The sequence below is a fragment of the Homo sapiens genome, chromosome 3, assembly GCF_000001405.40.
Source record: "Homo sapiens chromosome 3, GRCh38.p14 Primary Assembly".
NCBI lineage: Eukaryota > Metazoa > Chordata > Mammalia > Primates > Hominidae > Homo > Homo sapiens.
Window position 1 is genome coordinate 141,828,470 of NC_000003.12, and position 477,857 is coordinate 142,306,326.

Sequence of the window (477,857 nt, forward strand, 5' to 3'; positions counted from 1 at the left end):
ACCAGTGATACCGGATCAGGACCCACCCTAATGACCTACACATTTTGAAGTACTGGCTGTTAGGACTTCAACATATGAATTTTGGGTAACACAATTCAGCCCATGACACCTCCAAGCCAGTTTTGTATCCATTTGCTCATTCATTTCAACATTCCTTTACTCCATATAAATTTGTGCTTTATTTTTTTTTACTTATCTGAACTTATTGTAACATCTTACCAGTTTCCTCATTACAGAGTTAAATAAAATCTTTAACATGTATTCATTTTTATTTCTGTATGACAATCATGATTTTACCATTTTTTTTTCTTTGAGGTTATCCATTAATATAACCCAGAATGTCACAATGAGATAAAAGAACCTGAAGCTTATTTTAGAAATTCTGGTTCCAGAAGCAAAAGTTCTCTGCAAGAGCCCTCTCTCCTTTTGTTCTCTTATGAAACACATATCAGACAGAAGAACCCCTAAACAGAGGGCTGCCTGGGGTGGTGGCAACCCCAGAAGGCAGCTAGCATTTCCTTGGGAGTTTGGTTAAGGGGCATGGGGCCAGCTGACTATTGTGTAATTTTAAACCAGTTCACCCCGCCCTGCCTCTCCCATCTGCATTGCACTGCCAGCTGTCATGTCCATTCCTGCTACCAGGAGAAGCTGTTGGAGAGGGAGGGAGGAGAAAGCCAGGAGCCAAAACAACCAGGGAAAGCTTCAGCGGTTCACCTGCTAGTTGTGCAGAGTGCTGAGCCTCAGGGGCCATCAGTGCAAATGTGCATTCCAGAGGCACACCCAAAGCAGGCACCACTTTAGAGTCCCTGTACTAACAACTCCCCTCCGAGGGTTGCCAGATAAAATGCAGGATATCCAGTCAAGTCTGAATTGCAAATAAGCAAAGAAAAATTGTTTTCTTGTATAAGTATGTCCCAAATATTTCATGAGACATACTTATAGTAAAAAATTATCTGTAGTACATGAGAATAGATAATTGATGAAGAATTGTCTGTGGTCATGATTAGTTAAAATGCCACGAAACTCCTGCACACACACTGAGGGCCCCACATGGGTTATGTGCATCTGAATCTGACACGAATCTGTCAAATCTGTCCTCGGATACAGCTTCTGGATATTTTTTGCAGCAAGTCCATGTGCTTGTTCTCACCTAAAGATTGTTGGCTGGTTGGTGCTGTCAATATCACCACTACTATCAGCAATAATAATAACACAAGAAAAGCTTCCATTTAGTGAGCACATACTATGTGCCAGGCACTGTCACTGGCACTTTTTGTGAATTACTTCCAATATTCACAAAGATCCTGTCAAGTAGGTATAATCATCTGCACATTATAGATGAAGAAAGGAAACCCCAGAAGTTAACTGACCTGCCCAAGGATACAGTAAGTGTTGAGTTAACCCAGCTCTATTTGACAACACTTAGCAAAGAGGTCACTGGTTTCTCAAAGTAGGAACTGCTTCTGTTCCTATTCCCTAAAATGTCTCCTATGGGGCTTAGAAAGAGGTAGTGAGCTAAGCCCATGGAAGAAACAATTTTTGAAAAATATATTTTAATCCCTAAATGGACTGGCAGGGCTGGGATGACAGTGAGGCACCTAGGGCACAATATTTAAGGCAGCACTCCCTCTCAGGGTCGTGCGAGTGCAATGGCAAAATCTGCACAAACCTGACAGTGCAAGCATCCTTAAATTTTGCACCTTAGAATCCTCATTCCACTCACCCTAATTCTGGTGCGAGGTTGTCCAGAATTGGTCCAGAATTGTTGTAGATGATGGAAATGAAGCACAAGACAAACCAAGCCTACTCTGAATATGTCCCCCCACCCCCCCAGGATTATTGGATATTTTACATTTTACCCTATGGCTGGATATCCTTATTAGCCAATTTGGATCTATACTTTTTCTTGATTCTCTTGTTACCTTTTAATTGATGCGAGGACCAAGTGGCACAATGTCCTAGGGGTATTTAGGAACCAAACTTCAGTTTCCCCTCCTTTAGTTTTTAGAAGAATTTCTCCAAGGTTTATGCTTTAGAATCCTTGCTTTTAACTGTAAAATTAGGACTCGTGAACCCCTTATTACCTCTCCCTGAAAGTGGAAAGTTACAGCCAGGCTACAAGACACAACCAGATTGGATCTCGGTGAACGCTGTTTTAACAAATGCCAGTGGAATGAGTGGGAGAAGGCTAATCTGGCGCATGTCATAACCAGTGAGGCAGCAGACAATGGAGAAAGAGCAGCTCAACCAAACAAACATTCAGATGCTCTTGTCTGCACCTTGCTTCCAGGGAGCGGTGTGCCCTCCAGGCTTGGCCTCTGCTTGGTTGTGTTTTAGGGCAAGGCCCATAAAACAGCACAGCAGACACTGTGATGCAGAGCTTTGTCCAGACATGTGGATTTTTCAACATCATTATACCTTTTCATGTCTTCGTCAGCAACATTTACTGTTACAGTTCCATGTTTGATCAATTCTCACTTAGTTCTTTTTTTTTTTTTTCTGGAGATGAGTCTTGCTCTGTCGCCCAGGCTGGTGTGCAGTGGCGTGATCTTGGCTCATGCAACCTCCACCTCCTGGGTTCAAGCAATTTTCCTGCCTAAGCCTCCCAAGTAGCTGGGACTTCAGGTGCCTGCCACCACACCCAGCTCTCAGTCACTCAGTTCTGACACGCAGTTTGTGGACTATCTGGTCACCTTGACTGTCCCCTCCACAGCTCATTTTTGGTGATTTTGTCATTCACTGTGCCCCACTCCATTGTGTGTAGAGATGGAGAAAGGAAGAAAAAGAAATGCATCCATTTGATTTTGGAACAGGAATTTAAGAAGGTCAAAGTCATTAATTGAAATCTGGATACTCTAAGAACTTACATAACATATTCTGCCTACCTTCTCTCGACCTCTTTCTTTTCTTTTTTCTTTCTCTTTCTTTCTTTCTTTTCTTCCTTCCTTCCTTCTTTCTTTCCTTTTCTTTTTTTTCATAACCATAGACTAATTAGCTCAGCTAATGTGCCTTGGACGTTGCAACGAGTTGACCGTTTTCCTTCTGTATAACACTCACATCACACAGGAGCAGATCACCTCCATCAGCCCTTTCACATTCCCTACATGGTAAGTGTCTGGCCAGTAAAAGTTACTATGAGGCCAGCGTGGCTTCACACAGGAAAGAAGGAAGGACAGTGGGAAAGATTGACGAGCAAAATGGAGTTCTGACTCAAAGAGGGGACCGTGACCATGCTGAAGATTGAATTTGGAAGAAATTCCGGAGACAGTGTGTTTCACGAGTTCTTCTCTGTCATGGAAGAGGTGGCTTCTCCTTTGCTTGGCCCCAGTGTGCTGGAGCTGATTGTGCTCACCTCTTCTGGACTCCACATTTGGATTGACACCAGATTGACAGCTTGAAACAGACACAGTGGGTGTATTTGCATCACAAAATAGGCAAATCCTACAGATTGGAATTTGTTTCTTTCTGCAGAGCCAGTTGTTAGCATTTACCAGTACATTACTGACTTGTCCCTGAAATATATTCTGGTTGGTCAGTGTGCCTCTGCCCAGGACTCAGCAGGGTCTCCCCCAAGCTTTGGTTCCATTTGCAGAGAGCCGGTGAGGCTGTATGGGAGAAACCAATAGAGGAGTCGAAAGCCATCCCCCATGGGAGACACTCAGCAGGCAGAAAGGTGAAGAAATGCCCCTCAAAAGCTGGATGCAAGGCTTCCAATATCTAAAAGATGACAGTAAGGTCATGAAAGTCAGGGGCGAGCACCAGAGCTGCAACAAAAGGAAAGGACGCACAGAGAAGAAAACAAGGCTGAGTGGTCTGTAACCTGAGTGCACAAATTCTACGTACTAACCCAAGAGCTTGCATCATTGCCTCACAAAATAGGTTCATTAAAAATGTCATGAAACTGGCTGGGCACAGTGGCTCACACCTGTAATCCCAGCACTTTGGGAGGCTGAGGTGGGTGGATCATTTGAGGTCAGGAGTTCTAGACCAGCCTGGCCAGCATGGTGAAACCTCGCCTCTACTACAAATACAAAAATTAGCCAGGCATGGTGGGGGGCACCTGTAATCTCAGCTACTCGGGAGGCTGAGGCAGTAGAATCACTTGAACACGGGAGGCCGAGATTGCATTGAGCTGAGATCGTGCCATTGCACTCCAGCCTGGGTGACAGAGCAAGACTTTATCTCAAAAAAAAAAAACCAAAAAAAAAGCTATGAAGCTAATGTCAGCATGTGATTTGATGAAAGTCACTTTGAATTATTGGGATCTGCTACCTTCTTTCATATTCACTCTAGCAAATGTGACTCATTTATCTGCAGAGACACAAAACACACAGAGAGTTAAAAGTGTTCCCCGCTGGCTCCCGAGAAAGATGGCCTTCTGATGGGATCCTGTCCTTCAGGCACAAACGTCCTCCCAAGCACCTACCACAAACCTAAGCCACATGGGCCCCAAAGCCACAATCATGAGCTGCTGAATATTACTGAGAAAACACTGGCACTCAGATTGCACTCTGTCCTCCCTCCTGCCCTGTAAGCTGTTCTGTAAGGGTATTTGGAGGGTAAGGTACTAGGATGTGTGGGTGGGCTGAATAATGGCCCCCAAAGATATCCATGTCCTACTCCCTGGAACCTGTGGATATTACATTACATGGCAAACGGGACTTTGCAGATGTGACTAGCTTAAGGGTCTTGAGATGGGGAGATTGTCCTAGATTATCCAAGCAGGTCTAACGTAATCACAACCCTCCTCATAAAAGGGAGGCAGGAGGAATCAGAGTCAGAAGAGGCAGGCAAATGCTCGCTGAAAATGGAGGAGGGGCCACAAGCCAAGGAACAGAGGAAGGCTCTAGAAGTTGAAAATGGCAAGGGAAGGGGGTCTCCCTGTGAAAGTTGCAGATACCAGGATGGAGTGGCTTTTGTCAGACCCAGATAAAATAGGGCTGGGAAGGCCCAAAAAAGACATGATCTCATGTCTGAGATAAGAATTGTTTCCAAGGACTTTCTAAAAACCCTTTCATACCTTTCACCCATCTCCTGCTTTGATAAGGTTTATTACTAGACATTCTTTAGAGCTGCATTTTTTTTTTTTTTTTTTTTTTTGAGACTGGAGAGAGGAGACAGGAGTCTCACTCTGTTGCCCAGGCTGGAGTGCAGTGGCACAATCTTGGCTCACTGCAACCTCCACCTCAGGGGCTCAAGTAATTCTCCCGCCACAGCCTCCTGAGTGGCTGGAACTACAGGCCTGCAGCACCATGCCTGGCTAATTTTTCGTATTTTTAGCAGACACGGGGTTTTGTCATATTGCCCAGGCTGGTCTCGATTTCCTGGCCTCAGGCTATCCACACACCTTGGCCTCCCAAAGTGCTGGGATTACAGGTGTGTGCCACCATGCCCGGCCATGAACTCTGTGTTTCTAAGCAGCTTAGGTAAATCTCTTTTTTCTAGTAAAAGCTCCCCTTTACCATTGCCTCACCGAATACACACTGGTGGTTGCCTAGTGTCTTTTTTTTTTGGTTCACGCCCCCTAGAAGCTCCAGAATAACCAGCCCAGCCAACACCTTGACTTTAGCCCAGGGAATTGATTCTGGATTTCTGGCATCCAGAACTGTAAGACAAATCTGTATGTTTTAAGCCACTAAATTTGTGGCAATTTGTTACAGCAGCCATAGAAAAGTAATACAGTGTTCTTGGCCTTGGAATTTAAGAATTTTCTGAAGCCTTAAAAGTTAGGAAAAACAGGTCAATTATTCCATGAAGGAATAACTATAAATTTCACTAATGAGCAAACCACCTCCCCTACTTTCCAACCATGACCTTCTTCTTGCCCCAGGCCTTCTACTTTTTAGGCCTTTTGGGAAGAGGGACATGAGAGGAAGGAGAAAGGGGTTTATAAGGCAGCCTACCCAACAGCCATCTCTACTTCCTTGCACACAGAGGCCAAATATTGCCCACGGAAGACATGTGCCCTTGCCCCAGGCGGTGAATCATGATTGGTCTGAGCCCAATACCCACTTTGCCAATGATTGGGCTAGGCAGTCATGTGACCTCATCCTGGCCAATGAGAATTAACCAAATGTTTGTGGGGTTGCTTATTGGATGGGTTTTCTTTGCTCAAATAGGAGAGAACCATATGAAGTAAACCCCTATGCCGCCCTTTCTCTCTCTCCCTCTCCTCTCTTCTTTCTCTCCTCTCTCTCTCCTCTTTCTCTCACTCTCTCTTTCTCTTTCCCTCTCTCTCTCTTTCTCTGTCTCTCTCTTTTCTCTCTTCCCTCTGTCCTCTCTCTTTTTTTTTTTTTTTTTTGAGGTAGAGTCTTGCTCTGTCACCTAGGCTGGAGTGGCGGGATCTTGGCTCACTGCAACCTCCAGCTCCCGGGTTCAAGCGATACTCCTGCTCCAGCCTCCCTAGTAGCTGGGATTACAGGCCCCACAACCATGCCCGACTCATTTTTGTATTTTTAGTAGAGACGTGATTTCGCCATGTTGGCCAGGCTGGTCTCGAACTCCTTGACCTCAGGTGATCCGCCTCTGCCTCCCAAAGTGCTGGGATTACTAGGCGTGAGCCACCGCGCCCAGCCCTCTCCTCTCTTTTTAAAAAATGTTTACATTATGTTATAAGAGGACAATGATACCCGACCCTGTAGCAGCCATCTTGAGACCATAGGGTATGAACTCGAGGAGTGGACCCATGAAGAGGCAGGGTGGCAAGGTGGGCCAGCTGGGTCTTGATGATATCATTGAGCCATCAGAGCTGCCAAGAACCCTAATTATTCTCAGACTTCTTAAGATAATAGGCCTCTTTAGGGTTTCCATTTACACTGACAGTCGAGTTTCTGATTACTCGCTGCCAAACTCATTTAAAGAGTTAAAAGAGGGGCCGGGCACAGTGGCTCATGCCTGTAATCCCAGCACTTTGGGAGGCCGAGGCGGGTAGATCATTTGAGATCAGGAGTTCGAGACCAGCCTAGCCAACATAAAGAAACTACATTCCACTAAAAATACAAAAAATTAGCCGGGCGTGGTGGTTCCACGCGTCTGTAATCCCAGCTACTCGGGAGGCTGAGGCAGGAGAATCGCTTGAACCCAGGAGGCGGAAGTTGCTGTGAGCCGAGATCACGCCACTGCACTCCACTGCACTCTAGCCTGGAGGACAGAGTGAGACCCTGTCTCAAAAAAACAAAACAAAAACAAAAAAACAAAATAACAAACAAGAAAGAAAGAAAAAGAAAGAAGAAAGAGAGAAAGAAAGAAAGAAGAAAGAAAGAAAGAGAAAGAAAGAAAAAAAGGAAGAAAGGAAGAAAAGAAAGAAAGAAGAAAGGAAAGAAGGAAAAAGAAAAGCGAGTGTGGGACGCATGTCACTCCCTTTACGGAAGTGGGCTGCTAGGCCTATAACGCGGCCAGAGCCCCCAAAGTGAGAGCCAATGGGGCTGGAGGACTCCCTGCGCAGTGGCAGGGGGCACAGAGGCACTTGCACGTGTGCGCTGCCTGCTCACTACCAACCCCTTCACAAACCCTGGGACCAGTTATCCAAGTAACAAAGTGTTACTCAGGGCTCCAGCACCAAAACCATGAGAAACGCAAACAATTAGCGAGTCATCGTAGGAAAAACGAAAATGTGGTTTTTTGTTTGTTTGTTTGTTTGTTAACTTTCTCACTGTAATTCAGAGTTGAGCATGATTTGGATTTAGATTACATAAATCTATGGTAAGAGGCACCACCATATTTTCAGTGTTCAGAACCTCAAGCAATGGAATCACATAGTGGCTAATGGCACAGGCTCTGGGTCCAGGCTGCCTAGCTTTGAATCCTGGTTCCACCACCTTCTAGTTCTGTGACTTTGGGCAAGTCACTTGATCTTTTTTGGCCCTTTCCCATCTCTAAAATAGGGGTGATGATGCTAACAGGACCTGCCTGTTAGGGTTGTGTGAGGCTTAAATGCCTATATACACATAATGTCTACACAGTGCCTGGCACAGAGTGGATGCTATAGATTTTTAAGTGGTTGCTGTTATTGTTATTATTATTGTTGTTGTTGGAACTTCTATACATCTCAATGTGATCCTGGATCTCTGCCACCTGGCAACAAGGAAGTGACTTGACCCCATAGCCCACCAGACAGAGGCCACTCCAGGGTTTTTGACTGGCAGCAGTGAGACGCCCTTCCTGTGCCATGAGGCTATGAGCTGACATGCCCAGGATTCAGGTTAGAGGCCTGAGAGGAGTGGGCCCAAGGACCTGGGGGACCCTTTGCACCCCAGCATCCCTCTTTACCTCTGCCTCTGCCTGCCTTCCTTTGGGGGATCACAAGAGCCAACTACTTCCCACATGCACTTCTTTTTTTTGAGACAAGAGTCTTGCTCTGTCACCCAGGCTAGAGTGCAGTGGCACAGTCTCAGCTCACTGCAACCTCTGCCTCCCAGGCTCAAGTGATTGTCCTGCCTCAGCCTCCCGAGTAGCTGGAATTACACGCAGTGCCACCACACCCGGCTAATTTTTGTATTTTTAGTAGAAACAGGGTTTCACCATGTTGGTCAGGTTGGTCTTGAACTCCTGGCCTCAAGTGGTCCACCCGCCTCGGTCTCTCAAAGTGCTGGGATTACAGGCATGAGTCATTGCGCCTGGCCAACTTCTTAGAGGTGGATTTCTGTGAGTTGCACCTGTAGCCAGTCTTGACTGGATGTTTGCTTGATGAAGACCTGGCCTAGGTCTGTGCAGAATTGTTCTTACCTCCACCTGATGAGATTAAAAATGCAGTGCTCTGGACCATGATGAATCTTGAACTGATTTCTTCATTATGTGTTTCATAGTTGGAGTGAAATAAATAATTCCTCTTACAGATAGAGTCTTAAATATCTTTAAGTTGTTAGGGTTTTCTTTTTTCTACTAAAAAATAATACAAGATGAGGCAAGATTGGTCATGGGTTAATTGCTGAAATTCAGTAATGGGTACGTGGAAGGGAACTATTACTATTTTTTCTGGTTTTGTTAATGTTTTAATTTTTCCAAAAAAAGTTTAGGGAAACACAAAACATGTTCATTGTATAATATTAGTAAAAACTAAATACAAAAAAGAAAATGCCAATCACCATCTTGAGGTAAGCACTTTTTATATTTGGGTGGATATTTTGGTGGCCTGATTATGTATTTGGTAGATTTGGTGAATTATTTGGAGTGCAATCTCTCTCTCTCCTTCTCTCTCAAATTGGCATAGTTATATATATATCCATGTTTTTTGACCACTCTGGGGTTATATTATGTATTGAGAATCTGCTTTTTTGTTTAACAATATGTTATAAGCATCTTACCATATCAGAAAAAAATCCCTGATTAATCTTTTTTATAACTGCATTCTAGCTGTACCATAATTTATTTAATCAACCCTCTGTTTTGATTATAGTTTTTCCTTATTATAAATAATCCTATAGTGACGTCTTTGTAGCTTTCTTGCAACATCCTTTATTATTATTTATCATTGTCCCAGGGTAAACTCCTAAAAGTGGACTGTTGGGGTACACATTCTTTTGAGTCTTTGATAAATACTGCCAGATTGACCTCCAGAAAGTTGTTCCAGGTTGCACTCGATGAGCTATGGCTTGTGACCTTTTGTTTTCTTTTTTTTTTTTTTTTTGAGACGGAGTCTCGCTGTATTGCCCAGGCTGGAGTGCAGTGGCGTGATCTCGGCTCACTGCAACCTCTGCCTCCCAGGTTCAAGCGATTCTCATACCTCAGCCTCTGGAGTAGCTGAGATTACAGGCGTGCGCCACCATGCCTGGCAAATATTTGTATTTTTAGTAGAAATGGGGTTTCACCATGCTGGCCAAGCTGGTCTTGAAGTCCCAACCTCAGGTGATCCACCTGTCTCGGCCTCCCAAAGTGCTGGGATTACAGGCGTGAGCCACCATGCCAGGCCGGCTTGTGATCTTCTGATAAGATAACAGACTAACTGTAGTGAAAGATTGGTGAACAAGCTACCTCTTTGGCCTGAATGTTGCTGGGTTGCCACGTGTTCAGAACAGATACTGCTTATTTTACTTAGTATTTCCACTGAGAAAATGAAGAGTGGACCCGGCACAGTGGCTCACACCTATAATCCCAGCACTTTGGGAGGCCAAGGTGGGTGGATCACATAAGGCCAGGAGTTCGAGACCAGCCTGGTCAACATGGCAGAACCCCCATCTCTACTAAAAATACAAAAATTAGCCAGGTGTGGTGGTGCGCACCTGTAATCTCAGCTACTCTAGAGGCTGAGGCAGGAGAATTGCTTGAACCCTGGAGGTAGAGGTTGCAGTTAGCCGAGATCACACCACTGCACCCCAGCCTGGGTGACAAGGCAACACTCCATCTCAAAAACAAAGAAAGAAAATAAAAGTATAATCCCAGATTTTCCAGGTCAATTTAGACTTTATCTGAGATAGCTTCCTCATTTTACAGATGAGAAAATTCAGCCCTAAGATCACACAGCTAATTAAAAATGGAAACTTCTGGCTAATTTGTGCTACAGAAGAGCTATTGTGATGTCACAGCCTTAATGACAACTAATAGTCAACATCTGTTGAGTACTTACTCCATGAATTAATCATTTGATCCTGCCCCATGGTGTTTGTACTATTCTATCCCGATTGCACTTTTTTTTTTTTTTTGAGACAGAGTCTCACTCTGTCGCCCAGGCTGGAGTTCAGTGCTGCAATCTCGGCTCACTGCAAGCTCCGCCTCCCGGGTTCATGCCATTCTCCTGCCTCAGCCTCCCGAGTAGCGGGGGACTACAGGCGCCCGCCACCATGCCTGGCTAATTTTTTATATTTTTAGTGGAGATGGGGTTTCACCGTGTTAGCCAGGATGGTCTCGATCCCCTGACCTGGTGATCCACTGGCCTCGGCCTCCCAAAGTGCTGGGATTACAGGCATGAGCCACCGTGCCCAGCCTATCCCCATTGTACTTTTAAGTGAAGGGGTGCTAAAAGGTGAAGTAACTGGCCTAAGGACATAAACTTTCAGGATCCCAGGTGCATTCCAAGCAGACAATTTCTAAAGCCCAGATTTAACCATTAGATTATCAGCACAGATTCTTAACTGAGGAAGAGAAATTTTATCCCTAAGTTCCTTTCAGGCCAGACTGGTCCCCACCCAATTTTACAGGAGCACAAGTGTGACTGGAATCTTGTCCCTGCTATTTTATGCCACCACCCAGCCTCACCCTGTCACTGCTAACCTCTCCATAAGGCATGGATTTTTTAAGTCTAACTTCATGTGTTTTTCTTAAACTCATCTGAATGATGATTAGAAAAAAAAAAAAAAAAAACTATGTGACCAGCCTGGCCAACATGGCGAAATCCAGTCTTTACTAAATATACAAAAATTGGCTGGGCATCATGGCGCATGCCTGCAGTCCCAACTACTCAGGAGGCTGAGGCAGGAGAATTGCTTGAATCCGGGAGGTGGAAGTTGCAGTGAGCCAAGATCACATCACTGTGTTCCCGCCTGGGTGACATAGAGAGACTCTTTCTCAAAAACGAACAAACAAAAAACCACTACTATTGGCCGGGTGTGGTGGCTCACGCTTGTAATCCCAGCACTTTGGGAGGCCAAGGCGGGCGGATCATGAGGTCAGGAGATTGAGACCATTCTGGCTAACACGGTGAAACCCCATCTCTACTAAAAATACAAAAAATTAGCTGGGCGTGGTGGCACACGCCTGTACTCCCAGCTACTTGGGAGGCTGAGGCAGGAGAATCGCTTGAACCCGGGAGGCAGAGGTTGCAGTGGGCCAAGATTGCACCACTGCACTCCAGCCTGGGCGACAGAGCGAGATTCCGTCTCAAAATAAATAAATAAATAAATAAATAAATAAATACCCACTACTATTGTCAGGTGCAGTGGCTCATGCTTGTAATCCCAGCACTTTGGGAGGCCGAGGCAGGCAGATCACTTGAGATCGGGAGTTCGAGACCAGCCTGACCAACATGGAGAAACCCTCTCTCTACTAAAAATATAAACTTAGCCCAGTGTGGTGGCGCATGCCTGTAGTCCAAGCTACTCGGGAGGCTGAGGCAGGAGAATCGCTTGAATCCAGGAGGCGGAAGTTGCAGTGAGCCAAGATCACGCCATTGCACTCCAGCCTGGGCAACAAGAGTGAAACTCCATCTCAAAAAACAAAACAAAACAAAAAAAACCCTGCTACTATTCTTGAAACAGAACCTCAGAACTTTTCAGGGATAGCCCATGGAAGACAATGTTTGCAATGTTCCTCTCCTTCATCTGGTCAAAGTTGGATGCCCAGACTTTTCCCTCTTCAGCAGCACTGGAAATGACAGACACTCATCAATTGTATATTGTGAATGGTTACTAATTGACAGCTTTTCCTGGGGTCTTCCTGTCCCAAGAAAAGAGTCCTGGCTGCACTTGAGCTATTATTGGTTAAAACAATGAAAGTGCTCACAATAACAATGAGGAAAAAGTTACTGAGCCCGGAAAGAATGTAATCTGCAAATAATCCCCAGGTCTTTTTGGAGCAAACCAAAAAAGGCAGATTTTAAAAGCACTTTCCTTCTTCTGTCCTCAAAGGTAGGAAAACATAATGAATCACCATGACTTAGTTGCAGGGCTGGCATTGAAATGGCCATGTCCATAGCCCTCACCGCAAGGAACAGCAGAGGAAGTGGACCCACTTATGATAAAAGAGTCCTTCATTTCAAATCTTTCCCGTTCCCAGGCATAACCTACACTTAGAATTCTGAAAGAGAACATGGTCATTAAAGAACAAGACAGCTATAGGCAGATTTCAATCTTATAATAACATTTTTTTTTTTTTACCAGAAAGGAGCACCCCACCTCATGAATCATCCAACCACTATTCTTTGTTTGGCTTTTTCTCAGCTCGTTTCCTTTGTTCTATCAATCGCCAATTTTTTTTTTCTGCTTGAGGAAAAACCTTGCTTTGAGTTAATCCCCTGTCTCTGATGCCAAAACCCGCCAGCAACACAACCCACATGAGGTAGGGTGTGTCTTCATCATCAGTATTGCAAAGGAGTGGTGGTTAACATGTCCCATGACAGCTGGAGCAGTAAGCTGGGGACAGAGCACCTGGACACCCTTGACCTTCTCCCCAGCATGAGGGGGCAGTCACACAGCTCCCTTGCCATGGGGTAGTCTGCCAATTCACTCATTTCTAGTTGAAGCTGAGAAGGCAATTGAGGAAGGGATGTTAAGATAACAGGGGAGAGGGCCGGGTGCGGTGGCTCACACTTGTAATCCCAGCACTTTGGAAGGCTGAGGCAGGTGGATCACCTGAGGCCAGGAATTCGAGATCAGCCTGGCCAACATGGCGAAACCTCATCTCTACTAAAAATACAAAAAAAAAAGCTGAGCATGATGGCACGTGCCTGTAGTCCCAGCTACTCGGGAGGCTGAGGCAGGAGAATCGCTTAAACCCAGGAGACAGAAGTTGCAGTGAGCCAAGATCACACCACTGCACCCCAGCCTGGGCGGCTGAGAGAGACTCAGTCTCAAAATAATAATAATAATAATAATAGTAAAGATTATAGGGGAGAGATCACCCTAGACAAACCAACTAAATTTTCTTTACCTATTTCTATTTATTCTAGTGGGCTGTTCAGACAGATCTTAATGGTTATTCATTAAACATTATTATTTCTATCACTGTGTGCAATACTAGTCTTCAGCATCCCACATGAAAGGGCATTATGCCTGTTGATTATGGCTTGCTAATTCTTTTGTTAGGTGAGGCCTGCGGCTCTCAGGCTCAGAATCATTCCCAGGTTCTCCTCTTCATTCTTTTCTCTCCGTCTTTGCCATCATCACCATAGCATCATGTCAGTCCCTGCCCATTACTCTCTCCTCAGTGGTTTCATTAAAATTTCTCAATGTTCTTGAACATGGGTCAGCCATTTTTATATTTTCTGAAACTCCGAAAACTTTGAGCAAGGAAAAAAGCATTTGAAACACCTCTCGGAGATACAGGTGACCCTCACAAACATTCTGTCCTCTGCAGTGAATTCTAAGCAGGTGACAAAAGTTTGACTTTAAGGAGTATATAAATTATAAGCTAAATTTCAAAAAGATAAGTAAATCATCTTCTTGTAAATGGTCACTGTCATTGATAAATGTACCAGGCTGAAAAGCAGTAGAGGGAAAAGGAAAGCATGTGAACTCCAGAATCAGACCTGCCTGGGTTCAAATCTCACTTCTTTTACTAGCTATAGGTCCATGGCCAAATTACCTAAGGTCCCTCCATCTGCAAAATGGAAGTGAGCAAGGTAGCCCACCTCACAGGATTGTTGTGATGATTAACAATATTTTTATAATTAATTTAATAGTAAGAAATCAATTAAAGCATCGTATAAAATTGTCTGGCACATGGTAAGCCCACAGGAAGTGTTGGGCTTATTTCCAGAGGATTCTAAGATGCCAGGAGGATGTGAATGGTTTGGCTAAAAAAAGTCAGTTTTGTTCATGGGCTTTTCCCAGAAGATGAGTTCATCCTCACCCCCTTACATTTTTATATTTGGTGCCAACAAATCCTGGACATCTAGAGTTTGTGTTAAAAATTCTATCCTTATTCACAACAAACTTTAATTTTCAAAGTTTAGCCTAACATTATATCTAGGTTATAAAATTATATCTACACTCTAGGTTTCACTGGATGTGCTAAGACTCTTCCAGGTCAGTATTTCCAGGAATTTCCCTTTATTCTCCTGTGCCCCAGGCTTTGGAATGGTCTCTACTGGTCAAAAAGTAAAATCATGATTTCCACTTTTACCCACAGACATATGCCAAGTTTAAGATTTTCGCTGGGTACTGAAACACTCACACATACACGTACACACACACACACACACACACTCTTAAATTTGTATAATACTGGCCAATTCATAGAACACTTTCAAATATACTCTCCTTCAATCCTTGGAATAACACTTTAAAATAAGAAGAGGAGGGACCAGGTGCAGTGGCTCATGCCTGTAATCCCAGAACTTTGGGAAGCCGAGGCAGGTGGATCACTTGAGGTCAGGAGTTCAAGACTAGCCTGGCCAACATATGGTGAAACCCCATCTCTACTAAAAATACAAAAAATATCTGGGCGTGGTGGCGGGCATCTATAATCCCAGCTACTCAGGATTCTGGGGCATGAGAATCACTTGAACTGGGAGGCAGAGGCTGCAATGAGTGGAGATCATGCCACCGCACTCCAGCCTGGGCAACAGAGCAAGCTTATGTCTCAAAAAATAAATAAATAAAATAAAATAAGCAGAGCAGGTATTCTTACCTTAATTCCGTGTATATGGAACCCAACACTGAGACAAATTAAGTGACTTAATCATTCACCCACCGTTCACCAATGATGCTATGAATTTTCACACCTCTGAGGCTGGGCCTGTACTCACTCTTCTGCCTACCATGCCTCTCCTCTTCTTCAGAGGTCAGCTCAAATGTCACATTCTCTGTGAAATGCCTTCCCACTTCAGCCCGTGAACTACTCTTGCTGCATAGACCTCCCACAGTCTAGTCTCCTATTATAACATAGCTAGTCAGGGGTGCCCTGGACTCTAAGAGAGAAACACCCAGGTTTGAATGTCTAGTCCTCCCTTTGCTAACAGATGACCTTAGACAAGTTCCAACTCCATGCAGGCACTGTGCTTTCTTGAGTAAAATGAGGATATTTCTAACATTTATTGAGCATCAAAATATGTCAGGCACTTTACAAATTAGCTCATTTATTCCTCCTCAGAGCCCTAGAAAGAGGTGTTATGCTCAGTTTTATAGATTTCTCAGGCATGGACAAGTTTTGACCTCAGGCTATCTGACTCTAACAGATGGGAACTTCTTTCTAGATTATCCTCTGCCTTTTAAACTGGAATGATTATTTTGTGATCCTGGCCGCCCTGAGTTTAAATGCCCTGAGAGGCTTAAATGAGGTAAGTATGTTCAGCTTTGTGGCTCAGTAGTTGGGTAGATCTCCTTCTTTCTCTGCCCCATCACACAGTCTTATTGATTGTCAGCCACTAGAGTGGCCTATGAAAGCACAGACTCATAGGAGTCCTTGATATGCATCACAGATGTGCACCACAGAGATGCAATATTCAAGTCAACTCATGACTTACCTGGGAAAATGCTGGCCCTTTATCTTTTTAAACACATACAGACACAAGAGTACACAACTACACGCATACTGAAAAATGCACAAAACATAAGGATTCAGCTTAAATAATTGTTGTAAAGTAGAAATACATCTGTGTAACTACCTCTCGGGTCAAGAAATAGCTCATCACCAGCACCCAGAAGCCACCTCACACTCCTTCCCAATCACAGCCTCTATCCTCTCTTCTATCAAGCGTAACCACTACCTTGAATTTTATGGAAATCACAGCTTTACTTTTCTTTATAGTTTACCACCTAATAGGCATCCCTAAACACTTAGCATTATTGAACTTTTATATCGGTGGAGTCATACAACATGTGCTCTTCTGTGTCAGGCTTTTTCACCCAACATTGGGTTTGTGAGAGCCACCCATATTCTGTGTGATGGTAGCTTGGTTTTTTCATTGCTGTATAGTATTCCACTGGACAAATACACCACAATTTATTTATCTGTTCTATTATTGCTAGGTATAGAGATTGTTCTAATCTGGGTTGCTATGAATAGCAGTGTTTTGAAGACCTCTAGTCTACTGAATCTAGTGGTCTTTCTCACTATTCTAGAGGTGCTTTCTAACACTCTACTGTCCAGAAGCAATGCTTCCCCTACACACACACACTACCCCACCCCCACCGCCTTGTCTGCTGTCCAGCTTGGAAATGTTAAAACATTACCGTACAAGCTGGGAACCACAAGCTATTGAAGAAATTGGAGGTCAAAGATTTTCCGAAGACCTCCCTTCCTTTCTGCCTCAGATTTGACTTCTGATAACAATAGCGATAACAAAAACAGCAAAAAGAATACTTAAAAGTGTAATGAGAATTCTTATCCATTTACTCCAGGTCTGGTGCGTGGGAAATGGGGGAGAAGGTGCTGAGCTTACTGATATTGCCGGTAAGGCTGGGCCCAGGCTCTTAAAAGCCTCAAGCAGGGAAAGGGGTCCCACGTCTGCACAGGGGAGGTGACTAGAGAAGTGGCTGGCAGCACCCCCTGCTGTCTGCGCTTCTGCTTCTATGCAGGACCTGATCTATAGCCAGTTTTCAGATAATTTGGAGAGAAGGATGGTGAGGCCTGCAGCAAAGTGGCTTATTCTAACCACAGGCCCCCAAGCTGGCTGGGCTGGCCAGGCCATCAGCTTGCTTCATTGACCTGGCTCAGAGAAAGTGGGGCTGGGTGAGCTGAAGGTAGGGCCTCCTTTCCTGCTTATGCCAAAAGGTGCCTAAGTGAACTTTGCCCCAGTGGAGAGACTGTATCTGACCTAATGGGCTTCTCACTAAACATGCGGGTGTGAGTAGAGTAAGACTTCCCTGCAGGGTCCAAGCCAGCTTATGAGGCTCCCTCCTCAACCCAGGGCTTCCCAGCTCATCTGACACAGAAACCATCCCAGAAACCAGCTGCTACAGTTTATCTTGAACTTCCATTGTTACAATGTGCTGGACTTAAATTTTTTCAAAAATAGGCCGTTGTCAGGAACACAACTGGTACCGTGTTTCAGGAGGGCACTTTGGTAATAAGAATCAGAAGCCTGGAAAATGTCCTTTCCCTTTAACCCAGCAATGCCACTTCTAAGAAGCCATCCTAAGGAAATAATCAGACAATAGACACAAGAATATGCACCACAGTATTGTTTATAATATGGAAAACCTGGAAACAACCCAGACGGCCACAATAAGGAACCAGTTAAATAAATCTCTGTACTTCCTTATAGGAATGTTATTAAAGAATGTTTAATAGGCTGGAATGTTTACTCTACAATTTAAAAAAATTACAAAATGATATTTAATGATATGATTCCAAAGGAGCAAAGAGCCTGAAAGAATACATATCTTCATAGAAATATCTCTACAGATTAATATGTAGTTATAAGATTGGTATATACAATAAGTAATTTTTTTTTTTTTGAGGCAGAGTCTTGCTCTTTCACCAGGCTGGAGTGCAGTGGCACGATCTCAACTCATTGCAAACTCCGCCTCCCAGGTTCAAGCAATTCTAATGCCTCAGCCTCCCGAGTACCTGGGACTATAGGCGCATGCCACCACGCCCGGCTAATTTTTGTGTTTTTAGTAGAGACAGGGTTTCACCATGTTGGCAGGCTGGTCTCGAACTCCTGACCTCAAGTGATCCGCCCACCTCAGCCTCCCAAAGTGCTGGGATTACAGGTGTGAGCCACCGCACTCAGCCTATATATAATATTTTGAAAATTTTATTTATTTTATTATATTTTATTTTATTTTTTGAGATGGAGTCTCAGTCTGTCACCCAGGCTGGAGTGCAGTGATGTGATCTCGGCTCACTGCAACTTCTGCCTCCCAGGTTCAAACGATTCTCCTGCCCTCAGCCTCCTGTGTAGCTGGGACTAAGGCACCCGCCACCATGCCCGGCTAATTTTTGTGGGGTTTTTTGAGACAGAGTTTCGCTCTTGTTGCCCAGGCTGGAGTGCAATGGCGTGATCTCGGCTCACTGCAACCTCTGCCTCCCAGGTTCAAGCAATTCTCCTGCCTCAGCCTCCCGAGTAGCTGGGATTACAGGCATATGCCACCATGCCTGGCTAATTTTGTATTTTTAGTAGAGATGGGGTTTCTCCATGTTGGTCAGGCTGGTCTTGCACTCCCAACCTCAGGTGATCCTCCCGCCTCGGCCTCCCAAAGTGCTGGGATTACAGGCGTGAGCCACCGTGCCCAGCTGTTTTCCTGACTCTTACAGCTGAAGAAAGAGGCTCAAAATGGTTAAATCTGAAACTCTATCACTATTTTCTGGAATGCAAAATGGATCATCAGCATAAAGGGTCGTGTCCTTGACTGACGCCCTAGATCACTTTGTACAGTCAGTTCTCGGTCCCACAGGAGATTAGATTTGGAAGAAATTGTCAAGATGATGGTTTTCAACTCCCTCACAGTCCAAGAGTTCCCTTTGCTCCATGCCCAGATGTGGCCCTGCAGCTGCTTCTTGCACATGCCCAGCGACAGGGTCCCTGCTTCAGTTCATGGAGCTGAAATCTGCCCATGTACAACTTGAATTCCCTCGCCCCAGTTTCTCTTCTGTGTCCAAGTCCTATGGGTGGATCCTGGCAAACCCAGCAGGGTATGTGCCATCACGATGAAGGAAAAAGGAGTTAGGCCAGAGGTTGGATCAAGGATCAGGGTTTAAAAAAAAAAAAAAAAGTATCAGGGTTGAAAACCAGCTTCCAGATCTCAAACAGAAAATGAATCAGGTGGGCCAGGCATGGTGGCTCATGCCTGTAATCCCAGCACTTTGGGAAGCCAAGGCGGATCACGAGGTCAGGAGCTCAAAACCAGCCTGGCCAACATGGTGAAAACTCGTCTGTACCAAAAATACAAAAATTAGCCGAGCATGGTGGTGTGCGCCTGTAGTCCCAGCTACTAGGGAGACTGAGGCAGGAGAATCACTTGAATCCAGGAGGCAGAGGTTGCAGTGAGCCAAGATCGTGCCACTGCACTCCAGACTGGGCGACACAGTGAGACTCCATCTAAAAAAAAAAAAAAGAGCCAAGTGTGGTTGCTCACGCCTGTAATCCCAGCACTTTGGGTGGCTGATGCAGGTGGATCATGCAGTCAGGAGTTCAAGACCAGCCTGGCTAATATGGTGAAACCCTGTCTCTAATAAAAATACAAAAATTAGCTGGGCGTGGTGGCGCACACCTGTAGTCCCAGCTGCTCGGGAGGCTGAGGCAGGAGAATCACTTGAACCTGGGAGGTGGAGGTTGCAGTGACCTGAGATTGTGCCACTGCACTCCAGCCTGGACAACAGAGTGAGACTCTGTCTCAAAAAAAAAAGAAAATGAGTCAGGTGAACTAGAGATTGAAGAAATTACACACACACGCACACACACACACAGCAGTCTACAACTGGCCTGTGCGTTAGGGCAAGGATACTGGTGTTGGACTCCATCCAACATGTAGCCCTGAGTAATATAGTCTAGGTACTTGCTTGAATGGGACATGGGGAAGCCTTCAGGGGTACTGGAAATGCTCTGTATCTTGATCTGGGTGGCAGTAACAGAGGGATTTACATATGCAAAAGTTCACCAAACAACATATTTTAGACTGGTGTTCTGCACTGAATTTACAGTAAATACATATTTTAAAAGTCTAAAACAAAATAAAAATGATTCAAGAAAAAGAGGCACAGTTGCTGGAATGTGTGAGGGGTGAGAGGGGACGGGCTGCAGCGCAGAGGTTGGTTGGGTGGCTGCAGGAGCACATGGAGTGTCTTTTTTTTTTTTTTTTTTTTTTTTTTGAGACAGAGTCTTTCTGTGTCACCCAGGCTGGAGTGCAGTGGTGCAATCTTGGCTCACTGCAACCTCTGCCTCCCGGGTTCAAGCGATTCTCCTGCCTCAGCCTCCCGAGTAGCTGGGATTACAGTCATGTGCCAAAACGCCCGGCTAATTTTTGTATTTTTAGTACAGACAGAGTTTCACCATGTTGGCCAAGCTGGTCTTGAATTCCTGACCTCAAGTGATCCGCCCACCTCGGCCTCCCAAAGTGCTGGGATTACAAACGTGAGCCACCATGCCCGGCCTCGAGTGGCTCTTTTGATTGCTGATATCTTGTTAGAAACAGGCAGCTTAGGCAGAAGCTGATAAGGAGAAGCAGGACGGGGAGGAGGAGGGAAGGGTTGAAGAGGAGGGAAGGGTTGAAGAGAAGAGAAATTGGGAAACGGCATTCTAGAATGGAAATGGAGGAGGATTTCCAGCAGTACTAAAGAAAGGCCTGATGGTGATTCCTTTTCCATCCAGTTAACCTTTCTTGATCAAGGTGCTTTGAATCTTTTCCTTGCTAATTTGACTTGAATTAGCCATGAATTCCTATATAAAAGGAATTCAACATGTTTGCTAGTTAAAGTGAGGCAAGTAGCATGGTTCTGTGTGTCCACATTCAGCTGAGTACAGGTAGAAAAGCTCTGCCGCAGCTGTGGTTTTGCTAGGAGACACAGTCAAATGAGGCAGGGCCAAGGAATTGAGGGTGTACGAAGGAAGTAGAAAGTGGATGTTGAGGGCTGACGGGCAAGGAGGAGGGTGGGGCCGACACATGACTACAATTGCAGTATTAGAAGAAAGGAGCTGAAAATATAGCAGGCCAGGAGAGAAGGAGGATTGAATAGAGGTTATGGAGGAGGCAGAGCTATTGGTAATAACAATGTCTGACCATGGAGGGTGATAGTCAAGGTTGTGTACTGGTTCAAGCTAATTGCTATAACAAACAATCCCTCATTCTTAGTGGCTCAGCACATAAAGGTTTATTTCTTGTTCAAATCGCAACCCAAGGCTTGTTGGTGGGGTTGCTCAGGGTCAGCTCAGTCATTCAGGGTCCTGGGCTCTTTCCATGGTGGCTTGGACTGCATTGTTTAATACGGTAGCCACCAGCTACATGTGGTTACTAAACATTGGAAATGTGACTTGAGCAACTAAGAAACTGAATTTTTCATTTTAAAAATTTAAATTTTGGCCGGGCACGGTGGCTCAAGCCTGTAATCCCGGCACTTTGGGAGGCCGAGGCGGGTGGGTCACGAGGTCAGGAGTTTGAGACCAGCCTGGCCAACATGGTGAAACATCGTCTCTACTAAAAATACAATAAAATGAGCCAGGCATGGTGGCAAACACCTGTAATCCCAGCTACTGAGGAGGCTGAGGCAGGAGAATCGATTGAACCTGGGAGGTGGAGGTTGCAGTGAGCTGAGACCATGCCATTGCACTCAAGCCTGGGCGACAGAGTGAGACTCCATCTCCAAAAAAAAATTTAATTTAATATTTTGAAAGTATGTTTGGAACAATTTGGATATGTGCAACTACTTTATGAAGTTAAATACAGATTGGCTGTTCTGCCTATGGAGTAGCTATTCTTTCGTTTCTCTCAATAAACTTGCTTTCACTTTACTATAAAAAAATTAAATACAGATCAATTTTTTGTTGTGATTTTTTAAAGACATGAGGTCTCGCTCTGTGACCTGGGCTGGAGTACAGTGGCGCAATTACAACTCACTGCAGCTCCAACTCCTGGGCTCAAGTGATCCTCCCATCTCAGCCTCCCGAGTAGTTAGGAGTACAGGCTCACATCACCATCCCCAGCTAATTTTTTAAATTTATTTTTGTGGAGATGGGGGTCTCACTATGTTGCTCAGGCTGGTCTTGAACTCTTGGCCTTAAGTGATCCTCCTTGGCCTGCCAAAGAGTTGATATTACAGGTGTGAGCCACCATGACCAGCCCAGATCAAGTATTTTTGACGTAAACTTAACATTTGAATTGATAGGTGCTGTTAAGTGTAAATTACACACTAGATTTCAAAGACTTAATATGAAAAAAAGATACAAAATACCTCACTTATAATTTTTATATTGATAACATGTTGAAATGATATTTTTAATATGCTGGATTAAATAAAATGTACTATTAAAATTAATTTTACCTGTTTTTTGTTTTTGTTTTTGTTTTTGAGACAGGATCTCATTCTGTTGCCCACCCTGGAGTGCAGTGGTGCGATCTCAGCTCACTGCAGCCTCCGCCTCCCAGGTTCAAGTTTTTCTCCTGTCTGTTTCTGAGTAGCTGGGGTTACAGGCATGCACCACCACGCCCGGCTAATTCTTGTATTTTCAGTAGAGACAGGGTTTTGCCATGGTGGTCAGGCTAGTCTCGAACTCCTGACCTCAAGTGATCTGCCCGCCTCTGCCTCCCAAAGTGCTGGGATTACTGGTGTGAGCCACCGTGCCCAGCCATACCTGTTTCTTTTTGCATTTTTAAATATAGCTACTTGAAAATTTAAAATCACATATGTGACTTGGCTTCCATTTCTACTGGACTGCGCTGTTCCAGGGCCTTATAACACTCCATTGCATCCTCTCCATCTGGCTAGCAAATAATGAGAGAGCAAGCAGAGGACTGCAAATCCCTTTGTCCAGAACTCAGTCATGAAGCCATTGTTACAAAGGAGAAGTGCATATGTAGCCTGCCCGGAAAGGAGAGGAAACAGATTTGGTGAGCAATGAGCTGGCCTCCGGCACAGGTCCAGGGTAGAATGACAACATTGTTGGAGGTGAGGTGGTCAAGGCACTGGCAGGCGGGGCATTTGGAAAGACTGTTTGTGAAGTCACCAAGAATCTGAAGTGACAGGGAATGGAACTCTTCAAGGAATTCAGAGCAGTGACCCGAGTCTACAGTTGATTCAACAAAGCTGAATATTTAGTAAATATTCAGATGACAGCTTCAAAGCTGAAAGCTTTGAAGAAGAGAGGAATGGTGGTCTTGAAGCAGCAGTTGGGAGAAATGAGTATACCTCCTTCACCTCCAGGCCAGTGGTCCAAGATGAGTAGGGGAGAGAAGAAAGGCCCCATTTGAAAGGGTGTCTGGGGAAGAAGTGTCCTTATGGAGAATAGGTTTTAGTGCATGACCTTAACCAAGTTATTTAACCATTCTGTTTGAGGTTTCCTTGGTTTAAAATAGGGATAAGAATAACACTTATCTCATAAGGTTGTTGTATTAAATACTGAAATACAGATGCTCCTCAACTTATGATGGGGTTACGTTCCAATAAACTCATGGTAAGGTGAAAATATCATAAGTCGAAAATGCACTTAATACACCTAACATGCAGAACATTGTAACTTAGCCTAGCCTACCTTAAACGCAATCAACATTCTTACATTACCTGCAGCTGAGCAACACAGTTTATGGTGTGGCTGACAGGGACTGGCCCAGCTTGTCAAAAGAGTATCATACTGCTTTCTACTGAACGTATATCACTTTCATGCCATCTTAAAGGTGAACCATTGTCAGGGACCGTCTCTACCTGCAAAATATTTAGCATGTCGAAATGGCTATGTTAAATAATTTCCTGACATTGTACTAAAAGCACGCTGGTTTCTCCTTTGTTTTTTGTTGTTGTTGTTGTTGTTTGTTGTTGTTGTTTTTTGTTTTGAGACAGAGTCTCACTCTGTCATCCAGGCTGGAGTGCAGTGGTGCAATCTCAGCTCACTGCAACCTCCACCTTCCAGGTTCAAGCAATTCTCCTGCCTCAGCTCCCCAAGTAGCTGAGATTACAGGCACGTACCACCACGCCCGCCTAATTTTTTTGTTTGTTTGTTTAGATGGAGTCTTGCTCTGTTGCCCAGGCTGGAGTGCAGTGGCACTATCTCGGCTCACTGCAAGCTCTGCCTCCCGGGTTCATGCCATTCTCCTGCCTCAGCCTCCCAAGTAGCTGGGACTACAGGTGCCCGCCACCACGCCCGGCTAATTTTTTTTTGTATTTTTAGTAGAGACGGGATTTCACGGTGTTGGCCAGGGTATTCTCCATCTCCTGACCTTGTGACCCGCCCGCCTTGGCCTCCCAAAGTGCTAGGATTACAGGCATGTGCCACCGCACCCGGCCCTAATTTTTTGTATTTTTAGTAGAGACGGGGTTTCACCATGTTGGCCACGCTGGTCTTGAACTCCTGACCTCAAATCATCGACCCACCTCAGCCTCCCAAAGTGCTTGGATTACAGGCGTGAGTCACTGTGCCTGGCTTCTCCTTTGTTTCTGTCTTCTTCCTTCGCGTATTAATTTTCCTTTGTGTGTGCCTTCAATCTGGCGTTGCTCTTGGATAAATGAAGCAATTTATTAGCTTTGCCCTTATTCTAGGACATGATGCACTGGCAAAATTCACTGGGTCCATGTAAATTTATGTTGCCACTCAGAAGAAAGTGGTCAGCTTGGATGTAATGTGAAACTGATGTAATCTTAGATAATAGTTTGAGAAAGAAACACACATTTCTTCCTATAAATAGAATACAAATTTCATTTTCAAAAGGAAAAAGCTTTGTGTGTGAAGAGGGAAGTTCTGGAAGGAGGGTGTGGCTACTTTCCAGATTACAGTTGATACAATTGCACAGACTTTTTCTATTGCCTAATAGAGACTTGTCTATGAATGGCAAAATGAGGAATGATCCATTCTTTTACACCATTTCCAGAACAGTGCCCTGAGAATCAACTGCTTCTGTTAACGCTGTCTGTGGTAAGATGTCTACGCAGAAAACCCTAGGAATAACAATTAAGTTAGTGCTCTGTATTACGGTTTGCTTTCCAGAAGTGACACTCCACAAATCCCTCTCAAACCTCACACCAGAAACTCAAGAGCTCACCAGACCTTCCTCTGAAATATGACTGTGCCAGGGGCCTGATGCTGGGCAAAGGGTCGGGCTGGGGAAGGAGGCAGGTGATTCTTCTGTTCGCCATGGCTGGATAAAACCAGCACACCCCAGCCTCTCAGAAAGCTTCATCCTGTGCATAATTTGTAAAAATTGCTTAGTTACTTGGTCTTAGAGAGGGGAAATCTGATGCCTTGTGATGGAAATTTGGAGTTTCCATCCACGCCTGGCCTGCCGAGGAACTCTGCTGAGCAGTGGCTGCACCTGCCAGGTCTGCCTGTTAACCTCACCGGCGCTGCATGTCCGTATTTAAAAATTGGAACTGAATCTACAGCGCTCAAGGCATTTTCAGAACATGAAACATTTTTGATGTAATCATTTTTTAAAAGTTTCTGCAGGGCACAGTGGCTTGCATCTATAATCCCAGCACTTTGGGAGACTGAGGAGGAGGATCACTTGAGCCCAGGAGTTTGAGACCAGCCTGGGCAACATAGTGAGACGCTGTCTCTATGAAAATAAAAATAAAAAATTGTTTTCAAAGTTTCACTTACATGCTGCCTTTTTTTTTTTTTTTTTTTTTTTTTTTTACGGAGTTTCACTCTTGTTGCCCAGGCTGGAGTGCAATGGCATGATCTCGGCTCACTGCAACCTCCACCTCCCAGGTTCAAGCAATTCTCCTGCCTCAGTAGCTAGGATTATAGGCACCCACCACTACACCCGGCTAATTTTTGTATTTTTAGTAGAGATGTGGTTTCACCATGCTGGCCAGGCTGGTCTCGATCTCTTGACCTCAAATGATCTGCCCGCCTCAGCCTCCCAAAGTGTTGGGATTACAGGCGTGAGCCACTGTGCCTGGTCCACATGGTGCTTTATATCATCTTCACGTAGGTTCTCATCAAACCCCTGTAAAGGATGTTTTCTTGTCCTTGTTTTACAGATGAGGGAGTTGAGTCTTAGAGGATGGTGTCTCTCCTAAGGTCACATAGTCACACATAGTCATAGAAAGGCAGCAGAGGCTGGGTCATAAGGACCCTCTGATGTCACATCCTATGCTCTTGTACAACACCCATCCTCTCTTGTAATTAAAAACTAAACCAAACCAAAATGAAATTAAATACTGCTTCCTCATCTAGCTAATTTTGTCACAGAATCACTGTAACCAGTGATTTGGAGTAAATGGCACCTAGTTTCTCCACTGGGAGGCAGCCATAGCCACCAGTGGCTCCTGTGTTCTTCCAGATATATTCTGTGTGTAAAATTTTAGACGTGCACATCTAACGCAAATGCAAGCAAACTGCCCTGTAGGTGGTTTTTTTTCACTTTAGATTTTCTCAATGATTCTTCTGTATTAGTTATCAATAACTTAGAAGAGGGGAGTGGATTTCTGAGCCTGATCCTTACAACTTAAATTCAAGAGCCTAGCCATCATTCCCTCCGCCTTATACTGAAAACACCTACAGTAGTTCTCTATTACTTACAACATCCCATCTAAATGTTTAGCCAGGAATTCAAAGGCATATATAACCTGGCCATAAAACACCGAAGTTTATATTCCTATAATCCTATATAAAACTCTGTCCTCTCCTGCTAGTGCTCCCTATCCCATGGGCTGGGTACCACCCTCCCAACCCCATCTTCATATAATAAATTACCACCCAGTCCTCAAGGCCTTACTCCAACCCCATCTCTTTCAATGTAACTCCCAAGACCTCTACAGCTAGAAGGGCTTCCTTCCTCTTTAGAGTCTCAGTAGTGCTGATCGCTTGATAGTTAATATTTATTGTCAAATTATCTTTTTTTTTTTTCTTTTTTTTTAGACAAGATCTCACTCTGTCACCCAGGCTGGAGTGCAGTGGCCCAATCTTGGCCCACTGCAACCTCCATCTCCTGGACGCAAGTGATGCTCCCACCTCAGGCTACCAAGTAGCTGGGACCACAGGCACATGCCACCACACCCGGCTAATTTTTGTATTTTTTGTAGAGATGGGGTTTCACCATGTTGGCCAGGCTGGTCTCGAATTTCTTTTCTTTTCTCTCTCTTTTTTTTTTTTTTGAGATGGAGTTTCACTCTTGTTGCTCAGGGTGGAGTGCAATGGCCTGATTTCAGCTCACCACAACCTCCACCTCCCGGGTTCAAGCACTTCTCCTGCCTCAGCTTCCCGAGTAGCTGGGATTACAGGCATGTGCCACCATGCCCAGCTAATTTTTGTATTTTTAGTAGAGACGGGGTTTCTCCATGTTGGTCAGGCTGGTCTCGAACCCCCGACTTCAGGTTATCCACCTGCCTCGGCCTCCCAAAGTGCTGAGATTACAGGCATGAGCCACTGCGCCCAACCCTTTTTTTTTTTTTTTGAGACGGAATCTCATTCTGTTGCCCAGGCCAGGGCACAACAGTGCAATCTCGGCTCACTGTAACCTCTGCCTCCAGGGTTCAAGCGATTCTCCTGCCTCAGCCTTTGGGGTAGCTGGGACTACAGGCACGTGCCACCACGCTCGGCTAATTTTTGTATTTTTAGTAGAGATGGGGTTTCACCATGTTGGCCAGGCTGGTCTCAAACTCCTGACCTCAAGTGATCAGCCTGCCTCAGCCTCCCAAAGTGCTGGGATTACAGGCATAAGCCACCGTGTCCGGCCTGGTCTCGAATTTCTGAGCTCAAAAGATCCACCCGCCTTGGCCTCTTTGGTGCTGGGATTACAGGCATAAGCCATCATTCCTAGCCCTATTGTCCCATCATCTTAACAGTAAATATTTGTTAACTCAATGACTATTCCCAAATGGGTTATTTTTATTTTTTAGAGACAATGTCTCATTGTGTTGCCCAGACTGGTCTCAAACTCCTCTGAGCTGAAGTGATTCTCCTGCCTCAGCCTCCTGAGTAGCTGGAACTACAGGTGTGTGCCACCACAGCCTGGCACCAAATAGATTGTTAATCACTGAAGGTGTGCAACTAGTTCTTTATCTGACCTACACAGTGTGTTGGCTTGAAGGGGCATGAGCTGGTGAAGCAGTTTGGCTGTTTAAGTGAACAATGATGATTTTGGGGTGATTCTTTCTAAGAGCTAACATTGCCTGTGGCCCCCTGTTCTTTGGATTGCTACAAGAAGGGACAAATCAGATTTCTGTTGTACACAGTGATGTACTGTGCCGCTCTCAGGCAGACTGTGGCTGTCATCCTGCCTATCTGTCTTATGTTTTCTCCCCTTTTAATCATTTCTAGGGACTTACTGAGTCCAGTGACTTTGGTTCCTGTGCTTTTGTTTCCCCATGTGAAGAATTCTACTAGGATTAATAATTTCATTGGGGAACGGACACGGTGGCTCACACCTGTAATCCCAGCACTTTGGGAGGCCGAGGTGGGCAGATCACGAGGTCAGGAAGTTGAGACCATCCTGGCCAATCTGGTAAAACCCTTCTACTAAAAATACAAAAATTAGCTGGGCATGGTGGCACGTGCCTGTAATCCCAGCTATTCGGGAGGCTGAGGCGAGAGAATTGCTTGAACCAGGGAGTTGGAGGTTGCAGTGAGCCGAGATCGCGCAACTGCACTCCAGCTAAAAAAGAAAAAAAAAATCATTAGGGATATCGTAAGAAAGACTTTGAACATCAAAAAAGAAAAATGATTGTAGTTGATTGAAACACATCAAATCTCCAAAAATCCAAAGTCTATAACAGTAAGAGAAAGCTTGTGTGTCACCATTTGAAACAACTGTTTACTTTGAAAGTGGATAACGAGGGAGAAGTAGGCATTTATCCTGCCTTTGCAGTAGCAACTCTACTGCAGAAACCAAAATAATCCCAGATGACAGGGGAAAACTCTACATTTATACATTTATAGGTTACATTTACATTTATACCGTTACTTTACACTGAAAGAATCATTTGTAGTACCTAAGGAAATTATCAATTCAGGCAAGGATTATCAGTTGACCTTAAAGCTCTAAGAATGGGAAACTGGTTACTGATGCTGTACCAAAGTTATACCACTTGGGTCACTTTCTGGTCATAGGAGATGAAAAACATAACTATATGATGGAGGCCTGGTCTCTTAAAAAAATCAGTGTAATAAGACAGTTAAATAATAATAATAATAATTAAATAGAATATGAGGTTCTGGGTTAGTTCATGATCTGTACAAACCAGCTATAAAGGACATTTGGAAGCCAAATGAAGAAATTTGAGTATGTATTAAGTATTAGATAATATTAAGAAATTGGGCCGGGCATGGTGGCTCGCGCCTGTAATCCCAGCACTTTGGGAGGCCAAGATGGAGGAATCACAAGGTCAGGAGATTGAGACCATCCTGGCTAACACGGTGAAACCCCATCTCTACTAAAAATACAAAAAATTAGCCGGGCATGGTGGCACAAGCCTGTAGTCCCAGCTACTTGAGAGGCTGAGACAAGAGAATCGCTTGAACCCTGGAGGCAGAGGTTGCAGTGAGCTGAGATCGTGCCACTGCACTCCAGCCTGAGCAACAGAGCAAGACTCCGTCTCAAAAAAAATAAAAAAAGAAATAAATGTTAATTTTGTTAGATGTGAAAATGTTATTTTGGCTATATAGGAAGACATTTAACTCTTTAGAAATGCATACTGGAGAATTTAAGACTGTATCAGGAGATTACAAGAGATTTATTTCTCCCTCGCTCCATCACCATCCCAGGTCAGCTGTCACTCTCCTTGTTATCTGCAGTCTGGTGTGCAGGCTGAAGAAACAGCCCTGTGTGGGACACTGCTGGTCTTCTGGTAGAAAGAAAAGAAAGATGATGGAATCACACTGTGATTCAGATTGTGGGCTGCACTTCCACTTACGTTTTATTGGCTAAAGTAAGTCACATGGTAAAGTCTTGTATCAGTGGGGGTAATTTTCCCACAGGGTTGGGCAGTAGGATTATTTAGAAGTCAGTGACAAGGAGGACAAAGCATCTCAAACACTGAGAAATAACAAAATTGTTTATCAGGAAGAAAATTATAATGTTAAATCCAGATGTTAAAAAGCAAGAAAGATTGAAAATGAGTGAACTTAGCTTTCAACTCTAGAAACTAGAAAATAACAAATAAACCAGAGAAGGTAGAAGGAAGGAATTAATAAAGATAAAACAGATAATATGAAATAGAAAACCCAACACAATAATTTGATGTTTTAACAAGCTCAAAACATAGAAAGCCTTTGGCAAGTATGAACTAGGAAAAAAAACAAAGAAAGAAAGAAAGAAAGAAAAAAGACACTATAACATCAGAGAGGAAAACAGAATGCAGAGATTTCAAATTTTTTAAGTGCTATGTGCAGCTTTATTCCAATGAATTTGAAAATCCAGACCATGGAGAATGGCTTTCTAAAGAAATATAAATTACCAAAATTGACTCAAGGAACAGAAAGCCTGAACTTATCAATAGTAATATAAGAAATAGTCAAAGATCTACCTTCAAAAAAGAAAACAAGTCCACATGGTCCATAAGGCAAGGTTCTACCAAGAGTTCAAGGAGGAGATAAACCCCACATAATGTGAAAGATGGAGAGTTTACCAAGAGCAGACTATCACTTTGCAGCTACAGATGCTGTATAACGAAGGTCTGGTCCATATAAATTACCAAAATTGACTCAATGGGGATGACCACAATTCTGAATTCCTAAGCTTTTGATCTCATGAAAACTAAAACAGGAGCCTTGACCAGAATGGTTGTTACAGCAGGTTCACATATTGAATGTTTGCACTTGTTGTTCATATGACATTGATAATAAGTTTCCTTTTGCTTATGTTACGAGGTGTTAGGTGATAGTACAGTTTATTTGGCCCATCTTTTTTGTGTTCCTGTTGGCTGATGCAATTCAATGTTAACAATTAAGTTATTTTCAGTGAGATTCAGGGCATTCAACAAATTAATAATTCAGGTGTGAATTTTTCTGCTTATTAAAAACTTTAAAAAATTAAGGTAAAGTTAAAATCTATGCCCTAAGTGAAAATATGAACACTCTTATACTTTGTTAGGCGAGTGGACAAGTGATTCTATGCCAAGGACATCTGAGATATATGGGAATGACTCAGGCATAGGAGTTTTGGACTCCAGGTCAGGCGAATCTAGTTACCGGAGGGGACAGAGAACAACCGCCTCACTGAGAAACTGGGAGGGGACTGTAATTACCAGGGACTTAGGAACAGAGCAGGGGTCAGCCAGGAACAGGAAGGTAAGGCAGACACCAGTTACTATAAACCTGGAAACTAAGGCCAAGGCAGTGGCAGGATAGAGTCAAACCAACCCTATCCTAAGCATTGACCCCAGTGTTGAAGGAAATGCTGAGCCTGGAGAGGAGGTGGGGATAGTTAAGAGACAGCCAAATTTCCAAGTCACATTTATTGCACCAGACATATTAACTGCTTCCTCAGAATCTCAATTCCTGCCAGAAAAGACTGACAGACTACTGCTATGAAAAGAAGACCCCTTTATTTCCTGGGTCCCTGGGAAAAAAATGATGAAGACAACAAGCCTTTTGTTTGGTGTGTGCACCCGCCTTCTAACCCTGAAGTTAACCCCAGAAATCAAAACACATTCACTTTAGAACACTGGCACATCTAAGAAGCCCAAAGTGCCTGAAGGGCATCATATAACTAAGCCCCCTTTACAAAGACTTGGCAAGTCAACACTTTGTTCTAACTTCCAAAGTAACAGTTTGAGGATCAGTTCTACATGTAAATCTGGGAACCACAAAAGGAAGTTAATCTCTGCTAGTACCAGCCTGTTGGAGACAGTCCATCCCCAAAGGCCACAGGCAGCAAGTGGCTGTGTCAGCTCAGAAGCCATACTCTTGGGGAATGTCCCACAGAACACAACACGAGGCCAAGATGCAGGCTGAAGCTAGGATTTGAGTTTCTTGGTGGCCAACTTTCATTTGTCATAGAAATAACATCCCACCTTTGTACTGTACTGCCATTTCCTCCCTCAGCACTATGTATAAGACTCCTGTTAAAATGTTTACTGTGATTTTGAGTTGAATCCTGGTGAGAATCAAAGGACATTTTACTTCCTATCATTTTCCAAATTGAGTCCCCAGGCCTGCTATTGTCTTTCTCAAGTTTTCCAACTTGGCCTCCCTTTTTCAGTTCTTCTCTCACTTTCTACCTTTACTTTAGGTGTGCCTGCCCTCAACCCGGGACACTGGAGCTAGCACCAAAGCCTACACGGAGAGGATCAGGACATCCTGTTGAGCACCAGAACATTTCCTTCCTCAAGAAAAGGAAATACAAATGGATTTATTCTCAGGGCTACAGATTTAGGAAAAAAAAAAAAAAAAGCTGTGCTTAACACCAGGCCACTGTACAATCACCAGGACTTTTCTGGATGTGGAGCAACTTCATTTGGTTATTTCAGAATGCTTTGTAAACACGGCAGACACGGACAAAGCGTGGTTGAAGCATTTCAGTTGTACTTGTCTCTCATTTTCTACACGTGTTTTCCCAAAAGCTGCTTTCCCAAAAGGAGCCTGGGGAGAGGCCTTAATCATCTGTTATCTCTCTTGCAGCTTCCTGCTCAGCCAGTGGCAAGATCCAAAATATATATGAGCATTTCCTGTTCTTTCTCATTTTGTATAACCCACATGTTAGAGAGATTGAGTTGTCTGATCTAGCTCCACATAGGACTTAGGTGGCACGTGAAAACCTAAGTCCAACCACTAAATGCTCTAATTACCCCTCATCTTAACCTAGGTAAAGGATGATCTCTTTCAAGACGTAGAATGTGCTTATCTTTCCTTGGACATTCAAAACAAAACAAAACAAGAGTCTGTTTTCAAATGTCAATGTCAAATCACAATATCATTGTATGTCTTGTATCCAGAAAGGATCTTAGTGAATATATAGCCCAAGAGGCTTAAAGTGGGGCTGTGAATAGCTTCGGAGGAGTCTATAGCTCCCTAAATTGTGAATGATAGAAATACATCAGGGAGATGTGCTTGGGTAGGGTGTGTGGGAAGGTGGATGGCTGTTTCTCTTCCTTTCCTAGATACCTGAAAATGTAAGGAACCAGGCTAAAAATATGGAAGTTTTTGGGAAACCTGTTTCCCTAATCTCTCTCATAATTCTGTTTTCAGTCTGAGGACAAGTTCTTGGTGCTTGCTCTTAAAGAAGAGCCTGGAAATGGAGTCGAGACTTTGCACATAGTGAATCCTGAAAAAATGTTTGTTGAATGAGTTAACAAATGCATGAATGACTCTAGGTTGAAATGCTAGTTATTTAAGGCATTTAAATAGAAGGTTGTGGCCAGGCACAGTGGCCCACGCCTATAATCCCAGCACTTTGGAAGGCTGAGGTGGGTGAATCAAGACCAGGAGCTCAAGACCAGCCCAGCCAACATGGTGAAACCCCGTCTGTACTAAAAATACAAAAAATTAGCTGGGCGTGATGGCAGGTGCCTGCAGTCTCAACTATTCGGGAGGCTGAGGCAGGAGAATCGCTTGAACCAGGGAGTCAGAGGTTGCAGTGAGCCGAGATCGTGCCATTGCACTCCAGCCTGGGCAACAGAGCGAGACTCCATCTCAAAAAATTAAAAAAAGTAATAAATAAATATTATAAATAGAAGGTTGTACGATTTATCTTGCCTTCCCTCTTCTTAACACTATTCCAAATTTCTGCATGATGTATTTAAGGGGCACTGACTCCACCCCCAAGGTCAAGATTAGATCCTGTTGGGCTTGACTCAATCAACACATTCCATCTGTCTGGTCTTTGATGATTACTTTAGGATGAACACAGTACCCAAGTCAGGGCAGTGCTCACACCTGTAATCCCAGCACTTTGGAATGCTGATGCAAGATGATCACTTGAGGCCAGGAGTTCGAGACCAGCCTAGGCAATATAGCAAGACCCCATCTCTTCAAAATAAAATAAAAATTAAAAATTAACCAGGTGTGAGGGTATGCACCTGGACTCAAGAGACTGAAGTGGGAGGATCCCTTGAGCCCAGGAGGTTGAAGCTGCAGTGAGCCATGATCACACCACTGCACTCCATCTCGGGTGACACAACAAGACTCTGCCTCAAAAAAAATTTTTTTAAGCTATTGATAATGCTAAGTCTCTCTTTTCTACTGGATTTGAACCTGAAAGCATGTACGCTCTGAAGCTTCTGGAAATTAACCCTGAGGTGATGAAACCAATAAATGGAAAGCAGGAGTTCAGGATTTGTTTATATCATTGGGGCGTTGGATGAAAACTTTCCTGAAGCCAGTAACGTCCAGAGTTTTCAGCAATATTCATCCCTGTAAATTTCCTTTTTTTTTTTTTTTTTTTTTGAGATGGAGTCTCACTCTGTCACCCAGGCTGGAGTACAGTTGGTGTGATCTTGGCTCACTGCAACCTCTGCCTCCCCAGCTCCAGCAATTCTCCTGCCTCAGCCTCCCAAGCAGCTGGGATTACAGGCACCTGCCACCATGACCGGCTAATTTGTGTGTGTGTGTGTGTATTTTTAGTAGAGACAGAGTTTCACCATGTTGACCAGGCTGGTCTCGAACTCCTGACCTCAACTGATCTGCCTGCCTCAGCCTCCCAAAGTCCTGGGATTACAGGCATGAGCCACCATGCCCGGCTGATTCCCTTATTGTATAAGTCAATTTAATTTTGCTTTCTGTTTTCTGCTATGGAAAAAATCATTGACTAATACAAGCTTATGTGATTTGCAGGTAGTTGAAACATAATATGTATTCATGGATATTTCTTAACTCCCAAACCAACATTTAACCAAAAGATAATTTTCCTCATAATATTCCCAGTAAGGTAGAGTTATGTACTTGTATACAATGCATTAGAGATAGTGATTTGTGTAAAAGTAATTAAGCTACAGTCTTAGAGTGAGTCAGTTGCAACACAATAACTAGAATCAAGGAACTTGAATTCCCATGCCCCTGGAGACATTATCAAGTCTCTTAGGAAATATTGTTGTGATATTGCCTAGACATTTAAATTTTCCCTCATGTTCTTCTTAATAAGATTGTGAAAGGTAGTTCCTGTTTCAAAGAACATAGTCACTTCTCTGACACAATTATTTTCCACTAAAAACAAAACGTCAAACTGAAAGGAAAAGGAATTATTTAAATAATGTTAAGTCAGTTATTTCTCTTTTTTTCCCCAAGCCAAACTGTATCCAGCTTTATAAAAGATACTTTCCATAAACAATCATGGTATTTCAGGCAGGACATGGGCAGACAATCGTTACCGGTATACAACTTTCTTGTTTTTTTTTTTTTCTTTTTTTTTGAGACGGAGTCTTGCTCTGTCGCCCAGGCTAGAGTACAGTGGCGCAGTGGCACGATCTCGGCTCACTGCAACCCTCCGCCTCCCAGGTTCAAGTGATTCCCCTGCCTCATCCTCCCGAGTAACTGGGATTACAGGCACCTGCCACCATGCCCAGCTAATTTTTTGTATTTTTAGTAGAGACAGGGTTTCACAATATTAGCCAGGATGGTCTCGATCTCCTGACCTCGTGATCTGCCTACCTCGGCCTTCCAAAGTGCTGGGATTACAGGTGTGAGCCACCGTGGCCAGCCTACAACAACTTTCAAACTCCCTTCTTTAATGGATTACCAAAACCCAGGAAGTCACTATAAAACCCAATGAAGTCTTCATTCGATGCTCTCAATGGGAAGAGTATAGAATGAGGGTTGACATTTCACATTTAGCATGTTGTTTAACAGCTTTTCATGAGTCAATCCTGACTTTCAGGAAGTGAAATGCAAATGGCAGAATTTATCTGAAGATCCACAATCTAGAAACGGAACCACTGCTCTTTTGAGGGGTGCCATCTCACTGGCATCACTGGAAAGTCCAGATTGCCTCATACACTGGTAACCAATAATTGGGGGTCAGGTCCCAACAGATGTCTGGGTTTAAGGGAGTTAAGCCTACGCTGAAAGGTGGAAAGGGAGAAGAGGACACAAAAACGAATTTGTTTTTCTATAACACAAGGCTTTTTTGCCAAGGGGCCATCTGTGTCAAAGTCAGGGAATCCCTCCTCCTGGGAGCCAAGAGGAAGTCTCTCAAAACTAGGAGGGAAAGGTGTTTTCCCCACATCAATCCAGCTTCAGAGACATTCTGTTAGGGACATATGCCCCACCCCCTAAAACAATGAAGTGTTCTGTGTGCTAACAACAAAGCTTTAAGAAAAAAAGCAAAACAAAATTCTGCATTTTTATAAAACTTGATTAAAAAATAGTATTTCAAACTGTACAGTCACCAGAAGTACACAGTTATCAAAAATGCAGACACTTCACTTGGCATCTCCAGGACTTTCAGCTTTCTGTGCCTGGTCTGTTTTGGCAACTCCATTTTCTGCAGGGTTATTCCCCTCCTCGCCAGCATCAGCTTTTCCCTTTTTCCCTTTGGGTACCTTCTCTCCCTTTTTTGCAGGGGCCTTTTTAGGCTTGGGCTCTGGCTTTGGAGGAGCAGGCTTAGCAGACAACCTCACGGATCTTCTCTGTGGTTCGTCCTTCACCTTGGCTTTATCTCTTTTAGTATCCCCTTCAGCCTTTCTCTTGGGCATGGTGGCAGCGCTGGCGGGACGTAGGCGCGGGGCGTGGGATGCAGTGGGGTGCAGGCTTTGGTTGGTCTGGGGGTCTTTCTCGCCTCTTCATACTGCTCCATCAGTTATTTCTTAATAAAATCAGATAACACAATCCTGGCAACTAGGAAATTGAATTTAAATTTTGAATTGCTCCAACTTTCCCCTAAGCATTGTCTAGCAGACACACCAGAAGCCCATGACTTGTTGGAATAGAAAGAATGAGTTCTGATCACTATGTTTGAGACATCTTTGTTCACATAAAGATGGAATGCAAAAAGATAGGTCCTACTTTTCTTTTAGGCTACATTTCCTTATTCATAGAAGGATGCCCTAGACTCCAGGATATGGAAAGTATTTTCTTTACCTCCATTATTCTGGACCAATGAGGGACTTTTAAAATCATAGACTATCTAAAGAATCATGATTGGCCGGGCACTTTGGGAGGCCAAGGCAGATGGATCACTTGAGCTCAGGAGTTCAAGACCAGCCTGGGCAACAAGGCAAGACCCCCATCTCTACAAAAAAAAAAAAAATACAAAAAAATTAGCCAGATCTGGTGGTGCACACCTGTAGTCCCAGCTACTTGGGAGACTGAGGTGGGAGGATCACTGGAGCCTGGGAAGTTGAGGCTGCAGTCTGCTGTGATCATGCCACTGCACTCCAGTCTGAACAATAGCGTGAGACCCTGTCTCAAAAAAAAAAAAAATCATGATTTTTCAGGTTTACAAAAGTATATTTTAGACTTTTTTTTTTTTCAGATGGAGTTTCACTCTGTCACCTAGGCTGGAGTGCAGTGGCGCAATCTTGGCTCACTGCAACCTCTGCCTCCCAGGTTCAAGTGATTCTCCTGCCTCAGCCTCCCCAGTAGCTGGGATTACAGGGGCCCACCACCACACCCAGCTAATTTTTGTATTTTTAGTAGAAATGGAATTTTGCCATGTTGGCCAGTTTGGTCTGGAACTCCTGACTTCAGGTGATCAGCCCACCTTGGCCTCCCAAAGTGCTGGGATTACAGGCATAAGCCACCGAGCCCCGGTAATTTTTTTAAAATACTGGTATTTAACGTATGGAGAGTTTGAAAATTTTGATCAAATTTGATAGTGAGTTTCTGAGTTAAAGAAATGGCACAGTACATGGGCATATTGCATGACAGTGAGGTTAAAAATAGAAAAATAAAAAAAAACAGCACAGAATAACAGAAAGAAAGCCTCACTAGGAGCTGAGCACTCTGGTCTCATTTTATGCATCTCATTGAGTTTCTGTGTAGACTCAGTTTCTCAGCCCCTCTGGGCCTCAGTTTCCTCATCCATGAACAGAGGGGCTTAAACCAACTCATCTGGAGGAACCCTTCCCTGAGGATCTAGGAGTGGGTAAGACATGCTTAACCTACTACCATGTTAAGAATCACAATGTGAGCGAAAAGCTACACATCCTTGGTAGCTTTTCTTCATGCTGACAATCAGAAATAAATTGTTCTTCAATTATGACAATCAGAAATAAATTGTCGAGTTTAGGATGATAAGACTTTTGAAGGATTCTTGAATAGGGAATCAAATGCCTCAAATTTGGCAAGAGCATTTGAGTTTTATCCAAAAAAAAAAAAAAAAGCCTAGGGCTATTTTTTTTTCTTTTTTTGAGACAGAGTCTCACTCTGTCACCCAGGCTGGAGTGCAGTGGCACAATCTCAGCTCACTGCAACCTCTGCCTCCCAGATTCAAGTGATTCTCCTGCCTCAGGCACCCGAGTAGCTGGGATAAGAGGTGCATGCCACCACACTCGGCTAATTTTGTATTTTCAGTAGATACAGGGTTTCACCATGTTGGCCAGGCTGGTCTTGAACTCCCAACCTCAGGTGATCCACCCCCCTCAGCCTCCCAAAGTGCTAGGGTTACAGGTGTGAGCCACTGCGCCTGGCCCTAGGGCTAACTTTTGAGACTCAAATACCTTCAAGATGCTGTAAAACACTGATAAATCTCAAGAGGCAACTTAGGGAAAAACAAAACCAAAAACAAACAATGATGAAGCATAAGACATCATTCTTTGGTGTGCTTTGCCCCTCCAGAAGGAAATTCTTTCTGGCCCATCTTGAGTCAGTGCTCTTCACAAAAGAAGTAAATAGAAAAACTGTAGTATGTATTATTTCAGAATATTACAGGCCCAAGGGGCCTGATAATTTAATAGATACCTTCATTTTAAATTTCACATTTGAGGCCAGGTGCGGTGGCTCACACCTGTAATCCTGGCACTTTAGGAGGCCGAGGCAGGCGGATCACAAGGTCAAGAGATAGAGACCATCCTAGCCAACATGGTGAAACCCCATCTCTACTAAAAATACAAAAATTAGGAGTTCAAGACCAGCCTGGGCAACATAGCAAGAACTCATCACTGAAAAAAAAAAAGTATAAATGAAGTCAAAACCAAAACTGGATGTGGTGGTGTGCGCCTGTAGTCCAAGCTACTTAGGAGGCTGAGGCAGGAGAATCACTTGAACCCAGGAGGCAGAGGTTGCAGTGAGCCGAGATCACACCACTGCTCTCCAGCCTGGCGACAGAGCGAGACTCTACCTCAAAAAAAAAAAAAAAATTCACATTTGAGGGAGTCTGTGCAAGCCTACTCTGGCTCAGGAAGCTGCTTGATAATAATAAATAATAATAATATTTCAAATTTGAGTTAAATTTGCAGATTGTTCTGTAACTGAAATATTAATCAAAAGTAAATCAAAACTCATTGGAGATTGATATCTTAATCCCTTCTATAATTAAAAATAATTTTGTGTTTTTTGACACAGCTCTGTGGGGTTTAAAAATTATATTTTTATTTAGGTGGAAAAATCAATATAAAATACTAAGTATATAGTATATAAGAGTCCATAGCTACTGTGGTTTTGGCTTCATTTATACTTTTTTTTTCAGTGACGAGTTCTCACTATGTTGCCTAGGCTGGTCTTGAACTCCTGAGCTCAAGCAATCCTCCTGTCTCAGCCTCTCAAAGTGTTAGGATTACAGACATGAGCCACCCTGCCTGGCCCCATTTATACTTTTTAATGAGAAGAGCATATATTAAGTTGAATGATATGAAATTGCTATCTTCATAGGTCAAAATTTCATTTGGTTTCACCTAGTAGCTAGTAACTCAGTTTATTTAAATGTTAGTTCTTATCCTGTTACTAAATAACTTTTTTTTTTTTTGCTGGAGTGCAATGGTGCTCACCTCAACCTATGCCTCCCGGGTTCAAGCAATTCTCCTACCTCAGCCTCCCAAGTAGCTGGGATTACGGGTGCCCACCACCATGCCTGGCTAATTTTTTTTTTTAACTGAGTTTTGCTGTGTTTCCCAGGCTGGAGTACAGTGGCATGATCTCCACTCACTGCAAACCTCCACCTTCTGGGTTCAAGTGATTCTCCTGCCTCAGCCTCCTGGGTAGCTGGGATAACAGGTGCCTCCACACCCGGCTGATTTTTGTACTTTTAGTAGAGACAGGGTTTCACCATGTTGGCCAGGCTGGTCTGGAGCTCCTGATCTCAGGTGATTCACCTGCCTCAGCCTCCCAAAGTGCTGGGATTACAGGCGTGAGCCACCACGCCCGGCCTAATTTTTCTGTTTTTAATAGAGACGGAGTTTCACTATGTTGGCCAGGCTGGTCTTGAACTTCTGACCTCAGGTGATCCTCCCGCCTTGGCCTCCCAAAGTGCTGGGATTACAGGCATGAACTTAAATCTTTAAGGAGGAAAAAAAGTATGCAGTTAGGAATTGTGGGGCTCAGAGTTTATAATAGGAGGATCCAGCTTAAGTGCATTTTCCCCAACCACTTAAACTATCAAAGTAATACAACATATACACAATTTTAAAAAATCAAAGTACAAAAGGACTAAGAATGAAAAGTACTCATATCCTGCCTCTATCCCACCAGAAAAATATCCAAGATCTTTCAGTCCTTTCCAGTTTTATTTCATCTGCTCTCTCTTTAGCTCTAAGCAACATGCTTATATACCTATTTTTCTATTAGTCAATTCCAAACACTATTAAGTCTCTGATATGATAAATGAGCTACTTGTGTGTTGCTCCACTTTATCCTCCATTTATATTTTGTTAATGATAGTATTATTTTTTCTGTTGGTGATATTTACAATTTTAAAACTTCTACTTCCAGCTCCACCATCTTATTTATTTGAGACAGAGTCTCACTCTGTCACCCTGGCTGGAGTGTGGTGGGGCCATCTCAGCTCACTGCAGCCTGTGCCTCCCAAGTTCAAGTGATTCTCCTGCCTCAGCCTTCTGAGTAGGTGGGATCACAGATGTGCGCCACCACACAGGGCTAATTTTTGCATTTTTAGTAGAGACGGGATTTCGTCATGTTGGCCAGGCTGGTCTCGAACTCCCGGCCTCAAGTGATCCACCCACCTTGGCCTCCCAAAGTGTTGAAATTACAGGTGTGAGCCACTGCACCTGGCCCACTATCTTTAAATATGATCTCTAAACTCCCTATTATGTATGAAAAAGAAACCAACATTTCCACATCTTCCTTCAACTCTCTCTTCTCTTCTCTTCTCAGGTCTACTCCTGCCTTCTGTCAGCTCCACCACTACTTTTATATTGTCAGAATTTACAACATGGACATTTTGCTCTACGACTGGTCATTCCTAAGTATTTAAAGTCAATAAACTGCAATTATATTGTTTTGATTATGTAAACAGGATTCACTGCAGAACAAAGTGCATCAGTTAGAAAAGGTAAATCTCTATCACTAATCTATGCCACTAGAAAGAGGATGCACCAAACATCAGGGCTGAACGATTACATCTTCAAACACTCAATTAGTGTGCTTTATATTTGGAACATAATTTTCTGCTGTTTTCCATTGCTTTTCATTTTGCTTCTTAACAAAAGAAGCACATGCCTTCATCATAGGACTAAATTTATCCAGGTTCTTAATCCCACACTCCGTAGCATGGACTCCACTTTCTGCTTGCAGGCATTCTTCTCTGTTGGAAACCAGTTGCTCGCTTGCCCTGCCAGACAGCTGTCATTCTAGGCCTGCCCGACATTGCACTCCTGGGTTAGGACTAGTTTTTCTTGGATCCCAAGTTTTTCTCATTCTTGGATTCCTTTGTCTTTTTACTGGCCCACTCTTGATTTTTTTTTTTTTTTTTCAGGAAAACTTTATGAGACATGAGTTTCCTGAGTTCTGACATGTCTGAATATGCGTGGCAGCTTGGCTGGGTATGGTATTCTGAGACTTATTCCTCTAAAGGTGGCACTCCACTGTCCTCTGGCCCTGAGTGTAATGGGAAGACTGGTGCTGTTCAGACGTTTGTTCTATTGTAGTTGGACTGTTGTTTGTTCTCTGGAAGCTTTCAGGATCCTCTATTAGTATTTTCTGTACTGTAAAATCAGAAGGTTATGGTTAAGTATGAGCCTATTTTTATTTCTTATGCCTGGCACCAGCATACATTTTCAGGCTGAAGACTCCTGTTCTTACCTCTAGGCAATTTTCTTCTATTATTTCTCTCATTATATTCTCCCCTGAATTTTCTTGTCTTTCTTCTGAAAACACATAAAGTGTCAATCCAGGAACTATTAGTTGAATAGCATCCTTCCTGGATTAGCCCTATATGTGTTTGTACTTCTAAAAATATTTTCATTTCCTTTTGTCTTTCTGCTTTACGCTTTGGGGGATTCCATTGACTGCTCCATTCAGTCCTTATATTGATTTTTTAATTTTAGCAATTATATTTTTAATTTCCAATAATTTTCTTCATGTCACTGATTGTGCCTAATATATATATGTATGTGTATATATATGAGTGTGTATATAGATCTATACATACACATCTATATGTTGATTACATGTATATAATCAACTTATCTTATGGATAAAGTAGCTTAGATTTTGCTGTGGTCACTATTTAGAATACAAGAAAAATTCTCTTATGTCCCCAGAATTATCTGTTTCCTATGAGGTCAGCTTTTTAAAATATCTCCTTTTAAAAGTGTTAAATTTATACCTTCTTTTTATTTTTGAGACCGAGTCTCACTCTCAGCTCACTGCAACCTCTGCCTCCTGGGTTCAAGTGATTCTTGTGCTTCAGTCTCTCAAGTAGCTGGGATTACAGGCATGCACCACTACGCCCAGCCAAATTTATACCTTCTTTTGGTTGTTTTTCAAATAAAAGAACCACAAAAATGTGTATCAGGAAAATTGGCCATCCTTTGTCCCCAATTTCTTTTTCACATCTTCTCCAATTTTTAAAAGCATTATATTATGAAAAATTCCAAGCATATACAAAGCAAATATAGTATAATGAACCTCATGTACCCATCACCTGTTGACCTAAAAGGAAGAAGCTTAGGCAAAATTAATGTAGAGAGTTTATTTAGGCCAAGGTTGAGAAGTGCAGCCCAGGACACATTTCCAGGTTGTCTTGGCGAGTGCTTCAGGGAACAAAGGAGAGGCTCAAGTTTTTAAAGAAAAAAGGATGAATCAGGAGAAAGGGACAATTGCAAAAGTTGTTCATCAGGAATGCATTGGTTTACAGAAATGAAGTGGCTTCAAGAGATAATGATTTAGTTCAAGGAAGAGTTTCATTCCATGTGTTTAATTTCAATGCCTCTCTGGGCCTGATAATTTAAAGGGGCTAGTCTTCCTCACATAAAAAACTTCTTTTTGGCCAGGCACAGTGGCTCACATCTGTAATTCCATATTTAGGGAGGTCAACTCAAAACTATCGCTTGAAGTGAAGCCAGAAGTTCAAGACCAGCCTGGGCAACATAGTGAGATTCCCATCTCTACAAAAATAAAATAAAAATTAGCCAGATGTAGCCGGGCCCGGTGGCTCACGCCTGTAATCCTAGCACTTTGGGAGGCCAAGGTGGGTGGACCATGAGGTCAGGAGTTCGAAGGAGTTCGAGACCAGCCTGGCCAATAGAGTGAAACCCTGTCTCTACTAAAAATACAAAAATTAGCTGGGCATGGTGGCACGCACTTGTAGTCCCAGCTACTCAGGAGGCTGCAGCAGGAGAATCAATTGACCAATTGAACCTGGGAGGTGGAGGTTGTGGGGAGCCGAGATTGCACCACTGCTCTCCAGCCTGGACAACAAGGCGAGACTCCATCTCAAATAATGATAATAATATTAATAATAATAAGTCAGGTGTGGTGGCATGCCTGTAGTCCTAGCTACTCAGGAGGCTGAGGGAGGAGGATCACTTGAGTACAGGAGGTGGAGGCTACAGTGAGCTATGATTGCACCACTGCACTCCAGCCTGGGAAACAGGGCAAGACCCTGTCTCAAAAAAAAAGTTTCTTCTTTTTTTTCACACACCCAGCTTCAGTAACTCAACATTCTGCCTTTTTTTTGAGACAGAGTCTTGCTCTATCACCCAGGCTGGAGTGCAGTGGCATGATCTAGGCTCACTGCAACCTCCACCTCGTGGTTCAGGCAATTCTCCTGCCTCAAACTCCCGAGTAGCTGGGATTACAGGCGCCCGCCACTGTGCCCAGCTAATTTTTGTATTTTTAGTGGAGACGGGGTTTCATCATGTTGGCCAGGCTGGTCTTGAACTCCTGACCTCGTGATCCGCCCTCCTCGGCCTCCCAAAGTGCTGTAATTACAGGCTTGAGCCACCTCGCCCGGCCTACTGTAGAGGTATTAATGGTATTGGGTGGTGGAGGAGAGGTGGGTATTTGAATCCAGGTGCTGTCATTAGCTAGCTTCTTAACCATGGATGAGTTAATTTCTCTAATTTCAGTAACTGTAATTAGAGAATTAATTACAAACTTAATTACGATTTTGTAAATGTAATTCCCTCATTTACAAAATTAGGGAAACAGTACCTCCCCATTAGGGTATTTGTAAAGACTGAGAAATAAATCACACTACGCAAGTAGTACAGGGCCTGGGACTTACTTAATTATTTATAAGAGATCATTATTATTACTGTGGAATTCCTAAGTATCCTCTACAGGTAGGGCTGTCAGATTTAGCAAATAAAAATACAAGATAGGCTGGGTGCAGTGGCTCATGTCTGTAATCCCAGCACTTTGGGAGGCCGAGGCGGGTGGATCACCTAAGGTCAGGAGTTCGAGACCAGCCTGGACAACATGGTGAAACCTTGTCTCTACTAATAACACAAAAATTAGCCAGGTGAGGTGGCACATGCTTGTAATCCCAGCTACTTGGGAGGCTGAGGCAGGAGAATCGCTTGAACCCAGGAGGCAGGGGTTGCAGTGAGCCGAGATTGCGCCATTGCACTCTAGCCTGGACGACAAGATCAAATTCCGTCTCCAAAAAAACAAAAACAAAAACAAGATTTCTAGTTAAATTTGAATTTCAGACAGACAAGAATAATTTTGGGGGAGTAGCTATGTCCCAGATATTGCATGGAATGTATACCAAAAAAAATCCATCATCCATCTGGACTTAAATTTAGGTAGGCATTCTGTATTTTCTCTAGCGAAGTAACTTCTCCTTCAAAGGAGAAACTTAGAGTAAAATAAACTGACAGAGAATGTAACTGTAATTAAATGTTATCTGCTCATACTTGGTAGACCAGTGGTTCCCAGTACACACAGGATTTTCTCTTCCAGGTAATGCTCAAGTTACCATATATCAGAGAAACAAATAGCTTCCATGTTTTGGAGTAGAATGTAAAAATTTCACCAAACTGAAATCTGTTGGACCTAGTTACTATACTGAACTAGTCATGTGTTTCAAAACTGCTTACTGAATTATATATTTGTATTTAAATCCTTATTTGGAAAACCACAAAGCACTAAATATGAAAGTCATATTAATGACCATTAAACATATACAAACTAACAGGCTGGGCGTGGTGGCTCATGCCTGTAATCCCATCACTTTGGAAGGCTGAGGCGGGCGGATCACCTGAGGTCAGGAGTTCGAGACCAGCCTGGCCAACATGGTGAAACCCCATCTCTACTGAAAAATAAAAAAATTAGCTGGGCGTGGTGGCGTGCGTCTGTAATCCCAGCTACTTGGAAGGGTGAAGCAGGAGAATTGCTTGAACCCGGGAGGCAGAGGTTGCAGTGAGCCAAGATCCGAGCCACTGTACTCCAACCTGGGCGACAAGAGCAAGACTCCATCTCAAAAAAAAAAAAAAAAAAAAAAAAAAAAAAAAATATATATATATATATATATATATATACACACACACATACACAAACTACAAATCCTTGACAGCAGCCAATATCTTTGAAACACTATTTCATAATATTCTTGTTTACCACGTTTTCTTTGTGTGCCAGGTGATTAGTTATCAAAGCACGCTTATTATTAGCGCACACACACATACATGCACACACACAATGTAAATGAAGCGGACAGGTTTTGTTTCATTCTAAATATCTTTCTTTCTTACCTAAATGAAAAAGCCTGTTATCAACTCTACCAGTATTTTAGGTTTCCTCTAACCTGTAGTTATATTTGTAATGAGTTGAAAATAGTTAACTACTTCCATTCTTTTTTTTTTTTTTTTTTTTTTTTTTTTTTTTTTTTGAGACGGAGTCTTGCTCTGTCGCCCAGGCTGGAGTACAGTGGCGGGATCTCGGCTCACTGCAAGCTCCGCTTCCTGGGTTCACCCCATTCTCCTGCCTCAGCCTCCCGAGCAGCCGGGACTACAGGCGCCCGCTACCACGCCCGGCTAATTTTTTTGTATTTTTAGTAGAGACGGGGTTTCACCGCGTTAGCCAGGATGGTCTCGATCCTGACCTCCTGATCCGCCTGCCTCGGCCTCCCAAAGTGCTGGGATTATAGGCGTGAGCCACCGCGCCCGGCAGGTAACATTCTTTAGTTCTTTCAATCTTGCCTATGATTTAAAGAAGTGCATTCCAGTCTGCTTGCATGGTGCTTTGCTATTTCTAATACTCATTTCATGCCAAACTCTCCAACATGCTTCTACAAATCTTTTGGTGTCATTAGCTCAAAACGTAAATGGATTTTGGTTATTTTCAATGTCATAATTATAAATTTAGCTTTTTTAAGCGTGAAAAAAGCACTTTATAGGAATATATTTTACCACTTTTCCATTTGTGGGAGGTATAATTCATTATTTCTTGCTTTGGTAAGAAAAGTGAGGAAAAAGGAAAATTCATCCATTTGCAGGCTGTTTAAACTTCCAGACAGATTATAATTCATCACTCCAAACAATAAGATGGCTATTACATTTCTCCATAATTTTTATTTGCTAATAAAACGGAGGCAGAGCTTTTTTCTAAAAATAAATAAATAAACAACAACAACAACAACCTCCCCCACCCCGCACCTTCTGTGCAAATTCCTATAAAGTCTTTTATCCTGTCGCTGAGTCTGAGGGCACCCCCCCTCCCGTACTCGTCAGCTCCATCTCGCGGAGGAAAACGCTACCGGCACCCTCAGCTCCGCCCAAGGGCCGCGATCTCTACAGGGGAGATGAAAAGCCGGCGACACTACACAGGCGTGGACCCTCCAACGAGTGTTCCTTTCCTGTGGGTTAAGAGTAGGAGCGTCTGGGCAAAAGCTGGGAGCTTTCAGTTGCCAGGACCCTTGGGAAAGCACGTATTTAGATTTCATTGATAAATTCAACTGAATCCCGAGAAAAATTATACTCCATTCACTGGCATATTTAGAACGGAATTCCCATTGACCCGAGGCTCCCGGTTGAACCCTTCAAGGGAGCCAAGCGAGGACGTTCTCAGAACAGCAGTGCACCGTGTACATTGTGGGAGCCCCGCGCGATCCCCCGCAGAGCGTCCTGTAGGAACGTCACAGAGCCCAGAGAGCGTCCTGTAGGAACGTCACAGAGCCCAGAGAGCGTCCTGTAGGAACGTCACAGAGCCCAGAGAGCGTCCTGTAGGAACGTCACAGAGCCCAGAGAACGCCTGGGGACGGTCGGGGAGGCAGTTCGGGGAGGGGACGATTAAGTTCCCTCAGAGAGGAAGCCGCGGGCCGACTGGAGTCGTTTTCGTGCTCTCCGCACCCGCCCGCCGCGGGTAGCATCTTCTCAGCGCCCCGGCGCCCAGGAACGCCCAGGAAACCCAGTCCTCCTCCTAAGCAACCTGCGGCGCGGGGACGCCCGCCTTTTGCTATTATTATAAACGTGCGTGCGACTAAACCTTCGGATTTTTAGACTTTCTTCTCGCTTCCTCTGACCCAGGCTGAGGGAGCCCCCGAGGCTACTGCGGGGCGGGGCCGGGGCGGGGTGGGGCGCCCTCGCCGCCTCAGGCAGCGCCCCGGCCGCTGGCGGGAGGCGGCAGCGGCGCGGGCCGAGCGGCGCGGGGATTGGCTGCGGCGGGCGGAGACGTCAGGCTCCCGCGGCCCAAGCGGCCGCCCGGCGCGGCGCGGCGCAGTCGGCTCGAGTACTCCCCGTAACGAGGAGGTGTTCTCGGCCGTCCCACCCTTCACTGCCGTCTCCGGGCTGCGCCGCCGGAGCCGGGACGCGCCTCCGCAGCCCTCGCCGCCTCCATCCCCGCGGCCGCAGCTCCTCTCGCCGTCCGCGCGCACACCATGACGAAGAACGAGAAGAAGTCCCTCAACCAGAGCCTGGCCGAGTGGAAGCTCTTCATCTACAACCCGACCACCGGAGAATTCCTGGGGCGCACCGCCAAGAGCTGGGGTGAGCGGGCAGCAGCTGGGCGTCCGGGGCCGGCCTCGGTCCCGGGGGCGCCGGGCGCGGTCTGGTGGGAACGGAAAGGCGGGAGGCGGCTCCCAGCGCCGGGGCTCCCGACCGCCCGACCCTAACCCGGGCGGCGGCGGCGCAGTGCGGCCCCATTCATTGCTCCCCGGGCCGGCCGGACTGGCCGCAGCTCGCTCCCGAAGCAGCGGGGCCCGCGGGCAGCCCGGCCGGGCCGCGCTGGTTCCTCCCTCCCTGCTGGGAGCGGGGCGCACGTGCTGCCCGGGCCTCCCGCCCGGCGCGGCGCCGGAAGCCGGGGACCCCTGCCCGAAGCCGGGCCCCGAGAGTGCAGGAGCCGAGCCCCCGGGCCTCCTTTGTACGGAGCGCTCCGGCCCGAGAGGCCCTGGCGGAGGCGCCCGGCCCGCTGAGCGGTTCGGAGAAGCCAGACCCTGCCCCACTCCAGGGGAGAGGAAATTTCCACTCCCGCCGCTATCTTGTGACTCGTCCACGCTGCCACCCCGACCGGTCGGAAGAGTGCGACTGAGTGTTAAGTGTGGGTGTGGGTTGCTTAAACGTGTAGCGGTGAGTTAATCACAGAAGTACATTGTACAAGAAAATGCACTTGAATTTGGACAGTGAAAAGGCCCTTAAAAAGGTTGGTTCCTCCCGGATTCCTTTTTAATTACAGAGGTTTTCTTCCTTACAAATTTGCTTCTTTGGGGAAAGTAAATCCTGTCTGAACAACACAGGTTTTTTTTTTTTTTCCCGTGTCTTCAAAACAGGAGAGTGATGGTTGTATGTTAGCAGATTTTTTCTATGCGTGAGCTCTTTGTTTTAATATATTTAAACCATCTACCGTGTAGAGTAGCTTTAGGATGCCTTTTTTTCCTAAAATTGTATCAATCTCTGAATGCAGGCTAGAGCTTTTTTTTTTTTTTGCCTTTATACTTAAGTAAACTAATTTTACCTTTTTAAATCCTTTTGAAACATTTTGTTAGTGGGTCTTGAAAGACCATTTCTTTCTGAGTGGGAATAAATCTCGAGAGCTTAGAACTATTTGGGCACAACATTTTTAGGATAAGCATGGAGAAATAAGCTGTGACTCAGAAAATAAACTGTTGGTGCAGACTGAAATGGACTCCTTCAGGGTGAAAAGGCGACTTGAAGTCTTATCACAAGCTGAAAGGGGCCTTGGAGGATTTTTAGCCCAACCCCCACTTTAGAGATGAGAAAAATGAGACCCAGAGAGGTTGTGATTTTTGCCTTGTGTAAAATTACATATGCCACAAAGCCAAGAAAAGAACCCAGTTCTCCTTTAATCCTAGTCCAGCGGTTGTATTATTTTACAGATGCCTTGCCTAACTGCATGGTAATCACTCATGATTTTTATTTAAATTGCTGTTTTCTTTTGGGAACCCACTAGTGTGATGAAGAAATAAATCTTGCATCCAGACTTACATGGGAACAAAAGATGAACATTTATAAAGCTTAATTGCTTGTTTCTAGAGTGTACTAACTTTTTGCTGAAGAAATTTTTGAGTGGTGGAGAGAGATTAATTTTGATAGGCTACCTTCCTCCCTTTCTCCCTTCCCCAGTGCTTCCTCATTTCCAGAACGGAGTAACTCCACTTTGTGTTAGAATGACATTTCTTACTGCAGATAGTGCTCTTCAACCTTTGTATTGTATGACCTAGGGTAGAGATTTTATTTTATTGAGTCAATGCATTTAAATAGATAACATGCACAAATAAATAGAGAGCAATGTGTAAGGACTGTAAAACTAGTACAAGTGAAGTTGGGATTCATTTTGGAAGGATTAAGTCAATCTCTTCAAAATCGATAAGTATTACTCTTATCAGTAAATTTTTTGTTTATTGTAATAATAGTAAGTCAGTGAAGAATGGCATATATAGGTGAAAATTAACCATAATCCTGTCCCAATGTAAGGGTATCCCTCTAAGGATATGTGAGGGAGTCGTGAGAGGAGGCCGAAATCCATATTCAGCTTGCCAGGCTGTGTATCCTAGACCATGGTTGGGTCTGCCTAGAGAAGGGGCACCTTGTTCTAATTCTTGCAAAGGCAGGATCAGTTTGGAGAGCTCTGTGCCTCTGGGGATATGTCTGCCAGGAAGGATTCTTTTTTTAATTCTCTTGAAGGGACTGTATGGGCTTGCTGCCAGATGTCATCATACCTCAGAGATACTATTAACATTCTGGTATATATGTTACTGAATTGTGTATAACATTTTTTTTAAAACAAAAGGATCATAAAGTGTTGTTTTATATTCTGAGTATATTGTGGGCATCTTTCCATGTTACTAAAGATTTTTAGACAGGTTTCCCTATATTCACCCTTTTCATGTACATTTTTGCACATTTATTTCCTTGGTATATATTTATACCGATGGGATTTCTAGGCCATTCATATGTACTTTTTACATTTTGAAAACTTGTTTTCATGTGCTTTCCAGGAAGTTTCTAACAATTTATACTCCCAACGGTATGTAGTGGTGTCTCATACCTTCATCAGCACTGAGGCTATTTTTACCTGTGTTATCTCTTTTAAAACCTTACATTTTTGGGGCCGGGCGCGGTGGCTCACACCTGTAATCCCAGCACTTTGGGAGGCTGAGGTGGGTGGATCACTTGAGGGCAGGAGTTCAAGACCAGCCTGGCCAACATGGTGAAACCCTGTCTCTACTAAAAATGAAAAAAAAAAAAATTAGCCGGGTGTGGTGGCACCTGCCTGTAATCACAGCTACTTGGGAGGCTGAGGCAGGAGAATTGCATGAACCCAGGAGGTGGAGGTTGCAGTGAGCTGAGATCGCACCACTGCACTCCAGCCTGGGCGACAAAGCAAGTCTCCATCTCAAAAAAAAAAACCTTACAGTTTTTGGTAACAGCTTTTTTTTTTTTTTTTTTTTTTTTAAGAAAAACAGCCTTTTGTCATTTTGCAAATTTTTTTTCTAGTTGTCTTTTTGACTTTTTTTAATCAAATTTTATGTAGGTGGTGGGAGAAAAAGATTATGTATTTGTTGTAGGGGGTGGAAGGAAAAAAAATCACATCTTTTTTGACCTTGTAAAGTTGCTAGGACTCCTGGTGTGTCTACCCCCAGGATTTTATCATTCATTTAAGATGTTTCCTGGTTTTATTTTTACACATTTAAGTCTTTAGTATGTTTGTCTCATTTTGATCTAAGGTTCCTCTCCAAGTGCATTGGATACATTAAAAAGCACACATATTTAAAAGGTAGTTTTGCTATTTACATTTTGGATAAAGTGAAAATGTTGCAAGTTACATTGCATTGCCTTATTTAAAACAGCTACGTAAAGATTTTGAGTGGCCGCTTTACTGTGTATTTGGCTAATATCTTACAGGTGGTTACAGCAGTTTCAAAATGCTTATATACACATAAGTTACTTCATGTGATTTTCACAGTAACGTAAAGCCAACTAGTTGGGTGATCCAAGTGTACTTAGCACTGGTTTTCAAGCTGAAAAGTAAGTATAAGTCAGCAATAAATAGTTGCCATTTATGAATACACAGGACAAAGAAAATTGAGCACCTAGTGGCTGATGTTTGCAAAATATTAAATAACTTAAGTTCATTGAATACAATTAGAGTCAAATTAATGAAGCTTAGAGATCTAGTGTTATTTAAACTACTAGTAGTGGGCCAAGTGTTGCCATTAACATTTTTTTAATGATGAAATAGAATAGTAAAAATATGTTTATTTTACCTAATAGGTTCATTCTAGCTTTAAAAAAAGTGTTGTTTCATGAAGCTTTTGTGTATTTTGCATATATAGATACCCCAGTGTAAACTGTATTTGTTACTTTGGCTCATAGTCCAAAAACTCTTGAAAGCCACTAATCTAGCCCAGTGCCTTCATTTCATAGGTGGCAAAATTAAACCTATGGGTCATCTGATTTGCCAAAATTCACTCAGGGAGTTAGTGATAAAATCCTTGGGGCTTCAGACTCCAAGGCCAGAGATTTTTTAAAAAACAAACCAGGCGGGACATGGTGGCTCATGCCTGTAATCCCAGCACTTTGGGAGACTGAGGCGGGCGGATCACCTGAAGTCAGAGTTCGAGACCAGCCTGGCCAACATGGCGAAATCCGTCTTTACTTAAAGTACAAAAATTAGCCCGGCATGGTGGCGGGTGCCTGTAATCCCAACTACTCTGGAGGCTGAGGCAGGAGAATTGCTTGAACCCGGGAGGTGGAGGTTACAGTGAGCCAAGATCGCGCCACTGCACTCCAGCCTGAGCGACAAGCTCAGGACTCCACCTCCAAAAAAAAAAAAAAGAAAAGAAAAACCAACTATGCCATGATGTGTTGTCATTTAATAACATCTACTTGTGAGCTTCTTTGGGGTTCATTATCTTTATTAAGGTGGTCTGTCAGTAAATGCTTTGTATTAATATTAACTTAAAACTCAAGTCAGTGATTTCCAAGCCTAGTCAGAATTCTGGACCAAAACTGTTAGCACCTATATTTTGTTTGTGTGCCTTTTCTTTTACTATAGTTCCATGAAGTGCCATTTTCTCAGTCACTTCTGGGTCATGGCTCAGTAATTGTTCTGCTTTGGAGATCAGGCTTCATCCCATCTGGGGCATCTGACAGTAGGGGAGAAGGCAGATGTGTTTGTTTTCCATTGTCTGTCACATAATTTTTGTAAGATGGTGTTCTTTGTCCTGTGGAGTGTGCCATTAACCCATTTATGCTGGAGGTTGCAATTTTTAAAATTTTTGCAATGAGACCTTGGCAAGGACATTGAGCAGTAGGATATAACTCCCACATGCTTAGCGTTCCAGTAATGGAACACAGGCATAAATGGAAGCTTTACAAACTTTACAAAAATGTGCATCACTGGGAAAGTAACAGGACTTGCCTTACCCTGTGTGCAGGCTATAAACGCAGGCCAATGGTACATGTGGTGACAGCAGCAGAAGAGAAGGGCAGGTACTGAGCCATTATCTAGCAGGAGAAAGTACTTCCTGGATTGTCCAGGAAGTAGTCCTGTGGTGGGAGGGAGAGAAAGGGTAAGTGTATGTGTTGTGTTACAATACCATTGTAATTATGGTAGTACGAGTGCTTTAAGATTATTAAAGAGCCTCTCCCCACCCCTGATGTAATTCGATTTCTTTGAAATTGACTTTTGGATTTATATCTATACAATTAAACTAGTTGTATTAAAAGAAGTCTTAAAAGCCCTCCTGTCTATAGTAACAACTTTTCCATGATTTTATCATCATTTGATTAAGGACCAGTCATTTAACACTGATTGTGAAATAGGAGGAAACACCCATTTAACCTTGAAAGATAAATTTAATTATTTTCTAATTTTGCATTCATTCTGTTGGTTTTGAAGAAAAGTCACCTGTAATCTTTAACCACTTAATATAACCACTATTAACATTTTATGTCTTTTTCCTATGTATAAATAAGTTTTTAAAACATACCTAAATACCTGATCTTATCATTTAACATTTAAGGAGAATGGTCTTTATTCCTCTGCCTTTTTCCTAAATGTTGATGTGCTGGAGGTGTCCTTGGGTCTGTCACCTTTATGGTGACCATACATACTTCCTGTTGAATTTATCTAGTCTGGTGGCTTAGTTACTATCTCTGTTGGGACTCCCAAAGCTGCATATCTAATCATACAATTTTGTTTTGTTTTGTTTTTTGAGATAGAGTTTCGCTCTTGTTGCCCAGGCTGGAGTGCAATGGTGCGATATCGGCTCACCGCAACCTCTGCCTCCCGGATTCAAGCGATTCTCCTGCCTCAGCCTCCCAAGTAGCTGGGATTACAGGCATGCGCTACCATGCCTAGCTAATTTTTGTATTTTTAGCTGAGATAGGGTTTTTTTCCATGTTGGTCAGGCTGATCTCAAACTCCTGACCTCAGGTGATCCACATGCCTTGGCCTCCCAAAGTACTGGGATTACAGGCGTGAGCCACCGCGCCCGGCCTCATGAGTTTTTAATGTTCTTATAACCACCTGCCTATCAGAAATCTCCAGTTGGATGTTTCATAGGTTATCTGTTCATATAAATCTGTGTTGTTCTCAAGGGCTCCTTAGCACGACATACAAACTCTTTAAAATCTCAGTGGCTTACTTCTCTCCTGTCATCTCTCTCTACCATTCCACATAGTTATTTCCTACTCCTTCTGGGCTGTTTCCTAGCTTCTGGGCCTCTCATCCCCTTATTCCATGTTGGTCTGGCTGATCAGATGTCAGCTTTGATAGTCTGATACCCAGAAAACATCTTTGAACTCCTCTTTGCATTAAGGCCAGGTGCAGTGGCTCTTGCCTGTAATCCCAGCACTTTGGGAAGCCGAAGTGGGCGGATCACTTGTGGCCAGGAGTTAGAAATCAGCCTGGGCAACATGGTGAAACCCTGTCACTACTAAAAATACAAAAAATTAGCCAGGTGTGGTGGCGTAGTGAATTTTTGCAATCAGACTTTGATAATGACCTGTAGTTGCAACTATTCGGGAGGCTGAGGTGGGAGGATCACCTGAGTCCAGGAGGTCGAGGCTACAATGAGCTGTAATTGTGCCACTGCATTCCAGCCTAGGTGATAGAGTTAGCCTATCTAAAAAAAAGTTAAGACTCAACAAAATAAAATAAAACCTTTTTCTATCATAGCATTTATAACTTTATATATTGTTGTCATTGCCTATTTACTAGACTATAATCTTATTCTTGTCTTATTCCTCTTTGATTCTCTAACCCCTGGCCTGTCCTAGCACTTGCTAGGAATGTAATACAAACTGGTTGAATGAGCAGTACTATGAATGTTTCCATGAAGTTAGTCTTCTGCAGTATTGTTTTTAATGGCTTCACAGTGTTTGACGGTATTGGTGTACCCATAGTATAATTGTCCCCTCAATTTTGGGGCATTTTCCTTTTTCTTTTGTTAGAGTACTGATGGGTTTTCATGGAAGTTCAGTGTTCAAAAGAAGCTTAGTGATTATTCCACTTAACTTTCTTATTGGAGACTCAGCTGGGTTTGTGACATGCCTGGATCACGCATCTGATAATAGTGACAGAACCAGGGCAAAATTTTATTTAGGTTTGCTTCCTGCTTTATTGCTCTTTTCAGCTTCTTATACTGCTTTTATGAGACCCTCATAAAGTCTTTTTTTCTTTTACCTGCTCTCAAATTTAATGGGAGTTTATTTAATAGTGCCCTTCTTCCCTTATGGGGTGCTATTACTAATAATATTTCGGAAAATTTTTTTTAACATAATAACCTCCCACATACCTGTTTAAACTTTGTTACTGAGTCATTTGTGGAGCTAGCTCTTATTTGTGACTTCTTAGGATTTTGCTGGTGCTGTGGGTAAGATATGACTTTGGAAGTGACCTTCCTGCAAGGCATGGGGTACTTTTCTTTTGGTTTTTGCATGTTGGCAGTATCTGGCTCATAAAAAGTGGCCTTTTACATACTCATACTCCTGCTCCCACTCCCTAGCTCTCTAACCATTCCTTTCCTAGTTCCTTCTTGTTTGCTCTTCCTGTCTTCTAAGTGTTTGTGATGGTTAATATTATTGAGTGTCAACTTGATTGGGTTGAAGGATAGAAAGTATTGATCCTGGGTGTGTCTGTGAGGGTGTTGCCAAAGGAGATTAACATTTAAGTCAGTGGGCTGGGAAAGGCAGACCCACTCTTAATTGGGTGGGCACTGTCTAATCAGCTGCCAGCAAATATAAAGCTGGCAGAAAAACGTGAAAAGGAGAGACTGGCCCTAGCCTCCTAGCCTACATCTTTCTCCCGTGCTGGATGCTTCCTACCCTCAAACATTAGACTCCATGTTCTTTGGTTTTGGGACTCAGACTGGCTCTCCTTGTTCCTCAAGGAGATATATACATATTATTAGTTCTGTCCCTCTAGGCCCTGACTAATGCAATGTATGTATCTCAGGTGCTGTCTTTGGCCTTGTTTTCTCTTCTTCTTTCCTGGCAATGTCATATAACAACTGCAAAGATCATTACAGATTTTACTTCTTGGTTGACATCTCTCTCAGGTTCCAGGCCCCTGTTTATTGTCAGTTGCTTTCTGCATATCCCACAAATCTAAGAGTGTGAGGCTTAGATGTCTTAACTAACTTTCATACCAGATAACGTCATCTGGTAAATAGCTCGTTTCCCTTCCTTCCCTGAGGTTCTGTATTGCTCCTATTTTTGCAGTTTTAAAAAACAGCTTCACTATCCTGTCGTCTAGGCTCCAGACTTAGCCAAATTGTGCCGGTGCTATTCAATAACATCGCTTGAACCTCTTGAATCTTTGTGGCCCATATCCCCATTACTAGTACTACAATTATTTTAGGAATTAATTTTCTTTGACTTGTTTACCATTTTCTCTTTATCCCCATCAAGACACACGTTCAGAGGACATCTGAGATGCTCATTTTTCCTAGCTTCATAATCCTAGCCACCCGTACCAAATTTCATTAACACTCCCACCAACCTTGTCCTCATTTTATCAGGATCTGGTAGTGCCTTTTCTTTTTTCTTTTCTTTTCTTTTTTTCTTTTTTTGTTTTTCAGATGGAGTTTCGCTCTTGTTGCCAAGGCTGGAGTGCAATGGCACAATCTTGGCTCACTGCAACCTCCGCCTCCCAGGTTTAAGTGATTCTCCTGTCTTAGCCTCCCGAGTAGCTGGAATTACAGGCACATGTCACCATGCCTGGCAATTTTTGTATTTTTAGTAGAGATGGGATTTCATCATATTGGTCAGGCTGATCTCGAACTCTTGACCTCAGGTGATCTGTCTGCCTCAGCCTCCCAAAGTGCTGGGATTACAGATGTGAGCCACTGTGCCTGACCAGCGCATGCCTTTTCTTATAAACTCTGTGATTTAAAAACTTGAAGCACCAGATGAAGATCTTTGTAATTGTTTCACAGTTGTTCCAGCTTCAAATAGACGATTGGCTTTCCAGCTTTTATCTGCTGCGTTAAAACACACACACACACACACACACACACACACACACACACACACACCCCTGTAGTGTTGTTGACCCTGGGGAAAGTGGGTCTTAACTACTGGTGCATCTCCAGTAAGATCCAAAGAATCAGTGAGAATCATTGTGACTTAAGCAATGTAGCCCACTGCTGTCGGGTTATTTCTAAGGCAGCAGCTTTGATCATATTACCTTCTGTACCCCAAAACTGTGTTTGGGTCCCTACTGCTTCCAGAAAGTTTAGGTAAGTTCCAGAGAGTCTGGCATTCCAGGTTTATTGTATGTGGGCGTGGAGCTGTTTCCAACCCTAAGTAACCCATCGTTTCCCACCTTGCCCACACCCCATTATGCACCCTATGTTGTAGCTACACGGATGTATCTAAGACCCTTAGTCTGGAACCCCTGTCTGTTCCTTCCCCAATCTCTTCGTTCTGTGCACACGAATTCTTCCTTATTTCACAGACCTAGCTTCAGTGCTGGCTCTGCCATAAGCCTTCTCTGATATGCTCAGGTGGAAATAATACCACTTATTTCCTATAACATCTAAAATGTTGTATCTGTATATAAAGGTGTAATTCTATCACCCAGCTCACAATGGCTCTGCTCTACTACATTTCTAATTAATTTTTAAAGTTTCCAGATAGGGCATCATAATAAAAAGTGAACTGGTAGGTTTATATATTTTTACTTGATGCATCTCAGAATACACCAGTATACTGAGAAGATGACCAGATAGGACTCATAGACCTAAATTCTAGTTCCACATCTCTGTTAAAGCTTAGATAACTCAAGATCTCTTAGCCTTGTTTCCTCTATAAAAGAAAAAAGTTCAGCCAGATGTGATGGCTCATGCCTTTTAGCCCAGCACTTTGGGAGGCCAAGATGGGAGGACTACTTTAGGCCAGGAATTCAATACCAGCCTCGATGACATAAGGAGACCCCATCTCTACAAAAAATAATTTTAAAAAATTAGCTGGCTGTGTTAGCACACATCTTTGGTTCCAGCTACTCAGGAGGTTGAGGCTGGACAATCACTTGAGCCTGGGAGGTCAAGGCTGCAGTGAGCCATGATTGTGCCACTGCACTCCAGCCTGGTTGACCGAGTGAGACCATACCTCAAAAAAAAGAAAAAAGACATTGTATGAGATAGTTTCAAATGTAACTTTGAAATTACAAACAAAGCCTACCTATATAAATGCTTTAGAATGGGAGGCAGCAAGATTCAAAGGACCACGTTATTGTTGGCTTTGCTGACCACACGGTGTTTGTTGCAACTACCTAACTCCATTACTGTAGCTTGAAATTGGCCATAGAACTAACGGGCATGGCTAGCATTTTATTTACAAAAATAGCAGCAGCCGTGGTTTGCTTTAGAAGTTAGAGTTGGTGAGTGGTCAGTGTAGTCTGACTCAAGAAATCTGAACTGGTCTTAAATGGGATGTGGACTCTTGGCTTTGTTCTTTTCTTATAACAAAAGTAACACCATTATTTTTACAGTACAGATGTGAATATCAGTAAGTCCAACATCATCCTCAGCTTCTTCCCTGGGTAACCCCCGTTAAGTGTGTAAATGCTTTTTAAAAGGTAATATGTGGCATATCCATAAAGGTCCGGCAGTGTCTTATAAAGGTAAATATATACCCACCCCCTGAGCCAGCAGTTCTACTCTTAGGTGTGTTTATCCAAGAGAAATGAAAACATACGTTCACAAAATGCTCTTGTACAAAAATATTCATAGTAGCCCTATTCATAATAGTTCCAAACTGGGAACAGTTCAGGTTTTTATCAGCTAGGCGATAGATAAACTTGCATGTCTACACAATGGAATACTACTCAATGGTAAAAAGGAATGAACTACAGATGTACAAAATGTGATGAATCTCACAGGTTGACTGCGAACGAAAGCCTTACCAAAGAGAGTACATACTATATGGTTTTATTTATGTGAAATTCTAAAATAAGCAATTCTTACCTATGCTGGAAAAAAAAACCCAGAACGGTGGTTGCCTTTAGGGCAGTGGACAGGGAGAATGACTAGGAAGGGACGTGACGGAACTTTCAGGGTGATGATAAGTGTTCTGTATCTTGAATAGGGCTTTGGATCATAAGTGAATGCATTTGTCAAAACTCATTAAGTGGTATATTGGAGATTTGTGTATTTCACTGAATATGCATTTTTTCTCAATTTTAGTTAATACGCATGCTGAATTGTTCTCTGATGTTTGCAACTTGAATCTTTAAAATGAGATAAATACAGTAAAATGTTAATTGTAGAATCTTGATGGGTTTATGGGTGTTCACTTTTAGGTTTCACTCAACTTTTCTGTGCATGGGTAAACATTCCTAATTGAGTGTTGGAGAATATGAATACATTCGTGTGTTTCTCTCTACCTCCTTCACCAGTCTCAGAGTGTTTCCTACAGATGACTATCAGGTTTCCTGTCAGTCCTTTTTTCAGCACCATTTTTATATATGTATATAAACATGTTTCTGTATATATGTGGAGTATATAGAAATAAGTAGGTTCTTGTCTACCTTTACCTGAGTAATAGGAAACTCATATGTTCTGGAACTTGATTTTTTTTCACTTAATATGTTTTGGCTGTATATATAGGTTTGTGTCATTCCTTTTCATAGCATAATGTATTCGTCTATTTTCACACTGCTATAAAGAACTACCTGAGACTGGGTAATTTATAAAGAAAAGAGGTTTAATTGACTCACATGATATGGCTTGGCTGTGTCCCCACCCAAATCTCATCATGAATTGTAGCTCCCATAATCCCCACATGCCATGGGAGGAACTGAGTGGGTGGTAATTGAATCATGGGGGCAGGTCTTTCTTGTGCTCTTCTTGAGATAGTGAGTAAGTCTCATGAGATCTGGTGGGTTTTATAAATGGGAGTTCCCCTGCGCACGCTGTCTTGCTTGCCGCCATGTAAGATGTGACTTTGCTTCTCATTCACCTTCTGCCATGATTGTGAGGCCTCCCCAGCCATGTGGAACTGAGTCAATTAAACCTCTTTCCTTTATAAATTATCCAGTCTCTGATAAGTCTTTATTAGCAGCATGAGAAGAGACTAATACACTCACAGTTCCACATGGCTGGGGAGGCTTCAGGAAACTTACAATCATGGCAGAAGGCAAAGGGAAAGCAAGGCACTTCTTATTCTTACATGGTGGCAGGAGAGAGAGAGAGCCAAGGGGGAAGTGCCACACACCTTCAAACAACCAGACTCATGAGAACTCATTATCACAAGAACAGCAAGGGAGAAGTCTGCCCCCCATGATTCAGTCACCTCCCACCAGGCCCCTCCCCCAGCATGTGGGGATTACAATTTGAGATGAGATTTGGGTGGAGCACAGTGACAAATCATATCACATAATATTCCATAGTGTGGAGATTATACTATAGAATATATATATTTCTTTCTGATGAATGTTTAAATTGTTTCCAATTTTTATCTTAAAAATTGCTGCAGTGCAACTTTTTATCTAGGATAAACTGAGAAATGGAATTGCCAGTTTATAATATGTATTTATTTTTATGAATATATTGTTCTGAGTGGGCACAATAGCTCATGCCTGTGATCCCAGCACTTTGGGAGGCCGAGGCAGGCGGATCACCTGAGGTCAGGAGTTCAAGACCGCCTGGCCAACATGGTGAAACCCCATCTCTACTAAAAATACAAAATTAGCTGGGCGTGGTGGCAGGTGCCTGTAATCCCAGCTACTTGGGAGGCTGAGGCAAGAGAATCACTTGAACGCAGGAGGCAGAGGTTGCAGTGAGCCAAGACTGCACCACTGCACACCAGCCTGGGCAAAAAGAGCGAGACTCCGTCTCAAAAAAAAAAAAAAAAAAAAAAATATATACACACACACACACACACACACACACACACACACACACACGTATATCTACATATATGTGTGTATATACATATACATATATATATATATACAGTTCTCCAAAAAAGCTGTACCAGTTTATACTCCCACCAGCAGTGGATAAAAGTACCTTTTCTCCTCAAGCACTGGATATTATAACAATATTGTACAATCATACAAAAATATTGTGCAGTTTTTTCCATTTTGATAGGATGCTGGTATCTATCTGGTTGGTTTAATTTGTAATTTCTTCAATATTTTTATATTTGCTCAATTTTAATTTTTAAAAAATGCCTGTAATCTAATTTTTTTTCTTTTTTTTTTTTTTTTTTTTTTGAGACAGAGTGTGGCTCGGTCACCCTGGCTGGAGTGCAGTGGCATGGTCTCGGCTCACTCTGCCTCCTAGGCTCAAGCGATCCTCCTGCCTCGCCTCCTGAGTAGCTGGGACTACCTGTGTATGCCACCACACCTGGCTAATTTTTTGATTTTTGTTTGTTTGTTTTTTTGTGGGGCTTTTTTTTTTTTTTTTTTTTTTTTTTTTTTTTTTTGAGATGGAGTCTTGCTGTGTCACCCAGGATGGACTGCAGTGACATGATTTTGGCTCACTGCAACCTCCACCTCCTGGGTTCAGGTGATTCTCCTGCCTCAGCCTCCCAAGTAGCTGGGATTACAGGTGCCCGCCACTACGCCCGGCTGATTTTTGTATTTTTAGTAGAGATGGGGTTTCACCATGTTGGCCAGGCTGGTCTCGAACTCTTGACCTCAAGTGATCTGCCCGCCTCAGCCTCCCACAGTGCTAGGATTACAGGCGTGAGCCACCACGCCCACCTAATTTTTGTATTTTTAGTAGAGACTGGGTTTTGCCATGTTGCCCAGGCTGGTCTCGAACTCTTGACCTCAAGTGATCTGCCCACCTCTGCCTCCCACAGTGCTGGGATTACAGACGTGAGCCACCACGCCCACCTAATTTTTGTATTTTTAGTAGAGACTGGGTTTTGCCATGTTGCCCAGGCTGGTCTCAAACTCCTGAGCTGAAGCGATCTGCCTGCCTCAGCCTCCCACAGTGCTGGGATCACAGGGGTGAGTCACGGCCCCCAGTCTGTGTTATGTTCTTACTGGTTAAAGGAAATTTTGATACACTTTGAATATTAAGCCTTTGTTATACTTGTAAATATTCTTTATGGACTCATCTTTTTGTTCTCTTGTCTCTTAACTCTTACTTTGGTTTATTTTTTTAATTGTAATGGTTTTAAATGAACATTATCACAGATTTAACAGTCTTCTATGTTCTTTTCTTAATCACTTATCCCTATATGTTGTATAATCCATCATTTCCCCAATGATATGAATTGGCAACTTTGTTAAATGAAAAATTCCATTTTATATGGATTCTTTTTAGGATATTGTTTTGTTGATCTGTATCTTGATTCCTGTGTATCATCACACTATATAGTAGGCTCTGTATTCGTGATTGTAAAGTAAAATACATGTGTAAATTTGTGTCAATACTACCTGTTCAGTTTTAGTATCCAAATAGTGCAAGCCTTATAAAAACCATTAAGGTAACTTACAGAGCATACACAAAGAATAGTTTATGTATAGAAAATAGTCTGTTCTTTCCATTTTGAGAGAACCAACTAAAGCCATTTAGACTTGGTGTCTTTTACTGGGGTAAACCTCTTTTTTGTAAAAATTCATGGTTTGAACATTTTAATTTTCCTAAAAAATTTTATATTTCATCTGTTTTCACATTTACTAATTGAAAACACTTTTGATCAAGTTGATTTATTATTTAAATGTATTGAATGGTTTTGGTGTGGTTTTTCATTACATTTTGTGTCCATTAACTTGTGTTTTCATCTTAAATCTCTCCTACTTTCTTTGTATTTATTTTAGTCTTGAGCTAAAAATCTGGCTTTTTTGTTAGTCGTATATTTTAATGATGTTTTAATGAATGCATCTAGGGCTATGGGTTTTACTTTGAGTTCTGCTCTGATTACATTATTTTGAATTTTTGGATATCTGTGTTTTTTTAATTCAGGGATTGAGATACAACTTTCTAAATTTGTATTGTTAATTTCTAATGTATTTATTTTGAGATGTTAGAGAATGTGGCCTCTTTTTTTTTTTTAATGTTTTTTAGTTTTGAATTGTGTTTTGTTTTTGTAATGTAAGTCATGGTCAGTTTGGGGACAGTGCTCCAAGTTTGTAGAGAGTACATTTCTTGGTGACTACAAAGTTCTACGTATACTAGGTAACTGTTGTGTTTTAAAAATACATATTGCCCTTTTTATTGTCCTTTACTCAATCTGTGGGTTTCTGGAGAGGTATGTTAACATCTCTGGTCATGATTGTGGTGAATTTTATAACTCTGCTTTTGCTTTAATCATTTGAAGCCACTTAGCATCACAGAGGTTCATGGCTATTATGCTGTATCTTCTTTATGTGTTTTTATTTACTTTTATTAAATACACAGTATCTTCACCCTTGCAAATGCTTTTTTACTTGAATTCTAGTTTGCATACAGTAATAATGCCATATCTACATTTCTTTTGTTAGCCAAGACCTATTTTATTTTCCTGTTTATTTCAACCATTGGTGTTTAATTTTAGATTGTCTTCTATAACAGCATTAAGTGGATTTTTTAACTGACTCTGATAATGTCCTTTATTATTACCACTTTTAAATTATTCCTGCCATATTATTGACATTTTAATTACAAATTGTTATTGAATATAGGCTGGGCGCAGTGACACACGCCTGTAATCCCAGCTACTCAGGAGACTGAGGCACAAATATTGCTTGAACTGGGAGGCAGAGGCTGCAGCAAGTGGAGATCGAGCCACTGCATGCAGCCTGGGTGACAGTGAGACTGTCTCAAAAAAAAAAAAAAAAAAAAAAAAACAGTTATCGAATATAGACAAATTTAAAACTTTAGCCTTATGTAAAATACAAACACAGTGACAAAATCATTGGCTGCCTGGGGAAGGGTGTGTAGATTGCAAAGGGGTACAAGGAACGTTTTGGACATGATGGTAATGTTCTATATCTTTAATGGAGCGGTAGCTTCACAGATTATACAACGGTCAAAACTAACTGGAATTGTATACCTGAAATGGAGGAAACTTACTATATGCAACTTATTCCTCAGAATTGATAAGGAAAAGCAATTAAAACATCTTAGATGTTACCAGTAAGTCTTAGCAGATCTCTGCTCACCATTGCCTTATGTAGTTTTCCTCTTGGCCTTAGTTTTTTCTTTTTCTCACCCAGGCTGGAGTGCAGTGGTGCCGTTGGTTCACTGCAGCCTCCACAAGCTTCCACCTCTCAGGTTAAAGCAATTCTCCTGCCTCAGCCTCTCGAGTAGCTGGGATTACAGGCACGCACCACCACACCTGACTAATTTTTTTATTTTTAGTAGAGACGGGGTTTCACCATGTTGGCCAAGCTGGTCTCGAACTCCTGATCTCAAGCTATCCACCCGCCTTGGCCTCCTAAAGTGCTAAGATTACAGACGTGAGCCACCACACCCAGCTCTCTTTATTCTTGATGTTCTAAAATTTTACCTTTTTATTTCTAGGTATAGGATGTTTTCCAGTATTTTTTAACATTTCCAATCTAGACACAAGCTTGTTATTTCTTTGAGAGTTCTTGCCCCACCCTCTTTTCCTGTGGAGTTCCTATTAGATTTGTTTGTATTTCTGGTTCTCTCCCCAATGTCTCAACAATTTTTCATATACTCCTTCTCTGTTAGCCCACTGTCATAGAATACCTGACTTGATCTTTAGCTCACTGAATTTTTCTTCAGCTTGACCAGTTCTCCTGAGGTTAAGTTTTTGTTTGTCTTTAACAGCTTTATTGAGGTATAATTAACATACAATAAACTGCACATATTTGAAGTTTTGGTATACACTCATGTATATGTGTGTGCATATGCTGTATTCATGAAACTGTCACTGTAATCAAGATAATGAACATTTATCACCCCAAACATTCCCTCTTGGCACTTTGTAACCCATCTCTGTTCTTACCTTCCCAGGCTCCAAGCAAAAATCTGCTTTTTGACAGTCTGTATTAAATACAGCCATGCCTTCTGAGAAATGTGCTTAGCTGTGTTCATTGATTTCATTGTTGTGCAGACATTATAAAGTGGACTTACACAAATCTAGATGGCATAGCCCTCTAGACATATAGGCCATATGGTATAGACTGTTGCTCCTAGCTGCAAACTTGTACAACATGTTACTGGATGAATACTGTTAGCAATTGTAACACAATGGTAAGTATTTGTCTGTAAACATATCTCAACATAGAAAAGGTACAGTAAAAATACCATGTAAACATAAAAAATGGTATACCTGTATAGGGCACTGACCTTGAATGGAGCTTGCAGGACTACAGTTGCAGTGAGTGAGTGGTGAGTGAATGTGAAGGCCTAGAACATTACTGTACCCTACTGTAGACTTTATAAACACTGTACACTTAGGCTACACTAAATTTATTAAAATTTTTTTTACTTCAGTAATAACCTTAGCTTACTGTAACTTTTTACAATTTTTTTTTTTAATTGAGATGGGGTCTTGCTATGTTGCCCAGGCTGGTCTCGAACTCCTGGCTTCAAGCAATCTTCCCATCTCAGCCTCCCAAAGCTATGGGATTGCAGGTGTGAGCCTTCATACCCAGCGACTTTATATACTTTTAATAACACTTAGCTTTTAAAGCACAAACACATTGTACAGCTGCATAAAAATATTTTCTTTATATCCTTATTCTATAACATTTTTTCTATTTAAAAGTTTTAACTTTTTAAACTTTTTTGTTAAAAACTAAGACACAAACATGCACATTAGCCTAGACCTACACAGAGTCAGAATCATCAGTATCACCGTCTTCCACCTTCATCTCTTGCCCCACTGGAAGGTCTTCAGGGGCAGCAACACGCATGGGGCTGTCCTCTGTGATGACAATGCCTTCTTCTGGATACCTCCTGAAGGATTGCCTGAGGCTTTTTACAGTTAACTTTGTAAGTAGAAGGAGTACACTATAAAATAACAACAAAAAGTATAGCATAGTAAATATATAAACCCATAGCAGTTTATTATCATTATTAAGTATTATGCATTGTACACAGTTGTTGCATACTAGACTTTTATGTGACTGGTAGGTTTGTTTATACCAGCATTGCTACAGACACGTGAGTAATGCATTGTGTTGCGACATCACTAGGCCATAGGAATTTTTCAGCTTTATTATGATCTTAATGGGACTATTGTTGTGTATGCAGTCTGTCACTGACTGAAATGTTACGTGGTGTATGTCTGTATGTGGAATCATGCTTTATGTTTTTTTTGGGGGGAGGGTCTCATAGGAGATGACAGCTCCTGTGCATGTTATTGTCTCTTTTTTCTTTCTTTTCTTTTTTTTTTTTTTTTTTAAGATGGACTCTTACCCTGTTGCCCGGGCTGGAGTGCAGTGGCGTGATCTCAGCTCGCTGCAACCTCTGCCTCCCGTGTTCAAGCAATTCTCCTGCCTCAGCCTCCCGAGTAGCTAGGATTACAGGTGCCCGCTACCATGCCTGGCTAATTTTTTGTATTTTTAGTAGAGACTGGGTTTCACCACGTTGGCCAGGCTGGTCTCTAACTCCTGACCTCAGGTGATGCACCTGCCTCAGCCTCTCAAAGTACTGGGATTACAAGCGTGAGCCACTGCGTCCCGCCTCTTTTTTCTTTAGCATAATTATTTTGAGATCCATCTGTGTTTCCATGTGTATCCACAGTTCTTATTGCTGAATAGTATTGCATTGTATGGATATAGCCAAATTTATTAATTCAACTGTTGGTGGATATTTGGGTTGTTTGCAGTTTTCAGTGATTATAAATAAAGTGTCTGAACATTCACATTTCCCTACTGTGTGAACATGGGCTTTTATTTTTCTTGGGTAAATATCTAGAAGTAGATTGGCTGGATCTTTTGGTAGGTGTGCATGTTGCTAACTTTTCAAAAAATTGTCAAACTTTTCTTTTTCTTTTTAAAAACAACAACAGCAACAAAAAACATTCCCACCAGCAGGATGTGAGAGTTTCAGTTGCTCCACTTCTGGGTCATTACATGGTACGGTCAGTCTTTAAAATTTCTAGCATTCTGGTGGGTATGTAGTGGAGCTCATTATAGTTTTGATTTCTCTTCCCTGGTGACTAATGATTTGGAACACACTTTTTATGGGCTTATTTTTGCAATCCTTACATCTTGGTGAAGTTTCGGTTCAGATCTTTTGCCTGCTTCAAAAAATGTGTCTTGGACTGGGTGCGGTGGCTCACACTTCTAACCCCAGCACTTTGGGAGGCCAGGGTGGGAGGATCACTTGAGTCCAGGAGTTTGAGAGCAGCCTGGACAACAGAGCAAAATCCCCTTCTCGGCTGGGGATGATGGTTCACGCCTGTAATTCTAGTACTTTGGGAGGCCGAGGCAGGAGGATCACTTGAAGTCAGGAATTCAAGAACAGCCTGGCCAATATGGTGAAACCCCATCTCTAGTAAAATTACAAAAAAAAAAAATTTTCTTAAGAAGACCCCCTTCTGTACAAAAAAAATTTTTTTTAATTAGCTGGGCACGGTGGTATGTGCCTGTAGTCCTAGCTACTGGGGAGGCTGGGGCAGGAGGATTGCTTGAGCCCAGGAGTTTGAGGCTGCAGGGAGCTATGATTGATTGTGCCACTGCACTCCAGCTTGGGCAGCAGAACGAGACCCTGTCTCTAAAATAAAATAAGTAATATGTTTTGTTGTAAAAGTTCTTCATATATTCTAGATAGGAGTGAGTCATTTATTTTATGTTTTGCAAATATTTTTTCCCAGTCTTTGGTTTGCTTTTTCATTTTCATAACTGTCTGGGTTCTTCTTCAGTTTTGATTCTTCTTCAGTTAAGCTTTTCTACTAAGTTTTTTATTTCAATAATCAGAATATGATATCTAATTTTTAAAAATTATCCTTCACCTTCTACTGTTTTAATTATGCTTATTTTTCTTTGTTCTATTTGCTGATACAGCCCAGTGTTTTCAGGCATTGCTGTCTTTGTTGAGTTTGGTACTTTTCTTTATGGATTAGTTTTATTTTGAATGTGTGATAATTATTGGTTTTGTGCTCCTCTTCTGTGTGTTTAGACTTTCCTATTACAACATTCAGGGATGGAGGTAGCCTGTATAGCCAAGAGCAGCCTGGGTGTGGAGGCTGTCTGCTCCTGTAACCTTTCACCAACCCATTCAGAACATGGCCCACTTTTCCAGCCCAAGCTCCCTGTTCCCACTTCAAGCAGATGCTGCTGCTACTGTTGCTAGTTGCTTGGCACCAGGGGCTCATGCATACTGAGAGAAGCAAAGCTGTGCTCACCTGACTGCTCCTGCTGTGGTACTCCATCTCATCACCTAGTCTTTGACCCAGAGCTCCCTCCTCCTCTCCATCTTTGGTGAGCCAACTACCTTATTTCTGGGTGGCCTTCTCTGATGTCCCTTTTCTTCCTCTTCCTGCTAGAGAGGATTCTTTTTGTTTTTTTTCCTAGCATCCAGTATCTATAATTCATTGTTTACATATTTGTCATTTGTAATAACTGAACTCTTGTAGAGAAGCAGCAGATATTATTCACATGTGAATTTCTATCACCCTGAGTAACACAGAATACTTGAATGAGACATTTTTATTTAGAGAATGGGAGTTTTAATAGAAAAGACAATAGAGCTTGAGACTCCCTGGGAGAGCAGGCCAGACATGGAGAGATACTGGTCTATTTCTTTTACTGGTAGGTTAATCTTAGGCAGGTTATTTAATCTTGTTTAATCTTTTATATTACAATAATTTTAATTATATAAAATGTGAGAGTGTGTGTATACATACATATATGTGCATACATTTTATTAAAACAGTACATGTTCATCGGGTTTTTGTTTTTGTTTTTTGTTTTATTTTGAGACAGAGTCTCACTCTGACACCCAGGCTGGAGTGCAATGGCACAATCTTGGCTCACTGCAACCTCTGCCTCCTAGGCTGAAGCGATTCTCCCACCTCAGCCTCCTAAGTAGCTAGGATTACAGGTACATGCTACCATGCCCAGCTAATTTTTGTAATTTTAGTAGAGACTGGTTTTCACCATGTTGGCCAGGCTGGTCTCGAACTCCTGACCTCAGGTGATCTGCCTGCCTCGGCCTCTCAAAGTGCTGGGATTATAGGCATGAGCCACTGTGCCTGGCCAACAAATAGTTTTTTAAACAGTAGTGGGACAACTGGATCTTTCCATGCAGAACAATGTAGGTGGACCCCTACCTCAAACCATATACAAAAATTAACTCAAAATGGATCAAAGACCCAAACTTAAGAGCTAATTTATAAAATTCTTAGAAGTAAACATAGATGCAAGTCTTTATGACCTTGGATTAGTCAGTGTTATTTTAGATATGCCACCAAAAGCACAAGCAACCAAAGAAAAAATAGATAAGTGGTTCTTCATCAAAATTAATAACTTTTTTGCTTAAATAACATTATTAGGAAAGTAAAAGGATAACTTGTGGAATGGGAGAAAATAATTGCACATTATATATTTGGTAAGGGGCTTGTATCTATATATAAATAACTTCTAGAACTTAATAAAAAAGGCAGATAACCAAATCTAAAAATGAGAAAATGATCTGAATAGACAGTTCTCTGTAGAAAATATACAGATAACCAATGAGTTTATGAAAAAATGCCCAGCATCATTAGCCATTAGGGAAAATGCAAATTAAACCCACAAAGAGATACTACATTGTATCCACTAGGATAGCTGTATGAAAACACAGTAAAAGAAGTGTTAATGAGGTTGAGGAGGAATTGGATCCCTGCTGTAGGAGTGTAAAATGGTGAAACTGCTTTGGAAGACAGTCTACCAGTTACTCAAAAGGCTAGAGTTACCATATGACCTAGCAGTTTGACTCCCAGGTATATACCCAAGAGAAATGAAACCATTTATTTATACAAAAACTTGTGCATGAATGTTTATAACATTATTCATAATGGCCAAAAGATATAAACAACTCACATGCACATCATCTGATTAATGAATCAATAAAATATTGTATATCCATATACAGTGGGATATTATTCAGCCATAAAAAGGAATGGAGTACTGATATATGCTGTAGCATAAATGAACCTTGAAAACACCTTACATGGAAGAAGCCAGTGACAAAAGCCATGTATTACATGATTCCATTTCTAGGAAATGTCTAGAAAATAGATCTATAGAGACAAAGTAGACTAGTGATTGCCAGGAACTGGGTGCAGGGAGGGAGAGGAATGGGAATGGGTATGGAGTTTTGGGAGGAGGTGTTGAAAATATTTTAAAATTTATTGTGGTGATGCTTATACAACTCTGAATATAAAATGTAAACTTCACACTTTACATATGTGAATGGTATGCGAATAATATTGTTAAAAATCAGTATTGTTTTTAAAAATTCAAATATACAAAAGATTATAAACTTGCACCTGTTCATATAATGGATTTTTTAGAAATTATACATGTCTCTGCTTTAAAATGTTTTAAACTATAAACAGAATGCTAGTTTATTTACCAAATGGAAATGGTTGCTAGTCATCAGTATTTTCTGAGAGGCCCAATCTTTCTAGCATCTAGGTCCCTGAAGATAGCTAGAAAGTGTGCAGAGGTTGAGAGTAAGATCACAGGGTCTAGTCATGTGTTGAGGGGGCATATTTCCAGGCCCTCATGAAGCCCAGTGACTTTTCCCTGTGTCCAGATTATGTGTGCTGGTGTTGCATAATAAAGAATTTGTTGGCTGGATGCAGTGGCTCACGCCTGTAATCCCAGCACTTTGGAAGGCTGAGGCAGGCAGATCACCTGAGGTCAGGAGTTCGAGACCAGCCTGATGAACATGGAGAAACCCCGTCTCTACTAAAAATACAAAATTAGCCAGGTGTGGTGACACATGCCTGTAATCCCAGCTACTCAGGAGGCTGAGGCAGGAGAATCACTTGAACCCAGGAGGCAGAGGTTGTGGTGAGCTGAGATCACACCATTGCACTCCAGCCTAGGCAACAAGAGAGAAACTCCATCTCCAAAAAAAAGTGTCAGTTGAGTGTGGTGGCACACAACTGTAGTCCCAACTTCTCAGGAAGCTGAGACAGGAGAATCACTTGAGCCGAGGATTTTGAGGATGCAGTGAGCTTTGATTGCACCGCTGTACTCCAGCCTGGGTGACAGAGAAAGACCCTGTCTCAAAAAAAAAATTTTTTTTTTGTTTGATGTTTTTTCCAGGTTCCTGGCACAGAGCTTCTAAAGACCCTGGAATTTGAGTAGTAGGAGTGTCTTTATTATGCTAATGAAGTGACTGGCAGTGGGTCCCTAGATAGCTTCAAGATGGAGCATGGTCCCCCAGAAAGACCAAACCAAGTCCCTACATGGTTGGGACTTTGAGCTAGCCAGACCTCCAAGGAGGGCAGGAAAGAGGGCTGGAGACTGAGCTATATTGTGTGGCCTGTGGTTTAGTCAATCATACCTACATAATGAAACCCCAGTAAAAACTCTGGACACTGAAGTTCAGTGGAGCTGCCAGGTTAGGAAACACATGTGCTGGGAGGGAGATAGCCCTGATTCCTCAAGGAGAGGACACAGAAACTGCCTTGCCTCCCAGACCCCATTCTACATGTATCCTTTATAATAAAACTGAAATCCTAATTTGAGCACTTACTTTCCTGAGCTCTGTGAGTCATTCTAGTGAACAAACTTGAGGGTGCAGTGGAAACCTCCTGTATTAGTTACTAGTTGGTCAGAAGTGTGGGTAGTGGGAGGACCTCTGCAGCAGCATTTCTATGGAGGACTGAGCCCGTAGCATGGGGTAGTTGGTGCCAGAATTGAATTGTACGCCCAGTGTGGTTGAGGCAGAAGAGCTGGACAGGGCCCGTTTCTCCTTCCCCTGGATGACATGGTGGTTCCTAAGTCTTGCCAGGTTTCTTGCCTGTCTGGTTGTTTTCTTGTTTTTGTTTTTTTGAGAAGGGGTCTCTCTCTGTCACCCAGGTCGGAGTGCAGTGGCACAGTCTCGGCTCACTGCAGCCTCTGCCTCCTGGGTTCAAGCAATTCTCCCATCTCAGCCTCTCAAGTAGCTGGAATTACAGGAGTGCACCACCACGCCTGGCTATTTTTTGCATTTTTAGTAGAGACAGGGTTTCATCATATTGGCCAGGCTAGTCTCGAACTCCTGACCTCAGGTGATCTGCCCGCCTTGGCCTCCCAAAGTGCTGGGATTACAGGCGTGAGCCACTGCACCTGGCCCATGTTAGTTTCTTTAGTTGGGTAATAAGGAAATTTCTTGAAAGATTTTAAACTAGCTAGGGAACGTTAGTAATATGATAGGTACTATTTAGGCTGTATTTGCTGTTTTCTGCTTACATCAAGTAGCACTGAGGCGGGCATGGCACATTGAATAGGTTCCATGAACACTATCCATGACTAAGTCAGGACGCCGCCATTTAGAGCCCCATCAGCAAACTACATCTGAGTAACTAATTTAACTGCCATTTTACACCTGGGTAAGAGCAGCAATTTACAACTTCTGTTTTTATTTTCTGTTGTTTTTTCTTTTAGGGGGAAGAGGTGGTTGATAAAGTATATTTATATGTGAGACTGACTAGTTTAAGTTTTTAAAAATTAGATTTGGTTCTTGGCAGAAGGATCTTGTTCAAGTAAGGAAAACTCACTTCACTGCTGGAAATAACTTATTTACTTGTTTCTAATGGCCACTAGTATATGGCATCAGATTTGGGACATAGCTGTTGATTTGTGTATATATTGTATGAATGTAATTCTTTATACTCATTATTTTCATTGTGTAATAGTTCCTTAGAAAGCAGATTTGGATATAGTTTGTTCATATCTGCTATATATTTATTTGCTTTATAACTATTTTGTAAATTTAATTTACATTATTTTCCTAGAAATTTAAAATCAAAATGTTCAAAACAGTATTGTAACAAGAATATTTTAAGATGACTTAAAAACACTGCTAAATAATTAAACTCTTAGCAATTTTGTTTCAGACATCTCCACTTTAATGTCAACTGCATGGGTCAACAAACTACTGTGGCCCCAGTCTGCCTATTTTTATAAGCAAAACCTTATTGGAATACAGCCACACTCATTACATTTAAGTTTCTGTCAGCCCTGGTGTAGAGGATTTTATCCCTTCGTTCCTGCAGACACCTAGATCTCAAAGAATTTCTCTTCTGTATCTTATTAAACTGGCCTGTGGGCTTTCTGTGTGTTTCATTTCCCTCTATAGCAAACTGTTTACTTCTTTGAGATTGGTCTTTTCTTTTTCTGCAACAGGATCGCAGTATGTGGTAGGGAAGTGATGCTGTCTGAAGGTGACATCCTGTTCTCCTCTCTTCTGTCCTCTCCATCCTTATTTTGGCCACCTGGTAATTGGGGGGGAGGGGTAGAATGCTAGTCTAAATTATAAAATGAAATTGCTTTAACTATTTCCCCTTTACTTGAAAAAGGGGGTTGGGGGTGATTCCTGCCTTGCAGTTGAGAAATAAAAGTTATCTAGCTTTCAGCACAATCTGTTTTGGGGTCATGGGATCTTTTGAGAATCAGAAGAAAGTTGTGGAGCCACTCCCTGGGGGGAAAATATATTCAGAAATATATTATTACAGAAATGAATCTTTGATCAGTTTTTAAACCTTGAAATACAAGTGACTTTACCAATGTATTCTAATATACTTGTTGGCAGCCACTTCTGATGTTAGAACTTTGAATATAGACATTTGAGAAAAATAATTGATTTTAAGTGTTCCCAAAGTAAATCACTGGTTCAGGATAGATCTATCTTAGTGTTCCCAAATTGTGAAAGGAAAGAGATTAAGCCCTTAATGTTGAAACGTGTGTCTCCCAAATCTTGCTTTGTGCTTAGCAGTAGAGCTATGAAATTCCATTGATCAGAGGGCTTGTTTCTGACCTTGTCCTTTTTTCACTTTTGCACGAGCCCTGCCATTTGACCAGTGTGTCCTAAACTTTATTCATTGAGTGCTGTCTTCATAAGTTGGCCTTATCTGCACATTTCCTGATATTCTTTCAATGAACTCAGTTTTTAAAATATATATTTTTTTAATTTTTTAAATATGGAACGACTCACAAATTTGCATGTCATCCTTGCACAAGGGCCATGCTAATCTTCTCTGTATCGTTCCACTGTTAGTATATGTGCTGCCAAAGTGAGCACCTAATTTTTTTGTAAAGACAAAGTGTTTCCTGGGCTAGTCCCAACTCCTGGGCTCAGGCGATCCTCCCATCTCAGCCTCTCAAAGTGCTGGCATTACAGGTGGGAGCCATTAACTCACTTTTTAAAACTTAAATTTAAGCAAATAATTACTGTCTGTGAAATATGCGTTTCATGTACTAATTCTTTTATATTCGCCACTTAAAGGATCATGTAAATATTGGGGGTTTTGTTTACCTAAAACCATCTTGTATCTTTTTAGAGGGCATCAAGTTCATTTTGGGAAACATTCCCCTATGTACTGGAATTTTAAAGCTTTGATTTTGAACCAGAGTATGAATGGTGGAAGCTGCTTTAACTTGGAAATACCAGGGAAAAGGAGGGGTCATGGGATGGGTGGGTGCTGTCTGCTGAAATACCCCTTGCTTGGGCAAATTTATGTGTCCTGAATATGAGGATATTTGGCTATGTGCATGGCAAAGCTTGGGATCGTACCCTTGCAAGAACAGTTGGTTTGTTTTTTAACCTGGCCAAACATGCATACACACACACACGCACGTGCACATTTCATAAGTTTTATTTTCTTTTACAGGTTTGATCTTGCTCTTCTACCTAGTTTTTTATGGGTTCCTGGCTGCACTCTTCTCATTCACGATGTGGGTTATGCTTCAGACTCTCAACGATGAGGTTCCAAAATACCGTGACCAGATTCCTAGCCCAGGTAATTATCTTGCAGTTATGACTTTGTTTTTTGTTTTTTGTTTTTTTTTTGAGACAGAGTTTCACTCTTGTTGCCCAGGCTGGAATGCAGTGGCATGATCTTGGGTCACTGCAACCTCTGCCTCCCAGGTTCAAGCGATTCTCCTGCCTCCTCAGCCTGCTAAGTAGCTGGGATTACAGGCATGCGCCACCACGCCCGGCTAATTTTGTATTTTTAGTAGAGACAGGGTTTTTCCATGTTGGTCAGGCTGGTCTCGAACTCCCGACCTCAGGTGATCTGCCCCGCCTTGGCCTCCCAAAGTGCTGGGATTACAGGCGTGAGCCACTGTGCCTGGCAGTGGTTACGGCTTTTAACAAAATTGAGTTATAGTTTATCTTCACCATAAATCTGTTTTATATAGCAGATAGAAGATAGCTAAACCTTGGAGCTGAGTAATGTGAAGGTTTTAATTTTTGTTGTTGTTGTTTAATATTTACATACTGATTTAAAGACCTTCACATTTATATACTGATAAATCTTGAGAGTTTGAGTGGGTTTGTTTTGTTTGTTTCGGTTTCTTTTTTTTTTTGTCAGAAGTAAGCAAATGAATATTGAGAATTCTAGTAAAAGCCACGTTTGAAGAATATAGTTATAGTTATGAGTGACTTATGAGTATCGTAGAGCAGTTTTACTTTGCCTTGAGTAATTAAGGTATATATTTTGGCACTAGCTTCAGTTAGAGCTTTGGACTTATAAAATACATACTTTGTCGTTCTAAATGGTTAGTTATGAAATTGGTAAGTTGTTAAATAATGATACCTCATAGAGAACAAAATGAATATACTCTTCATATGTTTAATTCTTCTTGATTTTCTTCTGGAAAAAAAATTCATTATACAGGAGAATGTATGCAGTAAAAAACTGAAACATCTAAACCACATTTTCTACCTCCTGATTTTATTCTTTTTAAACAGTCTTTTTTTTTTTTTTTTTTTTTTTGAGACAGGGCTTTGCTCCTGTTGCCTAGGCTGGAGTGCAATGGTGTGATCTCGGCTCACTGCAACCTCTGCCTCCCGGGTTCAAGCGATTCTCCTGCCTCAGCCTCCCAAGGAGCTGGGATTACAAGCATGTGTCACCACGCCCAGCTAATTTTTTGTATTTTTAGTAGAGACGGGGTTTCACCACGTTGGCCAGGCTGGTCTCGAACTCCTGACCTCAGGCGATCCACCCGCCTCGGCCTCCCAAAGTGCTGGGATTACAGGGGTGAGCCACCACACCTGGCCTAAACAGTCTTTGAATGCCAGCTCTCCCTTGGTGACTGGACATGACCCTTGTCCTCAGATGCTGATAATTAGAAAAGTAAGAAACAGTAATGTGCAGAACTTCAGTGTGTATAATTCCAAAGACTGTAAACTAACTGCTATAGATGACAGAGAAGGGAAGGTTCTACCTAAAGAAGAAAGTTCAGTCCTAGAGGAGTGGGATTTAGAGGGCAGGAGAGTGGGGAATCGGGCCAGGAAGGTGGGAGTCTAGCAGGTTTCTCTCTAGAGCAGTGGTTTTCAACCACTGAGTCATATGGCAGCGTCTGGAAATATTTTTGGTTGTTACAGCTAGAGAGGTGGTACTGTGAATAGAGGCCAGGGATGTTGCTAAACATCCTACAGTGCATAGGGCAACCCCCACAACAAAGAATTATTCAGCCCAAAATGCCAATAATGCTGAGATGGAAGTGCCCTTATCTAGATCCTTGCTCACTGTATAGACTTCTGAGCTATATCACCAGCCAAACTGAACTAATTGTCTCAACCATTTTTTTTCCTAGAACAATTTTTTTCTAATGATTTCTTTTGTTTACAGCTAATCTTAGTCTAAATGTCTTGAATAACTCTTTTAAAACTCTTAGTGTATTGGAGCAAGTGTCAGAGATTAGTTCCATGCTACTTTTCCTTCATCTCTCATTGTAGCACTGTTTTTTTCTACCTCAGACTAATTCTAAGATTATTCTTTACTTGCTATTTAAGTGATGTGACTTACCATTGAACATAGTCTGATCTATTCAAAAACACTGAACTCTGTTTATAATTGCATGAAATATATAAGCATATGTGTTAAATATTTTTAAGTACACAGTTTTTAAACTGAGTTTCTTAAAATTATTTGTCGATTATTTTAGTACTTAAAGTATCATTAGTTTAAATAAATATACATGCATACACATGTACATATAATACATATATATTACATATGGGACATATTAAACATTTCCTTATTTAATATATCACATGTACATGTAATACATATATAATATGTATTTATGTGTTGTATATTATATACATATAATATGTATTATATGTACATGTGTGATATATTAAATATGGGAATGTTTGAAGGCTAGAGAAAATTTTAGGATTGTTTTAAAGCCTATGTGCAAGGTTGAATTAATCTAGATCTAATGCTTTTTTTTTTTTTTGAGACGAAGTCTCGCTCTGTCGCCCAGGCTGGAGTGCAATGGCACGATCTCGGCTCACTGCAACCTCTGTCTCCCAGGTTCAAGCAGTTCTCCTGCCTCAGTCTCCCAAGTAACTGGGACTACAGGCATGCACCACCACACCCACCTAATTTTTGTATTTTTAGAAGAAATGGGGTTTCACTATATTGGCCAGGCTGGTCTCGACCTCCTGACCTCAAGTGATCCGCCAGCCTCGGCCTCCCAAAGTGCCAGGATTACAGGTGTGAACCACTGCACGCAGCTGATCTAATGCTTTTTAAACAAGGAAAACTTACATTAAAGTTGGAAGCCTGATTGCTTGCCTTATCTTCATTAGTAAGCTTAAGCAACATGGTCTGTATTACATGGGTGTCAACTTCTGATAGGAAATTGTTGGTGGTTATACTCCAAATTCAGTATGTGAAAACCACATTTTAATTACAGAGCAATATCTGCTATTGAAGGAAGAATATTTGCCATAAAGTTTAAAATGCATAGACCTTTTTCATTGAAAAGGAGTTAGCTGTCTTATGAATGTTTCCATACAATTTAAATGACAAAAGTACGTAGGCTTTGATTTGCTCAAATTTTTTTCCTTGTATTAATGGCACATTGACAAAACCTAAAAATGTTATTTGATTTTTTAAAAATGCATATAGAAAGTTCAAAGTAAAATTGCATCTTTTAAAAAGGAAGATTATAATTAACTGTAGATAACCAAATTTAGGGACAGTTTCTAATCGGTAATGTCTGAGATGGTTTTGAAGGTTTGAGTTATTTTTAATTTTAGATGTCTATGCCTTCATAATTAGAATTGGGAAGTTCTTGATAGTTTCAGCATACTGTCAACACAATTTTCCATGTAATTTGCTGAGATCTGCTTTTTAGAGATAAGAGGAAGGAAAAGAAGAGAAGGAAATTTGATAATCTCTCCCTTTTATGTCTTTATAGGACTCATGGTTTTTCCAAAACCAGTGACCGCATTGGAATATACATTCAGTAGGTCTGATCCAACTTCGTATGCAGGGTACATTGAAGACCTTAAGAAGTTTCTAAAACGTGAGTATGTTTTCTTAGAGTAAGGTCAGAGATTTTAGTTATAGAAATTAGTACCAAATTGTGGGCCGGGCACGGTAGCTCACGCCTGTAATCCCAGCACTTTGGGAGGCCGAAGCGGGCAGATCACCTGAGGTTAGGAGCCAGGTCTTGGACCTGGCCAACATGGTGAAACCCCTGGCCAACATGGTGAAACCCCATCTCTACCAAAAATATAAAATTAGCTGGGCGTGGTAGCACGCGCCTGTAATTCCAGCTACTCGGGAGGCTGAGGCAGAATAATCGCTTGAGCCTGGGAGGCAAAGGTTGCAGTGAGCCAAGTTTGCGCCATTGCACTCCAGCCTTGGCAACAAGAGCGAAACTCCGTCTCAAAAAAAAAAAAAGAGTCCCAAGTTGTGATTACATTTAGACACATCATTCTTAGAATGTGTATTACCTTCTATTTCCTTCTGTTAAGCAGACAACTGAGCAAGTGCATTTTATAATTACTTGTGAGACTGTTCTAACTATAGAAAGACACAGGGGCTTACTCATGGGTAGTAGATTTGATTTTTCTGTCTTATAATAAGGACACTAAATTTCTTGAAATGTAACATTTATTCTGCATTAAAACTAAATATTTTAATTAATAGAGCAAATCTATATTTTATGAAATAGTGTCTCTGAGGACTTGGATTTTTTTTTGCCATTTTATTTTATTTCTTTTTTTTTGTAGCTGATATACATTTATGTTGAATTTGAAATAGGTCAGTATAGTTATTGAGAAGGAAGAATCTTTTTTTTTGTGCCAGGCATTCTTTTTTTTTTTTTTTTTTTTTATTATACTTTAAGTTCTAGGGTACGTGTGCACAACGTGCAGGTTTCCAATGTAGTGCTTGCTTGGGGGATGGGAAATTATGTTTATTATTTTAAAGTTATGTCTGTGTCTGATTTTTAATACATCCGTTTTTCAAAGTTACCAGTTTGTAACGCTCTTTGATAGCCATCCTAGCCCAGTTTTTCCTCCTGTTTTGCTTGGCCGAGCCATTTATGTGAATGGTGTTAACAGTCACATGAGTAATCATCGAATGTCCTGGCCTGCTGGTTCATGATCAGCTCATCTCTTCCTCAGCCACAGACACCTGCAACTGCTCCCTAGAACATTACTTTATCTCATCTCCCACCCCGTCTTCCCTTTTATGTAGCTTAATTCCATGGTTGTTATTTCATTTTTACTTTTACTGGTGCTCTAAAATCCCAGACCTCTCAGTCTTCATGTCACACCCTGTGGGAGTACCCCACTCCTGGATAAAGCCATATAATTACTGGATGTAGCTCATCCTTCTGTGCCCCTGCCCCTGAGCAGATACTGAGCAGGACTAATTAGCACTGTGAGTACTTGAGCACCTCCCTCAAATGGACTTGCTTAACTGCCTGGTAATCCTATGGAATTTCTCTGGATAATTCTCTGAAAGGATTATTTCCAACTTTCACTCAAGCCTCTAACCCCTTACCTTTTTCCTTACAACTCACTCTCTTCATATAACCTGATTTCTTGCTTCAAGAGATAATAGAAGAACTCAGATGGGAGCTCCTCCAGTTTCCCCATTACCAGTAAAACAAATCTACAATGGCAGCCATTTTGTCTGTCACATTCTTCCTGCTCTGACTGGGGGCTGCCCTTCCTTTCACCTGAGGCCACCTGTGTCACTCCTGCTTTGGATCTCATCCTCTCTCAGTGTCTCAGAAACATACTGTGTACTCTCTCTTCTTGTGTGTATTTAGCCTTTCTGTCTGTATTGGATCCTTCCTGTCAACTTGAAAAAATCTTCAACTCTCTCCTATCTTAAACCAAAAGCTGCTTCTGATCCCACATTATCTACTAGCTGTCTTCCTAAGTCTCTTTTCCTTGACAGTTAAATATGTACTCATTATTTAAAAAAGACTTTTGTGAAAGTATTATCCGTGGTTTAATAGCTTTAAAAGGTCTGCAATGAAGTGTTCCCTGCCCTCCTCCCTTCCAGCAGAAGTCCTATTAATTTATTGACATATTTTTTGAGGGCCTGCTTTGTGGCAGGCACTCATTTGGGTTCCAGCAATGAACAGAAGAAAAATTCCTGTCTTTCTGGAGCTTAGACTCATGGTGAATTAGAAGATAGTACATCCTGAGGGGGAAAATAAAACAGAAAAAGGAGATAGGGTAAGTTGGGAAGGATTGTGGTTTTTACATGCAGAGTGGTCTGGGAAAGCCTTATGGAAAGGGAACCTTGAGGGAAGAGCTGAAGGAGGTGAAAGAACTAGCCCTGGAAATGTCCAGCACAGGAAGCAGTAGGTGCAAAGGCCCTGAGGCTTATGGTGCTGATGTGTTGAAGATTCATCAAGGAAGTGAGAGGGGCTGAATGGAGTGAGCCAGGGGAGAGCAGTAGGAGACTGAGGTTAGGGAGTTAAAGGAGATCCAGACTGTAGGTCCTTAGAACCCATTGTTAAGTTCTTTGGCTTTTACAGTGACCATGATGAGGGATTTTAAGCAGTGAACAATAACATGATCTAATTCAAATTTTTAAAGGATCCTGCAGGCTTCTCTTTGAAACTAGACTAGAAGGGGGGAATTGGGGAAGCCAGTTAGGCTATTACAATAATCTAGGTAAGTGGAGATGGTGGCTTGGCAAGGGAGAGAGCAATGAAGGTTGTGAAAAATAGTCTGATTCTGGACACATTTCTTTTTTCTTTCTTTCCTTTGTCTATTTGTCTGAGATGGGGTCTCTCTCTGTCACCCAGTGGCACAATCACAGCTCACTGCAGCCTCAGTCTCCTGGGCTCAAGTGATCCTCCTGCCTCAGCCTCTTGAGTAGTTAGGAATACAGGCTCACATCATCACGCCTGGCTAATTTTTTAATTTTTTGTAGAGCTGGGGTCTTGCTATGTTGCCCAGGCTGGTCTTGAACTCTTGGCCTCAAGTGATCCACCTGCCTCCGCCTCCCAAAGTGCTGGGATTACAGGCGTGAGTTACAGTAGCACCTGGCCTTTGGATGTGTTTTTGATAGGGAATTAACTTCATGCTTCTGAACTTTTTCTTACGGTGTTTTTCTTCCATATCTATAAATATTACACTTTTCCTGCTGGTTCTTGACTTTTTACTTTTCTACATTATCACTTTTCTTTATTAATTATTATTTATCACTTTTATACATTTTCTTAGTTCACATGTCTCAGACCTTCCCTCCTTTCTCAACTCAATAATAATTGATTTACTATTTTTAGTTTCATTATTGGTTGCCTTTTTATACTTGGTCTTTATATCTTCTTTTATCATCTATAGATACTCTCTTCTGACTTCCTTATTTGTAAACTATCATTTGAGGTATTTTCTTGAGTCTCTTTTCTGGAAAACTCCTTCCTGGAGCCCTTTCCCTCCTGCTGCACTCTACTGTTTCTACATCAGCCTTTTACTCCCAACTGTCCTTTGGGGAACTTCCTTTTACCACTTTCTTTAGTTGGACCCACTGTTTCTTGGCTCTTGCCCTGCCCCCCCCTTTTTTTTAATTATTTTTATTTTTTCTCTTAATTTACTCCTTAGTTTTGATGGAGTACATTCTCAAGTAATTTTATAAGAAAAGACACCTGAAATGTAAATTTGAACCCTTTTATTTCTGAAAATGGCTTATTTCTGCCTTTATATTTGCTAGTTTATCTCCATATAGAACTCAGTTCTTTGTAATTTGCCTTTTCTCTTCTCTGAAAGTTTTTCATTTTTTTTTTCAATTTTCTTTATCTCTTTTGGATTCTAAAATTTCTATCTGGATTTCTGTCTCTAAAGTATTTTGCTGAGACTTGACTGCAGGTTTTTCAGGATGAAGACTTAAGTTCTTCAGTTCAGGGGAATTATCCTCTGTTACCACTTTGATAATTTCCTCAACTCAATTTTCTGGTTTTTTCTTTCTAGAACTATTCTGTTTGTTGGGTCTTAGACCTCTTGTTTTTCTCTTACTTTGTTTTTACTTAATTAGACTTTCTGGGGGTTTACTTTAATTTTCAACTCCTTTTTGGTTTTTAAAACGTTCGACTGCTGTCAATCCTTATGCCCTCCTTTTTCATGTTTGAAAGATACTATAATATATCTGGTTAAAAAATAATGTCTTCTCTATTTTTTTTCCTGCAGATACTAATTGGACTTAAAAAGTTTTATTTTGTTCCAATTATCTCTTTCCTTTAGGGTCATTCATTCCTCCAGTTATCTTGGTCTTTTTTTTTTTTTTTCTTCATTGAGACAGTCTTACTCTGTTGCCCAGGCTGGAGTACAATGGCTTGTTCTCAGCTCACTGCAACCACCGCCTCCTGGGTTCAAGCGACCCTCATGCCTCAGCCTTCCAAGCAGCTAGGATTACAGGCTTGCGCCACCACACCTGGCTAATTTTTGTATTTTTAGTAGAGACAGGGTTTCACCATGTTGGCCAGGCTGGCCTCAAACTCCTAGCCTCAAGTAATCTGCCCATCTCAGCCTCCCAAAGTGCTGGGATTTCAGGCATGAGCCACTGCGCTCGGCCTTTGGTCTTTCTTATTTTAGGCGTTCTTCAGATGCATAGGGCTCCTTGGTTACTCTGGGGTCAGTGACCTTTCTATGTTCCCATCATGCCTTCTGCATAATCTTACTGGTCATCACACAGTTCCTTACACTTAATAGTATGGAAGTGGAAGTCAGCATAATAAAAAAGCAAGGTCACTGATGAACTGACCTATACCAACAGAGTCTATGCAGTAGAAGCCCTTGGGGAAATTGGTGAAGGGCTTATTTTTTTGCAAAGTGTTGGATGTCATGATGCTGTTTTGTTATAAAGTTTATCTCTACCCCCACAAAATACCTGAATCATTCTTTGCTTTTAAATGAGTACATAGTCCCACAGTAACCTAGTTTCTGGTAAGTATAAGATGAAACCAAACATTTTGACAGTGATTTTTTTCCCCCAAGGTAAAGACTTTACACTTCCTTTTTGAGGCATACTCTTTGAAATTTGGTTCTTATTTATTTATTTATTTATTTATTTGAGATGGAGCCTCACTGTGTCGCCCAGGCTGGAGTGCAGTGGCAACCTCCGCCCTCTGAGTTCAAGCGATTCTCCTGCCTCAGTAGAATCCGAGTAGCTGGGATTACAGGCACCTGCCACCGCACCCAGCTAATTTTTTTGTGTATTTTTAGTAGAGTCGTGGTTTCACCATCTTGGCCAGGCTGGTCTTGAACTCTTCATCTCGTGATCCACCCGCCTCGGCCTCCCAAAGTGCTGGGATTACAGGCATGAGCCACTGCGCCTGGCCTGGTTCTTACTTTCATTGAATTCAATACCTTTTTCTGGTACCAATTGCACCCACACACCAATAGTTCTTCCTGAGGCACTGTTATATCATATGTTAATTATTTATTAGTAAGCATTGTCCACTAGATTAAGTTAATTGAGGGCAGGGGTCACATCAGGCTTGCTCACTTTGTGCCTCTTGGGCTAAACACTGTGCCAAGTACGGAGCAGAATTGTATTGTCTGTTGCATATTTCTCCTCCCTCTTCCCTCCCATTACCAAGTTCTAACCATTTTACTCCTTTATCACTGTAAACTCCATCTCTGCTAAAAACCCCCTTCTATGAGCTAGTCTCTCACCTGGGCGGCTTTAATAGTCTCCTAACTTGTTTTCCGGATCCTTTCTTTTTCCCTTCTGGACTGACTCCACAGAAAAGTCAGAGTTAATTTCCTAAGTATGTTCATACTATCCACTTGCCCTGGTTTAAAACATTTTAGTGGATTGTTAATTGATGTTTGGCAAAACACCCACCCACACCCCTCAAAATTCTTTAACATAGTTTACAAGACTCTATATGGTCTGGCTTCTACCTTCCTTCATTGGAAGTGCTTCTCCTAGCTTCATTAACTCCCACATACCCTTCTGCATTCAGCTCAGTTGCTTTTTTTTTTTTTAGTGTAGGTTGTCATAACACTACATCTTCATACCTCTGCAATTCTGATTTTATACTCACTTAATGACTCTCTTCCCCACAAAACCGTAAGCTCCATGAGGGCAGCAGCAGTGCCTTTTTACATCCTCTCCATTGTATCACCAAGCATGCAGAAGGCATTCAGATAATGCTTTAGCCATGGCTGGTACTGCCACCTAATGGTGACAGAAGAGATGGATCTATAATCCAGTTTGTATGATTATTGAAATGCAGTAACTTTAGAGAACTAGTTAGCTGTTAAAAGGTAAAGGGGCAAACTTAACATTCTTTCCCTAAAGTTATCTGGTAATTTACATTGCTGTTTTTGTCTTTGAAGAACATTTTCCAAAGGTTAATATATTCCTGGTTGTTTTTAGTACCTTTTTTGGCTGATCTAGCACACATATATGTTTCCTTTTTAGCATATACTTTAGAAGAACAGAAGAACCTCACAGTCTGTCCTGATGGAGCACTTTTTGAACAGAAGGGTCCAGTTTATGTTGCATGTCAGTTTCCTATTTCATTACTTCAAGCATGCAGTGGTATGAATGATCCTGATTTTGGCTATTCTCAAGGAAACCCTTGTATTCTTGTGAAAATGAACAGAGTACGTACATATTTTACCTCTGCTGCTGCTTTTTTCTAATATTCTCTTTTAAGGAGGCAACTATTTTTAGATTGTTGTGGTTGGGTTAATGCCTTCCTTATTAAAAGTTATCATTTGGGGGGTAGCTTGCTTTAAAGACTAGCAGTAATGTTTATTGATCACTGGAAGAAAGTTTATATGGCAAAAAAAAGAGGTTCATAGATTAATCATGGAGTAAGGAGTTAAAGTAACTTTTAAACTTTTCTTCTTTGGAAATAGCTACATGCATTCCAGCACACATTAATGCTCCAAGGGGCAAATGTTCTCCTTGTCATAACCAAAGCAGAGACTTGTTAGGGTGCAGTGCTCATCTGTGAATCCTGTGTTGTAAAATAATTTAAAATTCCACAGACTCCATAAAGTTTAAACTTATTAACTTTTTCGAAATAGTAGCAAAGCATAGTTTTATAGTATCAGTATATATATATGTAATTAGATAACAGAAATACAAATAAAATCCCATTCTAACGAGTTCAGTGGGATGTTGCAGTTGTATCCAAAGTAGCAGCATTTTGCTGTTTTACAGAAGGGTGCCTAAATTGTATAGTAATGAGCAAAGGAAGAAGCTAATGTTCTCTGTGTGACAGGAGTAATGAATTAGGGTCATTGTGCAAAGGAAGATGATACGGCTTTTCTTGAGTCATGAAGTGATCCCTAGCCCCCGTGCCTTGCTGCTCTGTAAATGTACTTCAGAGTTGTGTTCTGATGCGCTTACTGTTTTGAGGCCTGCAAGGTCTCCCTTGAAGAGTGAAGTCATTCATGGTCATTTAAAACAGGTGTAGACTTCTCAAAATCATGAGTTTATGAATCACTAAAGTCATCATTGGTGAGCAAATTGCCACCATCCCTAATAAAAGTAAAATTTGGATCTTTTGAAGTTGGCACTGCTAAATAAGAAGCTTCCCTGTAGGGAGAACCAGCTAGGCCCTGAGGTGCCCAGACTGACACCCCTCCAACCTCTGCTTCATCCCTTTGGGAGGCCTTGGACAACTGACAGCTTCCAGATTGTCCCATAGCATTCTAGGTGCTCAGTAAATGATTAGTGGAATGTTTCAACCAGACCTTATTCAGAATTAAGAATTGAAGTTAACAAAGTAAGCTGAAAGTAATGTGAAACTAGATGATCTAGTTTATAAAATGAATTAAGTTTGTTTTAACAGAGATGCCTTTTGTAATCCCAGTCTACTAGAAGTATCCTCACGACATCTAGATTGCTGAACATTTGTTCCCAGTAGAAAGCCAGGAGAGGATCAACCTTCTGGGTTTGTTTTCTTTCTCAAGATGGTCTCCTTGAATGATAATGGCCTGAGACCATGCTTGCTGATGACTCAGGGCATGGCTTTGTCAGGAGGACAGCATCAGACACACAGGAATCATTGATGAGATGAGCTTACGTAGTGTAGCAGGAGGTTTCATACCAGTATAGTTCCCAGTTAGGACGCAACAATACTTGTCTTTTGAGAGGAATATTTAGATTTTACGTGCATTCACGTGGAAACTGTGTATAAATTCAGAATGCCAAAAAATTATCTCACAAAATGTATAAATATGTGAGTTTATTCAGTTCTGTCAGCTACATACACGAAAGGAGTCTTAAAATAGGGCTCTCCCAGTGTGTGCCTTTTGGGGAGCAGATGGGTTGTGAGATACAGTGAGGCTCAGTGGGGCCCTCATGGAAACACGGAGAGTGTGACCTGATATAGTTTTGTGAAGAACAGTTAATTATTATGCTTCTGCAGTTCTTATTATATACATTAAATTATTTGTTCATATAAATATTAATAATTAGATTTAAGGGTTTCTGTCTGTTTCATATTTTAAGGGTAGCAAAGGGTACTTTTGTTTCATTTAATTCTTTGGTAATTTATTTATTTTCTAAATTGCCCCAGTACAGTAATAAGATATCTGATTGCTGAAGTTATTTTATTTAAAAGTTCATTTTAATACCCTCAAATAAGATTAAAGTAAAAGGCAGATGTATACAGACTTGGTGTTAATCTCAAAGTCTTCACCCCTTGTTCCCAGCAACAGAGGGAGGAAGTTCCATTGCATACTTACGTGAAGTTTAAATTTATCACTATTTCTTAACCTTAGATAATTGGATTAAAGCCTGAAGGAGTGCCAAGGATAGATTGTGTTTCAAAGGTTAGTATTCAAAAAGTAACTCCTGTTAAATCTTTGATGTTTCTTAAAATACTTTAAAAGTCTAATGATTTAGTCATCTTTTTTTTCTTCCCTGTCACATTTTAAAGTCCTTTGTAGTGCCTTAGAATAAAATTCCACCAACCGTAGTCTTTCTCTTCCTTAATGATAATTCAGAAAGACATTTTCCATGTGTATTTGATTTTGCACACATTGCCTTTATTTTCACATATACCGTATTTCATCAATTCTAAGATTCACTTTTTTTCTGCCAGCTCAGTAACACTGAAATTGGGATTACCCTTGTAATTGATGGTGTCTTAATACTGTATCATGACATTTTTCTCTTTCTTAATAGTTAGTTGGCGTGCTAGTCATCAGTGCTATCTGAGATTTAATGAAATATGGTGCATTTTCCTTAAGGTAGAAGCATTATTTATCTCCCCTATCCCTACTTACTTTTTTTTCCAGAATACTGTGCAGTTTTCATCTCATAACTTTCTTTTGTTTTCTCTCCATGCTGCAAATGCCACTAAGACAAATAATGTAAAAGATGGGTAAGAGTTCTGAGGAGACATTAAGTTCTAAATTTATCATTGTGCTAAATATTAACATTTCAACTCTGATTGTATGGCAGAAATATTTTACTTAGAATGTTACATTGAAATCACTTTTAAAGTTGTGAAAAAAAATTCTTTTTACTGTTAATGGACTTCTTATTTGGGCAGAAACTTCTTGCTCAGTGGTCTTCAAACTTGATCACTCATCAGAGTCATGTTGCCTTGTTGGGTTCCGTTCCCATAGTTTCTGACTCAGTAGGTCTGAGATAGGGTCCAAAATTTGCATTTTTTTCTTTTTTTTTCTTTTAGACGGAGTCTCACTCTGTCGCCTGGGCTGGAGTGCAGTGGCACGATCTCACTGCAAGCTCCGCCTCCCGGGTTCACGCGGTTCTCCTGCCTCAGCCTCCTGAGTAGCTGGGACTACAGGCGCTCCCGGCTAATTTTTTTTTTTTTTTTTTGGAGAGACAGGGTTTCATCATGTTAGCCAGGATGGTCTTGATCTCCTGACCTCGTGATCTGCCCGCCTCGGCCTCTCAAAGTGCTGGGATTACAGGCATGAGTCACCGCGCCTGGCCCAAAATTTGCATTTCTCACTAAAGTTTCCAGGTGATGCTGATGCTGCTGGTCTGAGGCCCACATTTTGAGAACTCCCGATTTGGAGTGTCCTTATTAATTTTTTAAGAGCATTTATTCACTATTTAGAGTAGCATAAAAAGCCAGGAAGTTTATGGTTTCTCATCTGGGTTGAAATTATATGTGTGTGACCACTGGCAATTCACTTTACCTCCTTGTGCCACAGACAGCTCAATGGGAAACTTGTACAAAAAGCCAGAGTCAGCTGGGTGCAGTGGCTCGCGCCTGTAATCCTGGCACTTTGGGAGGCTGAGGCAGGCAGATCACGAGGTCAAGAGATCGAGACCATCCTGGCCAACATACTGAAACCTCGTCTCTACTAAAATACAGAAAATTAGCTGGGCATGGTGGCACGCACCTGTAGTCCCAGCTATTCAGGAGACGGAGGCAAAGGAACCGCTTGAACCTGGGAGGTGGAGGTTGCAGTGAGCTGAGATCACACTTCTGCACTCCAGCCTGTTGGCAGAGTGAGACTCCATCACACACACACAAAAAGCCAGAATCTCACTTAAAACCAGATACCACATCTAAGCTGAGCTTTTCTTTCTTTATTTTATTTTATTTTTTTTTTTTTGGAGACGGAGTCTCACTCTGTTGCCCAGGCTGGAGTGCAGTGGCATGATCTCGGCTCACTGCAAGCTCCGCCTCCTGGGTTCACACCATTCTCCTGCCTCAGCCTCCCAAGTAACTGGGACTACAGGCGACCGCCACCACGCCCGGCTAATTTTTTGTATTTTTTAGTAGAGACGGGGTTTCACTATGTTAGCCAGGATGGTCTTGATCTCCTGACCTCGTGATCCGCCCGCCTCAGCCTCCCAAAGTGCTGGGATTACAGGCGTGAGCCACCGCGCCCAGCTGAGCTTTTCTTGATAAATTCTTCTAAAAATCTAGTGGGCAGCATATACTGTCAGCTCTCAAGTCAGAACACTATAGCTACAAGATACATTTAGAAAAAATGTTGGGTAACCCTTTGTGATCCTCAGGGCTTGCTCACAAAGCTTTCTGGTAGAAAGTTCTTGGGGCTTGGGTGCTAGGCTTCAGCTGGGTAGAAGTGCTAATTTCATGACAGTGCGCCTGTATACAGGAGCCTGTGAGCAGGCTGCATAGATAAGCTTGGATGGAGTGCTGGGTCTACAAAGCCAATACCACCTGAAGGGAAAACACATTCAAGCCAGAAGCGCAAAAGCTTTAAATTGTGTAAACCTTTGGTCAGTATAAACAATTCCATATACCTCTCCCTTTTTTTTTTTTTGAGACGGAGTCTCTCTCTGTTGCCCAGGCTGGAGTGCAGTGGTGCGATCTCAGCTCACCTTTGCCTCCCGGGTTCAAGCGATTCTCCTGCCTCAGCCTCCCAAGTAGCTGGGACTACAGGCACGTGCTATCACGCCCGGTTAATTTTTTGTATTTTAGTAGAGATGGGGTTTTACCATGTTGGCCAGGATGGTCTCGATTCCCTGACCTCGTGATTCGTCTTCCTCAGCCTCCCAAAGTACTGGGGTAACAGGCGTGAGCCACTGCACTCGGCCCCCTTAAGGTTTTAAATGCATTTTTCTTCTTGTTTATCTATTACGTATCCTTTGCTTCTAGAATAGTTGGGGGAAATGTTAATGAAAAACCCAGATTTAATGATTCGGATTTCAGTTAGCTTTCCCTTTTGCTTTGGAGAGAGGTGTGTGAAGTACATAAAATAATCAAAGCAGGTGGAGTTTTAATTTTGTTTATTTAGTTGTGGATTTTTTGTTTGTTTTTAGAAAAGCACAAAAGTGGAAGAAATGTTTGTAAAATTTGGCATTTATTCCCTAGGCTAGTCACAAGTAGTAAACCAGTTAGAACCCATAAATTTTAGAAGTGTGGCTCTCCAGAACAGATGGAAGCATTTACTACATATCATAATTGCAATTTTCTATTAGATTTGTCTATGTCAAGCGTTCTTTAAATTCTTTAGTTCTTTTATGTAATACATATGTCTTTTATTTTGTCTTGTATTGATTTTGTTCTGCCTTGATTGTTTTTATACAAGTTAGAGTCCTGAAAATACAAACACTTAACATACCCTTGGAGGTGCTTTTTTTTTTTCTCTCTCTCTCCATAGAGACAGGGTGTCACCATGTTGCCAGGCTGGTCTTAAACTCCTGGCCTCAAGCAATCCACCCACCTCCGCCTTTGAAAATGCTGGAATTACAGGTGTGAACCACCGCAGATGGCCAAGGTGGCCTTTTATATTATCAACTTAAAAGATGATCCTGCAAAAGATGTAATTTTCATATTTATGTCATTTTTTTCTCAGTGTTTTATTTTCTTATGAAAATGAATCATACTAAGAAAATCAAAAAATGGGAAGAAACAAAATGCATTAATTTTTAAACTCCATTTTGTTTCAGTGGAACTTAGTGACCATCAGTAGGTTCTTAGAGTTAGTTGCTCATAGTTTACAATATGATGCTATTGCCGGACGCGGTGGCTTTCACCTGTAATTCCAGCACTTTGGGAGGCCAAGGTAGGCGGATCACCAGAGGTCAGGAATTCGAGACCAGCCTGGCTAACATGGTGAAACCCCATCTCTACTAAAAATAAAAAAATGAGCCTGACGTGGTGGCATGTGCCTGTAATCCCAGCTACTCGGGAGGCTTAGGCAAGAGAATCGCTTGTACCCAGGAGGCAGAGGTTGTAGTGAGCCATGATCGCGCCACTCCACTCCATCCTAGGCAACAGAGCAACTCTGTCTCAAAAAGAAAAAAAAATATGCTATTCGTATACTTAGAAAATTATGACATACATGCTTCACCCTGAGTACCTCATTATTATTCAGATACTCATTTTAATATTTTACAATTTCTAAATGTTTATTTTCACAGAAGGTATAAATTAAAAGATTAAGAAAAATCCTGCCAAGATCACGTCTTAGGCACACACAGAGAGCAGTTGAGCGTCTGCCACACCTGATGGTCTTGAGCCGTGATGGCCTTAACTCTGAGCCCCAGTGCCCTGCTCCGTAATTGATGCTGTCCACTAAGGCTTGTTAGGCCTAAAGGAGGGAAGTGTAAGCTAAGTGTGGTATCTGGTAGGAAACCCACTCTGGGTTGGGTGTGGTGGATCACTTGAGGTAAGGAGTTTGAGACCAGCCTGGCCAACATGACAAAACTCCGTCTCTACTAAAGATACAAAAATCAGCCCTGCATGGTGGCGCACACTTGTAATCCCAGCTATTCAGGAGGCTGAGACAGGAGAATCGCTTGAACCCGGGAGGAGGAGGCTGCAGTGAGCCAAGATCAGGCCATTGCACTCTGGCTTAGGCAACAGAGTGAGACTCTGTCTCAAAAAAAAGAAAAAAGAAAAAAGAAACATACTCCAAGATACTCAGTAAACTGTTTCTCAAAAAAAATCCTTTTTTTCATTTTGCGGAAATGTGTTCTGTGAAGGTCATATATTAAGGTAAAATAGGTTCAACAAAAGCAATTAATGCAGAAAAGCACTGATATCAGAGTGACTAGTTTTTCTCTAATATAAAATGTTATCTTTGATTTTAAGCTTATTTTTTAAGTTAAAGAGTACAAATGTAGGGTGGAGTTTGAGTAGTGATTGAAAATGGCTTTTGCGATTTCTCCTAGCGTTGTTACTTCCTACCCTTTCCACATATTCATCATCTGGATCATTAGAGCTTGTCTGGTGGGTGGGGCGCATCATCACTCTGTCCTTTGTGCTGTCTGGCCGGTGCCTTTCATCTGTCTCTCACCCCACCCCACAGCCATATGCTGCTTCATAATGAAATGAAATGAGCAGAATCTAGAACTCCTTAGAGTGGATTCTTAGTTTTGCTTTATGCTGTTTCATGCATGCTTTCAACCCTGTCTCAAAAAAATTTTTTTATATATATATAAAATTCAAGTATTTAATAATGTTTTATTTTAACTAGTGTTCCGTAAGCCCAGCACTGATTTTAATCATTGTGGTCTGTTTGCTACTTCTCAGTCTGTGTTAAAGTTACACTCATTAGAATTAGGCCCATTTAGAAAGTGTTACATGTGAATTTTCATAAATTGCTTATTTATCATGAATAATACTAGAAATAACTAATAGCATGAATTAATTGGATTACAGGTGATGCTTGATTTGTATGTTGATAAACATGGAATTCTAGTAGACAAGTAATACTTAATGATTTATATATGCTCATAAATTTATTCCTGATACAGTATTTAAATTTGTCGAGGAGAGTTTTGCTTGTAGTACCTTAAATTTTCCTTCATGCTTCCCCTCTGGTTGCAGTTCTGGTTATTAATCACATGAAACTCACACCTGCTGTCTCCCAGGCCTGAGTGCTGCATTCTAGGTTGGCACCTTGTGGTGGCTGTTGCTTTCCAGTCTGGAAGCACAGCATTTTATTCATTTCAGGAAAACATCGGTCCTAAACCTGCTGGTGCATTCCTGCTGTTAGTAGGTAGAAAGGCTGGCATTTGGTATTTGGAGGGCAGATAAGATTTTACAGGAGTACATGAGTTAAAGAAGGGACTCTCATGAAAGAGAGTATAGAGTGTATCTGGAAGTGTAAGTATCAGGATAGTTCATGTGGAAGGGGTTAGTTAGATAATATTTGCAATCAAGATGAGCAAGCTTCTTCTCAGAAATACACTTGTAATGATAATATAGTTGGAGCAGCATTGTAGTTTCTGCAAACTGTTCATGATTGATATTCCTTTAATTATAAACATAGTTTTTACAAATTCTTTTTGTGACCTAAAGAGGATTTCTTTTGTTTTCAACTTCAGAATGAAGATATACCAAATGTAGCAGTTTATCCTCATAATGGAATGATAGACTTAAAATATTTCCCATATTATGGGAAAAAACTGCATGTAAGTATTGAGAAGTTCTTATGTGGTGATTACTCTTTTGGGAAGCTGGAGCATGTGTTGACGTACCACTTGTCTGGGGTAGGTAGACGCCAGCCCTGTTTAATTTGTGCGTCATCTATTCAGGTTTTGTTTTATTTTAATGGTGATGGTAAATGGAGTTCCCACATTTACAATTCAGAACACAGAACCCAAGCAGATACGTTAAAGTTAGATGATTATTTCTAAAATATCATTTTCTTTTTCATTATAGAGGTAGTAGTAGGTGCTTATGTAGAGAAAGTAGAAAAGTACTTAAAAAGAAAATCAAGGCCGGGTGCGGTGGCTTACTCCTGTAATCACAGCACTTTGAGAGGCCAAGGCGGGCGCATTACCTGAGGTCAGGAGTTTGAGACCAGCCTGGCCAACTTGGCGAAACCCCCTCTCTACTAAAAATACAAAAATTAGCTGGGCGTGGTGACATGTGCCTGTAGTCCCAGCTACTCGGGAGGCTGAGGCAGGAGAATCGCTTGAACCCAGGAGGTGGAGGTTGCAGTGAGCCAAGATTGTACCACCACACTCCAGGTTGGGTGACAGAATGGGATTCTGTTTCCCCCACCAAAAAAATAAATGAAAAGAAAATCAAGGCCAGGCGCAGTGGCTCACCTGTAATCCCAGCACTTTGGGAGGCCGAGTCGGGCAGATCACGAGGTCAGGAGATCAAGACCATCCTGGCTAACACGGTGAAACCCCGTCTCTACTAAAAATTACAAAAAATTAGCTGGGCGTGGTGGCAGGCACCTGTAGTCCCAGCTGCTCGAGAGGGTGAGGCAGGAGACTGGCATGAACCTGGGAGTCGGAGGTTACAGTGAGCCGAGATTGTGCCACTGCACTCCAGCCTGGGCAACAGAGCGAGACTCTGTCTCAAAAAAGAAAAAAAATCAAAAGCTCATTGCGGCCGGGTGTGGTGGCTCACGCCTGCAATCGCAGCATTTTGGGAGGCCGAGGCGGGCAGATCACCTGAGGTCAGGAGTTCTAGACCAGCCTGACTAGCATAGTGAAACCCCGTCTCTGCTGAAAATACAAAAATTAGCCGGGCATAGTGGTGGGTGCATGTAATCCCAGCTACTCGGGAGACTGAGGCAGGAGAATCGCTTCAACCTGGGAGGCAGAGATTGCAGTGAGCCAAGACTGCACCATTGCACTCCAGCCTGGGCAACAAAGCAAGACTCTATCTCAAAAAAAAAAAAAATAGGTTAGTGGACTAATGAGTTATCATAGGAGTGGGACTAGCGGCTTTATAAGAAGAGGAAGAGAGACCTGAGCTAGCAGGTTAGCATGCTCAGCCCCCTGGCCACGTGATGCCTTGCACCACCTCAGGACTCTGTTGAAAGTACCCAGCAGCAAAGAAGGTTCTCACCAGATGCAGCTCCTTGATCTTGGCCTTCTCAGCCTCCATTAACTGTAAGAAATAAATTCCTTTCTTTATAAATTACCCAGTTTCAAGTATTGTGTTATAAGCAACAGAAAACAAAGACAGTAGTACAGTTAACAAAGGAAGTTAACATATAGTGCTCTTATGAATCTGTAGACTTTGTTGAAAATCCATCAATTGTTCCAGTAATACTCTTTATAGTGAAAGACAAGTGTTTTCCTGATCCCAGATGTCACACTGTTAACACGTTTAGCAACCTATAATCAGGAATATTTCCTCAGTCTGTTTCATGGCTTTGTACTCTTCAAAAATAAGTACGGGCCTTTTATGGCTTATTTTATGTTCATTAGTTGGAGTTTGGTGGTTTTTCATGATTAAATATAGGTTGTGCATTTTGGCATGAGTGCCTCAAAAGAAATGTTGAGTTCTCAGAGTGTCAGGAGGGACATGGTATCATTTCATTCCGTTAATGGTGATACTGCCTTGATTCCTTGGTTAAGGTGGTATGAGCGAGGTTTCTACAATATACTTTTTTTCCTCTGTCATCAATAAGTATCATGTGGGGAGAAAATTAAAAAGCTCGTTACTGCCTGGCACGGTGGCTCACGCCTGTAATCCCAGCACTTTGGGAGGCTGAGACAGGCGGATCACCTGAGGTGGAGAGTTCGAGACCAGCCTGACCAACATGGTGAAACGCTGTCTCTACTAAAAATACAAAAATTAGCTGACCGTGGTGGCACACTCCTGTAATCCCAGCTACCCAGGAGGCTGAGGCAGGAGAATCACTTGAACCAGGAAGGCAGAGGTTGCAGTGAGCCGAGATTGCACCATTGCACTCCAGCCTGGCAACAGAATGCAATGTCTCAAAAAAAAAAAAAAAAAGGCCAGGTGCAGTGGCTCACGCCTGTAATCCCAGCACTTTGGGAGGCCGAGGTAGGTGGATCATCTGGGGTCAGGAGTTCGAGACCAGCCTGGCCAACTTCAGTAGCAATGGCAAAGCCCTGTCTCTACTAAAAATAAAAAAATTAGCTGGGTATGGTGGTGGGCACCCGTGACTCCAGCTACATGGGAGGCTGAGGCAGGGGAATCGCTTGAACCTGGGAGGTGGAGGTTGCAATGAGCTGAGATGGTGCCACTGCATTCCAACCTGGGCAACATACTCCATTTCAAAAAAGAATATTAAAAAATAATGATAAGGGTCGGGTGTGGCGGCTCATGCCTATATATTCCCAAGCACTTTGGGAGGCCAAGGTGGACAGATCACGAGGTCAGGAGATCGAGACTATCCTGGCCAACATGGTGAAACCCCGTCTATTAAAAATACAAAAGTTAGCTGGGCGTGGTAGCGGGTGCCTGTAATCCCACCTACTTGGGAGGTTGAGGCAGGAGAATCACTTGAACCCGGGAGTCAGAGGTTGCAGTGAGCCGGGATCGTGCCACTGCACTCCAGCCTGGGCAACAGAGCAAGACTCTGCCTCACAAAAAAATTAATAATAATAATGATAATAGGCCGGGTGTGGTGGCTCACACCTGTAATCCTAGCATTCTGGGAGGACAAGGCAAGAGGATCACTTGAGCTCAGGGGCATGAGCTGTCACACCCAGTCAACATTTTTATCAGTAATTACAGGTATGGACTTACAGCTCCAAAAAATTAAAAAGAATGCAGAGAACAGAAAATAATAGAGCTAAATTTTTTTTTTAATTTACAAGCCACGTATGGTGGCTCACACCTGTAATCCCAGCACTTTGGGAGGGTGAGGTGGAAGGGCCATTTGAAGCGAGGAGTTTGAGATTAGCCTGGGCAGGGAGACCCTGTCTCTACAAAAAAATTTAAAAATTAGTGGGCTGTGGCGGCATGTGCCTATAGTCCCAGCTACTTAGGAAACTGAGGTGGGAGGATTGGTTGAGGCTTCAATGAGCCATAATTGCACCACTGCACTGCAGCCTGGGCAACAGTCTCAAAAAGAAAATTTACAGAATAAGCCAATTCCTGGTAGAGAGAAGTATTAAGTTTCCATAGAGTTTGAATTAATATATTTTCCTTTTATTGCCAGGTTGGGTATCTACAGCCATTGGTTGCTGTTCAGGTCAGCTTTGCTCCTAACAACACTGGGAAAGAAGTAACAGTTGAGTGCAAGATTGATGGATCAGCCAACCTAAAAAGTCAGGATGATCGTGACAAGTTTTTGGGACGAGTTATGTTCAAAATCACAGCACGTGCATAGTATGAGTAGGATATCTCCACAGAGTAAATGTTGTGTTGTCTGTCTTCATTTTGTAACAGCTGGACCTTCCATTCTAGAATTATGAGACCACCTTGGAGAAAGGTGTGTGGTACATGACATTGGGTTACATCATAACGTGCTTCCAGATCATAGTGTTCAGTGTCCTCTGAAGTAACTGCCTGTTGCCTCTGCTGCCCTTTGAACCAGTGTACAGTCGCCAGATAGGGACCGGTGAACACCTGATTCCAAACATGTAGGATGGGGGTCTTGTCCTCTTTTTATGTGGTTTAATTGCCAAGTGTCTAAAGCTTAATATGCCGTGCTATGTAAATATTTTATGGATATAACAACTGTCATATTTTGATGTCAACAGAGTTTTAGGGATAAAATGGTACCCGGCCAACATCAAGTGACTTTATAGCTGCAAGAAATGTGGTATGTGGAGAAGTTCTGTATGTGAGGAAGGAAAAAAAGAAAATAAAAGTGTGTTTGAAAAATATTATCTTGGGTTCTTTGTAAAATTTATTTTTTACATGCTGAATTAGCCTCGATCTTTTTGATTAAGAGCACAAACTTTTTTTTGTAAAACATGTAAAAAAAAAAACTGGGATTAATTTTTAGTGTTGGAACTGCCTCTTATTTTAGGCTGTAGATAAAATAGCATTTTTAGGTTAGCCAGTGTGACTATGCACCTAATTTTTTATGAGATTAAATTCATAAGACTTAATTTGTACAATAGTTTGTGAAATATCTTGTTACTGCTTTTATTTAGCAGACTGTGGACTGTAATAAAGTATATAAATTGTGAAATATAAAAACTTGGAACTTATTCAAAGCTTCAAAGCAAACAACAGTTTTGTGTAAGCATTCTTTCCCCTCCAGTATTAGGTGTATTCTTGGTAGGATTATTTGTGATAATTTGGGCTACTTGGCTGAGAAAGTTGTGCTTCCCATATGATCTGTGTTGCTTCTTGTTTTTTCTTAAGGCTGTTGTTTATTGTTACTTTTCTCCTTTTTTAAAAAAAAAAAAAGGCAGCCGGGCGCAGTGGCTCACGCCTGTAGTCCCAGCACTTTGGGAGGCCGAGGCGGGCGGATCACAAGGTCAAGAGATCGAGACCATCCTGGCCAACATGGTGGAATCCCGTCTCTACTAAAAATATAAAAATTAGCTGGGCGTAGTGGTGCGTGCCTGTAGTCCCAGTTACTCGGGAGGCTGAGGCAGAAGAATCGCTTGAACCCAAGAGGCGGAGGTTGCAGTGAGTCGAGATCACACCACTGCACTCCAGCCTGGTGACAGAGCGAGACTCTGTCTGCAAAAAAAAAAAAAAACGGCAAAGCAGATATTCTTGAGGTTTTCTTTGTGGTGGTGCAAGCCAGAAGGGGTGGGACCCAACCCAGCTGGCTCAAGAATGGCCGTTTGGAGTAAACGTGAGGGCTCTGGGTGGCCTTGCCTGGCCAGATGGGCCTTGGTGGCCTGGCGGCAGCCTCTGCCCTTTAGTAGTGGGCACTCAGCCCCACGTCAGAGCTCTGCTTGTTCCTCTGTCACTAAAATCATAGTGATAAGAGATTTTCACTGAAGGAAATTATTGGAGTAATTACAGCAAACCTTTTCTGGGTTTTGATTTTCTTCTTTATGCTATCTCTTAAGAGTGTAAAACAAGGATAAAAGAATGCTACGATGTGAGAGAGGTGACATGACTTTAGTTGGGCCAGTGTGACCTCATCCTCAACAGCTGTAAACTTTGGTGCCTGTGAAATTCATATTAAGTATTCTATTAAATTGTATTTTTGAGTCTTTTGAAGTAAATATGGATGGAATTTCTGTTTTAACGAGCTTAGATAAAAGACTCATTCTCAATACACAAGAAGAATTGAGATGGCATCCAACATAGGGTGGGTGTTGGAGACAAATAAAAATGGCACACACATGTAAGTCACTAAAGCATCTTGTATGCCTCCCTGGTTCAGAAGTTTGGACGTGGATCAGCACCTGACTGCCCAGTGATCTTAGCTGATCTCCCCAACTTCTCCTGGCTCTGCTTGCTTCATCTATCGAAATTAAGGCAGTTTAACAACAATTTAGCAGACCTGCTATATACCGGACTGGATCAGCCAGACTTTGAGGATACAGAGATGAAAAGACATGGTTTCTCAAAGATCTTAAACTAGGAGGGAACAGGCTCTGAGACACAGCACGTGGCATGATGATGGTGATGGCGCTGACATGCAAGAGGCCATGAGGTGGGGTAAGACTAGATTATTCCAAAGGTCCCACCCTTCCCTAAAGTTTATTTTTGTGAAAGATCTCAAGAGATAGGTGGTGCTTGATGGAGGAGGAAGAGTGGCTGGGAGTTGGGCCTGTATGGGCCAGGTAAGGACTGGACTCGGAACGAAGGATGCCTGGACACAGCTGGAGTCCGCCTTTCTGCTGCTGACTTCAGGTTTTCCTCAGCATTTCAGGATGTGCTTACAGATCACCTGGGTATCTCATTAAAATGCAGATTCCAGTTCACTAGGAGGGACTCTATAGATGTAGCAACTCCAAGGTAATACCTACCACTGCTCATTCACAGACCACAGTTTGGAAGGGACCAAAGACAACCAGCTTTGCATCCTTGGCCATTGAGCCTAGCACCAATTTGATTTAATAGATGGAGAAGATTGAGCCATCATTTGACTTTAGCTGATATTTGGAAGTGTGTGCACTCCTGCTAGCTGGCCACCTGTCTGGGTAAGAGAACCCTGAGAATACCCAAGGGCTATGCCATTGGCCCTTGGGAGAACTGGAGTGGTGTTGCTTCTGGTCTTGCTGCCCTGCAGGTTACATTCCCAGGTTGAGCTGAGGGAGTGTGGGGTGAAATGAGATGTGTCCCCATGTTTTTCCCCATTAGCGTTTATGTTCCTTTTTTCTGGGTGGCTGAGAACAGCTGGGGGTGGTGTGGAAAGATAGAGTTTCCTGAGGAATGATGCGCGTCCTCAGATGAGAGCTCTCGGGCAGGAGGGAACTGGGATGTCCTGAGCGGCCGTATGGCAGTGTGGACGGTGGGCGATGGCTAGAGGGGACGAAACAGCCAGAGCTGGGGAGGAGGAACCCAGTGGGGTGTGGCTGGCGGAGATGGCCAAAACTTCAGCTGGAGCACTTCAGAGCACCCTTCAGAGGCGATTCATCCCGAACTGGACCTGTTGCTGATGAAGTCAATGTGGTAGGCAGAATTGCAGCCCCCATGACCTTCACGTTCTGGGGCCATGCCCATGGTTATGCTCTATCACGTGGCAAGAGGGGCTTTGCAGATGAAATTAAGGTAACTGGTGGGTTGACCTTAAAATGGGGAGATTATCCTGGATTATCCGACGGCCCAGTGTGATCATAGGAGCTGTAAGCAGAAGTGAGACCTGAAGCCTCTGGGTTTGGACACATGCTTGCTGTTTTCAATGTGGCTGTGTGGGAAGCCAAAGGAAGTGCATTCTGCCAATGGCCAGTGAGCTTGGAAGCCAGATCTTCCCCAGAGCCTTAAGAGCCCAGCCCTGAGGCCCTGCATAGAGGACCCAGCTGGGCTACATTGTGCCCACACCGCTGACCTACAGAAATGGGAGGTTATGAATATTGTTTTAAGCCACCAATTTCGTGATAATTTGTTATGGAGGCAGATAGAATGCTGATATGGTCATCTTCTCAGTGATGATTACTACTCCAACCCAGTGCTTCTCAAACTGCTCCATCAAGGGCTCCTGTTTAAAATGCAGATTCTGATTGGGCAGTGTCCAGGGTGGGGCCCAAGATTCTGCTTCCTAACAGGCTTTCAGGTGCTGCTGTTGCTTCAAGGGCTACATCAGAGCACGAGGCCCTTGTGTGTATGATTGTGGTTGGTGTAATGCCTGGAATTCAGAGCCCGCGTAAGGAGGGAGGAAGAGGGATCTGAGAGAAGAAAGGCCTAGGATAGAATTTGTTCAGCTATGAAATAACACAGAGGCTGCGGAGAGGTGCCCTGTGTTGGGCCCCTGGCTTTCAGACACTAAGCTTTGTCAGTGTGGTCTCAGAGCCCGGGTTGGATGGGACATTTTCATTTCCTTTGCTATTTTCTGTGGCCCCGTGGGAGGACAGGGGCCTGCAACCATGAGTCCGGCTTCCTGAGGATGGCATGGTTTGGGCCTATTAATGGGATCCTTGTCAGCAGTCTCTTGCTCCTAACTGCATAGGGTGAGGTTCTGGGACCACTGGCTTGGAGATGAAGGGAACTCACCTCATCTGTGCAAAGTTGCTGTCATGTCATTTAGTGAGATACTTCATTTAAAAAATTAATTTAGGGCTGGGTGTGGTAGGGCACACCTATAGTCCCAGCTACTTGGGAGGCTGAAGCAGGAGGATTGCTTGAACTCCTGGGAGATCACAGTGAGACCCCATGTCTTTAAAGAAATATTGAGGCCGGGTGCAGTGGCTCACACCTATAATCCCAACACTTTGAAAGGCCAAGGCGAGTGGATCACTTGAGGTCAGGAGTTCAAGACCAGCCTGGCCAACATGGCAAAATCTCATCTCTATTGAAAATACAAAAAACAAACAAAAAAACTAGCCTGGCGTGGGGGCGTGCATCTGTGGTCCCAGCTACTCGGGAGGCTGAGGCAGGAGAATTGCTTGAACCCTGGAGGCGGAAGTTGCAGTGAGCCGAGATCACACCACTGCACTCCAGCCTGGACGACAGAATGAGACTGCCTCAAAACAAAAAACAAATATATATATATATATATATTCTACCAAAATTCACTTTAAAATGTGTATTGAGGCTGGGCGCTGTGGCTCATGCCTGTAATCCCAGCACTTTGGGAGGCCAAGGTGGGCGGATCACCTGAGGTCAAGGAGTTCAAGACCAGCCTGACCAACATGATGAAACCCCATCTCTACTAAAAATACAAAAAAGTTATCTGGGCGTGGTGGCAGGCACCTGTAGTCCCAGCTACTTGGGAGGCTGAGACAGGAGAATCACTTGAACCTAGGAGGCGGAGGTTGCAGTGAGTGGAGATCACGCCCTTGCACTCCAGCCTGGGCGACACAGTGAGACTCCTTTTAAAAAAAAAAAATGTGTATTGAGCACCACTGTGTGCTAGGCACTGTGCAAGGAGCCTGGGTTACACTGGGGATCAAAACATAATCCCTGCCTTCATGGAACTTACAGATTAGCAACTACCACGAGGCCCAGGCTGCTTCTGCCTGGTACTGTGGGTGGTGGCTGTCCTCTTGGTTCCTAAGGGATAGAGTCAGTTTGGCATGCTTCAGTCTCCAGCTGGGCCAGGCCGGCCCTCAGCCAGCACTCTGCACTCTCCACACCATGAAGCCTCTTAGAAGACATGCAGGAGCTGTGTTTCCATGACTTTATATCCAGAGCCATCCAGTGGGAGGGCAAGCCCCTTACCTACACACACAGTCTTCAGGGCACTTTACTCTTTAAAAATACCCAAAGGCCCAGGCGCGGTGGCTCATGCCTGTAATCCTAGCACTTTGGGAGGCTGAGGCAGGTGGGTCACAAGGTCAGGAGTTTGAAACCAGCCTGGCCAACATGGTAAAACCCCGTCTCTACTAAAAATACAAAAATAAGCTGGGTCACAAGGTCAGGAGTTTGAAACCAGCCTGGCCAACATGGTAAAACCCCGTCTCTACTAAAAATACAAAAATTAGCTGGGTGTGGTGGCAGGCGCCTGTAATCTCACCTACTTGGGAGGCTGAGGCAGGAGAATCATTTGAACCTGGGGAGGCAGAGATTGCAGTGAGCCAAGATTGCACTACTGCACTCCAGCCTGGGCGACAGGGTGAGACTCCATCTCAAAAAAAATAAATAAAAATGAAAATACCCAGGGCCAGGCGCGGTGGCTCACACCTGTAATCCCAGCACTTTGGGAGGCCCAGGTGGGCAGATCAGGAGGTCAGGAGATCAAGACCATCCTGGCTAACAAGGTGAAACCCCATTTCTACTAAAAATACAAAAAATTAGCCGGGCGTGGTTGCGGGCGCCTGTAGTCCCAGCTACTCGGGAGTCTGAGGCAGGAGAATGGTGTGAACCCGGGAAGTGAGCCGAGATCGCACCACTGTACTCCACCCTGGGCAACAGTGAGACTCCATCTCAAAAGAAAAGAAAATTTAAAAAAAAGAATATTGTGATGTGTATAAGTGTGTTGCGAGAAACAAAGATATGGCCAGGTGGGATGGCTCACACCTATAATCCCAGCACTTTGGGAGGCCGAGACGGGTGGATCACCTGAGGTCAGAAGTTTGAGACCAGCCTGGCCAAAATGGCGAAACCCTGTCTCTATTAAAAATACAAAAATGAGCTGGGCATGGTGGCACATGCCTGTAATCCCAGTTACTCGGAAGGCTGAGACAGGAGAATCACTTGAACCTAGGAAGTGGAGGTTACAGTGAGCCGAGATCGTGCCACTGCACTCCAGCCTGGGCAGGCGTGGTGGCTCATACCTGTAATCCTAACACTTTTGGAGGCCGAGGAGGGAGCATCACTTGAGGCCAAGAGTTTGAGACCAGCCTGGGCAACATAGTGAGCCCACATCTCTACAAGAAATTTTACAAATTAGCTATTAGCTGGGCATGGTGGTGCACACCTGCAGTTCCAGCTACTCAAGAGGCTGAGGCAGGGGGATCCCTTGAGCCCAGGAGGTCAAAGCTGTGGTGAGCTATGATTGTGCCACTGTACTCCAGCCTGGGCAACAGAGGGAGACCCTGTCTCTGAATGAATGAATGAATGAATAAATAAATAAATAAATAAATAAATAAATAAATTTGGGGGAACCCATGTTTTGCGCTGTGTCCAGCCACAGAGCCCTCATTAGCCCAGACACATCCGCTGAGCTCCTACCAGCACCTTCATCAGGAGCCCCAGCCAGCTTGGAGACTTCCTCAGGGCTTGTGACACTTCCCTGGGGAGAAGAGAAACGCATCTTGCTCAAAGATGAGTTAATTCACTCACAGGCTAACAGTCAAAAAGAGTTTTATCCCCAAAGAAGTAGCAATAAAATAAGCCAATCCAAGGGGGGAAAGAAACGGACTCTTGGGGAGAGGGAGGAGTATAGAACCTTAACAGCTCCAGCCCATGGATTCTAGAGACCGAATTCTTCAAATTTCATCCCAAAAGAGGTGCACCGCTGGCCTATGAATACACCTGTGGGTGCAGAGAATAAGAGGGAAATACTCTGTGCACCGTACAGGAGGCCTTTTTTTTTTTTTTTTTCGACGGAGTCTTGCTCTGTCGCCCAGGCTAGGGTACAGCGATCTCAGCTCACTGCAACCTCCACCTCCTGGGTTCAAGCGATTCTCCTGCCTCAGCCTCCCGAGTAACTGGGATTACAGGTGTCCGCCACCGAACCCAGCTAATTTTTGTATTTTTAGTAGATATGGGGTTTCACCATCTTGGCCAGACTGGTCTTGAACTCCTGATCTCGTGATCCACACGCCTCGGCCTCTCAAAAGTGCTAGGATTACGGGGTGAACCGCCGCGCCTGGCCTCCACTTACCTTTTAAACCAGGGCTCTTGGCCGGGTGCAGTGGCTCACGTCTGTGATCCCAGCCACTTTGGGAGGCTGAGGCGGGCGGATCACGAGGTCAGGAGATCGAGACCATCCTGGCTAACACAGTGAAACCCTGTCTCTACTAAAAGTACAAAAAATTAGCCAGGCATGGTGTTGGGCGCCTGTAGTCCCAGCTACTCAGGAGGCTGAGGCAGGAGAATCACTTGAACCCAGGAGGTGGAGGTTGCAGTGAGCTGCAGTTGCTGCGCCACTGCACTCCAGCCAGGGTGACAGAGCAAGATCAGTTTCAACAACAACAACAAAGTAAAAGAAAACACCAGGGCTCTCAAACGCTGCTATTGAACACAAGAATGGGGATGGGGGAAATGCTTGTCAGCCCCTCAGGACCCATTACCTGAGGGATGACCTGAAACCTAGTGTGGGGCCCTCTGGCATATGAGGGCTTTCTTCGCCCTGGACATACTGGCTGGCAGGGAAAGCCCTTGGGCTGGAACTCCAAAGTTGAGGTACCTGCTCTGTGCGACTGATTCGATCTCTGTGTGACCTTGGGACAGTCCCCCTCTCTACTGCACGAGCTTCAGGGAAGACATTACAGACACATTCACACAGAAAGCGGCTGGAACCATTAAGCACTTCTGGATCTAGTTCTTAGTCATCTGTTTTTTACTATATATTCCAGATTTCTGGGACCAAAGAGGTTAAAAACTCATTCCCTGCCATGCCCAGTGGCTTCTCTGGGCAAGTGTTCTCTTAAAAGCTGCCCACACTCTATGGAAAAATCCAGTGGCTGCTGGTTAGAACGCGCTTGTTAATGGCAGCAGGCAGCCAGCTGGCTGGTGCCTGCCCGGGTGGGGTGGCAGAGGAAGCAGCTGTTTTGGTCTTTGAACCACAGCTTGGGACTTATGGAAGATACGTAGCTCGCATATCTCTATGGTCTTTTTCTGGCTTATAGAAAACAGTTCACCTTGCTGGTGGGGAGAGAAAGGGTGCAGCGTGCGGGGACCTGGGCTGGTGGGAAAAGCAGTCGGGTTATTGTTCGTGTGCTACAAAGGATGAGGAATTCAGTCCCCAGGATCCACGGGAGGAGCTGGCTGAGACCCTGGGGCCCGGCCTTCTTCCCAAGAGTCCATTTTCCCCTTGGATTAACTTACTTTATTGTTTCTACCGTCCCATGACTTCTGAGGTAAGGCAAGACCACACTTTGCGACTTTGAACTCTTCATCTTGTTCTCTCTTGACAGAGGCTCGTAAGAGGCCAATTTTTCAAACTTGCCTGGGTCATCTGCACTAAAAGTATGAGCACTGTTCGGTTATTTGAAATTAACCAAAAGGTCAATATACTTTGAAAAAGTTTGTTCTTCACTCATTCACTCATTCACTCATTCATTCATTCAACACTGACAACTTACATATCAGGTGCAAGGCCCTGAATTTTACACAGATGAAAGTCCATAAGAAACAAGATCCTGATCATGTTATTTTCCAGAGAATTTTTATTTTATCTTTTTGAGATGGAGTTTTGCTCTTGTTGCCCAGGCTGGAGTGCACTCTGCAACCTCCCCATCCCGGGTTCAAGCAATTCTCCTGCTTTAGTAGCTGGGATTACAGGTGCCGCCACCACGCCCGGTTTTTTTTTTGTTTGTTTGTTTTTTTTTTTTTTTTTTTTTTGGTATTTTCAGTAGAGACAGGGTTTTACCATGTTGGCCAGGCTAGTCTCAATCTCCTGACTTCAGGTGATCTGCCTACCTCGGCCTCCCAAAGTGCTGGATTACAGGCATGGGCCACCGCACCTGGCTGAATTTCTTTATTTTTTAAAGTTGGACAACACCTCCTTCTATACCATGGAATGAGTGTTCCGTGTTTTCAGATAATTTCTCATCTCAGAGATTTTTCACTTGTTTCTGTCACACTGAAAGTTAAGCTGGAGGAGAATTCCTGAGGCGGGTGGATGGCGGCTTATTATGCCTGCAGCTGCAAGCAGTGATGACCTTTTCTCCCTCCTCTTCCAATCAAGAGTTCTGGCCATAAAGGCTAGAGCCATTCACAAAACCCAATACATAAGGTATGGGGGGAGGTACACACATACACACACACACACACACACACACACACACAGCCTCATAGGAGGGAGCAAGACAGGGTGTGCCAAGTACACCCCTACTTTCACCTACTGACGGTGTTGTCTCGCTTCATTTAAACATTTATGTAACTAGGTGCGGTGGTTCATACCTGTAATCCCTATCATTGGGAGGCTAAGGCAGACCAATCACTTGAGCCCAGGAGTTGCCTGAGCAACATGGCAAAACCCCGTCTATACCAAAAATACAAGACAATTAGTCAGGTGTGGTGGCGCATGTCTGTGGTCCCAGATACTTGGGAAGCTAAGGCAGGAGGGTCACTTGAGCTCAAGGAGGTGGAGGTTGCAGTGAGCTGAGATCGCACCACTGAACTCCAGCCTGGGCCACAGAGCAAGACTCTGTCTCAACAACAACAACAACAACAACAAAACACACAAAAAACAAACAAAAAACACAACAAAAAATAATAATTCTTGAAACAAAAGATAAAATTAAGGCCAGGTGCCATGGCTCATGCCTGTAATCCCAGCACTTTGGGAGGCCGAGGCAGGCAGATCATGAGGTCAGGAGTTTGAGACCAGCCTGACCAACATGGTGAAACCCCCTCTCTACTAAAAATACAAAAATTAGCCGGGCGTGGTGGCGCGTGCCTGTAATCCCAGCTACTCAGGAGGCTGAGGCGGGATAATCACTTGAACCCGGGAGGCGGAGGTTGTAGTGAGCCAAGATCGCACCACTGCACTCCAGCCTGGGTGACGGAGTGAGACTTCATCTCAAAACCTAACAAAAAACAGCAACAACAACAACAAATTAGGCCAGGCAAGGTGACTCATGTCTGTAATCCCAGCACTTTGGGAGGTCGAGCTGGGTGGATCACGAGGTCAGGAGTTCAAGACCAGCTTGGCCAAGATGGCGAAACCCCGTCTCTACTAAAAATACAAAAATTAGCCGATGCATGGTGGCAGGCGCCTGTGACCCCAGCTACTTGGGAGGCTGAGGCAGAGAATTGCTTGAACCCGGGAGGTGGAGGTTGCAGTGAGCCGAGATCGCGCCACTGCACTCCAGCCTGGGTGACGGAGTGAGACTCTGTCTTAAAAAAAAAAATTAAAGAAAATCTGTGGTTAACAGACTGTCAACTGCAGAGTGTGTTCTAACACTGTTTATTAAACATGACAAAGTCCTATAGAAAAATTAGAATTTTGCTATGCTATGGGATTATGCATGGGAAGTACTTTATAGGATCTGGAATATATGATTTATATCATATGTAAAGAGATGTCAATTAAAATTGCTCAAATGACAGCTCATCTAAGTTCAGATGAGGAGACTTGCTTGTCAGTCCATTGGTTGATACCCACTAGTACTTTCTTTCTTTATTTTATTTTATTATTATTTTTTCTTGAGATGGAGTCTCGCTCTGTCACCCAGGCTGGGGTGCAGTGGCGTGATCTCGGCTCACTGCAAGCTCCGCCTCCCAGGTTCAGGCCATTCTCCTGCCTTAGCCTCCCTAGTAGCTGGGACTACAGGCACCTGCAACCACACCCGGCTAATTTTTTGTATTTTTAGTAGAGATGGGGTTTCACCGTGTGAGCCAGGATGGTCTCGATCTCCTGACCTCGTGATCCGCCCACCTCGGCCTCCCAAAGTGCTGGGATTACAGGCATGAGCCACCGCGCCCGGCCTCTTTCTTTTCTTTTGTTTTTTTTGTTTGTTTGTTTTGCTCTTGTAGCCCAGGTGGGAGTGCAATGGCGTGATCTTGGCTCACTGCAACCTCCACCTCCCAGGTTCAAGGGATTCTCCTGCCTCAGCCTCCCGAGTAGCTGGGATTACAGGCTCGTGCCACCACGCCCAGCTAATTTTGTATTTTTAGTAGAGATGGGGGTTTTACCATGTTGGTCAGGCTGGTCTCGAATTACTGACCTCAGGTGATCCACCCGCCTCGGCCTCCCAAAGTGCTGGGATAAGATGTGAGCCACTGTGCCCGGCTCACTGCAACCTCCGACTCCCTGGTTCAAGCGATTCTCCTGCCTCAGCCTCCTGAGTAGCTGGGATTACAGGCACATGTCACCACGCCCAGCTAATTTTTGTATTTTTTGTAGAGACGAGGTTTCACCACGTTGGCCAGGATAGTCTCGATCTCCTGACCTTGTGATCCACCTGCCTCGGCCTCCCAAAGCGTTGGGATGACAGGCGTGAGCCACCGCGCCCGGTGTGCCCGTTTTACCAACTGCTGCAGCTGCTGCTGGTTTTCTCATCCCCTCGGCTGAACCACCAGCCCCTCCCTCAGCACCTGGAAGGAGAAATCTGGCGTCTTGCTGGCGGGCTACTGCCCTGCAGCACCTCCATGGCTCCCTGGCTGATAACATAGGGGTGTTGTAAACTTACATTTCTGTGGTTTTCTGCTCATGTTGTTTCTCCCCAGACTTTTCTCCCATCTGCTTCTGTGTTATCTTTTGTTACGATGACAGGGAGTGGTCCCTGCCTGCCCTGGCAGGCACCTGCCTCCCTGGCCAAGCCCCAGCCCAGGAAGTTGCTCATGCTGGGCCCTCCAGGTTCTGAGAAAACTTTCAGGGATTGGGGTAGGGAAGAAAATAGGTGAAAACCCTCTCTCCTCTGCAAGCTTATTTCTTTGGCCTGGCCTGTCTTTAACCTGCACAGTTTATGTGTAGACAAGTCTCCCGGTGCGGGCCCAGCAGGCAGGTGACAGCCGCCCTTGCGGGAGTCATCCTTAACCAAGCAGTTTCAGAAATGTTTCTTGAGAAACTGTTTCCGGAAGTCCCGGAGCCTGTGTTGCCCATTGACAAGCCTTGTCGGTCTCAGAAGACAGACTCCGGGGGTCTACATCCAGAGACCCGGCTGAGGACTGAAGCCCGGGGTTTCCAAGCGGCTGCCTTCTCCGTCCTGCAGCAGGGTGCGAGTCAACCGCCCTGGCTAAGGGAGCAAGGAACCCCCGCCATGCTGTGTCCCCTCCCCCCATTCCCCGAATGCCCGTCTGTTCAAAGAGGGTGAGAGGAGGGGGGAATACCAACTGCTCCGAGGAAAATGCAGTTCATCATATGCATCTTTGCACGCTTTTTTTTTTTTTTTTTTTTGAGACGGAGTTTCACTGTTGTTGCCCAGGCTGGAGTGCAAGGGCGGGATCTCAGCTCACTGCAATCTCTGCCTCCTGGGTTCAAGCGGTTCTCCTGCCTCAGCCTCCCGAGTAGCTGGGATTACAGGTGCCCGCCACCACGCCCTGCTAATTTTTGTATTTTTAGTAGAGATGGGGTTCATCACATTGGTCAGGCGGGTCTCAAACTCCCGACCTCAGGTGATCTGCCCCCGTCGGCATCCCGAAGTGCTGGGATTACAGGCCTGAGCCACTGCACCCGGCCTGCACAACCTTTAATCCGACTTTCAGGAGGTCTCTAGTTTTTGTTCTTAAAAATCATTTCCAAAAGCATTTATTGAAATAAAAGTATGTCATTCTTGTGTCCTTCCACTCCTTTTTTTTCTTTTTTTCTTTTTTTTTTTTTTTTTGAGATGGAGTCTCCCTCTTTTGCCCATGTGGGAGTGCAGTGGCACGAAATCGGCTCATTGCAGCCTCCACCTCCCAGGTTCAAGCTATTCTCTTGCCTCAGCCTCCCAAGTAGCTGGGATTACAGGTGCATCCCAGCCCCTTCTTCCACTCTTAGTCATGACTTATAAACTGAATTTTGGTAATACTTGAGGAAAGTGTTATTTAGCTGATCGTAAGATGGGCCAGAGTCTTTCATGCAGAAGAGCCACCACTGTTCTATTGTCAAAATGGCCTTGTCGCTACTCCAGTGACCTGTCACAAAAAGCAGACATGGCCAGGCACGGTGGCTCACTCCTGTAATCCCAGTACTTTGGGAGGCCGAGGTGGGCAGATCACTTGAGGTCAGGAGCTCGAGACCAGCCTGACTACCATGGCAAAAGAGTCTCTACTAAAAATACAAAAATTAGCCAGGTGTGTTGGCACATGCCTGTAGTCCTAGCTACTTGGGAGGCTGAGGCAGGAGAATTGCTTGAACCTGGGAGGCGGAGGCTGCAGTGAGCCAGGCACGGTGGCTTATGCCTGTAATCCCAGCACTTTGGGAGGCCGAGGAAGGCGGATCACGAGGTCAAGAGATCGAGACCATCCAGGCCAACATGGTGGAACCCCGTCTGTACTAAAAATACAAAAATTAGCTGGGTGTGGTGGTGCATGCCTGTAGTCTCAGCTACTCAGGAGGCTGAGGCAGGAGAATCTCTTGAACCTGGGAGGCGGGGGTTGCAGTGAGCTGGGATCTTGCCACTGCACTCCAGCCTGGCGACAGAGCCAGACTCCGTCTCAAAAAAAAAAAAAAAAAAAAAAAAAAAGCAGACAAAACCTAGATGTTTTAAAATTTTTAAAATAAATCCTGTAGATGTTTTAAAGTTTTAAAAATACATCATGCCCATAATTCCAGCACTCTGGGAGGCTGAAGCGGGAGGATCTCTGGAGGCCAGCATGGGCAACATAGTGAGACCCTGTCTCTACACAAAATAAAAAAACAAGCCAGGTGTGGTGGTGCACACCACGGCTACTGTGGAGACTGAGGTGGGAGGACCACTTGAGCCCAGGAATTCGAAGTTACAGTGAGCTGTGATGGTGTCACTGCATTCCAGCCTGTGACAGAGCAAGACCTTGTCTCTGCAAGGAAAAAAATCATCCTGTAAAATTACTTTTTGTTGTACTCAGACTGAGGAAAACCTTTGCTGGAGGTTTGAAAGCAAATCTATGATGTATTAGCAGAACCAGAAAGTCCTTCCTGTGGAGATGGGACCTTTTCGGTATTGTCATTTTTGGATTTTAGTGCACAAACTTCTCATGATTGAGTTTCGGCTTTTGAGAGCCATGACCAAGTGGTAGGTAGGGCATGAAAGAAGAAAACAAATCTCCTGACCTTAGCATAATGTGTCACAGTACTTTAGGCCCCTTAGCCAAGGCGGGAGATAAGAAGGCAATAAGGAAATGGTTGGATGAATCACTGTGCCCCAGTGGCAAAAATGTCCTGAAGCAATTTGGATGAAAGTGAGAAAGTGGATATGACAAATGCTGCTCTACACTAACCGGATTGGTTGTGCCCCCACCACCCACACCCTCCCCAACTACAGGACTTCCTTCACCACTGTGCATTTTCCACTGAGATGCTCTCCTGAAAGCAAGTTTCAGCAAGAGGCTGGAAAGGCCTCTCAGAGAGAAGGCTGAGCTGGCAGTGATCAGGGAGCCCCCGGGCATTTGGCAGCCGTCCACAGTAAGACCGGCAGATGGAGCCTTCATCTGGCAAGAAACTGGGGAAGCTGGCGGTGTCGTCAGGTGCAAGCTTCAGTGAGAAGTGCCAGCACTCTGAGAAGATGCACAGAAATACAGAAGCAGCTCCCGTAGGAGAAGGAATGGAGGCCGCACGCGGTAGCTCACGCCTGTAATCCCAGCACTTTGAGAGGCTGAGGTGGGTGGATTACTTAAGGTCAGGAGTTTGAGACCAGCCTGACCAACATGGTGAAAACCCGTCTCTACTAAAAATACAAAATATTATCCAGGCGTGGTGGTATGTGACTGTAGTCCGAGCTACTCGAGAGGCTGAGGCAAGAGAATCACTTGAACTCAGGAGGTGGAGGTTGCAGTGAGCCAAGATGGTGCCATTGCACCTCCTGCCTGGGCAATAGAGCAAGACTCTGTCTCAAAAAAAAAGGAATGGAGAAAACATAGCCATAGCTCTGGGAGTAGGAACAGAAGCAAGCAAGCTGACTGCCAGTCGGGTTCTTTCTTCTGGAAAAGGCTCTGGGTTGAAGCTGTCTTCTCTCTGAGGCTCAAGAAGCTGGGCATGGAATTAACTCCGTCAACCAAAAATACAGTTCTAAGTCCCACCCCCCAACCATCTGAATGGACTTTCTCCTTGGCCAGGGCGCTCTTAAAATGTAACCTCAGAGACCGGTTCCGGCCAGGAACGGGAAGTGCCTCATTATACCCGCTGGCATTAACATCAACACAGACCTTACTGATAAGAATCATTTACCATCTATTCTCTGAAGCCTGCGACCTTTTCTCTCCATAATCCCTTATCTTAACCCAGACATTTCCTTTCTATTGATTCCAGGTTTTTAGATAAACTCAACCAATTGTCAACAAGAAAATTTGTAAATCTACCTATAAGCCGGAAGCGCCCCCCACCTTCGAGTTGTCCCACCTTTCTGGACCGAACCAACGTATTTTTTAAACATACTTGATTGAAGTCTCATGTCTCCCTAAAATGTATAAAACCAAGCTGCACCCTGACCACCTTGCACACATGTTCTTGGACCTCCTGAGGGCTGTGTCAGGGGCCATGGTCACTCATATTTGGCTCGGAATAAATCTCTTTAAATATTTTTGAAAATAGTTTGTCTCTTCGTAGACAATTCTGTGGGCTTGCAGGTATCGCCCCTGGTCAGCGGTGTATTCAGTCGCTGTGCCATCCCCCATGTGGCTACAAGAACAAAAGCACCTTCTTAAGCCCAAGAGATACAGTGGTTACTCCCATGAGTCCTTGGACACCTTCACCAAACGGCACTAGTAAGTGGCTCCTCTAGGCCGGGAGGAACGGAGAAGGCACAATACCAGCTTGGCTCACTACTCCAGGAGACCCCTGGGGTAAGGGGCTTGAGCACAGGCTCACCACTTCCCCACCACCGCCACCCTTATTTGGTCTGTGAAACTCCAGGGGGAGTCTTTATGGGAAGATGCATTCCTTCCAATATGTCATCGAGTGCTTACTTAGCCATCTCCTTTTCAAGACCTGGGTCTACTTGCTGGCCCCTGAACTGCTCCACACCCTTCTGTGCCTTCTGATTGTCCACGTGCTCAACTTGTTGGAACATAGGAGATAAGCTATCTAGGGTTCCGGCCTCTCCCTGAGACAGGTAGAGACTGCGTGATCAGGTGCTGAGGGGCTGCTATGTTCCGGAGGTCAGGTGACATTCCACCTGAGGCCTGGGGACATGGCATTCTATATTGACTGCTGTCGCTGTTCTCGCTGATGCTGGTTTGGTGTAAGAGATGATAAGAAAGCATCTTCCCTACGAATTGCAGGGAAGCAATTCTGGGCCTAGCCTCCCAAAGTGCTAAGATTACAGGGGTAAGCCACGGCACCTGGCCACCCTTCTTCTTTTTTTTTTTTTTCAGACAGAGTCTTGCTCTGTCACCCAGGCTGGAGTGCAGTGGCACTATCTCGGCTAGCTGCAAGCTCCGCCTCCTGGGTTCATGCCATTCTCCTGCCTCAGCCTCCCGAGTAGCTGGGACCACAGGAGCCCGCCACCATGCCCGGCTAATTTTTTTTTTTTTTTTTTGAGACGGAGTCTCGCTCTGTCACCCAGGCTGGAGTGCAGTGGGGCAATCTCCACCTCCCAGGTTCACACCATTCTCCTGCCTCAGCCTCCCAAGTAGCTGGGACTACAGGCGCCCGTCACCACACCTGGCTAATTTTTTTGTATTTTTAGTAGAGACGGGGTTTCACCGTGTTAGCCAGGATGGTCTTGATCTCCTGACCTCGTGATCCGCCCGCCTCGGCCTCCCAAAGTGCTGGGATTACAGGCGTGAGCCACTGCGCCTGGCCTATTTTTTGTATTTTTAGTGGAAACAGGGTTTCACCATGTTAGCCAGGATGGTCTCGATCTCCTGACCTTGTGATCCGCCCACCTCGGCCTCCCAGTGTTGGGATTACAGGTGTGAGCCACCGCGCCCGGCCCTGGCCACCCTTCTGAGGGCAATTCATGAAGAGGAACTCAGATGTTGAAAGAGGGTCTCAGTCCTTACTCTCTGGCAGAGCCCCAGAGTACCCACTACCCTCACCCGAACAGCCCACCATTATTTTATTGTTCATTTTTCTTTTTTTTTGAGATGGAGTTTCGCTCTTGTTGCCCAGGCTGGAGTGCGATGGCGCGATCTTGGCTCACTGTAGCCTCTGCCTCCTGAGTTCAAGCAATTCTCCTGCCTCAGCCTCCCGAGTAGCTGGGATTACAGGCGACCGCCACCACACCTGGCTAATTTTTTGTATTTTTAGTAGAGACTGGGTTTCACCATGTTGGCCAAGCTGGGCTCGAACTCCGGGCCTCAAGTGATCCGACCACCTCAGCCTCCCAAAGTGCTGGGATTATAGGTATGAGCCATTGCACCCGGCCTATTGTTCTTTTTTATTTTAATCCCAGCAGTTTGGGAGGCTGAGGTGGGAGGATCACTTGATGCTAGGAGTTGGAGACCATCCTGGTCAACATGGTGAAACACCATCTCTATTAAAAATACAAAAATAGGCCGGGCGCGGTGCTGCACGCTTGTAATCCCAGCACTTTGGGAGGCCGAGGCGGGTGGATCACGAGGTCAGGAGATCGAGACCACGGTGAAACCCCGTCTCTACTAAAAATAAAAAAAAATTAGCCGGGCGTGGTGGCGGGCGCCTGTAGTCCCAGCTACTCGGAGAGGCTGAGGCAGGAGAATGGCGTGAACCCGGGAGGCGGAGCTTGCAGTGAGCCGAGACTGCGCCACTGCACTCCAGCCTGGGTGACAGAGCGAGACTCCGTCTCAAAAAAAAAAAAAAAAAATACAAAAATAAGCCGGGTGTGGTGGCACGTGCCTGTAATCCCAGGTACTCCAGAGGCTGAGGCAGGAGAATCCCTTGAATCTGGGAGGTGGGGGTTGCAGTGAGCCAAGATTGCACCACTGCACTCTAGCCTGGGCAACAGAGACTCCATCTCACAAACAAAAACAAAAAAAAGGCTTTTTTTTTTTTTTTTGAGATGGAGTCTCACTCTGTTGCCCAGGCTGGACTGCAGTGGTGTGATCTCAGCTCACTGCAACTTCCGCCTCCCAGGTTCAAGCGATTCTCCTGCGCCAAGTTGCTGGGATTACAGGCGCATGCCACCACACCCAGCTCATTTTTGTAGTTTTAGTGGTGACGGGATCTCACCATGTTGGCCAGGCTAGTCTTGAACTCCTGACCTCAAATGATACGACCACCTTGGCCTCCCAAAGTGCTGGGGTTATAGGCGTGAGCCACTGCGCATGGCCTAACACCTCCTTTTTTAACTAAAAATATCCTGACCCACTAGTAATGAGACTAACATTATTTTAAAGTGTTTATTTTTTTCTATAATACATTTCATTCAAATCATAAAAGTCTGATACATTTTTTTCTCAAGAACAACTTACACTCATTTGAGATGCTTTTTCTTTCCTTTAATCTTATAGGATGGACAAAGATACACTTTAATGGACAAAAAACACCAGAGTTCATTACAAATACAGCTTCCCAGGCCCCACCTCCAGCACTTCTGACTGAGCGTCTGGGACGCATCCTAGGATCGCAAAACTGTAAAATTCCCCCAGTCAACTCCACGGCAGGCAGGCCTGGAACCACCCTTAGTGGAACACTGCTTAGGACTTGTCTGTTATCTACCAGAAGCAATTTCAGAAAATCAGGAGTAATTACGTATACAGAAATAGCTCTTCTATAAAATTTCCATATAAAAATAATGGCATTTATTTACAAAGTCTGAGATACTACAAAATAATATATCATATTAGGTTGTGTACTTCAATCTAATAAAGGAAAGTCTACATTGGGCAAGTCAGATGTGGTGGTTGCATTTTCCTCTTATCTCTCTTGTTTAAATTGCTTAAAGCATGTGGCACCACGATGTATCCTTCATGCAGAAAAAAGGAGAACTATATTTTCTGGAAATAAAACCCAATAGCACATAGTCAGAGTAAAGCATTTTCAGATGAAAAGGTGAACAACCTAGTGGTTTGGGCTCATGGCCCTTTACCCACCTTTTTTTTTTGAGATGGAATTTCGCTCTTGTTGCCCAGGCTGGAGTGCAAATGGCACGATCTCAGCTCATTGCAACTTTTGCCTCCTGGGTTCAAGAGATTCTCCTGCCTCAGCCTCCCGAGTAGCTGGGATTACAGGCATGCGCCACCACACCCGGCTAATTTTATATTTTTAGTAGAGACAGGGTTTCTCCATGTTGGTCAGGCTGGTTTCGAACTCCCGACCTCAGGTGATCCGCCCGCCTCGGCCTCCCAAAGTGCTGGGATCACAGGCGTGAGCCACTGTGCCTGGCATACCCACCTCTTTTGTCCAAAACTCAAGAGTGATGGTGGTGAACCAAGTGCGTGAAGGAACTCAGTACTGAAACGTGATCCCCGGAGTGCAGCCACCTGGGCAGCCAGTGCATATGGTTAGTGGGTGGTTCCATTTTTCAGGACACTGAGAGGTTGAACCTGCCATGGAACTACTGGGAAAACTAGAACTGCAACAAGCCCAGAGGAGCTATTCAGGAGAAAAGTAGCCCCATTGTCAGTGACGTTTTAGTATGAAAATCCTGGCCCCAGTGTGAACAAGCACAATCGCCAGGCCATGTGACATGAAGCTCGGCCATGGTGAAGTATGGTAAGTGACAAATGGCATGCATTGAAGCACGACAAGGGATGAGTTTTTAAATCCAAACGTGATCTGGGGAATTTTCCGTTATGATTCGACAGACATGGGCAGCACCAGCTGGTGTGGTGTGGAAGGACCAGTTGGTCACTGAACTTCTTGGGCCCCTGCCAATGGCCAGCATGGGGAGCCCTTGTCTGTGGAGGTCTCAGCCCGGGGTTTTCTGACTTGAGAGAGGCCTAAACCTGACACCACAGCCTCATGCTGGGGCTCGGGAAAGGAGTCCCACTTCTACCCCTCAGCTGTTTGGCACTTGGTGACACAGGACTGATGCTAATCCAAAACCCATCTGGGAGGACTGTGGTGACAGCGTGGCCCTCACGGAGGGAAGAAGCTCTGGGTTTTGGTGCAGGCTCTGCCACAGACAGGCTGAGGGATGGGAGGCAAGTCAAGCTCTTGCTTGTTTCCCATCTCTAAATGAGCAGGGTGGGAGCGATGTTATCCCCGATCCTGAGACCTGCGGCGAAGGGGCGAGGCCTGACCCTGAGCATCAGCTACGTTGGCCTCCAATGCAGCTATAAGCAGTGAAGACCAAAGTCTAACCTGCTGAAACAGCAAGGGGCAAGACAGCATTGACTTCAACAGGCCTTTTTTGTAAAGCAAAAGGTAAGATGACAAGATCCGGTCTTGTCTGAGAACAGCTGCACAGAATACACATTATAAATGAGCACTTTCTCCTATCTCAGCACCCTGGTGAATGGGTGTCAGAGAAGTTTCTGGACCTGTCAGGGACTCCCAGGGCTTAGCCAGAGGGTCAAAGTGTTGTGCCCACTCACTTTTTCTTCTTTAGCATACTGTGGAGTGAGACATGTGGGAAAATCGGATCCCAGAGATTACCTAAGCATCACTTCTCAGAGACGTTTTGGTTAAGGGACTACTTCCTGAGAAACGTTATAATTTATGTGGGTATTGAGCTTGAATTTTTTTTAATCATAAAATCTTAGGCTGGGCGTGGTGGCTCAAGCCTGTAATCCCAGCACTTTGGGAGGCCGAGGCAGGCAGATCACATGGTTAGAAGTTCAAGACCAGTGTGGTCAACATGGTGAAACCCTGTCTCTACTAAAAATACAAAAATTAGCCAGGCGTGGTGGCACATGTCTGTAATCCCAACTACTTGGGAGGCTGAGGCAGAAGAATCGCTTGAACCCGGGAGGCAGAGGTTGCAGTGGCTGAGATCATGCCACTGCACTCCAGCCTGGGCAACAGAGCAAGACTCCATCTCGAGGGGAAAAAAAATATTATGCAAACATCAGGTTTTTCTCTTCTTAGTAACCATGTTTGGCTTGAGTGGAAATTTAATCAAACACTGTTATCAACTGGGAATTTGAGGGCAGGGAGGCACATTGCTGAGGGTCATTCAAATGGCATGGTGCAGGCTCCTGATACATAGTGTGGGTCTTTGGGAAATGCATATTAGTTTTCATCAGTGCTTGGGGACCATTGCTTTGGGTGCATGAATATGGGAACCCATTTGGGAAAACGGTTCTTAGAAGTCCAGTCATCAGCTTCACCAAAGCCAGCCCATATGCAGAATACAGATGATCTCTTTGATGTAGCCAACAACTTAGAAACACGTAAAATAGTTCTCAATTTCTAATCATTTTTCTTTCTTTCTTTTTTCTTTTTTTGAGACAGAGTCCTGCTCTGTCACCTGGGCTGGAGTGCAGTGGCGGGATCTTGGCTCACTGCAACCTCCGCCTCCTGGGTTCAAGTGATTCTCCTGCCTCAGCCTCCCGAGTAGCTGGGACTACAGGCATGTGCCACCACGCCCGGCTAATTTTTGTATTTTCTAATGATTTTTCTACTGCATAGATTCAGTTGGAAAGTAGTGAATCTTTGTGACAATCTTCTCTTGGTTTACAGAAATTGCTGGTAGCTAACTTTGCTTTGAAGTCTTAAAAGTTCCCAAACAGACTCCAAAATGAAGGCTTGAAACTGGAACAGTGGGGCCTCTGGAACTTAGGAGAGATTCCAAGTGCATGTTATGGGACAGAGTGGCTTGTTAAGAAAGTATAGAGACATCTGTCTTTCCACCATCTGACTCAGTAAAACTGTCTCTTTCCCAGAGGGGCCTTTCCCAGCCACCCCCAGCCAAAGTAGCCTTTCCCAAACGGTCCCGCTACGCTGCTGCTTTCTCCACAGCACTCATCAATCAATCTGCACGTGTTCCATCTGTGATCAAGTTTCCCCAATAGGAGGAGAACCCAACATCGGCAGGGCTCTCGCTGCTCCGCCCCAATGCCTGCTCACAGTAGGTACTCAAATGCTTACTGAATGAAGGATGAAATCTTAAGATTCACTGTCCAACCCCCACCCCTTACTTACCACTAAGGCAGCACAGTTTTAAGGTCTATTTCAGACTTGTTGGGCAGGGACAGCCCATTTTGTTAGGGGAGGGAGCTTGATAGATATTAAAGGGCCCTTGAAAGGAAATAATTTTTAAAAAGCTAAATAGAGCCGGGTGCGGTGGCTCACACCTGTAATCCCAGCACTTCGGGAGGCTGAGGTGGGCAGATCACCTGAGGTCAGGAGTTCGACACCAGCCTGGGCAACACGGTGAAACCCTGACTCTACTAAAAATACAAAAAATTAGTCGGGTGTGGCGGCATGCGCCTATAATCCCAGCTACTTGGGAGGCTGAGGCAGGAGAATCGCTTGAACCCGGGAGGCAGAGGTTGCAGTGAGCCGGGATTGCGCCACTACACTCCAGCCTGGCGACAGAGCAAGACTCCGTCTCAAAAAAAAAAAAAAGCTAAATAGGCTCCCCACCGTGCCCCCCTCTCTCAGTGTGGTTATGGCAGGAATAGCTGAGGTAGTTCTCATTCTCTGCTAATCCACACTCCCTCCAACATACACACTGTGTGCTGGAGGGAGCCTAAGTCACATTTATACTTGGAGCAACTCTGCTGTCTCTATGACCCAAGTAGCCAAAAAGAGTTGTGGTTTAGCAAACAGTCAAGTTATAGATGTCTTGCAGGGCTAAACTGAACCACTCCTCTGTGAAATATTTCCATTTGAGGCCGGGTGCGGTGGCTCACGCCTGTAATCCCAGCACTTTGGGAGGCCGAGAGGGGTGGATCATAAGGTCAGGAGATCGAGACCATCCTGGCTAACACGGTGAAACCCCGTCTCTACTAAAAATACAAAAAAAATTAGCCAGGCATGGTCCCAGCTGAGGCAGGAGAATGGCGTGAACCCGGGAGGCGGAGCTTGCAGTGAGCCGAGATCACCACTGCACTCCAGCCTGGGCAACAGAGCGAGACTCAGTCTCAAAAAAAAAAAAAAAAAAAAAAAAAATTTCCATTTGAATTCTGATAGGAGCTACCTTGTTTTCAAGGACTGACTCTGGCATTATTTTTCAAATATGGCAGAGTACTGTTAACAACTGTAAAATTTGCTAATGGAAGGAGTTATCCTCTTTATCCTGCTAAAATGGTAGAAACCACATAGCTTTTTCTTCCCAGCACTTCTTTAAAGAATTAAATTGAAGGACGCCAAACTTGTGGCCATTGTCTGTAGTTTCTCGGGCGGTGGGTGTCGCTGAGGGGTGGAGGACCGCCATGTTGGTCGCTCCTTTCCCGCCCTCCTCCAAGGCCCACCTTGATCATAAGGCACAAGGTATACAAACACCACAACTGCTCTCACCACAGGAAATAAGCACGTGGAGGACACAGACTGACAGCGGGGAAGAGGAAGGCAGCCTAGTAGGCACCTGGGGCCCGTAAGCGCTGCTGTGTGCCTAGGCAGCACCGCCCTACCCACTGAGGGCCAGGCACGCAGGTCCTAGTGCCACTGTGCGTGTGCTAAGTAGAGCCAGCACTTCCTCCATGAATGACGCCACACGCCTGAAAGGGGGACAGCCACACCCTCAAGGGGAAAAGGCCTCTTGAACTCCCCACAATCAGTGTGTGCCAGCAGCCCTGGGAGGAGTGATCTGTGTGTGGCAAGTAACCCAGCGTGCCACTATAACAAAGAAGCCTGGGCATTGTGACCACAACTTCCATTTTTTTTTTTTTTTTTTTTGAGACAGGGTCTTGCTCTGTCACCCAGGCTGGAGTGCAGTGGTGTGATCTTGGCTCTACAACCTCCGCCTCCTGCGCTCAAGCAATCCTCCCACCTCAGCCTCTTGAGTAGCCAGGACTACAGGCATGCCCCACCACACCCAGCTAATTTTTGTATTTTTGTAGAGACAGGGTTTTGTCATGTTGCCCAGGCTGGTCTTGAACTCCTGAGCTCAAGCAATGTGCCCGCCTCGGCCTCCCAAAGTGCTACGATTACAGGCGAGAGGCACTGCACCCAGCCCATGGTTTCCTAACACTGCCTCACTTTGATCTTGTGTGAAATTGTGACTCAGTGCTGAGCTTTAGACCCAGATAAATGTTGAGGGGGAATACAGAAGAGAATTGACCTTTCTGAACAGCTCAACCTAGTTTCTAAAGGCAAGATTTTACTCCAGCGACATGTACTGGTGACCATGATGTCACTCTGTGAGCTGGCCTCACCAGTAACCCAAACACAACGCTGAGGAAGGAGACCATTTCCCACCAACAGCACACACCTATGGCTGGGGTGGCCAATGATGGGGCACCAATAAGGATAAGAGTCTTTGGCGGCTTTCTTTTTTTGAGCCCATATTTTATCAATTTAAAGCATGAGAGCAGCAGAGATGGAGAGTAGAGAAAAAAACAGGTTTCCCAAGAACTCTGGCAAGAATGTTGCTACTTGGTGAAGGAATGGTTATCATTAGTGCACCTGTCTTAAATCCTGAAATGCATCTTGGGACCTGCAGTTCAATATTTTGAAGACTACAAAGGTAGCAGTGGCTGTTGGCCTCTCCAGGTCCCTGCTGGGTCCCAGAGATGAGAAAGGGTGGAGTTAGTAAAAGAGGAGGCTGCCCCTTAAAGGACAGTTTGGTTTGGAGGGAAATCCCAATCCGTGCAGCTGAAAGATTCCCTGCAGGCCCCTGGGGACCTGCTGTCACCTCCCCAGTGTTCCTGACTGGTCTGAGAGGTGTGCTCCAGAACCCACGATAAGACCGAGTTCTCTAGAAACTGCCTCTATCTCTGAGTCTGTACTATGGCTTATTTCTGACAGAATGAAACTTTTGTATCAAAGGAGCTTCAGCTAAAGTTGAATGTTTTTCTTTCTCAGTTTTTATGGCCTTATTAAACATGTTTAGCTAGCCAAAGCTTCCTCCTCCTCACCATGCTCAGTGTTAGCATGGTGGTGAGGCTATAAAGAGGCACCACAGGAAGGAGCCTGCACTTCCCCCATGGGATTTAAAAAAGAACCAATTTGGGCCATGCTTGGTGCATCTAGCATAATCTTGGGACAAATCCACATGATTCAGGTCAAAGTTTTGGAGTTAATTCTCCCATTATTATTTGCTCCTTTCCAAAGCCTTAATGTGAAATTCAGTCAGGGTCTGGCCATGGTGGCAGGTGTCCCTACACTCTTTCATTCAGAGAAGGAGCAGCTGTGAATACACCACTGCAGTATTTCTAATGACATCTTGAGCCATAAACAACATAACTGCACTACCATATATCCAGGCAGTAGGAGTGTTCAACGTTTTCTAGTGTTTCTGTGAAACACTAAATATTGGATTAGTTTGAAATGCAATTGACCCCAGGAGTAGGCTCAATAAGGTCATTCTGATTAATGAAAATGTGAAAAAAGGTGACATGTACAAGGAAACACTGCTGTTCATATTCTTGAAATAGACTTTTCTTTAAGACAAAAGTAATGACATTTGGTTCATTTTCACAAATTGCACACTGGGTGAGATCATACAATTACTGCAGGGAACTGTAGGCAAGCAATTTGGTCATAGGAATTTGTTTCTTTGTCTTGTTTTAAATGAAAAAGCTATATGAAATGCATAGCTTTGATTAACCTAAAGATACAGTTTCCTTCTTTGTAAAACTCCAGATTTAGGATGCTGGCAAAGGCAGTGCTGGCAAAGTATTTAATGCACATGGAAATGCTATTCTATTTTGGCTTCCAGAAGTAGCCCTAGTAAATTCTATGCACCAATGCATTGGCTAATAATAATTTCAGTTTTACTATAAATTATCTAAATGTCACTTAAGTACTTAAGAAGTAGCGCTCGCTCCTTTCTAGAAGCTGTCTAAGGCAGCTGATGCGTAAAGCACCTCATCTAGACCTCCAACTAGTTCAGCAGTTCAATCTGTGCCCCTCAGCCACAGGACTGCCCTCAGTATCCCTCACTACACAGCTCCCCTCTCCTGGGGACTTTTCATGTTCATTTCTGCCTTGTCAAAGGCAGTCCAGGCAAGGAAGAGAAACGTCAGAAACACGATCGTCAAGGACTGCTCCGTGTAGCAATCTCAATTCTAAGAATAATTACATGGGTGTGAGGAACACAAAAATCCCACCTCACAGAAGATAAATGAGTTGCACTCACACTGCCAACTCTTCAGGGATTATCCCCACTATCTCCTCAGAAAGCATGCTTTCTTTGTTATATCATCTACTGCTCTGTTGGCCAGACTTTCATTCACACTATGTTAACTTTCATCTCAATCATCTCAGCCTTCATGTGATTTGCTTATTGTGTTTCTCTAGTTTTCACTGAACACACAGTGCAAACAAAGGCAAAGACTGAAGCAATCATTTCAAAAACAAGAGCTCACACTACAAACACACATGAGCATCACATATTGAAACGTAGGCTTTCTCTTGTCTTTATTCTGGGGAGGAGGAATCCTCCTCATCATCTTCCTCATCTTCATCATTGAACGAACAGGGGGTCTCGCCTCGGGACTCGGAGCAGTGAGAGGCCGCACTGCTGGACTGGTGACTGTTTGGGGCCAGGAACTGCCCAGTTGCTAAGGCCACTTCTGCATCCAAGCATAACCCTTGGTTTACACTAGCAAACAATTAAAAACACACAGGCTCATTAATGTGGTATAAACAGTTTTGTAAAACATAGGAATAAAAACAGGAAGGAGGTGCCATTGGTGAGATCTGCCACAAACCTGCTCAGCAGGACCTGTGCTGGCAGTAACATGACCCCGGCTCACCCCTACACAGACAGTCAGGGCTCTGGGGTTTGCCTTTCTAACCCTGAAAAAAATACGTACCTTGACTGGGGTAAGGTGGCACCAGTGGTCAGGTCTAAATTTGAAACTGATTGGGTAGAGTTCAGAAGTAGTCCCTGATTTAACCAAGAAGGTCCTGTGGAGATATCTAAAGGAAAAAATGAGAACAAAAAATGTCGGTCCTGCAAGTTCTGTGGCTGCTGTTGTTACAGTCTGAGGAAAGCACAGAAAAGCAAGAGCTAAGCTTATTCTTCATGACAGCTAGACAATTCTCTTGCTGTGACAAGAACCCAGGTTTCTTCATCTTCTTGGAAGAAAAAAAAATTTCTAGAACATAAGAGCAGGAAAAAAAAAATACGGGAAGGCAGCTTACGGAGAGAAGGTATTCAAATGAAAACACTCAAAGGCACTTTCTTACTCTTTTTCTTAGATAAGCCCTCCAGAGCACAGCCCATGGGATACATCCCAGTGTACCACCCTCAATGCCTTCTGCCCTCAGCACAAAAGACCTGGACTGTGGTGTTGAGAGCCAAAGCCAGAAGTGGGAAAAGAGAAAATCAAATCAGAAATACATGAGGTAAGAAGGCCACCCTGCTTAGAGGGCAGACAGACATGTTTTGGCCAAAACCCCCGCCGCAATGTCTTTTCAGGTGCCTGCTGCTGGTGAACTCAATGCTGCTACTCATCAAATATCTATTCTTTTTCCTGACAAGATTTTTCCTGGTGTCTGTTGCTTTCTAATTCAAACTAGCTCTTATTTTATTTTTTTTATTATTATTATACTTTAAGTTTTAGGGTACATGTGCACAATGTGCAGGTTAGTTACATATGTATACATGTGCCATGCTGGTGTGCTGCACCGATTAACTCGTCATTTAGCATTAGGTATATCTCCTAATGCTATCCCTCCCCCCTCCCCCCACCCCACAACTAGCTCTTATTTTAAAAAGGTCACATGCAGTCATGTTTTTAATGAGGCAGACACAGACGTTACTGTTTTAGTCTACAGAAAATAGTTTGGGCTGAGCACGGTGGCTCACGCCTATAATCCCAGCATTTTGGGAGGCCAAGGAGGGCGGATCACCTGAAGTTGGGAGTTCTGTCCAACATGGAGAAACCCCATCTCTATTAAAAATACAAAATTAGCTGGGCGTTGTGGTGCATGCCTGTAATCCTAGCTACTCGGGAGGCTGAGGCAGGAGAATCACTTGAACCCGGGAGGCGGAGGTTGCAGTGAGCTGAGATTGCACCACTGCACTCCAGCCTGGGCAACAAGAGCGAAACTCCATCTCAAAAAATAAAAGAAAAAAAGAAAAGAAAATATTTTGGATATCTCCTTGCCATCTTCTTTTCTATACATATACCACATTTATCCTATGACAACACTGATCAATTCTTATTGTAATTTTACTGGTTTAATACTTTTTATCTTCCCATCTACAGTGTTAGCTCAAAGAAGGCAGTAACTGGAACATGTAAGATCTAAATGTGGCGGGGCGCGGTGGCTCATGCCTGTAATCCCAGCACTTTGGGAGGCCAAGGCGGGCAGATTGAGCTCAGGAGTTCGAGACCAGCCTGGCAAATATAGCAAAGCCCCATCTCTATTAAAAATACAAAAATTAGCCAGGCATGGTGATACATGCCTGTAATCCCAGCTACTAGAGAGACTGAGGCAGGAGAATCACTTGAACCCAGGAGGCGGAGGTTGCAGTGAGCTGAGATCGTGCCACTGCACTCCAGCCTGAGTGACTGTCTCAAAAAAAACAAAAAAAAACAAAAAAACAAAAAAGTTACTGAATGAATGAGTATAGTCTCTGTCAGCTGCCACTTTACAAAATAAGTGGTAGATACATTAAAAGTAATTCCTAAAAAGAAATTCTATAAGCCCAAACACATACTCAGAAAATGTAATCTGCCAAAATGAGCTATGATTTAATTGAATCAAAATCTTTTTGCAATTACTATACAAAAAAATGAAACTATATGATTTAGATTGGAAACTCTGGTATCCAAACAAGAGGCCATTCCCACGTAGGAAAAAAGTAAACTAAATGACTATGCTAATTTTAGAACCGTCTTATGAACCTTTTTCTTTGAGACAGCTGGGAAAAAAAAGAGACTTCAAGTCTAAGAAGAATAGCAGACTTTAAATACATTAAATAACGACAAGTCTGTACAAGAAAATAAAATTAAAGCCAGAATCTTGTGCTGAATATTAATTAGTATATAGAACTATAGAAACCTTCTGTCAGAACACAGCTATTTACTTGTTTGTGAGCATAACACATTACATTCTCTTTTTACAATGAATTGGAAAAGCCTACATTTCTTTCCTATTATCACAGGATCCACACAATGGTTCTCACACTCCCACCCAGGCCATTCTGCCCCTTTACACACGAGAGGCACATGTTTCTTCCTTTGAACTAACCAGAAAGTCTGTATCCCAGTCTGCAAATGAGGTCACGAAGAGATCAAAACCACAGAGCCTGCCTAATCGCCCTGAGCCTTTTCACTGGGAGTAAGCTAAAATAAAGTTCTGGTGATTTATTGAGTAAGCCCTTTATTCAGATTCTGCTGGCCTTCCAATGACACAGCAGGACCCAGGCTGGAGAGCGTGGAGAGAGGAAAGCTGGGTGGGGAGACGGAACAGGTGGGCTGAGGGGCAAGGAGAGGCGGGGGGCCCTTGCAGGGGATGAATGGTGCCAACCGAAGAACTAAAACAGAAACCAAATCTCAGCCAACAAACTCTTCTGTTGTGAGCAAAGGACCAAATCATAGAATAAAACAAAATTAAAGCTACCTTTTTGCTTACATTGGATTTAATGTATCTTAGACCTAGTATTAAAATGCCTTTAAAAAGCGATGTGAAATTCTAGATGGTTATACTTACAAATAAAATAAACAAAAGAAAGCAAAGGCAAAAACACTGCTTATATATTCATTTCTTTTTTTAAAAGACAGAGTCTCGCTCTGTTGCCCAGGCTGGAGTGCAGTGGTGCAATCTCCGTTCACTGCAACCTCTGCCTCCCAGGTTCAAGTGATTTTCCTGCCCCAGCCTCTCAAATAACTGGAATTACAGGCATGTGTCACCATGCCTGGCTAATTTTTGTATTTTTAGTAGAGATGGGGTTTTGCCATGTTGGTCAGCCTGGTCTTGAACTCCTAACCTCAAGTGATATGCCTGCCTCAGCCTCCCAAAGTGCTGGGATCACAGGCGTAAGCCACCGCACCCAACCTATATAGTCAAATTGTATCTACAAAATATGTAATATTTTCAGGAATTAGGAAAATCAGGAAGATTTCTAAATTAGTGAAAAAAATCTTAATTATAGGACATGTAAAACATAGTGCTTCTGTTTTCAAGTATACTCAGTATAACTTTACAACTCTATAAAAAGACAAGTAACTCTACTTAAAAATGAGCAAAGGATGGACTGTGGGAGGCCGAAGCGGGTGGATCACCTGAGGTCAGGAGTTCGAGACCAGCCTGGCCAACGTGGTGAAACCCTGTCTCTACTAAAAATACAAAAATTAGCTGGGCGTGGTGGTGGGCGCCTGTAATTCCAGCTACTTGGGAGGCTGAGACAGGAGAATCGCCTGAACCCGGGAGGTGGAGCTTGCAGTGAGCTGAGACTGCACCATTGCACTCCAGCCTGGGTAACAGAGAGAGACTCCATCTCAAAAAAAAAGTCAATGTGAATAGACATATTTCTGAGGAAGACATACAAATAGTCAATAAACACATGAAAAGATGCTCAACATCAGAAGTCATTATGGAAATGCAAATCAAAATCACAGTGGGAGCCAAGGCAGGTGGATCGCTTGAGCTCAGAACTTTGAGACTAGCCTGGACAACATGGCAAAACCCCATCTCTACCAAACATATCAAAAAAAAAAAAAAGATTTAACCGGGCATGGTGGCACACATCTGTGGTCCCAGCTACTCAGGAGGCTGAGGTGGGTGGATCGTTTGAGCCCATGAGTTCGAGGCTGCAGTGAGCAGAGATTGCGCCACTGCACTCCAGCCTGGAGAGCAAGACTCTCTCCCCTCCACCACCACCCTGCCCCACCCCCCCCACAAAAATCACAGCGAGATATCACTTCACTTCTGTGAGGATGGCTATAATTCAAAAGATGTATAGTGACAAGTGTAGAAAAGGATATGGAGGGCAGGCACGGTGGCTCACATGTATAATCCCAACACTTTGGGAGGCTGAGGCAGGTGAATTCAGGCCAAGAGTTCCAGATCAGCCTGGCCAACATGGTGAAATCCTGTCTCTACTAAAAATACCAAAACTAACCGGGCATAGCGGCAAGGTGCCTGTAATCCCAGCTACTCAGGAGGCTGAGGCAGGAGAATCACTTGAACCTGGGAGGTGGAGGTTGCAGTGAGCCAAATTACGTCACCGCACTCCAGCTTGGGCGACAGAGTGAGACTCCGTCTCTAAATAAGTAAGTAAGGATGTGGAGAAATTGGAACACTTATCCACTGGTTGGACTGTAAATGGTACAGGAGCTTTGGAAAACAGTTTGGTATTTCCTTAAAATGTTAAACACAGAGTTACCATATGACCCAGCAATTTCACTCGTAGGTATATGTTTTTAGAGATAAAAACATATGTTTACACATAAACTTTTATAAGAATGTTAACAGCAGCATCATTCGAGATAGCCAAAAAGTGGAAACAGTCCAAATATCTACCAACTGATGAATGGATAAACAAAATGTGGTCCATCCATACAATGGAATAGTATTTGGCAATAAAGAGGAATGAAATACTGATGGTGCTACAACATGAACGAACCTTGAAACACTACACTAAGTGAAAGAAGCTATCCACAAAATGCCCCATGCTGTAGGGTTCCATTCACATAAAGCGTCTTTCTAGAATAGGCAAATCCATAGTGACACAAAGTAGATTAGTGGTTGCCAGGGGCTGAGGGAGAATGGGGGAATAGAGACTGTTAATGGGTTTGGGTTTCTTTTTGGGTTTTTAAATTAAAATATTCTGGAATCAGATAGTGGTGATGATTAGCAACCTTGTGAATATACCAAAACATCACTGAACTGACATTTTTAAATGGTGTATTTTATGGCATGTGAATTCAATCTCAATTTAGAAAAGCTACAATGGTATCATTTCAGACCCACCTGATTAGGAAAATAGAACACTTCTACTCTGCTGGGGAACGTGTAATTTGGTAAAATCAAATTGAAAATTTTTGGTATCATCTAGTAAAGCTGAAGATGTACCCAACTCTGACCTAACAAGTTCAATCTGTACGTTTGCATGTGGTCACTGGGATACATGTATAGGAATGTTCAAAGCAGCACTGTATTTTAACATCAAGCAATCGGAAACAAACAGTTTATTTTCAGTAAAATAAACAGATAAGCTGTGATGTATTCATATAATGGAATTTTACACAGGAGTAAGAATGTATGAATTATATCTATATTAAATCACATGGATGACTCTAAAGAACATAATATCGAGTGAAAAAAAATCAAATCACCAAAGAGTATATTACTATGACTTCACTTATATAGAGGCCAGAAGTAGGCAAAACTAAATAATACATTATTTCCAGTTTACCATTTTGGTTTATCTCTAAAGAAATGCAAGTGAATGACAATGAAATGTAAGAGAATGGTTATATTTGAGGGGTGGGAAAGGGCACAGAGCCTGGGGCAGGGGCATGCAGTGGACTGGAACAGTAATGTGCTTTCCTCAGCTGGGTGCTGGATTCATGGGGGTCTACTGTACTGTGACCCTTCAGAGTCTACAGACGTAAACAACCTTTGTATCTACTCAGTATTTAATAAGAACAATTTAAGACTGGGGAAAGAGGAAGAAGGAACAGTAAATATGGTCAACTTGAGAAGTTTTACTGTAAAGAGGAGCAGCGTACACAAATGTGAATCCAGGTTTACCCCGTTCTGCCCTTTTTTCCCCTGACATTTAAACTTTCAGTCCACTCCTCCTCTCTGAATTCAATTAATCAAATGTTTTTATGTATGGGCAGATAATAGATATACTAAATTTTCCATTAGAGGGAAGTAGGATGTACCTACTTTTTTTTTTTTTTTTTTTTTTTTGAGACAGAGTTTCACTCTTCTTGCCCAGGCTAGAGTGCAATGGCGATCTCAGCTCATTGCAACCTCCACCTCCCAGGTTCAAGTGATTCTCCTGCCTCAGCCTCCTGAGTAGCTGGGATTACAGATATGTGCCATCACGCCCGGCTAATTTTTTGTATTTTTTTAGTAGAGACAGGGTTTCACCATGTTGGCCAGGCTGGTCTCGAACTCCCGACCTCAGGTGATCCACCCGTCTTGGCTTCCCAAAGTGCTGGGATTACAGGTGTGAGCTGCAGCGCCCGGCCAGGATGTACCTACTTTCTTTTGTAAATTGCCCAAAGTTTCCCTTGAAGTATCCACAGGGCACTAAGAGAAGATTTTTTAAAACTCCCTCATTGAGCTTTTACTAGCTTACTCTAACTAGGCTCTAAGCTAGGTACTGGGAATTACAAGATCTCTCTGAAGAGCCAAATTCAGTGCTGAGTGAGCCAATTTAGATGTAATAGTATATAATGTGTGGTGTATAGATGTAAGTTCATAATGTTATGAAACAAACTATTTAATCTAATTTTTGAAAAAATGGTCCTAAAGTGTTAAAGGTTTCAGTTTGTCGACACAAGCACAGATGTTCTAAAATTTTGCAATTTTCTATAAGAAAGGTTTTAACAAGTTTGGATTCAACATTTAATCAGGGACAACACATGAAAGCATCAGTTAACATACCTGTGATATAACCTTCTAAAGCCTTTGGCACCAGGGATTTCGCAAGTTTCAGATCCTCCAGAGAGCATTTGCCTGACTCCAGGCCAAACGACATTCCCATCCGCTTTAGTACTTCTATGTCATCATGGATCTCAAAGGTGTTGTCAAAATTGAAAAGATACTCAAACCTGCATCAGGAAACAAAGTAAAGGGTTTTTGGTGGTGCTGGAGAGGTCTGAATAGTTTTGTATTCTATAGTTTAAGTAACAGAATGGGGGCCTAAATCCAGCTATAGTGCTAGAAATTGCTACCATTTAGAGAGCCATGAGTCATTCTGCTCTGTCAGGGGAATGACATCTCAAATAAAACACTTTCCCAATTAAAACAACATTCCTCTGACAGATGATAGAAACCCACAAACTTTAGCCCTAACTCTGTTACAAACAGAGGATAGAAATTTTATTCTAAATCCAGTACTTCTCAAAGTTGCCTACAGCTTTGCCACAAAAGAAAAGCCTTTCTACTTTAATATTACGATATCCCTATTCCGAGTTGGCCTGTTAGCTTTGAGGAAAAAAACATTTTGAATGCTTACTTCATTTTCATGAGTCAAATGTTAGCTACAGCCTACTTCAGATAAGCAATAAATAGAAGACTTTCAACAAGTGAAAACAACCCCAAATCCTGTCCTGAGAGGCTAAGGAGTAAAATGTTTTAAGAAAAAATGTCACATGTAATACAAGCACGTTTCCAAATATGTTTGGAAAGTACCCAAATTGGATTCCCAGCTTCCCAGCAGCCCAACACACGTTAATCAAGAGGCAAAAGAAGGAAGACACAGTCCTTCCGACTCCTAGGCTAGGCCTGGAGCACCTTCATCATGGGCCTCAGCCCTGCAGGGACAGGGTTTGGGGACAATGGTAGGTTTCACCTGGTCATGAAATTCTATTAAAATCATGTGAGGGTAAAACTTTATACCCTATCTAAGATAATTTGAATAACAGATTATCTTAGAAGCAAAAATTATAATTTGAAGCAAAATACCAATTTAAGTAATCTAAAGTATATGAATTTGATTAAAGTACAATAACAACTTAAAAAAAAAAATCTGAAGTGGGTGCCTGCCACAGGGATGATTTCAGGCATCTGTTAAAAGCAGATCGTTTTGTAAATGTAATCCTCATTGTGGAAAGCCTCTTGGCTAATTATGGGGAAAGACTGCATCACCAAAGTAACTGAAAGGGTTTTTGGACCTACGTCGGATAACAAGCTTGTACAAGCTACTCAGAGCCTCCTTCCCTCCACTCAAAGGAAGGCCAAGGAAAGGGCATGAGTCAGGGACCACCCAAGAGATGGAAGCCTCACCAGATTCCAGCCTGGGGGAACAGTGTCCACAATACCCTAGGCCAATGATTCCCAGATTTTCCCATCATTCTTTTTAGACTTAAGAGACTAACCTAAGATAGTTTTATAATTCTCCATACAAAACAAGAGACTAATTTGAGAGAGTAACTAGAATGCTAAGTTTTGTGTTTTTTATCTGAAAAGATGCTAACCATTTTCCAGAATTCTCAGTTTTTTGTTGTTTTTTTTTTTTTTTTTTTTTTTTGAGACAGAGTCTTGCTCTGTCGCCCAGGCTGGAGTGCAGTGGCACGATCTCGGCTCAATGCAAACTTCACCTCCTGGGTTCAAGTGATTCTCCTGCCTCAGCCTCCTGAGTAGCTGGGAGTACAGGCGCGTGCCACCATGCCTGGCTAATTTTTGTATTTTTAGTAGAAATGGGGGTTTTACCATGTTGGTCAGGTTGGTCTCGAACTCCTGACCTTATGATCCACCCACCTTGGCCTCCCAAAGTGCTGGGATTACAGGTGTGAGCCACCGTGCCCGGCCTGAATTCTCAGTTTTCTGAGACTATGTTAATGGTCCTCTTTGACATATATTTATAAAGAATTTGCAAGTGTGTGGAAAATAATTCAGATATCTACCACTTACTGACCACTGGGCTGGGTTGTATATTAATTTACCCATAACTTTTTGAAACTGGCAAGGTAAATACTATAATTCTTATTTTTGTGGAGAAAGGAACATGATCTCAGAGAGGTTAAGAAACTTAGAAGATTAAAAAATGGATCAGCTTTAGTTGGCCAAGGAAGTGTGCACCTGCAGTCCTGGCTACTAGGAAGGCTGAGGCAGGGGGACCGCTTGAGCCCAGGAGTTTGAGGCTGCAGTGAGCTATAATCGTGCCTGTAAATAGCCACTGCACTCCAACCTGGGCAACAGTGAGAACAGTGAGAATCCACTCTTTTTTTGGGGGGGACGGAGTTTTGCTCTTGCTGCCCAGGCTGGAGTGCAATGGTACAATCTTGGGTCACTGCAACCTCTGCCTCCTGGGTTCAAGTGATTCTCCTGCCTCAGCCTCCCGAGTAGCTGGGATTACAGGTGTGCATCATCACGCTAATTTTTGTATTTTTAGTAGCCACAGGGTTTCACCATGTTGGTCAGGCTGGTCTCAAACTCTTGACCACAGGTGATCTGCCTGCCTTGGCCTCCCAAAGTGCTGGGATTACAGGCATGAGCCAACACGCCCGGCCAAGAATCCACTCTTAAAAAAAAATTTATTGGTTCTGGTTTACTTCATAACCTCTACTATTTCTTTTTGTGTCTATAGTCTCAATTATCAAATAGTTTTGAAATTCCTGCTGTTTTTTTCTTTTTTCTTTTTTCGAGACAGAGTCTTGCTCTGTCGTCCAGGCTGGAGTGTAGTGGCACAATCTCGGTTCACTGCAACCCCTGCCTCCCAGGTTCAAGCGTTTCTCCTGCCTTGGCCTCCCTAGTAGCTGGGACTACAGGCGTGCGCCACCAAGCCTGGCTAATTTTTGTATTTTTAGTAGAGACAGGGTTTCACTATGTTGGCCAGGCTGGTCTCGAACTCCTGATCTCAGGTGATCCACTAGCCTCCGGCCTCCCAGAGTGCTGGGATTACAGGTGTGAACCACCACGCCTGGCTAACTCTTCTTTTGTGTGTGTGCCTTCTTAGTGGAGTGGCCCGGAATCTCTGGACACAACAGAGACCGGCAGGGGGCGCAAGAGCGCCAGGAAGAAGAGTGGGAAAACAAGTAGCAGTGAAGCCCAAGGGCAATGTCAGGGCCCTAGGAGACAGGAAGTTCTGGTATCCCTGGGACAGTTCTGGGGTATGCCTGTGGTACTGACGCAATTATTATAGAGTCTTCTTTTGCATTAATAAATCCCTATTTGAACAATAAACTATAGGCTGACCTTTTGTAACAGCAGCTAACATTTAAAAAACACTTACCTCAAGTCATTATAGACATTAACTCATTTAATCCTCACAAGGCTGGGAAGTCATAGGGGACCCAGTATCATTCCTATTTGTTCTTGAGAAAACAGAGCTTTGCAGCAGCGAAGTGGGGGAGCCATAAGCGGTACATGGATCCGTCTCACTCTGCACCCTATATATACTCTTAACTCTTTTATGGTACTGGTCACAGCCTGAAGACCACTGAGAGAAACTTTTTCATGAATGGTAAAATACATCACAAATTAATTCTATATTTTGAAAAGTGCTACTTCTTATTTGCCATAATGAATATTATCATTGATCTTAGTTAAAATGTAAAAACACAATTTAAAGGAAGCAAAGAATGTGCCAGGCATTTTCATGTCTATTCATACATTCATTAATAAACAGAAGCATGCATAACTATGATATAGCAAAACAAAGAAATAATTGGTTTAATGCCACATGTTGACCTAAAATATTTCCGTAATAAACTATGACGGTGAATCACCAATGAATCTACCTTGTCCCAGACCCACAGTGCTGGGCTAACTTATCACAGTTACTTGCTCAGAGTTACCACATACATGCAGCACGTCATAGGTTGGGCCCAGACACTGCCACACACATATAATACAGACAGCACAGTGCCTGGCACAAGACAGGGGACCACAGAGGGTGAGGGTTGGAGCGCACACTAGTGGAAGATTGCACCCATGGTTCAGGAGGTGTTTCATGTGCCCCAAGGAAGCCAGCCTTTGAGGGGTGCAACTAATAAAGTGCATCCTTCTTGAGTTTGCAAATGATATGAAAATGTTAACAGAAGGCCAGCCCTGCACCCATCCCTAGTTCTCCACTCACTTGTCACTGGAGATGCTGCAATCTATGACTGTTTTTCTGCTTGTATTGATGATTATGAATGGCAGCTGAATGGTAGAGTTCAGAGCCGGCGGGCCCTGGTTTTGCTGCTCATTTTGTCGATTTCTCTGTACCAGGTTTTTGAAAGCGATTTGCTGTAATGATCAATAAAAACAATATGGTCAATTGTGCATAAGTGAGTTGGAATTTAAAAGAATTAAGATAATACCTTTAAATATAGTTTAAAATTAGAGTTTAAAGAGACATCCCGCCTGCACTAATGAATTAATTTAAAAAATTAAACATTTAAGAAAGAATGATCCAACTCAATAAATACATTTTTCCATCATCCATAGAAACAGGACCTCACAATCTGGGAAAGAACCAGTAGGCACCTGGAACTCTTCAGCAAATGACACAGCAAGGGTGATACCATTTATCTAACATAGACTCCTGACAGTTTGGGGTCAAATATGCCCCCAAACTTTAGGATGTGTAGCCCAGGGATATGCAAACATTTTAAAGGCACAAAATTGTTTCTTCAAATAAAATCTCGAGGGAGGCTGGGCACAGTGGCTCACGCCTGTAATCCCAACACTTTGGGAGGCCAAAGCAGGTTGATTGCTTGAGTCCAGGAGTTTAAGGCCAACCTGGGCAACATGGCAAAACCCTATCTCTACAAAAAATACAAAAACTAGCTGGGCATGGTGGTATGTGCCTATAGTCCCAGCTACCCAGGAGGCTGAGGTGGGAGGATTGTTTGAATCCAGGAGGCAGAATTTGCTGTGAGCAGAGATCATACCACTCCATTCCAGCCTGGGTGACAGAATGAGACCCTGTCTCAAAACAAAACAAAAAAAAACTCATGTAAAACAGATGGAAGTGGTGCTGTTGAGGCTGGCTGCAGTGAGGCCAGGTCCTAAGCTCTGCCATCTCTGCCCTCAAGCACAGCCACATGGTTTCTAAGGCACCTCCACAGAACTTCTCAGCAGCCTCTGGGCACAGTTTGGAATCCAGCCCCAGCCTTCCCCAACCAGACATTTCCAGATGAGGTAACTGAGGCTCAGCACTAATTATAAGATACATCAAGGCCTAAATTTTTTTACTGGATCTTGCCGCTACTTTTAGTTATAACCATTACTCAAAAGCCAAAGAAAGTGATCTCCCTTTTAGACGGAGGCTGCAGTAAGCCGAGATTGCACCACTGCACTCCAGCCTGGGCAACAAGAGCAAAACTCTGTCTGAGAAAAACCAACCAACAAACAAACAAGTGATCTCCCTTTTTTTAATAAGGTAAATGTACGATAGAATTTCACAGCTAGAAAGACTGTATGCAGTTCAAGTTTTTCATCTGCTCAAGAAACAGATAACGTTTTAAAAGTTCCTCAAGTCAGAGCCATTCATTCCCCTTCATTAGCTTGTTATAATCTTGTCACCCAGTAGTGATAAATTTATTTTTTACATTTTAGCAATCTTATGATCAGTATTGTTTATTTCAGGTTCTGGACCTTAACTAAAGTTTCAGTAAGATTACTATTATTGGCCAGGCATGGTAGCTCACACCTGTAATCTCAGCACTTTGGGAGGCCGAAGTGGGAAGTTCTCTTGAGCCTAGGAGTTGGAGGATGCAGTGAGCTATGACTGTGCCACTACATTCCAACCTGGGCAACAGAGCCCTTTCTCAAGAAGAAAAAGAAAAGAAAAAAAGGAAAGAAAAGAAGGGAAGAGAAGGGAGGGGAAGGGGAAGGGGGAGGGGAAGGGGAAGGGGAAGGGGAAGGAAAGGGGAAGGAAAGGAAAGGAAAGGAAAGGAAAGGAAAAAAGAAAAGAAAAGAAAAGATTACTATTATCTTAAAATGGCTGAGTGCTATCTCCCCAAAAGGGGAAGATTTACTCTTTGAAAAGCACAAAAAATAATGAACACCAATTTATTGTAGACCTAAGTGTGTCCAAAAATCACTATCAATAACTAGCACTATCAATATCATTACCAAACATTATTGAGGTTACATTTCATTATTTTCTGTTGCTAAAAAACGAATTCATTGCTTAATTCCTTTAATAATGAGGAAAAATTATGATTAAACTGTGGAACTGAGAAAAAGAATTACATGCTTAAATACTCCTGCATAGCTTCTCTTCCCTTTTACTAGAATACACATCTCAAGAGCTGTTCCTACACTTTGCCTAACTTGGTGTCTGTCCCTAGTGCCACAAGAGGACCCTGGTATATGGGGGAATATAAGCAGTGATAACTAATGGCCCTTATGTATTTGTGATTCACTATTTAATGCTGTGTACATTTAATAGTATCAATGGTTTTTCAAGTGAAGAGAGCAGTAAAAACATAATGTTTTTATTATTATTATTTATTATTATTTTTTTGAGACGGAGTCTCACTCTGTTGCCCAGGCTGGAGTACAGTGGCACGATCTCAGCTCACTGCAACCTCCGCCTCCCAGGTTCAAATGATTTTCCTGCTTCAGCCTCCCGAGTAGCCGGGACTACAGGCACCCGCCACCATGCCTGGCTAATTTTTGCATTTTTAGTAGAGGCGGGGTTTTACCATATTGGCCAGGCTGGTCTCGAACTCCTGACCTTGTGATCTGCCCACCTCGGCCTCCCAAAGTGCTGGGATTACAGACATGAGCCACTGCACCTGGTCATAATAATGTTTTTTTTAACACTGTCACAAATTTCATATACCATATAATGTTATTTTGGATAGTAAAAGGAAAAATAATTCACTTATTTTGAACTGACTTATTTGTTGCCCTTTGATTGATTTCCTTTGGCCTTTTGTTCTTTTTCAAACTCATTAACATCTATTCCAGAGGCTGAACAGCTTTAAGTGTGTTCATTCATTTTCCTATGCGTTTATTATGGAAAAGGTTTAAGGGCTGGAAAGGGCAATTATAGAGATAAAAGTAGGATATTGGGATTATCTACAGGTTTGCTTTACTCACTCCATTCTTCTACATTACCAAAAATAAAAGAGAGGTGGTAGCAAGGAGGTAATAGTTACCTGTGTCATGTGACATGAGTGAGTTGTGACATGAGCTTATAAAAAAAAATCAAGTGAGCTTAGCCACAGCAAATGGATTACTTATTAAAAAAAAAAAAAAAAAAAAGACAGAGTCTTGCTCTGTTGCCCAGGCTGGAGTGCAGTGGTGCAATCTCGGCTCACTGCAACCTCCGCCTCCCGGGTTCAAGTGAATCTCTTGCCTCAGCCTCCTGAGTACCTGAGATTTCAGGTGTGCACCACCATGCCTGGCTAATTTTTTTATTTTTAGTAGAGACGGGGTTTCACCATGTTTGTCAGGCTGGTCTCAAACTCCTGACCTCGTGATCTGCCCACCTCGGCCTCCCCAAGTGCTGGGATGACAGGAGTAAGCCACTGTGCCTGGCTGCTTAATTTACTTTCTATGACAACTTAATTTATTTGATGAAAGGAAAAAAACTGAAATGCTAGGAGGAAATAAGTTTTTTGTTTTTTTTTTTTTTGAGACAGAGTTTCGCTCTTGTTGCCCAGGCTAGGGTGCAGTGGGGCGATCTCAGCTCACTGCAACCTCTGCCTCCCAGGTTCAAGAGATTATCCTGCCTTAGCCTCCCAAGTAGCTGAGATTACAGGCATGCGCCACCATGCCTGGCTAATTTTTTGTATTTTTAGTAGAGACGGGGTTTCTCCATGTTGGTCAGGCTGGTCTCGAACTCCTGAACTCAGGTGATCTGCCCGTCTCCGCCTCCCAAAGTGCTGGGATTACATGCGTGAGCCACCACATCCGGCCTTTGGAAATAAGTTTTAAGTTTACCAGAAGACCACAAGTTGATTTCAGTTATACTTTGGGTTTCACTTTAATGTTTAGAGAGACCTGTTTCTATGAATGTTGACAGCCATGTTGCCCCTGGGTGGAACTCTTCTACAAATATTTGGTTTGAGAGACAGTAGAGGAAAAGAAGTTCAAGACTTTAAAAAATAAAAAAACAATGTTCATGGTACAGAGGTAAGCAGGGAAAAAATATGGTTTCATTCTTTGCATCAGGCATCTAGAGACAGGAAAGTCCTACACACATGAGGGTGATCTTGCCCAGCACCATTCTTTCTGATAGGCAGATGACTGTTGGCATGCTGATAAACAGGTTTTTAAAAATAACGTGCCAAAAAAATTAAGCTCCAAAATGTTCCATGGTTTTGAAGAAATTCCAGGAGGGCCCCAGCACAGGGTTTGGGGCATGAGCTCTTAGGGGATACTGCAGATAACTGTGCAGGGACAGGGACAACAGAGAGGCTGCCGGGGGGAAGAAGATGGCAGCACAGGAGTTCAAGGAGGAGTGTTTGGTAGAATTCTACAGGCAGGAGCATAGGAATAAACTGTCAGTTTCAGCTTTTTTTTTTTTTAAAGCTGCACAATATTCTCTTCAAACAAAACATTATTATTTATATATTATATATTATATATAATTATATATAATATATAACAATATATATAATATATAATATATATAACTATATATAACATATAATATATATAATATATAACTATATATAACATATATCTCATATATAACATATATCTCATATATATAACATATATATCATATATATAACATATATATCTCATATATAGATATATATAACATATATATCTCATATATAGATATATATATAACATATATATATCTCATATATAGATATATATAACATATATATCTCATATATATAGATATATATAACATATATATATCTCATATATATAGATATATATAACATATATATCTCATATATAGATATATATAACATATATATCTCATATATAGATATATATAACACATATATATCTCATATATAGATATATATAACACATATATATCTCATATATAGATATATATAACACATATATATCTCATATATAGATATATATAACACATATATATCTCATATATAGATATATATAACATATATATCTCATATATAGATATATATAACACATATATATCTCATATATAGATATATATAACACATATATATCTCATATATATAGATATATATAACATATATATCTCATATATATAGATATATATAACACATATATATCTCATATATATAGATATATATAACACATATATATCTCATATATATAGATATATATAACACATATATATCTCATATATATAGATATATATAACATATATCTCATATATATAGATATATATATAACATATATCTCATATATAGATATATATATAACATATATATCTCATATATATGAGATATATATATATAACATATATATATATCTCATATATATGAGATATATATATAACATATATATCCCATATATATGAGATATATATATAACATATATATATATCTCATATATATGAGATATATATATATAACATATATATATATCTCATATATATGAGATATATATATATATAACATATATATATCTCATATATATGAGATATATATATATATAACCGGCCTAAATTTTGGTATTTCTATAAATCTTACTGAAACAGACCCAGTGTGGTGGCTCATGCCTGTAACCCCAGCACTTTGGGAGGCTGAGGCGGGTGGATCACAAAGTCAGGAGTTCAAGACCAGCCTGGCCAAGATGGTGAAACCCCGTCTCTACTAAAAATACGAAAAAACTAGCCAGGCATGGTGGCGGGTACTTGTAATCCCAGCTACTTGGGAGGCTGAGGCAGAGAATGGCTTGAACCCGGGAGGCAGAGGTTACAGTGAGCCAAGATCGCACCACTGCACTCCAGCCTGGCGAAAGAGTGAGACTCAGTCTCAAAAAACAACAACAACAAAAATCTTACTGAACTATTTCATGCCATTCTGTCATTTACTGATAAAATTAAGTATTACAGGCAGATTTGATTACTGTACTTGAAGCACCTAAAATTTAACTAGCTTCACTAGTGGATATTCCAAATTCGGGCTAAAATAAACAAACACAAAAAGACCCCTGACAGTTTATGTTTAGAGAGGCCTGAGTGTCAACAGTGAACTGCTGCCTGGCGTAAGTCACACACAGGGCAGGGAAGCTACTGTGGAGCTGAGATGATGGCAACAGATGGGACCATCTTAAGGCAGAGCACGTGGATGGCAACAAGCTAGGAGGTGAGAGAGGCTGCCCTGGCGTGGGCTCACCACACACCACTCAGAGGCACCACAATTAGAAAACACACTGACTCCAAAAGGCAGCAAGTGGAGAAACAGGGAAGGTAATGAAAACATCTCGGTATCTTTACCTGTAGGAGAAGTTCTTGCAGCTGGGCCCGCTTCTGCTTTATCCGTTCTATCCGCCTCTGCTTCTCTATCTTTAAAACATTGGTTACAAAATAATATGAACATAGGTAGACTATAAAATATCGTTCACTTTCCAGGTCCCTATTCTGAGATAACAATTTTCCCTAGAGAAACTGAACCCATTTTAACAATATGAATAAAGACAAATCATATCTTTGTAGGGGGCAGGGGCTGGAGTGAACAAGTAGACACAACATCAGATCTGTGGCAACTGTCATTAAAAATGAAATCATACACTTAATGAATACTTGTTAGCAGTACTTGTTGCAATTATTATTCAAGTTCTAATCAAAGTAATAGTACCACTTAGTTTATACTCACTCTATCTGCCAACACAAAAGTAAGCATTTTACACACATTATCTTAATTCACCTTCACAAAAACCTTATGAGTTAAGTCCTGTTGTTATCCACTTTGCATCGAAGGGAACGGAGGCATAGAGGGCTTAAGTAACTACCCAAGGTCACGCAGCTAGTGAATGGCAAGAGCCAAGATTTGAACCTAAATCCTCTGGTTACAGGGACTCTATTATTAATTACTTTGTTATATTACTCCTCTAAGAATAAGGCAAGATCTTATTTACAATTCCAGCTTAGCTGACTCTCCAATGAGGACAGCTGATAATACAGATATCTCACACATCATGGTAGGCTGGGTGTGGTGGCTCACGCCTGTAATCCCAACACTTTGGGAGGCCGAGGGGGGAGAATCACTTGAGATCAGGAGTTTGAGACCAGTCTGGCCAACATGGCGAAACCCTATCTCTACAAAAAATACAAAAGCCAGGTGTGGTGGCGCGCATCTGTAGTCCCAGCTAATTGGGAGGCTGAGACACGAGAATTGCTTGAACTTGGGAGGCAGAGATTGCAGTGAGCCAAGATCATGCCACTGCACTCCAGCCTGGACAACAAAGCAAGACCCTGTCTCAAAAAGAAAAAAAAAAAAAGAAACATGCTTATTGGACAAATTTTCCAGCTTCAAACTACTGCTTTTTTTCTCAATCTGATAACTACTCAGAGAAAACAGACATTAGGGTCTGAACTTCCTTGCAGTTGAGTTCCTCACTGTCTCCTTGGGCAAAAGCCAATGACATTTATTAAGAAAAGTTATGGCCAGGCGCGGTGGCTCAGCCTGTAATCCCAGCACTTTGGGAGGCCGAGGTGGGCGGATCACAAGGTCAGGAGTTCGAGACCAGCCTGGCCAAGAGACCAGCCTGGCCAATAAGGTGAAACCTCGTCTCTACTAAAAAAAAAAAAAAAAAAAAAAAAATTAGCCAGGCGTGTTGGCAGGCGCCTGTAATCCCAGCTACTCGGGAGGCTGAGGCAGGAGAATTGCTCGAACCCGGGAGGCGGAGGTTGCAGTGAGCCGAAGATTGCGCCACTGAACTCCAGCCTGGGTGACAGAGCAAGTCTCCAACTCAACAAAAAAAAAAAGAAAATTTATAGGAGCCCATTGGTTTGGACTGAGCTCCTGCACTAAGCTCAACAGACCAAACAAAAATGGAGTCACTCATGCTGAAATGCCACCAGGCCAAAACTGAGTTGTTTATCTGACCTAGGAAATCAGGAGAGAAAGAGAATAGCAAACTACCCAAACAGGCCAGTTGCAGCTGGCATAAGAGAGTCTTCTCTATTTTACCCTTACAAGGAAAGTGACATTGATATGTCCAGTCTGCTTTTTGTTCTGTTTCTGCCTCTATCCGCCTTTGCTGCTTCTCTATCTTTAAAACACTGAAGAATGTTCAACCTCTTCTGCTCAGCTTATAGGAATACTCATTCTACTTACTAGTGAGGTGTTGCCAGATTCTAGAATCACAAATAAAAGGCAATTAAGATCTTTAAACTAAATTTGTTACAATTTTGTCTTTCAATCATCAAATAAGACATTTTTCTTGTCTGCTCCAGCAGATTATCTCTTACTTGCTCCACATCCAGTCTAGTCTATACTAGCAGTTTCCATTCATGGTTCCTCTATCCACCACGTTTTACTTTTAAATTACTTAAGATTCACTGTAAAATCTGTGTGGCGTTCTGCATTTGAAAAGATGTTGTAGGAGCATCCCTTTATCAGAAGCTCTGACAAGCCAGGCCCCTTACCTGTCCCTCATCCAACCAGGTCAAGCTGCACTGATTGTACCTCTAAAACACCTCTCCAATCTCATGGCCGCTGCCGTAACTCAGACCATCTCTAATCCGCCTCCCCCATTCCATTTCCTTCCCTACCTGTTAATTTTATTTCCAACCCACTGGCAGAGTGATCCTTTAAAAAACATCCTATCAACCCTTCTCTTTGTAATTTATCAACTGCTTCCCTTTGTTTACAGGATCAGGTCTCCACTGCTTAACACTTAGATATCTATCCTCCTTTCTCCATGCCTGTTCCCTAGCCACACCCAGCTCCAGGCAAGCTTTCTCATGCCTGTCTCAGCCCATGTGGCACCTCTGCCTTGAAGGCCCTCCCCACCCTTATCCACTTGGCAGACTACTCCCACCTCATGCCTGAGCTCTGGGATTATCTCCTTGGTAAAGCCCTCCCTCAGCCCTCTTTGCAGAGAATCTGTACATTTCTTTCTTAGGAGTAATCACATTTTCGGTAACTCTTTTACATTTCTCTTCTCCCCGGTGAGAATGACAGTACCTTGGGGTCAGAGATTTGCCTTGTATAACCTGTGATTAAGCACAAGGTAGATGTGAATAGGGTTTTTTTGCTTAATGAGTCTTTGGTATCAGCTCAATATTACTGGTCATGAAAATGATGCTCAAATTCCACTCTATGAGAAGGAAGAAAAACAAGAAAAGGAGGATATTTCCACTGTAGCATATGAAAAATATTATATAGCTTCTGATGAATATCTGGTTTCTCTCTCCATCCATAAGTATAATAATACCAAATAACTGAATTGCTGGGGAGAAAAGACTGAGAAAAACAGGAAACCAATCTTAATTATCTCCCAAAGCTATGTGTATATATATATATATATATATATATATATATTTTTTTTTTTTAAAGATGGAGTCTTGCTCTTGTCGCCTAGGCTGGAGTGCAATGGCACCATCTCGGTTCACTGTAACCTCTGCCTCCCAGGTTCAAGCGATTCTCCTGCCTCAGCTTTCCAAGTAGCTGGGATTACAGGCGTCTGCCACTGGCTAATTTTTGTATTTTTAGTAGAGACGGGGTTTTACCATTTTGACACCCACCTCGGCCTCCCAAAGTGCTGGGATTACAGGCGTGAGCCACCGCCCCTGGCCCAGAAGCCATATTTAACCTCAGTTTACTCCATTTATGGCCATGATAGTAAAATTATGTCAAGTCAATTTAGAAACAGTATGTCAGGGAACATGCTCATTTAGGAAGAGTTTTCTATAATGCTTAAAGTTAACAGAACTTAAAATGCTTCTGCATACATCATTCCAAAATTCTATCCATTCTGGTAAAGACACAAATGAAACACTATTCATTCTGTTGCTACTATTTCAAAGTAAAAGTCTGACTTCCACAGCTATATTCAGAATATTGTGTAACCAATAAAGGAAATAAACAGCCGGCTTGATCCTTTTTTTTTTTTTTTTTTGGATACATACAGCAAGCATCTCATCAAATAAGATACCATTTCACCAAAAGTTTATTAGTAGAGTGCTCAGAATTAACTTAGGATGAAATAAAAATCTTCTCTAAGAAACAGTAAAATCAAATTGTTATTCAACTTTTATATCCCTCAGTTTCATCATTTGCAAATTAAACTGCAGACTATACCTATAAGGCGCCTTCCAATTCTAAAATTCTACAGTCTGTTAAAAAATGACATGGTATACATGAAAAATTGGAAATATTTTATATTAGAATTACATTTTTAAATTAAAATGCCTGTGATGTAAAATAATGCAAACAGCTATTCATAAACAGATTTTCTCACTTACCTCCAGATTCTGACATTCCTGAGCAGAATTGGTAGGCAGGCCAATCCACTTGATTTCTTTTTTTTCCTTTGAAATTATGTTCATTGCCATTAGCACATTTAAAGCATCATAAACTCTTCGCCTAATGTTCTTCTGATCATAAGCCTGCTAAAAAATATTTTCACTGAGTGATAAATCTTAAGGGTTAAGATACAGTCACATGATATGAATATATCAAATTAATATTACAACTTCAAAGTGCTGGAAGGATTCTATTTTTTTATTTAGCCAACTGACAAAAACATCCAAAAGAATTCTATATTCCGAGAAAATATCCTTCAAAATTAAAGATGAAATAAAAATACTTTCAAACAATATAAAACAAAATAATCTTAAAAATAAAGATCATGTTACCTGCAGATCTACACTGAAATATACTAAAGGGATTTCTTCAGGTAGAAGAAATATCATCTAAGATGGGAGCTTAGGTATGTAGGATAGAATGAAGACCAACCCAAAAAAGTAAATATGTGGGTAAATCTCAATTTTCACTGTATAAAACAATAATAATGCCTTATGGAGTCTAGAATACAGAACTTAATATACATGACAACAAATAGTATACATATTAACAGAAAAAGGTATTGGAGGTAAAGTGTTCTAAGCCCTTGCATTATCTGGGAGGATTTTAGACTTAAAAAAATCAAGGACATTTATTCAAGTTCTGGGTAAAACTGTGCTTCTCAAAATGTGTTCCTTGACCACTGCTGATCTGCAAACTGTCTCCAATCTACAATGGGACTAGGAACTTGTACCAAAATATAATCCTCTATATGACAAGGGACACTGTTCAGTTCAGCTGACCATTTTTCTTCTTCTTCTTTTTTTTTTTTTTTTTTTTTTTTGAGACAGTGTCTCGCTCTCTCGCCCACACTGGAGTGCAGTGGCGCAATCTCAGCTCACTGCAACCTCCACCTCCCGGGTTCAAGCGATTCTTCTGCCTCAGCCTCCCAAGTAGCTGGCACTATAGATGCACATCACCACGCCCAGCTAATTTTTCTATTTTTAGTAGAGACGGGGTTTCACCATATTGGCCAGGCTGATCTTGAACTCCTGACCTCATGATCTGCCTGCCTCGACCTCCCAAAGTGCTAGGATTACAGGTGTGAGCCACCATGCCCGGCCTTTTTCTTCTATTTTTTGATAGTAAGACTTAATCAAGGAAACCATGTTGGTTTACATTGTGGAACAAGGTCCTCAGGAAATGCAACGATAATAAAGGATGGTGGAGAACACTGAATCCACCTAAATATAAAACTAGATCTAAATAAGTGGGGGATTTAAGTTATAGAACTGAATGTAAATACTAGAAATCTTGACAATGGGCCAGGAGTGGTGGCTCATGCCTGTAATCCCACCACTTTGAGAGGCCAAGGTGGGCGGATCACCTGAGGTCAGGAGTTCAAGACCAGCCTGGCCAACATGGCAAAACCCCATCTCTACTAAAAAATACAAAACTTAACTGGGCGTGGTGGCGCATGACTGTAATGCCAGCTACTCAGGAGGATGAGGCAGGAAAATCGCTTGAATCCGGGAGATGGAGGTTGCAGTGAGCCAAGATTGAGCCACTGCACTCCAGTCTGGGTGACAGAGCTAGACTCTGTCTCAAAAAAAAAAAAAAAAAGAAATCTTGACCCTGTAGAAACAATGATACTGTAACAACAAGTACTGGGAGGAGGCAATGTGATAGGTATGCCAATTTCCTCTTTTTGATATTGGAAGGGATATGGATGTTGTTCAAAGCAGATTAAATAATAATAAAGGGTTCAGCACAATCTATTTATTTAAAGTAATAAAAACAACTATTTTTCCGAGACAGAGTCTTGCTCTGTTGCCCAGGCTGGAGTGCAGTGGTGAGATCTCAGCTCACTGCAACCTCCACCTTCTGGGTTCCAGTGATTCTCCAGCCTCAGCCTCCCGAGTAGTTGGGATTACAGGCGCCCACCACCACACCCAGCTAATTTTTGTATTTTTAGTACAGACAGGGTTTCATCATGTTGGCCAGGCTGGTCTCCAACTCCTGACAGTGTGATCCGTCCACCTCGGCCTCCCAAAGTGCTGGGATTATAGGCGTGAGCCACTGCACCCGGCCTATAGTAGTAGTATTATTCTTTTTAACAAATATACTAATATATCTAATCTGAGTCCCATGGTAGAAGAGAAAAATGGAAGACAGAAAAAAACATATGTTTTTCTTCATAACCAATAGATACTGTCTACAGGTGGTAACTCAAGGAACTTAAGTTATAAAGGTAACCAACTGAAGAACTGAGACTACAAGCATTCTAAATTATCAGAAAAATAACAAAGCAGTGAATAAAGAGAAAAAAACTCAACCTTTGTTTATATCCTGGGAAGGTGGTGGTGATAGGGTATTAGTAAAAATGTATTTTAGATATTGAAAAGTGCTAAGAAGAAATGCTTCATTGTGGTGACAGGTGAGTGAAGATCACAAGGCAGGGAGAGAGAAGCCATATGAATACCTAGCAAAGACTGCTCTAGGCAAAGCAGTGTAATGGCCTGATCAGGGACAAAACATGTAGCTGGAGCATAGTGACATGTGGCTGGAGGGTAGTAAATGAGACAGTGCATAGCAGAAGACGAGATTAGTGAGGTAATGGTGGGCAAGCTCACAAAGGGGCTTGCAGATCATTGTGAGAACCATGGCTTTCACTCAGAAACAGAATGCTATAGACTTTTTTTTTCAAGTGCCTAGAGAACATGAAAAGAAAAAGAAAATCACATATAATGGCTCCCAAGGAAAATCTCAATGTAATCCAAAAAAAAAAGGGAAATAGTTCAAATCATATTCTCTGGACAAATTAAGTAATAAAAGTAAAACTTTAAAGCAACAAACAAAACTTGGAACTATAAGAACTCTTTCTAAGGCAATCCTTAGGTCAAAGAACAAATTAAAACCAAAATTAAAGAACATCTAAAGAATAATATATCAGAATCAATAGGATAGGGCTAAATCAGTGCTCTAGAGAAACAGTCATAGCCATATATATATATATATATTTTTTTTTTTTTTTTTTTTTTCCCCCCAAAGAGACGAAGTCTTGCTTTGCCGCCCAGGCTGGAATGCAGTGGCATGATTGAATTCCTGGGCTCAAGCAATCCTCCTCAGCCTCTGGAGTAGCTGGGACTACAGGTTTGTGCCACTGCACCTCGCTAATTTAAAAAAAAAAACTTTTTGTAGAGGTCAGGCATGGTGGCTCATGCCTGTAATCCCAGCACTTTGGGAGGCTGAGGCTGGAGGATCACTTGAGTCAAGGAGTTCAAAATCAGCCTGGGCAACATAGTGAGACCTCATATCAAAAAAAAAAAAAAAAGATAAAGAAATAAATTTTTTTTCTGTAGAGGCAGAGCCTTGCCATTTTTGGTCCCAGCTACTCAGGATGCTGAGGCACAAGCATCACTTGAACCTGGGAAGTAGAGGTTTCATTGAGCCGAAACTGCACCACTGTATTCCATTTATTTGAGACTCTGCCAGACAACTGAATTTTTTATAAACATATTTATGTATTCCTTTTCCAATTAAAAATAAAATTTTCTTGTTGACTTAGACATTGAAGAAACAATAAGATTCAGAAACAATAAAAAATTATTGGATAGGCGACCAATTTTTTTTTTCTTTTTGAGACGGAGTCTCACTCTGTCGCCCAGGCTGGAGTACAGTGGTGCGATCTTGGCTTACTGCAACCTCCGCCTCCCAGGTTCAAGCAATTCTCCTGCCTCAGCCTCCTGAGTAGCTGGGATTACAGGCACATGCCACCATGCCTGGCTAATTTTTTGTATTTTTAGTAGAGACAGGGTTTCACAGTGTTAGCCAGGATGGTCTCGATCTCCTGACCTCATGATCCACCCACCTCAGACTCCCAAAGTGCTGGGATTACAGGCGTGAGCCACCGCGCCTGGCCAAATATTTTTTAAATGTTAAAAAAAAACAAAAAAAAACAAAAAAAACAACTAAGGCTGGGTACAGTGGCTCACGCCTGTAATCCCAGCACTTTGGAAGGCCAAGGCAGGTGGATCACCTGAGGTCAGGAGTTTGAGACCAGCCTGGCCAACATGGTGAAACACTGTCTCTACTAAAAATACAAAAATTGGCTGGGAATGGTGGTGTGCGCCTGTAATCCCAGCTACGCGGGAGGCTGAGTCACAAGAATAGCTTGAACCTGGGAGGCAGAGGTTGCAGTGAGCCGAGATCGCGCCACTGAACTCCAGCCTGGGCGACAGAGTGAGGTTCCGCCTAAAAAACAAAAAAAAAGGAATTCCCTCCAAAATAAAACTCAACAACAACAAAAAATCCCCCAAAATAAAGGATAAAACCCTCAAGTATAGTCGTGATTCCTCAAATCTATAACAAAGATAACACAAAGAAGTAGCATCATCCATCAAAATCAATGTCAGGTTCATGATTTACATACCGAATCAGCAGCCAAATGGTTATTTGAATTGGTGAACTCTGACACCAGCTCATCAGCGACTTCATTGTACGATGTTGTACCTTTTCGTTGAACTTTCTCACACACTTTCATTGAAAAGTGTCTCAAGCCTTTCCCATTTTTATCTCCTTTTTTGCTTCGTTTACTAGAAGGGAAAAAAGTTTTTTTTACTCCATTATACATATTAGAGACTTTCTTTACAAATCTCTGTAAGATAATGCAAGAAGACAGTAATTTAAGTTTTACTTCAAGTGTCAAAAATTTAAATTGAATAGAGATGAGAAAATGTTTATTTAAACTTACTTTTTGCCTTAAAGGTCTAATAAAGTATAAAGTTAGAGTGTTTTTCTATGCACAGCATTTATTTATTCAACAAATATTTATTGACCAGTTACTATTCTATGCCGGATACTGTTATTGACACTGAGAATAAGTCAGTGAAAAAACACAAAAACTCTGCCCTTGTACAGCTAACAGACTTATCTTTTCCTACTCTATGTAGATTATAGTTTTTTACTGAAATTAAAACTATAGTCATTTGCCACATAAGGACATTTCAGTCAATGATGGGCCGCATATACAACAGTAGTCCAATAAGATTACAATGGAGCTGAAAAATTCTCATTGCCTAGTGATGTAACCATCGTAATGGTTAATGTGAGTAATAATGCATTACTCACATGTTTGTGGTGATGCTGGCAAACAAACCTACTGCTCTGCCAGTCCTATAAAAGTCTAGCACATGCAATTATGGACAGTACATAATACTTGATAATGATAATAAATGACTATGTTACTGGTTTCTGTATTTACTAAACTATACTTTTCATCATTACTTTAGAGCGTACTTCTTCAAATTATAAATTAAAGTTAACTGTAAAAAGCCTCAGGCAATCCTTCAGGAGGTATCCAGAAGAACGCATTGTTATCACAGGAAATGACAGCTCCATGTGTGTTACTGCCCCTGAAGACCTTCCAGTAGGACAAAATGTGGAGGTGGAGGACAGTGATATTGATGATCTTGACCCCCCTGTAGGCCTAGGATAGTGTGTCTCAGTTTCCTTTTTTGGAGAGAGAGTTTCGCTCTATCCCCTAGGCTGGAGTGCAGTGGTGTGATCTCAGCTCACTGCAACCTCCGCCTCCCAGGTTCAAGCGATTCTCCTGCCTCAGCCTCCCGAGTAGCTGGGATTACAGGTGTGCACCACCACACCTGGCTAATTTTTGTACTTTTAGTAGAGACGGGGTTTCATCATGTTGGCCAGGCTGTTCCAGAACTCCTGACCTCAGGTGATCTGCCTGCCTCGGCCTCCCAAAGTGCTGGGATTACAGGCGTGAGCCACTGCGCCTGGCCCTCTGTCTCAGTTTTCTGTTTTTGGGTTTTTTTTTTTGGATTCAGGGTCTCACTCTGTTGCCCGGGCTAGAGTGCAGTGGTGCCGTCATGGCTCACTGCAGCCTAAACCTCCTGTGCTCAAGTGATCCTTCCACCTCAGCCTTCCAAGTAGTTAGAATTACAGGTGCATGTCACCATGCCTCGCTAATTTCTTTTTTGTAGAGACAGGGTCTCATTATGTTGCCCAGGCTGCTCTTGAACTCCTGACCTCAAGTGATCCCTCCCATCTCAGCTTCCCAAAGTGTTGGGTTATAAGTGTGAGCCACCCTGCCCAGCCACGTCTCAGTGTTCAACAAAAAAGTTTCAAAAGTAAAAAAAAAAAAAAAAAATTAGAAATTAAAAAACAAACAGAAAAAAGCTTATGGAATAAGGATATAAAGAAAATATTTTTGTACAGCTGTACAATGTGTAATGATTAATCAGGGTAATTGGGGTATCCGTCATCTCAAGCCTTTATTGTTTCTTTGTATTAGGAACATTCCAATTCCATTCCTCTAGTTACTTAAAATATACAATCAATTGTTGTTAACTACAGCAACCTATTGTACTACCAAATACTAGATATTATTCATTGTATCTAAGTGTATTTTTGGACCCATTAATATGTTTGTGTTTTTTTTGTTTGTTTGTTTTGAGAAAGAGTCTCACTCTATCCCCTAGGCTGGAGTGCAGTGGTATGATCTCAGCTCACTGAGAAACCCGGGTTCAAGTGATTCTCCTGCTTCAGCCTCCCGAGTAGCTGGCATTACAGGCGCCTACCCCCATGACTGGCTAATTTTTGTAGTTTTAGTAGAGATGGGGTTTCACCATGTTGGTCAGGCTGGTCTCGAACTCCTGACCTCAAGTGATCCATCCGCCTTGGCCTCCCAAAGTGCTGGGATTACAGATGTGAACCACTGCTCCTGGCCAATATTGTTTGTGTTTTAAGTCAAGTGTTACTACACGAGTAAAACAGTTTGAGAACATTAAAAAGTTTATAAAGTAAAAAATTTATAGTAAGCTAAGGTTAACTTATTATTGAAGAAGAAAAAAATCTTTTTAAAATAAATTACTGTAGCCTAAGTATACAGTGATTATAAAGTCTAAAGTAGTGTGCAGTAAATTCCTAGGCCTTCACATTCACTCACCACTCACTGACTCACCCAGAGCAACTTCCAGTCCTGCAAGCTCCATTCATGAAAAGTGCACTATAAAGGTGTATCATTAAAAAAAATCTTTTACAAGGTATTTTTACTCTACTTTTTTCTATGTTTAGGTATGTTTAAATACACAAATACTTATCACTGTGTTACAATGACCTATAGTATTCAAACCAGTAACATGCTGTGCAGGTTTATAGCCTCGGGGCAATAGGCTATACCAAGTACCTAAGTGTGTAGCAGGCTATACCACCCTGGGTTTGGGTAAGTACATTGATGATGTTCACACAACGATGAAATCGCCTAATGAAGCCTTTCTCAGAACATAGCCCCTCATTAAGTGATGTGGGACTGTGAATATATTTACTGATAAATAATTTACATGTTCTATGTTATGTACATAGAAAGAGATACTAAACATGCAGTTTTAAAAGGAATATGAGAAAAGGATATCTACTCTCCTTTCCCTACATTCCCAAAGAGTTGTGTATGCATCCCTTGTGATAGTATAGGACAGCATACTTATCTTACCTCACAGACTACTTATTTGAAATAATGTGAAATCACTAAAATATATTGAATGGTATTAAGTAGTGGAGTAGAATGGTGACATTTTCAGTTAGGCAGACATTCTCACTGCAAAGCAGATTTTGGAATCAGAATTAGTAACAGTAGAAGTGAAATTTATGAGGCAAAAGCAGAGACACAAAGACCAACTGAGAGGGTATTGCAATAGTCCAGGTAAGAGAATATGAATCCCCAAACTGGAGCTGTGGTAGGGCAGGAGATAAAAAGATGGATTTACAAAATTTTAAAAGACAAAAAATCAATAAAATTGTCTGAAGTGGAGGGTAAGGAAGAGAGGAATAGTAGAATGACCTCTAGAAAGAAGGGTCATTTACTGAGATCGAAGAGATGAATTAAATTTATGAGTTGCATTTTAAACCTCCTAATCAGCACTGTCCAATACCCCTAGGCATAACTCACATGTGGCTATTGAATACTTGAAATGTGGGAAGTGTGAATTGAGATATGTCGTAAGTTTAACACACTGGATTTTAAATACTTAATATAAGGAATGAATGTAAAATACCTCACTAGTGATTTTTATATTTAATTACACACTGAAATACAATATTTTGGATATATTGGACTAAATTAAAAATATTAAAATTAACTTCAGATATTTATTTTCTTTTAAAATTTCTATTGGGCAGAAATAATGTTGTGTATGGGATTATATAGCCAGGAAAAGAACTGGTTAATGGCTTAAAGTAAATAAATTTCTCAACTTAGTGGTTATATGCTTTTTTCTTCTTCTTTTTTTTTAAAAGACTACTCAAGTAGTCTTTACCCCCTACTCAAGTAGGGGGTAAAGTGTAGAACAAGGAGTTTGATCTGTGTTCAACTGATTGTGAACCATCAATTGAGATAACTCACTACCTTCAGGCCAGCCAGTTACATACTTTTGAAAAGCCAAGAGTGAAGCAGGGTTGTTTTTCATCCAATTCTTGGTCTTTTTGTTAAAGGCAGCAATAAGATAGGGTGGTTTCGGGCAATCACTTAGCTAATTGGCTCTCTATAGTCATACCTGGATAATATTTGTAGTCATACCTGGATAATATTTAAAGGAAGAAACTAAACATAGTCCTTAAGTAGGAACAACTACAATTTTAACAACTATTATAAAACAGTGATGGCTATACTCTTGAAATGTAGATACAAGCCTACATGTAAGAGTTTTATAAAATCAGTTCAGTGCATAAATTGATAATAAACTTGAAGAAAACTTGGTTAAATATCAACATTAGTAAACTATCAGATACATATTTTGAGCAGTTTACTCGATTTAACTCTGATCCACAGTCCTTCATCTGAAAAATGCAGAATACACATCTCACAAGTTGTGAGGATGAAATGCATATAACATATGGTACACTACAAGTGATCTTATCCCCTTCATGAGCTGCTAGAATTTTCATAAGCAATATAAAACCAAAGGGCACTATTCAACAATGGCTGGATCAAGAAATTAAGCTTATTATTTGGAAGGTTAATAGAATATCATGCCAAAACTCAATTAACATCAACATTAAAATTCAACAAAGGAGGTTAAAAGAGTCAACACCTGCCATACACAGATGAGAGATTTGGTCCTGCAACCAATCCAGTAAGCCACTTTGAAAGTTAAGCAAAAAATGTCTCTAGTTAAAGAACACTAAAAGGCAAAAGGCTATATAAAGAATTACAACAAAAAACGAAACAACTCAATTCAAAAATGGGCAAAGGGCCAGGTGCAGTGGCTCGTGCCTGTAATCCCAGCACTTTGGGAGGCCAAGGCAAGTGGATCACTTGAGGTCAGGAGTTAGAGACCAGCCTGGCCAACATGGTGAAACTCCATCTCCACAAAAAAATACAAAAATTAGCTGGACGTGGTGGTACACATCTGTAATCCTAGCTACTTGGGAGGCTGAGGCATGAGAATCACTTGAACCTGGGAGGCAAAGGTTGCAGTTCACGCCATCACACGCCAGCCTGGGAGTGAGAATGTCTCAAGAAAAAAAAAAAAAAAGGGCAAAAGACTTAATAGTCATTTATCCAAAGAAGATATACAAATAGCCAAAAAGTACATGAAAAGATGCTCAACGTCACTCATCATTAGAGAAATATAAATCAAAACCATAATGAGATGCCACTACATACCCATTAGAATGGCTATTAAAAAAACAAAAACTGAAAACGAGAAAGTGTTGGAGAGGATGTAGAGAAACTGCACCCATTATGCACTGCTGGTGGAAATATAAAATGATACAGCCACTGTGGAAAACAATATGGCAATTTCTCAAAAAAAGTAAACATAGAATTACCATATGATCCAGTAATTTCACTTTTGGGTATACACCCAGATGAATCTGAAAGCAGGAACAACAGATATTTGTACACCCATGCTCATAGCACCATTATTCACAATAGGTAAAATGTGGAAGCAACCCAACTGCCCACCAATGAATGGATAAACAGATAAAATGTGGTATATACATATAATGAAATACATTCATCCTTAAAAAGGAATAAAATTCTGATACATACTACACTACAGATGAACTGTGAAGACATAAGTGACATAAGCCAGACATAAAAAGATAAATATTGGGTTGGGTGTGGTGGCTCACACCTGTAATCCCAGCACTTTGGGAGGCCGAGGTAGGCGGATCATGAGGTCAAGAGATCAAGACCATCCTGGCCAACGTGGTGAAACCCCGTTTACTAAAAATACAAAAATTAGCTGGTGTGGTGGCGCGTGCCTGTAGTCTCAGCTACTTGGGAGGCTGAGGCAGAAGAACTGCTTGAACCCAGGAGGCAGAGGTTTTAGTGAGCCGAGATCACGCCACCGTACACGCCTGGCGACAGAGCGAAACTCCGTCTCAAAAAAAAAATAAAAAGATATTGTATGATTCCACTTATATGAAATCAAATTATAGTCAAAATCATAGAAAGTAGAACAGAGGGATTGTGGGGGAGTGGTAAATGTAGTGTTGTTGCTTCATGGGGACAGAGTTTCAATATGGGATGATGAAAAAGTTCTCAAGATGGATAGTGGTGATAGTTGCCCAACAATTTATTATTTCTCCATGGTTCTTTTGGTTTTGAACTGACTTATGTTTTGTTGTCTTTGATGCTTAAGTTTTGATGATTTCATGGCTTTATTAGCCAGTGTATTTCTGCAAATAAGATGCTGTAGTTTATGTATTATGTATTTCATCATCAATTATGGCTACAAAACCAAATTCAATATGAGAGGGGGTCATGTTTCTGAGCAAAACTAATACAAACTCTATTGTATTCATTTTACTGTTCTTCTTCTTTTTTTTTACATTGCTCCTTGTGGAGCAGGACTACCCCATAGGCAACGTGCCCAGAGTAGCCTGTTCTTCATTCTTTAAGTTACTTCCATTGTCACATCTGGTTAACTACTACTGCTGCCACCTTCAGAATAGGTATGCCTTTTCTTGAAAAAAATAGTTCAGGATGCTTATCTCACCATTAGAAAATGAGGATTAAAATAAAAGTTTACTTTTCTAATTTAGCTGATAATTTTAAATAATAAACCCAGGCTTGTTTGAAAAATTAAAATAACTGTAAAAATGTTATAAAAATAAATGTCAAAAATCCCTATTTTGGCCAAGCACAGTGGCTCAAGTCTATAATCCTAGCACTTTAGGAGGCCGAGGCAGGCAGATCGCCTGAGCCCAGCATTTCAAGACCAGGCTGGGCAACATAGTGAGACCTCATCTCTACAAAAAATGTAAAAATTAGTCAGGTGTGGTGATATATGCCAGCTACTCAGGAGGCTGAGGCAGGAGGATTGCTTGTGCCTAGGAGGTCAAGGCTGTAGTGAGCCATGACTGCGCCACTGCACTCCAGCCTGGGAGACAGAGCAAGACGCTGTCTCAAAAAAAAAAAAAAAAAAAAAAAACACCTATTTTTTCTTCATAGATTTTCTATATGCTTCTGGGTTACATTTGACAAATTAACCTTAATAAAAATTAACTCAAAGCAAAGACCTAAATGTAAGAGCTAAACCTATCAAACTCTTAGAAGAAAACGTAGGTGTTAAGTCTTTGTGACCTTGGATTAGGCAAAGATGTTTTAGATATATGACACAAAAGCATAAGTAACACAAGAAAAAAATAAGTTAATTAAACATCAAAATTAAAAACATTTGTGCCTCAAAAGACACCATTAAGAATGAAAGGTCAATTCACAGATTGGAGAAAAACTCTGCAAATCATGTATTTAATAAGGGATTTCCATCTAGAATATACAAGGAATGCAAATCAAAATGCTTTGAGTTAATTTTTATTAATGAGGTACCATTTCACAAGAAGTGTTAGCAAAAACGTGGAGAAACTGGAATACTCATACATTGTTTATGGGAATGTAAAACGGTACAGCCACTTTGGAAAACAGTCTAGCCATACTCAAAAGGGCTAAACAAAGAGTAACTGTATGACCCAGCAATTCCACTCCTTAGTCTGAGCTTAGTCTATAAAAGATGGCTAGGAATACACCACAGGAGCCCACAACATGAGGAAGAAAGCTTTCCTTTTCTTCTTATGTAGTCCTGTCCCATCGTCTAGTGACTTACAGCCTACAAGTTGAGAGTTACCTGGCTACAGTGTTTAACTTCTTCCTGAGTTTTTAAATGCAAATTTTCATTGACGTACATAACACATAAAGAAAAGTACGCAAACCAACTGTGTTAAGTGTCTCCTTCTAGTTACAGTTCCACCCAAACCCAACACCTCAAGAATATCTGTTACCATGACTTCTATTATAGTTTTCCCTATTTTGAACTTTAAATTAAAATCATATAGTATGTACCCTTTTGTATCTGACAACACTATTTGAGAGATTCATTCACACTTTTCATGTGACTGTATTTCATTCATTTCATTGTATGAATACATTGCAATTCATTCATCCATTCTGCAGATGGGCATTTGGTTTGTTTCTAGTTGAAGGCTAATAGTGTTTCTATAAACTTTCTTGTACATGTTTTTGGTGAATGTGTGCACAAATTTCTGTTGAGCATACACAAGGAACAGAATTGATGAGTTACGGGTATGTGTACATTCAACTTCAGCAGACACTGCTAACTCCCAAAATGACTGTACCAGTTTTTCCTGCCACCAGCAGTGTATGAGCATTCTAGATGCTTCATATCCTTGCCAAACTTAGCACTGTCTATCCTTTTCATTGTAGCCATTCTGATGGATGTAAAGTGGTATTGCACTGTGGTTTTCATTTGCATTTTTCTAATGATTAATGCTGATAAGCACTTTTTCATGTTTACTGGCCCGTTTGTATTTTTTGCTAGAATAAAAAAATTCTGTTCATTTTTATATGCCCTTATATCCAGCAACCTTGCTAAATTCATTTTTCTCATAAATTGTCTGTAGATTCTTTTGTTTTTTCTTGGTATACAATCACATCATCTGCAAATAGTGCCATTTTATTTCTTCATTTACAATTCTTTTATTAAGGCTTTCCATTTTGTTTCTTGGCTTACTGCACTAGCAAGAATTTCCACTACAATACTGAATAGAGGTGGTGATTAACTAGGGATTCTCCTTGTTTCTTATGCCAAGTTGAAAGCTTTTTATTCACTACTAAATGTAATGTTTGCTGTCAGATTTGTGTGTGTGTGTGTGTGTGTGTGTGTGTGTGTTTTAGCCAGAGTCTCACTCTGTCACCCAGGCTGCAGTACAGTGGTGTGATCTCTGCTCACTGCAGCCTCTGCCTCCAGGTTCAGGCAATTCTCCTGCCTCAGCCTCCTGAGTAGCTGGGACTACAGGTGCATCCTGCCACGCCCAGCTAATGTTTTGTATTTTTAGTAGAGACTGGGTTTCACCATGTTGCCCAGGCTGGTGTCGAACTCCTGAGCTCAGGCGATCCACCCAACTTAGCCTCCCAAAGTGTTGGGATTACAGGCATGAGCCACTGCGCCTGGCGTGTGTGTGTGTGTGTGTGTGTATGCGTGCGTGCATGTGTGTGTGTTTTAAAGACATTCTTCTCGGCCGGGTGCGGTGGTTCATGCCTGTAATCCCAGCACTTTGGGAGGCCGAGGTGGGTGGATCACTTGAGGTCAGGAGTTCAAGACCAGCCTGGCCAACATGGTGAAATCCAGTCTCTACTAAAAATAGAAAAAAAAAAAAAAAATTAGCCGGGCATGATGGCAGGTGCCTGTAATCCCAGCTACTCCGAAGGCTGAGGCAGGAGAATCGCTTAAACTCAGGAGGCAGTGGTTGCAGTGGGCTGAGATTGTGCCACTGCACTCCAGCCTGGACGACAGAGCAAGACCCTGCCTCAAAAAAAAAAGAAAAGAAAAAGAAAATGACATTCTTCTCATTCTGTCACCCAGGCTGGAGTGCAGGGGCCTGATCTTGGCTCATTGCAGCCTTGACCTCCTATACTCAGCGATCCTCCTGCCTCAGCTTCCCAAATAGCTGGGACTACAGGAGTATACCACCATGCCTGGCTAAGTTTTGTATTTTTTCTAGAGATGGTGTTTTGCCATGTTGCTCAGGCTAGTCTCGAATTCTTGGGCGCAAGAGAATCGCCTGGGTTGGCCTCCCAAAGTGCTGGGATGCCAGGCGTGAGCCACCGTGCCTGGCCTGCTGTTGGTTTTTGCCAATTGTCTTTAACATACTAAGTTCCCTTCTATTACTAGTTTGCCACTTACCATAATGAGTAGAGTTTAATCAAGTCATGTGCTTTTTTCTGTACCAACTGATCATAACATTTTTCTCCTTTATTTTGTACAAAATCCTAGATTCTCAGCCTCCTGCCCACAAACAGCAAACTACCCCATATCTAAAAGCTACTGTGGAAGTCCCTCAACTTTCTGAGGTTCTTCCTGATCTAGTTTTAGCCCCTCTAGTTCTCCTGCCTCAGTAGATTTCTGGTATCTTCAAATAACACAATCCCAGCTATTCTCTGCAGCAACACTAGACTGCTGCCAAGTTATTTCATTAAAATAAAAATTCTGTTTTCATGTTTTAATATCTTGAAGAACTGTTTTTAGCAATCTTTTCTTTTCTTTTTTTTTTTTTTTTTTGAGATGGAGTCTCACTCTGTCGTCAGGCTGGAGTGCAGTGGTGCAATCTCAGCTCACTGCAACCTCTGCCTCCCAGGTTCAAGCGATTCTCCTGCCTCAGCCTCCCGAGTAGTTACAGGCACGCGCCACCATGCCCAGCTATATTTTGTATTCTTAGTAGAGACAGGGTTTCACCATGTGGGCCAGGATGGTCTCGAACTGATCCGCCTGCCTCAGCCTCCCAAAGTGCTGGGATTACAGGCCTGAGCCAACACGCCCGGCTGGCAATCATGTTTTAAACTTCATAGAATGTTTTTCTTCTTTGCTTCTTTTCCATAGGATCTTCTTTTTCTTTCATGAATATTATCTCTTCTCAGGAACCTTCAGACCTCTCAAAGGGTGATAATTACAACTTTATTTTATTGTTCTTTTTTATCTTACATCCTCTTGGGTCATAACTTTTGTTTATTCATCTTGTTCCTTTTCTTTCATCATAGTTTTCCAAAAATGTCCTGTTCTTTCATGTTCACGAATGTTGGATTCAAGTTTTCAATATATAGAGTTTACATGAGCTTCTTGTATGCACGCTTGTTTTCCTAAGAAGGTTCCCCCACTTGTGGAGGGCTAACCACAACTTCTCTGGATGTGAGTGGGCCATGCTGGCAACAAGCTTAACTTCAGGTTGTATTTGCTGCTAAGCAGACAAGCAGGCAGCCAGTCTGGTCTCTCTCTCTTCCCACAAATACAAATGCCAGTATGAGGAAAACCTGTTCTGGGGCATACTAAAATTCTTAAACCAGCTGAAGCAGGCAGTTGTTTCCCTGGGATCAGTTCTCCAAGTTTCAGCCCTAGGGGAGAAATGTTTTTGGGGCAACTGCTCTGTGTATGGAGGTGGGATAAGAGGTACAAGGGGATTTGAAGGGTTGGGATGGTTCAGCTGGCCCAGCTGCTAAAAGTCTTTATTCAATCGCCCTCCTTACTTCCTCCAACAATTCATTCTTGCTTTCTACGCAGGTCAACTTTAAGCCTGGAGCCTCTCTGTGACAATGTAGGGTACAATGGCTACCATTTCTGATGCTGACTTCTTCCACGCAATATGCGATGTAGATTTCTCTACTTTCACTTTTCATTATAATAACACTAGCTTTCATTTTCTAGTTGGAAAATCTATACCCCTATCATTTTTTACAGCACTTTTACAGATTTACTTTAATAATAATAATAATAATTATTATTATTATTATTGAGACAGAGTCTCCCTCGGTCACCGGGGCTGGAGTGCAGTGGCACGAACTTGGCTCACTGCAACCTCTGCCTCCTGGGTTCAAGCAATTCTTGCGCCTCAGCCTCCCGAATAGCTGGGATTACAGGCATGTGCCACCACGCTTGACTAATTTTTGTATTTTCAGTAGAGACAGGGTTTCACCAGGTTGGCCAGGCTGGTCTTGAACTCCTGACCTCAAGTGATATGGCCACCCTGGCCTCCCAAAGTACTGGGATTACAGGCGTGAGCCACCATGCCCAGCCCCTTTAATTATTTTTTATACTAAAATTTCAATAAGATCTTAGCAGTGAGCATGAGGGAGGTAGGGAGTAAACATGAGACGGAGTCCCGCTGTGTTGACCAGGCTGGAGTCTCACCCTGTTGCCCAAAATGGAGTGCAGTGGTGTGATCTTGGCTCACTGCAGCCTCTGCCTCCCGGGTTCAAGCGATTCTCTTGCCTCAGCCTCCTGAGTAGCTGGGATTACAGGCACCCACCACCATGCCCAACTAATTTTTGTATTTTTAGTAGAGACAAGTTTCACCATAAAAAACCTCAGCCTCTCAAAGTGCTGAGATTACAGGTGTGAGCCACCGTGCCCAGTCTGTGGTTTTATTTTCTTATTTAGGTTTTAGCTTCTTAATTTAGTTCCTTTGATAAAGAATGCTTCCTCCTGGTTTCTTTGTTTGGTTTATGAACTTATAGAGTGTTTACATCCTGTGGCCAAATTTTGACGTTATTTGGAAAGAGAGGGTCTTGGTGTTTGAAAGAGCTCAGGTTCTAAAAAAATGTATAAACCTTATATATTTAAGATTTAAATAGAGAGCTTCCAATTTAAGATGGACTGGGCTGGGCACGGTGGCTCATGCCTGTAATCCCAATTCTTTGGGAGGCTGAGGCGGGCAGATTGCAAGGTCAGGAGATCAAAACCATCCTGGGCTAACACGGTGAAACCCCGTCTCTACTGAAAATACAAAAAATTAGCCGGGCATGGTGGCACACGCCTGTAATCCCAGCTACTTGGGAGGCTGAAGCAGGAGAATCACTTGAGCCCAGGAAGCGTAAGTTGCAGCGAGCCGAGATCACACCACTGCACTCCAGCCTGGGCAACAGGGTGAGACTCCATCTCAAAAAACAAACAAACAAACAAACCCCACTAATATACTATGGTTTGAAAAGCATGTTACATTTTATTGATTATTTCCTTTGAAGTTTCAAAAGAATTACACCCAAATAATAAAAAAGTATTTTTCTTTCTTTCCAGGCACGTAACTAGAATCTACAAACCATCTTTTGACATTTTCCCAATAAATTTTTTTATGGTTTACAAAAGTAATATACAACTTAAATGTATAGTATTGTATCTCAAGTATAAATTGCAATAAATGTATTTCATTTTAATAAGGAGTTATATAAAATATATAGTAAAAGTTTCACTTCTTGTTAAAAAGAGAGTCAACCAGAACATTTAAATCAACAAAATATTTCAGTCTTGTTTATAAAATTAACCCTTGACCTAATTAGCAAAAAAGTAAAAAATAAAAAAAAGGCCAGGTGTGGTGGCTCATGCCTATAATCTCAGCACTTTGGGAGGCCAAGGTGGGTGGATCACTTGAGGTGAGGAGTTAAAGACCAGCCTGGCCACATGGTGAAACCCCATCTCTACTACAAATACAAAAATTAGCGGGCACACGCCTGTAGTCCCAGCTACTTGGGAGGCTGAGGCAGGAGAATCACTTGAGCCTGGGAGGCAGAGGATGCAGTGAGCCAAGATTGCGCTACTGCACTCCAGCCTGGGCAACAGAGTGACACCCTGTCTTAAAAACAAAAGAGGCTGGGCGTGGTGGATCATGCCTGTAATCCCAGCAATTTGGGAGGCCAAGGCAGGAGGATCACTTGAGGTCAGCAGTTTGAGACTAGCCTGGCCAACATGGTGAAACCCTGTTTCTACACAAAGACAAAAACCTGCTGGGCATGGTGGTGCATGTCTGTAATCCCAGCTACTCTGGAGGCTAAGACAGGAGAATCGCTTGAACCCAGAAGGTGGAGGTTGCAGTGAGCTGAGATCAAGCCATTGCACTCCAGCTTGGGAGACAGAGGAAGACTCCATCTCAAAAAAAAAAAAAAAGAAAGAAAAGAAAGAAAGAAAGAAGGAAGGAAGGAAGGAAAGAAAGAAAGAAGAAAAAAAAAGCATAAAGAAAAAAATGAAACACCACTGTGCTAAATCTTATTTAGAACAAGGAATAAAGAAAAATACATGTAGCAATCTTCGTGGTTTGACAGACGGGTGGTGGGGATACATTACAGAAAAGTTATATTCAAAACTTTTTAAAAAATGATAAAAAAAAAATGCTAGGAAAAAAAGCCACTGAACCAAATGTAGAAAGAGAAAGTTGAACCAATGGCTACACTATAAATTTAACCTAACACTTTTATGTGTTCTCACTTATAGATCTTTAGAATTCTTACTTACAAAGGAGAATAAAGAGAATCTTGGTTTTTGTACTGTTTGCAGTGCAGAGGTGCCACCAATCATAACTGACAAATAGTTCCATTTTAAGGCCTTAAACATTGCTAAATACCTCTGCAAGAACTTGTTCTGTTGCCCTTTCGAAGGATAAACACCAGTAAAGACCAGTTTGAGTTGGAAAGAGGACTTTCTGTTAGAGAGTAAAGAACATTTCATTTCTATGATACAGCAGCTCCTCAGAAGTGATTGTATCTGTTGAAAACGATTAGCACCAAGAAGCAAACAACAAAAGCCACCAAGGAACTGAAACAGCACTAGTGTCAGGGCAAGAAAACACACATCCTTTATACATATTCCCATGGTTCTCACTCAGAACCTAGTCACTTTCATTTTAGACTGAATTCTAACATATTTGGCCATCTAATTTCTCAGGGCACAGCAAATCAGAGATAGCAAATTAGAAAATGTAGGAGTTTCTGACATGGCAGGCATTTATTTTTTACTTAACAGACTACAAGTGATTCTGATGCACAGCCAGAATGGAGAAGCCACTGTCCTAATATTCTAAGATAACATGAACTTTCCTTATGCCCAACATATTGCTTAAGAAAGAAGCAAGTTTGTTATGATTTATAAATGTTTTAAGAAAAACTTAGCCGGGTGTGGTGGCTCATGCCTGTAATCCCAGCACTTTGGGAGGCTGAGGCAGGAGAATTGCTTGAACCCGGGAGGCAGAGGTTGCAGTGAGCCAAGATAACGCCACTGCACTCCAGCCTGGGTGACAGAGCAAGACTTCATCTCAAAAAAAAGAAAAAAGAAAAAATTGTTAAACTTTGGGCATGTTAGGGTAATGTGGAGTATTCACTTTGATAGAACTCTTCATTTACCAGATGGAAAGAGAGGAGAGACTAAAGGACATACTACCAATAGTCAATCTGCTCACAGGGTAATTTCTACTGAAACCATACAGATACTATGAGTGAACTGGGGCACTCAATGCAGAATGAAATAATGGCAAGAACTGAAAGAAGTTAAAGTTACATGAAGAAAAACATCGCATTAAACCAGAGCAGTGGCAATGCCAACAGCCTCTCTATATAGCCAAATCTTCCAAACAAAATAGTTAGACTTATACTCACCTTTCTGAAAAATCAGAGTCTATAAATTTTCTAGCCCGTTTTCTATCACTAAAAAGGAAAAAAGATAGCATAAAAACAATACATACTTAAATACAATTTAATTTCATTAATACTTTATTATAACTTGTCTAAAATTATACACTGAATATATTCAAAGACTAAAACTAGCAAATACAAAAGATAGGTACATAAAATAAATCTTAATTTTATCATGTGAACAAGGTATCACAACTTAATAATCATAAGTTGAAAAGAGCTCAATGACTAGCTAGAGAGGAAAACACTGCAGACTTGCAAACAAGATAGAGAAAAATTTTCTTCACTCTGCGAAATACTGACTATAAAAACACCAGACAATCCTGCCACCTCCAATATAAAGCACAAATGGGGCTGAAAACATCCAGACCCTGGTCATTTCCAAAGTGGGCCAGCACTGCTGGCACAGGCTTGGCTTTCACGTTATAATCTTTCAAGGCTATAGAGAAATCCAGGGTAACCTTTGATCTACATAAGAATGTTCATAAGGATTGAATAACACCCATAGGATTCCAGGTAATTCTGTCATTTCAGCTCATTTGATAATGGAAAAGTATGCATATACAAAACTCTTCTGTCTTTAATGTATTTGTGTTTGTACATGTGTGTAGGCATGTATTTATGTATATTAATATGTATGCATATTAAAGCACTTTGCCAGGATTATTAATTCACTTAATATCCTTGAAGCAAGGAGATTCTTACTTAACTAAGACTTACCATCTGCTTGCTCAAACTCACATATGACAGAATCACCAATGCAGTATTCCACCATGTAAATAACTTCTAAAGTAACAAAACGTCTAAGGTAACAAAATGAGGTTTTGAGTAATTTATCTTACTTATTTTTCTTTTATGGAAGTATGAGGTACTAAAATGATAAAGAGTGGAGAAAGGTATAAGTATTTTACATGCAAAGATGAAACATATAGAAGTTTGTACTAAAAGTGACAAATTAGTAACAGAAGGGATATTGATTCAATTGTTCAGCGTTTAAAAAGAAGAGGAAATTTAATAAAAAATTTATCTGGCCTCTTTTCCTACCCTTTTCTGGTCTTTATGGAAGTAATTCATAGGGGAAATTCTGAGTATAGCCAACACTTAATATTTAACTCCTTTTCTGTGTGAGTTAAAAATATATAAAAATATAGTTTTTATATCTCCAAAGCAGTTAAATATTATAATAATAAAAGTAGTCCTATTCCAGAGTTTAAAAAGTCACAGGGTTTAGTTATGAGTTATTGCACTGTTTTTTTCTGTTTAAAAATAGTTATTCCAGAGATTATTTATATCTAAGATATAAAGTGAAATAAAATAGGTGATTTTAAAGGAAAAACATTTGTTTTTAAGAACTAAACTAAAACAAGAACAGAAGACAAGATAGTAAGAAAAAAATGTCTAAACTTTTTTTAAGGTTTTAAAAATAGTAACTTGCAACACTCTTACCCAGGGACCCAGCCAGTAGCTTCTGCTATGTGTGTCTGAGTAACCATTGCTGGTGCAGGGGTATATGGACTCCCAATCAGAACACTTCCTGAACTGGTTAGTCTCTGTGGTGTGCTTATAATCTGTAAAGTTAGGAACAAAGAATATAATATTCTTAATTATTAAGAAAAGCCTACAGGCAGAAAATAACATTGATTGCTAACCTACATATGAGGAAACCTTGCTGCCTAAAAGGCACTTAATGTCAGTCATCTAAAAATATAAGCAATGCCTTTGATTTACTTATATCCTAGGATCTTAAAGCACAAGTATCCTGAATACTGACATGAGGTCACAATGCAGGTTTCAGCAAATAAATGGCAATTTGGAAGGATTAAGTAGAGAACTGATAATGCTTTAAAAATCAGAAAAATGAAAAGCTTTCTTTGAAACTGAGGAAATGAATTGCAGTACAGCTTGATTTACTAGAACCAGGGCAACAGCAAATCACACTTCCACAGTCCATCATACAGTATACACAAAGATACTATCCAGCTTGGATTATTATATAGATGCAATTTTATCCTTTTTTAAAAGAGTATTGGACCAGGAGCGGTGGCTCGTGCCTGTAAACCCAGCATTTGGGAGGCCGAGGTGGGAGGATCACCTGAGGTCACGAGTTCAAGACCAGCCTGGCCAACATGGTGAAAACCTATCTCTATTAAAAATATAAAATTAGCCAGGTATGGTGCTGTGCGCCTGTAATCCCAGCTACATGGGAGGCTGAGGCAGGAGAATCGCTTGAACCTGGAAGGTGGAAGTTGCAGTGAGTTGAGATCACGCCACTGCACTCCAGCCTGGGCAAAAAGAGCAAAACTCCATTTCAAAAAAAAAAAAAAAAAAAAAAAAGAGTATTCATGTTATTAAATACTCTTTGAAGATAGTTTAAAGACCATAAAACATTCTACCATGTGGATTTATTATTCTCTATTAGATATATATGCATTTTTAATTATTCACTATTATAAAGAATGCTGTGATAAACATTTTTGTACAAAGACCTTGCCCTTAATTTCTATTTCCTAAGGCTAGACTCCAGAAAGGGGATTAATGGAACCCCTAAAGACTTTTTTAGAAAGGTACCTTATATGTGTTACCAGGTCTTAAAATTTTCACTGGTTACAAAACAAAACATGTTTTTCCCAAAGACATTTATAATAATTAATACAAAAAAACTAGCAGCCTAGTAATAGCTTTAGAAGTATTTTCATGTAAAAAAAGGGGAAGAGGCATGCTCCGGTGAATGGGGATATTAATGAAACATGATTGGCCCCTATGTGGATAATTGTTGAAGCAACTGCTGGGTATATAGTTCTATTTTTGTAAAGTTTTGAAAGTGTTCATGATAGTAAGTTTTAAGTCCCAACTGAGAATGAAAAATATCTACAGGGACTACAAGTAATTGTTAATAAGTCCTCAAACAAGAGAAATAGTTCTATTTCTACTGCCTTATGCAAGACAAAATGCTAATTAATTTTTATCTCCCTGACCAAATGAAACATGTTTCTGCAGCCAGGGTGAATCATTAAGTTCATTGCTAACTTGCTCCATACATAACTGAAGGGAAGGATTAATAAGCATTTCAAGCTCTTTATTTGCATTTGAAGGAAAGAGTCAAACAATAACCTCTGAAGCATAAAAATAGTTCAGACCTAGTTATTAAAGTCTAGTCAACATTTATTCATTTACCAAGTATTTAAGACCTTAGTTAGAGTCTGTTTATGTTTGACTATGTTAGCTTGGGGCTAGGAAGATGTTAGCACCTAGAAATGTTTATGAAATAGTTTCAATCCGTTCATTCCATAGTTTAAAAAAATAAAAACAAAAGTTAATAATACTGACAGATGTCTGGAGAGTTCTGATTATGTACAATACACCAAGGGTATTAAATAAGGCACTCAGAAGTTTGCCTCATGAGAAAACATAAAAACAGACAATGTGTCTGTACCTCTCATCAAATTCTGCCTTGCATTCCAAGTATGCTTGCACTTCCCACTCCACACATCTGGTCCCACATCCCCACTTTCAGTGCATCCCCCATTTCAGTGCAGGATCTTTAGGGGTGGCGAGTACCTTGCTAAACTATGTCCTTTGCAGGGTTTAACACAGTGGTAGGGGATGCTCATAGGAAAGGTACAATAAATATTTACTAACTGGGATAAAATACTCAATTTTTAAAATAATAGGGGAAAAAGTAACTTCATTTATTGATATGCTAAAAGGTTTATATAAAATCCACTAAAAAAATACAGCATAGTTTCCACCAATCACTACATCACATTCTCTATCATGCTGACCTTGGATGGACAACTTATAAAGAAAAATGTGAGTTATTTGATTAGCCTCTGGTCAACCCTATTCCTTGAACAGCAGTGTCTACAAAGCTATTCTAAGCATTCCAATTTACCCTTGAAACAGATTGTATTACTACTGCAGTATTTCTATATGGTATTAGCAGCCTACATGCTTGGTTTTGCTGATTTACAGGACTTTGTAGAAAAAAAAAAGGAGCTGGGCATGGTGGCTCATGCCTGTAATCCTAGCACTTTGAGAGGCAAAGGCAGGCGGATCATTTGAGGCCAGGAGTTCAAGATCAGCCTGGCCAATATGGTGAAACCCTAACTCTCCTAAAAATACAAAAATTAGCTGGGCGTGGGGGTGGGCACCTATAATCTCAGCTACCTGGAAGGCTGAGGCAGGACAATCACTTGAACCCAGGAGGCAGAGGTTACAGTAAGCAGAGATCATGCCACTGCACTCCAGCCTGGGCGACAGAGTGAGACTCCATCTCAAAAAAAAAAAAAAAAAAAAAGAGAAAGAAAGGAAAAAAAGAGAGAAGGAAGGGAAAGAGGACATAGAGAAAAACTGGCTATCTTTATGAAAATGACTTTGAAAGTGAATTCTAGTTTACATTTTCTTTTTTTCCCTCCCTCATTGTCAGATTGTTAGCTGCGGCTGATCGGAGAGTGATTAGCAACACTCTGCTCCTTTCTCTTAGCACAGGGCCTGGTACATAGCAATTCCTTAATAAACATTTCCTACATGAACAAATTAGAGAGATGACGCACCTGAATAGGAAAGATAAGGCCTAAGAGTATGTGAGATACAGTAAGTTCCTAAACTAGGATAATGAGAGTGAAACGTAAGAAATAAAACAGAAGGAAAGTCGGTAAGACTTGAACAGCCACAGAATATAAGAAAATTGGTTTATAGGGTGATGAGCCGGTCATGCTTTCTAACCCTGAACCTTAATTTTGAAATCCCAGGCCAGGCACAGTGGCTCACTCCTATAATCCCCGCACTTTGGGAGCCTAAGGCAGGTGAGGTAGGCTCCCATTTGAGGTAGGGAGTTCGAGACCAGCCTGGCCAACATGGTGAAACCCCATATCTACCAAAAATACAAAAAAAATCAGCTGGGTGTTGTGGTGCACGCCGGTAATCCCAGCTACTCAGGAGGCTGAGGCAGAAGAATCACTTGAACCTGGGAAGCGGAGGCTGCAGTGAGCTGAGATCGTGCCACTACACTCTCCAGCCTAGGTGACAGAGCGAGACTCTGTCAAAAAAGAAAAAAAATTTGAAGTACTGAAGTTGGAGGTAAAAATATACTTTTAATATTCACTTGATATGCTAAGGAAAATGGAGTTTTAAATTTCAGAGTCCTCCTACCAAAAATCCAGACATCCTTAACTTAAATGTTATCATGTGGTTTCTCTGACAATAGAATTAGTTACTCTGGGAAAATCACATAGCAATTGAACATTACTCTGAACATTTTCCTGCCCTCAATCAACATATTTTATGTGCTACTGCCATCTACAGTTAAAAAAAGCCAAGACAGCATATGTATTCTAAAGGGAAAAAAAATTACAAAATTATAAAGTGGTATATTAAGAGATTTCACTATTTGATGGAATTTTGGTTTTCACTATAAGAAGCATGCAGTTTTTACTCTTCTAAAATAAGACAGCCATTAGATTATCTTATACAGTTGACCCTTGAACAACATGGGCTTGAACTGGGCAGGTCCACTTATACATGGATTTTCTTCCACTTCTGCCACCCTTGAGACAGCCAGACCAACTCCTCCCTCTTTCTCCTCCGCAGCCTGCTCAACGTGAAGACGTCGAGGATGAAGACTTTTATGATAATCCACTTCCATTTAATGAATTATAAATGTATTTTCCTAATGATTTTCTTTGTAATATTTTTCCCTAGGTTACTTTATTGTAAGAATACAGTATACAATACATATTAACATATGAAATAACATTAATATAACATAAAATGTGTTATTTGATTATTTATGTTATAGTAAGGCTTCTAGTCAATAATAAGGTATTAATAGTTACATTTTGGGGGAGTCAAAAGCTACCCATGGATTTGTGACTGCACAGGGGCTGTGCCCTTATCCCTTGCATTGGTCAAAGGTCAACTGTATAAATAATCTTAAGATCTATAACATATAACCATAAGACAGCCTGTAAGAAAAGGGCAAGTATCTCAAACTAAAATAGGTACTGCTAAACTAGTTTCCATAACCACACAAAACTTTTCATGGGGCCTTTTGAAATTTCTATCTACCATTAAGATTTGGCTTCCAAAAGACATGTAAAGTTCAAAGGGCAAGCACAAAAAGAAGGCTAAGAAGCAAATGGGTGAGTTTGTAATGCAAGAATTCCTTTTTTTTTTTTTTTTGAGACGGAGTCTGGCTCTGTTGCCTAGGCTGGAGTGCAGTGGCGTGATCTCAGCTCACTGCAAGCTCCGCCTCCCGGGTTCATGCCATTCTCCTGCCTCAGCCTCCTGAGTAGCTGGGACTACAGGCGCCTGCCACCACGCCCGGCTAATTTTTTGTACTTTTAGTAGAGACGGGGTTTCACCTTGTTAGCCAGGATGGTCTCGATCTCCTGACCTCGTGATCTGCCTGCCTGAGCCTCCCAAAGTGCTGGGATTACAGGCGTGAGCCACCACGCCCAGCCTAATCCAAGAATTCTTTAACTAAACAAAAACTTTTTTAAAAATCATGGATGAGGGAGTTAGAGGAGAAGCGATAAATGGCTGTAACTGGGTGTCTTAGTCCATTCAGGCTACCATAACAAACCACCTTAGACTGGGTAATTAATTAATTTTCTTTAAAGTCTTCTGCAAGGAGTACAAAACTGGGTAATTTACAAACCACAGAAATTTATTGCTCACTGTTCTGGAGGTTGCTGAGAGGTCCAAAATGAAAGTGCCGGCAGATTCAGTGCCTGGTGAGGGTTTATTCTCTGCTTCAAAGATGATGCCTTCTGGTTGCATCCTAATAGCAGAAAGGGTCCAGGGTGCTCCCTTCAACCTCTTTTATAAGGGCACTAATTCCACTCATAAGGGTGAAGCCCTCATGACTTCATCACTTCCCAAAAGGCCCCGCCTCTTAATACCACCACAGTAGGGATTAGGTTTCAACATGAATTTTTGGAGGAACCCATTCAAACCACAGCATCCAGTTCCTGGCCCTCTAAAATTCATGTCTATTTCACAGGCAAAATACATTCATTTCATTCCAATAGTCTCACAAGTCTTAACTCCTTCCCAAAATCAGATATGGGTAAGACTCAAAGGTGCAATTCATCCTGAGGCAAATTCCCCTCCAGCTGTGAGTCTGTGAAATCCAACCTGTTTCCAAAATGCAATGATGGGACAGGCACAGAACATGCATTCCCATTCCAAAAGGGAGAAAATAGAAAAGAAGAAAGGGATAATAGGTCCCAACCAATACAAAACCCAACAGGGCAAACATTAACTTTTAAGGCTTCAGAATAATCTTCGACTTGATATCCTGCCTTCTGGACACACTGGAGCAGGAGTTGGGCCCCCAGGGTACCAGGGGCCCCCACCCCCATGACTTTATTGGGGGCAGCCCATGCTGCAGTTCTCCTGGGTTAGAGTTTGAGTCTTCTGCATGTGGCTCTCCCAGGCTGGAGTTGCATGCTGGAAGCTCTACTAGACTAGGGCCTCAGGGAGCAACCCCGCGCACCTCAGCTCCACCAAGCTTTGCCCTGGTGAGGGTTCCCAATGGTGGCCTCACCTCTGTAGCAATTCTCTGCCAGGATCTGCTAAGGCTCTCCAGGGCATCTTTTGAAATCTAGGTGGAAGTTATCATACCCCGCAGCTTGTACACTCTGCACCCACTGGAGATGGCATCACTCAGACACTGCCAAGGTTCACCACCTGTGCCCTCTAGAGGAGCAGCCACTATACTTGGGCCTACTGGAGCCACACCTGGAATGGCTAAGGAGCACTGTGCCAAAATTCGGGGAGCAGACTTGACACAGTGCCAGGAAGGGATTGCCAGGGTTTCATTAGCGCCTGAAGCCCCTCTTTTGATAGTTCTGTCCCCCATGCCTTGGCACTCTGGGCCTGTGATGGGAGGAGCAGCACCGGTAATCACTGAAATGCTATGGGTTTATTCTTCCATTGTTTTGATGAACAACACCAAGCTTCCACCCATGCACGCTAATCTCCTTATCAAAAGGTGACTAGGCCACTCTTTTGGTGTTCTCTCCAAAACATGCTTTTTTATTCTTTACATGGCCAAGCTGAGAATTTCCCAAATCTTCACTTCTGATGATAAATTATATCTTTAATTCATTTCTCTCTTCTCACATTTTACTATAAACAGCCAAGAGAAGCCATGTTGATCCCTAAACACTTTGCTTAGAGATTTCTTTGACCAAATATCCAATTTCACGGCTCCTAAGTTCCTCCTTCCACAAAACATTAAAACAGGAAAACAATTCAGTGAAGTCCCTTGCCACTTTTTTGGTTGTTGTTTAGTTCTTTTATTTTTTTGAGATAGAGTCTTACTCTGTCAGGGTCACTACAGCCTTGGACTCTTGGGCCCAAGTGATCCTCTCTCCTTAGTCTCCTGAGTGGCTAGGTGCCACCATGCCTGGTTTTTTTTTTTTTTTTTTGTCTGAGACAAAGTCTCGCTCTGTTGCCCAGGCTGGAGTGCAGTGGTGCAATCTCTGCTCACTGCAACCTCAGCCTCCCAGATTCGAGTGATCTTCCTGCCTCAGCCTCCCAAGTAGCTGGGATTACAGGCACCCGCCACCATGTCCGGCTAATTTTTGTATTTTTAGTAGAGACAGGGTTTCACCATGTGGGCCAGGCTGTTCTCGAACTCCTGACCTCAAGTGATCTGCCAGCCTTGGCCTCCCAAAGTGCTGGGATTACAGGTATAAGCCACTGCACCCGGCCTAGCTAATTTTTTATTTTTAGTGTTTTTTTTTTTTTTTTTTTTTGATAAAGATGAGGTCTCACTATGTTGCTCAGGCTGGTCTTGAACTCCTGGGCTCAGGAAATCCTTCTGCCTTGGCCTCACAAAATGTTGGGATTACAGGAATGAGCCACTGGGCCCAGCCTTTTGCTACTCTGTAACAAGGATGGCTTTTCCTCCAGTTTCCAATAACATGTCCCTCACTCCTATCTGATACCTCATTATAATGGCCTTTACCATCCATATTTGTGCCAACATTCTGTTCATGACCACGGAGGTAATCTCTAAGAAAAGTGAGGCTTTCTCTATAGCTCTCCTTTTCTGATTCCTCACCAGAATCACCCTTAATGGTCCATTCATCTCAAGAGGCTTTTTCCAGCCTGTTCCTCTGAACTCTTCCAGCCTCTGCCCATTATCCAGTTCCAAAGCCACTTCTACAGTTTTAGGTGTTTGTTATGGCCACACCCCAGTTCTTGGCACTAATTTTTGTCTTAGTCTGCTATAACAAAATACCTTAGCATAGGTAATTTATAAATGATAGAAATGTATTTCTTATAGTTCTGGTGGCTGGGAAGTCCAGGATCAAGACACCAGCAAATTCAGAAGGCTCACTCTCTGCTTCATAGATGGTACCTTCTTGTAGTGTCTTCACTACATGAAGTGGGGCAGAAGGGGGCAAAGAGCTCCCTTCAACTTTTTTTTTTTTTTAGATGGAGTCTTGCTCTGTCACCCAGGCTGGAGTACAGTGCCGCGATCTCTGCTCACTACAACTTCTTCCTCCCGGGTTCAAGCAATTCTCCTGCCTCAGCCTCCCGAGTATCTGGGACTACATGTGTGTCACCATGCTTGGCTAATTTTTTGTATTTTAGTAGACATGGGGTTTCACTGTGTTAGCCAGGATGGTCTCGATCTCCTGACCTCGTGATCCACCCACCTTGGCCTCCCAAAGTGCTGGGATTACAGACATGAGCCACCACACCCGGCAATTTTTGTATTTTTAGTAGAGATGGGTTTCACCATGTTGACCAGGATGGTCTCAGTCTCTTGATCTCATGACCCGCCCACCATGGCCTCCCAAAGTGCTGGGATTACAGGCGTGAGACACCACACCCAGCCTCAACTTCTTTTATAAGGTCACTAATCCCCTCAATGAGAATGAAGCCCTCATAGCTTAATCACTTCCCCAAAGGCTCTATCCCTTAATAGCACCACAATAGGGATTAAGCTTCAACATGAATTTTGGAGGGACACATTCAAGAGACAGCAATGGAATCTTACAACAATTAGGAAACCAAAAACAAAATTCTGATTCCTGCCCAAGAACTCAGAACTGAAAAAAGGACCTCAGAAGTAGGGGGACAAATTAAGTACTTGGGATGGCCCAGTTGAAGGTAGAGTTCCAAATCGCCTCTCCTTCTTGTGACCTTTGTTTTGCTGATCCTGAGATTTACAGTAACTGAGTTAGTAGCACACATCACTACTTATTATTAACAGAACTGGACTGTGTAAGGGCCAAAATGCACATTAGTTCAAACTGACAATGGGAGAAAAATTATACATGCTTCCAAAGGAGAAATTCAAATTGGGGTATAGCAGCATTAAACAAAAAATAATAGAAAATAATCTCTCAAAACAGAAGAGTACTGTAAGGGCAAGACTCATAAAAATTTGAGTATGTTTAATTTTGGTGCTTATATAATCACATTTCAAAATGCAGATTTTTAAGTCAGGTGCTTTATCTCATTTGCACCTATAGTAGTGGCTGAGGAGGGGCAAATGCTTAGCAAATGTCTGAAAATATAACCTGAGCTACCTTGAAATGAGGGCTCTTATTTGAGCTTAAATCTCTATGAGGTTTGGAGCTAGACTACATTCTTCACATAGTTACAGTAAATTGTGTTGTATCTTTAGCTTGATTTCTGCAGATGATAAACAGTCCTCAACTAACCAAGGAAAATATCATGTCTAGAATGTGTCCTGAAGTCTTAGAGACTTTCTGAAACCATTAGGTATGTTAAAAGATATCTTTGTCTAAATAACTTTGCATTTAACATAGTCCACAGTGCTGTTGTACATTATGGGTAAAATTTATCCTTATTGCTCTATAGATGAAAAGATGAAAACACCGGCAATGAAGAGTTATTGCTTAAATGTTTGAGTACTTTTACTAATGGTGGGTGAGGCCATTTAGACATAGTTTCAGAGTAGTGGAATGCAACCTTGCTTATAAATAAGTCTTCTGAAAGTGCTACACACTTCATGCTCTAGCATAATTAATGAATGTCTTTAGAGAAACAGTTGTTTTCCATTTTTCATTCATTATTTCTACTGCTACAGATTAAAATAAATTGGTATATTGTTTTTTCCCCAAAAGTCCTTAATGAAAGGAGTTTTAAATTAATAACTCCAGATGTAAATTAACTGTTGGGTCACAGATTCCATTTATGTGAGAATACATAGTTTAGAGTAGTAAAGGTTATTTTATAAGAAAAAGAAAAAAGCAGGAAGACATAAAGCATAACACATTTCAAATCAATTTAAACAATACAAGAGAAACCTCACATAAAGAGGAAAAGACTTAATACTACACATCCAGAATCCACAGATTCAAATATGTGAAAATTAAATATCAAAGAGCACACAATGTTTCTCAAGCTCAAAACTTGACCAGATACATTCAGATAAAAACAGAACGTTTTTTAAAAGTGACTCAGATAACTGAAATTAACTATAATTTTTTCTTTTTCTTTTTGAGACAGGGTCTTGCTTTATCACCCAGGCAGGAGTGCAGTGGTGCAAACACGGCTCACTGTGGCCTTGACCTCTTGGGCTCAAGCAATCCTCCCGCCTCAGTCCTCCAAGTAGCTGGGACTTCAGGCATGCGCCACAGTGCCCAGCTGTTTTTTGTAGAGACAGGGTTTCACCATGTTGCCCAGGCTGGTCTTGAACTCCTGGGCTCAAGTGATCCACCTGCCTCGGCCTCCCAAAGTGTTGGGATTACAGGAGTGAGCCACCTACCGCGCCTGGTTTAACTGGAATATCTGATCAAATATATTTAATGCAATTATTCTTTAAATTAGTCTTGGCTAAACAAAGTTTCAATTCTAAGATTTGATAATTTTCTTACCATTTGGGGTCCAACATTCACATTTATTGGTCCTAAGGTTTTTGGTAAAATCTTTGTAGGTGAGTTGGTATTGGAAACTGGAAATGCAACAAATGAAATGTTGCCTGAAATGATATCAAAACATTAAGTTAGTATTCTGCCATACCAAGGCCATTTTCTAGCTATATACACACCCATGGTCCTAATTCATTATGTTGAGGTAATTTATAATTATCTTAGGAAGCATATTATGAACAAAATACACCTTACTGAAAAGTCATACTAATGACTGCTTTGTTGTAAGGAATACAATTAATTTTGCTGCATAACTAATCTTATTTATATTTTACTGAAACTCTATAAAATAAATAGTTCCAATTATCTGACAATTAACTACGAAACTTTCAGTTAGTCTTTTAGAAGAAAAAATTTTTAGAGAATATGTAACGCAAATCACAGTTTATATCAGAATTGAGAAAGAGATCTTTAATAGACATAACAGAACAAATAATATACTTGATGATGAAACATAACATGAAAAGTAAAATAACTATTCAGATTTCTTTATAGTATAAAACACTGAGACTAAAAGCTAACATATTTTCAAACTGTCAAATTGGTAATGCTTTAGGGTTTTATAACTAGAGAAAAAACATGGTGCTAACTAGTTATTAATACTAGAAACAGTGGGATCTGTACCGTGTTTTCAAGTGATTTCAGTATTTTAAATTTCAAATTAACATAGCAAACTGCTACCAAGAAAATTCCCCCCAAAAGGAAAAGCCAACCTATTATTTTCTGAACTATAACATCAACTACTTAATTCCCCCAACAAACTTCAGCTTATCAATGTTTCTCTCAGAAGTTAACAGTGTAACAAAATATATCAAAGGAGATCATCCATGAAGTATGTGAAAGAAGGCCAACACTAAAACCCTGGGGACAAGCAACATTTAAGGGTAGGACAACAAAGACATTTCCTTCTTAGTTGCCTTCCTCAGATGACCCCCATCTTCCAAAACTTGACCACACTCTTTAATTCCCTTACTATTTTTTTTTTTTTTTTGAGATGGGGGTCTCGCTCTGACACCCAGGCTAGAGGACAGTGATGCAATCACAGGTCACTACAGGCTCAAACTCCAGGGCTTAAGTGATCCTCCCACCTCAGCCTCCAAAGTGGCTGACACCACAGGCATGCATCACCACACCTGGCTAACTTTTTTATTTTGTAGAGATGGGGTCTTGCCATGTTGCCCAGCCTGGTCTCAAACTCCTGGGCTTCAAGCAGTTCTCCCCCTTAGCCTCCCAAAGTGCTGGGATTAAAGGCTTGAGCCACGGCACCCAGCCTAAATGACTTCTTTTTCTTTTTCTTTTTTTTTGAGAGTCTTGCTCTGTCACCCAGGCTGGAGTTCAGTGGCACAATCTTGGCTCACTGCAACCTCCGCTTCCCAGGTTCAAGTGGTTCTCTCGTCTCAGCCTCCTGGGTAGCTGGAACTCCAGGCACCTGCCATCATGCCTGGCTAATTTTTGTGTTTTAGTAAAGATGGGGTTTCACCATGTTGGCCAGGCTGATCTGGAACTCCTGACCTTGGGTAATCGCCTGCCTCAGCCTCCCAAAGTTCTGGATTACAGGCGTGAGCCACCACGCCTGGCCCTAAATGACTTCTTTCATCTCTGCTCTGCACTTTCTGCCTCTTCAGGGATCTCACCCATCAATTATCTACTCTGTCTCCGGAATTTTCAACTATTCCATTGGCCCTTTCCCTTCAGTTTTTCTGCCCATTTGGCATTATAGAGTTAATTTTCCCCCTAATTCCACATATAAAAATCAAATTCTATTTCTTGTACCCACTCAGCAAGTCCTAGTACCCAAATCTGCTTCTCCTTCCTGTTCTCACTCGATATATGACTGAGCCCTCTTATACGATCATCGAATCCACCCAGTGATCTAATCTAGAAATGATCTTCAGATCTTCACTCCATCTCCTCCTCATTCAACTGACCACCATATTTGTTATTTCCTTATTCTAGTTCCTTTATGCTAGTGGTCCCCAACCGTTTTAGCACCAGGAACTGGTTTCGTGGAAGACAGTTTTTCCACAGACAGGGGTGAAGGGAGGTATGGTTTTGCAATGATTCCAGAATATTACATTTATTGTGCACTTTATTTCTATTATTATTACACTGTAGTATATAATGAATTAGTTATACAAATCATCACAATGTGGAATCAGTGGGAGCCTTGGGCTTGTTTTCCTGCTACTAGAGAGTCCCATCTGGGAGTGATGGGAGATAGTGACAGTTCATCAGGCATTAGATTCTCATAAGGAGTGTGCAACCTAGATCCCTCACATGCACAGTTCACAATAGGGTTTGTGCTCCTATGATAATCTAATGCCGCTGCTGATCTGACAGGAGGCGGAGCTCAGGCAGTGATGCGAGTGATGGGGAGTGGCTGCAAATACAGATGAAGCTTTGCTCACTCACTGGCTTGCCTGCCTGCCACTCACCTCCTGCTGTGTGGCCCAGCTCCTAACAGGCCACGGACTGGTACCTGGTGGCCAGTTGGGGACCCCTGCTTTATGCTGCTGGCACTCGTTTAATTTGCAACTTCATATCTGGTTTGAATACAGTTACCCTCTAACTCAGTGATTCACAATACTGGCTGTCCGGTGGAATCACCTGGGGAACAATGAACAATACCAATTCCTAGGTTCCAATCCTAGAGCTGCTGATATAATTGATCTGGGGTGAACCTGGGCATCGGGCCATTAAATGTTCTCCAGACAGTTCCAATGTGCAGCCAGGGCTGAGCACCACGGCTCTTACTAGATATCCTACCTCTAACAGCTTTCCTAGCCACTCCATGCATCTATAACAAACCAGTCTTTCAACTGGCAAAACTGTTCTGAACACTCCCCTAATAATGGTTTTTAAGGACTCCACAACACTTCCTAAATGCCTCTCAGACTCCTCAACATGGCACAAAAGCTCGCAGTGGAGATCCCACCCCTGCCTCCTTTCACAGTTTCATCTTCAGCTGCTCCCTCCACATGTACCCCACAATCCAACCAGATTAAATACTTTACATTTCCAGAGAGGCCCCAATTCAACCACCTGGCTTTGTTATACACCTTTCCTTCTGCTGAGAAGGCCCTTCTCTACTGAGCCAACTCCTACCTACTAGCACTTCAAAATGGATGGATTCCACACCATTTTCTGAGCAATTATTATGTCCCCAGAGTGTTTCAGAGGTTTCCTACATATACATACATATACGTATGTACATATATACATACGCATATAAAGTGTATATATATATACACACACATATATATGCACACATACACACTGTTGTCCTAAGCATCAATGAGGAAAAAAGTATACACATATATATACATTTTATGTGTGTGTATGTATGTGTGTATATTTTTTCCTCATCGATGCTTAGGACAGACAACAGTGTGAAATAGATTATTAGTGACCCTATTTTGTACATTAAGAAATTGAGATTGAGATTAAATACAAGGTCCCATAGTAGTGAAGCCGACAGCTCCACCTCCAAAGCCTCTGCTCTATGCATCTCCTTCTTGTTAAAAGCTGTCCCATCCCCTGTGGTCTAAATTCTGGATATTCCTCTTCTGGCTTCTCATAAAACCTGTTATTACTGACTTGCAATTCTATTATAAATGGGCTACGTCTCTCAGCTTTGTATCCCAGCATCTAGTTTAGTCCTTGGCACAAAACAGGTGCACAAATGATAAAAACTGTTTGATCAGCAAAGATTGAAAGTATTACCTTTCCTAATCTGGATGCCAAACTTCCTGCAATACAGTTTAATTACAACCCTTATTATTTTTCCAACCAAGATCATAACTCATCCTGAGTTTGAAATCAATTTAAACAGCAGGTCCTTTGTTTATTTTGCTTTTAACATGACTGAACTGGTATTATCAAATAAAGTTTCCCTACCTTGTAATTGTGCAACTGATTTTCTTAAAACAAAATGTGGCCGGGCACGGTGGCTCATGCCTGTAATCCCAGCATTTTGGGAAGCCAAGCAGGGCAGATCACCTGAGGTCAGGAGTTCGAAACCAGCCTGGCCAACATGGCGAAACCCTGTCTCTACTAAAAATACAAAAATTAGCCGGGCATGGTGGTACACACCTGTAATCCCAGCTACTTGGGAGGCTGAGGCATGAGAATCTTGAACCGAGGAGGTGGAGGTTGCAGACAGCCAAGATAGCGCCACTGCACTCCAGCCTGGGCAACAACAGAGCAAGACTCTGTCTCAAAAAAAAAAAAAAAGAAAGAAAAAGAAAAAGAAATTGACAAAACAAAAATTACAGTCCAGAAATAATTTCACCTATACATGAAAATTTTGTACATGATAAAGGTAGTATTTCAAACCAATAATGTTGAGACAAGAGACTATCCATTTGGATAAAAGAAATTTTAGATTTCAATTTTTCACACTGAACAAAAATAAATTTCAGAAAAATCAAATATTGAAACATAAAAATTAAAACTTTATAGAAGTATTAGAAGAAAAAATATAATAATATTTTTATAATCCTGGAATGAGAAAGGCCCTCCTCACCATGTTACAGAATTCAGATATCTTAAGTGAAAAGACTGATGGATCTGACTACTTTAAAAATCAAAACTTTCTCTATAGCAAGACTTAATATACTTAGAAGACAAATGTCAGGCTGGTAAACAAATGTGCAAGGCACAGGTCATTTGATTACCATTCTTAAAAATTTTTGTTTATTTAACCTACTCTTATAAATCAATAAGAAAAAGGCAATACTCCCATATAAAAATAAATCCGGTATATGAAGAAATACAGATGCCAGTCATCACATGAAAAGACGCTTGATTTTAATAATTAAAAAACTAACTTTTGGGCCGGGCGCAGTGGCTCACACCTGTAATCCCAGCACTTTGGGAGGCCAAGGTGGGTGGATCACGAGGTCAAGAGTTCGACACCAGCTTGGCCAACATGGTGAAATTCCGTCTCTACTAAAAATACAAAAATCAGCTGGGCATGGTGGCGTGTGCCTGTAATCCCAGCTACTTGGGGGGCTGAGGCAGGAGAATCGCTTGAACCCGGGAGGCAGAGGTTGCAGTGAGCCAAGATCGCGCTAATGAACTCCAGCCTGGGTGACAGAGCAAGACTCTGTCTCAAAAAAAAAAAAAAAAAAAAACCTACCATCAGAGTGAACAGGCAACCTACAAAATGGGAGAAAATTTTCGCAACCTACTCGTCTGACAAAGGGCTAATATCCAGAATCTACAATGAACTCAAACAAATTTACAAGAAAAAAACAAACAACCCCATCAAAAAGTGGGTGAAGGACATGAACAGACACTTCTCAAAAGAAGACATTTATGCAGCCAAAAAACACATGAAAAAATGCTCATCATCACTGGCCATCAGAGAAATGCAAATCAAAACCACTATGAGATACCATCTCACACCAGTTAGAATGGCAATCATTAAAAAGTCAGGAAACAACAGGTGCTGGAGAGGATGTGGAGAAATAGGAACACTTTTACACTGTTGGTGGGACTGTAAACTGGTTCAACCATTGTGGAAGTCAGTGTGGCGATTCCTCAGGGATCTAGAACTAGAAATACCATTTGACCCAGCCATCCCATTACTGGGTATATACCCAAAGGACTATAAATCATGCTGCTATAAAGACACATGCACACGTATGTTTATTGCGGCATTATTCACAATAGCAAAGACTTGGAACCAACCCAAATGTCCAACAATGATAGACTGGATTAAGAAAATGTGGCACATATACACCATGGAATACTATGCAGCCATAAAAAATGATGAGTTCATGTCCTTTGTAGGGACATGGATGAAATTGGAAATCATCATTCTCAGTAAACTATCGCAAGAACAAAAAACCAAACACCGCATATTCTCACTCATAGGTGGGAATTGAATATTGAGATCACATGGACACAGGAAGGGGAATATCATACTCTGGGGACTGTGGTGGGGTGGGGGGAGGGGGGAGGGATAGCATTGGGAGATATACCTAATGCTAGATGACGAGTTAGTGGGTGCAGCGCACCAGCATGGCACATGTATACATATGTAACTAACCTGCACAAGGTGCACATGTACCCTAAAACTTAAAGTATAATAAAAAAAAAAAGAAAAAAAAAAAAGAAGTGAGGAAAACAAGGAAAAAAAAAAAACAACAAACTTTTTTAAAAAGGAAACCTTTTTGCATACTAGACTGATAAAAAATTAACAAGTCTGATAATGCACTGAGTTGGTAAGGATGTGGCAAAACAGGCACATTTTAAAAGTACTGACTTGGCACCTACTATTCTATGTCAAGAACTAAGGCTAAGCATTAGGATATTCAGTGAACAAGTAACACTGTTCCCTGCACTCAAGGGACTAACATACTTTGTTAGTGAAGGGAATACTGTAGAGCCTTTCTGGAGGTTCTGACAATGTGTTGATTTTAATTAGAGAGGAATAAACTGACCCTTGTTAGAATACAAAATTCTACATAAATGCTTTAAAAATAATTCTACACTTTTTTTTCTTTCTTTCTTTCTTTTTTTTTTTTTTTGAGACAGAGTCTCGCTCTGTCACCCAGGCTGGAGTGCAGTGGTGTGAGCTTGGCTCACTGCAAGCTCTGCCTCCCGGGTTCATGCCATTCTCCTGCCTCAGCCTCCCAAGTAGCTGGGACTACAGGTGCCCACCACCACACCCGGCTAATTTTTTGTATTTTTAGTAGAGACGGGGTTTCACTGTGTTAGCCAGGACGGTCTCGATCTCCTGACTTCATGACCTGCCTGCCTCGGCCTCCCAAAGTGCTGGGATCATAGGCGTGAGCCACCATGCTCGGCCTATAATTCTACACATTTTAAAGCTTTTTTCCATTTCAACAAATACCCTCTGTTGCCTAAGTGGCAAGCTAATGTCTGGCTTCTGTGACATCATGATTGACAATGGGCATACCCTCTGACTAGCAATTCCTCTGGTGGAAATATACTCTAATAAACTAGGCAGATAAGAACAATTCTACATGTCCTGGGATTGGAGCATTGTGGAGAAAAGCAAAGACCTACAAACAATTTAAGTGTTTAAACATCTTTTGGTACATGTGTATGATGGAATATTATATAGTCCCTAAAAATACAAGCACGTATTGCCATGGAAAAATGTCCTATTATAAGAGAACACGATTACATTTACCTGAAAAACTACATATACATATATTTTTCATATATTTTTATATATTCATAAAAAGTCTGCCAAGAGAAACTACAAATTTAATAGTGGTTAGCACTGATGAGTAGCATGGAGGAAGCATTTGTTTTATACATTTTATTATTTAAAAAAACATTTTATGAAGATGCATGCACTTGTTTTATAATTTTAAAAGCTACTGTTGCCAGGCGCGGTGGCTCACGCTTGTAATCCCAGCACTTTGGGAGGCCGAGGCAGGAGGATCACGAGGCCAGGAGTTTGAGACCAGCCTGATCAACATGGTGAAACCCCGTCTCTACTAAAAATACAAAAATTAGCCAGGTATGGTGGCACGCATTTGTAATCCCAGCTACTTAGGAGGCTGAGGCAGGAGAATCACTTGAACCCGGGAGGCGGAGGTTGCCATGAGCTAAGATCGCACCACTTGCACTCCAGCCTGGGTGACAGAGCGAGACTCCATCTTAAAAATAAATAAATAAATAAAAATAAAAGTTACTGTCATTCTGAAAAAGAGAGAGAGAATGAATCAGCCATAGCTACTAAAACAAGTTGAAGATCTAGAAATGATTCTTATAAGTAGTAAAAATGAAATTTGCTTTAAAAGTAGTTAAAAGGATTCCACTAGAATTCCAATAGTTGTAATACCCAGAAATAAAAGCCACATGTTTAGACAAAACTTACTTCCATCAAATCAGCTATGTTTTTGACTCAAAAGGACACCTTTAAATAGATTATAAAGATTCAGTCAACCAAAATTCCAGCCAGGCTGAGAGAAGTAAAGTCTAAACAGTTTTTCCTAAGTGCATGGCCTAAATTCATAGCTCCTTGGCAATAGGAGCTCGACACTGTCCAGAAACTGATTCCTGGGACTCAGTGTATTAAAAACAACGATTTTTAATGTTGCCTGGATTTTGGTTCTGGCAATTCCCTCAATTAACTAAATGAGATCAATCACCTAGAGAAGTGGCTAAGAAACAGAACTAAAAACTTATGCCAGATCTTGGCACAGGCACAAGATTTTGGCTCAAATATTATTTCAATTTATTGAGTAACTGAAATATTTTTGTCTTCCACTAGAATTGTCTAGACACCACATATTTTTTTTTCCACTATAATTCTTTAGGGGGTTCCAGTTACAATTAATCACCTTCAATATGTCCAACTAAAATGAAAAAAAATATCCAGTTACATAATTGTGGTTTGTCTATATGATGCTAATATAACTTTTTTTTCATGGCACAGACTTTCTGAAAAAAATTTTTTTTTGCTTGAATTAGCTTTAGGAAAAACCTTCTTCACCCAAGCCTACATCACATCCTCCTACAAGAACCAAACTGGTAACTTACTATAAGAAATAATACATATTTTTTGTGGGTTTATAAATCTCTTAAATTAGAAGCAATGGTATATCCCATATATACAGGGTCCAACTTCCCAGAACAAGCTAACCTATTGCCCAAAATAAAAGTGTTTGGTTTGTTTGTTTTGAGACAGGATCTTGCTCTGTCATTCAGCCTGGAGAGCAGTGGCACTATCACAGCTCACTGCAGCCTCAAACTCCTGGCTCAAGTTATCCTCCTGCCTCAGCTCTCCAGTAAGCTGGAACAATTGGTGTGCACCACCATGCCCAGGTATTTTTTTTTATTTTTATTTTTTGTAGGGAGGGGGTCTCAGTATATTGCCCGGGCTGGTCTCAAACTCTTGAGCTCAAGCGATCCTCCCACCTCGCCAAAGCACTGGGATTCCAGGCATGAGCCACCACACCCAGCATAAATAAGTTAAAATGACCTAGACTGTGGTGGTGTATGTGTTTGCTGAAGTCCCAGAACACTAGGCTAAAAGGGGTGATTCTACTGTATGTAAACTATACCTTAATAAAATGATGGAAAAATGTAACTTGGGCGAGTTCATATTAATTAGTAAGATGCTAACTATAGATTACACCATCTTCTTGCTTTTCTTCTTCTGTCACCTCAACTGGCCCTTAAAAAAAAATACAGGTAGTTCATCTTCTTGTCTAAAAAACATCCCTTCAACTACTGTCCCTTTTAAGTCAGTCTCCTGCATCATCACAATCTTTCCCTCTCTGTCAGATCATTCTCATCAGCACATAAACATGCATAATTTCTTCCATCTCAAAAACAAAAAACCAACTTTTCTTGACCATCCACGGTCCTCCAGTTACCAACTAATTTGTTGCCCTCTACAGCAAAACTACTCACAAAATCTGCCAGCATTTGCTGTTTCCACTTCCTCCACATCTCAGTTTCTTTTGAACCCTCTCTTCCCAATTTTCCCCCACAATTCCACTGAAATTCTTGGCCTTCAATTTACTTTAACCTTCCATCTACTCTTGACACTTTTTAAAATCACACCTTCTTTAGAAACACTAACTCCACTTGATATCCAAGCCACCATTTTCTCCTGGTTCTCCTCCCAACCTACTGGCCATTCCTTCTCAGCCTTAGTTGTTGGCTCCTTCTCTCTAAACATTTGGGAGCCCCTTAGCTTGGTCCTCCAATCTCTTGTCTGTGAGCCCTTCCTCATGAGATGATCCCATCTAAGTCTCCTGGCTTTAAATACACTGATGACTCTCGTGTATATTTCTCCAGATTACATCTATTCCTTGAACTTTGGATTCACATATCCACTATCTTCTCATATCTCCATTTTGATGTCTTACACGTATCTCAAACTTAACATATCCAAAATCTAACTCTGGACTGCCCCCACCCCATCCAGAAATCTCCTTCTTCATCTCAGTAAATGAAAACTCTATTCTTCAACTGCTCAGACTGAAAAGATTACTGTTGAGACCTCACTTTCTCTGATATCCCACATTCAATCCATTCATAAGTCCCGCAAGCTGGATCTTTAAAATACAGCTTGAATACAACCACTTCTCACCTACTCCTCTGCTAACACTCTGGTCCCGGCCAACATCTTGGCTTCAATTACTGCAATAGGTTCCTGACGCAGCTCCATGCTGCTGCCCACCCTACCCCACAACTCTATTTCCATGCTCTCTAATACAGCACTCACTAGACACAGGTGGCTACTGAGCACTTGAAATGTGGTTAGACCTAGATTTTAAATTAATTTAATTTTAATTAACATATTTTAAAACTAAAGTAAATGAAGTATTTTCCCATTAAACACAACTTTATCATTTTGGTAGGGCTATATTTCACTTCAATTGCTGAAAATGTAGCATCTAAACTGAGATGTGCTCTAGGTATAAAATATGCATCAGATTTTGAAAACTTAGCACAAAAAAACTATAAAATATCTGACTAATAATGTTTATATTGATTACATGTTGGATGATGTTTTCAACTTCTTTATTTTTTCCTTAGAGATGGAGTCTTGCTCTGTCACCCAGGCTGGAGTATAGTGGTGCGATCTCAGCTCATTGCAACCTCCATCTCCTGGGTTCGAGCAATTCTCCTGCCTCAGCCTCCCGAGTAGCTGGAATTACAGGGGCCTGCCACCACACCTAGCTAATTTTTGTAGAGATGGGGTTTCACTATGTTGGCCAGGCTGGTCTCAAACTCCTGATCTCGTGATCCACCCACTTGGCCTCCCAAAGTGCTGGGATTACAGGCGTGAACCACCACGCCCAGCAACATTTTTTTTTTTTTTTTAAGACAGTCTCACTCTGTCACCCAGGCTAGAGTGCAGTGGTGCGATCTCAGCTCACTGCAACCTCCACCTCCTGGGTTCAAGCAATTCTCCTGCCTCAGCCTCCCGAGTAGCTGGGACTACAGGTGCCCACCAGCACACCTGGCTAATTTTTTTGTATTTTTAGTAGAGATGGGGTTTTGCCATGTTGGCCAGGCTGGTCTTGAACTCCTGACCTCAAGCGATCCATGTGCCTTGGCATCCCTAAGTGCTGGGATTACAGGCATGAGCCACCACACCTGGCCAGATGGTAAGTTTTAGTAAATGTTTGTATAATGTTTTAATAAATGTTTGGGTTCAATAAAATCCATCATTAAAATAAATTTCACCTGTCCCTTCATAGTATTAAAATATTGCTACTAGAAAATTTGCAATTACATAAGTGGATTACATTATACTAGGAAACCCAACTGATTTATCCTCCACACAGCAGTCAGAGTGATCCCACTACATGGAGGAGTCCTCTTCAAAACTCTCCAACTGGCATCACATCTCAGTTAGCTTGAGTCCTTAATGAGGGTTTACAAAGCCCTATATCATCTGCAGTCCTCTTTCTGACCTTGTCACCTGTCAATCTCTCCCTACTTCATTCCTCTGCATTCACACTGACCTCTTTGCTGTTCTTCAACCCATGCCAACCAAATTTCTACTTCATGGCCTTTGTCCTTCAAGTCTCCTCTGCCTGTAATCCTCCCCCAGATATCCTACGTCTTATTCCCGTTTCCTTCAAGTCTGCTAAGTTGACACGGCAGCAGAGATATCTACCACCCTATATCAGCACTTCCTAATTTACTATACTTTATTTTTCCACCATAGTACTTATCTCTATATGACACATTACATATTTATATTTACTTATATAATTACTATCTGTCTTGTCACTCTCAGAATGTTAAGTTCTACAACAATAGGGGCTTTGTCATCTCATTCATTGCTCCAGCTAGGTGTCTCCAACACTAGCATACAGCAGAGCTTAATATTTGTTGGATGAATAAATTGGTAAGTACATGAATGTCTACATGGAAGTATATATACAAATTCATAAAACTAGAGTGTACAGTGAAAACTGAGTCTCCTGCCATCCCGAATCACCACCAAAATATTCCCTTCCTTAGTGACAGCTGTGGTGCCAGTTTGTAGATAAGCTTCCAAAAATATCCTCAGCATATGCAAACACATATGCAAAAATATTCTTTTTTTTTTTTTTTTTTTTTTGAGATGGAGTCTCGCTCTGTCGCCTAGGCTGGAGTGCAGTGGCATGATCTTGGCTCACTGCAACCTGTGCCTGCCGGGTTCATGCGATTCTCCTGTCTCAGCCTCCTGAGTAGCTTGGATTACAGGCACATGCCACCATGCCTGGCTAATTTTTGTATTTGTAGTAGAGACGGGGTTTCACCATGTTGGTCAGGCTGGTTTCGAACGCCTGACCTCGTGATCCACCCGCCTCAGCCTCCCAAAGTGCTGGGATTACAGGCGTGAGCCACCGCGCCCAGCCAAAGATATCCTTCTATCAGTCTGAGCGTTGCTTTTATATCCATCTCAGATGCCTTTCCATATCTGTAGATGTAGTGTTGCCTCAATATTTTATTTATTTATTTATTTATGAGATGGAGTCCTGCTCTTGTCGTCCAGGCTGGAGTGCAGTGGCACGATCTTGGTTTACTGCAACCTCCGCCTCCTGGGTTCAGGCGATTCTCCTGCCTCAGCCTCCTGAAGAGCTGGGATTACAGGCACCCATCACCACGCTTGGCTAATTTTTATACTTTCAGTAGAGACAGGGGTCTCGTCATGCTGGCCAGGCTGGTCTCAAACTCCTGACCTCAGGTGATCTGCCCACCTTGGCCTCCCAAAGTGCTAGGATTACAGGCGTCAGCCACCGTACCAGGCCTCAATGTTTATTTTATTAGCTACATAGTATTCCCTTTTATGGCTCCAGCAGTCTATTTATTGAGCTCCTGAGTAATGGAAAAGTTTTAGTATTACATATACTACTGCAATGACTATACATATTTCTTTACCCACATTACTTGTATCAACTGTGTATTTCTCCCTTTAGAAATGCATGAAAGTCTCCATTTACATATATCCTCATTAATCTACTGTTTTTTATTTTTTTATTTTTTTAGAGACGGGGTTTCCTTCTGTCACCCAGGCTGGACTGCAGTGGAACAATCACAGCTTACTGCAGCCTCAAACTCCAGGGTTCAAGTCATCCTTCCCACTCAGCCTCCTCAGTACGCCACCACATCCAGCTAATTTTTAAATTTTTTGTAGAGACAGGGTCTCACCATGTTGCCCAGGCTATTCTTGAACTCCTGGGCTCAAGCAATCCTCCCACCTCGGCCTCCCAAAGTGGGACTATAGGTGTGAGCCACTGCACCCAGGCAATGTGTTTTTAAATTTTATTTTCTTTGACAACTTTTACATTTAAAATTAAGTATAGTAACTCATTTTGGTCTTATTTTGGTTTTAATATATTGTTATGAGTATGGCTGAACACTGAGCATCTTTTGTTTAAAAGTTATGTAAATGTTCCTTCCTGAAAATTATGTCCACCTATTGGTTTTTGGTGAGTTTTTTTTTTTTTTTTTGGTAGAACGTCTTTAAATATTGAAGAAATACGTTTATTCTATTATACTTGCTGCAAATATTTCCCCCAATTGAACAGTGTTTGCTTTTATATATTATTCTTCGCACATTTTTTTTTTTTTTTTTTTTGTTTTGGTGAGACGGAGATTTACTCTTGTTGCCCAGGCTGGACTGCAATGGCACGATCTCGGCTCACCGCATCCTCCGCCTCCCAGGTTCAATGGATTCTCCTGCCTCAGCCTCCTGAGTAGCTGGGATTACAGGCATGTGTCACCATGCCCAACTAATTTTGTATTTTTAGTAGAGACGGGGTTTCACCGTGTTGCCCAGGCTGATCTTGAACTCCTGACCTCAGGTAACCCGCCCGCCTCAGCCTCCCAAAGTGCTGGGATTACAGGCGTGAGCCACTGCGCCCGGCCTATTTGCACATTTTTAAGAATGTAGTCAATTTTGTAACTTTTTAATGACTTTTGTGTCAAACTTAAAAAGGCCTGTGTGTGTTTAAATATAAAAATGAAGGAAGTGAGACTAATTGCCAGGGTTTTCCTAAATTTACCTTTGCTCCCTGGAAGTGTACTTTATACATGCACTTTAAACATGCTGCATTTTACTTATCGTATAGGTTTTATATTTCCAGTTGGATATGCTGTTCTTATAAATTAATTATCAGCAGTTAGAATGTATACTAAGATTATATTAAACACCCCCCCCAACATCTTCTTATACAATTTTAAAGCCTTCATTTTAAATTATAAATCCTTGACCCACCTGGAAGTTATCTGATATAAGAAGTGACAGATCCAAGGTTTTCCCCCTGAGTTAGCCACTTTTAATGAATAATCCACTCCATGCTGATATGAAATGCAACCTTGAGTTTACTTATTTGGGTCAATTTATTGATTTTCTATTCTGCTCCACTGATCTGCCTCTTCATATGTCAGTTCCCCATGGTTTTGTTTCATTCATGATTAACAGTTCCACAAAAGAATAAGCTGAGTCAGAAAAAGAAAGTAGTGTCAGAGCATTTCCTTCCTTCCTGTACTACCTTTTAACTATCTGTTAATAACTACTGTAAAAGACTATCAATTAGCTTCAAATACAGTACTGAAGAGGTCAAGTCACAGGTCAATTCTAGAAGGGGCAATTTGTTTTGCAAAGAGAAATGATTTCACAACCTTAAGACTGTATTTCTAATTTTAGCCAGCCATCTAGAAAGCAATATATGCCACTGAAAACAAAGTAGACTAGGGAGAAAGGATATGGATGACTCAGGGGATATCTATCACCTGTATTTCAAAAATAACTCTTGGGCCAGGGACGGTGGCTCACGTCTGTAATCCCAGCACTTTGGGAGGCCAAGGTGGGTGGATAAGGAGGTCAGGAGTTCAAGACTAGCCTGACCAACATGGTGAAACCCTGCCTCTACTAAAAATATAAAAAATTAGCCAGGAGTGGTGGTGTGTGCCTATAATCCCAGCTGCTTGGGTGGCTGAGGCAGGAGAATTGCTTGCACTCGGGAAGTGGAGGTTGCGGTGAGCCGAGATGGTGCCATTGCACTCCAGCCTGGGCAACAGAGCAAGACTCCGTCTCGGGGGGGAAAAGAAAGAAAGAAGAAAGTAACTCAGGCTCTGTAGGTCAACAGCATCACCTATGTAAATGAAATAAAAACAAACTTTGCAGTTACTCTGACTTCCTTCATTTTTATGTTTAAATATACTCATATACCTTTTTCTTTAAAAAAAAAAAAAAAGTTTTCAGGCTAGGTGTGATGACTCATGCCTACAGTTCCAGCACTTTGGGAGGCTGAGGCAGGAGGATTGCTTGAGTCCAGGAATTCAAGACCAGCCTGGGCAACATAGTAAGGCCTCATCTCTACAAAAAAATAATAAAATTACCCAGGTGTAGTGACACACACTTATGGTCCCAGCTATATGGGAGGCTGAGGCAAGAGGATCTCCTGAACCCAGGAAGTCGAAGCTGCAGTGAGCTGTGTTCATGCCACTGCACTCCCATCTGGGTGACAAAGCAACACCCTGTCTCAAAAAAAAAAAAATAGTTTTCACTTTATTTACTAACTAGTATTACCTACCTGCACATGCACATTACACCACTGTTATGTTTTATTTTGATGCATTTGTACTGAACCATGTTCGCCAAAAGTCACTAAGATTAAATACAAAGTTAATCACTATTACAAAACTTTTTAACTGAATGACCTCAACATCACTATAATTGGGATGGGTGACAAAGAGAAGATAAAAAAGTTCATAATATCTCCAAAGTATAATGGTTAAAGTGACCTCTGGAACCTTCCTCTTTCTATTTGGTTCTAAATGGAGATCAGGCATCCCATTGTGCAAAGATAAGGACAGAAAATCTGACACGCACATTCCTACATATCACATACACGGAAGGAAAAGCCTGAATGTTTCTGCAGCTGCCAGAACATAGAGAACTTTCAGGATTCACCCAAATGGATCACCTAACCAGAATCTTTCCAAAGGATCCTTGAAATGACCATAATATTAAGTGTATTTATAGCTCTATGGTCATATTTCTAAATGAATAAATCTTATATGTCAGTCTTTCCTACATACTTTCCCTAGAAGATCAAACCTGTTCTCTTGGCTTTGTTGAACATTTTCACTTAGGGGACACTTTCTAAAAACGATTAGCTAGCTCCCTCCTTTTCTTGTATCTAGAACCATGAATGCCCTAAATTCTTAAATTTGAAAGGAGAAAAACATTTTTTCTTCTCCATCTTACCACATTGCAAGATTTAAACAGTATCTCCTCATTGCTTAAGCAAACTCCTCAATTCAAGCTCTGGTATCTGGAATATTATAATTGGTTTCATTTAGTTCATCAAACCTAAAAGATCTTAGAAATCACTAAGGTCACTTGCAGGGCCCTTCTCCTTCAATAATTTTTTAAGTGTTCACCCAAAAACATTTGTCTCATCTGTAGGTTTGATACTGCTGGTTTTTCATTGGCTTCTTTATCTTTAGTTAAAATATGTCCTTTTGAAATCTTTTTTCTGTTAGCATATTCAGTCAAGGAAACTTTTTAATTGTTCAATTTCTCATTTTTCTTCCACCTGCTCAACTAAAATTTCCTAGTTTTGAAATGTATCTTCTGATTAATAATTGAGGAAGTTTACTGTATGTCCTCAAACAACTTGATCCTCCCAATCCTTCCCGGCAGTTCTTCCCAAATATGAGTGATCACAAGATTCACTACAAAGGGAAGAGAGGTGTCTCTTATTCAAAACACACACTCCTGAGCTCCACTGGACACCTAAAGATTCAAAAATTAGGTGGAGAATTTGTATTTTTAAGTGCCTCAGATGATTCTTATGGTCTGGTAAGACTCTTTGTTCAAATTAAGGAAATAACGAAATGCAAGTGGACTCTAGTACACTGAACTTATTTCTATTCTCATTTTAAAAGAGTCTGAGTGACCCTTATTTCTTCTGTTTCTTGTTCTTAAGTGTTATATTTTTTCACTGTTTAGCCCATTTTCAATCACCACTGTTAGCACCATCACAACAGTCAATACACCCACCAGATGGCACACAGACACTGTTTACAGGCCTAGTAAAAGAGAAAGCACAGAAAGCAGCACATTTTATCTCATACCAACAGCCACTGAATGGCTAGAGTTGATCAAGACAGCTGAGTGCAACCACAAGGATCAGAATTTATGAGTACTCAAATACCCAAGAGTACTTCACTGGAAATTACTCTCATGAAGAAGCTCACAGTCCGAGAGGGTAGCCAGACAGGGGTAACAGATAAATCCTTTTAAATTTACAGTTAAGTGAGATATTTTTCTAATATTTATAAGAGGTGACCATGACTGCAGACAGACTTTGAATTAAAAAGCTGGGTTCCTGGGCCGGGCACAGGTGGCTCACGCCTGAATCCCAGCACTTTGGGAGGCCAAGGCGGGTGGATTACGAAGTCAGGAGTTTGAGACTAGCCTGGCCAACGTGGTGAAACCCCATCTCTAGTAAAAATACAAAAATTAGCCGGGCGCAGTGGCATGCGCCCGTAGTCCCAGCTACTCAGGAGGCTGAGGCAGGAGAATTGCTTGAACCCGGGAGGCGGAGGTTGCAGTAAGCCAAGATCGTGTCACTGCACTCCAGCCTGGCAACGCAGTGAGACTCCCTCCGTCTCAAAAAAAAAAAAAAAAAAAAAGAAAAAGAAAAGAAAAAGAAAAAAAGTTGGGTTTTTAAAATAAGTTTTTTTATTTATTTGAGATAGAGTCTTGTTGTGTCACCTAGGCTGGAGTGCAGTGGCGTGATCTCAGCTCACCGTAACCTCCGCCTCCCGCGTTCAAGTGAATCTCCTGTCTCAGCCTCCTGAGTAGCTGGGATTATGGGCGTGTGCCACCACATCTGGCTTTTTTTTTTTCTTGTATTTTTAGTAGAGACAGGGTTTCGCCATGTTGTCCAGGCTGGTCTCGAACTCCTGACCTCAAGTGATCCACCTGCCCCGGCCTCCCAATGTGCTGGGATTACAGGCGTGAACCACCACGCCTGGCTGGGGGGTACTTAAAATAAACGTAAAACTTTAGGATACAAATTCAAAGGGACCAAGGACCACCCATGAATTAAGAGTTCCAAAGCAGTTCTTCTCCTTAGCAAATAAAAGAGGGGATCGTTGTTTTATAATACCATGCACTAAGTAGCTCACTCAAAACTGCAGTAAGTTATTGATATTATAATCTCAACAATATATTCTACTTGAGGGCTATTACTGAAGCTACATTTAAATCACATTGTGAAATGCAAGAAATCTTAAAGTTAGACATCAATGTCAACAAAATCTCTTTGTATTAAAAATTTATCCATTAAAGATTTTTAAATTTTTTTTGAGACAGGGTCTTGCTCTGTTGCCTAGGCCGGAGTGCAGTGGCATGATCTCCACTCACTGCAGCCCTGACCTGGGCTCAAGGGATCCTCCCACCTCATTCTCCCGAGTAGCTGGGACCACAGGTGCGTGCCACCATGCCCAGTTAATTTTTGTATTTTTTGTAGAGACAGGATTTTGCCATGTGCCCAGGCTGGTCTTGAACTCCTGAGTTAAAGTGATCTGCCTACCTCTCCAGGTGCTGGGATTACAGGCATGTGCCACCATGCCCAGCCCATTAAAAGATTTTTGAGAACTTTTATAAATAAGTTCTACTGTGTCTACCTGGCACACAGTAAGTGCTCACTTAGTGGTCTGTTCATTTTTCTGTCAGAGAAATTGCCAAGAGTTGCCAAATTTTCACTACAAGTGAGCAAAGTGCCAAAACCAAAGTCCCCGGTTGATAGTCTCCAGCTTTAGAGTTACCATGTAAAAATTCATTTGAAAATTGGTTTCTTGAAACTTGGTAGAAAGAAACAACATAATTACATGACAGGTTCCTGGATCAGTTCACAAAACATAGTTAATTCATAATATACTCAAAGCACCATACTCATACTGGTCTACCTGCTCCTCAACAATGTAAAAGGTTTTCTCTTCAGAGAAATATAGGCATCAGGCACATCTCCCCTCTTACTCCACTCCAGAGATGAGAAATTTCAAGGTGGCTGTTATTTCTAGTTGCATATGTATATATAAGGCAGAAAAAAAAGGCTAAATCATTGACCTCTCTGGGTATTCTGAATCGGGTTACAATAAATAGGTAAGGCTCAGGTTCCTCTAAGACCTCAGTTTTGTGATAAAGAGTTCATACATAAAGCAAGAACTTCAGGTACTCCTGAAGTCTTCTTTCAGTATACATTTTAAATATTTAATTTAAGACCGGGTGCAATGGCTCATGCCTGTAATCCCAGCACTTTGGGAGGTCGAGGCCAGAGGATCACCTGAGGTCAGGAGTTCGAGACCAGCCTGGCCAACATGGTGAAATCCCGTTTCTACTAAAAATACAAAAATTAGCCGGGTTTGGTGGCGGGCGCCTGTAATCTCAGCTACTCGGGAGGCTGAGGCAGGAGAATTGCTTGAACCCGGGAAGCACAGGTTACAGTGAGCTGAGATTGTGCCACTGCACTCCAGCCCAGGCGACAACAGCGAGACTCTGTCTCAAAGAAAAAAAAAAAAAGATTTAATTTAATATTTAAATTGATTATGACTGGAAGTATTTACTAGAAATTAAAGACAATTAAGGAATTACCTCTAAATGGCAGATGAATTAGGAAAGTTTTTGTTTGTTTTTTCCTTCAGACACTCCCAACCAATTTCCAGGTAACAAACTTGAATGGTTTGGTTTCTCATAGAGTATAAATCAACAATATAATATAGAAAATTATACTCTCTATGTTCTATACTCCATATATGCTAAAACTAATGTGCTCTTCTCAACCATAATTTGACCACACATTCAATAATTCCAAGATAATTTACACATACAGAGGCAGTGGGAATTCATCTTAAAATAATTCAACTGATTTTGGTCTTCATTTCTCAATTTGAAGGGCTAGGAGTCCAAACTATGTCCTTGTTGCTGTTGCTGATACTGTTTTCCTTGTTAAGTAACTTATTGTCATGTCTACATTTATAATTGTAAGTGATACACATTTTTTATAATCACAATCTATGATGCTGTCACAGTTATGTATTACATGTGGAGTGACCAACTTTTTTTTAAGCCTGTCTATTCCATCAAAATTTCTGTTCTTTGATCAGAATTGTAAAAAAAGTTCTTTAGGCAAATCTATAGTTTGTAAATCCATTTTAAAGTCCATGTAAATTGTTTTACTTATTTTAGAGAGAAAAAACCTCAACCATTACATGTTGCTATTCCTTAAGATAAGCAAAATGTACATAGATAAGTTTTAGAATCTGAATCTTAATTGAAATAATGATTCAATAAACTTCAAAGGCCAGGCGTGTGGGCGCATGCCTGTAATCCCAGCTACTTGGGGGGCTGAGGAAGGAGAATCGCTTGAACCCAGGAGGCAGAGGTTGCAGTGAGCCGAGATCACACCATTGCACTCCAGCCTGGGCAACAAGAGCGAAACTCCATCTCAAAAAACAAACAAACTTCAAAATCTCTAAATTTGGTCATCATTATTTGAAGAAAAGAAAATCTTCTGGCCGGCGCAGTGGCTCACGCCCATAATCCCAGCACTCTGGGAGGCCGAGGTAGGCGGATCTCAAGGTCGGGAGATCGAGACCATCAGGCCGAGGTGGGCAGATCACGAGGTCAGGAGATTGAGACCATCCTGGCTAACATGATGAAACCCCATCTCTACTAAAAATACAAAAAATTAGCTGAGCGTGGTGGTGGACGCCTGTAGTCCCAGCTACTGGGGAGGCTGAGGCAGGTGAATGGTGTGAACCTGGGACGCAGAGCTTGCAGCGAGATTCCGTCTCAAAAAAACAAAAAAACAACAAAAAAAAACAACAAAAAAATAACTTCAGGTAAGCCCACAGATCTTAGCTAACAGCAAGAGGAATTTTTAATAATCTGCTTGAATGTTGATATCTTTTCCAGCCTTCTCTCTCCTTAGGCCAATTATTTAGAAAACTGTATAATAATTAATCCATATGCAAATTTTAAACTATAGCTCAAAAACTTTATTGGCTACTGTAAATTACTACGAATTTTCCAGTGTAGGGTATGGCAAATATTGAATAAGTGCCTCATATGTGAAAGAGCTGGTGCTCAGCACTGATTTTTCAAGAGCAAACTTAAGAAATGAATAAAGTTGTAATGTGTATACACGCACATTATACAACAGCATAGGACTTCTTTGTGTTACTTGTAAAAGGAAAGGTTTTCACTTTCCTCATTATGAATTCCAAAAATTCAAAAACTGTTTTTCAAAATTTTGACTGCTTTCATTACACGCATAATGCTTCCACACTCTTCATTCCTACTCTTTTCAGCAGATAAACATTCTCCTCTTTCCATTAGCAACCAATCCAAGCTTATTATCTTTCTTTTTAGAGGCAAACTGCAACATATCATTTCAATTAAACCCAAAATATTACTCCCATATTTCTTATGCAAAGGTCTTAGGAATAAGCCTCAGCTTCTCACAGAAGATGAAATCATCTATCAACATATGTAACTGATGTTTCTCATTTTATTTTCATTTTGAGATTTTGTACCTACTGTCTAGTGATAAACTTTTGCAACTGTTTCCTCTATATTTTAGATGGCTTAGGCTTTAAAAAAATGGTCTATATGATTTAATTATCAATTTTTTCCTTAAGTGAAGTTCAACAGAATTAATTTTCTCACATTTTCATTAATTATACAGGCTACAGGCAATATTTAAAGTTTTTTTTTAAATATTGGGTATGTTACTCATTTTGTTACTCTATGACTTTCAATTCCTGAATATAAAATAATAAATTTTAAATGACTAAATTTTATTTATTCACTGATTAAATCAGATTTATGACCTCCTCTCTCCATTCCAGCTACTCTGAGTTTTGAATGAAACAACCTCAATTGTAACAGAAGAAACATCTGTTGCTTTTTTTCTTCACCAGGGCTTTCCTAACTGAAAGAAGAAAGACTCTCTGCCTGACCTCCTCTCCCTCTCCCTCTCCCTCTCCCACTCCCGCTCCCCACCCACACTAAGTTCCTTAAAACTTTTTTAAGTAAATGTATTATTTAAAATTTCACTGTATCTATTAAAAACATCATAGTTTAGAAACATTCACTTCCTTATTGAACTTCAAAGAATGACTAAATGCTATTATATATCAAAAAATAAGACGTGTCTAATAGAATATACGTTGTAACTAAAATGCAAACTTCAAGGGTATAATTGAAATGATCAATTCAATCAAGTTGTCATATATTCCGGGGTCATTAAGAATTGTTTAGGGGTAAGATTTTCTTCACAGTATCCAGATTCATATAGCATCTTGTATGCTATATTTTCTTTGCCAGTCCAAGGCTAACATAATGGCAGTCACTACCCCAAGAGGCAGACACCAAATGGTGCCACCCACACTCTCACACTGTGCCTCATAATAAACCATAAAGCAGTGGAATGCACCGGCCCCTTTATGAGCAAACAATGCCTAAGCTTCATTAGAATACAGCTGACATTTTCAAAGCACAAATACTTTTAAGAAAAATGTACTAGGGAAAAAAAGGAATGAAACAGCTATAAAAGCTGAAATATTTTTCAAGTGTCAGGTTGATTTCCAAGGATCCTTGGGAAGTATATTTTGCTGTTGGCAATTTAAAAGTTTTCGTAAGTGGAAAAAATGTTTAGTTAAGGGCAAAGCTTATTTTATTAACTACTGGGGAAAAAAATGAAAGTAAAAACTATCCTTTGAATTGCTTTCACAAGTAATAACCATGAAGTACCTTTAAAATTACTGATTTCCTCAACTGCTGCTTTAGTTCCTGAATTAAGAAAACTGAGCTCCAGAATTATTTTCACATTTTAATTAATTTATATAAGTAACTGAGTAATAAACTAATTCTTCCCCTCCCCCCCCACCCCAACCCCCATACATAACCCTGTAGTTTTTCTGTCTGCAACAAGCAAGGACGTCTTGAAATCAGCGTGCTCCTGGCTATTTATCAATTTAATATTGCTGCTGCTTAAAGAATATAAAATAAGAGCTGTAAAAACTCACCCAGCAGTGAGAAACAAACTGATCTCTCTTACCTGGTCTAAGGAAGCATGCCTCTCACTGCAGTACCAACAACATTCTACAGTCTTTGTTACCATTCAGTGGAAACTTGAGACTGTGTCAGACGTAAGCAATCGAGCTCAGAAAAGCTCAATTTAAAATACTTCTCAGTAAAACTAAAAAGATGCTCAAGAAAACTGTTTAGTTAACTGGCTTTCAAAAGACATATGAATACTGTTTACAACAAAGACATCTCAAAAGAAATTGAAAAGTGCAGGTCTTAGATGAAGGGGCTTTTCTATGTAGAACCTTGTTTTCTTATTAAATTAAAAGGATATTTTTATTTTAAAAAATGCTTAAAGTACACACTTGATCTTAGCCAAAAGGCCGAGAAGCAATAAAAATGCTTAAAGTAAAAAGGGTGAAATAACTACAAGTTAACATTTTTCTAAATATCACTTGCCTTTTAACTAACTTAAAAAATAAGATTAAACTTACTCGTGAAACCTGCATAATTTGAATTATACATATCAGAGTATCTGCTGGCTCCAAAGCAGTCACAAAGCAGGAGACTTAATGCATCTTGAAAGCAGAGCAAAAGCACCACGAGTTTCAGGGGGAAAAGAGGAGGAGAAACTCTTGAAAAACTGGTCGGGGCTTTTTGAACCTGTAATAACTGTCCAGCTCTTGTGGGAGGAAAAAAATGTCCCAGTCCTGCCCCGAGATAGGAGGCTATGCTTCAATGCCAAAATGAATGACAGGCCCATTTCTGATATCAACAAAGAGCAGCTTAGTTGTGCTTTTTTTTTTTTTCCACTTTCCCACACAGAAGTTCTAAAATTTCCAGGTTAGTCCCTTTATAGCTAGGGTTAAGTACCTTTCTCCATTTTCTCAAGAGGGAACTCAATTATGTTGTCCTGGTTTTTTTTTAAATGACTAATTAAATATACATACCTAATCATCTTACTTAGTTTTCCTAGGCAGGAAGCTGAACAAAAGATGACCTCTTAGGTTCCTTTCCAAATCTATTCTTTTCAATATCAGATAACCATATGACTGTCAATATTAATAAGCTTTTCCAGCATCCTGATGTATGGCACAAGTAGAAACAAAAAGCAAGGTAACATTAAAAACAAAGCAACTGAGATAAAATTTTCAACTAGCAAGATGTAAAGATAATTTACCAAGGTATGTGTTTGATTACAGAAATTCAAAACAAACACTCCAATCAACAACATATATTTGCTGAATACTTATTATGAGCCGAGCACTATTTTGGGCCCTGGAGATACAGTAGTGAATGCAACAGACAAAAGCCAAACAAAAAATCTCTGTCTTTCGTGAGCTTAGTTTATTTCAGTTCACTCTAAGTACAACTCTCCTAGATGACTAAGGTACTTTTCCTTCGTTGACTAGTTATCACCTATTCTGAAATATTCCCCTTGGAAAGTATGTCTTGACAACAGCTCCAGGAGACGCTGTAAAGTATTTGGTGCTCCGTTCAGTGTTGTATCACCAGTGTCTAAAACAGTGTCTGTTAGACACTCAAATACATATTGAATCAAATAGATCAGAGAGCTTCTTCTTACTCAAAATTTTCCTTTGCCAACACATATTATACTTACATGCATACAGAGATATGACAACAATAATACAATACAGGGTGTAAATTAAACTGGGTTGTAAACACGTGTTAGTATAAACAAAACTGAAAATACAACCTATATGGCCCTCTATCTTTCCAGATTCTACAATAAAATCTGTTTTCACTACTGGATGTGAGGTCAGTATAATATCTGAGTAAATAAATCACATAAAATTCTATAAAGTAAGTTTTTGTGGACAGTCAGATTTCAGAGGAGTTTTGAAAGAAAAAAGAAACTTGGAAATTACACAGAATCTGATCAGTTTGGTATATTAAAATCTTACATGTTTATATTCATTTACATTCCCACATTTGGAAACAATTTTAAACTCCCCATCCTGCTTTGCACCATTCTTGATCATCTTACCAGATGACGCTTCTTACAGAGAAAATAAGTGTACACCTTTAACCTGTCAGATCAGCTAGAAGTGCTCACCTGTGTCACCCAAGGCCAGAATATTCAGGGGCTAGATATGGTCACACCTACTCTGTTATAGTCTTAAAACAAAAGGAAATTAAACATCCAAGTACTCAAGTATATTCCCGTGTTCTCTTTTTTTTTTTTTTTTTTTGAGACGGAGTCTCGCTCTGTCGCCCAGGCTGGAGTGCAGTGGCGCGATCTCGGCTCACTGCAAGCTCCGCCTCCCGGGTTCACGCCATTCTCCTGCCTCAGCCTCCCAAGTAGCTGGGACTACAGGCGCCCGCCACTACGCCCGGCTAATTTTTTGTATTTTTAGTAGAGACAGGGTTTCACCGTTTTAGCCGGGATGGTCTCGATCTCCTGACCTCGTGATCCGCCCGCCTCGGCCTCCCAAAGTGCTGGGATTACAGGCGTGAGCCACCGCGCCCGGCGTATTCCCGTGTTCTCTAAATAGGAGAGCACCCCCCCGGCCCTCCAATTGTCCAGAGCTAGACAACAATTACAAGTTAAAATATAAACTATTTAGTGTATGTTTTAACAATAAACCTAACAGCAACCCAAGGTCAGAAAGATGTGATAACTGAGGTCAAGTGACAAATAAAATAAGGTGGGGCCAAAGTAGGATTCTACTGTTCTTGCAGAATGAATTTTCCTTTTCCCATTCCTTCCTTCAATAAATACTGAGCACCTATTATGTATCAGGCACTGAGCTGGGCAACAAATTGACCTGTTACCTACTGTCTACTCCACAGATCTGACCTTCAGCCAATCTATTCCTTCAAGTTTCCTTCTCCATGCTTGCCTTCCTTTCCAGAGCCTTTTCTCTGGTCTCAAATTCTTTACTCATACTACACCCCTTCAATCTGCTCTGATGTCTTTCTTGGCACGTAGCATAATCACTACCTTTTATGTTCTTCTGCAAGTGTATGACACAGTGTGGGGAAAGTAATAAGACTTCCCACTCAGATGATAAAAATGCAGATTATATAGGTTGTGTCAAACAATTTCTCCTTAATCTTATGTAGAAAATCCATTTAAACATCATTAATTACAACTACTGATTATCTGGAAAACACCAAAGGTAGCTGGACATTCTCCTAGGTTTATAAACTGATTTATTTGGACTGGAGTTTGTGACATTTATTGGCAATCTGCCCAAATATTAAGCCCATTTAACAGACACATTTATGATTCTATAGGCAGAAATAACACTATAATAGTGTAATGATGGCAGGCATTGGCCAAATAAAAACTATCTATCAGATCTATATAATGAAGCAGTAGAAATTAGTTACATTGTACCTGTACTTACATTTTCAAGTAAAATATTGAATCTTCCTGACAAGCACTACACCTAAAGCAAAAACTTTCTGCTATCACTTGCATGGTTAGGTGCCAATTTCTTAAAAACATTGCATAGTAAATATTTCATATTTCCTGTTTGCCTGCTGCTCTTCCTCTTTCCACTTTTTTTCTTTCTCTCTCTCTCTCTTTTTTTTTTAAGAGAGAGAGGGTTTTGTTCTTTCATGCAGGCTGGAGTTGATGTGCAGTGGTGTGATCACAGCTCACTGTAGCCTCAATCTCCTGGGCTCAGGTGATCCCTCCCACTTCAGCCTCCCAAGCAGCCAGGACCACAGGTGTGCACCACCATGCCTGGCTAATTTTTGTATTTTTTATAGAGACAGGGTTTTGCTATGTTGCCCAGGCTGAACTCCTAGGCTCAAGTGATCCTCCTGCCTCCCTCCAAAGTGCTGGGATTACGAGTGTGAGCTACTACGCTTAGCTCGACTCTTTCAATATGCACATTTTTCTGAGTTCTGTGCTCAATGCTCTTTTCTTCAAGATCTACACTCCCACTCTAGAGGATGTGACCTATATTCTATAGCTTTATCACCTCTACAAAGATGACTACAGAAATTTATACTTCTAGCCCTGGCTTTTTCTGTTCTGCTGTAAACTCTTCTTTAGATGCCTATTGGACATCTCTGTTTATATATCCCATAATCTCAACTCAGTATTGAACTTCCTGTCTACCTTCCCAAACCCACTCATCCTCCTAGGTTCCTCATCCTTGTTAAAGGCATTAATATCAAGAACAGAAAGTGATTTTCTTCTTGCCTCATCCTCACCACCCAAATGCCCACATTGTTTCCATTTTTTTTCTAACATATATCATTCTCCCAGTTTAAAAACAAAACAAAATGAGAAATATAACTTCTGATGTCTAGAGCTATACCATCCAAAATGGTAGCCTTAGCCATATGTGGCCATTTAAATTTAAGGTGATTAAAATTAAATAAAATCAGCCAGGCGCAGTGGCTTATGCTTGTAATTCCAGCACTTTGAGAGGCTGTGGCGGGTGGATCACCTGAGGTCAGGAGTTCAAGACTGGCCTGGCCAACATGGTGAAACCCCTCTCTACTAAAAACACAAAAATTAGCTGGGCATGGTGGCAGGCCCCTGTAATCCCAGCTACTTGGGAGCCTGAGGCAGGAGAATCACTTGAACCCAGGAGGCAGAGGTTGCAGTGAGCCGAGATTACACCACTGCACTCCAGCCTGGGCGACTGAGTGAGACTCTGTCTTATAAAAATAGATAAATACATAAAATTAAATTTAAAATTTGATTTCTCAGTCATGCTAGCCACATGTCAAGTGCTCTATGGAGCTGCATGTGGCTAACAGCTACTGTATTGAACACTGTAGATATAGAACATTTCCATCACTGAAGAAAGTTCTATTAAACATCTCTGATCTAGAAATCAATGGCAAACCACTTAAATTAGTAATCCAAATTTTTTTCAACATAGACCCAGCTCCAATCTACCTGTGTTAACGTTATCTTCTACCAAAACCCCTATGCATGCTTTATCACAACTTAGTGGGGCCCACAGAATTAAGTTTAAGGCTTCACAAAGATAAGGGAGGCCTACACGAGCTACGTGGCGAGGGATCTATAGGAGGGAAAGAAAGCAAAGATTCTAGAGAGGACAGAAATAGTTCACTAAAGCCCCCACAAGTTAGGGAGGGACAAAATTTTGGAGATAATACCTTTAGCCTTAGAGAAGAAATATGGTACAGTGGAGACAGCATGAGCATTAGAGTCAGAATACTTCATCCAAATTCAAGTATTTGTTTAGTTATAAGGGACAGAAATCGAACTCAAACTAGTTTAACATGAAAGGAATTAGTTGGCTCAGCTGGCACACAGAATCCCAAAGGGTGAGATAACTGAACCAGGAGGGTCCACTTTGCAAAAGGGTCTTTTGTAGGCAACAAGGGCTTTAGCTTTCAAACTTACTTCCCTCTTCAGAAACTTTAATATTTCTCTTCCCACTGAGTTCATCTTAACATTTCAAATGCAGAGATTGTTCCCTTCTAACTGCTAACCAAACTAAAAACATCATACTTCCCATCTCTCTTTAATCACTAAAATTTTTTAGTGTGGTATCTATAGCCACTATCTCAGCTTTTGCACCAACTTTTTTTTTTTTTTTTTTTTTTGAGACGGAGTTTTGCTCCTGTTGCCCAGGCTGGAGTGCAATGGCGTGATCTCGGCTCACCTCAACCTCCGCCTCCCAGGTTCAAGCAATTCTCCCGCCTCAGCCTCCAGAGTAGCTGGGATTACAGGCATGCGCCACCACGCCTGGCTAATTTTTTTTGTATTTTTAGTAGAGACAGCGTTTCTCCATGTTGGTCAGGCTGGTCTAAAACTCCTGGCCTCAGGTGATCCGCCCACCTCGGCCTCCCAAAGTGCTGGGATTACAGGTGTTAGCCACCATGCCTGGCCTGCACCAACTATTAATTAATTATTAAATCTTCAAAAATGCACCAAGTACCTCTGACACAACCACAGTTAGGCACTAGAGAGAGAAAAATAAACAAGACATTGTCCTTATCCTCAAAAAATAAAACAAAACAAAAAAACAAAAACCCAATTTGGCTTCTATCCAACTGCTCAAATGAACTGCATTGTCTAAAGCAGACAATGAGCTCTGCCTTGATAAATCTAATAATGTGTGCTTATGCTCCATAGCCTTGCTGTATCTGGCCTTGCTGATCTTACAAATCCCATCTTCTTAATACTATTACAACAATCTTCTCTTGGCTTTTTTTTTTTTTTTTGAGACGGAGTCTTGCTCTGTCACCCAGGCTGGAGTGCAGTGGCGCAATCTCGGCTCACTGAAAGCTCTGCCTCCCAGGTTCTCACGGCCTCAGCCTCCCAAGTAGCTGGGACTACAGGCACCCGCCACCACACCCAGCTAATTTTTGTATATTTAGTAGTGACAGGGTTTCACCGTGTTAACCAAGATGGTCCCGATCTCCTGACCTCGTGATCCGCCTGCCTTGGCCTCCCAAAGTGCTGGGATTACAGGTGTGAGCCACCACACCCAGCCTTCTCTTGGCTTTTATAAAGACTATTCCTTCTCTGTTTCCACCCCAAAACTTGTGGAGTGGTTCCTTTATTTTTTTCTTATTACTTGTATTCTAAATGGCTCAACCACAGCCATCTCTTTTGCTGTACTGTTGTTTCAGAAGGTGACTGATTACATAATTTATTATCTAAACTGAATTACCATTAGGAGTGAAAGGGGCACACCATAAATAATTAGGAGCTGTTTGGGAAAAGTGGAACATATGGATTCCTGCTTAAAAACTTTCAGTAGTTCCTGCCTCCAAATCTTTAAGCATGCCATACAAAAACCTACTTTGAACTAATTGCATTTATGGATTAAATTTCTATCTTTTTATGGCTGTCTCAAGGTCTGTCTTCACTCAGCACTCAGAGTACACTGAGACAATAGTATGTCTAATCAAGAGTCTCATTTGACTGTCTCCCCCATCTAACAGCAACCTCATTACATCTCCTTGGTCAAAAGTGCCCATAAACCACTCATAAGCCTCATTGAGAGAGATGAGAAAACGTAGGCTTACTAATATCAAATAACTTGCATAAATGCTAGCAAGTGGTAAAACTGAGATTCTAACTGATATGGTTTCGCTGTGTCCCCACTCATATCTCATCTTGAATTCCCATGTGTTGTGGGAGGGACCTGGTGGTAGGTAATTGAATCATGGGGGCAGGTCTTTCTGGTGCTGTTCTTGTAATGGTAAGACTCATGAGATCTGCTGGTTACTATAAGTGGGAGTTTTCCTGCACAAGCGCTCCTCTCTTTGCCTGCTGCCATACACATAAGACATGACTTGCTCCTTCTTGCCTTCCAGCATGATTGTGAGGCTTCCCCAGCCACATGGAACTGTAAGTCCAATTAAACCTCTTTCTTTTGTAAATTGCCATGTCTCAGGTATGCATTTATCAGCAGTGTGAAAATGGACTAAATACTAATCAAGTTCTTGACTTCTCAAAGTCCACATACTTGGTGACTATCAGTATTAATTACAGATATGAATTCAATGAGTAGATTTTAATCAAAAAGCTAACTAAAGCCTAATACTGTTCTCCATGTCATATACTAGTCCATTTGTGCCAAGTAAACTATTCTGGATGGGAAAAAAAATAAAGAAGATCACTTCAGTCCTCTATATGAGAACTTTTGATGGTTCCTCATTAAATAGATAATACAAGGTCCTTAATGGATAACTGTTTTAGGATAACTGTTTTTCTAGGCTCATCTCCCACAATTCCAGGTGCATGACTTATTTACCATTCCCTGAATGGTCCATGACTTTACTGCTAAGGTCAGAATTTTCTTTACCTGGTAAATTAATGCTTATCCTCCAAAACCCATAGAAAATGTCACCTCCTTAGTTAAGATATTCACAACTATCTGAATAAACCTGGTCCTATTTTGAGTTCCCACAGTATTGATGATGTGCATTTATTACAACATTTATCACAACCCTTTGTAATTTGCATGTCTGTCACTTCCCACAGTCTGCGAGTTCCTCCACAGCCGGTTTTTGGCTCTCCAGCCCTCCTATTCCATCTCTGTACCCTCCTCATCTAGAAGACCACATAGTAGACAGCATGCACTCAATAAATATCTATTAATAAACAAATTAATAAATGACAAGGGACCTTCACTTGATCAAATACCTTCAGTAGCTTCCCATCTGTTAAAAGAACTGCCCTGAATACAAAAGATATTCCAACTACCTTGGCCTTCTTTCCAGGCTCTTAATGATTAGACCTAGATGAAATTTTCTAACTAGTAACATTCCATTTATAATTACCAGCAAGTAGCTCCATTAGTCACCCACAATTCTCTGTCATGTTTTCCCAAACATGCTAAAGATATTCCTGCTGTCCTGTCTTAAAAAACTCATGGGGCAGTCTTGTTCAAAATGTCTTTCCCCCTCTTCTTTGTCTCTTCAAATTCTACACACTCCTCAGCGTCCAATGGTAGTCTGAACTCGTTATAAGACTCTCTATGACCTCGAGTGTAACCTAAACTTCTTCCTCTACATTCCTACATAAAATATATTAAATATCAAACCAATATAGCTAAAATAAATATGTGTTATAAGAATAACTTTGGTATGACAACTTTCAACTAAGTAACATGATAAATTCTTAATAAGCTGTCATCAAAACTGCAAAATTTAGTTTGTTCATTCAATCTACACATATTTGCTGACTGTTTACATGTGCCAGACATTAGGAGAGGACCTAAAAATATACTTGTGAAGATATAATTCCTAGCCTCAGGAAGTTACAGTCTACTGGAGGACACATTATAAACAAGCAAATAAATACAAAAACATCATCAACTGTGTTAACTGCAATGAAAAAAACTAGTGGGCATTAGAGAGATGGTAAAGGGTATTAGTAATACATTGTATGCTCTTTTATTATAGATAAGGTGGTCCAAGAAGACCTCTCTGAGTATTATTTAAGCTGCAACCTAGAAGGTGAAGAGGTCTCAGCCATGGTAAAAGCAGGGAGAAGATAATTTCAGGCAGAAAAACAGAACTGTGCAAAGGCTCACATAATACCCATAATTAAAGTAAAGCAAATAAATTGAAACTGAGGAAGACAAATACACATAAGGAAATGGTTTTGTGGGGGGAAAAGTAATTTACTAGTTGTGGTTATTTACACAAAGTAAGAGAGGGAATCCAGTCCTTACTTTCTTATCTGGGACTACAGTAAAAAACATGGGGAAAGAAACATAATCATGGATGCCATTCTGAGCAGAAGACTAAGAAGCAAGAAGATTATCAGACATCAATAAATATTCTTTAAATACTCTCATGAATGCATAATATTCCACTATACAGTTGTGTCATATTTTATTTCCCTTTTAAGTGGATATTTACAGTCTTCATACTTTGCAGTTATACATTATCATGTAATAAACATGTCTCCACCCACATCTCTGATTCTTTTCTAATGACAAATCCCCCAGAAGCCTTTCTACTGAGTGAAAGAATATAAATTATTTTAAGGGGTTTGACATTTATTACCAATTTGCTTCCCAAGAGTGCTTGTGCTGATCCCCTACAGAAGTAGATATAAAGAAGAAGTAGAAGGGCCAGGCGCAGTGGCACACGCCTGTAATCCCAGCACTCTGGGAGGCCGAAGCAGGTGGATCATGAGGTCAGGAGATTGAGACCATCCTGGCTAACACAGTGAAACCCTGTCTCTACTAAAAATACAAAAGATTAGTCGGGAGTAGTGGCGGAAGCCTGTAGTCCCAGCTACTCAGGAGGCTGAGGCAAGAGAATGGCGTGAACCCGGGAGGCAGAGCTTGCAGTGAGGTGAGCTCATACCACTGTACTCCAGCCTGGGCGACAGAGCGAGACTCCATCTCAAAAAAAAAAAAAAAAAAAAAAAAGAGAATAAGTAGAAATACTGTAGATGAGAAGAATTAAATAGATGTAGAATAAGAAGTGGATATAAAATAAAGATACCAATTTCTCATACCTTTGCCAACAAAGGTAATAATTTTAAGAAAATCTTTGCTAATTGATAGAGGAAAAAGATTTCGTTTTTAAATAGCTTTTTATATAATGTCCAAAATACTGCACATGCTCATGTCAGAAAAAACTGCAAAATATAGAAAAGCACACAGGAGGAAACAAAAATCATCTAGAATTCAATCATCCAAAAATTACAATTAATGTTTTGTGTACACATATCGAGTCTTTCTATGATACATATTTTTTTTTACAAAAAAGGGGATCACACCATACATGTTAGTTTAACTTTTTGAACTTAACAAATTGTTTAACTTTTAATATCTACAGAATATCACCATACAAGAATATCACAATATACTGTTAATTATCATGCTACTTTCAATTTTTCATTATTATTAACAATGCCGTGATAGGCACCCTTTGACTAAATCTTCCCACAGATCTTCCTTTACTTTATTAAGATAAATCAACGGCACAGACATGGCTAAGTCAAATAATTTGTACAATTTTAAGCCTTTTGATATGATACTGCGCAAATTATCCTCCAGAGAGGCTGTATTATTCTGAGTTCCCATATTCTCTACAACCTTGCCAAATGCTAGTATTAACAAAAACAATCCTTTGCTAATGTCACTGGCAAAAATCAGTTTTTGTCATTTACATTTGAGTTTAATTACTAGTGAAGTTGAATTCATACTCATATTTTTATTAGCCATTTGCATTTCTTCTCCTGTGAATTACCCATTCTGCTGCCCTATTTTTTCTTACAGTGCCAATATTTATTTTTTTATTTGTATTGCATTTAGTCATCATGTTTCCTTAGTCTCCTCTGGTATGTGACAGTTTCTTGGCTATTGGCTATGTTTTGTTCCTGATGACCTTGACAGTTTTTTGGGTTGTTGTTGTTGTTTTGAGACAGGGTCTTGCTCTGTCACCCAGGCTGGAGTGTGGTGCCACTATCATGGCTCACTGCAGCCTCGACCTCCTGGGTTCAAGTAAACCTCCCACCTCTCACATACCCTATTGCTGCTGGGGGAGAGGTAGAAGCAAACATCTTGTTTCTGGGAGAGCAGGAGAGAATCCTCATTGGCCCAGGATTCTGATGCCAAGCAGAGGTTTGCTACTGCTCAGGAAAGGGCAGATTAAGTACCACCCCTGGGGTTCAAATGAACAGGGACTGCCTAAAGCTAAGGCTGAACCAGGACAATAGAAAACCACCTATGACACCACCATAAGCCTAGCACTGAGTAACAAGCAGCATCAGTCAACCACTAGTGAAGGGGCAAGGATATGAATAGAGACTCCCCCTCTGTGATGGAGGCATGATGGGACTGAGGAAAGCCAACAGTGGAACAGAAACACTGAAGAAAAACCATCTGGTACCCCAGGCTCCAGGTACCAGGTAACAGCAGCCCAAGTACACTGAACATAATGATACCAACATCAAAATCCAAATCCACCTCAACTCCAGACTAGGTTGACTCAATGTCACAGGCAATTGGCCTGATGGGAGAGGCGTGCCTATATCCAGACACAAAATACCATCTACCTCAGTCTCTACTGTTCTTGTATACATGATGTTTGCCATTAAACTAAAAATTATAAGACATACACAAAATAAAACACACACACACACACACACACACAGGCATGCACATTACCAAGAGATAAAGCTATCAACAGAACGAGACTCATTTATGACCTAGATGTTGGAAATATCAGGGGCTTTAAAATAACTGTTCTTTCACTTTTCTCATCATTAAACTGGAAGAAAATCTTTTCCCTTTTTAATCACTTCAAAAGATAACTAATATTCTATGGTAGGCGCAGTGGCTTCTGCCTGTAATCCCAGTACTTTGGGAAGCTTAGGCAGAACTGCCTGAGGCCAGGAGTTTGAGACCACCCTGAGTAACGTAGCAAAACACTATCTCTACAAATTTTTTTTTTTTTTTGAGACGGAGTCTCGCTCTTGTTATCCAGGCTGGAGTGCAATAGCACAATCTCAGCTCACCGCAACCTCTGCCTCCTGGGTTCAAGCGATTCTTCTGCCTCAGCTTCCCGAGTAGCTGGGATTACAGGCAGGCATTGCCACCATGCCCGGCTAATTTTGTATTTTTAGTAGAGACAGGGTTTCTCCATGTTGGTCAGGCTGGTCTTGAACTCCCGACCTCAGGTGATCTGCCCACCGTGGCCTCCCAAAATGTTGGGATTACAGGTGTGAGCCATCACGCCCAGCTAAAACTTTTTTTAATAAAAAATAAATTAGCTGGGTGTGCTAGCTCACACTTGTACTCTCAGCTACTTAGGAGGCTAAGGGAGGAAAATCACTTGAGCCCAGGAGTTTGAGGCTACAGTGAACCATGATCATAACACTACACTGCAGCCTGGATGACAGAGCAAGACCTTTTAAAAAAAAAAGATAATCAAGACTCTAAAGCAACCACTAAAAATGTATTGTGGGGTTTATAACTGTATTTGATAATTTCCTGGACTCTGTCCTATGTGCCTTTTCTTTTGACAAATTTTAATCTGTCTCCTTCAGCTGTAATAAACTGTAACTGTGAGTATAACAGCTTACAATGAGTTCTGTCAATTCTCCTAGTGAATTATCAATCCTAAAGGAAGTTCTGGAAACCCCTGAACTTGCAACTGATGTCATAAGTGAGGGCTGACTTGTGCATGGCTTCAAAACTTTGCAATTGACTAACCACAAAGTCCTTTAACAGAAATGTATCTTGAAAGTATTTTCTTCCAGTCCATGACTTGTCTTTTCATTCTCTTAACAGTATCTTTCTCAGAGTAGAAGTGATATGGTTTAGCTGTGGCCCCACCAAAATCTCATCTTGAACTGTAATTCCCTTAATCCCCATGTGTCATGGGAAGGACCAGGTGGGAGGTAATTGAATCATGAGGGCGGGTTTTTCCCATGCTGTTCTCATGATAGTGAATAAGTCTTACAAGATCTGATGGTTTTATAAAGGGCAGTTCCTCTGCACACGCTCTCTTGCCTGCCATCATGTAAGACGTGACTTTGTTCCTCCTTTGCCTTCTGCCATGATTGTGAGGCCTCCCCAGCCATGTGGAACTGTGAGTCCATTAAACCTCTTCTCTTTATAAATTACCAAATCTCAGGTATTTCTTCATAGCAGTATGAAAATGGACTAATACAAGAAGTTTTAATTTTAACAAACACCAACATCAGTTTTCTCTTTCATGAATCATGCTTTTGGCGTTGTATCTAAAAATCATTGCCAAACCCAAGGTTACACAGATTTTCTTCTAGAAGTTTTATAGTTTTATATTTTACATTAGGTCTATGATCCCTTTTGAGTTAATTTTTTGTGAAAGGTATAAGGTCTATGCCTAGGTTCATTTTTTTGCATACGGACTTTGATTGTTCTAGCATCATTTGTTGAAAAAACCCATTCTTCCATTAAACTGTCTTTGCTCCTTTTTCAGAGATCAGGTGACTATATTTGGGTGAGTCCATTTCTGCACTCTTTATTCTGTTCTACTGATATATGTGTCCATTCTTTTGCCAATAACACATTATCTTGATTACTGCAGCTTTATAGTAGGCCTCAAAAATCAGGTAATGTGAGTCTTAGATATGGTTTTTGACAATTCCTGAGTCTATCTTTTAAACTTATATGTTAACATATTCATTTTTATTCTAATTACTAATAAGGTGGTCTTATATTTGTCACTCTATTATGTTCACTGCTCTTCAACACTATCGCTTATTGTCTTTTGCTAATAACAGTGCAGACATTTTCTTTTTCCTAATAACACTGTAAATAGTGTTTCTTTTTTTTTTTGAGATGAAGTCTCGCTCTGTCACCAGGCTGGAGTGTTGTGGCATGATCTTGGCTCACTGCAACCTCCATCTCTTGGGTTCAAGTGATTCTCCTGCCTCAGCCTCCTGAGAAGCTGGGACTGTAGACATGTGCCACCACGCCCGGCTAATTTTTGTACTTTTGTACTTTTAGTAGAGACGGGGTTTCACCATGTTGGCCAGGATGGTCTCGATCTCTTGACCTCGAGATCCGCCTGCCTCAGCCTCCCAAAGTGCTGGGATTACAGGTGTGAGCCACTGTGCCTGGCCAGTGTTTCTTTTTCTTTCTTTTCTTTTCTTTTCTTTTTTTTTTTTTTTTTTTTACCATTTATTAGTGCAGCAGAAAATCTGTGATGAATTTTATATATAGCTTTTTGTAGCAGTCTCTTTTCTACCTCTTGCCTGGACGCTTTTTTTTTTTTTTTTTTTTGAGACGGAGTTTCGCTTTTTTGCCCAGGCTGGAGTGCAATGGCTTGATCTCGGCTCACCACAACCTCTGCCTCCCGGGTTCAAGCAATTCTCCTGCCGCAGCCTCCCAAGTGGCTCGGATTACAAGCATGGGCCACCATGCCCGACTAATTTTTTTGTATTTTTAGTAGAGACGGTTTTTCTCCTTGTTGGTAAGTCTGGTCTCGAACTCCCGACCTCAGGTGATCTGCCCGCCTCGGCCTCCCAAAGTGCTGGGATTACAGGCGTGAGCCACCGTGCCCGGCGATGCTTATTTTATTATTTTTTTTGAGACGGAGTCTCGCTCTGTCGCCCAGGCTGGAGTGCAGTGGCACGATCTCGGCTCACTGCAAGCTCCGCCTCCCGGGTTCACGCCATTCTCCTGCCTCAGCCTCCCAAGTAGCTGGGACTACAGGCTCCTGCCACCACGCCCGGCTAATTTTTTTGTATTTTTAGTAGAGACGGGGTTTCACTGTGTTAGCCAGGATGGTCTCGATCTCCTAACCTCGTGATCCACCCACCTCGGCCTCCCAAAGTGCTGGGATTACAGGCGTGAGCCACCGCGCCCGGCCGCTTATTTTTACTCTTATTTATTTATTTATTTTTGGAGACTGAGTCTCACTCTATCACCCAGGCTGGAGTGCAGTGGTGCGATCTTGGCTCACTGCAACCTCCACCTCCTGGGTTCAAGCGATTCTCCTGCCTCAGCCTCCCAAGTAGCTGGGATTACAGGCGCATGCCACCACACTCGGCTAATTTATTTTTACAAGCAGATAAAGGTTTCTTTTATTTTAATGGCTGATCTATGTAATCACGGAGGCCAGTATGTACAGACAAAGGGGGAGCTTTTATTTCTTGGTCTCTTCCTCCTTAGACAAAGTCTTGATGATCTCCTCCTTCTTGGCCTGCAGGCGTTCTTCACCGTGCTTGCGTGCTTCCTTGGTCTTAGACCTGGGGGCCTCAGCCTGGTCAGCCAGGAGCTTCTTGCGGGCCTTGTCTGCCTTCAGCTTGTGGATGTGCTCCATGAGAATCCGCTTGTTTTTGAACACATTTCCCTTCACCTTCAGGTACAGGCTGTGATACATATGGCGATCAATCTTCTTAGATTCACAGTATCTTCTAAGCAGCCGGCGCAGAATCCACATGACCTTCTCTGGCATTCGCGCATTGGCTGTACCCTTCCGCTTACCTATGCCACTGTGCCTGCCTTCCGGCGGGCCAAGGTCTTTTTCCGGCATCAAGCCCAGGAATGGACTGTCAACAGGCTTGCTGATGATCAGCTCATCTTTGATCAGCTTCCGCATCTGCTGACGGGAGTTGGCATTGGCAATTTCACTGGTCTCATTCGGGTCCAACCAGACCTTCTTCTTGCCACAGCAGAGGACAGAAGAGGCGAGCCTCTTCTGAAGCCTGAGCATACTCATGGCTGCGGCGGCGGCAGCAGCAAAAGGGTTTTTTTTTTTTTTTTTTTTTTTTTTGAGCCGGAGTCTCGCTCTGTCGCCAGGCTGGAGTGCAGTGGCGCGATCTTGGCTCACTGCAACCTCTGCCTCCCCCGGATTCAAGTGAATCTCCTGCCTCAGCCTCCCAAGTAGCTGGGACTACAGGCGTGCACCACCACGCCCAGATAATTTCTGTATTTTTACTAGAGATGGGGTTTCATCATGTTGGCCAGGATGGTCTCGATCTGTTGACCTCATGATCTGCCCATCTCGGCTTCCCAAAGTGCTGGGATTACAGGTGTGAGCTGCCACACCCGGCCTAATTTTTGTATTTTTTAGTAGAGACAGAGTTTCACCACGTTGGCCAGGCTGGTCTCGAACTCTTGACCTCAAATGATCTGCCCACCTCGGCTTCCCAAAGTGCTGGGATTACAGGCGTGAGCCACCGTGCCCGGCCCTAAATAATTTCTTTTAAAATTCCAACACAGAAGAGTACAAAGGATGATCCAAGATCCTGTGAAATCATCCTTATTTCTTCTCTCTCTAGGTCCCTGAAGTCAAAGTGTATTTGGGATCAAATCTGAGACCTCCTTCTTATTAGTTATACAATCTTAGGGAAGTAATTTAACCTCTTTACCTCCGTGTTCTTGGGAATAACCATTTACTTAGATTTAATTAGCTAATTCATGAAGGCTTTAATATAGAATCTGGTACTCAATATATATTTAGTTATTATTATTATAATTGCTGACATCTCAGTTGGTTTCCTTCTATGGCAATCTGCTATCTTCTACATATTTTTCAGATTCATTAAACAAACCCCATGAGAATAAAGAAAATACCATCTAATATTGTTTCCTTTCTCAACTTTTTCAAAGTATAATTTTTTTCTGTTTCTTAAATATCAGATGTCCTTCTTTTATTTTGCAGAATCTCTTTCCTTTTTTTTTTTTTTTTGAGACGGAGTTTCACTCTTGTTGCCCAGGCTGGAGTGCAGTGGCACGATCACGATCTCGGCCCATTGCAACCTCTGCCTCCCGGGTTCAAGTGATTCTCCTGCCTCAGCCTCCCCAGTAGCTGGGACTACAGGTGCCCACCACAACACCGGGCTAATTTTTGTATTTTTAGTAGAGACAGGATTTCGCCATGTTGGCCAAGCTGGTCTCGAATTCCTGACCTCAGGTGATCCGCCCACCTTGGCCTCCCAAAGTGCTGCGATTACAGGTGTGAGCCACCACACCTGGTCGTGTTTTGAAGAATTTCTTAATAAATCCCACGATGCCTTTAAAAATTTCTGTCAATTATTTGAAAGTTGAGAAATCTATCCAGGTTTGGTGTTTTCTAAGAAAAAAGTTAAGTAAATTCTAGGTGGTCTCTGTCCACCTAGGTATTATTTGACTTTTTTTTTTTTTTTTTTTAGACCAAGTCTCGCTTTGTCACCCAGGCTGGAGTGCAGTGGCAGTATCTCAGCTCACTGCAACCTCCGCCTCCCGGGTTCAAAGGATTCTTCTGCCTCAGCCTCCCAAGTAGCTGGGACTACAGGCAAATGCCACCATGCCTGGCTAATTTTTGTACTTTTTTTTTTTTTTAGTAGGGATGGGATTTCACCATGTTGGCTAGGCTGGTCTCAAAATCCTGACCTCAAGTGATCCGCCCACCTTGGTCTCCCAAAGTGGTGGGATTACAGGCGTGAGCCACTGTGCCTGGCCTGACTTTAAACTTTATCCACACAAGCCAGACCTAGTATTGAGCAGTCACATAATACTATGGCTCTCACCTATTTGGAGGATTAAAGATCCCTTTGAGGATCAAATTAAAATTATATACTATCTAGAGCACACAATTTTGCTCATCAATTCAGTTTGTCATGACTTAAAGTCAATTTGTGGATCTAATGTAGGGATCCCCTGATTTACTATGGCGCTGATAAACTAAGGAAGATCTTCTGACCCTGTTGTCTTGTTCCATGTGCACGTGATTGGCAATCTAATCCTACATACTTTGAAACAGAATATAGTTCTCCCCTAGTCAAAAACAGGACCTAACCAAGAGTTGTTTAACCTGGTGACTGGTTTATTAAACTGTTCTCTTTACTCTTGTAAATATCTGAAATTTTCCATAATAAAAAGCTTAATCTGTGTGTCTGTCTAAAGTAGGGCCTGAGAAAAGGCATACTACTCCCATGGATTTTCTTCTCTTTGCCCCTTCTCACCACTACCTTCATCACATCTGAAAACGTACCCCCAACAAATCCACTTCTGCCACTGCCTTTACAGAGCTGTGGTCACTAAGGGAAGTACAGAGGTAATGATAAGAGAGATGGGAGGGAGAAAAAGAGCCCTGGATGTTGCAGATAGCAGTTGCAACACGGCGTTGGTGTTGGTGGGAAGCTGCCAAGTTTCTGGTTGGTAAAGATCCTACTTCCTTAAATTTGTAGGTATGAAGTAGAGAAGGGTAGAAATCTACCTTTTTCCTGCCTGTCCCCGCTATTTTGTCTCAGGGATCAATCTTCATTTCTACTCATCGAAATTCCTCCTGTTGCCTGGCACATTTTAATCTGTATTGCCAATCTCTATTTGTAGCTTTGCTTTTTTGTGTATATTCCCAAATTTGACCGAAGCATAAGACAGAAAATTAAGTTGGGTCCCACCAGCTAGCTATCATCTAAATTCAGGCTTCCCCATTGATTTTTTGAGCCCAAAAGGTCCTAAAATAATCTAGCACACATTCAACCTGGGAAAAGCAGATAAGTGGAAGCAATAGCTTCTCATGTGCTCTTGCCCCCCTTCAGCCTTCAGCCACACTACAATCTTACATAAACAGAAATATGCCTATTGATACTATTGAGCATATTAAATACAGTATAGTAAAAAAGAAAGTGGCATTTTCTCTCAAGGATCTCTAATCCAGATTAACAACGTTGAAAGACTTCCAATAGATGTGAAGTTTAAACTGAAGCACTGTAGCAACTGAGAAAAGAAAAGAACTTTTATCTGAGGAATGCAAGTCCTTTTAAATATCAGGCCCAGATAGATATTAAAATGAGATTACAATCATGCCTACTCCCCTCCTTTGAGCTATGTATTCATCTGTTTAAACTGCTTACTATTGCCATAAGTAGCCATAAATTAGCTTAATAATCCACATCAGGTGTGAATTATAATAACACTATAATCCATACCTTATAGGTTAACAACGTATAGTCAATCACTAATCAATTCTCACTGGTTCTGTAAACCAGTGAGAATTCCTAGCAAACAACTTTGTACAGTCCACCCCCTGTCCCCCTATTTTGCCTTTCAAACTCCACTTGTAACTGCTGCTAACAGGAGTGTATATTCAGGGAAACTTGAATCTATGTTCCCAGGTTGTAATCCTCAAGTTTGGCCCAAATAAACTCTCCACTTATATTAGTTTTGCCTCCATTTCTTCATTTTAGGTTGACATATCCAATTAGAAACACTCAAGTTAATTCACAATAATGTGTGCTTGATAAAACTTGCAAATTAGTGAACTAATATGCTTTTTTTTTTTTTTTTTTGAGATGGAGTTTCGCTCTTGTTGCCCAGGCTCCAGTGCAGTCAGTGGCGCGATCTTGGTTCACTGCAACCTCCGCCTCCCGGGTTCAAGTGATTCTCCTGCCTCAGCCTGCCAAGTAGCTGGGATTAAAGGCTCCTGTCACCACACCCAGCTAATTTTTGTATTTTTAGTAGAGACGCGGTCTCACCACGTTGGCCAGGCTGATCTTGAGTTCCTGACCTCAGGTGATCCACACACCTCGGCCTCCCAAAGTGTTGGGATTACAGGTGTGAGCTACCACTCCTGGCCCTAATATGCTAATTATTAGACACTTTCAAACTGAAAAATAAGCACACAGAGAATATCAAAACCAATTAGCATAAAGAGGTGCTCTGAGATTAGCTGGGTGTGGTGGCTCACACCTGTAATCCTAGCACCTTGGGAGGATGAGGTGGGCTCATTTCTTGAGCCCAGGAGTTCAAGACCAGCCTGGGCAACATGGTGAAACCTCGTCTCCACTAAAAATACAAAAATTAGCTGGGCATGGTGGCATGTACCTATCATCTCAGCTACTCAGAAGGCTGAGGTAGGAGAATTGCTGGAGCCTGGGAGACAGATTGCAGTGAGCCGAATTTATACCGCTATACTCCAGTCTGGATGACAGAGAGAGACCCTGTCTTAAGGGAAAAAAAAAAAAAATCAAAAGAAGAGAAAAAAGATTAGTAGAGGTATAGTTTTCTAAATTCCTCCTAGTTTTGTCAGTAATATTTCAGATTAATAAAATATTTCTAAAGAAAGATATAAATGCAGAGCCGTTTTCAACCTCTGATTTGAAAGACCTGATTTTTTATTTTATAGGGTCTCGCTCTTTTGCCCAGGCTGGAGTACGGTGGTACAATCACAGCTCACTACAACCTTGACTTCCCAGGCTCAAGCAACCCTCCCACCTCAGCCTGCCCAGTAGCTAGGATTACAGGAGTATGCCACCATGCCTGGCTAATTTTTAATTTTTTTGTAGAGACAATGTGTTACTATGTTGCTCAGGCTGGTCTCAAACTCCTGGGCTCATGTGATCCTCTTGCCTCAGCCTCCCAAAGTGGTGGGATTACAGGCATGAGCCACTGTGCCCAGCCCGAAAGACGTAATTTGAACTGCCTCTATCACTTGGGAAATTAACTGCTCTGAGTCTCCGTTTTATCCACCTCTAAAATGGGCATCATAATAGCATCTATCTTGAAGAAGGTTCTGAGGATTATATGAAATAACGAATATGAAGGGCTTCTTGTAGTTCCTGGCATATAGCACTCAAAACACAGCAGATTTCTTATAAAAAGTGTTCATCCTCTGAAAATAGTGAGAGAAAGTAAGATGGCAACTAAGGTTAAAAGGTACTTCAGAAAAGGAATACAAACAAAGAAAATAACAAAACAAAACCATTTTAAGTAAACTACGGCCCAATATCCCTCATGAACACTCACAAAAATTCTAAATGAAATTTTAGCTAACTGAATTCTAGAATATATAAAAAGGATAACATATGCCTGAGTTTATCCCATGAATGGCAGAAGGTTGATTTAACATTGGAAAATCAATCAATATAATTCCCCATATCATCAGAATAAAAAAGAAGAACTACACTATCATCTTCAATAGATGCAGGTAAGGCATTTAACAAAATTCAACAATTATTCATGACAAAAACTCTCAGCAGACAAGGAATAGATGGGAACTTACTCAAAATGCTAAAAAGCAACTATAGAAAACCCATAGCTAAAAATCATACTTATGGTAAAAAAATTGAATGCTTTTCCCCTAAAATCAGGAACAAGACAATGATGTATACCTTTACTATTCTGACAATGAACTAGAGGGCTTAGCCAGTGTAATAAAGGAAATGAAAGGTATAAAATAAGAAAGGAATACGTAAAATTTGTTTGTACATAAACAAAATATTGGTCTATATGGAAAATCCTATAGAATCTATATAAATGGACTAGGAGTGAGTTTGGCAAGGTCACAGGCAACAAGGTCAATATACAAAAGCCAACTGTATTTCTATCTTCTGCCAACAAAACAAAATCAGATATTAAAAATTTTAAACATATTATTTACAATAGCATAAAATATTAAATATTTAGGGATAAATCTAACAAAATTGTACAAGAGTTATACAATGGAAACTGCAATAGATTGCTGAAACTATAGAAGACAAATTAATGGAGAGAAAAAACATGTTTATAAATCAGAAGATTCAGGCTGGGTGTGGTGGCTCACACCTGTAATCCCAGCACTTTGGAAGGCTGAGGCGGGCAGATCACAGGCCGAGGTCAGGAGTTCGAGCCTGGCCAACATGGTAAAACCCCATCTCTACTAAAAATACAAAAATTAGCTGGGCGTGGTGGCAAGCGTCTGTAATCCCAGCTACTCGGGAGGCTGAGGCAGAATCGCTTGAACCCAGGAGGCGGAGCTTGCAGTGAGCCAAGATCCAGCCACTGCACTCCAGCCTGGGTGACAGAGCAAGACTTCATCTCAAAAAAAAAAAAATAATAAAAAAAAAAGATCCTTTATGATAATGGTTCTTGTTTTCATCTTTACTCTTATCCCAGACACCTATCCTTCTGCGACACTGAATTGCTTTTAGTTCCCTGTTTTCTCTTCTAGCCTTTCTATATGCTCCCAGTGGCGGGACACGGTGGCTCACGCCTGTAATCCCAGCACTTTAGGAGGCCGAGGCAGGCGGATCACAAGGTCAGGAGATCGAGACCATCCTGGCTAACACGGTGAAACCCTGTCTCTACTAAAAACACAAAAAAATTAGCCGGGTGTGGTGGCACGTGCCTGTAGTCCCAGCTACTCGGGAGGCTGAGGCAGGGGAATGGTATGAACCTGGGAGGCAGAGCTTGCAGTGAGTCACGATCACGCCACTGCACTCCAGCCTGGGTGACAGACAGAGCGAGACTCTGTCTCAAAAAAATAAAAATAAAATAAATATATACTCCCAGCTACTTGGGAGGTTGAGGCAGGAGAACTGCTTGAATCTGAGAGGCAGAGGTTGCAATGAGCTGAAATCACTCCACTGCACTCCAGCCTGGGTGACAGAGTGAGACTCCATCTCAAAAAATCAATCAATCAATCAGGAGATTAAAAATTGTTAATATGTCAATTCTTCCCAAATTTATCTATAGATCAATGTAATCCTAATCAAATCTCAGCAGATATTTTTTGTAGAAATGTATAAGGTTGATTCTAAAATTTATATAAAATGCAAAGGACCTAGTATAGCTCAAACAACTTTGTAAAATAACAAAATCGAAAGATTACACTATCTGGTTTTAAGGCTTAGTATGCAGCTACAGCAGAGTTTCTCAACCTTGGCACTACTGACATTTTGGACCAGCTAATTTTTTGTTCTGGAAGACTCTCCTGCGCATTGCAGAATCTTTAGCACCATCCCTGGCCTCTACCTCTACCCAGGGGCAACCTTCCTGCCTACCCCCCAAGTTGTGACAATCAAAAATGTCTCCAGGCCTGGCGCGGTGGCTCAGGCCTGTAATCCAGCACTTTGGGAGGCCAAGATGGGTGGATTACTTGAGATCAGGTGTTTGAGACCAGCCTGGCCAATGTGGTGAAACCTCATCTCTACTAAAATTACAAAAATTGGCTGGGCGTGGTGGTGTGCACCTGTAATCCCAGCTACTCGGGAGGCTGAAGCGGGAGAATTGCTTGAGCCTGGGAGGCGGAGGTTGCACCACTGCACTTCAGCCTGGGAGACAGAGAGAGATTCCATCTCAAAAAAAAAAAAACCGTCTCCAGATATTGCCAAATGTCCCCTAGGGGCAAAATTGTCCTTCATTGAGAACCACTGAGCTACCAAGAGAGTACAGTATTGGCATGAAGATAAGACACGTACATCAATGGAACAGAACAGAATCTAGAAACAGATCCTCAATTACATAGTCAATTGATATTTGACAAAGGTACAAAGCAATTCTATGGGAAATGATAATCTTTTTTGACTGGTTGTTGCTGGAATGATTGGATATTCATATGATACAAAAATAAACCTTTCCTCTCATTCCATATATAAAAATTAACTCAAAATTTATCATAAGGCTGGACTTAGTGACTCATGTTTGTAATCCCAGCACTTTGGGAAGCTGAAGCGGGAGGATTGCTTGAGCCCAAGAGTTCGAGACCAGCCTAGCCAACATAGGGAGACCTCATCTCTACAAAAAATTTAAAAATTAGCTGGGTGTGGTTGCACATGTCTGTAGTCCCAGCTACCCGGGAGGCTGAGGTGGGAGGATAGCTTGAGCCCAGGAGGTCAAGGCTTCAGTGAGCTGTGACTGCACTACTGCACTCCGGCCAAGCAAGACTGTCTTGGAAAAACACAAAAAACAAAACTTACCATAGACTTAAATTTAAGAGCTAAAATTAGAAAACTTCTAGGAAAGTTCTAGGAAAATAAAGGAATATAGCAACGTAAAAACTTATAGGAAAATGTACGAGAAAACCTTAGTATTGGCCGTGCGCGGTGGCTCACGCCTATAATCCCAGCACTTTGGGAGGCCAAGGCGGGCAGATCACAAGGTCAGGAGATCATGACCATCCTGGCTAACACGGTGAAACCCTGCCTCTACTAAAAAAAAAAAATACAAAAAAATTAGCCGGGCGTGGTGGTGGGCGCCTGTAGTCCCAGCTACTCAGGAGGCTGAGGCAGGAGAATGGCGTGAACCCAGGAGACGGAGCTTGCAGTGAGTGGAGATCGAGCGGAGATCAGCCTGGGCGACTGAGCGAGACTCTGTCTCAAAGAAAAAAAAAAAGAAAACCTTAGTATTATTGGCTTAGGCAAAAATTTCTTTTCTTTCCTCTTTTTTTTCTGAGATGGGGTTTCACTATGTTGCTGAGGCTGGTCTCTAACTCCTGGGCTCAAGGGATTCTCCCACTTCCGCCTCCCAAAGTAGCTGGAACTACTAGGCTGGGTAGTCTCCCTCCCAAGGGTAGTCCACCCCTCCCAAGGGTAGTTCCGCCTCCCAAGTAGCTGGAACTACCCTGCCTGGCTTAGATTTCCCTTTTCTTTTTTTTCTTTTTTTTTGAGATGGAGTCTTGCTCTGTCGCCCAGGCTGGAGTGCAGTGGCATGAACTCAGCTCACTGCAAGCTTTGCCTCCTGGGTTCACGCCATTCTCCTGCCTCAGCCTCCCTAGTAGCTGGGACTACAGGCACCTGCCACTACGCCCGGCTATTTTTTGTATTTTTAGTAGAGATGGGGTTTCACCGTGTTAGCCAGGATGGTCTCGATCTCCTGGCCTCGTGATCCACTTGCCTCAGCCTCCCAAAGTGCTGGGATTACAGGCGTGAGCCACCGCGCCCAGCCCAGATTTCTTAAATAGGATACAAAGAACCACAAACTATCTTTTTTAATTGAAAAACTGCACATTAAGTGATATAGTTTAGATGTTTGTCCGCTCCAAATCTCATGCTGAAATGTAATCCTCAATGTTGGAGGTGGGGCCTGATGGGGGTGTTTGGGTCATGGGGGAGGATCCCTCATGAATGGCTTGGTGTCATCCCTATGGTAATGAGTAGTTCACATGAGATCTGGTTGTTTAAAACAGTATGGCACCTCCCTCCATCTCTCTTGCTCCCTCTCTTGCCACGTGACTTGCTGACTCTCCTTTGCCTTCTGCTATGACTGTAGACTTCCCAAGGCCCTCACCGGAAGTAGATGCTGGCACCATGCTTCCTGTACAGCCTGCAGAACCATGAGCCAAAATAAACTTCTTTTCTTTATAAATTATCCTGCCTCATGAGTCCTTTATAGCAACATAAACAGACTGATGTATCAAGATATAAAACATGTCTGCTCTTCAAAATCTCTTAACTTTAAAAAGTTAAGACTGAGAAAGTAGAACCTCATGAGCTTTCTAATCTGGATTTTAAGCAGGAGATATTGGAAAAGCCTTTAAAAAGTTAAGAGAAGAAAAAGACACATGACAGCCTGGGAGAAAATGTTTGCAAAATACACATGTGATAAAGGACTTGTAACATGAATAAGACAATAACAAGACAAACAACTCAATAAAAAATCTGCAAAAGATTTAAACACTTATGTAACCAAAGAAAATATGCTGATGGCAAATAAGCACATGAAAAGATTCGTAATATCATTAGTCATTAGGGAAATACAAATTAAAACCACACTGAGCACCAAACTCACTTGAATCACTAAAATAGAAAACAAAAAAAACTGACCATACCAAGTGCTGGCAAGGACACAGGGCACTAGAACTCTCATACACATTGCTGATGGGAATGCCAACTTGTACAAACACTTTGGGAAACATGTTTGGTAATTGCTTATAAAGTTAAATATACACTTACCATATGACCCAGCAATTCCACTTCTAGGTATTTACCTTAGAGAGATGAAAACTTATGTCAACACATAAGCTTGTATTTGAATGTTCACAGCAGTTTTATTAATAATGCTCCACAAGTGAAACAACAAAAATGTTCATCAACCCATGACTGGATATACAAATGGTGGTATATCATATAATAGAATACTATTCAGTAATAGAAAAGAACTACTGATTCACACAACATGAATGAATCTTGAAAACATTATGCTAAGTACAAGAATCCAGACACAAAATGAGATTAATAAAATATCAAAAAATATTCTATATGGCTAAAAATAATTATGACTTTAGTAGCTGGTTTTGCCTATATGAATCATTGACACTATGTTTTGTTATTTATGTATCAGTTCTCCTTAAATCAACTATAAACCCTCTGCTATAGGGGTTACCGTGTATCTCAGGTGGCACTTCATAATATTAACACCTCGTGTTTGTATATCAATGCACAGGTTTCATAATTCTCATCCACTGAAACAACTGGCATGTAGTATGCATATTGCAATGAAGTCAACATACCTAGGTTCAAATCCCAGCTGATTTGTGATTTGTCAACATACCTAGGTTCAAATCCCAGTCAACATACCTAGGTTCAAATCCCAGTGTGTGGTCTGCAGTAAGTCATTTTACCTTTATGAGATTCACTTTTCTTATTCATGAAACTAAAAAGCATGGATCAAGTGGGGAAAGACAGTGTTAGGGACATAAGAGATGGTACAATCAACAATTCTAATGCATGTAAGACTATTAAGGACAGAAACCTCCAGAGACGTGAAGGGCCAAAAGTTATACTTGAACCTGATTTTCAGAAGAGCCAAAGACTGAGAAAGAAGAACCTCATGAGCTTTCTGATCCAGATTTTAAGCAGATATTGGATATTGGAAAAGTCATCACAGAGATAACTAGTTTGTGGCAGACAACAATCATAAAAACATCCACTTTTGATCCTGCAATGCAGTCAGTCTCCTCCTATCACTGGGAATGGGATTCAACAAGCATTGAATTGTTCATCTACATATAAGAGAAATGAGCTATTTTAGATTATCATAAAACAGGTTAATTTTATTCTTCTGGTGTGTTGTGGCCATAGTAATCCATCTCAGTAAGAGATAAAACATAGGTTCAGATATTTGGTATATGTACTTGGATGAGAATCTACAATTGGTGGAATTATAAATGCCTATCAATCCAAAGACAGAATCACTCACGGGACATATGGTAGCCCCAGGAAGCTTCATTAGGGATTTGCTGTGTACCTACCATGTGCCAAAAACAGGCACTCTGCTAGGCAAGGTCACTTGTTTTATCATTTAATCCTCACAATAGCCCTTATGAAAGTGCATGATCACTCCCATTTTAGAGATAAGAAAATCGACATTTTGAAACATGACAAATTTGCCCAAGAAGTCACCTTTAGTATGTGACAAGGCTAACATTTAAACTCAGACCTATTTGATTCCATGTCCTTAAAACCTATTATCATTACATAAAGCCCAGCTTCCAATTATTGAAGCTAGTACAATCCTAGAAAATAGTAGGCTTTATCATTTTTTTTCCTGCTTCCAAGAGGAAACAGATATTATCTCCAGCTACCAGAGGGGAACCTGAAGCTTATATATAAAGTGATAACACAAGTTCTTGAATCTTGGAATTACTAGCCCTTTTGCTGCATTAGCATTCTACTGAGATTCATGATGACAATCAAGAAAAGGTGGAGGAGAAAAGTGCATGCAATTATAAGACCAAGTGTTTTCATTCTTGGAAAGCCCACATGCATTTATTAAGTACCTTTTTTTTTTTTTTTTTTTTTTTTTTTTTTGAGACAGAGTCTCGCTCTGTCGCCCAGGCTGGAGTGCAGTGGCATGATCTCGGCTCACTGCAACCTTCGCCTCCCAGGTTCAAGCGATTCTCCTGCCTCAGCCTTCTGAGTAGCTGGGATTACAGGTACGCGCCACCACATCCGGCTAATTTTTGTATTTTTAGTAGAGATGGGGTTTCACCATGTTGGTCAGGCTGGTCTCGAACTCCTAACCTCATGATCTGCCCACCTCGGCCTCCCAAAGTGCTGGGATTACAGGCATGAGCCACCATGCCTGGCTACTGAGTACCTATTATAGGTCAAGCACAGTGCTTGGCACTGGGGATATAACAGTGAATTAAAAAAAAAAAAAAAAAGACAGTTTATTCCCATGGAGAAGTTTCACCCTAGTGGGAAGATACTGGCAACTAAATAGACAATTAAAATATAGTGCGGTAAATATAGAAGCGGGATAGCACAGGGTATCACAGGTGCACAGAGAAGACAAACTAAACCCAGAAAGGCTGTCAGATAAAATATAAGATACCTAGTTAAATTTGAATTTTAGATGAACAATGAATAATTTTTTAGTAGAAGTATGTTCCAAATATTGTCCTCTACTTGCTATATCTGGCAACCCTTGGTGGGAGTGATGTTTAGAAAAAGCATCTCAGAATAAATGATACCTAAGACAAAAACCAAACTACTCTTACTTGTCCCCAACAAATCTGGACCCTGAAAAAGTATGTTATTTGCTGCCCTGTGGAGACAACCATGTGACAAGGATCTGAAGTCAACAGCAGTCAGCAAGGAACTGTAAGCTCTTGCCAATATCCATGTATGAATATGTGAGCCATCCTGGAAGGACATCTTCCAGCCCTAGTCCAGCCTGCAGATGACTACAGCCCTGGCCAATTGCTTGACTACAACCTCATGAGGGACCCTGAGGCAGAAATACCTACGTAAGCCACTCCCAGATTGCTGATCCTCAGAAACCATGTGAGATGAATGTTTGTTTTAAGCTGTTAAATTTTAGAGTAATTATTATGCAGTAATAGGAAGTAATGCCCTGCTGATTAGAGGAGAACTGTGTTTCTTATGAACAGGCCTACACTCATTCATTCACTGGCCATGTGGAGTCACCATCAGTGTGACCTCAGCAAGAATGAGGTGGTGGATCCAGAGGGACCACAGCTGGGACTGTCAGTCATTTGTGCCTCCCACCAGCAGGAGGTCTGAATGGCACACTTCCATGGCCACCATAAGATTACAAAAAGTGTATTAGCTATAGCATGTCCTTTCTGAAACAAAACAGTAAGAACCTTTTTAAAGACGAAATTTAAAAAAATACTTAAGTACAGCTTAATCACTTGAGAGAGTTGTGTGAAAATGAAAATACAAGCAAAATAATAAAGAAAATTAGCAGAGCTAAGACAACTCTAAAATCTTGGATTAGCTCTGGTTCTTAGCTCGATTTCATGTGTGCTAAGAATGATACTGCTCTGCCAACCAAGAAAATAATTTGTTCCTGGGTGGGTTGTTTTGTATCTCTTACTCAGAAAGGAATTTTTGAAATCTAAGGATAATGTGCAACTGGGAAGCTATGAACTGTGGTTAATCAACTAATCCAGAATTTCTACAAGTAGTCTGGTGAAACAATCTGAGTGCTATGAATTCCATAAATTATTTTATTCCAAAAGATAAGTTTAAGTAAAAGTGACTGCATTTCAAACTATATTAGGAGAAAAGAAAAACGTTAGAGAAAGACTTTATTTCCCTAATAATACAGAATGAGTTGAGAGGGAATGGTAATACCTATAGAATTATGTATGGCTACAGGGAGACGCTAGAAGTTTTCCTCTTTGACCACGGTGCCCGGATTCAGTTCCTTGGCTTTATAAAGTTCTCCATCCATACCATCACAGAGTTTCTGCTATTATGACATACTTTTCCCCAGGCCAGTTCAATACCAATCAAGCTTGGTATGTGTTTGTGTTAGAATCCTTTAAGGTCTATGGTCCAGATATACCAGATGTCACTTTTCTCCTTATGGCCTATAAAATAGTCACAATTATCTTACAAGATTCCACACTCAAATTTCACAGAAACGGAGATAAGGATATTGCCTTAAAGTGCTTACATCTCCACTGATTTATACAGCCTGATTTAACCCTTGTTTATTTATAAATTAGTATTTTATTCTATTTTTTAAATGTCCAAGTCATTTAAAAATTACCTTGATAACTAACCCTCGATATTAAAAGAGAGAAGCCAGTGATCATACACATAAAATCTACACCATCTTTGAATTTAAGTACCTAATAATGAACTGTTTTTACTCACAACACTTCTGACACCAAATGTTTGGGTTTTTTTTTTTTTTTTTAAATCACACCAACCAATTCTCCAATTCTTCAGACACCAATTAGGTGTCTAACAATTCAATACAATTTTGATAGTAACTACCTGGAGTTAGCCCAGACCTCACAGACTAAGAGGTCAGTCCCATAAGACTGCCTGCCACAGCTGCTAGCCACAGATGACATGCCCAGGCTACTCCCATTTCTGCCTACAGACTACAAATTTGAGGGTTCCCATGACCCCGCCTCAGATTTAATAATTTGCTAGAATGACACAGAACTCAGTATAGCACTTTACTTACTATTACTGGTTTGTTTAAAAGGCTACTACAACTCAGGAAGGCAACAGCCAAATCGAAGAGAAACGTAAGACAGGGCAATGGGGCAGGGGTAGGGGGTGGGTGCACAGAGCTTCCATGCCACCTCCAAGCACGCCACCCTCCCAGTACCTCACTGTGTCCACCAACCCAGAAGCTCTCCAAACTGTCATTTATGGGGTTTTATAGAGGTTTCCTTATGTAAGCATGATTGATTAAATCATGGCCATTGGTAATCATCTAAATCTCCAGGCCCTCTCTCCCTGCTGGAAGTCAGAGGTGGGGTTGAAAGTTTCAATCCTTGGTCTTTCTGGCACCAGCCCCCATCCTAAAGCTATCTAGGGGACCCCAGTCAACAATCTTCTCATTAGAGTACAAAAGACACTCATTACTTTGGAGATTCAAAGGGCTTTAGGAACTGTGTGCCAGAACTGGAGGCAATGAACAAAATTTATTTTTTATTATACACATTGATATTACAGAATAAAGCAACAGTTACTCAGCTATTTTTCTATGGTAATCAGTAGCAGTCATAGATATGCTTTGATCAATTCTATATAAATTGATACATGTATCAAACAAAGCCCTGAAGCTTCAGGCCTAAGCCTCATGCATTTGCTTGTGGCCATTCTACCACATATGGTTAAGATTTTCCAATGACTGTATCAATGTTTCCTAACAAGTGGGTTGTTTCATAGTGAGGTCTAAAGATCTGGAATAAAAAAAAATCAAGAAAAGCTTCACAAACTGGCCAGTAAAATAATCAATGACCAATGGTCAAAATAATATACGACCAATTTCTAAAGGATTAGCTGTCTTTTCTAATACCACACTATTACATTTTATAATTCAGAGTAGAAGAGAGTTGTGAAAAAAAAGCATTCAACAGAACTTTTTAACATCATCTAGGATAACAGATGCTATTGAGACATAGTGTCACCGTTCTCTCCAGCTTTCTTTCTTTTTTTTTGAGACAGAGTCTTGCTCTGTCACCCAGGGTGGAGTGCAATGGTGTAATCTCGGCTCACTGCAATCTCTGCCTCCCAGGTTCCAGCGATTCTCCTGCCTCAGCCTCCTGAGTAGCTGGGACTACCAGCGTCGGCCACCATGCCCAGCTAATTTTTTTGTCTTTTTAGTAGAGACGGGGTTTTGCCATGTTGGCCAGGCTGGTCTCAAACTCCTGATCTCAGGTGATCTGACTGCCTCGGCCTCCCAAAGTGCTGGGATTACAGGCTTGAGCAACTGTGTCCAGCCCCTCTCCAGCTTTCTTTCCTTCTATTTGGAACTTCTTTTATTTACCTCCTCTTAAAACACGTTTTTTCTAGTTCTCTTTGTTCATAAGTAATCCAATATATATTATAGAATTTATCTCATGGATACATCTTAAATAATATAAAGATAACATTAACTTTGCTTTTTATTTTAATGGGTACTTGAATAATTAGATTCTCCCAAAATAAGTACCACATAAAAAATCACTAAAATGTATACTTATTTTCCAGTCATTTTACAATTTTACTGTTCTCCTTTCTGACTGTCTATATGAGGTTATCTTGAGAGAAAGTTCCACTTTGAAAATTTTACTAACAGAAACTTTCCTGAACTCCTTGCCTCAAGTGATCCTTCCACTTCAGCCTCCCAAAGCATTAGGATTATAGGCGTGAGCCACTGTGCCCAGCATAACAGTAACTTTCTCATATCCATCTTAAGTACTCTTTTTAAAATTAAAGATCCAAAACTGGTGGGTAGGGGACAACAAATGGAAGCTCCCAACAAAACCTAAAAAGAGAAAAACCCAACAGTAGAATTTTTTCATTGTCTTATCCACTCAACAAATATACAGTGAGCTCCTGTGAGACAGGCACTATGCTAGGTACAAGTCCCATGTTGTCTCAATAGCCTGCCATTACAATATGATCTTAAAATGCCAATGAGGTTAGCAGCATTCTGTATTTATTTATTTAAATTATACTTAAATATATAAAAATGTGTGTGTGGAGGGGGGCAGTTTTTGGGTTGTTCTGTGCCTTCTACCTTGTTCTAAAAACTCAAGACAATAGCAAGAATGGAATAAATTCTGAGAACTACACATGGAGGGTTAGGAGTAAGGTATCAGTGGATAAAACAGAAAGAAAACCAAGATGTTAAGAATATTTCAAAGATTTTAAAGCTCTAAAAGTAACACAAACATCTGGGTAGTGCTTTACAAATATTATCTTACTTGAGTCTAGCAGTGTTCCTGATGACAACAGCCGACAGAGACTGGTTATCAACTTACTTATTTGTCTTTGGCAAAAAATTTCAACTCCGTCTACTGAACGATTTTTCATATGAGAACGTCTTTAATTTTTATAGCTGAAGCCAACAGGAAAATAACATTCAATCATAAAAGTATAATTCAACTCAAACTAAATCTCATTAGGTACCATATTACAGGACACTAACACTTGAGACTTTAAAAATTAAATGTATGCTATTTTTAAGTTTCATACATAACCTTGGATCAAGTTATAATATCCTTTGATATATTTTGTAAAATACTTCTTATAATTAAGTTCCTTGAAATAAAGTTAAAATATATCTGATACTGAGCTGCAAACTACAACAACGTTTTAGCATAATTTACAACCAAAAATATAGGAAAGGCTCTCAATTCATTAATCATCCAGGAAATACAAATTAAAGCTACCATATATTACCACTGCACACTTACCACACTAAGTATAAGAAAACAGATGAAAAATACTGTGATGGTTAACTTTTGTGTCAACTTGACTGAGCTAAAGGATGCCCAGATAGCTGATAAAACATTGTTTCTGGGTGGTCTATGAGATGTTTCTGGAAGAGACTAGCATTTGAATCAGTAGAGTGAATAAAGAAAATCACCCTCTCCAATGGAGAGGGGCATCATCCAACCTGTTGAGGGCCCAAAGAGAACAAAAAGGCAACAGAAGGGAGAATCTGCTTCTGTTTGAGCTGGACATTCATCTTTTCCTGCCTGTGAAATTGGCACACTGGTTCTGAGGCCTCTGGCCTAGAATTGGGACTTGTACCATCAGCCCCTCTAGTTCTCAGCCCTTCAGACTTGAGCTGGGACTTGTGCCACTGGCTCCCGTGATTCTCAGCCTTCAGACTCAGACTGAATGACATCACCAGCTTTCCTGGTTCTCCAGGTTGCAGACAGCAGGTCACAGGATTTCTTGACCTACATAACTGTATGAGCCAATCCCTATAATCAATCAATTTCTCTCTCTCTCTCTCTACACACACACACACACACACACACACACACACACACACACACACACACACACACAGAGCTGATATTTGAATAACAGGTTCAAACTGTACAGGTACACTTATACACAGATTTTCTTCTGCCTCTGCCACCCGAGACGGCAAAATCCACCCCTCCTCTTCCTACTCCTTCTCAGCCTACTCTTCATTAACATGACAAGGATGAAGACCTTTATGACAAACCACTTACACTTAATGAATGGTACACATATTTTCTCTCCCTTAAGATCTTCTTAATAACATTTTCCTTTCTCTGGCTTACTTTATTGTAAGAATACAGTACACAATCTATAACATACAAAATATGGGTTACTTAACTGTTCATGTTATCGGTAAGGCTTTTGGCCAACAGTGAGCTATCAGTAGTTAAAATTATACACAGATTTTTGACTGCACAGGGAGGTCAGTGCCCCAACCACTGCGTTGTTCAAGGGTCAGCTGTATATATACACATATATATATATTATATAATATATATGTGTGTGTGTGTGTGTGTGTGTGTGTATATATATAGTCATAAAAAACCAATAGGAGAGACAGCGGTTCTGATTCTTTGGAGAACCCTGACTAATGCACATTAGGTATTGGCAAGGATGTGGAGCAACAGAAATCCTCATCTGTTGCCAGTGGGAGTGTGAACTGGTATAACCACTTTGAGAAAAATCATCTGGGAGTATCGACTAAAACTGAACCCCAACCAAACAGTTCCAATCCTAGGTGTATGCCCTGTAGAAATACGTACATGTGTTCACCAAAGGACATGGACTAAAATATTTATGACATAACTAATCATAATATTCCCAAACTTAAAATTACCTACCCAAATGCCCAATAACATTAAAGTGAATAATGGTTTATTCACACAATGGAGTATTACATAGCAATGAGAAAGGATGAACTATGATTACTAAGCTTGATCTCACAACATCTTCTTAAGCAAGAGAAGCCAGTCACAAAAGAATAAATACTGTATGATTACATTTATATAAAGTACAAAAACAGGAGAAAATAATCTGTGCTTTTAGAAGTCATGATAGCAGTTATCCTTGAAATAGAGCACAAGGCATGCTTCTAGGGTGCTGGTTATATTCTGCTTCTAGATATGAGTGCTGGCTTATAAAACGTCACTGAGCTGTACACTAATATATGTGTGTAAATAAAACTTGAAATAATATGTAAATATAAAACATGAATATTTTAATTATAAAAGTAATATCCAGTCATGGATATGTTACAAATACAGAAGAGAATATATAGTAACAGTCAATCATAATCTCACATTCTAAAGATACTTTGTAAAAAGTAATTTGTTATATTTCCTCATTTTTCTCTATAAATAAATCTCACATAGTTAAGAACCTAAAATACAATTTCACTTAAATCTGAGCTCTTAAATTTTATTAAAATATGCTTACATAAAATAATTCTTGTATATCAAGCATTTTTAACTTTAAAATGCTTCTCTTCATAAGCAAAACTTAATGGCTACAAAATTAGCTATCATATACATACATACACAGTTTATTTAGTAATTGCAAAACTACAGACTTCAGTGTAGGAGCTACTTTTCTGCTCTTTATAATAAACATCTATGATAAACATCTCTGTCTGTGTCTACATTAATCAATTGTTGAAAGTTATTTCCTTAGGATAGCTACCTAGAGGTGGAATTGCCAGAAATAATGTTTGCACATTAAAATTGGTAAAGGGTAAAATATTACCTAGCATAAAAACAGAGGGTTGAAAAAGCAACAAAATGAATAACTTTATTTCTTTCTTTACTAGTCTTTTATTTTAGACAGTGCTCCTTAGTTGGTGAAGCCTCTCAATAAAGCAAAAGATCCACTGTCGAAAAGTCTAAGACATGTAAAGCTTGATGACATCGTAGTATTAGACACATAGCAGGTACTTAAAAAAAAAAATTTCTGAATTGAATGAAAACCTTAGGCAGGAAAATCAGGCTGATCCTACTTGTTGCTCATTCTCCACTTTCATATACCCTACCATATACCAGTAGTTTTTTGGTTTTTAGTTTTTTTCTTGTTTTGAGACAGAGTCTTACTCTGTCGCCCAGGCTGGAGTGCAGTGGTGCAATCTTGGGTCACTGCAACCTTTGCCTCCTGGGTTCAAATGATTCTTGTGCCTCAGCTATCCAAGTAGCTGGGACTACAGGCCTGTGCCACCACATCCAGGTAATTTTTGTGTTTTTATAGACATGGGTTTTACCATGTTGGCCAGGCTGGTCTCGAACTCCTGGGCTCAAGCGATCTGTCCACCTCGGCCTCCCAAATGCTGAGATGACCGTGCCTGGCCAACAGTAGTGCTTAAAGTATGGTCCAGTGCTAGTAAACATCAGCTTCTCCTGAGAACTTGTTAGCGATACCAATTTTCAGGTCCCACCCCAGACCTACTGTATCAGAACTCTGGAGGTGATGCCTGGTAATCTTTATAACATGCCCTCTAGGTGACTCTCATGCTTGATAAAATTCGAGAACTACTGACTTAAAGTATTCCCAACCTCCAAGCATACTAAGAAAATATCACCTTTATTAATCAGGGAGTAGAAAAAAGATGAATCACTTTTTCAAATTATTACTCAAGTGCCTACTTTGTTCATTTGGGAGACTGAGGACCTTATTGATAAATAATGTTTTCATCTTCTCTAATTCCTTTAGATTTGCGATTTACATGTCTGCAGTGTCAGTCATGCTGCTTTTCATATGTAAATGGGTCCCAAATGGACTCACTAAAGGATGTAAAGAATACACAAGTGTCACTGGATGTTATCCAATGTAAAACAACGTCACTGAAAAAAGGGATAATAAGAGTTTCCAATACGCAATCAAAGAAACAGAGCAAAGTTGTATAATTCTACCTAATCACAACAATATATGTTGCAAAAGTAGTTAACAGGAAGATAAAAGATGTGGTAACCTTAGTCTCTTTAAAAACACTTTAATATTTTCCTTTATTTTTTGTTTTAAATCAGGAACTCCTCTGATTTTCATTTTTAAAAGGTAGTTCTTATTGAATTGTAGTATCTAATTATTTAATATGGTAACAAACCACTATTAATTTAAATAAAATGTATCTGAAGATAAACAGGAAAAATACAAACAAGAAAAAGGATCAGATGGTAAAGGTTTTTCAGGTAAAGCAACTCGCTGGGATGAACTGGTCAATAAATAAAATTATTTGCAGAATGGAATTCTGTTTTCAGATCATTAAGATTTTTTTTTTTTTGAGACAGGGTCTCACTCTTTCACCCAGGCTAGAGTGCAATGGTGTGATCTCAGCTCACTGCAACCTCTGCCTCCCAGGCTCAAGCAATCATCCCAGTTCAGCCACACAAGGAGCAAGGAGCTGGGACTGCACAGGCACAGGCCACCATGCCTGGTTAATTTTTGTACTTTTTGTAGAAATGGGGTTTTGTGTTGCCCAGGCTGGTCTCAAAGTCCTGAGCTCCAGTGATCTACCCTCCTCGGCCTCCCAAAGTGCTGGAATTACAGGCGTGTAATTTTAGTTATCCTAAACCAAAAAAAGAGGAAAGCTAGAACCATTCACTCTGTGTGTGTGTGTGTGTGGGTGTGTGTGTGTGTGTGTTTGAGACAGAGTCTCACGCTGTCGCCTAGGCTGGAGCAGGGTGGCGCAATCTCGGCTCACTGCAACCTCTGCCTCCCAGGTTCAAGTGATGCTCCCACCTCAGCCTCCTGAGTAGCTGGGACTATAGGTGCACACCCCCATACCTGGCTAATTTTTGTATTTTTTAGTAAAGAGGAGGTTTCGCCATGTTGGCCAGGCTGGTCTCAAACTCCTGACCTCAAGTGATCTGCCTGCCTCGGCCTCTCAAAGCGCTGGGATTTGGACACCTGCCAAAGAATTTTTATTGAAATAGCAACCAAATATTGCTTATACCTATTACTCAAAATAATACAAAATAAAACAGGCTTACTAGATATTTTGGGGCTTAAATTTGTGAAGTAAAATCCAAAAAAGTAATGCAGGTAAAAGTTAGCAGCTTAAGTAAACATGAAACTCTAAAACATATAAGCTACTGAATTTTTAAGATTTTAAACACTGAAGTAATTTCTAATACCAATTCTCTACTCTTTTCCCTTTCCAACTCCCTTTAAACTTTATCTTACTCTCATCAAGAAAAGCACAGTTCTCACATTTGCATCTCACCAGAAATGCATTATTATGGTCCCTACAGGGAGCCATTCCAGCAACTCTCTCAGTAGAACTCTGAATTCCTTTTGCTCCTAATGCTTTGCCCACAATATGCTTCTTTTATTCCTGTTTCCAGGCTGTGAAGATTTGTTCAAAAATGTTATAAAACCTGAAACAATTGGTGCCACTATAAATGTATGTATAGATGCTATGAAGGTAAGTATGATGCGGTTACATCCTGATAAACCCATTGTAAGATGAAAATATTGTAAGTTGGAAATTCATTTAATGCACCTAACCTATCAAACATTATAGGTTAGCTCAGCCTACCTTAAGGTGCTCAGAATACTTACATTAGCCTACAATTAGGCAAAGTCATCTACCACAAAGCCTATTTTATAATAAAGTGTTGAATAACTCATGTAATTTATTGAATACTGTACTGAAAGTGAAAAACAGAACAGTGGTATGGGTACTCGAAAGTATGGTTTCTACTGAATGTGTGTCACTTTCGCACCATCATAAAGTCAAAAATTTTTAAGTCAAACCATCGTTAAGTTGGGGATCATCTATCTTCTGGGGACTCTAACTTCAGCTGGTTCCTTGCTGTGACCCAGGGGACCCCAGACTCATCTCTAAGACTATAAAGGACTAAAAATAATACAAAACAGGATCTAATCACCAATACTCTCCAAATGGAGAATTTGTGTACTTCTCTCATAACTGAGGTTTATCCAGGAAATCCAAGGCTGATTTGACATATAAAAATCAATCAATGTAATAATATACCATATTAACAGTACTCCACCATGTAATCATTGCAACAGGGGCAGAAAAAACATTTAACAAAATCCAAAAACCATTCATGTATAAAATTCCCAGAAAACCAAGAACAGAAGGAAAACTTACTCAACCTGATAAAGGGCAGCTATAAAAAAAATCTACAGCTAAAATAATACCTAAAAATAAAAGACTTAACACTTTCCTCCTAATATGGGGAACAAGGCAAGGATTTCTGCTGCCACCATTTTTATCAAACCTTGTGCTGAAAGTCCTAACCAGTGAAATTAGAAAGCAATTATATATCTATATGTTAGCAAAGAAGAACTAGAAACTGAAAATTAAAATACCTCTTACAATCAAAAACTCTCCTGCAACTGATAAGCAATGACAGCAAGGTTACAGAATATGAAGTTTAACATACAATTAATTGCCTTCTTATATGCCAGCAATAAACAATTAATATTTGAAATTAAAAACACAAGACCATTTACATTAGCACCAAAAATGAAATACTTAGGTATAAATCCAATAAATATATATATATATATAAGATCTCTGGGGGAAAACCATAAAACTCTGATAAAAGAAATCAAAGAAGACCTAATTAATGTAGAGCTATTCCATGCTCATGAATAGGAAGAATCAATATTATTAAGATTTCAGTTATTCTCAACTTGATGTACAGATTCATTGCAATCTCAATAAAAATCCTGCAAGTTACTTTGTAGTTATCAAAAAACTGATTCTAAAATTTATATGACAAGGTAAAAGACTCAGAAGAGCCAACACAATAGTAAAGAAAAGCTGGAGGACTAACATTATCCAACTTTAAGACTGACTGTAGGTCGGGCATGGTAGCTCATGCCTGTAATCTCAGCACTGACTCAGACCAAGGCAGGAAGATAGCTTGAGCCTAGGAGTTCAAGACCAGCCTAGGCAACAAAGTGAGACCCTGTCTCTACAAACAAATTTAAAAATTAGCTGGCCATGGTGGCACGTGCCTATAGTTCCAGGTACTTGGGAAGCTGAGGTGAGGAGATTACCTGAGCCCAGGAGGTCAAGGCAGCAGCAAGCTGTAATTGTGCCACTGCACTCCATCTTGAGTGACAGAGTAAGACTCTAGCTTAAAAAAAAAAAAAAAAAAGACTGTAACTATAAAGCCACAATAATCAAGATAGTGTGGCACTGGCAAAAGAACGGCAAAATAGATCAACAAAACAGGACAGACAGCCCTGAAACAGAACAATAAAAATATGGTCAACTAATCTCTCACAAATGGGCAAAGGCAATTTAATGGAGAAAAGAGAGTCTTTTCAATAAATGAGGCCAAATGAACTGGATATCTACATGTAAAGAAATGAATCTAGACACAGATTCTTTATACCTGTCATAAAAATCCAAAATGGATTCTAGACTTAAAACATAAAATACAAAACTATAAAACTCCTAGAAGACAATAAAAAAGAAAATCTATGTGACCTTGGTTTTGGCAATTACATTTTAGATACAACAGCAAAAGCATGATCCATGAAAGAAAAATTCATGTTGAACTTCATTAAAATTAAAAATTTCTCCTCTGTGAAAGACACTGTTTTTCCACTACCAGATAACCAATGTCAACAGTTTCTGTGTATCCTTACAAGAAACATTATATGTTTTCAAGTTTGTATGTTGTGTCATTATTTCTCACTTTTTTTTTTTTTTAGAAAGGGTCTCACTCTGTCACCCTGGCTGGCTGGAGTGCAGTGGCACAATCTCAGCTCATTGCAACCCTTGCCTCCTGGGCTCAAGCAATCCTCCCACCTCAGCCTCCTGAGTAGCTGGGACTACAGGTACACACCACCACCCCCAGCTAATTTTTCGTAGAGACAGGGTTTCACCATGTTGCCCAGGCTGGTCTCAAATTCCTGGACTCAATGGATCTGCCCGCCTCAGCCTACAAAAGTGCTAGGATTATCAGTGTGAGCCACCACGCCAGGCCTGTTCCTCACTTCTTTAAACTAATAGTTATATACCCAGATCACTGTTTTGCACTTTTCTTTCCTTTTTCTTGTTTGAGACAGAGTCTTGCTCTGTCACCCAGGCTAAAGTGCAGTGGCGCAATGTCGGCTCAATGCAACCTCCGTCTCCTTGGTTCAACTGATTCTCCTGCCTCAGTCTCCTGAGTAGCTGGGATTACAGGCGCACACCACCATGCCTGGCTAATTTTTGTATTTTTAGTAGAGACGAGGTTTCATCATGTTGGCCAGGCTGGTCTCGAACTCCTGACCTCGTGATCCACCCGACTTGACCTCCGAAAGTGCTGGGATTACAGGAGTGAGACACCGCGCGCGGTTTCTTTTGTTAATTCAATGTGTCTTCTAGATCATTCTATATTTGTACATAGCCTTTCTCATTCCCAATTTTACATCTGCATAGCATTCCATTATATGTACTGAACACAATTTATTTAACTACATCCTAGTGATGGATTTACATTGTTTCCAATACTTTACTATTACATATTATACTGTAAAGATTAACTTTTATTTCCTAAATTTGTGAGCTTAGCAATAAAATAAATTCCTAGAATTGAGACTGCTAAGTCATAAGATATGTTAATGTTAAATTAATAAATATTGCAAATTCCCTCTCATAAAGGCTGTACTAATTTATGTTCCCACCAGTAGTATAGGAAAGCATGTTACCTTACACCCTTGACAAGAGTGTTTTTGTCAAACATTTTTCCTTTCCTTTTTTTTTTTTTGAGACGGAGTTTCGCTCTTGTTGCCCAGGCTGGAAGTGCAATGGTGCTATCTCAACTCACTGCAACCTCTGCCTCCCAGGTTCAAGTGATTCTCCTGCCTCAGCCTCCTGAGTAGCTGGGATTACAGGCATCCACCACCATGCCTGGCTAATTTTTTGTATTTTTAGTAGAGACGGGGTTTCACCATGTTGGCCAGGCTTGTCTTGAACTCCTTACCTCAGGTGATCCGCCCACCTCAGCCTCTCAAAGTTCTGGGATTACAGGCTTGAGCCACCACGCCTGGCCTTTTTTCTTTTTTTTGAGATGGAGTCTTGCTCTGTTGCCCAGGCTGCAGTGCAGTGGCGTGATCTCGGCTCACTGCAACCTCCGTTTCCCAAATTTAAGCTATTCTCCTGCCTCAGCCTCCTGAGTAGCTGGGACTACAGGCATGTGCCACCACGCCCAGCTAATTTTTTGTATTTTTAGTAGAGACAGGGTTTCGCCATGTTGGCCAGGCTGGTCTCAAACTCCTGGCCTCAAGTAATCTGCCCATCTCGGCCTCCCAAAGTGCTGGGATTATAGGCGTGAGCCACCGCACCTGGCCCAAACTTCTTTTTTTCAATCCTGCACAAACTTCTTAATACTCACCAATCTTATAGAGTGAAATACGATACATCAGTGTTTTTATTTTTTTGAGACAGGGTCACCCAGGCTGGAGTACAAGTACAATGGCACGAACACAGCTGGCTCACTGCAGCCTAAACCCCTGGGCTCAAGCAATCCTCCTGCCTCAGCCTCCCAAACAGCTGGGACTACAGATGCATGCCACCAAGCCTGGCTAATTTTATTTTTATCTTTTGTAGAGGCAATGCCTCCCTGTGCTGCCCAAGCTGGTCTTGAACTTTGGGCTCAAACAGTTCTCCAGCCTTGGCTTCATTAAGTGCTGGGACTACAGGCATGAGCCACTATGCCCAGCCCTCAGTGTAATTTTAAAGTACATATGCCTTATGAATGAGGTTGAGTACCGTTACATATGTGTAAGAACTGTTAATATTTCCATTTCTGTGAACTTTCTTTTCATAAGTTTTGTCCATTTTTTGAAAATTGGACTGTTGTTTTGATTATTTATCATTATATAATATTCCTCTTTGTCCCTTTAATGCCTTGAGGTTTGAAGTATGTTTTATTTTATTTAGTATCAATATTATATTCTTGCTCCTGGTACATCATTGGCCATTTCCATTATTTTTAATCTTCTTTCCATTTAGGAGTTTTAAATATTTTTATTTGAGAGGCTTACAGGCCAGTGGAAATAAGACCTAAGCTTAGATGCAAGGGATGAACAGGAATTAGCTAGGTGATATGTATAAATATAGCAGGAGTGGCATGAAAGATGGTGTCAAGGAAGCATAAAATTCCAGACCCAGAGAGGAGCATATAGAAAGGCTAAATAAGACAGAGAAAAGAGAACAGGGAACTAAAAGCAGTTCAGTGTGGCAGAAGGATAGGTGTCTGGGATAAGAGTACAGATGAAAACAAGAACCATTATCTTAAAGGAGTTTTTTTTTTTTTGAGATGGAGTCTTGCTCTGTCACCCAGGCTGAAGTGCAGTGGCTGAATCTTGGCTTACTGCAAGCTCTGCCTCCTGGGTTCAAGCGATTCTCCTGCCTCAGCCCCCCTAGTAGCTGGGATTACAGGCGCACACCACCGCACCGGGCTGATTATTTATATTTTTAGTAGAGATGGGGTTTCACCATGTTGGCCAGGCTGGTCTCGAACTCCTGACCTCAACTGATCCAACTGCATTGGTCTCTCAAAGTGCAAGGAATACACGCGTGAGCCACCGCACCCGGCCATAAAGGATCATTTAAATTGTAGTTTGGACTTTATCTTGAGGGCAATAAGGAACTATTAAAATGTTTTACAACATGAAAAGATTTGTGCAGATCTGTGTTTGAGAAAAAGTATGCAGCTACAGTACAGAGAATGAAACAGAAAATCAGCTGCAGTAATCCAGGAAATGGTTTATAGTAGTCTGACCTATTACAGCAGCAGTGAAGGCAGAGAAAATGGGTGAGGAAGGCTCAGAGAGTTAGGTGGAATCAAAAAGCCTTGTAAGTGATTTGACTGGGAGTAGACAGAAAGAGAAAGGAATTAAAGATGACACCTCTGTTTCTGGCTGGGATAAAGGGCAGGTGAAGGGGGACAGCAGATTTTGGGAGGGTAAAATAATTACTTTAATTCTGGACAGACTGAGTCTGAGGTGCATTAAAGTTATTCAAATGAAGGTACCCAATAGGCTGTCGGATATACAAAATCTTAAGACAAGTATTTGGGCCACAGGTATAGATTTCGGAATCATACATATACATAACAGATGACAACTAAAGCTATAAGAATAGGTGAAATCACCTGGGGAGAATACACAAGGTGAGAAGAAAACCTAAGACCATGGAACACTATAGCATTTAGAAGACAAAGGAAATCTAATAGAGTAGACTGTCAGGGAACAGCCAAAAAGGAAGGTGAAAATATTATAAACAAGAGAAAAAAGCAAGCACAGAATGAATGCTTACTATGTGCTACGCATAACTTACTATGTGCAGTTGCTCATTTAATCTTTACACATTCTATGAGCAACCTACTATTATAATATGTATCATTACAGATGTGGACACTGTAGTTTAGAAAGATCAACTTGCTCAAGATCACACATTTGGCTGGGTGTAAGAAATGGAACCAAGATTACATTTTAGTCCTCCAGAGCTCTTGTTCTTAACTACTACACTATACTACCTTCTATGAAAGACTAAGAAAATGTAGTATCACAGACACAAAGGATAAAACAGTGATTCAAAAAGAAAGGCACCACTCCAGTAGCAATGAGCTCATTTAGCACTGAGATACTGGTTTCTAATAACATTCTCCAAGACAAGGAATCCATACTCTGGAAAAATGACTGATCTGAGGACCGGGCAGGAAATACACAAGATGAGTCTGGGGGATCTTGCAGTGCCAACAAGTAAGGAAGTATCAAAAACAAACACAATGACTAGGATGTGTCCAAGGGACACGGAAACCAACTGAAAGAGCTTCCAATGGCCATATCTGGAAATGTGAGCAAGAAAATAAAAGTAGTATTGGATTATAACCCAGAGTATAAACTAAATATCCATGAGTCCATACTAATCTAAATAAATGATTGAATCAATAGAGGAGAAGGGACAAATCTAGAGCACCAAAGAGTTCTAATTGGTGTAAATGTTAATTTAACTTATGTAGAAACTCCCCTCAAGGAGGGAGAGCATAACTCCCTGCTCCTCAAGTGTGCAATCCACACAATGACTTCCTTCCAAAGCCTATGATGCAGAAAAGGAGAGGGGTAAAGACTAACTTTACTGTGGAGAAACCTGACAAAAGCGACATCGGCCAGCTGATCAAGGTTCACATCAACAGTGATAAGTCATGTTGATAGTATGTGCCTTAATATGCTGTGATGAAAATGTCACCCAGGCTGGAGTGCAGTGGCAAAATCACAGCTCCTGTGGCCTCAAACTCCTGGGCTCAAGTGATCCTCCCGCCTCAGCCTCCTGAGTAGCTAGGAGTACAGGTATGTGCCACCATGCCCAGTTAATTTTTAAAAATGTTTTTGTAGAGGCAGGGTCTCACCATATTGCCCAATCTGAGTTTTGTACGCTACTGATAGTAGGAGAAACTGAGTGAAGGGTATAAAGTAACTCTGTACTATCTTCAAAATTTTTCTGTAAGCCTAAAGCTGTTCTAAAATGAAAAGGTTATTAAGAAAAACAAAAGAAAGATATCAACTGTGTTAAATGCTTAAAAACAAACAAACAACCCCCCCCCCCCCGCAAAAAAAAAAAATAAAAAAGACAAAGACTAAGGGCAGTTTCATATAATTAATGGAAACAAAAGCCAGATTATATTGGACAGAGGAGTGAATGAGAGGTGACAATGGCACTGAAAGCGTATGCCCTCTTCCAAAAAGTCTGATTATAAGAGGAAGAACAAATCACAGCTGGAAGTAGACGTCAAGTTGAAGAAAGTGTTTTTGCTTTTGTCTTGTTAAATCAAGGTATAATTCACTTGCAAACAATTCACTTTTGAAAGTAGGTTTTAGTATATTTACAAAATCATAAAACCATCACCTCTATTTAATTCCAGAACATTATCATCACTGCAAATGAAATGGTGAATTAAAGACTAGATAAATGTTCCATTTGAATGGAGCATTAAGATCAATAAAACCAAAGCAATCTAGAGATTCAATGCAATCTCCATCAAAATGTTAAGTGTCTTTTTTCAGAGAAATAGAAAAGCTGATCCCCAAACTCACATGGAATTCCAAGAGCCCTAAATAGCAAAACAATCATGACGAAGAATAAAGTTGGAAAACTCACACTTCCCAATTTTGAAACTTACCAAAACTACAGTAATAAAAACATTATGATACAGACATATGGACAGACACAGGCTGATGGAATAAAATCAAGAAATCAGAAATAGGCCAGGTGCAGTGGCTCACGCCTGTAATCCCAGCACTTTGGGAGGCCGAGGGCGGGTGGATCACCTGAGGTCAGGAGTTCGAGACCAGACTGGCCAACATGGTAAAACCCTGTCTCTACTGAAAATACAAAAACTAGCCAGGCATGGTGGCACACACCTGTAAACCCATCTACTCAGGAGGCTGAGGCAGGAGAATCACTTGAACCCAGGAAGTGGAGGTTGAAGTGAGTTGAGATTATACCACTGCACTCCAGCCTGGGCAACAGAGTGAGATTCTATCTCAAAAAAAAAGAACTCAGAAATATGCTGGGTGCAGTGGCTCACACCTGCAATCCCAACACTTTGGGAGACCAAGGCGGGAGAATTGCTTGAGGCTGGAAGTGCGAGACCAACCTGGGCAATAGAGCAAGACCCCATCTCTAAATATATAAATTAAAAAAACAGGCCAGGTATGGTGGCTCACACCTGTAATCCCAGCACCTTGGGAGGCCGAGGCAGGTGGATCACCTGAGGCCAGGAGATTGAGACCAGCCTGAACAACATGGTGAAACCTGGACTCTACTAAAAATACAAAAATTAGCCAGGCATGGTGGCGGGTGCCTGCAATCCCGGCTACTCGGGAGGCTGAGGCATGAGAATCACTTGAACCCGGGAGGCAGAGGTTGCAGTGAGCCGAGATTGTGCTACTGCATTCCAGCGTGGGCGACAGAGTGAGACTTTGTCTCAAAAAAATAAAATAAAATAACAATTAATGAATGAATGAATTTAAAAAGTCAAAAATAAAGTATCACAAATACAATCCACTGATTTTCGACAAGGGTGCCAAGACCATTTAATGAGGAAAGGACAGTCTTTTCAACTAATGCTACTAGAAAAACTAGATATCCACATGCAAAATAATGTTGGATTCTCACGTTACACCATTAAAAAAATCAACTCATAATGGACCAAAGGCCTAAACTTAAGAGCTAAAACTATAAAACTCTTAGAAGGATCTTCATGACATCAGATTTGGCAATGATTTCATGAATATGACAGATACGAAAAGCACAGGCAACAAAAGAGAAAATGAATTAACTGTAATCCATCAAAATTAAGGACTTCTGTGTATCAAAGTATACTATAAAGAAGTGATAACACAACCTATTGAATGGAAGAAAATATCTGCAAATGATATATCTGAAAAGAGGTTAATATCCAGAATATATAAAGAACTCCTCAAACTCAACAACAAAAAAACAAAACAACCTAATTTCTCCCCTTTTGAGCCATCATGTTTGCCTCAATCTCTGCCATCAAATTCTTCCAGCCAATAAGATTTTGTTTTTTCTGCGAAAGTTTAGTATCCTGCGTAGAGCACACTAGTGCCTGTCCTCTGACTGAAACTAAAAACTAAAAAATGGTAAACTCACCTGGCTAAACAAGTACAACTCTGTTAGTCCCTCTCTACTGCTTTGAGATACTTTTAAAAAAATATATTGTATCCAGGCCACACATGGTGTCTCATGACTGTAATCCCAATACTTTGGGAGGCCAAGGCAGGAGGATCTCTTGAGACCAGGAGTTCAAGACAAGCCTGGGCAATGTGGCAAAGCCCTGTCTCTACAGAAAAAAAAAAAAAAAAAAAAAAAAATAGCCAGTGTGGTGGTGCATATCTGTAGTCCCAGCTAGTCAGGAGGCTGAAATGAAAGGATTGCTTGAGCCCAGGAGGTCAAGGTTGCAATGAGATGTGATCATGTCACTGCACTCCAGCCTGGGCAACAGAGCCAGAACCTGCCTCAAAAAAAAAAAAAAAAAAGGCTTTCCCGGCATGGTGGCTCACGCCTGTAGTCCCAGCACTTCAGGAGGCTGAGGCGGGCGGATCACCTGAGGTCAGGAGTTTGAGACCAGCCTGGCCAACATGGTGAAACCCTGTCTTTACTAAAATACCAAAAATTAGCTGGGCATGGTGGTGCATACCTGTAATCCCAGCTACTTGGGAGGCTGAGGCAAGAGAATCACTTGAACCCAGGAGGCAGAGGTTGCAGTGAGCTGAGATCACACCACTGCACTCCATCCTGGGCAACAGAGTGAGACTCCGTCTCAAAAAAAAAAAAAAAAGAAAAAAGAAAAAAGTTTTATCCAGAATTTCTAGTTGTTATTTGCAATAGGTTTGGTCCAATAGAAGCTAAATACCCATACCAGAAGCAGAACCAGAAAGTAATTCAGAAAGATATTTGCTGTGGTACCATTTATCAGAAATAAGATAGAGACAATCTAAGTGTTGGACAATGGGGGAATGGATAGGTAAATTGTAATATATCCACTTAATGGAACAGCATATGACTATTAAAATATTTTGATGCAGCTATAAATAAAATGGAAGAAATGTTTCAAGTTTAAGGCAAGATGAAAAAAAATGAAACATAGAAATAATGTGATAGTGGTTTCAATCTTTAATCTTAGATTTATTGCAAACGATCTTCCCTATATATATAGATGAGGTTGTGACTAGTAAAACACAAATTAATTTTTAAGTGTTAATGAAGTAATATTAGCTTAACAATATGTTCCTCAATCAACATTCTAAGATTATGACTTAACATGTAGTTCTGTGTGCAGTTTCTTCAGTTGTCACAAAATGTTTCTCAAACTTGAAAATATTAGCTGGGGAATGAAGCAAGATGGCCAAATAGAAGCCTCTACCCATGGTCCCTCCATTTACAGGAACACCAAATTTAACAACTATCTACACAAAAAAGTACGTTCATAAGAACCAAACATCAGGAGCGATCATAATACCTGGTTTTAACTTCATATTGCTGAAAGAGGCACCAAAGAGGGTAGGAAAGAGAGTCTTGAACTACCAACTCCACCCCTTCCCTATCCCCTGGCAGCAGCCATGTGGCAGAAAGAGAGAATCTATGCACCTGGGGGAGGGAGAGCTCAGTGACTGTGGGACTCTGTATTGGAACTCAGTGCTGTCAACACTGGGCAGAACTCAGCTGATACCCACAGAGGGAACATATAGAACAGCTCTAGACAGAAGGAATCGTCCATCCCAGTGGTCAGAACTTGAGTTCTGGCAATCTCTGCCACCACAGGCAGAGCTCTGGGGTCCTAAACAAACTTAAAAGGCAGTCTAGGCCAAAAAGACTACAACTCTTCAGCAAGTCCTAGTGCTGTGCTGGGCTCAGAGCCAGTGGACATCGGGGGCACACAACCTAGTGAGACATCAACAGGGGTGGCTAAGGGAGTGCTTGCGCCACCCCATCCCAACATCAGGCTGCACAGCTCCAACCTGAAAAAGACACTCCTTCTTTCTGCTTGAGGAGTGGAGAAGGAAGTTAAGAGGACTTTGTATTGCAATTAGGATACCAGCTCAGCCACAGTAGAATAGGGCACCTGGCAGAATCATGAGCCCATTCTAAGCCCTAGCTCCCAGAAGACACTTCTAGACACACCATGGTCCAGAAGGGAACCTACTGCCTTGAAGGGAAGGACCCAGTCCTGGCAGGATTCCTCACCTGCTGACTAAAGAGCTCTTGGGCCCTGAATAATCAGTAGCAGTAGACAGGCAATACACTTCATGGGCCTTGGGTGAGACTCTGAGACATGCTGGCTTCACGTATGACCCAGAACATTCCAAGCTGGGTCATATGAGAAACTCCTTCTGTTTGAGAAAAGCAGAGGGAGAAATAAAGGAGACTTTGTCTCACAGTTTAGGTACCAGCTGAGCCACCAGCTGAGGTAGAGCACCAAGTGGGCTCTTGGGGTCCCTGATTCCAAGCCTGGGCTCTTCAACAGCATTTCTGGACCTACTCTGGATGAGAGAGGAGCCCATCAACCTTAAGGGTGAGTCCCAGGCCTGGCAGCATTCACCACAAGCTGACTGAAGAGCCCTTGAGCCTTAAGTAAACCCTGGAAGTGGCCTCTCAGTACTCTCTATGGACCTGTGGTGGTGGCTGGGGGAAAGACTCCTCTGCCTGTGGAAAGGGGAGAGAAGAGTGAGAAGGACTTTGTCTTGTGGTCTGGGTGCCAGCTCAACCATAGCAGAATACAGACCCAGGTAGATTTCTAAGGTTTCCGACTCTAGGCCCTGCCTCCCAGATGGCGTCTCTCAACCCGCATGGGGCCCAGGAGAACTCGCTGCCCTGAAGGGAAGAACACAAACCCAGCTGGCTTCATCACCTGCTGATTGTAAAGCCCCAGGGCCTTGAGCAAGACCCAGTATTGTGCTGGCTTCAGGTCTGAACCAGTGCAGTCCCAGTGGTGGTGGCCACAGGGATACTTATGTAACCCCTCCCCTATCTCCAGGCAGCTCAGCACAGACAGAGACACTCTGTTTGGGAAAAAGAAAGGAAAGATAATCAGAGTTTCTGCCTGGTAAACCAGAAAACTCTCCCAGTTCTTATCCAAGACTACCAAGGTGGCACCTCTACAAGTCTGCAAGAACCACAGCATTACTGGGTTTAAGGTACCCCCTAATGCAGATACAGCTGCCATGACTAAAAACTTGAATCACAACACCCAAGTCCCTTAGAATACCTAGAAAGCCTTCCCAAGAAGCACAGGTACAAACAAGCCCAGACACCAAAGACTACAATAAATATATAACTCGTCAATGTTCAGACATCGATGAACATCCACAAGCACCAAGACCATCCAGGAAAACAATACCTCAACAAATGAACTAAGTAAGACACCAGTAACCAATCCCAGAGGAAAAGAGGTATGTGACCTTTCAGACAGAGAATTCAAAATTGCTGTTTTGAAGTAACTCAAAGAAATTCAAGATAACACGGAGAAGGAATTCAGAATTCTATCAGATAAATTTAACAGAAAGATTGAAATAACTAAAAAGGATCAAACAGAAATTCTAGAGTTGAAAAATGCAACTGACACGATGAAAAATGTATGAGTCTTCTAACGGCAGAATTGATCAAGCAGAAGAAAGAATCAGTGAGCTTGAAGACAGGCTATTTGAAAATACACAGTCCCAGCCTGGCCAACCTGGTGAAGCCCCATCTCTACTAAAAATACAAAAATTAGCTGGGTGTGCTGGCGGGCACCTGTAATCCCAGCTACTCAGAAGGCTGAGGCAGTAGAATGGCTTGAACCCGGGAGGCAGAGGTTTCAGTGAGCTGAGATTGCGCCATTGCACTCCAGCCTAGGTGACAGGGCGAGACTCCATCTCAAAAACAAAAAACAAAAAACACACAATCAGAGGAGACAAAAGAAAAAAGAATAAAAAAGAATGAAGCACACCTACAAGATCTAGAAAATAGCCTCCAAAAAAGCAAATCTAAAAGTTGTTGGCCTTAATAACTTAAGGTGGAGGCAGAGAAACACATAAGGTAAAAAGTTTATTCAAAGAGATAATACCAGCAAAATTCCCAAACCTAGAGAGAGATATCAACATTCAAGTACAAGAAGTTTATAGAACACCAAGCTGACTTAACCCAAAGACTACCTCAAGGGATTTAATAATCAAACTCCTGAAGGTCAAAGATAAAGAAAGAATCCAAAAAGCCCCAAGAGAAAAGAAACAAATAACATGCAATGAAGCTCCAAAGCACCCGGCAGCAGACTTTTCAGTGGAAACTTTACAGTCCAGGAAGAGAGTGGCGTGACATATTTAAAGTGCTGAAGGAAAAAACCTTTTGCCCCAGAATAGTATATCCAGCAAAAATATCCTTCAAACATGAAGGAGAAATAAAGACTTTCCCAGACAACAAAAGCAAAGAGATTTCATCAACACCAGACCTGTTCTACAAGAAATTCTAAAGAAATTCCTTCAATCTAAAAGAAAAGGATGTTAATGAGCAATAAGAAATCATCTGAAGGTACAAAACTCACTTATTTTTAATTTTTTTGACATGGAGTCTTGCTCTGTCACCCAGGCTGGAGTGCAGTGGCACGATCTCGGCTCACTGCAACCTCCGCCTCCCAGGTTCAAGTGATTCTCATGCCTCAACCTCCCAAGTAGCTGGGATTACAGATGCACGCTACCATGCCTGGCTAATTCTTGTATTTTTAGTAGAGATGGGGTTTTTGCCATGTTGGCCAGGCTGGTCGCGAACTCTTGAACTCAAGTGATCTGCCCGCCTCAGCCTCCCAAAGTGCTGGGATCACAGGAATGAGCCACCACATCCAGCCAGTTATCATCTGTTTAAAAAATAATGGGTTATATTATTTGCAAGCCTCATAGTAACCTCAAATCAAACAACATACAATGGATACTCAAAAAATAAAAAGCAAGAAATTAAATCATACCACCAGAGAAAAATCACCTTAACTAAAAGGAACGCAGGAAGGAAGGGAAGAAGGAATGAAGAGAACATCACAAAACAACCAGAATACAATAAAATGGCGGGAGTAAGTCCGACTTATCAACAATAACATCGAATGAAAACGGACTCAACTCTCCAATCAAAAGACATAGAGTGGCTGAATGGATAAAAAACAAGATCCAATGACTTGTTGCCCACAAGAAACATACTTCACCAATAAAGACACATGCAGATATATGAAGAGATGCAAAAAGATATTCCATGACAATGGAAACCAAAAAAGAGCAGATGTAGCTATACTTGTATCAGATAAAACAGACTTCAAGACAAAACTATAAAGAGACAAAGAAGGTCATTACATAAAGGGGTCAATTCAGCAAGAGGATATAACAATTGTAAATATATATGTACCCAACACTGGAGCACACAGATATATAAAGCAAATATTACTGCTAAACAGACAGATAAACCCCCAATACAATAATAGCTGGAGACTTCAATATCCCACTTTGAGCAATGAACAGATCTTCCAAACAGAAAATCCACAAGGAAACACTAGACTTAATTTTCGCTATAGACCAATTGGACCTAATAAGATATTTACAAAACATTTCATCCAATGGCTGCACAATACACATTCTTTTCTTCAGCACATGGATCATTCTCAAGAGCAGACCAAATGTTAGGTAACAAAACAGTCTTAAAACATTCAAAAAATTGAAATATTATGAAGCATCTTCTCTGACCACAATGGAATAAAACTAGACATCAATAACAAGAGGAATTCTAGAAACTGTACAAAGATATGGAAACTGAACAATATGCTACCAGTTGACCAGAGGGTCAAAAAAGAAATTAGAAAGAAATTTAAAATGTACTTGAAACAAATGATAAAAGAAACACAACACACCAAAACCTATGGGATATAGTGAAAGAAGCACTAAGAGGGAAGTTGATGGTATAAGTGCTTATACATCAAAAAAGTGAAAAAACTTCAAATAGATAACCTAATGATGCATCTTAAAGAGCTAGAAAAGCAAGAGCAAACCAAACCTAAAATTTGTAGAAGAAAAGAAAGAATAAGGATCAGAGCAGAAATAAAACAAATTGAAACACAGGAAACAATGCAAAAGATCAATGAAACAAAAAGTTGGTTTTCTGAAAAGATAATATTGACAAACCTTTAGTCAGACTAAGAAAAAAAGAGAGAAGACCCAAATAAATAAAATCAGAGACAAAAAAGGAGACATTAAAATTGATACCACGGAAATTCATTAGTGGCTACTAGGAGCAACATGGCTACTATATGCCAATAAATTGGAAAACCTAGAAGAAATGGATAAATTCCCAGACACATACAACCTACCAACACTGAACCATAAAGTAATCCAAAACCTGAACAGACCAATAACAAGTAACAAGATTGAAGCAGTAATAAAAAGGCTTTCAGTAAAGAAAAGCCCAGCACCTGACAACTTCACTGCTAAATCTTACCAAATATTTAAAGAAGAACTGATATCCATCTTACTCAAACTATTCCAAAAAGTACAGCAGGGGTCCCAAACCCCTGGGCCACAGACTGGTACTGGTCCGTGGCCTGTTAGAAACCAGGATGCACTGCAGGAGGTGAGTGGCGGGCGAGTGAAAGCAGCTTCATCTGTATTTACAGATGCTCCCCACTGCTTGCATTACCACCTGACCTCCACCTCTGTCAGATTAGCCACGACATTAGAGTCTCACAGGAGTGCAAACCCTGTTGTGAACTGTGCATGTGAGGGATCTAAGTTGTGTGCTCCTTGTGAGAATCTCATGCCTGATGATGATCTGTCACTGACTCCCGTCACCCCAAGATGGGACCACCTAGTTGCAGGAAAACAAGCTCAGGGCTCCCACTGATTCTACATTATGGTGAGTTGTATAATTACTTCATTATATATCACAATGTAATAATATTAGAAATAAGGTGCACAACAAATGTAATACACTTGAATCATTCTGTAAACCATACCACCCCTCACCCCAGTCCATGGAAAAATTGTATTCCACAAAACCAATCCCTGGGGCCAAAAAGGTTGGGGACCATTGAAATGGAGGAGAGATGAATACTTCCAAATTCATTCTACAAGGCTTGTATCACCCAGATGCCAAAACCAGACAAAGAAACATCAAAAAAAGAAAACTACAGGCAAATATCCCTGATGTACACTGATGCAAAAACCCTCAACAAAATACTACTAAACCGTATTCAACAACACATTAAAAAGATCATTGATCATGACCAAGTGGGATGTATCCCAGAGATGCAAAATGGCTCAATGAATGCAAGTCAATCAATGTAATATATCATTTCAATGAAATGAAAGACAAAAACAATATAATCATTTCAACTGATGCTGAAAAAGCATTTGATAAAATTCAACATCGCTTCATGATACAATCCCTAAAAAACTGGGTACAGAAGGAACGTACCTCAACATAATAAAAGGCATACATGACAGACCCACAGCTAGTAAAATACAGGATAGGAAAAAGTGAAAGCCTTTCCTATAAGATCTGGAACACAACAAGGAAGCCTACTTTCAACACTGTTATTCAGTATAGTACTGGAAGTCCTAGCTACAACATTCAGACAAGAGATAAAAATAAAGGGCCATTCAAATTAGAAAGGAAGAAGTCAAATTATCCCTGTTTGCAGATAATATATTACATTTTGAAAAATCTAGATTCCACAAAAAAACTATTAGAATTGCTAAGCAAATTCAGTAAAGTTGCAGGACACAAATCAACATACAAAAATCAGTAGCTTTCTAATGGCAACAGTGAACAATCTGAAAAAGTAATTAAAAGTAATCCCATTTATAGTAGATACAAATGAAATTAAATACCTAGGAATTAGTCAAAGAAATGAAAGATCCCTACAATAAAAACTATAAAATACTGATGAAAGAAATTAAAGAGGACACAAAAAATGGAAAGGTATTCCATATTCATAGACTAGAAGAATCAGTATTGTTAAAATGTCCACAGTACCCAAGGCAATCTTTAGATTCAATGCAATCCTATCAAAATACCAATGACATTCTTCACAGAAATAGAAAAAACAATCCTAAAATTTATATAGAGCCACAATAGACCCAGAATAGCCAAAGCTATCCTGAGCAAAAAGAACAAAACTGAAGGAATCACATTACCTGACTTCAAATTACACTACAGAGCTATAGTAAACAAAATGGCATGATACTGGCAAAAAAACAGACACATAGACCAATGGAACAGAATAGAGAACCCAGAAATAAATCCATACACCTAGAGTGAACTCATTTTCCACAAAGGTGCCAACAACATACACTGGAGAACAGACAGTTTCTTCAATAAACAGTGCTGGGAAAACTGGATATCCGTATGCAAAAGAATGAAACTAGACCCCTATCTCTCACCATATACAAAAATCAAATCAAAGTGGACTAAAGATTTAAATCTAAGACCTCAATCTATGAAACTACTACAAGAAAACCTTGGGGAAAATCTCCAGGACATTGGTCTGGGCAAGAATTTCTTGAGCAGGACCCCACAAGCACAGGCAACCAAAGCAAAAATGGACAAATGCGAACATACCAAGTAAAACGTTCCTGCATAGCAAAGGAAACAATCAACAAAGTGAGAGACAACCCACAGAATGGGAGAAAACATCCGCAAACTACCCACCTGACAAGAGTTTTATAACCAGAATATAAAAGAGCTAACAATTCAATTAAAAAATGGGCAAAAGATCTGAATAGACATTTCTCAAAATAAGACATATAAATGGCAAACAGGTATATAAAAAGTGCTCAAAATCACTGATTATCAGAGAAATGCAAATTAAAACTACAATGAGATATCATCTCACCCCAGCTAAAATGGCTTTTAACCAAGAGACAGGGAATAACAAATGTTGGTGAGGATGTGGAGAGAAGGGAACCCTTGTACGCTGTTGGCAGGAATATAAGTTAGTACACTATGGAGAACAGTTTGGGAGCTCCTCAAAAAACTAAAAATTGAGCTACCACATGATCCAGCAATCCCACTACTAGGTATACACCCAAAAGAAAGGAAATCAGTATATTGAAGAGACATCTGTATTTCCATGTTTGTTGCAGCACTATTCACAATAGCCAAGATTTAGAAGCAATCTAAGTGTCCATCAACATACAAATGGATAAAGAAAATGTGGTACATGTACACAGTGGAGTACTATTCGGCCATTAAAAAAAATGAGATCCTGTCATTCACAATATGGAAGGAACCAGAGGTCATTATGTTAAGTGAAATAAGCAAGGCATGGAAAGATAAACTTCACATGTTCTTACTTATTTGTGGGTGCTAAAAACTAAAACAATTGAACACGTGGAGACAGAAAATAAACTATGGTTATCAGAGGCTGGGAAACATAGTGGCGTGGCAGGGATGGCAGGGGGAGTGAGGGTGATTAACGAGTACAAAAAAAAACAGAAAGAATAAATAATATTTGATATTAGATTTTTTTATTTTTATTTTTTTTGAGACAGAGACTCGCTCTGTCGCCCAGGCCGGAGTGCAGTGGTGTGATCTCAGCTCAATGCAACCTCTACCTCTCAGATTCAAGCAAGTCTCCCACCTCAGCCTCCCAAGTAGCTGGGATTACAAGCGAGTGCCACCACACTCGGCTAATTTTTATATTTTTAGTAGAGACAGGGTTTCACCATGTTGGCCAGGCTGGTCTCAGACTCCTGACCTCAAGTGATCCGCCTGCCTCCCAAAGTGCTGGGGTTACAGGCATGTGCCATTGCACCCAGCCGGTCAATAATTATACATTTATAAATAACTAAAACAGTGTAACTGGATTGTTTGTAACCACAAAGGACAAATGCTTGAGGGGATGGATACTCCATTTACCATGATGTGATTATTACACATTTGATAAAGTATGACTATATCAAAGTAACTCAAGTACTCCATAAATATATATGTATACACATCTATTATGTACCCACAAAAAATTTTAAAAATTTTTAATCAAAACTTCAAAATATTAGAAATAAATATGATTATAACCTTATTTTTAAGCTGCACATAAAAAATAATAAAAGAAAATACATTGTTTTAATCTTGTGTATTTGAACTAGATTTTGTATTTTTCTCATTTTTCTTTGTATTTTTTAATGAGCATTTATTACTCTTTTATTAAGGGGGAAAAGTAACAAAAATTTCCCCTGCCAACTGTACATCTGAGCGCAAGGACAAGGGAAGCTGGAAACAGTTAAATCTTAAAAAAAGAGCTCTTCAGGGTATGTGCATATAACGCCTCTTGTCCTACTTCCCATTAGAAGTATTGCTAATAACCTCAGGAAGCTCCACCCACATTAGCCTCATTTTGTCTAACTGATATATTGGATTCCATGTAAGATTTTACTTGGGAAAAGGGTTCTGCTGGTAAAACAGAGAATGGATGGGAAATCTCTACCCATTATCTACTCAATCAATCAAACTGTGATCCCAGCAATCTACCTTGATTAGTACCTTGCCTCTGACTGAGGTGACCAAACCTCAGTCACCAAATCTACTTTTAAAATATTATTCATGCTTATCATTTCTTTCCCTTCCCTTCTGCCACTATCTTCCGCCCTTGTTCTTTTTCACCTGGATTTGGTGGTAACTTCTGAGAACTTACTGCCTCTCTCTCTTCAGGATCACCTCCACTTCTAGTTTTGTCTACATTCTGCTTCTAGGGTTCTCTTTCTGATGGTATCACTTTATTAAGAATGGGAAAAAAAACCAAAGTGTTTTTCCAACTCTTGTACACCATTTAACACAAAACACTGCCTCTGGTCACCAAAATGTGTGGGGATTTCTCCCTACTAGCAAAAAATAAATTCTGACCCTACCAGGAGATCGCATCAGATCCCACTGGTTAAGGGCTCAGAGCCATAATACTGTCCCCCACTTCACATGCCAGTTGCAAGCACCAGGTTGTAACCTCTGCTTCTGACCAACCAGCTATAAATTGGGGTTCCTCAAACTCCCTACTCAGGTTCGATTAATTTGCTAGAGTGGCTCACAGAACTCTAGCAAAAGGGAAGCACTTTACTTATGTTTATCAGTTAATTTTTAAAGGATATAACAAAGGACGTAGATGAACAAGATCAACAGCCAGATGAAGAAATACATAGGGCAAGGTATGGAAGGGCTCCAAGCTCAGAAGCTTCTGTCCCCAGAGTTGGGGTGTGCCACCCTCCTGACACATGGGTGTCTACACCAACCTGGAAACTCTCCAAACCTTACAGTTCAGGGATTTTTATGGAGGCTTCATCACAGAGGTATGATTAATTATTAACTCAATTTCCAGCCCTTCTCCCATCTCCAATGGATAGAGGGTAGAGCTGAAAGCTTCAAGCTTACAATCGTGACTTTATCTTTCTGGTGACTAGCCCCCATCCAGGAGTCCACCAAGGGTCACCTCATTTGTACAAAAGTCACTCCTAATTACCCAGGAAATCCTGAGGGATTTAGGAGCTCTGTATCAGATGCTCCTACCACTCAGGAAATTACAAAGGTCTTAGGAGTTCTGTGTCAGGAACTGGGGTCAAAGACCAAATATTACAACAAAAGATACTCCTAGTACTCCTATCTACAAGGGTATTAGGAACTCTGTCTCAGGAATCAGGGCAGCGATCAAATGATATGACAAATGATTCTCCTAGCACCCCTATCATTCAGGAAATTACAAGGGTTGTAAGAGTTCTGTGCCAGAGAGTAGGAGCAGAGACTAATATATGTAGTCATGTGTCAACTGGCAATGGGGATAAGTTCTGAGAAATGCTTTGTTAGGTGATTTCATTGTTGTACAAACATCATGGAGTATACTTACACAAACCTAAATGTGTAGCATGTTACTGTACTGAATACTGTAGGCAACTGTAACACATGGTAAGTATTTGTGTACCTAAACATAGCTAAACATAGAAAAGGTACAGTAAAAACAGACTATTATCTTATGGGACCACCACTGGATAGCCATTCATTATTGACTGAAACATCATTATGCAGCACATGACTGCATTTCTTATTATTTCACATACTTCTTTTCTTTTTTTTTTTTTTTGAGACAGGGCCTCACTCTGTCACCTAGGCTGGAGTTCAGTGGTACGATCTCAGCTCACTGCAACCTCCACCTTCCAGGCTCAAGTGATCCTCCTGCCTCAGCCTCCAGAGAAGCTGGGACTACAGGTACACGCCACCATACCAGCTAATTTTTTTGTAATTTTTGTAGAGGTGGGGTTTTGCCATGTTGCCCAGGCTGGTCTTGAACTGCTGAGCTCAAGCAATCCACCCCCCTTGGCCTCCCAAAGTGTTGGGATTATAGGCATGAGCCATGGCACCCAGCCTATTTTGCATATTTCTTTACTGATTCATTAAGTCGCAGTCTAATTAGCATTACAGATTATGAGTAATAACTTTATTATCTAGGTCTCTACTGTGTAGTCACCTCCTCTGCTACATTGTTACTTCCTCAGTGCATTCTTCTCTGACCCACCCCATCTAAAGCTGAATCTCCTTGCTGTTGTATCCTCAGTCCTATACCCTGATATACAGATTTTTTCACATAACCAGTTTTTTATGTGTATGTGTTTGTAATCTATCTTCCTCACCAGAATGTAAGCTCCATGAGGGAAGGGACTTTGTTCTATTCCTTGTTTATCCTTAGCACCTAGAAAAATGCCTGGCACATAGTAAGTAAGTACTATTCAATAAATATTTGCTGAATCAATGAAAGAATGTGGCCTACCTCTCAGGTCTCATTTCTTGCCACAAAACAATCTTTATATGTGTCTCACATCTATACTGTTTTCCCTTCTGTAGTACTGGCTGGATATAACGCAACCCTGGAGCAGTCCAGCTATCTTTTTTTTTTCTTTTTTCTCTTTTTTTTTTGAGACAGAGTTTCACTCTATCCCCCAGGCTGGAGTGCGGTGGCGTGATCTTGACGCACTGCAACCTCCACCTCCCGGGTTCAGGTGATTCTTGTGTCTCTGCCACCCGAGTAGCTGGGATTACAGGCATGCGCCACCACACCTGGCTAATTTCTGTATTTTTAGTAGAGACAGGGTTTCATCATGCTGCCTAGGCTGGGGGCTCGAACTTCCCAAAGTGCTGGAATTATAGGTGTGAGCCACTGCGCCAGGTCTTTTTTTTTTTCTTTTTTTTTTTTTTTGAGACAGGGTCATGCTCTGTCACCCAGGCTGGAATGCAATTGTGCAATCATAGCTCACTGCAGCCTCAAATTCCTGGACTCAGGAAATCCTTCCACCTCAGTCTCCCAGGGTGCTGGGATCATAGGCATGAGCTACTGTGCCCAGACCAGCTATCTTTCTTATCAGTGCTGCTGGACAAAAGTAGTCGACCTCCTGGATTTAATATCTTTTTTTTTTTTGACGGAGTCTTGCTCTGTCACCCAGGCTGGAGTGCAATGACGTGATCTTGGCTCACTACAACCTCTGCCTCCCTGGTTCAAGCGATTCTCCTGCCTCAGCCTCCCAAGCAGCTGGGATTACAGGTGCCCGCCACCATGCCCAGCTAATTTTTGTATTTTTTAGTAGAGACAGGGTTTCACCATGTTGGTAAGGCTGGTCTCAAACTCCTGACCTCAGGTGTTCCACCCCCCTCAGCCTCTCAAAATGCTGGGATTACAGGTGTGAGTCACTGCGTCCAGCAGGGTTTAAGATCTTTAACCTCAATTGAGTTCAGTGCTGCTCTAACATTCTACAATTTCTTTGTCAATGCTCTTGCATTTGTGCTTTCACCCTCTCTCCTCAGTAGAAAAAAAAAAAACATAAAGAACCCAATGGAAATTCTCGAACTGAAAAATGCAACGTCTGAAAAAAAAAATCACTGGCTAGGATTAATAGAATAGTGATAACTGAAAAAAAATAAGCTAACTTGAAGACAGATTAATGAAAATTGTCATATGTGAAGAACACAGAGGAAAAATGGTAGGAAAAAAATGAACCTAACTTCAGGACCTAACTTCAGGGTGTTGCAGGTAAGGGATTTGGGATTTTATTTTAATTTAAATAGGAAGTTGCTTAAAAGGGTTTAATTAGGCAGGGGAGTGACCCAGTAACTGCACTTCTGAGTACTTATCTTAATAAATAAAAAGAAACAAAAACTTAGCTGATTAAAGATTCATTATGATGTCCAACATCATAGGTTTATATCATATATAGAAATATATATGCATCATATATAACCAACAAAAAAGACAAATATCCAACAATAAGGAAATGAAAAAATGTTTAATAAATCATTACTCATAAGCACAATGAAACAGTATGAAGCTCTAAGAAAGGTATTTATAAATGTGAAAACATGCAAAGTGTGTTTTTTAGATTCAGTCAAAAAAGGAAAATAGACAACTATAATACTTACCAGTTTTATAACTTTAAAACATAGTTATATAAATAATTATGAAAAATTACAAAAAAGAAAAGGTTGTATTAGAAAGGCAGAATTTTTTTTCTATTTTTCAAAAGTTTCTATAATATCATTGCTACATCATCATTTCAATTAAGAAAAATACTTTTCTACATCTCACTTCCAATACAACTCTCATCTTGGGCCTGTAACAAATATTAACTGAATTTTACCAATTAAAAGAAATCTCTTCCAAATCTTGTTGGTTCACTTAATGTGAAGTTCCTTCTGCTGTTACTAGCTAACAGCTCAAAGAAGAGCAACAGTTTTCTTTTAAAACATATAATTATTTCAGCCAGGTGCAGTGACACATGCCTGTAGTCTCAGCTACTCCAGAGGTTTGAACTCCAGGAGTTCAAAACCACCCTGGGCATAGCAAAACCCTGTCTCAAAAACAAACACATGCATATAGCTATTTCAAAATCTGATCTCTCTAGTCCACTCTTAAATGATTCTCTGTCTTCCTCTCCATTTGTTCTATAAAGTTAAACAAACTGAGGTTTTACTCTGTAACTAAACTTTACTGGTGTTAACATCTGTCCAGGGCTAACATTTATAACTAGTACTTACCCTTCAGATGCCTATTCTACCATCAAAGACAATCTTTCTCACCTAAACCCCCATTCTCTTTCTTTGTCTTCTGTCTTTTGGAAGCATTTTTCTTTCTTTCTTTCCTTTTTTTTTTTTTTTGGAGACAGACTCTCATTCTGTTGCCCAGGCTGGAGTGCAATGGCATGATCTCAGCTCACTGCAGCTTCCGCCTCCTGGGTTCAAGTGATTCTCTTGCCTCAGCCTCCGCAGTAGCTGGGATTACAGACACCTGCCACCACACCTGGCTAATATTTGTACTTTTAGTAGAGACAGGGTTTCACCATGTTGCTCAGGCTGGTCTCAAACTCCTTACCTCAGGTGATCCGCCCACCTTGGCCCCCCAAAGTGCTGGGATTACAGGTGTGAGCGACCATGCCCAGCCAAAAGCATTTTTCCATGTCACTTTTCCCCTTTATGACTTGCTATCCTCTCTTTATTTTCAAGGTTGCTGCATCATTCCATTATTCTCATTATTGCAATACTCAATATGTCTTCCATGTCTACCAAGCTTGTTGTTCCCACTTCCTTCCCCTGACCTGATTACTACGTTTTATTAGAGCAGAGATTCCCAGTTACGTGTTGTGAATAAGCTATGGGTATACAAAAGAATGGAGTCCCTCAGCCCTCACGGCAGTCTGGAGTGGCCTCGGGCAGCTGAAGCTTTTAGGTAGCTTAATCCTGACCTTAAGCAGCCTTTTTGTTTAGCCCTAGTGCATCCCACAAATGTTATCATTTTCTATGAATGTTGTCATGTGGGAAAAAAAATGAGGAGCATTGAGGCTTAAAGTATCTCTTAAATGGCCTCATAATACATACCTTAACTCTCAGAATCATTCCCACAGACTATTACTATTATTAAGCTAGGCCAGGTGTGGTGGCTTAAACCTGGCCAACAAGGTGAAACCGTGGAAACCCTGTCTCTACCAAAAATACAAAAAGTAGCCAGGCATTGTGGCATGTGCCTGTAATCCCATCTACTTGGGAGGCTGAGGAAGGAGAATCACTTGAACCCGGGAAGTGGAGGTTGCAGTGAGCCAAGATCATGCCACTGCACTCCAGCCTGGGCAACAGAGTGAGACTCTGCCACCAAAAAAAAAATAAATAAAATAAGCTAGACATTTTTATATTGGAATATAGATGTCTCTAGCCTGCTCTCTAGAACAGTGGTCCCCAACCTTTTTTGGTACCAGGGACCAGTTTCGTGGAAGACAATTTTTCCATGGATGGGGGTGGAGAGAGATGGATGGTTTCAGGATGAAACTGTTCCACCTCAGATAATCAGGCATTAAATTCTCTAAAGGACTGCACAACCCAGATCCCTCCCATGTGCAGTTCACAATAGGGTTCGCCCTCCTATGAGAATCTAATGCTCACTTGCTGGCCGCTCACCTTCTGCTATGCAGCCTGGTTCCTAACAGGCCATGAGCTCACAGCCTGGGAATTGGGGACCTCTGCTCTAGAGTACGTCTCCCACCTTAGACATAAACCCTTTAAGGAAGCTGATGTTTCTCTCATAGCTATTTGTATTGTAATAGATCTTTTTCCTACAGTTTATAATGAAAAATTTCAAATACACACAAAAGAGAAAGGAAAGGAATAATGAAACCCCACAGAAATATTACCTAACTTAAACAAATAATCAACTTAAGACAATATTGTTTTATCTATAATACCACCCACTTTACCCTCCTTCTCCTAGTGGATTATTTTGAAGCCAATTCCAGACATCATATAATTTCATCCGTAGACATTTCAGCATGTATCTCTATATACCACAAGATATTGTTCAAAGAGACATATTGAAAGATACTGCTGGTTCCTGTGTAAGTTCTTGTACTGGTGGGTCAGAATACTTTTTTTTCTTTTGAGACAAGGTCTCATTCTGTCACCCAGGCTGGAGTACAGTGGCATGATTATGGCTCACTGCAGCCTCAACCTTCCAGGCTCAAGCAATCCTCCTACACTGGCCTCCTGAATAGCTGGGACTACAGGTACACATCACCATGCCCGGCTAAGTTTTTGTAAAGACAGAGTCTCACTATGTTACCCAGGCTGGTCTCAAACTCCTGGGCTCAAGTGATCCTTCTGCCTCGGCCTCCCAAAGTGCTGGGATTACAGGTGTGAGCCACTGCACCAAGCCAGTGGGCCAGATTTCTGATATAAGCATTCTTCCAGTAAGACATATATTAGTCAAAGAAATACACACATACACACGTATATAAAATATACAAAACACATATATACGTATTTTCTCTACTGTACTTCCTTACAACTTAAACCATTTGAAAGTAGGATTGTCAAACAAGAAAATCAAGAAAAAAGTGGTCTGAACAGTTTCAATTGTAATAAGATCATTGATAAGGGATCTTAGAGATCTCTTAGGAAAGAGAAAAATCACACACAAAAATCCTCCGTCTGTCAGAGGTAAATGACTTTCATACAGCACAAGTTATGTGGCATGGAACAACGTGCTAATATCATAAAATTATTATACATAAAGTAATTCATGTAGCTGCATATTTTACAAAACAAATGCAATAAAACTAACTTAATTCAGAAAAATTTTATTCAATAATCCTTACCTTTTGTTGGACTGAGATTCTGATCTATAAATCCTCTTACTTCTGCATTTGTGGAAGTCAAACCAACCTGAATAAAACCGTTTAAAAAGTTAAAAATAGAATATTAAGTAGTATGTGTTCACTTAACAAGCTATTTTATATCTTCCATCAGACATCCATATCAAATATATATAGCCACATCAAATGAATTAATTATATTAACCACAGGAGTATTATTTTAAAATGAAATGTTGACATATTATTTAAAAGGGGAAGAATATTGCCTGTAGTCCCAACTACTTGGGAGGCTGAGGTCGGAGGATTGCTTGAGCCTGGGAGGCAGAGGTGTTGCAGTGAGCTGAGATCATGCCACTGCACTCCAGCCTGGATGACAGAGTGAGACCCTGTCTCAAAAAAAAAAAAGGTGAGGGGAATATGAATTGTCCAGCTTAAGATAAAAATTAATGAAATACTATTACTTATGAGCAGAACTGAGATTTTACAGATTTTACTGACAGTTCTTTGAAAGCAAGTAAGTAATGTGGCAGCCATGAAGTTGCCAATAGATATTTCAAAATTCCATCCCCACTGTTGCCCTTAATTTGTACTATTCTTAATCACTATCTAAAATGCTTTCAATACTATGACATGTGAGGAATCAAATAAAGACCATTAATACCACAATGCAGAAGTAAAATACATTGGCCTTAAGTCCAACTGCTTGGATTCATATTCTGGACCATCAAGCCTACTAGGGGTTTGGCCTTGGTCAAGTCATGCATTTCCTCATCTGTAAATTGGAGGGTGATACCAGTACTTAGCAATTCAGGTTGTTATAAAGACTAAATGAGATAATTCATGTAAAGCATATAGCACAGGATTTGGCACATACTGCTCAATCCATGTCAGCATACGTTACTGTCAGTATTATACTTGAGGGACTACCCACAGCAAGTATTTATGAATTCACTTTTAGATAATTTATTTCATTTAAGGTAATATCCACTACACTACTTGGCATCACAGAGCTGAATACAGGAATATCATCAAACAGAATATCAGAAATATATTACAAAGCCTGGAGGAAAAAAAACCCTCAATTTTTGAAAACTTGGCAGAACGCAAACATCCAAAAATTGGCTCTATTATTACTATCAAATACTTTTTGTAAGCATTGAAGATTTGTAACCTTGAAACATTACAATTTTGTTACATTACACTAACTTGTAACATCACAAGTTTGTGGTATGATACCTCAAACTGTACTTTTTTTTTTTTTTTTGAGATGGCGTTTCACTCTTGTGGCCCAGGCTGGAGTGCAATGGCACCATCTTGGCTCACTGCAACCTCCGCCTCCCGGGTTCAAGTGATTCTCCTGCCTCAGCCTCCCAGGTAGCTGGGATTACAGGCACCTGCCACCACGCCCAGCTAATTTTTGTATTTTTAGTAGAGAAGGGGTTTCACCATGTTGGCCAGGCTGGTCTCGAACTCCTGACCTCAAGTGATCTGCCCACCGTAGCTTCCCAAAGTGCTGGGATTACAGGCATCAGTCACCACGCCCAGCCCTCAAACTATACTTTCAAGACACTACCACATGGAAAGGATTTTTTAACCCCTTTACTGAGATATCATTGATATATAAAAATGGCATACACTTAAGGTGTACATCTTGATGTTTTGATATATGTATACATTGTAAAATGATCACCACAGTCAAGCTGACATATCCATTACCTCTATATAGCTATTATTGTGTATATGTGTGTTGCGAAGATTCAATTTAAGATCTATCCTTTTAGCAAATTACAAGCACACAATACAGTACTATTAATTATCATCACTGTGCAGCACATCAGATCTCCAGCAATCTGAAAAGATTTTAAAGCACACAAAGCTTTATAACTTTATAACTATCCACTTATTGTTCTAAACACTGACTACTTATATTTTTCTTCTTCTTTTTTTTTTCAGATGGAGTTTCGTTTTTGTTGCTCAGGCTGGAGTGCAGTGGCACAATCTCGGCTTACTGTAACCTCTGCGTCCCGGGTTCAAGCAATTCTCCTGCCTCAACCTCCCAAGTAGCTGGGATTACAGGCGTCCACCACCACGCCCAGCTAATTATGTATTTTCAGTAGAGACAGGGTTTCACCATGTTGGTCAGGCTGGTCTCAAACTCCTGTCCTCAAGTGATCCACCCGTCTTGGCCTCCCAAAGTACTGGGATTACAGGCGTGAGCCACCACGCCTGGCTGTATTTATATTTTTCATAAGCAATTATTTGATAGTTTATAATATCAATGTAAGAGCTAATTATTTCATTATTTGATAATTCAATGCTCTACTAAGAATTCAAATGCTCTACTAATAGCTGTTTCTTTCTGTCAAGAAGTATGTTAGCAGTAATATTTTTACATATTTTTCATATCCTAACAAGTGATTTTGATGCAAATCTCTAGAATCTATCATCATCAAATTTTTATGACAGTAGCTGAGACTAAGTCATCTAGAAAATGGCCTCTTAATTCTATGTAGATAATAGTGCAGATACTTAACTTTGTCCAGCTTCTTATCACTTTTCAGTTAGAAATAAAGACAATACTTTCCAACAAAATTTGCAACAAATAACTATATGTTATGGCTCTTCAGTTGCTCACAAATAATGTTAAATATCCAACTTGTTGATTTGTTGAAGAGTTTATTGTGCCATTACTAATAACTCCCCCCTCCTTTTTAAACTCTTCTGCTATAGGAAGATGACAGAGGCAAAACTTGTTGGTGTTCTACTTTAAAAAGAAAGCAAAGAAGGCAAAGACAGCCTTTAATAAATTCCATGCTTGATACAATATAACCATTTAAATACATGTATTATAATAACTTCAAAAGGATCAGTTTATACCTTTTTGTTATTATACAACCTCAACTAAACCTCAAAAACCTCAACTAAAACCACATATTCATAATAGAGAGTTCAGTTACTGGGTTACCGTTATGCTTAAACACCTGCTCTTAATATCCAACTTCTGCAGAGTAAAACAGCCAACGAATGTGGAAACTTTTTAAGCAGCTGTACACCTGCATCTTAAGAACCAACAAATTGTACTCCAAAAAGATAAAAGTCAATTGTGAGTCCATACTGCATGCTAATCTTAGTCTCATAGATGGAGGGGAGGTGTTTGTATTTAAAGCTTATATATAAAACCAAAATATATTTAATTAAAACTTCAAAATATGTATTAATTTCTACTATCATAAACATTTTGTAAAGATTCAAAAAAACTGTATTATTTGAGAGTAGAAAAAGTTGGCTAGCGAAAGCATCCTAAAATATTAGCCATTCTTCCCTTATTCTACCTATTTAAAAAGGACTTATCTTTCAATGAACAAGAGAAAAAAGTGAACTCATATTTCATGTTAAATTCTTTGCCTAATCATGTCCTGAGGAAAATATGCTGAGTATTCCTCTCTTTTTTCTCAATTTTTAAAAATAAATTGTATTGTCTGTATTTAAGGTATAAAACATGATGTTATAAGATACATATATATAAAATGGTTACTATAGTGGGTATTCCAATGCTGTGTTGTGTACTATATAACCAGTCACTATGCGTTTACTGAATTCAAAGTATTTAAGTTCAATTTTTAAGAATCAGATCATATTGACTAATAATATTGTAATTTCATTGATATTCAACATTTCTGACTGACATAACATTACTGAAATGTTCAGAGTAAGATCATCTGTGCTCAGTTAAGCTCTACCTTTCACAGGCAAGGTGATCGTGGAACGGTCACTACAAAATGGGAATGATAGAACGTATGTGCAAGACAAACTAAAGAGCTCATAGGATCGAGTCAAATGATTATGTAAATTTATCTGTTAATTTGGCAAAAATATATCTATTAATATGCCAAAGCAATATTTAAGTGTGGGTTGTCATCCAAATGGCAATGGCTTCCAACACTTCAACCCTGACACAGACCATATGCAAAAGAGAAATGCAAATGACCAATAAACATACAGAATGTTAGTTTACTTAACTAGTAATCAGAGAAATGTAATAAATTGCACACCATTTTTTGCTGATTAAATTGGCAAAGATTTATAAACATATAAAAAGAAATGTCACTTTCATATACCACAAGTATATATATAAATCTGTGCAATCTTAGCAATATGAATCAAAAGCTCTAAAAAATTATACACACTTTGGCTCAGTAATTTCATAGAATTTTTCTTCTGGAGATAATATGATGAGTGAGCAAAAACAGACAAAATGTTCCAAAAAGGAAAAAAGCAGAAGTAACTTAATGGTCAATATTAGGAAACTGGTGTAATATCCATACAATAAATAACATAAAATAGCCACTTAGGCCAGGCACCATGGCTCATGCCTGTAATAGGAGCACCTAGGGAGGCTAAGGCAGGAAGATTGCTTGAGCCCAAGAGTTTGAGACCAGCCTTAAGGAACATAGTGAGATCCTGTCCCTACAAAGAAAAGAAGAAATTAAGTGGGCAAGGTGCCTGTAGTTCCGCTACTGGAGAGGCTGAGGTGGGAGCATCGCTTGAGCCCAGGAGGTGGAGGCTGCAGTGAGCCATGATCATGCCACTGCACTCCAGCCGGGGCAACAGAGCAAGACCCTGTCCCAAACTAAACTAAACTAAAATAGACACTTAAAATGATGTTCCAGAGATATCAAGATAAGAAAATGCATTCATCACAGAAATTAAATAGTAGCCAGGCACGGTGGCTCATGTCCATAAACCCAGCAATTTATAGTCCCTATTGCCCAGGCTAGAGTGTAGTGGCACGATCTCGGCTCACTGCAACCTCTGCCTCCCAGGTTCAAGTGATTATCTTGCCTCAGCCCCTCTGGCCCAAGTAGCTGGGATTACAGGCACACTGCCACCACACCCAGCTAATTTTTGTATTTTTAGTAGAGATGGGGTTTTACCATGTTGGCCAGGCTGGTCTCGAACTCCTGACCTCAAGTATCGCCTGCCTTGGCCTCCCAAAGTGCTCGGATTACAGGCGTGAGCCATCGCGCTGGGCCAATGTCTATACATTTTGATTGCTACATATACAAATTTGTATACAAATCAGATATCTTCCTAAGCAAAATTTTGCTGACAGTCTCTAGGCTATTTTTTCTTTTCTTTATCTGTATTTTCTAATTTTTCCATAATGAGTATTACAGCCTACATGTTTTTCTTAAAGATTCATTGACAAGGCAAAAAAAAAAAACCCTCAAAAATTATATTTCAAATTATTTACTGTATTATTGCTTAAATTAGAACACAACTGCATTTTTGGTCTAGAAAAATATTACTGGATACTAGATACTATTTGATAGCAATTTCACCCCAGATACAATAAATATGTTGCCAGCTCCTCACCTCTTCCTTTTGCAAAGTGATCAATCCTACATCTCATGTAGTTCTAGTAAGACAATTAATCTTAGAGGCTCAAAGTGGGCTCATGACTCAAAGCCTGGCCACTTACCGTATCCCACTTCCATCTCCACGGAGTTTAAGCAAGGTCAACTCAAACTTCTCCGTAGATTTTGAAACATAAATACTAAAAAGGGGCCAGGTGCAGTGGCTCACACCTGTAATCCTAGCACTATGGGAGGCCAAGTCAGGCAGATCCCTTGAAGTCAGGGGTTTGAGACCAGCCTGGGCAACATAGCCAGACTCCATCTCTTTAAAACACAAAAGTTCTCTCTCTCCTTCTGAGACAAGTATTATGAGGCCAATGCAAGCCATTATGCCACCATACAGAAGGCCTAAAGATGGAAGAAGACAGACCCCTGACATCATCGTTTGATCCCTGGAATCTAGATGTGTTTGAAGCAGCCTCTAGACTTTTCAATTATATAAGTCAATACATTCCACTTTTTGTGTTAAGCTGTTTTGATAGGGTTTCGATCATTTGCAACTATAAGAGACCTAATAAAGCATGGATAAGACAAAAGTAACTCTTCACAAAAAAACTGTTGTCATCAGAGACATGTAAAATGAGAAAATTTAAAATGTACATATTTGAATACATGGTTAGTAATGCCTCTGTAAGAGGGCAATCTCTTCCCTATCTACAATCTCTTCTGTGTTTGTGAGTCACTTCTCAGTAACATGTGACACAATTGATCACTTCCCCTTGAAACACTTTCTTCACCTGGGCCTCCAGATCATCAGGATAACTCTTTTCTTCCTGTCTTTGCCCATTCTTTGAGTGTCCTTTATGGCTTCTCTTGCTTTCCACCTTTTTGTTGGAGAATCCCTGTGCTCAGACCTTGGTCCTTATATATTTGCTATCCATGCACTCACTATATGATCACATGTAGTCCCATTGCTTTACAATGATTTTAATATGAAATGACCCGGGCCAGGCGCGGTGGCTCACACTTATAATCCCAGCACTTTGGGAGGCTGAGGCAGGCAGATTACCTGAGGTCGGGAGTTTGAGACCAGCCTGACCAACATGGAGAAACCCCGTCTCTACTAAAAATACAAAATTAGCCGGGCATGGTGCACATGCCTGTAATCCCAGCTACTTGGGAGGCTGAGGCAGGAGAATCACTTGAACCTGGGAGGCAGAGGTTGCAGTGAGCTGAGATTGTGCCATTGTATTCCAGCCCGGGCAACAGAGCAAGACTCCATTTCAAAAAAAAAAAAAAAGAAATGACCCCAAAATTTCTACCTCCATTCCTAAGCTTTCCCCTGAGCGCCAGAGTCACTTATCAAATCGCCTAGCCAATATCTCCACTTGGAAGTTTTTAGGTTTCTCAACTTTAGTATGTTCAAAACAGAATATTTAAGTTTATCACAATATCCTATACCTCCCTAAGAATTCCTCTTCTAATTAAACAGCACAGTCATTTACCCAGTTACACAAGTCAAATACTGAGAAGTCTCTAACTTCTTTCCTGCCCTCATATCCTAATGACTCAATAAATCTTGATGACTGTCCCCAAATGATAATGAAGCAAAATCTGTATCTGCTTCTAGTTACCAATGCATGTTAAAAGCAATGTTCTGAATTATAACCCAAAATAAGCAAACAGACATAATGCAATAAGGATTTGTTTGTTAACGCTATTGTTCGGCTGCATAATGGGCAATATTTAGAACTATCGGTCTGACTCACAAGAAACCCTTTATCATCTTTCCTCACACACTGTGCTGGACCCTCAGCAGCCATTTCATGCAACAACACTTGCTTCTCCTGGTCACAACTAACTAAAGCACTAGTCAACATCAGACTTTAACTGTGCCAGAGGCTCCTCCTAAGGAGTCTGAAACTAGAAAGGCAGGCAGGATGCATCAAGCTACCTCCTTCCCTTTTTTTTTCTTGAGACGAAGTCTCGCTCTTGTCCCCCAGGCTGGAGTGCAATGGGGTAATCTCAGCTTACTGCAACCTCCGCCTCCCGGGTTCAAGGGATTCTCCTGCCTCAGCCTCCCGAGTAGCTGGAATTACAGGCGTCTGTCACCGCGCCTGGCTACTTTTTGTATTTTTAGTAGAGACGGGGTTTCACCATGTTGGCCAGGCTGGTCTCGAACTCCTGACCTCAGGTGATCTGCCCACCTTGGCCTCCCAAAGTGCTGGGATTACAGGCGTGAGCCACCATGCCTGGCCTGCCTCCTTCCCTTTCTTCACACCTCTCTCTGAACAGGCTGGTCCCCTAACATATAGATGGAAATGCTGAGTGGGGCCATGTTCCACCATCCTGGCTGGGGAACTGAGAAAGATGATTTGGACAGACAGACAGAGGGAGAAATGAAGCAGGTACACAGTAACAAGCTGAGAGAGATGAGAAATGAAAACCAAATACTGCTTCAATTCCTGCTGGATTTCTAGTTTCTGGGCCTGGATCTTTCTGAGGGCCCATAAAATTCCCACTCTTAAATTCCTTGAGATATCCCTGCATCTTTATAACAAATTCCCTTTTTGTTTAATTCCCAGTCAAAGATTCCTACATAATAATATAGGAACAGTAAAGCAATTAGACTTTAATACATATAACATTGGAACAGTAAAGCAATTTACAAATAATTCCCCTATATGTTGTACTCTTTAAGGCACAATTCTTTACCATAACTGGAAACAAACTCATTAATAAACAGTGACAAATAAATAAATAAAGAGTGACATACAACTTGAAAGGAGGTATATTCAGAAATGATCACCTCAAGTAGAGGGAAAAACTTGAATAACTTCTCCAAAACATCTAAAATCTAATGTTTCTTCAGGAACCATCTCATGGAAGGTAGCAAGCTACTTTCAGACAATATCTGAGCACATACATTTCCCTGAGTAACCAAAAAAAAAAAAAAAAAATAAGCCAAAGAAAACAGTGATTTGCTCAAAAAGGCCAAGTAACCCTCCAGCAAGTACCAAAACAAATTTATTACAATATCCAAAAGAGGAGGGCAGGGTGGGAAACCTTCTGGAGATAGCAATTTGCAGCTGTTGAGAAGTAACTTGGTGCCAATTTGCAAGAATGCTACTATCTCCATTAGGGCACCATATTCAATCGCATTAAAGCTTATCTCATATTCTGCATAAACATAAACAAATACAATTATAAATCCATGCAAGTAAATTAAATCTGGTTAACCAGAATGGTGAGAAAATATGTAGGAAAAAGCACAGCTCACTTTAAACAATACTTACATTAAAAAATTTACAAATACTTACATTTTTTGCCGTCATGTCAAACTGTATTCTATTTAAGATTCTGTAAAGCCATTAAAAAAATAAAAAGAAAAAAACCTTCGTCTTCAATAATTCTTTAAAAGAACAACCTGTTAAAGGAAAACAGAGGGAATAGTAATGTAATAATAATAATAGGCAACATTTATGTCATATTTACTATGTGACATGCATTGTTATCTAAGTGAACTGTCTAAATTAATCTTCACAACAACACTATGAGGTTTGTACCATCTTAATCCCCATTTTCCAAATAAAAACTAGGGCTTAGAAAGGTTAACTAATTTGACCATGTCAACTCAGTTCACAAGTGCTGGAGCCTGGGCTTTGAAATGGTATTAGGCTATGCTGCTTTAGAAAATCCACTGAAAGAAACACCAGGGCTTCTTGGAGAAATGGCTGATTCTAGTACAAGATAAACCTAGAACATCTTATTGTGCCTAAAGTAAGGAAGGGCTCAAAAAATGATGGAGACATGTCAAAAGTACACAGAAATCAGCTTAAAGAGCCTACAGCTGGACAATTTTCAACAACTGAACACCAAAGTACATACTGATAGTAACAGATTATAAACCCATTGAATAGAGCCTACAGCTGGACAATTTTCAACAACTGAACACCAAAGTACATAATGATAGTAACAGATTATAAACCCATTGAATAAAATAATAATCCAGGATTACTGGGGCTAAAGGGGGAGATGAGAAATTCTTTGCAGTAGAACGCCAACTAATAAATATAAATGAGTGATACAGTTAGTAAAACTTCCATTTTGGAACCATCATAACTAATAAGAAAAGAATAATTAATACACAGTAAAACTAGTCAGTGAAAATATGGTGAAAAATAGGATATTTCCATAGCGTTGAAATATCTCCCTACAAAATACCTACTAATTCAAATTTTCTAGTGAAAGAAATATGGCATAAATCACTTTAGCCAAGTGATCAAAGTTACCAAATGATTACCAATAATGGGGCAAGCCAACATGTGTCTCTTCAAGCGCACTGAGATGGATACAGCATGAATTCTGAGGTACGTTTGCCCAATATGCAAAATCTAAATTTAATCATGAGGAAATATCAGAGAAATCCAAATTGAGAGGCATTCTACAAAATAATGGCCTGAATTCTTCAAAAAATGTTAGTGTCATGAATGGCAAAGAAAGGCTGAGAAACTTTCCAGATTTAAAAAGACTAAAAACTGCTGGGCGCAGCGGCTCACGCCTGTAATCCCAGCACTTTGGGAGGCTGAGGCGAGTGGATCACCTGAGGTCAGGAGTTCGAGACCAGCCTGGCCAACATGGTGAAACCCCTTCTCTACTAAAAATACAAAAAAATTAGCTGGGTGTGGTGGTGCGTGTCTGTAGTCCTGGCTACTTGGGAGGTTGAGGCAGGAGAATTGCTTGAACTCAGGAGGTGGAGGTTGTAGTGAGCCGAGAACGCGCCATTGCACTCCAGCCTGGGAAACAGAAAGAGACTCCTTCTCAAAAAAAATTAAATAAATAAAAAATTTAAAAAAAGACTAAAAACATATGAAAACTGAATTCAACCTGTGATCTTGGTCAGGACACTGAACTAGAAAAAAAAAACTGCTGTGAAGACCATTATTTGGGTAATTGGAGATTAGATCTACAGACTGGATAATAGTATTGTTTCAATGTTACATTTCCTGACTTTGATCAATGAACTTGGAGTTTTCTTTTCCTCACATCTTTTTGGATTCCAAAAACTATGGAGTTTTCTATAATTGAGTGTCCTCTTTCTTATAAAAAATACACTAAAATATTTAGGAGTGGAGGGGTATAATGGTGGCAACTTACTCTCAAATGATGACAAAATATGGTCTCACTATACAGAGAAAGAATAATAAAGAATATGTGACAAAATGGTTACAACTGGTGAATCTGGGTGAAGGGCATCTGGGAGTTCTTTGACCTATTTTTGTAACTTTTCTCTTATTTTAAAATTATCTCAAAATTAAACTTTAATAAGACATTCAAGGGGAAGGATAAAGTAAAACTTAACTTCGCAAAGATCATAAATAATGGGTGTTCAAAGAAATGGGGGCTTCAAATGGCTGCCTTATATGTTAGAATTTGAATCTACAAGTAAAATTTTGTAGAAGAAAAGCAAGGTTTTTTTTTTCTGTTTTTTTCATGTGCAGAACATGCAGTTTTGTTACATAGGTATACATAGGTATACGTGTGCCATGGTGATTTGCTGCACCTATCAACCCGTCACCTAGGTTTTAAGCTCCACATGCATTAGCTATTTGTCCTGATGCTCCCCCCTCCTTTCTTTTGCTTTTCAATAAAACACTGAATTTGTAATTTTTCAATGATAAAGCATAAATTTAAAAATCGAAGTAAAACCTGAACCACAATTACAAGTTTTGCTTACAGTAGTTGTACAATGTCTATTATGACCTAATCTAAAAATAAAGTTCCTATGCTATATCTGTTCTACATTTATCAATTATTTCTTACGTCCTCTCTAGTGATATAAATTTAAATGTAAGATAAATAATAAAGCACAAATTCCTGATATCCCATTCAACAGACTACCTGGCATATTCAAACTAATAATTTAAAGTTAAAATGTTAAGTATTGCATTTTGAAGATTAATATTTCAACCAAGCTTGATCTAACAGATCTATACAGAATTCTGTATCTAATAGATCTGAAACATCTCTTTAGGCACAAATTTATAAAATTTGTCCATATATGCTATCACCAAGGGGAAGCAAAAATTTCAGAGAGGAAATATTACACAGATTATGGTCTCTGACTACAATGCAATTAAATTAGGAATCAACTATTTTTTAGAAAGTTAAAAGTCATATATTTAGCTATATTATTAAACACTCCATGAATGTGAAATATTTAGAACTAGAATAACAATTAAAAAATAAAATATTCAGAAAGAAATGACAATGAAAATTTAAAAAAACTTATAAAATCCAGCAGAACTAGTACTTAGGGTATATTTATATTTCTTTTTATTCATTAAGCCATCAATCAATTTAAATACGTAAAAGAACAGTGAGAACTCAAAGAAATATGAAAAGAAACAAAGAGCATAAATTAATGAAATAGAAAAAAAATCAACAAATTAACAGCCTGGTTGTAAGTGTCCTGCTTGAAGTCAGCATCTAATAAATAAAGCAGCAGTGCAGTAGAGTGGAAAGAGTATGGACTTTGGCTCCGTCTCAGCTCTGATACTTAGTTGTGTGATCCTGAACAAGTAACCTAACCTCTTAGAGCCTCCATGTCTTCATCTGAAAAACTGATACACTGAATGTTTCAGAGTTATGTTAAGAGTTTATACGCCCTCCAGTTTATACATATTCTGAACACTCCTAACAACAAAAAAGTTCAATTTTAACAAATTTAAGACTATCTCATGACCTGCTGAAATACAGTTATAACAAAAAAACTACTAAGTCTTTTCCATCAAATGGTTTGAACATGTTACATTTTAGAAACACTCTATATTTCCAAAGCAAATACTATTGCCTACCCAATATCATTTTCCTCTTCTTCCTTACAAGCTGAAGTGGCAATGTGCCCCCAACTACAAATACTACATCGTCAACCTTCCTCTCAGATGGGCTAACCATATCACAGATAACATAATTCTGGCCAATGAAATATAAGCAGACATTGTTGGTGTGGGCTACCAGATTCAACTAGTAGGTGTCCTTTTTCCCCACCCTTTGTGTTTTTTTGTGCCCAGAGCATAGTTGTGATGGCTAGAGCTGCTTGTCTCCGGGCATCTGCTCCATTTCTGAATTCAGTACTCAATGATGTTATATTTCCTAAGGGCTGGGCTAATGAGGGTCACTGTGTTATTCACGTAAATAAAATGAAATTAACAGAGTATTACTATTTCAGCACAATATAGTAAGAGGGTACCAATAAAAATAGCCATATTAATGAGCTTCACAGAACAAAGTACAATTTTGTTTGGTATTCCTTTGACTCTCCACACCAGAGTACAGCACAAACTGGAATCTCTAAGTATTACCTAAATAATAAATGTTTGAAATAAAGCCAAAGCGCATGGATTTCTTAAGCAAATTTACCTTAACATCTCTGTGTCTCAATTTCTTCATCTCTAAAATAGTAAGAGTCAGCCACTTAATTAAATGAGTCAATACATGTAAAATTACTAAGACACTGCCTAGCACAAGTTAAGCATTCAATGTTAGAGGGGGGAAAAAAATCTGTTCATTGATTTCTCATGACAAATTAAGGCTTCCTTCTCTAAAATAAATAATACATAATTCCCACATGGTAGAAGTGAAAAATACCATAACATAAACCCAATTTCAAAATAGAAAAAAAACCTGTTTAATTGTGGTTAAAAAAAAAAACTCTTCTAAAATTAACAAGAGTAGGCAATAACTTCATTCATTCATTACTCATCCAGCAAATACTGAACAGTCACTATGTGCATGGCACTATCTCAGGCAATGAAGACAGCCTAGTAGATGAGAAAGACTGTAATCACCAAACGTTCAAATGTAATTTTAAAGAAATAAAGTTACATTAAGATAGACATTGTAAAAACAAATGGGATTGTGATAGAGACTTTCTTCATTCAATTAAAAATTAAGTATGCTGTATTGGCTTTGAGTGATACTTTATAGCATTTTAATTTAAAAATACACATTTCTAAATAGTTTTAAAGTTTTTGTCTTTTTTGACATTGTCTTTAATCTATAAATTATTTGCATTGTATGACTTAAACTTTCCAAAGTGTCTAGAAATTAAATAAATTTGGCACAGAAAGGTTCAAGAAGTTGCCATCTTTGGCAGTATGGATGATTCTCAGAGATAAACCAGTCATGTGCACTGATGCATTATGTTTTATCCAGACTCAACAATTGCACACTTCTTCCTGTCACCAAGCTCTTCTGTTAGTTAAAAAAATAAGTTGGATTTCTTCTTCCAGCTTCATGAACACATTATGTCAAGCTCAAAAAGTCAATCTTTTGACCTCGCCATCTGCCATGATCTCGTCAGTTTCAGACAATGCAACTCCCACAGATGGTCTCAAAATGCAAGCCCTTTCCCATTCCAATCACAATTTAGCAGCTCCAGCCACAAAGCCTTTTAAAATTAATCAAAATACAAGGAAGAAAGCACAAAGTTATGGATAAATTTGTAGAATCAAGCAGTAACATAATTTGAATCAGGATGTGTAGACTTTCTAACACTGCCAAAAAAGCTGCTACTAAAAATTAATAGGAAAGGTAGCATATTTAAATGGCAGATGTTACTAATTTTAAATACATGCTCATGACTCATAATTTAGAAAATACACAAAACAAAAAGCAAGAAACAAATATCAGCCATAATCCTACTTGTCAGAAGCAACTACAATAACTTATTGGCATAAATCCTTTCAGTATTCTCTCTGTGCATTCAAACTTTTGAGATGTGGTATTAATTAGAAGATATTTTCTTTTTTTTCTTTTCTTTTTTTTTTTTTCGAGACGGAGTCTTGCTCTGTCACCCAGGCTGGAGTGCAGTTGCTCAATCTCAGCTCACTGCAACCTCTACCTCCTGGATTCAAGCAATCCTCCTGCCTCAGCCTCCCAAGTAGCTGGAATTACAGGCGCGTGCCACCACGTCTGGCTAATTTTTTTGTATTTTTAGTAGAGACGGGGTTTTACCATGTTGGCCACGCTGGTCTTGAACTCCTGACCTCATGATCCACCCACCTCAGCCTCCCAAAGTGCTGGGATTACAGGTGTGAGCCACCGCACCCGGCCCTAGAAGATATTTTCATAGAAAGGGATAATATGTAACTTTTTCTTACGTGAGCAGCATATCTAGGCATTCTCTCAAGTGCTTCACATGTATATCATATCATTCGCACCTCAACTTTATCAGATAAATAGTATTATTTTCATTTTACAGAAGACAAAACAGTTTTAGAGAGTTCAAGCAATTTTCCCAGTTAACCAACTGTACAAATTACAGTGCCAGAATATGAACTCAGGATCTCACACCAGCAAAAGTGTTCTTAACTACTATAATACTTTACAAAATATATCTGACTTGAGATATAATAAATATATTCTCAAGATATTATAACAAAATGATATATAATTATTATTACAATAAATTCAGAGAAAATGATAACCTACTATGCTGAAAGAATCCTTTAAAATCTCATATAGGACATATACATATGCCATAGAATTTTTCTCCTTTTCAATTCCGTTTTTTGAAATTTCAATATTAAATTGAATTTTTATTTTTTGAGTAGGTTGCGTGAAAGTTGATTACATGCCAGTCAGAGCTTGCCAGCTCCCCAAAACCTTACTAGTGCCAATGAGCTTTCTTGAAGAGTGATATGTAACATTTCTCCTTTTTATAAAACCTCTAACCTCTTTGTTCTTCAGACAGCCAAGACCACATGGTCTGTGTGTATTTCCCAAATTGCCTTTCTCTTTTTTTTTTTTGAGACAGAGTCTGGCTCTGTCACCCAGGCTGGACTGCAGTGGCGTGATCTTGGCTCACTACAACCTCTCCCTCCCAGGTTCAAGCGATTCTTCTGCCTCAGCCTCCCAAGTAGCTAGGATTACAGGAGCCTGCCACCACGCATGGCTAATTTTCTTATTTTTAGTAGAGACGGGGTTTCACCATGTTGGCCAGGCTGGTTTCAAACTCCTGACCTCAAGTGACCCGCCCACCTCGGCCTCCCAAAGTGCTAGGATTACAGGCATGAGCCACCATGCCTGGCCTGCAATTTTCTTCTCAAATAAAATATTTTAATCTCAGAGATTTGTCTCTATATTTCAACTTGACAGTTGTAAATTTCCTCATTCACTTTTTTCACAGCTACACAGTATTCCTTTACATCGTTATACTGTGATTTATTTGACTAGCCTCTACTGACAGATATTTAGATTTCATAATCTAAACTGGTGACAGTAATGACATTTTAATGACTCAAATCTTTAATGTTGTCTAGGATGCTGATGTGGTATATGCCTACCTCTCCAGCTCTATTAAACTCCTTTCCCACACCTCTTTTCTGATCCAGTTCCATTGGCTTCTGTAAGTTCAAAACCGTGCTCCTCCTGCCTCAAGGGCCTCTGTACATGCTGTTCCTTCTGTCTGGAACCTTTACCTGACAAACTCATCTTCCTTTAGATCCTTTCTCAAGTGTCACTTCCTCCGGGAAAAACATCCGTTTTCTACTACCCAGTCTAGGTAAGGGGTATCAACCTATTGCTCTCCTACTTTCTCCTTTAATAGTACACACTGGGTTGCCATTGTCTATTTATTTCTGTGATAATCAGATTGTGGTCTGTCTCTGCCAACTAAAGTATAAATTCCTTGAGCACAGGAACCCTGTGCATTTTGTTCACCCTTACATATCAAATGCCTGGCATATGGTTGAAGCTCAAGAAATATTTGTTAAATGAATTATAGACTCAGTATTTTATTTATTTCCATCCTTTAAAAATGTACGAGAATCCCATTCAGTATGACTTGGCAGCAGAAAATGAAAGGCCATGCAGACATTTAACACATCACACATCTGAAATGTCAGTAAGCTACATTTTTTTTTTTTTTTGAGATGGAGTCTCGCTGTCACCCAGGCTAGAGGGCAACGGTGCGATCTCGGCTCAGTGAAACCTCTGGCCCCTGGGTTCAAGCGATCCTCCTGCCTCAGCCTCCCAAGTAGCTGGGGTTAAAGGCATGCGCCAGCACCCCTGGCTAATTTTGTATTTTTAGTAGAGATGGTGTTTCACCATGTTGGTCAGGCTGGTCTCAAACTAGCAAACTCAGGTGATCCGCCCGCCTCGGCCTCCCAAAGTGCTGGGATTACAGGCATGAGCCACTGCACCTGGCCAGCTACATAGTGTTTTGAATGTCATTTTTCTTTCATGAACAAAAAGCATCCTGGGACCAGCATTTTATTTGTATTCGTTAATTTTTAAAAAGTTATAATAGAGCACAATTAGTTACATTAATTTTTAGCAGAAAAAAATAGTACGCAAGAATTTTTCTAAAAAAAACACTTTTATTTACTAAAAGCTGTTCTTCCTAGAACCATTGGCATTTTACACGTTAAACAGAAAAAGAGACTTATTTTTATGTTCACTGCTCCCTTTATTTTAGAGGCAGGGTCTCACTCTGTCACCCAGGCTGGAGTGCAGTGGCATGATCTCAACTTACTGTAACCTCCGCCTCCCGAGTTCAAGTGATCCTCCCACCTCAGCCTACTCAGTCGTTGGGACTACAGGTGCGGGCGCATGCCACCACACCCAGCTAATTTTTGTATTTTTTGTAGAGATGGAGTTTCGCCACATTGCCCAGGCTGGTCTTGAAATCCTAAACTCAAGAGATCCACCCATCTAAGTCTCCCAAAGTGCTGGGATTACAAGCATGAGCCACCACGCCCAGTCCATTGCTCACTTTTAAAAATTGAAGAAAAAAAAAATGCAGCCAGGCACGGTGGCTCACGTCTGTAATCCCAGCACTTTGGTAGGCCAAGGCAGGCAGATCACCTGAGGTCAGGAGTTTGAGACCAGCCTGGTCAACACGATGAAACCCTGTCTCTACTAAAAATACAAAAATTAGCCGGGCGTGGCGGCAAGCGCCTATAATCCCAGCTACTTGGGAGGCTGAGGCGGGAGAATCACTTGAACCTGGAAGGTGGTGGTTGCAGTGAGCCGAGATCATGCCACTGTACTCCAGCCTGGGCGACAGAACGAGACTCTGTCTCAAAAAAAAAACAAAAAAAAGCTCAGAATTATATAATAATGAATAATGGCATAATGAGATACATGAATAATGTTATCTAAGCACTACTCATTCATTTACTTATTGGATAAATACTTATTGATAGCCAGCTACCCGTCAAACACTAAGTATTAAAAATACTGAGCATTGGCTGGGTACAGGGGCTCACACCTGTAATCCCAGCACTTTGGGAGGCCCTGGTAGGCAGACTGCTTGAGCCTAGGAGTTTCACTCTAGCGTGGGCAAAATAGTATGATCCTATCTCTCAAAAAATACAAAAAAATTCACCAGGCATGGTGGCACACACCTGTGGTCCCAGCTAATCTGGAGGCTGAGGCAGGAGGATCCCTTGAGCCCAGGAGGTAGAGGCTGCAGTGAGCCATGATCATGCCACTGCACTCCAGCCTGAGCAACAGAGTGAAACTCTGCCTTGGAAAAAAAAAAAAGATACTGAGCATTAAATGCTCATCCTTAAAGATACTATGGAAAACAATGACAGTCCCTGCCTTCATGGAGCCTATATTTCAGCTATGAAGGCATGCATTAAATGACAAATTTCACAATTAACTACTTAATGACAGTCACTACAAGTGCTATGATGGAGACATAAAAGATTCATAGAAACAGGCTGGGTGCGGTGGCTCACGCCTGTAATCCCAGCACTTTGGGAGGCCGAGGCAGGTGGATTACCTGAGGTCAGGAGTTCGAGACCAGCCTGGCCAACATGGTGAAACCCCGTCTCTACTAAAAATACAAAAATTAGCCGGGTGTGGTGGCACATGCCTGTAATCCCAACTACTCAGAGGCTGAGGCAGGAGAATTGCTTGAGCCCAGCAGGCGGAGGTTGCAGTTAGCTGAGATCGTGCCACTGCACTCCGGCCTGGCCGACAGAGTTAGACTCTGTCTCAAAAAAAAAAAAAAAAAAAAAGATTCATATAAACATGTAAAATAGAGGACTTGAACTCTGGTGGTTTTACAGAAGACTTCTCTGAAGAAGTCAAGTTTGAGCTGAGCTCACCAAAAAAAGAAAAAAAAACACACAAACTGAGTAAACCACTGGCAAAGAGAGAGGGATATATTCTACTCAAAGAAAACAGCACCGGAAAGATCAAAGGAAGAAAAGCATGTGGGAGGTTCCAGGGTCTAAGGAAGGTCCTAATAATACGTGCCGAAAAACAAAGGGCAAGGCAACGGGCTGCTAAGAGATGAGGTAGGAAGCCAGACCATGCAGGATACTGATTTTTCAAAATTTTTATCAGATTTGGCCGGGTGTGGTGGCTCACGCCTGTAATCCCAGCACTTTGGGGGGCTGAGGCAGGAAGATCACTTGCGCTCAGAAGTTTGAGACCAGCTTGGACAACATAGCGAAACCCCATCTCTACTAAAAATACAAAAATTAGCTGGATGTGGTGGAGCGTGCCTGTAATCCCAGTTACTTGGGAGGCTGAGACAGGAGAATCACTTGAACCCAGGAGGCAGAGGCTGTAGTGAGCTGAGATGGTGCCATTGCACTCCAGCCTGGGCGACAGAGCAAGACTCTGTCTAAAAAAAAAAAAATTAAATCAGATGAGTGGGAAGCCTCAGAATGATTTTAAGTAGAGAGCTACAGCATCTGAACCAAAGACAGAACCAAATTCACCAAAGATTAAGTAAAAATTATTTGCATTCTAATTCTTTAAAAACCAGTAATATTAGCCATATCTTGTAATTCTTCAGTAACTGAAATGCTCACTCATTTCTTGACTATACCAAATAAGTTTCTATTCACTATCTATTTATCTAGCAGTCAAACCACCTTAAACCTCTGTAACAAGATTCTCAGCTCAGAAATAAGAAAAACAAAAAAAATTCCCCAGAGCTCAACGCAGCTTTCACAAAACCATGTACTAGTTAGTAACTCAAGTCCTTAGGCCTTCCCTCATCTTATACGTTTTATTTAGCATAAACTTCTTAGTATATGTGCTTTGATTTTCAGGCTAGGAGCCAATTATACTTAGCAGAAAGACGTGGTAATAGGGAGCAAATGGGCTAACACTGTTACAGGTGAACACATTGACAAAGTGATTGACAACAAGCAGCTTAATACTAAAAGAAAATTGGATACAGAGTGCTATCTCACCAAATAAATTCACTGAGGTAGAATTCTTCTGTCACTCCCTGGCAAATTGATTTTTTTTTAAATTGAGACAGAGGTCTTGCTATATTGCCCAAGCTGGTCTCAAATTTCTGGCCTTAAGACATCCTCTTGTCTCAGCCTCCTGAGTAGCTGGGACTACAGGCACGTGCCACCACACCCAGCCAAAACTGGATTGACATGTTCTACAATAACACCTAAAGGCTACTTTCATTTCAAATATATTATGCAATATTAACAGATTATCAATATGTATTATTTGTTCTTAATTACTGAAAACAAAAGACTGAGGGCAAAAACTTACTTCTGTCCCTACCCAAAGAAGCAATATTAGATGAGAGCACACAAACTAAGAATAAAATCACATTCTGAGACCCTGCCAAGAACCTAATAGAAACATTCTTTTATCAAGCAGTACAAGTCAAATTTTAAACCATTAATTCACTCATGCACAATGACTACATGGATCAGATCACCTGTTACACATATGCTGCTTAGCAAAGTCTCATTTCCAGTTTAACAAAGCTTTAGATTAGCATCACAAATGTTAAGACTTATCTTTACTTGAACCATCAAAACAAGCTAGATGACATTTATTTTTTATTTATTTATTTATTTATTTTGAGATGGAATCTCGCTCTGTCACCAGAATGGAGTGCAGTGGCATGATCTTGGCTCACTGCAACCTCCGCCTCCCGGGTTCAAGCGATTCTCCTGCCTCAGCCTCCCGAGTAGCTGGGACTACAGGCATGTGCCACCACACCCGGCTAATTTTTTTTGTATTTTTAGTAGAGACGGGGTTCCACCATGTTGGCCACAACGGTCTCGATCTTTTGACCTCATGATCCGCCCCGCCTCAGCCTCCCAAAGTGGTGGGATTACAGGAGTGAGCCACTGTGCCCGGCCGACTTTTTGAAATATTATTTGGTATTAATATATGTTTATAGACAAACTGTTGTATAATGAACTATATGCAAGCATGAAATGTTCAATCTGAGTCATTAAAATGTGATTACTGTGACCAACAAAAGATTCCAAGATGACAAAAATGGGGCATTCAAAAGGAAGCAATTGGAGAAGAAAATAGCACCATTTCTAATGCTTATTTAGAATACGACTGTACTTATACAAATACCTAATCTATATTCAAATGAAAATGAAACAACTGTATAATCAGCGTCATCATGGTATTTAATAAGCAATTCCTCAAAATAACTCTACAGAATAGGGCCGGGCGGGGTGGCTCACGCCTGTAATCCCAGCACTTTCGGAGGCCGAGGCGGGCGGATCACGAGGTCAGGAGATCAAGATCATCCTGTCTAACACGGTGAATCCCCGCCTCTACTAAAAATACAAAAAAATTAGCCAGGCGTGATGGCGGGCGCCTGTAGTCTCAGCTACTCAGGAGGCTGAGGCAGGAGAATGGCGTGAACCCGGGAGGTGGAGCTTGCAGCGAGCCGAAATCGCGCCACTGCACTCCAGCCCGGGCGACAAAGCGAGAATCCGTCTCAAAAAAAAAAAAAGGTATAGTTATCTCCATTTTATAGAAGGGAAAATTGAGTCAGCTTAAGTAACTTGCCCAAGGTCACAGAGAAGCAAAATGTATAATGAAGTTTAAATAAATGTTACTATATACATGTTCCATCATATCATAAAAAGACATGTCCTAAGCAGTTTTCATTTTAAAGTAATTTAAGGTTTTAAAAAATATAGGATATTTGTGTTATCTGTATGTATAAATGTTTAAGAATATAAAGTATTAAATAGTTTTAGATGACTAAAAAAAGCCTTATAGAAAAATAAACAATTGCCTTGTTTGCATACGCTCCTCATCCACTTTATTTTTTTCATGTACCATATATTGAAAATCCCTAACAATCACAACCCCCTATCAGACTCCACAGGATATGATGGAGATCGTGAAATTTTATACTAACTAAAGGTTAACTGCAAAAGCTGTCATCATTTTTCTCAATTTTCAAGCAGGATACAGGTTTTTTTTTTCTTTTTTTCCTACCTTCTTAAAAACACCTTTGGAAAGGGAAAGGAAAGTTGAATGATGTATGTGCTCACTACAAAATAATCCAAAGCTATAGAAGAGCACAAAGAAGAAAATAAAAATTACTCTAAATCTTACTATTGAAAGATAAGAACCTAATGATATTTGTACAGACACTTTCAGGTACATGTATATGCATAGATGTATATTTAAATGTAAAGGTATATATAGGAAAATGTACATAAGCAAGTCATATACATTATTCTGTTACTGCCAGTTTTCAAGATGTCCTATAAAGCCTTCCATAAAAAAATTCTTTCAATAAAAAAATTATATATGCTCATAAGAAAAAAAAACTCAACAGTGCAGAAGAAAATACAATACAAAGCAAGTCTTCCTTAATTCCTGCCCCTCCACTTCCACTACAATTCTAACTAGCAGATGAATACCATTAACAGAATTCACTGACATTTATATTTGTGTTCTTATATATATTCTTTTAAAAACATTTAAATTATAGATACATGAAAACATTCTGGTTATTAAAAAGTCCATACAGATAAAGAAAATCTCCGCATCTGAACACCTCAAATATCATTTCTAAACTTCATTGTTATCAGTTTGGTAAATATCCTTGCACAGAGCTCATTCCACGCATTTTCTTTTTTTTTTTTTTTTTTTCTGAGACAGAGTCCCGCTCTCTCGCTCAGGCTGGAGTGCAGTGGCGCGATCTCGGCTCACTGCAAGCTCCACCTCCCGGATTCACGCCATTCTCCTGCCTCAGCCTCCTGAGTAGCTGGGACTACAGGCGCCCACGACTGCACCTGGCTAATTTTTTGTATTTTTAGTAGAGACGGGGTTTCACCGTGTTAGCCAGGATGGTCTCGATCTCCTGACCTCGTGATCCGCCGGCCTCGGCCTCCCAAAGTACTGGGATTACAGGCGTGAGCCACCGCGCCCGGCCCATTCCATGCATTTTCATATAAGTACCTGCATGTAGAGAAATACACTTTTGTTGTTTTTAGTCTTTTTAAATTTTAGTCTTGTTCAATAGTATCATACTATGATGTTGTTTTTTTCATTTAACAATGATAGATTTACTATTGCTGTTAAATGTTACAATAGTGCTACCTTCTTGCAGTAACAGAACAGTTTTGTATCTTGATTGTGGTGGTGGCTATACGAATCTATACATCTAATAACATGTCACAGAACTATACACAAAGACACACCAAAAAATGGGCACATGCAAAAACTAGTGAAATCCAAGTAGGATCTGTAGTCCAGTCAATTATATTGTACCAATGTCAATTTCCTGATTTGGCCAATGTACTACAATTACATAAGATGTTACCACTTGGGGGAAGTTGGGCTACGGGTAAATGGGATTTCTCTGTATTCATTTTGCAACTTTTTTTTTTTTTTTCTTGAGACAGGGTCTTGCTCTGTCACCCAGGCTGGAATGCAGTGGTGCAATCACAGCTCATTGCAACTTCAAACTCCTGGGCTCAAGCAATCCTCCCGCCTTAACTCCCAAGTAGCTGGGTATACAGGCATATACCCTAACACTGGGCTAATTTTTAAAATTTTTGGTAGAGATAGAGTCTCACTATGTAGCCGAGGCTGGTCTTGAACTCCTGTCCTCAAGTGATCCTCCCAACTCAGCCTTCCAAAGTGCTGGGATCACAGGTGTGAGCCAGAGTCCAGCCACTGGTATTCTCTTAAGAGGAAAAAAGAAACAAGAGATGCAGACAGAGGGAAGAAGGCAGTTTCCTAGACAGAGGCAGAGATTGGAATTATGTGGCCACAGCCAAGGAATGCCCAGGGCTACCAGAAACTGGAAGAAGCAATAAAGGATCCTCTCCTAGAGGCTTTACAGGGAGCACGGCCCTGCTGACAAATTGATTGCAGACTTGCAGCATACAGAACTGTAGGAAATAAGTTTCTGTTGTTTTAAGCCACCCAGTTTGTGGCATTTTGTTATGGTGGTCCTAGGAAAGTAACACAATGGGTTTTGCACACTATTATAGTTACACCTAGGTATTTTATTTTTTGGTTTTGAGTTTTTTCTCTGTTTCCTTTTTGCTGTTGTTCCTGTAACTTATGGGGTTCTCCATTATATTTTCCTAGCTGTATGCATATAAGTTACGTTTTTCTTTTTACTAATTTTATATTCCATTACACAACTTAATTCTTTTACTGCTTAAAGTAATTTTACTGTAAGTTCAGTTGACTCTTGGATTTTTCAGGTGTAAAATTAGTCATCTGGAAAAGGATTTTTTTTTTGAGACAGAGTCTCGTTCTGTTGCCCAGGCTGGAGTGCGATGGTGTGATCTTGGCTCACTGCAACCTTAGCCTCACAAGCTCAAGCGATTCTCCTGCCTCAGCCTCCCAAGTAGCTGGGATTACAGGTGTGCACCACCACCCCTGGCTAATTTGGTATTTTTAGTAGAGACGAGGTTGCACCATGTTAGCCAAGCTGGTCTCGAACTCCTGACCTCAAGTGATCTGCCCGCCTCCACCTCCCAAATTGCTGGGATTACAGGCATGAGCCACTGCACCCGGCCCGAAAAAGATTTTTGAACCTTTCCAGGTTTGTAGAACAATGGAGGTAATCTGACTCCAATTCTCCTCCTCACCTTCCCTGAACAAACATAAAATAAACCACAAGAATTTTTAAAACCCACAAAGGATCTAGGCCATCAACATTAGCACTGCTAGGAGACAGAAAACACAGCAACCTTCAAATTACCTATAAGTCAAGCAGAAAAAAAAAAAAAGCAGCAAATAGCAAAAGAAACCCCACTTCCTTACCTCTGCAAGCCTGTGGATGTATAGGGAGAGTGAAGGGAGGTGAAAAAGACTCTGTGAGAAAGAGCAGAGGGGCAAAGGGGATTTGCAAAAAGCACAGACAAAACCAGCCCCAGAAAGAGAGTTAAACAATAAATACAAAAATGCTAAACAGAGGTTAGGAGGTTAGGACTTGATAGCTAATAGACCTGGTGAAGTGTGTCTTGTGTCTAGAAACTTCTGGACCAGAAGCAGCAGCCTCCTAGAAACAGTGCTTCTGGGGGAGAACCAGGTATACATATATAAAGAAGCGCTTTCTCTTGTAAACAAGGTAATGAATGAAAAAAACAGGCGATAAGAGGAGGAAATTAGGCCAGGCACAGTGGCTCACGCCTGTAATCCCAGCACTTTGGGAGGCTGAGGGAGGTGGATCACTTGAGGTCAGGAGTTCGAGACCAGCCTGGCCAACATGGTGAAACCCCGTCTCTACAAAAATATACAGAAATTAGCCGGGTGTGGTGGCATGCGCCTGTAATCCCAGCTACTCGGGAGGCTGAGGCAAAAGAATCCCTTGAACCCGGGAGGCGGAGGTTGCAGTGAGGTGAGATCGCACCACTGCACTCCAGCCTGGGTGACAGAGTGAGACCTTGTCTCAAAAGAAGAAAAGGCAAGGGGCTGGGGGGAGGATTAAAGAGCTTGCAGAAACAAAATATTAATAGAATCAAGGAACAACTCTTCCTCTCCCCCTTTTCTTACCATCATCACTACAAATTCAGAAAAGAACCTTCACAAAAGAGAGCACACTGGCAGAAGAAGCACTCTCAAATTAGGAACTCTGTCCACAAAATGATTAAAAACAAACAAGCAGACCATATGCATACAAATGTACTGCAAAGTCAGAAAATACAAACAAAAGCTTTTCTGCTGATGATTTTCTCCATAAAAACAAACCGTGAGGTTGAAAAACAACTGTAACACAATCCTCTGAACTGGATTAAATATTTTAAACAAGAATTTGAGGATATGAAGAAGACCTTGAATCGGAAGTACAAAAACTAAGTACCAAAATGGACAAAAACAGAAAGAAATGAGTAAGAGCTGATTAAAGAAATAGAAAGAAACAAACAAAAGGAACATCATATAAGAAATGAAAGTTAAATTATTAAATTATTTTTTATTTTGCTTTACTTTGGCATTGAACCAAAAATAAAAACTAAATTATAAGGTATGTAGAAAGAACAGACTGAACGAAAACTTAATAAAAGACACTGAACAAAGAGCAAGAAAATAATGAAGAAAATAAAATTTTAAAAAAAACAGAGAGAAATTGATTGAAATGAATGATAGGCAAAGGAGGTTGAACATTAGTATTACTGGTGTCCCTAATTAAAAAAATCAAAACAATGGAACAGAACTAATATTAAAAGTACATTCTGGCTGGGTGCAGTGGCTCACGCCTGTAATCCCAACACTTTGGGAGGTCGAGACAGGTGGATCACTTGAGGCCAGGAGTTTGACACCAGCTGACCAACATGGTGAAACCCATCTCCACTAAAAATACAAAAAAACTAACTGGGTGTAGTGGCAGGCGCCTGTAATCCCAGCTACCTGGGTGGCTGAGGCATGAGAACAGCTTGAACCCAGAAGGTAGAGGTTGCAGTGAGCCAAGATTGCGCCACTGTACTCCAGACTGGGTGAAAGAGCAAGACACTGTTTCAAAAAAAAAAAGTACATTCCAAGAAAACATTCCAGAAATAAAATACTTGAATCTATACAATGAAAGATCCTACCAGATATTTGAGAAAACTGACTCAGAATGATCAACTCTCACACATATCCTTATAAAATTATTTAAAGAAAAAACTCTCAGTGTATCCGAGCAAAAAGATAAATTATTTACAAAAGCAAAGGAATTAGACTAACATTGTATTTCTCAAAAATAACATACAAAGCAAGACAACAGTAGAACAGCACTTTCAAGAAACTTAAGGGAAAAAAATGTAAACCAAAGATATTATATCCTGCCAAGCTGTCCTTAGAGTTTCAAGGCCATCAAAAAACAGTTTGACTGCTGTGGAAAATAGAATGGCAATTCCTACAAAAATTAAATATAGAATTACCATTTGATCAACATAGAAAATATATTAAAGTAGCTGGGTGTGGTGGCACACACCTGTAGTCCCAGCTACTTGGGAGGCTGAGATGGGAGGATCATTACAGCCCAGGAGTTTGAGGCTGTACTACACAATGATTTTGCCTGTGAACAGTCACTGTGCTCCAACCTGGGCAATATAGCAACACCCTGTCTCTAAAACAAGAAAAAGAGACCGGGTGCAGCGGCTCACGCCTGTAATCCCAGCATTTTGGGAGGCCAAGGCAGGCGGATCACGAGGTCAGGAGTTCAAGACAAGCCTGGCCAGCATGGTGAAACCCTGTCTCTACTAAAAATACAAAAAATTAGCTGGGCATGGTGGTGCGCGCCTGTAGTCCCAGCTACTCGGGAGGCTGAGGCAGGAGAATTGTTTGAACCCGGCAGGCGGAGGTTGCAGTGAGCCGAGATTGCACCATTGCACTCCAGCCTGGGCGACAGAGCAAGACTCCATCGAAAAGAAAAAAAGAAAAGAAAAGAAAAAAGAAGGCTGGGCGTGGTGGCTCATGCCTGTAATCTCAGCACTTTGGGAGGCCGAGACGGGCAGATCACAAGGTCAGGAGATCAAGACCATCCTGGCCAACAGGGTGAAATCCTGTCTCTACTAAAAATACAAAAAATTAGCTGGGCTTGGTGGTGGGCGCCTGTAGTCCCAGCTACTCCAGAGGCTGAGGCAGAAGAATGGCGTGAACCCGAGAGGTGGAGCTTGCAGTGAGCCAAGATCGCGCCACTGCACTCCAACCTGGGCGACAGAGCCAGACTACGTCTCAAAAAAAAGAAAAAAAGAAAGAAAACATATCAATGATATAGTGTTACGTTTTCTTAACAGATAAATGCAATTATTCTAACATGAACAAGAAAAACTGAAAGATTCACATCAAGGGATGCAATCATTAGTAATAAGCATGAACCCATAAATTAGATAAACATGCCATTTACCAGCCAAGTCATCAGTAAAAAATATTTTATTAGTAATAGAATCAGGTGACTGAAATGTTGTAAGCAACTATCCAGCATGTTTGTCAAACTCTCCATATAGCTATTACACAGTATCTTTGCTTATAGCTTTTTCCTAAGATATTTTACTAATAAGATGTAAAGAGAACTGAGGTGGAGACCATGGCAGCTGAAGGTGCTGGGAAAACCTTTATAGCTAACTGTAGCAGTAGTACACTTGAAGGGGTTTCTGATGCCTCACCCAAGCAGCTGCAGTGATGGGAACAACCACTGTTCATAACCCCATGGCACTATTCATTCACTGTGCATATAACCCCTTTTTGGCATCAGAATTCTAAAGCTGCAACGACTGCTTTACCAGCAGCTCTGGGGTTATAGCAGACTAATTTATTTGGATTGTAGAACGGAAAATTAAATTCTCCCATGAGCTCATCAGACAGAGCCATCTGCAGATATTGGGAACTCAATGAAAGAGGCAGCTGCAAGCAGGAGACAGCAATAGTTTATGATGACAGAGAAAAGAACTAGACGTGTGTGTGCCAGCTTTAAGGTATGGATATTCACCAGGGAGATTTGTGAAAGACTCACATTGAATGAATTTTTAAAAAGTCAGAAGTTTTAACCAGCAACTGAGGGGTGATGGGGACTAATGAGAGTCAGGCTATTTATTTATTCAACAAACATTTAGTCAATGCCCATCATGTACCCAGCATTGTGCTCTACCCAAGAGACATAACGGAGTCCCACCCTTCAAGAAGTTCACAAACAAATGAGCAAGACAAATGCATACAGTATAACATGCTAAAATACTACGACACTAGACAGATATTCGGGGCACTATGGAAGCACAAAGGAACAGCTTCTAATTCAGCTAAAGGGTGGGAATCAGGTTCTAACTCGAGTTAAATTAGTAATAGAGATAATTAGTTAAAATTACAGAATTAAGAACTATGAGATGAAAATGCCATCAAACTAGAAGAGTTAACACAGAAACCTAAGCACTTTACGGTCAATCCAACTATTGTATTAAACCAGCTAAAGTGGCTTCTAATTCTTTTGTAAGCAGGTGAGCAAAGAAGAGGTCCTCCCTTGTGCTTCCATAGGCTATACAGATTGACTATACAGTTTAGAAGACTCTTTCAAGGAGTAGCATATGATTAGGATATGAAGTTTAAAAAAGGCTCACACCTGTAATCCCAGCACTTCTGGGATGCTGAGGCGGACGGAACACCTGAGGTCAGGAGTTCGAGACCAGCCTGACCAACACAGAGAAACCCTGTCTCTACTAAAAATACGAAGTTAAAAAAAAAAAAACTTCATTGTAGACATTTCTGAGGTTCTAGTCTGACCTAGGCAATCTAAAGAAGGGGAAAGAAAACACCTATCAGTTACAGCCACCTGTCTATTAAGACCTCAGAGAACAAGTTCAACCATGCCAACTTTCCCTCTGGTTAACGAGAAAACAGTGGAGATCTTCACACACTATGAGGATTCTCTTAAACCCTACTTTGGTAGGAAGTCAGCATAAAGGATCCTTGATCCCAAAGAACTAAAAACTCACTGATTTAAATGAAATAAATAAAAGGCATAATAGAATAATACAGACCAGAGTATCTTAAACTCAAGAAAATCCATAACATTATAACCAGGTCTACAGATACCAGTTTAAATAACAGTGCATCAAAAGTTTACCTGCTCACTTGGGTCCCACATAACGATAAATTCAGTGCAAACTTACACTATCTGTACTCTACCTACCACCAGAGACGGGGTCCTCACTGCCAACCAGCCAGCAAGAAACCTATCTCTAAAATCCCTATCTCTAAAATTTAGAAACCTATCTCTAAAATTTAGTCTGCTACCTAGGATCACTTCCAATACCAACTGTGTTAGAATCATTCCTCCAAAACAGATTCTGAGAGGGAGACTATCATGCAGAAAGTTTCCTGGGAAGTGCTCTGGGGAGATATACCTATAACAAGTGAAGGCAGCAGGATTGGACTTAGGGAAGAAATTGAACCAATGATATTGCAAATGGGGCCTCAGCTGATACAACATGGAGCTCCAGAGCCCTTTGGAGTTGTCCCAAATAGAGACAAGTTAGGTTGGATCTTATATCCAAGCAACACACAGTTACTGGCCACAGGGACACCTCTGGGAGGAAGCATAACCTTGGGCAAGACAGTATTCAGGGCCAAGGGCAATTCCCAATAAGGGATGCAGCTGTGAGCCTAAGCAGGTGGAGAATGGGTATTCTAATATGAAGAGATCTGGGCAGAGTATAGTTAAATAGCTATAGTTAAATAGCTATTAAAATTAATTAATTGCAGTAACATGCAACAACATGGATAAACCTTATAAATGTAACAGAATTTAAAAACTAACACATTCAGTATGATTACGTTTATATAAAGTTTTTTTTTTTTTGGAGACAGGGTCTCTCCGTCGCTCAGACTGGAGTGCAGTGGCGCGATCTCGGCTCACTGCAACCAACTTTCACCTCCCAAGCTCAAGCAATTCTCCTGTCTCAGCCTGCTGAGTAGCTGAAATTACAGGCGCGCACCACTACAGCCCTGCTAATTTTTGTTGTTGTTGTTTTGAGACGGAGTCTCACTCTGACCGACGCCCAGGCTGGAGTACAGCGGCATGATCTCAGCTCACTGCAACCTCCACCTCCTGGGTTCAAGTGATTCTCCTGCCTCAGCCTCCCGAGTAGCTGGGACTACAGGCGCGTGCCACTGCACCCGGCTGATTTTTTGTATTTTTAGTAGAGACGGGGTTTCACCATGTTAGCCAGGATGGTCTCGATCTCCTGACCTCGCGATCCACCTGCCTCAGCCTCCCAAAGTGCTGGGATTAGAGGCGTGAGCCATCGCGCCCAGCAATTTTTGTATTTTTATTAGAGATGGGGTTTTGCCACATTGACCAGGCTGGTCTTGAACTCCTGACCTCAAATGATCCACCTCCCTAGGCCTCCCAAAGTGCTGGGATAACAGGCTTGAGCAACTGCACCCGGCCCATTTATGTAAAGCTATGGCATGCAAAATGATGAAATAATGAAAAGTGATGAATAATTACTTAATAGGATTATATTTTACCAAGAATGTATATGTAATTTTGTCAAATTCCTCTCAAGAATCTATGGATATATTTTTCATTATGCATCACTAAAGAAACAATCCCATTAAATAAAAGAAAGAAATGATTTCTACTATTATCACTCACCACTATTATTTAACAGTGTTCTATAGGTTACTAACCAACACAACCAGATGAAAGATAGAAGTATATAAAGCAGAACTGAAGCAGTAAAACTATTATTATTTACATATGATTACAACTGTTTACAGAGCAACCCCAAGAGATTCAACTGGAGATGACCGATAACAAAATTAATCCCCCCAAATTAGCAGCTTACTTATACACAAGAACCATGTCTTCTAATAACAACTATGTAAAGACATAATGGAAAAAATTAACTCATTTACATAGAAAAAAACAAGAAAAAAACATCAGGAAGAAACTCAGCAAGAAATACATAGGGATACAAAAAACAAATGGAAAAAAATGCCAGGTTCTTGAGTGACAAAACGCAAAATCATAACAATACTAACTGCCCCCAAATTAATCTATGAATAGAATGAATCACAATAAAATTAACAATATCTTTTCCTTTTAATTTGCTCAACTGATTCAAAAGTTAATGTGGTAAAATAAGCAAGAATAGCCATAAAATTATGGAAACACAGAAGGATTGACCTCATCCAATTATTTAAACAAGTTGTAAAGTCACAATAATTAAAATATCATACACTGATAAGTGAAAAAGCATACAGATAGAGGGAACAGAAAAGTATAGGAAAAGACCTAAATCCACAAAGAAATTTAGCTGACACTTCAAATCAGTGAGGTATGAATGCATTGGGTGAATTATTTCAATAAAGAAGTGACAACTGAGTAATCATATAGAAAAAATTAGTTAGAGCCATAATTTATACCTCACTCAAAATAAATTTCAGATAGCCCATAGAATTCAACGTAATTTTTTTGGTAAGAGAAGAAAACACGGAAGTTAAATTTTTTAATTTTCTGAGTGTGGAAGATCTTTCTAAATATGAAACCAAGCCCAGAAAAGTCTTCAAAGTAAAGACTGATATGACTACAAAAAATGCACATTTTTTTTTACATTTAAAGAAAACATCACTATGTAAATCATAAGAAAATAAACTGGAAAAATTGTATCTGCAACTTATACTATAGAAAGTTAACTTCTACCTTGTGAACTATGAGCTCCTAAAAATAAGTAGAAGAGTGACAGCCTAAAGAAAAAGTAGGCAAAGAATATATAACAGAAAACACAAATGAGCTGGGCATTGTAGATTACACCTGTAACTCCAGTGCTCTGGGACGCCAAGGTGGGAGTATTGCTCGAGGCCAGGAGTTTGAGACCAGTGTGGACAACATAAGGTGATTCCATCTTTACCGAAAAAAAAAAATTTTTTTTAAATTAGCCAATCGTGGTGGCATGTGCCTGCTGTCCCAACTATTTGGGAGGCTGAGGCAGGAGGATCATTTGAGCCCAGTAGTTCAAGGCTGCAGTGAGCTATTATCATGTAACTGCATTCCAGCCTGGGTGACAAAGTGAAGCTCTATCTCAAAGAAACAAACAAAAAATCCCACAAATTGCTTCTAAACATATAAAAATACGTTCAGCCCACTCATAAGAGAAATGTAAAATAAGGTTTCAAGACAAGATGAAAAGACTGATACCAATACATTGTCCTGAGAAACATGAGGGAAAACAGAGTTTGCCTTACGTTAGTGGTGGAAGAATAAACAGGCATAATCTTTTATGGAGGGCAGTGTCACCATATCCAACACAAATAGAAATTTATACATCCTTCTATGAGCTTTTTCTAGAGTCATATGAAATCATACACATACACACACACGCACACACACACATATATCTATATGGATACTCACTACAGTGTCATTTATATAGCAAAAGATTGGAAAACCCATAACTGCGTATCAATAGTAGACTAGCTAAACACATCATGGCCTAAAAAAAATGAGGCAGCTCATTGTGTATTGATATAGAGTGACCTCCAGTATAAACTGTTCTGTGAAAAAAAGAAAGTTATAAAGAAGTATGTGTAGTACATTACCATCTGTATAAAAAGATTCTCTCAAGGCAAAGGAACTGGCTAGCTGAGAGAAAAACATTTTAATTTTCTTTTCTTTTTTATTAATTCTTACAAAATAGTAGGATGACTCATGGCCTCTCATATCATTTGTATTTTGTACCATGAACACAAACTATCTATGCAACAAATTAACTTAATTTTTTAAATTGTATATTTTCCTTCACATAGAAACAATATTTGTTTTCTTAATGCAAGCAGAAATAACCTAAAGTAACAGACATATTTTAAGATATTTTAGATAGAACCCTTTCTTAGGGGGCTTGAAAAGACTTTGTTATATTGTAATCAAATCCTATGTCAAAAAAAGTATGTTTCTTCAATAGTATAGAGAACAACTAAACAACACCAAATCCACTAAATCTGACACAGGATGCAAATTAGCTACTTACCAGTCATGGGGTTCCCAGAATTTTTTTCTTTTCTTTTTTTTTTTTTTTTGAGATGTAGTCTCTCTCTGTCACCAGGCTGGAGTGAAGTGGCACGATCTTGGCTCACTGCAACCTCCGCCTCCCGGATTCAAGCGATTCTCCTGCCTCAGCCTCCCGAGTAGCTGGGACTACACATTCCCAGATTTTATTACAGAAACAACACAGTTTTTTTAAAAGCCAGAAGGTGGCGACGTTACTTCATCAAAGTCCCTCTGATACATGTATCTGAGCCTCCTATTCTTTGTTATTAACCTATTTTTCCTCTTCTTTATGTCTCTTATTGCCCTTTTGGATGCCTTTCTATAGTTCTGAAACTGCAATAACCATTAGTAGAAATGCACACAGAAAAAACTCCTGAGTTTATAATAATATTATTTTTACATGAAAATAACATAATTAAAATGTACTATAAGGTTCTTTGGTTAAATATGAACACACAGGTCTCTATCCATCCCTTCTTGAAATTACAGTAAAATTGGCCGGGCATGGTGGCTCATGCCTGTAATCCCAGCATTTTGGGAGGCTGAGGCGGGCAGATCATTTGAGGTCAGGAGTTCAAGACCAGCCTGGCCAACATGGTGAAACCCCGTTTCTACCGAAAATACAAAAATTAGCCAGGCAGTGGTGGCGTGCCTGTAATCCCAGCTACTCAGGAGGCTGAGGCAGGAGAATCGCTTGAACCCGGAAGGCGGAGGTTGCAGTGAGCCAAGGTCTTGCCGCTGCACTCCAGTCTGGGTGACAGAGTGAGACCTTGTCTCAAAAAAAAAAAAAAAAAAATTACAGTAAAATGATGTTAAAAAGATAAAAAAGGATAAACCCATCAAAAACATATATGTTATATATACAGATATCTTATAGATATCTATAAGATGTAATGTATATGTAATTAGATGTATCTACCTATATAATTATATATAGATGATCAGATATATCTATATCCCTAGAGACATACAGATATATGTATCTATAAGATATATCTTAATTATATAACTTATCTATAAGATATATATTAATATTATATATTAACATATTATAGATATTACAGGTATCTATATCTCACACCTCAACCTTCTGAGTCGCTAGGACTACAGACAGACATGTTTCACTACACTCCGCTTTTTTTTTTTTTTTTTTTTTTGAGACAGAGTCTCGCTGTGTTGCCAGCCTGCAGTGCAGTGGCAAGATCTCGGTTTACTGCAACCTCTAACTCCCGGGTTCAAGCAATTATCCTGCTTCAGCCTCCCCAGTAGCTGGGATTACAGGCGTGCACCACTAGGCCCAGCAAATTTTTGTAATTTTTGTAAAAATACAAATAATTTTTTGTATTTTTAGTAGGGATGGGGTTTCACCATGTTGGCCAGGATGGTCTCCATCTCTTGACCTCGTGATCTGCCCACCTCGGCCTCCCAAAGTGCTGGGATTACAGAAGTGAGCCACTGTACCCGGTCAGTATTCTGCTTTTTTAATAAAACTTTTTGTTGAGATGGGATCTCACTGTGTTGCCCAGGCTGGTCCTGAATTGGCCTCAAGCAATTCTCCCACTTCAGCCTCCCAAACCATTTATAAGTTATATATACATAATTAAAATATATCTTACATATATCTCATCACAAAGGCTTAAGAATTGAAGCCATCTGAAAGTAACAATCTCAGTTGGGGCTGTTAATAAAAAGACTTGATTGAAAGTTTGAATAAAGTCTTAACCCATGTAGCTAAGAAACTGCCCCTTCTGGCTGAGCCCAGTGGCTCACACTTACAATTCCAGTGCTTTGGGAAGCCAAAGTGGAAGGAATACCCGAGGCCAGTTCAGGATCAGCCTGGGCAACACAGTGAAACTTCATCTTAACAAAAAGATTTTTTAAAAAAGGCAGAGTGTAGCGGCACATGTCTGTCCATAGTCCTAGCTACTCAGGAGGCTGAGGTGGGACGACTGCTTAAGCCCCGGAACTTGAGGTTACAAGCTATAATCACACCACTGCACTCCAGCCTGGGCAAGAGCAACACCCTGTCTCAAAAAAGAAAGAAAGACAGAAAATGCCCCTTCTGCATCCCAGCAAGAAACAAATGGTTTACCTTTTAAGGACATAGAAACTAGGTACACAAAAGGGTTGTGTATTATATCATCTCACAAAAAGATTAAATGAAGATTTACATGCTGTACAGTGGACCTCAGGCCTCTTCCCCAAACCAGCTTCCAGAACGCAAAACAATCGGCCTGGGACTAGGAGATCCCTCTGCGAGGGAAAGTGATCCAAGAGAAAAGACCTGCAAGCACTCAATCACCCTGTGTAAGGCTTACACTTAACAACTCCCATGGACAAAGAGTTTTTACTCAGCTTTTTATTGATTCGGTCTTTAATCTGAACAGATGGCCAAAGTTTACTAAACAACTGAGGAAAATCTCTAACATGAAATAAAGAGGCCAAGATAACAAAACAGGAGACACCAAATTAACAGACAAAATAGAAAGAAAGAAAGAAAAAAGAGAAGGAAGGAAAAAAGAAAGAGAGGGAGGGAGGGGAAGTAGAACAGAAGCAGGGGATTTGGGGAGGAGAAAGAAGCAAAGGAAGGGTAGGAATTCTCCCACAAAGTAAAACAAAGAAATTTTTTTTTAAAGTAGAAAAGCTTGAGAAGAGTTCTTCCATCCAGGAGGTCCAACTACATGGAATTCCAAAGGAAAAAGAGGAAAAAAGGGAAATAAATTAATTATAAAAAAGAAATGCAACTTTCTTTTTTTTTTTGGCAACACAGTAACTAATATGAAAATGTCATCTTAATAAAACATCTAGAAATGCTGGATAAATTAGTCTGTCAAATGCTGAGCTCACAAAAGAGTAAAGCTTTCAGCAACCCTGGAGGAACCTGTCAATACGAGTAACTAAGATTTTTGGCTTTTAATGCCCTTAAAGTAGACAAGGCCTCAGAAACCTTGTCTGCATGAAGCGCAGAGCTGGTATTGAGGGTTTCACCATTTTTTACACATTCTCAGTGCAAGAATGGACAGGGGAGGCTGGTTAAAAAAAAAAATCAACCAACAGCAAAGGAATAACAAGAAAATGTCTCTGCCTAGCTACAGACTCTAGAAACTGGGGGTTGCTGGAGGAAGTAACAGCTAAAAATCCTCAGATTCAGAAATGACAATGACTCCCAATTAAAGAAAAAACAAAAATAACTTTCCTAGACACAGCAAAACATTACAAATAAAGAGATCTTAAAAAAAGGTGGAGAATGATACCAAAGGCACAGGCAATAAAAAGACAGACATACTAGACAATGAAAAATTTGAAATTCCACACAAAAAAAGACAGTATTAACAGAGTAAAAATGCTCCCACTGAATGGGGGAAAATATTTGCAAATCATATATTTGATAAGGGTTTCATATCTAGAATATATAAAGAACCCCTATAATGCAACAATTTTTAAAAAAAGAACCCAAACAACCAGATTAAAAACTAGGCTCAAGTGATCCTCCTGCCTCAGCCTCCTGAGTAGTTGGGACTACAGGAAATGGTGGCTTGTGCCTGTGGTCCCAGTTACTCAGCAGGCCAAACCAGCCTGGACAACATAGCAAGATCCCATCTTTTACAAAAAAATTAAAACTAGGCAAAGGATTTAAATTTATATTTCCCCAAAGAAGCATGTGAAAAGATACTCAACATCCCTAATGATTAGGGAAATGCAAATCAAAACCACAATGAGATACCACCTCACACTCATTAGGATGGCTACCATCAAACAAACAGAAAATAACAAGTGTTAGCAAGGGTGTAGTGAAATTAGAATACTTGTGCCCTGCTGGTAGGAATGTAAAGTGGTACAGTCACTGTGGAAAATAATACGGCAGTTTCTCAAAAACGTAAAAATAAAATTACCTTATGATGTAGCATATACCCATATACTTTTGGGTATATACTCCAAAAAAATTGAAAGCAAGGTCTCAAAGAGCTTTTTGCATAACCATATTCACAGCAGCATTATTCATAATGGTTAAAATGTAGAAGCAACACAAGTGTCCACTGACAGATAAATGGATCATCAAAATGTAACATATACATAGAGTATTATTCAGCCTTAATAAGGCATGATATTCTGACATATGCTACATTGATGAACTGTGAGGACATTATGCAAAGTGAAATAGGCCAGTCACAAAAGACAAATATTGTATGATTCCCCACATATGAGGTACCCAGAGTAATCTAATTCACAGAGACAGAAAGTAGAATGGTGGTTATCAGTGGCTGGGAGGAAGGAGGAATGGGAATTATTGTTTGTTTGTTTTTTTACCGTATTTACTATTTCTTTTTTTTTTTTTATACTTTTAAGTTTTAGGGTACATGTGCACAACGTGCAGGTTTGTTACATATGTATACATGTGCCATGTTGGTGTGCTGTACCCATTAACTCATTATTTAACATTGGGTATATCTCCTAATGCGATCCCGGGAATTATTGTTTAATTGGTACAGCGTTTCAGTTTTGCAAGATGCAAGTTCTGAAGATGGATGGTGGTGATGGTTACACAACAATATGAATGTACTTCCTAACACTGAACTGTGTACTTAAAAATGGTTAAGATGGGCAGGGCGCGGTGGCTCATGCCTGTAATCCCAGCACTTTGGGAGGCCGAAGGGGATGGCTCACCTGAGGTCAGGAGTTCAAGACCAGCCTGGCCAACATGGTGAAACCTCATCTCTACTAAAAATACAAAAAATTAGCCAAATGTGGTGGTGGGCGCCTGTAATCTCAGCTACTCGGGAGGCTGAGGCAGGAGAATCGCTTGAACGCAGGAGGCGGAGGTTGCAGTGAGCCAAGATCACGCCATTGCACTCCAGCCTGGGCAACAAGAGCGAAACTACGTCTCAAAAAAAAAAAAAAAAGGGAAAACAAAATACAATTGCTATTTACAAGAAACATGCCTAAAGTATACCCATAGAAAGTAACAAATTGAAAAAAGATGACGTGTCTCTATAAACATAGACAAATTGTATTTAGAGTAAGAATATTATTGAGGATAAAGAAGATAGTGATTAAAGAAAGGTAGTATTTAGCAGGAAGACACAAATAGACAAAAATAATCCAAATTTGAATACATTTCATAACATAATTTATAAACATATAAAGCAAAAACTGACTATTTTACAAGGAGAAACTAAGAAATCCACAATCATACAAGACAATTTTAATACACACCTCTCAGTAATAAAGAGACAAAAACTGAAATCAGGGCACATAAAATGTGAGTAACTCTGTAAGTTTGATCTAAGAGACATAGGCAGAAATCTGCTCCCAAAATGCGAGAGTACACCCTGTCTACCAAAGAATTATCTCCCAAACAATGTCAACAAGGACCCATATGTTAAATTGTAAGTAAATTTATGATTAGCAACAAATTAATACAGATCAATACAAAAATTAATAAACACTTGGAGTATATAATGGTAAAGAAAATCCAACACCAACAAAGAATACTTAGTAATAAATGTAGTAAGAAATGCGTAACGCCTATCAGAAAGAATTAAAAACACATGTCTGGCCGGGCACGATGTCTCATGCCTGTAATCCCAGCATTTTGAGAGGCCGAGGCGGGCAGACCACCTGAGGTCAGGAGTTCGAGACCAGCCTGGCCAACATGGCAAAATCCCATCTCTACTAAAAATACAAAGGTTAGCTGGACGTGGTGGCACATGCCTGTAATCCCAGCTACTCGGGAGGCTGAGGTGGGAGAATCACTTGAACCCGGGAGGCAGAGGTTGCAGTGAGCCAAAATCGCTTCATTGCACTCGTCTGGGCAATGGAGCAAGACTCCGTCTCAAAAAAAAAAAAAAAAAAAGTCTAAACAAAACCTTGTATAAAAATGTTCATAGCAATATTACCAAAATAGTAAAAAAGTATACATAATCCAAATGTCCACCAACTGATAAACAAATATGGCATATATGAAACATTATTTTGCAATATAAAGGGATGATTATTGATATACTCTGCAGCATGCATAAACCTTGAAAATGTTATGCCAAGCCACATACTATATGATTCCACTTAAATGAAATATTCAGAATAGGCAAATCCATAGACTCAGAACATAGATTAGTAGTTTCCAAGGCTGGGAAGAGAAGGGGATGGGAAGTAACTGCTAATGAGTATGGGGTTTTTTTAAGAGTGATGAAAATGTTCTGGAACTAGGTAGTGATGATGGCTGCACATATTTGTAAATATACTAAACAACCACATCTTTATACATCTTTTAAAAAACAATGTTATAGGGCTGGGTGTGGTGGCTCACACCTGTAATTCCAGCACTTTGAGACTCTGAGAGGCTGAGGTGGGCAGATCACGAGGTCAGGAGATCAAGACCATCCTGGCTAACACAATGAAACCCCGTCTCTAGAAAAAATACAAAAAATTAGCCGGGCATGGTGGTAAGCGCCTGTAGTTCCAGCTACTTGGGAGGCTGAGGCAGGAGAATCGCTTGCACCCGGGAGGCAGAGGTTGCAGTGAGCCAAGATCACACCACTGCACTTCAGCCTGGGCAACAGATTAAGACGCTATCTCAAAAAAAAAAAAAAAAGGATATTATGACATGTGAATTGTATCTCAATAAAGCTTTAAAAAAAAAAACCGTATGAGGAAAATGTTAAAATACTCCCAAAAGAAACTAAAAGAAGATGAACAATAGAAAAATATATGATATTCTTGGATAAGACAATTCAACATTATAAAGATATAAATTCTCCCAAGTTAATTTATAAATTCAATATAATGATAATAAAAATACTAACAAACCATTTTATGGAGCTGAACAAGCTGATATTGACATGAAAAAACAAACATGTAAGAATAACAGGAAAGTACTAAAACAGAAAAACTACAAAACGAGACTAGACTTACCAGACATTAAAACCTACTATAAAGCTTCTGTAACTAAAACACTGTGGCACAGGTGCATGAATAGACAAATTCATCAAGCTGTGTAATTATAATACTATATGTATAACTTTTTGAATTATCAAATTTCAAATACAAGTATTTTTTGAGGATGTTTTGGAGAGAGTCTTACCCTGTCACCCAGACTGGAGTCCAGTGGCACAATCACAGCTCACTGCAGACTTGATCTCCTAGCCTCAAGCAATCCTCCTGCCTCAGCCTCCTGGGTAGCTGGGACTACAGGTGTGCGCCATCACACCCCGCTAATATTTTTTGTATTTTTAGTAGATATGGGGTTTCACTAGTCTCATACTCCTGGGCTCAAACCTCCTGCCTCCCTCAGCCCTGCAAAGTGCTGGGATTATAGGCATGAGCCACTGCACCAGGCCCAAAAGCAGTTTGTTTGTTTGGTTTTTTGTTGCCCAGGCTGGAGTACAGTGGCACAATCTTGGCTCACTGCAGCCTCCGCCTCCCAGGTTCAAGTGATTCTTGTGCCTCAGCCTCCTAGGTATCTGGGCTACAGGCACGTGCCATCACACCTGGCTAATCTGCTTGTATTTTCAGTAGAGACAGATTTTGCTATGTTGGCCAGTCTGGTCTCAAACTCCTAACCTCAAGTGATCTGCCCACCGCAGCCTCCCAAAGTGCTGGGATTACAGGTGTGAGTCACCACACCCAGCCTCAAAAGTGTTCTGGTTTTGTTTTGTTTTTTAAACCATGGTTTTACCTCTGGCTTAGTGGGACTAAAAATAGGAGGAAGATTTTTCTTTTTAAGAATATTTTAAAATTGAGGGCAGGGCACGGTGGCTCACAACTGTAAGGCAGAAGAATCACTTGAACCCTGGAGGTGGAGGTGGCAGTGAGCCGAGATCGCGCCACTGCATTCCAGCCTGGGCGACAGAGCAAGACTCTGTCTCCAGAAAAGAAAAAAAAAAAGAAGAAGAAGAAAAGGAGGAAGCATTATGAAGGCAACAGCAACTCCCTCTAAGTACAGTGGAAGCACACTGAAAGTGGGGCTGAAAAAAATATAGAAGAAGGAGTTCCACGTAGTCCCAGCTACACCGAAGGCAGAGGTGGGCGAAATTAGCTGGGCGTGGTGGCACATGCCTGTAATCCCAGCTACTCAGGAGCCTGAGGCAGGAGAATCGCCTGAACCCGAGAGGCAGAGGTTGCAGTGGGCCGAGACCGTGCCACTGCACTCCAGCCTGGGCAACAGAGCGAGACCCCATCTCAAAAAAAAAAAAAAGAAAAAGAAAATATAAACTGAGAGTTTCCTATTTCAGACATGAAAATTTTACCAAAAGCAGACTGGTTACTTAAGATAGATGTAAGCTAATTGCGCAAAATTAATCAAAATTGCCATTAGTCACAATATGAAAAATTGCTTTATTCTGCCTACAGCAATGGGAATCCTAATAAATAAATAGTTGGTGGGCTGATAATTACTCTACCCTTGCATTAATTAAGATGATTTTTAAAAGGCAGAAAATGTTTTACATAAATTAGTAAGTCAAATTACTGTAATAGTTCTGTTTTTGCTCACAGCCAATCTGAGTTAATTACTGCAGTTAATTTTATACAAACAGGAAGAAGTATTAAATAAGTCAGAAGCTCCTAATATTAACACATAGATAGGTAGATAGAAAGACAACAGACAAACCTAGATACATAGTCTATCAAGGCTCTGTTTAACAGTTTGTCAGAACACTTTATTATATACCTACAGTTAAGCAAAAAGAAAAAAAATCTGTCTGTGCTACATTTCCTAGTTTGATGACAGAGACATGTACTATCACTTTTATTCTCAAACACAGTAACTTTTCTGGCTCCATATTCAATTTACCAGACATACCAATATCCCTTGTTCATAACAGCATCATTAGCCACAGCATTTCCATGAAGTACAATCGTTTTTCCAGACATGGTACTCCTGCTCTGTGACTAACAACAGACATTGTCACTATTATCGCTATTACAGTTTTTGTTTTGTTTTGAAGATATGGGGTCTTACTACATCGCCCAGGCTAGAAAGCAGTAGCTATACATAGGCAGGATCATAGCATACTACAGCCTTGAATCCCTGGGCTCAAGCAATCCTCTCACTTCAGCCTCACAAGTAGCTGGGACTATAGGCTGTGCCACTGTGCCCAGAACTATTATGTTTTTATTTTTCCTACCTTTGGGAAAACTTCTAGCATTTTTCTCTTCTGTCATCAAAACCTTAAAACTATATGTCATTTCTTGACGTCCATATTTCCTTTTAGCCTACATATGTTTAATTTCTTTTTTCTTTTTTATTATTATTATACTTTAAGTTCTAGGGTACATGTGCACAACATGCAGGTTTGTTACACAGGTATACATGTGCCATGTTGCTTTGCTGCACCCATCAACTCGTCATTTACATTAGGTATTTATCCTAATGCTATCCCTCCCCCAGCCTCCCACCCCATGACAGGCCCTGGTGTGTGATGCTTCCTGCCCTGTGTCCAAGTGTTCTCATTGTCAGTTCCCAACTATAAGGGAGAACATATGGTGTTTGGTTTTCTGTCCTTGTGATAGTTTGCTCAGAATGATGGTTTCCAGCTTCATCCATGTCCCTGCAAAGGACATGAACTCATCCATTTTTATGGCTGCATAGTATTCCATGGGGTATATGTGCCACAATTTCTTAATCCAGTCTATCATTGATGGACATTTGGGTTGGTTCCAAGTCTTTGCTATTGTGAATAGTGCTGCAATAAACACACATGTGCATGTGTCTTTATAGTAGCATGATTTATAATCCTTTGAGTATATACCCAGTGATGAGATTGCTGGGTCAAATGGTATTTCTAGTTCTAGATCCTTGAGGAATCGCCACACTGTCTTCCACAATGGTTGAACTAATTTACACTCCCACCAACAGTGTAAAAGCATTCCTATTTCTCCACATCCTCTCCAGCACGTTGTTTCCTGACTTTTTAATTATCGCTGTTCTGACTGGTGTGAGATGGTATCTCATTGTGGTTTTGATTTGCATTTCTCTGATGACCAGTGATGATGAGCATTTTTTCATGTGTCTGCTGGCTGCATAGATGTCTTCTTTTGAGAAGTATCTGTTCATATCCTTTGCCCACTTTTTGATAGGATCTTTTTTTCTTCTTGTAAATTTGTTTGAGCTCTTTTTAGATTCTGGATATTAGTCCTTTGTCAGATGGGTAGATTGCAAAAATTTTCTCTGATGAAAAAAAATTTTCTCCCATTCTGTAGGTTGCCTGTTCACTCTGATGGCAGTTTCTTTTGCCGTGCAGAAGCTCTTTAGTTTAATTAGATCCCATTTGTCTATTTGGCTTTTGTTGCCATTGCTTTTGGTGTTTTAGTCATGAAGTCCTTGCCCATGCCTATGTCCTGAATGGTACTGCCTAGGTTTTCTTCTAGGGTTTTTATGGTTTTAGGTCTAACATTTAAGTCTTTAATCCATCTTGAATTAATTTTTATATAAGGTGTAAGGAAGGGATCCAGTTTCAGCTTTCTACATATGGCTAGTCAGTTTTCCCAGCACCATTTGTTAAATAGGGAATCCTTTCCCCATTTCTTGTTTTTGTCAGGTTTGTCAAAGATCAGATGGTTGTAAATGTTCTGTTCTATTGGTCTATATCTCTGTTTTGGTACCAGTACCATGCTGTTTTGGTTACTTGTAGTATAGTTTGAAGTCAGGTACCATGTTGCCTCCAGCTTCGTTCTTTTTGCTTAGGATTGTCTTGGCAATGTGGGCTCTTTTTTGCTTCCATATGAACTTTTAAGTAGTTTTTTCCAATTCCGTAAGAAAGTCATTGGTAGCTTGATGGGGATGGCATCAAATCTATAAATTACTTTGGGCAATATAACCATTTTCACAATATTGATTCTTCCTATCCATGAGCATAGAATGTTCTTCCATTTGTTTGTGTCCTCTTTTATTTCCTTGAGCAGTTTATAGTTCTCTTTGAAGAGGTCCTTCACATCCCTTGTAAGTTGGATTCCTAGGTATTTTACTCTCTTTGTACCAATAGTGATTGGGAGTTCACTCGTGATTTGGCTCTCTGTCTGTTATTGGTGTGTAGGAATGCTTGTGATTTCTGCACATTGATTTTGTATCCTGAGACTTTGCTGAAGTTGCTTATCAGCTTAAGGAGGTTTTGGGCTGAGACGATGGGGTTTTCTAAATGTACAATCATATCATCTGCAAACAGGGACAATTTGACTTCCTCTTTTCCTAACTGAATACCCTTTATTTCTTTCTCTTGCCTGACTGCCCTGGCCAGAACTTCCAACACTATGTTGAATAGAAGTGGTGAGAGAGGGCATCCTTGTCTTGTGCTGGTTTTCAAAGGGAATGCTTCCAGTTTTTGCCCATTCAGTATGATATTGGCTGTGGGTTTGTCATAAATAGCTATTATTTTGAGATACATTCCATCAATACCTAGTTTATTGAGAGTTTTTAGCATGAAGGGCTGTTGAATTTTGTCAAAGGCCTTTTCTGCATCTATTGACATAATCATGTGGTTTTTGTCGTTGGATCTGTTTATGTGATGGATTACTTTTATTGATTTGCATATGTTGAACCAGCCTTGCATCCTAGGGATGAAGCCGACTTGACTGTGTTGGATAAGCTTTTTCATGTGCTGCTGGATTGGATTTGCCAGTATTTTACTGAGGATTTTCGTATCAATGTTCAACAGGGATATTGGTATAAAATTCTCTTTTTCTGTCTCTGCCAGGCTTTGGTATCAGGATGATGCTGGCCTCATAAAATGAGTTAGGGAGGATTCCTTCCTTTTCTATTGATTAGAATAGTTTCAGAAGGAATGGTACCAGCTCCTCTTTGTACCTCTGGTAGAATTTGGCTGTGAATCTGTCTGGTCCTGGAATTTTTTTGGTTGGTAGGCTATTAATTATTGCCTCAATTTCAGAGCCTGATATTGGTCTATTCAGAGATTCAACTTCTTCCTGGTTTAGTCTTGGGAGGGTGTATGTGTCCAGGAATTTATCCATTTCTCCTAGATTTTCTAGTTTATTTGCGTAGAGGTGTTTATAGTATTCTCTGATGGTAGTTTGTATTTCTGTGGGATTGGTGGTGATATCCCCTTTATCATTTTTTATTGCATCTACTTGATTCTTCTCTCCTCTTTATTAGTCTTGCTAGCGGTCTATCAATTTTGTTGATCTTTTCAAAAAAACCAACTCCTGGATTCATTGATTTTTTGAAGAGTTTTTTGTGTCTCTATCTCCTTCAGTTCTGCTCTGATCTTAGTTATTTCTTGCCTTCCGCTAGCTTTTGAATGTGTTTGCTCTTGCTTCTCTAGTTCTTTTAATTGTGATGTTAGGGTGTCAATTTTAGATCTTTCCTGCTTTCTCTTGTGGGCATTTAGTGCTATAAATTTCCCTCTACACTGCTTTAAATGTGTCCCAGAGATTCTGGTACATTGTGTCTTTGTTCTCATTGGTTTCAAAGAACATCTTTATTTCTGCCTTCATTTCATTATGTACCCAGTAGTCATTCAGGAGGAGGTTGTTCAGTTTCCACGTAATTGTGAGGTTTTGAGTGAGTTTCTTAATCCTGAGTTCTAATTTGATTGCACTGTGGTCTGAGAGACAATTTGTTGTGATTTCTGTTATTCTACATTTGCTGAGGAGTGCTTTACTTCCAATTATGTGGTCAATTTTAGAATAAGTGTGATATGGTGCTGAGAAGAATGTATATTCTGTTGATTCGGGGTGGAGAGTTCTGTAGATGTCTACTAGGTCCACTTGGTGCAGAACTGAGTTCAAGTCCTGGATATCTTTGTTAGTCTTCTGTCTCGTTGATCTAATATTGACATTGGGATGTTAAAGTCTCTCATTATTATTGTGTGGGAGTCTAAGTCTCTTTGTAGGTCTCTAAGGACTTGCTTTATGAATCTGGGTGCTCCTATATTGGGTGCATATACATTTAGGATAGTTAGCTCTTCTTGTTGAATTGATCCCTGTACCACTGCGTAATGGCCTTCTTTGTCTCTTTTGATCTTTGTTGGTTTAAAGTCTGTTTTATCAGAGACTAGGATTGCAACCCCTGCTTTTTTTTGCTTTCCATCTGCTTGGTAGATCTTCCACCATCCCTTTATTTTGAGCCCATGTGTGTCTCTGCATGTGAGATGGGTCTCCTGAATATAGCACACTGATGGGTCTTGACTCTTTATCCAATTTGCCAGTCTGTGTCTTTTAATTGGGGGCATTTAGCCCATTTACATTTAAGGTTAATATTGTTATGTGTGGATTTGATCCTGTCATTATGATGTTAGCTGGTTATTTTGCCTGTTAATTGATACAGTTTCTTCATAGCATTCATGGTCTTTAAAATTTGGCATGTTTTTGCAGTGGCTGGTACCGATTGTTCCTTTCTACGTTTAGCACTTCCTTCAGGAGTTCTTGTAAGGCAGGCCTGGTGGTGAAAAAATCTCTCAGCATTTGTCTGTCTATAAAGGATTTTATTTCTCCTTCACTTATGAAGCTTAGTTTGGCTGGATATGAGATTCTGGGTTGAAAATTATTTTCTTTAAGAATGTTGAATAATGGCCCCCACTCTCTTCTGGCTTGTAGGGTTTCTGCCGAGAGATCCGCTGTTAGTCTGATGGGCTTCCCTTTTTGGGTAACCTGATGTTTCTCTCTGGCTGTCCTTAACACTTTTTCTTTCATTTCAACGTTGGTGAATCTGACAGTTATGTATCTTGGGGTTGCTCTTCTCAGGAGTATCTTTGTGGTGTTCTCTGTATTTCCTGAATTTCAATGTTGGCCTACCTTGCTAGGTTGGGGAAGTTCTCCTGGATAATACCCTGAAGAGTGTTTTCCAACTTGGTTCCATTGTCCCCGTCACTTTCAGGTACACCAATCAAACACAGATTTGGTCTTTTCACATAGTCCCATATTTCCTGGAGGCTTTGTTCATTTCTTTTTACTCTTTTTTCGCTAAACTTGTCTTCTCGCTTTATTTCATTAATTTGATCTTTAATCACTGATATCCTTTCTTCCACTTGATCAAATCGGCCTTTGAAGCTTGTGCATGCCTCACGAAGTTCTCATGCCATGGTTTTCAGCTCCATCAGGTCATTTAAGGTCTCCTCTACACTGTTTATTCTAGTTAGCCATAACCTTTTTTCAAGGTTTTTAGCTTCCTTGCGATGGGTTAGAACATGCTTCTTTAGCTCAGAGAAGTTTGTTATTACCAACCTTCTGAAGCCTGCTTCTGTCAACTCATCAAAGTCATTCTCCGTCCAGCTTTATGCCGTTGCTGACGAGGAGCTGCAATCCTTTGGAGGAGAAGAGGCACTCTGGTTTTTAGAATTCTCAGCTTTTCTGCTCTGGTTTCTCCCCATCTTTGTGGTTTTATCTACCTTTGGTCTTTGATGTTGGTGACCTACAGATGGGGTTTTGGTGTGGATGTCCTTTTTGTTGATGTTGATGCTATTCCTTTCTGTTTGTTAGTTTTCCTTCTAACAGTCAGGTCCTTCAGCTGCAGGTCTGTTGGAGTTTGCTGGAGGTCCACTCCAGACCCCGTTTGCCTGGGTATCAGCAGCAGAGGCTGCAGAACAGCAAATATTTCAGAACAGCAATTATTGCTGCCTGATCCTTCCTCTGGAAGCTTCGTCCCAGGGGGGCACCCACCTGTATGAGGTGTCTGTCGCCCCCTACTGGGAGGTGTCTCCCAGTTAGGCTACACGGGTGTCAGGGACCCCTTGAGGAGGCTGACTGTCCATTCTCAGAGCTCAAACACCATGCTGGGAGAACCACTGCTGTCAGAGATGTTTAAGTCTGCAGAAGTTTCTGCTGCCTTTTGTTCTGCTATGCCCTGCCCACAGAGGTGGAGTCTATAGAGGCAGTAGGCCTTGCTGAGCTGAGGTAGGCTCCGCCCAGTTTGAGCTTCCTGGCCGCTTTGTTTACCTACTCAAGCCTCAGCAATGGCGGACACCCCTCCCCCAACCCGGCTGCAGCCTCACAGGTCCATCTCAGACTACTTCGCTAGCAGTGAGCAAGGCTCCACGGATGTGGGGCCCGCCAAGCCAGGCACGGGAGAGAATCTCCTGGTCTGCCAGTTGCTAAGACCATGGGGAAAGTCCAGTATTTGGACGAGAGCGTCCCATTTTTCCAGGTACAGTCTGTCACGGCTTCCCTTGACTAGGAAAGGGAAATCTTCTGATCCCTTGTGCTTCCTGGGTGAAGTGACGCCCTTCCCTGCTTCGGCTCACCCTCTGTGGGCTGCACCCACGGTCCAACCAGTCCCAATGAGATGAACCAGGTACCTCAGTTGGAAATGCAGAAATCACCCATCTTCTGCATCAATCACGCTGGGAGCTGCAGACTGGAGCTGTTCCTATTCGGCCATCTTGAACGAAGATCTATTTAATTTCTTTTAAAGTCAAAAGAACATAGGCCAGGTGTGGTGGGTTAAGTTTGTAATCCAGCACTTTGGGAGGCTGAGGCAGCAGATCAGTTGAGGCCAGGAGTTCAAGACTAGCCTGGCTAACATGGCAAAACCCTGTCTCTATTAAAAATACAAATATTAGCCAGGCATGGTGGCACATACCTGTTATCCCAGCTACTTGGGAGGCTGAGGCACAAGAATCACTTGAACCCGGGAGTCGGAGGTTGCAGTGAGCCGATATCATGCCACTGCACTCCAGCCTGGGTGACAGAGCAAGACTCTGTCTCAAGAAAAAAAAAAAGTCAAAAGAGCATGAAATATGTTGCAAAAGGACATATAGGTCTTAAATAAAATATTTATGTTGCAAAGAAGTTAAGATACTCAAAAAACTGGGGATAGAAGGAACACACCCCAACATAATAAAAGCCATATATGACAGACCCACAGCTAGTATCATACTGAATGGGGAAAAACTAGAAAGCCTTTCCTCAAAGATCTGAAACATGACAAGCATGCCCACTGTCACTACTGTTATTCAACAAAGTACTGGAAGTCCTATCTAGAGCAATCAGACAACAGAAAGATATAAAGGGCACCCAAATTGGAAAGGAAGAAGTCAAATTATCCCTGTTTGCAGATGATGCAATTTTATATTTGGAAAAACCTAAAGACTCCACAAGAAAAGTATTATTAATAGAAGTGATAAACAAATTCAGTAAAGTTACATGATACAAAATCAACATACAAAAATCAGTAGCATTTCCATATGCCAACAGTGAACAATGTGAAAAAGAAATTTTAAAAGTAACTCCATTTACAACAGCCACACATAAAATTGAATAACTAGGTAATAACCAAAGAAGTGAAAGATCTCTGTAATGAAAACTATAAAACACTGATCAAAGAAATTGAAGAGGACACCAAAAAAATGGAAAAATATTCCATGTTCATGGATTGAAAGAATCAATATTGTTAAAATGTCAATACTGCTATCAAAGCAATCTACAGATTCAAGGCAATCCCTATCAAAATGGCAATGACATGCTTCACAGAAATAGAAAAAACCATCCTAAGATTTATATGGAACCACAAAAGACCCAGAATAGCCAAAGCTATCTTGAGCAAAAAGAACAAAACTGGAGGAATCACATTACCTGACTTCAATTATACTACAGAGCTATAGTAACCAAAACAGCATGGGACTGGAATAAAAACAGACACACAGACCAATGGACAGAACAGAGAATCCAGAAACAAATCCACACACCTACAGTTAACTCATTTTCCACAAAGATGCCAAGAACACACACTGGGGAAAAGACAGTCTCTTCAATAGATGGTGCTGGGAAAACTGGATATGCAAATGCAGAAGAAAAAAACCAGACCCATATCACTTGCCATACACAAAAATCAAATCAGCCTGGGCAAGGTGGCTCACGCCTGTAATCCCAGCACTTTGGGAGGCCAAGGCGAGCAGATCACTTGAGGTCAGGAGTTCAAGACCAGTCTGGCCAACATGGTGAAACCCCATCTCTACTAAAAATACAAAAATTAGCCAGGCATGGTGGCACATGCCTGTAGTCCCAGCTACTTGGGTGGCTGAGGCACAAGAACTGCTTGAACCTGGGAGGCTGAGGTTGCAGTGAGCTGGTATCAAGCCACTGCACTCCAGCCTGGGCAACAGAGCAAGACCCTGTCTAAAAAAAAAAATCAAATCAAAATGGATTAAAGACTTAAATCTAAGACCTTAAACTGTGAAACTACTAGAAGAAAATATTGGGGAAAATCTCCAGGACATTGGTCTGGGCAAGAATTTCTTGAGCAGTACCCCACAAGCACAGGCAACCAAAGCAAAAATAAACAAATGGGATCACATCAAGTAAAAAGTTTCTGCACAGCAAAGGATACAATCAACAAAGTGAAGAGACAACCCAAAGAATGGGAGAAAACATTTGCAAACTACCTATCTGACAAGAGATTTATAACCAGAATATATAAAGAGCTCAAGCAACTCTAGGAAAAAAATCAAATAATCCCATTAAAAAATGAGCAAAAGATCTGAATAGACATTTCTCAATAGAAGACATACAAATGGCAAATAGTCATTCGAAAAGGTGCTCAACATTGCTGATCATCGAAGAAATGCATATCAAAACTACAATGAGCTATCATTTCACCCCAGTTAAAATGGCTTATATCCAAAAGACAGACAGTAACAAATACTGGTGGGGATGTGCAGAGAAGGGAACCTTCTCAAACTGTTGATGGGAACGTAAATTAGTACAACCACTACAGAGAACAATTTGGACGTTCCTCAAAACACTAAAAATTGAGCTACCATATGATCCAGCAATCCCACTGCTGGGTATATAGCCAAAAGAAAGGAAATCAGTATATTGAAGAGATATCTGCATTCCTATGTTTGTTGCAGCACTGTTTACAATAGCTAAGATTTGGAAGCAACCTAAGTGTTCGTTAACAGATGAATGAATAAAGAAAATGTGGTACATACATACAATGAAGTACTATTTGGCCATAAAAAAGAATGAGATCTATGGCCAGGCACGATGGCTCACATCTGTAATCCCAGCACTTTGGGAGGCCAAGAGAGGTGGATTGCTTGAGGTTAGGAGTTCAAGACCATCCTGGCCAAAATGGCAAAACCCTGTCTCTATTAAAAATACAAAAATTAGCCAGGTGTGGTGGCACATGCCTATAATCCCAGCTACTTGGGAGGTTGAGGCACAAGAATCACTTGAACCCAGGAGGTGGAGGTTGCAGTGAGCCGAGATTGCACCACTGCCAGCCTGGGCAATAGAGCAAGGCTCTGTCTCAAAAAAAAAAAAAGCGGGGCAGCAGGGGTGGAGGGGTTTGAATTTAAAAGGACAGTAAAGAGGAAACAGAAAAAGGGAGTTGGAAAGTACTATGCTCAGAAATCAAATTCTAATTAGATTACAGCTTATGCCACTAGGAAAGAAAATACTTAGTTATTTATTTATTCCTATTTATTTATTTATTTATTTAGAGATAGGGTCTCACTCTGTTGCCCAGGCTGGAGTGCAGTGGCACGATCACAGCTCAATGCAGCCTTGACTTCCTGGGCTCAAGAGATCCTCCCACCTCAGCCTCCTGAGTACCTGGGACTATAGGCACATGCCACCAAGCCTGACTACTTTTTGTATTTTTAGTAGAGACAGGTTTCACCATGTTGCCCAGGCTGGTCTTGAGCTCCTGGGCTCAGCAATCCGCCCACCTCGGCCTCCCAAAGCACTGGGATTATAGGCGTGAGTCACTGCACCTCCCAGAAACGACTTTTAAAACATACATGCATTTTTAAAACAAAGATAACTTTGGCTGCCATACATAAGGACCAGAGACAGAAAAGGACTGGAAGAAGGAAGGTTAACAGGAAGCTATTACTGCAGTACACTAAAGAAGGAATGGTGGCAGACTACGGTAATATTAACAATAGGAGGAATGGAGAGAAATAGATGTACATTACCTTTTTGCTTCAGGCATTTTTATTAAGAAAAATTCTCTTCCGATGGCTCAAGTAAAACAAGCATTGATATCTTGTGCAAAATGGGCATTTAATAAATTTATCAATGAACTGGAGGAAATGAAAGCTCAATATGAACATGAAGATAAAAGACAGTTCCTAACTACTCTAAGTAAACCTTCAACAAGGTATATTGCTCCAAATAAAATTCCACACAGCTGTTGGCAATCATTTAGGAACTATGGTGAGCAGGAGAGGTTGCCAGAAGACTAAAGACAGAAAAATGTAGTACTCGTGTTCAAAAAAAGAGAAATGGGATCCTGCCAACTATTGATCACTGAAGTTAGATGTAATTTTAGACATGATTCTAGCATCATTACTAAGAGAAGTTTGTGAACACTTAGAAAAAGTAGTAATCAGTGCTCCCTTAGTAGCACATATACTAAACGGGAACAAATCAGAGATTAGCATGGCCCCTGTGCAATGATGACACACAAATTCTTAAAGCATTCCACATTTTTACTTGAATTAAAAAATCCTTTTCTCATACAAAAATCAGCCGGGTATGGTGGCAAGCGCCTGCAGACCCAGCAACTCGGGAGGCTGGAGAAGGAGAATTGCTTGAATCCAGGAGGCCACTGCACTCCAGCCTGGGTGACAGAGAGAGACTCTGTCTCTAAATAAATAAATAAATAAATAAATAATCCTTTTCCGAAAAAAAAGACAAAAAAGTAGTAATTAACATATGCTACTGGAATATAGTATAGTTTCACTAAGGACAAGTAATGATAGGGTAAAGAAAACGAAGCATATAAAATCTGGGTTTTAGTAAGGCAACTGTCAAAGTTCCTCACATATTCCTTATGAGAACTTGGAAACATATGAGGTAGATGATGATTAAAATTAGCTGAATTTCTAATTGGGTGACCAACCTGAACCAAAGAATTAATAATAAAATTTTTTATCACCTTTAAGAGAGGTCTTTAGCAGGTAAAGAACTCTGACCTCAGCCCTGCCTAGACAGCATTTTAGTGAAAAATTTGCATGAAAGCAATGCCAAAATTATCAAACTTGTATGTTTATCAAATGCATAGATTTGATATTTATTGGATGACCAAATCAGGATTTTTTTAATGTCAACAGACTAGAAGCAATCTTACAAAATAAAAATATAGATACATGTAAAGTCCTACCAAAAAATATTCTATTAAAGAATTGAGAGAGTATGACTTTAAGAACAGAGAGAGCATGAACAAAATAATTCAACAATTTTAGTTGACAAGGAAACCAATAGTAAAATAGGTATCATACATACATAGTACTGGGATGCCACAACCCATTCTAAATGACTTATATATATATATTAATTATCTTCAGAATTGTGTAAGATAGACACTATTATTAACCCCATATTAGAGATGAGGAGACTTAGGCCCAGAGTGTTTACATAACTTACTCAGGGTTACCCAGCTGATAAACTGCAGAGCTAGGATCTAAACACAGGAAGGTTAGCCCCAAAGTTAATCTTCTTAACTAGTAAATTATTATAAAGTAACAGTGTAATGTGGTTGCCAAAGAAGCAAGTCTACTCTTAAAGTACATGCTTTAAAATTAGAGAGGTAACTTAGTCTTCTATACTAGTTAATACCTAATTTGGGGTACCATGCTTGTCAGAAGAATGTGGATGAACTAAACAAATCCACAAGTGGGCTATGAGTTCTGTGAGGAGATGTGAATGAAAACAATGACACAAAAGTCACTAGCAGAGGTTAAAGACTGAGAATATTTTCTAACACTCAGTGGAATATAAGTATCTTCAAATAGTTGAAAACCCACAATACAGAAGAGACAGTGAGGACACAATTTCTAGTTCAGTGAAAGAAATAATTTTATAAAAATTAGAGTTGTCCAAACATGGCGAGGTGTGTGCCTATAACCCCAGCTACTTGGGAGGGTGAGGTGGGAGGATCACTTGAGCCCAGGAGTTCCAGACAAGCCTGAGCAACATAGAGAAACCCTGTCTCAAAAAAAAAAAAAAAAAGAATTGATCAAATATCTTTGCCTCAGAAACTATGACACTATAAATAGTCTCTCCAAAAAATATACAAATATGCATAATTTTGCATAATATTTCCAAGAGTTCACAAGCCTACTTTCATATCTATTCATGCCGCACACCTAGAGTCATGTATCCCAGATTAAAACGGAAAGGATTTAAGTATGAAGAGGTGAGTGTATTTGATTCTCTTTAAAATCCACTACAATTTAAAATTCTATGATCTAAAAGAACTCTCAATCTATGCCTTCTAGTTTCTTCTGAGATCCATTATAACACATATTGCAATAAGAGTTTAAAAGATGATGACAAGGAAGTACATCCCACTTCATCAGTTATATTGAGGGCACACGGCTCAGACAGTTAAGAATTTTAGCTGCCAGAGAAAAACTTCCATGTGCCACTTGGACTACACATTCACAAGAGTCAGGGTGGGAGGAATTACATGATCACAAAATGAGAATATGAAGTATTACACACTGCAAAAATTCAGCTTTCCTTTTTAAACACCTAGAAATGAAGAGAACTGAAAAGTAAGAGTTTAGTAAGTCTTGAACCTTTTATTAACAAATGTAAGGGCCACAGTGCTCAAACTGCAACTGCACAGCCAGAACAACGCTACAGACACCATGTCTACTCTTAGACTAGACTAGTTACAGGCACAAGATGTTCTAATAAATAACAAACACATCCAGAGCCAGTACACAAGTGTGACAGAATCTGGGGTCTAGGCATTTGATTTTTCTCCTGGTGCTGTCTGAGAATGGACACTGCCATTAAAGATTAATTACAGTAATCTGATAGTGATAAAGTTTAGCTAAATAACAGGCTAAACAATGAAATGGAAAAGGAAGCTGCAATATAGATCAATTAAACTATTTTTATATCTACTTTTAAAGAGAGACAGGGACATGATTATGCCATATAGAAAATAGATGAATATATATTCACGAGCTGAAAAAAAAAACAGGTAAATTATTTATTAGGTGAAGATAAATTCAAGCCATGAAGAGAAAACACATGGCCCAGAAAAAAAAAAAAGTAGGTTGTGCAAGTCAAATGAAAAGACACAAAACTCAGATCTCGGGGAGACAGGGGAAGGAGAAGGCTGAGCTAAAAGAGAGCCTTACTGAAAGAAAGCAAATAAGTGAGAGGGAGTCTGTGCCCTCTGAGATGGAATGAGGAAAAGATAAAAGTATTCATGGGCTCAAAGGCAGCTTCAGCAGTGAATATGGAAAAGGAATGAGCCCGTTCACTGTCTCAACACTAAAAGGGAAATAATATAGGGTCTTTTTCTAAACCAGCATCCATGGCAGTCAATAATAAAAGTGCCTAACTAATGCAAGGCATTTAATACGTGGAGGATTTTCTTACGATTGCATTCCATACATTAGTCCATTCACTCCCCGAAACACACCGAATAGGTGGATGCATCTAATTTACAGATGAAGAAACCGAGATCACACAATGGGAGATAGCACAGGCTGGTAAGAGAGACTGGGGCGCTCATCCACTTCGTTGTACTGTCTCTCAGCGAGATCCTAGGAAAACCCTTACACTTCTTTGTGAAGACAGACCTTGGCTTTCCAGATTTTCTCAAAGGAGTCTGGGCCCAAAAAGCGATCCTCTACTTCAGAGAAAAGTTCCTTTATGGGGCATATGAGGTTCTTCCAAGCACACAAAGCTTAGAAACTCTTTAAAAACAAACAAAACACCTGGTGGACACAGAGGCCTGTGAGTCATGAAAGGAGAAGGGAAAAATCGGAAAACCAGATTTAGAAGCCATCCTTCTTTGAAGAGAACGAGAAAGTAGAAAGCAGCCCTTCCCCTCTTCCACGAGGCGTGACTCAGGGACGTTACCTCCCCCGATTTGCTCTATGCACTAAGAGGGTGACCCTCCTCTGCTTTCGACTCTGGCCCAGACACTCACGGGTTACCCGGCCAGGCCTGGAGAACCCAGGTCTAAACAGATGGGACTCGTGGGGGAACAAGGGGGCCCCTGTGCGCAGGGAGGGAAACCTACCCAGGAACGCGCCCGGCCGGGTCCAAAGGCCCTCCGCGCGCGGGCCCGCGCCCTCGCCCCAGACCTTACCGCCTTCGGCTGCAGAAGAACTGGCGGCCAAGCGAGGCTGTCGGGCCGAGCCAGGAGCGCGTCTTCGGGCGCCGCCGCTTCTGTGGCGCCCGCGCTTAGGCGGCGGCCGGGTCCCGGTGGACTCACACCCGGGGAGACGCGGCCTGCCCGGTCAAGGCCCAGGAGTTTGAGGCCCCAGAACGCCAACCGTGCGCGCGCCCTCGAGCCTGCCCAAAGATGAAGGGTCAGGGCGCGCCCCGCGGGCCGGGCAGCTGCGGCAGCGCCGCAGCCGAGATCGCTACCGATTTCGTCCGCCCTCTCCCTGCCCAGCTACAGCCCCGCTTCCCCCGCGCGAGCTTTGGCGGCGGAGCAGCACAGTGCGCGCCGATTGGCCCTCAGAATGTGCGACGCCTGGCGCCGCTCCCCACGGATTGGCCGGGCCGGCAGTGCGTGCACGGAGTAAACAAACCCCGCCCCCAGGCTTCCCTTTGAGAGTAGGGGGCCAACAGATGGAGGGGCGGGACTCGTGCACTCAGCCACCGCCCCTTGGTTCCCCCTGTGGCCTCCCTGGGAGCCCTCCGCAGGACCCGACCACCCCGCTTCCCCGCCGCCTCCAGGGACAGCTGCGGGCCTGAGGCCTAGAATTTTAGACACACTTCCTTCATCACTCCTATCTCATCCCCCCTACTCCCACCCTGCGACTTGGGTGGGAATCTCTTTTCCAACTGACCCCGAAGCCAGAAAACCCCAGCTCTCTTGGAAGGAGGGGGACTGGGGCAGTTCCATTCGGTCCCCAGGCCTTTGCGGGGTCGCCCTGGGGGAGCATCAATAAGGGACAGGGGGGCGAGTGATCGTGATTGAGGCTATGCGTGGGGCCAACTGTGGGACACCTTGAAATTATTCAGACAATGAGTTAGAGACCACTGGGAATGTGGAGGTTCTTCAATATCAAGGCAAGTTAATACCCAAACCAGGACAGGTCATTCTGTCCCGCGGAAACTGCACACACCCCAAATACCCGTACACTTGGTTCCATATGAAAAGATTTTGTTCATTCGTTCGTGCCGAAGTTAAAAACCCCGTGTGAACAGCGCATTAAAACGATTAGATCTTTCTCATTTTACTCCAGTCAAATCTTATAGATCTTCTATATGCCACTTTGTTTGTTTTTGAGACGGGGTCTTGCTCTCACCGAGGCTGGAGTGCGGTGGCAGGATCACGGCTCATTGGAGCCCTGACTTCCCAGTCTCAGGTGATCCTACCACCACAGCCTCCCGAGTAGCTGGGACTACAGGCCCGCGCCACCACACCCGGCTGTTTCGCCATGTTTCCCAGGCTGGTTTGGAACTCCTGGACTCAAGAGATCCTCCCGCCTGGGCCTCCCAAAGTGGTGGGATTACAGGCGTGAGCCACCACGCCCGGCCCCAAACACTATTCTTGATATGGGGAGACATCAGTGGACAAAATAGAGACAAAAACTCCTGCCTTCATGGAGCTTACATTCTAGCAGGATGGGAAAGATAATATGCAAAAGAATACGTAAAACAAAAACTATATTACATGCTGGTATGTGTGCTATGGGAAAAAAATATAAGCAGAGGTGTTGGAGGAATGGCTTCAGTCCTAAATAGAGTGATCTGGGAAGGTAGCACGGAGAAGGTGGTATTTAAGCAAATGCCTAAAGGAGATGAGATAGGTAAGAGAGCACTTTCAGATCTTTCTCTGGGGCAGGGTGGAGAGACAATTGTATGCATAATTGCATGTAACTAGTCCTGAGAGTCCAAGAATGTCAAATGCAGTACTCCACTGACTGATTCTAAAATGCAAAAACCCCAGTGATTACTTCACATTCTCCAGTAACAAATCAATAAAAATTTAGTTTCCACAAAAAATATAACTTTAAGAAAACTTAAAGTTATATTCAACAAATACTTTTCACTCTAGGTACTACGTATACAAAAATGAGCAAGACAGACAAAACATCCACCCTCAAGGAACTCAGTGTAGCAGAGGAAATGGATTGTAAACCACCTCAATTCAATGCGTAAATAACCATGATGGAAGTACACACACAAAGTGCTTGGGCTAATGTAGGGAAAGGGGTCGCTGTCATAGAGGAGCTGTAACTATCTTAGGATCTCTTTATCTATAAAAGATAGTACTAAAAGATTCAGTACTAAATTTGGAGTGAAGTTATGGCTATGAGGGATTCCCTAACCTCTTTATAGGTCAGAGTCTGAAGATACTAGGTTGAACCACATGAAATTGCTGATATTGGGCAATTTTCATATGGTTCAACTTACTCTCTTGCAGAGGTAGTATGAGGATTTTGCTATGTAATGCATGTAGTAAGTGTTCAATAAATGATGGCAATTATTATATTCATCGTATAATATAGCTTTTGAAAATAAAGATTTAAAAGTCAATGTTTTATAACACCTTCCAACGCCATTACATAAAATGGGCAGTGAAAGTTTCAAATTTTCCATATCCTAGTTTGATTTAGTTGTGAATTTCCATGACCTAATCAGGGCATGTTGTAAAAGACAGTAAATGTTAGTTTCACAGCAGGCCAAGAAATTCAGAATAAGGAGGAACAGCTTGGTTTTTAAGCCAAAAACTGAGAATTCTCCAGAACAGAATAAATTGTCAAGTTGCTACAGGGAAGAAAATTCATGTAAATCAATTTTTCATTCCCACTCATAGTTCCAATTTAGCAATTTGCACAACAGTCAGCTTTCTTTCTTATTTCCCCATTAAGGGATCTTATTTCCTTTGAAAAGGAAAATAAAGTTTCCACCATCTCCAATGCCAGAGAGTAGACATCTGAAATGTGACAGAACATTTATTGATTCTGCAAACATTTATTAAGCACTTATTGTATGCCAAGAACTATGCAAGGCACTGGCAATACAAACAGATGTCCAAAGAGCACCATTCATTGGCATTCCTTATGCTTGGAACAATCCCCCAGTTCACCCACAACTCACCTGCACATGCCTTTTCATCTAAACTTAAACAACACTTTCTCCAGAAAAGCTTCCCCGGAGTCCCCATCTCCAACTGTTTTCCCATAAAATTTTCTTTGACTTTCCAACATTCATTAAACTTGTAATTACTCACTTGCTACCTGCATCCCATTAGACTGTAAGCTTCTAGAGTCAAAGTCATATCATTCTATTCACTATCATCTCCTCAGTGCTTAATGGAAGTTCAATGTTTTTATTGAATAGATGAGAGTCCACAGCCCAGCAAATTTGGAAAGAGGAGAGAGGTATAATAAAGTCTACTCTATTTAGAAATATGCGGGCCACAGAATAGCCAACACAAAGAGGGTTGTGAAAAAGACGGGTCCATTACAGTTAAACCTGAGGCATTTCCACGTGCTGCCCCCTCTGCTGGCACTGGATACTGCTTTTGCAGGTGGAAGTACCAGACTCCTGGACCACTGCCTCTCAAACCTTGAGGTGCACAGTAATCACTTAGGGAATCTTACAATTCAGTCTGTAAGGTGTGGCTTCAATTCTGCATCTCCAACAGGCTTCCAAGTGATGCTGGTGCTGCCTCAGCAGCCAAAAATCACACTTGGAGTAAGAAGGTCCTTAGTGACACCTTTTATCACATGAAAAGATCTGCAGTTGTCAGAACAGTTTCAGATTTTTTTTTAAAGCATCTTCTTTTCACACCAAATCCATCTAGTGACTGACAAAAGAAATAACACTTATAAGTGTTAAATCTGGGTCTTGCTTCTAGAGACAATCCTGTTATGTACAGTTTAATCACCTTAATAGGACAGAGTAGAGGCGAAGCCTCGGAATTTCCTCAGGGAGGGATTCAACCTCTCCCCAGTTTTCTGGAATGACTGCATTAGAGCAGTAGAAAGGTTTCAAAGTCACCCTTAATAAAAGTAACCCCTTAATATCAAACCTAAAATATTTTTAGGATAAAATATTTTATTCACCCTAAAAAATATAAAGTAAATGTGAGATATGAGGAATCATGATAAACCCTCATGTACCTGCTTAAGCAACATATTATTAACACCATTGAAACCTCATGTGCCCCCTACCAGTGTGTCCCCACAACTTTCCCTTTCCAAAATAACATCTTAAATTCTGTGTATAATTTCCATGTTCTTCTTTATAATCTTAACACACGTGTATGTATATCCAAATAATATATTGCTTAGCTTTTCATGTTTTTGAACTTCATAAATTTAGAATAAAATTTATTATTCATCTGCCAATCTTTTTTTGTTCAACATTTTAAGAGGGTCATCTATCTTGATGGGTGGTCATTCATTTTCACTAATGCAAAAATAACATTTACATACTCCATTCTATTTTATTATTTTTTTTTTAATTTTATTTTGAGACAGACTCTTGCTCTGTTGCCTAGGTTGGAGTGCAGTGGTGCAATCTCAGCTTACTGCAACATCTGCCTCCCAGGTTCAAGTGATTCTCTTGCCTCAGCCTCCCAAGTAGCTGGGATTACAGGTGCGCGCCACCAATCCCAGCTAATTTTTGTATTTTTAGTAGAGACGGGGTTTCACTATGTTGGCCAGGCTCGTCTCGAACTCCTGACCTCAAGTGATCCGCCTGCCTTGGCCTCCCATAGTGCTGGGATTACAGATGTGAGCCAACATGCCCGGCAGATAATCCATTCTCTTACTGAAAGGCATTTGGGAGTTTTTACCTTTTTTCATATTCTGATGCTATGAATATTCCTGTCTCCTTTGTACATGTGAAATTTTCCACAGGGTCTTAGATTATGAACAGGGGTGACAGTCAAAATATTTAACAACTGGTAATGCACAGATCTTAGCTGGTTCTCCTTCCCCACAAACACCCTGACACAATTTCTTACATGCAGTTGGTTTATTTTGGGAGATGATTCCAATGAACTGGAGTGGGAGACGGCAAGCGTGAAACACGAAGGAGGAAAAGCCAACCCCATGTGTTATGGGTTACTGAGATGTGTTACTGAGATGATCACTGCTGGAGGCTACTGAGGCTTGATCCTGGACGGGACTCTCCAAGAAGTTTTGAAGAGCATACTTCAAAACTGTCCACTTGAAGGACAGAAGAGGGGCATATTTACACACTGGCTCCCATCCTCACTGTGAAAAAGTTGCTCTGTCGGGTGTCAACTCTCTAGTACTTCAAGGTTTGGACATGGGTGAAAATAACAGAGCAAGTTCAGACAAGTATTCCAAGCTGAGAGGCAAGGAAATCCTAGTCCAGAACAGGAGATATGGTAAGGCACAATGAGGCAAGGTGTTGTCAGCATACACCGGGGCAGCTGATTGCTGCAACAAGTGGAATAAAAAGGTGGGCCAAGATGATAGGAAGTGGGGCAAGAGGTGACCAAAACTGATATAAATAATTGAGTGATAAATTAATGGAGGATAAGAGACAGCTCTTCCATACAGTAGAATTCAATTAATAAATAAAAAGGCATAATGGAAATAGAAAATCACCATTACTAGGCACTCAACACCGGAATGATTGTTGCAGGAGAAAACTATCCATGGACACTAAAACTAGTGAGTGAAAAGTGTGATGGCAAACAGGATATTTACATGGTCTCAAAGTATCTTCTCAGAAAATTCTTATTAACTACTAAAGAAAAATAGTAACCTTAGAGTGGAGAAATCTGGAAGACACTATCTTAATCTATCTTAATCAAGTGATCAATGTTAACATCATCGGTAATAAGACACAGGGATATAGCTTCATGATAGGATGCACTGAGAAGTCCACAATATCACTTCTGCAGTATTTTAACAAAAGTGCAAAACCTCAATCTACACACAATAAAAAATCAGGCCAAGCCAAAGTGAGGAACATTCTATAAAATAACTGCCAGTACACTTCAAAAATGTCAAGGCCATGAAAAAAATAGACTGAGGAACTATCTCAGATTGGAGGAGACTAAGGAGACATGAAAATTAAATACAATGTGGGATCCTGGACTGAATTCTGAACGAGAAAAAGGACATCACTCAGAAAACAGGCAAAATTCAAATAAGGTCTGTAGATTAGTTAAGACCACTGTATCAATGTGAATTTCCTGATTCGAGTAATTGTATTATGGTTATACATGATGTTAATTAGGAGAAGCTAATGAAAAGGGAACTGTGTACTATTTTTACAACTTTTCTGTAACTCTAAAATTGTTTCAAAACAAAAAGTTAACAATTAAATACCAGGGGATCTTATTAAAATACAGATTCTCATTCAGTAGGTCTGGGATAAGGCCTGAAATTCTGCTTTTCTAAAAAGCACCTAGGTGATGTTGAGACTGCTGGTCCCAATGACATATTTGAGTAGCAAGACTTTGTTTCCCCCAGTTGTACTGAGGTATAACTGACATGGAATAAACTGTACATAAAGTGAACAATGTGATGAGTTTTGATGTATGCATATACCCATGAAACCATTGCCACAATCAAAATAATGAATTTATTATTGGGAGATAATTCTAAATAGGTTTCTCATTTCTGTTTGTGTTACAAGCACAGACACTGACTTTTGTTGTAAGACAGAGATGGTGTCTCCCTCCACAGCAGAGGGCAGTTTTGTCCAACGATCAAACATCATGATAATAATTTTCCTCTGGGACAAGCATCAGAGAGGTTTACTTCCAATCTATTAAGAAAGATTCAGGTTTCCTGAGCCTGAGGTTCTTCAGCTTTACCACAAACCACTGCATTCACAGGATTAACCTGAAATGCTCCTCACAGGACTTAGGAGGCAAGGAGAACCAACGTAAATATGAAGATAATTGATGCTTGCTATGTTATGAGTAATAAAGTCTTTAATCCCTGAGGCAGGAGTCTCATATCTTTTGTCATCAGTACAGGTTGAGCACCCCAAATCCAAAACTCTGAAATCCTAAATGCTCTTAAATCTGACATTTTTAATTAAAACATTTTTATTACTAGAGACAGCATGTTGCTTGCCCAGACTGGAGTGTGGTGACATGATCATATCTTACAGTGAACTCCTGGGTTCAAGTGATCCTCGGGCCTCAGTCTTCCAAGTAGCTGGAACTACAGGCATGACCATCATGCCTGGCTGATTTTCTTATTTATTTTTTTTTTTAGTAACAAGATTTTCCTATGTTGCCCAAGCTGGTGAGGCTTTTTAAGCACTGACATGATGTGTGAAGGAAATGCTCAGATCTGGGTATCAGATTTCAAGTTTTCAGATTTTGGATGCTCAATTGGAAAGTATATATAATAAAAATATTCCAAAATCAAAAAAAAAATCTTAAACCCGAAATACTTCCGATCCCCAGCACTTCAGATAAGGGATACTCAACCTGTATCTATAAAACTGTGGGAGGCTAACTTGTTAGCTTCCAAAGTAGAGTAAAATTTCAGACTCTTCTCAGTTCTTGACGGTGTTTGGTGATGAAGATTGGGATGCTAATAGAAATAATGGCTTTCTGGAAGAGAGAAGACAAGGGCTCCCATGGGCTGGGTGAAAGGATATGAGAACTCCCTGGGATCTGGTAGCAAATGTTCTTGCTCAAGTGGTGGGCAAGGGGGAAGGAAAATTTGGCAAATCTAATGTATTTGCCTTATAATCTCCTTTTTTTTTTTTTTTTTTTTTTGAGACAGGGTTTCCCTCTCATGCCTCAGGATGGAATGCAATGGCGTGATCTTGGCTCACTGCAACCTCAGCCTCCCAGGTTCAAGCGATTCTCCAGCCTCAGCCTCCCGAGTAGCTGGGATTACAGGCATGCGCCATCATGCCTGAATAATTTTTGTATTTTTAGTAGTGACAGAGTTTCACCATGTTGGCCAGGCAGGTCTTGAACTCCTGACCTCAAGTGATCCTCCCACCCTGGCCTCCCAAACTGCTAGGATTACAGGCATGAGCCACCACTTCCAGCCTAAGCTCCACCTCTTAATGGGTTCTGTTTCTTTCTAAAGAGCAAAAAATACACGAATACTCAATATTATCATCATTTCTTTTTTTCTACAATTTCTTTTAAATAAAACCCATTCTTCAAAATTATTGCTACAAAATAACCAGAGAAACTTCAGCAACGTCAGCTCCACATATCTCCATAATGTCCCCCGTTCCTTGTCCTCTTCAATAGACTAATATTACTTTGAACAGGAAAAAAAAACAACATATGACAAAACCAAAACCTCTTCCTTTCTTCAAACAACTCAATGTTCATCATTCTTCTACTATGAATGTTCATACATCTTCTACTATGAAATAGTACCCTGGGCTCATGAGAGACTCCACTATGGTCAAGGAATGGAATCCAGATTATCTGACTGAATCTTCCACCCATATAGATGTCACTAAATATGTGTGTGAACTCAAAGCAAATAACAGAGAAACACAATATAAAAATGGCTTTAATATACCAACGTACAGATTATTCAGTTCCATTGTAATTTCCCAAATAATTTTAGATTATAATTTTCAGAAAGGATTTTTAACATCTGCTAGGCTAATTCCATCATATTAGTATATGAAATTATCTTTTCTCCAGTTATTTATAATCTTTCTAAATATTTTAAAATACAGTATATTTTCACAACAAATTTTATTTTCCCCACAACAAAGAATTATCCCACTTCTCTAGTAATTTCCATCGTGCAAGAATGTAGAATATAGACTAATAAGCCTAAATAGGATCTAAAAAGGCAAGTTACCTAAAACCCTTCTTGTCTAACCATATTAAGGCCCAAGTTTACCTAGAGTCACAATTGTAGTTAACAAGTGCTATTTCTCTGGTTGTTTTTTGTTGTTGTTGTTGTTGTTTTTGTTTTTTTTTTTTGAGATGGAGTCTCACTCTGTCACCCAGGCAGGAGTGCAGTGGCGCGATCTCAGCTCACTGCAAGCTCCGCCTCCTGGGTTCATGCCATTCTCTTGCCTCAGCCTCCCGAGTAGCTGGGAGTACAGGCACCCGCCACCACGCCTGGCTAATTTTTTGTATTTTTAGTAGAGACAGGGTTTCACCATGTTAGCCAGGATGGTCTCGATCTCCTGACCTCGTGATCCGCCAGCCGTGGCCTCCCAAAGTGCTGGGACTACACGTGTGAGCCACCATGCCCGGCCTTGTTTTTGTTTTTGCCAAGTTTCACCATGTTGCCCAGGATATCCTCAAACTCCTGGGCTCAAGTGATTCTCCAGCCTCAGCCTCCTGAGTAGCTGGGAATAGAAGAGCATGCCACTGTGTCTGGCTTCTCTGTGACTTTCTTAATGTGCAGAAACCAAAACAGGTAATAGTATTTAATAAGAATGTCCTGGTAATTTTTTTTAAATCTAAAAGTAGACAAAAAGGGAAGGGAAAAATTCATATGCAGATGAAAAATATTCTATTACTGTGGATCCTTGATTTTTTGTATAGATCTTAACAATGATTTATGAGGTTCTCAATGACAATTTAATAAAACTGCAAAATTCATTAAGAGCATCACAGAAGGCCAGGCACAGTGGCTCACATCAGAGAAATAAGATTATGAATTTACTGAGGCATACAAATTGGAATCTACATTTACCATCTTGTACAAATAGGAAAGTTTCTAATAACTTATTAACAAAATCATTCTGAAACCTTTACACAAATCAGCCTGCTTTAAATAAAAAGGTTAGAAACATTATGATAACTATGTACAAAGTATATATCTGTATACTCTAACATTCTAAATAAAGGTATCTTTGAAAATTTACTATTATACAGTATTAGTACCATACTCTATAATGAGCAAAGAAAGAATATGAGAACTCTTGGGCTCAGTACAGTGTAAATATGTTCAAAATGCTATACACATTTTGCCTGGAAAGATTTAAAAAATCCCACATAATCACATAAACCACTGGACTGACTTTTAAAAACTTTAAAAAAGATATTTAAAGATATGGCTCATTAAGCAAACATTTAGTGATCATATCTCACTGCAGCCTCGAACTCCTGGGCTCAAGTGATCCTCCTGCCTCAATTGGCAAATGGGCAAAAGATATGAACAGATATTTCACTGAAAAGGATAAACAGAATGGTTGAAATAAGAAATAGTGACAACACCAAATGCTGGCGAGCATGCAGAGAAACTGGATCACTCATACATTCCTGGTGGGAATGTAAGATGGTATAGCCAGTCTGGAAAACAGTTTGGCTGTTTCTTATAAAGATAAGATTCATTTAAATGGGAGTCTCTATATCATTTGTTTCCTAAACATCACGGGTATCTATCTAAACACAGCCATTTTATAACAGATCAAATTTATAGTAAAGTGGGGAAAGACAGTAGAAATAGAATAACAGAGAATTTCAGAAATATCTGATTTTGCAAGCACCTGTTTCTGTCCTTCCCACTCCAAGATCATTCCTGCATTCCTCTAGGAACAAGGGTCCCATGGGAATATGATACAGCCAATGACTTAGGTGCCAATAGATGCTGGTGCCAAAATATTTATGGCTATGAGGCTTCAAAACTTAAAAAAAAAAAAAAGATTCCTTTTACTTGGAAAGGGGATTTAAAAAGAAAAAACCACCAACACGATTTTGAATCATCTATTTAACTTTTTTAGATTACCCATTTTGACTGGTTCGAACCAGAAGACCTGGCTTTGGGTTTACAATAAGACGATTCTGGGACCAAGTAGGTTGTAAAGGCCCAAGGTATGTTTGGGGCTTTCTCTCTCTCTCTCTCTCTCTCTCTTTTTTTTTTTTGAGACAGAGTCTCGCTCTCTCACCCAGGCTGGAATGCAGTGGCCCAATCTCGGCTCACTGCAACCTCCACGTCCCGGGTTCAAGCAATTCTCCTGTCTCAGCCTCCCAAGTCGCTGGGACCACAGGCACATGCCATCAGGACTGGCTAATTTTTGTATTTTTAGTAGAGATGGGGTTTCACCATATTGATCAGGCTGGTCTTGAACTCCTGACCTCAGGTGATCCACCCGCCTTGGCCTCCCAAAGTGCTGGGATTACAGGCGTGAGCCACTACACCTGGCCTTTTTCTCTCTTTTTTTAAATTGAGATGGGTGGGGTCTCACTATGTTGCCTAGGCTGGTCTCGAACTCCTGAGCTCAAGCGATCCTCCCGCCTTGGCCTCACAAATTGCTGGGATTACAGGTGTGAACCACCACGCTTATCCTGGGGCTTTTAATTCTTACTGAAAATCATAGTCTAAATTTCCCAAAGGGATTCAGAATCCTTTGGGGTACATTCAAGTCTTCTAGGCCATCTCTGGGATGACTCTAGAATAACTTAAAGTCAAAGAACTCCAGGGTATATCTACATCTCTCCTCAAATAATTACAAAATTCTTGCAAGATTCCTGGGCTGGACTGTTTTAAATTAAAGACTGGTCCCTTACAGGAGGGGCTATTTATGAAGTTCCTTCCCTATAGCACCAGAGTGTTTCGCACTCTTAAAATTCAATCTGTTAGTCATCTGCAGTCAAATATATAAAACCTGTGAAGAGAAAGGCTTCAATTAAAGCTTAAAAAGTTAATATATCTATGTGTATTTACAGACATGTGTCTCTACACAAATAGTTTTTCAAATATATAAACATATTAAGAATTTTATTTTATTTTATTAAGACAGGGCCTTGCCCTGTTGCCCAGGCTGGAGTGCAGTGGCACAATCATAGCTCATAGCACCCTCAAACTCCTGTGTTCAAGCGATTCTCCTGCTTCGGTTTCCTGAGTAGCTGGGACTACAGGGGCATACCACCACACCTGGCTAATTTAAAAAAAATTTTTTTGTAGAGACAAGGTCTCACTTTGCTGCCCAAGCTGTAACTGAACTCCTGGCTTCAAGTGATCCTCTGGCCTCAGCCTCCCAAAGTGCTGGGATTACAGGCATGAGCCACTGTACTTGGCCAAAAATTTTAAATAAACAACATGAGGATTCTAGCTCTCACTACAGAGTAGTTCTTCTTTTGTTTTTTTGTTTTTGTTTTTGTTTTTGTTTTTTTGAAATGGAGTTTAACTCTTGTTGCCCAGGCTGGAGTGCAATGGCGCGATCTCGGCTCAACCGCAACCTCTGCCTCAGGGGTTCAAGCGGTTCTCCTGCCTCAGCCTCCTGACTAGCTGGGATTACAGGCATGTGCCACAACGCACAGCTAATTTTTTTGTAGTTTTAATAGAGATGGGGTTTCTCCATGTTGGTCAGGCTGGTCTCAAGCTACTAACCTCAGGTAATCCGTCCTCCTTGGCCTCCCAAAGTGCTGGGAAGAGTATAGTTCTTCTTAATCCAACAAAAAAGTATTTTACTCACAACAAATATAAATTGCCCCCATCAACAAATGTATGTAATATCAAGGATAACGTGTACAAACAAAGTTGCACTAACAAAGTAAAAATTTATCCCACATACATGAAAGCACAGTGCTAAGTTCTGGGGAAGCAGACAGTTTCTGCTTTCAGGGAGCTTCCAGTCTGGTAGAGATTTACACAGAAGGCAGATTAAAGAGAATGATGATCTCCTTTGTTCAGAGATAAAAAGGAAGCAAAAAAGCAGGTCAAATCAAAGATGATCTGCAGAATACATTAACCCTACACTGAAATCATGGACCTACTCCAGTAATTAAGGCTGCAGAGGTGGGGCTGGGTGGATGAAAACATCAGAAGACAATTACAGCATGAGATATTGATTGATTGATTGATTGATTGATTGAGACAGGGTCTCACTTTGCCACCCAGGCTAGAGTACAGTGACACCAACTTGGCTCACTGCAGCCTCCACCTCCTGGAGCTCAAGTGATCTTCCCACCTCAGCCCCCTAATTAGCTGGGACTATATGTGTGTGTCACCACACCCAGCTAATTTGTGTATTTTTTGTAGAGATAGGGATTCGCCAGGTTGCCCAGGCTGGTCTCAAACTCCTGAGCTGAAGTGATCCGCCTGCCTTGGCCTCCCAAAGTGCTAGGATTACAGGTGTGAGCCACTGTGCCCAGCTGAGATTTATTTTTTCTTTATTAATCAGCAAAATAGATACCCTATTTATTTCAAGATACGATTAACTAATTTTTTTGCTAACAACCATTTCCTAAGGTAAAATGAGGCAGAAAGAAAAGGAGTATGACACTATATTCACTGAGTCTTCGATTTTCTTCTAACAGCCTGTATCAGTGGCTCTCAACTGGGGGCAATTTTGCCTCTCAGAATGGCAATGTTTGAAGACATTTTTGGCCATAACAACTAGGGGGATGGTACTTGTAGCTAGAGGGCAGAGGTCAGGGATATTGCTAAACATCCTATAAAGTACAGCATAGCATCCCAAAATAAAGATTTATCCAGTCCAAAATGTCAATGCTGAGATTAGGAAACCATGCCATGGTTGGATAAAAAAGATGAAAAAATCAGTATGTCTATAGTATAAAAGCAATTAGTAGCACTTTAAGATAGATTGAACAGGAACATTCTCTTCCTTTATCAGACAGTTGCAGACCTTCTAAAAATATCTGATAGATCTATAATGGGAAAATAAAACATGCTGAGAAGTAGCACAAATTTTTCTAAACTTCAAATATTAGCATACAAATGAAAAACAAACTTGGAAGACAGAAAGGACAAGCCAGGCATGGTGGCTCACGCCTGTAATCCTAGCACTTTGGGAGGCCGAGGTGGGTGGGTCACAAGGTCAGGAGTTTGAGACCAGCCTGGCCAACATGGTAAAACCCTGTCTCTACTAAAAATACAAAAATCAGCTGGGCGTAGTGACGTATACCTGAAATCCCAGCTACTTGGGAGGCTGAGGCAGGAGGACTGCTTGAGCCCAGGAGAGGGAGGTTGCAGTGAGCCGAGATCATGCCACTGCACTCCAGCCTGGGCAACAGAGCATGACAATGTCTCAAAAAAAAAAAAAAAAAAGAAAGGACAATTTTGTTGCTCAATTGATCTTATCAACTGTTTCTGCAACCACAAAAGCAAATGTGGTCATGTTTCTGATTTTAGTTAAGTCCAAAAATATTTATTAAAGTCTTATCACTAAAAATGGCCACAAATATTAAAAATAAAATATTAGTTTTTAGATTCACAGAAGAAAAAAATAGCCACTGACACTTGAGGAGATGCTCAATTCCGATGAGGGACATTCAAAGTTACTTTCCAACATTATCTGAAAAGTATTGATCCTTTTTTTTTTTTTTTGAGACGCAGTGTCGCTCTGTTGCCCAGGCTACAGTGCAGTGGCATGATCTTGGCTCACTGCAACTTCCACCCCCCAGATTCAAGCAATTCTCCTGCCTCAGCCTCCCGAGTAGCTGGGATTACAGGCTTGCACCACCACATCCAGCTAATTTTTGTATTTTTAGTGGAGACAGGGTTTCACCGTGTTTGACCAGGTTGGACTCCTGACCTCAAATGATCCGCCCACTTCAGCCTGCCAAAGTGCTGGGATTACAGGCATGAGCCACTGCACACAGCCCAAAGTATTTATCCTTTATTTTGTGGTTATATGTTGGGAAAGAAGAACGTGGAAAAGAAGTGAACTAACAAATTTTCAGGTATTAATATTACAATTCAGTACATTCTGACAAAAAGAATTATTTCCTATGAAATTACACCCATTGGCTGGGTGCAGTGGTTCACGGCTGCAATCCCAGCACTTTGGGAGGCCAAGGTGGGAGGATCACTTGAGGCCAGGAATTAAAGACTACCCTGGGCAACACAGCAAGACCCTGTCTCTACAAAAAAAGAAAAAGAAAAAAAAATTACACCCACTGAGAAACAGAATGTGTAACAGTAAAACAACAGAGCAGCTTCCATGTGATTTTGATAGGAAAGCTTTAATTGGTGACTAAGCTTTGTAAAAAGGATGTAAACAGGGGAAAGAATGAAAAGAATAAGATTTATCTACATAATGAAGTTTGACTTTTTACAGTAAATAAAATACCTATTTATTAATATTTCCAAATATTAATTAGATTTAATAATACTATATATTTGTTACAATGCCTTCATCAGAAAATTTAATAATTAAGAAGATACTTGAAGTTCATTCAAATGGCACTTGCAGAAATGCAACTTAATTTCTAGTTCTATCATATCTGTCTCCAAAATGGACATATATGACAGCAAAAACAAAATTCTCTATAAATCTCTCCATTAGTTACATTACTATGTAACTAAAATAGCTAGTTCTATAATAAAAGGATTTTATGTGCCAAATCCTGACCAAGAGAGAAATAAAGTCATTATTGCTGCAAATCCAAATGGAACCTAACCCAAATGTAGGGAGGGGCAAATAAAGTGAAAACATGTTGGAAGGTGGGGTCAACTGCCTTAGGACAATTCTACATCCAGCTTGACACTACTCACGACTTACTCCTCCTCACTGTTTCTTCCAAGAAAGTCTAAGCATGTGAAACTGTCCTTGTTGCTCCCTGTGGATCTCTGGCTGAGTGGCTAAAGGGCAATCCTGAGCATAGACACACTCTCCTCCCTTCTATCAGCTGTCCCCCACACATACTCACAGGGATGAGTAGACTGAACAAACATCAAAAAGACGCAGGAACAAATAAAATACCCCAATAAAGGCAATTCTTAAGTGGTCAATAAATTAGGGCACTTCTTCAAATTAAGCTCTGTCAATTAGGCACTTAATAAAAACAAAAGACATTTATACAAGCATCTAAATAACAAAGAAAGATAAAGAACAAGAGAAAGACAAGATTTATGTTAACTACCAGCATGTTATACTTCAGCCAGAAGTTTTTGAAAGAAACGTTATTTGAGAAGGAAAATAAGTAGTATTTTTCTGTTTCTTAAAAATCAATATTCTTTCTAGTTCATTAACTAAAATTAGTTTTTCAGTGTTTTCAACATAGAAAGAATGCTCAGATTTTGGTTGAACAAGGAAAAATTAAGGCAGTGTCTTTAAGACCAGTAAAGGAAAGCATTAACTATCTCATAAGCTTATCTGAGAGGGACATATTAAGCTCATATTTGGATATAATATTAGGAAATTATGGCTTTAAACATAAAATATTAATGTTTCAAAATTCCACATTTTCTCAGTTATTCTTTCTTTTTAGCTATATGTACTTCAAATAGCCCACTTAAAGAATTAAAGAAATACGTTTCACATAATTTTGGAACAATATGTGCATGGTACTTGACCCAGAACTATTAGCTTGGATGGTAAATCATTATGTTCCTATGTACCACTGACCCAGTATAAAAAGGAAGAGGACCCATAACTGTCAAAATGTGGTTGGAAATGACTAATGTCCTTTGGAATTTGCTACAAAATAGAAGATATAAAGTTTTGAGGTATTGCTGCCTTACCATGGTTTAGGGGAAAAAAATAAGAGTTTTTTGTTCCGTTTTGTTTTTTTAAAAGCAATGCTTCTTAAGTTATGAAGCTTATTTAAAATTTTCTCCTCTTAGTCATTGTCATATGGGTTATCCCTGAGCTTCATCTCATCTGCACGTCACATAAACCAGCTACCTATGGTTTTGATCATTTCATTTAGTGTTATGTCTTGTTATACCAATTCATGGAGCGTTTCACTGCTTTGGCCCAGTTTTCCAGACTCATTTCATATTCTTGACATTTCTTCTGTGGCTTGAAAACCACTTCACTTTGTCTCAGTTTCTTTAGTTCCTCCTTGTCAGTCCAAAACCCTATAGATAAAAAAATTATCCTCAAATTTTAAGGCAAATCATGAGTCCAATAAAGTTTATCCAAAAACCTATACGAGTTGCTGGTAGAAAGGTAAACAAAAACTATTTTTAAAACAATCCAAAATACTTTGTTACTTTTGAATTTTGTTAGATCGATCATTCCTGAAAATAATTATACCAGTATTTTCAAGTCTTTTGGTTTCTAACTTTCAGCTCAGTTTCTGTGTGGTGGGACACCACATCACTTCTAAAGCAGCTACCCTATGCCATCATTTAATTTCATAACTTGCTATTATTAAAACAATCCCAAGTGAAAAACAGTATATTTTCTGGCCAGGCACAGTGGTTCATGCCTGCAATCCCAGTGCTTTGGGAGACTGAGGAGGGGAGACCACTTGCTTAGGAATTCAAGGCTGCAGTGAGCTATGATTATATCACTGCACTCCAGCCTGAGTAACAGAGAAAGACCCTGTCTCTAAAAATAGAAAAACAGAAGAAAAAAAAAGAGAAAGAAATAGGATATTTTCTTTTTTATGCAATTACAATAAATGAAGACAAATTAAGATTTTTGTCTTACAGCTTAAGGTAAATGTCAACTTTCTGGAATATGCATAAAATTCAAAGTTGGAGATTAATGTAATAGTTTCTCTTTCAAACTATAGCCTTTTATATAATTTATTTAAATTCCAGTTTAAGATAATTTTGTAGTTCTAGCATAGACTGCTCTTTGAAGGAAGGATCATATGATATATAATAAAAAGCAAGAGAACTTTTTTTTTTTGAGACAGAGTCTCTTTCTGTCACCCAGGCTGGAGTAGAGTGGTGCGATCTCAGCTCACTGCAACCTCCACCTCCCGGGTTCAAGCAATTATCCTGCCTGGGCCTCTCGAGTAGCTCGGACCATAGGCACGTGCCACCACGCCCGGCTAATTTTTTGTACTTTTAGTAGAGACGTGGTTTCGCCATGTTGGCCAGGCTGGTCTCAAACTCCTGGCCTCAAATGATCCGCCCTCCTCAGCCCCGCAAAGTGTTGGGATTACAGGTGTGAGCCACAGCACCAGGTGAGAACATTTATAACTAAGATCATAAGTAGTCTGAAATGATACAGGTATCTTATTAGTAAGCTTGGCACATTTCACCTACTGAGAGGTCTATCACACCTCTTTTGAAGTACCAAAAGTCTACAAATCTTCATGAAGTACATTTTTTCTTACCAATAAAACTGACACATTAAATTCTCCTTTCTAAAATTTTGTCAGGTCATATTCTTTTTATTTACAGTCAACATTTTAGACCATCTATGTTTAAAGGTATTAATGTAGGCCAGGTGTGGTGGCTCATGCCTGTAATCCCAGCACTTTGGGAAGCCGAGGCGGGCAGATCATCTGAGGTCAGGAGTTTGAGATCACCTTGGGCAATATGGTGAAACCCTGTCTCTACTAAAATATAAAAAATTAGCTGGGCGTGGTGGCACGCGCCTATAGTCTCAGCTACTTAGGAGGCTGAAGCACGAGAATCACTTGAGCCCAGGAGGCGGAGGTTGCAATGACCCGAGATCGCACCACTGCACTCCAGCTTGGGCTACAGAGTGAGACTCCATCTCAAAAAAAAAAAATTTTTAATTAAAAATAAATAAAGGTATTAATGTAGACAAGTTTTTAAAAGAAAAACATAGTTTTCATCAGTATACTATAGTTAGATAAATCTAGTCAGGAAAATAAATGTGTTTCTTAAAATCCTCATTTCCAGAATTTATTGTTTACATTTTAAGACATATATATTTTAAGACATTTTATTAAGTATGTATAGAGCAAATCCAATTTCTGGGTAAATTTATAAAATACAGAGGATATACATAGTCTCACATTTCTGAGACAGAAGCAAATATCTGAAATTAAATATAATGATGTAGATAAAACTCAAGTCACTGTGTTATGTATAAAAATAACCTGCATGTGGGGCTGGGCGCAGAGGCTCACGCCTGTGATCCCAGCACTTTGGGATGCCAAAGCGAGTGGATCACCTGAGGTCAGGAGTTTGACACTAGCCTGGCCAACATGGCGAAACCCCATCTCTACTAAAAATACAAAAATTAGCTGGGCATGGTGGCGGGTGCCTGCAATCCCAGCTACTTGGGAGGCTGAGGCAGGTGAATCGCTTGAACCTGGGAGGAGGAGGTTTCAGTGAGCTGAGATTGCGCCATTGCACTCCAGCCTAGGCAACAGAGGGAGACTCCATCTCAAACAAAACAAAACAAAACAAAACAAAACAAAAACCCTGCATGTGTTTGTTACTTAAAGCATTTTAAATGTTCAAGAGAATCTGACTTATTTAGTCTTATAAGGTGAAAAGTGTAGAAGAATTTGATTAACATAAGTATAAAAATGCTTATGAGACCTTGATATACTATAATTATAGCTTAATTTATTCAATTTGTTTGTTGTTTAAGTATTCGTGATTTACCTTGTTACAGTTCTAAGTTTGCTCAATCAGGCACGTGAAAGTAATAAGAGGAAAATCAAACATACTAAATTTACAGGAGTTGGAATATGAAGGAGTTCAAATTTGCAAATGGGATTGATTAAGGGAAAGTTTATTTTCTTCAACTTCAATCAAACGTTAATCAATGAACAAATGAAAGTAACTTTCAATTTTATTCAAAATTACCAGATTTTTAGTAGAATCAAGTTTAAGCCGAATTTACCAAGATTTTAGGCTTTTTGTAACTTTAATGTACTATTAGCCTAAAACTTTTAAATGTAAAATATCTTATTTTGTACCAAGCATCCCCCAGAAAGAAACACATTAAAATACTCTGAGTATCCTAAGGCATCATCCTGCTTTCTAGGGGGCCCTTTAAATTGACATGCCTACTTTCATTCTTATTCCTCCTCACTGATCTTTTCACTAATTGTCAAAGCGATCTGTTCAAATGCAGATCTTTCTATGGTCCCCACCCCCCCACCCCCGGTTAAAATTCTTTAGTGGCTCTCCAGTGCCTTCAGGATCAGGTCCGAACTCCTCTTTATGAGGAGTCACCACAACTACACCTCTATGTACCTCTCCCACTCCCTTCTTGCTCTCACCATAACAGTACTTCCCATCATTGATGAATGCCTTTGCACAAGTTGCAATAGGGATATTGAGCCAACCATCTCTTACCCTCTCCTCACCTGACTCTCTGCTAGCCCCTTCAAAATTGAACCATATGTGATCTCCTCTGGGAAGCCTAGACCACTTGCTTATTAACACTGTCACTGTTCACTGGCTTTATCAGACAAACTTAATAATCACTTGACTTACCTGTCTCCTCCCACCAGGAATCAGAGACTATGGCTTTTAATCCCTTTATTGCCAGCAGTGATTGTCATGTAGCAGGTGCTCCACAAACGTTGTTCAATAAATAAAAGAATGGAGTGGTTTCTAATGCCATAGGCAAACCTACTGACAAAGTTTCCTCCTTGACCAAACTCCACTCAGGCTCCTCCAAGCTCTTTTCCAACTAGGCCTCAAGGCCTCAACTTTTGGACTTCCATGGTCATCTCTGCATTATCTAATTTGAGCAAGAATACTGCTAAATTAGTGTAGCCCATCCTCAATTTCTGATCAACCTCGATATCTCATCCTCCAGTATCCTCCAGATGATATCTGATCACCCTGGCCTGCCTTCCTGAGAATGTTATTAGGTTGGTTAGCAAGAATTTCCCCTTACCTCAATGTTTCCTCTTAGTAGTTTTCCATCCACTGACTCTCACTCTGCTCTTTGGCTATAATTTCTCACTTTTCCTTATTGTATTCAAAGTTGAGCCTAAATTCTCTCTCCCACCATAAGATCCCACTGAAGTAGTCCCTATACCTATTCTTGATAGTCCTCCAGAATAAAGCCCACCTTACTGTTCTTTTTTTTTTTTTTTTTTTTGAGACAGAGTCTTGCTCTGTCACCCAGGATGGAATGCAGTGGCACCATCTCGGCTCACTGCAACCTTCGCCTTCCCAGGTTCAAGCAATTCTCCTGTCTCAGCCTCCCAAGTAGTTGGGATTACAGGCATGTGCCACCATGCTCAGCTAATTTTTGAACTTTTAGTCCAGAAAGGGTTTTGCCATGTTAGCCAAGCTGGTCTTGAACTCTTGACCTCAGGTGATCCACCCGCTTCAGCCTCCCAAAGTGCTGGGATTACAGGCATGAGCCACTGCACCTGGCTCACCTTATTGTTCTTTAATAAGTGTCACTGAATAATTTTTTTCTTTAACACTATCTATCCAGAAAGTTTACCCAGAGACTGTCTGTTGCTAGAGACTGACGCAGCTGAGAATTAACTGTTCTTGTCTCATACTTCTGACTGAAGGGGTGAGGTGAGGATAGAAGAGGTGCAACCAGACTCACCAACAGAGGAGGTCACAGGATATTTTGTGAGTAATATGCATATGTGTATGGAGTTTAATGGACGCCAAGGCTTTCCAGACTCTCTAGAATTTTGTAATTTGAGAGGAGAAATGCTATCTGTAAGGAAGAGTTTGCAAGAAAACTCTCATTCTTATAAATTTCACACATACCAACAGCAAGGCCAGCTAGAGAAGCTGCACCCAGGCATGACATGTCAATGTCGGCAGGTCTGTCTATATTCTCATTAATCAGGTCTGAAGTCATCTGCATGACAAAACCATTCTTACAAACTCCTCCATCTGCCCTGTGGGGAACAAAATATGTAAGATGAATTACTACAACAAAAGTATCATTCTTTTTCAGTGGGCCACATTTTTTTCCTGAAATCCTTGATTTTATTTTATAAATTTTACTTTTTAATTCTAAAATTAAATCACTTAGCATTAACCTAATGACAGAGAACCTTACTGGGTAATCTTTAAACATTTTCCTTATTTCTGCCACCAATTTTCTCACCTGTCCTTGTTTGTCTTAGGACTAGTTCAAAACAAGCCAGGTATAATAAACTAAGGCAACATAAAAATTCACTTAGATATTACAGAAAAGAAAGTCGAGAAGTTTGATGCTTACATGCCCAAAGGATATACACCCAAAAAAGAGATTTTAAAAATTGATATACTACACATATGGGTGCCAAGATGCACCCAAATTTGATATTGTATTATATTCTCCATAAATCCACAATTAGCTCTCCTTTCCTCTCTGAATTCCTATGACCAAGAATTTTGTTGTAGCTGGGCGCGTTGGCTCACACCTGTAATCCCAGCACTGTGGGAGGCTGAAGAGGGCGGATCACCTGAGGTCAGGAGTTCAATACCACCCTGGCCAACATGGCGAAACCCCATCATTACTAAAAATACAAAAAAATTAGCTGGGCGTGGTGGTGCATGTCTGTAGTCACAACTACTCGGGATAGTGAGGCATGAGAATCACTTGAACCCAGGCAGTAGAGGTTGCAGTGAGCCGAGATCATGCCACTGCACTCCAGCCTGAGTGACACAGCAAGACTCTGTCTCGATAAAAATACAAATTAAAAAAAAAAGAATTTTGTTGTGAAGGAGCTAAGCAGAAATTATTTTTGAAATCCTCAATAATCATAAAGATGAATTATTCAGGATCTAAAAAAGAAATGAGTGGTAGCTCATAGCAGCTACCACTTACTTCTAATTTCTAATTAAGTCTATTAGAAATAAACTTTACATACCGGATTTTTCTTACAGGAATATGAATCTCTTTCTTCATCATCTCATATAACTGTTTGTTTCTAGTTAAAAAACAAGATAACTATTTATAAGAAATTCATATCATAATAATTCACTACTTTATTCTGATCTTGAAAAATACAAACTATAGTTTTATTTATTTGATATTTATAAAATGTACAAAACAAAATATTAAAGAAATAAATTGTGCTAAATGGAAACTGTATAACAGATACTCAAATAAGCAAGAAGCGCAGGTCCTTGTGTTTTTTTTGCCTTCATGTAAGAAGGCATAATTTATATTTTACAACTAAATTTTATCTATTACCATTCTACAAAGAAAAATTTAAAACAAGCATCTATTTAATAGATAGCTATTAAGATGACAAACCATAAGTAAAATCTAATAGAATTCATCAAATATAAAAACAATTACTTTGTAATCACAGAAAATTTTATTTTAAATGTTACAAACATCCCATATTCATGACAGCATCATTCTTAATTTTAATAATTAACACCTGTCTCATAACAAAAAGATTACAGGGAAATATGCAGAAGAATAATTCTGATGACTCAATTTTGGGGTACAACAGAAGCATTATTACTTGGAATTATCTTTCATGAATAAGGATACTAAACCTTTGAAAATCCAAATTTTGAATCTTGCATGCTTAAGAAATTGAATTTTTTAAAAAAATCCTTCAATTTTCAGATATCAAGTCTGAGTGGTGTTGGTACATTAAATATAAGAAAAAATAAGAAAGATACCATGGAAATTAGCAAGAAGAACATATTACATAATATATAGTATCAAATAAGCCAAAAATACAAAGAATTTAATTAAAATTAAGAAATTTTCCATTTAGTAGCAAATTAATGAAAGACATGGCAATATTCTATGGGGAAGGGGAAGTTTAGGGCAGGTTTTCATACCTGAAAGCTATTGACTCCAATATTGCTCGTACAAGATGGTATTTACTGGTAGAAGGCTTCAAACCCATAAAAGAGGCACATGCCCAGGGGTCATTTAATGGAGCCTACAGTAAGAGATAACAAGAATATATTATTATTATTCTAAATTACATCTACGGACTTGAGGAAATACTATACAACAACAACATAGCCACGTTAGAAGAAAATAATGCTATGGTTAAATAATTTTAAAATAAAAGATTATGGTAAATATTGGGATAACTTTTTAACAGCATTTAAGCGATATTGAGTCATAGTTACTGTACTTAGCTTCTGTTTGCATTTATGTCAGAAAGAGGAACTGAAGCATATAGTAACAAATTATTAAATGCTTAGCTTTATAAATGTGGAAAATGAAGAGCAATCACAGCAATCCCCCTTCTCCAGCTATAAAGTTTTTACACTAAAATTGTTTAATATGTAGAATAGCTTTCTACTTTTTACTATGTAGAATAGCTTTCTACAAAAATGTACTTTTTAGTGTCATAACTTAAATCAAATATGTTGTCAGACATTAAAACTATACTCTGGCCAGGTGCAGTGGCTCACACCTGTAATCCTAGCACTCTGGGAGGCCAAGGAGGGAGGATTGCTTCAGCCCAGGAATTCAACACTATCCTGGGCAACAAAGCAAGATACCACCTTTACAAAAAACTTTAAATATTAGCTGGGTGTGATACACACCTGTAGTTACAGCTACTTGGGAGGCTGAGGTGGAAGGATTGCTTGTGCCCAGGGGTTTGAGGCTGCAATGAGCCGTGATCGCGTTACTGCACTCCAGCCTAGGTGACAGAGTGAGACAGGGTCTAAAAAAAAAAAAAAAACACCACTACACTCTTCTCTCTTAGCTTAATAGCCTTACTGCCTAATATCAGAAATAATCCAGCCTAACATGTTCTCAAAAGAGCCAAAATGTTGAGCTGGAAGTATGTATTAATCAGATGAGGTTTCTATTCATCTTTGTATCTCCAGAAATGTAAGGCAATTCTGGGACACAAAGATGAAAAACAGGCCAGGCAGGGTGGCTCACACCTGTAATCCTAGCACTTTGGGAGGCCGACAAAGGTGGACCACTTGAGTCAGGAGTTCGAAACCAGCCTGGCCAACATGGTGAAACCCCGTCTCTACTAAAAATACAAAAAATTAGCCAGACATGGTGGCGGGCGCCTGTAGTCCCAGCTGCTCGGGAGGCTGAGGCAGGAGAATGGCGTGAACCCGGGAGGCGGAGCTTGCAGCGAGCGGAGATGGCGCCACTGCACTCTAGCCTGGGCAACAGAGCAAGACTCCGTCTCAAAACAAAAACAAAAACAAAAACAAAAACAAAAAACATGAAAAACAAAGATCCCTGCTGGAGCTTGCAGTCTCACAGTCTCACAAGGAAACAGACAAGAGTCTCACAAGAGCGCTAACACATCAAAATGGTCATTTCAAGGACATCCAGCGCTGTCAGGAAATTATGATCCTCAGAAAAAGCACCTTCTAGCTTCAGGGTTTTGACACATCATCCCTTTACCTGAAACACCTTCTACCACCCTTTCTCCTAATTAATTCTTACTCCCTTCCAAATCTTGGTTTGGCTTCCTCAGGGAAAACTCTGGACCCCAGAGACTAGATGAGGTCTCTGTTTTTATGGAACCCTGTAACTTCCCATCATACCATGCACCACAGTTTATAATCACATATTCTGCTTGATGGTTTGTTGAAACCCCACCTTCCTCAATACACTATAAGTACCACAGGGTGGAACCTTGTCCGATGTACTCCCAGTGTGTCTCTTGTGCCTAGCACTATATCTGGCTCCCCATGGGAGAACAATACACATTTGGTGAATAAATGAACAAACAATATTTTTCTTAATGACTTAAGAAATTCTATATTACATCTTATCTTTGCTATAGCTATGATTTCCCTCCTACTGAGATTTTATTTTAATTTTTCAAATCTATTAACACCTTCTGGTGATTTTAATTAGTAAAAACGTATATAGTAAATCTGGTTTATATCAGATGGTATAGTATCATAAAACTAAGATTAGTCAGATTTGGCCAGTTCAATTAGTCCCTAGCAATATGCTATGTTTTTTTCCTGCATAAATATGACTTCTTCCAGGATATCACAGAAAATACTGCTTTAACTGGCCTGAAATCTGTTTGGTGCCCTGGGCAAAACTAGTAGTCTCCTGCCCCAGAACACAGACTGCACCATTCAGACATCCTAGTCACTCACAAAACTAGAGATGGCAATCACAGGACTTGCTGGCTTCATCCCCTTCTAAGGAAACTGCTTGAATCCACAGGCCCTGTTAACTAAAGCTGCCATGTTTCATGCTCTAGTCCTAATGCCATCACCACAACTGCAGAGGGTGAGTACAGCTGACTCAGTGTCTGACTGAAACGCAAAAGGACAAGGTGGTCCAATCAGATTCTCTGCCCTGAAAACCAAAACCAGGAAACCCGAAGAAAAAGACCTCATCAATGGGGGAACTGAAGCTAAAAGGATGCATAAGGTAGAGGAAGGTTGTATGTGATATTTCTAAGTTGTGAAGAAGCAAAAAGTGTAAGAAAAATGATGACAATTAAGCAGAAGCTATGGAGGAAGAAAGGACACAGAGCAAAGCTGGTAATGAAAAGAGAAAAGCAGAACAGAGAGAAGCAGGAACCCAAAGACGCTAAGAACTGCTGTCAGTTGCTGACTGCTTTCCAATACCAGTCCTCAAGAGTATGTGGACAAACAGCTTCTCTGTCTATCCTATTACTGCCATCATCACAGTAACTCTAACGTCCAGGTAAATGACCACTGTTTCTTGCCTCTAATACCTATTTCAGTATCCCACTCCCCAAACCACGAGCCCTGCTAGAGGAAAGCCATAATGGTTGCACTAACTGATGCCACCCCCAGTGTATGGCTCCCACCCTTTCTGCCATTCCCTGAAGTGGCTGTCCTAGACTTTCCCATTTTCCTCAAAGCTCACCCAGTACCCCTTTCTCAGTAGATTCCTTTGAGAAAATGAGACTATTAGGGGCCTTCAACATCCAGATCCCAATTATCTAAAGCTGTAAAAATATTCTAAAACTAAAGGCAGTTTCACAGATACATAAACCTTCCTTCCTTTCATGCCCCATCCCTCATTTTCTCTAGTTGTTCACATAGGCAGATTATAGGTGATCTTCCCTCCTATTTTCCAAACAGTTTAGTACTAACACATTATTGCTGTTTGGTTTAACTTTCAATTTCCAGTTAAAGTTTCATTTTACACAGGGAAATACATGACCTACGGTCAACCTACCACCTCTCCCAACTGCCCTCTACTGCCAGTATATGGGCAGGTTGCAATCATGGCAGGACAGGGACATTTTGCTATCAAGAGGAAATTAAAAATCAAACCTGAGATAGTTTTGTCTAAATCTTTTGGGTTTAAAACTTAAAAAAATATACTTTATATTATTATTATTATATAATATATATAATTATTATATTATATTACAGGTATGTGAGGTGATAGAGAAGTCAAAGACAGACTTGCTAAGACAAGGTGACTACTAAGTCCTGTAGCACATTTTTCAGAGAGAAGAAAAGAACCAGTAGTTGCCTAACCAAACCTTACCTTGCTGAGGACAATTATTCATCTAACCTTTTTCCTGAAATCTCAATTAGATAAAAAATTTTCACTTTCTGGACTATGATAGGTGCTATTTAGAGGTTCCCTCACATCATCCTGAAGAGGATGCAATGGAATCAATTCACAAGCTCTCGGTCCTTTAGGATAAAGTACACAAAAATATTACAGGTATTGAAATAATGCTCATTTTAAAATCTAGTTTTGGAAGTATGATATTTTTAAAGATTTAAAACACCCTGACCTAATTTTTTTTTCTACCAGCTTCTATATTATAAACCCAAACTCAAATTTTGGACTTTTGTAACTAATTGCCTGAATATGAGATAAGCAAGAAGAAAGAGAAAGTTGTATTTTTTGAAAGGAAAAAATATTTGGAGGAGGATTAAAAATAGTATGAGCTTTCCCAAAAAAAAGTTTAGTAAACTTTAACTGAAGTATATGATAGACATATAACTTTCATAATAATATACTTGAAAAGTTGTTTTAAAAGTATTTGTAATAATATTCTAAAATTAAAGGTAGTATCAGAGATCTTTCAATTAAATACAAAGTTAAATGTTACAAAATCAAGACTTCTCCTAGGTTCATTTTTTGATTAAGCAAAGTAATCAATACTCCACCACAACAATTAATGAAAGGAGATTTTGATTTTTTTTTTTTTTTTTTTTTTTTGAGACGGACTCTCGCTCTGTCACCCAGGCTGGAGTGCAGTGGCATCTCGGCTCACTGCAACCTCCACCTCCCAGGTTCAAGCAATTCTCCTGCTTCAGCCTCCTGAGTAGCTTGGACTACAGGCACGTGCCACTATGCATGGCTAATTTTTTGCATTTTTAGTAGAGATGGGGTTTCACCTTGTTAGCCAAGATGGTCTCGATCTCCTGACCTTGTGATCCACCCGCCTCGGCCTCCCAAAGTGCTGGGATTATAGGCGTGAGCCACCGCGCCCAGCCAAGATTTTGATTTTTAAAAAAAGTTTAAAACTTACAAATGTACAAGTGCAAAATATACACATACATATACATGTGTGTGCATATGTGTGTGATGTATGTACCTTGACATTATTTATCTTAATTCTCAATGGCTTATTTCCTCTAAGTAAAGAATGCAAATTTACTGATACATTCCCCCCACTGTGAAATGGCTATTTTTGGTCATGATAAAGTAATGCTAAGTCTTATGTAAAAGTTCTATGATAAACCTGCCAACTCTTAGGTTCCACACAGTTCTAAGCAGAAGTCAGCTGAATTCTACCAGCACAAGCCAAGCCAGCAGGGCCACATTCAGGATGCTCTGCTTCCTCATGGAATTCATGCTTGGTCAGAGCATAACTTCTCAGCCCTAAAATCTACCTTTCATCTTAGTTCTGTTCAGTGCTCAAATTTTAAGGTAACAGAATGGTAGATATATAAGTTTGGATGTGGCAGGAGGAGAAAAATATTTGTGATTGCCATTAACTTTAAAAAATACATACCTGTAATCCACTAAAAGATGGAACAAAACAAACTCCTTCAGAATCCTCCAAACTTTTGGCCATTTTTTCAGTCTCAGCAGCATCTGTGAAAAGGTCTGCAAAAACAAACAAACAACAAAAAACCCTAAAACAAAATGAAGAGGTTAGAGAGGCACAAACAGAATTATGTTACATGATAGTATTTACCTGCATCAACATTTATTATGAATATAATGTAAAAGATTGCTCACTTAAAAGGGTCAGCACAAAGACCATTCTGTTCTGGTACTATCTGAATTCTCACACTGCATAGGTTTCCAGGCCCATAGAAGGGAGACAGGAGGTAGAAGGCCCTCTTAGATAGGCTCTGTATGCAGCAGGACTTACGTTTTTTTTCTTTTTTTTTTTTTTTTTTGAGACGGAGTTTCACTCTTGTTGCCCAGGCTGGAGTGCAGTGGCGCAATCTCGGCTCACCGCAACCTCCACCTCCCAGGTTCAAACGATTCTCCTGCCTCAGCCTCCCAAGTAGCTAGGATTACAAGCATGTGCCACCACGCCCAGCTAATTTTGTATTTTTAGTAGAGATGGGGTTTCTCCATGTTGGTCAGGCTGGTCTTGAACTCCTGACCTCAGGTGATTCGCCCGCCTCAGCCTCCCAAAGTGCTGGGAATACAGGCGTGAGCCGCCACACCTGGCTGCTTTTTCCTTTAAAGATATTTGGGCTGTTTAAAAAATCAATTCTATGTAGGATTTTTGGCATTAAAAAATTATCCTCTGAAAGATAAGAGCCATCCTAGGTTTCTGATGAAAGTATCATCTACCTGTAATATAATACCCAAGAAAATTAACTGAAATACTCCATCTAATAAGTTAAATAAGGGGCCAGTAACAGATATATTAAAAGTCAATTTTTAAAAAACAAGCAAACAAAAAAACCAAGACAATTAATTTAGTAAACTTTAACTGAAGTATATGATATACAGACCAGAAAAATGCACAAATCCTAAGTGTATATAGCTAGATGAGTTTTCACAGTGTGAATACATCCAAGTAACTGACACCCAGGTCAAGATACAAATTTCTTTTGTTAAACATCGTACTCGTGAGATTCATTCACACTGTTACATGTAGTTGTACTCCATTCATTCTCACCTCTATATAGTATTCTATTATGTGACTATAGACAATTTATCAATTTATTCTATTAGTGATATACATCTGGGTAGTTCCTAGTGTTTGGCTAATAGAAACAGATCCCAATGAACATTCATGTACATTATTTTTGGTGGACATATGTATACATTTCTGTTTATTAACACAAAGGAATGGAATGGCCAGTTCTAAGGTCTTCACATTTAGAACCAGCTTTAACAGATAACTGCCAAATAGTTTTTCAAAGTGGCTCTACCAATTTAAGGCTCCTGCCAGCGGCAGGCACGAGAGTTCGTCACCTATCTTCCTGCCAATAATTGATATTGTCTATGTTTTTCAATTTAGCTATTTTGGTAGTATTACATGGTGGTTTGATTTTGGATTTCCCTGCTGACTAATAAAGTTAAATACCTTTTCACTGGCCATTTGGATATCCTTGTTTGTAAAGTGACTTCTGAATGAGTATGTAGGACTGAACAGCAAAGATCAGAAGAAAAGACTCAGTCGTAATAAATATTGCTGGCTTTAGAGAGCCTTAATTAAGTTGACTTTATATCATTTTATGATTTGTTATATAACTAAATTAATATACTTAAATTCACTAAAGACATTTAAGGAGCACTTACATTAAAACTCAAGTTAATGAGGATCACTCAATAATAACTACAAATTTTACTCAAAATGACAGTTATCAAATCCGTAAGTTTCATCCATTTGTTCAAAATGTCCAGATAATACATCAAAATATCTCTACCACTTCAAAAACTAATGTTAAAAACACTGGTTTTAAGCCAAGTATGGTGGCGTGCCTGTAATCCCAGCTACTCAGAAGGCAAAGGCAGGAGGATCACTTGAACCCAGGAGTTTGAATCCAGCCTGGGCAACATAGCGAGACTCCTATCTCTTTAAAAAAATTGGTTTTAAAATCTATACTTTTTAATGAATCTTGTCCAAATGTTCAATTTTTACAAGATAAGATGTAGGAAAACATACTAGACAGTTGGTTTGAGGAAAATTGTTGGTAACAGATAAAGAAACAGAAAACAAAGAGAGATTATCTTATTCACATTCCTCACTGTTTGTTTCATTCCTTGCTTGAAGAATTTCTCTAAATAATCTTCCACTTAATCTGTTGTCAAATAAGCTAATTGATAAAAAGTCTTTCAGAGTAAGCACACTCCATTCTCTCTCCCCCACTGAATGTAACTAAGAATCTTGGAGGAATAAATGGAAAAGCCGTCTGGGGACTCCCTGTTTTTATATTTTCTCTGATATTCCTGGCCTAGACTCAGAGGTAGCCTGAAACCCAAGGACTCAGATCTGTACACTGAGTGCAGACATGAAAGAGCTTCAATAGAAGCTCCTTTCTGGTCTGAGCAGTAGGAGACAAGGGTCTCTACAGGACAGAGTGGAGAGATTCTCATTTTTTGTTTTCTTTAGATTTTTTTCATTCTCCCAGGCAATCCTATGGTAGCGGCAATGGCAGCCCAGTAGCACAGGCACATAAAACTGCAAGCTAAGAGTATGGGGGGAAATCCCTGTTGCTTGCTTCTTCCCGTGCGCCCACTCCCCTTGGTCTTGCCTGCCCCTGGCAATCCTGTGGCTGCAGTGACAGCAGACAGAGCAGCAGAGGCAACCAAAACTCAAAGATGAGACGTTAAGAAAATCCCTTTTGCTTTCCCTCTTTCTTTTTTCTTTTTTTTTTTTGAGACGGAGTTTTGCTCTTGTTGCCCAGGCTGGAGTGCAATGGCGTGATCTCGGCTCGCCACAACCTCCACCTCCTGGGTTCAAGTGATTCTCCTGCCTCAGCCTCCAGAGTAGCTGGGATTACAGGCGCACACCACCATGCCCGGCTAATTTTGTATTTTTAGTAAAGACAGGGTTTCTCCATGTTGGTCAGGCTGATCTCGAACTCCCAACCTCAGGTAATCCACGTGCCTCAGCCCCGCAAAGTGCTGGGATTACAGGCGTGAGCCACCGCGCCCAGCCTTCTTTCTCTTTCTTTGTTTCCTTTCTTTCCCTTCTTTCCTTCTCTCTCTCTCTGACCCCCCTTTTCTCCTTCTCTCATCCCTCTTGCCACTAAGCTAGGGAGGTAGAAGTAGTAGCAGCTGTTCAGTAGAGAAACTAAAGCACCAGCTTTCTAGCCAGAACACCAATATGGGGATCCCAAGAGTCAAAAGGTACCAGGGAGATTACTGAGAGAAAGGAGCTCAGGAAAAATTACCTTATAAAGGTTTTTATGAACTCCTAGTCTCACTCTTGAGCAGCACATGTGAAGATATGACCCTAAACAACAAGCTTAAGGCTTTGAGAACTAATCTCCAGGCAAACCACCCCCCAGACTGACCACTGGGTGGCACAAATGAGGGGCGGATCCAAATAGCACTGCAAAAGCACTGAAAACTGAACTGACACTGGAACCACAGCCCAAAATGTGCATTTCTTTAATTATCGTACGTGAACAGCATTTCATTATAGTCATTTGATCGTAAAATACCTGTACTTCGGTCCTTTGCCCATTTTTGTCATGTTATTAATTTTTCTGACATATGCTACAAATTGTTTTTACCAATTTGTCTTTTATTTTGCTTATGGCATATCTCTCCTTACCCACTAATATTTTACATAGTTAAACTTATTATTCTTTTTCTTTATGGTTCCTGTCTTTAAGACCTAGCCTTTTACCATTTCGATATCATAAAAATACTTTATATTTTCTTTTAATAGATGTCATTTTATTTTAGTGTTTCATTTGAACAATCCATTTGCTTCCTACTAATCTGCAATCCTGTGGCATTCTTGAATTCTTTAGGTCTGGCTTGTGAAATCCATTTAAAAGACAACTTACCTAACTGCTGAGCCCATTTTATGGCAGTACCAGTGTCTCCTGCATTGCTTTCAGCTAAGCATACGACTTCTTGCCCAATCTTCCACCCAATTAATGGATAAAAGCCTTGCAAAACAAACAACGAATGTTAAGTCAAATATATGCATAATTCATTATAGAGACTTCTACAATGTAATGATTTGGTTATCTCAAAAAACTGCAAAGTGCCTCTGAAGTCAGACTGTGGACGTTCAAACTCTAGCCCACTTACATTTACTAGCTGTAGTCTTGCAAGTTTCTAACCTTTTAGCCTCAGTTTCCTTAACTACAAAACGGCCTACCTCAGAGAGCTACGAAATGAACAAACTGAATTAACACATAAAAAGAACTTAGCACAGTGCCTGGCACATAATATGAACAATAAATACTAATTTGTATTAGCTATAGGCATGTCTACATCTCTAGAAATATGGCAATAAATATTTTACTTGAGAAATAAAAGGGTACTATGAGATTGGTTTGCTAGAGAACTATGCTATTGTATTTATCTGTGGTTTTCAAACAAGGCTCCTAAATAGAAACAATCTAATAGAATTATCAACATTTTCTAATTCCATCTTCCTAGTTAGGGGAAAAAGAAGAGCTTGAGGAGGGATAAAAGGTAGGAAAAAGGTTTTTTAAGCCACCTCTTAGTAACCATGTTATGGAAACAGAGCCCAAACTAGTATAGTTCTATAATCTAGATTTCTTGGTCTGTAAATCCCAGGATTTGTTCTATTAAAAAGAGCAAATTCTTAGCAATTGTCATTATCCATTGCATTGGTCACTAGCTGAGGACTACCACTCAAAGAAATTCACAAAATAATTTTCTAACAAATAGAAAAAAAAAATTTAGAACCCTAGTAAGAAGATTTTTTTTTTTGGAGACAGAGTCTCACTGCATCACCCAGGCTGGAGTGCAGTGGCGCGATCTTGGCTCACTGCAACCTCTGCCTCCCCGGTTCAAGTGATTCTCCTGCTTCAGCCTCCCAAGTAGCTGGGATTACAGGTGCCGGACACCATGCCCCCAGCTAATTTTTTTGTATTTTTAGTAGAGACGGGGTTTCACCATGTTGGCCAGGCTGGTCTCGAACTCCTGACCTAGGGTGATCTGCCCACCTCAGCCTCCCAAAGTGCTGGGATTACAGGCATGAGCCACCATGCCCGGCCCCTAGTAAGGAGTTTTGAACAAATACAACATGTGTTATAGAAAAATACCCAGAAAGCTGACCATATATCCTGAATTTTTCAACAATATCATTCTTGTTTTTTATGCTTTTCACTTAAAGGGAAAAGAAAGGGAAATGATAATTAACTGTCTTTAAGAATAATAAAATATGTTAGAGAATATCACAAAATGGGAAAATAGTATAAGTATCACAGAAGTTAAATATGAACAGAAGTGATATTTTATTAATAAATAGGATAAATCCTAACTACTTACCTCCAGTAGTCTGTTGAAGGCTATTTCCAGTGTTAATATCCAAAAATGTCCCAGTTCCCATGGTTAATTTCACATCACCTGTCTGGAAGCAGCACTCTCCAAACATGGCTGATTGCTGGTCAGCAACCTACCAAAAATGTTCAAATGTAAACCCATTGCCCTTAACAGTGGCCAATTTTATTATAGAGCATTGTCTCACTTATTGTACTCTCATGATTAAACATCTTCGTTTCTTTTTCCTTTTCCTTAAAATTAAAAAAAAAAATCCCAAAGAGAATAGGGAGCAACAACCATAGGATAGGAGTCTCCCTAGGACTAATACTCTGCAGATAACTGACATGCCTCAGGAATTGTTTTTATTTTGGTTTGTTGTTGTTTTGTTTTGTTTTTTAGAGACAGGGTCTTGCTCTGTCACCCAGGCTAGAGTGCAGTAAGATCACAGCTCACTGCAGCCTCAAACTTCTGGACTCAAGTGATCCTCCCACCTCAGCCTCCCAAGTAGCTAGGACTACAAGGCAGCTAGGACTACAGGCGCACACCACCACATCCAGCTAATTCTTTTTCATTGAGACGGAGTCTTACTCTGTCGCCAGGCTGGAGTGCAGTGGCGTGATCTGGGCTCACTGCAACCTCCACCTCCTGGGTTCATGCCATTCTCCTGCCTCAGCCTCCCAAGTAACTGGGACTACAGATGCGCGCCACCACGCCAAGCTAATTTTTGTATTTTTAGTAGACATGGAGTTTCACCATGTTAGCCAGGTGGTCTCGATCTCTTGATCCACCTGCCCCGGCCTCCCAAAGTGCTGGGATTGCAGGTGTGAGCCACTGCACCTGGCCATTTCTTTAAAAATTTTTTTGTAGAGATGGGGTTTCACTCTATTACCCAGGCTAGTCTCAAACTCCTGGCCTAAAGCGATCCTCTCACATTGGTCTCCCAGAATGTTGGGATTACAAGCATGAACCACCATGCCCGGCCTGCCTTAGGAATTTTTAATGGGTAACCTACTTCACGACTTTTAATTATCTATGAATAATCTTAGAAATGAAGGTAAGAGGCCAGGCGCGGTGACTCACGCCTGTAATCCCAACACTTTGGGAGGCCGAGGTGGGCAAATCACGAGGTCAGGAGATCAAGACCATCCTGGCTAACACGGTGAAACCCCATCTCTACTAAAAAAAATACAAAAAATTAGCCAGGCGTGGTGGCAGGTGCCTGTAGTCCCAGCTACTCGGGAGGCTGAGGCAGGAGAATGGCATGAGCCTGGAAGGCGGAGCTTGCAGTGAGCCGAGATCGCACCACTGCACTCTAGCCTGGGCGACAGAGTGAGACTCTGTCTCAAAAAAAAAAAAAAAAAAAAAAAAAAGAAAATAAGAATAAAAATGATAACCAAAAAAAAACTAAGATTTTTTTCATTTTCAACTAACATTTGTTTCATTCATTAGTCAAAATAACCAACCCTCACAAATTTATTTATTTTATTAAACAATATAAAACATAGGTAAATGTTTTGATATAAATAGATGTAAGTAAAAACCATCTATTTCCCAACCATACATTTTTGTTAAAATAAAAATTGTAACATTTTGTTAATATAGTCAAATGTAGATATACAAACAGCAACATTTTAAGGATCAAAACTCATCTAAAGGCTGGGCCTGCTGGCTCATGCCTATAATTCCAGCACTTTGGGAGACCTGAGGTCAGAAGTTCAAGACCAGCCTGGCCAACATCGTGAAACCCCATCTCTAGGAAAAATACAAAAATTAGTCAAGCATGGTGGTGCACACCTATAGTCCTAGCTACTCAGGAGGCTGAGGCAGAAGAGTCACTTGAACCCGAGAGGCGGAGGTCACAGTGAGCCATCGGTGAGATCATGCCATTGCACTCCAGTCTGGGAGACAAGAGTGAAACTCCATCTCAAAAACAACAACAACAACAACAACTCATTTAAAGAACCCTCTGTCACTAATTGGTAACTCTTCCAGCCATACCTTAATCTAACCCTGCACCTATGCCTAGATTGAATAAGACCGATCCTCTCTAAATGATAATGATTTTGTAACTTGGAAATTAAATTCCCTTTCCCTCAGCTGCTCCCCCAGCTACTGTGGAGACTGCACATCTTGCAACAGGTGGTCTCTACCTCCTGCTTAAGCTGCCACAGGAAATCAAAGGCAATGTGAAAGGACTCTTAAAAATCAAAAACAGGCTTGGCACAGTGACTCATGCCTGTAGTCCCAGCACTTTGGGAGGCAAAGGTGGCAGAAGGCCCCAGTCTAGGAGTTCGAGATCAGCCAGGGGAACACAGCAAAATCCTATGTCTACCAAAAATACAAAAAATTAGCCAGGTGTCGTGGCACACACCTGTGGTCTTGGCTACTTGGGAGGCTGGGGTGGAAGAATCACCTGAGCCCAGGAAGCCGAGGCTGCAGTGAGGCATGATTATACCACTGCACTCCAGCCTGAGTGACAGAGTGAGACCCTGTCTCAAAAAAAAAAAAAAAAATCAAAAATGGCAAATATTTCATTATTCTACAAACTTATTTACTGGTAGATGATGGCTAAGGACTTTATTAAATGTACATACAACTTTCTCTGCTAGTTTAAGTTGCCCTAACACTGTTTGTGGTTACACATTATCAAACAGAACATAAATATTCGCCCCATCACTGTGTTTTGTCTCAGAGTACCAAATGTAAACTAAATACCACTCAGAATTAAAAAAAATTTTTTTTAATTTAAGTTTTCTGATAAACAATATACAAGCAAGTCAGAAAAGGTTATAAAGTACTTCCATGATAGAATACTGGCTCAATGGTCCCCTTCCCAAAAATATAGCAGATATTCTGGTCATATCCAGGGACCTTTAACTTAAAAAGAAAAAAAAATACTTTAATCTTACTCTGCCAAAGACCTTCTGTTTCTCTTAAAGCTAGTCTCAATTATTAATACATATTACTTTAGTTTATACTATACAAAGGGAATCCCTCAAGTTTCCTACTTACCAAGGCAACTATTGGTATAGGCACACCAAATATCTCTTCATCCACTGATCCAAAATTGTGGCTTCAAATAAAATTCATTAAAAAGTTAGTTACAGCTCTAGAAATATTAGTTTTAAAACTCAGCAAATTGTTTTTTTGCATAAGCCAAAAAGTTACATAATGAACATACAAGTCCTTCAAACATGTAATAAAATGCTTTTCCCCACGAAACAAAATGAATTCAAGAACCATTGTGCTGGTTACTATGTCTGATGTTTATTATTACCTTGTGTCCCTCACAGGAGGTAGGAGAGAAAGTGGTATCGAAATTAGAGAGGTAATCATCCCACTCCAACACATCTGAGCATAAAAACGTATCATCAGAATATACATATTTACATATATCAAACCTCTAAACATATATCAAAACATCATGTTGTACATGATATATTTGTCAATTAAAAATAAACTAATTTTAAAAATTTAAATCTATCTATATTACACAAAAATGTGTGATTCAAAAAGAAGAAAAAAAAATTTTTACCTTATATGGGTCAAAAAGTCCAGTTGTACTAGCATTTGAAAAATCTGTGGCATATACAGAACCTAAATTTAAATAGGAAATAATACATTTATTATCAGATAGTATAAATCAACACCTATCGATAGTATATAATATAGACCTTTGTCTACCCTCAAATTCATTCCAAAATGTGTATTTTCTTTTTTTTTTTTTTTTTTTGAGACGGAGTTTCACTCGTTGCCCAGGCTAGAGTGCAATGGCACGATCTTGGCTCACCGCAACCTCTGCCTCCCGGGTTCAAGTGATTCTCCTGCCTCAGCCTCCCGAGTAGCTGGGATTAGAGGCATGTGCCACCACACCCAGCTAATTTGATATTTTTTAGTAGAGACGGGGTTTCTCCATGTTGGTCAGGCTGGTCTCGAACTCCCAACCTCAAGTGATCCGCCCGCCTCAGCCTCCCAAAGTACTGGGATTACAGACGTAAACCACCGCACCTGGCCCAAAATGTGTATTTTCAATGTGAAGTCTCCAAAAGCAATTTCCCACTTAATATTTATGAACTTTTATAGTTGTGCAAAAGTACTTACATACATGTTGTCACTTTACGATCCCCCAGTTTAAAGATGACAAAGAGGCTCAAAGATGTTAATGTCACCCATAGTTATACCCACTAGCAAAATGGCAGATTTGTTACTGAACTTGTCTTATCATTCTTGAAATTAAGACTGTTCCCCAGTCTTATATTGAAGTTTCATCACAATTTATTTAAAAATTGTCCTCCTCTTATAATAAATCTAGAATAAGTCTAGCTTTACTAGAACATGTTGTTAATAGGGTACCAAAGAGCAGTATGTCTGGAGTACAGGAAGGGGGAAAAAAAAAAAAACTTCTGACCAGGTGCAGTGGCTTACGCCTGTAATCCCAGCACTTTGGGAGGCTGAGGCAGATGGATTGCTTGAGTCCAGGAGTTCAAGACCAGCGTGGGCAACATGGCAAAACCCTGTCTCTACTAAAAATACAAAAAATTAGCCAGACATGGTGGCACATACCAATAGTCCCAGCCACTCAGGGGGCTGAAGCGGGAGGATCGCTTGAGCCCAGGAAGCTGAGGCTGCAGTGAGCCATGATTACACCATTGCACTCCCGCCTGGTTGACAGAGCGAGACCCTAGCTCAAAAAAAAAAAAAAAAAGTAACTTCTACTTTTTTTAGGCAAATCATTTCTCTTGATCAAATTTCGGTTATTTAAAATAGATCTTTCAGGTCATCTTTACCTTTTGTGAGCTTATATAACAACCAGGTATCAATAGTCCCAAAGCAGCAATTTTCTTCTTCAACTGCCTTTTGCACCTTGAAAACACAACAGCACAAAATCGATTCAAAAAGGCTAAATTACTAAGTGCATGATTAAATGCAGATCAGTGATACAATATAAACCCATTTTTATAAAAATTAATATGTACACAAAAACATTTCTAGAATATATTCCAAATGGTTCTAAGTGATTATTATATAGGGCATGAGATCTAGCCAGGGGAGAGAGGGAAGATTTTCATTTTCTGTATAATATTTCTGAAAGGTTTTAGTTGTATACCAAGCATGCGTTAGTTACTTTTGTGTTTTTTGTTGTTTTTTTTTTAAAAAAAACAAAGTATATACATTTTTAGTTTAAACATACACTAGTCGGCTGGGTGCGTTGGCTCACGCCTGTAATCCCAGTACTTTGGGAGGCCGAAGCAGGTGGATCACCTAAGGTCAGGAGTTCAAGACCAGCCTAGCCAACATGGTGAAACCCCATCTCTACTAAAAATGCAAAAAATGGCCAGGCACGGTGGCTCACACCTGTAATCCCAGCACTTTGGGAGGCCGAGGCGGGCGGATCATGAGGTCAGGAGATTGAGACCATTCTGGCTAACATGGTGAAACCCTGTCTCTACTAAAATATACAAAAAAAAATTAGCTGGGCATGGTGGCGGGCACCTGTAGTCCCGCTACTTGGGAGGCTGAGGCAGGAGAATGGCGTGAAGCTGGGAGGTGGAGCTTGCAGTGAGCCGAGACTGCACTCCAGCCTGGGTGGCAGAGCGAGACTCCGTCTCAAAAACAAAACAAAACAAAAAAAAGCCCAAAGCTGGGATGGCATACTATGGCCCACAGGCCAAATCCAGCCTACTCTCTGTTTTTGTACAGCAAATTAAAAATGGTTTTCATAATTTTTAATGGTTAAAAAGACAAAAGGAGAATATTTTGTGACACATGAAAATTATATGAAACTCAAATTTCAGTGTCCATAAGTAAAGTCTTATTGGAACACAGCTATGCTCATTTGTTGCCTACGGCTGCTTTCATGGCAGAGTGGTTGTGACAAAAAGCTTATACCCCCAAAGCCTAAAATATTATTAACAGGCCGATTCTTGGCATAAAGCATGCCAAGAGAAACAGAAGTTGTCAACACCTCTGTAAACTATAATAGCTAGCAGAGAAACTGAAATGCCTGTTAGGGTGTTATTAACATACTGAAAAACAATTTCTTGAAACAAAGTTTATCACCTCTATAACTCTTATTTGTCCTTCAAGACCAGCATTTCCTGGCTTTGTCCAAGCCTGCCCCACTCCCACACTCCTTCTAACTCAGTCTGTAGCATTCTATAGATAGCTTCCATTTAGCCATTATCTCACACCATTACTGCCTCTCTACTAGACCCTTAGCTCTTTAAGGGCAGGGACAAGATTGCATTTATATTCATATCCCCAACACCTAGGGAGGTTCCCAGCAAATAGCAGATGTTCCAAAAAATACTTAAGTAAGTAAATAACTGAAATAAAAAGAAAAGCAAATGGAAACATTTAAAGATAAATTATACTTTAATAGTAGAAAGGATCAGTAAAATGAAAACAAATGACATGAGTTCCAAAAACGAGGTCATTTGTAGGTTATTTATAATACAAGTACTTTAAGATTCCATTCAAGAGTTATGCCACTTAAATATGGAGCGCCTTCAAGTATTCTTATATTTCAAACTCTTGTTAAATTTAGAAATTTTTATTCTAAAATTTGTTCCAGATACAACTTTTTTTAATAGCCAAAAGTTAACCTGTATTTCAGTGAGTAGCACAATGCCTGACAGGTGGTAAATTCATCCATCTATTAAAAAAATATTTATGAGTCAGGGCCTCTGATAGGTGCTAGGCCCTTAGGAGGCTAGGGTGACACAGAGTAGACATCAGGGCTTCCTAAGGTAGGAGGACCTAGGTCAACCCCCCTCACGTTGGCTAAGGACTGCAAATGGCTCTACCCTAAGAGTAGGAGTAAACTAGGACCGGCTCTCATAGGAACTACAAGTCAGATTTGAATCATCTCAATTATTAAGTTGGATTGAGATAATCCTGTTAACTGGAAGAATGGAAGAAACAAACATAAATCTTATCTAGAGCAAGACAGCATTATGTTAAGGCTCTCAAATTCTACACAGAATTTTACAAATATAATATCAAGGTCACATATATACACATATATACAAATAAGTAACCAGGCATATGAAGAAACAATAACATGGAAGAAAAACAAAAACAGGAAAAAAAGACAGTCCACAGTCCATGGGAGCTACAGATGATGGAATTCACAGTCGTGGACTTTAAAATAAACATGCTAATTATATGGGAAAAAATAAAAATTATAGAACTAAAATATTAAGAACTTGATGGGTTTTAATAGCACATTAGAAACAATTGAAGAGTGAATAATAGATTGGAAGACAGGTTGGAATAGACTGGGTAGAATGAAGCACAGAGAGACAAAAGGATGGAAAATATGTAAGATAGGGTTAGATATACAGGGGATTCAGTGAGAAGGTCTAAACTTAAAAATGTACAAGAGGGGACTCCAATTTCCCGTCTGATAGGTAAAGAGCTTGGAAGTCATTACTTACATCCTCACAAAAAAAAAGTTGAGCAAACTGAAAATCAACAACTCTCCTTAGATCCATAGAGAATTGAGGTCCTAGGGCAATGGCCCATATTTGGGCTTTCAGAAAAAAAGATAAGGAGAATGGAGCAGAAATTACATTTGAAGAGATAACACCTGAGCATTTTTCAAAATCAACGAAGACCTCAAGCAACAAATTCAAAAAGCCCTACAAACCCCAAGTAGCTTGCATAAAACACACTAAACCTAGATAATAAGCACAGAAAATATGTTTGATAAATTCAATAACCATTCATAATAAAAAGTGTCAGCAAACTTAGCAAAGAAAGGGAACTTCCTTAATTTGATAAAGTACAAAGGATAGCACCCCAAAGCCAAATTCATACTAAGTAAAGAAATGTTGAAAGCCTTTGGTCCAAGATCAGAAACAAGAAAAAGAATTAATGATCCCTCCTTCTAATCAACATATCCTGGAGGTCCTTGCCAATGAAAAAGAAAAAAAGTGTTAAACCAGCAGAAAAAAAATCTAGTCATTTGCAAAAGACATAACTGTATACACAGAAACATCCTTTGCAAAAAAAGCTATTAGATAAGTTACTAGAATAACTAAGTGAATTCAGTAACATTACTGGATTAAAGGTCAATTCACAAAAAGTAACTATATTTCTAAAGACCAGCCAAAAAGAAGTATAAATAATTTTTTTTTTTTGAGACAGAGTCTGGCCATGTCACCCAGGCTGGAGTACAGTGGTGCAGTCTCAGCTCTCTGCAACCTCCACCTCCCCGGTTCAAAAGATTCTTCTGCCTCAGCCTCCCAAGTAGCTGGGACTACAGGTGCGTGGTAATTTTTGTATTTTTAGTAGAGACAGGGTTTCACCATATTGGCCAGACTGGTCTTGAACTCCTGACCTCGTGATCCGCCCACCTCGGCCTCCCAAAGTGCTGGGATTACAGGCATGAGCCACTGCGCCCGGCAAGAAGTATAATAATTTAAAGGACTAGTTAAAATAGCTACAAAAGATATCAATTGCCTAACAATAAGTCTACACATTAAAAAAAAACTTTAAGTGGGGCTAGGTGCGATAGCTCACACCTGTAGCCCAGCACTTTGGGAGGCCAAGGTGGCAGGATCACTTGAGCTCAAGAGTTTGAGGACAGCCTGGGAAACAGCGACACTCTATCTCTATTAAAAGTGAAAAAATTTGGCTGGGCGCTGTGTCTCTTGCCTGTAATCCCAGTACTTTGGGAGGCCGAGGCAGGTGGATCACTTGAAGTTAGAAGTTCAAGACCAGTCTGGCCAATATGGTGAAACCCCATCTCTACTAAAAATACAAAAATTAGCCTCCTATAATCCCAGCTACTTGGAAGGCTGAGGCAGGAGAATCACTTGAACCCAGGAAGTAGAGGTTGCAGTGAGCCGAGATGATGCCAATGCACTCAACCTGGGTGACAGAGTGAGACTCTGTCTCTAAATAAATAAATAAATAGTGAAAACATTAGCCGGGCATGGTGGCACACGCCTGTAGTCCCAGTTACTCAGGAGGCTGGGGCAGGAAGCTCACTTGAGCCCATGAGTTTTGAGGCTATAATGAGCCACGATCATGCCACTGCACCCCAGCCTGGGTGACAGAGCAAGAATCTGTCTCAAAACAAACAAACAAAAATTTTTTTAATGGCAAAAGATCTGAACAGACACCTCACCCAAGATATACTGATGGTAAATAAGCACATGAAAATATGCTCTGTATCACAAGGCATTAGGGAACTGCAAACAATGAATATTACTACACACCTATTGAAACAATAAGATACTACTACACACCTATTAAAATAGCTAAAATCCAAAGCACTGACAACAGCAAATGTTGGCAAGGATACGGAGCAAGAGGAACTCTCCAACTGTTGGTGGGAATACAAAATGACACAGCTACTTTGGAGGATAGCTTGATAGTTCCTTACAAAACTAAATGCAGTCTTACCATATGATCCAACAATCATACACCTATTTACTCAAATGAGTTGAAGATTTATGTCCAAATAAAAACCTGCACCCAAAAGTGTATAGCAGTTTTATTCATAATTGCCAAAAACTGGAAGTAACCAAGATGTTTTTCAATAGGTAACTGGATAGGCCAGGCACGGTGGCTCATGCTTGTAATTCCAGCAGTTTGGGAGGCCAAGGCAGGTGGATCACTTAAGGTCGGGAGGTCGAGAGCAGCCTGGCCAACATGATGAAATCCCGTCTCTACTAAAAATACAAAAATTAACTGGGCATGGTGGCAGGCACCTGTAATCTCAGCTACTTGGGAGGCTGAAGCAGGAGAATTGCTTGGACCTGGGAGGTAGAGGTTGCAGTGAGCTGAGATCATGCCACTGCACTCCAGCCTGGGCGACAGAGTGAGACTCTGTCTCAAAAAAAAAAAAAAAAATGTGATTGGATAAACTGTGCCACATTCAGACAATGGAATATTATTAGGTGATAAAAAGAAATGAGCTAACAAGGCACAAAAATACATGGAGAAACCTTAAATGCATATTGCTAAGTGAAAGAAGCCAGTCTGTAAAGTCTATATACTATATGATTCCAACTATATGATATTCTGGAAAATACAAAGCTAGAGACAATAAAAATATCAGTGTTACCCAGGGTTCAGAAAGAGATGTGAGTAGGTGAAGGACAGGGGATTTTTCAGGACAGTGAAACTACAGTGTATAATAGTACTGCAATGGTAGATACATTACATTAATAATAATGTTTCCATATTGGTTCATTAATTGTAACAGATGTACCACCGTAATACAAGATGCTAATAACAGCAGAAACTGTTGGGGAGTAAGGGCATATGGAAACTATATTTACTGCTGAATGTTTCTGTAAACCTAAAACTACTCTAAAATTAAAGTGTATTAATTTTTTAGAAAACAAAGGACTGAGGTACTTCACAAAAGGATATACAAATGGTAAGTATGTGAAAAGATATCAATTTTGTTAGGAAATAGAGTAATGCAAATTAAAGCCACAATGAAATTGAGAAGTGTGAGTTTTCCCATACTGTTCCTTTTTCAAGATTCTTTTGCTAATCTGGGTTCCTCAAATTTCTATGTGAATTTTAGGATCAGCTTGTCTGCTACAAAAAAAAAAAAACAAAAAAAAAAGCAGAAATTTTGGTAGAAATTGTGTTGTACCTGTAGATAAATTCGAAGAATACTATAATCTTAACAGTATTAAATATTCCAATCCATGTATATAAGATGTCTTTCCATTTATTTAGGCCTTCATTAACTGTATTCAACAATGTTTTGTACTTTTCAAAGTATATATTTTGTAGTTAAGCTTATTCATACGTATTTTATTCTTTTTGATGTTTTTGTAAATGAAACTGTTTTCTTTCTTTTTTGTGTGTGGGTAGACAGCATCTCGCTCTGTTGCCCAGGCTGGAGTGCAATGGTGTGATCTCAGCTCACTGCAACCTCTGCCTCCCCAGTTCAAGTGATTCTCCTGCCTCAGCCTCCCACATAGCTGGGATTACAGGAGTCCACCACTATGTCTGGCTAATTTTTGTATTTTTAGTAGAGACGGGGTTTCACCATGTTGGCCAGGCTGGTCTCGAAATCCTGATCTCAGGTGATCCACCCCCCTCGGCCTCCCAAAGTGCTGGGATTACAGGCATGAGCCACTGCGTCCAGCCAAAATTGTTTTCTTAATTTCACTTTCTAGTGTTCATTGCTAGTATATAGAAACACGATTTTTAGCTGTGTGCGGCGGGTCACACCTGTAATCCCAGCACTTTGGAAGGCTGGGGTGGGAAGATTACTTGAGCCCAGGAGTTCAAGAGCAGCTAGGACAAAATAGTGAGACCTTGTTTCTACAAAAAATTTAAAAATTAACTGGGGCCAGGCACGGTGACTCACACCTGTAATCCCAGCACTTTGGAAGGTCGAGGCGGGCAGATCACTTAATGTCAGGAGTTCGAGACCAGCCTGGCCAACATGGCGAAACCCCGTCTCTACTAAAAATACAAAAGTTAGCTGGGCGTTGTGGCGCACGCCTGTAGTCCCAACTACTTGGGAGGCTGAGGCAGGAGAATCACTTGAGCCTGGGACGCAGAGGTTACAGTAAACCAAGATCATGCCACTGCACTCCCTACTGGATGACAGAGTAAGACTCCATCTCGAAAAAAAAAAAAAAAATTAACTGGGCATGGTGGTGTGCGCCTGTAGTCCCAGCTACTCTGGCGGCTGAAGTAAGAGGATCTCTTGAGCCTGGAGGTTGAGACTACAGTGAGCTGCGATCATGCCACTGTACTCAAGCCTGGGTGACAGACTCTGTGTCAAAAAAGAAAATTTTTTTTTTTGTATATTGATCTTATACTCTCCCACCTTACTAAACTCATTTATAATATTAGTGCTAATTTTTTTAGGAAATTCCTTAGGATTTTCAATATACAAGATCATGTCATCTGCATCATAGAGATAGTTTTACTCCTTCCTTTCCAATCTAGTTGCCTTTTATTACATTGTCATGCTCAACTGCCCTGGCTTAGAACCTCCCATACAATGTTAATTACAAGTGGTGAGAGTGGAAATCTTTGTCTTGTTCCCGAACTTAGGAGAAAAACATTCAGTTTTCAACTATTAAGTATGGTGTCGGCTGTGGGTTTTTCAAAGATCAGGTTGAAGGAGTTTCCTTCTATTCCTAGTACGTTGAGCATTTTATCATGAAGAGGGGCTAGATATTGTCAAATGCTTTTTTCTATATCTACTGACATGATCATGTGTTTTTTTGTCCTTTATTCTATTAATATGGTGTATATTAATTTTCTATTTTTTTACATTTACCAGTTTTTATAAAAGATCCATATTAATTGATTTTTTGAATGGTAAACCAATCCTGTATTCTTGGGATAAATCCCACTTAGTCATGATATATAATCCTTTTTATATGTTGCTGGATTTGACTTGCTAATATTTTGTTGAAGTTTTGTGTGTGTGTGTGGTTTCTTTCCAGAGACAGGGTCTTGCTCTGTCATCCAGGCTGGAGTGCAGTGGTGGTGTGATCCTGGATCATTGCTGTCTCAAACTCCTGGGCTCAAGCAATCCTCCCACCCCAGTCTCCCAAGTAGCTGGGACTACAGGTGTGTACTACTATACCCAGCTAATTTTTTAATTTTTAATTTTTTTGGAGAGATGGTGTCTTGCTATATTGCCCAGGCTGGTCTTGAACTCCTGGGCTCAAGCAATACTCTTGCCTTAGACTCCCAAAGTGCTGGGATTACAGGCATGAGCCACCACACCCAGCCTTGTTGAGGATTTTTGCATTTGTATTCATAAGGAATATTGGTCTATCAGTTTCTTTTCTCTTGATGTCTTTGATCTGGTTATCAGGGAATACTGGCCTAAAAGAAAGAGCTGGGAAGTATCTCTCACTCCAATAATGGAAGTATAATCCACTCCAATAATGGAAGTATAGTGGGGTATTAAAGTCTCCAACTATTACTATTCAATTGTCTATTTTCCCCTTCTATTTTTTGGAAGAATTTGTGAAAGGATTGTGTTAATTCTTCTTTAAACTTTTGGTAGAATTCACTAGTAAAGCCATCTGGCTCTGGGCTTTTCTAGGTGAGAATTTATTATTTATTACTTCAATCTCTTTACTTGTTATAGATTTATTCAGATTATTTATTTCTCCTCGAGTTATTTCCAGTAGTTTGTGTATTTCTAGGAAATTTTTCATTTTATCTTGTTATCTAATTTGTTGGCATGCACTTGTTCATGGTATTGCCTATTAATCCTTTTTATTTCTGTGAGGTCAGTATTAATATCCATAATTTCATAATAATTCATAATTTTAGTTATTTGGGTTTTCTCTCGTCTTTGTCAGTTTAGCTAATCTTTTCAAAGAAGCAACTTTCGGTTTTATTGATTTTCTTCACTGTTTTTCTATTCTCTATTATATTAATTTTGTTCTAATTCCATTATTTCTTTCCTTCTGCTTGTTTTGAATTTAGTTTGCTCATCTTTTTCCATGTCGTAAGGTAGAATGGTAGACTATTGACGTGATATTTTGCTTCTTTTTAAATATACTCTTCTACATGTAATATCATTTTGCTATAAATTTCCTTCTAAGTACTTTATCTGCATCTAATAAGTTTTGGTATGTTGTATCTTATTTTCATTCATCTCAAAGTATTTCTTAATTTCTCTTATGATTTCTCCTTGGACCCTTTGGTTATTTTTAAGTGTGTTGTTTAATCTTCATATATTTTTGAATTTCCCAAGTTTTTTCTGTTACTTTTAATTCGAAGCCTTTATGGTCAGACAACAGACTTCGTATAATTTCAACCCCTTTAAATTTATTGAGGCTTGTAGTATGGCCTAGCCTATGATCTATCCTGGAGAAAATTCCATGTACACTTCAAGAGAGTGTATATTCTGTTCTTGGGTAGAGTTTTCTATAAATGTCTGTTAGGTCTAGTTAGTTGTTACTGTTAATCAAATTTTCTACTTCCTTGTTAATCTTCTGTCTAGTTATTCTATCCATTATTGAAAGTGAGGGTCAAGCGCGGTGGCTCTCGCCTGTAATCCCAGCACTTTGGGAGGCCGAGGCAGGTGGATCACGAGGTCAGGAGATCAAGACCATCCTGGCCAATACAGTGAAACCCCATCTCTACTAAACATACAAAAAATTAGCCAGGTGCGGGGGCGGGTGCCTGTAGTCCCAGCTACTCGGGAGGCTGAGGCAGGAGAATGATGTGAATCTGGGAGCTGGAGCTCGCAGTGAGCCGAGAGCACGCCACTGCACTCCAGCCTGGGTGACAGAGTGAGACTCCGTCTCAAAAAAAAGAGAAAAAAAAAAGAAAGTGGGGTACTGAAGTCTCCAACTATCACTGCTCAACTTTCTATTTTTCCCTTCAATTCTGTCCATTTTTGCTTCATGTATTGTGGACCTCTGTTATTAGGTGTTTATAACTGTTATATATTTATGATGAATTCACCATCTTATCATTATAAAATTCCCTTTTTATCTCTAGTAACATGTTTTTGTTTTAAAGTCTATACTACCTGATGTTAATATAACCACTCCAGCTTCTTACAGTGACTGTTTACATGATATATCTTTTCCACTCACTTACTTTTAACCTCTTTATATTTTTTAAATCTTAAGTGTGTCCCTTATAGACAACATATAGTTAGATCTTGTTTTTTTATCCAGTCTAAAATCACACTCAGATATTACTTACCAACTAGGATGGCTAAAATATAGACTAATAATGTCAATTATGACAGTAAATGAAATAAAAAGTCCTCTGATCACATACTGATACTGTGTAAATTGTTATTATCACTTTGCAAAAGTGTTTTGACATTATCCTTTAAAGGTAAAGATACATGGCTGGGCATGGTGATTCATGCTTGTAATCCCAGCACTTTGGGAGGCTGAGGCAGGCAGATCACGAGGTCAGGAGTTCAAGACCAGCCTGGACAACATGGTGAAACCCCATCTCTACTAAAAATACAAAAACTAGCTGGGCATGGTGGCATGCGCCTGTAATCCCAGCTACTCAGGAGGCTGAGGCAGGAGAATCGCTTGAACCTGGGAGGCAGAGTTTACAGTGAGCTGAGATCGCACATTGCACTCCAGCCTGGGTGACAGGGTGAGACTCTGTCTCAAAAAAAAAAAAAAAGGTGAAGATATATATACACATTCATGCCCTAAAAATTCCATTCCTATGTATAGACATAGCAATTACATGTACACCAAGAGATGCATTATTCATAACAGCTAAAAACAGGAAATAACCCAAATGTACATGAATAGAATAGACAATAAACTATGGTAAAATCATACATTGAACAGCAAATAGCAATGAAAATATAAGCAAAGTAATTTACACACAACATTGCTATATGTCAAAAACATAATATTGAGCAAAAGGAGTCTGACACAAAAGAATTCCACTGATATAAATCAAAGATATGGCGGGGAGTGGCGGCTCACGCTTGTAATCCCAGCACTTTGGGAGGCTGAGGCAGATGGATCACCTGAGGTCAGGAGTGTGTGACCAGCCTGGCCAACATGGTGAAACCTCATCTCTACTAAAAATACAAAAAATTAGCCGGGCGTGGTGGCACGCGCCTGTAGTCCCAGCTACTTGGGAGGCTGTGGCAGGAGAATCACTTGAACCTGGGAGCTGGAGATTGCAGTGAGCCGAGATCACGCCATTGCACATCAGCCTGAGCAACAAGAGCAAAACTCTGTCTCAAAAAGAAAAGCAAAACAAACAAAATAAGATGCCACTTTGTCTTCCATTCCAATATGTGGTAGACACTTAATTTTCCCTCAAATAATCAAATTACTATCTTTATTCCTTTAATTTTTTCTTCCCCATAGTCTTTATATGGTTTCCACATACACACATATTTTCCACATACACACAGTATTTTCTTACCTCAGTCAAGTTCTGTAAAATCCAGACCAATCTCAAAGAAGTCTGCTGGGTTGTGAAAGTGAACAAACTGGCTGTAAAAAGTCGTTTACTTCTAGTGAAAAAGTGAAGCACTCGGCAAGAACTGTGAAATATCTATATTTTAAAAAACATATTTTAGGAAAATGCATTTAGTAGTGTTTAAAATTTCCACATCAATTCTATATACATGCAAACAAACCCAATAACAAGTCATTTAACTACTTATAATAGTGTTTTCTGCAATTAAGAAAATAAAAAACAGCAATATTATCCTAAATGGGCAGTTTGTATTCTAACATATGAAATGCAACATATCTACTTTGAATTATTTTAGCAAATACCAGATGCTCAGGTACTTATTATAAACTTTTTTAAAAAAAAACAACTATATTTTTACCTCTCTACCTATTTTTAACTATGATAGTTAAAGGAGAGAATCTAGGAAGGAGGCTATATTTGTAGTATTCTTATTTCAGTGGGATATGTACACTTTAAGTTTATTGCAGGCCTCCCAGATAAATCTATACTATTTAGTAGAATAGCATTAATTCACTACTATTCCAATAGTAATAACATCTATATAAAGTTATCAGCTAATCTTTGATTTTGAAGGCTCATAGTCCAAATATTTTCACATTAATCATAATCTTATATCTTAGCTTCAATCTGCCTCTATGAATCAAAGACCTGAGAACTCTTAATACTAGACAACGAAGGATGAGCTCTTATTAGCTTTTTTCTTTCCTATTAGAAATTAAGTTTGCACTAACACAGACAGAAATTTCCCTATACATTAAGTACTTAAAATCTGGTTGTATGATTTTATTTAATACTACCTATACTTATCTAATGATCAAAGATAAGACATAAGCAAAATCTTTAATTTACAAAAAGCCTTAGGTATACAGAAAACAAGCTTTGAGTTTTAAGGTCTTTAAGACATACTAGGAAAAAAAAAAAAACCCTATCCTGCCACACACTACAGGGATGTAGATGGACACTTCAACTTGTAAAACTGATGTTTTACAAAACACTTAAGAAGTATTGCCCACTTCTTGTTGAACTTACCCACTTTTGTTAATCCTACCTCACTCCCTAAAATAAATTTAAAGATGTTGGTTTATTTGTGAAAAATAGTAATATAAATTTTTTTCTTTCATTTTTAATTGATAACACATCAATTAATAAAATTTGTAGACTCAGTTCTTTCAGTCTAGTCCTTTTAACTTCCTTCTCATCTTATTCAGTGCTCACACCTTCTTTATTTCTATATATATATACACACACACACACACACACACAAACACATACACACACACATACATATGGTTTTTGGTTTTTTTTGAGACAGAGTCTCACTCTGTTCCCCAGGCTTACATTTTTTTGCTTAGAGTGCTGGAGTGCAATGGCGCAATCTCAGCGCAATGCAACCTCTGCCTCCCAGGTTCAAGCAATTCTCCTCCCTTAGCCTCCAAGTAGCTGGGATTACAGGTGTGGATCACCACGCCTGGGTAATTTTTGTACTTTTAGTAGAGATGGGGTTTCACCATGTTGGCCAGGCTGGTCTCGAACTCCTGACTTCAGGTGATCCGCCCACCTTGGCCTCCCAAAGTGCTGGGATTACAGGCGTGAACCACTGCACCCTGTCATTTCTTTATATTTTACATGGCATATAGATTTTTCACATTATTTATTAAAACATAAGACTTTTTAAAAGTATTTAAAGTGACCACCCATAAGCCTTCTTCTGATTTGTTATAAGAAATAATTTAAACTAAAATGGGCAATTCCTCTTTATACACCCTACACTATTCTCATAAAAAATTAGATTTAGGACACTTCTGAGATCTTCTGTTAAAATGTAGATAACTCAGGATGGGTGGTGAGGTCATACAAAAATATTACAAGCTCTAATAACTGCACTTTTAGACAACATATAAACAATTAGCATCTTCATTCATATATCTAATGAGTATTTACTGAGTAACTTATAGCATACCAAGGACTGTTGCTAGGCCTTGTAAAAACAAATTGAACAATATGGGCAGAATCCTTGTCTTTTTAACATTTACATTTTAGTGAGAAGACAAATAAGCAATCAAGTCAATAAATAAGATGATTTAAGAAGACAGACTGTAAAATGAATCATTATTTAACATGCTACTAAGAAATGCATCCTGATTTCAGAGATGTTAAAATATAACTTATACATTGCTGATGGGAAAGTAAATGGTATAGTCACTCTTGAAAACAGTTTGGCAGATCCTTACAAAAGAAAACATGCAATTACCATATGACCTTGAGGTTTTTATCCCAGAGAAATGAAAAATTACATTCACAGAAAATTCTATACAAAGAACGTTCATAAAAGCTTTATTTGTAATAGCCAAAAACTGGAATCAGCACAGATGTCCTTCAACAAGTGAATGGTTAAATAAACTGTGATACAGCTGTACTATTGAATACAACTCAGCAACAGAAAGGAATAAACTACTGATACAGGCAACAACTTGAATGAATCTCCAGGGAATTATACTAAGTGAAAAAAGCAAATCCCAAAAGGTTATATATTTAAAAGTATAATCCTATGTATATAACATTTTTCAAATTAGAACATTTTTTAAATGGAGGACAGATTAGTGGTTGCCAGGAGCTAGGAATGAGAGAGGGTAGGGAGGTGTATAGGAGAGTGGTAGATATAGTTACAGAAGAACAACACAAGAGATCTTTGTAGTGACGGAACTGTTCAGTATCTTGCATATGCTCCTGGATGCATGAACCTACAGATAGGAAAAAATTGTATAGAACTTATATACATACACATACACACACACAAACACAGACAAATATAAAGTAAAACTGGGGAAATCCTAATAAAATTTATGGATTGTATTAATGTCAATGTCCTGGTTGTGATGTTATACTATAGTTTTTCAAAATTTTACCATGGGGAGAAAGTGCAAAGAGTCTAAGGGATCTCTGTACTGTTTCTTACAACTGCATGTGAATCTATAATTATTTCCATTTAATTTTCAGTTTAAAAAATGTGTATCTAAGAATCTTTGAAATTTAGTAAGTACAATGAAGGAAACAAAGGGCAACATAAGAGATTGAGGGCAAGGGGGTTCCTTTAAGTAGGGTGGCAGGGAAGGGTTCCCAGATGTGCTACATGAGCTCGACCCTAAAAAGATGAGAAGGATCCAGCCACGATGGCAGAGAGACCCCGTGCATGTACAATGGCCTTAAGGTAAGAAAGGGCTTGAGTGCTACAAGAACAAAAACAGGCTGAAAAAGATGCAGTTGCTAATCTTTAGCAACCTCAGGGAGAAAGAGGTCTAGGAGGTGGTCAGAAGTGTAGAAAGAGCCAAACCTTGGTAAGGAGTTGGGATTTTATGCTAAAAGCAAAGAGAAGAAAGCCTTAGCCATCATCAGGCAAGAATAAGAACAAAAAAGTAAGCGGAAGACCGGGCATCTGGGGAGACTGGAGGAAAGCAACAGTGGCAAGAGATTGCAAACACACCTCAATTACTTCACCATTTTGCTTCAGACTAGCCTTGGCCAAACTAATGACATTGGTGCCAGTTCTGGCAAAAACACTCTAAACATTTCCAAAGGCCACAATCAAACCATTAGCAACTGGAAAGGGATGATTGCAAAGTGGGGCTCCTTCACTGCCAGGACAGGCCCTAGAATTATGTGTGCTAAACTGTGAAAGCCTGTGTTTGTATAAATTTTTTTGCTAAGAGAACCAAAACTTTGATCATGTGCATGTTCAATATCAAGTAGACAAAAGTGCTTTAAATGCTCAATTTTGTGCTTGAGGTCACAGTTCTGCATTATGATTGGAAATTTGAGGCTTAGGCATGGTGGTTCATACCTGTAATACCAGCATTTTGGGAGGCTGAGGTGGGCGGATCACGTGAGGCTAGGAGTTCAAGACCAACCTGACCAACATGATGAAACCCTGTCTCTACTAAAAACACAAAAATTAGCCAGGCATGGCGGCATGTGCCTGTAATCCCAGCTACCCAGGAGGCTGAGGAAGGAGAATTGCTTGAACTCGGGAGGTGGAGGTTGTGACAAAGGGAGACTCCATCTCAAAACAAACAAACAAAAAAGATTTGAAATATGAGACATATTACAGAAGTAAATGTTTTCAAATCACAATTTTTCTTTTCAAATCACAATTTTTTTCAAAGCAATAAAAGTGTTAAACACCTCAATGACCAAATTAAAGAATGTTTGATGAACTATTAAAAACTAAAATTATATATTAAGGTATAAAATTATAGATTATAAATTACATAATTTAAAATTATACAATTGAGGGTTCATGACATTTCCTTATAACCACTTTTACTCCCTCAATTACTGTGTCCTTCTTATTAACAGCACCTCTCACAAGTTATTGCAGCAAGGTACATTTTTCTATATTAAACTATCAAAAAGGAAAATCAATTCAGGTGAGATTATGGCAAAATTGTTTCACTCATGCATTGCTGTTATATTCCATAATATATTCACATTTGTTTCCATATTAAATTAATATCATCAAATACTTATCAAGTAAAACTGATGCTGTAGACAGTCCCCTGGGCGCCATCTGATACCAGTACACTAGCAGAGAAGGCATTTAACTGTGAGGCATTATAAGTATTAAAATAATTAATATGGGCCAGGCGCGATGACTGACGCCTGTAATCCCCGCACTTTGGGAGGCCAAGGCAGGCGGATCATCAGGTCAGGAGATCGAGACCATCCTGACTAACACGGTGAAACCCCGTCTCTGTTAAAAATAGAAAAAATTAGCTGGGCGTGGTGGCATATGCTTGTAGTCCCAGCTACTTGGGAGGCTGAGGCAGGAGAATCACGTGAACCCAGGAGGCAGAGGTTGCAGTGAGCTGAGATCGCGCCACTGCACTCCAGCTTGGGCGATAGAGCAAGACTCCATCTCAAAAAATAACAATAATAAAATAAAATAATTAATATGGAATATTGATTATGACATAAAATACTGTAGGTCTGACACCACTCGAGGAGCTGGAAAACTGTTTTACCCTTTGACTCGGGAATCTCACACTCAGGAGTGAGGGCAATTTGAGACAAATAACAGAAGAACAGCTGACTTCATGATGTTGCTATTGTCACTGTCACCATCATCATTGTCATTTACTGATGCCTACTATGTATCAGGCATAATTTGGTATTGTTGGCTTTGAGACAGGATCTCACCGTGTCACCCAGACAGAGTGCCCTGGAGTGCAGTGGCAATCACTGCAGCCTTGAACTCCTGGGCTCAAACAATCCTCTCACCTCAGCCTACCAAGTAGCAGGGACTAGGGGTCCACACCACCATGTTCAGCTAATTTTGCATTATTTGTAGAGATGAGGTCTTACCATGTTGCCCAAGCTGGTCTTGAACTTCTGGCCTCAAGCAATCCCCCTGCCTCAGCCTTCCAAAGTGTTGAGATTACAGGCGCGAGCCATCATGCCTGTAATGATAAGAGCTTCTAACAGTCTGCTAGTTATCTATAATATCTCAATATCCATCCTGAGCTTTTATAAAAGATGAAATTTGGGCATTTCATTCATCTAGTCTGTATCTTTTCCATTTCTCAAGGACAGAAACACAAATTCTCACTAACATGTGAAACTCTGGTCCACCACAAACCTCCTTAGAACTTCCTGAGGTACAAGTACTGAAGTCTACCACATACGCCTTTGATTGGCTATTATTAAACTTCACTGGAATGGGGAGTGTGTGCGTATGTCTTCTTAATGTCCTAAAACAAAATAGGTAGGAAATAATACAATTAAGGGACATTTACAGAAAAAAAAAACCAACAATATCCAAATCACACAAGAAAAAGATTACCTTCATAAGAAGAGAATTATTCCAAGATTTTACAAGTTCAACAGCTCTTAAGTCTTGCCAACTTATAAAGTTGTGAAAATGATTTCCTGTTTTCCTAGAAAGAATAAAACAGTATTTTGAGACCCAGCATAAATCAGAGACTATGTTAAAGATGTGCCATAAGAGAAAACAAAATTAGAGGCCATACTGTAATTGCAAAGTATAATTTAGTTACATGTGCCTTTCTGAATGATTTCTTCTTGATTTTATAAGTTGAACACACTGCACAACAATTATGTGACATATAGTATGAAATGTATATACTTCCAAAACCAAAACTAACTAAGGAAAAGGCCTTTGAAGACCTGCTCTACACACTTTAAAAGCAGATTTTTTAAAAGCCAATGCTTTTCCCCTTTACTGCACTTGTCCTGATACACGTAATCCAACAAAAACCTCCTGACCTACAGAAGAGCTGAAATATTGCCTGAGCCTAGTTCTACATCTGTTAACTTTAGGATTGGCTTAGCCATTGGCAACCTAACATGCTTACCAAAATCTCTCCAATAAATAGAAATTCAACAACTCTTGGGTCAATACTACAATAAAAGTACAGAGCTAAGAAATATAGAAGTAAAAAAAAAAATCCTTTTTCCTTTGCGGCTCCCGCAAATCAACCTCTGGCATCTACTAATCAACATCCAAGTCAAGTTTGCTTTCTACCCCAACTCCAGGCCTCCTCCTGTGAGACCTGAACCATGTTCAATTGCTAAGATTCATTCTCTACTTAAGCATTCCACACCCATGGTCATATCCTCACCTTTACATGGTCTACCACTCAAAGTCTAATGCTCCAATATTAGTCAGCACATAGGAAGAAAAGTTTTCAGTTTTCTCAATCTTACTCCTTAAATACCTGGCCTTCCAACTCACTGCAACCTTTAATCCCTCAAACATTCCCTTTTCTTCCGACCAACCACTCCTAACTTTGGCTACTTTCCCATATCTCATGGTCTATTACTTTAATAGCTTGCCATTGCACTCTCTAATACTTAACTGTAAAAAAAAATTGTGGCAAAATATACATAATATGAGGTTTACCATTTTACCTATTTTACGTGTACAATTCAGTGGCAGTAAGTACATTCACAACGTTGTGCAACCATCACCACTGTTTTTAAAACTCTCATCACCCCAAACAGAAGCTCTATAACAATTAGGAAATCATTCCCCATTCCTTCCTCACCCCATCCCTTATAGCCCCTATTCTGTTTTCAGTGTCTATACATTTGCCTATTCCAGGTATATCATATATAAGTAGAATTATACAATATTTGTTCTTTTATATTTGGCTTACTTCACGTAGTATAATATAACTTAGCTTTCTAGATTGATCCATGTTGTAGCATGTATCAGAAATGTATTCCGTTTTATGGCTGAACAATATTTCAACGTATTTATATACTACATACCATTTATCAATTCATCTGTTGGTACACACTTGGGTTGTTTGTACTCTTTGGTTATCGTGATTACTGCTGCTTTAATATTGTTGTGAAGTATCTGTTTGAGTCTTTGTTTTCAATTTTTTTAGGTATATACCTAGAAGTGGAACTGCTGGGTCATATAGTAATTCTATGTTTAACTTTTTGAGGAACTGGCAAACTGTTTTCCGCAGTCGTTGCACCATTTTACATTTCTACCAGTAATGTATGAGGGTTCCAATTTTTCCAAATCCTCACCAACACTTGTTATCTTCCTTTTTTTAAAATTCTCACCATTCTAGTGGGTGTGAAGTGGTATCTCATTATGGTTTTAATTTGCAATTCCCTGATTACTAATGACATTGAGCATCTTTGTGTGTGCTTATTGACCATCTGTGTATTACTCAAGTCCTTTGTCCATTTATGAACTGCATTGTTGCTTTCTTGTTGTTGAATTGTAGGAATTCTTTACATGTTCTAGATATTAACCCCTTACTAGGGATTAGGGATTAATATGTTACATGCTTCGAGGTTACAATTTGCAAATATTTTCTCCCATTCCATGACTTGTTTTAGACAGTATCTCTGAGGGATTATCTAATCTCAACCCTATTCAATGGGTAAAATCTTTGGGAGGATCCACTATCGTTAATTTTGTTCTGTGTATAATTTGTGCTATTGGTTTATTGTTCACGTGTAAAATTGGAAAAATTATTCTTCAATCCAATCGTGATCAGCACCAACCTATGATTGCTACGGTTCATTTAAATCAGAGAAAAGGGGGAGATGTAGGGAGACCCCCTGAAACTATGGCTACAGAATAAAAGATGAAATGCTCCTGATTATTGTAAATACAAAATTGCATGTAGGACTGTGTAAAGACAATGCCAGGTTGGACTGCCAGAATGAGCCAACAGCGGGTGATGTGCTTCCCCCTGCAGAAAGCCTATGAATGGACATGCAGTCAGGGAGGTTTCACATCACCAAGATTCCTATCCCAGAAAAGCAGATGTTCATAGCTCTGGGAATGGAATGTGACCCTTGTGGAGAGCCTATAAACGGACGCATGAGGGGGGTGCCTATCCATATGGATAAGATAGGGCTATAAACGCCCTCATCTTGCCACGGCTCTTCTAGGCCTCTTTAGGGTTAAGACATACTCCCTTCTGAGAATTTCTGGTCTAACTGGTTGTCTAGCTTCACGTCCTGTTTCCATGGATTGTTTCTAACCAGCTTTTGTTGCAACTGTTACTGCTGATCAATATCTTGCTAATCATAGGTTATGGAAAGATTGTGTTTCTGTTTTAAGGCTCTGTTAGAAATTACTGATGCACACATTATATTGTAAATTCTTATCTCTGTATACTGTACTTCTACATACAAATGTACTGTACTTCTACATACAAATGTTATGTTAAAGAATTACTTCATCCCCATGTGACCATCTCACCTCATAATCAAATGACCCTAAATCTCTCACTAACCTACCCCCGCCCTCACTAAACTTAATAATAAATGCTGGTATATCCAGTGCATTGTTGGCACCGCAGGACCAGAAGGCGGTGACCCCCCTGGACCCAGCTTTCACTATCTTGTTTGTGTCTATTATTTCTCAACCTGCTGATCCACCTAGGAACAAAGAGAGAGCCCCGTTGTATTGCGGGCTGCTGGCCAGATCACGCAATATTCACTCTGTTGATAGGGTCCTGTTTTTCACCTTTATTAATGGAAATCGCAACATTTACCTAGATCATGAGCATGTTACTTCTTTTCGCTTTAGAGATCCAAATGGTCACCATTATCATGAGTACAAATCAGAGGAGTGATTTCCTATTGTTTTAGTCCTCAATCTTGGATGAAATTACAAATCAAACCTACCAAGATGCACACCTTCCACGTTACATGCTGCAGGTGGTTTTCTGAAGCCTAACTGCATATTAGATATCAATGACTAAATTTTTTCAGACATTTTTTAAATGCAAATTGCACATTATGTCAAATTAATTTTAACATAGCTTACTTATTATTTATAATTAAATTTAGGGTAATTTTTCTACTTTGGAGAGTTCCAATAGTTAAGAAAATTGAAAAATTAGTCATCATAAACAAATGAAAAAATAAATGTCCTTTGATATATAAAGTCCAATTTATCTATTTTTTATTTTGTTAACTGCTTTTGATGTCATTTAAGGAATCACTGCCAAATCCAAAGTCATGATGATTTTCTCCTGTTTTCTTCTAAGAGTTTTTAGTTTATAGTTTAAGCTTTTAAATGTAGGTCTTTGATGCATTTTGGGATTCATTTTTGTATATGGTATTAGGTAAGGGTCCAATTTAATTCTTTTGCATGTGAATGTTCAGTTTTCCCAGCACCATCTGTTGAAAAAACTATTCTTGTTCTGCTGGCTGGTCTTAGCACCTTTGTCAAAGATCAGATTGTGTTTGATAAAGATAAAATCTATTGATATATAATTCTTCAGAGCCATTCTACAACAGCACATACTTATACACTTAAATCTGATGTTCAATCACTGGTTTCAGCAAAAATTTATAAGCCAATTTGTACCAGGAGTTGGGTACACAGCTATGAACAGAGACACACAGCACTTTTGCCCTGATGACTGTACTTTCTACCAGGGAATGTAAACAAATAATCAATTACTCAGTTGCTCACTTACAGCTGGAATACGCCCTATAAAGGATAAATAGAGGCCGGGCGTGGTGGCTCACGCCTGTAATCCCAGCACTTTAGGAGGCCGAGGAAGGCGGATCACGAGGTCAGGAAATCGAGACCATCCTGGCTAACATGGTGAAACCCCGTCTCTACTAAAAATACAAAAAATTAGCCGAGCGCGGTGGCGGGCACCTGTAGTCCCAGCTCCTCGGGAGGCTGAGGCAGGAGAATGGCGTGAACTCGGGAGGCAGAGCTTGCAGTGAGCCGAGATAGCACCACTGCACTCCAGCCTGGGCAAAAGAGTGAGACTCCGCCTCAAAAAAAAAAAAATGGATAAATAGAGGTGCCATGAGAGTATTTAACAGATGGCCCCTGTGTGGTGGTCAGTGAAGGCTTCAGAAATGGCAATGGATCTCAGCTCTGAAGGATAAGAAGGAATCAGAAGTATGAACATTCCCAACAAAATGTGCTATATGTTCAAATGTCCTAGAGCAAGATAAAGCGTGTCTTAGAGGAACTGAATGGCTAGTGTGGCTGAAAAGCAGTGAGGGGGAGAGACAAAATCACAAGATGAAAGTGGCATCATTAATTTATAACATAGAACAAGACAATCTAGAATACTGATTTTTCAAGTAATAGCATACATTCCAATATTCACTCAGCACTGACCTGGGTTTATTTTATCTCTATCAACAAAAAAAGGAAAAATGAAGGAAAAGTATAAATGGCAATGTTGTAAATTAATTGTCTTAAACCCTTCTAACACTTTACATCATTCTGTGGCTCTTAATATATTTTAAGTCATAAGTATTTGGTAAGACTCATTAATGTAAGTATCAAATACTACAATAAAAATCTATTTTGTGCAATGGGAATATAGAGTAATTTGTGTACCTATATAATGAGATTGTAAATTAGGGCTGGTATTCTTATTCATCTGTATACGCAGTGCAGCCCCCAGCACGGTGCATTACTCCCTGTGAGCCCTCAAACAGTTATGAGTGAATCCAGGCTCCCATGACTCACAGTTTGTGTTGCTAATTGGCACACACCCTGATCTGAAGTTAGCTGGCAGAAATCTCCCAAGAGACATTGACTAAAGAAACAAAACAGCTCGTGATTTTTTTTTTTTAGAACAAAAGGAATTTAAAAGAACCAAAATGGAAGTGTTATCAGTTAGAGTTATTTTAGAAAGCAGGCTAAACACACCACTTTTTGAATATATTGGAAAAAAAGCTTAACCTGAAGAACATGAAGAAAGCTCAAAGACTGAAAAAAGTTCGTAAGTTTCCTGGTCCCTAACAGGGGGATGGGGGAGAGATAGGGAGAAAAACAAAAAGAAAGTTCAAAGTTTTAGACCTCCTGACAGCAACTGTGAGGAAAATAATGTTTCTATGGCCATGAGGACAGAAATGCACCATGGATGCAGGAGGAAAAAAACAACAAGCTGGGAGGAGGAGCTGCTGGCCAGGACTGGAACGAACAATAGGTTTTTCCACAGGATCTAGTCTGTCTCTCCTTTTCTCTCACAAATGAACAATTAGTGCTTCTGGCTGGCCCTGTGCTGTGCCCATCTGTGTTGTGTCCCGGCTGTTTGCTAGGGCTCTTGTGGAATCTGTCAGCATCATACACCACATTGGCTCCCTGGGGCCCAATGAGCAGAATAGGCTCCGCTCCATTATTTTAATGTAAAAGAAGCACAAAGGCTTTCAGTCTTTCTTCAAAAAATATCCACTATTTCAGTTTCTACAAGCAAAGAATGTTCCCAAAACTCATGAAAGAATACAAACATTTCAAAAAAGAAAAAAGGACAGCCAAGATAAAAAACTCACAATGAATTGCTTTAGGAAGAAGTCTTATCCCTCTACAACACCACCACCACCAGTAAGGAAAGTGAACTGTCTTGAAATCTAACTCTTCTATTCCTTCTAATGGTGATGTATAGTCCTAGCATCAGACAAAAACTCTGCTTCCTAATATTCCGACCTTACTGTCATGAGTGATATGGTAGCCAGGTCCTGATGAAAGCAATCACTGGGGCCAATGGCCAAGTGAATATGACACATCCAATCAGTTCTTTCCCTGAGAATACTCCTCCCTCCACTTTCATCCATCCACTTCCCAGATTAGCGTTGGTCCTGCTTTGCTGGCTTTTTCTTCCCTGACTCACTTTAAATTTGGTGGGAGCAGGGACCCGCAGTCCAAATCCTTAGCTTGCTTTTCTTTTCTCCACATAATCTCTACCAGAGAACACACCTATTTTTTGAGACTTCATCTACACCAATGGTTCCAAATTGGGGATGTCCCCAGGGGACGTTCAGCAATGTTTTGAGACATTTATGGTTGGTACAAATGGTGGTGAGGTGGGCTGGGGTGCTACTGACATCTAGTGGGTAGAGGCCAGGGATGCTGCTGAACAGCTGCAACACCACAGGACGGTCCCCATGACAACGAATTATTCAGCTCAAAATGTCAACAGGGTCACTAAGATTAGATACCTTATCTGTACAGGTAAGTTTAATTCATTCACCCCTTCATCTGACAATATACTACTGTATAAGATTTATTTAAGATTTGCCATAACCAAGGCCAGTGCTGGGGAGTGGAGTAAGCACAGAGGAACTGCAGATGTAGGCATCAATCTGAGATGCAGCATGTCCTGAAAAAAAAGAGTACTGGGCCGAGCATGGTGGCTCACGCCTGTAATCCCAGCGCTTTGGGACGCCAAGGCAGGCAGATCACTTGAGGCTCAGAGTTCAAGAACAGTCTAGGCAACATGGTGAGACTCCATCTCTATAAAAATTTTAAAAATTAGCCAGCCATAGTGTGGTACACACCTATAGTCCTAGCTACTTGGGAGGCTGATGTGGGAGGATCCCTTGAGCCCACGAGTTCGAGGCTGCAGTGAGCTATGATCGTGCCACTGCACTCCAGCCTAGGTAGCAAAGTGAAGACCTCATCCCCCAAAAATGAAAATAAAAAGATCCTATCTGATGGAGATGTGCTATGCCTCAGTCCAAGTTAAACCAATGTTCTAGTCACCTCTGAGATATCTCCACATTCACACGTCCAAAACCAAACATTTTATCATTTTTCCTTCTACCTACTCTCACTACTACCCAGCCCATTCCTCCTTACATTCTCTATGATTTCTATCATACAGCCCAAACATCAAGGCCAGCAGTATTGGTAAATTCAAATTTCTTCTTCCTGCCCAATACTGAATTAGAAGCCAAGTCCTTGTGAATTCACCCTAATTATATTTTTCAGATTCATCTTTTCCCCCTCTGCTCACTTTTCTTTCCCACTGCCCAAGCTCAAGATGTCCTTTGGAGCCTAATGCTTTAACAAAAACACATTTTACAGTGGTGTGTGTGGGTACGTGGGCGGGGGGATTTTGGGGGAGGGAATGTGGGTGTGTGTTTAAACCAAGACACAGAGAAACACATGCTAGCTGGGGGAGGTGGCTGAGGTGGAAGAATTGCTTGAGCCAAGGAATTCGAGACCAGCTTGGCAATATGGTGAAACCCCGTCTCTACAAAAAATACAAAAAAATTAGCCAGGCATATTGGAGTGCACCTGTAGTCCCAGCTACTCAGGAGGCTAAGGCGGGAGGATTACCTGAGCCTGGGAAGTTGAGGCTGCAGTGAGCTGTAATCATGCCACTACACTCCAGCCTGGGTAACAGAGTAAGACCCTGTCTCAAGAAAAAAGAAAAAGAAAAAGAAAGAAACATGTTGAAGGCAATATGGGGATAGTATAAAGAACATACGCTTCTGAGTCAAAAAGACAATTTAGAATCTTGGCTCTATTTGCTCCCTGAGCAACCCTGAACAACTTATTTCTCTGTAAAAACAGATATGATGCCTAAATTATAGGTTTGTTGTAAGGATAATGGAACTTGGGACTGTCACAGATGTTTACTATACAGTAGCTATTACAATATTATAACTGTGTTTAGAGTATATATGCCTCATATGCTATAGACAAATATTTTCTTTTTTTTTTCTTTTTTTTTTTTTGAGACGGAGTCTCGCTGTCGCCCAGGCTGGAGTGCAGTGGCGCAATCTCGGCTCACTGCAGGCTCCGCCCCCTGGGGTTCACGCCATTCTCCTGCCTCAGCCTCCCGAGTAGCTGGGACTACAGGCGCTCGCCACCTCGCCCGGCTAATTTTTTGTATTTTTAGTAGAGACGGGGTTTCACCGTGTTAGCCAGGATGGTCTCGATCTCCTGACCTCGTGATCCGCCCACCTCGGCCTCCCAAAGTGCTGGGATTACAGGCGTGAGCCACCGCTCCTGGCCGCTATAGACAAATATTAAATTTAGAGTAGACTGAAAATATAAACCATAGTACAGTACTGTGTTTCTGAAATTTGTGAGTTTCCTCTGACTCTTTTTAGGTATAATTTTTTAGATCTTTGATCTATGCTTGTTTGAAAAGCTAACTTACCCGAAAGAAAGAAATGGATAATTTTAATGACAGTTAAGTCTTTTTGTGGTATTATATAATATAAGTCAAGCCCAAATGACATGCAGTGAGCATACAAGCCAGAAAGCAGGCACATTTCATCCCTCTTAACCAAACGAAACTATTCTCAATTCAGAAAGTTAAAACTCCCCAAAGAGATTTCATAACCGTGTACTCACTGTGGCATGAACCCAGCAGTAGGGTGCTTATCACAGAATGTACTTACTTGTTCCACGTAATAAAAGTTGCTCTCTGTGTTGAAATGCCAAGACCAACAATTTGATTCATCTGTATTCCTGCAGCTAAAAGTAAAGATGGATAAAACACATGTTTTAAAGCCAGTGATATTTTTCTTTATAATATTACAATATAGAAAAAGAAATCCAATATAATCTTTAAGAAAAATACCTGGGTTTAGCATTCTAACAAAACAACTGGAATTAACAAATAAAGCATTACTAAGATGATTCTGCAGCATTTTTTTTTTACTTGAAGAAAACAAAGGTTGTTTCTTGTTTTTTGTTTTTGTGTTTTTTGTTTTGAGACAAAGTGTCACTCTGTTGCCCAGGCTGCAGTGCAGTGGCACAATCTTGGCTCACTGCAATCTCTGCCTCCCGGGTTCAAGCAATTCTCCTGCCTCAGCCTCCCAAATAGCTGGGATTATAGGTGTGCACCACCCTGCCTGGCTAATTTTTTGTATTTTTAGTAGAGACAGGGTTTTACCATGTTGGCCAGCCTGGTCTCAAACTCCTGACCTCGGGTGATCCGCCCACCTTGGCCTCCCAAAGTGCTGGGATTACAGGTGTGAGCCACTGTGCCCGGCCTTAAAGGTTGTTTCTGAATAACAAAGTAGCTTTTTTTGTTTTAGGTGCTGGGAAAAAAACAAATACTATTCAAAGTATGTCAGATTTATTTTTTCTTGGTAATAATAAGATTGGATCTTAATTTAAGCAATGATCAATCATAATAGAAGCTGGTTAATGACAATAAAGGAAAACTCTCAAGGAAAGTAGTCTAATTATTGAAGCTGAGACCTTATTTTCAACACAAACTGATGCCAGGATGCAAACAAAAATATTGACTTTTTGGTCCAAATTTCTTAAAATATAGCAACTCGAGTATTTTTTGTGATATTCTTTAAAAATCTATTTATCCCACCGGGAAAATCTGGGACAACTTCAATTTGAGCATTGAGAAAAACACATCAACTCCCATATAGTATTCCAAAGTTATTCAACCTGAATCTAACTGGGAGGAAACAATCAGAAAACCTCAAAATGAGGGACACTCTACTAAACTGGCTTGTACTTTTGAAAATTGCCAATGTCATAAGAATGTGCTCTAGATGAAAGGAGCCTAAGCCGACTGACAGCTAAATGCAATGCCTCCTCTTTGGCTGGGTTCTAGATTGAAAAAAGAAGTTTTTTTGTTTTTTGTTTTCACTAAGACAAGAGCAAATACTGAAGACAGAGTATTAGAAAACAGTGCTGTGTTAATGTTATACTTCCTGAGTGTTATAATTGCATTGTGGTTATAGGAGAAAATACTCCTTTCCTATGGTTCAGAAAGAAAAAAACAGTTTGCAGAAAATGGTAAATATTACAAAATATGTTTGAATCTATGAGAAAGATATACAAGAGTTTATTGTACTATTCTTGCAACTTTTGCATAGACTGAAATATTTCAAACCAAAAAGATGAGAAGAAGCAGTTCAGCCAGAAAAATGAAGTAAAAGATCTTTCAGAATTTACAAGTAATCTTTGCCATGTTCTCAAGCAAGGTGGCCATTTCAATGTTTTGAGATGTTGTCAATGTTTAAGAATGTTTCTAACATTCTTAAAGAACTAAGACTTAGACCATAGCTTTGGCCAGGAAAGCACTTTATGTCAAATGGCCAGAAAAAAACAAATAAAAACTCATTTTACAATAGAAATAACTCAGTTGTAAACCCATGAGAGTAGAAGCTATACACTGTAACTTCTGTTTATAATCCTCTGGTATTTTGTGCCAAACAGGAAATCAAAACAGCACTAGCTATAACCTGGAATGAGGAAATGGCGAGCATTTATATTACAGTCGAAAAGAGACAAACCAGAGGACACAGCAGATGTTACCTTTCCCTGACAAAGGAGCTCACTGTGAATTACAAATTTCCGTTGAAAAATACTGGGAAACTGTAATCCCAATAAAATACTATATATATGTATAACTTAGGAAAACCACAACTACAGAAGCCTGAGGAAAACTATTACAAAAAAAAAACCATAAAGATTATTGTTATTTTTATAAATCCAATTACCTTTGACTGCTTCTTTTATTACGGCAACAAATTGAATCCAAAGAACATCAGGATCAATTTCTACCCAGCCAATTTGAGGATAAAGATTTTCTACCTATTAAGGAAAAGAAGATTTAGTAAAAACAGCATTAGATCAAGTCAATAGTATGGGTCTTTGGGTCTCAAAACTACTGGTTAAAATAATTAACATGATTTTATTATCTAATTAATTTTTATTGTTAAAATTGAAAAAGACACATTTATGAGATAAAAAAGGACTATATGCCAACACCAAATAGCAGTAACTCATGAGTTCACAGAAGACTTTAGCTTTGTTTATCTCTACTTTTATTTTCTAAGTTTTCTACAAGAAGGTGTGTTTTTAAAATAAGAAAAAAGGCTTTTAAAAAATTAAAAATAAATTTTAAAAAAAGTGAATTCCAGTTCAGACCACGATAGAGTAAGCACACTCCACCCTGTCTCTTCCGCTAAATACAAATATAACACCTGGACAGAATGCATGGAGCAGCCATTGTGGACTCTTAAAAAGTATATGGCAGCAGGTGGACTGGGGAAGTAGATAAGAATTCAGGTACCATGGAACTGGTGGTGAGTTTCCCATTTTTCTTCTGAAATCCCCTGGCTTAGACTCAAGACATCCTGAAAACCAGAACTGGGAGCTAGGGCACAGAGGAAGTGCCAGGATAAGCTCTACTGTTTTGGCTCAAAGAATGAGAAAGGGAACTCCTAACACTCAGAGGAAATGGGGCAGATCTCCCATTTTTCTTTTTTCCCTTGTCTCCATACTTTTATACCCACAAAATCCTGCAGCAGTGGCAGCAGCAGTTAATAATGGTATCGGTGCGTCTCAACAGGTACCTAAAATCCTGAGGAAGGTAAAACTTCCTCTCCAATCAGATGAGCGGTGATCCCAAGAGGGTGTGGTCAACCCCTATGGCTTTTTTCTCTGTGTGTTTCTGCTGCCTAACCCCAGACATACCCAGCCGAGTGGAGTAATAAAAGCCCCAGCTTTTTGGCCGGGGACCACCAGGGGAGGTTCAGGGAATCAAAAAGTACCAGAACCATCTCAGAGAGGGAGGAACTTGGAAAAGATACCACAGAAAGTTGTGTATGAACTCTTAGGCTCACCCCAAAGCTGCACTTGCATGGATGTAATCCTAAACACTATACCAAAAATACTAAGAACAGAACTAAAGGATAGATCACTGCCCAGGTCCCAGACTGACTACTAGGTTGCACACACACAGGGCAGATCCAAATAGTACTGCCAAGATTTTGAAAACAAATCTGACATTGAAACTGCAGTCAGAAGACTGAATTTGTAGCCTGAACCCAAATGCAATAAATACCTGCTAAAAGAAAAACAACAAAAATCCTCATAGGATTTATAAAAACCCCAGGGTCTTTTAACATAATATTCAAAATTTCTTGGATACAATCCAAAACTACAAGGTATATGAAGAACCAGAAAAATCTTAACTCACATTGGAAAAGATAATCAAGAAATGTCAATGCCAAGATGACACAGATATCTGATAAACAGTCTAAAGCAGCTATTATGAAAATACTCCAAGAGGAGTGAATACACTTGCAACAAATGGAAAGACAGTCTCAGCAACGGTAACTGCAGTAATCATTTAACTACGTATGTGTATATCAAGGTCAGTATATCAGGACATCATGAAGAATGGCTTAAATATATCCCATTTTAAAAAGAAAGAAAAAAGAAAGTCATAAAAGACATAAAAAAGAAAAGTTTTAGAATTGAAAAATGTACTGATCAAAATTTAAAACTTACTGGATGGGCTCAATAGCAGAAGGGAGATAGAAGAAAATTAATAAACTTGAAGATAGACCAATAGAAATTATCTGCACAACAGAAAGAAAAAAGATTGGAGGAAAAAGAAGAACAAAGCCCCAGGACATAGCAAAAGGTCTAATATTTGTTTAATCAGGGGTCTCCAAAGAAGAAAAGAAAGGGTTCAGAACAGGAAAAAAAATCACTTGAGGGAAGTAACAGTGCTAAAAGCTGCCCAAGTTCAGTGAAACCTATATATTCAAGAGGCTCAGGAAAACTTTACCAGAATGAACCCAAAGCATTACACACCCAGATATCATAATTAAAATGCTGAAAACTAAAAGCAAAAAGTTTGAAACCAGACATTTCACATATACAGAACAAAAATTTAAATGACCGTGGATTTCTCATCAGAACCATGAAAGCCAGAAATAAGTGGCTCAACATTTACAGTGTGCTAAAAGAACTGCCATCCCAGATTTCTATAACAAAATCCCAATAGTATTTTTTGTAGATTCTAAAATTTATGCAAGGCAAAAAAACTAAAATAGCCAAAACAACGTTGAAAAAGAATAAAGTCAGAGAGGAAAAAAAAGAATAAAGTTAGAGGCACACTACCCAATTTCAAGACTTACTATAAAGCTACAGTAATCAAAATAGTATGCTATTGGCATAAAAACTGACACATAGATCAATGGAACAGAATACAGAGTCCAGAAATAGACTCACACAAATATGACTAGCTGATTTTCAACAAAAGTACAGGGGCAATTCCATGGAGAAAAGATAGTTTTTTCAACAAATGGTGGTGTAACAATTGGACATCCATATGCAAAAAAAAAAAAAAAAAATCAGGCCAGTCATGGTGGCTCACGCCTGTAATCCCAGCACTTTGGGAGGCTGAGGCGGGCATATTGTCTGAGCTCAGGAGTTCACAACCAGCTTGGGCAACGCGGTGAAACTCCGTCTCTACTAAAATACAAAAAAAAAAAAAAAAATAGCTGGGTGTGGCAGTGGTACCTGTAGTCCCAGCTACTCGTGAGGCTGAGGCAGGAGAATTGCTTGAACCCGGAAGGCAGAGGTTCAGCGAGCCGAGATCAAACCACTGCACTCCAGCCTGGGCGACAGAGCAAGGCTCCATCTCAAAAAAAAAAAAAAAAAAATCAACCTCAACCCAAACTTTGCAACTTACAGAAATTAACTCAAAATGGATCAAGATCTAAATGTAAAATGTAAAACTATAAAATGTTTAGAAGAAAATGCAAGAGAAAATTCTTGTGACTTGGGGTTAGGCAAAGAGTCCTTAGAACACCAAAAGTATAATTCATATAACAAAAAGTTGATAAATTGGACTTCATCAAAGTTAAAAACATTTGTTCTGCAAAAGATACTGTTAAGAAAATAAAAAGACAAAAGTACAGACTGGTAGAAAATATGTACAAATCACATATCCAGCACATGACTAATATCCAGAATATATAAAAAATTTCAAAACTCGACAGTAAGAAAACAAAGAACTCAATTTGAAAATGGGCAAAAGACTTCAAGCACTCCACTAAAGAAAACATGTGGATTACAAATATGTACATGAAGTTAGATATTCAGCATCATTAGCCATTAGAGAAATGCAAGTCAAATCAAATAAGTTTTAAAAACTAATGATACCAAGTATTGATGAGGATGTGGAACAACTGGAACTCTGATACATTGTTGATGAGAATGCAAAATGGTATGGCCACTCTGAATTTCTTGCTAAGATAAACATTCACTTACCATATAACCTAGCAATCCCACTCCTAGGTATTTACCCTAGAGAAATTTACCCTATAAGGTTGTACACAGGACTGGTTCAAAGCTTTTTAATATTCCCCTTAAAATCTGTACACTAATGTTTATAGCAGCTCTATTAATGATCACCAGAAACCAGAAATCACCTAAATGTACTTCAACAGGTGAATGAATGTAGTACATCCATATGATAGATACTACTCAGAAATAAAAAAGAATAAACAAGTGATATACATAACAATATGGACAAATCTCAAAGGCATTATGCTGAAAAAAATCCAGTCTCAAAAGGCTACTTGCTGTATGATTCCATTTATATGACATTCTCAAAAAGACAAGACTGTGTTACGGAAAACAGATCAGTGGTTACTAGAGGTTAGGTGAGTGGGGAGATGTGACTACAATAAAGTAACACAAGGGAGCTTGGGGATTACTTCTACACATGTCCTAAAGTTCACATAACTATACACCAAAAGTCGATTTTACTTTAACTTAAAAAATAAAATAAATTTTGTATGCTGGATGCAGTGGCCTGTAATCCAGTACTTTGGGAGGCCGAGGTAGGAGAATTGCTTGAGCCCAGGAGTTCAAGATCAGCCTGAGCAACATGGCAAAACCCCATCTCTACAAAAATACAAAAAGGGTGTAGTGGCCCACACCTGTAGTTCCAGCTACTCAGGAGTCTGAAGTGGGAGGATCACTTGAGTCCAGCAAGTAGAGGATACAGTGAACTGTGGCCACGCCACTGCACTGCAGCCTGGGAGACAGAGGGAGACTGTCTCAATCAATCAATCAATAAACAAATTTCATAAAAATCTATGGCTTCAAGTCAAAATGATGGCTTAAACATATGCATGTATCTCCAATTCCTCCCAGTCTATTAAAAGGAAAACATTAACAAGGTTTAAATGCACAAGGACAAAGAGAAGAGCAAATAGGATCAGACCAGATTTTAACAAATTTTTTTTTTTGAGACGGAGTCTCGCTGTGTTGCCCAGGCTGGAGAGCAGTGGCGCAATGTCAGCTCACTGCAAGCTCCACCTCCCGGGTTCACACTTCTCCTGCCTCAGCCTCCTGAATAGCTGGGACTACAGGCACCCGCCACCACGCCTGGCTAATTTTTTGTATTTTTAGTAGAGACGGGGTTTCACTGTGTTAGCCAGGATGGTCTTGATCTCTTAACCTCGTGATCCGCCCGCCTCAGCCTCCCAAAGTGCTAGGATTACAGGCGTCAGCCACCGCGTCTGGCAACAAATGTTTTTAATACGAACAGTGAGTGGGCAGATGGTACATGGCTTAGGACAGAGGAGGAAATGCCAATACCTCACTGCCTGCTCAGATTACACTGCACCTCTACTCACCTTGGCTCCCATTTCACTCAGAGTAAAACCATTATTCCTTATAATGGCCTATAAGACCAGAGTCAGGTCACCTCTACCCTTCTCCTCAGAATGTGAGTTCCTAGAGGGCAGGGAATGTGTCTCCTTAGTTCATTTTATCCCCAGCATCTAGAAGTGCCTATGGTTTCTTAGATATTCCATAAATATAAAGTGAGTATATGAATGAACATATGAGTGAACTATGAGAGTGATGCCCGTAAGCAAAGGGCAGAGATTCTAGGGTGGAACTCTGGAAATTAGAGGTTCCTCTGAAAGCTGGGATGCCAGATGGGGTTGTACGTAGGACTGGTTCAAAGTCTTTATAAGGAGCCCCAATTCCTTTCCTCCAGCCAGATCACTGCCCCTCCCTAACCTGGCAGAAAGAGAACGTAAGAGATTTATTTCTGGAGGGGTTGAACCAGAGTTCTGTACTTGCAAATGACAGATATACCTAAGTGCCAGGGCAAGGCATGGTACCAAAAAAATGCAGATAACCAATCAAGATCACTAGTTAAGGAAAATTTCTAACATGTAGTATGAAAAGGCCAAAATAAAGAAAAAAGGAACTCTGAGGATACAGTGACAATATGGGGAGTATAAGTGTTACACAAGGTGATGTGGAAAAAGAATCTCTTATTCCCCAGTGAGCTCATCAAAAAAACAGATTTAACACAATCTATTCTCCTTCTGTCAATTAATACTTCTGCCCTTTCTAGGCAAGGCTTTTATGACTACAGACTGTAATAGTTTAACTACAAGAAACACTTTCTTACCCCAGAAAACTCAATGTGGATATCATTATTTCAAGGCTATAAACCTTCAGACTTGACTCAGGGTCACTTCCCCCCACTTTACCAATCAGGATGTCACATACCATCCCCAAACAAGTTGCAGTAGTGAAATCTGTTCTTTTACAGGAGAACCAAACCAAAATTAGATCAAGTATATAATAAAAGTTAATTTTTTTTTATTAAAAACAAAAGACAACAACCACCTAGTCTGTTTTTCAAGCATGTACATAGAGTACACAGTATTACTCTTTGGAGTGACCTTTCTGTCCTGTTCTTCCAACCAAGACATTATCATTTTTTATAGTTTCTCATAATGGCATGATGTTCCACTGGGGAACATGATAAATATTCTCCATTTTTCAAACCAAAATATCAAATGTTCATATGTGGAGTTTCCAACACAAAATATTCTTCTAGTAGTTAATTTGTATATTTAAGAGTCCCTAAGAAAGATTTTTTAAAAATACAAATTACAGAAAAAAGCTAAAAATGTATCTCTACTGTTAAACATTTAAAAAATAAAGGCCACAAGAAGTAAGATTGACGTCTTCTCACAGCCTATTTTGTTCTTGTCTACAAAGGGGAATCTCTTTATTTTTTCTTTTTTAAAAATTTCTTTCCCAGTATAATCAAATCATACACTAAGAGGTTTTAGGTTTCTATTATACATTCTTTCCATTGGAATATTACAAGAGGTGTAATTTTCACTTGACAGAATAAACACAATCAAGTTCTGTGTCTAAGTCATAGAGCCCCATGAATTCCTAACATTTTAACTGCAATTCAATTATTTATTCTGTAACAATGAGGTAATAAACCAGGTACTAAGCAGCAATGTAGACCAACAAGATCCTTGTTCCCAAAAAACTCAAATTATCTGCAGTAAAGGACCAGTTGCTAATTGTTTTTTTAAAAAATTTCTATTCATTGGCCAGGCGCAGTGGCTCATGCCTGTAATCCCAGCACTTTGGGAGGCCGAGGCGGGTGGATCACCAGGTCAGGATATCGAGACCACCCTGGCTAACACGGTGAAACCCCATGTCTATGAAAAATACAAAAAATTAGCCAGGCTTGGTGGCGGGCGCCTGTAGTCCCAGCTACTCAGGAGGCTGAGGCAGGAGAATAGCATGAAGCCGGGAGGCGGAGCTTGCAGTGAATCGAGATCAGTCACTGCACTCCAGCCTGGGCGACAGAGCGAGACTCCATCTCAAAAAAAAAAAAAATTATATTCATTGTGGACCAGCAATTTTTAAGATACAATTAAGTTTCTAGTCCTAGTGCAGTAACTCGTGCCTGTAATCCCAGAGCTTTAGGAAGCTGAGGCAGGAGGATTGCTTGAGCCCAGGAGTTCAAGGTTGCAGTGAACTGTGATCAGGCCACCTGGGGGACAGAGTTAGAATCTGTCTCTAAAAATAACAATAATTTTTATAAAGTTTCCAGAAAAAAAAGGCATACAAAATAAAATCCCAAACGTTTCATTACTAGAGTCAATAGACATAAAATTATTCTGCTAAGTTGCTACACAAGTTTCTAAATGCTTAGTTTTCTTTTATTATCTCAATCCCAGCAGCCCCGTAACTACACTTTAAGCAGTACTGCTATAAACTCCTACCACACAGAGAGGCATTGCTGCACATTTCTTAATCTACGACTGTGCTTTATCCGGGAAGAGCAGGCATTTTTTTTGTATTTTTATTTACTCATATCTTTCTTTTATCCAGACACATTTTCCACAGTTTAGAGTCTGTGCAAATCTTCCTGGCCTCCTGCCACTCACAGCAATCTTGATCCATCTTTGAGATTCCTCACTTCATTCCTAAAAAAACTAATGATCTGCCCCAAATTATATATTAACTGTGAAACTTTGCATTTTCTAGTAATTCATTTCTCCCTTTGGTTCCAAATATTTCAATTCCTTAAAAGAAAAACAAAAACAAACAAAAAAACAGTGCTTAAAAGTACTTTGTGTCTAGAATTATAAGGGAGACTTTAAAAAGTATCGTTTTTGTGATAAATACTCTTAGAAAGGTAATGAGTACCCAGTCACTGAAGGGTGGTGTCTGCCTTTCATTTTTCTTTTCAGGCTGGGATAGGGATAGTGTGTGGGTGGGTGGGCAGTGTTCCCACACAGCTAGCCAGAGAAGGGACCAGGGAGCTGCTACAATCCCAGTTCCACTGTCTTGGTCCTGAAACCTGAATGGAGGCCGGGCACAGTGGCACACGCCTATAATCCCAGTGCTCTGGGAGGCTGAGGCAGGCGGTTCACCTGAGGTCAAGAGTTCAAGACCAGCCTGGCCAACATGGCGAAACCCTGTCTCTACAAAAATACAAAAATTAGCCAGGCATGATGGCGGGTGCCTGCAATCCCAGCTACTCAGGAGGCTGAGGCAGGAGACTTGCTTGAACCTAGGAGGCAGAGGTTGCAGTGAGCCGAGATCATGCCATTGCACTCCAGCCTGGGTGACAGAGCGAGACTCCGTCTAAAAAGAAAAAAAAGAAAAACTTAATGGAAGGAAGTCTGATGTTTCCCCAGAACAAATGCTCAAAGCAGTCACTACTCACTGGCACTCTAGCTGGACCTTGCTCCTGGGCAAGTGCTACAAAGAAAAACACCTCTAAGGTGGTGGGAAGAAGAACGGGACACTGAGAAAAAGGGGGAATACAGTGCTGCTGGGAATGGTTAGGTAACTGATGGCTCCGGCCCTCCCTCAAATTTCTAACATAAAAAGATGTTGGTACTGGGAAGAGAAAATAAGAACACCATAACAGGCTGGCTGCAGTGGCTCACGCCTGTAATCTTGGCACTTAGGGAGGCCGAGGCGGGTGAATTATTTGAGCCCAGGAATTTCCAGACCAGCCTGGGCAACATGGCAAAATCCCATCTCTATTAAAAAATACAAACAAATTTAGCCAGGCATGGTGGCCCCTTGCCTGTAGTCCCAGCTACTTGGGGGGCTGAGGTGGAAGGATCACTTGAGCCCAGGAGGTCAAAGCTGCAGTGAGCCGAGATCACAGCACTGCACTCCAGCCTGGGTGACAAAGTGAGACCCTGTCTCAAAAGAAAAAAAGGAACAACAATAAGAACACCATAACAAATAAATATTATTTTTGGTGCATTGACAATTGTGTATAAATCAACACTTCATTAATATGAGAACAGAAGGATATCAATTTGTTGGTTGCTGACCAATATTATCAACAATTCAAGGCTTTACTAACAACCAACCAATGATTTGGCAGGTCTCTCAAACGAGGGGAAATAAAGAATTTTATGAATTCTCAAAGATGGAAAATAGAAAACTGATGACCACACAGCCTTCAAAACTTGCCCAATACCTCTAATATCCACGGCAATCAGTTGCTCACGTAAGGAACCAGCATTTTGTGGAGTAGTAGTTAATAAAGATGACAAGTGAAGAATAGAGAATAAACTTAAATTCTACAAAGATATGAAAAGTTATTGAGGCACAAGTCCAAAGGCTATAATAAAGAAAAAAGAAAAAAAGTTTTGAAAAATTAAAATGTAAATAAAGATGTGGTGGGAGATCTATCAGGGAAGTGCAGGAAGAACCAAGCAACTCACAAACCACCCTCTGGCTGGATGTGCACAGCCTGCCCAGTCCCGTCCGGCGAGTCACCTCAGTCCCATCCAGGTAAGGCCGGACAGGTGGCTCCCCAGGTGGCAAGAGGCAAGCGAGCGGCCCAGGTCATACACCGGGCCCCTGGCACCCTCAGCCTGGACAGGAAGGGCGCGCGGGATTCAGCCCAGACGAGGGAGGGAACGCGAAGACTCAGCCGGTCTGGGCGCGCCGTTCTGGCCCCAGGGCCCGCGGGTGCTGCAGGTGGCCGCGTCCAGGGCGGTAGGTGGGGCCTGCCCGCTCGCCTCCCGAGGCCGGACCCCGGGACTCAGCGAAACCCAGTCAGACCCGCGCCCCACGCCCGCCCCCAAGTCACCTTCTGCACGCTGGAGCCGCAGACCCGCGCCGCCCGGTCATAGACGTGGCAGCGGATCACAGAACTGCCCACATCCAGCCCCAGCACGAAGCCGGGGTACCGCGGCTCCTGCGCTCTCTGCTCCGGGTCCGTGAGCAGCCCCGACATCCCGATCCCGCACGCCTCTCCGCTACAGCCGCCTACCCAGAGGGCGCGCTACAAATCCCAATGCTCCAGAGTCCCCGGGCGGCCCAACCCGGGCCCCAACCCGGCTCAGCCGGAGAGCCTAGAGAGGCCTGGCCCCTGCCGCCGGCTCCACCCCGACGCCGTGACGCCACGGGCGCGCGCCGGCGGCCGCGCGGGAGGGGTGGAGGTGAGCGGGTTTGCGCCGTGATCTGCAGCCCCAGATCGCCAGCCATGCTCAGCCTCCAGTCGCCGGCCGCGGTTGGATTGACTTGGCCCTTAACTCTTGTTTTTTTTCTTTTTGAGACGGAGTCTCACTCTGTCGCCCCGGCTGGAGTGCGGTGGCGCGATCTCGGCTCACTGCAACCTCCGCCTCCCGGGTTCAAGCGATTCTCTTGCCTCAGCCTCCCGAGTAGCTGGGATTACAGGCGCGCTCCACCACGCCCGGCTATTTTTGTATTTTTAGTAGAGAAGGGGTTTCACCATGTTGATCAGGCTGGTCTCGATCTCCTGATCTCGTGATCCGCTCGCCTCGGCTTCCCAAATTGCTGCGATTGCAGGCGTGAGCCACCGAGCCCGGCGGCCCTTAACTCTTAATTTTTTCTTTTGCTTCTCCAGCTTCCTGAGAGGCAGCGCCAGCGTTTCTCTTAACCCTAGCTACATTTGAAGAATCTCTGTTAAAGAAAAATAGCTACCCCATATGCTAATCGTAAGGAGAGAAGTATAGGCTAGTTTATATAAAAATCTCAAAAAGTTTGGAGGTGCCATAAGGCACATTTATTCATTTCTCAACTATGATTATGACTTGAGGGTTGGAGAAATTTTTATCTGAGTAACTTTGGCAGACTAACCTGTGTCTGCGTTCGTGCAGAATTTTTCAAGCTTAAAACATTTGTAGAGGTCACTACCATATATAGTTTCCATTTTTTTGCTAACATTTTGGGTGCGACTTTATTTCAGTATTATTAAATGCACAGCCATTGAATATGCTAGAGTTAAATGAAATAAAGTGCTGTTTTTCAAAAATGAAATAAAACAAGTGACATAAAAAATTCAAAATTTGGCCAAAAGTATTAATATTTATTAACAAACTGAGAGCTCCCCACGACTTCTCTTCCCAGAAAACCTGGTAAAGTTTGCACACAATACAAAGCGGTAAATATTTGCCAAATGAAATACAACGCAAGGAAGAAGACTTTTCTCAGCCCTCTAGTGGGAAAGAAAGGAGAAAGCTTAAGGTGGCTGCTTTGACCATCACACTCCACTCCAGCGGTTGCTTTTTTTTGGAATCTGAAAGCCTCACAGAGACCCTTTACCTTTTGTTGCTGCCCAAGGGGATGGGCTCATCCAGACACTTGGCCAAAAGGAACAAGGTGTCCTGTGGAAATTTCGAGATTCTTGCGGCTTAGGTTCCTGGGCCTGGAGCTTTCCCGGGGAGGGTCCTGATCTGCAAGTAGTGGGGAGGTGGTTCCACCTGCGCCACCCACCTCTCCACTGCCACCAGCAATCTGTGAAGCCGGGGCCTGAAAATATTCCTTATCTTCTTTTTGTAAAATTAGCAAACATATGAATATATGTTTTGTGTGAAAACGTTTAACAGTGCCAACTGGTATGTCAATTAAAAGGTAAAAGATAATCATTTTGGCTGGGCGCGGGGGCTCACGACTGTAATCCCAGCACTTTCGGAGGCCGAGGCGGGCGGATCACTTGAGGTCAGGAGTTTGAGAGCAGCCTGGGCAACATGGTGAAACCCCGTCTCTACAAAAATACAAAACTTAGCCGGGCGTGGTAGCGGGCTCCTGCAATCCCAGCTACGGGGGAGGCTGAGGCAGGAGAATTACTTGAAGCCGGGAGGCGGAGGTTGCAGTGAGCCGAGATCATGCCACTGCACTCCAGCCTGGGCGACAGAGCAAGACTCTGCCTCAAAATACATACATACATACATACATACATACATACATACATACATACATACTTACATACATACATACATACATACTCATTTTGAATCAAAACTTTTTTTAGACAGGGTCTTGCTCTGTCGCCCAGGCTGGAGTGCTGTGGTGCCATCTCAGCTCACTGCAGCCTCGACCTCCCGGGCTCAGGCGATCCAACTGCCTTAGCCTCCCATGTAGCTGGGACTACAACCACCACGCCCGCCTAATTTTTGCATTTTTTTGTAGAGACTCTGTTTCGCCATATTGGCCAGGCTGGTCTTGAGCTCCTGGCCTCAAGTGATCCTCCCACCTTTGTCTCCCAAAGTGCTGGGATTATGGGTGTGAGCCATTGTGCCCAGCCAAATCATTCTTTTTTTTTTTTTTTCTTTTTTGAGACGGAGTTTTGCCCTTGTTTGCCCAGGCTGGAGTGCAGTGCTGCGATCTCGGCTCACTGCAACCTCCGCCTCCCGGATTCAAGCGATTCTCCTGCCTCAGTCTCCCAAGTTGCTGGGACTACAGGCCCTCTCCACCATGCCCAGCTAATTTTTGTATTTTTAGTAGAGACGGGGTTTCACCATGTTAGCCAGGATGGTCTGGATCTCCTGACCTCGTGATCCGCCCGCCACGGCCTCCCAAAGTGCTGGGATTACAAGCGTGAGCCACTGCACAGGGCCAAGTCATTCTTTTGACCAAATTGTCGTGTTAATCAACTTGCTTTCAGACAATTTGACAAAATTGGCTCTTTGGCCATACAACGTGAAGCTTGGAACATACACCTGGAAGAGTATGTTTTTTTTCTTTGTACCCTGTTCAACAGTACTGATTTGTTCCAAGTGGCCTCAAGGACTGACTGCCTTCACCAGTGCTGGCCATTTTGGTCGTGTGTGTGTGTGAATTATTGTAATTCGAAATAAATGACTAATGGGTCCAGTACTTGTCAGGGTTCTACAGAGAAATAGAAACAATAGGATAGAGAGAAAGAGAAAGAGAGGTTTATTATTTTCAGGAATTGCTTCATGTGATTGTGAGGGCTGGCAAGTCCTGGATATTTGTGGGGCAGGCTAGCAGGCTGGAAACTCAAGAAGAGTTTCCATGTTGCAGTTTTGAGGAGACTTCCTTCTTTGGGAAACCTGTCTTTGTTCTTAAAGCTTAAAACCAATTGTATGAGACTCACCCAGGTTATGAAGGGTGATCTGCTTTACTCAAAGTCTACTAATTTAAATGTTAATTATTTCTAAGAAATACCTTCACAACAACACCTAGACTGGTGTTTGACCGAACAGCTGGGCATACAGTGTGTCTAACTAGCCTAGCCAAGTTCACACATAATAGTAACCATATCAGTTCCCCATTCACAACAGAGAAAACGGCTTTGTATTACCTGATGTTAATATTTAGTATATTTCTCAAAGTGATATTTCTTGGCTTCTTGAAACCTGACACTTCCTTAATGATCCTTTTTATAAATTCAAATAAATTATATTGAGTATTATCAAATCATAGAATTTGAAAACAGGGGCCTTAGAAACCACTTAATCTAGTGTTTCTCAAATTGTTTTCAGATCTTGAACAACTTTGAGGCCATAATGAACACTATCTTCCCAAGAAGATGCTTATACACACAAAATTTTGCACATAACTTCAGGTGCTGGGTGTTGGGTAAAGCAAACATAAAGATCTCAGATAAAAATCAAGATCTTATTTCACTGTTGAGTAGGAGAGGCCTGGGAGAACAAAGAGATACCTGTTTCTCCCACTTGCTTTGTTCTCTGTCAGCACCTCTAACCCTGCTCTTCTCTAAGGGAAAGGAGTATATGGGCAACAAGGCACAGGGCTCAGAGGCTTCTAAGGCCTTTGATAGCTGGTCAGTCATTCTTTTTTCTTAATTTTTAAAAAATTTTATGGATACATAGTAGGTGTATATATTTTTGGGTTACATGAGATATTTTGATACAGGCATGATAATCACATCAAGGTAAATAGGGTATCTTTTATGTCAAGCATTTATCCTTTGTGTTGCAAACAATCAAATTATACTCTTATTTTTAATGTACAACTAAATTGACTGTATCAAAAAATAGTCGATGTTGGTGTGAATGTGGTGAAAGGGGAACACAGACTGCTGTTGGGAATGTAAATTAGTACAGCCTCTATGAAAAACAGTGTGGAGATTCCTTAAAAGAGCTAAAAGTAGATCTACCATTTGATCCAGGATTCCCATTACTGGGTATCTACCCAAAAGAAAATAAGTCATTATATGAAAAATACACCTACACAAATATATTTATTATGGCACAATTCACAATTGCAAAGATATGGAACCAACCTAAGTGCCCATCAACTAATGGGTGAATAAAGAAAATATGGTATATATATATACACACACTATGGAATACTACTCAACCATAAAAAGGAATCAAATAATGTCTTACAGCAACTTGGATGGAGCTGGAGCCCATTATTCTAAGTGAATTAACCCAGGAATGGAAAACCAAAGAAGTAGGAGCTAAGTACACAAAGGTACACAAAGTCATATAACGGACTTTGGAGACCCAGAAATGGGAGGGTGGGACGGGGGTGTGTGATAAGAAGCTACCTACTGGGTACAATGTACACTACTCAGGTGACTGGTACACTAAAATGTCAGAATTCACCACTATATAATTCATCCATGTAACCCAAAACCACTTGTACCCCAAAAGCTATTGAAATAAAAAAATGTGATTTTTAACTATAGACACCCTGTCGTGCTATCAAATACTAGATCTTATTACTCCTTCCATTTTTTATACCTATTAGCTATCCTCACTTCCCCCGGCCCTACCCCTCACCCCTGTCCACTACCCTTCCCAGCCCCTGGTAACCATCCTTCTACTCTCTATCTCCATGAGTTCAATTATTTTAATTTGTAGCTCCCACAAATAACTGAGAACATGTGAACTTTGTCTTTCTGTGCCTGGCTTATTTCACCTAACATAATGACCTCCATTTCCATCCAAGTTGTTGTAAATGACAAGATCTCATTTTTTTAATGGCTGAATAGTACTCCATTATGTGTAATACCATATTTTCTTTATCCATTTCATCTGTTGATGGACAGTTAGGTTGCTTCCAAATGTTGGTTATTGTGAATAGTGCTGCAATAAACATGGGAATGCAGATAGCTCTTCGATGTACTGATTTCCTTTCTTTGGGGTAGTCCATTGTTATTGATTCAGAGGCCACTGCTGCTGTGTGCTGCATTACCTGGTGGCCTTATCTTTCATCTGACCCAGCTGCTACATCTTAGATTCTGGGCTGGACTGCTCTCCCAGGCTGCTTCTCCACCACTGCCACTTCTTACACGTTACCTTCTTAAGCAGGCCCAGGATTACAAATCCTTGTACCAGCCTCCCACACTCTCAAGAAATTTGATTGCAGCTCCTCAGGGCTCGATCAGAAATCGTGTAAAGGTCATCATTCCCTGTCACACCCCAAAGGGAAATGAATGGTGCCTCAGGACTGATCCCAGTGACCTCAATGCCCTCCTTCCTCCAAAGAAACTAGTCAGTGTCCCTTCCTCCTAGGGTGACCAACAATCCCAGTTTTCCCTTGACTGAGGAATCTCTTGGAACACAGGACTTTGTTAAAATCAGGAGTTGGTAGGGCAAGCTGGAACAGTTGGTCATCCTACTCCTTTCAGAAGCTCCAAGTGCTCCTACCAATGTTTTAGGGCCTAATCATCATCCCAACCTCCTCTTCACTAGTCTTCCTAGAGGCTCTTGGGTTCTGCAAGTAACTTCCTTTGGGGACTCTGGCTACATCATGTTTTGGTGTCAGTTGCTGGTTTTAGACAGTGAACTCCTTCAGAGCAGGGATGGGGCCTTAGTCTTTTTTCCTCAAGGCACAGAAAGTATTCAGTGACTTGGCCGAGCGCGGTGGCTCACCCCTGTAATCCCAGCAGTTTGGGAGGCCAAGGCAGGTGGATCACTTGAGGCCAGGAGTTCAAGACCAGCCTGCCCAACATGGCAAGACCCCATCTCTACTAAATATACAAAAATTAGCTGGGCATGGTGGCCCATGCCTATAATCCCAGCTACGTGGGAGGCTGAGGCATGAGAATCACTTGAACCCGGGAGGCAGAGGTTGCAGTGAGCCAAGATCGCACCACTGCACTCCAGCCTGGGCAATAGAGCGAGACTGTCAGAAAGAAAGAAAGAGAGAAAGAGAGAGAGAGGAAGAAAGGAAGCAGGGAAGGAAGGAAGGAAGGAGAAAAGAAGGGAAGGAAGGAAGAAAGAAAGGAGAAGAGAAGAGAGAGGAAGGAGAGAGAAAGAAAGGAAGAAAAGAAAAGGAAGGGGAAGGAAGGAAGGAAGGAAAAGTATTCAATGACTGAATAAACAAACAAATATGTACAAGTCCCTACCAGACCTCATCTTCTGCCTGACTTGGCCACAAGACATAGAGGGCACTGGGCCCCTCCTAATCTCTGCACTATGCTGGGCACATTGTAATGTGACCACCAATGCAGATCATCCAACCTGAACAGGCCTGGGGTTGAGCTAGCTTCCCTGAATAACCACATGAACATTAAGCCACCTCCTTTTTCTTAACCCTTGTTTTATGAGCCCTGCCTCTTTTGGAGTGGACAGCTGTCTCAGTTTCCTGATTTGACTGTCTGGAGCCCAGACCCCTCTCTCTGCAGGACAGAGGTAGATGAGCTGTGGAGTTAATGAAGCTTAAGCTTCAGGCCCCTCCCTGGCATGGGCCCCTGCCAAGACCCTGAGAAGAGCCCTAGCAAACTGTTCACAGTCTATGCTTTAAAGCATTTGAAAAGTGAAATATTTTTGTTTGTTTATTTGTTTCCTTAAAGGGGGTTCCCCAGGTTTTACAAGCTTCAGGTCCTGTAAAACCTTAATTTTTCCCCCCACTTATATACTCCTCAGAAATTCATCCTTTTCTAAGGCCTGGACTCCCTCTCCTGGATCCCCATGTTGTGGTCTGGAAGGCTGCCATGTACCCACTCTTGAGTACCAGAACTCCCCACTCACCATTCTGAAGCCCCTGGAGTGTGATACCTGCTAAGACTGTCTGTCCTCCCTTGACAACTGTTACATGCAAAATGTTCGTTTTTCAGTACCGCAAGGAAAAATCAACATTTAGACAAAAAGTTTCCTCAGCAAAGTAATTTTACTTTCTGCAGAAAGGGTGCTGCCCCTTAGCAATCCTGCCATGAGAGCACAATGAACAAAGGAAAGGCAGGCATATTTATTCCTTACACATTGGGTCCTTACTGCTGTGTCTGATCTCTGTTGGTTGGAGCCAAACCTCACAATCTAAACTGAACCCGATTGGCTAACAGCTTAAAAACTTTTGTAAATAGGTTTTGAAGAAAGTTAGTCTTTAAGAGAAACTATTATTTCTAACATGTATTATTATTATTATCCTCTAACAAGAAGGGAAACTTTGAAGAGGAACTTTTTACTTTCCACAACAACTCTTGAGTATTACAGTTGTAAACACTGGCTTCCGGGCCGGGTGCGGTGGCTCACGCCTGTAATCCCAGCACTTTGGGAGGCCAAGGCAGGTGGATCACGAGGTCAGGAGTTTAAGACCAGCCTGGCAAACATAGTGAAACCCCGTCTCTACTAAAAATACAAAAATTGGCCGGGTGTGGTGGTGTGCGCCTGTAGTCCCAGCTACTTGGGAGGCTGAGGCAGCAGAATCGCTTGAACCCAAGAGGCGGAGGTTACAGTGAGCCAAGATGGTGCCATTGCATTACAGCCTGGGTGACACAGTGACACAGCGAGACTCTGTCTCAAAACAAACAAACAACAACAACAAAAAGAACACTGGCTTCCTTCCTTGGCACCACCTCTTTCAGCAGGCTAATTCCCTAAAGACTCAACCCAGGCCTATTCCTCACCACTTAACAGTCCTAGCCTTGAAGGCTGGCCTTGAACACCCTTCTTCGATGAAGTCCTAGCCTGCCTTGCTGTTAAGCCCATTCACTTCCTGAAGCAGTCGAACCAGAAGGAATGAGACCCAGAAACTTCAAATTCTCAGGACCAATGTCCATCAAGATCTGAAGATAAAAGAGGACTTTGAGTTAGACCAAAATCAAGGGGAGAATTGGAAATTGAAAAGTAGAATAACAACACCAGAAAACCTAGACTAAAGGAAATTACTTCATAAATCAAACGAATAAACACTGAGTTCCTCATGCTTCCTAGAAACCAAAGCATGAAAGGGAGTATGAATTTTCTATCAGAGAGAAAGAAGTCATGTGAGGTGAGTGACTGCTGTGCCGAATACTGTGTTTGTCCTTACACGTACAATCCTGTATGTTCTCTTACTTAATTCGCTCCAGAACTCAATAACGGTCACTATGTTGTTACAGTAGGGAATAACCCCTCAAGGCTGCACAGACAGTACATGATGAAAGCAGGATCTTTTCCCCTATACAGTAGTTCTTCAGAGGGGCTGAAACATCCAGTGTTTCCAGAGGTAAACAATGAGGACTTACCCTGCCACCCAGATATGTTTGTGCAAACTTGACAGCATAGATGCCACTGTGTCCAAGGCTGGCTTTTTCCAGCCTTCCCAGAGAGAGCTGAGTAGCGACTTGCCTGCCTAAATCTTAAGCGGGTCTGGGGGAAGTGATGGCTTCCCCATGGCTAAGCTGCAGGGAGACTTGGAAAGGGTTACCGTTTAATCCAGGGAAACCAGAGTCACAAAGCCACACCTGGCCAATTATCTGCCCATCTCCATGCCCTTAAGAGGCATCCAGTGTCAGAAACATGAGCAGGCTTCTTCCTCCCTCTCTTAAATTCTCCCCTCCTGAAGTGTATTGAGTGACAGGAATTCTTTTCATTCATTCACTTACCGATCTGTACAGGTCGTGGGCAGGAAGGAGCCACTTGGGGCACAGGTTTTGTGGACTCACTTTTTATGTTTATGAACAGCCAAAGCCTGGAAAGTTCTAAAGAGAGGCCACTGCCTAAGAAGAGCATCTGTCGTCTCATCTCAGTCGCTATGTTTTACTTATGGTCAGATGTCTTTTCCTTAACTAGGGACATTGTAACATCTCAAGTGAGTGAGTTCTGTGGATTAAGAGTTAAACCACATTAGAGTTTGGCTGAAAACATTTGTGAATACATGGATACAGATAAAACTTTATTTTTTGAGGAAAATGTTTGTATAAGGCAATTAAAATCCAAGGTAAAGAAAGATTATACAAGGCCAGGCGCAGTGGCTCACCTGTAATCCCAGCACTTTGGGAGGCCAAGGCAGGCAGATCACCTGAGGTCAGGAGTTTGAGACCAGCCTGACCAACATGGAGAAACATTGTCTCTACCAAAAATACAAAATTAGCCGGGCACGGTGGCGCATGCCTGTAATCCCAACTACTCGGGAGGCTGAGGCAGGAGAATCGCTTGAACCCGGGAGGCGGAAGTTGTGATGAGCCAAGATCACCACACCAAGATCACGTCATTGCACTCCATCCTGGGCAACAAGAGTGAAACTCCATCTCAAAAAAGAAAAAAAAGAAAGAAAGAAAAAAAAGAAGGATTATACAGAAGAAAATGCAAAAAATAAGGGAAGTTACTAGATTGAAGATATATTTGAACATCTTTTTTTTTTTTTTCTTTTTGAGACAGGGTCTTGCTCTGTTACCCAGACTGGAATGCAGTAGTACAGTCATAGTTCACTGCAACCTCAACCTCCTGAGCTTAAGTAATTCTCCCACCTCAGCCCCCCAAATAGCTGGTCTACACATTTGCACTACTGTGCCCAGCTAATATTTTTCTTTTTTTGTAGAGACAGTGTCTCCCTATATTGCTCAGGCTCAAGGTGTGTATGTATGTATGTATGTATGTATATATATATATATATATATATATTTTTTTTTTTTTTTTTTTTTTTTTTTTGAGACAGAGTCTCACTCTGTCACCCAGGCTGGCATGCAGTGCAGTGGTACGATCTTGGCTCACTGCAACCTCCGCCTCCTGGGTTCAAGTTATTCTCCTGCCTCAGCCACTTGAGTAGCTGGGACCAGCGGTGCATGCCACCATGCCCAGCTAATTTTTTGTACTTTTTTTTTAGTAGAGACGGGGTTTCACCGTGTTAGCAAGGATGGTCTCGATCTCCTGACCTCAAATGATCCACCCACCTCAGCCTCCCAAAGTGCTAGGATTACAGGCATGAGCCACTGTGCCCGGCCCAAGGTATATTTTTAATAGTAAAGAATACTATCTTAGCCTTTTGCCTAAGAAAACTCTTCCCCACACAGGGTTGCTTAACCTCTATCAACATAAAGTTTCTTCTCAAATGGGATTGTTTTCATTTTAAGGTCAGATTTATTGAAATGTACAGTTATGAGTTTTGACAAGTGTATACAACCATGTAACCACCCCATCCCTACCAAGATAAATAATATTTCCATCACTCCAAGAAGCCCTCTATGCACATAGGACTCAACTCTTTATAGTGAGCATAAGGTGATGTCATCTGCATATATAAAACTCAGAATTCTGGAGTTGAAAAGATTGATCTGGGCTAGGCACAGTGGCTTATGCCTGTACTCCCAGCACTTTGGGAGGCTGAGGCAGGTGGATTACCTGAGGTCAGGAGTTTGAGACCAGTGTGGCCAACGTGGTAAAACTCCATCTCTACTAAAAATACAAAAATTAGCAGGGCATGGTGGCAAACACTTGTAATCCCATCTACTCAGGAGGCTGAGACATGAGAGTCACTTAAACCCGGGAGGCAGAGGTTGCAGTGAGCCAAGATCGTGCTACTGTGCTCCATCCTGAGTGACAGAGCAAGACCCCGTCTCAAAAAAAAAAAAAGAAAAAGAAATAAAAGATTGATCCATAATTTTAATACAGCACATCTGAAAAAGTTGCAGTTTCCAGGCTGACTTCAAATGAGCTCTTAGTTCTGATAACATTCAGGCAGGATGTGTGGACCTAGGGACTTTGACCCTAATGATACTTTTATGTAAAGCTAAGCATAATAAAGTACTTGATATGGTTGTTAGCAACCCAGATATTTATTCTTTTTTTTTTTCTTGTTGAGACAAGGTCTCACTCTGTCACCCAGGATGGAGTGCAGTGTCACAATCTCAGCTCACTGCAACCTCTGCTTCCTGGGCTCAGGTGATCCTCCCACCTCAGCCTCCAGAGCAGCTGGGTCTACAGGCATGTGCCACCATGCCCAGCTAATTTTTGTATTTTTTTTTTTTGTAGAGTGGGGTTATGCCATGTTGCCCAGGCTGGTCTCAAACTCCTGGACTCAAGCCATCTGCCCTCCTTGAACTCCCAAAGTGCTGGGATTACAGGTGCGAGCCACCATACCCAGCCACATTTATTTATTTATTATTTATTTTAGATACAGGGTCTTGCTCTGTTGCCTAAGCTGGAGTGCAGTGGCAACATCCACGATCATAGCTCACTGCAACCTCCAAGTCGTGGGCTCAAGCAATCCTCCTGCCTCAGTCTCCCAAGTAGCTAGGACTATAGGTGCACACCGCCACACCTGAGTAACTTTTAAAAATTATTTTTTGTAGAGACAAGTCTCGCTATGTTGCCCAGGCTGCTCTCAAACTCCTGGGCTCAAGCAGTCCTCCTGACTTGGCTTCCCAAAGTGCTAGGATTACAGGCATGAGCCACCATGCCCAACCAGCAATGAGGACATTTAGTAGGTACGTTCAGATTTTATCCTGTCAAGGAAAAAAAGCCCTACTTTAAAAATATACTTAGTACAGACTATATTTCACAAATTGTAGCTCTAGCTTTCCATCATGCTTTATTACTATAAAGGAGAGTAGAACTTAGAATGAATAAAACCTAATTGATTCAAATGCAAACGAAAGTAGAAATAAAGACTGTAAGCAGTATACACTGATTTTTAACTGAAAAAGGATCATACTCGGCTGGGCATGGTGGCTCATGCCTATAATCCCAGCACTTTGGGAGGCTGAGGCAGGCGGATCACCTGAGGTCAGGAGTTTGAGACCAGCCTGGCCAACATGGCAAAACCCCATCTCTACTAAAAATACAAAAATTAGCCAGGCGTGGCGGCATGAGCCTGTAATCCCCACTACTTGGGAGGCTGAGGTGGAAGAATTGCTTGAACCCAGGAGGCAGAGGTTGCAGTGAGCAGAGATTGCACTATTGCACTCCAGCCTGGGCATTAAGAGAAAACCTCATCTCAAAAAAAAAAAAAAAAAAAAAAAGAATTATACTCGATTCTCATTACTCACAGTAGTTATGTTCTGTAACATCACTGGCAACCCCGAATTAGCAAATATTGAACCATTTTTCCTAGAGGAAATACAGGGTTAGCTTCCTGTAGGCCCCTGGTCACATTTTCTTGAATCGATTAATACACAACCTTGTATTATATGTCCTGCTTAAAGACATCCTATTTAATACATAGTTGGTTAATTAACATTGAACCTAGTATCTCCCCTGAACAAAGCTTATCTAACACATATTCTCTCCTACAATGACATAGCCTTCTTATGCTTAGGAACACTGGTGAACATTTTAGCACTACACTTGGAACTATTTTAAACAGTGAAATCACCAACAAAAAGCATAAAATGTGAAAAATATGGCTCTAAACAGACACTGAAAAGGACACCAGTTTACAAACAGGAAGGCAAAGATCATCTTATTTGAGGTCAGCTGGGAACATGCATGTTGAGTGACTCAGATTTTTCACAACTCTATACATGTCCACAAATTACCCTGAAAACACTACAAGTTATTTATTTTTTTAATGGGAAATGTTACACTGTACATTTGGGGGTTACAAATAAATGTTAGTGAGCAGACTAATTCACAAATGGAGAATCAAAGAATAATGAGGATAAACTAACTGATAATTTCTTTCTTTCTTTCTTTTTAGATGGAGTCTTGCTCTGTCACCCAGGCTGGAGTGCAATGGCAAGATCTTGGCTCACTGCAACCTCTGCCTCCCAGGTTCAAGTGATTCTCCTGCCTCAGCCTCCCAAGTAGTTGGGATTACAGGTGCCAGCCACTACTCCTGGCTACTTTTTGTATTTTTTAGTAGAAACGGGGTTTTGCCATGTTGGCCAGGCTGGTCTTGAACTCCTGACCTCAGGTGATCTGCCTGCCTCAGCCTCCCAAAGTGCTGGGATTACAGGCGTGAGCCAACACGCCTGGCTATAATTTCATTTTTAAGATTTGAGAGTTCTGTAATCATCACCTAAAACTCTCCCTCTTTTAGATATATTATCTTAATGTAGTATTAAGAAAAATCATGCTTGTTAAAATAAAGATAATAAGAAAAAACATTTTTGGTTGAAGGTAAAAAGATCTTATTCCAAGGCCGGGTATGGTGGCTCACACCTATAATCCCAGCACTTTGGGAGGCCGAGGAGGGCGGATCACAAGCTCAGGAGTTCAAGACCAGCCTGATCAACATGGAGAAACCCAGTCTCTACTAAAAATACAAAATTAGCCGGGCATGGTAGCACATGCCTGTAATCCCAGCTACTTGGGAGGCCGAGGCAGGAGAATCGCTTGAAGCCAGGAGGTGGAGGTTGCGCTGAGCCGAGATCATGTCATTGCACTCCAGCCTGGGCAACAAGAGTGAAACTCCATCTCAAAGAAAAAGAAAAAGAAAAAAAAAAGATAAAGATCTTATTCCATTTATATGCACCTATTTCTTTATTATATATTCAAAAGTCAGGCATGATAAATAGGGAAGAACATTACCAGTGGTCATGAGAGAATCTTCAACACAGATGGCCTCACATGATTTAGTATGATTAAAACTTAATAGGATATTAGGAACTATGACAAAGTAATTCACATGCTGGGTTTCAGATGATTCAATTACAAGTAATTATAAAATCGGTTTGTTTTTAATTGTGTGTTTTATTTTAGTGAAGGAGAAAAATATTTTTATGAGCTTCCTGTTCATCTAAATAACACTCTTGAGTGCTAATGATCTTCTTATGGCTCAACTTCTTTTATCAATCCTGAGAAAAAAACAATAATCAGAGCGCTCAGGAACAGTCTAGTTTATAGCTCTGAAGTAGGCAGACAATGGCCTCCCCTGCCAAAGATGTCCAGGTCCTAATCCCCAGAACCTGTGAATGTGTTGCCTTACATGGAAGAAGGGATTTTGCAGATGTGATTAAATTAAGATCTTGAGATGGGAGGATTATCCTGGATTCTGTGGATGGGCTCAATGTAATCACAAGGGTCTTTATAAGGATAAGAGGGAGGCAGAGCTTCAGAGAAGCAGCTGTGATGACAGAATCAGGGGTTGGAGTGATGAAATTGTTGGAAGGGGGCCATGAACTAAGGAATGCAGGAGACAGCAAGGAATGAAGTCTACCCTAGAGTCTCCAGAAGAAACGTATACCTGCCAGCACGTTGATTTTACCCTGTAAGACCCATTTCGGACTTCTGGGCTCTAGAAATGTGAGATGGTAAATGTGTGTTGCTTTAAGAGATGAAGTTTGTAATAATTTGTTTTTTGTTTGTTTGTTTGTTTGTTTTTTGAGACAGATCTCACTCTGCTGCCCAGGCTGGAGTGCAGTGGCATGATCTTGGCTCAGTGCAGCCTCTGCCTCCCAGGTTCAAGCGAATCTCCTGCCTCAGCCTCCAGAGTAGCTGGGACTACAGGTGCATGCCACCACACCCAGATAATTTTTTGTATTTTTAGTAGAGAGAGGGTTTCACCATGTTGGCCAGGCTGGTCTTGAACTCCTGACCTCAGGGGATCCGCCTGCATTGCCCTCCCAAAGTGCTGGAATTATAGGCGTGAGCCACCATGCCCAGCCAAGTTTCTAATAATTTGTAAATGCAACTCTAAAATCCTTAGGCAGAAGAGACTGTCTTCTGGCATGACAGCATGAGAAAGCCCATAGACCCACTCCCTAGTAAAACCAGTGAAATTATAAAAACAAAATACACAATTTAAAGCCTCTGAAAATTGTCCTAAGGTCAAACAGCAAATGAAGAAACACCTACACAAGAAAGTCTATGAAAATTCAGTTAAAAAGAGTGACAGTCTGAGATACTTGAACGGAGACAGCTTCCTCGGTCCCCTCCTCCTCACTAAGCCAGACAGGAACTCCAGTACAGACAGAAGTCAAGAACACAGAGTTCCCGCCAGGTGCAGTGGCTCACGCCTGTAATCCCACCACTTTGGGAGGCCGAGGCGGGTGGATCACGAGATCAAGAGATCGAGACCATCCTGGCCAACATGGTGAAACCCCATCTCTACTAAAAATACAAAAAATTAGCCGGGTGTGGTGGTGGGCACCTGTAGTCCCAGCTACTCGGGAGGCTGAGGCAGGAGAATCACTTGAACCCGGGAGGTGGATTTTGCAGTGAGCCAAGATTGTGCCACTTGCACTCCAACCTGGCGACAGAGCGAGACTCCGTCTCAAAAAGAAAAAAGAACACAGGGTTGGTTCCCTTTCCTCTCAACTGCCGACACCACTTAGAGGGATTTAGGAGCACAACGTCAGCATTTTTCATCCTGTCTCCAGTTACTTTGTTGTTGAAGCTCAGTTCCAGATAAGTGCAGTTCATCCCTGGAGTGGAGGCTGTACCTTAGGCGTGATACTACTGAGCCTACTGGGGCCCTGGTCATCCTTGCCCAGGCTCACAGGTGGTCATGGGTTGGGCAACTAGAACAAAGGCTCTCCATCAAGGAAAGCAAGTATCCTGTGCCAGGCATATTTATTAAAAGCAAAACACGGGCAGGGCACGGTGCTCAGCCTGTAATCCCAGCACTTTGGGAGGCCGAGGCAGGCAGATCATGAGGTCAGGAGATCAAGACCATCCTGGCCAACATGGTGAAACCCCTCTCTACTAAAATTACAAAAATCAGCTGGGCGTGGTGGCGCACGCCTGTAGTCCCAGCTACTCAGGAGGCTGAGGCAGGAGAATGGCTTGAACCTGGGAGGCAGAAGTTGCAGTGAGCCAAGATCACGCCACTGCACTCCAGCCTGGGCGACAGAGGGAGACTCCGTCTCAAAGAAAAAAAAAAAAAAAAAAGGAAAACGCTTTGCCCACAGCCCCTAACCTCCTCATATGACTTATAGGATTTTCTCTTTGCTCTTGAGAGGTTAATAAGAAACAGGATGGGGTCTTGAAATTCGAAGGCATGCCAGGACAACCCTCCTTCAGGGACCCCAGCCGGCTGCATGTTTAAACATTATGGCGCATCCATGTGCATTTTTAAACTGACGTGAAGATTATACCAAAGATAATTTAGAGCTCCAATGGCCATTTTTTAGGATCGTTCCAACTCCCAAGCTTGTTTTCCTTAGAATTAAACTAGAAGACCATGGCTAGAGGGTCAAACAGTTCAAAGGGGATGCACTTTTTTTTTTTCTGAGACAGAGTCTCCCTCTGTGGCCCAGGCTGGAGTGCAGTGGCGCGATCTCGGCTCACTGCAAGCTCCGCCTCCCGGGTTCACGCCATTCTCCTGCCTCAGCCTCCCGAGTAGCTGGGACTACAGGCGCCCGCCACCACGCCCGGCTAATTTTTCGTATTTTTAGTAGAGACGGGGTTTCACCGTGTTAGCCGGGATGGTCTCGATCTCCTGACCTCGTGATCCACCCGCCTCGGCCTCCCAAAGTGCTAGGATTACAGTCGTGAGCCACCGCGCCCGGCCAGAGGATGCACATTTTAATTGGCATCTCAAGATTAGAAAATGCATTCAGGACTCAAAAGTTGCCTTCCTGCAAAATACTGTCTCAAAGCTAGCTGAGACTCCTTCCTCTCTAGAGCCTTCTGCTTCCTTTCCTACCACTCCTCCTCTTCTTTATCCTTCTCTAGATGAACTCCCTGAATTGACTAGTACATCCCTTTTTTCCTACGCTCTTCTTCTCTCCACAGCCACCAACTTAGCTTTTAATGTTTGAAACTTCTAGGGAAGTTCCAGTCAGGGGAAGTGAAGTCGTTAAAATATGCTATTCTGGTATATTGATTTTTAAAATTATAAACACTTAAAGAAGAGCAGGAGCAAAAAGGATCACTTTGATCTTCACACTGTTTCTTAGCACAGAAAATGAAATTCCCGTATGAAAGACATTCTCCCTATACTAGAAGGAAAGGCAACAACCTTATTTTCAAGAATGAGAAGCTGAGACTGAGAGAATACTGCACAGACCTTGTTGAAATAACTCTTATTTTTAACTCTCCCCACATAATTTAGTAATATTTTCACAGTTTACTATTCTTTCTCCAATCCATTATATTGGTAACTGACTCTAACTTCTTCCTTGGGGTCTTCATTTCCTTCTAAGGGCCCCATTTATAAGTTTACATAAAACTTGTATCATGTTTTTCTCCTGCTAATCTATCTTATATTGATTTAATTTTTGGAACCAGCCCAGAACCTAAAAGGATGAAAATGTAATTGTCTTTCCCTATACTTTCTGGTGATGAGAAAGAGACCCTAAAGCCTGGGACATCCTGCTTGTAATGAAGCCTACAGAAGGGATCCTGGGAGACCTGACATTCTTACCAAAGTCAGCTCCTCCATATCTCTGTCTGTAGTGCTTGTCTGAGAGAAGAAGATAAACATTTTTGTTTGTCCCTTCTTTTCTAGATTTGGATTACCAGGATAAAAACATCAATATGAATTGATTATTTAAATTGTGACTTTTGCGAATTTGGTTCTGGGTGCCCATTGATTATTAATCCAAAGTCTCCCAAAAATAGACCTTGTTTTTCCCCTCTCCCTCTTTTGTGTAATTTGTTGAAAGGAGAAAAATTATAATACATTTTCCTTTATGTCTTGAGAGCTTGGCTTTGTGACCAGTGAGAATAGGATATTCCCTCTGGTCTCCACCAGCCAGGGTCAGGGGTACAGGTTGTTGGGCTTGGGTCAGGTTGTTAGCCAGCTGGCTAAGAGAACAAAACACAAAATGCCTCTTTGTCTAACTGAGCCAGCTCTCAGGGGAATTTGTCTTAATTGTCTCAAGCTGTGTTGCCTTGTGAACAATGAGGATCTTTGCTTTGTTAGGCTATCTTGGGGAGAAAATTTGGATCTTCAGGGAGACTGCAACTTTTTTTTTTTTTGAAACAGAGTCTCGCTCTGTCACCCAGGCTGGAGTGCAATGGCGCAATCTCTGCTCACTACAATCTCCGCTTCCTGGGTTCATGCAATTCTCCTGCCTCAGCCTCCCGGGTAGCTGGAATTATAGACGCATGCCACCACACCTGGCTGATTTTTGTATTTTTAGTAGAGATGTTTAGTAGAGATGGGATTTCACCATGTTGACCAGGCTGGTCTCGAACTCCTGACCTCAGGTGATCCACCCATCTCGGCCTCCCAAAGTGCTGGGATTACAGGCATGAGCCACCTTGCCCAGCCAAGACTGCATCTTTTGCACCCTCTTTAGGGGCACTTCTCACATCCATGGTTAAGCCACAAAAAGCTTATTGGTTTAAGTGGCAATTGGACTAGGTATATCTTTGGAGATTTGGATTTTTGTATCCAAAAGTATATTTCTAAAAGAGCTCTCATCCTAAACAACTGTCCTATTTGTACCTATGGCTTGAAGGAAGAAAATAAATGCTTTTGTAAATTAAGCATTCTCTCAGAAAAATAGGAAATAACCCAAATATTTTTCAAGTTTACATGACCTGGGATGAACGTTAGTAAATAAAAAGCTTGTTTAAGTCTGTTGGTTTAATTAAAACAGGCACGTGTTTAGGGTTGTTAACATTAACTATAATGCAGACACACAACTGCTTGTACCTGGGTTTACTAATCAAAAACTCCTGTGGTTTAGGATGGTGCTATGGTTTGGTAAGTCCCTGCCAAAATGTTGAAATTTGATCCCCAGTGTGCCACTTTGGGGATATAGGGCTTTGTAGGAGGCGTTTGTGTCATATGGACAGATCCCTCATAAACAGATTAATGTTCTCCCTCAGGGGTGAGTGAGTTTTCATTCGCATGGGAATAGATTACTTCCTAAAAGAGTAGATTGTTAAAAAGAGTGGATTCCTGAGTTTCTCTCTCTTGCTTCCTTTCTTGCTATGTGATTTCTTGGTACATGCAAGCTCCTCTTCTGCTTTCCACTATGAGTTGAAGAAACCTGAGGCCCTCATCAGTTGTAGATGCCCAATCTTGAACTTTCCAGCCACCAGAATCATGAGTCTAATAAACTTATTTTCTTTATAAACTACCCAGTCTCAGCTACCATAGCAAATTAAGTGAACTAAGACATGTCATAAAATTATAAATAAATTTAACCTATGAACAAATACACAATAAAAATAAATTGCTTGATGTGTGTCAAACATGACATTTTTTAAAAGGAGAGAATTAAAAAGATCCATAACTTTTTTTTAGGTTCTTTGTTCTGTGATGATTTTTGATAATTGTTACTAAGAAGAAAAATAACAAGATAATGACTAGCTTTGTTTAATGTCTCATGAAATTTTTATGAACAATTCAAACATAATTTATCCATTTCTTTATTTTTAAATGTGAAGAAATACAAAACATGAGAAGACCCAAAAGATACAAAAGATACAAAAAATGAATAAGGAAATTGAATCAGTAATAAGAGGACTTCCATCAAAGAAAAAGCTCAGGACTTGATCACTTCATTGCTGATTTCTACCAAACATTTAAAGAAGAACTAATACCAATTATTTTCACTTATTCCAGAAAATTGAATAGAAGATAATCCTTCCAAACTCATTTTATGAGGTCATCAATACCATGATTCAAAAACCAGACAAGGACTCCGCAATTAAAAAAAAAAAAAAAACTACAGGCCAATATCCCTGATGAACATAGATGCAAAAATGATCAACAAGATACCCGTCAATTGAATTTGATGGCACAAACAAGCCAAAACTACAAAGACCACAATAAGTACCTGACTCTTCAATGCCCAGACATTGATGAACACCCACAAGCATCTCCATTCAGGAAAACATGACCTCACCAAGCAAACTAAATAAGGCACCAGTGACCAATACCAGAGTGATAGAGCTATGTGATCTTTCAGACCCAGAATTCAAAATAGCTGTTTTGATGAAGCTCAACAAAATTCAAGGTAGCACAGAGAAGGAATTCAGAATCCTATCAGATAAATTGTCAAAGAGATTGAAATAATTTTTTAAAAATGAAACAAATTCTGAAGTTGCAAAATTCGATTGACATAATGAAGAATGCATCAGGGTCTCTTAACAGTAGAATTGGTCAAGCAGAAGAAAGAATTAGTGAGCTGGAAGACAGGCTATTTGAAAATACACAGTCAGAGGAGACAAAAGAAAGAAGAATAAAAGAGAATGAAGCATGCCTACAAGATCTAGAAAATAGCTTCAAAAGGGCAAATCTAAGAGTTATTGGCCTTAAAGAGAAGATATATATAGAGAGATCAGGTTAGAAAGTTTATTCAAAGGGATAACAGAGAATTTCCCTAACCTAGAGAAAGATACCAATATTCAAGCAAAAGAATGTTATAGAATAGCAAGCAGATTTTTTTTTTCCAGACAGGGTCATGCCCAGGCTGGAGTGCACTGATACAATCATGGCTCACCACAGCCTCAGCCTTCCAGGCTCAAGCAATCCTCCCACCTCAGCTTCCCAGTAGCTAAGACCATAGGTGCATCCCACCATACTTGGCTAATTTTCTAAAAATTTTTGTAGAGACAGAGTCTCACTATGTTGCCCAGGCTGGTCTCAAACTCCTGGGCTTACGATATCCTCCTGCCTCAGCCTTTCAAAGTGCTAGGACTATAGGTGTGAGCCATCACACCCAACCTACCAAGAAGATTAAACTCAAAGAAGACTACCTCAAGACATTTGATAATCAGACTCCCAAAGATCATGCTGCAGAATACACATTCTTCTCCTCACCACATGGATCATTCTCAAGGATAGACCATAGATTAAGTCAAAAAACAAATCTTAAAAAATTCAAAACATTGAAATAATATAAAATATCTTCTCTGACCACAATGGAATAAAACTAGAAAGCAATAACCACTTTGAAAACTATACAAACACGTTGAAATTAAACCATATGTTCCTGAATGACCAGAGGGACAGTGAAGAAATTAAGAAGAAAATTTAAAACTGGCTTGAAACCAATGAAAATGGAAACACAGCATACCAAAACCTATGAGATACAGCAAAAACATTACTAAGGGAAAGTTTATAGCAATAAGCACCTAAATTGTAAGAGTAGAAAAACTTCAAATAAACAACTTAATGATGCATCTTAAAAACCTAGGAAAGAAAAAGCAAACCAAAACCAAAATTAGTCAGAGAAATAATAAAGATCAGAGCAGAAATAAATTAAAACGGAATTTTAAAAAATCAACAAAACAAAAATTGGTTTTTTGAAAAGATAAACAAAAGTGACAAAACTTTAGCCAGACTAAACAAAGAGGGGTCTGGCATGGTTGCTCATGTAATTCTGGCACTTTGGGAGGCCAAGGAGGGTGGATCACTTGAGGTCAGGAGTTTAAGAACAGTCTGATCAACATTGCAAAACCCCTGTTTCTACCAAAAATATAAAAATTAGCCACGTGTGGTGGCGCACACCTATAATTCCAGCTACTTGGGAGGCTGAGGCATGAGAATCGCTTGAACCCAGGAGTTGGAGGTTGCAGTGAGCAGAGATCACGCCACTACATTCCAGCCTGGGTGACTGAGTGAAACTCTGTCTCAAACAACAATAAAAACAAAGAAGAAAGATCCAAATAAATAAAATTAGAGATGAAAAAGGAGACATTACAACCAATACTACAAAAATTCAAAGGGTCATTAGATAATACCATGAGCAACTATATGCCAATAAATTGGAAAACCTAGAAGAAATTGATAAATTTCTACATCTACAACCTACCAAGATTGAACTATGAAGAAATCCAAAACCTGAATGTACCAATAACAAGTAACAAGATCAAAATTATAATAAAGTCTGTCAGCAAAGACAAGCCCAGGACCTGATATCTTCACTGCTGAATTTTACCAAACACTAAAGAGAAAACAATAGGCTGGGTGCAGTGGCTCATGCCTATAATCCCGGCACTTTGGGAAGACAAGGTGGGTGGATCACTTTGAGCTCAGGAGTTTGAGAAGAGCCTGGACAACATGGCAAAACCCTGTCTCTACAAAAAAGTACAAAAATTAGCCAGGCATTGGTGGCTCACACCTGTAGTCCAGCTACTCAGGAGTCTGAGGCTAGAGAATTGCTTGATACTGGGAAGTGGAGACTGCAGTGAGCCAACATCGTACCACTGTCCTCCAGCCTGGGCAACAGAGTGAGACCCTGTCTCAAAAAAAAAAGAAGAAGAAATAATACCAATCCTACTCAAACTATTTTGAAAAATAAAGAGGAGGAAATTTTCCAAACTCATCCTACAAGACCAGTATTAACCTGATACCAAAACCTGACAAAGACACATTAGAAAAAAAGACAACTACGGTCTAATATCCCTGATAAGCATTGATGCAAACAGCCTCAACAAAATACTAGCAAACCTAATTCCACAACACATTAAAAGTCTTCATCATGACCAAATGGGATTTAGCCCTGGGATGCAAGAATGGTTCAACATGTGCAAATCAATCAGTGTGATATATCAACAGAATGAAGGACAAAAACAATATGGTCATTTCAACTGATGTTGGAAAAGTATTTGATAAAATTCAACATCCCCTCATGACAAAAACTCTGAAAAACCTGGGTATAGAAGAAACACAACTGAACACAATAAAAGCCATACATGACAGACCTACAGCTAGTACCATATTTAGCAGGTAAAAACTGAACGCCTTTCTCTCAGATCTAGAATAGGACAAAGATGCCCACTTTCACCACTGTTATTCAACATAGTATTAGAAGTCCTAGCTAGAGCAATCAAACAAGAGAAAGAAATAAAGAGCATCCAAATTGGAAAGAAAGAAGTCAAATTATCCTTGTTTGCAGATGATATAATCTTTTATTTGGGAAAAAAACTAAAGACTCCACCAAAAAACTATTAAAACTGATAAATTCAGTAAAGTTGCAGGATACAAAATCAACATACAAAAATCAGTAGCATTTCTATATGCCAACAGCAGTCTGAAAAAAAGAACCCAAGAAATTAATCCCATGCACAATAGCTACAAATAAAATTAAATAACTAGGAATTAACTTAAAGAAATGAAAGATCTCTACAATAGAAACTATAAAACATTGATGAAATAAATTGACGACACCCAAAAATGTAAAGATATTCCATGTTCATTGACTGGAAGAATATAATGTTGTTAAAATAGACATACTATCCAAAGCAATCTATAGATTTAATGCAATCCATATAAAAATACCAATGACATATTTTGCAGAAATAGAAAAAACAGCCAGGCATAGTGGTACATCCCTATAGTCCCAGCTACTGGGAGGAGGCTGAGGCAGGAAGATCATTTAAGCCCAGGAGTTTGAGACTGCACTATGCTATAGTCACCCTGTGAATAGCCACTGAACTCTAGCCTGGGCAACATAGCAAAACACTGTCAAGAAAGAGAGGGAGCAGGCAGGGAGTGAGGGAAAGAAAGAGAGAAAGAGAGAGAGAGACAAAGAAAGACAGACAATGCTAAAATTCATATAGTATCACAAACGACTCCAAATAGCCAAAGCATTCCTGAGCGAATGCAAAGCAAGGCTGAACACATTATACTACCTGATTTCAAAATATACTACAAAGTCATATTAAGCAAAACAGCATGGTACTGGCATAAAAACAGACACACAGACCAATGGAATATAATGGAGAACCCAGAAATATTCACACACCTACAGCCAAGTGATTTTCAACAAAGGTGCCAAGAACACACACTGGGGTAAAGATAATCTCTTAATAAATGGTACAGAAAAAACTGGATATTCACATGCAGGAGAATGAGACCAGATCCCTACCTGTCATCTCATACAAAAAAATCAATTCAAGATGGATTAAAGATCTAAATGTAACACCCAAAACTGGCCAGACATGGTGATTCATGCCTTTAATCACAGCACTTCGAGAGGCCAAGGCTGGAGAATCACTTGAAACCAGAAATTTGAGACCAGCCTGAGCAACATACCAAGACCTTGTCTCTAGTTTGTTGTTGTTTTTTTTGTTTTGTTTTGTTTTATTTTGTTTTTTTGAGATGGAGTCTCATTCTGTTGCCCAGGCTGGAGTGCAGTGGCACAATCTCAGCTCACTGCAACCTCCGCCTCCGGGGTTCAAGCAATTCTCCTGCCTCAGCCTCCCAGGTATCTGGGACTACAGGCATATGCCACCACACCTGGCTAATTTTTGTATTTTTAGTAGAGATGGGGTTTCAGCATGTTGGCCAGGCTGGTCTTGAACTCCCGATCTCAGGTGATCCTACCACCTCAGCCCCACAAAGTGCTGGGATTAAAGGCCTGAGCCACCGTGCCTGACACTTGTCTCTAGTTTTTAGAAAAGAAAATATTAGCCAGGTGTGGTGGTGCATGCCTGTAGCCCAGGAGGTCAAGGTTGCAGTGAGCCACGTTTGCATCACTGCACTCCAGCCTGGGTGACAGAGCAAGAACTTCCCCCCAAAAAAAAGAATAGAAAAAGAAAAAACAATCCATCCAACCCAAAGCTGTGAAAGTACAATAAGGAAACATAGGGGAAACACTTCATGATATGGGACTAGGCAAGGATTTTAAAAATAAGACTTCAAATTCACAGCCAACAAGACAACAAGTAAACAAATGGGATTACATTAAACTAAAAAGCTTTTGTGTAGCAAAGGGACGACCCTACAAAATAGGAGAAATTATTTGCAAACCATATATCTGACAAGGGTTAATATCTAGACTATATAAAGAACTTAACATAAAAACAAAAATCTGATTTTAAAATGGGCAAAGGATCTTAACATGTTTCTCAAAAGAAGATATACAAGTGGCTAACAGGTGTATGAAAAATGCTACATTTCATTAATCATCAGGGAAATGCAAATCAAAATTTCGAGGACATACTGCCTCACACAAATTAGAATGGTTATTATAGAACAGACAGAAGAGGGCCGGGCGCAGTGGCTCATGCCTGTAATCCCAGCACTTTGGGAGGCTGAGGCAGGTGGATCACCTGAGATCAGGAGTTTGAGACCAGCCTGGCCAACATGGCAAAACCCCGTCTCTACTAAAAATACAAAAATTAGCTGGGCATGGTGGTACGTGCCTGTAATCCCAGCTACTGGAGGACTGAGGCAGGAGGATCACTTAAGCCTGGGAGGCAGAGGTTGCAGTGAGCCGAGATCATGCCACTGCACTCCAGCCTGGGCAACAGAGCAAGACTCCATCAAAAAAACAACAAAAAAAAAAACAGAAGAAAACAAGTATTGGGTGGAGTGTGGAGAAAGGGAACACATACATATTTTGGTAGGATTTTAAATTAGTACATCCACTGTGGAAAACAGTATGGAGTTTCTTCAAAAAATTAAAAATAAAACTACTATATGATCCAGCAATCCCATTACTACTAGGTAAATGTCCAAAGGAAATGAAATCAGTAGGTTGAAGAGATATCTGCTCTCTCATGCTTATTGTAGTACTTTTTTTCTGTTTTTATTTTTGAGACAGAGTCTTGCTCTGTCACTCAGGCTGGAGTGCAGTGGCACTATCTCCGCTCACCACAACCTCCGCCTCCTGGGTTCAAGCAATTCTCCTGCCTCAGCCTCCTGAGTAGCTGGGATTGCAGGCGTGTGCTACCATGCTCGGCTAATTTTTTATTTTTAGTAGAGACGGGATTTCACCATGTTGGTCAGGCTGGTCTTGAACTACTGACCTCATGATCCACTCACCTTGGCCTCCCAAAGTGCTGGGATTACAGGCATGAGCCACCGCGCCCAGCTGTAGTACTTTTTACAATAGCCAAGATATAGAAACGACGTAACTCTCCAACAATAGACGAATGGATAAAGAAAATGTGGTATATATACACAACGAAATATTATTTGGCCATAAAAAAGGAGGACACGGGAGGATTATGGGGAGAAGACGGCAGATAGGAGACAGGGTTGATGTGTAACTCCCACTTGGATGAACAGAACAGCATATGGAGACTCACACCACTGACTTTTGCTTAAGGAACCACCACAGGAGCGCACCCAGAAAACCAAAAGAATTTACAGATCATTTGAGAGAAGAGACAGGCCACTGCAAATTATCTGAGGCAGGCGACAAACTATGAATTCCCAAAGTAATACAGGTTATGGGAGAAAGATTTAACCTTATCTAGAGCTAAAACAGATTTAGTGTGAAATATAGAAGTAGAAGCACCAGCAGGAAGAGCCATATAGGCACTGCCATTCTCCAGCTTGAGCCCAGGGAAGCCAACCCTGACCATATCTCACAGGGCCTTCGGGGAAGGCAGCCAGTGGAATTTCAGAGGGGTCACAAGGTGAAAGAAGTTTCCAATTGAACTTTCTAATAATTTTGACCGAGTACAAACTGTTGAGCAGAATCTGGAGACGAATGGGAACTGCTGCAGAAAGGACAGCAGGAGTTGCAGCTGACAGTATGGCAGGCAGGGAGGGGCATGGCCTGAAAGCTGTGCTTGCTTTTTCAGCAGGGAAACTTATAGCCTGGGATTAGGTCTTAGTCCCATGTGTGGGCTACTTGGAGATAAGCTCAGTGCTGTTATTAGGACATGATCAGAGCAAGACTGGCCTCAACAACTGCGTGGGAGCTGGATGAGGCCTATTGCTACCAGCTTTTCCACACTTCCCTGATGACAGAGGCAGCCATAATCCCCTTTGAAACATAATCCCATTAGCTTAAGAACCACTTCCCATCCCCCATAATGGCCATGGCAAGCCCCATCCAAGAAGACTCTGAGCCCAGATCCGCCTAACCCTGCCCCAACCTAATGGTATTTCTCTACCTGCCCTGGTAGCAGATCACAAAAGACATAAACACTTGGGAGATTTATGACCCCATCTATCACTTGAGAAACCTGAATACGTGTCCTGGCCAACTTAGGGCAAGGTTATATCTCCCTTCTACTATTGCAGCTGGTGCTCTCTTGAAAGCACCTCCTCCTGGCTGGAGGCTAACTAACTCAGGATATTACAGCAACTCATGACAGAATACCCCTGCTCCAAGGAAGGAGAAAACAACAACTAATTCCACTGCCTGCAACATCCTGGCTAACCAGAGGTCCTGAGTCGATCCATGTGACAACTTCACTACCAGCATATCCAGCATTCGAGAAAACCAGGGTACTAAACATATCTACAACCAAAGAGTCTCACAGAGTCTGCTTTACTCCCCTGCCACCTCCACCAGGGCAAGTTCTGGTATCCACGGCTGGGAGAACTGAAGACAGATCGCATCACAGGACTCTTTGCAGACATTGCCCAGCACCAGCCCAGAACCTGGTAGCCCTGCGGGGTGGCTAGACCCAGAAGAGCAATAACAATCACTGCAGTCAGGCTTGCAGGAAACCCCGTCCCTAGGGGAAGGGGAAGTGTACCACATCAAGAGACCACCCCATGGGACAAAAGAATCTGAACAGCAGGCCTTGAGTTCTAGATTTTTCTGCTCAAATAGTCTACCCAAATGAGAAGGAATCAGAAAGTAAATTCTGGTAATATGACAAAACAAGGTTCTATAACACTCCCAAAAGGCCACACTAGCTCCCCAGCATTAGATTCAAACCAAGAAGAAATATCTAAATTGCCAGATAAAGAATTCAGAAGGTTGATTATTAAGCTACTTAAGGAGATACCAGACAAAGGTGAAAACCAACTTAAAGAAATTTAAAAAAAAATACAGGATATGGATGAAAAATGCTCCAGAGAAATAGATATTATTGAAAAAATTACAACTTCTGGAAATGAAAGACACAATTAGTGAAATACAAAATGCAATGGAAAGTTTCAACAACAGAATTGAACAAGTAGAAGAAAGAATTTCAGAGCTTGAAGAGAAGGCTTTTGAATTAACCCAATCAGACAAAGACAAGGAAAAAAGAATTTTTCAAAAATGAACAAAGCTTCCAAGAAATTTGGGATTATGTTAAACAGGCAAACCTAAGAATAATTGGTGTTGCCAAGGAAGAAAAGAAATCTAAAACTTTGGAAAACATATTTGAGGAAATAATCAAGGAAAACTTTCCTGGCCTCACTAGAGACCTAGACATTCTACCCAATAATTGCAGAATATACATTCTTTCCATCAGCACATGGAACATTCTCCAAGATAGACCATATGATAGGCCACAAAACAAGTCTCAATAAATTTAAGAAATTTGAAACTATATCAAGTACCCTCTCAGACCACAGTGGAATAAAATTGGAAATTAACTCCAAAAGGAACCCTCAAAACTATACAAGTACCTGGAAATTAAATAATCTGCTACTGAATGATCTTTGGGTCAACAATGAAATCAAGATGGAAATGTAAAAATTCTTTGAACTGAATGATAATAGTGACACAACTTATCAAAACCTCCAGGACACAGCAAAAGTGGTGCTAAGAGGAAAGTTCATAGCATTAAATTTAACAAAAAGTCTGAAAGAGCACAAATAGATGATCCAAGGTCACACCTCAAGGAACTAGAGGAACAAGAACAAACCAAACCCAAACTGAGCAGAAGAAAAGAAAAAACAAAGATTAGAGCAGAAATAAATGAAATTGAAAAAAAATACAAAAGATAAATAAACAAAAAGCTGGTTCTTTGAAAAGACAGACAAAATTGATAGACCATTAGTGAGATTAACCAAAAAAAGAAGAGAGAAAATCTAAATAAGCTCAATTGGAAACGAAACAGGAGATACTACAAGTGATACCACAGAAATACAAAAGATCATTCAAGGCTATTATGAACACGTTTATACACAAAAACTAGAAAATCTAGAGGAGATGGATAAATTCCTGGAAATACACAACCCTCCTAGATTAAATCAGGAAGAAATAGAAACTGAACAGACTAATAACAAGTAGCAAGATTGAAATAGTAATTTTTTAAAAATTGCCAACAAAAAAAGTCCAGGACCAGATGGATTCACAGCTGAATTCTCTCAGGCATTCAAAGAATAATTGGTTCAAAATTATTCCAAAAGATAGAGAAAGAGGGAATCTTCTCTAAATCATTCTACGAAGCCAGTGTTGAAACAGGAGACAGCCAAATGCTGCCCAGGTCATTGTGCACATGGGGCTTGCCTAAACACACCCACAGTGAAAAATTTTGTCCACTAACACATGCACAGTAAGAGAAATAAATCAACGTGGAGTGGCTCAGACTAAGGGCCCATCTGTGCACTGGGAGAATGGTGTGGAGCCATCAGGAATTTGCACCTTATGCAGGAGGGAAGAAGCCTGTCCTCTTCAGCTCTTGTGTGGTGGTCCAGTATTCAATCTGTGAGGTGGGAGCCTGTTGGCAGGACCCCCTCTTTTTTGCTGAGAGCGTTCTTTTAATAAATTCCACTCTCCTCACCTTTCAATTTGTTCACATGCCTAATTTTTCCTGGGTATTAGACAAGAACCCAGATTTAAATAAACTAAGGAACAAAAAATCTTGCTTCAGTACCACCCTAATACCAAAACAAGGAAAGAACATAACAAGGAAAGAAAATTACAGACCAATATCTCTGATGAACATAGATGCAAAATTCCTCAACAGAATACTAGCTAACTGAATCAAACAGCATATCAAAAAGATAATACACCATGATCAAGTGGATTTCATACCACGGATGTAGGGATGGTTTAACATATGGAAGTCAATAAATGTGATACATCACATAAACAGAATTAAAAACAAAAATCATATAATCATCTCAACAGATGCAGAAAAAGCATTTGACAAAATCCAGCATCACTTTATGATTAAAACCTTCAGCAAAATCAGCATAGAAGAGACATACCTCAAGGCAATAAAAACCGTCTATGACAAACCCACAGCCAACATTATACTGAATAGGGAAAACTCAAAAGCATTCCCCCTGAGAAGGGGAACAAGACAAGGATGCCCACTTTCACCACTTCTATTCAACATAGTACTGGAAGTGCTAGCCAGAGCAATCAGACAAGAGAAAGAAATTAAGGGCATCCAAATTAGTAAAGAGGAAGTCCAGCTGTCACTGTTCGCCGATGATATGATTATATACCTAGAAAACCCTAAAGACTCATCCAAAAATCTCCTACATCGATAAATGAATTCAGTAAAGTTTCAGGGTACAAAATCAATGAACACAAATCAGTAGACTGCTATACACCAACAATGACGAAGCTGAAAATCAAATCAAGAACTCAACCCCTTTTACAACAGCTACAAAAAAAAAAAAAATACAATAAAATATTTAGGAATATACCTAACCAAGGAGATGAAAAAGCTCTACAAGGAAAACTACAAAACACTGCTCAAAGAAATTATCGATGACACAATAAAATGAAAATGCATCCCATGCTCATGGATGGGTAGAATTGATATTGTGAAAATGACCATACCAATGCCAAAAGCAGTCTACAAATTCAACGCAATTCCCATCAAAATACCATCATCGGCTGGGTGCAGTGGCTCACGCCTGTAATCCCAGCACTTTGGGAGGCTGAGGTGGGGGGATCCCAAGGTCAAGAGTTCGAGACCAGCCTGACCAACATGGTGAAACCCCATCTGTACTAAAAACACAGAAATTAGCTGGGTGTGGTGGCGTGCGCCTGTAATCCCAGCTACTCAGGAGGCTGAGGCAGGAGAATCGCTTGAACCCAGGAGGCAGAGGTTGCAGTGAGCTGAGATTGCGCCACTGCACTCCAGTCTGGGCAACGGAGCAAGACTCCGTCTCAAAAAAAAAAAAAAAAGAAGCCAGCTCAAACCAACTAGAAGTAAGATGGCAATGAAAGTGACCTCTGATTACCCTCACTGCTCATTATAGGCTAATTATAATGCATTCACATGCTAAAAGACATGCCCACCAATGCCGTGATAGTTTACAAATGCCATGGCAACACCTGGAAGTTACCCTATATGGTCTGTAAGGGGGAGAAACCCCTGGTTCTGGGAGCTCCTTGCCCCTTTTCCAGAAAACTCATGAAACAATCCTCCTCTTGTTTAGCATATCATCAAGAAATAGCCATCAAATAGCCAGCTAGCAGCAACCCCCACAGCACAACTCTGCCTATGCTGTAGGCTTTATTTCATTTGTTTCCTTAATAAACTTGCTTTCACTTTATTCTCTCATCTCGTTCTTGAATTCTTTCCTCCATGAAGCCAAGAAAGCATTGGCCTCCCAGGCTGAACACCAATTTTTCGGGTTCCACTTTGTCAAAAGGTTGCTCTCAAAAACAGAGGAGGTTGTGGTGAAAGGCAATTGGGAGGAGATTCAAGACACAGGCTAAACCATGGGCCAGCTTGTCTGCAGGAGAGAACCAGAGAAAGACACAGCTGGGAGGAGCACCCTGGTGTCAGAACAAATATCCAATACTGACACCCAGACCTATCTCTTTGAAGGAGCCTGAATTTTACTGGATTAGTTCTAGATTAATTTATGCCCTTGTAACCGCCCAAGGGGTTCACCTTCCCCGATGGGTAGGCAGAGCCAATTCATCAAGACAGGGGAATTGCAATAGAGAAAGAATAATTCACACAGAGCTGGCTGTGCGGGAGACCGGAGTTTTATTATTACTCAAATCAGTCTCTCCGAGAATTCAAGAAGCAGAGTTTGTAAAGATAACTTGATGGGTAGCGGGGCGTGGAAGCCAGCGAGCCAGGCGTGCTGATTGGTCAGAGATGAAATAATAGAGAACCGAAGCTGTCTTCCTGCACTGAGTCAGTTCCCGGGTGGCGGGAGCCACAAGAGCAGATGAGCCAGTTTATTGATCTGGGTGGTGCCAGCTGATCCATCAAGTGCAGGGTCTGCAAAATATCTCCAGCACTGATCTTAGGAGCAGTTAGGGAAGGTCAGAATCTTTTAGACTCCAGCTGCATGACTCCTAAACCATAATTTCTAATCTTGTGGCTTATGTTAGTCCTACAAAGGCAATCTAGTTCCCAGGCAAGAAGGAGGTCTGCTTTGCGAAGGGGCTGTTACTGTCTTTGTTTAAACTATAAAGTAAGTTTCTCCCAAAGTTAGTTCAGCCTATGCCCAGGAATGAACAAGAGCAGCTTGGAGGTTAGAAGAAAGATGGAGTCAGTAAAGTTAGATCTCTTTCACTGTCTCAGTCATAATTTTGCAAAGGTGGTTTCACCCTCTAAGGCTTCTCTGAAAACAATAGAACAACTAGCTAGCAATTCATGGAGTTTAACAGAGGGGTATAGTCAGGGAAAGAAATGAGGTGAACACAGCCAAGTCCACTGCCCTGCCAGGGTGACTGTGTTCATCCCCACCTGGGCCTCCTTGAGGAGCAACATGAGAGGCTTAGTACTGCAGAGGGGCTGGGGGTGGGGGAGAAACTAGACTTCATTAAAATAGTCCAGCCAGTCACTAAACAAATAAACAGCAAATAATACCAACAAGCTCTGGAAGGGGTAGGGACAGACCCAGAGTGGCTACCATATGTTATCTACAATGTATCACACCTGTAATCCCTTTGGGAAGCTGAAGATGGAGGATCCCTTAAGCTGAAGAGTTTGAGACCAGCCTGGGCAATATGGTGAGACCCCCATCTCTACAAAAGATACAAAAAATTAGCCAGATGTGGTGGTGTGCCCCTGTAGTCCCAGCTACTCAGGTGGCTGAGGCAGGAGAATTGCTTGAGCCCGGGAGGTCAAGGCTGCAGTGAGCCATGAGTGTGCCATTGCACTCCAGCCTGGGTGACAGTGAGACCCTATCTCAAAAATAAATAATAAATAGGCTGTCCTGCCTGTGGAGTAACCATTCTTTTATTCTTTTACTTTCTTAATAAACTTGCTTTCACTTTACAGACTCGCCCTGAATTCTTTCTTGCTTGAGGTCCAAGAACCCTGTCTTGGGGTCTGGATCAGGACCCCTTTCTGGTAACAATCATACCACTGCATTCCAGCCTGGGTAATGGGAGTGAGACCCTGTCTCAAAAAATAAACAAACAAACAAATAAATAAATAAATATGTTCAAAGACCTAAGAGAAACCACAAAGAAGTAAAGGAAGTTGTGATGACAATATCACACTAAATACAAAATATCAATAAAGGGATAGAAATTATAAAAAGCACCAAATGGAAATTCTGCAGTTGAAATTTGTAAATGGAAAAAATCACTGAAATGAAAAAAAAAAGATTTGAGCTAGCAGATGAAACACTTAGTGAACTTGAAGATAAGTCGATAGAAATTACATAATCCAAAGAACAGGAAGAAAAAGAAATGAAAAATAATAAAGCCTCAAAGAAATGTGGGACACCATTTAGCACACCAACATATATGTAATGGGAATGCCAGAAGGAGCAGACAGAGACGAGCAGAAAAAATATTCAAAGAGATAATGGCTAGAAACATCCCATACTGAAAAACACCAACCTATGTATCTAGGAAGCTCAAGGGACTTCAAGTAGGATAAACACAAAGAAGTCCAAAAACAGACCATCATAGTAGAAATACTGAAGGTCAAAGACAAAGGGATAATCTTCAAAACCACAAGAAAAAAACAGTTCATCACTTACAAGAGAACTCTAGGAAAATATAATTATGAAAGATAGTATAAATGCATATTTTGTTTTTCTTCTCTTATTTAAAAAGCAATTGTGTAAAATGTGTATATATTGCTGAGCCTAAAACATATAGGATTTTTATATATTTTTATATATATATTATATATATAATATATTATATATACTATATATATTATATATATATATATAAATTTATATATAAATTTTTAATATATTTGCCAATAAAAACCCAAAGGAGGTGATTGGAAGCAAAGCTGTTTTGAACTAAGTGACTACAGATGGTAAAATAATAATTATAACAATATATTACTTCGTCTGTAACATTACTAGAGTTAACATGTACAACGAAACCAAAAAAGGAAGGGGGAAGAATAGACTTATATAAAAATAGTGCCTCTATATCTCACTTGAATTAAGTTAGTATAAATCTGAAGTTAATTCTAATTTGTTAAGAAGCCCTTGTTACCAGTGGAGCGTGTCCAGTTTCTTGGCATCTCAAACAAAGAATTTGACAAAACGCACAAACAAAGCAAGTAAAGAATGAAGCAACAAAAGCAGAGATTTACTGAAAACAAAAGCACACTCCACAGGGCAGGAGCATAGGGGCTCAAGAGCCGAATTACAGAGTTTTCTGGGGTTTAAATACCCTCTAGAGGTTTCCATTGGTTACTTGGTGTACTCCCTATGTAAATGAAGAGGCTAAAGTGAAGTTGCAAAGTTATTTGCTTGGTGTACACCCTGTAAATGAAGAGGATATTTCCTGTCATAGCTGAAGTGTTTCCATTTGATTTAGTTCTAGGAAGTCCTTAGGTTCCCTGCCTCTAGGCCCTATTCTTCTGCCTCATACTGAAAAAACAAACCTCAAAAAGTAGGAAAAAAAATCACTATAGAAATGTAAATACTTCATTAAAAAATATTCACTTAATGCAAAAGATAGCAGTAAAGGAAGAATAGAGGACCAAAAAAGAGATGAGACACATAGAAAATAAGTAAAATGGTAGACATAAATCCAACTATATCAACAATAGCATTCAATATGAATTTATTAAACAATCTAATTAAGGGCAGAACTTGTAAAACTGAATTTTAAAAAACAAGATCTAACTATGTAATATCTATGGAGAATATAATTTAGATTCAAAGATACAAATAGATTGAAAGTAAAAGGATGGAAAAAGATTTGCAAATCACCACCACAAGAATTGAAATGGCTATCCTAATATCAAACAAAATAAACTGTAAAACAAAAATGTTAGTAGAAATAAGAGGAAATTTATAATGAAAAAAGATAAGACTCAAATTGTTGCTGGAGAGCTTAGGTTGGTCTCCAGGTGCTGGTGAGGCCCCAGCCCCAGGCGGGTGTTCCAGGTTCTTGAAACCATTGCGAGAAAGAATTCAGGGATGAGACAGAATAAAACAAAAGACAAGAAGCGTTTTTTCTGTTTTTTGTTTTGTTTTGTTTTGTTTTTGAGATGGAGTCTTGCTCTGTCACCCAGGCTGGAGTGCAATGGCATAATTTTGGCTCACTGCAACCTCCGCCTCCTGGGTTCAAATGATTCTCCCATGTCAGCCTCCAAAGTAGCTGGAATTACTGGCATGCACCACCACACCCAGCTAATTTTTGTATGTTTAGGAGAGACGGGTTTTGCCGTGTTGGCCAGGTTGGTCTCGAACTCCTGACCTCAAGTGATCCGCCCACCTAGGCCTCCCAAAGTGCTGGGATTACAGGTGTGAGCCACCAGGCCCAGCCAAGAAGCTTTCATTGCAAAGCAAAAGTACACACTTAAGAGCGAGAGTGGCTAGGGGTGTGCTCGGGAGGGTGAGTCACATGCAACAGAGTTTGGGTTTCTAATTTTATGGACTCTTCTAATAAAGGAGTAGAATAATCATGAAGTCTTCTAGGAAAAATGTGGCGATTTACTAGAATTGGGTTGCCACACATTTTGGGCATGCCCGGATCTGTCATGGCGTTGGTGGGTGTGTGCTTTAGTATGGTAATGAACGTATAATGAGGTCTGGGGTAAGGTATGGATCAAATCCAGCACCATGGTGAACCCAGTTGGTTTCAATCAGGTTAGCACCATCCTGTTTGTTAGGGTCTTACCATCCCAGGCTTGTTCTTATCCTTGTAGCTAATTTTAACAGCTCCTTTCTTGCTGCTACCTGAAATTGCTGGGTGTTTCTTAATTAGAAGATGGAATAATGACTGGGCCCAGTGGCTCAGACCTGTAATCCCAGAAGTTTGGGAGGCTGAGGTGGGAGGATTGCTTGAGGCCAGGAGTTTGAGACCAGCCTGGTCAACATAGTGAGACCCCACCTCTATAAAGGAAAAAAAATTAAGAAAAAAGAAGATGAAATAATTATTAGGTATTTAGGAAAAGAAGGGGATTTCAGTGAAAACCCCTCTCCTTTATTTGGGTTTCCCTGGAAGAGTCATGGACAGGTCACCCAAACCCGAATTTTGGCAATTTTCTCTCCCTTATTTTGGGTTTTCTATTCTGTAGTTTCTTTGCATAGTTCCTGTTTTAGCTGTTTGGGGTTTTCTATCCTCCTGCCACCACCCAGTGCTATTCTTCTCTCTCAAAATTACTAGAATCAGGCAGTGTTACTACTGACCTTATAGACATGAAAAGATTATATAGGAATATTATGAATAACTGCATGCCAATAAATTAGATAATCTATGGGCTGCGCACAGTGGCTCATGCCTGTAATCCCAGCACTTTGGGAGGCTGAGGTGGGGGGGATCACTAGAGGCCAGGAGTTTGAGACCAGCCTGGCCAACATGGCAAAACCCTATCTCTACTAAAAATACAAAAAATTAGCCAGGCGTGGTAGCAGGTGCCTGTAATCCCTGCTACTTGGGAGGCTGAGGCACTAGAATTGCTTGAACCTGGGAGGCAGAGGTTGTAGTGAGCCAAGACTGTGCTACTACAGAGTGAGACCCTGTCTCAAAAATAAATACATACATAAATAAAATAACCTAGATAAAATAAATTCCTCAAAGACACAAACTATTAAAAATGACTCAAGAAGAAATAGAAAATCTGAATAGACCTATAACAAATGAAGAAACTGAATTAGTATTTAAAAATTAAAAAACTGCTCACGAAAAAGTCCCAGGTAGCTTCACTGCTCAGTTCTACCAAACATTCAAACGTTCACAGAAAGCTAATACCAACTCTTCATAAACTCTTTCAAAAAATAGAAGAGGAAAAAACACTTCCCAATTCACTATATGAGGCCACTATTACCCTAATATTAAAACTGTACAAAGGCAACACAAGAAATCTACAGCCAGGCGTGGTAGCTCACACCTGTAATCCCAGCACTTTGGGAGGCCGAGGCGGGTGGATCACGAGGTCAGGAGATCGAGACCATCCTGGCTAACATGGTGAAACCCCGTCTCTACTAAAAATACAAAAAATTAGCCGGGGGTGGTGGCGGGCGCCTGTAGTCCCAGCTACTCGGGAGTCTGAGGCAGGAGAATTGCTTGAACCCAGGAGGCGGAGCTTGCAGTGAGCCAAGATCGCGCCATTGCACTCCAGCCTGGGCGACAGAGCGAGACTCCGTCTCAAAAACAAACAAACAAACAACAACCAAAAAAGAAATCTACAGACTGGCCAGGCCCAGTGGGTCATCGCTGTAATCCCAGCACTTTGGGAGGTTAAGGTAGGCAGATACTTAAAGTCAGGAGTTTGAAACCAGCCTGGCCAACATGGTGAAACCCCATCTTTACTAAAAAGTACAAAATTAGCTGGGCGTGGTGGTGCACACCTGTAAATCCCAGCTACTCAGGAGGTTGAGGCAGGAGAATTGCTTGAATCCGGGAGGCGGAGGCTGCAGTAAGCAAAGATTTCACCACTGCACTCCAGCCTGGGCGACAGAGCGAAACTCTGTCTCAGAAAAAAAAAAAAGGAGAAGAACATCAGACTAGCATTATTAACCAAGCTCAACTATGGTTTAAAAGTGAAGCTATATAAAGATATGTTCGAGTATTCAAAAACTAAGAAAGTCAACTACTCAAAGACCCGCACTGAAGGCTGCAGTGAGTTACGATTGCACAACTGCACTCTAGCCTGAGTGACAGAGTGAGACCCTGTCTCAAAAGAAAAACAAAAGAGAGAGAAAGAGAATGAGAGACATGGGGTGTCACTATGTTTCCCCCATGCTGGGCTCAAACTCCTGGGCTCAAGCAATCCTCCCATCTCAACCTCTCAAGTAGCTGGGGCTGGGGTGATAGGCGTGTGCCACTGTGCCCGGTTTATTGCCTGACCTTTTTATTCTAGCCATTGTAGTGGATGTAAAGTGGTATCTCATTGTGGTTTTGCTTTGCATTTCCCCAGTGATTAATGATGATGTCAAGCATCTTTTCACTGTGATTATTGGCCTTCCTTGGAGAAATATCTATTCAGATCTTTAGTCTTTTTTTTTTTTTTTGACAGTGTCTTGCTTTGTCACCCAGGCTGGAGGGCAGTGGCATGATCATGGCTTACCTTTGTCTATTTTTAAATTAGGTTTTTTATAGATGCCTTTTATCAGGTTGAGAAATTTTCCTTCTATTCCTAGTATGTTGAATGTTTCTATCATGAAAGGGTGTTGAATTTTGTCCACTAGTTTTTCTGTGTTTAATGAGATGATTATTTGATACTGGTATGATATATTACATTAATTCTATTGATATAACATATTCCATTAATTGACATTTGGATGTTAAAACAAACTTGCACTCTGGGATAAATTCCACTTGGTCATGGAATGTAATTTGGTTTATATGTTTCTGGATTCTGTTTGCTAGTATTTTGTTGAGGACTTTTGCATTCATACTCATAAGATATATTGGTCTGCATATTTCTTTTTTAGTAGAGATGGGGATTCTCCATGTTGGCCAGGCTGGTCTCAAACTCCTGACCTCAAGTGATCCACCCACCTCGGCCTCCCAAAGTGCTGGGATTACAGGTGTGAGCTACATGCCCAGCCAGACAGTTACTTTCTTTCTCTACTTTGGAAATACTGTTTCATTGGCTTCTAGCACTATTATTGCTAAGGATAAATCAGCTGTCAATCTAATTCTCATTCTTTTGAGGGTATCTGTCTTGTTTCTCAGGTACCTTTTTTTCTTTTTCTTTTTTTTTTTTTTTTTTGAGACAGAGTCTTGCTCTGTCGCCCATGCTGGAGTGCAGTGGCGTGATCTCAGCTCACTGCAGCCTCCACTTCCTGGGTTCAAGCGATTCTCCTGCCTCAGCCTCCTCAGTACGTGGGACTACAGGTGCATGCCACTATACTGGCTAATTTTTGTATATTTAGTAGAGATGTGGTTTCTCTGTGTTGGCCAGGCTGGTCTCGAACTCCTGACCTCAGATGATCCGCCCACCTCGGCCTCCCAAAGTGCTGGGATTACAGGCCTGAGCCACCATGCCCAGCCTACATATATTTTATTTTTTCACTCTGTTCTTCATGTATCTCTTTTTTTTTTTTTTATTTTGCGATGGGGTCTCACTCTGTCACCCAGGCTGGAGTGCAGTGACGCAATCTCGGCTCACTGCAACCTCTTCCTCCCGGGTTCAAGTGATTCTCCTGCCTCAGCCTTCTGAGTAGCTGGGATTACAGGTGCCCACCATAATGCCTGACTAGTTTTTGTATTTTGAGTAGAGACGGGGTTTCACTGCGCTGCCCAGGCTGGTCTCGAACTCCTAACATCAGGTGTTCCAAACTACTGGGATTACAGGCATGAGCAACCGTGCCTGGCCATATATCTTAATAGCTCTTTCCCATGTTCTGTTTATTTATCACTTTGTGCTATATTATGGGTGATGTCCTCAGCTCCATTTTCCAATCTAATCATCCTCTCTTGTGCTATGTCTCTGATCTAACCACTTAGCTTTAAAACTGACTATATTTTTTTTATTTTCTGGAATTTCTACTTAAAATTATCTGTTCTTTATTATTACTATTTTATGTTATTCTTGCCAGAGAGGGTCTTTTCTTTGCTTTACCTATTTGATTATTTTTAACATATGGATCTGCTTATCTGTGTCCCCACCCAAATCTCATCTTGAATTGTAACTCCCACAGTTTGCACCTGTTGTGGGAGAAGCCCAGTGGGAGGTGATTGAATTATGGGGGCGGGTCTTTCCTTCACTGTTCCTGTGATAGTGAATGAGTCTCACAAAATCTAATGGTTTTAAAAACAGGAGTTTGCCTGCACAAGCTCTCTCTTTGCCTCTTGCCATCGACGTAAGATGTGACTTGCTCCTCCTTGCCTTCTGCTATGATTGTGAGGCCTCTCCAGCCACATGGAACTGTAACTCCAATAAACTTCTTTCTTTTGTAAATTGTCCTGTCTCGGATATGTCTTTATCAGCAGCATGAAAACAGACTAATACACATACTTATTTCAAATTCTTTTTCAGATTGCTCTATTATCTCTATCTCTTGAAGTGTAAATGCTTCCAATTGCTGTGTATGTTCCCTCACCCTCACAGTGGTAATTTTCTTCTGTGGTTTTTCATCTTTCAAATTGTAAAATTATCTCTGGTGGAGTTTTTTTTTTTTTTCCCATGGAAATTCTGTGCATTGTGGGTTACGTGAGCATCCCTATAGAGCAGTTTCATGTTTGCCTCTGCCAGGACCTTGAAGGTTTCATGGGTTTCAAATGAGTTTCCATATTAATTTCTCAGTTTAGTGTTCCTACCATATGAAGTATTGTGAATTCAGACCCTGCATTGGTGGGTGACATAGTGTCAAGCAGTCCTTAAGTACCAGTGACTACAGTTGCTGCTGGGTCAGTTCACCACACTTCCATATATTCAGCCACTAAGGAGACAAATCCTGATGGCTTAGGCACGGCAGGCAGCGCAAGCCTCATGCTCACTTTGGGGCACTCTGTGCATCGAGACAAGTCCTGAGGTACTAAGAGTGCTGAGGAGGAGCTCAGTGTTTCTCGGCTGTGTCACAGTGACACAGTGACTGAATCACTGAGCTTAGGAAACCTCCAACCTTCTTGAAGGGACTGCTGGCAAAAATACCAATCTTTGCCCCTGAGGAAAATATTATCTTTATTATCCTTATCAAGGAACAATCTGCTCTCTTATCCAGAGGGAGGCACTATCTCTAGTTTCCAAGGCCATCTCCTGTACATGCTTGAATAGGGAGTTTGAGACTAAAATTGTCATAAGACTTGTAGAAATGCCATGGAAGGCCGGGCGCAGTGGCTCATGCCTGTAATCCCAGCACTTTGGGAGGCTGAGATGGGAAGATAACCTGAGGTCAGGAGTTTGAGATCAGCCTGGCCAACATGGTGAAACCCTATCAATACTAAAAATATACAAATTCGTTGGGTGTGGTGGTGCACACCTGTAGTCCCAGCTACTAGGGAGGCTGAGGCAGGAGAATTGCTTGAACCTGGGAGACAGAGGTTGCAGTGAGCTGAGATTATGCCACTGCACTCCAGCCTGGGTGACAGAAGTAGACTTTGTCTAAAGAAAAAAAAGAAATGCTATGGAGAATTGTATTAGACCATTTTCATACTGCTATAAAGAACTGCCTGAGACTGGGTTATTTTTTTAAGGAAAGAGGTGGCCAGATGTGATAGCTCACATCTGTAATCATAGCACTGTGGGAGGTGGAGGCAGGTGGATCACATGAGGCCAGGAGTTCAAGACCACCCTGGCCAACATGGTGAAACCCTGTCTCTACAAAAAAAAAAAAAAAAATACAAAAATTAGCCGGGCATGGTGGTGCACACCTGTAATCCCAGCTACTTGGGAGGCTGAGGTGGAAGAATTGATTGAACTTGGGAGGTGGAGGTTACAGTGAGCTGAGATTGTGCCACTGCATGCCAGCCTGGGTGACAGAGCGAGACTCTGTCTCAAAAATAATAAATATATTTTAAAAAAGAGGTTTAATTCACTCACAGTTCAGCATGGCTGGGGATGCCTCAGGAAATTTACAATCACAGCAGAAGGCGAAGGCAAAGCAAGACACATTTTTCACAAGGCGGCAGAAAGGAGACGTGCCAAGGGAAGAGGGGAAGAGCCTCTTATAAAACCATCAGATCTCGTGAGAACTCACTCACTATCACAAGAACAGCATGGGAGAACCACCCCAGGATTCAGTTACATCCACCTGGTCTCTCCCTTGACAGGTGGAGATTACGGGGATTACAATTTAAGATGAGATTTGTGTCAAAACACAAAGCCTAACCATATCAAAAATTATCTCCAAACACAAAGGTTCTAGTTTCTCATAAGGGACTTTTTCCACCCATAGCAGCTCCTCACCACTCTAAGTACCTCAGGATTCGTCTTTCTTGGTTTCAAGTATAGTAATAAATAAAATAATTTTTGGTTGCTGTTGTTAGGTGTTAACCAGCATTTCTATTTATTTGACTGGGAGTGGGCATGGATGGGGGCAAAGCTTCCGCATCTGGTCAGCCCTCACTATTTACTGAATGTCAATTATTACTTGTCTACTTCCTTGTTTAAACTGTTCTGAGTATAAATCCCAACCATACCTATCACTACCTGCCAATGCCTCCTTACTATCACCAAGGTTGGACTCTTGCTGCAGATGTCTAACCTGAATCTAATAATGAGAAAACAATTGGACAAATCCAAACTGAGGGCCTCTCTTCACAACAACTAGCCTGGAACCTTCAAAAATATCAGTGTTGTTAGGGAAATATGCCTGAGGACTTAATTTAGATTAAGGGAGATTAGAGAGACCTGACAACTAAATTCAGTGCTAATCTGATTCTTTTTTTAAAAAAATTTTTTATTTTTGAGACAGAGTCTCGCTCTGTTGCCCAGGCTGGATGGAGTGCAGTGGTGCGATCCTGGCTCACGGCAGCCTCCACCTTCCAAATTCAAGTGATTCTCGTGCCTCAGCCACACAAGTAGCTGGGATTACAGGCATGAGCCACCATGACTGGCTAAGTTTTGTATTTTTAGTAGAGACAGGGTTTCACCATGTTGGCCAGTCTGGTCTTGAACTCCTGACCTCAAATGATCTGCCTGCCTTGACCTCCCAAAGTGCTGAGATTACTGGCATGAGCCACAGGGCTTGGCCCCAATTCTTATTTGGATTCTAGATTGAACAACAACAACAAAAAGCAGTTATAATATTGGGGAAATTTGAATACATTCTGCATATTAGCTATAGAATTATATCCAGGTTAAAATTCCTTATTGTAATATTCTGTGTTTTAGTAGGAGAATGCCCTTGTTTCTAGAAAATATATGTCTAAGTATTTAGAAGTAAAAGATCAGAAAAAAAGAGAAGGCTACGGAGAGAAAATGAGAAAGAGTTAATGCGGCAAAAATGTCAACAATTGGGAAACCTGGATGATGGCTATATTTATATTTAGAAATACATATATTCCCATCCATCCATCTACATTTAGAGAGAGAGATGTTTATCATATTCTCCTTGCAACTTTTCTGTAGGTTTGACTTCTTTTTTCAAATGAGGAGTTGGGGAGGGGGAAAAGGCTCAACACATTCTTTATGAAGCCTGTCCTGATACTAGTACGCTTTCTTTGCTGTGATCCACAGGGCCCTGTAGACACTTCCATGTCAGCATATATCCATTAACTTCATGCACCAATTCCTTTCCCTGCATAGAGACCCGCCTAAGCTCAGGGACTTTTGTTTATTTCATCTTTGTATTGTCACCAACCACACAGCAGGGGTGGAATAAACGTTTGTTAAATACGTCAAGGAAAGATGCAACAAATCTTTGAGTTTAGCTAAACCATTTTGGGAACCATTCCCATTTTTAGATCTAGACAGTAAGCTTTCAGAGTTGAACTCCCACCATGAGCTGCTGCTGGGATTGATGTTTTTATAACTCAACAGTTTGAATTCGTCAGACAACCTAAATATGTCACTGTGAACTTCCTCTCGTAGAATGATAATCAAAATGTTAAATGAAATAAGTGTGCATTCTGATTCCTGAGATGACAATTTTCTGTTTGAGAGGAGTCCGTTTATACTCACCCTGTTTCTTATCTCGAAGGCGGTTCTACAGATAAATTTTCCTTAAGACCGAGGAATCTCTTTAAAAACATTTTTTAATGTAAAGCCTTGTCACACTAATTTTTGTAGACAAAATACATTTTATCCTTGTTTATATATATTGTGTCCACTTATTTGACACTTCAAAGATGTTTTTTGGAGTACTTTGGCCCACTTTCCACTTAGAGAAACTGTGGTTCCTAACCAGGTTGATTCAAGCAATATTAACTGACTTAGATTTTGTGGGTTCCCTGACGCTTGGGTGTTTACAATGTGGTGTATATGAGATGTAAACCCCTCAATTTGATTATGTTGGCTATGATTTTCTTGGTTATGATACCATTTGCCCAATGTAGGCATTAAAAATAGCCTAGAATTCAGGTCATTAAGGCCTCATTTTCTATGAATTTTTAACAGTATTTTGTCTACATTAAAAATTATTTTGGAGGATTAATGAGGTTTAATTGAGGAGACTCACTATTTCTCCATTGTGTTTAACTTCTTCAATTACAAAAGCAATGTTTTTGCCACCGGTTCTGATAATAGGATTTAAAGATTTGAATTTCATTGCAACGTAATACCTTCTAATCAGGATATTCAGCTCTTTTCATAAAACTAGAATAGTGTCATCTGAAAAGTTGATCCTTTTAGGTAAACAATGCACACTCTTTGTTTTACCATGCCTTAAAAATATCACATGTTGGAATAAACAAACCTTAATCCCCTATTAACACTGCAAATACTAAAAATAAGATAAAATTATTTGGAGAAAGAAGGTTGTTTTTTGGAGTTAAAAGAGACTTCCTGTAAGAAGACAAACAACTCAATAGAACATGGGAAAGAGACTTGACATTTCTTAAAAGAAGTGATACAAATGGCCCACAAGCCAGTGAAAAGATTCTCATTGTCATTAGTCATTAAGGAAATGCAAGCTAAAACCACGACTACATACCACTTCACACCCACTAGGATGGTCATAATTTTAAAAAATAGAAAATAAGTGTTGTTAAGTATGTAAAGAAACACAGCACATTGCTGGTAGAAGTGAAAAATGATATAGCTGCTGTGGAAAATGCTTTCCTTTCAAGGCATCTCAATAAGTTAAATCATAACCCCCAGCAATTTCATCCTAGGTATATGCCCTTGAGAACTGAAAACAGGTGCACAAATAAAAACTTGCACATTAATGTTTTCAGCAGCACAAGTCACCATAGCCAGAAGGTGGAAGCAACCCTCATGCCCATTAAGCAGCTGAATGAATAAACAAAATATGGGATACAGTGGAATATTATTCAGCCTTGAAAAGAAAGGACTGATACACGCTGCAACATGGATGACCCCCGGACGCACTATGTTAGGTGAGAGAAGCCTAACGCAAAAGGCCACTGTAATAGAATATTTCACAAGTTCTATCTTGACCCAATTTTGAGTCAAGCTAAAACTTGGCTAAAAGTCTTGCTGCCCCTTTGTGGACAGTTTGCTAACTCTCCATCCCGGCGACTTCACACCTCAGGTTCTTGTTGTTCACGGGTGCTATCCTGTCTTATTTCACAAATGCTGTCTTGATCCTGTTTTGAGGTCATGGTAGTAAAATCATATTTCACAAGTGCTGTCTTGACTCAGTTTTGAGGTCATGTCTACACCTCTCAATTTCCCTTCATGGGCAGTTTGCTAAGGCTCCACCCTAGCCACTTCCTTTCTTGGGCTGTAGCACTCTGGATTTCTGTTCATACACACTCAACTGCAAGAGGCCCCAAGGTACCCACAGCCAGGGACTGGCTCTTCTTCCTGGGGCCCATGGAATTATTCAGAATACCCAATCTTTAGGAAGCCCACAACACCCAGCTAACCCCACCCTGTTTGTCATACATAAGCTGCTTCTACAGTTCCAGCTTGCTGTTACCCTGTCCCCAGGTGTGGTCCTGCATGGTAGCGTTTTTGAGTGTCCGGCCATGCAAAGGAACTGTAATTATACCTTATATCATATAATCACAAAACAGCCACATACTGTATAATTCCATTTGTATGAAATACCTATAGTAGGCAAATCCATACAATAGGGAGCAGACGGCCGGGCGTGGTGGCTCATGGCTGTCATCCCAGCAGTTTGGGAGGCTGAAGCTTGTGGATCACTAGAGCCCAGGAGTTCGAGACCATCCTGGGCTACATAACAAAACCTCATCTCTATTAAAAAAAATACAAAAAAATTTAGCCAGGCATGGTGGCCTGTGCTTGTGGTTCCAGCTACTAGGGAGGCTGAGGTGGGAGGATCACTTAAGCCCAGGAGGTGGAGGTTGCAGTGAGCTGAGATTGTGCCACTGCACTCCAGCCTGGGCAACAGAGCAGGACCCTGTCTCAAAAACAAACAAACAAACAAAAAACACAGTAGACAGCAGATTTGTGGTTGCCTGGGCTGTGAGGAAAAAGAGTAGAGAATGACTTCTTAATGGGTACAGAGTTCCCATTGGGATGATAAAAATGTTCTGAAATTAGGTAGTAGTGATGGCTGCACAACACCATGAATGTTCTTAATACCAAAAATGGCATATTTTATTATGTGTATTCTACCACAATAAAAAACTGCAAGTCCAAAAATAAGACGGGGTCTAAGAAAAGAGAATGCAAGTACATTTAAAAATATCCTAATTTTCGGCAGGGCGCGGTGGCTCGTGCCTGTAATCCTAGCACTTTGGGAGGCCGAGGTGGGAGGATCACAAGGTCAGGAGATCAAGACTATCCTGGCTAACACGGTGGAACCCCGTCTCTACTAAAGATACAAAAAATTAGGCTGGCATGGTGGCGGGCACCTGTAGTCCCAGCTACTCGGGAGGCTGAGGCAGGAGAATGGCTTGAATCCGGAAGGCAGAGCTTGCAGTGAGCCGAGATCGTGCCACTACACTCCAGCCTGGGCGAAAGAGCGAGACTCCATCTCAAAAAACAAAAAAAATTCCTAATTTTCCAGTGGAATTGTCTACCAAAGGAAAAAAAAAAGAATATATAAAATAAAATATTCTAATTCCCTGAGTACAAGAAAACAAAGTTTTATCAATTTCTCTAAGTGCGCATGACTGATTTTTCTAAAAATAACCTGACTTTGTTGTCTAAAGTAGAAAAAGTAAATAGATCTGGTTGTGTTAATGTATTTATCAAAAAATAAATAAGTTGGCATGGTGGCTCATGCCAGTAATCCCAACACTTTGGGAGGCTGAGGTGGGAACATCGCTTGAGCTCAGGAGTTTCAGACCAGCCTAAACAACATAGTGAGACCTTGTCTCTACAAAAAATTTAAAAATTAGCCAGGCGTGGCGGCACATACCTATAGTGTCAGATACTTGGGAGGCTGAGGTGGGAGGATTGCTTGAGTCCAGAAGGTGGAGGTATAGTGAGTGAGTCATGATCACAGCACTGCACTCCAGCCTGGGTGACACAGCGAGACCCTGTTTTGGTAAATAAATAAACAGAACCCCTATATATCAAACAGACTGGTAAAAATTGAAGACTGACAAGACAAATGTTGGCGGGGACGTGAAGTAGCCTGGATTCTCATCTGTCATTGGTGGGAACGTAAAATGGCACACCCACTTTACAAAAAGCCTGACAGTTTCTTCTGAAAATAAACAAATGCCTATCTTATGACCCACAAATTCAATTCCTAGGTATTCACCCAAGATAAAGGAAAACAAATGTCCCCAAAAAGACTTGTACAAGGATGTTCATAGCTGCTTTATTCCTAAGAGTGGCAAACCGGAAATAGCCCAGCTGGCCATCAGTTAAAGAATAAATAACTAGCTGTATTCTCCACACAATGGACTACTATTCAGAAATAAAGAGAATCAGATTACTGATGCACACAATAGCATGAATGAATCCCAAAACATTATATTGAGAAAAAGAAACCTTACGCAAACAATACATACTGTATTACTCCATTGATATAAAGTTCTACAACTGGGAAAACTAATCTGTGGTGGAAAAATTTCAAAACAATGGTTGTTTCTGGGGGTTGGGGGTGGAGAGTCATTGGATCAGCTATGAAGGAATTTTCTGTGGGTGATGGTGATGTTCAGTGTCTTGATCATGGTTTAGGTTGCATGTGTATATACGTGCTGAACCTCATGAATTAGTACACTTAAGATTTGTGCATTTCATTTTTTGTAAATTTTACCTCAAAAGAAACAAAAACAAACCGTACAAATATTGAACTGTAGTTGATGATATGCACGTTGAAATTTTGGGGGAGAAAATATACTGATGTCTACAAGTTACTTGGAAATGTATACAAAATAAGATGGATTGTTAGATGGAAAGAGAGATGGATAGAAGGAGCAGTATACGCTGAAGTAAGAAGAGGAAAATGTTAATGGTAGAATATAACGAATGTGTACATGGATGTTCACTGACATATTGTTCCCTTTTTGTGTGCATTTGGAAATATTTATAATAAACTGTAGTGGGAAAGCAATAATAAGTAAAGAAATAACAAAATATACATCATCAAACTCATCCTTCTTACTGTTTGGAGTCTTAAAACTTGGCAAGGAAATTGGACAGACATTTTTTTCAGCAAGCCAAAGACCCCATATTCTAAGAATGATTTTTCTTTGTCTAAAACTCTCAGTGATCACCATGAGCAACAACAAAGCTTCTTTGTCAGTCTTGACTGTGCTGACTTCATGACAGCTGGGCCAAATGCTGGGAGCCAAAGTCTCTTGGTATCAATTACTAAGCTTTAATAGCCAATTACAGTGTGAGCAGATGACACTCTCTCATTTGAATGAATTAGTATTAATTCTTTGTTGCCTGGGAGTAACCACTCTGCAATGTCAGTCTCAACTTCCTTTCCCAGCCAATATCTGATGGTGGTCTTTTTATCTCCATGTTTTTTCTTCTTCCTTTTTTTTTTTTAAATTATACTTTAAGGTCTAGGGTACACACGCACAACGTGCAGGTTTGTTACATAGGTATACATGTGCCATGTTGGTTTGCTGCACCCTTTAACTCGTCATTTACATTAGGTATTTCTCCTAATGCTATCCCTCCCCCAGCCCCCCACCCCACGACAGGCCCATGGTCTTGATCTCCCTGACCTTGTGATCCGCCCGCCTCAGACTCCCAAAGTGCTTGATCTTCTAGAATTTTTATAGTTTCAGGTTTTAGATTTGAGTTGGTTTTTGCATAAGGTGAGAGATGAGGATCCAGTTTCATTCTTCTACATGTGGCTTGCCAATTATCCCAGCACCACTTGTCGAAAAGTGTGTCCTTTCCCCACTGTATCTTTTTGTTTGCTTTGTCCAAGATCAGTTGGCTGTAAGTATTTGGGTTTATTTCTGAGTCCCTATTTTGCTCCATTGGTCTATGTGCCTATTTTTATACCAGTACCATGCTGTTTTGGTGACTATGGCCTTGTAGTGTAGTTTGAAATCAGGTAGTGTGACACCTCCAGATTTGTTCTTTTTGCTTAGCCTTTCTTTGGCTATGTGGGGTCTTTTTTGGTTCCATATGAATTTTAGAATTGTTTCTTCTAATTCTGTGAAGAATGATGGTGGTATTTTGATGGGAATTGCATTGAATTTGTAGATTGCTTTTGGCAGTACGGTCATTTTCACAATATTGATTCTATTCATCCATAAGCATGGGATGTGTTTCCATTTGTTTGTGTTGTCTATGGTTTCTTTCAGCAGTGTTTTGTAGTTTTCCTTGTGGAGGTCTTTTGCCTCCTTGGTTAGGTATATTTCTACCTTTTTTTTTTTTTTGCAGCTATCGTAAAAATGGTTGAGTTCTTGATTTGATTCTCCGCTTGGTCCACTGTTGGTGTATAGAACAGCTACTGAATTGTGTACATTGATCTTGTATCTGGAAACTTTGCTGAATTCTTTTATAATTTCTAGGAGCTTTCTGGAGGAGTCTTTATGGTTTTCAAGGTAAAGGATCATATTGTCAGCAAACAGTGACAGTTTAAATTCCTCTGTACCTATTTGGATTCCCTTTATTTTATTTTAGGTTTATTTATTTATTTTTTTTTTTGAGATGGAGTTTCACTCCTATTGCCCAATCTGGAGTGCAAGGGCCAGAGCCTCAGGTCTAGAACTGGGAGGGGAGCAGAGGGAAAAGATGAGTTGCAGTGAGCGTGGGAGAACTGCAGTAAAGTCACTGAGAGACATCTATCTGGCTGGAAGAGAAAGCTTGAATCTTTATTTTACATAATGTTTTACCTAACACTACTTTTACATCAAACAATGGGAAGAATCTTATGAATGTTTTCCATTAAATTGTGGGAGTCCACACATCTCTTGGCACTACCATTGCAAGTCAGCTAGATCTCCACACCTGCACCAAGCATGTCAGCTACATTTTTATCTGCTTTATATAGAAGAATAATGCTTTCAATCTTATTGATTAAAGGATTCTATGGCTTTAAAAAAGATTCCCTGCAATTGGCAATGGGGTGTGATTGAAGAATTCTGAGCCAGGAAGCAGGTCAGTTTCATTTTAGCAGAAGCCTCTGATAGCAGAGTGGGGAGGCAGGCAGTGTTGCATGGTGTCTCAGTCTCTGGCTTTAGGATCATGCAGATTTAGATTTGAATTCTGCCTTTACCATTCACCATCTGTGTGTTCCCATGTAAGTCACTTCATTTCCCTGAGTTTTAATCAGAAAACAGGAATAATAATGGCTCTCTCATGACAGTGTGGTAAAGGTTAAATGACAGAATGCTTATGAAGTGCTTGATCTGTGAACAGTATTTCTTACAGTTATTTTTATGGACTGAAGTGGTTCAAGACTGAAAGGAGGGAAAATAGTGGACTATTGCAACAGTCCAAATATGAGAGGAAGAGGACCTGCATGAAGGCATTAACCATACGGATGGAGAGAAGAGGGCAGATACAGGAGATAACAACACACTAGGACTTGGGAACCAACTGGATTTGGGAGGCGAGGAAGGGGGAAGGAAAGGCAGAATCAAAGATGATTCATATAATTGTAACTTGTATTACTTGCTGTTCATAAGTGTAGAAATACCAGATGATGTTATTTCTGGCAAAAAATGATGACTTACTTCACTTAGTGACCTAGAGGAAGTGTAATTGAGAAATCATTATCTGATAACCCCATAAATACTGGTTAAGACTGTAGGTTCTTCTCCTTGCTTTGTGGTTAAAGAGAGAGAGAGACTGCTAGTATTTGACTAAGTTCTTGATTTGGGAGAAGTGTGTGTGTGTCTGTGTTTGTGTGTGTGTGTGTGCATGTTTTGAATTCAGGGAAGATTTATCTGGCAATGGTGGATTACAGGTTAAAAAAGTCACAGGCTGGGTGCGGTGGCACACGCCTGTAATCCCAGCACTTTGGGAGGCCAAGGCAGGCGGATCACAAGGTCAAAAGATCGAAACCATCCTGGCCAACAGGGTGAAACCCTGTCTCTACTAAAAATACAAAAATTAGCTGGGCGTGGTGGCGCACACCTGTAGTCCCAGCTACTCAGAGGCTGAGACAGGAGAATCGCTTGAATCTGGGAGGCAGAGGTTGCAGTGAGCTGAGATTGTGCCACTGCACTCCAGCCTGGCGACACAGTGAGACTCCGTCTCAAAAATAAATGAATAAATAAATAAATAAATAAATAAATAAATAATCACAAAGGCCACAAAAACTGCCTTACTAATTTGTTTCAGTTTATGCTGCAATGTGTGCAGATTCTGGGGTTTAAACTCCTGAGTCCTTTGCTTACAAACACCAGCATTTGTCTCATAACTGCTAATTTGAGATTGGCATCCTACTCTTAGTTACTTTCTTATATCACCCTGTAGTGATTTTTCCTTCTAGGGAGGAATAGATGAAATCAACGAGCTGTGACTAATATCTGCTGTTCTCTAGCAAGGGCCTCTGTGCTCATTCTCCAGAAAATACAGTATGTAGCAACAAATGAAGAGAGTAAAATTTTCTGTCAAAAGAACTGCTTGCCTGGAAATTATGCCAGCTTACTTTTTTAATGTTCTGATAAGAGAGAAGAAAAATTGCTCCTTAAGTTCCTGAGTGAGGCAAGAGCATTGTGTAGTAAGCACACAGTTCCCCTTTCTGTGAAGGGATCGAAATCTGTATGCTGGCTGAGCCCAGGGTTCTCTCCCACTCCTTCAGAGTTCTTCTCTGGAAGACCAGATTTCCTGGCAGCTTCTGGAACACAGCAGGCCCCTGCTATGGTTTGAATGTCTCTATGGTATGTTCCTCTCCATTGGAACTGAAGTCCCAAGGTGATAGTATCGAGAAGTGGAGCCTTTGGGAAAATGATTGTTATGGGGGCTCTGCCTTCATGAATGGGATTAATCCCCTTATTAAAGAGGCTTCAGAGACTGACTGACCTTTTGGCCCTTTGCCTTTCACCACGTGAGGATGCAGCAAAAGACGTCACCTATGAAGCAGAGAGCAAAGCTTCACCAGACGCTGAATCTGCTGGTGCCTTGATCTTGGACTTCCCAGACTCCAGAACTATGAGAAATAAATTTCTATTATATATAAATTACTCAGTCTAAGGTATTTTGTTATAGCAGCAGAAGGGACTAAGACAGCCCCCAGCTAATACTTACGAAACTGCATTGAATGAACTCCTTTGAGCCGTGTCACAAGTTTTCCCTTCTGCATGGCCAGCCCCACTGATTCTGCCCCTGGTCCTTGTTGACATTTCCTCCAATAATGTCCTGCCCTCTGGCAGAAGGCTCACCTTTTTGGCACTGCATCATCTCTCACATGCTTCAAGGGACACCTTTGAGTGGGGATGCCACATTGGCCTGCCTGCTCTTACATGTCATAGGCCCAGTAACCTGAGTCACAGACGTGGGAACATACTCCTGGAAGAAGCCTATGTGAAGAGCCCCTACAGACAACACTGCAGCTAGAATGCTGTATGCCCCTTAAGTCTTGCTACAAGTGGTCAAAGCCAGTTTTGAGATTCTGCTTTATTTTTTAAAACATTGATTCATTTACTCTTAGTCACATTCTTTAAAAATAATAGATGTGGAGGGATACAAAACCTGGAAAGTTGATACCTAGAGGTCTGTACTATCTTAGCCTGTCCATCTGTAGGTTTAGTCACACTTGATCACAAATTCCCTCATCTCAAGTGAAATAAAGATAGACTTATTGTCATAAATGATAGTTCTTGCCATTCTGGTGCTGCAAATAGTTTGTTCAGGGCTGTTGCACCAGAAGTTTGGGAGTTGGATAGGAAAAGACATTGATCCATTTTGGGAAGTCATCCTTGAAGTCTTCCTTGATGTTAATCTGGATTCTTGACAAAGTTCTCCTGTACCTTCTTTTGAAAAAGCAAATGGTTTATTTTTAAATTTAATTTTTATTTTTGGAGACAGAGTCTCATTCTCTTGCCCAGGCTGGAGTGCAGTGGCGTGATCTCAGCCACTGAATCTCTACCTCCCGGGCTCAAGTGATTCTCATGCCTCAGCCTCCCGAGTATCTGTGATTACACTAGTGTGCCATCATGCCCAGCTAATTTTTGTATTTTTAGTGGAGACAAGGTTTCACCATGTTGCCTGGCTGGTCTCAGACTTCTGACCTCAAGTGAGCTACCACACCTAGTCAGAAAAGCACATAGTTTTGCTAGTGCTCCCCACTCATGCAATGTGGCATAATAGTTATTCTTTGACATTCTAAGCAGAGCAGATGACTCAACACGGTGCTCCCAGGAGCTCTTCCAAGATTAAAATATTTCCATAGATGGATAGATGAATGGATATATAATAAAGCAAGTACAGTAAAATGTAAGTGGTAGAATCTAGGTGGTGGGTACATGGATGTTCATCTGATAATATTTTAAACTTAGATTTATCTATTAGAAAATTTTCATAATAAAACATTGGAAAAAAGAAAAAAGCCCTTAACAGTGCCTGTTGCTGTCAGTGGCTATTATCAGCTAAGACCTTTAGCACTAAGAGTTAAGAAGAAATTACTTAGGCAGATATTGAGGGTATTGGTAAGGTTTTCCTTTTAATAAAAAGCAGCCCTCAAATCATTTTCTTTTCTAACAAAGAACAGCCTGTAAAATTGAGCTACAGACATGGACAAGCAAGCTGGAAGCTTGCACAGGTGAATGCCAGCAGTTGTGCCAATAGAAAAATACTATGTGGGACTAGGCAAGTTCAAAATGGTGGCTCCATCTTCCCTTCTCTTTGTCAGTCATGTGTATAGTAAGGAGCAGACAAGATGGCGCTGGCCAAGTGGAAAGCCCATTTCCATAATAAGATTAGGGTGGGGAAACCAGCCTTCCCTGTGGGCTATGTAAACATCAAACCTGATTGAACGGATCAGTGGGCTTTACCAAGCCTGCCTATAAAATCTGCTATGGTCTGCCACTTTTCCCTTTTTCGGACACCTCTCTCTCACAAGAAGCTGCTCTTCTCTCTCCTTTCTTCTGCCTATTAAACTTTCTGCTCCTTAACCCACCCACATGTGTTTGTGTCCTTAATTTTCTTGGCACGAGACAATGAACCCTGGGTATTTACCCTAGACAACAATGCCGCTTCATCTGGGGGCTCATGCAGGATCAGAACCAAAATGGAAAGTATAAACATCAGAGCAGTAAGTGTGGAGCAAACCTCAAATCTGACCTTTAATATCAAGGCTCTCAGACTCCATTTAAAAATGCTTCAAACCAGTTTCCTTTCATGGAACTCAATCGCTTAGTTCCTCTGGTTCCATGGCTGGGGGGGTCACACTCCCAGCCATTGCATGGGGCTGGGAGAGGTCCTGGAGCAACTAAGGATTTCTGGCCAGGGCACACCCTGGTGTTATCCAGAGGCTTCTGGGTTGAACCCAGCCTTTGGCCACCCATCTGAGTGCTGGCAAAAAGGATCTCTAGCTATCCTGTTACAAAATTTTCCTCCTCTTCTATCCATGGTCACCATGTCTCCTATTTTCTCTGCATGCAATGTGCAGGAATTTTTATAGTTCAGGGAAGTAATCCTGTTAGGAAAGATCAGGAAATGCTGTAGTAACTGGAATATAGCTCAGGGGAATGCCATTGTGATTTCCTAGGAACAGAAAGTCTTCTCCCACAGTGAGCATTTCACCCTCTGCCCTTGATCTGGAAAGCACATGGCATCTCCAGGTCACTCTCTGCCCTTGAGCTGGAGAGCACGTGGCATTTTAAGGTCAATATCGCCACCTAGTGAACTAAAAATCATCTCCATGAGGCGTTGTCGGTCCTTTGACATAACACTGTACCTTCCCACTTCTTCTCCCATTTTGCACCTCTCTACTAGAGACCAAGCTTTATGCTGCTTCTGTGGATGGGAAAACTCTGCATTCAACAATTAGGAGCAAAATGTCCTCCAGAACCAAATTTTAGTTCCAATACTGTCCCATCAGCAGGAAAATCACTATTAGGTCCCTATGTTCCTTTAAGTCACCTATTTATGTCTCCAGTTAAAGCAATACTTATTAAGGGGATTTTAAGTCCAGAAGTTAATGAGAACCATTCTCTAGGGGGAAATGCTTCAGCATGGGCCATAATAGCAAAATATGGAGTTCAATCTAATACCCTCCAAAGGCAACGACCTTTTTTTTTTTTTTTTTGAGATGGAGTTTTTGCTCTTTCACTCAGGATGGAGTGAAGTGGTCCAATCTTGGCTCACTGCAACCTCTGCGCCCTGGGTTCAAGTGATTCTCCCCCCTCAACCTCCTGAGTAGCTGGAATTATAGGTGCCTGCCACCAAGACAGGTTAATTTTTTTTTTTTTTTTTGAGATGGAGTCTTGCTCTGTCGCCCAGGCTGGAGTGGAGTGGTGTGATCTCGGCTCACTGCAAGCTCCACCTCCCAGGTTCACACCATTCTCCTGCATCAGCCTCCCAAGTAGCTGGGATTACAGGCGCCCACCACCACGCCCGGCTAATTTTTTTTTTTTTTTTAGTAGAGATGGAGTTTCACTGTGTTAGCCAGGATGGTCTCGATCTCCTGACCTCGTGATCCGCCCACCTCGGCCTCCCAGAGTTCTGGGATTACAGGCGTGAGCCACCATAACCGGCCTAAGACTGGCTAATTTTTGTATTTTTAGTAGAGATGGGGTTTTGCCATGTTGGCCAGGTTGGTCTCGAACCAACCTGGGTGACTTCAGGTGACCCACATGACTCAGCCTCCCAAAGTGCTAGGATTACAGGCATGAGCCACTGTGCCCAGCTCCAAAGGCAACTATTACGTAGTCCTTCCCAATATCCATTTTTCAGGGAGGCACACAGATCACACAAGTCTAGGAAGTCAAAGGGAAATCACAGGCAGAGGACTAGAGTCACATGGGTAAGCGTGACTAATCTCAATTGCTTAGTTCCTCTGGTTCCATGGCTGGGGGGCGGTCACACTTACAACCATGGGTGGCGTGTTCAACAAGGTGCCAGGACCTAGGAACCAAGGAGGGAAAACAGCAGAGAGGACGCCCCCATTGTCTTTTCCTCCACACTTGGTCACACCAAAAGGAAGGAGACAAAAGGGATGCCTTTTTCTTGCTTCTCTTTCTAAATGGGTAACAAACCATCTTCAGCTTGCACCCCTCTGGGGTGCATCCTGAAGCACAGGGACTCCTTTAACCCTGAGACTTTGAAGGAAAAGTGGCTCACTTTCTTTTACACAAGGGCATGGCCTTCTTACTAGACCTTTGCAAGCATTGCACAATCAACCCAGCTCTTGTAGTAGTCATATCAGACAGGCCTATAGAGAATGATTCCCCAAAATTGGAGAAGCAACTTCTGGGGGAACCATCTGAGGATCCCCCTAACTTGGGGCCCCCTAAAGTTCCCTTATCATTACAGGACCTTAGGTAAATAAAGGGAGACTTAGGCCGATTTTCTGACAACTCTGATAGTTATATAGAAGCTTTCCAAAATTTAACTCAGGTGTTTAACCTCTCATAAAGTGATATTATGCTGCTCCTAAACCAAACCCTAACCGTAGCTGAAAAACAGGCAGCTCTGCAGGCAGCAGAGCATTTCAGAGATGAGCAATATGTTTCCTACAGCAGGCCAAAAGGGAAAGGAGAAAATAGAGAATGTGAAGAAATAGGGGAAACACCATTCCCAATAGGAAGAGAGGCAGCACCTCTTGACAATCCTAATTGGAACTCCCAGACTTTTCTGTGGTAATTTTCCTTCTTTCGTTGTTTAAAATGGCTTCTATCTCTTCTTTTATAATGTTCTTCCAACCTGGGAAGAGCTAATTTCCTCAAACCTTAAAATGCTTGGCTTAGAGTTGAGCTAGGGGTAAAGGAACCCAGAAGCCTGACATGCTGAAAAAAGGGTAAAAGTTATGTGTGTGTTTTGTTTGTTTTGTTTTGTTTTTTACCAGTTGAGCTTTTGGCTTCTCTTTCCCTGAGTAAACTGGTAAAAGGGGAAATAAGGATTATTGTTTATATTCTCTATATAAAGTTTTAATTAGTGAAAAAGGATTTGTGCGGTTGGTCTTAAGCTGTAGCCAATCTGTTGTGTTTTGTGTGTCTTTCTGCATGGTTTTGTCAAAAGAAAGGGTACCTTAGGATGCAGGGCCAGGACCGCATAAGACTGCTGTTCAAGCCAGCCTAACAAAATGATCAGTAACAAACTTGGCTACAGGCCTCCATCTTGTTTCGTGTCCTTGGAAACATGACCTGTAACCACGTGGCAATACTTTTAGTCTCCATTTTACAATGGTGGCTGTCTTCTTGTGCTAAGTCAGTTCCTGGGTGGCGGCCACAAAATCAGATAAGCCAGTTTATCAATCTGGGTGGTGCCAGATGATCCATCAAGGCCAGGGTTTACAAAATATCTTAAGTGCTGATCTTGAGAGCAGCTTAGGGAGGGTCAAAATCTTGTAACCTCCAGCTGCATGACTTCTAGGCCATGGTTTCTAATCTTGTGGCTAGTTTCTTGTCTGGTCCCCAGGCAAGAGGGAAGTATACCTTAGGAAGGGGCTGTTATCATCTTTGTTTTAAACTATAAACTGCAAACCAGGGTTCTCCCAAAGTTGGTTCGGCCCATGCCGAGGGATGGGCAAGGACAGCTTGCAGGCTGGAGCAAGATGGAGTTACTTGGGTTGGATCTCTTTCACTGTCTCAGTCACAGTTTTGCAATGATGGTTTCAAAAGCTGCTTACCACCCCTTTGAAAATACCTCATACACTGGAGGTTAAGTTATAACCTAATTAAGGCTTGTTGGTTTCACCTGTGGGGTTACTTTTTGTAAAGTTCCAAAGCTGAAAATCTTAATTGTTTTGCATGGCTGAAGTCGAGTAACAAAAGATTTAAAAGGATTTTCTTAAATAGTGCTCAGCTTAATTAAAAATGGATAGCCAAGTTATAGGTATATTTAAAAGGCATTCACGTTTTTCTCTTCTTGGATCTTATTTTTCTGGAAAAAGGTTTTTTCTTCTCAGTCGACTGAATTATTTTTCTCCATTTTTTTGTCTTTCCACTCTTAATGCACACATGAGAGGCCCTAAGATAACTTCTGGTAGCCTGGGACTCCTTGGGAAAAACAGAGGAGGCACCATAGATTCCATTTTGGGGGAAAAACCCCCTATTTTCCTCATGTAACCCCAGGAATTGAAAGTGGATGGATCCCTCTCAAAATCAAAGGCTCTGTTCTGTTTTGCATTGTGTTATCTGATGGTTTTAAGTTTTGGGGGTATCAAAAGTTACCTTGCAGTATGAGAGAGCTTTGGTGTGTAATAACTAGGTAGGAAATATACTTTAAGGGATGGCTAATAGTGTTCATGGAGGGATACTTAACTCTTTGCACATTTGAATCAGAGAAGCATGCTCTTGTCCACCTGGAAGATATGGAAACATCCCCACTCCCCATTAAGAGATGAGACTCCATGGAGGATGGGCTAATTACAAAACAAGCCAATTGGCTTTGGGTTGCCTTGCAATGATATGCAAGGTAGAAGCACTGCACTGCCTCCTCCTGTAGCATCTCCCTCATTCTGGGGATCCAAGATCCAGTATAAAATGGCACCCTTAATTTTGGGGATCTGTCTTTGCCTTCAGCTGTGCCTGCTTATTAGGCCCTAAAAATGCATTCCTTCCTGTTCCTCCAAGGGCTTTACCCTGAAGCAGGTAATCCAATTAATAAACTTACAAATGAAAAATCTCAGAAGTGCTGAATCTTCTGTCTGTCTGTGTATATATGTGTTGTGTGTAATGTCTATAAAAAGAGCTCTAATTGATTGGCTTAAAGAAAAATGAGTGCTTAAATCAAGTATTTTTAAAGAAAAAATAAAAAGCTGTAATGCTTTTTAGTTCATATGACTTTAATCTTTAAGAAATAAAAATAGTCTTAAGAATTATTGGTAAAATACAAGGGTCATAAACATGTAAATAGGTGGTCTAAATCATGTAAGTCAGATACTAGGTTTGCTAAATGTTCCAAGGTTGTAAACTACCTGCTTTACAACTTGGTAAGGCCTGGGGACATACGAAATTAACCACACCCCTAAGTATGCTGGAAAAAGTCAGACTTTATCTATGCCTAATACATAATCAAAACAACCTACCAGGTTTCACAGTAAAGTTAAAAATTACCCAAAGTTACCACCATAATGATATAGGAGTTAAGAATGTTTCACGTGTCCGTGTGAAGAGACCACCAAACAGGCTTTGTGTGAGCAACAAGGCTGTTTATTTCACCTGGGTGCAGGCGGGCTGAGTCCAAAAAACGAGTCAGCAAGGGTGGTGGGATTATCATTAGTTCTTATAGGTTTTGGGATAGGCGGTGGAGTTAAGAGCGATGTTTTGGGGACAGGGGGTGGATCTCACAAAGTAACTTCTCAAGGGTGAGGAGAATTACAAAGAAAATTCTTAAGGGTGGGGGAGATTATAAACAACATTGATCAGTTAGTGTGGGGCAGAAACAAATCACAATGGTGGAATGTCATCAGTTAAGCTATTTTCACTTCTGTGGATCTTCAGTTGCTTCAGGCCATCTGGATGTATATGTGCAGGTCACTGGGGATATGATGGCTTAGCTTGGGCTCAGAGGCCTGACAAAGAAGAAATTACTTAGGCAGATAGTGAGGGTATGGAAGTGCTTGGTAAGGTTTTCCTTTTAATGAAAAGCAGCCCAAATCATTTTCTAACAAAGAGCAGCCTGTAAAGTTGGGCCTCAGACATAGACAAGCAACTGGGAGCTTGCAGGAATGAATGCAGGTAGGAAAGAACTAGCTGGGACTAGACATGTTCAAAATGGTGGCTCCATCTTCCCTTATCTGTCAGCCACTGTACAGTAAGGAGCAGACAAGATGGCACCGGCCCAGGGGAGAGTTCATTTGCATAATAAGATTAGGGTGGGATGAGGAGCCTTCCCTGAGAGCTATGTAAACGTCACACCTGATTGAACCAATCTGTGAGCCCTATGTAAATCAGACACTGCCTTCTCAAGCCTGACTATAAAATCCAGCACATTCATTGCTGGCCAGTTTTTTTTTTTTGCTCTCAGAAGCCCCCTCTCTCTCACTAGAAGAGTTGTTTTCCTTTCTCTTTCTTCTGCTTATGAAACCTCTGCTCCTAAACTCCTCATGTGTGTCTGTGTCTTAAATTTTCCTAGCATGAGATGATGAACACTGGGTATTTACCCCAGACAACATAGCCACTTCAATAACATGTAATTTAAACTACTAAAAATAAATTTATATGCAAGATGTGTAAAAACAGTAGAATGTATTTTCTAGTAAAAGATTATGAGAAGGCATGGAAATGTACATTTTTCCTAGTCATAAAAGATTGTCTTAAGTTAGATAAGAAAGCTGAAGGTTTAAGCAAGTTATGGAAAGGTTGTAAAAATTAATCTTGCAAAAATTCCATGTGTAAACATTAACTAAATTCAAAAGGGAATTATATGGTCATTTCATAAATTAAGCATTGAAATAAAGGTTGTCTTAAAACGCTAATCTGCCCTTTAGCAAAAGGGTTATAAAAGGTTTGTAAAGATTTCACCTCATGGTCAAATTGGTTAAGATGAAATGGAATTGTCTATGAGGTTTCATCAAAAAATTGGGGTTAACAATAAACTAATGCAAGGGTAAAATTTTGCTTTGAATAGGATTTTCATGTAATAGTAAAGGCTAATAAAAGGTTTTTGCCTTTTGAGTCATCATTTTGGAAAAATAAATAATTTATTGTAATCTGGAATTCTACTTCATAAAATCAAGTGTTTTAAACCTCTAATATTTAACAGCCTCCCCAAAATCAAACTTCAAATTTCAAAATTGCCTTTCCTGATGTCTAGCTTTCTGGATGGTTCAGAGGGCCCCTGAAGCATCCAGAGAGGTGGTGAACAGAATTATTTGATATGTTTAGTTAGATGGGATTGCCAAAATGATGTTCAATCTTTAAGTTATATTTTGGTGAATAATACTAATATATGTTCCAAAATTGGGGATTTCTAAAATTCTAATGTCTGAATATATGCTATCATCATAATTAAGGTTGTTATGTTAAGTCATTGTAAACCATAGAGATAACCAAACTTCTTTATCAGTTGCATTTTTAACTGTACCCTGGAAATTTTTTCACTTGCAGACAATTGTCTTGCTTTGTTCCTTCTGAAAAGATGATTTATAGTCAAGCTATAAGATGTTAACAGGTGCTCTCAAATGCAGGTTTCTAATAGCTTTGAAGATTATAACATTGGAATATAAAAAAAAGTACAGAACTCATGAAAAGCTAAAATGTTCACAAATATCAACAAAACCAAGAGTTAACCAAGTGAACTCAGAAAGCTAAAGCAACCTTTTCAACTTTTGCTTGGAATATTGCTGATCCTTGTTTTGTTTTTCAGAGTCAAGGAAACTTATTTTGAACTAGTTACAGCCTGTAATAATAATAATACCTCATGAGTAAGGTATACTCCTGTTCATAAAATTTGGAGCATGTTTATTTCTCTCTGTCTGGTTCCTCTGGAATTTGGAAACTATCTGTGAGTATTATTAACTTATGGCAACATGGTTGTTGGCATCAGTGCAATAAGAATCCATTTTTCTTTTGCAACAGGACACCATTGGAAAAAAAAGTGCTTATTTTACCAGTGCTTTGACTGGAAGCATGTGTTTCCCTTTAAGGAATCGAGCTTGACATGCAGAGCAAATAAAAGCCCCTTGGGGAAGACTGGCCTCATTCCTTGTCTACACAGTCCCCATACAGCGTTCCTGACCTGTTGTCAGTAAAGAATGTCACTTTCTAACAGGTCCAGGAGCTCCAAGTTTATCTTGAGAGGATCACCCAATTCACAGGCATTTGAGAATACAATCCCATGGCTGGGCTGGGCTTTAAAAATTCTTATTTCAGTTTCCCTGGGGAATAGAGTTCCATCAAACTCAACCCAAAAGGCCCATGTAGAAATAGTTATTCTTGCTGGACTTTATGCAAATAATCAGGTCAAGTATAAGACTAAAATTTATTCTATGAATAACATGGTCCTATCATAATTTGTTTTTACCAAAATGAGGACAACAAGGAGAAAAATTGTATTCCAAAACTTATACATTTGTCATTAAATTCTAGTCTCATTGTTTTTAAGTTTTTTTTGCTACATTTTAGACTAAACTTGCTTATTCCTGTGAATCAAATCATGATCTCCTGCAGCTCAGAAGAAACACAAAAGGATGGGTAATGTAAAAATCTGGATCAATATGCTAGTTCTGGGCAATTATCCTGAAAATCCTGCCAGGTAATGAAAGTTAGTAGGGTGTCCATAACCCAGAGGTTTCTTTGTTTGGGAAAATAAAGCCAAGGAACTTCATAAACCTCCAAAGGGAAATTGTGTATCTTGGAAAGTAAAATTTTAGATGGAAATAATCCACTATGCCACCCTTGCAGGAATTGCAATACTCACTCTACTATTTGCAGTAAAGCCATATATGATAGCACCTTCTAACTGAAATATTGGACAGAGAGTTTCCATTGTTGTAGCATTTTGCTTAATTATTATACTTATAGCAGGGATAATAGCTACCGATCAAGAAGTAAACATGAAGGTTTTACTATCACTGAGTCTGCCAAGATTTTTTACTGGCTTCGGTAATGTGTCACACCCTAGCTATGCAAAGAGGGTTATAAAGAAAATAAACTTTACATAAGAAGGGATCTTGTATATTAAATTCTTGTCCTAAAGAGAATTACTGGTTGTTTAAAAAGAGGGATGTTTAGGACAAGCCAGAAAGTCTAAGCATGTCATAAATGGTCTGTGAAAGTCATGAAGGGATCAATAATTGCAGGAAAGATTTCAGGTTAACACTAAAGTTATTCTAGTCACCCAAATCCAATGTCGCTTATCCTAAAAGAATGTTACTTTTATATTAATGTTTCAGCAGCATCTGGTGGAGGCAAACCAGTATCACAATCCATCAGAATAGGTGACTGCAATCAACCTCCAATGCTGCTGCACATAGAAACACATATGGACATGCCTTTCTTCTGTGGAACCTTAGACCAACCCCAGGAAGAGCCCTAGCTGCTGTTCCCCACATGACACCACTTTTCAGCAGGAAGTAGCCAGAAAGAGTTGTCGTCCAACACATCCTAACAGCAGTTAGGCTTACCACTCCTGAGGGGCAGAATGATACAGGAGTTAAGAACAAATTACTTACGCAGATATTGTGGGCACGGGAGTCCTTGGTAAGGTTTTCATTTTAATAAAAAGCAGCCCCAAAATCATTTTCTTTTCTAAAAAATAACAGTCTGTAAAATTGAGTTGCAGACATGAACAAGCAAGCTGGAAGCTTGCACAAGTGAATGCCAGCAGTTGTGCCAATAGAAAAATACTACATGGGACTAGGGATGTTCAAAATGGTGGCTTCATCTTCCCTTCTCTTTGTCAGCCACATGTACAGTAAGGAGCAGACAAGATGGTGCTGGCCAAGTGGAAAGCCCTTTTGCATAATAAGATTAGGGTGGGGTGACAAGCCTTCCTTGAGTGCTACGTAAATGTCAAACCTGATTGAGCCAGTCCATGGGCCCTACATAAATCAGACACTGCTTCCTCAAGCCTGCCTATAAAATCTGCTGCACTCCACTGCTTTTCTCTTTTTCGGACACCTCTCTCTTGCAAGGAGCTGCTCTCCTCTCTCCTTTCTTCTGCCTATTAAACTTTCCATTCCTTAATCCACCCACGTCTGTGCCCTTAATTTTCTTAGCATGAGATGACGAACCCTGGATATTTACCCTAGACAGTGATGCTGCTTCACCAGGAGATGTAGCCATGTGTTACTTGTATAATTAAAAATTAATTCAAAAAGGAAAAGAAAGAACATGTGTTTTGGGATTCAACAGGCCTATTTTGAATCTCAGTTCAGCAACTATCTTTGGGCAAGTTAACAGTTTTGTGTCTTAGTGTTCTCATTTGTGAAATGAGATATATTTATTTTATTTTAATTTTTTGAGACAGGGTCTCATTTTGTTACTCAAGCTGAGTGCTGTGGTGTGATCATGGCTCACTGAAGCCTTGACTCCTTGGGCTCGAGCAATTCTCTGCCTTAGCCTCCTGAGTAGCTGGGACTACAAGTGTGCACCACCATGGCCGGCTCATTTTTTTTATTTGTAGAGATGGGGGTCTCACTATGTTGGCCAGGCTGGTCTCAAATTCCTGGACTCAAGTGATCCACCCACCTTGGCCTTCCAAAATGCTAGAATTACAGGTGTGAGCCACTCACTGTACCCAGCCTGTACCTTTTTTTTTAGACACGGAATCTCACTCTGTTGCCCAGGCTGGAGTGCAGAGGCGCGATCTCAGCTCACTGCAAGCTCCGCCTCCCAGGTTCATGCCATTTTCCTGCCTCAGCCTCCCGAGTAGCTGGGACTAGAGGTGCCCATCACCACACCCAGGTAATTTTTGTATTTTTAGTAGAGACGGGGTTTCACCATGTTAGCCAGGATGGTCTCGATCTCCTGACCTCGTGATCCACCCGCCTCGGCCTCCCAAAGTGCTGGGATTACAGGCATGAGCCACCATGCCCAGCCAGCCCATATCTTATATTATTATAATATTATTAGTGTTTGGAGGATTGAAAGTATTATATAAATTGATTGGTACCTACCTAGTAGATATCCCATAAGTAGTAGTAGTTGTTATTACTGAGCCTTGAGAACAAAACTTAGTTTTGGGTTCATGGAGACATAATTAATGATATGACAATGCTTGTGAACAATAGAAGTTATAAAGCCCTGGTGGAGGAGCCAAGATGGCCGAATAGGAACAGCTCCGGTCTACAACTCCCAGCGTGAGCGACGCAGAAGACAGGTGATTTCTGCATTTCCATCTGAGGTACCGGGTTTATCTCACTAGGGAGTGCCAGACAGTGGGCGCAGGTCAGTGGGCGGGCACACCGTGCGTGAGCCGAAGCAGGGTGAGGCATTGTCTCACTCAGGAAGCACAAGGGGTCAGGGAGTTCCCTTTCCTAGTCAAAGTAAGTGGTGAAAGATGGCACCTGGAAAATCGGGTCACTCCCACCCGAATACTGCGCTTTTCCGATGGGCTTAAAAAACGGCTCACCAGGAGATTATATCCCGCACATGGCTTGGAGGGTCCTACGCCCACGGAGTCTCGCTGATTGCTAGCACAGCAGTCTGAGATCAAACTGCCAGGTGGCAGCGAGGCTGGGGGAGGGGCGCCCGCCATTGCCTAGGCTTGCTTAGGTAAATAAAGCAGCCGGGAAGCTCCAACTGTGTGGAGCCCTCCACAGCTCAAGGAGGCCTGCCTGCCTCTGTAGGCTCCACCTCTGGGGGCAGGGCACAGACAAACAAAAAGCAGTAACCTCTGTAGACTTAAATGTCCCTGTCTGACAGCTTTGAAGAGAGCAGTGGTTCTCCCAGCACACAGCTGGAGATCTGAGAATGGGCAGACTGCCTCCTCAAGTGGGTCCCTGACTCCTGACCCCCAAGCAGCCTAACTGGGAGGCACCCCACAGCAGGGGCAGACTGACACCACACACGGCCAAGTACTCCAACAGACCTGCAGCTGAAGGTCCTGTCTGTTAGAAGGAAAACTAACAAACAGAAAGGACATCCACACCAAAAACCCATATGTACATCACCATCATCAAAGACCAAAAGTAGATAAAACCACAAAGATGGGGAAAAAACAGAGCAGAAAAATTGGAAACTCTAAAAAGCAGAGCACCTCTCCTCCTCCAAAGGAACGCAGTTCCTCACCAGCAACGGAACAAAGCTGGATGGAGAATGACTTTGACGAGCTGAGAGAAGAAGGCTTCAGATGATCAAATTACTCTGAGCTATGGGAGGAAATTCAAACCAAAGGCAAAGAAGTTGAAAACTTAGAAAAAAATTTAGAAGAATGTATAACTAGAATAACCAATACAGAGAAGTGCTTAAAGGAGCTGATGGAGCTGAAAACCACGGCTTGAGAACTACGTGAAGAATGCAGAAGCCTCAGGAGCCGATGCGATCAACTGGAAGAAAGGGTATCAGCGATGGAAGATGAAATGAATGAAATGAAGCGAGAAGGGAAGTTTAGAGAAAAAAGAATAAAAAGAAATGAACAAAGCCTCCAAGAAATATGGGACTATGTGAAAAGACCAAATCTACGTCTGATTGGTGTACCTGAAAGTGACAGGGAGAATGGAACCAAGTTGGAAAACACTCTGCAGGATATTATCCAGGAGAACTTCCCCAATCTAGCAAGGCAGGCCAACATTCAGATTCAGGAAATACAGAGAACGCCACAAAGATACTCCTCGAGAAGAGCAACTCCAAGACACATAATTGTCAGATTCACCAAAGTTGAAATGAAGGAAAAAATGTTAAGGGCAGCCAGAGAGAAAGGTTGGGTTACCCTCAAAGGGAAGCCCATCAGACTAACAGCAGAGCTCTCGGCAGAAACTCTACAAGCCAGAAGAGAGTGGGGGCCAATATTCAACATTCTTAAAGAAAAGAATTTTCAACCCAGAATTTCATATCCAGCCAAACTAAGCTTCATAAGTGAAGGAGAAATAAAATACTTTACAGACAAGCAAATGCTGAGAGATTTTGTCACCACCAGGCCTGTCCTAAAAGAGCTCCTGAAGGAAGCGCTAAACATGGAAAGGAACGACCGGCACCAGCCACTGCAAAATCATGCCAAAATGTAAAGACCCTCAAGACTAGGAAGAAACTGCATCAACTAACGAGCAAAATAACCAGCTAACATCATAATGACAGGATCAAATTCACACATAACAATATTAAATTTAAATGTAAATGGACTAAATGCTCCAATTAAAAGACACAGACTGGCAAATTGGATAAAGAGTCAAGACCCATCAGTGTGCTATATTCAGGAAACCCATCTCACATACAGAGACACACATAGGCTCAAAATAAAAGGATGGAGGAAGATCTACCAAGCAAATGGAAAACAAAAAAAGGCAGGGGTTGCAATCCTAGTCTCTGATAAAACAGACTTTAAACCAACAAAGATCAAAAGAGACAAAGAAGGCCATTACATAATGGTAAAGGGATCAATTCAACAAGAAGAGCTAACTATCCTAAATATATATGCACCCAATACAGGAGCACCCAGATTCACAAAGCAAGTCCTGAGTGACCTACAAAGAGACTTAGACTCCCACACATTAATAATGGGAGACTCTAACACCCCACTGTCAACATTAGACAGATCAACGAGACAGAAAGTCAACAAGGATACCCAGGAATTGAACTCAGCTCTGCACCAAGCAGACCTAATAGACATCTACAGAGCTCTCCACCCCAAATCAACGGAATATACATTTTTTTCAGCACCACACCACACCTATTCCAAAATTGACCACATACTTGGAAGTAAAGCTCTCCTCAGCAAATGTAAAAGAACAGAAATTATAACAAACTATCTCTCAGACCACAGTGCAATCAAACTAGAACTCAGGATTAAGAATCTCACTCAAAGCCGCTCAACTGCATGGAAACTGAACAACCTGCTCCTGAATGACTACTGGGTACATAACGAAATGAAGGCAGAAATAAAGATGTTCTTTGAAACCAACGAGAACAAAGACACAACATACCAGAATCTCTGGGACGCATTCAAAGCAGTGTGTAGAGGGAAATTTACAGCACTAAATGCCCACAAGAGAAAGCAGGAAAGATCTAAAATTGACACCCTAACATCACAATTAAAAGAACTAGAAAAGCAAGAGCAAACACATTCAAAACCTAGCAGAAGGCAAGAAATAACTAAAATTAGAGCAGAACTGAAGGAAATAGAGACACAAAAAAACCCTTCAAAAAATTAACGAATCCAGGAGCTGGTTTTTTGAAAGTATCAACAAAATTGATAGACCACTAGCAAGACTAATAAAGAAAAAAAGAGAGAAGAATCAAATAGATGCAATAAAAAATGATAAAGGGGATATCACCACCGATCCTACAGAAATACAAACTACCATCAGAGAATACTACAAACAGCTCTACGCAAATAAACTAGAAAATCTAGAAGAAATGGATAAATTCCTGGACACATACACTCTCCCAGACTAAACCAGGAAGAAGTTGAATCTCTGAATAGACCAATAACAGGAGCTGAAATTGTGGCAATAATCAATAGCTTACCAACCAAAAAGAGTCAAGGACCAGATGGATTCACAGCCGAATTCTACCAGAGGTACAAGGAGGAACTGGTACCATTCCTTCTGAAACTATTCCCATCAATAGAAAAAGAGGGAATCCTCACTAACTCATTTTATGAGGCCAGCATCATCCTGATACCAAAGCTGGGCAGAGACACAACCAAAAAAGAGAATTTTAGGCCAATATCCTTGATGAACATTGATGCAAAAATCCTCAATAAAATACTGGCAAACCAAATCCAGCAGCACATCAAAAAGCTTATCCACCATGATCAAGTGGGCTTCATCCCTGGGATGCAAGTCTGGTTCAATATATGCAAATCAATAAATGTAATCCAGCATATAAACAGAACCAAAGACAAAAACCACATGATTATCTCAATAGATGCAGAAAAGGCCTTTGACAAAATTCAACAACGCTTCATGCTAAAAACTCTCAATAAATTAGGTATTGATGGGATGTATCTCAAAATAATAAGAGCTATCTATGACAAACCCACAGCCAATATCATACTGAATGGGCAAAAACTGGAAGCATTCCCTTTGAAAACTAGCACAAGACAGGGATGCCCTCTCTCACCACTCCTATTCAACATAGTGTTGGAAGTTCTGACCAGGGCAATTAGGCAGGAGAAGGAAATAAAGGGTATTCAATTAGGAAAAGAGGAAGTCAAATTGTCCCTGTTTGCAGACGACATGATTGTGTATCTAGAAAACCCCATCGTCTCAGCCCAAAATCTCCTTAAGCTGATAAGCAACTTCAGCAAAGTCTCAGGATACAAAATCAATGTACAAAAACCACAAGCATTCTTATACACCAACAACAGACAAACAGAGAGCCAAATCATGAGTGAACTCCCATTCACAGTTGCTTCAAAGAGAATAAAATACCTAGGAATCCAACTTACAAGGGATGTGAAGGAACTCTTCAAGGAGAACTACAAACCATTGCTCAAGGAAATAAAAGAGGATACAAACAAATGGAAGAACATTCCATGCTCATGGGTAGGAAGAATCAATATTGTGAAAATGGCCACACTGCCCAAGGTAATTTACAGATTCAATGCCATCCCCATCAAGCTACCAATGACTTTCTTCACAGAATTGGAAAAAACTACTTTAAAGTTCATATGGAACCAAAAAAGAGCCCGCATCGCCAAGTCAATCCTAAGCCAAAAGAACAAAGCTGGAGGCATCACACTACCTGACTTCAAACTATACTACAAGGCTACAGTAACCAAAACATCATGGTACTGGTACCAAAACAGAGATATAGATCAATGGAACAGAACAGAGCCCTCAGAAATAACGCCACATATCTACAACTATCTGATCTTTGACAAACCGGAGAAAAACAAGCAATGGGGAAAGGATTTCCTATTTAATAAATGGTGCTGGGAAAACTGGCTAGCCATATGTAGAAAGCTGAAACTGGATGCCTTCCTTATACCTTATACAAAAATCAATTCAAGATGGATTAAAGACTTCCATGTTAGACCTAAAACCATAAAAACCCTAGAAGAAAACCTAGGCATTACCATTCAGGACATAGGCATGGGCAAGGACTTCATGTCTAAAACACCAAAAGCAATGGCAACCAAAGCCAAAATTGACAAATGGGATCTAATTCAACTAAAGAGCTTCTGCACAGCAAAAGAAACTACCATCAGAGTGAACAGGCAACCTACAAAATGGGAGAAAATTTTCGCAACCTACTCATCTGATAAAGGGCTAATATCCAGAATCTACAATGAACTCAAACAAATTTACAAGAAAAAAACAAACAACCCCATCAAAAAGTGGGCAAAGGACATGAACAGACACTTCTCAAAAGAAGACATTTATGCAGCCAAAAAACACATGAAAAAATGCTCACCATCACCGGCCATCAGAGAAATGCAAATCAAAACCACAATGAGATACCATCTCACACCAGTTAGAATGATGATCATTAAAAAGTCAGGAAACAACAGGTGCTGGAGAGGATGTGGAGAAATAGGAACACTTTTACACTGTTGGTGGGAATGTAAACTAGTTCAACCATTGTGGAAGTCAGTGTGGCGATTCCTCAGGGATCTAGAACTAGAAATACAATTTGACCCAGCCATCCCATTACTGGGTATATACCCAAAGGACTATAAATCATGCTGCTATAAAGACACATGCACACGTATGTTTATTGCGACATTATTCACAATAGCAAAGACTTGGAACCAACCCAAATGTCCAACAATGATAGACTGGATTAAGAAAATGTGGCACATATACACCATGGAATACTATGCAGCCATAAAAAATGATGAGTTCATGTCCTTTGTAGGGACATGGATGAAATTGGAAATCATCATTCTCAGTAAACTATCGCAAGAACAAAAAACCAAACACTGCATATTCTCACTCATAGGTGGGAATTGAACAATGAGAACACATGGACACAGGAAGGGGAACATCACACTCCGGGGACTGTTGTGGGGTGGTGGGAGTGGGGAGGGATAGCATTGGGAGGTACACCTAATGCTAGATGATGAATTAGTGGGTGCAGCACACCAGCATGGCACATGTATACATATGTAACTAACCTGCACATTGTGCACATGCACCCTAAAACTTAAAGTATAATAATAATAAAAAAAAAAGAAGTTATAAAGCCCTGAAACCAAGGTAGCGGAGAAATTTCCAGCTTTGGCCATAACATGAGAGATTTTTTTCCACCAATCTGTGCCCAGTTTTCTTTTGTAGAACATGCTGTTCTAACATAATAATCAAAGGTAAGGTGATGCATTATTGGTAAGAAATAGGAGCTTATGCTCTTGGTAATAATCCATGAATGTGATTGTAGAAGGCAACATCCATTTGACATTCTAGGAAATTCCATAAGGCTGAAAGACTTCTTGGAAGGAACTTCTACATTTCTTAGACAATAAAGAGATTCAGCAGGTCATATATGGGAGAGTGTGGGAGAAAGTAATTCACCTCAATTAGGCTTGATGATCTCGTGTCATTTCTGAAGCTGATACACCTGAAATGCAACACACCAGAGAGAATCTCTGGTAAATATTAATAGGTCAGCCTCAGAGGGTGATCTTGGAGACTCTCCTTCCACATTTCTTGTTTCACTTCAATATCCAACATGCTGAACAATACAAGAGCTTCTAAGAGTGCAGCCACATCATTCTCACTTGAATTACTAAATAGCTTTCTGTCTCCCTGTCTATGCTTTTCACTCTCTGTTCTCTTCAATGCCACCAGTTTTCATTTTCAAACCAAGTAACCCTTCAAAAAAATTATCAAATAGGGCCAGGTGTGGTGGCTTATGCCTATAATCCTAGCACTTTGGGAGGCAAAGGTGGGAGGATCACTTGAGCTCAGGAGTTCAAGACCAGCCTAAGCAACATAGTGAGCATTTACATTAGTTGACCTTACTTGAATTAGGCACAGAGGTGGCCATCTGATGTAAACTTACCACATTTGGAGTTGAGATGGAGATGCTTATTCTAGACTGATTGCTGGAACCAAGGCAATGTGTAACTGGCATATAGAAGCCATGCATGTTAAATAGAAAGGCAGAGGTGAGACTAGAGGAGGCAGCTACCCCGGTTCCTGATGGCTTTCTTGTTCTTGGTCAAAGTCCCTTTAAAACCCAGCTGTGTTCCTGTCTTTGGAATCTAGATGATTTTCCTGCATCCTTATGGATAAATCTTCAACCCCATTCTTATTTTATTTTTTCTCAAGCTAGTTTAAGTGAGATTTTGTTGTATCCAAACAAAAAAGCTCTCACTAACATGGCATTTAGGATGAAATTCAAACACTTTCACCTGGTTTGCAATGTTCTTTATGCTGGTGCCTGCTTTTGCTTCCATTTTACCTCTCTTAATGTGTATCATACATAATCCAGCTCTGATCAATCTCCTTTAAAGCTCAGCTCCTCCAAGAAAAGTCCCCAATAACTTCCCAGCCTTTGAAGTACTTCTTTCTTGTATATTTGTCATGCTGCTCTTGTGTCTGGTGGTTTCCCCATCCCTCCTCTACTAGGCTCTATGGACAGTCAAGATTAGATGTTCTATTCGTAGCCCCCATGGTAGTGCTAGGCCCTTAGGAGATACTAATAAATAGCAAATAAGTGAAAGAATATATTCGTAATAAAACTATCCACTGTTGACATAAAAACCATATTATAAAACCTAGACCTAGGCCGGGCGTGGTGGCTCATGCTGTAATCCCAGCACTTTGGGAGGCTGAGGCAGGTGGATCACTTGAGGTCAGGAATTCAAGTCAAGCCTGGCCAACATGGCAAAACCCCGTCTCTATTAAAAACACAAAACTGGGCCAGGCACAGTAACTCATGCCTGTAATCCCAGCACTTTGGGAGGCCGAGGCGGGTGGATCACGAGGTCAGGAGATCAAGACCATCCTGGTCAACATGGTGAAACCCTGTCTCTACTAAAAATACAAAAATTAGCTGGATGTGGTTGTGTGTGCTTGTAATCCCAGCCACTAGGGAGGCTGAGGTAGGAGAATCGCTTGAACCCGGGAGTTGGAGATTGCAGTGAGCTGAGATCATGCCACTGCACTCCAGCCTGGCAACAGAGCAAGACTCCATCTCAAAAAAAAAAAAAAAAAAAAAAAAAAAAAGAAAGAAAAAAAAATTAGCTGGGCTTGGTGGTGCTCGCCTGTAATCCCAGCTACTCGGGAGGCTAAGGCAGAAGAATTGCTTGAATCCAGGAGGCAGAAGTTGCAGTGAACCAAGGTCGTGCCACTGCACTCCATCCTGGGTGACAGAGGGAGACTCTGTCTCAAAAAATAAATAAAACCTAGGCCTTATAGTAGAGCAAAGTAGTTAGGAATGTAGGATTTCGAATCAGTCTACTGCATAGGTGAAAACCACCTATTCCATAGGGTTATAAGGATTAAGTGAGATAATGTATATAAACTACTCAGGACATTAGCCTGGGATATAATAATTAATGAGCATTTAATAATCAGTAGATATAGGTCTTTTTCATTCTAGATTTAGAATAAAAATATATTTAGAATGTATATCTATTCTGTATTTTAAAACAGAGTTAGGACTCCCAGAACTATAGGAATCAGTGACTCTATAAAGCACTGGAAATTTCTAAAACCAACATTTTGCAACTTGAAGGAATTTAGCTGGGATTGAGAGCTGACTACAGATGTGTCATAGACAATAAGCTTTGGTGAATATTTGCCAAAGCTGGTTTGCAGACCATCTTCTATGTAAAACTCTTTAAGGATTTGACTGACTGCTGGCCCAAGGTGTGGTTGTTGCTTAAGAGCCTACCCTAGATTGGTCAGCATTTTCTCACCTGCCTGTCCAGATTCCGTAAGAGAAGTTGTCCACTCGCAGCTCAGCAGGGACTGCCCCTCCTCATGGTGGCCTTGCCCTCCCCATCCCTCCTCTGGATAAATGAACAAAGACCTGATCTGCAGAGTCATAGACCACACAGACCCCAAGACCCCATGGAGAAGAGACAGAGTGAATTGGAAGGTAACATCCCCAATGAAGCCTGATTGTCCTTCCTAGATTGGATTCTCTGAGATTGGCCCACATTCTTACAACACACTTCCTTTTCATAAGCTAGTTTGAGTGGGTTTTGGCTTGTTTTGCTTCTCAAGTAAAAAAAATATTACCAAGATGGGAGGCCCAATGAGGGGATAGGAGTTGGGTGAAGAGGGGCAGTCCCTGAGAATCTCAGTGTGGGGAGCCGGTAGCCTGGGGAATAAAGTAGAAAGCCAGCCAGCTAAGTCTCCACTGGTAGTCCTAGACCACGTTTCCTCCTGGATCCAGGTGGCTGAATACCATATCAGAATGTGAGCACTCCTCCTGGTCATATTGTACTCATAAAGTACAATAGGAGAGATAGGTTTATGGGGCAAAGCTGGAAGCAGAAATAGCAGGAAGGCTTTCTTCCCTCCTTACTATCTTCTTTCCAATTCCTTCCTACCCTACCATAAAGGGATTTTGGTAAAAAATGCATCAGAGTTATACTCTAAGACATGATCAATATTGGCAAGGTTTGTTAGTCTTGTAGCCTCTCCAGTCTTTAAACAAGATTTTAAATTTCAACTTTTATTTTAGTACATGTGCAGGTTTGTTAGATGGGTATATTGTATAATGCTGTTTTGGGGTAAGAATGAGTCTGTCACCCAGGAAGTGACATAGTACCTAATAGTTTTCAACCGTTGTCCCCTACCATCCCTCCCCACTCTAGTAGTCCCCAGTGTCTATTGTTATCATCTTTATGTCCATGAGTACCTAATATTTAGCACCCACTTATAAGTGAGAATATGCTGTATTTGGTTTTCTGTTCCTGTGTTAATTTGCCTAGGATAATGGCCTCCATCTACATCCATGTTGCTGCAAAGCACATGAATTTGTTCTTTTTTATGGCTGTATAGAATTCTATGGTGTGTATGTACCACGTTTTCTTTATTCAATCCACCGCTGTTGGGCACCTAGGTTGATTCCATGTCTTTGCTATTGTGAAGACTCTCTGTTTTTTGTTTGTTTGTTTTTTTCTCTGTCACCCAGGCTGGAGTGCAGTGGCGCCATCATGGCTCACTGCAACCTCTGCCTCCCGGGCTCAAGCAATTCTTCCACTTTAGCCTCCTGAGTAGCTGGGACCACAGGTGTGCACCACCACACCTGGCAAATTTTTTTGGAGCAACTTATTTAAACTCCTGTGTCTGATCTCTATTAATTTAAAAAAAAAAAATAGAGATGGGGTTTTGCCATGTTGTCCAGGCTGGTCTCAGACTTGTGAGCTCAAGCAATCTGCCCACTATGGCCTCCCAAAGTGCTGGGATTACAGGCATGAGCCACCATGCATGGCCTTCTCCAGTCTTAAGAATAGGAATTAATAGGAACTAAGCCTCTCCCTACATTGCTCTGTAACAATCTTCCACTGCATGGGAGGAAAGATAGAGGGAATGATGGAAAGGAAAAGGAGAGAGAACAGAAGAGTCTCACAGGACCTATAAGACAAAAATTCAATAAAAAAAAAACAACAACCAAAAAACCAAGGTATATAGGCAACAAACAGCACAATAAATGGAATGGTACCTCACATCTCAATACTAACATTGAATGCAAATGGCCTAAATGCTCCACTTAAAAGATGCAGAATTGCAGAATGGATAAGAATTCACCAACCATCTGCTGCCTTCAAAAAACTCACCTAACACTCAAGGACTTACATAAACTTAAGGTAAAGGGGTGGAAAAAGACATTCCATGCAAATGGACACCAAAAGCAAGCAGGAGTAGCTACTCTTATATCAGACAAAACAAACTTTAAAGCAACAGCAATTAAAAAAGACAAAGCGGGACATTATATAATGATAAAAGGCCTTGTCCAACAGGAAAATATCACAATCCTAAATATATATGCACTTAACACTGGAGCTCCCAAACTTATAAAACAATTACTACTAGATCTAAGAAATGAGACAGACAGAAACACAGTAACAGTGGGGGACCTCAATACTCCACTGACAGCACTAGACAGGTTATCAAGACAGGAAAGTCAACAAAGAAACAATGGATTTAAATTATACCCTGGAATAAATGGACTTAACAGATATTTACAGAACCTTCTACCCAACAAATGCAGAATATTCATTCTATTCATCAGTGCATAGAAATTTATCCAAGATAGACCATATGATAGGCCACAAAACAAGCCTCAATAAATTTAAGAAAATTGAATTATATCAAGCACTCTCTCAGACTACAGTGGAATAAAACTGGAAATAAACTCCAAAAGGAAGCTTCAAAACCATGCAAATACATGGAAATTAAAAAACCTGCTCCTGAATAAGCATTGGGTCAAAAATGAAATCAAGATGGAAATTTAAAAATTCTTCAAACTGAACGACAATAGTGACATGACTTATCAAAACCTCTGGGATACAGCAAAGGCGGTGCTAAGAGGAAAGTTCATAGCCCTAAATGCCTACATCAAAAAGTCTGAAAGAGCACAAACAGACCATCTAAGGTCACACTTCAAGGAACTAGAGAAACAAGAACAAACCAAACCCAAACCCAGTAGGAGAAGGGAAATAATTAAGATCAGATCAGAACTAAATTAAATTGAAACAAACAAACAAACAAAAAAACAAGATAAATGAAACAAAAAGCTGGTTCTTTGAAAAGATAAATAAAACTGATAGACCATTAGCAAGATTAACCAAGAAGAGAGAAAATTCAAATAAGCTCAATTAGAAATGAAATGGGAGATATTACAACTGACATCACAGAAATACAAAGGCTACTATGAACACTTTTGCATGCATAAACTAGAAAACCTAGAGGAGATGGATAAATTCCTGGAAAGTTACAACCCATCTAGCTTAAATCAGGAAGAATTAGATACCCTGAACAGACCAATAACAAGCAGCAAGATTGAAATGGTAATAAAATTACTAACAAAAAAAAGTACGGGACAAGATTCACAGCAGAATTCTACCAGACATTCAAAGGAGAATTGGTACCAATCCTACTGACACTATTCCACAAGACAGAGAAAGAGGGAATCCTCCCTAAATCATTCTATGAAGCAAGTATCACCCTAAACCAAGGACAGGACATAACCAAAAAAGAACAGTATAGACCAATATCCCTGATGAACATAAATGCAAAAATACTAGCTAACCAAATCCAACAATGTATCCAGAAAGATAATCCACCATGATCAAGTGGGTTTCATACCAGGGATGCAGGAATGGTTTAACATATGCAAGTCAATAAATGTGATATACCACATAAATAGAATTAAAAACAAAAAATCACATGATCATCTCAATAGATGCAGAAAAAGCATTAGACAAAATCCAGCATCCTTTATGATTAAAATTCTCAGAAAAATCGGCATACAAGGGACATACCTCAACATAATACAAGCCATCTATGACAAACCCACAGCCAAAATAATACTGAATGGGAAAAAGCTGAAAGCAGCTGGATGCAGTGGCTCACGCCTGTAATCCCAGCACTTTGGGAGGCCAAGGTAGGCAGATCACGAGGTCAAGAGATCGAGAACATCCTGGCCAACATGGTGAAACCCTGTCTCTACTAAAAATACACACACACACACAAATTAGCTCGACATGGTGGCACATGCCTGTAGTCTCAGGTACTCAGGAGGCTGAGGCAGGAGAATAGCGTGAGCCTGGGAGGTGGAGGTTGCAGTGAGCCAAGATTGTACCACTGCACTCCAGCCTGGGTGACAGCAAGACTCTGTCTCAAAAAAAAAAAAAAAAAAGAAGAGTTGAAAGTATTCCCTCTGAGAATTGGAATAACTCTCACAACTTCCCTTTAACATAGTACTGGAATTCCTAGCCAGAGCAATCAGACAAGAGAAAGAAATAAAGGGCATCCAAATTGGTAAAGAGGAAATCAAACTGTCGCTGTTTGCTGATGATATGATTGTTTACCTAGAAAACCACAAAGACTCCTCCAGAAAGCTGCTAGAACTGATAAAAGAATTCAGCAAAATTTCCAGATACGAAATTAATGTACACAAATCAGTTGCTCTTCTACACAACAACAGCGACCAAGCTGAGAATCAAAATAGCTGCAAAAAAAATAAAATACTTAGGAGTATACCTAACCAAGGAGTTGAAAGACCTCTACAAGGAAAACTACAAAACACTGCTGAAAGAAATCACAGATGACACAAACAAATGGAAACACATCCTATGTTCATGGATGGGTAGAATCATTATTGTGAAAATGACCATACTGCCAAAAGCAATCTACAAATTCAGCGCAATCCCCATCAAAATACTACCATCATTCTTCATAGAACTAAAAAAAACAAAAACAAAAAAAAAACAAATCTGGAGGCATCACATTGCCTGATTTCAAACTATGGTATAAGTCCATAGTCACCAAAACAGCATGGTACTGGTATAAAAATAGGCACGTAGAACAATGGAACAGAACAAAGAACTCAGAAATAAACCCAAATACTTGCAGCCAACTGATCTTCCATACAGTATCAGGGAACCTGCCCTGATAGTCACATAGGTTCTTTTCTATTTTCCCTAAGCATCGGCCAGGTTGAGAAAAAAAGGGACAGAGTACAAAAGGGAGAAATTTTAAAGCTGGGCATCCAGGGGAGACATCACATGTCGGTAGGTTCCGTGATGCCCCACAAGCCACAAAACCAGCACGTTTTTATGAGGGACTTTCAAAAGGGGAGGGAGTGTACAAACAGCGTGTGGGTCACAAAGGTCACGTACTTCACAAGGTAATAGAATATCACAAGGCAAATGGAGGCAGGGCAAGATCACAGGACCACAGGACCGGGGTGAAATTAAAATTGCTAATGAAGTTTCGGGCCCCATTGTCATTGATCACATCTTATCAGGAGACAGGGTTTTGAGAGCAAACGGTCTGACCAAAATTTATTAGGCGGGAATTTCCTCTTCCTAATAAGCCTGGGAGCGCTATGGGAGACTGAGGTTTATTTCATCCCTACAGTTTCGACCATAGAAGACGGCCACACCCAAGGGGGCCATTTACAGACCCACCCTCAGGGGTGCATTCTCTTTCTCAGGGATGTTCCTTGCTAAGAAAAAGAATTCAGCGATATTTCTCCCATTTGCTTTTGAAAGAAGAGAAACATGGCTCTTTTCCGCCTGGCTCACCGGCGGTCAGTTTAAGGTTATCTCTCTTATTCCCTAAACAATTGCTGTTATCCTGTTCTTTTTTCAAGGTGCCCAGATTTCATATTGTTCAAACACACGTTCTACAATTTGTGCAGTTAATGCAATTATCACAGGGTCCTGAGGTGACATACATCCTCCTCAGCTGACAGGATTAAGATATTAAAGACAGGCCTAGGAAATCACAAGGGTATTGATTGGGGAAGTGATAAGTGTCCATGAAATCTTCACAATTTGTGTTTAGAGATTGCAGTAAAGATAGGCATAAGAAATTATAAAAGTATTAAATTGGGGAACTAATAAATGTCCATGAAATCTTCACAATCCATGTTCTTCTGCCATGGCTTCAGCCGGTCCCTCTGTTTGGGGTCCCTGACTTCCCACAACAATAAAGCAAACAAAAACATAAAGTGGTGATAGGACACCCTATTCAACAAATAGTGCTGGGATAATTGGCAAGCCACATGTAGGAGAATGAAACTGGATCCTCGTCTCTCACCTTATGCAAAAATCAACTCAAGATGGATCAAGAATTTAAATCTAAGACCTGAAACTATAAAAATTCTAGAAGATAACATTGGAAAAACCTTCTAGACATTGGCTTAGGCAAGGATTTCATGACCAAGAACCCAAAAGAAAATGCAATAAAAACAAAGATAAATAGCTGGGACATAATTAAACGAAAGAGCTTTTGCACAGCAAAAGGAAGTCAGCAGAGTAAACAGGCAACCCACAGAGTGGGAGAAAATCTTCACTATCTATACAATTGACAAAGGACTAATATCCAGAATCTACAACAAACTCAAACAAATCAGCAAGAAAAAAACAAACAATCCCATCAAAAAGTGGGCTAAGGATACGAATAGAAAATTCTAAAAAGATGATGTACAAATGGCCAACAAAGATATGAAAAAATACTCAACATCACTAACAATCAGGGAAATGTAACTTAAAACTACAATGCGATACCACCTTACTCCTGCAAGAATGGCCCTAGTTAAAAAAAAAAAGAACAAAAAATGATATATGTTGGTGTGGATGTGGTGAACAGGGAACACTTCTACACTGTTGGTGGGAATGTAAACTACTACAGCCACTATGGAAAACAGTGTGGAGATTCCTTAAAGAACTAAATGTAGAACTACTATTTGATCCAGCAATCCCACTATTGGGTATCTACCCAGAGGAAAGGAAGTCATTATATGAAAAAGATACTTGAACATATATTTATAGCATCACAATTCGCAATTGCAAAAACGTGGAACCAGACTGGGTGTGGTAGCTCATGCCTGTAATCCCAGCACTTTGGGAGGCTGAAGCAGGTGGATCACCTGAGGTCAGGAGTTCAAGACCAGCCTGGCCAACATTGTGAAACCCTGTCTCTACTAAAAATACAAAAATTAGCTGGGCGTGGTGGCATGTGCCTGTAATCCCAGCTACTGGGGAGGCTGACGCAGGAGAATTGCTTGAACCTGGAAGGCGGAGGTTGCAGTGAGCCGAGATCACGCCATTGTACTCCAGCCTGGGCGATAAGAGCAAAAACTCCATCTCAAAAAACAAACAAACAAAAAAACAGTGGAACCAAACCAAATGCCCATCAATCAACAAGTAGATAAACTGTGGTGTGTGTGTACAGACAGACATATATGTACAGACATATATGTACATACAGACATATATGTACAGACATATATGTACATACAGACATATATGTACATACACACACACACACATAGTGTATAGTGGAATACTACTCAGCTATAAAAAGGAATGAATTAGTGGCATTTGCAGCAACCTGGATGAGAATGGAGACTATTATTCTAAGTGAAGTAACCCAGGAATGAAAAACCAAACATTGTATGTTCTCACTCATAAGTGGGAGCTAAGCTATGAGGATGCAAACGCATAAGAATGACACAATGGATTTTGGGGGTCAGAGGGAAAGTGTGGGAAGGGGCCAAGGGATAAAAGACTACAAATTGTGTGCAGTGTATACTGCTCAGGTGATGGGTGAACCAAAATCTCACAAATCACCA

The 477,857-nt window shown here is 40.8% G+C and overlaps 3 protein-coding genes, 2 long non-coding RNA genes and 4 pseudogenes across 35 annotated transcripts, besides 27 other annotated features; 3 read left to right on the forward strand and 6 right to left on the reverse strand.

Moving 5' to 3' along the window:
• Window positions 20,239–20,383: a transcriptional cis regulatory region, noted in NCBI's record as "candidate enhancer chr3.4237 targeted for multiplex CRISPR interference". NCBI's record gives its function as "positively regulates ATP1B3 gene expression with high confidence in K562 cells {active_cell/tissue: K562}" and the evidence as "EXISTENCE:mutant phenotype evidence [ECO:0000015][PMID:30612741]".
• Window positions 20,531–21,390: a transcriptional cis regulatory region, noted in NCBI's record as "candidate enhancer chr3.4238 targeted for multiplex CRISPR interference". NCBI's record gives its function as "positively regulates ATP1B3 gene expression with high confidence in K562 cells {active_cell/tissue: K562}" and the evidence as "EXISTENCE:mutant phenotype evidence [ECO:0000015][PMID:30612741]".
• LOC105374134 (uncharacterized) lies at window positions 23,080–32,754 on the forward strand. Its single transcript, XR_924551.3, has 3 exons — window positions 23,080–23,196; window positions 29,948–30,111; window positions 32,415–32,754. It is a non-coding gene; the product is annotated as an uncharacterized LOC105374134 (long non-coding RNA).
• Window positions 32,152–33,499: an enhancer, noted in NCBI's record as "VISTA enhancer hs2041". NCBI's record gives its function as "enhancer in: limb[3/7]" and the evidence as "EXISTENCE:transgenic organism evidence [ECO:0001131][PMID:17130149]".
• Window positions 33,858–34,152: a silencer, noted in NCBI's record as "tiled region #4874; HepG2 Repressive non-DNase unmatched - State 24:Quies". NCBI's record gives its function as "represses a minimal TATA promoter and a strong SV40 promoter by Sharpr-MPRA in HepG2 cells {active_cell/tissue: HepG2}" and the evidence as "EXISTENCE:reporter gene assay evidence [ECO:0000049][PMID:27701403]".
• On the reverse strand, window positions 35,400–36,908 carry HMGN2P25 (high mobility group nucleosomal binding domain 2 pseudogene 25; annotated as a pseudogene).
• Window positions 47,069–47,128: a silencer, noted in NCBI's record as "silent region_14780". NCBI's record gives its function as "represses an Ori minimal core promoter by ATAC-STARR-seq in GM12878 lymphoblastoid cells {active_cell/tissue: GM12878}" and the evidence as "EXISTENCE:reporter gene assay evidence [ECO:0000049][PMID:35858748]".
• Window positions 47,999–48,128: a silencer, noted in NCBI's record as "silent region_14781". NCBI's record gives its function as "represses an Ori minimal core promoter by ATAC-STARR-seq in GM12878 lymphoblastoid cells {active_cell/tissue: GM12878}" and the evidence as "EXISTENCE:reporter gene assay evidence [ECO:0000049][PMID:35858748]".
• ATP1B3 (ATPase Na+/K+ transporting subunit beta 3) lies at window positions 48,174–98,080 on the forward strand. The gene is made up of 7 exons (NM_001679.4): window positions 48,174–48,441; window positions 75,151–75,279; window positions 78,698–78,805; window positions 85,183–85,367; window positions 87,501–87,551; window positions 93,508–93,594; window positions 97,062–98,080. The coding sequence occupies exons 1-7, from the start codon at window positions 48,333–48,335 to the stop codon at window positions 97,230–97,232; spliced, it is 840 nt and encodes a 279-aa protein (NP_001670.1). The 5' UTR covers window positions 48,174–48,332; the 3' UTR covers window positions 97,233–98,080.
• Window positions 48,399–48,968: a silencer, noted in NCBI's record as "silent region_14782". NCBI's record gives its function as "represses an Ori minimal core promoter by ATAC-STARR-seq in GM12878 lymphoblastoid cells {active_cell/tissue: GM12878}" and the evidence as "EXISTENCE:reporter gene assay evidence [ECO:0000049][PMID:35858748]".
• RNU6-509P (RNA, U6 small nuclear 509, pseudogene) lies at window positions 74,457–74,561 on the reverse strand (annotated as a pseudogene).
• Window positions 75,955–76,455: an enhancer, noted in NCBI's record as "H3K4me1 hESC enhancer chr3:141623266-141623766 (GRCh37/hg19 assembly coordinates)". NCBI's record gives its function as "activates a minimal SCP1, AML or CMV promoter by ChIP-STARR-seq in primed H9 embryonic stem cells {active_cell/tissue: H9 hESC(primed)}" and the evidence as "EXISTENCE:reporter gene assay evidence [ECO:0000049][PMID:30033119]".
• Window positions 76,456–76,956: an enhancer, noted in NCBI's record as "H3K4me1 hESC enhancer chr3:141623767-141624267 (GRCh37/hg19 assembly coordinates)". NCBI's record gives its function as "activates a minimal SCP1, AML or CMV promoter by ChIP-STARR-seq in primed H9 embryonic stem cells {active_cell/tissue: H9 hESC(primed)}" and the evidence as "EXISTENCE:reporter gene assay evidence [ECO:0000049][PMID:30033119]".
• A 7,811-nt stretch (window positions 98,081–105,891) lies between the features above and the next one.
• Window positions 105,892–109,953, reverse strand: LOC124909442 (uncharacterized). The gene is made up of 2 exons (XR_007096121.1): window positions 109,225–109,953; window positions 105,892–106,048 (listed from the first exon to the last, which is right to left on the reverse strand). It is a non-coding gene; the product is annotated as an uncharacterized LOC124909442 (long non-coding RNA).
• Window positions 109,278–110,124: an enhancer, noted in NCBI's record as "H3K4me1 hESC enhancer chr3:141656589-141657435 (GRCh37/hg19 assembly coordinates)". NCBI's record gives its function as "activates a minimal SCP1, AML or CMV promoter by ChIP-STARR-seq in primed H9 embryonic stem cells {active_cell/tissue: H9 hESC(primed)}" and the evidence as "EXISTENCE:reporter gene assay evidence [ECO:0000049][PMID:30033119]".
• On the reverse strand, window positions 115,959–321,075 carry TFDP2 (transcription factor Dp-2). Of its 27 annotated transcripts, none has more exons than XM_047448780.1 (15): window positions 273,266–273,317; window positions 272,755–272,877; window positions 264,592–264,658; window positions 225,646–225,680; window positions 176,972–177,075; window positions 171,783–171,885; window positions 166,551–166,672; window positions 165,069–165,116; window positions 150,051–150,213; window positions 145,579–145,722; window positions 141,604–141,672; window positions 135,343–135,494; window positions 131,205–131,371; window positions 124,442–124,547; window positions 115,959–124,227 (listed from the first exon to the last, which is right to left on the reverse strand). In XM_047448780.1, exons 5-15 carry the CDS (start codon window positions 176,986–176,988, stop codon window positions 124,044–124,046), a joined length of 1,275 nt encoding a protein of 424 aa, XP_047304736.1. In that variant the 5' UTR covers window positions 176,989–177,075; window positions 225,646–225,680; window positions 264,592–264,658; window positions 272,755–272,877; window positions 273,266–273,317; the 3' UTR covers window positions 115,959–124,043. The 27 variants fall into 27 exon arrangements, with proteins under 27 accessions (XP_047304736.1, XP_047304733.1, NP_001362704.1 ...); XM_047448777.1 differs by having other exon boundaries at window positions 145,579–145,725; NM_001375775.1 differs by lacking the exons at window positions 225,646–225,680; window positions 272,755–272,877 and adding an exon at window positions 320,714–321,075 and having other exon boundaries at window positions 273,266–273,372.
• Window positions 172,304–172,497: a silencer, noted in NCBI's record as "fragment chr3:141719615-141719808 (GRCh37/hg19 assembly coordinates)". NCBI's record gives its function as "represses an EF-1alpha promoter that drives an FKBP-Casp9 reporter gene in an ReSE screen in K562 erythroleukemia cells {active_cell/tissue: K562}" and the evidence as "EXISTENCE:reporter gene assay evidence [ECO:0000049][PMID:32094911]".
• Window positions 193,943–194,002: an enhancer, noted in NCBI's record as "active region_20639". NCBI's record gives its function as "activates an Ori minimal core promoter by ATAC-STARR-seq in GM12878 lymphoblastoid cells {active_cell/tissue: GM12878}" and the evidence as "EXISTENCE:reporter gene assay evidence [ECO:0000049][PMID:35858748]".
• Window positions 193,943–194,252: a biological region, named in NCBI's record as "Sharpr-MPRA regulatory region 4576".
• Window positions 193,958–194,252: a silencer, noted in NCBI's record as "tiled region #4576; HepG2 Repressive non-DNase unmatched - State 13:Ctcf". NCBI's record gives its function as "represses a minimal TATA promoter and a strong SV40 promoter by Sharpr-MPRA in HepG2 cells {active_cell/tissue: HepG2}" and the evidence as "EXISTENCE:reporter gene assay evidence [ECO:0000049][PMID:27701403]".
• Window positions 199,471–199,520: a silencer, noted in NCBI's record as "silent region_14783". NCBI's record gives its function as "represses an Ori minimal core promoter by ATAC-STARR-seq in GM12878 lymphoblastoid cells {active_cell/tissue: GM12878}" and the evidence as "EXISTENCE:reporter gene assay evidence [ECO:0000049][PMID:35858748]".
• Window positions 199,907–200,408: an enhancer, noted in NCBI's record as "NANOG hESC enhancer chr3:141747218-141747719 (GRCh37/hg19 assembly coordinates)". NCBI's record gives its function as "activates a minimal SCP1, AML or CMV promoter by ChIP-STARR-seq in naive H9 embryonic stem cells {active_cell/tissue: H9 hESC(naive)}" and the evidence as "EXISTENCE:reporter gene assay evidence [ECO:0000049][PMID:30033119]".
• Window positions 200,815–200,864: an enhancer, noted in NCBI's record as "active region_20640". NCBI's record gives its function as "activates an Ori minimal core promoter by ATAC-STARR-seq in GM12878 lymphoblastoid cells {active_cell/tissue: GM12878}" and the evidence as "EXISTENCE:reporter gene assay evidence [ECO:0000049][PMID:35858748]".
• RPL19P6 (ribosomal protein L19 pseudogene 6) lies at window positions 215,075–215,756 on the reverse strand (annotated as a pseudogene).
• RNU6-425P (RNA, U6 small nuclear 425, pseudogene) lies at window positions 316,985–317,086 on the forward strand (annotated as a pseudogene).
• Window positions 320,571–320,620: a silencer, noted in NCBI's record as "silent region_14784". NCBI's record gives its function as "represses an Ori minimal core promoter by ATAC-STARR-seq in GM12878 lymphoblastoid cells {active_cell/tissue: GM12878}" and the evidence as "EXISTENCE:reporter gene assay evidence [ECO:0000049][PMID:35858748]".
• Window positions 320,720–321,220: an enhancer, noted in NCBI's record as "H3K27ac hESC enhancer chr3:141868031-141868531 (GRCh37/hg19 assembly coordinates)". NCBI's record gives its function as "activates a minimal SCP1, AML or CMV promoter by ChIP-STARR-seq in primed H9 embryonic stem cells {active_cell/tissue: H9 hESC(primed)}" and the evidence as "EXISTENCE:reporter gene assay evidence [ECO:0000049][PMID:30033119]".
• Window positions 320,851–320,920: a silencer, noted in NCBI's record as "silent region_14785". NCBI's record gives its function as "represses an Ori minimal core promoter by ATAC-STARR-seq in GM12878 lymphoblastoid cells {active_cell/tissue: GM12878}" and the evidence as "EXISTENCE:reporter gene assay evidence [ECO:0000049][PMID:35858748]".
• Window positions 320,981–321,190: a silencer, noted in NCBI's record as "silent region_14786". NCBI's record gives its function as "represses an Ori minimal core promoter by ATAC-STARR-seq in GM12878 lymphoblastoid cells {active_cell/tissue: GM12878}" and the evidence as "EXISTENCE:reporter gene assay evidence [ECO:0000049][PMID:35858748]".
• Window positions 321,301–321,350: a silencer, noted in NCBI's record as "silent region_14787". NCBI's record gives its function as "represses an Ori minimal core promoter by ATAC-STARR-seq in GM12878 lymphoblastoid cells {active_cell/tissue: GM12878}" and the evidence as "EXISTENCE:reporter gene assay evidence [ECO:0000049][PMID:35858748]".
• Window positions 329,058–397,116, reverse strand: GK5 (glycerol kinase 5). Of its 5 annotated transcripts, NR_033289.2 has the most exons (17): window positions 396,840–397,116; window positions 387,130–387,223; window positions 385,057–385,132; window positions 376,226–376,319; window positions 370,333–370,464; window positions 359,235–359,310; window positions 357,983–358,044; window positions 357,725–357,798; window positions 357,460–357,520; window positions 356,242–357,324; window positions 354,454–354,580; window positions 352,992–353,096; window positions 349,013–349,107; window positions 343,884–343,987; window positions 342,950–343,009; window positions 341,856–341,989; window positions 329,058–337,301 (listed from the first exon to the last, which is right to left on the reverse strand). NR_033289.2 is itself a non-coding variant. In NM_001039547.3 (16 exons), exons 1-16 carry the CDS (start codon window positions 396,984–396,986, stop codon window positions 337,153–337,155), a joined length of 1,590 nt encoding a protein of 529 aa, NP_001034636.1. In that variant the 5' UTR covers window positions 396,987–397,116; the 3' UTR covers window positions 329,058–337,152. The 5 variants fall into 5 exon arrangements, 4 of the variants coding, with proteins under 4 accessions (NP_001034636.1, XP_024309204.1, XP_047303854.1 ...); NM_001039547.3 differs by lacking the exon at window positions 356,242–357,324; XM_024453436.2 differs by lacking the exons at window positions 356,242–357,324; window positions 376,226–376,319; window positions 385,057–385,132; window positions 387,130–387,223; window positions 396,840–397,116 and adding an exon at window positions 375,748–375,788.
• Window positions 335,820–336,555: an enhancer, noted in NCBI's record as "NANOG hESC enhancer chr3:141883131-141883866 (GRCh37/hg19 assembly coordinates)". NCBI's record gives its function as "activates a minimal SCP1, AML or CMV promoter by ChIP-STARR-seq in naive H9 embryonic stem cells {active_cell/tissue: H9 hESC(naive)}" and the evidence as "EXISTENCE:reporter gene assay evidence [ECO:0000049][PMID:30033119]".
• Window positions 396,650–396,869: a silencer, noted in NCBI's record as "silent region_14788". NCBI's record gives its function as "represses an Ori minimal core promoter by ATAC-STARR-seq in GM12878 lymphoblastoid cells {active_cell/tissue: GM12878}" and the evidence as "EXISTENCE:reporter gene assay evidence [ECO:0000049][PMID:35858748]".
• Window positions 397,060–397,299: a silencer, noted in NCBI's record as "silent region_14789". NCBI's record gives its function as "represses an Ori minimal core promoter by ATAC-STARR-seq in GM12878 lymphoblastoid cells {active_cell/tissue: GM12878}" and the evidence as "EXISTENCE:reporter gene assay evidence [ECO:0000049][PMID:35858748]".
• Window positions 414,643–415,144: an enhancer, noted in NCBI's record as "NANOG hESC enhancer chr3:141961954-141962455 (GRCh37/hg19 assembly coordinates)". NCBI's record gives its function as "activates a minimal SCP1, AML or CMV promoter by ChIP-STARR-seq in primed H9 embryonic stem cells {active_cell/tissue: H9 hESC(primed)}" and the evidence as "EXISTENCE:reporter gene assay evidence [ECO:0000049][PMID:30033119]".
• Window positions 456,738–457,032: an enhancer, noted in NCBI's record as "tiled region #12219; K562 Activating DNase matched - State 5:Enh, and HepG2 Activating non-DNase unmatched - State 24:Quies". NCBI's record gives its function as "activates a minimal TATA promoter and a strong SV40 promoter by Sharpr-MPRA in K562 cells, with weaker activity in HepG2 cells {active_cell/tissue: K562 | HepG2}" and the evidence as "EXISTENCE:reporter gene assay evidence [ECO:0000049][PMID:27701403]".

Coding starts and splice junctions, on each gene's coding strand:
- GK5 (NM_001039547.3), bottom strand. CDS start 396,986: ATGTCGGGGCTGCTCACGGACCCGGAGCAGAGAGCGCAGGAGCCGCGG. Junction 376,320..385,056: donor ACTTTTATTACGTGGAACAA/GTAAGTACATTC, acceptor TATTCTTTCTAG/GAAAACAGGAAATCATTTTC. Junction 343,988..349,012: donor CATCTTTTAGTGGATTACAG/GTATGTATTTTT, acceptor CTCTTACTGTAG/GCTCCATTAAATGACCCCTG.
- TFDP2 (NM_001375773.1), bottom strand. Junction 177,076..264,591: donor GAATCTCAGTCCAACAAAAG/GTAAGGATTATT, acceptor ATATCATTTCAG/GCAACATTTCATTTGTTGCA. Junction 141,673..145,578: donor AGGAATGTCAGAATCTGGAG/GTAAGTGAGAAA, acceptor AATGTTTTAAAG/ATAGAGAAGCAGAGGCGGAT.
- ATP1B3 (NM_001679.4), top strand. CDS start 48,333: ATGACGAAGAACGAGAAGAAGTCCCTCAACCAGAGCCTGGCCGAGTGG. Junction 85,368..87,500: donor TTCTTGTGAAAATGAACAGA/GTACGTACATAT, acceptor TCTTAACCTTAG/ATAATTGGATTAAAGCCTGA. Junction 87,552..93,507: donor GGATAGATTGTGTTTCAAAG/GTTAGTATTCAA, acceptor TTTCAACTTCAG/AATGAAGATATACCAAATGT.